Source organism: Carcharhinus amblyrhynchos, chromosome 14 (genome assembly GCF_965287045.1).
Source record: "Carcharhinus amblyrhynchos chromosome 14, sCarAmb.v2.hapA, whole genome shotgun sequence".
Taxonomy (NCBI): Eukaryota; Metazoa; Chordata; class Chondrichthyes; order Carcharhiniformes; family Carcharhinidae; genus Carcharhinus; species Carcharhinus amblyrhynchos.
The window spans coordinates 20235283-20705272 of NC_137337.1; the positions used below are offsets into that span (position 1 = coordinate 20235283).

Here is a 469990-nt window from a genome sequence, read left to right on the forward strand (position 1 = left end):
AAAATTGAAAGCAAAATTGGAAGTTAGATTTAGAGCATCCACAGCATTTTCAATATAAATACCACAAACTGTGAAAAAAGTAGACAGCAAAAAGTAGAAAAACTGAACAAATAATATTACAATTCATGTGCACAATAAAACCCATTCAAAGGGAATTGTAAAGAATAAACACTGTGGATTGGTGCAGAGCACTAATGAGGATTATGGTAAAGGCTTCTTGTGCCTCGCTTTGTGGATACAATTTGTATGTTGTTTATTCTGAGATTAATTGAGTGGTTCTGGAAACATTGTTTGGTACTGCATGTTTTCTTTTAACATGTAAGGCAAGTGAAATTGATATCATAAGTTGTTTACTGGAAATACATTTATCTGGAACGTCTGTTCTTCTGAGCCATTCAGCTCATTACCCTATAACAGTATTCACCACTGCTTTATTAGGATCACTTAAGTTGAGAAACATAGGATGAGAATATTCTAATTCACTCCCACAAAAAGCCTTTTCACAGGAATGCTATCAGGAAAGATTTTATTAAAGATACATTTGATGTTCAGCTTTCCATTTTGCAGTTAAAAGACTGCTTCAGCAAAATCTGTTGAAAAAATACAGCATCTGCAGGATATCAGCTCCTGCAATGGGTCCCATTCTCTGGAATGCTGAGCTTTTGTAGATTATTGCAAAACCAAGTGCAAAGGTCATGGAGGAAGTGATGTGATGACCATTAATGGAGTATAAAAAGTATGATCACTGTGGGGAAGTTAAGTACCAAATGGCTAATCACTTTACAACTGACCTTAGCAACTGTAAAGTGAATTTTCCCACAGCCGTCGCATTGCCATCTGTTGTTGCGATTTCTTGGAATAATTTCTGCAAAATGATCATTTTGTGTATTACTTTAATTCCTAGATCAGAGACATCAACTCTTTATGAATACACTTTTGAAATTTATTTTTTAAGTTTACAAATGTAATATAGAAATAAATATTTCAGATTTGGTCTATATTGTGGATTTGCTATTTACATGCTAATTCAAGTTTCACTGGTATGTCGTGAAAAAGTGTGTTTATCCAAAAAAGTTATAAAGTTATTTTAATTATAAATATAATAGCCAGTGGCCTAGTTATATTATGAAGTCAAGGATCCTATCCATATACTTTATAAGACTTTTCCTGCTACCTGTAAAGTTGAATATATAGTATAATTAAACTGGTAAAGAACTTTTAAAATTCGCAGAACATAATAGAGTACGTAGTAAGAATTTCAAGTAGTGCAAATTGTATACATGTGAATTTTTTCCCAGGACATAATGTTCCAAGTCTCCCTGCGATGTCAATGATCATCATTGAAGTATGGATCTTTACTATCATACCCAAGATAATGCTTGCAATCTCAACATGTCAAGGCCACATTGTGTGGAATAAATAATGTGTGATGCTCTAATATGCCATCAGGCTTGGAAATATCCCAAAACCACACATTTAAATCATATGAACAAGGGAACAATTTGGTTCCATGAATTTGAGAAAATTTGACTTTTTGGATTGCACAGGAATATCCATTTAGATGGTTTACTCATAGTCAGACATTTCTTAGGTACCAGCATAGTAAGTTGAAGTCAACTGTAAATTGTACACAAACAGCATTGAAGTAAGGTCCAGATAATTTTCCCTCTCGTATTGAGAAGTAAGTGCTGACCAGATTACTCAAAGAACTCTTCTGTTTGTCTTCAAATTGTGCAGTGGACTTCAGGTGGCACCAGGATTAAAACATCATTGCAAAGTGGGCACCCCAGTTATGACAGCATTTACTTACTAATGCATTGAAGCATTAGCCTAGACTATTAGACTGATCTGTTCAGCCTTTTATCAAAATAGTAGCCCAGTTTATTTTTTAAAGCCAAATATCGTATATGTGCACAGTTTGCATGCAGTTCTGGTCACCACACTACCAGAAGGATGTGAAAGCTTTAGAGAGAGTGCAAAGAAGGTTCACCAGGATATTGCCTGGTCTCAAGGGTGTTGGCTATGAGGAGAGGTTGAATAAACTAGGATTGTTTTCACTGGAAAGATGGAGGCTGAGGGGGGGACTTGATAGAGGTCTACAAAATTATGAGAGGCATAGAGAGGGTAGATAGTCAGAAGAGGCTTTTTCCATGGGTGGAAGTGTCAATTACGAAGGTGTACAGGTTGAAGGTGACGGGGGAAAGTAAAGGGAGATGTGCCGGGGAGCTTTTCATGCAGAGAGTGGGGGGTGCCTGGAAATTGCTTCTGGAGGAGGTGGTGAAAGCAGGAACATTAACAACATTGAAGAGGCATCTGGATTGGGTACATGAATAGGGAGGGATATGGACTGAGTAAGGGCAGAAGGTTTTTTTTTAGTTTAGTCAGGACATCATGATTGGCACAATCTTGGGGGGGGGGGTGGGGGGGGGCAAAGGGCCTGTTCTTGTACTGCACTTTTTTTGTATGTTTCAAAGAGATTTTTCTACCACTTTCAAATTCGAAGGGAGATCAGCAACTGGAGGAGCAAGTTACATTACACTGTAGCTTTTAAATGTTGTTTTTGAACTTTTCTGTTCCGCTGATTTTCACTGATGGTTTTTTTTTCTGATCTTTATTTAGCTATGATCTCCTTCTCATAGATCACAGCCCAAGCAAGTACGCTTTAAAGTTAATTGAAGGTGCACTTATTTCTAATGAAAATTATAAGCTGAGAAGCCCTAATGTCTGGGTTACCATGGAGATTCTCAATGTAAAGCAGTTTGGACAATGTGCCTCAGGATGGCCTGAGAAGGGAGGGGAGCGCAGATTCACCTGAATGAAGCCAAGGCAAATGAGTTAAATTTGGAACAGAATCAGCCCTTTGGCTAAGATCAAGCATCAGATCAAGCGTGAGATGGGGTGCAATGCCTTACCTTGTCAGCTTGGATCTTGTTTGTCTCTCTAATGGGGACCGTGAATTAGATTCAATTGGAATTTGAATTTGTTTTTTGGAGAAAGCAAGGAATGGATTCGGGTCAACCTAATCCACTCCGAACATTTGTAACTTTAGGGATGGAGTAAAAATGTTTTTAAAAATTTGAAGCAAATTCAATTCTCAGCCTTTTACTCAAATCCAGTGCGAGATCAGGTGCAATGCTATTCTTGTCAGTTTATATCTAGTACGTCCCTCTTGTGGGCCCATGAATTGGATTCACTTTGAATTTGAATTGGTTTTTGGAGCAAACAAGGAGATGGATTAAGGACTTGTCCTGTCTGCACTGGTTTTTTAAAAAGTTTATTTATTAGTGTCATTAACACTGCAATTAAGTTACTGAGAAAATCCCCTAGTCGCCACACTCTGGCTCCTGTTCGGGTACACTTGGAGAGAATTTAGCATGGCCAATGCACCTAGCCAGCACATCTTTTAGACTCTGGGAGCAAACCAGAGCACCTGAAGGAAACCTACACAAACACAGGGAGAACATGCAGACACTGCACAGACAGTGACCCAAGCTGGGAATGGAACCCAGATCCCTGTCCTTGTGAGGCAGCAGTGCTAACCATTGTGCTACCATGCTGCCCATAATTCTAAGAAAGAAATTTTGTTTTAGTTAGGAACAGGTTGTTTAGTCTAAGCTTCTTTTCCCTTGATTTTTGAAGATGACGTGGTGATAGAATTGAAGTGCTTCAGATGACTAAAGAATCTAACGCAGCAAATAAAGATAAACTATTTCCTCCAGGTAATGAGTTCAAAATAAGGACCTTGAAAATCAAAAGTAGGCAATTCAAAGGTGAACTAAGAAAATACATCTTTGTACATAGGGTAGTGGAAATCTCTGTCCCTTAAGGAGCCGTTGAGGCTAAATAAATTGAGAACCTTAAAACTGAACTTGATGAATGTTGTTCGACAAGGACATTGAGAGGATTACTAAAACAACGAGGCCAGTGGAGGGATCAGCTATGAGCTAACTGAATGGTGGATTAGGTTCGAAAGGCCGAATCTGTTCTATATCCCTAATTAGAACAGAGAGGCATCAACAAATGCTGTAATTCCCCGTCGCGGGGATTTTATTTGAGCAGTGGTACAAGCGACAGCAAATCTTAAAACAAAGGAAGATGCTTGGCTGCAGTTCAGAAGGCACATTCTGAGATAAAAAGCAATAGGGCACGGGCAGTGGGCAATATAATGTATATGCAATCTCTACAATGTGCAAAACATTCTATAAATAATAGCAGGATCCGAAACGCGTTCGTGCACTGATCACCGTTGTGTTTTGCAGCCTAAGCCTTTTTGCGACATTCTGGTAGATGATGGAGAATCCAGCCGGCTGGTCCTAGAAGGGTCACGGCGAAAACGGACAGACACACTACGGTCGCCTGTAAAACCGACACACAAACAGGAAATAAAAACAAAATCCACGCATTAAAAAAAAGACAAGTACAACATCTTGGCGTTTTGTAGACGGTGACATTGATGAAATGGGGAGGAAGAAATCCCTCTGACAAACACGAAAAGGATGCAACGAGTGCTCCAAAAGTTTTGACAACCAGTCCTTTCTAAAGTACAATGACATGTTTAAGACTTTTACCGATATGTACAAAGGTAGTTTAAAGTAAAAGCAAGCAGAAATCGCATTTGATAAAAGAGTGGGAGAGAGAAGCTAAAGTGCGAATGTCAGAGTCAATTGCTGTTGTAAAGGGAATGCAACGTGCAAAAAAAAAGTAATAATTAGAAATTTACCAGTTCTGTTGAGCTAAAGTTGCAAATTCTGGATAAAGTAAATAATAAATGCAAATGAAATGACTTTTTTCTCTCTGTGCGGTTTTTCTTTCCGATTTTCCCAGCAACTAGTGTGAAGGGTGTACGTGACAGGCATGATGATGCCTTGTGGAGGCTAACTTACCACGGGGCCAATCTTTTCCTTCGGCGGTTTGCCGTAGATGCTTGCCTTCTGCAAAAGGTGCTGCTGCCTCCCGGTCAACAGGAGGCTGCCTGAGACCCCGCGGAGAACGGCTGACATGGTGCTCCTTTCCCCGGCTTCTCTCCCTAATCTCCACTCGGTCCGGTTGAGACTTGGTCACCCCTTCCCTCTCCACAGCCCCACACACACAGCTCCCAGTTCTCACACTCGCTGCCAACTCCGGGACTGACTCCCAGGGGCTGTGTGTGTGTGTGTGTGTGTGTGATTTGCCGGTCAGAGCCAAGGGAGGCAGCAGAACATGTCCTCAGTAGTCCAGATGTTCAGACGTCTGTCCAGCTGCAAGACCATTCAATATGTAGCCGCTGCTTTAGAGAGGAAATTAGTCACATTCATTTCAGTGCAAGTACCATTAACATTGTGTATATTGTTCTTAAGATAAAAAAGCCTCCCAGTCACAGCCATCAGACCTCAAAGCCTCGTGAGTTTTTTTCGTCTTGTAAAAACCATGCCTGACGCTCTAACTTTACAGACCGACAGTTTTCAGATAGAACCGAAACTTCAGGTTGAATTCCAGGAATCTTCGCCCCTTTTTGTTTGATGTGGGGTCAGGTTTTGGCGACCTGCCTGTGCTGAACAGTTACAAATGTCGCTTTGGCACCAACGTCAGGGAGCTTGCAAAAGTCACAACAACACGACGAGTTAGCTCCCCGTAGGATTCCCGACTGCAATGGAAGCTGGATATGTGAGACCCCGGCGCGACCCACCACCCTGCTGCACCCATCCCTTTGCAAGAGGATACCCATCCCTTTGCAAAAGGATGCTTTATTCCCACAGGACAGGTGCTATGTGACTTTCTCTGGGTGCAGTAAAAAGTCTGACAACACCAGGTTTTAGTCCAACCGATTTATTTGATAATAGACTCACAAGCTTTCGGGGTTAGCCCCTTCGTCAGGTGAATGGAGAGTTCTGGCCTCAGACAGAGCATATAAAGCACAGACAGTTTAATCAGTAATCTCTAAACTGTCTGTGCTTTATATGCTCTGTCTGAGGCCAGAACTCTCCATTCACCTGACGAAGGGGCTAACCCCGAAAGCTTGTGACTCTATTATCAAATAAAGCGGTTGGACTAAAACCTGGTGTTGTCAGACTTTTTACTGTGTTTACGCCAGCCCAACACCAGCACATCCGCATCATGTCTCTGGGTGCCCAGGCAGTCTATTCACAGCTCGGATTTTGATTTGTCTCATGTACTGGTATACATTGAAAAGTATTGTTCCTTGCGCGCTATGCAGGCAAAGCATACCGTACATAGAGAAAGAAATGAGAGAGTGCAGAATGTAGCGTTACACTCGTCATAACTAAGATATTTGATTTGATTTGATTTATTATTGTCTCATGTATTAGTGTACACTGAAAAGTATTGTTTCTTGCTATACAGACAAAGCATACAGTCCATAAAGAAGGAAACGAGAGAGTGCAGAATGTAGTGTTACAGTCATAGCTAAGGTGTAGAGAAAGATCAACTTCATGCAAGATAGGTCGATTCAACAGTCTGATGGCAGCAGGGAAGAAGTTGTTCTTGAGTCGGTTGGTACCTGACCTCAGACTTATGTGTCTTTTTCCCAACGGAAGAAGGTGGAAGAGAGAATGTAGGGGATAGGTGCTGGCTGCTTTGCCAAGGCAGCAGGAAGTGTAGACAGAGTCAGTGGATGGGAGGCTAGTTTGCTTTACTTAATTGTACTTCACTGTATTAATTTTGCAATGATTTGCAGTATCAGGAGACTGAGCACACCTGCAGCCCCTGCTCCTTAAATGTTAAAAATGAGTCAGACAGACAGTGGAGTTGGGTGTATGTGATCTAGAGGGCTTCAAGTACTTTCACATCCCACTACGAATCTGGGCAGTCCTTGAGGATACACTTACTGCCTAGTATTTGCAGGTGTGTTCATTTTCCTTCCTCTATCTTAATTAGCCATGAGGTTATTAAATACAGTGATTAAAAACAACTTTTATTCAGCGCTAAGATGGTATCATCACGTGAGACACGCAGCACTGTAGCACAGTGGTTAACACTGCTGCCTCACAGTGCCAGGAAACCAGGTTTGGGTCACTGTCTGTGCAGAGTCTGTACGTTCTTTCCATGTCTGCATGGGTTTCTTCTGGGTGCTCTGGTTTCCTCCCACAGTCCAAAAGATGTGCTAGTTAGGTACATTGACCATGCCAAATTCTTCCTCAGTGTCCCTGAACAGGTGCTAGAGTGTGGCAACTAGGGAATTTTCACAGTAACTTCATTGCAGTGTTACTGTAAGCCTACTTATAACACTAATAAATAAACTTTATAAACTTTAAGCTTCAGGTGTTTGTCTGGATCTCTGTCCAAAGGTGTTTAAAGGTTGGAAATCTAGCACCCATGTGAGCATATCTGTTTTGTGCTGATTCTGAGGAAGGATGTATGTCTGTGGGATATCGCTCAACTTGGAACTGAGATAGATAGCTGTTAAGGATTATTCCTTGTCATGTTTAATTATTTCAATTGTTAAAAATTATGCTGTTTTTGTTATATTTTAATTATGTTCTTAAGCAAGGTTTGTTTTCATAGAAGTTTCCTAGTGGGTCAGTGGTGTCACACCTGGAATGAAACACCTTTTGCTCATTATAATATCAAAATCAAAAAAAGTTGGGGCCTATTCTAACTTCATAACATACCTTGGAGTTTCTGATCTCGTCCCTAATACTGGAGAAACAGCAGCTGTATTTCAAAACTGCCAATGAATTTAAAAAGGAATGTTGTACGAATGAAATGGTATTGACTGAAATGTGTACCAAAAGAGCTACCTGAATGAATTCATGGGTATCCAAAAAGTGTACCTGCTATGTACTTCCATTGATAACCTGAATGTATTTTTCTGTAATTAAAATCTTGCTGTAAAATCCCTAGGAAAGATTACACCTTGCTGAAAGATGTGTAACTGGATCTCTAATGCCACACCATGATCATAATTCCTGTTGAACAGCCTCACTATCCCAGCCCTCCCAAAACTAAATTTATACTTGTAAAATGCCAAAATTCTCCACTATATAAAAGTCTACATTTTTAAAAAAAGCATTTTTAAAAGCTTTTTTGTTTCTACCTTAATCTCATGCATGTGTCCCAATTGTTTATTCCAGTCTTTGTAAAATTGTATTGAAAAATAAAGGGCAAGCATTGCATTTTATTTTCTTGTGTTGCTGTCTTTTAGAATACTTTGATGTGATTTGTTGCTTACCCTACTTGATAGCATCATCGGTTGGGGTTTCCTGCCCTCAAATTGGGGCCAGAAAATCCAAAGGGTATCCCCAAACAGCTTTAATGCCATTAAGATTTCCCATCCTGATTGTTTCCCCTGCCACTACCCTCCCTCCGCACTCCCCCACCAATGACATAATGGGGCTTCCACCATGAAACATGTTGACCTGCAGTTGGGACTGGCAAAGTTGATTGTCAATGTGGCCACGCATCTTGTGGTCAAGGGGAACACCTGTTTCCATAAGGACGTAAGAAATAGGAACTGTAGTAGATCATACAGCCCCTGGAATCTCCTTGGTTATTCAATATTTTCATAGCTGATCGGTTGCCTCCACTTCATTGTGCTGTCCATTTCATATATCCTTTAATTTTCAGTGACCAGAAATCTGTCCATCTCAACCTTAAATATATTCAATGATGGAGCATCTGCAACCATCTAGGATAGAGAAGTACAAAGATTCACAATCTTTTGTGTAAGGAAATTTCTCCTCATTTCAGTCCTAAATGATTGACCCCTTATCCTAAGACTGTGGCCCAGTGTTCTAGATTCACAAGCCAGGGGAAACAACCTCTCAATATCTACGATGTCAAGCCTCGACTGCATACCTCTCTTTTCTGGTTAACTCTTTGGCCCACGTGTCATTCAAAAGCGTGTACGCATGCCTGGGAGTACTGGTGAATGCATCCATGTCCAGTGGGTAATGGAAGGACTGAAATGCCAACCTGGCCAATAACATCATAATTTGACAAGTTTTCTTTTCCACTTTTTATTCATCAAACTAAATGGGATCTTTCAGTTGTTGCACCTTTCCAAAGGACACATGTCTCTTTATCCAATTCTGACTGGCAACATATGCACCAATTCAAACAGGAATTACAGAAAGATACAACCCCGGAAGGAGGCATTTGTGCTAGAAGACTCACTTTCTAAGTGAGTGCACTAGCAGAAGGATGAATATTAATTCAAGGTTGATGTGAACGTTTACTCTATTCCAAATCAGTTACATAAATCTGAAATCCTGTTTGTGGGTGATGGAAAAGCTCGGGTGCCAGGTATCACAGCATACCTTAAACAACAGAAGAGTTAATTCTTTTCACATTAGCACTCTAGTCATTCTCATCGCTATGGCAACAGCAATAAAGCAGCAATTTGATTTATCAGTTGATCACAATGCTTGTGACCGATCAAATTTCTAATTAAAGCAACCTGCTTGAAACCATACTCTCAAAAAATTAATTAAGATCTTCTTGTGTCATCTGTTCTATGTCTTGTTCATTAAATGTTGCTGGGATTGGATGAGGGCAGATGTCCCATGATTTTTGTTTAAAATTAGAAAGCGTCAAGATCCCAAGGACAAAAAGTTACAAACATTGTTGAGGATAGAGGGGATTTGTTTTTCACCTGGCTAGCAATAATCTTGTTTTCAATACCTGTAATTACTGACCATATACAATGAGATAGCATTGTTCAATAGGTAGTAGCTTCACTTTCTTCAAGGGCAGGGTTAGGAAACACAGTGTTCGGTCATAGTAATCAAAGTCTTGCACCTTAACAAGGAACAAAATAGCTTTGTGACTCACCTGGTGAAGGAGCAGTGATCCAAAAGCTCATGATTCCAGATAAACCTGTTGGACTTTAACCTGGCATTGTGAGACTTCTTATTGTGCTCATCCCAGTCCAACGCCAGTATCTCCACCTCATGATCGTCATAAATAACTACACAAGTAGCAATTTTAAGCAGGTAGGTCAGAAGATTAAAACCTAATGGCACGTAAAACAAGAATTTTATGGATTTTGCTTGGCCTTTCCATAGCAGAAATAATGTTCAGGAAAGATGGTGATTTTGGGAACAAAATCATATCGGCTCAATCTTCACACATCTGGGAATGGCTTAAGCAGTTTTGAATGCTGCTTCAGCATTCCTGCAAAAGGCAATAACAAAATTAAATATTTTAATAAAGCAGAAACAGAAAATGCTGAAAATACTCAGTCTGGCGGCTTCTGTGGAGAAAGAAAAAGGGTTAATGTTTCAGGTCAATCAACAACTTTCATCAGAAATATCACTTTTCGCTTCCTGATCAGTTTGGTGTTGCCTGCATATCTTATGCAAGCCAAGTATAACTTTTATGTTCATGTGTTAATACAACTTTGATTTATTTGAACTGAGATTTATGGGATTCACTTCTTTGCAATAATCCCCAATTGTAAATTATACCTGCTCTAGAAACTTAAGCATATGGCAAGAAAGAAAAGTTTAAGTGGTGAATTCAAAAAGTTTATTATCCATTAAAAAGGTTACAAATCAGAAAGATTAAAAAAAAAGTATCAATTAGTAGTAATTAACAGTAAGATGGGGAGGCTTAGCTTTAACAAAGGAAATTTGGCATGCCTGCTACAATTCTTACCATGTTCTACAGATACACGATAGAAAGCATTCTTTTTTGTTGTATCACTGCTTGGTATGACTTCGGCTCTGTCCAAGACCGCAAAAAGCTACAAAGGGTCGTGAATGAAGCCCTGTCCATCATGCCAACCAGCCTTCCATCCATTGACATTATTTACACTTCCCACTGCCTCGGTAAAGCAGTCAACATATTCAAGACCTGACACATCCCAGACATACTCTCTTCCACCCTGTCCCATCAGGAAAAAGATACAAACGTCTGAGGTCACATACCAACCAGTTCAAAAACAGCTTCTTCCCTGCTTTCATCAGACTTTTGAATGAACCTACCTTGTATTAAGCTGATCTTTCTCTAAACTCCAGCAATGACTGTAACACTATATTCTGCACTTTCTCCTTTCATCCCTATCTACAGTATGCTTTGTCTGTATAGTGCACCAGAAACAATACTTTTCACTGTATAATACATGTGACAATAATAAATAAATCAATAAATCAAATAAATCAAATCAAACAATTGAACAAACTTCTAACCACCCGTCGCAGACCAGAATGTGAAGTGAAGGACCCAAAAACATGGATAACATGTAAAACAAACACCTCTCAATACCTCTCTCTACCTCAACCAAAATGGTTTTGCAAAACCCCATTTTTATACCTTGAAGATGCTGAAAGCCCACCTATTTGCTGGAAAATAGCTAATTGGGCAATAATGAAATAAGAGTTAGCCCGTTGGTTTTTACCTAATTACGGACCTTGTCTCAATTCTAAGACAATGTTTCCTCTCAAGCTATATCTCTTGTTTTAAGTTAGCCTGAATGTCAGCCTATAATTAATTAACAAAGCTGTCTGTCACTTTAAATTTGAGATGTTTTGAACAGGAGCCTATTGATCCCTTCTATCAAGGTTGACAAGTCATGCTATTTTACAACCAAGATAGAGTCCATATTCTCAACTTGCGCTCAGGACGCAGATCAGCTGCAAAATACTGCAAGCAGATGAGACAATGAAAGTATGCCATCTACATGCACACCAAAAACAGGAAACCTGAGAAACTCACCACCAGCAACAACCAAGCCTCCCCAATACTACAGTAGAAAACAGTACCACTGCAGGGAAGTCCATTGTCAACTTGTTGGATTCCACTCTTCAACCAGACAAAATCAAAGTTCTCAGCCGAGCGCTCAATTTCTGCCCCACCATCAAAATGGACCCCATCAGTCTTGCAGCAGATACAGAGGAATTCATCAGCCAAATGAGGCTGCTGGAGTTCTTCCACTAACCCCAAGATGCCAACAGCAAACACAATGAGACAGCCAATGAACCGGAACAGCCGACAGACAGATCCATGGTGCAGAAACCGAAGAGGAAAGAGTCAAGTTGGATCTCTCCAAAAGACTGGCCTCGATTCGACATGTATGCCCAAGCTGTCATGAGGTGTGTCAATGCCAGGTTCATCAGCTGCTCTAACAAGAAAGCCCCGAATGTCACCCAAGCACAACGCAATGCCATCCGCACTCTCAAGACCAACCATAACATTGTCATTGAACCAGCAGGCAAAAGAGGGGCCACTGTCATACAGAACAGAATGGATTACTGCAACAAAGTGTACTGACAACTGAACAACGAGGAAAACTACAGACAGTTACCCACAGATCTGACCAAAAAACACACCTGCCAACTCAACAGACTGATCAAGACCTTTGACCCGGACCTTTAGAGCATCCTCCGTGCTCTCGTCCCACAAACCACCTGCGTTGGAGATCGCTACTGCCTCCTGAAAATATACAAAGCCAACACACCCGGCCATCCCATTGCATCAGACAATGGGACCCTGTGTGAGAACTTCTCTGGCTATGTCGAGGAAACCCATTGTACAAAGAATCCCCAGCTTCTGTCATGACACTACAGACTTATTACAGAAACTCAGCACCCATGGAGCAATCAAACCAGGAACACTCCTCATCATAATGGACATCTAGGGTCTCTGTACAAGCATCTCCCATGATGACGGCATGCAACTGCCTTAGTACTCAACACCAACTGCCAATCTCCAGATGCAATTCTACAACTCATCCACTTCATCCTGGTCCAAAGTGTCTTCACCTTCAACAACCAGTTCTTCATCCAAACATGTGGAACAGCCATGGGGACCAAATTCACATCTCAATATGCCAATATCTTCATACACATGTTCAAACAAGACCTTTTCACTGCACAGGACCTTCAACGAACATTATACACTAGATACATCAATGACGTTTTCTCCTTTTGGACTCATGGAGAAAAATCACTGTAACAATTACATGATGACATCATCAAGTTCCATCCCACCATCAGACTCACTATGGACTACTCTCCAGAATCAGCTGCATTCTTGGACACGCGCATCTCCATCAAGGATGGTCACATCAGCACTTCACTGCTGAGCCGCAAGCCCATGGATAACCTCACGATGCTCCACTTCTCCACCTCATCCTAAACATGTTGAAGAAGCTATCCCCTACAGACAAGTCCTTTGTATACACAGGATCTGCTCAGATGAGGAGGAATGCAACAGACAGTTACAGACGCTGAAAGGTGCCCTTGTAAGAACAGGATATGACACTTGACTCATCGATTGACAGTTCCGACGTGCCACAGTGAAAAACCGCATCGACCTACTCAGAAGACAAACATGGGACACGGCCAACAGAGTACCCTTCTTTGTCCGGTACTTCCTCAAAGGGGAGAAACTACAACATCTTCTTTGAAGTCTTCAAGATGTCATTGATGAAGACGAACATTTTGTCAAGGCCATCCCCACACCTCCACTATTTGCCTTCAAACAACCACGCGATCTCAGACCATTGTATGCAGCAAATTATCCAGCCTTCTGGAGAACAGTGACCATGACACCACACAACCCTGCCACAGCAACCTCTGCAAGAAGTGCCAGATGATTGACACGGATGCCATCATCTCACATGAGAATACCATCCACCAAGTGCACAGTACATACCAACGTTGTCTATCTGATACGCTGCAGGAAAGGATGTCCCGAGACATGGTACATTGGCAAGATCATGCAGACGCTATGACAACGGATGAATGGACACTGCTTGACAATCACAAGGCAGGAGTGTTCCCTTCCTGTTGTGGAACACTTCAGCAGTCACGGGCATTCAGCCTCAATCTTCCGATAAATGTTCTCCAAGGCGGCCTTCAAGACACACAACAATGCGGAATTGCCAAGCAGAAACTGATCGCTAAGTTCTGCATACATGAGGACGGCCTCAACCAGGATCTTCGGTTCGTGTCACACTACCTGTGACCCCAACCATTTGAACTAGGCTTGCAAAATTTTACTAACTGTCCTGGCTTGAAACAATTCACACCTGTGCTTAACCCTCTCTCCACTCGCATTGTCTGTACCTGTAACGACTTGATTACCTGTTAAGACTCGCATTCCAACCATTATCTTGTAATTGAGTCTGTGTCTTTATATGCCCTGTATATGAACCCAATTCTCCACTCACATGATGAAGGAGCAGCGCTCCCAAAGATCGTGCTACCAAATAAACCTGTTGGACTTTAACCCGGTGTTGTGAGACTTCTTACTGTGTCCACCCCAGTCCAACGCTGGCATCTCCACATCATATTTTATTATTGTCATTGTGAGAAGGGCACATTTTATTATTCCCATGACATTTTAAGAATCTGTAATAATAATCCAGTGTTGATAATGTATTTATAATTATAAAAGGTATGTGTTCCAGATAACATTTCCAACTATTCTAACACATGAAGTACTTACTATTTAACTGTGTCACAATTAAGGCTGTCTACTTATCTAATCTGGCTGGTTTCTGAGAAGGCAGGTTTAGTTTTTACTAAAATGGCTTTGTCAATGTAGCACAAAATGCTTATTAACCTATTAATTCAAATGACAAAGTGACAGTCAGACTAAAATTATTGATTTTAAACCTACCCACATTGTGCACCCCTTGTATCTTACATAGCTTTCTGGAAAAGATATTGTTGGATTTAATTGGGTCAATCTGTCAAAACTTTGGTCCTAATTGCTGTTTTTAGTCCACCAGTGGAAAAACTTTGCAGTCGTTTTAACACTTGAGCCAGGAAATTGACTCAAGACTTTATGTCTGGATTTGAAGTTCCTGAATGCTAGCAAGCCAATGTTGAGGTTGCAGACAAGCAGAAAGCCATTGTGTAGTCTCTTAATTTGTAGTTGAATCACATGTAAAGAAGCTGGCGAGCTTAAGTTCAAGGGAGCTGCTCTCATAAGCAGAAAGTTGCCAGCATCTAAACAAGTTTTTAGATTTTACTATTGTATCACTTACTAAAGTCTCGGAAAATATGATCCTATTCAGTCAGCAAAATAATACTTTAATACAGTTTAAACAACAGGCTTTACCAAATATCAAACAAATAAAACAAAGTCACTCGACAGAGTTTGTACTCATTGCAGTGAAATTTGATCCAGGTACTTGAAGGCAAAGCTTTGTGCTAACCGAAATGCGTGGCTTAAATTGGAACAGTTAAACTGCTGGCAGCCATCATAGTTCGTGAATCATTTTTAACGAGCTGCAGAACTGAAAAGCCCCATTCATAAGCAGCACCACTGACCATGACAGTGAAGTAAGAAGTCTCACAACACCAGGTTGAAGTCCAACAGGTTTATTTGGTAGCACAAGCCACAAGCTTTTTAAGCACTGTCCCTTCATCAAGTGAGTGAGAGTTCTGTTCACTAACAGGGCATATATAAACACAAACTCAATTCACAAGATAATGGTTAGAATGTGACTCTTTACAGATACTCAATTCTGAAAGGTACAGACAATGTGAGTGAAGAGAGAGTTAAACACAGGTTCCTCCGGGTGCTCTGCTTTCCTCCCATAGTCCAAAGATGTGTGGGTTAGGTTGATTGGCCATGCTAAAAATTGCCCTTAGTGTCCTGGGATGCATAGGTTAGAGGGATTAGTAGGTAAATATGTAGGTATATGGGGTGTGGCCTGGGTGGAATTGTGGTCAGTGCAGACTCGATGGGCTGAATGGCCTGTTTCTGTACTGTGGGGTTTCTATGATTTCTATGTTTCTATGATTAAAGAGATGTGTATTGTCTCCAGCCAGGAAAGTTTGTGAGATTTCGCAAGCCCCAGGCAAGTCATGGGGGGTTACAGATAGTGTGACATGAATCCAAGATCTGGGCTGAGGCCATCCTCGTGTGTGCAGAACTTGGCTATCAGTTTCTGTTCAGCGATTCTGCATTGTCGTGTGTCATGAAGGCTGTCTTGGAGAACGCTTATCCAAAGATCAGAGGCTGAATGTCCGTGACTGCTGAAGTGTTCCCCAACAGGAAGAGAACACTCCTGCGTGGTGATTGTCGAGCGGTGTTCACTCATCAGTTGTCGTAGAGTCTGCATCATCTCCCCAATGTACAATGACAGTGAACACATCAATGGTAAAATTCACCGAAAGTGTCCTAATTTACTTGTGCCATGACTGATATTCTATACCTGAAAACTTTGGAGAGACGTTTTTAGTTAAATGTTTTTTAAACACCTTCAATGTTTAACCACATGACTGTTATCTTCAAATATAATAATTTGGTATTTAATAATGTCCGATCAAGTATGATGAAACAAAATGACTGTAAATTTCTTTTGGCTTATTTGGATATGATTGGTTGTAAACAAAGTATATGTTTATTAGATTTAGTTTAATACATTTCAGTATTTGTTTCTATTCTTGCAAAATTTTCATTTAAAATGCATTAATTGTTAATACTTAATCTTTTCACTGCTTGAAAGTTAAAGGAAGATAATCAAGAATAACTGGAGATAAACTGTGGTTCTTAAGTATTAAAAATAACCACAAACAAAACTTTATAGGACTGTACAAAACTTTTGACAGAACAAAGCATGTAAATCCTAAACATCCATGGAATTCCTACAGTGCAGAAGAAAGCCTTTTGGCCCACTGAGTCTGCAGCAACCACAATCCCAGCCAGGCCCTATCCCCATAACTCCACTTATTTACACTAGCTGGTCTCCTGACATTAAGGGGCAAATTAGTGTGGCCAATCAACCTAACCCACACATCTTCGAACTCCAAGGGGCAATTGAGCATAACCAATCAATCTTACCCGCACATTTTTGGAGTGTGGGAGGAAACCGGAGCACCCAGAGGAAACCCATGCAGACATGGGGAGAACATGCAAACTCTAAGCAGACAATCACCCGAGGCTGGAATTGAACCTAGAACCCTGGCACTGTGAGGCAGCAGTGGGAACCGCTGTGCCACTCCCGGGTTTATGGATTTAGGGGGTTGAGAACACCCCCGGCACCCCACATTGGAAAATGAATGGGAGGAAAAATTGGATATGTCCATTAAAAACTTGGTCTTAACTGCAGGGTTGTGCGTGGTGGGAGGGAAGTTATTAAGTACTACTTATCACGCAAGAAAAGTGATTGACAACAGTAATGGTTGCCATGAGAAAAATGTCCGCTGGCAAGACACAACTCATTTAACAAACTATTTATTGCTGGAATGGCTGAGGCTGCTGTTCTGCAGGGCGGGCAGAAGGCTGCTCATTGCAGTCAGTTTTAGGGCTGCATTAGCAAGAGAATCGACCAGGCTCTTCTGTTGTGATTGAACGCTCCCTGTTATAACATGATTCGGACAAACAGAATAAAGAAAACACCAGAGGGGAATGAATAAAGAATTGCTTTGCTACTACGTTGTTTCAGACCCAGAGTTTGTTTAACTGCTGAATGGGTGATGGTATCATCTGGGAAAGATTTAAGTTAACCAAACAGCGTGGAGGAGTTTATTAGTTTACATGGAGCACAACTCAGGAAAAGTCTATCTAAAGCATCAGTATTGCATCTGCAGGAGGAGGTCTATGAAGCTATGTTGGGGGAATTTTCTGGCTTTGTTATCATGGCAAGGTACACTAGAAAAGTGTGGCCAAAAGCCAGTTCTCAAAGGCTGCAATTTTCCTCCCCTAACTTTCATGGTGACTCGGTTGCCCAGTGCACCAAGTCAGGAACTGTGTTTGCATCTCATGAATACTCATTAAAAACCTATTTCATTATAATTATGCTCCCCTCTCCATATCAAGTGGGATATGCCAGTGGAAAAATAGACTGTTGGAGGAGGCGGGGATTGCGGGGAGGCTGTATTCAAGTTCCTGTAATCCCGAAGGCTGTGCTGCAGTGCAAGGGAGGAACTCGTTAGAATGCCTGGAATGAAGGCAAGCCAATGGTTTCACAATGGCTGCCTAGCTTGCTGAATCATGTCTCTGATCAATCCTTTTACAGACAGGAGTAGGAGTGCAGAATGAAGGCAGCAAGCAAGGCTGCCTTTTTCATGGCTGTCATGGAACTGAGGACAAGAAGGAGGGTCTGTCATTGTTAGGCAGGGCAAATGTAAGAGCCTCACCCTGGGGAACATGGGCTTAGGCATCCCTTGGACACCCAGAAGCTGAGGAGGAGAGACCAATTCCATAGAAGCCTTTGACCCAGCCCAAGGTACACTGAAGATGCCTCTCATACTTGCAGATGAGCAAGAGACAGTGCTGTAGACATCTTCACCTTTCAAGGGATGTGGTGGCTTACATTTGCCAAATTCTTTGATAGGACCTGACACCAGATGGCCTGGGCAATCCTACACTGACTGTGACTCCTGAAGTGATTACTACACTCAATATTTTTGTGAGTTGCTTTTTCCAGGACTCCACTGGAGACATCTGCAGATAACTACAATCCTTTGCTCTTAAATGCATTTGAGAAGTCACCGACTCCCTATTCAATACAGTACACAATTTAAGTCCCGATGTCCCTGAATTAAGCCAGCAAGAATGCTAGAGCAGTGGAATTTGCAACAATCTCCAGCTTCTCATAAGCGCAGGGTGCCATTGACTGCGCACTTCAGGCTTTCAGAGCTCCCTAGCAGCAGCCACTATAATCCATCAATAGAAAAGGCTTCCACTCTCTCAACATTCAGCTAATCTATGATCCACAAAGGCAGATTATGCAGGACTATGTGAGATATCCTGGGAGCCCACACAATTCTGACATCTTGAGTTACTCACAGGTGCCAAAGGTCCCTATAGGCCCTCAACGCATGCAGCGTTGGCTTGTCAGTGATAAAATCTTCCCCCCTAAATACAAAACTAATGTTGCACATTTGGTGGCCACAGAATTCTTCAGAGGAATATCCTGGAACTCCCTCCCTAGTAGCACTGTGGGACTACAGCAGTTCAAAGATGCAACTCACCACCACCTTCTCAAGAGTAACTAGGGACTGTTAGGAATTGGGAGAGATGTGAATGAGTCTTCTCCCTTTTCTCACCTTAGCTGATTACAAGAAGACATATTTTTAAAGAGGGAGTGTCTTAACCTCCTGAATCCAGTGACTTTAAACAACAGACATAAACTTAAGCTTCTTTGCAAGTTTACAATGAAAGAAAAGATAAACATTTATTTCCATGACACCAAAAGCATTCACTCCACAAACACACAGACACACAGAAACAAAGGTTTCTAGTGATGTAATATGCACTTGGATTACTGGGAGGGTAAAACAGAAACAGATCACTTTTTACAGTACTCACCTTCACTGCCTCAGATGGCTTTCTTTTTGAGGCAGAGTTCTTTTCTTTTGCTGGACAAGACCTTACTCTCTAGGGTGCTGGTCCCGATTTGTATTTCAAGGCTGCCCTTGTGGATTAATATGATATCAATTCACTTTCCAGCCAGTTTTAGTAATGTGATGATAGTATTGATGAATTTCATTGTTCAACAGTGGGATGAAGTCACGAAATTGACACACAATAGGGAAATGTTTGATACCCCATCAAAATCCCAGCTTTTATCATTCTCAGTGAAGGATATTATTTGAAATCCAATCTGCATGGGGTCGGCGGTTTAACGGCCATTGTCATTTTAAATTTCTTTTGCAGACATGATGAGGAGTGGTCAATTTTGCATTTTAAGTAACTTACCACAGATATATGGTCATGCTTATCTCTGTATGGAAGTGACAAGGGAAGTTACCTGACTTACTGGAGTGCAGTTTGTGAAGTTACAGTGTCATATTGCTTTTTAAAAGTAAAATATTCATCTCCCAGTCAGCTTTACGGACATATGACATGATTGGAAAAGTACACCCACAGTGTTGTTAGGAAGGGGGCTCCAGAATTTTGGCCCAGTGGATAGTGAAGGGTAATGATTAAGTTCCAAATCAGGACAGTGTGTGGATTGGAGGGGAACTTTGAGGTGGTGGTGTGACCATGTGTCTGTTGCTTTTGTCCCTCTCGGTGATAAAGGTTGTGATTTTAAAAGGTGTTGTCAAAGGAGGCTTGCTGAATTGCTGCAATGCATGTAGATTGTAGATTATAATGTTATAGTCCATATAATGTTGATTACATGGACTGCAGCCATGGTGTGTCAATGGTGGAGAGAGTGCATGTTTAAAGTGGTGAATGGGGCATTGATCAAGTGGGCTGCTTTGTCCTGGATGGTGTCATGCTTCATATGTGTTTTTGGCAATCAGAGAGTATTCCATCACTCTCCTGACATATATATTGCAGATGGTGGACAGGCATTAGGGAGTCATGAGGTGAGTTACTCACTGAAGAATGCCCAGCCTTGGACCTGCTCTTACAGCCACAGTATTATATGACTAGTTCATCCCTCAGGATTTGTTACTGGGGGACTCGGTGATGGTAATATCATTTAAAATCAAAGGGAGATGCCTAGATTTTCTCTTGTTGGAGATGGTCATTGCCTAACACTTGTGTGAACATAGAACATAGAACACTACAGCACAAACAGCCCTTCAGCCCACGAGTTGCGCTGATCACATCAACGCCTACCAATCTATAGACCTATCTATAACCCCCAATCCCATTAAATCCCATATACTCATCCAGAAGTCTTTTAAAAGACCCCAGCGAGTTCGCCTCCACCACCACTGACGGCAGCCGATTCCATTCACTCACCACCCTCTGAGTGAAAAACTTACCCCTAACATCACTTCTGAACCTCCCTCCCCGCACCTTAAATCTGTGTCCTCTCGTAGCGACCATTTCAACCCGGGGAAATAGCCTCTGAGAATCCACCCTATCTATTCCTCTCAACATTTTATAAACTTCTATCAGGTCGCCTCTCAACCTTCGTCTCTCCAGGGAAAAGAGTACAAGCTCCCTCAACCTAACTTCATAAGGCTTGCCTCCCAGTCCAGGCAACATCCTTGTAAATCTCCTCTGTACCCTTTCAATAGCTTCTACGTCCTTCCTATAGTGAGGCGACCAGAACTGCGCACAGTACTCCAAATGAGGCCTGACAAGGGTCTTATAAAGTTGCAGCATTACCTCCCGATTCCTAAACTCAATCCCTCGATTAATGAAGGCCAGTACACCATACGCCTTCTTGACCACATCCTCCACCTGCGAGGCCGATTTAAGAGTCCTGTGGACCCGGACCCCAAGATCCTTCTGCTCTTCAACACTACTAAGACTCCTGCCCTTGATAGTGTACTCGTTCATCCCATTGGTTCTGCCAAAATGGACGACTACACATTTATCCGCGTTGAAGTCCATCTGCCACTTCTCTGCCCAGTCCTGCATCCTATTTATGTCCTGCTGCAACTTTTGACATCCTTCCAGACCATCCACAACACCACCAACCTTCGTGTCATCAGCGAACTTACTTACCCATCCCTCCACTTCCTCATCTAGGTCATTTATGAAAATGACAAACAGCAAGGGTCCTAGAACAGATCCCTGGGGCACTCCACTGGTGACTGACCTCCATGCCGAAAAAGACCCATCCACAACCACTCTCTGCCTTCTGCAGGCAAGATGTGGGTATGCCGGCGTTGGACTGGCGTAAACACAGTAAAAAGTCTGACAACACCAGGTTTTAGTCCAACCGATTTATTTGATAATAGACTCACAAGCTTTCGGGGTTAGTCCCTTCGTCAGGTGAATGGAGAGTTCTGGCCTCAGACAGAGCATATAAAGCACAGACAGTTTAGAGATTACTGATTAGAATGCAAATCCTTACACCTAACCTGCTGTTCAAGACCTGAAGTGGCTGACAATGTGAGTGGAAGGAAGGTAGGTAGAAAAGCAAGTTGTGAGGAGGACACAAATAATTTGCAAAGGGATGCAGATAGGTTAAGTGAGTGGGCAACAATGTAGCAGATGGAGTACAACGTGGAAAACATAGGGCTGTCAACTTTGGTGGAAAGATTACAATGCTGCAGTGTATCTTGTGTCAACAGTGCGTTGTTAGTGGAGAGTGTAAATATTTAAGGTAATGAATGGAGTGCTCCTTAACTGTGGATGTACTTTTTCAATCATGCCATATGTCTGTAAAGCTTACTGGGAGATGAATATTTTACTTTTAAAAAGCAACATGGACACTGTACCTTCACAAACTGGACTCCAGAAAGTCGGGGTGACTTTTCTCTTTCGAGCGGAGGAGGATGAGAGGCGACTTAATAGAAGTTTATAAGATGATGAGGGGGATAGATAGAGTGGATGTAGAGAGACTATTTCCTCAGGTGGATGTAGCTGTTACTAGGGGCATAACTATAATGTTCATGGTAGGAGATATAGGAGGGCTGTCTGAGGTAGATTCTTTACTCAGAGAGTGGTTGAGGTGTGGAATGCACTGCCTGCTGTGATAGTGGAGTTGGACACGTTAGGAACTTTCAAGCAGTTATTGGATAGGCACATGGAACACGCCAGAATGATAGGGAGGGGGATAGCTTGATCTTGGGTTCGGACATAGCTCGGCACAGCATCAAGGGCTGAAGGGCCTGTACTGTACTGTACTGTTCTATGTTCTAAATACATGCAGTGTTTATTATTAAAGACCAAAAATTTCCCCAAATTCTAGCTGCAAACTTTATACAAATTTATCAATGCAACTGTGCTCTTGTGTTTCTCCTTAATAAAACCCCAAATGCCTCAAATGCCATTTTTTAAAAAACAGTATCTGCTTGCAACAAAATAATTATGTATTTGAACTCATAGCTATTTCTATTTGCAACTGTCAGCACTGTTCCTTAAATGTCCAATCCTTTTCATTGTTTTTCTCCCAAAAACTTTGTATCATGTCCCCTGTGGGAGATTTCATTGAGGAAATTCTGAAAACCTATTTACCTTATGGCTACTATATTTCCTTTATGTAACCAATCAATCACATCTTCAAGAGCTCTTAAGGCTGTGAACACAAGTTTTGTGTAAAAGATTGTTTCTCCACATGTATATTTGTTTTGCAATTGTTTTGCAGTTTAGTTCTTGGTTCTTTATTTTCCTCTGTTGTTAAATATAAATCATTCTTTAAACATAAATACTCAGGTATTTTTGACATGTTTACAAGGGCAAAACTCACAAACAACCCAGATCGCCATCACATTCTTTATTGTATACCACTCAGATTCAGGTTTCACACCTGGAAGAAATATACACTCTGCAATATTAAAAAAAAGTTTATCATTAAAATGCATTGTAAACTAATGTATAATTATGTGGGAGTGAGCGAAGGCTGTAAGCCTGAGTAATTATGTGGGAGTGAATTGAAGGTTATAAGCCAATCTTAAAGTTGGGATTAAAAAAAAACAGTGCACATGCAAATAAATAAAACCAGAAAATGTTGGAAATATACAACAGATCAGTTCTCACTGAAAAGAAGCATAAGAATATATTAACTTACAGAGGGAAAATCTTTTTTAACTGATTTGATTTGATTTATCATTTCCACATCTATTGGGATACAATGAAAAGTAATGTTCCTTGCACACTATACGGACAAAACATACCAATCATAGAGTACATAATGGAGAAGGAAAAGAGAGGGTGCAGAATATATTGTTGTAGTTACAGGTAGGGTGCAGGGAAAGATCAGCTTAATAACTGGAGATGCAGGCAGACTTTTTTTTGCTCTCTTTAAAATCAGGTAATGATCATGACCCACTCTTTCTATTTAACGTCATTGCAACTTGCTCAAAACTGTAATACAGTAAAGGGGATAAAGCTTTCATTCTCTCTTAGGTCTTAGGCTCTTAGCTCTGATGACTCAAAACATTGGCTCTGTTCTTTCTCCACAAATACTATTAGGCCTTCTGAGATTTTCCAGCTTTTTCTGTTTTTGTTTCATTCTGTCAGGGGTGGCACCATCTCCCCTTCTCCAAAGTGGCACCGACCTCTGTTACCTCTTTGGCTGCCCCACTCCCGTGCCCCCCAACCCCTGCTGCATCAGCATCTTTCTTTCTCTCCTCCCCAATGCACCTCCCATCCAAACTGCCCACCAATTGGACACCTGCTGCCTGCTGGATTAGCACAGCTGCCTCATAGTGCCAGGCACCTGGGTTTGACTGCCAGCTTGGGCCACTAGCTATGAGGAGTTTGCATGTTCTCTGCGTGGGTTTGCTCTGAGTGCTCTGGTTTTCTCCCACAGTCTGAAAGATGTGCTGGCTACGTGCATTGGCCATGCTAAATGTTCATAGAATACATAGGAAGAAGGAAGGGAAAGAGTGCAGAATATAGTGTTAGTTACAGCTAGGCTGTAGAGAAAGATCAGTTTAATAAGTGGAAATGCAGGCAGATCTTTATTTTGCTTTTTTTAAAACTCACAATTCAGGTAATGATCATGACCCACTCCTTCTATTGCAACCCACTCAAAACTTTATTATGTTAAAGGAGATAACAAAGTTTCATTCTCTTTATTGCTTAAGTTTATTTATTAGTCACAAGTAGGCTTACAGTAACACTGTAATGAAGTTACTGTGAAAGTCCCCTAGCTGCCACACTCTGGCACCTGTTCGGGTACACTGAGGGAGAATTTAGCATGGCCAATGCACCTAAACAAGTCTTTCAGACTTCTGGGAGGATACCAGAGCACCCAGAGGGGAAGGGAATGTGCAGACACCACACAGACAGTGACCCAGGTCCCTGGCGTTGTGAGGCAGCTGTTGTCACCGTGCTGCAAATAACTGGAGATGCAGGCAGACCTTTTTTTCATATTTTTTTAAAACTCAGAATTCAGGTAATGATCACGACCCACTCCTTCTATTGCAACCCACTCAAAACTTTCTTACAGTAAATGGGACAACAAAGGTTTCATTCTCTATAATCTGTGGGGGTTGCTTGACTCCATTCACTGTTGCAGTGCAGGTCATGATGTGGAGATGCTGATGTTGGACTGGGGTAAACACACCTGGTGTTGCGATACTTCTGGCAGTGCAGGTTGGCATTGTAGTTTCAGCCGGGTGCCGAGCGATGGCGGTGTCGCTGGCGGACAGGCCTAGGGGCGGAGAGGGAGAGAGAGAGAGAGACAAAGAGCGGGGGTTCAAGCAGCAACCGAGCTTTCGATTGGTTGAAGCAGCGTCCAACGGGTGTGCGGTTTGGATGGGAGGTGCGCCGGGGAGGAGAGAGTGAGAGATGCTGATGGGGTGGGGGCGGGGGGGCAGGGGAGTGGGGCGGCCAAAGAGGTAACTGAGGTCGGTGCCGCTTTGGAGAAGGGGAGGGGGTGCGGGCCCGGCTGAGGCGGACCAATCCCCACCCCCCCCTCCTCCTCGGAAAGAGTGAGTAACGGAGAGAGTGAGAGAGGCAGCTGGAAGAGGCTGCGGCTGAAGCCGACCCAAACTTGGCTGTGGCGACGACGGCCAGAAAGTTCAGGTAAAAGCAGCAAGCGGCGCCGGCTGGAGAGGGAGAGAGACAGGGCCCCGGGGGGCTTGGGGGGGTAGGGGGGGGGTGGAATGGACAGCTCCCATCACTGATTGTACTGTCTGTGCTGTCTGTCTATCTGTTGTTGTTGTTGTTGGGGCATGTTTCTCATTATTTGCAGACACACCCCAAATAATGTATGGCTGAGTGCTGGGGGGAGTGGAAACACTTATAAATTCTGTGAAACCTTCTCCTCCTCAATGCTTGGGGTAAGAGACATTTCATCACACACGTTCACTTTTCTTTTGAGGTTGAAAGGTAGGTGGGGGGGACAAAAAAAGACAATTTGAGACCAGAGTGGAATATGCAACTGGTCGCTGACTGTGTCTCTTTTTATCCTCCCCTGCCTCTTCTCCACACACACACGGCACATATATTTCACTGTTGCTGACAGGTTCTCTAGCATGTAGGCTGCAACAAGGGTGCAAACTGAGTCATTAGTCATTTTTTTTTCACTGGGTGAATTATGAAAACGTTCGGCGTTATTTTCTTCTGACATGCATTCTCTTATCCTCCCCTGATTTCTTCCTCCCGCTTCAAGTTCAAAGAGATGGTGTCCGTGTCCGTGTCCCTTTTGGGTACAGGACAGGTTTTTGATTTGATTTATTATTGTCACGTGGATTAGAATACGGGGAAAAGTATTGTTTCTTGAGTGCTGCACAGACAAATGTCTGTGGTGTAATCACTAAAAGATGCAGCAGATGAGATTTAGCAATTGATTGAGTAATGTGTTTTGGAATTAAGTAATTATGCTGCTATTCTAGTGGATTTTTGTTTCTTAGATACAAATACCATGAGTTTGTAAATGAATTTGTTCAAGTTTATATATGGCCTGGGGGTTCTGGAGCTTATTAATAGTGTTGTGCTTGTTGAACAGTCTTGCTTTATTATTCAATTATAAATATATCCAGTAATTTCAAAAGTGACCTTTCGATAGTTGGAATGTCTTATCGGGGCAGTGATGGTGCTTGCGTACAGTTTATCATTTGCTAAATGCTTACTTGCCTGCTTTCAATTTACACTAGATGCAGCTGTCTTATATGAAGGACCAGAGCAATGTCAAACTGTTAAAATAAATATATGAACTCATCTTAAATTGAACATTTTAGAGGTGCTGTATCCTGCATTGTTAAACCATTCAATTGGTTATTGTGTATTAGCCTAAGTAGTTGCTAAGCTATTTGCTTGCATGTAGCAGTCGAGTTATTTTCCTGTAATCATCTGCCAGTGTACTTTAAAGGAGAGGTGATGGCCTAGTGGTATTATCACAGACCATTAATCCAGAAACTCAGCTCATGTCCTGGGGACCTGGGTTTGAATCCCACCATGGTAGGTGATGGGATTTGAATTCAATAAAAAAAAAATTTGGAATTAAGAATCTACTGATGACAGTGAAACCATTTTGATTGTCAGAAAAACCTGTCTGGTTTTAGGGAAGGAAATCTGGCGTTCTTACTTGGTCTGGTTTATGTGTGACTCCAGAGCCACAGCAATGTGATTCACACTCAACTATCCTCTGAGGGTAATTAGGGATGGGCAATAAAAGCTGGCCTGCCAGCAATGCCCATTTCCCACAAATAAAAAACAATTTTCATCAAGGGATAGTGAACAGAAATGGAAGCTCCTGAGTAGCACTTGGACTAATTTAGAACTGATTTGGCTGAAATAATTTAGTACTTAACAGGGACCTTTTTGGCGTGTATGCTTCAATGCTGCATTATGCTGGTTAGGCCATGCAAAATGTTTGGGACATTTTAAAAATGTATATTAAATCTCCTCAAGTCGCATGCCGTTCTGTGTCATGAATGTGCACCGTCAACCATATCTCTGTCAGCTCTTGCCAATTTGCAAAAGCCTTAATCAGAGGTATGTGAGAATATTCTGAGATGACTCACCACCACCACCCCCTTTTTGCTTTTTGCTGACAGAGAAATGCATACATGATGGCGATTAGAAACTTGTGTGAGTAATTCTCAGGAGGCAGCAGTATGTGTATTTATGGATGTGTATATTTTTATATATGCGAGTGTATTACTTTCTGTTTACAAACTATCCTTTTGTCAACATTTGCAATTTTAAATTGCTTTGTCAATGTGTTTATTTTTGCCCTGGTTGTCAAAATGTAATTATGTACTCTGACCATTAGGTGGCTTTGCAACAGAGAAAGGGGCTATTTGGCCCATCATACCTGCATCTTGAATAGCAGGTTAACTGTAAACACTTGCATTCTAATCAGTATTCTGTAAACTGTGTGTGCCTTTTGTATGCTCTGTTTGAGACCAGAACTCTCCACTCACCTGACAAAGGGGCAAACCATGAAAGCTTGTGGGTTTATTATCAAATAAACTGGTTGGACTTTAACCTGGTGTTGTGAGACTTCTTACTGTGTTTACCCCAGTCCAACGCCGGCATCTCCACACCATCGTGCTTCTGCCAGCTCTCTGAAAGAAGTACCCAATTTGTCCAATTTCGCTGATCTTTTCCATAGTCCTGCAATTTGTTTTCCTTCAAGAACTTATCCAGCCCTTTTTGGAAAATTATTATTCAGTCTGTTCCCACCATCATTTCAGCCATTGCATTCCAGGTCATCAAAACTTGTTGCATAAACCAGTGCTCATCATCTCGCATCTTTTTAATCTGTATGGATACATTTTTTCCTTTTAAAATTGATCATCATGTGTGCTTTTAGTGTAAAGCTCAATTAAGTAAGTTACAGTTACGGCATTTTAATAGTTAAAAGCATGAAACCAAATGTCTGGAAAAATGTGCACCTGTCGTAACCTTGAATGTATGCTGTCAGAGCTGACAAAGGGTCATCTAGACTCAGCTCTATTCCCTCCTCACAGATGCTATCAGACCTGCTGAGATTTTCCAGCATTTTCTGTTTTTGTTTCAGATTCCAGCATCTGCAGTATTTTGCTTTTCTTAAACTGTTTGATTTATTTTAAGTGATAAATGGAAAAAGAGTCCAAATTCAGGGTATTCCAAATTTCCATACAATTTTTACTCATAAGAATTTGTGGTGCTTTCTTTTGAAATTAAATCTAATCGTGGTAAAGGTATGCCTGGTTGTTAGTCTTTTTTTCCATCTCTTAAATATGCTGGTGAGAATCAGATAGCAATTTTCTCATGAGGTGCAAATATCACTGAAAAGCAGTGTACTTCCTAATTTTCTTGTAATGCGAGAATGACTTGTTTAAATACATAGACCCTTCAGAATTTTTTGTGCGGCTGCTCTGTGCCCAAAGTAGGGACACAGCAATTTCTAGCAATGGAAGAGGTTGGGCATCAGTGTACAGTAGTTGTGGATGTTGCACGTTTGTGTGAGGGATGCCCATAAGCAGTGCTGGAAAAGCACTTGTCTGTTTTAGCTGGGAGTACTAACCTCTTTTTTTTTCAACTGCTGGATTTCCTGAGCATTTGTAATCTGGCCTGCAGCTGTTAAATCCAAATTTTAACTGCCCACCCCTCTGAGATTAGGTTAGTCATCAAACTCCAGAATTACCCTGGCTTAAATGGAAGGCATATTTACAACTGGTTATGGTTGGGTTTTCTGTTTTTTGAAATTTAACTCCCATCCCTTTCCTACCTGCCCTGTGGAATTAATAGTGCCCCCGTTTCTCTGCTCCATGTGTACCTTCCATACATTGAGTTTCCAGTTACACATAATGGAATCCTCTATTAGTTGTCACTCAATCATAATTTAATATGTCTGCAACAATGCCCTTTCTCCCAATGGGGGAGGAAATCCAATTATGGAATAGTATAACACAGAAGAATTATATTGGAGAGATTGTCTTTTATCTTCACTATTCCTTTTGTCTTTTGTTTGATTTACTGACTTTGTGTTGTAACAAATGTTCTTGCATTTTTGAGGTCTGATTTCCCTCCAAATTTTCTAAATTTTGTCATTGGATTAATAACCCTGAAGAAGGGATTTTAATTCAGCAGTTAGTGTTTTTAATGTTCCAATTCTCCTCAGTTCGTGAACAGAAAAACCTTGGTAGCTTGAATCTATCTTTACTAATGTTTTAAGCTTAAGATAGCATTTTAAAACTTCTCTATATATTCGAAAAGTATTCATCAAGTTTGATTTATGATGGCAAGAAATTAGAACTGTTTTTTCATTGTGATCACGTACCATTACATTTCCTGTTCAAGAGCACACACCCAAACTTTGTTTGTTTGATATATGCTGCACAACTATTGCCAGAACTTGGTTTCATTATTTTATTTCCCAATATGTGAATTTTGAGATTGAATCTTGCATTCAATAATAACATTACATCGTATTTCCACTTGTGCAAAATCCCAGCTGAGGGCATACTTTCATATTCACTATTTAGCAATTTATCTGAAACCATTATCATCAATTATCTTTTTAAAACTTTATTGTGGTTCAGTTGCAGTGTTTAAAGTATTCAGTATCATGAATTCTAAATAATGTAATGTGATAATGTGAAAGAATATGTGACAGTATTGTTTCCCTACTGTCTCTTTTGGACTTCTTATTGTTGTGGCCTTCCTTCATTGGAGCTCAATCCTATGCAGCACCATCATTAGATCTGTAAATTTTTTTAGCCTAAGTGATCTGATATTTCTTCAGGGGTGAGGAAAAATTTCCATCTGATCTTGTATCATAGTGATGCGTGAGTTTGAGAGAGAGTTTTTTTCATTATTCATTTGTGGAATCAGACATCACTGGCTAGACAAGCACTTATTGCCCATCCTTAATTGCCCTTGCAAAGGTGCCAGCGAGCACTTTCCTGAATCGCTGTGGTCCATGTGGTGCAAGTACACCCAGACTTCTGCAAAGAGATTTCCAGGATTTTCACCCAGAGACAGTGAAGGAACCGTGATTATAGCTCCGAGGCAGGATGACGTGTGACTTGGAAGGGAATTGCCAGATAGCGGTGTTCCCATGCATCTGCTGTCAGTGATAGAGCTCAGTGGATGTGTCGGAGGAAACTTGGTGAGGTGTTGCACTGTCTCTGGTAGGTGGTACACACTGCTGCTATTGTAATGGAGGGAGTGAATGTTGAAGTTGGTGGGTGGGGTGCCAGTCAAGTGGGCTGCTTTGTCCTGAATGGTATCAAGCTTCTTCATCCAAGAAAGTGAGAAGTATTCCATCGCACATTTTGCCATGTAGCTGGTGGATATTCTGTGGGGGTTCAGGACTTGAGTTACCCTCCACAGAATTCCTGGTGCCTCACTTACTCTTGTAGCCACAGCATCTATATTGCTGTTGCAGTTCAGTTTCTGGCCAATGGAAACCCCCCAGGACATTGATACTGGGAGATTCAGTGATGGCATTAAATGCCGTTGACTGTCAAGTGGAGATGGTTAGATTCTCTCATGTTAAATGATCATTGCTTGCCACTTGTTTGTGTGAATGTTATTGCCTTTAAAAGCCCAAGCCTAAATATTGTTCAGGTCCTGCTACATATGAACATAGACTGCTACAGTGTCTGAGGAGTTGCGAATGGTACTGAACACTGCATTCATCAGCAAACATTCCCATTTCTGACCCTTTGCTGGAGGGGTGAGCATTGATGAAGCAGCTGAAATTGGTTGGGTTTGGAACACTGCCCTGAGGAACTTCAGCAGTAATTCCCTAGGCTGAGATGATTGACCACCAACAACCACCGCTTTGTGCAAAGTATGGCTCCAACCAGCAAAAAGTTTTCTCCTCGATTCTCGTTGACCTTGGTTTTGCTAAGCACACTTGATGCCAAATTCAGTCAAATGCAGCCTTGAGGTCGAGGATCAGTCTTGTTGCAAGTGGACAGTTGAATGTAGCAAGAAAGTGCCACCTAAGGACATCTTTAGCCTGGAGCAAAAAACCTGACAGACAAGTTTGGGCATCTGGTGGTTGATTGCTGTACTGGCATGTGGTGGTTGATCACTTTACTGAATAAGAGAAGAAATGCTGCAACCTGGGAACCACCAGGACAGAAGAAGAGCTCAGCTCATCATTGAGGAAAGAAGAATCTGAGCTCTGAAGTTATCTGAATGAAACCTGGCAAGCTGTGTCACCAATGCGAGTAATATTTAGATCTCAGTGGTGAGTCTGAGTTGTCTCTACACTATGTTCTCAGAAATCGCAAGTAAGCAAGCTCTTCTAATTAGAGTTGTACTTAATTTAGGTATCTTTATTATGTCTACTTAAGCCAGTTGAGGAGGGTCTTGGTCAACGCTCTCATCTCACTACTTTTATCTATATTTGGACCAAGATTGTGATGCGGTCAGGAGCTGAATGGCACAAACAGAACCCAAATCGAGCATCCTGAGCAGGTTACTTTTGAGTTGGTGCCACTTGGTAGCACTGTTGCTGACACCTTCTAGTACTTAGCTGATGATCAAGAGTAGGTTGATGGGGCAGAAATTTTCTGGGGTGGATTTGTACTGCAGCAAGACCATACCAAGGCTTGGGCAAGCAATTGGCAAGTAACATCCATGCTGCAAGTGCCAGGCAATGACCATCTCCAATAAGAAGATCTAGCCATCGCCCTTGATATTCAATAGCATTACCACCACTGAAACCCTCGCTATCAACATCTTGAGGGGTACCATTGATTGGCACTCCTTCTCCAAGCATTCACTCCCTCCACCATTCTTGCATAGTACCAGCAGTGTGTACCGTCTACCAGATACACTGCAGGCTCTCATCAAGGCTCCTGAGAACCTCCCAAACCCATAACAACAACCACTAGCAGAACAAGGATAGCAGGCACATAGGAACACCACCTGGCCACTCCCCTCCAAGCCGCTCACCATCCTAACTTGGAAGTATATTCCTGTTTGTTCACTGTCACAATATCAAAATCCTTGAACTCCATCCCTAACAACACTGGATGTATCAAGCAGGCAGTTGATTGTTCACGATGAGCAATAAATGCAGGTCGGGCCAGTGAACATACACCCCTTGAATTTATGAAAGAAGCAAAGCAGCCAAATTGTTTCAAAGTTCACCTGAGAACACACCTTGGAGATATTTGAAGACAGGAAGTGTCACAACCTGCTGTGGCCCCTTTGCGTTTCAATTTCAATCATCAAAGTCATTTCAGAAAGCACAGATTTAGTGGGAGATTGGAAATTGCAAATCAGAGGTTGAATTAACTATAATCTGTTAAAATGTACTATCGTTATCTATATCCAATCTTTGTGTGTCCATGCGTACCTGCTAAAGACGAGAATGTGATATGTATTAATTCTGGCTAAGTGTGTGCAAATAACTTTCTTGACTTTGAAAAGCTTGCCACTGAATTCTCTGCCAAGTGTAAGAAAACTCACACCGTTTTCCATACAAAACATATAGATTACAAGCAGTAAGAGAGCTGTTCATGACCATAAGTATTACTTGTGTCAGACAAGTGTCGGCTACTCACCATCTCCAACAAGAGAGAATCTATTCATCTCTCCTTGATGTTCAGTAACATTTTTCATTGCAAACTCCCCCCTTATCAATGTCCAGGGTTGGGGGATCGTTGACCAGAAACTGAACTGATCATCAATTATAAATAAACGTGGCTGCAAAAGTGGATCTGAGACTGGGAATTCAGAGGTAAACAACTGTTTCCAAAAGCCTGTCCACTGTCTACAAGGCATAAGTCAGGAGTGTGATGGAATACTTCCTACTTCCGTGGATGAGTGCAGCTCCAACAACACACAAAGCTCAGCATCATCCAGGAAATATCTGTTTAATCAACATTCCATTCATCAACTTAAATTTTCACTCCCTTCACTACCAAAACACAGCGGCAGCAGTGTGTGCTAAATACAGGATGTACTGCAGCAACATGCCAAACTCCTTCAACAGCACCTTCCAAACCTCCTTTCTCTACTGACTGGGCTTTCAGCTTCCAAGTAATAAGCAACCTATCTATTTGATTTCTATCACAATATACAAACTTGCATTTATCTGTTTTGAACAGCATTTTTTACCAATTATTTGCCAAATCTGCAAAAGTATTTAATGTTGTCCTGTGGTATTCTGTGGTTCTCTTCAGTCTTGACTATTTACATCCACAGTTGCCCAGTCATAATGGAAAGCTCAGATCTCTTGTGGGTTTTCCAAGCCTGAACAGCTGCCTTGCTCACTGGTAATGATTGCATGTCTGAACTCGATGTGTACGAGATCTGAAAAGTGGGGCAGATGGGGGAGGGTAATGAGAAAATTACAAGAACAATGCTATTGTTTTAATCATCGTTTTTGCCTCGTCAGGCACTGTTTGAAGTGCATCAAAAGCCATGTACTGAAGATGTTGGAACAGACCATTTGATTTTGTTTGACTGTTTCCATGGCAGCATGTTTTAATAAGTATAGTGCCTGCTGTGCCTGATGGACCTGAAGAGAGAACATACAGCAGGGAGATATGACTTAACAGGTCTCTGCAATGGTTTCATACTAAACCTCATTCTTTGGCGCTACTAAATGGTGGTCAAAGGTGAGAGAAGAGAAAGGAAGGATGTTATCTTGGATTGAAGCATAAGCGATGTTGTTCAAAGAGAATGGGCGGGAGGAGAAGGACGCCAGCATTAATTTAAATCATGGAATACCTATTTTTATAGCATTAGGTTAGAATTTTTAAACATGATGGAAAAATGTCAGATTGCAAAACCAAAAAGTGCCTCAATTAAAGATTAGTGTAGACTTTTTCTGAACAAAGGCTATAACTAGCTGCTTCACCATTTCTGTGAATATCTAATTCATAATTTATATATTTAGAATATAGTTTGTTTTAGGAATTTAAGTCAACGGTAGAACATTGGGTTGAGAGGCTGCTTAAATAACCTTGGGGTTGATACAGTTCAAATTAAGTTTATTACAATTAAAAGGTTGGGACTATGGACTTTGGGTTAGAATGGTATAAGAGTCATTATACAGCAGGTGGAGAAACTTAAAAGATAGATTTATTTGTGTGCCTTTGAGTGAGACTGACATCTGCAAACTTTGCAGTAAGAGCCATCCAGAGGGATGTTTTGTTTTGGGAGTTAGAGCTAAATTAGTTTGGAAGCATTCATTAAACCCTGAAGGATTGTGAAATCTATTTCTTTGGATCAAAGGAGGAATTTTAAATGAGGAATACTTAATCTAAAGGTCTGTTTAAAGACATCTCAGAGAATGCTGCATTTGGAATGAGCATAGGGAGGTTTTAGAAGAAGAACAAAGAACAACCCAGCACGGGAAACAGGCCCTTCGGCCCAACGAGCCCGTGCCGCCGCATCACCCTACACCTATTTTACCCTGCATGTCTACGAATGGGACCCTACTCAGTCAGATTCAGGGAAGAAATAGTGTCAATTTGGTGGAAACCGATTAGCCTAAGAGCACATCTTTGGGGTGTGGGAGGAAACCGGAGCGCCCGGAGGAAACCCACGCAACCACAGGGAGAATGCGCAAACTCCCACAGACACAGGCCCAAATCCATGTATCTGCACAGCTAGCAGTGCTAGTCACTGAGCTGTTGTGGCGCCCGTCTATCGGTCCAGGATCAAGCACACACACCGACATGAAGTACTAGGCCACTCCTGGACGTCCAAGAGCAGCCCACGCGCGACCCGCCGTGTGCATGCCCCTCGCTTGACACGAGGTGGTTTTCTGGTTTCAACTTATCTCAGCGCTTGATAAAGAGAAAGATTTGGGAGTTTTAGTTACTGCTTGGATTTGTGCGTTGTGTAGCTTTGCAGGGAAGATATCCAAAGTAAATGACAATTAGGCCTCTGCTGTAAGCAGAGGGAAAACCTAACTTCATTCACCACATAGGATAGAGAAATCTTACCCCACACTCTGAGAGGAAAGAAGATGGAAGATTTTATTGCTTATAATTTGTGACAAATCTATAGTGGTCTTCAGAGTCTTGTGACAAAAGAAAAAAAAAGCAGATAAGCTTAGAAATATTGAAAAAAAATAACCAGAGCAAGGAGCTGAGGTGTCAAATGATGGAAAATGAAAATTTTGCCTCAGGCTTTCTTTTGTTTTTAAAAAATATTTGAATATTTGTTCCATCTTTTAATTTAAAGATTCCACTGAACTTCTGAATATTCTCCATGTCTTTTTATTTGCAAATTACTGTGAAGTGATGAAATAATTTATATTTTGTAATTATGTGTTGACATCGCACATGTTAGCAGACTCACCTCTGTATAAATCTTCTGGTGCCTTGGATAAAGGAAAAGAAAATCAACAAAATGTTCAGGCAATTGATTACAGAATTAACCAAATATAGTCCAGAGCCCCAGCAACTATTTACCTAACTAGTGCTGAAATCCAATCATTTGCAGGAATCATTCACACACATTTACAAGTAACAGTTTACAAGTAGGGTCAGGTTTTTCAGTGTGTTGATGTTGACCGTGGTATGTGTTAGGCAAGCGTATTTTAATTTAAAAGTTGTGCAGAAGTGTTTTGGTACTGTCCCATTACAGTAACCCAGAATTATAGCAATCCTCAAGTTTGTGTTGGGAAAGAATAAGTAGGATGACTCTCAGTTCATATTTATAGTTTATTTTTCTGATAATTCCTTGCATTGTCAAAATAACTGTCTATAGATCTAATCCTGTAAGTACAGCAAAGCTAAAATAGTTCTTCAGGTGATGGAGCAATTAAACCGTAACTTTTAAACTCATTAAAAGCAAATGATCCATGAAGCTGTGGCTTCTACCACATTTTATTGTGTGTGTGTGTGAATCTGACTCTGTGCATGTATGAAATAAAACTGGATTTCTCTCCAGCTGCCTCTTTCCTGCTACATTCTGCAGAATGTCTTCAATTCCCAGTGCAGTTAAATGGCTGACTATGTTCTCAGTCTTGAAGTAGATTAATTCTTTGGTGTTGAGAATTGTCAATATTGTTGTTATCCAACAGATTTGCCAGTGTGATCTCCAGATATATATTTCCCATAACTCCTGGAATGTTTAGAATCCACAATATCTTGTGACTCCAGTGATCATGCTTCAGCTTTCTCTCACAATGTGACATCTGAGACCTTCTTGTTAGCTTTGCAACAGTTGTATCTAATTCACTAATCATTCTGCAACTTTTTCCAATGAAAATGGGTTTTCAGTCAGAAAATATGTTTATAGTCTTGATGTTTTACCAAACTTTGAGTGTAGTGGCTCGGGTAGATTGTTATATTTAAATAATAAACGTTGTTTACTCATAATGGGGACAAAAGAAACGTGGAATAATTTATTCCTCATTAGGACCAAAATCTGTTTAGGATTGTGCAATTATGTCTCACTTTCAACTTGCCAGCTGTAGAAAGAGATGAATTTTGATTGTACTGGAGCTATTTTTTCTTCTGTACCCTTTTTTTTGTTTCTGTACCTGTTGCAAATTACTGGAAGTAACCATGATATTGAAGTTTTATAGTTTTGATAAGTTGTAAGCTGTTTTTAAATGGTAGGTTAGTGTAAATATTCTGAAACTGAACACGAAAGACTATTTTGTGTAGGCTTTTTTTATACATTCTGGAATGTTTGCAAAAAATGTTTGTAGTATGTTTGTAACATTCAAATATAAACGTCAGTGATTGAAGTCAGAAATGTTTTGAGAATTTACCAATTTAAAATTATGCAAAATGGAAATTTTGGAATGTGCCTGATTCTTTCACTGTTGGATCGCAAATTTCTCAAGATGCCAATGTTGGTGGCTAATACTGTTTCACTGGAGAAGAAATGTTTGACATTTTCATGGTTGCAGCATGGAATTTGGGGAGAGGTTCTTTCTGCATTATTTTTGCTTCTATTAAATGATTACTTCCTTAAGGGAATAAATTGATTTCTGTCTCTGCCCAGCTGAACTGGATATTATTGCTCTCTGTAAATTATTGTAAATAAAGATGAAAGGGTTTAAAGATATTCAGGTCTTCTCTTTAAAGTATGCATATGGGTATGTGGGCATCGCTGGCTATACCAGCATTTACTACCCATCTCTAGTTGCCCTTCAGAAGGTGGTAGAGTGCTACCTTGAACTGCTGGAGTCCCTAATCAAATCTCAAATTTTCTCATAAAACTGAAGTCCATGGGAATCGGGAGAGAAATGTGGGGGGATCTCTCCATGGTTGGAGCCATACTGAGCACAAAGCAAGATGGTTGTAGTTGTTGGAAGTTAATCATCTCAGTCCCATCACTGCTCCTCATGGAGTGTCCTCTGCTGTTTCATCAGTGAACTTGATGTTCATATTGTGCATGGTTTGTCACTCCTCAGATGCAGAAGCTGACCATTTCCATGTGTAACAGGACATGCACAACATTCGGGTTTGGGCTGATAAGTGGAAATTGTTTGCGCTATATAACTGCCAGTCAATGATCATCTCCAGCAAGACAGAACCTAACAAACCCTCTTGACATTCAATGACATTACCATCACAGAATCCTCCACTGTTGACATCCTGGAGGTTACCATTGACCAAAAACTGAACTGGATTAAACATATATATGGCTGCAAGAATAGGTCAGAGGATGGGAATCCTGCAGAGAGTAACTCCATTCTTGATTCCCCAAAGCCTGTCCACCCATCACAAGGCACAAGTCAGGAGTGTAATGGAATACTCCCCATTTGCCTGGAAGAGTGCAGCTCCAACAAAAAGCTTGACACTATCCAGGACAAAGCAGCCCATTTGATTGGCACCCCATCTACCACTTTGAATATTCACGCTCTTCACCATCAATGCATCGTGACAACAGTGTTTACCATCTACAAAATTCACTGCAGCAATTCACTAAGGCTGTTTTGACAGCGTCTTGCAAACCCACAACTTTTATCTCACAGAAGGACAAGGACAGCAGACGGATGGGGACACCACTGACAAGTACCCCTCCATAAGAACATAAGAAATAGGAATAATAATAAGAAGAAATAGAAATAGCTTGGAACTATGGCCGTTCCTTTGCTGTCAAAGTTCTTGAACTCCTTTCCTAACGTTGCTTTATATATATGTGTGTGTATATATACACCCTACTGCCCGCAGTGGTTCGAGGAAGCAGCTTGTCACACCTTCTTGAGACCAATTATGGATGTGCATTAAACATTTGTGTAGCCAGTGACACTCACATTTTAGAAGAGGTTTAATCTTCAGTAGTGGACATAATAAAAGGTTGGAAGGTGTGGATTCAAAGAATTGGTCAGAAATGACCTTATTAGTGCGATCATGGAAATAGAGATGTTGAAAAATGACAACATCTGTCAGTATCTTTGCAATGCACTGCCAACATTGTGCTGATTAGATTCTAGTCATTGGGGACCAGTTGGATAATTTGGATGGCTAGCATGTATATCAGAATGACACCAACAGTGTTGGGGTTCTATCCCTGCTCAGGCTGAAGTAGACTGAAGGACTGCCCCATCCCCTGCCATGTAGTAAAATCACAGCATAAGTGATGGTTTGGAAATTCTCAAATAATTAAGGATGCTACTTGGAGAAGAAGGAAACTAGCTCTCATTGCTACATCTATCTCTAAAATATTTCCTTTATATCAGATGTGACTTGAGTCTTCAAAAGGTTTTTCCTTTGCCTCCCAGTTGCCTTAATTTTGCTCAGGTTCATTGCTGTACTTAATAGTGTCATCTTGGTATTGAGGACATTTACACACTGAACTCAGCTATGGAATTCAGCCTGCATCTGGGCTGTTTTGAAATCTGAAACAGAATGGCACTGATGGAAGTCTGACTCGTTGTTAAACTATTCTGCCTAGCGCCTCCCACCTTTCAAAATAGGTACAGAAAAGAAACGTGTCTATGTGTGTGTATGTATCTGGTTCTGCGAAAATCTTTATGGTTTCTATTTTTTCTTGCCCTTACGTCTTCAGATCTGTTCTTCAAGAAGATCATGCAGCTTTTCAGGAAAGAATTTGTGTGTTTCTTGCATTGATCTATCCATTGTACAAGGCCAATCAAATAGTTTAATGTGCTGTTGCAGCATTTATACAATGCTTGTACTTGTAAAAGTAATATAGGACATCAGGCAGGTAAAATTTTGGATATTTTGTTACAAATTTTACTTAAAATTATAGCCATTCACTCTCCTAATCATTGTAGAGTTAGTTGAATTTCTTTGAAGCGGAATGCATCTTCTTTTAGGACTTGGAAGGCATGTTAATAAGTATGTGAAATGCATAGATTCTAACTGTGAGTTCTGAAAGACCCTGAAAGTGGTCTCCAAATCGTTGATCACAATTGACAGAGTTGATCCTGGAATCTAAGTTGATTGTCATTGGCTGCCGAACTGCTGCTGAAAATGTGAAGAACTCTGGCTTCTCGTGACAATGAGTGCATTAGCACATTGACTGACTGCTGAATCACAGGTGCCAAAACGGTGGACTAAGGTGGGTGAAGCTAAAATGATGAGCGGGGAGCTAGGGACTTGCCAAGATGGCAAAAGCCTACCACTTCCACCAGAAATGGGGAAGTGAATTTCTCTTTATAAAGCTCAAAGGCAGGACAGTTTGTCTCATTTGTCAAGAGTGTAGACTTCAGTATAAGAGAGAGTTTAGAATGGCATCACAAGAAAATTTTCCTTTTAAACAGCACAATTCAGACAAAGCTGGGGCATTAAAGAGAATGTTACAAACTCAACAGTCCCTCTTTCCAAAACCTATAGCTAAAGGCAAGGTTAGCAAAGAGGTGTCTTTTTGCATTAAACATCTGCTGGCAAAACATAAATGAAGAAGTTATCAAGAAGGCTATGATGGTTGCTGCCAACACCTGATTCAAGGACTTAAAGATTAAATCATGACAACCGTCAAGAGCATGCCACTTGGTGCTTTAACAATAACCAGAAGAGTGGAATTGTTGTCTGGAGATGTATTTCAACAATACGCCCCAAGACTTATCAGGCTGTGAACGTTTCTCTCTGCAGTTTGAGTCAGTAGACATATTGCCTAACTAATTGTCATGTGATTGAAAACAAAAATGCAACAACAGAGGAAGACTTCCTCATTTTTTGCCACTCGAGAAAGCAAGACGCTATAATATCTACAGTGAATTTAGAAGGTACAGTGCGTGACTGAGAAAACACATTTCAAGAAACTGGTTTCAACCACAACTGATGCTCCATCACTGCTGGGAGATTGGGGGAACGGCAAATTGTGCGGAGGGTGTGGAGAGTCTGCAGAAGGATCTAGATAGGCTGGGCGAATGGGCCAGGAAATGGCAAATGGAATTTAATGTTGGCAAGTGTGAGGTGGTCCACTTTGGTAGGAAGAATGGTAGGAAGGACTATTACTTACGTGGCCAAAAACTGCAGCAGGCGACGGTGCAGAGGGACCTCGGGGTCCTTGTGCATGAGTCGCAAAAACCCAGCTTGCAGGTGCAGCAGGTGGTCAGGAAGGCGAATGGGATGCTGGCCTTCATAGCGAGGGGGATTGAATATAAAAGTAGGGAGGTCTTGCTGCAGCTGTATAGGGCATTGGTGAGGCCGCAGCTGGAGTACTGTGTGCAGTTTTGGGCGCCGCACCTGCGCAAAGATATTTTGGCCTTGGAGGGCGTGCAGAGGAGGTTTACTAGGCTGATACCGGAGTTGAGGGGGTTGAGCTATGAGGAGAGGCTGAATAAACTGGGCTTGTACTCGTTAGAGTTTAGAAGAATGAGGGGAGATCTCATTGAGACATATAAGATGATGAATGGGATGGATAGGATAGAGGTGGAAAGACTCTTCCCGCTCAAAAAAGACAGTAGGACTAGGGGGCACAGCCTCAAGATAAAAGGGGGGCGGTTTAGAACGGAGTTGAGGAGGAACTTCTTCACTCAAAGGGTGGTGAATCTCTGGAATTCTCTGCCCGTTGAAGTGGTGGAGGCTGCCTCGCTAAATATTTTTAAGACGCGGGTTGATGGGTTTTTGATAGGAGAGGGGATTAAGGGTTATGGGGAGAGGGCGGGAAAGTGGAACTGAGCAGCGACAGATCAGCCATGATCTTATTGAATGGCGGGGCAGGCTCGAAGGACTGGATGGCCTACTCCTCCTATTTCTTATGTTCTTATGTGTCATTGCAGGCTTTGTTGCACTTTGCAGAAATAATCCTGAATTCCCCTCCTCTGTCAGTTACCACTGTTATCCACCAACAAGTGCTAGCGGGCAAGGTTATTCACTTTTCTCATGTAATGACAGCTGTTATCAAGATAGTCAACTCAATTTGTGTCTGAGTTCTGCAATGTTGCTTGTCCAAATTGTTACTTGGTGAGCGTGGTATCACCTATGTTGAGTCAATCTTGCATGCAGACGTGAGGGGAAGCCTAGGAAAAGTCCGCCAGAGATTTTAGACCTGCTCCCTGAAATTGTCACTTTTCTTGACAGCGAGCTGTCAGATAATGCGTAGTTGTTAGACTTGCTGTTTCTTAAGGACATAAGTGCAAAAGTTAATGAGCTGAACTGTGAATTGCAGGGGAGGTTCAGAGACTTGTCACACACTCAGTGTAAGGAATGTGTTCAAGCTGAAACTGGGCCTGAGGTCCTCCCAGTTAAAGAACAAAATTAATCTGGAGACAATCCAACAACAGGTTACACAGCAAGGGTTCCATCCAAACAAATTTGACCACCTGAATAATTAGGAAAAGGAATTTGAGAGATGGTTTCAGGAGTTAGACAAGATGGAACATTATTATGTTTGTCTCAAATCCTTTTAAGTGGGCATTGGAGAACTAACACCTAAGTTTCAGCAGGTATTTGAACAAAGCAGTGGACTTGACATGGAAATAATCACCATGTAAAGTGACAGCTGAAAGCTAGGTCAAAGGATAAAATCTCTTGGGGACTTGTAAACAGAGAAGCACCCTCTTACATTGAGTGCACTCAAGGTGAAGGCCTACTTTGGCTCCACGTAGCTTTGTGTGGTAGCTTTTTCCCAGATGAAAGTCAAGTCCCGATATTGTACGCATCTCAGATGTCACCTGATGGATTATGAAACAGGCCATCTCTAACTACGATACAGACTTCACAGCACTCAGAGTACAGTATAGGTGTCGTACTAAGAATTTTGGAGAGTTTTAGTAAAAGTCAAATTTTTAAGAGTAGCTGCATGGAGACCACTGCACTATGAAGCCTGCTGTCCTTTTGTGGATCTTCATGAGCCTCCACATATTTACCCATGCACTAAAATTTCCTCGCAGGAAAATAAGAATGGCCTGGATATTGTGATCAGCAGCAAATGGATAGCACTCACCATTGCCCACAAACATTTAGCAGGCTCTAAAGCATCTCTTTCCCAATTTTGATATGACTTTTTAAAACTGGTTCTATCTATCAGATACGCAGCCACCAGCGAAACGATCGAGCAACGTAATGGGGAACTGCATATGCTGGAAATGGGAAATTAAAACTGAAAATGCCAAAAATGCTCAGAACCAGATAGCGTCTGTGGAGAGACCAAACAGAATTAACGTTTCCAGTCAACGACTTTTCACTAGAAATGCTACATTTAGTATGGTGAACACAACAATACTATTATGTAGAAAATTCTATGGTTTTTACTCCATAATGGTGATATATTTCCAAGTCATGGTGTTGTGCGGGTCTGAGGTAAACTTGGAGGTAACTGTGTACCCATATGCCTTCAACCCTTCTTGATGGTAAAAGTCAGAGGTTTGAAGAAACCATGGCGAGTTGCTGCAGTGCATCTTATAGATGGTAATTTGAAGTTGAAAGCTGCTGACTTTTATTCCTTCCCCAAAAAATCTTGAGACTTAATTTTCTTAAAGATATTTGCAGTGTTCTGTTTTAAAAGCAAGTACAAGCTGTTGGCTAGACCATCCGTTAAATTATCTAAACTTAAAGGCATGCAGTTTATTGACTTGAATTATGAGCAGCTTCTGTTTTCCAGTGAATGATTGCAAGTGTTTTGGGATTTTTGCCTTTTTTTGAAAAGAAGGCTTGACAAACTATTGTATCAGATTTAGAAGATTCAAGAGTTTTTTTTCAAGATGGCGCTGGAGCGAGGTGACTTTTTGCAAGCTGTGCCCTTTTAATTCTATCCTTTACTCTCATTCTATGCTCCTAAAACTTCATTCTAACTCTTAAAATCTCTAACAATGCGGTCAGACTCTTGAATGGACCTACCTTGCATTAAGTTGATCTTTCTCTATCCCCTAGCTATGACTGTAACACTACGTTGTGCTTCCTGTCATTTCCTTCTGTATGAATGGTATGCTTTGTCTGTATAATGCACAAGAAATAATACTTTTCATTGTATACTAATACGTGACAATAAATCAAATCATGCTGTTGTTATGATGCATTGTCAGATCACTTGTTTGTAACATGCAGTCTAGAGCTTTGCTGACCATGGACTAACTATTGGCAAAATACTAAGATTGAAAACTAGGATTGCAAATAAAACAAAATTGACCTTTATTTTTGTACTTCTGTCATCAATGTAACGTTTGATTTTAAGCTTGCTGAACTTTTGAGTTGGCTGTTTGCCCTGAGATGATTTGAGGTCAATCCTTTAAACATTTTATTTCAATTGTTTTGAAACCATATAAGTTACTTGAAATAAAAAGGCATTGTTAGAAATATAAAAACCTGATCCTTCAACAGCATCAGTTAAAATTTGTATATCTGGAATAATTTGTCTGCTGGATCTGTGCAGTTGAGCATTTTTGCTTTGTGTTGCAAGTTTCCAGATCTTTTTTTTCCCTGATTATTTGTTAGCCTAGCTTTGGGTGTTTCCTAATCTGTCCATCGTGTTTGCCATAAAGTACCACTGATTTTGTTTTGGATTTTCCAGAAATGGCTGAACAAACTGCTGAAACAGATCTGCATCTGATAACGTGGACTCGCTTCTGGATTTTGTAGCTGATGAATTGGCAGCCAGAATGCTGCATTGTTTGACCTGAGGAAAATGGGTGTAAATGCATCTAACTACCCTCCGTCTTTCTCCCAGAGGATAGGAGGGAATTCACAGGCTCAACAAACGTTTATAGGTAAGTGGAGTTCTATTTATCCCAGGCAATGTTGTGTGAAACTATTGGATTTTAAGGTACAACTCTGGTAGTTACTTTGACGGTCTGGTTATATTATCCCATGGTGACTGTGAATTGAGTTTTTTTGTAATTTTATTTGTTCAAAGGATCTAAGTAATTCTGGCAAAAATGCATTTACGTCCTTGAATTGTGCTGTTCCTATCGAGATAGTATCCCTACAATGATGCATACAATAAGGATTCAATTCATTGCTGATAGAGATCAGGATGGTCTTTGGTTCCATTCCTGGGCTGCCCCAAATTGGGTAATTTTTTTTCACAATGCTAAATGTATCAGATTTTTGGGGAGGGATAGAACTTGTGACAACTTTTGAGGGATGTAACTTAGCGGCTGATCTTCCACGAAGGGCATCTGTGTGAACATTTTGAGAACAGAATTGGATTTGGGTGTAGTGTTTCACTGGTTTAAAAACGTACCAACCCACATTATCCATGTATGTGCCTCAAAAGTGGTGAGATAATTGAAAGTGATAGCCCCTGTTAAAATGCCCCACATAAGGATCTTCATGAATAGAAGGTGGATTAAACTGTGCACGCATGATGCTGATAATCACTTCAATTCACAGTAAAGTAGAATTGACGTGCATTTAACATAAAAATTATCCAGCAATTCTTGTATGCAATAGTTTTAGCAGATTACAAAGTAACATATTTGTTTTTAGTTAAAGGAACAGATGTTTGGCATATGGCACAGTATGAATTTTTGTTTTTATTGCACAGGGACATCCTCTTATTTACATCAAGGATATGGATGCGAATCAAAATTATATAGCCTTGAACATAGTCATGAGAAACCACAAGACAAGAAGAAAAAGAGTTCTGGTCTTGCAACTCTGAAAAAGAGATTTATAAAAAGACGTAAATCTAGTCGGTCTGCTGATCATGCCAAGCAGATGCGTGAGCTCCTTTCAGGATGGGACGTAAGGGATGTAAATGCATTAGTGGAAGAATACGAAGGCACTGCAGCTTTGAAGGAACTTTCGTTGCAGGGTAATTTGGCACGACCAGATGCACGGACCTTGCAGAGAGATTTAGCAGATCTTTATGAATACAAGTACTGCACTGATGTTGATTTAATATTCCAAGACACTTGCTTTCCTGTACATCGCGCCATTCTGGCAGCAAGATGTCCTTTTTTTAAGACTTTACTTTCATCTTCGCCTGAATATGGTGCTGAGATTATGATGGACATAAACACGGCTGGCATTGATTTGCCTATGTTTTCAGCATTACTACATTACCTGTATACAGGAGAGTTTGGGATAGAGGATTCCAGGTTCCAAAACGTCGACATCCTGGTACAGCTTACCGAAGAGTTTGGAACCCCAAATTCATTGGATGTTGATATGCGAGAACTTTTTGACAGTATGTGCTATTATGACGCTGTTCTGAGCTTTTCATCTGATTCTGAATTAGAGGAAGCATTTGGAGGAACTCAGAGTTGTTTAGATGAAGAACTGTGTGGACATAAGGCTGTCCTATCTGCACGGTCTCCATTTTTTAGAAACCTTCTCCAAAGACGAATAAGGACTGGTGAAGAAATTACAGATCGAACTCTGCAGACTCCAACTAGAATTGTACTAGATGAGTCCATCATTCCAAAGAAATATGCAAAAGTAATTTTACATTGTATGTATACAGATCTAGTGGATTTGTCTCTGGTACTACATTGCAACCCATCTGTAGGGAGCCTGAGTGAAGTCCAAGCGATGGTTGCAGGGAAAGGTAACATGTCAAGAGCTGAAGAAGCAATGGAACTTTATCACATAGCTCTCTTTCTGGAGTTCAACATGCTTGCTCAAGGTGGGTTTACAATCATTATATGCAGAAACATGTATATATTTTCACCAATATTGGTAAGCAGGTCTAATTGTAACTAACAAAGTAAATGGTGGTGAAATGTATTTACATTAAAAGCAGGTGTGTAGTTTTAGCATATTTAAGAACTTGTGAAATGCAAATGACAGAGCTTTAGAAGAGTTATTTTCTGTTGCATTTTTGATATTAGAACATCATGTCGAATCAAACACGTTGGATCAAAATATTGTTTTTATCTTCTCAAACTTGGATAGCAGTAATGAATACTTTAGCTGCGAGTATGCTGCATGTTAACTGAAAGATGAGTGAAAATGTAATGTGTAAAAACCTTAGTTGTAAGAGTATCAAGTTCACCAGTAATAAATAGCCGGGTATATTGAAAATTGCGTTCTTTAACTGTGTAGATTTGCTTGATATACTTTTCTGTTTCAAGCTACGGTATATAGTAACAGATGGCCTAATTGACAGGCTGAAGAAAGTGCTTTATTGAATCTATTTCTCACCCTCTCATCCCCATATCTCCAGTCTAGTGTAACTAAACTCCAAGAAACATCAGCTAGCACTTAATATAAAAAAGGATAGCAAGAGTTTTTATAAATATATAAAAAGGAAGAGGCTGGCTAGGGTGAACGTTGGTCCTTTAGAGGATGAGAAAGGGGAGCTAGTGGTAGGGGATGGGGATATGGCAAAGGTCTTGAATAACTTTTTTGTTTCTGTCTTCACGGAGGAGGACGTGAATAATTTGCCGGGTGTTAGCGATGGAAAGGTGGTAGGAATGGAGGGTCTTAATGACATTACTGTTACTAGAGAGGTGGTGCTCGACAAACTGGAGGGGCTGATTGTGGACAAGTCCCCAGGACCGGATGGAATGCATCCGAGGGTTCTGAAAGAAATGGCGGAGGTGATAGTGGATGCCTTGGTGGTTATTTTCCAGACGTCGCTGGATTCCGGGGAAGTGCCGGAAGATTGGAAAACGGCTAATGTTACGCCGTTGTTTAAGAAGGGTGCCAGGCAAAAGGCGGGGAATTATAGGCCGGTTAGTTTAACGTCTGTGGTAGGTAAAATGTTAGAATCCATCATTAAGCAGGAAATTGCGAGGCATCTTGAAGGGAATTGCTTGATAGGGCGGACGCAACACGGTTTCATTAAAGGGAAGTCGTGTCTGACAAATTTACTGGAGTTCTATGAGGATGTGTCTAGGGCAGTGGATAGAGGAGAGCCGGTGGATGTGGTCTTTCTGGATTTTCAGAAGGCGTTTGACAAGGTACCTCACAAGAGGTTATTGCAGAAGGTCAGGGGACATGGAGTTGGGGGTAGGGTGTTAGCGTGGATAGAGGATTGGTTGTCAAATAGGAGGCAGAGAGTGGGGGTCAATGGGTGCTATTCGGATTGGCGGATGGTGACTAGTGGGGTGCCCCAGGGGTCGGTGCTGGGGCCTCAGCTATTTACCATTTATATAGATGATCTGGAGGAGGGAACCGAGTGCAGGGTGTCGAAATTTGCTGATGACACCAAGATTGGGGGAACGGCAAATTGTGCGGAGGGTGTGGAGAGTCTGCAGAAGGATCTAGATAGGCTGGGCGAATGGGCCAGGAAATGGCAAATGGAATTTAATGTTGGCAAGTGTGAGGTGGTCCACTTTGGTAGGAAGAATGGTAGGAAGGACTATTACTTACGTGGCGAAAAACTGCAGCAGGCGACGGTGCAGAGGGACCTCGGGGTCCTTGTGCATGAATCGCAAAAACCCAGCTTGCAGGTGCAGCAGGTGGTCAGGAAGGCGAATGGGATGCTGGCCTTCATAGCGAGGGGGATTGAATATAAAAGTAGGGAGGTCTTGCTGCAGCTGTATAGGGCATTGGTGAGGCCGCAGCTGGAGTACTGTGTGCAGTTTTGGGCGCCGCACCTGCGCAAGGATATTTTGGCCCTGGAGGGAGTGCAGAGGAGGTTTACTAGGCTGATACCGGAGTTGAGGGGATTGAGCTATGAGGAGAGGTTGAATAAACTAGGCTTGTACTCGTTAGAGTTTAGAAGAATGAGGGGAGATCTCATTGAGACGTATAAGATGATGAATGGGATGGATAGGGTAGAGGTGGAGAGACTCTTCCCGCTCAAAAAAGACAGTAGGACTAGGGGGCACAGCCTCAAGATAAAGGGGAGGCGGTTTAGAACGGAGTTGAGGAGGAACTTCTTCACTCAAAGGGTGGTGAATCTCTGGAATTCTCTGCCCGTTGAAGTGGTGGAGGCTGCCTTGCTAAATATTTTTAAGAAGCGGGTTGATGGGTTCTTGATAAGAGAGGGGATTAAGGGTTATGGGGAGAGGGCGGGAAAGTGGAACTGAGCCACGACAGATCAGCCATGATCTTATTGAATGGCGGGGCAGGCTCGAAGGGCTAGATGGCCTACTCCTGCTCCTATTTCTTATGTTCTTATGTTCTTAAAAGATGGCATGAAATGTGGAAGATTTCCAAAATAGGCCAGCGATTTCCCAAAGTTCAGCTAGTGACCTTTTGAATAACTGCAGTGTTCTTTCTGATGATTTCTGATATTTTCGAATCACTTCTATATCTTGGAGCCAGCTCTTCTGTAGTGTAAGCTAACCTCTCTGGAACTCCAGGAGTGGAGGTTGGGCCAGGGAGAAGAGGAGCTTGCAGAAGCTTAGGAACAGAGATGTTTCTGAACCATCAGCTTCTTAGCTCCTGCTAGCTTAAGAAGCTAAATTCCCTGTTCCGATGCAGCATTTGCTTCTGTCACCCAACAATGGTGAAATGTCACTTACATTTACGGTAATTCAAATGGGTGCCATTGAAACTGAGGAAATGTTTATTGGCTAAATCTAGATCCTCCAGTTATAATCACTGCAGTCTCCCTGTCAGGAGGGGAAATGTTTGGGAGGTCAGTGAATTCCCAGCATCCTGACTTGGAAATATATTGCCTTGCTGCTGGGTCAAAATCCTGGAGCCCCCTGCCTAACAGCATTGAGTGTACCTATACCGTAAGGACTGCAACGATTCAGGAAGATAACTCAGCACCACCCACCTTGAAAGCAGTAGGGATGTGTGTTAAATGTTACCATTGAGGCCCAAGTCCCATGAACAATTTTAAGAAAAAGAGCAGAGAAGGGGATTGTAATGTGAGTTTGAGGCATCAAGTAGTTCAGAGACTATGAAAGAAAGTCTTGGGAAGAAACCGGGTTTAGTTGGCTAATTCTGTTGCATACTCTCATAAGTTGAGTCCTTTATCCGATTTACACTTTGGCTTGGTCTCCCCAATAATTTATTTTGGCCAAAGGACGGCTTTGGTATATGTACTGCACAGAACAAAATATTCAGTGTTTTATCTATATAAATGTGTAAACACAGTATGTTTTGACTTACTGAAATTTGAGAGCAGTTTTTAAAATTGCATTTTTGGATTTGGTATATTTGTTTCTGGGACAGGTAAGCCATTGAATCAAAAAAAATCTTCTTTTGAGAATTGCTTCAAAGAATTCTGACAACAGTCATAGTTGACAGGCCAAATGATCTGTTTCCATGTTGTAAACCTCTGTGACTGTCGATGCAAACAGTAAGCCTACGCATCACCTAGAATTTTATTAAAGCAGATTTGTGTTTCCTTGAACTATGAAAGTCAAATTAAGAAATCCAGACTGAGGTCATGTAGTGTTTCAATTGTTGCTTGGTCTAGGAATTTTGGAGATAGGAATCCGCTTGTCAGATTTAAGCTGGAGGTTAGAGGCCATGAGCACTTGGTGTGTTCTTTATCTGTATCAAAGTAGAAAGGTCTGGGAAAAGCCATATAACTTTGGATGGTGATCCTTCAATTTTAATATTTGCATTTCACCCTGAACAAGATGGGTAACTCTTCCAAGCCACTTTTCATTAGAGAATGCACTTTTGTTGCCAGTTGTTGTGTTCTCTCTTGTGCTGAAGAGCCTACTTGATGCAAATGTTATTTTGCCCATTAAAAGATTGTATGGGTAGCTGAAAAGTAAGATTTCAGATGTTTTCTCTAATTATGGAGTATTGAGGGTTAGTATCATTAAAAATACAGCTAAAAATTTACATTCTGATCTAGGATAGCAAACTGGATTTATGGAAAATCCTTTAAATTCAACTAATAATGGCTTTTCGAAAACCATTAAGTTTATTTGTTGGTGTCACAGGCTTATGTTAACACTGCAATGAAGTTACTGTGAAAAATTCCCTAGTCACCACACTCCAGTGCCTGTTCAGGTACACTGAGCTAACTAGCACATCTTTTGGACTTTGGGAGGAAACCGGAGCACCTGGAGTAAACCCAAGCAGACGTGGGGAGAATGTGCAGACTCCGCACGAACAATGACCCAAACCGGGAATAGAACTCAGGTCCTTGACACTGTGAGGCAGCAGTGCTAACCACCGTGCCATCATTGTTTGCAAAGTAGAAAACTATATGGTCTGCTGCATGTAGTTGCACTACTGTTAATTAAGTTTGGGAAATCACCATGAAGCAGTGATTTACTGGTTATTTAGATTGAGATGTGCCACTGTGCTACTGAAAAGCCTTATTGTACGCAGTCGTATTGATTGTCTCGTATCTTTGTTTAAGGAAACCTAAAGAATGAGAGAAGACCTAATACAGCCCAAGTGTCTCACTCACTACCATACTTGGATGGTTACAACCAATTCCAACTTACCCACTTGAGTATTTATTGCATTCTTGGAGTAAAAATAGCCAGTGAGATGAGACCATTATCGTTTTGCAGATGGGGCTTTTACACAGCCAAACCTTTGTATGTTCAGTCTGCCTTTTTATTGCAGTTACTCTAGGAATTATATATGCTATCTGGCTCTGAATTATCTTCATGTTCTTGCATTGCTTTGTTAAAGAATAAATCATTCTAATATCATAAGTTTTTTTGATAAGGAACTTTTTTAATTCAAACTTTTGGCTTTTTAAATGACTAGGCACAAAGTGACTGCATATGTTCTACGTAGATCAAATATTGAGTATGTCGACGTCCAGACTTTCACAGCTATTTGTGTACATATAAGTCTAAGACCTGTTCAAAAGAAGTATTGGCAGAGATAGTGACAAACACTGGATACATTGCTGCAATATTTGAAACGGAATCAAGTAGTTTGGCCAAGGGTCACACTTTTAGCACACATGAAACAAAAAAAAATTTGCAAGTAATAAAGTGTGTGCGCGTTGTCCCTGAATCTTGACTTGCATTGCTGCTGTATTTATCACATCCTCACTCTTGTTGGACTTCCTAAAGACTGTCCTGTGAAATGTGTGGTCTCTAACTTTGCTTTACGAATGCCTAATTGTAGTAGTAGGCCCTTTTTTTGGGCAACATCTTGGATTTCCTCTGTACTCACAACTGTTTTGACATCCTTCCTAAGCTAGAGAGAGCAGTCTACATGTGGCCTGAACAGTGATTGATGTTGGGTTACATTAACTATTCGGTTTTGTATTCTACTCCCTTTTTAATTGTAGGATTGCCTTTTCTTATTTAAACAGCTCAATTTGTTTGTTCCCGTTTTTCAATATTGTTATATTTGAACAATCATGTCTCTGCTTCTGTTTTTTAGAAGTTTTTCCTCTTGCCTCCCCCTCCCCCCAAACAAAATTTTCCATCTTATTTCTGTGCACTAAATTTATTGACCTTTTTGAAATTATTGATATGAATCTAATTTAAACAAAGAACACACATTTTAATAAAATGTGGTTGACTCTTAAATACCCTCTGAAATGCCTAGGCAAGGGCAATTAATAATGAACAATAAATGCTGGTCCAGCTAGTGACCCCTTAATCCCACCATGCATCTGAGTGTGAACTTGCTTGGGGCACTGTAGTTGCTGTAGTCACATAAAGTTAGTTGCAACTCCTCCTTCACCCTGCTTATTGCTAGCTGCTGCACCTCCCTCCCATGTAATCTATATTTCTTACATGTTCTTTTCTATATTGCTTTGTCAAACTGATCTTTGATCATCATATTTCGCTGCTCCATTTGTGTTTTGTCTTGATTTTCTTTTATATAGTGGTCACATCAGAAATATAACTGGGGTGCACCATTCCTTCATAAAATTGGTTTTCTGGTTGTTTCCTTGCTCTTTCACTGATTTGCCTTGTTTGTCATTTTATCCATCCTAGCGTTTGAAGTCTCAGTGCCCCATTTATTTTCTGTATATTTTCTATACTTGATCAGGTTTCAGTACGATATAGGAGGAGGGACAACCCTGCTATTTTGTAGTCTTATTTATTCTGATGGCTTAGTATTTATCCAGATGTTATACAGCTCCACTCCATTACCAATTTCAGTTAGCTATCCCTCACAAAATCACTTGTTGTAATATATATATTGGATACCGCACTGAGCTTATATATATTGATCACTGATCCTTGAAGAATTTTTAGAATGATTAAGCCTCAATTGGAGTATTGTGCTCAACTAAGAGAAGGCAGAAAATATAGACCAATATGGTGTTATGTGGAGAGATTGGAAACACTGGGGTTTTCAGAATAGGTTTAAAAGATGAATTGAAGGCTTTTGATAGAAGTAATAAAGAGAATCTGTTTCCAGCAGCAGAAGGATTGCTAACCAGCAGACAGATTTCACAGAATTGCCCAGGAATGAATGATTGAGGCCATTTGGCCTATCTTGTCTGCATGGAGAACTTGGAAAAATACCATTCCTTGGCCTTCTCCCCATAACCCTGCAGTTTCTTTCTTTTCAGATAATAGTCTAATTCCTTTTGAATGCTTTTAATTGACCCTACCTCCATCTTGCACTCAGGCAGTGCATTCCAAACCCCAATCACCTGCTACGTAAGAGTTCCTCCTGCTTTCACTTTTTTGCTCCTATTACAAATTACTTCAAATCAGTACCATCTCTTTCTCGATCCTTTCTATCTGTTCTTATCTAGACCTCTCACGATTTTTGAAAATGCCTGTCAAATCCCCTTTCAACCTTCTTTGCCCTTAGGAAAAGAGTCACAAATTCTCCAATCTGTTTAAGTTTGGCAGCAATACGAGGGATTTTCCTTATGCAATTGTTGTAATTTGAAAATGGTAGTTAAAGCCAATTCAATAATAACATTCAAAAGGGAAATGATAAATACTTGAAGGGGGAAAGAGTTCTAGAACCCAGGGGGGAGACCAAAGTAGACCTGTGTTTCCCTTCAAAATTTTGTTCATGGTAAGTGTTGTTCAGTGTGTGATACCTTTAAATGCTTTTGTGTGACCAAGCATTGCATATTTCACAAGGAACAAGGCCTGCATGGTACCTTCTAAGTAGTTCTGTAAGTGTGTTGCTTAGTAGTAGCGTTAGACTAGAACCAATTGGATAGCTCTTTCAATGATCCAGCACAAGCATGATGGGCTAAAATGTCTTCCTATGCTGTATCATTCTATTTTGCTAAAAGAATAAATTAACACCTTTTATACATTTCTTTGGGTAGCCACGCATTTATCAAAAGGATAGTATGCTCTATGCTGATTTGAAAATAATGTCTAATTGCATTTTCACAGGTTGCGAAGACATTGTGATGGAGAGCATCTCCCTGGACACGTTGATTTCCATTCTGAAATGGAGTTCACAGCCTTATGGTTCTAAATGGGTTTATCGACAGGCACTTAACTTCTTATGTGAGGAATTCACTTCTGTTATGATCTCAGATGTGTTCTTTGAACTCAGCAAGGACCACTTGCCTACTGTCCTCCAGTCAGACTATCTGCAGGTATTGAATTATGTTTATTTCATCTGACCTAGATTGAAAAAACCCAAATAGCAAGTGAATTTATAGTTGCACAAGGTAATATATGCAAGCTTACAGATTTCTTAGTGGAGTGGGTTCCAAGTGCATAAACTGCCCTGGTTTGACAATTACACGAGTTCAGAAATCACACTTTCAGGAAATGGGCCATTTGTTTAATTTGTGTAAAATGTGAAACTGAATTTAATTCATCAAAACTAATGTCCCTCAAATTATTGTTGTAAATAAACAACAATTCACCCAAATCAGCTTAAAAATCAGTTCAAATATTTTCAAGAATGTTTGTTTGATTTTGGTTTTTAGAATGTTTCATATACTCAACATAGCTGTAAGTGCATATAATGGAGAATACCTTCCCAATTCATTACAAAACTGGTAACTGCCTCACAGTTTAATTTTAATTGGGGTTGGTTTCCAACTGAAGAGAATACTGAGAGAGTGGCTTGAAATTCCATTTATTAATTGTTAGCTTCCTGTAAACACAAAAGAAGTATTGTTTATATAAGGCCTATCCCACAAGCATACACTGTGATTTCACACAGACTCTATTCAATTATTATAGGGCATCAGGATTATAGATGACTGAAGCCTTTGTCCTAACTGCACTGAACCAGTCGTAATGTAAATAGTGACATTCACTTTGCAGCAGAATTGCATAATGTTTCAAAATAAAACTTTATTTATGTACTGAAAATAATTTGGTGCTATTAGAGAAATAGATTTTTATATTTAATTACATAGGCACATACTTCAAATGCGATTCAGACGCAGCTATTGTAAATTTGAGAATCCTGGCTTGAGAAATGGCTAGTATTTTGTATTTAAAAGGCTTCAATTCACATTTGTGTCTCTACAGTGGCATGCAGATTCTTGCACAATGCAGGTTGTGATTATTTTAGTTGACAGAATTCATTTAAATTACAGAAAATACACGGAGGTTCCTCAAAGTGCAGAGGAGAAACTGCTTAGATGATAACATAGCACTACCAATAAAAGGATCAAATCTATAGGTTTGATATCCCCCATCCTTGATGGGTGACACTGTTGCAGAGTTGTAATTTAACTTATTCCTGACCTATTTTCCATTCCTCATTTTCTCCCTCCTTTACTTTATTAAAGAAAAATAAAGCTTCCATCGAGGGCAAGAGACACTTTTAGTTTCTGAATAGAAATGTTGGCGTTCAGTCAGAATCCAATTATGGAAATAGGTTTTGATAACAGACCATTCATTACATGAGTAACTGCACCGAATTGCTAATATCCTGATTACAGTGTGCAGTTTTATGACATCAAAGCAAAAATCCAGGATCTTTCATTTCTATCAGGGGCAGTTGGGAACAAAGGCCAAATGCCAATGTCAATTTTTCAACTTCTGCCTTTTCTGTTTGTGTGTACTTTTAAAAACAAAAGTAAATTCAAGAGTGTAAACAACCAGGCCTTTCATTCAAAATCTTGGTGCTCTGCTGTCCACTCAAGCACTGTCAATTTTCTCAATGAGCGACTTTAACTCCCTCAACCTCTACACCTGAGTAGCTCACATCCTAGATCATTTCAACTTCCATCTAAGTTCTTCACGTTCTTTCTCTTTGACTTAACTGTTTGCCTATCTTCCCTTTAATCTCTCATTCCCTACACATTCCCCAACCCATATATAGGGCTGTATCACCTCGTGTAGCCTTGCCATTCTCATCTTTCAATCACAGGGAAGGCCTTCTCTAATCCCTCCCTTCTTTTTGCTCTCCATTCTCAATTTACTTCCCCTCAGAACCCTATTTTCTTCTGTCTGTCCTTGGAAAAATAACTTGCAAGGGCAGGAGGGTCCCTTGCGGAGTCTGTCTTGGTTTCAGGGCTGTACTCTGGACAAACAGGAATGAGTGCATGACTAAATGCCAAGTGTTGTATAAAAGTAGTAATCTGTATGAAACAAGTATTAATGATTAAGACCAAAGAAAAATAACTTTATTAAAAGAAAGGATAACCAAAGGTTGTTCCAAATGGATCTGTTCATGAAGTGTTTCCCAAATTAATTTGTTCGAGGCACCTCCTAAAATACTCTGGGGACCTGGGTTTGAATCCCACCATTGCAAATGGTGGAATTTTAATTCAAGAAAAATCTGGAATTAAACATCTACTGACCATGAAACTATGGCTGATCAGCAGAAAAACCCATCTGGTTCACTAATGTCCTTCAGGGAAGGGAATCTGCCATCCTTACCTCATCTGGCCTACATGTAACTCCAGATCCACAACAGTTTAGCTGACTTTCAAATGCCCTACAAGAGCAACTAGGGATGGGCAATAAATGCTGACCAGCCAATAGTGCCCATGTCCCACGAATGGGAAAAAAAACAGAGGAATGTGGTTGACTCTTAAATGGACAATAGATGCTGGTCCATATCCTATGGACAAATAGAAAAAAAATACTCCTAGTTTTGCATGTCCTGCTGTCCAAGCCGTTGATGTCCCTCTTCCAATTTTCACCAAATCCCATTCAACCATCACCCCTGTACTCACTAACCTACGCTGGCTTCTGGTTAAGTAGCACCTTAATGTTGAATTACACGTTTTTGTTTTCAGATCCCACCATGACATTGCTATTATAATCTCCAAACCTATAACTCTGTGATATATCTGCACTCCTGCAATTCTGGCCTCTTGAACGCTCCCAATTTGAATTGCTCCACTATTGGTGGCTGTGCCTTCAGTTGTCTGGGAGCTAAAGTCAGCGATTTCTTGCCTACCTGCCTGCCTCTGTAAAACCTAAAGCCTTGACCGTATATCTGGTCATCAGCCCTATTTTATCCTTGTGATTCTGTGTCTCATGTTGTTTTATAATGCCTGCATGAAGTACCTTGGGATGTTTGATTATGTTATAGGTGTTATATAAACACAAGTTACTGCAGTTGAGGCATTACAGATTAGAGCTTTGCAAATTCCTTTTTGTGCTAAAAATGATTTTTAAATGTCTTTCTGCTAATTCACATATCCTGATAATATATATATGTATATGACAACTTTTTATAAAGACATTTCAAGCTTCAAATTAAACTTGCAGATTTGTTTAATGCCTTATTATAGGAGTGACACAAGCACATGCCAAATGTGCATTTTATTTAAGCAGTACAGGGTTAGAATGAACTGGCTCTGAATATCATTAATTAACCAGTTTCTCTCCTGATAATAGACTTTTTTTTAGAAATTAACAGTACATTTTTATTTAAGGCTAGTGAGCAAGATATCCTAAAATACATGAATAAGTGGGGAGAACACCAACTCATCAAACAGATGGCAGAAAGAGGTAAGAATGTGTTTATAAATGTTAAAACAGTTTCTTTATCTCTGGGTAACCAGTGCATGAGTTCAGACTTCCAGAAATCGTTGTGCAAAATGAAGTACTTAAAGATGAACATGAAGTTTTTTCATATAAACAACAAATCCACTCTGTCTCCTTATTTCAAAGCCTCTGTGCTTTTTCGAGATCGTGATTAACTGAAGCAGATTTTATTCCATGCCTAGTTTTTTTTTAATGCACTTGATTTGTACAAACCTAATCTACATTAAATTCAAATGTATTTATTTTTCTGTAGGATTTACTTTTGATCATTGTGATTATCATTTGTATTTCACTATAATTGAAACTGTACCACATGGAACCCATTAAGTGAATTTTGAGAAGTAACGTGGTTCAAAATGTAGTTTGAACGAATATAAATTCAATATATTTTTGGAAAAAGTAAATTGGATTTTGTTTTTAATACAAGAATGTCTGTATGTGCATTCTTTTGCATGTGTTACACAGGTCCAAAAATGTATAGGTTAGGTGGATTGGCCATGCTAAGTTGACCGTACTGTCAGAGGATTAGCAGGGTAAATGTGTAGGGTGAGATTCGGGTCAGTATAGACCCGATGGGCTGAATGGCAGCCGCCTTTACTGTAGGGACTCTGAACTTCTAAGCAACTAATTCAACTAATGTTGAATCACCATATTGTATGGTTATTCAGCTTTTGTTTTAACCAAACATACGCATCCTGTTACTATTTCCTGGGTAATTGAAAATACATGCGATCCCAAAGTACTGGGGATTTTTAGTTCTTTCAAAGCAATTGTATTAAGCAAATTCAAAGTAAATTATTAAGGTAGATGAGTCTCTTTGATTTGATTTAGTCCTCCTTGGATCAGTGTGATTTAATGTGCTTAGTTTCAAAGCAAAGGAACATGAGAAATAATGGAAGTCCATCAGCAAGCTGCATCATCTGATCCTGTTAATTTTTTGCTGTTTTTTATGGGTGGCATGGTAGCACAGTGGTTAGCACTACTGCTTCACAGCTCCAAGGATCTGGGTTCAATTTCTGGCTTGGGTCACTGTGTGGAGTTTGCATATTCTCCTCTGGGTGCTCCAGTTTCTCTCCCACAGTCCAAAGATATGCAGGTTAGGTTGATTTGCCATGCTAAAAATTGCCCCTTTGTGTCCCGAAATGCGTAGGTTAGAGGGATTAGTGGGTAACTGTGGGGATATGGGGGTAGGGCCTGGGTGGGATTGTAGTCAATGTAGACTTGATGGGCCAGATGGCCCCTCTCTGCAATATAGGGTTTCTATGACATTCTATAATCTTTCTTATATTCTTAAAATTTATGCATCTCCTGCCTCATCTGCAATGGATGAAGTTCCTTTTTGAATACTGCAATTGAGCTTTTTTTTTGCTGCACTAGTTTCTCATCTGTTTTACAAGCTGACTGTGAACATGCAGAGATGGTAGCCTTCAATTCAATTCTATGTGCAACCTGGTTCTCCTATCCTAACCTTGCACAAAATATCCCCTTCAAATTCACTGTAGATTCCCCTCACTTTAAAGCTTGGCTTATATTTATTCAATCTTCAGTTAACCTCCCTTCATATGGCACTCAAACTCTTGTAATTTAACCTGCAACTAATTTGGTTAAGCATTATGAATGAGTTGGCTAGTGGGTTTGTTGGCAATGCTCACAACAAATGCTATGCATTTTGAGTAAATGGTACTCAACGTGTCAAAACTAACAGTTTCCCCTTTTCGAATAGTGAACAAAGTTAAACTTGACCTCAGTGCAGAGGAGGTTTACTAGGCTGATACCGGAGTTGAGGGGATTGAGCTATGAGGAGAGGCTGAATAAACTGGGCTTGTACTCGTTAGAGTTTAGAAGAATGAGGGGAGATCTCATTGAGACGTATAAGATGATGAATGGGATGGATAGGATAGAGGTGGAGAGAGTCTTCCCGCTCAAAAAAGACAGTAGGACTAGGGGGCACAGCCTCAAGATAAAGGGGAGGCGGTTTAGAACGGAGTTGAGGAGGAACTTCTTCACTCAAAGGGTGGTGAATCTCTGGAATTCTCTGCCCGTTGAAGTGGTGGAGGCTGCCTCGCTAAATATTTTTAAGAAGCGGGTTGATGGGTTCTTGATAAGAGAGGGGATTAAGGGTTATGGGGAGAGGGCGGGAAAGTGGAACTGAGCCACGACAGATCAGCCATGATCTTATTGAATGGCGGGGCAGGCTCGAAGGGCTAGATGGCCTACTCCTGCTCCTATTTCTTATGTTCTCATTCAAAACTATGCCTGATTTTCTGGTGAGAAGTCCAGTTCTCGCATAAGCTTATGTTGGCTCCTGGTTTGATGACACTTTGATTTTAACATTTTCATTTTATGTTCAAGTCTCTCCATGACCTTGCACCTCACAATATGACCTCTTGCACATCCTTGGTTTTATTTGCTCTTCTTTTATCAGCCGTGTCTAGGCACCAAGGTCTGGAATTCCCTGCCTGAATGTCTCTGCACCTTTACCCATCTTTTTTCCTTCCTCCTCTTTCATTAAAACCTAACTTCTTGACCAAGCCTCTGGTCATAAACATGCATATGAATACATCAATCTGGAGAAAGAGTAGACCACTCAGCTCTCGAGCCTGCTCCACCATTCAGTAAGATTATGACTAATCTGATTGAAATCTGAACCCCACATTCCTGTCTAGGCCGATAACCTTGTTAATCAAGAATTTGTTTAGCTTTGGATTTAAAATATTCAAAGACTCTGCTTTCATTGCCTTTTGAGGAAGAAAGTTCCAAAAACTTTTCGCCCTCAGAGAAAAACTCTCATCTGTCTTAAATGAATAGCCCCTTATTTTTAAACAGTAACTTGTAGTTCTAGATTCTCCCACAAGAAGAAATATCCTCTACATGCACCTGTTAAGACGCCTCAGAATCTTAATCGAACGTAGAACATTACAGCGCAGTACAGGCCCTTCAGCCCTCAATGTTCTACTGACCAGTAGAACCAACCTAATGACCCTCTAACCTAAACTATTCCAATATTATCCATATGTTGATCCAATGACCATTTGAATCCCTTTAAAGTTGTTGAGTCCACTATTGCTGCAGGCAGGGCATTCCACACCCTTATTACCCTCTGAGTAAAGAACCTACCTCTGACATCTATATTTATCACCCCTCAATTTAAAGTTATGCCCCCTCATGTTAGCCATCACTATCCAAGGAAAAAGGCTCTCACTGTCTACCCTATCTAATCCTCTGACCATCTTGTATGCCTCAATTAAGTCACCTCTTAACTTTCTCTCTAACAAAAACAACCTCAAGTCCCTCAGCCTTTCCTCATAAGACCTTCCCACCATACCAGGCAACATCCTGGTAAATCTCCTCTGCACCCTCTCAATTGCTTCCATGTCTTTCCTATAAATGCAGCAACCAGAACTGTACGCAATACTCCAAGTGCGGCCACGCCAGAGTTTTGTACAGCTGCAACATGATCTCATGGCTCAAATGCAATCCCTCTACCAATAAAAGCTAACGCATCGTACGGCTTCTTTAACAACCCTATCAACCTGGGTGCCAACTTTCAGGGATCTATGCACATGAACACCTAGATCTCTCTGCTCCTCCACACTACCAAGAGTCTTTCTGTTAGCCCAATACTCTAATTCTGTTACTCCTTCCAAAGTGAATCACCTCGCACTTTTCTGCATTAAACTCCATTTGCCTCCTCTCAGCCCAGCTCTGCAGCTTATCTATGTCCCTCTGAAACTGCAGCATCCATCCACAACTCCTCCGATTTCTGTGTCATCCGCAAATTTACTAACACGTCCTTCTACACCCTCATCTAGGTCACTTATAAAAATGACAAACAGCAGTGGCCCCAAAACAGATCCCTGCGTACACCACTAGTAACTGAACTCCAGGTTGAACGTTTCCCATCAACTACCACCCTCTGTCTTTCAGCTAGCCAATTCTTGATCCAAACCACTAAATCACCCTCAATCCCATGCATCTGTATTTTCCGCAGTAGCTTACCGTGGGGAACCTTATCAAACACTTTACTGAAATCCATATACACCACATTAACTGATTTACCCTCATCCACCTCTTTGGTCACCTTCTCAAAGAAGTCTAAGGTTTGTGAGGCACGACCTACCCTTCACAAAACCGTGTTGACTATCCCTATTCAAATTATTTCTCTCTAGGTTATAAATCCTATCTCTTATAATCCTCTCCGAAACTTCGCCCACTGCAGAAGTAAGGCTCACCGGTCTATAATTTCCAGGATGGTCTCTACTCCGCTTCTTGAACAAGGGGACAACATTTGGTGTCCTCCAGTCCTCTGGTACTATACCTGTAGACAATGATGACATAAAGATTGAAGCCAAAGGCTCTGCAATCTCCTCCCTAGCCTCCCAGAGAACCCTAGGATAAATCCCATCCGGCCCAGGGGACTTATCTATTTTCACGCTTTTTAGAATTGCTAACAATTATGAACCTCAATCCTGTCTAGTCCAAAAGCCTGTATCTCAGTATTGTCCTCGACTACATTGACTTTTTCCTGTGTGAATACTGATGAAAAATATTCATTTAGTAACTCTCCTATCTTTTCAGACTCCACACACAACTTCCCACTACTGTCCTTGACTGGCCGAAATCTTGCCCTAATCATTCTTTTATTCCTGACATACCTAATAGAAAGCCTTGATCCTACCTGCCAAAGACTTCTCATGTCCTCTTCTGGTGGTTCTTACCTCTTTTTAGGCCCTTCCTGGCTAACTTGTAACTCTCCAGTGCCCTAACTGAGCCTTCATGTTTCATCTTTACATAAGTCTCCTTCTTCCTCTTCACAAGAGATTCAACTTCCTTAGTAAACCACGGTTCCCTCACTCAACCACTTCCTCCCTGCCTGACAGGTACATTTTGATCAAGGACACACAGTGGCTGCTCCTTGAACAAGCTCCATGTTTCAGTTGTGCCCATCCCCTGCAGTTTCCTTCTCCAACCTATGTATCCTAAATCTCGCCTAATCGCCTCATAATTTCCTTTCCCCCAGCTGTAACTTTTGTCCTTCGGTGTATATACCTATCCCTTTCCATCGCTAAGGTAAACGTAACAAAATTGTGGTCACTAACACCAAAATGCTCACCTACCTCCAAGTCTAACACCTGGTCCGGTTCATTACCCAGTACCAGATCCAATGTGGCCTCGCCTCTTGTTGGCCTATCTACATACTGTCAGGAAACCTTCCTGCACACATTGGGCAAAAACTGACCCCTCTAAAGTACTCGAACTATAGCTTTTCCAGTCAATATTTGTAAAGTTAATGGTTTTGATCAAGTTGCTTCTTACGCAGCTGGAGTACTGTGTGCAGTTTTGGGCACCGCACCTGTGCAAAGATATTTTGGCCTTGGAGGGAGTGCAGAGGAGGTTTACTAGGCTGATACCAGAGTTGAGGGGGTTGAGCTATGAGGAGAGGCTGAATAAACTGGGCTTGTACTCATTAGAGTTTAGAAGAATGAGGGGAGATCTCATTGAGACTTATAAGATGATGAATGGGATGGATAGGATAGAAGTGGAGAGACACTTCCCGCTCAAAAAAGACAGTAGGACTAGGGGGCACAGCCTCAAGATAAAAGGGGGGCGGTTTAGAACGGAGTTGAGGAGGAACTTCTTCACTCAAAGGGTGGTGAATCTCTGGAATTCTCTGCCCGTTGAAGTGGTGGAGGCTGCCTCGCTAAATATTTTTAAGACGCGGGTTGATGGGTTTTTGATAAGAGAGAGGATTAAGGGTTATGGGGAGAAAGCGGGAAAGTGGAACTGAGCAGCGACAGATCAGCCATGATCTTATTGAATGGCGGGGCAGGCTCGAAGGGCTAGATGGCCTACTCCTGCTCCTATTTCTTATGTTCTTATGTACTCTTCTGAACCCCAGTGGATACAAGCTTAACCTGTCCAACTTTTCCTCATTCCTGGTATTAGTTTAGTAACAGTTCTCTGAACTGCCTCTAATGTATTAAATAAGGAGACCAACGCAGTACACTATACTCCAGATGTGGTCTCACCAATGCATTGTACAACAGAAGCATAATCTTCCTACTTTTGTGATCAATTTCTAACACAATAAATGACAACATTTTATTAGCTTTTCTAATTACATGCATACTAGCCTTTTGTGGTTCATGCACTAGGATGCCCAGATTCCTCTGCAATCTCTCACCACTTTGATACTGTGAATTTTTATTCTTCCTTCCAAAGTGGAAATTTTTACATTTTACGACTTTATATTCAATTTGCCAAATCTTTGCCTACTCACTTAACCTACCTATTTTCTTTGTAGTTTTCTTGTATCCTCTTCACAACTTGGTTTCTTTGTCGTTAGCAAATTTAGCAGCCATACCTTTAGTCTCTTAATTCAAGTCATTTACACCTGTCCTAATACCTCACGTGGCTTAATGTTAAATATTAATTGATGCTCCTACGAGGTGCTGTGGAACATGTATGTAAGTTCAAGTTATTTATGTATTAGTTTTCTTTTGTCTTCAGATAGTCTTAATGCAAAATATTGCAATCTTTTCTATTAATGTTTTGTTTTTGCTTTAGAGCCAAACCTACTGAGTGGAACTGCGCACAGTGTAAACAAGCGAGGTGTAAAACGACGTGATCTTGACCCAGAGGAGCTAAAAGAGATCTTGTCCCCACTACTGCCTCTTATTCGCATAGATCATATTCTACCCCAAAACAGCGAGGTTCTTAATGATGCTGTAGGTTTTAGTGTTTTTCTTTTCATAAAGGAAAATGTACTGTCTGAAGTCAATGGATCTTAATTGTATAATTCATTTTTAAGATCCATGGTGTTATCAGATACTGATATCTTGTCAATGTCTCCAGCAGTGGTTCACGGGACTGGCTGCTGTACATAAACAAGAGGAGCTTGTGGCTATTGGTGGCACTCTGACTGTACTTCTGTTGCATGTTTCTCCCTGCCTTATTTATACTTTGATTTACAATACTGCCATCTGGCAGCATAAAACTAAGTTATGGCAGTTGGATTATAGATAGGGAATGAATCCAATTATTATAGAACATGCACCTTTCTGTTTTGAGCTGTTGTGCTAAGGCTATAATGACTTTTGATCTGGCTGGGAGGTAGGGAACTTCATCCGATTATTATTCTTGCATTACAAAATGCAAGTAGAACTATACTTGCTATTCTCCCAAGGGAGCACTGTAAATACAAGAGGATAGTATAATGCATCTTGTTTTGAAATCTGTTCCATTTGGTGAGGTTTACAAAGTAAAAACAGGAAGTGTAAATAAGTTGAAACCTTAATGCCATTCAATAATACCATTTTCATTCTTTAGATAAAGAGAGGACTGATTAGCACGCCACCATCAGATATGCTGCCAACAGCTGAAGGTGGAAAATCTCATGCTTGGATACGTCAGAAGAATGCTGGTATATATGTGAAGCCTCGTTTATTTGCACCATATGTGGAGGAGGCAAAGGTACACTTGTACAAAAGTAAATCGCAGTCCAAATCTGGAAGCATACATTGGTCAAATACAATGTACTTTGCAATTCAGTGTCTCCTGTATTAACTAATATCAGCCATAAGCTATATTATATTTCATTCTTTATAGTATTTGACTAGAGTACAATATTCTTCTGAGTAACCAAATGCAGTAGTCAATTTAGAATACACTCCACAAGAAGTGCTTTACCCTTGTTCAGACTTGACTTACTGATAACTTTCCAGTTCAAATTGGCCGAATGTAACATGCTTTGTCAATCCAATTAGAAGATGGCTTGTCAGTCAGTCCTACTGGGATCCTGCAGTGTGCAATAGACAGCTAATGCATTTAACTACCTGAGATTTGGCATTGGGACGTCTGTTGAGGGTAATAGAAAGAAATCCCTCCAGTTTGAGCATTAAGTAGAAACTATAGTAATATCTTAAATGACATACAAGTTTGAGGCTTGATTGTAAATTTTCAAACCAACTTGGGTTTTAATTTTGATGCATCAATTTTCATAATATATTTCTGATCTATAATATTGACCTTTTCATTTATCACACTCTTAAAATGGAAAGTCTGAATAAGTGACAGAAAAGGTGTGATTTCCATGTAGACGGAGTCTATATGGAAATCAAATAATGCATCATAAGTATTTAATAACCTTTTTCAGTTTGACACAAATGTCAATTAATACTTTGTTCTGTCTTCTCTATCATATTTGAACTCTTAAATTTCATCTTGTCTGTCAGTCTTTTTGTGTGTACTTTTAAGCAATTCAATTAGCTCCTATTGTCTGCAGGTTTTGCTTGCCACCATTCATTGCATTCAATTTAATATGGATAAGAAGCTGCAAACTGTGGGAGACAGTGGTGTCTTGATAATGTCACTGGACAAGTAATCCAGAGGGCCAGGCTAAAGCTCTGGGGAAATGGATTCAAATCCCACCATGACAGCTGGGGGAATTTAAATTTGCTTAATAAAATATGATCATAACGATATGGATATAAAGCTAGTCTCAGTAATGGATGGCGATTACAACTATTAACAGCTGTTGTAAAATCTCATCTGGTTCACTAATATCCTTTTAGAGAAGAAAATCTGCCACCCTTCCCTGGTCCAACCTACATGTGACTCCAGACTCTCAGACTCTTATTGCTGTTGAACTTGAGGACAGTTCAGGGACGGGTCTATCCCTGCCCACATCCCTTGCCTGTGATGCTCACATGCTGTGAAAGAATAAAGAAAAGTGCAGATTTTTCTCTTGATGCGGTGCTACAGTTTTATCTTGCAGTTGTCTATACTGCAAGATAAAACTGTAGCACCACATCAAGTGAAGAATCCGTGCAATACTTTATTCTTTCAAAGCATGTGGAGGATGTGGTCGAAGCAGATTCCATAACAACGTTCAAAAGGTATCTGGATAGATAAATGAATAAGCAGGGAATAGAGGGATAAGGACCATGTAGAGGCAAGAAAGTATTAGAGAGGCATCTGTCTCAGCACAGACTTGGTGTGCTGAAGGGCCTGCTCCTGTGCTGCACTTTTTTTTGTTCTTTTGATTCTTTAGTGGATGATTTTAATTTGCATTATCAAGATAATATTAATAAAACAGTTAACTAATGTGAAACGTAATTCTTCAGAAGTCTTTATTAAATATTCCAGCAGTGTGCAAGCATTCTTTTGGTTGTTTTGCATGTGCCTGGTAGCATGCGTTATAAAATGAACGTTCTGACAAGTAGAATTCACTTATTAATAGTAGCTTCTTGCGTTACCTACTCAATCTTGCTATTAGTTGAGTAATGCAATGGACTTTTCAAGTGGGGGAAAAAACCCTTTATTTTCAGAGTAATTTTAAGCCTTCAAGTAGGTGAGACCCACTGGAATTCGCTATCGCAGAAACCAGTAGAGATTGAACCATTGAATATATTCAGGGCTGAATGGGACAGAATTCTGATTGACGAGGGTGTTGCGGGAGGTGGGATGGTACACGGTGACAGCAGCCAGGAAGGTACAGTCAGATTAACCATGGTTTTATTAAATTGCAGTGCAGCTTTCATGGGCTGACTGGTCTACCCCTGCTTATATGGTCTAAATTGCTGTGACTTGGAATGGTAGCATGTAGATTTGTGTTGCTAATATTCCACATACAAGTTTGTTCTAACAATATGCAAAATATTTGTTAGGTTAAGAAATCTTAATAGTCAGCTATGTACTGTTGTACACTCTGGTACTATTGGTAGAAACTGCCTCTTCCCCTCAGATCAGAAGTGGTAGATGGCAGGAGCGGGCTTGGAATTATACAGGTATTCGAATATTGCTTATCTCTCAAGCAGTCTTTAATTGATGAGTTACTGAGAGTAATAATATTGCTGAAAAGTAGTGTCAACTTTAGACTCATCTGAGGATAAATAATGCCTTTTTAAAGTTTTGCTATGGTATTTGAATTGCTCATGTTTGTGTTAAATTGCCAGGCTGCAACCTATACTGGAAAGATTTCAAAACTAATTAACATTATGGTTTAACTATTATTCACCCTTTAATTTCACTTTTACATGTTCTGAAATGTAGTCATATTAAGTACACTTTTTATTTGTTAAATTGTTCTTGTGTGATAATTTACCTAAATTTTTGTTCTCAGACTGTTTTGGATGAGATGATGGTAGAACAGACTGATCTTGTGAGATTGCGCATGGTTCGCATGTCCAATGTACCAGACACACTGTACATGGTGAACAGCGCAGTACCACAGTGTTGTCATTTAATGAATCACCAACCAATAGGTACACCATCCAATCCTCCTTCAATCATTGCCAACGAAATACCTGGTGAGTGTCTGCTTGTTTTGTGATTTATTTGCAATTGTTTTGACTTTTTAACGACTACCAGAGCCGAAATTAGCTTTCCCTTCTCAGCTGCTGTTCGTACTCCATTGTGTGATTATGCAGCAGTTGAGAAATTCGTCGAATCCCTACAATGCACAAGGAGGCCATTTGGCCCATCAAATCTGTACCAACTCTCTGAAAGCGCAACCCACTCACGACCCCGCCCTATTCCCGCAACCCCACACATTTCCCATGGCTAATCCACCTAATCGACACATCTTTGAACACTAAGGGGCAATTGAGCATGATCAGTCCACCTAACCTGCACAGCTTTAGACTGTGGGTGGATCACCTGAAGGGAATTCACATAGAGTCAGCGATTCAATGCAAGGTGCAAACTCCACACATGACAGGCATCCAAGGTGGAATTTAACCTGGATGCCTGGCGCTATGAGGCAGCAGTACTAACCACTGTGCCACGTGCCGCCCCAAATCTGGAAACCTGAAAATCTGGAATGTTAACTAGTTGCTTTTGCAAATGAGATAATGATACCATTATCACTGTCTTGTAATTCCATACATAAGACGCATTTTCAGATATTTAGTATAACTGCAACATTTAAGAGTAAGATGCTTGTTTTGGTCCGTTGGATTTTCACTGTTGTGCTTGCTGTGTTTGTTTGGAGCCTGATGAATCAGGTCATTATTTATCCTTTGTGCAGACGATACAAGTTTATAAGTTTGTAGATTAACAGATGTGATTCAAGTAAGCTGACTTTTTTTCTCTTGGCTGTGGGTTTGTTTTTGCCTCTGTATAATAACAGGCACAAGTATCAACTCTGAATCACAGTGCTTCACAGGTGGTACGGTGGCACAGTGAATAGCACTGCCTCCTCACAGCTCCACGGTCCTTGGTCCTTGGTTTGATTCCTGGCTTGGATCACTCTGTGTGGGGTTTGCACATTCTCCCCATGTATGTGAGTTTCCTCCCACAGTCCAACAATATATGGATTAGGTTGATTAGCCATGCTAAATTGTCCCTTAGTGTCCCAGGATGCCTAGGTTAGAAGGATTAGCAAGGTAAATACGTGGGTTTTCGGGGATAGGTTCTGGGTGGCATTGCTGTCAGTGCAGACTCAACGCGCTGAATGACAACCTCCTGCACTGTAGGGATTCTATGCTTCACCCAAAGTCTGCTATCTTACAAGTGGAATTAAAGCAGTGGGAGTCAACCCTCAAAAGGAAGAAACTGATGCTAATGAACCACTGAAAATATTGATGGCGGATCTAAGTTTTTAACAGTTGCATAGATTCTCAATGCATCCTCTACAGAGCTTATGTGTGTGCATTGTGACCACGTGGGTGAGGCATATTGTTCTGATTAGAACCTGGAGGCAAAACAAATTTCTGCTTCTCCTGATTTCACCCCCCCATCCTTTAAAATGGTTACAATGCAGGAGCTCACGCAAAGTATTTATGAAATGAGTTTACTTTACAGTCCCTCCGTTGAATATGGTGAAAGATATGATCCGGCGTCTGCAGGAGCTTAGACACACTGATCAGGTCCAGCGTGCATATGCTTTGAACTGTGGAGAAGGAGCAACAGTAAGCTACGAAATTCAGATTCGGGTATTGAGGGAATTTAACTTGCCCGATGCTGCTGTTGAGCTACTTCAGGTATGTAAAATGTGACATACTACAAGATAGCATAGTTGGCTAATCTAAACTAAAACTGTTTAAATGTAGAATGTAATACTGTAAAATTGTGCAAGTAAGCTCTCAAAACTATTGAATAATATAGTTTAGAGTACTGGTTAAAGCAGTTTGCTGCAATATACCTAGTTAATCAAGATTTCCAAAGCTGCTGCTTAATTGTTTGTGCTGCAATTAACATGATTAACCTGCATATTAGAATTTTTTCTTCCTGTTAACATTCCACAGAGCACTAGTCCTTTTGTTAAAAAATAAGTTTGTATTTCTAAATGGACGTGTGTTCACAGCAGGGCAGGCTTGCTAATTAATTACTTTTGTTTTCCATAGAATCCTCATAAATTCTTTCCTCACGAACGATTTGGTGATGAGAGTCCAGTGCTGGCCATTCGACAGCATGGCCACTGCAGAATGAACAGTTCACCAGTTGGAGAGTATGGTGATATTGAGCCTTGCGCAGCGTTCCACTCGGCTTTACCACCACCCCCACCACCCTACCACCCTCCTCCGCTGGTTCATGAGAAGCACAAAGCAGACTGGAGGCAGCGGCTGCCTGGCCAGTTGTCATCCCGCTCCTTGTCATATCCTTGTAACCGTTCCTTGCTTTATCCTGCGCTGGCTTCCAGGCCTGTTTATCCACCTGGTGGTAAAGTAATGATGCCTCCTGATTGCACCAATTCTGCCGGATTGGTCCGGATTACATCAGAACTGGGGGTAAGTTTGACTTCCAAACATTAAATCAGTAACAGTTTTTTAAGAAAGCGTATGCCTTTCCTAAATGTTTTTTGGCTTCGGTTTCTTTTAGAACCGAAAAATTGAAAACCTGGTATATCTACAAGTGTTGCATGTTAATTGAGTTAATGACAAGCAATCAATGAGATCAAATAGCAAATGGTATTTTTATCAAGCTGGTGCTAAATAGGACTAGATTTTGGAACTTGAGGATTTCTAGCCAGGCAAAACTAAATGTATTAGCATGTTTTGTAGTTTACTGTTGTGCATTGCATAACAAGATTGCATTTCACAATGCTTCCTACCGAATGATTAATTTTTCATCTCAAATAAATTGTAAATTCATGACTGGTTTCTGAATGTCTTGGGTCCTAACATTTGAATGTTTCTTTATGGGAACATGCATTACTGTCTAGCGCCAGTTCTATTATTTACTGTAAACTCAGCAATACCACAAAACACACATTGTTCATCCTGTGTTCCCATGAAGTGAAGCTATCCACCAGGTACATTGTCCTGTTCCATCAACTTTTTAAAGGATATATCCTTTTCTTTTGTGCTCTTACACTGAGGGCAAACTAAATTTTCTGATGCCTTTTGAGAAAGTGCTTTGAGCATCAAGATACCTTGTGGGCAAGGTCTCTATGGAAAAAATCCCACCCTGCTGCAGAATTGGACATAATGGATCCCTTTCTAAAAACACAAAAAAATCCACTTGGGGTTTAAATCTGAATGGCTGCTCATTTTATGAGAACTGATTTTTCTCTTGGCTGAGGATATGTTACACCAGTCCCACCATAAATTTTGACTGCAAGAATAGGAAAGAAACCACGAATGTTGTCCACGAGGACTCAAGAAAAGAGCAAAGAAAATTACAGCACAGGAACAGGCCCTTCAGCCCTGCACCAACCATGCTGCCTGACTTAACTAAAACCCCCTAAAAGAATGAAAAAGAAAAGACTCCTTGCTTAGGATTAGCTAGTAATTTTTAGCTGTCCTTCACTTTTGTCTTTTTTTTCAACTGATAAAAGCTTAAATGCATGGCTTTTATTAATATTTCATATTTAATCTAATTTATGTAATGCACTCTGTCTGCAGGTGAATGTGACAAATTATGCTCAGCATGGTGGTCTGTAAAATGTAAGTTTGTTTGATGTATGCCGTTTTGTAAATGTCTTCTTTAAATTCTAGAATCCTGAAGGTACCTTAAATGAGCTAATGCCAGACATTGCAATGGGTGTGACATCCTTGAGTAACCTATCACTGAGGGATAGAAGATTCCCAGAACTGACTTTGAATGCTGATGTAAACCAAATGGTTTTAGATTCTGCATCATTTCCACGCCCTGCTCCGTACATACACAACAGACATATACACAGTGGAAGGAGGAAACCTGGTGAGCTGAAAGTGGAATCTCGGGAAGGCCACTTGGAGTACCCAGATCTATATGACTTTTCCAGTGCAACTTACCGATCATGCACTCCAGGAACCAGCAGGCGTACACTTGCTCCTTCACAGGGCACGTACTTAGGCCCAGATTTGTACAGTCACAGTAGGCCAGCAGCAGGCTTCAAGATGACCTCACTTTGCAGTGAAACTGCTAATAAAGCAGACGAGCCAAGGAGGGACTATTTACTGCCTCCTGAAGTTCACCAGCCAAGACCAAGTGATCCGCCATACTTTGATTTCTTGGAACAGCCTCCGCACAGGTTGGACTTGGCATTGCTACAGGAGTCTAGTGGAGGATCTTTGCACACTAGAAGTAGGGGTTTGATGGAGACAGATCTGACTTATGGCTTAACAGCCAGTCGAGCTATGGGTGTGCCCTGCAACTCTGAGAACCGTGAGACCAGCTGCAACAGAAGGCCATCTGATGGTGACATGCTAGAACCTGGGCTCAGTGCCCAACTGCACAGAAGCATTCCGAACAATCGGGAAGATACGTTAAGCCGAGAAAGGAGGTCACCAAGCAGACCTGATCTGCCATACAAAAAATCTGCCCTTTAGTGATGACAGTAATCAAGTCTACCTTTTCAGCAGATGACTCCATTATTAACTTTGCTTTCATAATGTTTTGTACATAACATTTCTACCTTAAACTGAACTGTTTTTAGATGGTTTTCTATGACTTTTGTGATATCTTGGGAGACCAGGTCTTGCACCAGTATTGCCATTCTTTCTAATGTTTAAACAGTCTGCTTAATCGAGTTTACCATTTTGGAAAAAAATGCTTAATCTGTTGCCTCCTTTTTGACAGGTTTGTTTAAAAAAAAATCTGTTTTTTGCGTATTGAATTAAGGCTGTATGATGTTTAATGGTGAGCTGTACATCTGAAAAATACTGATATGCATTGTATTTTCTCATTTTTGAGAAAGTTTATAAAGTTAATAGATTGGATGGTATTCTTTTTAAAGTATATTGTTGGCATTGGAATACATGTCCAAGCAAAGAGTGTCTGTATTCCTCTGGCCAACTGCCTGTATTGAGAGAGAGCACAGATCCTAGTCAATCTGAATCAGTAGTCTTAATCCTGGGACAATCAGATTGCTGTGACAATCGGTTTATAAGATTAATGTTTTAATATATGGTGAGAAGCTGAATCCCAAAGGCAGAAATACTAGCAACGCAGATGTGGTAGCTGGAGCTCTATCCAAAGCTACTGACATGTCTTTTGCTTGGTTATTAATCTGTGGTGGGATACACAAAACCCTTTTGGCCTTTTTCCTCCTCATTTGATTAGTTAGCTGCTTCTCCAATTTCTGGCTGGGTTGACAAATGTTGGTCTCTGAAATGGTGTACTCTTAATTATTGGAAACAATCAACCACATTTGATGGAAAAGCTAAAATGCGAGTCATATGGTTTGATTTTTAAATTCTTGAATTTCCCCTTGCTGCATCCAAGTAAACTTTGCATATTGCACATATTTAGCCTATTTGGCTCCCTTAACTGAGGGGCTTTCTTGTTACCCAGCATGTGACGAGCTTTGGTCTCAGTCTCTAGATGAGGCTAAGATCCAATGTTATTCTCAACTTTCACAGACTTGTATAATTAGTTTGAAGGGGATAATGCTGTAACCCTAGAGGTAGGGTAAAAGTATATAGAGGTTTCGGGTTGTAATTGTTGTAGCAAGTGTTCAGATTCATACAAAAACTTTAATTCTCTTGAGCTTGTTGCAGCTGATGAGAAGTATATTAGTTGTAATTTGATTGTGCTATCTTTTAAATTTTATTACTTCTGATCCATAGTACAAAACTGGAGTGACGGTTGTGCATAATGTTTTTTTTCCTCATGCCCTTCCTATTGTGTGCTTTTTGTTTGCATGAATGATCAAGATTAGAAGTATTTTAGGAAGAGACGGGAGAATGCAAAGCACCAGTGATGCAAAAACTGATTTGATCACTGCTACTATGCAATCTCATCATCTGTCTTTACAGTGGGACTGGAATCAAAATGATCTGGTAGTAGGTTTAAAAAATTTTAAGAGCTGGAATGTAATCATGAAGATTTCAAAGTTGCATCCAGAAACACATTCTCATGTGCTTGTCCCAGCTGATGAGCTAGTAAAGTGTACTTTAGCTGTGCCAGAACATTCATCTCTGAGTCAATAAGGTGTGGGTTCAATTTCCACTCGAGAGACTTGAGTGAGCATGAAAATCTAAGCTGACACTCCATTGCAGTACTGAAGAATCCTGGATGAGACATTAAACAGAAGTTGCCTTCATTTTCTCAGGTGGACATAAAAGATCCCAAGGCACTTCTTTGAATAACAGCAGGGCAGTTCACTCTGGTTTGCTGGCCAGAGGTCAAAATATTAAACACGCTCTCCCCACACCCACCTTCAGGGGCTAGTTTTTTATTTTAGGGAGCTACCTTTTGCTTTTCAGGGGCTCTTTTCCTTTCTCACTGACTCCTTTGTTTAGTGATGTATTCATACAACATTACCTTTTTGTATTTGTGTTAACGTACAGGGTCTTTGTACTCTCATGAGCAGAATTGGAAGAATTTGTCAATATTCTCAACAATCCACAACACAAAGAAAACATTGATCTTCTAGACATCACCATATTAAAACTGACACAAAACAAGCATAAGTTAGCAACCTTTTTTCAATTTAACTGACACATGCTTCCACCCACAATAAGCTATCACCCTAAACACTCCCTTCACTGACTGGTGAGGTTGCAGATTTTCATGGCCTTTTTTTAAACTGCATCTCTGATTTAAATCTAGCAATTGATCGAGCATCAGTTGCTGTTGCGGAAGAGTGTTACTGTTCAGTATTATTCCATTAACAGTATTCATTACAACAGCATCCACTACATTTTTTTCCCCTACAGTAGCTCCTGAACAGCTGCAGCCTTAAGCTTAGACACTCCACTTTCTTTTGTAGTCAGAGGTAATGAATTCCTTGACAGTTTTCCTGGCTCCAGTTTGTTCAGTGTTCTCTTTTATTGACAAGATTTAAAAGCTGTTCTCTTCACAGTCTCTCTTCTCCACCCCCTCCCCTGCCACTGCTATGATGTATTGAGGTCATTTGCCTTCCTCCTGCTTCTCTGGGTACAGGCTATTTCTCTCCCACGTTTGCTACTGACAACTAGCAGCAGCACAGGAGAGAAACAGCCTGTGCATGGAGGAAGTGCTTGTCCAATTCAGGGGTGACTTTTCTCGTTGATGGACCACCTCCCTCCATAAATGAATTTTTCAGGGCTTTTTGGGGGCTTCAGTGTGAATTTGCCTACAGTTGATGTATTTTGAGTCCTGATCCTGGCCAATATTGGCATCACTGAAAACAAATTAACCAGCCAATATTGCACTGTTGTCTGTGGAACCTTGCTGTTTGCAAATTGGCTGCTGCATTTGACATTACAACAGTACTTCAAAAATGCTTCATTAATTTTTGGGATGTCCTGAGTTCATGACAGAACGTAAGTTTTTTTTTTACCCATGGTGAATAGAAATGTATTCAGGGAAAGAAGATGTAATCTCATCTGCCTCAAATTACATCAGGAAGCTTGGTGTATTGTTTCCAGGTATACCTTAGTCTTACTGCAAATTCTATTGGGAGTTTTAAGCAAATGATTGAAAATCAGTCAGACTAAAAATATGTTAAGCAGAAGTTACACAAATTAAATGGTGCTTGTTTTCTGCAGGGTGCAGGTTTCTTTTCAAAATTTTAAATGTTTATGCCTGGAACCTGTGTGTTAACTGTCTCACCTTTTCAAATGAAATATAGGATAAGCAACCTTTGTGGTAACTGTCCTGGTATACAGCACAGCATTTCAAAGCTGCCTGACCTGCTGCTACTTTTATATTGTCCTGACTTGTAGTGTGTACTCCCCACACACCCCTACCCCAATTGCATGCTCTTTAATTGCAGTTATTTACCAATATAATTTTGGTTGAATGATAAAACTTAACTATTGGAATCTGTTTAAAGATGAGTTTTTGGTGTTTGGTAGCAAAAGATTTCTGAAACTTGCATTGTTGGTGTTAATCCTTTCATGATTTGTTTTGGATTCTTCTGATCTAGCCTGTTACTGGGATACAGTAAAGTGCCTTCCATACTAAAGGCTCAAGTATCAGTAATTTAGATCAAATGTCCTATGCAAGTGATTTCTACAAACTGCATAACCATCTTTGTAGATTCTACTATGCTTCAATGTACATAGTGTTTTTAAAGAGACTTATTTTTATTTTAGCATCTGAATGAGATTGTTATTGCTCAGTAAGATGCATCTCCCTATCAAATACCATGGCAGTTGTACAGAATCTCTGATCTATTTTTCTACTGTTTCTGGGGGAGGGGGGTGAAGCATGTAACAAATTCTACATTGCCATAAGTGGTGTTTGAAATAAATGGCCTATGGAATGTGTCTCATTTTTAAATTGTAAAATTTCCAATTTCCAGATTTTTGAAACCAAGGTACTGCAAAGTGTTATCTTTTAAATATCCTAGTCATGTGCAAAGCTGCCACCAGGAGTGCAAAATAAAATCAGTAAGCATCAAAATGAATCACATCTGACAAATCTCACAACCACTCAGATCCAATTGATGACTTGGAGGTCCTGGTTACTGTATCACTGACACATGCAAAATGTAAATAGATTGTACAACCATCACTTAACTTTCGATCCTATATTCCATGTTACAGATCAACCATCACAGCTTCCATAAATTTATCATAGGTGAGGTGGCTTTAAGCCACTAGCTCTCAGCCCTATTCCCTTTTTCATTTTTGGTGGGGTGAAGAGGAAACAGACCAGAGGATAGTGCATACTATCAGATGTTCACATGCTAATTTAAATTCACCAAACCCATCCACTCTATATTCCTCTAAGAAACTCTTCTGTCCACCCCTAAGAAAGAATGTAACCAAGTTTTTGGATACCCCAAACTTCTATTGACTCTTTTTGGTAGTGTTTTCTTATACCTTGAAGTTTAGACTCTCCTCTCCCTCCCCTGCTTTGGATGCTTTATAAATCTTATCAAGGGCCCTCTACATCAAGTCAGTCACTCAAACTCTATTAATGCAAGTAATTCAAATATTCCAATTACAGGTTTTCAAGTAATCACTCAGGTAGCAAAGTAACCAAAGTTTTATTTGCTGTTTCCTTCTTCCCCCAAGTAAACATTAGAAACAAAACAGCAAGACCTTCCAATCAACTTTTCAGATTCAAAAGTTGGAGAAGCTACATTAAAATGTTTAAACAGAATTTAGTGAAGCAAAGCCCTTGGACAATGCAAAAACCAATGCCATGTTTCTGTTATAACCTGTACAGGCTGTGGAAACAAAATACACTTAACTGAGAAAGCAATTTCAGCTTAAATACAAGATTGTTCAGGTCGGAACCAAAATCGGAAGATTCAGGGTTTCCACCTGACATCAATGCTGGGTTCAAAAGTATGCAGATAAGGCAGTTCTATAACTAGATGCTGATAAAGCACATGTAGAATGGAATACCAGCTTCTAGTTTATTTTAAAATGAAGCATTTTGTGTAGCAAGCAGTCCTGACATTAAAACTCAATGCAGCCCAAAAACAGAAGCAGCAGTTTTCTAACAGTGTCTGGTTCACAGTAAGCAAACTGGTTGCTAGATCTGCTTGTATTACTACCTTACCCAAAGGTAGGTGGGGGGAGAAAAGAGATCCTTACCTACCATTAATATGAATCTTCATTTACAATTTCTAAATGCACATTTAGTCTATCCCTCCTCTAGGTGGCTAAAGTTTTAAATAGGCAGTTGCAGGGAGGGGGCAAATTTTCTGCTGTTTGTACGTAGTTTGATATTCAATATCTGCCACACTGCAGCTGTCTAAGTGTACAGGAGTTAACAAGATATGTTATGCTTTGGGAGGGGTGGGTGGGAGTGCACAGCGATAGCCCAAGCAATGTGCCAGTCATGGTGACTGAAATAAAATTGTCTTAGTTGTCCAATGTTTATTATGGACAAGATTATTTTTAAAAGCAATTTAAAAATCATAATGTGCATCTAATACAAGCCACTCATTTCCATTATTTGACTCAATTCTGCATTTCTTTGGGTATTTTATCCTCACTATATAAAACATGTACCAGTATTTTAAACTAATGCTTCTGTGCATTAAACAATTTTCTCTACTGCTCTAGAAGTGAACTCTATGAAACAGGCAAAAAAATCCAGGGCCAACTAGTTAATTTTAGATTGCTATTATTGAGAACCCATTTCTTCTTTTCTGTAGATGTGAGCAATATTTTCTATTTAGGGCTGTAATCTGTACTTCATTCTGTGCCTTAACTACAAAAGTACTGCATTCCATCCACACGCCGCCGCTTCTTTGATTGAAGCTCTTCAAAAAAGCGCTGTATATCTTCGCTCGTAACCACCTGTTGGATATAAAAATAGCATTAATGACTTATTATGGGATGCAACTGTTTCTGAAACACAACCTTATTACAGCATTAAAATGTTTTCACTTCCACTACAGAGATGAAAACACACTTGTAACAAGCTCTGAATCCAGAAAGCTCATTCAGCTTTTACCTGTAGTGTAGGTATTGGTTTCTCTGTCATCACTCAGACTAATCCTGTTTAGATGCATTTCAAACAGCTCAGACTGCTTTTTCCCCTTCCTAACCCAAGACTATGGCAGCCAATTATATTTATAATCACTAAATGCAATGTTGGTTAGAATTAAAAAGGTGTCTCTTTGATATCCAGATTTTTGATCCTAAAGAGCAAAAAGCAAGTAGTCACCACCACCCCCCACCCCACCTTGGCTAGGTTCCAAAAGAAATGAGGCCTAAAGATGTACGGTGAAGACAAATTTGTTTAGCTCTGGGTCTATAGATGCAAATATAGATTTGTAGTGAGGACAGTGTAGCCCATTGTGCATACAAGATTACCTTCCTCTTCACTCGTATGCCGTTGCCTCTGCCCCACAAACAACGTTCATTATTGTTGGAAGACCAGTAATTATTCATTGCTATGAGTTTCTTGGCAACAGATTTGGTTAATTAGCACCAAAGTGATAGCAACAGATGCCAGAGTCCCTCAAAAAATGGAACATCTTCAACCCTAGTCAAAATGGAACTTGTTCGGCTAATTGGTAAGTCACATCTCCCACTGGAAATGAGAACCATTACATTCCTTATATTAAATGCTTCAATACTTCAGCAAAAATGCAACTTGAGTTTAGGCTGAGGGAAAACCTTTGAAGATCTATTGCATCATAATACTATTTCTAATTAAGAGCATCACCAACTATGTGTCTAAGGTGGCATGCATTCCTACCTCTGAAGTTAGAGCTTTCTAACTGCTATCCAAACTCAAGCAATCCCACATTGAATCCATTGGTATATCCCTATACAAAAGGATGGACTGATATATACTATTATCGTGACTGTACCAGGTTGATTTAGATACCAAACCACCAACATGGATACTACCAGAAGGAAGGCTACCTATAACAGATCACATTTAGCTTAGCTAAAATAATTAGGGTATTATATGGATATAGAAGAAACAAATATCTCTAACAGTCTATTCCATTTTTGGGCATAGTGAGAACATAAGAAATAGGAGCAGGAGTAGGCCAGCTAGCCCTTCAAGCCTGCCCCGCCATTCAGTAAGATCATGGCTGATCTGTCGTGGCTCAGTTCCACATTCCTGCCCTCTCCCCATAACCCTTAATCCCCTTGCTTATCAAAAACCCATCAACCCGCATCTTAAAAATATTTAGCGAGGCAGCCTCCACCACTTCAACGGGCAGAGAATTCCAGAGATTCACCACCCTTTGAGTGAAGAAGTTCCTCCTCAACTCTGTTCTAAACCACCCCCCCTTTATCTTGAGGCTGTGCCCCCTAGTCCTACTGTCCTTTCTGAGCAGGAAGAGTCTCTCCACCTCTATCCTATCCATCCCATTCATCATCATATATGTCTTAATGAGATCTCCCCTCATTCTTCTAAACTCTAACGAGTACAAGCCTAGTTTATTCAGCCTCTCCTCATAGCTCAACCCCGGTATCAGCCTAGTAAACCTCCTCTGCACTCCCTCCAAGGCCAAACTATCCTTGCGTAAGTGCAGCGATCAAAATGGCACACAGTACTCCAGCTGCGGCCTCACCAATGCCCTATACAGCCACAGCAAGACCTCCCTACTTTTATATTCAATCCCCCTCCCTATGAAGGCCAGCATCCCATTAGCCTTCCTGACCACCTGCTGCACCTGCAGGCTGGGTTTTTGCGACTCATGCACAAGGACCCCGAGGTCCCTCTGCACCGTCGCCTGCTGCAGTTTTTCGCCACGTAAGTAATAGTCCTTCCTACCAAAGTGGACCACCTCACACTTGCCAACATTAAATTCCATTTGCCAGTTCCTGGCCCATTCGCCCAACCTATCTAGATCCTTCTGCAGACTCTCCACCCCCTCCGCGCAATTTGCTGTTCCACCAATCTTGGTGTCATCAGCAAATTTCGACACCATACACTCGGTTCCCTCCTCCAGATCATCTATATAAATGGTAAATAGCTGAGGCCCCAGCACCGACCCCTGGGGCACTCCACTAGTCACCAACCGCCAATCCGAATAGCACCCATTAACCCCCACTCTGTCTCCTATTTGACAACCAATCCTCTGTCCACGCTAACACCCTACCCCCAACTCCATGCCCCCTTACCTTCTGCAATAACCTCGTGAGGTACCTTGTCAAACACCTTCTGAAAATCAAGACAGACCACATCCACCGGCTCCCCTCTATCCACTGCCCTAGACACATCCTCATAGAACTCCAATAAATTTGTCAGACACGACTTCCCCTTAACGAAACCGTGCTGCGTCTGCTCTATCAAGCAATTCCCCTCAAGATGCCTCGCTATTTCCTCCTTGATGACAGATTCTAACATTTTACCTACAACAGACGTTAAACTAACCGGCCTATAATTCCCTGCCTTTTGCCTGCCACCCTTCTTAAACAACAGCGTAACATTAGCTGTTTTCCAATCTTCCGGCACTTCCCCAGAATCCAGTGATGTTTGGAAAATAACCAAGGCATCCACTATCACCTCTGCCATTTCTTTCAGAACCCTTGGATGCATTCCATCCGGTCCTGGGGACTTGTCCACAATCAGTCCCTCCAGTCTGTTGAGCACCGGCTAACAGATTGTTTCTGTTGAAACATGCCACATAACATCTTGGTTAAAATCACTTGCCGGAGCTTATGGGGTACTAAGCCACTTTTTTACTTGCACTAAACAGAGCTGCATTTAGACCATAAGCACACAGAGGTGAATGAAGAATCAAGCTAAATGAAAGTTGTATTTACAGCAGGCTTTTTTGTGGACAAAATGGAATGAATAGTTGGCAGTGGTACAGTGGTTAGCACTGCTGCCTCAGCACCAGGCACCCGGATTTGATTCCTAGCTTCAGTCTTGTGGAATTTGCATATTTTCCCCACATCTGTGTGGGTTTCCCACCACAGTCTAAAGACACCTGGATTAGGTGGATTGGTCATGCTAAATGGCCCCTTAGCACCAGGGGGACTAGCTAGGGTAAATATTTGGGGAAAGTAGTGTGGGTGGGATTGTGGTCAGTGCAGACTCAATGGGCCGAATGACCTCCTCCTGCATTGTAAGATTCTATGCCAACAACTTGAATTTGTAGAGTGTGTCTAATTTAGGGGAACACTAAGACGAGGTAACAGTGGATGTCAGGGTAAAAGGTGAATTAACCAAATGTTTAATGAGGTGGAAGCATCTATGATAGCTGAAGTACAACTGCAAATGCTGGATGCAGAAGAAGCTAGAGCAAGAGGCTCAGTAGAGGAGTGATGCGACCATTACAGGATTTTAAATTTCTAGGTACAGGGCTGAAGGCTGAGCAGAATCTGGTAATAGGATGGGTTACAGATGAAGAGAAAAATGGCAGGGTATTTGGGGGGGGGGGGGGGGGGGAATGAATAGCCGAGTGCTCGAAGGTATGAATGGGGCTAATCGGTGGCAAATGGGCTAGGGTGGAGTAGAGGTGGTGATTGAGGAGGAAGCACGCAAGCAATCTCTCTGAACTTTGCACCTTCAACCTATTATTTTGGCCTTGGAAGCAAAAGCAAACAATCTACTTTAACCTCAGACAGTAGCCAGGGAGGAGGATGAAATCAGGGTACCGAGTTTGTGGCAGCAGCTGAACAGTGGGAAGACTAAAACCAATGTTTGACTAGAAGGAACTGCAGCTCATCCAAGACCAGATATAGATTAGCATTCTGACAAAGGCATTAGAGCAGAAAGATAAAGCTGAATGTCAGTGCAAATATGTCTATGGCTGCAGAAGATACCACAGTGAGTAGTGTATTAAGAAGAGATTCTTAAGCAAATCGATACAACAGAGCAAGGATGGTAAATCATTATTGGAGATACTTTAGATACAATTGAAACCACGCAAAGGGAAAGGAAAGATAGCAGGAGTTTGCCATGACCAAAGATGAAGGAGGAGCAAGCATCAGAGAATGCATCAGTGCAAAAAAACCTAAAGGTCTGACTTGGATCACTTCAGGTAGACAATGTTGGCCAAGTCACAAATGTATGTACCATGTACTTAGTGATGGTGCCACAGCAAAAAAACCACACTGACCTTTTCAGAAGACAAACAAGATATGGCAGACAGAACACCCTTCATCCAGTATTTCCCCAGAGCGGAGAAGCTACGACATCTTCTCCGAAGCCTTCAACATCGATGAAAACGAATGTCTTGCCAATGCCATCCCCACACCCTAACTTCTTGCCTTCAAACAATCGCACAACCTCAAACAGACCATCATCCGCAGCAAACTACCCAGCCTTCAGGAGAAGTGACCACAATGCCACACAACCCTGCCACAGCAACCTCTGCAAGATGTACCAGATCATTGACACAGATGCCATCATCTCACGCGAGAACACATCCACCAAGTACATGGTACATACTCTTGTGACTCAACCAACACTGTCTACCTAATATGCGGCAGGAAAGGATGTCTGGAGGCATGGTACATTGAGATGATGCAGATGCTATGACAACGAATGAATGAACATGCTCAACAATCACCAGGCAGGCATCTTTCCTTCCAGTCAGGGAACAGTTCAGCAGTCACGGGTAAGCGTTCTCCAAGGCAGCTTTCATGACATGACCATGCAGAATCACTGAGCAGAAACTGATAGCCAAGTTCCACACACGACAATGGCCTCAACTGGGATCTTGGGTTCACGTCACACTATCTGTAACCCCTATGACTTGCTTGGGGCTTGTGAAATCTCTCTAATTGTGCTGGTTGGAGACAATACACATCTTTCACCTGTGCTTAACCCTCTCTCTACTCACATTGTCTATATCTTTGAGACTTGTTTACCTGTAAAGACTTGCATTCCAACCATTATCTTAAGTTTGAATTTGTGTCTTTATATGCCCTTTTGTGAACACAGCTGTTCACTCACTTGAAACTCCAAAAGCTAGTGCTGCCAAAAAACCTGTTGGACTTCAACCTGGTGTTGAGACTTCTTACTTGGATCACTTCCACAGCCTTGCAGAGGAGGTGGACTTTATATTCTTTCTTCACACCTTAACTAATCTAGTCCTACCACTATCAGAAGGAAGGCTGGTTCCCAAAAGATACCAGTCTCTAAACGTACTCATTTACCCAAAACCTAGACTTAAAATCAGCTTGTGGGGGAGGGGAAGCACGTCATAGTTAATAGTACACACACTTCCCAGTGAGCCAATAGATTTATCGCCAAGAGCAGGAACCTGGGCTGTTTCACCCCTCCTCCTACAGCACTGAAGGTAGTGCCCTTTCTGCTATCCCAGTTAAAATCAATAAACTCAGCATACAGTATTGAATCCAGTCTATTTGGCTCAATTCCACACCAGAAGTTTCTTTAATCTAAACATTTAAATTCTATAGTTGTCAAACATGTTTCAGAGTATCAGACACTGACTCATCCTTACCTTTCCTTCATCTGCAAACCTCTTCAGATAATCCTTCAATTCAGTCTTTAAATCATTGTATTCTGGATGAGGGGGGGAAAAAAAAAACAAAGGCTCACTAAATGACCTCAGATCAAAATGAATGTTATGACTGCATTCTACCCAGTAATGGAAATAAAGTTTGCTGTAATCAAGTAACACTCAACATGCACTAGCTTTTTTTTAAAAAACTACAGAAAGCCAGGAAATAAAAGAAAATTACAGCACAGGAAAATGCCCTTTGGCCCTTCAAGCCTGCACTCACCATGCTGCCTAAATGAACTAAAACCCCCTACCCTTCTGGGGACCATATCCCTCCATTTCCATCCTATTCATGTATTTGTCAAAGTGCCCCTTAAACATCATTAGCATATTTTGTCTTTGAGGCTGGTTTTCACTTCCCAAAGAGGAAAAAAAACCATTGGAGGATTTGTTGCTCCTGGAGGTTTTAGTTTGGGCTTAATCCAACTTTTGTCCATTTAAAAGTACAGTACCTTGTTTTAATGAGCACAACAGAAATGTGCAGATATGTCTTACTAAGTCTGCCATGAGGGGGAAAGAGAGGAGCTTCAAGAAGTCCAGTGAAAGTGGAAATACGTTCATAAGATTGAAATTTCTCCCATTCCACCCACCAAGACATACATTTCTTAATTCTTATAATGCAAAACTACCTTATTCCCTCCATATTACAATCATTGGAGGTTCTGCACAATTCAGTACAGAAATTGAAATGGTGCTTGATCAGCAGCTTAAGAAAACTAACATTGCATGAAACCCATCTTGTGATCTTGCTTTAGAGGAGTTAACTGAACTCACAATTAGGTGGCCCAACATGTAGGGTTACAAATACATTCCATTAGAACTTAAAAGGATCAGTTTACCATAAATGAGTTCAACTTGCTGGATTCTATTCATGTTGCTCAGCGCAGTCATTAATGGGTCACATTTCTCTCTGTCAGTTTCTTCAACTGTTTTGCCTTTATTCTCATAGGCCAACACTGTGTCAAACTCATCCAACAGAAAGGAGATTTCTAGTTCTTTATACAGATTCTGAAAAGAAGAATCAATTCTTCCATGTGAAACACAGATTTGGTCATAAACGAGAGACTTCATAGTAACATGCTGTTTACAAAGAAAGATTTTGGTTAACAAAATTGAGGTTTTTTCCCCCCAATGCAACTGCAAAATAGAATGGCAGAAAGGGGAAGACAGAATTTCCTCAACTAAAACTCTGCTGTAAAATTGCACCTCACATAAATGTTCCACTGTAGTGACACACTGGTGTGGATTTTCAGTGCACACAAAGCTCTGGTCCTTGTCTCCCATTTAAAACAGCTACAGAATTTTCCTTTTTTAAAAAAAGGAGCAAATGTTTATTTTCACTCCTGTGTCAATGAAACAGAGGCGGTCACCTGTCTGTGCAGATAAGACAGTCGACCATGTTCCTTAGCAACTATCTCTTATCCGTACAAGCACTTGCAGCAGAACTAAAGAACAATACTGCAGTTATCTATGTACTTAGTAGAAATACAACATCAATACTGTCAGGAATCCAAACTAATTACTGCACTTTCAGAGAGAGGTATGCTGCCAAATTTTCTACCTTTGCACTAACATTCCTAGATACAGGATTTACATCTATGCAGTGGAACCTTTGACTAAACATCAATTGACACTAAAACAGAACATGGTTTGATCTTTCATTGCAGGAGTTCTCATTTTGCAGATGAATAAGCCATTACATTGCATTTGCACACTGGCTCCCTTCCCAACTCTGATGTGACTGGTGGACAAAGCCTAGTTGCTGAAATAAAAGACGGACACAACATGCTGGAACCATGGAAACAAAAAAAAACAAACTATTGGAAACAGTCAGATGGCATCAGTTCATTGACATTTCAGAATTGCAGTGAAGACCTGCACACGCTAAACAGTGATTAGCTGCTACTTCACTTACAGATGCAGATTGCCTGTTGTCTATCCCATCATTACTGGATTCAAATAAATTACAATAAAGAATATGCTGACTTCTTCCAAAAAAATTCAGCATTCTGTTTAACTTGTGACAAATTAAAACACACAAAGCATCCTTAAATCAGGCATCAAGAAAAATCCTGCAACAGAAATGACAAACATACCATGCAGGACTGGCAGGTACACAGCTTGTTGCGCCAGTTATGAGGCCAGTAGGTGGCACAGTCTTTCTGCAGTTCATCTCTCTTTTTCACCTGCTGCAGTTTGCAGCCAGTATTCTCTGTAACAGGATCATCTTTCACGCTGCAACTTGCTTCATCACCGTTGGCTGCCTGGGAATAGAAGATGGGACACTTTTGTTACAAATGCATAATTAAAAATACTTTTTGGGATTTAATTTTTGATTTGAGAGATATTATTCTGGCTCAAGAGACTTATTTTAAACATGGGATAGACGGAAAAAGTAGTTTCGGTCTGTATAGTTTTATCAGATAGATCTGAAGTTGTAGATCTAATGGGATATCCTATTGTGTTGCTGGATTGGATTATAATGGCACCTCAATATTCCCAAGGATATGGGCTGCCTGAAGGCATCTCAGGAGAGGGCTTGAAGTTAACTAAATGAGGTGTGTATGAGATGGGGTTAAATTATTAATGTAACTCCCCAGATTTAAAAAAAGTTTGAAGGCAAGTGATAAATGAAGCAGCTTTTAAAAAAGTATCCATATACTTTGCAGATCCATATACTTGTGGGCAGCACGGTAGCACAGCAGTTAGCACTGCTACTTCACAGCTCCAGGGTCCTGGGTTCGATTCCCAGCTTGGGTCACCGTCTGTGTGGAGCTTGCATGTTCTCCTCGTGCCTGCGTAGGTTTCCTCCGGGTACTCCAGTTTCTCCCACAGTCCAAAGATGTGCGGGTTCGGTTGATTGGCCACGCTAAGAAATTGCCCTTTAGTGTCCAGGGATGCATAGATTAGAGGGATTAGTGGGCATAATATGTAGGGATATGGGGGTAGGGTCTGGATGGGATTGTGTTTGGTGCAGACTCGATGGGCCGAAGGGCCTCTTTCTGCACTGTAGGGTTCTATGATCTATGATCAAAAAGGTGAGGCTTAAGGTTTGCAGCAATCATTTGCATTTGTCCAAAGACAGGCTATATGTGTTTCACTGCCATGCAGATGTGCCGAGAGGGGAAAGGTTCATCTTTAATATATCCTTGCAGTTTCACAGTCAATGAGACAGTGTGGCAGCAGCTGGAGAAGACAGAGTCTGTCAGGAGCTGTAGACAAGAGCAACAGAAACCAGGGGTCTCTGCGGGGATTGGGAAGGGTCCCATGTTCAAAACAAAGTCCAGATTTGTGAGAAATTAAAGTCTGCCAACTCTGCCTAGTGAAGCTAGTGGAAGAGATCAGAGAGAGAAAAAGTTTTGGAAGTAATTGCAGGTTGGGAATCAGAGCAAAGTCTTGGAAACTGTGACACACCATGGTAAATAATCCAGGAATAAATATGCAAATGAAATTGAAATTTATGCTTTCACTATCAGCCCACGCCTGATTATCCAGGTCTTGATGCTTATGGACAAATACTGCTTCGGTGCTTACAAGAGAGTGTTCAGTTAGTGTCAGTAAAAGTTTTTTCCTTTATAATGCAAAATCGTTTTCAATTAACAATGGGAATTCAGATTTATTTATAAAAATGTTTCAGTCTCTATACTGGGATCATAAGAACATTTTTAAAAAAAATCAAACATCTTAATAGAAAAGCACACTTAAAAAATATAGTAGCAAGTTGCCACTTTAAACTATACAGTCAATAATGGTTGTCAGAGTGAGTTAAGGCAGATTAGCTAAACTATGAAACCTAATCAACTTGGGACAAACCTTTGAAGTGTTGGGATAATCATTTGGACCAAAGACAAACCGTGTGCTCTCCATGTGACCCTTTAAAGATCACAGTTGCTGTGATTGAATCATACATTAATGAAAGTATTAATTAGTACAATCTATTAAAGGAAATTTGGATTTTAACTGGGGAAAAGAAGCAAGAAAGGGTTAGGGGGGGACTGATGCCTGAGTTTAGACAATTCAATCTAACAATAAGAACACAAGATCAACACTGGTGAAAGTGCACTGTATAAATGCACAAGCTGCCACTTTTGATGTAAAGCACAGTTTGCAATAGGATCATTTCACTCACTTTACATGCTTCAAAACATAAATGAAAGTGGCAGAAAGAGGTCTTCTTAGCTTCATGCCAAACCTGTGGCAATACTCAAAGAGTTTTTATTGGACCCGTTTGGGGGGGGGGGGGGGGGGGGGGCAGCGAGAGAGAGAGAGATCAAAAAAAATCATTGATCTGAAAAATACCACCTTCCCCGGGTCTGAGTGCATCAAGTCACTTTAGAGGCTACAGCACAAACAGGCCATTTAGCCAAACTGGGTAATGTCAGCATTTATGATCCAAGAGTCTGCTTCCAACCTCATTAACAAACCCTTTTGTTCCTTTCTCCCCAAGGTACTTATCTAGCTTCCTCTTAAATGCATCAACGCTATGCACCTTAATTACCTCTTGTAGTGAATTCCACATTCTTGCCACTCAGGATAAAAGATTCTCTGAATTCCCTATTGGATTTGTTAATGATTTAATGGTGCCTAGTTATTGAATTTTCTACAAGTGGAAACATTTCTATGTCTGTCACATCAAACCTCCCCATCATTATAAAAGATCTCCATTGCATCACCTCTTGTTATTTCTTTTCCAGGGAAAAGAAATGTCCAAGCCTGTCTAGTCTTCATGCATAGTTATACCCTCATGACTAATATCATCCTGGTTAATTGCTTCCCCTCCTACCCTGCTATGTACTGAAGTGCCTGCATATATCCTTTGTATAATATGGAGACCAGAACTATTCACTGTATTCAAAATATGGTCTAGGCAAGTTTAAAATGGCTTTGCTTTCCATTTCTATCCCGCTGAAAATAAACCCCGGAGCTTGGTTTCCTTTCGTAATGCAGCCTGGTTAACCAGTACCTCGTTATTTCTTAATAGCCCTCGAACTCTTTGCTCCTCTGGCATATTAAGGAAATTAGCCAAGCGGTATGTGGCCTCATTCTTCCAATCAAAATGCACCACGTCACATCTCAGCAACTGAGATAGATCTGCCAATTAAACAGCCATTCTGCAAATTTATCGATTTCTTGCAATCCCCCTCCCCCCACCCCTATAATCTTGCTTTATGTTCAATACATCCCTCATTTGATGCTGACTGCAAACTTAGAAACCGTACTTCTAGTGAAGGTGAGGTCACAAGGGATCAGAAGTGAGCTGGCAAGGTGGATACAGAACTGGCTCGATCCACATTTGTGGGAAGAAATAATTCCTGATTTCAATTCTAAATTACTTATGGATATGTCAGTTTATTCTGGACTCTCCTGCCAGAGGAAATAATTTGTACACCTGGCATATTTAATCATTTTATTGTTTTAGACACCTCAATTTAAGGGTGTTCAAATGGTCAGTGGATAGGCATATGGATAACACTGGAATAGTTTAGGTTAGAGGGTCATTAAATTGGTTCCACTGGTCAGTGCAACATCGAGGGCCAAAGGGCCTGTACTGCGCTGTAATGTTCTACGGAAGACAGAGGGTAGCAATGGAAGGGTGTGTTTCTGAATGGAGGGCTGTGACTAGTGGTGTTCCTTAGGGATCAGTACTGGGACCTTTGCTGTTTGTTTGGAGGAAAATGTAACAGGTTTGATTACTAAGTTTGCGGATGACAAAAATTGGTGGAATTGTGGGTAGCGATGAGGACTGTCAGAGGATACAGTAGGATATAGATCGGTTGGAGACTTAGGCAGAGAGATGGCAGATGGAGTTTAATCTGGAATAATATGAGGTAATGCATTTTAGAAGGTCTAATACAAATGGGAAATATAGAGTAAATGACAGAACCCTTAAGAGTATTGATAGTTAGAGGGATCTGGGTGTACAGGTACACTAGTCACAAAGTGGCAACATAGGTGGAGAAAGTAGTAAAGGTGGCATACAGCACACTTGCCTACATCGGCCAAAGTGGAGTTTAAAAATTGGCAAGTCATGTTGCAGCTTTTTAGAATCTTAGTTTGGCTGCACATGGAACAGTATTCAATTCTGGTCGCCACACTGCCAGAAGGATGTGGAGGCTTTGCAGAAGGTACAGAGAAGATTTAGCAGAATGTTGCTTGGTATGGAGGGCATTAGCTATGAGGAGAGGTTGGAGAAAATTGGTTTGTTCTCACTGGAACGATGGAGGTTGAGGGGGGGGCGACCTGACAGAAGTCTACAAGATTGAGAGGCATGGACAGAGTGGATAATCAGAAGCTTTTCCCAGGGTGGAAGAGTCAATTACCAGGGGCCATAGGTTTAAAGGAGATGTAGGAGTCAAGTTTTTTTTAAAAAAAAAATAGAGGATAATGGGTGCCTGGAACTCCCTGCCAGAGGTGGTGGTGGAAGCAGGTGCAATAGTGACACTTGAGTGTTGACAAATACATGAATAGGATGGGAATAGAGGGATATCGTCCCTGGGAGAGTAGGGGGTTTTAGCACGGACAGGCAGCATGGCTGGGGCAGGCTTGGAGGGCCATGCTGTAATTTTCTTTGTTCTAATCTGACTTAAAAATTGCCAACTTAAAATCAGAGAACCTTGTACAACAGCTTTGTCAGAGTAATTGTGGGGGGGCGGAAAAACAGAATGATAACCTCCAGGTTCACATGTGTTTATTAGGGAAAGTTGTTTCTCTTCACCTTATCAAAATTTCTCAACTTTGCAAATGGCTTTTACATCCCCTCTTAACTTGTTTTGTTCCAATTAAAGTTATTCTTAACTGTTCTTGTAACTAAAGCTGCTTACCTCTAGCTTATGGGAAATTAAAGTTACTGAAAATTACACAGTATCCTAACTGTGGCCTAACTAATCATGGAATCCCCACAGTGCAGAAGGAGATCATTCAGCCCATCAAGTCTGCGCTGACCACAATCCCACCTCGCCCCACATATTTATCCTGCCAGTCCTCCAACACTAAGGGACAACTTGCCATGGCCAATCTAAACCCATACATCTTTGCACTGTGGAAGGAAACTGGACTACCCGGAGGAAACGCTCTCAGACATGGGGAGAACGTGCAAACTCTACACAATGACCCAAGCCAGAAATTGAACCCGGGTCCCTGGCGCTTTGAGGCAAGAGTGCTAATGATTTGTGTAGGTACAAGGAAAAAAACCCACAGGAGATGGGACTGAGAGGATAGGTGAACCTGAAAGCTAGCACAATGGACTAAAATGGTCTCCTGTACTGTAAATCTCTGTGGTCACTGCCCAGTTAGGAATGAAGTGCTCAACTATGCCACTTAGTGGCTGATTTGATGGCAAACTACTACAAGAAAGCAAAGTATATGTGGTGAATTTGAAACAGTGCATTAAAAACTTCAATCTTCAACAAGAGCAACATGGAAAATCTAATCTGTTCACCCAAAGTAAATAGCTTAGGTGAAAAATCAATGTCACCTCAGGTTTCTCCTCCATCTTACAGCTTGGGGAGGGTTCATTGCGTTTGGCTGCAGTTTCGTCAGATTTAATTGCGCAAGCTGTTGTTTTCTGGTTATGAGAGTCTCCGTTTTCCTGTATCGTACACACGTCAACAATGCCATCCTCCACTTTACTCAGTAATCCACTGTTACCAACATCTGATGCTTTGGTCACTGTACAAAAAGAAACTTTAAATGACCAAAATGTACGATAGTGGTCCATTAGCGACATCCTTGACCAGTCACCTGCTGAGTAATTTTCTTCCACTTCAAGAGAGGAAAAAAAAAAGGGCAATCGATAACAAACAATATGCTTTACATTTAACTTCTCTTCACATCATCCCACATCCAAGCACACCCAGGGCGGCACAGTGGTTAGCACTGCTGACTCTCAGCACCAGGGACCCAGGTTTGATTCCTGGCTTGCGTCACCGTCTGTGCAGACTCTGCACGTTCTCCGTGTCTGAGTGAGTTTCCTCCCACAATCCGAAAGACGTGCTGGTTACGTGCATTGGCCATGCTATATTCTCCCTCAATGCACCCGAAGAGGCGCCGGATCGTGGTGACTCGGGGATTTTCACAGTAACTTTACTGCAGTGTTCAAGTAAACCTACTCGTGATACTAAACTTTAAATTCCCCTCCCCACAATTGCATCATCAGTTCACACAATTAGACAAATATGATGCAAGTCTTTAACAAATGCAAGGCACTAACACGGTAACCGTGTCTAGGAGGCAAACTTCACTGCCCAGCCACCAATAGTAACATCTGGGGTAGTTTTAATACAGGATTTAGCACTCAAAAAAAAACATTAATGGATTTTAAAAATTGAAATCAGTAAAACTAATCTTCTTAGAGGATAATCTCCAGCAGATTACACGCAATCTCAGTTTGCTTCTGGATCACCAAATCTAAAATAACATGCACTTGTATAGAACGATGATTGTTTCCTTTCTTTGCTCTTGTTAATATGTAGGGCACAAAATAAGGAAGCCTTTTCTTTTGGTTGATCCTGAAGGTACAAAACATTTTGTATTGCTAGAGGTTCGCAATCAAGTTTAAACAATGTCACTGGAATTCTACTGCCCCGCCCACTGTGGGAATTGGAGTGGGCAAGGGGGAAAATCCATTGACGTCAGGCAGGATTTTCCAGTCTCAGGTCGAGCGAAGGCATAAAATCCTGCGCTGAGTTTCAGTCTTGGCCAGTTAGAGGGTTCTCTACAAACACAGAAAAGGTCAGTTAAGGGCAGTGAGTCAGCTTGGCTGATGAGTAGGATTGGTTAGAGGCATTAGCTGGTCTTGCTACTTTCTCAAGGTCTCAAAGCTTGTGGGCACATCTTTTATAAAAGAAAAATTGAAACAAACAGTTGTTTCAGAGCTAGTAGCTTGCCTAGCTACATCACTTCATTAGGTAGCTCATTAGCCTCACCAAGGGCATCATGTACCAACAATCTCATCTTCCAAAGATTGGCTACTCGGTGAACAGAAACCATTGTAATGCTGTGAACATCACCTCTCCTCTTCCTCACCCTACAAAAGTAATGGTCAACAGCCTTTTAATGCCAGCACATCAAACTAAAAGGACACATCTGTTAAGCCCTGGAAACGAAAAAGGATCATCACGACTGGAGGTTAACTAGCAATGAAAGTTTGGCCATCATTTGATAATCTTAACTTCAGAAAGATCACAACATTACAAAATAAACCGTGTGCCTAAACTGGGAGTACCTGAATTACAAGAAGAACAGGTCAAAGACTTTGCATGTTCCTTACTCAGGAACACTATTTCTCACTCCACAGGTATTGCCAGACTTACTGAATATTTCCAGCTCTGTACCATTTATTCTTAGTGCCTGAATTATGCTGTATTTATTCATCAACATGCATTACCTCAAGATAAGCGTGAGCAAACCCAAAGAAAGAGACAAAGCAAAGGATTGCACCTCTACATTTGTTCATTTTAAAATCCAGATAACGTCAGCGCTGCTGTGCTGCCCTGACATTGTGGCTTGTAGTAGCTCAGCTTTAGTTTATTTATTACTTATTATTGTCACAATAGGCTGACATTAACACTGCAATGAGGTTACTGTGAAAATCCCCCTTAGTCACCACATCCCGATGGCTGTTTGGGTACACCGAGCCATTTAGCATAGCTGATGCACCTAACCAGCACGTTTTTTGGGACTGTGGGAGGAAACCAGAGCACCTGGAGGAAACCCACACGGACACGGGGAGAACATGCAGACCCGGGTCCTCGGTGCTGAGAGGCAGCAGTGCTAACCACTGCGTAGCAAGCAACATCTCGGCAGTGAAGGGGTTGACTGCTACTTAAAACCAACTGCCAATACAGTCATTTTACTGAACTTACCAGCTCTCAGATAAAACATAACCTCAGCTGCGACAGAAGAAAGATTCTTCCTACCTGCCATGTGTGTCGCGTAGACCCAAAGAAATGAACATCTCTTCATACAACTCCGACATACCATTTCCTGATATTCTTCATTATCTGGCAAAGTGGCACCAAGATGCTAGAAATTAAACAACGGTCACAAATTAACTGTCATTTAATAGTTTAAAAACAGTGGTCACGCCAGCAATGTTAAAGTTAATTTAGTTAGTGACAAATAGGCTTACATTAACACTGCAATGAAGTTACTGTGAAAATCCCCTAGTCACCACACTCTGGCGCCTGTTCAGGTACACTGAGGGAGAATTTAGCATGGGCAATGTACCCAACCAGCACGTCCTTCAGACTGTGGAAGCACCTGGAGTAAACCCACGCAGGCACAGCAGTGACCCATGCTGGGAATTGAACCCACGTCTTTGGTGCTGTGAAGCAGCAGTGCTAACCACTGTGCCGCCCATGAACTGTGCAATATTGCAAAGTCAAGTCCTCAATCAAAATAGTTTCACATGAATATTTTCTCAGATTACAGCTGAGGTAGACTTGGGGCTTGATTCCTCCAAAGTGAATGGAAGGCAATGACAAACCACCACAGACAAAAACAAACTGCAAAGGAAGCAGCTCAGGGTGTAGTGCCCACAGACAATCAACCAAGAACCTTGGCCTCAACAGACGTCAAAGCATGAAATCATTACCGGTATCCTAAAAATCAATTAAAATCGCTCAGTCTCAAGATTACAGATCCTAGTCCAAATGTCGGAAACCAGATCCAATAGTAAAAAGAGAGAGAACTCAATGTACTCCGTGTAGAGGAATATGGGCCAAACAGATGCAACTGGGATTATCATAGTAGCTTTGTTTAAAAAAAAGGGCGGCATGGACAAGTTGGGCAGAGGGGCCTGTTTCCATGCTGTAAATCTCTATGACCCTATGTACCCTGGAGCAAGGAACAATTTGCAGGGTGATGGGGAAAGAAAAGTTGCAGAAGCTTTTGCACACTAATTGGATAGCTTTTCAAATGCCTGCCACAGGAACAATGAGTCAAATAGCCTGCTGGGCTGAAAAATTCTATAGTGGGGTGATATGTTCCATAGGACGGACTCTTTTGTACGGTGGATTCCAAACATCCCTCCAATTAATATGTGAATGACAGTCAAGTAGCACACAGCGCACCAGGCAGACGACAACATTGACAAGTTGGAAAGAAAATGGGCGCTAGACTGTAACACTACATTTTGCACCTTCTCCCTTCCTTTGCTTTGAATAGTATGCTTTGTCTGTATAGCACGCAAGAAACAATACTTTTCACTGGATATTAATAGATGTGATGAATTAGCACCCCGGCACTCAGTTTAGCCCACTGGAAAGGGATGGGAAAAAGTCAGAGCACAGAATGTTCCTAGCGCGTGCAGTATTCAATCCCTAACTACTTGCTCCAAAGCTGCATGTGACTGTGGGAATTTGTAACACCCCTCAATAAAGTAGTTTAAAATTAAGAATTATCCAGGCTACAAAAAAAAATCTGGTCAATTTAACACTAATTATGCAGCACTTCAGGCTAAAGGATGAACTCCAAAAGATTATCCAGGTCACATATTTCCTGTGGGAGGGACAAGGGTTGGCCAGGGCCTGTTCCATCTTTCAATGGGGAATCATAGCTGATCTACAACCCAGTTCCACACATCTGCCTTTCCCTAAATTCCTCAACACATTTAATAAATATCCAAAATTAGCAATTAACCTAGCATCAAATTCCATCTGCAGGAGAGAATTCCAAACTTCCACCACCCTTTTTGTGTAGAAGTGTTCCATAATTTCACTCCTAAAGGATCTGCCTTCAATTTTTAAGACTACACCCACTCTCCCCATTTCAGCCCCCCAAGTCAATGACTCTCAGCAAGTGGGGCGGGGGGAGGTACACACCAATACCATTAGGTTCTATGAAACTCATCTGTTCTCCTTTAATTCACTGAAAGCTTTGATCAAACCACCCCTTAACATAACATAAGAACATAAGAAATAGGAGCAGGAGTAGGCCATCTAGCCCTTCGAGCCTGCCCCGCCATTCAATAAGATCATGGCTGATCTGTTGTGGCTCAGTTCCACTTTCCCGCCCTCTCCCCATAACCCTTAATCCCCTCTCTTATCAAAAACCCATCAACCCGCGTCTTAAAAATATTTAGCGAGGCAGCCTCCACCACTTCAACGGGCAGAGAATTCCAGAGATTCACCACCCTTTGAGTGAAGAAGTTCCTCCTCAACTCCGTTCTAAACCGCCTCCCCTTTATCTTGAGGCTGTGCCCCCTAGTCCTACTGTCTTTTTTGAGCGGGAAGAGTCTCTCCACCTCTATCCTATCCATCCCATTCATCATCTTATACGTCTCAATGAGATCTCCCCTCATTCTTCTAAACTCTAGCGAGTACAAGCCTAGTTTATTCAGCCTCTCCTCATAGCTCAACATTCTAGATTGTGTGTCATCTCTTCTCATTATTCATGTATTTGTAATCCAGGTATCATTCTAGGAAATCTATGCTGCACTCATTCCAAGGTCAATATATTCTGTTGCCAAACTCTGGCACCCAAAGATGTGGCCAGCATACGCAATGACCTATGCACTCCCGGGATATACTCTCTTCCACCTTCTTCCTTTCAAGAACAAGGTACAAAAATCTGAGGTCATGTATCAAACGACTCAAGAACAGTTTCTTCCCTGCTGCCATCAGACTTTTGAATGGATCTACATTATATTAAGTTGGTCTTTCGCAACTCCTTAGCTATGATTGTGACACTACATTCTGCACTCTCTCCCTTCTGTCTCTATAAATGGTATGCCTTGTTCGTGTAGCAGACAAGAAACAATACTTTCTTTTCACTGGGTACTAATACATGTGAGAATAAAGGCCTTGACAACAATCTCTTCATTGGAGTTAAGGTAATTTAATCCATCTGTATACATTGTTAAATTGAGTTTTCCCAAATTTCAGACTTCAAATCAAGAATAAATTTTCTACCCATTTTTTAATGCAGCATAAAGATAAGATTTCTAAACTGATATCCATTGCATACATTTACAGCCAACAACAATTATTGATCCAACTCCAACAGCTTGTTAATTAAGTGATTTTAAGTGGGCTTCTCAGAAGGTAATATTTTACAAGGTAGATTCTTACAAAACAAAGAGAAACACAGTTTGAACCCACTGATTTAATCAGTCCAATTAACTCAACCTACTTTAATGCAGTAAAGTCCAACAGAATTCTTCAGTTTTTACTCGATTTTTTGGTACCAGAGTATGACCTAATGTAGAACTCAGCACAAAAGCAAGTCTTTCAGCCCAACCGATCTGTACTGGTGTTTATGCTCCATGTGAACTCTCCCACCACCATTTCCATTCCCACCCCCTCTATCACTTAAAGGGTTATGCTATTAGGGTAGCATTAGTTATTTGTCCCTCATTCTATCATGGGATGTGGGCATCACTGGCAGGGCCAACACTGGTTGCCCAATCCCCAAATGTCCTTGAACGGAATGATTTGCGCAGCTAGTTCATAGAAACCCTACAGTGCTGAAGAGTCTGCACTGACTCTCGCCCTCTCCCTGTAGCCCTATCCAGCTCAACTGCACAGGTCTGTGGGGTGGGGTTGCTGTTTATTCCAATGCTCAATGTACATTTGAAACAGAATCATAGAATTAACAGCACAAACAGGCCCTTCGGCCCAAACTGGTTCATGCCAACCAAAAAGTCCATCTAAGCTAACCACATTTGCCTGCAGTTGGCCCATATCTAGCATCTAAGCCCAGAGGCGCACACCATGAAACAGAACCTGTTGCTTTATCGACTACATGATTCATACTACCATTGGCAATGACACGGTGGCTTCCTCTGCTGAATCTAATTCTATTAGCCCACTTGCAGAGTACCATTCTCGCTGAATTTGCTGGTCTCCTATCGGAATTGGTTTACCAACTTGTCTTGAATGACAGAGCAGATTCAAAGGGCTGAATGGCCTACTCTATTTTCTATGTTTGTGTTACAGAACCAATGCACATCATTACTTGATTATTTAGTCCTGGGTGAATTGCAGCTCTGGCAACTCGCTGCACCCAGCGAGAAGCACAAACCACCAAACTGCTGACAAAGGTGGATGATCCGGAGAATTGTGGCAGGACAGAGAAGTTAAGGATTCTCTTGGTGCCCAAGGGTGTAGAACAGGGAAACCCTGCAACTTATACTGAGGCACTTCTTTCACAGGTTTTTGGCAAGGTGTTGCGATTTACCACTGGCAGTGGATTGAGCTCATCGCTCTTTGGCTTTGCAACACCGCGTGGCGTACCTACACCCCAAACCAAATCACTATAGAGAGGTGTCAATCGTGCCTCACCTGGGTCACTGTCCACGTGGAGTTTGCACATTCTTCTCGTGTCTACGTGGGTTTCCTCCCACTGTCCAAAGCTGTGCAGGTTAGGTGCATTGGTCATGTTAAATTCTCCCTCCATGTACCTAAAAAAGCGCCAGAGCGTGGCAACTAGGGGATTTTCACACTAACTTCATTACAGTGTGAATGTAAGCCTACTTACGACACTAATAAATAAATTTTACTTCTACAGTGCAGGAGGTGGTTATTTGGCCCATCGAATCTGCACTGACCACAATCCCATCCAGGCCCTATCGCCATAACCCCATGCATTTACTCTAGCTAGTCTCCTGACACTAAGGGGCAATTTAGCATGGCCAATCCACCTAACCTGCACATTTATTGTATTCCTCCCTCAGCAGGCACGAACGATATCCATTCATTGACTTCTACCAAGGTATCATAGAATCCCTATGGTGCAGGAGACCATCTGGCCTGTTGAGTCTGCACTAACTCTCCAAAAGATCATCTTATTCTGGCCCACCCTCCCTTAGAATCATGGAATCCCTACAGGGCAGAAAGAGGCTATTTGGCCCATGAGCCTGCACCAACAACAATCCTACCCAAGCCTTAGCCCCATAACTTCATGTATTTACTCTACAAATCTCCCTGATGCTAAGAGGCAATTGAGTATGGCCAAATCAACCTAACCTGCACGTCTTTGGACTGTGGGAGGAAACCTGAGCACCTGGAGGAAACCAACACAGATACGGAGAGAATATGCAAACTTCACACAGACAGTAACCCATGGCCGAAATTGAACCCAGGTCCATGGCGCTGTGAGGCAGCAGTGCTAACCACTGTTCCACCTCCTATCCTCACACACGTTAACGTGACTAAACCATCTAACCTACACATCATTGGACACCAAGTGACAATTTACCAAACAGGGATAACCCGTCTCTTCCCTAATTTTACTATTGAGCCCCTAGTAACATCACTATAAATCTGTGGAGATATACATGTTGTTATACAGAGATATACAGAATATAGATAGGCTGGAAAATTGGGTGGAGAAATGACATATGGAATTTAATCTGGATAAATGCAAGGTGATGCATTTTGGTAGATCCAATTCAGGTAGGAGCTACAAAACTAATGACAAAACCATCAGGTGCATAGACACAGATCTGAGAGTACTGGTCCACAGATCCTTAAAAGCAGCACCAGTGGTGTAAAAGGTGGTGAAACAAGCATATGGCCTGCTTGCCTTCACTGACCAGGGCATCTAGTATAAAAGTTAGCAAATTATGTTACAGTTATATAAAACTAGTTAGGCCACATTTGGAATACTGTGTCCAATTCTGGTCACCACAATACCAGAAGGATGTGAAAGCTTTGGAGGGAGTACAGAAAAGGTTTACCAGGCTGTTGCCTGGTACAGAGGATAGTAGCTACGAGGAGAGATTGTGTAAACTGGGATTGTTCTCCTTGGAAAGTCGGAGGCTGAGGAGCGACCTGATAGAAGTTTATAAAATTATGAGGAGCATAGAATGGGTGAAAAATTGGAAGCCTTTTCCCAGAGTAGAAATGAGAAGGGGACACAAGTTTAACTTAAGGGGGAAAAGGTTCAGTGGATGTGTGCTGGGGAAAGATTTTTTAAAAAAAACCAGAGGGTGGTGGGTGCCTGAAATGCACCTCTGAGTGAGGTGGCTGAGGCAGCACAATGGCAACATTTAAGACTTACCTGGATAGGCAAATGAACAGGCAGTTGGTCTGGATAGGACAACATGATCGGCACAGGCTTGGTGAGCCAAAGGGCCTTTTCCTGTGCTGCTCTTTGTTCTACATGGTGGAGTTGAATAGAAACTCTCCATATATCCTGATGACCTGCTTATTTACTCCTCTGACCTGGCCTTATTCTCCCATACACTCGCCAGAATTCCAATGCCTGCCAGGGAACTGGAGTGGACAATGAAAATGTCCATTGACCTTGGGTGGGATTTTCCAGTCTTAGGTCGAACAAAGCTGCAAAATCCTGCCCATAGTTTCTACGCTTGAGCAATTTGTCATATTTCAGGTTTTAAAATTAATTTACAAAAAAGTGTGATTTTTTTTCTATTCCTTGCCAAAAGTAATCTCTTTATCCTTTCCTTTTCAAGGTCTCTGTAAACAGTTCTAAATATTTTAGCAATTTTAATTAATCGACCCCTTGGAAATTTCAAGCTCAACATTGACCCTTTGTTGGAACATATGAAGTAAGACTGAGCACATTGGTCTAATTTACCGCTCTCTTTAGTTGGTTGTATAATTTCTCTAAGTACTTATTTCAGTGCACTGCCCAAGCTTTTTTTTAAGGCAAGTGCATTAATCACTTTTATTTGGAATAAGAAAACACCCAGAAAGTTTTTCTACAAAGTCACCAGCATTTAGGTGGCTTACTGTTCACTGTCTGTCAAATTTTCAGTTTTATTAGCAGTCTACCAATATTGGATAATTCCTCTGGCTTCATTTAGATTTGGCTAGATTAGCATGGGTGCAATTCTCCTATCAATGCACCTCTCTGCTGCTCCATTCATTTCTCAATCAGTTACTTGTCTTCAAACTCCACTGTCGATTATTTCTACCTTTATTAGGAGATTCTGAACACAAGGTGTCAAAACTCTTGTTAACTTGTGTACTGATATTTTTTGCTTCTTTTCACTCTCTTGGGAATACGATCAGCCCGCACACATGTCCCTCACGACTTACAAATCAGAGATTTTGAGGGGGGAAAAAAAACCACTCCATTTCCGCTGGTGCCTGTTAAATCACGAATAGATCTTCTATTAGAACTAAATCCTTTTGTTAGGGAGTCCCAATTCCATATCAAGTTCTCCAAAGATGTGCAGGCTAGGTGGACTGGATATGCTAAATTGGCCCTTAGTGTCAGGGGGACTAGCTAGGATAAATGCAATGGGTTATGGGGCCTGGGTGGGATTGTGGTCAGTGCAGACTCAATGGGCTAAATGGCCTCCTCCTGCACTCTAGGGATTTTATGATATATATATTGTATCCACTTATCCAAATTAAAAATATCTTAAGATTTATCCACAATTTGATTCAACTGGTGACAAATGTGGTACTGCACATTCCCTCTAATTCACACGTACTGGTCAAGTCCTAAACTGGTTTTATTTCGGTCAATATTTGCTTCTTAACATCACTCTCTCACATTTTTAGTCATAACATTGAACCTGCACTGGAACCAAAAGGCATCTCAATGATTGAAGATACCCAACTGCTACCTCCCTGCTGCTGCTGCGTTGTTAGATTGCTTGGCAGATTCTTTGACAATCTGCAATTTCTATTGCAAGTAAGGGCTTGGCTGCTGAATCAGAAGGTTATGGGTGCAAAGTCCCATCCCAGTAGCTGCAAAACAAAATTCTGAGTTGCTGTTCCTGTGCAGAGTAAGAAGTCTCACAACACCAGGTTAAAATCCAACAGGTTTATTTGGTAGCAAAAGCCACTAGCTTTCGGAGCACTGATCTTTCGTCAGATGAGTGGGAGTTCTGTTCACAAATAGGGCATATAAAGACAAACTCAATTTACAAAACAATTGTTGGAATGCAAGTCTTTACAGGTAATCAAGTCTTAAAGGTATAGACAATGTGAGTGGAGACAGGGTTAAGCACAGGTTAAAAGAGATGTGTATTGTCTCCAGATAGACAGTTAGTGAGATTGCGCAAGCCCAGGCAAGTTGTGCGGATTACAGATAGTGTGACATGAACCCAAGATCCCAGTTGAGGCCGTCCTTATGTGTGTGGAACTTGATTATCAGTCTCTGCTCCGCGACTCTGCATTGTCGTGTCGTGAACTCCCACTTACCTGACGAACGAGCAGTGCTCTGAAAGCGAATGGCTTTTGCTACCAAATAAGCCTGTTGGACTTTAACCTGTGAGACTTCTTACTGTGTGTTTACCCTAGTCCAACACTGGCATCTCCACATCATTCCTGTACAATGCAGAGGAACAATTAAACTATTCCAGATGAATGAAAAGTATCCCAGAGCTTTATTCTGAACAAGGGCGGGGGATAATCCTCAGTGGCTGAGCTGTATTTATCCCTCAAATCAACATCATTAAAACAAAAGGGCACTTGGTCTCCATTATATTGCTGTATGTGGGAGCTCGTTATTTCTTTACAACACTGACAATACTCCAAGTATTTAATTGGCTGTAAATTGCAGATGCAAATGGAATACATTATAAACAGAGTGTAAAAGTTGGCAAGTACTACACGGCACAGGTTTAAGGTGCATGGGGAAAAGCTTCAGAGAGGCAATTTTTTTTTAAATATAGAGGGTGGCGAATGTCTGGAACGCACTGCCTGGGGAGGTGGTGGGAGCAGGTACTTAAGGGACATCTAGACAAATACACGAATAAAAGCAAATTAATCCGGATGCTGGAATCTGAAACCAAAAGACAAAACGCTGGAAAATCTCAGCAGGTCTGGCAGCATCTGTAAGGAGAGAAAAGAACTGATGTTTCAAGTCCAGCTACCCTTTGTCAAAGCTGAAAGGCACAGAAAGAGAGATATTTATTCTGCAGGGTGAGGGAATGAAAGATGAGTCATAGCCACAGAAACCAGGGGAAAAAGACTGCTCATAGCTGTCCACAGAGAGAATAAAGGGTGTGAATGGCCATCAGCAGAGAAGCTGAAATGAAGATGTTGGGGGAGGGAACGGAGCGGGAAGGAAAATGGATGGGACAGAGACAGATTTCAAAAAAGAGAAGCGAAGGGGGAGAAAAAGGGAAGGGAAGAGGGATAAGTAGAGGGAAAGAGGGGGGAGGGGAGAAAAATGAAGACAGGTGAAAAAGAAGTAAAAAGGTGGAGAACAGTAAAAGATTAAATAAAATGAAATGAAGAATTGAAGTGGGGTGGAGCAAATCAGCTGAAGTTGTTGAATTTAATGTTGGGACCGGAAGGCTATAAAGTGCCTATCCATAAGTTGCGATGCAGTTCCTCCAGTTTGCGTTGAGTGACTACATGAATAGGATGGGAATGGAAGGATACGGACTCCGTAAGTGCATACAGCTTTAGTTTAGGCAGGCATCATGATCAGTGTAGGCTTGGAGGGCTGAAGGGCCTGTTCCTGTGCTGTACTTGTTCCTTGTTCAGTGAAGACAGGAATTCTCAATAAATAGTGGGTGGGCATTTTACATTTAACTTGGAATTTAAAAAAAAGTAAAAGGAACTGCAAACTAGTGAACAGAATCTGATTGTCATTAATGATCACCTAAAGCAGGTGCCAATTACTGCAAGCAGGAAACTGCAACTTGTGTGCCTCTCTAACTGGGTGAATGCAGGTATATATGTATCTGCTGATGTAAAGAGTAAATCATAAACAGGATGTAAAAGATGGGCCAAACACAAAATGCTGGAGAAGCTCAGCAAATCTGACAGCATCTGTGAAAAAGATCAAAAGCAAACATACAAACCAAGAAGTAGGTGTAAATAATCCAGTCTGAACAGAACAGGTTGTATCTCTAGACTGCATAATGAGTTTGCGAACACTGGCCTGCAGCATATGGGGAGACAGTGATGTGGTGGTGTTGTCATTGCATTAGTAATCTAGAGGCCCAGGAGAATGCTCTGGGACACATGGGTTCAAATCCCACCATAGCAGTTAGTGGAATTAAATTCAATTAAAACAAAGTCTGCAATTAAAACATGGCCACCACTACTGAGTGTATGGAACAATCCTCATTTATAAACCTTAGGGAAGGAAATACACCGCCAGGTCTGGCCTACACATGACAGACTTTTAACTGCCTCCTGAAACGGCCTAGCAAACCATTCCGTTCAAGGGCAATTAAGGATGTGCAAAAATGCTAGCCTTGCCAATGACACCCAAAGGTTCACAGTCATTGAACTAGTGTGTTGAAACATGCTAAGCTATTAGAGTCGGGAGCAGTATCTGGCCAGTTTGCTACAGACGCTGATCAGGCCAACAGTTCCAGAGCAAGGAGAATCCGGTTGAAAGGGCAAACAAAGACTGCAGAAACGGATTCATCCAATAGGTACAATGTTCTTAGTAGCTGAGAGGGTGTGGGTAAAGACTATCAGAAGGACAGCCAGAACACAATCTACTGTAATTTGGCGTAAACAAACTGGAATTAATCTAATGGTGACCTGGTTCCAGACACCCACTATCCTCCGTGTGAAACAATTTAGCCAATAGGTCAGTCACAGCTATGACTACAATCTCACACCCTAAATAATTACTCAAATACCAAATGGGTTCAACACCAGATTAAATACAACATTTCCAGGAGTTTGGGTAACAAAAAAAAAATCACATCCATCCATTGCATACTTTAAACTAGATGGATTACTCTCCCCTCAAGCTCATAACAAAAACCGAACAGCAATACAGCAATCATTTTAAAAGTGATCTAAAATCATTCTTATTTTCCAACAACCAGGCAACAACAATGATTTTACTTTCTCCATGAAGAGCTGATGGAATATGGAGTAGTTGAGACAGGGACTGATAAATATTATCAGAATCCCCACAGTGCAGAACAGGTCATTCAGCCCATCAAGTCCACACCGATTTTTAAAGGGAAAAAGTGGATAAATAGTTGAGGCAGACAATATGTGTGTGTGTGTGTGTGTGTGTGTGTGTGTGTGTGTGTGTGTGTGTGTGTGTGTGTGTGTGAGAGAGAGAGATTGCTAACAGACTGATAAGCAATGAACTACATTCTATAACCTCATGATGAAAGCAAAATACTGTGGATACTGGAATATGAAACAAAAAACAGAAAATACTCAAAAATCTCAGCAGGTCTGACAGCATCTGTGAGGAGAAAATAGAGCCAATGTTTCGAATCTGGATGACCCTTCGTCAGAGTTGTGAACAAAGAGAATCAGCAGAGATTTATACTATTGGGATGGGGGGAGAGGGGGTTGTGGATTGGGACAAAGGGGATGTAAGTGAGGATAGAGAAGGCGCTAGAAGTGTCCGTTAAGTGATCAGAATGCAAGAATGGTAGCATCTGTACCTCTGTTCTGCCATTCACACATTCTGATCACTTAATGGACACTTTTAGCACCTTCTCAGCCTTCTGTATCCTCACTTACATCCCCTTTGTCCCATTCCACTTGCCCCCCCACTCCCTTCTTCCCCCACCCCAATAGTATAAATCTCTGCTGATTCTCTTTGCTCACAATTCTGACGAAGGCTCATCCAGACTCGAAACGTTAGCTCTATTCTCTCTGCACAAACGCTGTCACACCTGCTGAGGTTTTCCAACATTTTCTGTTTTCTACACCTTAAATGGTTCCAAAACAAAAGACCGTCAAACTTAAATAGAAACTATGTACGTGTGAACAGTTGTCTTACCCGTCCATGGAACCAGTCTTCACATACGACACATTGAATCATTTCATCAGGCGTCTGGAGAAATAAGGACACACAGGCTCAGTGAGGCAGTGGCCATGCCTTATAACTCAAATCTGCAGCACTTAAGAAGCTTCCAAATAGCTTACCTCATCCTCAGGATCTGGATAAGGCCTCTTGCAGACACAGTACAATCCAAAGAAATTGTCATTATATTTATTGCCCTCATTTGCTTTCTCCTTTTCCTGAAAAGCAACAAAGCCACAGGAAGTCATCAAAAAGCATTTTCCGATTATTAACTGCAAGCATCAAACTGCATCACTCCATTACAATTAAACCCCAAATTATTGATATACTGAACAACATTTGACAATGATCATCCTCGCTGTGATAATAAGAGACAAGACAGATGAGAGCATGAAATGAAGCAGAATTCTAAAGTAAAAGCTTCCAGAAAATGCAACTGAGAAAAAAAACAATAGAAAAATATTGATGAATCACCAATTCCTTCACCACAACAGCACATTGTAAATACAGTGTGTAACCTGGAATGTGTACAGGTCCAAAATGCAATGTTATCATTCTAGACAATGTTACTAAAGTACCACCGCCCCACCCCCCAAAACATGTCTTTACCCGGTTTCTCTCCTATCCTATCCTGGTTGTTCTCATTTCCCATTCTTTTCTCTCTCCATCTCTTGGGTTCCTTCTTTACCTTTGTCCTTATGACCCTCTCCCAGTCGCACACTGATCCAGAGTCTTTGTTTCCGAGACATGCCACTTTGTGCGAAGATAAATACTTTATTCATTCATGCGACATGAGTGTCAGTGGCTGGCTGGCATTTATTGCCCACACCTAGTTTGCTGTGGCTCTGGAGTCACGTGTAGGCCAGTCTAGGTAAGGACAGCAGATTTCCTTCCCTAAAGGACACCAGTGAACCAGATGGGTTTTTCCGACAATCAACAATGGTTTCATGGTCACAGTAGATTTTTAATGCCAGATTTTATTTCACTGAATTCAAATTCCGCCATCTGCCATGGCGGGATTCGAACCTGGGTCTCCAAAACATTAGCTGAGTTTCTGGATTAATAGTCTAGTGATAATTCCACTAGGCCATGTCCTTCCTTTTATTCTTGCTGTTGCACACAATAGTAGCAGTAGTGCTGCCGTTCATTTTGCCCTTGGACAAGATCATAGAGGAATTCTTTTCTCCTCCCTCCCCACCCAATCCCTTCATGAGCCAGGGATTTTCCCCATCTGGAATTTGCCTCCTTGGCTGTGAAGGAAAGAGCTGGACAAAAGTGTTGAGTCATTGTACTCCAGCTGTTAAAGATGCGAGGCAGGTTTGATATACCAGCTCGCCTTTCAGCCTGTTTGTTTCAGCTTAATACCAGAGGGTCATTTCAAGGCCAAGTTCATCGAGCAGGTACCTTCCCCAACCCTCACCCGCCGTACTGAATTATGGCAGCGCAATTTTGGATTTCTTAAAATTTATTCTACAAGCATTCTGATCAGAGGACTATATTACCATCATTGTTAATTAATTAAGACTAATTTACAAATGCACTCTGTCATAGAAAGCTGACAAGAGCGTCACTGGAATTTGGCCTCTTAACTAATGCTTGTTGAAAAAAGTTGTTCTCAATGATTGTTCCCGTTCTAAATTAATGACTCACTGTGTACAATTTTAATTTCTAACTTCCAGAATTAGAGCCCTTACAAAGGGTACAGAGACCAAAGGATGTTGGAGACAGAGTCCTCTTGCTGATGAGCTCAGTTACTAAAGGATGATTGTGATGCATTTTGAAACATGAACCCCATACAATAGAATAAGAAAACAAAATACTGAGAAAGAGGACATAAATTGGGTCTATGAATCATGCAATTTATGTCCAAAATCAAGGCTGAGAAGCGCAACATACATAGGGTGGATAGTCAAGAGGCTTTTTCCCAGGGTGGAAGTGTCAATTACAAGGAGGCACCGGTTCAGAGTGAGAGGGGAAGTTTAAGGGAGATGCATGGGGTACATTTTTCAGGCAGAGAGTGGTGGTGCCTGGAACGCGCTGCCCGAGGAAGTGGTGGAAGCAGGCACATTAGCAACATTTAAGAGGCATCTCGATGGGTACATGAATAGAGAAGGAATGGAGGGATACAGACCAAGTAAGGGCAGAAGGTTTTCTCTTTAGTTCAGTTGGGGCATGAGCAGCACAGGCTTGGAGAGCTGAACAGCCTGTTCCTGAGCTGTATTTTTCTTTATACATGCTTTAAAATGCTACAAGCACTCCTTAGCTCCTGCTGATAGGTTTTGCACAACAGTTCCTACACTACCATTAAGAAGCACATTGAAAATGATCGTGAATTAAAAGGTCTATTGGCCACAGCAACAGAAACTTACCGAGAAAAACTTGCACTGCAGATTGTTAAACTTGCTGTTCCCACAATCGCAACGGAAGTTTCTGGAACAATACAAATAGGCAGATATTACCAATTGAAATTACCCTCCAAAACAAGCTTTTACAATTTGACTACTGCTCTTAAAGTCAGCACTCATCATGTTCCTCTTTCAAAAAAGCTCAATATCATGCAGTAATTCAAATATTACTGAACTTCAACTAAAGTCCCACTGATTGAACTTACTGAATATTACAAATATCCATTGGACAGTAGGCAACAAAAAAAAACAGGATTCCTCTTAAGTATACATTTTCACAAAAGCATCTGCAATCTCAACTTTTAGTATTTTCTTTTTTTGGGTTTTTGTCACCCAAACCTTTTACATATTAGATTTCATCCTTCCAGAACACCATCTATTTAAAATCCCACATTTGCATCACACTGCGTTTCAGGGGCCACTTATAACGTTTAAAATTAATGTTCCCATTCATGTGCATATATTACACACAATTGTGTGGATCCACAGTCACGGGACCAACAGATCTTTATTTAAGCTCTGTCCAAAGATTTGATGCCAACACAAAGAATAGTCTTTCCCAACCTACAAGTGCCACAAAACAAAAAGCACAAATGGAACAACATTGGGCATGTTTGTGGGCAGATTAAAGGGCTTGGCAGCTGCACCTGGGCAGCAGTGGCAAGCACTGCTGTCTCACATGGAGGATAACACTGTGCCTTTCAGTATTCAATTCAAACAACTCATGGCCCTCGTGACACTTGCAGCTACAAGCTAGACGGATGCCAGGGACCCGGGTTCAATTCCTGGCTTGGGTCACTGTCTGTGTGGAGTTTGCACATTCTGCCTGTGTCTGCGTGGGTTTCCCCTGGGTTCTCCAGTTTCCATTCACAGTCCAAAGATGTGTGGGTTTGGTGGATTGACCATGCTTAATTGCTCCTTAGGGTCAGGCAGGCCAGCTAGGGTAAATGCATAGGGCCTGGGTGGGATTGTGATTGGTGTAGACTCGATGGACTGAATGGACTCTTTCGGTACTGTATGATTCTACGAATATCACAGTAAGAGGCCCAATATCCTGGCATCAATATCCTTGTTCAGCAGCTTCCGTGCAAAGAAACGCATTGTGCTACTTGTCACAACATTGAGGGCCATGCCTTGGTGCATTATCTATTGTCCTTGGTTTGCCTTCTGTCTAGTTCAGTGTCTTAGTTTGGAACATTATGGAGAATAACACTGTACCTTTTAGTATACAATTCGAACAGTTCGTGGCCCTCATGACACTTGTAGCTACAAGCTAGACAGATGCCAGCAGGCTGGCCTCCTTTCGGTGTACAGGTGTTACAAGCATACAATGCCTGTCTCTTTACATAGCCCTGTAAGGAAGACAGCGAAGTCAGAATGAAAGAGTTTACAAAGTGCAGCAGTGATAATCTTCCAACCATTAATGCAGCAATTTCTGGAGCAAATCCACAGGTTATTTGCAAAATTAAAAGTATTTTCAAGGAAGCTGAAATGCAAGAGTCAGTTAAGTGGGATTTCACTTGAAATTACAGCACCCATCAAGTCACCTCATGTGCAATTCAACATGCAGCTTTTGGGGTGGGGGTGGGACAGTTAGAATTTTGATTGCCTATTTTAGACAAGGAGCTTATGAATCAAACTGAACATAACCCAAGTAACAGATTTGGGAGCTGCCTGAACTGTAGAAAATAGATTGGGTTATCAAAATCCCTACAGCACAGGAGGCCATTCAGCTCATCAAGTCTGCACCAACCACAATCCCAACCAGGCCGTACTGCCGTAACCCTACATATTTACCCTGCTAATTCCCCTGACACTAAGAGGCAATTTAACATAGCCACTCCACCTAACCTGCACAACTTTGGAGTATGGGAAGAAACCCATGCAGACAGGAGAACGTGCAAATTCCACTCAGTGGTTGGAAGCTGGAATTCAGCACAGATCTCTGGCACTGTGAGGCAGCAGTGCTAACTATTGTGCCATTGTGCCACCCAGGATCCTTCAAGGGTTGCATTTTTCAAAACAGTCCTAAGCAAGAGACTCACAAAAATATTGACCCTGCTTACACACACCCGAGGACCAGATCCTACCTGGAGAGAACGTGCCAACTATCAAAAGGAAAGTAGTGGGGCAATACATAACTGCAAGTGGTTACTTCATTTCCTCCAACTGTAAAAACAAACATTTGTGGTAGGCAACAAAAATCTCTTGCTATAGGAGCACAGAGCAGGTACTGAGTACCTATCTCACATGAAGCAGGGTCCCTGCCATCCTCCACAAATCCCAGGCCCAAAGTGAGGGAATTCCTCTGCAACCATCCCAAAATCCTAGTGACCCACAGAGCTGGGGGATCCCCTCCAACGCCCTCCCCAAATCCCAGAGTGGGGGAATCCCCTCTACCTCCCTCCCCAAATCTTAGTGATCCAGAGGGGAAGAGATTCCCTCCATCAACCTCCCCACATCCCAGTGATCCATTGTGGGGGACTCTCCCCAAATCCCAGGGTGCTTCTCCCCCATCGGCCCCGCCCCCTGAACAATTCTCAACATTCTGAAATGTAACCACCCGCCTCCGCGCAGACCAATCACAGGGGGCCGGAATTTGTTACATGAAAAAGGCGCCAGGCGGAGGCGGCGGGACCCGGGAGGGCGGGGAGAGGTGTTATTGACATGAAACTAACACGGCCCAATCTGTGCTTTACAGCAGCTGCTTCCCTCCCTTCTCCCACTGGGATCAATCCTGAGCATCAACCAAGCCTCAGACACACAGCCATCTTCAAAGAAAAATAAACAACAATGTACTGGCTGGCATTTCCCACAGTCGGAAACTGATCAGTGGAATTAACTACCTCCTGTTTCGTTATATATAGGGGGAGAATTTCCATGGGGATTAAATGATTTCCACCCCCCCCCCTCCAAATATACACACACACACACATACATAAAATCAACAAACTTGGATTCTTTATTTTGTTTAGTAAATTCTGGCTTTTTTCCCCCCTGCTGGAAATCCTAATCTAGCCCCAGTTGATATGAGGTTTGGGAATGAATGCAATTCGCTCCCACCCCAGACCCAGACACACACACACACATAGAGAAGACAAAGGAGACATTCCCCACACTCACATCCGAATATGAACATCTATCCGAGTCGCTGCCACCTAGGACGGCGCAGGCTTCATTTTCCAACTCCTCATTCTCCTCCAAAACCTCGGCTAAAGACACGATGGGATCCTCCTCCAGCGACCGCTTGAGATTCCCCTCATTTGCCGCCATCTCCAAATGTACAAGGACTTCCGGGTTGGGGGCTATTTAAAGCTGCCTGCACCCCTCCCCTTGCCGCTTCCCTCTCTGTCTGTGTTAAAATAAATAAAGTGCGTGTTGCATATTTAGGGCTGTATTGGTTACAGCAAGCCACTGGCTTTATTTTATATTGTTACGTTAAGCTGTGTGTGTTGTTTTATTGTTGTTGAATTGAGACGTTGCTTTTGCGGGTGGAGAGATCACACACATGGCCGAGTCTGCCTGCGAGCTGTGCGGGGAGCTGGGCTACCGCAGCGGCGAGTGCCGGCGCTTCTCTGTCCGCTCTCCCCGCACCATCGCGGGCATCCTGAGCGGAGTCCGCCTCCTGCAGCAGCAGCTCCGCGACCCCTTCAATCAACTGGTTCTGCAGGAGAAAGGGCAGCAGCAGGAGGAGGAGGAAGAGGCCGGTGAGTCTTTCTTGTGGAGGATAATCAGTCACTGCCTTTTAACACGGATTGCTGTCAAAAAAGAAAGTGTTAGCTCCCACTGCTTCCCACCCTCTGTGAGGTTATAATATTCTACTCCTAGGAGTGTATGCTTCCGAACCCCCTTCCTCTCTCCTCTTTAAACCACCCCTTTCTTCCTCTCTCCCCCTTTAAACCTTCCCTTTCTCTCTCCCTTAAACTCCCCCTCCCCCGTGGGGGAAACAACCCTGCTAAAATTTGCAGGCCTTTTTCTGTTGGGTATTTTTGGGGGTTTTTTTTCCTGCATTGAGGGAGGGATTGATCCAGCCAGGGGACTGGGGCCAACACAACAAAAATATAAAATGCAGGAAAATCTCAGCAGGTCTGACAGCAACTGTGGAGACAGAACAGAGTCAGGGTGACCCTTCGTCAGAGATTTTTGTTTCGGATGCCAGCATCCGCAGTATTTTGCTTTTATTTTGGGGATTGAGGTATCTGAAATACATGTGGGTGCGACTTTGCACATGCCCTGCTTTCTCCCAGCCTGCAGTGTTTGGAACCAACGCTCCGTTCCCCTGTTTCCTGGCTACAAGTTGTTTTCTTGCTCCTTTTTGTTGAGTTGTTTTCAACCAATCCTCCCAGAAACCCATTGTGATTTGCTCACATCCTCTTCCCGCCATCAGTCCTGTATCCTCCCTCCACCTGCACCCATGCCTAACCAGGAAATAGCCCTACATCTGCTTGGGGGGGCGGGGGGGAGGGAGGTATTGCCATTAATAAAAGGATTGAGACCAGCAGGCGTCAGATGTAAAGTTAATTGACAGAATGAGGACAAGGTTTTTCACAAGGAAATGGTTAGGATCTGGAAAGCACTGTGTGAGAATGTGTGGTGGAGGCAGCTCTGATTGGGGTGTTTTAAGAGAATTGGATTATTAAGTGAGAAGGAAGAATGTGCAGGGTCAGGGGGATAAGGTGGAGAAGTGGCACTGGGTGAATTGTTTCTTCAGAGAGCCAGCACAGACTTGAAGGACGAATAGCCTCCTTCTGTGCTGTAACTATTCCATCAGTCTGTACAGCACCTTAGAATGCTCCACAGTGTTTCACTGCCAGTGCAGTACTGTCTGAAGCATAATGTAGGCAATGGGAGGTGGTGATGTCAAGGCAATGTCACTGGGCTAGTAATCCAGAGACTCAAGACAATGCCCATGGGAGGCCCCCTCCTCCTTCCCCACCACCACCGCCATCATCAATCATCTCCAAATCTCTGATTCCCGCAGGTGGCATAATAGTTAGCACTGCTCTCTCTCAGCACCAGGGACCTGGGTTCAATTCCTGGCTTGGGTCACTGTCTGTGTGGAGTTTGCACATTCTCCCCATGCCTGTGTGGGTTTCCTCCGGGTGCTCTGGTTTCTTCCCACAGTTCAAAGATGTGCAGGTTAGGTGCATTGGCCATGCTAAATTCTCCCTCAGTGTGTCCAAACAGGCATCACAGTGCGGTGACTAGGGGTCTTTCACAATAGCTTCTTTGAAGGGTGAATGTAAGCCTACTTATGACGCTAATAAATAAACTTTTAACTGTAGGAGGGATCCTTGCCCTCTACCTCCAGGGGATATCGATTGTCATAAAAACCCTCTGGTTAAAGCACTATTGTCCTTTAGGGAAATCTGTAATCCTTACCTCATGTGGCCTACATGTGACTCTAGATTTACAGCAATGCAGTTGACGCTTAACTGCCCTCTGAAATGGTTCAGCAAGTCACTCAGTTCATGGGAAATTGGAGATAGGCATCAGATGCTGGCCCCACAGGTGACACTGACAGTGCAGCAACCAATTTCTGTACAGCAAAGTAACTCAAATTGCGAATGAAATGGATGGCCAGATCATTCATTTTGGATGTTGGTTGGGTGATAAAAGTTAGCCAGGGCTTCAGGACAGCTCCCTGTCCTTTTTAACTGTTATCTTTTAGAGTGACCACAGTTTGATGTCTCATTCAAAGAACATGCAGCACTTTACAAGACATTGAAGTGTCAGCATTTAGTATGTTCTCAGATCTCTCGCATTGAGTTTTGACCCACAATCTTCTGACTCTGGGGAAAGTGTTGCCATTGAGCCAGGCAAACACCCTAGAGTACCTCTTCTGCCCCCCAAAATGCCCACTCCATCACTTCTTGGGCATCTCTCTCAAATTCAACCCCTTCTCCTGTCTTTCCTTTTATAACCCACCTCTCTTCAACCACATTTCTACCTAATAAAAGATCACAGCAATGTGTCTTCATCGTCTATCATAGATAGTGATCCAGAATCCAGATGGGTAAACCTAATGCCGTTTCTTGAAGGCTGTAGTTGCTGCCAAGGACGTACAAGGACACGTCTACTGTTTTATCCATTGCAAGGGATGGATTAGGCAGTGGCCAGAAGCAGAGATGTTTATCAAACATCATAAGTAAAGAAAGTCCCATCTTCTCCAGGGCAGAGGCAAAGAATGGAGGCAGTGGTGTGGTGGTATTGTCGCTGGATTAGTAATCCAGAGACCTAGGTTGATGCGCTGGGGTCCTGGGTTCAAATCCCACCATGGCAGATGGTGAAGTTTAAATTCAATAAAAGTCTGGAATTAAGAGTCTAGTCATGACCATGAAACCATCATTGATTATCACAAAAAGCCCATCTAGTTCACTAATTTCCTTTAGAGAAGGAAATCTGAAGTCCTTACCTGCTCTGGCCCACATGTGACTTCCAGATCCACAGCAATGTGGTTGACTCTCAAATACCCTCTGAAATACCCTCTCGGGGAATTATAGGCCTGTTAGTTTAACATCTGTTGTAGGTAAAATGTTAGAATCCGTCATCAAGGAGGAAATAGCGAGGCATCTTGAGGGGAACTGCTTGATAGAGCAGACGCAGCACGGTTTCCTTAAAGGGAAGTCGTGTCTGACAAATTTACTGGAGTTCTATGAGGATGTGTCTAGGGCGGTGGATAGAGGAGAGCCAGTGGATGTGGTCTTTCTGGATTTTCAGAAGGCGTTTGACAAGGTACCTCACAAGAGGTTATTGCAGAAGGTCAGGGGGCATGGAGTTGGGGGTAGGGTGTTAACGTGGATAGAGGACTGGTTGTCAAATAGGAGGCAGAGAGTGGGGGTCAATGGGTGCTATTCGGATTGGCGGATGGTGACTAGTGGAGTGCCCCAGGGGTCGGTGCTGGGGCCTCAGCTATTTACCATTTATATAGATGATCTGGAGGAGGGAACCGAGTGTAGGGTGTCGAAATTTGCTGATGACACCAAAATTGGTGGAAAGGCAAATTGTGCGGAGGGTGGGGAGAGTCTACAGAAGGATCTAGATAGGCTGGGCGAATGGGCCAGGAAATGGCAAATGGAATTTAATGTTGGCAAGTGTGAGGTGGTCCACTTTGGTAGGAATAATGGTAGGAAGGATTATTACTTACGTGGAGAAAAGCTGCAGCAGGCGACAGTGCAGAGGGACCTCGGGGTCCTTGTGCATGTCGCAAAAACCCAGCTTGCAGGTGGTCAGGAAGGCGAATGGGATGCTGGCCTTCATCGCGAGGGGGATTGAATATAAAAGTAGGGAGGTCTTGCTGTGGCTGTATAGGGCATTGGTGAGGCCGCAGCTGGAGTACCGTGTGCAGTTTTGGGCGCCGTACTTACGCAAGGATATTTTGGCCTTGGAGGGAGTGCAGAGGAGGTTTACTAGGCTGATACCGGAGTTGAGGGGCTTGAGCTATGAGGAGAGGCTGAATAGATTAGGCTTGTACTCGTTAGAGTTTAGAAGAATGAGGGGAGATCTCATTGAGACGTATAAGATGATGAATGGGATGGATAGGATGGAGGTGGAGAGACTCTTCCCGCTCAAAGGATAGTAGGACTAGGGGGCATAGCCTCAAGATAAAGGGGGGGGGGGGGGTGGTTTAGAACAGAGTTGAGGAGGAACTTCTTCACTCAAAGGGTGGTGAATCTCTGGAATTCTCTGCCCGTTGAAGTGGTGGAGGCTGCCTCGCTAAATATTTTTAAGACGCGGGTTGATGGGTTTTTGATGAGAGAGGGGATTAAGGGTTATGGGGAGAGAGCAGGAATGTGGAACTGAGCCATGACAGATCAGCCATGATCTTATTGAATGGCGGGGCAGGCTCGAAGGGCTAGTTGGCCTACTCCTGCTCCTATTTCTTATGTTCTTAAATGGAGGGCAGGTAGGGATGGGCAATAAATGCCCACATCCTGTGAGTTAATTTTAAAAAATGGATCTGGGGTTCGGGGTGGGGGGGGATGTCAGCTTTCCAAATTACCCAGTGATGGCTGCAATTCCAGATCACAACCCCACCCCCCCGCCCCCCCCAACGTACATTTGCAGTTCTGGGGCTTCTCCCAGTTGGATCTTATTGGGATCATGCAGCCATTCACCCAATTTGAGTCTGCCACCTGTTCTAACTCCGGAGCCTTAACCCAGGCCTGTCACTGGTAAGAAGCCCTGGAGCTGGAAACTTGGGACATGGAAGTTATAGTCTGGAATTGCGGCCAGATGAATCTGAAGCCTCCCCTCCCTTCCCATCCCAATCCCCAGAATCTGCAGGAAGGCTGTGACCAGACTGACCACCCATTGCAGGGCTCAGAAGCTGGGTGAGTGGCTCCAGGATCTGAATAAGATTCAACTGGCATTGTGTATACTGCAAATGACATCATTGCTTTTCTGCGCATGCTGCCTTGGTGTTGCTAGCCACCTTGCATTGGCAGGAGACTTCTTTTAAACCCTTCTCATGCCTTCAATAGGAATGAAGTGGATGGGGGGAGAGGAGAGATCAGGAACTGTCGGGAAAGGGAATGGACTGAAATATATGGTAAGGGAAGGAAGCAAAGTGTGGTGTAGCAATGAAGAAATGTGTTTTGTGATTACTGCCAATGGGCTAAACTATGGGGATGGCACAGTGGTTACAACTGCTGCCTCACAGTGCCAGGGACCTGGGTTCAATTCCTGGCTTGGGTTACTGTCAGTGCAGAGTCTGCACATTCTCCCTGTGTCTATGTGGTTTTCTCCCACAGTCCAAAAGACATGCTGGTTAGATGCATTAGCCATGCTAAATTTCTCTCTGTACCCGATCAGGTGCTGGGGTGTGACGACTAGGGGATTTCTCACGGTAACTTCTTTGTTAATGGAAGCCTACTTGTGAAGCTAATAAATAAACGTAAACTACATCAACAATGATGCAGATGTAATTGAAATGATGTGAATTAATGATTCTGGACCAAAGTAGGAATTTTGGAATTGGGATTCACATTTGCTGAATTGTTCGGGGCTGAGATTAGTGTCGTTGCTTGATGTGTTCGTAATAAAATGGGCTTGGTTCCTACTAACAACAGGCATTTTATTATTGAAAACATTCTCTTGGACATTTGACTTAACTATGTAGCCATACTTATTAGTTTATATTCTCATCAAAATGTTTACTCTGGGAGTGGGGGAAATCCAAAGATACACAGTGGCGAACATGAGTTGCTTTACTAACAAGGATTGGCAGATTTTCAATATTTGTAGTACATTTTAAACAAAAATATATTCTGGCTGTTGTGATGAATGCTGATAAACCCTTTTGAAGTTTTACTGATGTTGAATTTTCAATTAACCCTGTTAATGATTTAATAATCAGGAGGATTGTTTGGAAGCCAATCCTTCCTCTTCTTTATAAATATTCCTCAGTTAGCTGTTTTACAACTAAGGTTGGATTCCTACTTAATTATATTTTTAAGATTGATTTCGATAGAAGTTGTTTTTTTTAACCTCCTTTCTTTTTGAGGTGTTTTGAAGCCATCCTCCCAGAAATCTGTCAGTCGGGCTTTTCAAGTGTTCCAAGACAAACAAAACAAGCCTGGAGTGATTCCATTATGTACAGACAAACATACCAAGTAGGAGGAGGAGTAGCCCTTCAAGGCTGCTCTGTCATTTAATAAGATCATGGCAATCTGATTTAACCTTAACCTCACATTCTCACCCAACCCTGATAACCTGTCATCCTTTTGCTTATCAAGAATCTATCTCGCTCTCTCTTAGAACACCTGCTTCCAGTGAGGAAGAGAATTCCAAAAACTCACAAGTCAGAGAAGAAAACTTCTCCTTGTCTCTGTCTTAAATGAGTGATTTTCTTTTTAAACAGTGATCCCTGACCCTAGATTCTCCCATGAGAGGAAACATCTTTTCCATATCCATCCTGCCAAGATCCCTCAGGATCTATAATATTTGCTGCTCCCAACGTGGTTTAAAGTTTATTTATTACTGTCACAAGTAGGCTTGCATTAACGCTGCAATGAAGTTATTGTGAAAATCCCCGAGTCACCACACTCTGACGCCTTTTTGGGCACACTGAGGGCCAGTGTCCCGAACTAGCACATCCTTGGACTGTGAGGGGAAACCGGAGGAAACCCACGCAGACACACTCTCTAAATTGGAGAGACCAAACGCAGACTGGGTGACCGCTTTGCAGAATACATTTGGTCTGTTCGCAGACAGGACCCAGACCTTCCTGTCACTTGCCATTTCAACACACCAGCCTGCTCTTCTGTCCACATGAACATCCTTGGCCTGTTGCAATGTTCCGCTGAAGCCCAGTGCAAACTGGAGGAACAGCACCTCACCTGATTAGGCACTTTACTCCCTTTGGACTTAACATTGAGTTCAACAGCTTCAGAGCGTGAACTCTTTTCTCCACGTTCACCCCATTTCCATCCATTAATTAATTAAAAATTCTTCCATTGATTCATTTTTTTCATTCACCCCTTTTTCAAAAAAGTCACACTTTTCCATCTTTTCCCTTACCATTGTCTCGCCTCCCCAAACCCCACTGGGGCCATCTGTTACCTGTTTCAAGTTGTTCTTTGTTCACTGCTTACCTTTGTTCTGCTATTAACACACTCTGATCTCTTAACGTGCCCCTATCAATATCCTTCTTAGCCATGATCATTACCATTTACATTCCTTTTGTCCACGACATCTTTGTCAATTTCTCCCTTGCTTTCACCTCTTGCTGGCTCTCTATTCAGCCACCCACTGCCCTCCTCCACATCTCCCCCTGTGGCTGTAGTCTTCAGCTCTGACTTAGTCATCCAGACTCGATGTTGGCTCTGTTTTCTTTCCACGGATGCTGTTGAACCCGTTGAGATTTTCCAGCTTTTCTGTTTTTATTTCAGACTCCAGCACCTGTAATGTTTTGTTTTTCTCCCCCATTCTCCTCTTGTATCTTGGATCTTGTACGTTTCAATCAAATTGCCTTTTGCTCTTCTAAACTCCAACGCAGACAAGCCTAACCTGTCGAACCTTTCCTTATACAGCCTGACTATTAATTGGAAAACCGTGTAATTTCTGCTCGCTTTGTCTTATAATACATGTTTGATCTGCTGTCCTTCTAACAAGAACAAATGTTGATGTTGAATAATTATTGTTACTTGTAAGTTGTGTGTAGAAGAATTAAACATGTTTGTGGTGCTTGTAGCTACATTAATTGTGAAACATCACTTGTAACCTTTTTAAAGCCGCTTACAAGACATGCTTTGTATTTTATGGAGTGGTACATTTCACAAAATATTGCAGATATTTACACTTTATCATTTTAATTGTTAGCATGTAGTTTCCTTCCTTTTTTGCTCGTCATTAGTGAAAGTACTTGTTAAGTCCACACAGTCAGTCTCTCTGGAGAACACAGAATTCGGGACTGCGCTGTAGGCAATATTCTTTGAAGTACAAGTTGCCATTTGAGCATCATTTTAAAATCACTGATTAAGTTTACAAGTCACTGCCCATTGTATCAGAAGTGGCTGTTTTAGTTTGATCAGGCCCTGAGTGGTAGCGTAATTAATTTAATCTAAACTCCCAAGCTAGCACATTTTTAACAATGAGGTTGGAGAGTGAAGTGGCCTTTTGCCAGTACAATAAAACATTTAGGGCTGAAAATTTGAGTTATCTGATCAGCTAAAACCTCTTTGTGACCTTAGGGTACAGTTACCTTTTCCATCCTCAAAGGAAATCTTTTTTATATAACACACATTGAGCATTTTACCTTGTGAACTGTGAAATGGCTGTTTAAAATGTCAGTAACGTAAAAGGGGATGATCTTAAATGCTAGAAATCTAAAATAAAATAACAGAACATACTGAAAGTGTACAGCTGGCCAGTAAGGACTTGTCAAGATGCAGAATAAATTATTTTGATCCCGGTCTACTTTTTCCCCTTAATTGACCTGGGATTTTATAAATCTGGTTTGCTTTTCCCTGGAGAATATATAGTTTGGGATGGGAGAGGGTGTTAATGTTGTCATAAAGTAAAGTTTATTTATTAGTCACAAGTAAGACTTACATTAACACTGCAATGAAATTACTGTGAAAATCCCCTAGTCGCCACACTCCTGGCGCCTGTTTGGGTACGCAGAGAGAATTTAGCATGGCCAATGCACCTAACCAGCATGTCTTTCGGACTGGGAGAAAACCCATGCAGACACGGGGAGAATGTGCTTACTGCACACAGATGCTGACCCAAGCCAGGAATCGAACCCAGGTCCCTGGTGCTGTGAGGCAACAATGCTCGCAGTGCCCATTGCGATACCTACAACTGTGTGGAACTATCAATATGAAGCTGTATGCCTTTGTTTTTGTATGTTTTGAGCATGTAAGCGTTCACTAATGAAGAGCACTTCCAGCAAAATTGTGTCTTAAAATTTCAGGTGTATTTTGTATGCAAATGTTTCCCAGTCAGTTTGCACACACTCCCATATGAAATTATTCCTATGCTATTTTTGCAGACTGATCTTCATAGTAATTTTGAGCAATTAAAATGCAAGTTAACCCCCCCCCCCCCCAACAAACCTATAAATGGAGGGCTGAACTTTAAATTTGGGCTTGATCCCATTTTGTGCATTAATGCACAATTACTGGAAGCAGCAACTGAACAGATACGAACATGATTTTACGCTGAGGAAAATATACTGGTTGGTGTCTGTGACATGAACGCCATTGACAAAGAAGATGTGCTTAACGCCAAGTGGTCCATGTTGTTGTGGGGATCTTGCTTTTAACTGACAATGCACTTGGATAAAGCTCTTAACATTGAGCTCTATGTAAGGTGCTATTTACTGTATAATGATACAGTATTGGAATTAGGAGGAGAGAGTCAATGAAGTGAGATAGAGTCAATTCTCTTTAGTAGATTCAAAGATGACAATGGATCAACTTCATTTAAAAATAAGGTAGGACAGCTAAGGGACGTTGCAACATTTGAAGTATTCCAAAGCATTTACAGTGCAGAAACAGGTCTTCTGACGCAAACAGTGTCCCTGCCAGTGTTTATATTCCACACAATACACTTTCCAATCCATCACTGTATCAAGGGACAGAACATCCTGCCCTGCCTGTCTCAAAGGCACACTTTGTTCTATTGTCCCTCTCCTTGTCTCGATTATGAGGTGTGGGTAGTCAGGGTTAGGGAATCGCTTAGATTTACTAACTTGCTATGAGTGGTGGGTCACAGGATGGCAGTAGGAAAGCAGTACAAAATGGGAAATGGAGTTCCAGCTCCCGATGTCTGCTTTTCATAGAATCATAAATTCCTGTACTGCAGAAGGAGGCCGTTCAGCCCATTGAGTTGACACCAACCACAATCCCACCCAGACCCTATCCCCATAAACCTATGCATTTATCCCAGCTAGGTCACCCTGATACTAAGGAGCAATTCAGCATGACTAGTCCACTTAACCAGCACATCTTTTGAATTGTAGGAGAAACTGGAGGATATGGAGGAATCCCACATAGACATGGGGAGAACATGCAAAATCCACACAGTGACCCAAGTCAGGAATCGAACTCTGATCTCTGGCGCTATGAGACAGCAGTGCGATTCACTGTACCACCATGTATCCCTACTCCCCATAGCAATATCTCACGTCCTAATAGCTTGTTACTCTTATTGCCTCCCTAGTCCTTCCAATCCCTACATAGACCCCTACTTCTTCCTATGAGAAATTAGTTTAACTGAGACATGCACCAAAAAAAAGGATGTTTTTTGTGGAGAAGTGTCTGATTCCTTGTGAAGCTGGACCTGCCTGGGTCAATGTTCACCTTGACCAATTGCAGTAGAGTCCTGCTATGATTTTGGAAATTTACGTACAGGGTCTTCCTGGAAAAAAGGACTATGTTGATCCAAATGGATATCAACACTGTGATATATAATGAACTTCCGGCATATGGTCCCATGGCTACTGGTCACATGTGACTTGCTCATCCAGATGGTCATTGATGTGTGAATATGAGTACTTGCTGGCTAGTTTCTTTGGGAAGTTGGTGGGATGGGAGGTTGTGTTTGATCCTTTCCTCATCATACATCCATACTCTGCAAGGAGCCTGGATATCGAGGATCAAGAATACCCTCATTGTCTTTTTAAACTTCCTTAACCAAGAGTTATCCAATCATTACCCCAGCTCTCCACTCACCCAATGAAGGAGCAGTGCTCTGAAAGCCTGTGACACCAAATAAACCTGTTGGATTTTAACCCGGTGTTGTGAAACTTCAGACTTGGGGAAAGAAATGGCAATCTGAAACTCCACAAATGCACATATGGAGAATTAGTTTAATGCATGATATCTTGAGGGTTATTTGTCAATTTGATTTCAGCTTAGCCCAGACGTAAGATTAGAGTTGAGTGAAAGAATGGATTGGGTAGGTGTGGCTGCTTCTGCAAGACATGGTGATTTAGTTGTGTATTTAAGGCACTGTTGCAGCTTTCACTCCTTCTTCCCGGTACTGACCCACCAAATGTCTAGACTTCAATTTCTCAATTTGGGATTTTGTAAATTGTTAATCTACTACCATAACCACTAGACCACTGGACATGTGATTATTGATGGCAAATGCAGTTTATTGATTAAAAATAATGCTAGAAATACTAACCAGACCTGCTAGCAACACTGGAAAGAGACAAAAAAAATACTTCAGGTCAATGCTCAATGGCACAGTGGTTAGCACTGCTGCCTCACAACACCAGGGGAGCCGGGTTCAATTCCTGGCTTGGGTCACTGTCTGTATTGAATCTGCACATTCTCCCCATATCTGCATGGGTTTCCACCCGTTGCTCTGGTTTCCTCCCACATTCTGATAGACATGCTGATTAGGTGCATTGACCCCACAGACGCTGGAATGTGGCAACTAGGGGAATTTCACAGTAACTTCACTGCAGTGTTAATGTAAGTCTTTCTTGTGACTAATAAATAAACTTTATTTTTTACTTAGAACTGAGACAGAGATTATACTTTTTAAAAAAAACTATTTACAGCTCCTGGTCTTGACCCATCTTTTAATTCTTGACTCATTACTGCCCCCTTTTGGGTTTCAGTTCATTTACTTTTGTCACGTTCGCCCTCCTACCTCCCACCCTATCAGACCTTCTCTTTTTTATTGTTCTTTCCCCCTTTTCCTGGCCCTTCAAATTGTTTAAAAATCCTGTTATGTTACAAATGTTATTCGGTTCTGATTTTTTTTTAAGAAAGAAGTCTATGTTTAAAGTTTATTTAGAACAAAGAAAGTTACAGCACAGGAACAGGCCCTTCGGCCCACCAAGCCTGCACTGACCATTTTGCCTGACTTAACTGAAACCCCCTACGCTTCTGGGGAAAAGAACAAAGAAAATTGCAGCACAGGAACAGGCTCTTCAGCCATCAAAAGTAGGCTTACATTAACTCTACAATGAAGTTACTGTGAAAATCCCCGAGTTACCACACTCTGGTACCTGGTCAGGTACACTGAGGGAGAGTTTAGCATGGCCATTGCATCTAATTAGCATGTCTTTTGGACTGTGGGAGGTAACTGGAGCACGCAGAGGAAACTCACACAGACACGGGGAGAATGTGCAGATTCCACACAGACAGTCACCCAAGCAGGGAATCAACCCAGGTCCTTGGCGCTGAGGCAGCAATGCTACCCACTGTGCTGCCGGCCTGGGCCTTTAGCTTTGTTTCCTCTCTTAACTGACGCTGCCTGAAATCCTCAGTATTTCCAGCATCCAGAATAGTTTGATTCTGTTCTATGTTGGAGCCGGGATCCAGATCAACAGACATGGCATATATTAAATTTGCTACATTTTCCTTTTTAAATCTTTCAAACAGATGACGATGATGATGAAGAAGATGAAGATGAACAAGTTAATAGAGGAGATGGAGATGCCCCTCCAGCAAAAAGGACTAGGAATCAATGTTGACGGACTATCTGAAACAGTCTACCTGCTCCATTGTTTGAGGTGCTGCAAATGATGACTGACTTCATAAAAGACGCTCACCGGTTTAAGATTTTTTTTGGCATTTGAAAAGCTACTCAACTTTTTCTACAACCAAAGATTTTTTTAAAAGCATAAATGTTTTTAAAAACCTGGCATTTGTTTAATTCTTAGACTATAAAAAAATTAAGAAATTCCACAATTTTCTTTGTCTGAGAGAAAAGGAAGTGAAACAATTAAGATTAGCTCAGGAAATCACGCCCTCGGATGTTTGTCGGAATGACGGTGAATGACTTAAATGAGTGAGCATTTTGGGACTTTACAGCATTGATTAAGTCATGTGCTACCATTGGGAGATGTAACTAATAGGAGTAGGCCTTTGAGCCTGTTCTACCATTGATTATGTTCATGACTGATCATCCAACTCAGTAACCTGTTCCAACTTTCCCTCATGTCCCCTGATTCTTTAGCCACAAGAGCTATATCTAATGCCTTATTTAAAGCAAACAATGTTTTGGCCTCAATTGCTTTGTGTGGTAGAGAATTCCACAAGCTGCCAACTTGCTGGGTAAGAAGATTTCTCATCTGTCCTAAACAGTCTCCCCCAAATCCTTAAACTGTGACCCCAGGCTCTGGACTCCCCCACTATTGAGAACATCCTTCCTGCATCTACCTATTAGTTCTGTTAGAATTTTATAGGCTTCTGAGCCCCCCTCATTTTTTTTGACTCCAACGAATGTAATCCAATCTCTCCTCATACACAAGGGCTATCATCCCAGGAATCAATCTGAGCCTTTGCTGCACTTCTTCCATAGCAAGAACACCTTCTTTCAGATAAGGAGTCCAAAACGGCACACACTAATCCAGGTGTAGTCTCACCAAGGCTCTGTATCCCTGTTCCTATACTCAAATCCTCTCCACAAAAGCCAACATACCAATTGCCGCCTTTACTGCCTACTGCACCTGCATGCTTACTTTTCACGTTAATATTCTCTTGTATAAGGATTGCCAATAGTTTGGCTGTGGCATGAAGAAAAGGTAATGGGAATTAAGGTTAATTACTAACACTCGAGGCCATTACTTTTTGTCTCTCTTATTTTTGTGAAGCTGTCAACTTTAGCAGAGATCCAGATCTGAAAAAGTTCAGTAAATATATGAAGCAACACTAGCTAACCACACTATTGTTCACTATAGTTGATGCTCTGTTGCTAAATAATCACTTAGAATTATAGAATGGTTACAGGGTAGGAGACTATTCAACCTGTTGTCTGTGCTAGCTCTCTACAGGAACAACTTTTCTAGTTCCACTTGCCCATAGCCCTGTAAACTTCTTTTCCTCTTCAGATAACAATTCAATTCTCTTTTGGAGGTGTCAATTGGGTCTGCCTCCACCACACACCCTGGAAATGAATTCCCAATCTTAACCAGTCACTGCATTTAAAAAAAATTCTTACTATTGCTTCTTTTGCCAGTCATCTTAAGTTGGATCCTTCCACCAACAGAAACAGTTTCTCTCTGACAGGATCCTGTTATGTTTTGAATATCCTTTGACAATGACCTCAACTTTCCAACCTATTCACAAAACTGGGAGTTCCTCATTCCTGGAATAATTCTTGTGATTTTTCTTCTGCATCTTTCAATACCTTCAGTGTCATGCTGAAATTTCAACACCAACCTCCATTTGAGGTTAAATCAACATTTTATACAGATGTGTCTTTCCTTAGCAGGGGTCAGAAACCAAAGCTAATGAAATCGTACAATGGATTTCTGGACTGCATTGATATCAATCGAACAGGTGGCAGCAAGGATCTAGCTTGCCTGTTAGAATGGGCAGCATGGCAGCATAGTGGTTAGCACTGCTGCTTCACAGCTCCAGGGACTTAGGTTCATATTCCTGGCTTGGGTCACTGTCTGTGTGGAGTTTGCACGTTCTCTCGTGTCTGCATGGGTTTCCTCCCATAGATCAAAGATGTGCGGGTTAGGTTGATTGGCTATGCTAAAATTGCCCTTTAATGTCCTGAGATGCATAGGTTAGCGGGATTAGTTGGTAAAATATGTAGGGATATGGGGGTAGGGCCTGGGTGGGATTGTGGTTGGTGAAGACTCGTTGGGCCAAATGGTGATTTCTATGAATTGAAATGGGCTTGGAGTTTTATCAATTTCTGATTCAGCACTTATAAAATTAGCTTGAAGCATAACTGCACTTTTAAAATATGCAGTTTGTACAAACTCCACATTGAGAGAATAGTTTCTCTACCCACTTATTTCAGTAGGTAGCTGTGTATAATAGGTGCATGAATAGTGTTGGCTGTTTGAGTGGTTTTTTTAAGTCTATTTTGTAATATTAAGCAAGATAACAGCATCTAGGATCACTGATAATGACTTCAGGTTAGCTTTTCTTAAACTCATGTTAAAAATCACTTAAAACAATTCTATACTAAAACCAACATTTATTATATTTACGAAGCAAAACGACCCAATGGACAATCATTGAAATAATGGTTATAGAATATTTGTTTTTAATTGAAAATTGGCATATTTGTTTGACATTATCAGATCAAAAATAAATTTTTGCTGAGAAACACTTACATTAACTTAATTGTTTTTTAGGTGACCCAAGTATCAAATTACTGTACCAGAAACATTGTCAGATACTTCTACAAGTTACTATACCTTGTTCCACAGAAAAACAATTGAGGCAAAAGATTAAAAATTTAGCTTTTCAGCCATGAAGTCATTATCTCTTGGTGGTTTCTCTAAATTGTCACCTTGCCGTCCCTACCAACATTTTAACACCAGACTGGTGTACAGTACCACAATAATTTTGCATTTAAATATAAGTATGTTTTCACAATTGCCTGAATCTTCTCTGTTTCCAAGACACTGAGGCTAGCACAAGCGTGATTCCTTTCTCAACGCTGACAATGCAGTCACGTTGCTATATGATGGGATGTTGCTCTGGCTGACATGAGCAAATTCCTAATACGAATTGAATGTTTTGGTCCGAAGTACACCAGATGCTACCCAAAGGCAGGGAGTGGGTAATTTTTAAGAGTATACTCTTGGAGTTTACTGGAATAGTTAAGGGTTTGTTTCATTCAAGACATAGAATTCTGAACCTCATTTTCACTCTGTTGAAAACATTTCCTTAACATTAGCTTTCTCCTGCAGATCAAGCATTCGGAGATCAAGAATGTCCTGAGTTTTTAAATAGTCCCTTGTTACTTCCAGTGTTGCCTAGGGCCATAGATCCAAAACTGGTATCCTGACAAACTGCTAAATAAAAGATAGCATATTAAAAAGAATGGGTAGATTATCGATTTTGAAAGAAGTGTATTGGGTTAAACATGATTGAACTATTTCTTGGCTGCACAGCAGTTTCTGAAAAAAAGCATGTATACATGGATAAAAGCACACACAGGAATTAAATGCCTCAAAAACAAGCTAGTTTTGAGAACTTCCATCAAAATTGTTTACAAGCTGTATATACATGTAAGGGACATTGCTGGGAATTCATTTTAAGTACAGTGCTTGTTTATTCCGTGCACAGTTCTCCAAATAGCAGCACGGTGGGTGACCTAACTCCTCTACTGCGTTGTGTTTTAAATTGGTAGACTGTTGTTTCTACGCTGAGACTTGGATCAGGCAGTACCTGAGCAGGAAAACCATAACCTGCCTTCCTGATAATTCAGTGGTAAATATAACAGGAATTATCCAGTCATTTGAATGGCGTGGTGTGGTATAGAATGAAACTGATGCTTTAAAAAAGAGTGAAGTTACTATTGATTTGAGGAATGAATTGTATTTTCCTCAATCAAAACCATTTTCATAAAGACCTAAATAAGTACTGAGACACCAACCTCCCAAATTACACAAGTTTTACAATGGGGAAAATGTTGGCTGCGAAAGTTAGACCCCTTAAAACTTTGGCATTACACATGCACAGGCCATTTGACCTGGTAATGAATTTTCTTTTAAAAAGATGCCTAACTTGACCTGTCAGTGTTAAATCAGTCTTGTAATCTTACACAATGTCAAACTAGCACAGCAGTTTTCTTAAAAGAAGCCCTTAAAAGAGCCTGCCAGCTGCTTATGCCTCGTTCCATCAGAAAATAATGGTTTTTGATGCTATGGTCAAACTTCACCACATTCAGAAATCTCACCTCCAGACATCAGAACTTGACAAATCTCGCTTCTTTGGACTTGTGCTGAAGAGTTGTGTTTAACAGCAGACAGTAAAATAACTTTCCTGGTATCACTAAGGACTCAGCAGGTGCAGCAATTTAAAAGAATAGAATGCAGACGACAGTTTTAGAACCAGGATTAAATATTGAAAACGTTTAAGTAGAGCGATAGTCAACCATAAGATGTTTTCTGGTCAAACTACTTTAATGCAAAGTGGTTTTCATTTGATCCAGTTCCACTGTGTAGGAACATTAACGCACTCAATGTCCCAGCTTTAGAAACGAAATAGTTTCATTTGGGTATTGAAAATAGTAAACCTGTCGATGTAATGTGGAATTTTTAAACTGGTTTAAACCAACGAGTTCATACTCAGTGCAAGGCAATACTTTATTAGCAGACAGTTTTGAAACAATAGAAGCAGCAGCAAATCCAGCACCATTTTTCTTACAATTGTCTGTACAAAAGTTAAAAGGCATTCTGCATGACAGGCAGGGTTTCAAACACTCACAAAGATCTTGAATGCCTAGATGGCTTTAACATTTTTATTTAAAAAGAGAAACATTCACAGCTGTCTTATTGGCATTGTGTTACATTTATGGCAACAGCATTAAATTAATTTCACATGCAGCAAACAGCCACACATCAGTAAAAAGTCCCCTGCATAGTCTACTCTTCAGCCAAATGATTGTTCCAAATTCATACATCAGGCAAGAGGAGGAAGAGGTGTGAAGTGTCTCAACTCAGTCCAACTGCCCCTTATTCCTCTCGAATTCATTCCACGCAGTCAAGGTTAGCATCAGGGTTTCCAACTAAACGGTTACCAAAAATACTTGCATTTGCGCAGCACTTGATGACATTGCTACAGAAATATTTCAAGGTGCTCCAGGTATAATGAAGTACTTACGCATGACTGCAAACAAATCCCTATTTGGCCTCATTGTGCAACAACTATTTTCCCAAAAAATTCTCAACATCTCCATATTGAGGGCAAAGAGGAAACAGATGCAGCCTCCTTAAACTCGTGCTTGTCCCACCTTGGTTATTTAGCACTTCTCAAAAGTCAGTAAACACTCCTTTCATACTTTTATATACAATTAATTGCATGATGTTAAATTTGTGGCAGTTGTGTTTCCCCCTTCCGATTCCACTAACAAAGTTACTATCAGGAAGTGAAGTGAAAACTGCAAGGATTAAATTTATCCTAAAAGGAACTGATGTTTTCGGAACTGAATTAATAATCTGCAAATCAGGATCAATAATAAAATTACCTATTTTAAAACAAAGTCAGATCTCTCACTGTGACATGATCACTGAAGTTCCCTTCACTAAAAAAATAAAAACTATTTGTATTAGAATTCGTACAAAAGTGTTGAGTGCGCAGTGTCTTTCTGTAAGGTACATCTTTCACTGCCTTGTTGTTCTGCAGGTAATACTTTGGTTGGTTCACATGAAGAGCTTAATTTCCCTGTCACTGCTTTTGCAAAGGACTTGTAATTATCGTTTAAAATCCAAATATGTCCTTCGACAGATACTTTTGATCAGATTGTAATGCACGGTAAATGGCTATTCGCCATAGTACAGTTTAATGCATATTACAGTTTAATGCTCAATGTGAATGCTCAGCCGAGATAGGCGGTTTAAAATTTGTATCAAAAAAATGGTCTATACAGAACATGTACTGGCATTATAAAAATAATTGATCCTGAATCACTGAGTTATACTGCAGTATAGAACTATAAACGAGTCACACTGATACACTGATCAACCAAATAACACAGTCCTGTAGTCACCGGTACACTAGGTCAAGTATTGTGTTCATAACCTGGTGATTTCCAAAGCCTTAACGAGAAGATGCACGTACATCTGAACACAGATCACTACCTCTGTCCATTCATCCAAAATGCCTTTAGTTACAGTCGCTTAATAACTGGACAATACATGCATTCACAGCATCCTATCCTGCTTTGCTACACTATGGCAAGGAAATGGTTGTGAACACAGGTTACGGTTTACCTTTCTTTAAAAATAAATAGCCAGGAAATGATAGTAGTAGATGGTCAAACAATCTTTATTCACAAGGCCATTTTGAAAACACCATTTCCAAAAATGGTTACTGTGAATGTAATCTGCATCATTTGCTTGTACCGAAATCGACATGTTGCCAGAATTAGAAAACATTTACTGCACCTTATTTTCAATCAGAGATTAAAACTGAAGTGTGAAAAATAAAAATATAAGTTTAAGCATCTGGACGGATGAAGAATGAAACCCTTTCCCACTAAAGTGACCTAAAAGAGCTAGGAATTCCCATTGAAAAATAATGAAAATTCCTGAAAAGTTGTGTTTGGCGAGGGGTTAATGGAGTGGCTTAAGGTGAGTAATATTGAAACACCAACAGAATGCTAACAATGTCACCTTACACAATTGTCTGCAGGATCGTATGGTTCCAAAGAAAATTCTATTATTTAAGAAAAAACCCGTAATGAAATTTCAGATACAGCCAGACATTTCACTACAGATTACATCAAATTTAAGCACCCATGCTTCAAATGTGGATTCAGGGTTAATTTAATGTAACCCAACGTGACAGGTCCATTCATGTGTCAATTATTTTCAATCTGTTGATTTGATTGGAGGCTTTGACAAAAGCTTGGTGGCGATTGCAGACGACAGCCAGATAAATTGGGAAAATGCAGTAGCCAACGGTCTTGGGATTTGCTCTTGTACACGAGTATAAGAATAAGAAGATTTGCAGGTATGGAATCAGAAACAGAAGGCCCCAGAGCCAGAATGGGAGAGAAAACAAGCGTGCTGTTATTGTCTGTGTCCAAGAGGCTCCACTCCCCACGTCCTCCGAGTTCCGCTGAATATGCTCCAAAGCCAGTTGGTTGTAAGTTTCATTTATTTCAAACACATAATAAAAGGCTGCAGCACTTGCTAGCAGGTACAATCCTACACCAATCCAACCCATTCGCTGGCGAAAGTTCATCATTCTCCATAATCTTTTTCTGCAATAGAAAGAGGGGGAAAGATGGGTTAAACTAAATGAAAATCTCTTGCCCGTCTGGATTGTTAGCACATGATTTGCCCCATTGACCAGAAACTGCAAGCAAGTCTCCTTCTGAACAGCAAAAGCTGATGGAGGTTAAACCAAGAAGGAACTTGTAAATACACACAGCAACTGAAAGATGAAGCTGAGGTAATGTTTCAATTGTGAAAGGCCACCTATATTTCTCTTTCAGATCTTGATCATTACAGCCCCTGCTCTCTGATACTGATTTGGACTTTGAACTCTGTTCTACAACTGAAGGGGATGGCTGGGGGAGGGCACTCCATTAGCTAACATCCCCCCTTCCCCTGCCCCCCACCAAATCACTGGATTTCTCTCGTCCCTCATCCACAACCCCACCTTCTCATTTCTCTCCCTGCCTTCAAAAGACAAGCATGTTTGTCCTCAACTATCCCTTTCTTCTAGCTGCGCGGCATCCAGTCTTCGGCTGGCTTTTTACGTATTCAGAATTATTTCCATGAATGCAAGACTTCAGGACCCCAAATTCTTGTTTCCATGGTTCCCATTGTTATCCATTTGTACACTGATATGAGGCAAAAAGGAACAATATGCATATTTTGATTTGAAAAGATAAGCATGGTAATGAATTAGTCTATACTTACCTCAAGCATTGGTGTGGAATGTTTACGGGCTTTCTGTAAACAGGGCTAAAGAAACTGAACACATCATTTCAAGGATTTATTCAAAATCTGCTTTCTCCATATGGACCACAGTTGCTTCAAGCAGGTGCTGGTAGAGAATATTGCTATATATATATATATATATATATGAGGGTATATAGAGTGTTCTCTTTCTCACCTGAAAATGCTGGCTCTAAAGTGACGTATGATTCGATTCAAGTTGGTTACCCATCAGAACTTTTCCCAGTTCACCATTTTTCTCTCTTGACAACCCAAATAAGGCCCTTGTAAAATGCCTGATACATGTGACTGTAGTGCCTGCACTAAACATATCTGATATACACGATCTGTTGATGCCTTATCCAACTCCTGTGAACAATACATAGGTTTTTTTGTTGGACAACTTCTAATGATTATTCTTTCCGTCAGCTTGCAAAGCATTCGGAACCAATAAAAATACAGCTTAATATAAAAACTGCTACAAATTGGCCTAGAATGTTACTGAAGAACCTGTGTTAGCGTCAGCAAACCTCGTAACTGCTGGCAGGGTGAGTTAGCCTGGCAACAAATGGAGTACAGCTCATGTAGCTGTCCACAAAACTAGCAAATTTCTCACAATCTAAACATGCCATTTAAAATAGGAGACAAAAACAAGTCAGCAGTTGAATTATATATTGACAATCACAAAAACAGTGGGTTTCTCCTCCAGTGAGCTATTTGCAAATTAGCTTGTGCAAAAGAATTTGGTGACTACATAAGAAATAGGAGTTAGATTGAGTAGGCCATTTGCTCCACCAATCTATAAGATCATGACTGATCATCTGCCTCAACTCTCTATCTCCACATTCCTTAATTCATGTGACATCCAAAAATCTATTAAACTCAACCTCAAGAATATGCACAAGAAAGGAGCATCTGCAGTCCCCTGGCGTGGAGAATTTGGAAGATTTACCTTGTTAACTGCTCCTCGTTTCAGTCCTAAATAGTCAACCTCTTATTCTGAGACTGCAACCCCACATGCTAAATTTCTCATCCAGGAAAAAGAAATTTAGCGGGGCAGCTACTGAGAATATGTTTCAATTAGATCACATTTGTTCAACAGTACCTTCCAAATGCCCAAATTGTTATCACCTAGAAGGACAAGGGCATAAGATGCACAGGACACCACCTACAAGTTCCCCTCTAAACCACACACTTTCTGTCCTGGAACTATATTGCTGTTGCTTCAGTGACAGCATTGTGGGTGTACCAACAGCAATTCAAAAACGTGGCTCACCACCACTGTCAAAGTGCAATTCGGGATTGGCAACAAATGCTGGCCTGGCTAGTGATGCCTAAATCCTGTGAAAGAATAAAAAACATTATCCAAAACTTCAGGGGATACAGCAATGCAAGACCTGTGCACAAGGTCTCAAAGGAGAGAAACCTGCAGGAAAATTGGGAAACATTCAAGCAGGTTCAGTTCCAGGTATAATCAGACATTTCCTTTACCAATGGGTCCGTATGGAACTGGCAATGCAACAAATGACACTCCGATCTAGCGTCAGCTTAAAAAAAATTGGTCACTGATCTAAGTTAGTAGATAAGTTCCAGATCACAATTGCATTTCCTTTGTGAAAGGTCTTAGAACGCAAAGCCAATATCATTCTCAGGGGATAATGAAATCCAGTAATTACATTCATACTTAAATCTAAGCAATAGTTAATAAATAATGTACTTACAGAACACATCACATTTTAAACACAAAGTATGGATGTTTTACTGCAGTTGTACAGGGTATTAGTGAGATCACATCTGGAGTCCTGCATATAGTTCTGACCTCTTCAACAAAATGTATCTTTGGAGTTGAAGTAGTTCAGAAGGTTCACTCAACTCATTCCTCAAATGAACGTCTTATCTTATGAAGAAAGGTTGATACCAATTGAAGTTTGAAGTGATCTTATTGAAACATACAAGATCCTGAGGGAACTTGATAAAGTAGATACTGGGAGAATATTTCCACTTGTGGGAGAATCTAGACCTAGGAGAGACAATCTAATTATAAAGACTCCCTTTTAAGTCAGAGATGACCACCCAACGGACAACAGTCTCATCTGAAAGACAGCATCTTTGACGGTGCAGCACCCCCTCAGCGCTGCACTGCAGGGGGAGGGGGGAGTGTCAGCTCATCTTCCAGACTGAAGAGGGGAATTTGAACCCTGGAATCTGCCTTACTCTGAGGGCAGTTAGTATGTGAAATTCTCTTCCCCAGAAAGCTGTGGAGGTTGGTCATTGAATTTATTCATGGTTGAGTTAGGCAGATTATTGACAAACCAAAAAGTCAATGATCTTATTGAGATGGAGGAATAGGCCTGAAGGGCCTACTCCTGATCCCAAGTTCTTAGAAACATTGCAAACCGGTTCTCCTAGAATGAATACTATGTATCTACTGTTGTTACATGGATTAACATATAGAGTCACATGTTAGTCTTTGGTGGAAGTGGTTCAGAGATAGATGTTGATCATCCTGGTTAACCATCCTGCTCTTTTATTAGTGGCCCAAGATCTTTCATTCACATAGCAGATGAAGCATTAGAAGGGTGCACCCCTGACAAGGCACAGCTTTTCAATCCTGCACTGTGAACCAAGGTTATCTGCTCAAGATCATCTTGTTCACTGACAAAATAGTTATCATAGACAAGCCCTGATCAAATCCTACAAGAGACAGACCTGCATTTAAAGAACAGGTTTCATGACCTGAGATCATTCCAAACCATTTTACAGTTAAATGCATACTTTGCAAGTGGACTCATTGTTAAAATGCAGTGTAATGTACCAGGAAAGCTGCACGGAGTCCCCAGCACACACTAAGTTTATTTATTTGTGTCACAAGTGGGCTTACATTAACACTGCAATGAAGTTACTGGGAAAATCCCCCATTGGCCACACTTCGGCACCTGTTGGGGGACACCGAGGGAGAATTTAGCATGGCCAATAGATCTGACCAGCACACTTTCTGGAGTGTGGGAGGAAACCAGAGCACCCAGAGGAAACCCATACAGACACAAGGAGAATGTGCAAACTCCACACACATAAGAACATAAGAAATAGGAGGAGTAGGCCATAACATAAGAACATAAGAAACAGGAGCAGGAGTAGGCCATCTAGCCCTTCGAGCCTGCCCCGCCATTCAATAAGATCATGGCTGATCTGTCATGGCTCAGTTCCACATTCCCGCCCTCTCCCCATAACCTTTAATCCCCTTGCCTATCAAAAACCTATCAACCCGCGTCTTAAAAATATTTAGCGAGGCAGCCTCCACCACTTCAACGGGCAGAGAATTCCAGAGATTCACCACCCTTTGAGTGAAGAAGTTCCTCCTCAACTCCGTTCTAAACTGCCCCCCCTTTATCCTGAGGCTGTGCCCTCTAGTCCTACTGTCCTTTGAGCGGGAAGAGCCTCTCCATCTCTATCGTATCCATCCCATTCAACATTTTATACGTCTCAATGAGATCGCCCCTCATTCTTCTAAACTCTAACGAGTACAAGCCTAGTTTATTCAGCCTCTCTTCATAGTTCAACCCCTCAACTCCGGAATCAGCCTAGTAAACCTCCTCTGCACTCCCTCCAAGGCTAAAATATCCTTGCGTAAGTGCAGCGACCAAAACTGCACACAGTACTCCAGCTGCGGCCTCACCAGTGCCCTATACAGCTGTAGCAAGACCTCCCTACTTTTATATTCAATCCCCCTCGCTATGAAGACCAGCATCCAATTTGCCTTCCTGACCACCTGCTGCACCTGCAGGCTGGGTTTTTGCGACTCATGCACAAGGACCCCGAGGTCCCTCTGCACCGTCGCATGCTGTAGTTTTTCGCCACGTAAGTAATAGTCCTTCCTACCATTATTCCTACCAAAGTGGACAACCTCACATTTGCCAACATTAAATTCCATTTGCCAGTTCCTGGCCCATTCGCCCAGCATATCTAGATCCTTCTGCAGACTCTCCACACCCTCCACACAATTTGCCGTTCCACCAATCTTGGTGTCATCATCAAATTTTGACACCATACACTTGGTTCCCTCCTCCAGATCATCTATATAAATGATGAATAGCTGAGGCCCCAGCACCAACCCCTGGGGGACTCCACTAGTCACCAACCGCCAATCCGAATAGCACCCATTGACCCCCACTCTCTGCCTCCTATTTGACAGCCAATCCTCTATCCACGCTAACACCCTACCCCCAACTCCATGCCCCCTGACCTTCTGCAATAACCTCGTGAGGCACCTTGTCAAACGCCTTCTGAAAATCAAGAAAGACCACATCCACCTGCTCTCCTCTATCCACCGCCCTGGACACATCCTCATAGAACTCCAATAAATTCAACAGACACGACTTCCCCTTAACGAAACTGTGCTGCGTCTGCTCTACCAAACAATTCTCCTCAAGATGCCTCGCTATTTTCTCCTTGATCACGGATTCTAACATTTTTCCTACAACAGACGTTAAACTAACCGGCCTATAATTCCCCACCTTTTGCCTGCCACCCTTCTTAAACAACGGCGTAACATTAACCGTTTTCCAATCTTCCGGCACTTCCCCGGAATCCAGCGATGTTTGGAAAATAATCACCAAGGCATCCACTATCACCTCCGCCATTCCCTTTAGAACCCTTGGATGCATTCCATCCGGTCCTGGGGACTTGTCCACAATCAGCCCCTCCAGTCTGTCGAGCACCACCTCTCTAGTAACAATAATGTCATTCAGGTCCTCCACTCCTACCATCTTTCCCTCGCTAACACCTGGCAAATTATTCACGTCCTCCTCCGTGAAGACCAAAACAAAAAAGTTATTCAGGGCCTCAGCCATTTCCCCATCCCCTACCACTAAGTCCCCCCTCTCATCCTCCAAGGGTCCAACGTTCACCCTAGCTGGCCTCTTTCTTTTTATGTATTTATAAAAACTCTTGCTATCCTTTTTTATATTAAGCGCTAGCCCAGCTTCATAGTTTATCCTACCCTTCTTTATCAATTTCTTTGTCATTCTTTGTTGACATTTAAACCTCTCCCAATCCTCTTCTCGCCCACTACTCTTAGCTACTCTAAACGCATCCGCTTTTAATTTAACACTTTCCTTCACCTCCTTCGTTATCCATGTCTGATTACCTCTCCTCCTCCGATCCTTTTTAACCATCGGAATAAATTTCTGCTGAGCACCAAGAAAGATCTCCAACCATCTAGCCCTTCGAGCCTGCCCTGCCATTCAATAAGATCATGGCTGATCTGAAGTGGATCAGTTCCACTTTCCTGCTTTCTCCCCATAACCCTTAATTCCCTTGTCTATCAAAAACCTACCTACCCGTGACTTAAATATATTTAGCGAAGTAGCCTCCACCACTTCAACGGGCAGAGAATTCCAGAGATTCACCACCCTTCGAATGAAGAAGTTCCTCCTCAACTCCGATCTAAACTGCCCCCCACCCCCCCACTTATCTTGAGGCTGTGCCCTCTAGTCCTGTTGTCCTTTCTGAGCGGGAAGAATCTCTCTACCTCTACCCTATCCATCCCTTTCATTATCTTATACGTCTATAAGATCCGCCCTCATCCTTCTAAACTCCAACTAGTACAGACCCAGTCTATTTAGTCTCTCGTCATAGTCCAAACCCCTCATCTCCAGTATCAGCCTAGTGAACCTCCTCTGCAGTCCCTCCAAGGCCAAAATATCCTTGTGCAAGTGTGGCGACCAAAACTGCACACAGAACTCCAGCTGCGGCCTCACCAGTGCCCTGTACAGTTACAGCAAGACCTCCCTACTTTTATATTCTATCCCCCTCCCCCACACAGAGTGACCCAAGCCAGGAATCAAACCTAGATCCCCGGCGCCGTGGGGCAGCAGTGCTGACCACAATGTGATAGCGACCAAATAACGTGCTGACGAATAAATCTCGGTACTTTTTCCAAATTAGGATCTTTCCACACCGCCCGAGACACAACAGTTCAACGTCTCAACCAGAAGACGGCATCCCCGACGGTGCAGCACCCCCTCAGCGCTGCACTGGGGAGGGGAAGAGTGCCAGGCCGTCCTCCAGTCCCTGGAGGGGGGCGGGGGGGATCTGAATCCCGGAACCTGCCTCTGGCTGGGAGGTGAGGGCCCCTTTCGCGGGGCGGGGTAAAGCTCCCCAACCCTGGCAGCCCCTTTCCGGAGCCCGGCAGCCCCTTTCCCGAGGCGGGCTGTCCCGCAGACCGGCTCCCAAACTCACAACACTCACCAGGCGGGGAAAGGAAAGGCAAGTGGGTGTCCGGGGGGTGGAGAGGGCGAGGCCGGGAGCAGGGCCGGGCGGCGCTTCCCCCGCCGCTCTCGCTCTAATCCATCGCCTCTCCTCCCAGTGCTCGTGCTCCGCCCGGCTGACGAGTCACAGGAGCCCACTTCCGTATCCGCCGCAACTGCTTCCGGATCGTTGCTGGGGCGGGGCGATGAGAGCTAGGGAGAGACAAGAGGGAACACACCCTGCGCTCCGCCAATGTCTCGCACCTCTAGCGGTGGGAGGGCCTCACATGTTCTGTCACCTATCTGAACCGCCAATCTTTTTTGTTTAAAGTTTATTAGTCGCAAGTAGGCTTACATTAACACTGCAATGAAGTTACTGAGAAAACCCCGCTGAATGGTCTATCTTCTGATGTGGAGATGCCTGCATTGGACTGGGGTAGACACAGTAAGAAGTCTCACAACACCAGGTTAAAGTCCAACTGGTTTATTTGGCAGCAAAGTCACTAGCTTTCAGAACTAGCTGTTCCTTTGTCAAGTAAGTGGGAGTTTAGGACAGGACAACACAAAGTTGCTGAGCAGCGACTGATAGCCAAGTTCCACACGCATGAGGAAGGCCTCAACTGGGATCTTGGATTCATATCATACTATTTATAACCCCATGACTTGCCTGGACTTGCAAAATCTCACTAACTGGCCTGTCTGGAGACAATACACATCTCTTTGTTTAATACACATGCTTAATGCTATCTCCACTCACATTTGTCTGCACGTTTAAGACTTGAATAGCTGTAAAGACTCACATTCTAATCAGTATTCTGTAAACTGAGCGTGTGCCTTTATATGCCCTGTTTGTGATCAGAACTCCCCACTCACTTGATGAAGGGGCAGAGCTAGTAGTGTTTGCTACCAAATAAACCTGTTGGACTTTAACCTGGTGTTGTGAGACTTCTTACTGTGTTTACCCCAGTCCAACGCTGGCATCTCCACATCATGCCTATCTTCTGATGTCAGACTTAAGATTCTTGATCTCCATTTCTTAGCTTATTAACTTTTTTTAGAGAAATACTCTTGTTCTGCATTTCTTACCCTATTTACTTTTATTATCTTAGTTAACATAATTAACATAATTATCTTAGCATTTACATAAATATTCTTATTTTTCATTTCATGTTTCAGGTGAGATGTTAAACCAAGGCCCCATCTGCCTTTTCAGACGGAGGCAAAGATACCACAGTATGATTCTGAAAAGGAGCAGGAAGGTTATATCCTTGGTGGCTTTGCCTATTCCTCAGGCAAAGTCACAGAAGAAATGATCTGATTATTAACTTTCAGGGGATTTTCATAGTAACTTCACTGTGGCATTATTGTAAGCCTACTTGTGACTAATAAATAAACTTTAACTTTTAACTTTCACATTATCTTATTTATCACAGCAGGAAGGTCCCAGATTCCATCCCCAGTTTGCGCTGAGTTTTCTGATCTCAGGCAAGAAAGCAACAGGATTGCAGCGTCTTTGGGCTATGGAAGGATAAATCATCCAGAAATCCCACTCCTGATCATTGTTCAGTGACAGCTTCTGGTGGTGCATATGTATGAATATTGGGAGGGAGGCCTGTACGGTATGGGCTGTGAGACCACTTCTGATGAACTAAACGTTCACTGTCAGGGTTGTGTGCCAAGAATGTTATACTGGAGAGTGAAAGATCTAGGTGGGACAATAACTTAATTATCCTGTTTGGGGATACCTGGAACATCTGTCTTCGGAAAGGGAAATTGGTAAAAAAAAAAAATCTTAATTAGCTTTTTAACCACATGCTGAATATTGAAAGAATGTAATTGAATGGATCAATTTATTTTAATGCGAAGTTTTCAACCAGATTCCAAAATATTATGACTGAAAGTGATTTTTCAACTCAAATTTCTGTGAACTTTGATGCAAAGGATATCCTCACTGTCATCCAATAAGGGATTGACCATGTCTCCTTGCAGATTGGCACAGCATCACTTCTTTCCACTTGGTTGGCACACACCCGTTAATAGTCAATTGAAATGTATAAACAGTGGCTTAGCAGATAAATACAGAACATGGCATCAAAACCAGAGAGATGTGGTTATGATAAGAATGGGTTCTCACCTAAGGAAAAAAAATTGGTGTCAGTGCCTATGTGCCATTAAGAGAAATGAATCAATTATGCCAGTTGAGAAGTGTGTTGCATGTGGATGTTAGTTGAGAACACAGTTGGTTTTACTGCACTTTGTTCATCCATGTGAACAAATGTGACCCGCTGACACTTTGGATTCATACATAATGAATGGGTACTGGCTATGCTCCTGTCGCTACATGAAGTCACATTCCAGCAGCAACCAGTACTTTCAGCACAGGAGAAACAGTCTGTTGTGCCTTATCAGTATGAGGAACCTGAATTGAGTGATCTGAGCAAACATTGATAAAAACTCAGTCTGCTTTGGGCCTCCTGTCATTTTAATGTTACTCCGCCTGAGAACGAGTGGTGGATCACGCCCAAAATGGAATGCAATGTCTTTTCTTGTCAGCCTGGACTTGTTTATCTCTCTTGCGGGTACAATTGAGCATTGGTTTTGTAACTTTAAGAATGGAGTGATTTTTTTTTGAAAAGGTGCTTGGTGCCATTTCAGACTAATAATGACTTGCACAAATCAAAATCATGCTTCATGTTCCAAGGTGCTTTACAGGGTCTAGAATCAAAGAATCCCTACAATGCAGAAGAGGACATTTAGCCCATCAAGTCTGCACCAACCCTCCGAAAGAACACCCTACCTAATAACAATTGCTTGCCCAAACTCTGTATACCCACACATTGATAATGGCTATCCACTTAACCTGCACATCTTGGCCACTAAGGGGTCAATTTAACATGGCCAATCTCTAGAAACAGACTGTCTCCCGAGGCTGGAATCAAATCCAGATCCCTGGTGCTGTGAGGCAACAATATTAATCACTGTATCACCATGCCACACCAAGAGAGGTGGTTATAAATACCATGATTAACATAGGTTTTCAGGAGAATATTAAAGGTGAGGATGGAGCAAGAAGGAGAATAGTGCCGTGACTGCTGATTATGATACCTGCACTGAAAAAAAGTCAAAGCATTGAGGTGAAGATGGCTGCAGAAGAAAGATGAAGGGAGGCATTGGAAGGATTTGTAATCGTAGACCAACTAAATTCAACAGGCAATCACAGAACCCCAGGATAATGGAACATCACATTCGTAGTAATGAACTAGCTATGTTACTAGACAGGATTAACACCTGGAGAATGTGGATGCAAATCCCATTTTAGCAATTTAAGTATTTGAAATTGTTTTCTCAGATAAACAAAACTTTTAGATTGTCATTATAACCCCAGAGAAAAAAGCATGCTGTCCTTACCCAATCCGGCCTACAGGTGACTCTAGTCCCATTCTGATGTGGTTGACTCTTTAATTGTCTTATGAAATAACTCAGGCACACAGTTGTTTCTGCTTCGGGAAAACTAGGGATGGGGGTGGGGGGTGGGAGCAGAATGTCAGCCGCCGAGAGTTTTGAATAAATTGGGAGTTTGCTTGGAATGAAGCTAAGGGATTTGTCAAGAAATAATGTTGGAAAGTCGGGTCTAGGTGATGAATAGTCTCCCTATCATGGGGAATGGGGGGGAATGGGGGGGAAGGGGGATAGCGGCCGAGGGGGTGATTAAAAGGGGACAGAAAGTTGATGGTAACACCACGAACCAATCTTTCTGGCCAACCAAATAAAATTAACAAGGAGACAAATGAAAAGGGGCAGCTTCCAAAAGGAGGGGACTCGCCTGAAACAAAAGACTAAGTTAAAGAAAATTAAAACAAAATGTGATTGAAGGGGTCACGAATACACTCCAGTCCCTGAGTGCCCTTGGACACCGCACGCTTCCTCTCCAGGGACAGGTCACACCACTAACCAGGATCACTGGAGTAAAAGGAAACTCAACAAGATCAATAGCCAATAAGAAGGTTGAATTTGATAATTAACATGGAGAAGTGTTCAACTAATTTTTATTAAATGGAGATGCCACTCACATACGAAGCAATTCGAAGGCGTTTATTCAAAGATCACAGATGGGAGTTAGGGAATATCACCAAATTGTTTTACACTGGGAGCTAAAAAGTGAGCACTTCAGTTTTCTGGAAACATTTCTATGGGTGCCACAAAACTGCAATCACCAACATCACATCTTCCCAATAGCCCCGTCATTGCAAGCTTCTCACTCACCCAGTTAAGACGCAAACCCATTCATTTCCCGCAGAAGTTTAAAATAAAAAAAAGCTTCGTTGTGCATAACCGCCCAGAGAAAACTAAAACCAGCTGACCATTCAAGGAAACACAGTAAGAAGTCTCACAACACCAGGTTAGAGTTCAACAGGTTTATTTGGTAGCAAACACCACCAACTTTCGGAGTACTTGCTGCTCCTTGGTCACTCACCTGACGAAGGAGCAGAAAGCGCTCCAAAAGCTAGTGTCATTTGCTACCAAATAACCCGGTCGGACTTTAACCCAGTGTTGTAAGACTTCTTACTGTGTTCATCCCCAGTCCAATGCCGGCATCGCCACATCATTCGAGGAAAGGCAAGTAGAAGACACCCTTCCATTGTCTGGGGATAAACTGCAAATCATCAGCACTAGAAAATGATGACTGTAGCTTTAGGTGGGGTGTGGTTTGTTTGGCCATTGGACACCTATTATACAACACATTTTAAAGGCTAGTCTTTGTTGAAAATCTCCCCAGTTTTTCAATTGGAAATAAATAAAACTCAAACCGAGTGATCTTTGCTCGATTGCTTTTATAATAAGCAAGTCCACTCGAAGTCTCATTGTGGTTAAAGTGGTACTGGATCCCCCCTCTGGGTTCAACAGTGTCAAAGCACCAACCACACAGCGTTGCAATGCAGACTGAAATCTAACATAGAGCCCTGACATCCCCAAAACATCCATTTGTAAACGTCCAAGGATGAGTTCAGGATTTCAGTCTTCCTGGGAACTGTAGTTAGGGGAATCCTCATCCAACCAGAGAGAGACTTGCATTGTGATAGCGCCTATCTCGGCCACCGGACACTTGCGACTACCTATTCTGTTGGCCCTTGTGGTGTTGGGACATCTCCATTAGGCACATTCTCAATCTGAAGCTCTGATTGGACTGGCAACGTTAACTCTTCTCTCTTTCTCCACAGGTGCTGCCAGACCTGCTGAGAATTTGTTGCAGCATTTTCTGTTTTAATTTCAGATTTCCAGCAGCCCCTCCCCCCACCCCACCCATTTTACTTTTATTCCAAACATAGATGACCAATTGTGTGGAGTGGCGTGTATTTTTTTACAAATACGTTCAGCCATGACCATCCAGTGACAAGAAAGGCTCTTTAGAGAGAATGTGACTGGGTTGTTGAATGAGCACAAGAATCTTCAAAAGTAATTGGTTTGACTGCACTGCTAGACTTTATATTAATCCATAATCCGCAGGGAATATAAAACCAAAGGCATCATTGTTTGGTATGATTGCAGTGATGGGATGAATGTCCCAGAGCAGGGTGAATGTTCTTGCGCGCAAGTGATGATACCAAAATGATACATTTAACTTACACAGTATTAAGTATTGAGAGGTTGCATTGCTTGCATTCTAATTCCGCATTGAACTCCATTTATAATTTCACCACTCTATGTCACCCTGAAGTCCAGAACTATCCTCATCAGTACCTACTGCTTTGGCAAGTCTTATATGAACTGCATGTTCATAAAGCTGCTCCCTACATCTGTGTGTAGGCCTTTTATAAAACATTGAAAAGAATGATTAACTAAAACTGATGCTTGGAGAACACCATACAGATCAAGTCCTAGTCTGAAACACATCCATCCACCTGTCACTGAGCAAGTCAATTTTGCTTTGAAGTTTATTTATTAGTGTCACTGGTAGGCTTACATTAACACTGCAATTATGTTACTGTGAAAATCCGTAATCGCCACACTCTGGTGCCTGTTTGGGTACATCGAGGGAGAATTTAGCATGGCCAATGCACCTAACCAGCATGTCTTTCAGACTGTGGGAGTACACACAGTAAGAAGTCTGACAACACCAGGTTTAAGTCCAACTGATTTATTTGATGGTAAACTCACAAGCTTTCGGGGTTTGCCTGATGAAGGGACAAACCCCGAAAGCTTGCGAGTTTACCATCAAATAAATCAGTTGGACTTAAACCTGGTGTTGTCAGACTTCTTACTGTGTTTACCCCAGTCCAACGCTGGCATCTCCACACCATGACTGAGGGAGTACCCAGAGGAAGCCCACACAGAGAATGTGCACAGTCTACACAAACAGTGACACAAGCTGGGAATCCTTTGATCACAATCCTTCAATCCTGATTGGATATAGGAGTAGTGCCAAAGAACCAGATTGTGATTAGTACCACAACTCAAAAGAGAGAAACCAAAAAACAACAACTGGTCAGCCTGACATCAGTGATGGGAAGTTATTGGAAACTGTTAACGGGGACAATACAAACTTTTATTCAGAAAAGCACGGGTTAAGGCTAATCAACATTGATATATCTGACTAACTTGATTGAATGCTTTGCTGAGGTACCAGAGAAGTTTGATTAAGGTGGTGCAGAGTATGCTGTACATATATGGAGTTTCAGAAGAGATTTAACAAAGTATTACAAAGGAGCTTAATAAGAAGAAGGAAGTCCTTGAAATTAAGGGGAATGGGACAGTATGGATACAAAACAGTAGTACAGTGGGTAGCACAGCTGCCTCACAGTGCCAGGGATGTAGGGAGCAGCTTTACGAACATGCAGTTCATACAAGACTTTGCTACTTTCAGCAACCTCAGCTACATTCTATTGGAACCAGGATGCCTTACCAATTTTCACAAATGCTAATCTTTGCAGTATATTTTCTCTATCTATTATTATCTTGTCCACATGTTCCCTCTCCTCTTTTAGTGTAACCTTCACATTATCCACTTCCTTTGTGAAGATGCAAGTTATTGATTTAATACTGCAGCTACGTCCCCTATCTTTCCCTTTGAGTCTTTAATTGGCCTAACATTTTTCCTTGCTAAGTATTTACACTTTACAAATGTTTTAGAGTCCATTTTAATGATGCCTGCTAACCCTTTCTCTGAATTTCTCTTTAGCTCCTATGTCAATCTTTTAAATTTTCTCTTTTAATTTGCAGAATCCCGGAAAAGCAGCCAGCAGAATCAAGGATGCCATGCACCCCAGACATACTCTCTTCCACCTGCTTCTGTTGGGAAAAGATACAAAAGGCTGAGATCACTCACCAATCAACTCAAGAACAGCTTCTTCCCTGCTGCCACCAGACTTTTAGATGGACTTACCATATACTAAGTTGATCTTTCTCTCCACCCTAGCTAGGACTGTAACACTACATTCTGCACCCTCTATTTTCATTCTTCCCTATGTACTCTATGTCTGTATGCTTTGTCTGTATAGAAACAATATTTTTCAATATTGCCAATACATGTGATAAAAAATCAAATCAATCTTCCTGAATATTAATTAAATCTTGCTCCTGACATCTGTCATAAGCCCACCTTTTTCTGTTTCATTTTAATTTGTCGTTATTTGTCAGTCAGGATGCATTCACTTAGGATGTTTTCTTTGCCTTTTCTCTTGAAATAAACAAGCTTAGTTTGTATCTGAATTATCTCTTCCTAGAATTTCCCCCATTGCTCTGTTATTGATATATCCTGCAATCATCTTTTTCAATCTACCTGTGCTAGGTCTATTCTTAAACCACTGAAGTAATGACATGTGTATGAAATAGCTACACTTAGAGAAATGTGTTTCCTTTTTATTTGATTTGGTCTATAACACACAATTACATGTAATTTAGCATAATTTAACAGTCTGACTCAGAAAGACCATAAAGATAACTTATGCAGAACTGTAAAAGTGCAAATTCAGTTAATGTGATATTAGCTCAAGTTAAAGAAGTATGATAAATTGAGTGACTAGCTCTGGGTTGCAATTTCTATGATTCTGAAATAGTGTGTGTTTTTCTGTAATTGAAGCTAAAGTATATTACTGGAGCAGTATAGACCACATTTGCCTCTGCATTCAGATTATACCATAACCTGGGAATTTTCTGTGTTGACTTTGAATGCCAAAACTAGGACAATGACATTGATGTTCTTTGATGAGCGCAATAGGTCATGTAAATTAGGAGAGGATGCCTCTGTAATCTGACATATAATCCTCACTACATTATTCTTCCCCAGTACCAACCTTTTGAAATTATGCTTTTTTAAAATTCTTTTGTGGGCATCACTGGCTAGCCCAGCATTTATTGCCCATCCCTAATTGTCCTTGAGGATGTGGTGGTGAGCTGCCTCCTTGAACTGCTGCAGTCCATGTATTGTGGGTACATCCATAGTGCTGTTAGGAAGGGGGTTCTCAGACTTTGAACTAGTGACAGTGAAGGAATAGCAATATTTTTCCAAGTAAGAAGTCTCACAACACCAGGTTAGAGTCCAACCAGTTTATTTGATAGTAATCTCACAAGCTTTTGGAGACGGTGTTCCTTCATCAGGTGTGTGGAAGGTTCTGATCAGAGAAGGGCATATAAGATCACACTTTTTATATACCCTTCTCTGATCAGAACCTTCCACACACCTGACGAAGGAACACCGTTTCCGAAAGCTTGTGAGATTACTATCAAATAAACTGGCTGGACCCTAACCTGGTGTTGTGAGACTTCTTACTGTGTTTACCCCAGTCCAACACTGGCATCTCTACATCAATATTTTTCTAAGTCAGGATAGTGAGCGGTTTGGAGGGGAACTTCCAGGTGATGGTGTTCCCGTGTATCCGCTCCCCTTATCCTTCTAGATGGTAGTCGTCATGGGTTTGGAAGGTGCTGTCTAAGGACCTTGGTGAGATCCTGCAGTGCATCTTGTAGATGGCACACATTGCTGCCACTGTGTGGCAGTGGTGGAGGGAGTGAATGTTTATGGATCAAGTCAAATGGATTGCTTTGCCCTGGATGGTGTCAAGCGTCTTGAGTGTTCTGGAGCTGCACTCATTCAGGCAAGAAGAGTATTCCTTCACATTCCTGACTTGTCTCTTATAAATTGTGGAGAGGATTTTGGGGAGTCAGGAAGTGAGTTACTCACAGCAGCATTCCCAGCCTCTGACCTGCTCTTGTAGCCATAGTGTTTATTCAGATAGTCCAGTTAAGTTTCTGGTCAATGTTAGCCACCAGAATGTTGGTCATGGGGGACATAGCAATGGGAATGCCATTGAATGTCAAGGGGTGATGATTAGATTCTCTTTTTTTGGAGATGGTCCTTTCCTGGCACTTGTGTGGCACAAATATTAACTGAGTCCATTACAAAGATACTAAATGATGTGAAAATGCCAGAGTTGGACTATGGTGGGTACCTGTAATTATCCCTCTCTTCACTCGCATTGTTGGTACCTGTAGAGACTTGAATACTTGTAAAGAGTCACATTCCAATCATTATCTTACAGTCGAGTCTCTGTCTATATATACCATGTTTGTGAATCCAGCTGTCCACTCACCTGATGAAGGAGAAGCACTCCAAAAGCTTGTGATATCAAACAAATCTGTTGGACTGTAACCTGGTGTTGTGAGACTTCTTACTGTGTCAAAGATATTAAAGCATGCACTGGAGGTGTCCATCTCAGGAATGCAATTCATGTACTCATACGAGTGCCCTCAATTAATTATAATGTTAACGTTGGAGCAAAGTCCAATACAAGGTATGTGTTCCTGAGGTTGTTCAGAAATATAAAAAAGATGTAAGCAATTTCATAACAGGTAACAGTAGGAGGATTGTTTTAACCATATTAGGTATCAGGTGGTGAAGAAACACGGCATAATACTGCCCCCCCCAAGCACATGCCCTCGTTCCACCCTGCCATGCAAATCCCCAGCCCATGCTTGGGTCACTTTGAACCTCAACTTCCTTTTCACTTTCTTCAGCCTTCACACCACATTGCAGCTTATCCGAAAATCAACCATTATACCTATGGGAAGTGCCACCTCCCTCTCTGTGAAAACTCCACTGACCCTCTGCGCTCCAACAGCTTGACTTTCAAGATAAATTTTCATGTCTCAGGCTCCTCCACAATTCGTGAGGACCCGAGTCCCCGCATCCAGCCGGTAAGTTCATGCTTTGGGTGTAGTTCCTTGTCAAAACTGTCCTGCAAATGAAAGGTTTAGCTGGCTAATTCTCTCCATTAATGTCCTTCGACCTGCTTGGCATTTGCAGCATTTTGTTTTCATTTGATGTGACGACAATTGGAACACGTAACAAGAACATAAGAAATAGAAGGTGGAGTAGGCTACCTGCCCTTCAAGCCTGCCCTGCCATTCAATAAGAGGATGGCTGATCTATGCCAGCCTCAAGTCCTTTTCTGTGCCTTTCCCCAATCCTCGATCTATCAAATATTTATCCACCTCCACTTTGAAATACTTCGAATGAACTAGCCTCTTTGGGGTAGAGAATTTCAGAGATTCACCAACTCTGCAAGAAGAAATTTCTATGCACCTCAGTTTTAAATGACCGGTGCTTTGTCTTGTAGCTATGTCTATAAATATATCGCATGTGAGAGATGAGATGTGTTTGTTCCAATGTAACTTATAATTATTGAGTGCAATTACACCCACATGAATAAATATGACAAGGGATTTTTAAAAAAATTACCTCAAAAGAAATTCAATGGGTGAGATGTGATTTTGGACACCAAATAAGCTTAATATCATATATTAAGCTGATCCTTTTCTTCACCCTACTTGTAACTGCAACACTATTCTGCACCCCGTCCTTTTCCTTTTCCCCCATGTACTTTATGAACAGTATGTTTTGCCTACAAAGTGCACAAGAAACAATGCTTTACATTGTATCCCAGAATGTGACAATAATAAATCAAATTAAAGAAACGCATCTTTAAGAAAAAAACATGCTTGCTGGAATTTTACCACCTCGGTCATCAGAGGCTCGTAAGAACCCGCCTGAGGTCAACAGAGGATGCTGTTCTGTGAGCCTTGCTCACCCCAATTCTGGGGTGGGTGAGGTGGTAAAATTCCAGCTGCTATCTCTGGAGAGACATTCCAAACACGAATAGAGGTACAAACGACAAATGTTCACCAAATTCAGTGTCATAAGGTGATTGCGGGTTGATGGGTTTTTGATAAGAGAGGGGATTAAGGGTTATGGGGAGAGGGCGGGAAAGTGGAACTGAGCCACGACAGATCAGCCATGATCTTATTGAATGGCGGGGCAGGCTCGAAGGGCCAGATGGCCTACTCCTGCTCCTATTTCTTATGTTCTTATGTTCTTATTATTGTCCCACATATTTAGTATACAGTGAAAAGTATTATTTCTTGTGCACTTTACAGACAAAGCATACCGTATTTAGAAAAGGAAAGGAATATAACATTTCAGAAAGGAGATTACTTAATGCAAGGTTAATTCTTGTTTTCAAAAGAATACAATTGGGATCACATAAATGGGATGGGTACCAGTTGTAGTTGACATAGTGGTTAGCACTGCTGCCTCACAGTACCAGGGACACGGTTTTGATTCCCAGCTTGGGTCACTGTCTATGCAGAGTCTGCATGTTCTCCCTGTGTCTGCATGAGTTTCCTCAGGGTGTTCTGGTTTCCTCCCACAGTCTGAAAGAAGTGCTGGTTAGGCACATTAGCCATGCTTAAAAATTCTCCCTCAGTGTACCTGGGAGTGGGAGCATGGGGACTAGGGGATTTTGACAGTAAACCTCATTGCACTGTTAATGTAAGCCTCATTGTGACATTAGGAACAGCAGCACTCCTACTTCACCCCCCCAAACACCGCCCCCCCCCAAAAAAAATATTGATCAGGAATTCAGAATGCACAATCTAAAAGCAGGAGGATTTTAACTAATGAACAAGCCAGACTTGTTTGGGGGGGGGGACTGGGGGTAAAAGAAAGTGGTGTGTAAACTGCAGTCGGACGGATCAATGATGGGTTTGGGATGTTTTGTTCCCCCCCAGGGAAGGGCAGGATATCTTTAAGGATTGAGAGAGTGTGTATGTGTATATTGGGGGGTGGGGGGGGGGGAGAGGAATGACCATGTTGGGAAACGGCTCGGGAGCGTCCCCTGCCTTCACCGAGCCGCAGCCGCCGCTATTTATTTATAATGCGAAGCCGGGCTGTGTGCGATTTCAATGAGCTTTCTCTTTGAGAGGGGGAGGAGGAGGAGGAACCCGGGCTGGAGGCGGCCGCTGGCTGTAGCGCTCTGTCTGTCTGTGTATGTGGCCGGGCTGTGTTTGAGAGTAGCCCGAGGGGGAGGCTGGAGACTGAGTGTGGTGGAGGGAGGAGAGCCGGGGGACTCGCTACACTCAAGAGGAGGCGATTAACAGAGACAGCGGAGTCTGACCAAAAGCCCCGGGCGCGAATAAGCAGGGCAAGACAGAGAGAGAGGGATTTGTGATGAGCCGGGCACTCAGCATTGATCGAGGTCCTTTTACACTTTCTCCCTCCTTTTTAAAACCCCAAATCTCCCTTAATTGTTATTTATTTCCACATGACCATTGCAATTTCTTTTGGCATTTATCCCCTGTGCATAGAAATGTGAGCTGTGTTAGCCGGGGCTGTGTCTTTCCCTCTCTATATAAAAGGTTAACCATTGATTTGCAGGTTCGCCAACCTACGGCAGAGACACGGTGTAGGCTTCACTTCCGCACTTGTTCTGGTCTTCAAGATGCAGACTTGGCTGAAAGGCAAACGTGTCGGATACTGGCTGAGCGAGAAGAAGATCAAAAAGCTTAACTTCCAGGCCTTCGCAGACCTTTGCAGGTAAGGCTGAGGATCATCCCCCCCACCCCCATCTTTCATTTTTTTAAATATTTGTTTTAGGGTGGAAGGGGGGTGGATGAATGGGATTGTAGCTGGGCTGTAAGGGAGCAGGAAATAAAACGCTGATGTAAGGCAGCAGAAACTCATGTGCAAAGCCCGCTTCACCGGCTAGAGGAAGGGGGGAAGAGAGAGAGAGAGACAGACATGAGCATTGATCGGTGCTGCACAGTCACCATCACTTTGTTCAGTCCCTAATCTCCAGCAATTGGATAAAAGACCACAATCTTGGAAGATGAGATCTTTAGGTTTAAATTTTAAAAAAAATATTTCCAGCACCCCCCCTCCTCCTCCTGGTCTTTTTTTTGTTTTTGCAAAAGCGTTGCCAATGCACTATGGTGGAAAAGGGGAAACTTGCTTTCTGGTGAAAGTTTAAGAATGGAGAAAGTGGCTCTGGGTCTGTGACCGCACGAGGTTGTAGGGCTGGCTTCCAGGAGCAGTTTGCAGAGACGGCAGCCGAGGAGCCTCCTCTTTCTCAGTTCCTGCTGATAGGGAGCCTTGAAGATCTTGTTGACAAGACTAGGCACTTGGATCTCCACTGTGGCCCAAGCATTGAATTTTTTTTTGAATTTTGATCCTTTTTTTTGAGTAGGTCCTTGTCTTGCTGTGGATTTGGTTGAGGGGGTCAAACTGATCTCTGGAAATGGCCTCTTGTTTAACCTGCTAGGAGGGGGGTCAATTTGATAAGGTTATTACTCATCTGATTGTGGCCTTAAGCTTCTTTTGGTCTTTGGTTAAGATCAAGCCCAAGATGGGGTGCAATGCCTTATTTTGTCAGCTTGGATCTTGTTTATTTCTCTTCTGGGAACCATGAATTTTTTTTTGGAGCAAGCAGGGATTTGGGTTTGCCTGGTCCGTTCTGAACATTGGCTTTTGTAGCTTTAAAGATGGAATAAAAAATTAAAAAAAAACGCACTCTGCCTCCTGCCTCTTCCCCCACCTCCCACCTCCAGTTAACCATCAATCTGTCAAACACAGCCTTAGAATCATAGAATTCCTTGATTTGATGCAAGGACCTAGCTGCTATGCTCTGTGGAAGAGAATTCGAAAGGCTAAAGAAATTCCTCCTCATCCCATATGGGATGCCTTATTTTGAAACTGTGCCCCTCTAGTTCTAGATTCACTCGCAGGATGGAACATCTTCCCAGCATCTATCGTGCACGGTCGTACAGCACTGCTGTTTCACAGTGCCAGAGAACCAGGTTCACTTCTGGTCTTGGGTGACTGTGCAGAGTTTGCACATCTCCCTTGTGCCTGCGTGGGTTTTCTGTGGGCGCTCTGGTGTCCAAACAGGTGCATGTTAGATTGATTGGCCATGCTAAAGATCTGTAGGTTAGGGGCATTAGCAGGGTGAATATGTGGGGTTACGGAGATAGAGCCTGGATAAGATGCTGTGTCAGAGTCAGTGCGGACTTGCTGGGCCAATTGGTCTCCTCCCGCACTGTAGGGTTCCTATGATTCTATTAAGTCATCTTGTTTCAATTAGGCCACTTCTTATAAACACCAATGAGTATAAGCCCAACCTGCTCAACTTGTTCAACCTTGCTTGATAAGACAACCTTTTATCCCAGGAATTGGCCTCGTGAACCTCTCAACTGCTTCCAATGCAAGTATGTCCTTCCTTAAGTAAGGTGACCAAAACTATACACAGTACCCATAGGTGTGGTCTCACCAATGGCCTGTACAACTGTAACAAGATTTTCCTACTTTTATACTCCAATTAAGGACAACATTGCATTTGCCCACCTGATTACTCGTTGGACCTGCATGCTAACCTTTCGTGTTTTATATGCAAGGATACCCAGATCCTTCTGTAGTGCATCATTATGCAGTGTCTCTTAATTTATATATTATGTTGCTTTTCTACTCTTCCTGCCAAAATGGTCCCACATTATGCTAACTTACTTACCCTACATATATTCTTGTACAGATTCTTTGCGTCCTACTCACAGCTTGATTTCCTGCCTATCTTTGTGTTATCAGTAAATTTGGCTACAATGCATTCTGTCACTTCATCAAAGTCATCCAGGCTGAGTGTTAACAGGATCCACACCAATGTCTTAGAGTAAGCAATTATAATTTTATGGCAATCCGCTGGTTGTAGAATCATAGAATCCCAACAGTGCAGAAGGAGACCATTTGGCCCATCGAGTCTACACCGATCACAATCCCACCCAGGCCCTATCCCCACAACACCATTCATTTACACTAGCTAGCCCCCTGACACTAAGGGTCAATTTAGCATGACCAATCCACCTAACCCATGCACCTTTGGATTGTGGGAGGAAACTGGAGCACCCAGTGGAAACCCACACAGACATGGGGAGACCATGTAAACTCAACAGAATGACCCAAGTTGGGATTTGAACCTGGGACCCTAGCGCTGTGAGTCAGCAGTGCTAACCACTCTGTCACTGTGCTGCCTGGTTATAGCTTGCCCACCTGAAAATGACACATTTATCCTGACACATGTCTCTTGTTTGTTAGTCAATCTTCTATCCATGTTAATATATTGCCCCACATTATGAACTTTTATCCTATGCAGCAATCTTTTATTAGCACTTTATTGAATGCCTTTTGGAAATCCAAATATACTGGTTCTACTTTATCCATCCTACTCTAATAAATATGTCAAACACCATAAGAAAAAATGCTGGAAAATCTCAGCAGATCTGACAGCATCTGTATGGAGAGAAAAGAGCTGATGTTTCTAGTCGGGATGACCCTTTGTCAAAGCGTCCAGCATCCGCAGTAATTTGCTTTTATTTATGTCAAACACCATTTCCCTTTCACAAAGCCCCTGATTGTATTACGATTTTGTAAATATCCTGTTAGACTAACTGACCTTTTCGTTTCCTGCTTTCTGTCTCCCTCCAATTTCCTGGGATCTTTCCAAATCTAGGGCATTTTGGGAGTGAATGCATTATCTTTGCAGCCACTTACTTTAAGATGTTATCATGAAGGCCATCAAGACTAAGGGACTTATCCGTTTTCCTAGTACTTTTTATCCAGTGATGGTGATTGTTCAAGTTCCTGTCTGTTTTTTTGATTCTTGCTTTCCTGCTGTTCTTCGGATGTTTTCTGCATCTTCCACTGGCATACAAAATACTTGTTGAAAGCCTCTGCCATTTCCTTGTTTCTGTCACCCTCTAGGGGACCAAAACTTACTTTAGCTACTCCCTTCCTTTTTATATACTTGCAGAAGCTTTAACTTACTGTCCGATTTTACATTTCTTGCTAGCTTTCTTTCATACTGCAATCTCTCAAAGGGCCAGACGGCCTAGTTCTGCTCCTATATCTTATGGTCTCTCCATTTTTATTATTCTTTAGTCATCCTTTGGACATAGATGACATAGTGGCATAATCGTTAGCCTCACAGCGCCAGGGACCTGGGTTCAATTCCCGGTTTGAGTCATTGTCTGTGTGGAGTCTGCCCATTCTCACAGTATTTTCACAGTAACTTCATTGCAGTGTTAATGTAAGCCTCCTTATGGCACTAATAAATAAACTTTAAAACATTAGTTATGCAACTGACCAGTACACTGGTTCCAGCATGGTTCAGGTATAGACTGTCGCGTCGGTTTAGTTCCCTCTTTTCCCAGTACTGATACCAGTGCCCATGAATTGAAACCTCTTTGTCTGCCACCAATCTTTGGGTGATGCATCTAGCTGTCTAATCTCATTTGCTCGTGGCTCGGGTAGTCATCCAGAAATTAACTTTTTATTGTTCTACTTTTTAACTTGGTACTCAATTGCTTGTACTCCCTCAACAGAACCTCTTTCTTAGTCCCACATGTGTTGGAGTCCCATTGTCCTAGATATGTAGAGTCTCATTGTCAAGATTGGATTTAAAGCTGGGAAACAGAGTGGGTCAACACCCAAGCTCTGGGGTTGCAGATCTTTAGTATACTGTACAGTCTGATGATGGGTTGCCTTATCCAAGTGTGTATCCTTAAAGCTTTATTGCAGTTTATTTATTAATATCACAAGTAGGCTTGCGTTAACACTGCAATGAAGTTACTATGAAAATCCCCTAATTGCTACGTTCCGGGGCCTGTTTGGCTACATTGAGGGAGAATTTAGCATGGCCAGTGCACCTAACCAGCATATCTTTCGGGCTCTGGGAGGAAACCAGAGCACCTGGAGCAAACACACATGCAGACTCTGAACAGACAATAACCCAAGCCGGGAATCGAACTTGGGTCCCTGGAGCTGTGAGGCAGCGATGCTGAGTATTGTTTCACTAAATACTGGAGCTGCATGCTTTGTGTAAGAATCCATAAAATGGGAAATAACTTGAACTTCAGCAGTATTGCTCAAATTTACCCAAAGCTACTGTCAATCTGGGTCCAATCAGCCAACAGTACCTTTAATGTAGCGGTAAAGTGTCTCAAGGTCTTTTCTCTGGAGCATTTAAGGATACATAAAATGTTCTAAACTTTGCAGTTCGTTTTATTGAACGCTTTAGAGTTAGGGTGTCAAGTCACTTGTTTTTAAATTGAATATTGGAACGTGTGTCTGCTGTTTTATTTGCCTCCAGCAAAATGCATGATGGGGCAATCGTTACACCTGAAGCCCTAATGTAGTTTTTATTACGTTTTCTTTTGAAGACTGTACTTAGTCTTTCAATATCTGGTACCGATTAACTGAATAGCAACTGTTGACATTTTTGAGAATGGCGGTGGGGAAAAGGGCGAGAATGAAATAGCTTCAGTTCCCGGGCCTGCACAGTAGTTAGCACTGCTCCCTCACAGCGCCAGGGACCCGGGTTCAATTCTAGCCTTGGGTCATTGTCTGCGTGTGGAGTTTGAACTTTCATCTCATGTCTGGGTTTCCTCCAGGCGTTCCAGTTTCTTCCTACAGTCCAAAGAGGTGCAGGTTAGGTTAATCAGCCATGTTAAATTGTCCCTTGTTGTTGGAGGGATTAGCAGGGTAAATACATGGGATTATAGGGCCTGGGTGGGATTGTTGTCTGTGCAGGCTCGATGGGCCCAGTGGACTCTGTCTGCTCTAGAGGGATTCTATGAACATTATCTGCCATTGAGGTATCCTGATACAGGGGAACACAATTATGACAGATTTCTTCATTCAACCCAGAACCGAGTTTAAGTGCCTGTGCTTTTGCTATGATGAATGCTGTTGTATTTAAAGGATATTGTCAATGACAAATCAGCCTGCTATAGCCTCAACTCGAGCAGAATGCAAAAGACGGACCAACGTCCTTATGATGATAGAGGGCAAACTGATACGTTTTGACGTTCCGAGCAGGAGCTCACCAGGTACTGAGAAATCGTTCAGCAGGGGGCCCTTTAACCTCAAAAAAAGATGAGATGAATGCATATTCATGACAGCTGTTAACGCTGCCAGGGATTTGCAATGGGCAGCCAGCAATCTGTGGGAGCGCAGGTTTGCTACAGAGCCATTAAATGAGCAAAGCTGAATTTATTTTTGAGGTGCATTTCTTTTGATTTGAAAAACTATGGATCAGACAAAGCTGTCTCTCTGCTGTTACCATTTTCTTTGAGTTGGTGGGAAGTAACACATGTGCTGAATATTAAAATTAGTGTGCACCCGATCGGAATACAATCTGATTCAAAATTATGTTGGGAAAGGAACTAAGTTTTTCTGAATGTGGTTGGGGTGATCACAGAATCCCGACAGTGCAGAAGGAGCCCATTTGACCCATTGAGTCTGCACCAACTGCAATCATGTCCAGGCCCCATTCCTGTAACCACACACATTTACCCTGCTAATCCCCCTGACACTAATGTTAATTTAGCCTGGTCAATCCAACTAACCCGCACACCTTTGGACTGTGAGAGGAAACGGAGCACCCGAAGGAAACCCACGCAGACACGGGGAGAACGTGTGCAAACTCCACACAGACAGTTATCTGAGGCTGGAATTGAACCCGGGTCCCTGGTGTTGTGAGGCAGCAGTGCTAACCACTGTACCGCCCCTGATGGGAACAGGGAAGCAACTCTGGTTGGAGGGGTTAACAAAGGTATATAATTTAAAGGTGATTTTGACATTGACTTTTGGTCTGACAATGCCACAATTTTAAAATTCTTATCCTTGATTCCAAATTCCTCCATGACTTGCCCTGCACCCAATCTATGCAAATATTTTATGGCTTAAAATCTTCCAAGGTCTTTACATTCCTCTAATTCTAGTCACTTGTGCATCCCTGATTTTCATTTTTAACCTTTGGTGGTTGTGATTTCAACTGAATTGTGGAATTCTGTTCCTAAGCCTCCTCACCTCTTCCTCTTTTAAGATGTTCCCTCTTTAAGCAAGACTTTTAGCTACTTGCCCTTCATGTGACTTGGTGTCAGATGACATACAAACATGTGAATTAGGAACAGGAGTAGGCCACTCAGCCCCTCGAGCCTGCTCTTCCCTTCAAGAAGATGATGGCTGATCTGACTAACCTCAACTTCACATTCGGCCTACCCTCAGCAACCTTTCACCTCCATTGTTAGTCGAGAATCCATCTAGTTCTGCCTATAAAATATTTAAAGACTCTCCTCCTCAAAAGGCAGAGGAAACAGAGTTCCAAAGGCCCTCAACTCTGAGAGAAAAAAAATTCTCCTCGTCTCTTTCTGAAACGAGCGACCCCTTATTTTTAAACCCTGACACCACCCCCCCCCAGTTCTAGATTCTCCCACAACAGGAAACTTCCTGTCCACAACCACCCTATCAAGACCCCTCAGAATCTTGTATATTTCAATCAAGTCACCTCTTACTCTTTTAAACCCCATTAAATATCAGCCTAGCCTCACAGCTAGACAACCTTCCCATTCATGCTACTGGTCTATAAACCTTTGCTAAATAGTTTCTAGCACATTTACATCTCACCTTAAATAAGAAGACCAGTACTGTACACGTGACTCCAGATGTTGTCTCACTGGTGCCTGCACACCAGTGTACGTTGTGTACTCCATAACCTCTCTCTCTTTGTGTACAAATCACCTCAGAATAAATTATAATGTTCTGCTTGCTTTCTAATTGTTTGCTGCACCTGCACACTAGCCCTTAGTGATTTCAAGCATTTGGTTAGCCAGATCCCTCTGAATCTGAATTCTGCAAACTCTCATCATTTAGACAATGGCTGGGATTCTCCAGCTGTTCATGCCAGCAGGATTCTCCAGTCCCGTCAGTAGTGCACTCCCACCCTCAGGTTTCATGGTGACCTGGGGTGATGTCAGTAGGAATTCTCATTGACAGCAGTGGGATTAGGGAATCCCACTACCAGCGAACACTATGCCGCCTTCCATCGCTGGGAAACATGTGGCTGGGAGGCCAGAGAATCTTGTCCAATGTGTTGGTTTTTATTCTTCCTGCCAATAGGGACAGTTTCACATTTGCCCACATTATACTCCATTTACCTGATCTTTGCCCACTCACCTAACCTACCTGTGTCCCTGAGTAGCCTTTTTATGTCCTCTTCATAGCTTGCTTTCCTGCATATCTTTGTGCCATCAACAAATTTAGCAACCATACCTTTGGTCCCTTCATCAAAGACTGTTGTATCTTATAATGTTTCTGTGAAACTCTTTGGAGGTTTTTATTCATTATTAATGTTTATTATCTTATGAATTGGTGAAGAAGTATTTTCCACCCTACCGCTGGCTGTGTGGGTTGTTTTAACCATGTTTGAATCAGGCAGCTAACATAACCCAAGAATGGTTATGGTATATTGTAATTAATTTATTTATGGTAACTCATTTTGTCCTGAGATTAATGGGATCCTTCTCTGCACTTGGAACTGCCCTTTGCTGCCAATATCTTTTGGATGAGATTTAGCATATATGGACTAACAGGATATCTGCAGTCCAGAAGGAGGCCATTCAGCCTATTGAACCTGCACTGACAACAATCTCACCCAGGCCCTATTCCCGTAACCCCACATATTTAACCCTGCTAATCCCCTGTCACTAGGATCCTTGCAGTCCAGAAAAAGGCCATTTGCCCCATCAAACCCACATTGACAATCTCACCCAGGCCCTATTCCTGTAATCCCTTCCTATTTAACCCTGCTAATCCTCCTGACATCAAGAGGCAATTTAGCATGGCTAATGCACATAACTTGCACATGTTTGGAGTGCGGGAGGAAGCCTACTCAGACATGGGGAAAACATGTAAACTCGACACAAATAGTCATCCAAGGTCGGAATTGAACCTGGATCTATGAGGCAGCAGTGCTAACTTCTGTGCCACTGTGTCAATTGTACCTGGACAAGTTCAGTTTGCTCAGAATAACAAAACTGTGGAATACAAATCCAGTTGTTTAGCAAACAATGGTACAGCAGCTCTCCCTGAACATGAAGGTTTTGGTGTCTGTGTAACATTTACTGTTTGAAATCTGTACAATAATGTTACACTGTTACAAATGCCAACATTAAAAGCATTTAAATGGTCATTGGATAAACATATGGATGATATTGGAATAGTGTAGGTTGGATGGGTGTTAGATTGGTTTCGTAGGTTGGTGCAACATCGAGGGCCGAAGGGACTGTACTGCGCTATTATGTTCTAGTATTCAGAATGTTCTCAAAGTGACTTGTTGCGACATAAAGTAGTTATCTTGCAAGTAGATCTATACATCAATTGCCACTGCACCATCTAATGTTAGAAATGCAGTGTTGGATTTATTTATACATGTTGCATATGAACTTTTTAATGGCTTTCAGACGGACCTAATAGTTTGGAAGTAACTAGTTTGCGTGCACATTTTAACATCATTTGGTGTGCTTTTGTTGGAACTTTTGAGAGTGTGGCTATGTAGAGTACACTGCGAATTACAGTGAAAGCGTGGGTGCTCAACGTATTTGGAAGTGACACAAATTGACATACAATAGGTTATAATTAGAGGTTGTTCATGGGGGAACAAATTGGTACTTGCTGCATTTTATTGCGTGAGTGTTTTAAGGTTTGTAAAAGTCCTGAGAGCAGCTGATGAGTTGCCACTAGATGCTCAACATATAAGGTACAGAATGTTGTGTTTAGAACTGTTTTGTAACTCAAACAAATTTGCTTCCCTATTGTCTCAAGACCTGCTAATTTCTGCTGGGTTACAATATCATTGTACGTGAATGGGAAGAGGTGTGAGTCTAAACAGTGAGCATCAGCAGAATCTTAAACCAATTCCATTTCTTTACAGCAAGGGGCACCACTAGATAGTAATCATGAATGGGAATGCTCTTATTGTTTTTTATTTGTCTCCCCCTCCTTGTTCTGGAAGAGTGCTGGAGGACTGAAATATTCCCGTTGTCGTTTCCCAGTTAACAGCAGTTTACACATCTTAGGTCAGGCATTTATTCTGCCATCTTGGTCCATATGGCACATTGCCACATCAGGCATTGCAAAAATCATCGGAGGGTGGAAGGGAAAACTCATTCTCCATTAATCTCCTGTGGCACTGCATTCCTTTGCGCTTGCCACCCACATAACAGTTTAGCCTCCAGGAGACCAGTCACACGTTTTACAATTCTACTAGAGTGATGAAATCTTATTCCATTCATTTCAGATGGCAAGTTGTCTCACATCCTTTTAAAAAGTACCCAGATGTGCCACTTGGCACATCTTAACATTCAAGGCTAAGGGCCAAGTGCTGAAAATGGGATTAGGTAGGATTAAGTGTCATGGGACCTTGTACGTGCACACAAACAGGCAAACAATGCCTCGGTTTAACTCTATCACATTACCTACCTTATGTGTCCTAGAACTGCAACTTCTAAACTTGGGACTCAGAGAGAGAAGTACTCCAGGTGAAATACGCTAATGCTTGGAAAGAGTAAACCTGGATTAGATGTAGAAACACTTCTTATTCTTTTGCTTGGGAGCCAACTCACCAACACCTTGTCAGTATTGCCCACATACTAAACACAAAGACATTTGCTGTTTAAAGGGGCTTTTGACTGTTCTCACCCATGTAACAGCCCACATACTTTGAAGGGGAAAATGTAATGTTTTATATTGGGGATGATGGTCCCTTTTAAAAATCAAATCTCTGGAAGATTTCTTGTAAAAACAACTTGCTTCTAGGAACTGATCATGTTACCAAACTGCCTGGGAGATAAACAATTGATTTAAAAGGTGAACAGGAAGTTAATTTTGGAGTGATTTAGACTCCTGGATGTGTTTCTGTTTTCAACAAGCTAGTTCAGGGAATATCTATTTCAAGTTGAATTCAGTTGAAATTTATTTTGTGTTGCTGGCTAAAAGGGTTTAAAACCTTGATAACCAAAGGACTGTATTAACAGTAAGTTAGACTTTGAGGATAGCCGAACTGAGAAGAGAGCGAGAGAGTATTCCGAGGTGCAAGACGCCGGAGTTAAAGAGCATGGAACGAGGAACGTTCTGATCCGAGGTGACATCACGTAAAATACTAGTGATGCCTGTCTTGAACTAGGAGTTTACAACCTTGCGGTGGTTGGAGGAGATTTTAAGGGAAAACCTTTTTAGTAGTAAGTGGATGGCTCAGGATAGCTCAACCCTTGTATAAATCTTTGAATGTTTGGAACAGGAAGTGGTTCATCTTCCAATTTCTGATAAATACCTGAATTGAGTTTTTGGGGGTTTAAGTCAAATGGCTGTAGAAAAAAATTTGAGTTAGATTCAGTTTAAGAGTATAGATGATTGCATTCATTACACTTCTAATCTTGCTAATGTAACATACTAAAGTTTATTTATTAGTCATGAATAGGCTTACATTCACAGCAACTTTATTGCAGTGTTAAAATCCCCTAGTTGCCACACTCCCGCACCTGTTCGCATATACTGAGGGAGAATTTAGCATGGCCAATGCACTTAACTAGCACATGTCGGACCGTGGGTGGAAACCGGAACATCCAGAGGAAACCCGCACAGAGAACATGCAGACTCTTCCCAACTTGGTTCACTGTCTGTGCATCGAACCCAGGTTCCTGGTGCAGTGAGGCAGTGATGCCGTATAGTTAAGGCAGATTGTAGCTACTAGTGTTCACGTTCTTTTGATTTTCGTGTGATGAAATTATTTTGTTTTAAACAGTGAATCTTACGGCTTCATTCCTTGAGTAAATTTGCTAATGTAAAAGTCCAATTTTCTCGGATTAACTTATTGGTTAAAAAGGGATTGGACTTTTACACAAGTAACAGTTTCAAGTGGTTGAAATCCATTCTGAACCATCGTGTTGCTCTGGCAGAGTTGCCAAGTTGGTGACTGTTCCTGCCAACCCTACCCCAAGAGGAGCCACAATGTGTTTTTTTTTATGCCTGTTGACATGTGGTCACAAGGAGGTAAAAGGCACCTTCTGTGGTGTGCTATTCATCAGCGAATAGGTTTGCACCAAGGTGAGGTTGACTTCAGTGGTGGTCAATAAAAGAATCTTGGATTTTTTTTTGGCTAAAGGTTGTGGGTGAGAGGTTGGAGGGCGACAAATATGAGATTTTTTTTATTAGTGTCGCAAGAAGGCCTACATTAATGCTGCAATGAAGATACTGTGAAAATCCCCTTGATCAATTGTTGCTTGAGTATATTTAAAAAAATAACAAAATCATTACTGCTTTGTAGTGGAGATCATAACACTCAGCTAATCAATAAGATGGTTAAGATCAGATCTCACTTGTTCCTAATGGATCTTTTACATTAACAGTGGGACGTGGAAACAAGGAATGACCTAGCAAATTGTGTTCTTCTTCCTCAGAATATGTTGGGCGGGATTCTGAAGTTCAGCTTTGCCCTTGTGTTGGTCTGCTTCCATCATGACGTTTGGTTGAGCCGTAATGTAAACATGTTGGTCCACAGAAGTGGGTTGGCATGTTTAAGAGACCATTGAAAGGAGTTGTTCCGACCACAGAAGCCTGAGAAAATGTTTGTTTTGATACCAGATTTATGGCTGTCATTCTGTTATTTTAAGTGCTAGTGTGCATCAGTAGCTCAGTGTTGGCATGGGGGTAGAATTGCTGAGATCAAAGGGTGAAACGAGCAAACTTTCTGAAAGATATCATCAAATTTAGCTGGTGATGAATACTCGGTTTACTAGGTTTTGCTTAATTTTTCTACATAAAAGGGTTTTCTGACAGATTCAATTATAGAACTCTACTATTTGATTCCAGGAATTTTGACGTTGAGAGAAATCCTCTGAATTTTTTCACCGTTCCTGTCCAAGACACCAGCCATCACATCCTTGCACTCAGAACTCCCCCTCAGTGACCATTTCCTTTTCTTTGTGGTTGTACAGTTGTAACCTGTTTCATACTTCCCGGTGTTCCAGAAGTGCAAAACTCTCTGCCCCAAACAGGAATTCCTTCTCCCTCTAACCCCATGTTTTCCTTTGGTGATGTGCACGCACCTAGTGGTGCACCAAGGCAGACTTTCATCTGTTTCCACAGCTAGTCATTTCTAGACCAGGTTGTTAGTATGTCACCAGGGGCTCATAGCTTGAGGTGGACCACTCCACATCAAGTGTGGCTGATCAGCCATCTCTCCTGCTTTTACCGCTAGCCATTTGGTGTTGTTTGGAAGGATTTGCTGGTTGACACTCAATTTTTTTTTTGGCCGTGTTATGAATGCATCTTCCTTGGCCATCAGGACCTGGAGTGGGACTCAAACCCGGAGCTTCCCCCGCAGCTATAAAGGGGGAAGTTCCAGGATTTTGACCCAAGCTTGGCAGCCACATCATGGTATTGTCAACATGGCTGACACGATGTTCACGAACCAGTTTATCCTTCACTGGCATTCAGCAAATCAAATCGCCTAATTTAAATTTATTCAGGGTGTGTGTAGAAATATTCCAGAGTTACATTTCCCAGTTTAGGTTGGCATGTAACCATGAATATTTCTAGTTTACTTTTTGTGTAATTCAAGTAGGCCCAGGGGCATGGTTAAAGAGGAATGCCTCTGGTTTTATGCCAGTAAAACGCAGTTCTAATAGATTTTCATTTAACGTTTATTTTGAACTTGAATAATCGCTTCTCTTGAGTTGCATATACTTTTGCTGGCCAGGAAGGCAGCTAACTTAACTTTAGAGTTCTGCTAATGTTGATCTTGATCTAAGTTATTTGCTGGCCTGTTTCACTGATCTGACTTTTAGCTTTTAAAAAGCATTTGGATAGTTACATGGGTAAGATGCGTATAGAAGGATATGGGCCGAATGCGGGCAATTGGGAATAGTTTAGAGGTTTCAAAAAGAAGGGCAGCGTGGACAAGTTGGGCCACAGGGCCTGTAACCCTAAGGCTGTAAACCTCTATGCTTCTGCCCTGTACCTGCTAAGAAACTGTGGCTAAGACTTGTAGGGAAGATGAATTGAAACCCTTTTCCCTCCTTGAAGAGTTCAAACAGTTAAGGTGACAGGTTGTGGGGGCTGGGGTTGTATTCCTTTGGAGTGTAGAAGATTAAGGGGGTCATCTAATTAGGGTATTTAAGTTGATTAATGGATTTTGTAGGGTTGGTAGAAATGATTTCTTCCATTGCAAAGGACAGAACTTCCGTTGCAAGGGATGGCACGGTAGCACAGTGGTTAGCACTGCTGCTTCACAACTCCAGGGTTCTGGGTTCGATTCCCGGCTTGGGTCACTGTCTGTGTGGAGTTTGCATGTTCTCCTCGTGTCTGCATGGGTTTCCTCCGGGTACTCCGGTTTCCTCCCACAGTCCAAAGATGCGTGGATTAGGTTGGTTGGCCATGCTAAGAAATTGCCCCTTAGTGTCCAGAGATGTGTAGGTTTGAGGGATTAGTGGGTATAACATGTAGGGATGTGGGGGTAGGGCCTGGGTGGGATTGTGTTCGGTGCAGACTCGATGGGCCGAAGGGCCTCTTTCTGCACTGTCGGGTTCTATGATAGAACTAGGAGGCCTAATGTTAAAATTTGAGCTAGGCTGGTGGGTGATGATTTCCAGTGGGGTTAGTGGCAATCTGAAACGTGCCAAAACTATGGAGACCATGTCAATTCTAAAAAACTTCAGACCTCCGCTGCACAGATTTTTTTTGGTAAGGGTAATTAGGAAAATGGAAGTGAATAAAAGTGAATAACTGTGGATGCTTGAATCTGAAACGAAGAAACAGGAAAATGCTGGAAAATCTCAGCAGGTCTGACAGCATCTGTGGAGAGAGAGCAGAGCTAAATAGGCCCTTCATCAGAGCTAAAGGGAACAGGAAATAAGATGAGATTTATAATGTTGGGTTGGCACGGGGGTGTGGAGCAGTGGGGGTTTGATTGAGGGCCAGCAATAGGTGGAGCTCAATAAAACAAGACAAAGAACAGTACAGCACAGGAACAAGCCCTTCAACACACCAAGTCTGTGCCGGTCATGTTGTCCTGTCTACACTAACCACCTGTGTCTGTCTATACCGCCTGCTTGAGACTGACAAGATGTTGTGGACGAAGAGACAAAGGGAATTGAAACAGTGGTGAGCTTGCCCAGATGAGTTTTTATGATAATTGACAATGGTTTCCTGGTCAGCATTACTGGGACTAGCTTTTCAATTGAATTTGAATCCCACCAGTTTTTGTGGTGGGATTTGAACTTTAACCCCAGAATGGCCTTTGGATTGCTAGACCAGTGACACTGCCAATACACACCACAATTTCCCCACTGACCCCCGTACGTGGGAACCTTGGCTGAGATCACGGTCAGGTTTATTGCAATGCTTCCTCTTGTTAAATACTAACTCTGATTTAGTCTGGGCTCCCACTTGACTTGAAGCAAAGTTGATTTATTGGGTCATGCACTAAAGAAAGTTCTGTAGCTTGGGAACCGTAACCTCACAAGAACCAATGCTCTTTGCAGGGTGGAAGAAGAAAAACCTAAACTTTATTTTTTTTTTAACAATTAGGGCATTAAGGATAGGCTGCAGAGTGGCCAGTTAGCAGCCATCCTTGGCCAAATGACAGTGAAGGATGGAGAGCTACTTGATTTTGCTAATTTATTTTTTGATGTATTTGTTTTAAAAGTTTTGATAAATTTGAGACTTTGCGTTTGCTGGGATACCTCTTCTGGGTGGATGCACGTCGCTTGTTCAGCTTTGTAACTGATGAGTTGTTCCACAAAAATAGGAAATGCTGGAAAATCTCAGCAGGTCTGATAGCATCTGTGGAGAGATGCTGTGGCAAAGCATCGTGCAGACTCAAAGTACTGGCTCTATTCTCTCTCCACAAATGCTGTCAGGCCTGCTGAGATTTTCCAGCATTTTCTGTTCAAATGCCAGCAATATTTAGCCTTTATCTTAAAGGTTTTGTGCAAATTCTGCCACTGCAGATGTTGCTAGATTAAATTTTACCAGATATCACTCGCAATGTAAGACCTGTATATCTTCTTCAACTCCAGTGTTCTCAGAGTACACAACTGAGGAAGTATCCGTTTCCTTTTCCCCTGAAGGTACAGGTCAGGTGCATCCAAAGGTAGTTACCTAAGTCTGTTACTTTGCTTCAACTGTGAGCCATGATATGGAGACCCGACAGCAGAAAGTTTGACCATCTGGTTGGATTGACATCACAGAATCATAGAAACCCTACAGTGCAGAAGGAGGCCATTTGGCCCATTGAGTTTTCACCAACAACAATCCCACACATTTACCCCACTAATCCCTCTAACCTATATATCCTGGGACGCTAAGGGGCAATTTGTTATGGCCAATCAGCCTAACCTGCACATCTTTGGACTGTGAGAAGAAACTGGAGCACCTAGAGGAAACCTACACAGGCACTGGGAGAATGTGCAAACTCCACACAGACAGTGACCTAAGCCAGGAATCAAACTCTGGAGTTGTGAGGCAGCAGTGCTAATCACCGTGCCACCCCTTTAGCTCAGTGTATACTGGAGATAGTATCTGGGACCTTGTGTCTTGCCACATTATCAATTTGAGCTGTATGCTTATCTGAGTGAACGTGATGAAGATTCTGATTACAACTTCACCTTTGCCAATTTATTTGGGTTGTGTAGAGTTTTGTTTCGCTGTTCACCGTATACAAGTGGCAATGATCTGGAGAAGTAACGGACCTGTCAAACCACTTTTGTCAGAGGAACTGCTTGTGTTGCAGCGTAGGGATAGTTGGAGTAATTTGTGCCGGAAGGGGTGTTTAGTGTTTTGAAATATTAAAGGACCTGAAAAGTATTTCTTGAAGCATGAACTTTACATCATTTTATCAATCGCTCTCTGGTGCGGGTGCGATGGGCCAAATGGCCTCCGTTGGCGCCGTATCAGTTTTGTGATTCATTTCGCATGAAACATCAGTGCTCTGCCTCCTAGGAAATCTCATAATTTGACGGCAAAATTTTCTTGCTGTCGAACACATAGTTTAGGAACTGCAAAACGCTTTATTGGAACTTGAGAATGCTGGACGGAAAAAGGCCATCTGTTTAATCAAATCTGCCCCCCAAAGTGCGATGCCTGAGTCACTAAGGTTATAGCCTCTGCCACCATTACAACTACAATTTGTTTCAACAAAGATTTACAGGGATCACTTGTTTGCCATAACTCCCCATTTGAAGATCACACCAGGTTTTACAGACATAATCATATGGCAAGGCGGAGCCCTTTAAACAGTGAACTGAGAGAGTTTATTAACTATTAAAAAGGTAACAAGTCAGAAAGATAAAAATCAAAGTGTCAATTAACAGTCAGAGATGAAAGCGTAAGTTTAATAATTGAACAGAGTTCTGTTCAGTCAGGCCAGGGTGTGAAGTGAAGGCTCCGAAAACATAGATAACCTGTTACAACGGGTTATAGGTGGCACAGTGGTTAGCACTGCTGCCTCACAGCTCCAGGAACCCAGGTTTGATTCCCGACTTGGGTCACTGTCTTTGCGGAGTCTGCACGTTCTCCCTGTGTCTGCATGGGTTTCCTCCAGGTGTTCAGGTTTCCTCCCACAGTCTGAAAGATGTGCTGGTTAGGTGCATCGGCCATGCTAAATTCTCCCTTAGTGTACGCGAACAGACACCGGAATGTGGTGACTAGGGGATTTTCTTAGTAACTACATTGCAGTATTAATGTAAGTGTACTTGTGACTAATAAAGAAACTTTAAACACCTCTCTCAATATGGCTTCGCAAAACCTTTTTTTAAATACTTTAAAAGGTGTTGAAAGTCCACCTCAGTCAGTTGTTAGAAAATAGCCAATTGGTCTCTAATTTGTCAATAAGGTAATAATAAGAGTTAGCCCATTGGTGTTTAGCTAATTATTTAGCTTTAAGATAATGGTTTCTCTTGAGCAATAACCAAAAACCCCCATCCTTGTCCATGGTGGGATTCTCCGATGTCACCTAAAGCGAATAGCGTTTTGGTTAGAAGGCCAAATTCTCCTCACTTGCAGCAGTGTGGGCACAGACAAGTTTGGAGAATCCCCATTCAATATCTTGAGTGTAGACTTGAGAAATAGGTTAACCAATAATTGGTTAACATGACTGTCTGCCATTTGTATTAAGACGTTTTGAGCCTTGACTTTTAGCCAAGCTTGAACAAGTTCATGGCTTCCTCTTCTTGTCACGTCTCGGAAGGGAGAATCTTACAATTCTCGTGGCATTTTAAGAATCTGTATGAATAATCAAGTGTTAATTATATAATTAGTTTATAATTATAAAAGTTACAAACTCTTTATGTTACAGATTACACTACCACACCAGCCTTACTAACACATCTATTAATGAATCACATTCTTTGTCTCACAGTCTATTTTAACTAATCTGGCTGGTTTGCGATAGTGTAGTTTTCGTTGTTTTTTAAATGGCTTTCGTCAACATTAAAGTGCTAAACAGTATTAATACAAACTACAGAATGATAGTCACACCAGAACTATTAGTGTTGAAATTACCAACACCACCAGTAGCCAGATAATCTAGGAGGAGGCAGGTTTTTTAAAAAAATTTCTTTCTCTGCAGCCTCTTTCAGTCCTACAACCCTGTGCATTCCTAAAGCAGCTGTGGCCTCTAGCGCAGCTTGGATTTCCTTTGCCTTGCCATTAGCGGCCAAGCCTTTGACCATCTGGGCTGATTCTCTCTTTGCCTCTTAAGGTGCTCCTTAAAACCAACCTCTTTAATCAAACCTTTGCTCGCCTATCTTTAACACCTTATGTTTAGGTGTCAGATTTTGTGTAGAAGCTTAATTGAAGTGTCACAGGATGTAAGTGCTATATCAGTGCAAAATGTTGATGAATTTAGTTAGGTCACCACTGGGTACCAGGACGTGGTAGCTCTGAACCTACTTGGTTTCCTTACTTGAGCAGGATAGAAAGGGCAGATATAGTAACCTGTAATAACACTTTTGAACATCTCCTTCTAACTAGGCTACACCAGTCTTGGCTGCAAGTTATCTGTTTACGTGGAAGCAGATAAGATAGTGACTTTTAAGGGGCGTCTGGACAAACACATGAATAGGATGGGAATAGAGTGATCTGTTCCTGGAAAGGTAGGGGGTTTTAGTTCAGTCAGGCAGCATGGTCGGTGCAGGCTTGGAGGGCTAAAGGGCCTGTTCCTGTGCTGTAATTTTCTGCGTTCTTTGTACTTGGCTGGGGCCTGAGGGGTAAAGTTTGTGTGGAATAGGGAATAATTATTCGGAACACTGTTGTAACATCTAGGAGATGTGGAGAATTGTTCCAATAGATTTTGTTTTATTCGGTAGTGTCACAAGTAGGCATACATTAACACGGCAATGAAGTTACTGTGAAGGTCCCTTAGTTGCTACACTCCAGCGCCTGTTTAGGTACAGTGAGGGAGAATTTAGCGTGGCCAGTGCCCCTAACCAACACATCTTTTGGATTGTGGGAGGAAACAGGAGCACCTGGAGGAAACCCATGTAGACATGCGGAGAACGTGCAGACTCCACAAAGACAGTGACCCAAGCTGAGAATTGAACCCAGGTCCCTGGTGCTGTGAGGCAGCTGTGCTAACCACTGTGCTGCCTTGACTGATGCCAGTATCCCTAGCGAGAGGGACATGAGAGAGTCATGGCATCTTGACACCCAATTTGATGACCGCTGGATTTTGCACTCTCTCTATCACTTGTTAGAACTGGGTTTTCTTTTGTGTGTGGCTGACGTGTTTGATTTTGCACTGATAACCATTCTTTAAAAAAAATGTCATAATTGAAAATCTAGGATCACTCCTTTTGAAATTCTGAGAATCCACAGATTGTACACAATGAAGGGTGTGGAGAAGCTCTTTAGTATTGAATTAATTGTTACTGTGATGACTGTGCACGGATGTCATAATCAGCAGTTACTATGTCAAATGCCTGTAAAAGAATTTAAAACAATAGAATTGCTCCCCTCTCCCTCTTTTTTTGGCCTCCGCACCTGCAAATAATAGATGCCCAAGGATATTTTGGAAGTTAGGAATGAGAAAGTGAAACATTTTCACGAAGTATTTTTAAAGCAAAAAAAATCGAATTATCACCAAATGAAACAGGAAACATGTCATATAGGAACAGGAATACATACCTGCCTGAGGCACAGTGGTTAGCGCTGCTGCCAGCATGTTAGTCAAGTGAATTTTTACAAAGGTGATTGACTTCCTTGTATTGCCATTTTGCATGTCGTATGAATCCAATTTTAGTCTGATTTTGGAGTATGGTGGCACGGTGGTTAGCACTGCTGCTTCACAGTGCTAGAGACCCAGGTTTGATTCCTGGCTTGGGTCACCATCTTTGCAGAGTCTGCACGTTCTCCCCATGTCTTCATTGGGTTTCCTCCAGATGCTCCGGTTCGCTCCCACTTTCTGAAAGATATGCTGGTTAGGTACGTTGGCCCCACTAAGTTCTCCCTCAGTGTGTCCGAACAGGTGGTGACTAGGGGATTTTCGCAGTAACTTCATTGTGGTGTTAATGTAAGCCTACTTGTGACACTAATAAACTTTTAAAAAGTTTTTAAAAACTTTGTCCAATTACCTTTTAATACCTTTAGATTTGTTAAATGAAACATTCTTGGTTTTAAAATTAATAATTAATCTATTGCCATTTATGGAAGAGAGCTCCAGAATATCTACAAGTCTTTGTATGTATGAAGAAATGTTTCCTAATTTCAGTCTTGAAAAGCCTGGCTCTAATTTTTAGATCTTTCTTCTTAGTCCGAGACTCATCATCTTGTGAAAGTTGTTTTTCTGCTTCTATTTAACAAACTTGGTTCCCTTAATACTTTGAAAACTTTAATCAACTCATCCTTTTTAATCTTTAGAATTCCAGAGATTATAACCCTTGTTGATGTAATCTCTCTTCGTAGCTTCATTTTGGAGTCCAGATATCGTTCTAGTAAAAGCAAATTACTGCGGATGCTGGAATCTGAAACCAAAAGAGAAAATGCTGGAAAATCTCAGCAGGTCTGGCAGCATCTGTAAAGAGAGAAAAGAGCTGTCGTTTTATAAAGCTTTGACAAAGGGTCAGCTGGACTTGAAACGTCAGCTGTTTTCTCTCCTTACAGGTGCTGCCAAACTTGCTGAGATTTTCCAGCATTTTCTCTATCGTTCTGGTAAACCTTGACTGCGCTCTCTCCCCAACAACAATATATCTTTGTTAAAGTGGGCTCCTGAACTGCTCTCAGTAGTCCATGTGGTCTAACCCTAATCCCTTGTATAGCTGGAAGCACGATGCCTATTTTCTTGTATTTCTAACCTTTTTACATTAGACTTTTTGATTATTTTCTGTACCCATTCATTTTGATGACCTGTGCACTTGGACCTCCCACCCCAAATCTCTTTGGATTTTTTTTTGACCTTTACACTAGTATGATCGACGCTTTGTATTTCTCAAGTGAGAAGGAATTGACGAATGTGGCAAGAAGGCAGTTTGGTGCCATTAATCGATGGAGGAAAATACATAGGCTAGTTGGGCCTAAAGACCTCTTTTGTCCTGTTCCGAAATATTAATCTTGCATCCGTTTTAGAAAATAGTGACCTATGATGGGATCCAGTTCGACGGGTGCCAGTAGTCCTCTGAGACTCCAGTTCTGTTACCGGACAATACGTGTTGTTGAACTATTTAAGCCGAAGATGGCTGGTATAGCATAGTTAGAATCACTAGAGTGCAGGAGGAGGCTAGTCGGCCCACTGAGTCTGCCGTAACTCTCTGACAGAATGTCTTATCCAAGCTCACCACCTGCCTATCCCTGTAACCCCACACGTTTACCATGGCTAATCCATCTAACCTACAGATCTTGGGCCACTAAGGGGCAATTTAGCATGGCCAATCCACCTAACCTGCACATGTTAGGTGGGAGGAAACGGGACCACCTGAAGGAAACCCACGCAGACACGGGGAGAAAGTGAACCCAAGGCCAGAATTGAACCGGGCCTCTGGCACTGCGAGGCAGCAATGCTACCCACTGTGCTGCCTGTCTGCCTTCTCATACAAAGTTGTCACATGTTTGCAAAGACACATGTGGTTTAGATTTCCCCCTCAAAAAAAATCCACAGTCATTTCACTCTGACTAAAAAAGAACTTACTAGCTGTTGACTAGTGACAAAAGTCTGGTTGTATTATAATGTGGATGACTTGATGCTTTATCATTGGGTAAAAGCAATAAACATTTTTCTTTTTCAAGCTTTGGGTATAGAGCTGTGGCTGGGACAGAATGGGAGCAGATCTTTCTTTGCCTGATTTGGCCACTGGGTCATATAAGGAAAAGCTGTACGCTGCTTAGGATTGTTACTACATTTGGTATTGAACTGCACAAAACAAACTGGGTTTAAGTCATAGGGCAAATACGTGGTGTGACCATGGCTAAGAAGAATGGCTCAATGTTAGTAACATACCATCTCAATTAATATTGAACAGTAGGCAGTTACATTTCCAAAATACTGGAACCAATTGGAATAATAATTTTGTATCTATTTACAGTAGTTATTTCCCAGAAAGGGGGAAAAAAAAGTTTGCACTAGTATTCTTATTTCTCAGTTTTACTGTTTTTTTTTTCCTTTCTGGGTTGTGTCCTCCCTGGCTGTTTTTGCTGTACTTGGGAATCACTGGTTGAGGTTATTCTAAACTGTGGGTCGCCACTTCCCAGTGGGATTGCAAATTGAGATTGCGGGGTCTTGGACTCCATGACCGTAGTGGTCTGAACGCCAACCACTGCACAATCTCTTTAAATCCTTGTGTATTTTTAATGGTGAGCGTGGTCTAATGGGCAGGTCTTTGAGGCCTTGTTGCTACTGCAAAAAACACCTGTGAAGTATGCTTTGTGTTTTATTTAAAAAAAAGCTTTGTAGTTTAAATACTTCCCACTCTACTCAACCAACCCCTTGCTTAACAACTCTTTAAGTTGGAGTCGCATGAGGAAAAGCTTTTGGAAACACTGCCCATGACCTTACAGAATTGTCAGCAGGAAAATGCTGATGTGATTTATTATTGTTACGTGTATTGGTATACAGTGAAAGGTATTGTTTCTTCTGCGCTATGTAGACAAAACATACTGTTCGTAGAATACATAGTGGAGATGGAAGCGAGTGCAGAATACAGTGTTACTGTCATAGCTAGGGTGTAGAGAAAGATCAACTTAATTGGTCGTCCATTCAAAAGTCTGATGGTAGCAGGGAAGAAGCTGTTCTTGTGTCCTCCAGACTTTTGTATCTTTATCCCAGTGTAAGAAGGTGGAAGAGAGTACGACCAGGGTGCGTGAGGTTCCTGATTATGCTGGCTGCTTTTCCAAGGCAGCAGGAAGTGTGGACAGAGTCAGTGGATGGGAGGCTGGTTTGTATGATGGACTGAGCCACGTTCACCACCCTTTGTAGCTTCTTAAGGCCTTGGTTAGAGCAGAAGCCGTACCAAGCTGTGATACATCCAAAAAAAGGTGAATTTCACCCTTTCGTAGTTGGTTGTAGGTCACAAAGATTTGGGAGTTGAACCAAAATTGCAAATCTTACAACATTGCTAACGTTGGCAGTCACAGGTTTCAAAAGGTATAATTCTGATGTATCGTTCACACTTCGAAATAGCCAAGACATCTTTACGAACACTCTGCTCTTGGATTCACGACCATTGACCGTGCTTCCATTTCCCAGCCATGTTAGTGAGCATGAGATGTCCAGTGTTTTATGCGTTTATGCGTTTTATGCATTTATTCATTCTAATAACACCTGAAATAGGCTGAGCTTTGACAGCTTTTTCAAAATAAAACCCATGTGAGTCTCTTGAGATTCTAGCTGTCTGGTTAGTGTTATAGACTTTAAGAAAATTTACTCTGCTTTTGCTGGAATATGGAAACCTTTGACCCACAAGTTTTGTGGGTCAATATTTGTTTATGCAGCTTGCTGCTTAGAAGTTGCTTATTTCTGTAATATTGTGTGCTTTTCTCTAATTATCTTTTTTTTTTCTCTCCCCAGGAAAAGAGGCATAGATGTCGTACAGGTGAGTTATATTATCTTCTTTCTAGGTGCTGATACTTGTATGACTTGTTGATTTGTGCTCGGAACAAAATAGTGAATTTGTTTTATGATCAAGGGATGCATCAAGGGCAAAGGATGTATAAACTTTGTGCTGTGACCTTCTCCATATTCTGTTTCATGAAAGGCAATTGTGGATCACTTCTTAAACATTGTGGGGGGAGGGGGTGCAGACAAAGGTCAGGTTAAAGTTGCTGTGATTAAACGTGTCAAGAATATTGGGCTTCTTTAACTGCTGAACAGTTGACTTCTTGTGTACTAGCTTGGGGGAAAAAATAAGATGCGACAGAGGAACAAATATGTCCCAAGTCAAATAATCCCCTTTTCTTTTGTCACCCAGAAACAACATAAATGCTGCTAGATTAACAATGACTTCACTCTCTATTTTAAGAGACGGTGTTAATAGTAACTGAAGGGGTTGTGGAATGGTAACTTCCATCATTTTTATGTGAAGCAAGTGTTCTCTGTGGAGGGAGAATTCTTATTTTTCATACTTTCGTTGGCAGGATCATTTATTTTGTGCTTGTCACTGTTTATATAAATAGTAGAAAATGCCAATAAATCTTTCCAGTTGAGGCTTGGCTGAAAGAGTTGAAGTGGAAACATTTCATTGTGGTTATGTCCTTTCCATTTTAAAATGTTAAATTGCTTTCACCAATTCAGCATAAAGAGGTATTCAGTATGACACCAATATCATTGCTAGTTGCAATCCCTCATGCCTCGGCTACATTAGTCATTACGCTTCAAGAACACTCAGTTGGTTGAAGAATGCTTTGGGATGTCCTGATATTGTGAAGGGTGCTATGTACGTGCATGCCTACTGTTGCGGAGATTTCATCGGTGTGTCAGCATTTGCTGCTGCAAATTTTGACTCCAAAAGTGGCTGGGTTTGGGTTGGGCAGGGTGTAAAAATGTTTAAGATTGCCCAACCTGTCTTAATCACAGAGCCACAGAATCATTACAGCACAGGAGGCCATTCAGCCCATTGTATCTAAACTAGCCCCATAGCCTTGCAGATTTTATTTTCAAATGATTATCTAATTCCTTCCTTGAATGGACCTCCCTCCATTTTTATTTGATTCATTATTGTCACATGTATTAGTATATAGTGAAAAGTATTGTTTCTTGCGTGCTATATAGGCAAAGCATACCGTACATAGAGAAGGAAAGGAGAGAGTGCAGAATGTAGTGTTACAGTTGTAGCTCTGATGTAGAGAAAGGTCAAATTAGTGCAAGGTAGGTCCATTCAAAAATCTGTTGGCTGCAGGGAAGAAGCTGTTCTTGAGTCAGCTGGTATGTGACCTCAGGCTTTTGTATCTCTCTCCACCTCACTCTCAGACAGTGTATTCCAGACCATAACCACTCATTGCATGAAAAAAAGGTTTTCCTTTTATTGCTTTTGCTTCCTCAGCCAATTGCCATGTCAGTGCCCACCCGCTTTCTGTCCCGAATGAGAATAGTTTCTCCCTCTACCCTGTTCAGAGCCTTTGTGATTTTAAATGCCTCTATTAAATCTCCTGTCCTCTCTTCCTCCTTCTTCTTCTCTAAAGAAGAGAGTCCCAGCTTCTCCAGTCCCGCTTCATAAAATCCTCATCCGTTTTTGTAAACTTCTTCAGCACTTTCTCCAATGCTTTAACATCCTTCTGAAAATGTTGTGCCCAGAACAGTGCACAGTGCTCCAGCTGAGGCATAACAAGACCACTTCTGGTTTTAAAGGAAAACAGGCACCCAATCTCTCTTCAGATATTTCAATGAGGCTGCATTCTTCCAGTTTCCGTGTCTTTCCAGCACTGCTTGTGGGCAAGAAGGAGCAAGGGTGCTTTTTCTCCAGCTGACCGACCTACCTGTAAAGAACTTCTTAATTTGCTATCCCAGCCACAATCACAGTGTTCCCCCTTCCTGCTACAGATGTGATTTTCCTCTGACCTGTATTAAATTTGATACTCGTGTGTTGGGGAAAGAAAGAGTCTGAAGTCAGCCTGCACTTTAAGCCAGGTTTCTATCCAAGCCTACAGAGTAAAGACATGAACTCTTCCAGTTGCCCCAGCACTCAGTTTGCAGGTGGGCAGCATGGTGGCACAGTGGTTAGCATTGCTGCCTCACAGCATCAGGGGCCCAGGTTCAAACCCAGCCTTGGGACATTGTGTGGAGTTTGCACGTTCTCCCTGTATCTGTGTGTGGGTTTCCTCCCAGGTGCTCTGGTTTCCACCCACAGTCCAAAACTGTGCGGGTTAGGTGGATTGACCATGCTAAATTGCTCGATAGCATCAGGTGGACTAGCAGGGTAAATACTTGGGGCCAAGGGGATAGGCCTGGGTGGGATTGTGATTGGTGCAGACTTGATGGTCCAATTGGCCTCCTCCTGCACTGTGGGGATTCTGTGATGATGATGATGATGCCTAGTTGGGTGGGAGGGTCAACTGTGATGAGGATGCAGAGATCCTTCAGCATGATCTGGACTGGTTGGGTGAGTGGGCAAATTGGTGGCAGATGTAGCAAAAACTAGAAGCAGATTACTACCTGAATGGCTGTAAATTGGGGGAGGAACGTGTACAGCAGGACCTGGGTGTCCTTGTGCACCATGTGCTGAAGGTAAGCATGCAGGTGAAAGTTGAAAGTAAAAGTTTGTTGATTAGTCACAGGTAGGCTCATTTTAACATTGCAGTGAAGTTACTGTGAAAATCCTCTAGGCGCAGCAGGTGATAAAGAAGCAAATGATATGTTGGCCTTCATCGCAAGACGTTTTGAGTACAGGAACAAGGATGTGTTGTTGCAATAATACAGGGCCTTGTTGAGGCCACACCAAGAACATTGTGTGCAGTTTTTGTCTCCTTTTCATTTGAGGAAGGATGTCCTCGCTCTCCAGGGAGTGCAGTGAAGGTTTACCAGACTGATTCCGGGGGATGGCGGGACTGATCTATGAGGAGAGATCGACTAGGTTAGATTGTTTGTTTTTGCTGGAGTTCAGACGAATGAGTCGGGAATCTGAGACTTATAAAATACTAACAGGATTAGACAAGGTAGATGCAAGAAGGATATTCCCGATGGCTGGGGAGTCCAGAACCAGGGGTTACAGTCTGAGGATTCAGGGTAGACTATTTGGGACGGAGATATGGAGACATTTCTACACCCAAAGAGTGGTGAGCCTATGGAATTCATTAACACAGGAAGTAGTTGATGCCAAAATCTTGAATGTATTCAAGACACAGCTGGACATAGCACTTGGAGTGAATGGGATCAAAGGTATGAGGAGAAAGCCGGATTAGACTGTTGAGTTGGACAATCAGCCATGATCGTAATGAAAGGCGGAGCAGGCTCAAAGGGCTGAATGGCCGCCTCCTGTTCCTATTTTCTTTGCTTCTATGTAAACACCTTATTTATACTCTGAAACCCTAATACTGGCCTCAATTGGGCACGGCTGCTCTTGATTATCAACCTTAAGTGTGTATGTACTCCTGGCATTGATTCTCCTCTGCCAGGTTGTTAATGATGAGGCAGGTTGACTCTACCCCAGCCTGGGAGATCAATGAGGTTTAACTGAGATGTCGCTTGTTGCGATTTTTTTTTTTCAAACCTATCTGGGCCTTTTGGCTAAGATCAAATCCAAGCTGACATGCTGAGCATTGGCACCCCACCTCGGATCTTTTTTGCCCCTCTTGTGGGAACCATGAATTGGAATTTTGGGTTAGGATTTGAATAAAAATGTGAAAGGGAAAACAATCTGGCCTTCCAGACCTCGTCCCTCCTGGCCCACCATTCCTCTTCCCCGCTCTGCAGCTGCCACCTGGTGACAAAGGCCATCCAGTCTCTCAGTCTGGAGACAAGAGTATGTTAATCTGGTCCTAGTGTTGAATTTGGCACCCCGCCCTTGGAGTTAGTCCTTTAAGCTACTGCTGCTAATGGAAGTTATTCCAGCCATGGCTATGTGATGGTGGGAGCTTCCATGAGACCAGGTATTTCCACCTGCAGTAGGCAATGGTTAGCACTTTTCCATTAAGACTTCAGGAGAGGCAGTGGATAGAGGGACAGGGACAAGGAGAGGGCAGAGCGGCAGTTGAGGGGGGAAAAGGGTGAGATGGTTCAAGGCGGATTGAGTTTTCTGGTATTGTGTTGGTTTTTGCTAGTTTTCTGTTTGCAATGTACACATCATAATGTCCTTTTATAATCGGTCAAATACAAGATTTAGAGAATTTACGGAGGAAACAATTTTCTTCTTCTGTTCTTACAGCCTGGCCTACCACTTTTGTCTTCAGGAATGTGGTACTTCCACTTTGAATTGATTCCTAAAACAGGGCATCCTTTGCATCTCGCTGATTCACTGGGATTTGATTTCTCCTCTTGTGTTTCTATGGTTCCGACTAAAATGCCATTAAACTGGGGAGTTTGAGACAAGCGGTCAGCTGAGGCTTGGCTCTTTTTACAGGCTGATATGAAAGGAAAAAGAGTGGATTGTTGCTGCTGCTGCTGCATTATTGTCTAAAATGCCCCCGACGCGTTTCAAATGTGTTGAATTACTTTGAAGTAGAGTAGCTGATATTTGGCGGAGACATAGAGGTCGATGCAAGACCTAGCAAGCAGCAGTGAGATGAGTAACCAGTTCCTGTGTTTATTATTGTTGGTGGTGTTAGTGAGGGAAGAATCTTGGACATAAAATTCAAGAGCCTCCCTTTTCAATAGGCCCATGGCGATATATATCAACCTGCTTGAACAGGCAGCCGTGGCCTTGACTTTATTAACTCATTCAAAGGATCAACGTTTGAGTTGCTGATTCACAAAGGAGTGACTTGACCTTTTTCCGTGACAGAAAGCAAGCCTCCAGCAGATATTGCTCTTTTTCTCTTCCCCGTTGTCTCCATGACCAAGGGAATTCCTACCTTCTAACCTTTTTAAGATAACACATCAAAGCTTTGTTACATCCACGTACTGCTGGGCAGACCAGTATTTCGAGATGGACACAAGTTGGTAACTTGCCAATATTGTGCTTTCAAATGTAATGAAAATCGAGATCTGCATTTATCAGAGAATCATGGAATGCCGTTGTGCCTGTGTCAGTATGAAGCTGTCCCATTAATCACACCACCCCACTCCTTCCTCATAGTGCCTGACACGGTGGTAAGATGTCCCAAAGAACTTTACAGCCAATTAAATACTTTCTAAAGATCTATTCAATACTATCATGTAGGAAGCTCAGCAGCCAGTTTGCACAAAGCAAGCTCCCACGCATAGCAGTGTAGTAAGTATATTAGATCTGATCACTGCAAGATCAGTAATGGTCCGATACTGGCGATAATTTTTCCTTCAGAATAATGCCATGGAATTGGTCTCAGTTTAATGTATTTTAGTTGAAAGGTCTGGTTGGGCCCCACACTCCCTTGCCCCCTGTGCTGTAAGGATTCTTTATGATCAAGTCCTGGAGACTTGGACCCACAAGCTTCTGCCTCTCGGATGAGTCCTGCCCAGCTGGTGACACAGATGTTTTATTGATACTAGTTGGCAGATTTTGTTTTTCTGCCGCTGTCTTGCGTTTGCGCACCAGGACTGGCATATTAATAGGAGACTTGTTCCTAACTCATCTCGAGGGAGAGGTTCCCCACTCTCTAGTCTGGTGGGCAATGGAGCAGGGGTTGACCAAAAAATAAATGAAAGTAAAATGGCAATGTGTGTGTTTGAAATGCATTGTGAAGCTTAAAGGCTTTAATCCTGTTCTCCTTCGACTCTGTGGCTAAATTCTTACTGAGATCCTGTACGTGGGCAGCATTGTTAATGCAGTCATTGAGGTTTCAGATTTGTTGAGTACATTGGCGACCTGGTTCTGCTCATTCAGCTTATCACATTGCTGCGTTATCCGCACATTGCTACATTTTTAAAGGGTACAATGGTGTAGGCACAGGTTAATGTTTACACCACAACAGCAGGTTTATCAACCTACTACTTAGTCACAGAGACAACTTTCTTTGTTTCATGGTCTCAGTCATTTGCAGTTAGTGACACAGTTGCCAGAGTCACCTGCGTTACAATTTAACCTGTTTTGTAGTTTATTGCCAAGATGCTGTGCAATATGTCCCAGACCTGGAGAATGTGCTAGCCGATGAACTAATCTTTCCAATCAATAATTCCAGGGCTATTCCATGGATGTGCTGAGTGCACTGAGGAACCAGAAGGGAAACTGCCCCAAGGGGAACCAACCCTAGTGCAGTTTGTAAGTGTTGAAATGGCCATTTTTGGGGAACGTCATGTTCTACCAGGCACAAGCTACAAAGCATGCTTTTCCAGTCCATGGAGTATTTCATGTAATGTACTTGTGAGACCAGCGTTCAATAATGGCATTCCACACTGTGTTACCTTTTGAAAGACTCTGGCAGGAGCAGCTCTGTCTTTTCAGTTCACATTTCCATGTTTTCTACAGCGCTTGCTGTGTCTCTCTCTCCCTCTCTCTCGCGCTCTCTCTCTCTCTCGCGCTCTCTCTCTCGCGCTCTCTCTCTCTCTCTCTCTCATTCTCCATACTCAGCTACAGTCATCTGCTTTCATGTTACTGCCTTCACCACTTGCCTTCTGGGATTTCAAGAGACTTTATTTACCAGCCAAACTCCCGATCTCCTCTCCGATGGAAATCGCTGACTCGGGCGGGATTTTGCGGCCTCGCTCAGGCAAGATCGTAAAATCCTGCCTGAGGCCAACGGAGATTTTGGTTCCGGGAAAGGTTCTGGTAGGATTTTGGCCAGTTTTCCCTATTCTATTATACTGTTTTGTCCTGTATCATACCCTCCCCTCACCCCCATTGTTTGTTTGTTTGTTTGTTTGTTTGTTGCATCTTGTTGAACAACATGGACTATCATAAACCCCTACGCTGCAGAAGGAGGTCATTCAGTCCAACGGGTCTCCACCGGCAACAGTCCCCACCCATAACCTATCCCTAACCCCATGTATTTACCCTGCTCTGACATTATGGGTCAATTTAGCATGGCCAATCGACCTAACCCGCGTATCTCTGAAGTGTAGGAGGAAATTGGAGCATCCGGAGGAAACTCATGCAAGAGAACATGCAAACTCCACACCAGACAGTCACCCAAGGCCAGAATTGAACCCAGTTCCCTGGCACTGAGTGTGGCTGTGTTAGCCATTGTGCCACTGTGCTGCCCAAATAGCAAAGATAAGAGTGTTCAAGAACCCGAATGAGTATTTCATATGATCGGTTTTGATGAAGATGTAGGAGCAGAATTAGGCCATTTGGCCCATCTGATGAAGGGAAGGGAGGAGGCTCACATGAAGCCTATGCACTGAGACAGGTCAGTTAGCCTGTTCTTTGCATTCAAAATTCCACATATTGAGAAACTTGCTCAACTTTCAGCGCTGCCAAAGGGTTCCCGCCCTTGTAGTTTCTGCTCTTCACACGCACTTCCACCATTTTCCTTTTTTGTATTTGTTTCTAAACCTAGATTTCTTTTCCCAGCCCAAGTTCCAAAACTTGGGAAAGATGCACTGGCAGAATATACCCTTTGGGAACAGCTCACGGCAAACTTTTTGAGAGTTGTCCAACAATGTTTGGAGATGGATATGGTCTTTGGAACCTTTCCAAGCTGCTGATTCTGTGTTTATATTGGTTTAGGCTAGAGCCTGCAGGTAAATGTTTGCTCCAGAATTTATCGCTGTAAAGATGCTAACAATAACCAGCTCAGGATTGTCAATCGCAGCCCAGAACCTGCTTGACAGATTGTATTAGAATAAGAAAACAAAAGGTCAGTTTAATATTTTTAAGCCCTTGAGGTCTTCCACAGAGTAAAATTGTTGAGTTGATGCTAGTCTTTACTCTGTACTGTCAACACATTGCTCTCTGTGTATTCCATTAAAATCTTCTGTGGTTCATTTGGCGTCGAGAATGGGTGTTAAAAGACTGGGGCAGCTGGAGAAGATCTTTATTTTATAACCGTGTTTTAAAACGGAGCAAAAACAGAAAAATGCTGGAAGATCTCAGCTGGCCTGACAGCACCTGTGCGGGAGAATAGAGCCAATGATTTGAGTCTAGATGACCCTTTATCAGAGCAGCTCTGAAGTGTCATCTAGATGTGAAACTGCTCTATTCTCTCTCAGTAAGAAGTCTGACAACACCAGGTTTAAGTCCAACCGATTTATTTGATAGTAAACTCACAAGCTTTCGAGGTTCCCCTCTTTACCTGACGAAGGGGCAAACCCCGAAAGCTTGTGAGTTTACTATCAAATAAATTGGTTGGACTTAAACCTGGTGTTATCAGACTTCTTACTGTGTCTACCCCAGTCCAACGCCAGCATCTCCACATTATGACTACTGTTCTCTCTCCACAGATGCTGTCAGACCAGCTGAGATTTTCCAGCATCTTTCTGTTTTTGTTTCCGATTCCAGCATCCGCAGTATTTTGCTTTTATTTTAAAATGGAGCCTTTAGGAATTTAAAAAAAAACTTAAATGGATGAATCAAATGTTTTGCAACTTCCTTGCCTCTCTCTTTCTACTTTTTGCCTGCACTAAGATCATGGGAATTATGTGGACTGTTATCCCCAGGGATCTTGTTCAACCCTAACTCCTCATTGGCAGTCCAAGGTAGACCAGGCATAGGAGGCTACCAAGGGCTCATCTGGGTCACCCGCTAAATGGAAGTTGAATCCCATTCTGCATTCCAGCTCTGCATTCCAGACACATTGGCTAGAATTCTCCAAATGTCGTCTGCCCACTGTTGCCAGTAAGAACAGAATTTGGTGCTCAGCCAAAACTCCATTCACCGCAGCGTCACCAGAAAAAACCTAGCCATAGGCGAAGTCAGAGAATTTTAACCATTATTCCTTGCTGACCAACTATTTTATTGGTAGCACAGTGGTTAGCACTGCTGCCTTGTAACATCAGGGACCCAGATTTGATTCCCAGAGTCTGTATGTTCTCCCCATGTCTGTGTGGGCTTCCTCTGGGTGCTCTGGTTTCCTCCCACAGTCTAAAGATGTATGGGTTAGGTGGATTGACCATGCTAAATTGCCTCTTGGTGTCAGGGAGACTAGCTAGGGTAAATGCATGGGGTTATGGGGACAGGGCCTGGGTGGGATTGTGGTCGGTGCAGACTTGATGGACCAAATGGCTGCCTTTTGCACTGTAGGATTCTATGAACCCCTTTGATTTAGATCAACTGGGCCAGAATTACCCTGGAAAGCCTCTCCCATGGAAACCTCACTCGTGTCTCATTTAAGACCTGGTCAAGTTACGTTGTCAAGGGAGTGCAGTCTTTTATTTCCTTTAATCACACGGACGATACAAAATCTCCGTTCAGCCCTCTGATGGCATGCAGGAATTTATTTGTGCATCTGTTGTATTTCTCACAAAGGTAAAAAAAAAGCTCTAAAAGGAGATGCAAATTCCAATCCAGCCTATCACACTTTCCCACCTGCAAACTTAAGGGTTTGGGCTTGTTTGGGTGTGAATGCTGCAGTTGAATAAAATGTTTCCAACTCTGCCCAATTTCCACCCCAGCAGAGTTGTCACTGAGCCATGGGATGTTTTGTCTGTTACGGGGCACTGCATAAATGGACATAGGCTAGTATACTTGAATGTGCCTGCTCACGAAAACGAGCGAGGCCAGCAGACAAGATTCAACAGTTATCGTGCATAACACATCCATTTTCAAAGAGGTCATTGTTAAAGAAAAGAACTTTATTGCATCACAAACATCCAAAAGCTTGATATAACAATGAATTAAAATGGCCAGCTATTTCATTGGTAAAAGAATATAATGTTTTAAAAAAAAGTCTTGCACAACTTACAGGAACTTTTTATTTGTTAATTTCTTTGATTGTCAATGTCTGCCAACTCAGTATAGCGTATCTATTAATTGATAGAGATCAGTATGAAATTACATTCTGTGATCATGAAATGCCTTCACTAGCTCATCTGCTTTTATTCACTTGTCCTTGTTTTTTCTGGTTTCCATGCTCGTATACATTCTGTATCTCCCCTCTTTCCATCTCATTCTGCCTCTCTTTCTCTTTCTCTTTCTCTCTCTCTCTCTCTCTCTCTCTCTCTCTTCCCCCTCTCTCTTTTTCCTCTCTCGCTTTTTATCTTTTCTCTCTCTCATGCTGTCTGTCTTTTTTTCTTTTTTCTCTTTTTCTCTCTCAAAAAACTTACTAGTGGCATGACTAGGAGAACTGAAGAGTTTGAGTCCAGATGTTAAGTTTCTCTGTCCACAGATGAAGCCAAACCAGCTGTGTATTTCCAATGCTACTTTTTACTTTTTTTAACTTTGGATTTCCAGCATCTTCAGTACTTTGCTTTTATTTAGCGTCAGCCTCCAGGCTTATTAACCACTTTGGCTGGTGCCGTTGTCCGTCAGGCTCCATGGGTAAGCAAATTTGGCCGCGTCTGCTAATGTCCATGGGGGAAAGAAGATGGATGCCTGGCACAAAGGAAGCCCTTGACTTTCTGTTAACAGACGCAGCAGAAGAGCTGTCTTCAGCCAGAGCATTTAAAATGCCAAAGTGCCTTGAGCTAGAGTGAATATGATAAATAATTAACATGTTAATAGTTGAAGTTTTAATTTGAGGCCTTCCACTAGCGTGATGTCATTGGCTACCGGAATAATACTGAGTGGGTTTGACTTGAGTGAGAGACTGCTTCAATTGTGTACGATGACTCTGCATCCAGACACACGCCCACACATACAAAATGAGGGTTCGGCAGCACTGGCTAATTTTGTAACCTTTTACATATTGTACAAACCATGATTCATGGAATGTTGTTCAACACAGTTGGAGAGACATCATCATCGAATTCTAGTTAGCCATGGATGTCTGAATTTCACTTACTCCTCGAGGGTTTCCAAGTCTAAGGGTCTTTTGTCCTGCTTGTGCATTTATTTATTTAACATATCGCATTAATTAATCCTAGCTGGAAATTTCAAAGCTTAGTGTTACTCTGGGAGCAAGCTGACGGGGATGTGGTGTGGGAGGAGTCAGTGGGGCTAAAGGGATCAAGGGAAGTGGGGGGGGGGGGGGACTGGGATTTGAATTTGAATTTGATGATCATAATGATTGGCGGAGCAAGTTCATCATGCTGAATGGCCTCTTCTTGCTTCTAGTTAGAGGTTTACAGCATGGAAACGGGGCCTTCAGCCCAACTTGTCCATTCTGCCCTGTGCTGTACAATTCCAAAATTCTAAAGTCACTTAGTTTTGAGGCTTAAAAACCCTCCAGATATCTGCAGCTTTCCCTCCTAATTACTTCTCTGGAAGTAATCAGTCCCCGTGCAATTTGAAGGTATTTGGCATGCTTGATTTAATTGGTCAGAACGTTGAATACAGGAGTCTTGTTGAAGTTGTACAAGATATTGGTAAGGCTACACTTGGAATACTGTGTAATTTCTGGTCACCCTATACCAGAAAGAGTGCAGAAAAGATTTACTAGGATGCTCCTGGGACTTGATGGTTTGAGTTGTAAGGAGAGGCTGGACAGACTAGCACTTTTTTCCTTGGAGCATAGGAGGCTTGGGGGTGATCTTACAGCAATCTATAAAATAATGAGGGACGTAGATAAGCTAGATAGTCAACATCTTTTCCCAAAGGTAGGGGAATCTAAAATTAGAGGGCATAGGTTTAAGGAAAGAGATACACAAGACTCCAGAAGGGCAGTTGTTTCACAGAAGGTGTTGAGTGTCAGGAACGAGCTTCCAGAAGTAATGGTAGAGGGGGTATAATTTTGTCTTTTAAAAAGCATTTAGACAGTTACATGGATAAGATGGGTATAGAGGGATATGGGCCAAATACAGGCAATTGGGCCTAGCTTAGTGGCTTAAAAGAAAAAGGACAGTGTGGACGAGTTGGGCCAAAGGGCCTGTTTCCATGCTGTAAATCTTTGACTCTAATGTTTTTGGTGTTGAACTTGGAACAGAGATTTTGATTATATTTCAGTTGGAGATTTAACATTTTAAGCATGACTTCCTCTGCTGTAGTTATAATGTATAAATATTCTCTTTGTTGACAGCTACAATTTAATGATCATGAATTTATGAATTTAAGAAGGAGTCTTCTTAAACCCCCGAGGTCAAAGACAGATACGCCTCTCTTTTTCTATTGCTCAGTGCTTTTACATTTTGTCAATATTCATTGCTGTACCCACTGGTATATTTTGTCTAACTAGTGTATTTTGTAGATTCAAGTCTCTCTCTCTCTCTCTCTCTCTCTCCTAATTTAGTGTCATTTGCACATTTTGTAGCCTGACAAGTGATTCTGGCAAACAATAGTCTTTCTGCCAAGTGCATTTTCTCATCTCACTATATTAAAAACACTCCATCTTATGGCAGCCATAATCAATGTTTGCAATGGGAATTCCAAGGTTGGCTAGGATTAGGGGAGGTTGGCATTTTGTTTCCTTTTCTTTCTTCACAGTGTTGAGTCTTAGAATTTTACTTGGGTGGTATAGTGGTACAGTGGTTAGCGCTGCTGCTTCACATATCCCTGACTTGGGTTGCTTTCTGTATGGAGTTTGCACATTCTCTCTGTGTCTGTATAAGTTTACTCCAGGTGCTCCAATTTTCTCCCACAATCCAAGGATGTGCGGGTTAGGTGGATTGGCCATGCTAAATTGCCCCTTAGTGTCCAAGATGTGACGTTTAGGGGGATTAGTGGGCTACGTATGTGGGGTTATGGGAATAGGGACTGGGTGGGACTGCTGGGTCGGAGAGTTGGTGCAGGCTTGATAAGCCACATGTCATATCCTGCGCTGTAAGGATTCTATGATATGATTCCACAGGTCTCCTTTATACTATCGTACCCAAGGGGCTGAACTTGCCATGTGTTCCAACCATTTTAACTGCTGATGGACTGTTCTACAAGGGTGTTCTAATCAAATATATTCATCTCCAGAAGCATTGCTGGATACTACACCCTCAATCATCACCCTATCCACTCCATCCCATGCACCTGTCTACATCAGCGGGGATGAAGTAGAAATGGTCGAGAGTTTTAAGGTTGTAGGTGTCCAGATCACCACCAACCTGTCCTGATGTGGAGATGCCGGCGTTGGACAGGGGTAAACGCAGCAAGAAGTCTCTCAACACTATCAAACCCACTATCAAATAAGTCACCTCGCTTTCTCACTACAATTGCTATAAAAAGAAATAGGAGCTCTGAAGAGCTACAGGAAACAGCGATATTGTACGGAAATAAAAGTTTATCTTTCTAACCTGTATAACAAAGCAGAACGAGCCACTTCCAAAGGAACAATTTATTTATATAATCTTGAGAAATGCTGCGCAAATGCAAACATGTTCTGTGAATGTTATCTTAGGGTTTACTGTCAAATAAACCTGTTGGACTTTAACCTGGTGTTGTGAGACTTCCTGCTGGTCCCTCCATGCCAATGCTACATACAGTTAAGAAAGCCTACCAATGCCTCTACTTTCTCAGAAGGCTGAGGAAATTGGACACGACTGCTATGACTCTCTCAACCTTTACAGATGCACCATTGAAAACACCCTTTCTGCTTGTATCACGGCTTGGTATGGATCCTTCTCTGTCCAAAACTGCAAAATACTGTAAAGGGTCATGAATGAAGCCCATCAAGCAAGCAAGCCTCACATCCAATGACACTGTCTACACTTCCCACTGCCTCAGAAAAGCAGCCAGCATAATCATGGACCCCAGACATGCTTTCTTCCATTGGAAAAAGGATACAAAAGTCTGAGACCATGTATCAACTGACTCAAGGACTGCTGCCATCAGACTTTGAATGGACCTACCTCGTATTAAGTTGATCTTTCTCTACAACCTAGCTATGACTATAACACTATATTCTGCACTCTCTCCTTTCCTTCTCTGTATATGGTATACTTGGTCTAGTGCACAAGGAACAATAATTTTCACTGTGTACTAATATATGTGACAATAAAGCAAATCCACTCCTCCCACACCAAGAACTGTTAACCCAAGATCAGTTAGTCTAATTGTGACAAAGTGGGTTAATTAAGTGTCATAAATTAAATGCATGTTGGTATAGTAGATGCCTTTTGTATCGCTTAAGTCGCAAACCATCAAAAAGAAACCCAATTCCTGTCTTCATGGCTCAACTCAACTTAGTCTTCAGTCACCATCATCTAGAGCCTCATTTGGATATGGTATGAACATGTTCTTGCAAGATGATAAATTCCTTGTTTTAATTCCTCTTCTGTGGGAGTAGGGCCTGGGTGGGATTGTTGTTGGTGCAGGCTCAATGGGCTAAATGGCCTCCTGCACTGTAGGGATTCTCTGATCTGCATCTCATCTGCTAGCCTAAATATCCAGCCCTTACAACACTGCGTGCAATGACTGTAGTGTGTGCTACCCACAAAACGTACTGCAATGACCTATCAACGCTTCTTTTGACAATATCTCCTAATGCCCCGACTTGCACTACCTTGAAAGACATGGGCAACAGATGCATGTGATCCAAGTTCTTCTCCAACGGAGCGCCCTGACTTGAAAAGATATTTCTGACCCTTCATGGGTCACTGGGATAAACACCTGGAACTTCCTACCTAACAGCATTGCAGAAGTATCTTGACCACAAGAACTGCAGCGGTTTAAGGAGAAGACTTTGCATTGTCTTCCTGAGGGCAATGAGAAATGGGCAACAAATGCTGACCTTGCCAGTGACTAATGTGTTTCAAGATTGATTAGTCTTTTAAAAAGTTGCATTGGTAAGTTGTAAGAACCAATTTCACTATTCTGGCCATTCTGCAGTTTCAGTATCCCATATTTGATAATTGATGAGCTCTTCCTGTTTGGCTTCTTCATTTAATTATTTTCCTGCCTTGATAAAGCATCAAGACAGTTTGTGCCTCCACTGCTTAATTCTGTTATCTCTCTCAGATAACATTCACAGGACATGTTTGCGCTGCATTTCTCAAGATTACATAAATAAATTGTTCTTTTGGAAGTGGCTCGTTCTGCTTTGTTATACAGGTTAGAAAGATAAACTATTATTTCCATACAACATCTCTGTTTCCTGTAGCTCTTCAGAGCTCCTTTTTATAGCAATTGTAGTGAGAAAGCGAGGTGACTTATTTCAGTCAAATTCTGGTATCATTTTAATGACGTGTTCCTAAGCTTTGTGTGGTTTCCCAGCCATTGTCTCAACATTCAGTGTTCTGCAGCAAAGCATTCTGTTGTTATGATGATCACATTTCCCTTTGCAAGACAGTTGCTTTTACACTTTGTTTCTTAAAGCCATGTTCGTCACCAGAAGTTTTCCAGAATCAATGGTTCCTGGATCCCTTTGGTGGAATTCTCCAGTGTTCGACTACTGCTAGTGAGAACGGAGAATTTGGCGCTCAGCCAAACCTTCATTCACAGCAGCAAGACCGGAGAATCCTAGCCACAGGTGAGGTCGGAGCATATTGGCACTGGTGCATAACACCTCTGCATAAAGTAGTTCAAACTCTGTCACCTTACTTAACATGTTAAGTTCGAAGGCAAACCACATCCTCTTGTACAAGATGCAAAGTTGAGAACACAGAATTATGCTTCTACATATTGATAGAACAATCTTATTTAATTGGGTCCGTTGGTGATGAGGTGTGCCTTTTTATCTAGGAGGAGGCAGTGGCGTAGTGGTATTGTTCCTGGACTGGTTATCCAGAGACCCAAAGTAATACTCTGTTCGAATCCCACTACAGCAGGAAAAACAAAAGCTGGAATTAAAAGTTTAATGATAATGGTCATAAAAATCCCATCTGGTTCACAAATGTCCTGTAGGGAGGGAAGTCTGCTGGTCTGGTGATGTAATGGGTACTGTATTGTCTTTATGTTACGAGATCTGGATTATGTGGTCACATCTCTTCTTTTTAATCGAGTGTTTTTTTTTTACATTGACATCAGTTAAAATAACCATGAAACTGTCAGATTTCCATTTGAAAACTTTGGTATGGCCAAAATATGTCTCCAGTCCCACACGGACGGGGTTTTGACACACAAACTCCTTTCTGAAATGGCCTAGCAAGTCAGTCACTTGTGTTAAGATTTTGAGCAACTTGGTGAATTCCACCATCTCCCTCTTTTTTTTTTTTGCTGATCACTGGGTTAAAATCCTGGATCTCGCTCGCCACCAAACCACATTGTGGAGGTACCTTCACAACGTGCGCTGCATCCGTTCCAGAAGCATGTTCACTAACAACCACTTTGAGGAAAACCCAGGATGGACAATAAGTGTGGCTCTTGCTGGTGGTGCCCATAAATCAAGAGTTTAATGAAAGAAAATGCGTGTGTTTTAAATAATGACAACTATTAACATAATGCTTAATCACTTAAACATTTTTTTTAAAAAGTAAATCCTAAAGCAACTCAGTAAAAGCAGAAATGACTCTTATTGACTTCTTTTTTTAAAAAAAAAAGTTGCATTCTTTGAAACCTTGAAGAGAATTCCTGGCAACGCCCTTTGTCAGATCAGTCATGATCTCATTGAATGGTGGAACAGACTTGATGGGCCGAATGCCCTCCTGCTCCTATGTCTTGTGGTCTTTGGCAGACAAGTTTTTTTTTACCAAGTCTAATTATGCACATGACACTGTTGTAGCCTGCTCCATTCATTGCACTGTATACAGGCATTCTTACACTATACACATGTTCTTCATCTAACTCTGACTGCACATGTGGCGTGTAGCAGTAAAGTATAAATTTTGTGGTTTAAAACTAATTAGGGCTGTATTATGTTACTTGAAGCTGAAGAATGAGTTCACTTTTGCACAATAGGTCACTTCTGCTTCTAACTAAGTCAAGTAGTTTACCTTTTTTGATTTGCCTCTTCTGTTATATTACACCTCTTTGGACTTTATGTGGCTTGCCCCTCCTATAGTTGATCCCCAAAAGGGGCCCTCCAATTGGCCTCAATTATCTGGATCAAGGATGGCAGAAATCAGCCAGTGTTCCTGTTTCTGATTGCTCTTCTGAAACTGGAAGTGTGCGTGGACATCAGCTGAGGACAGATACTTGAGCCTGGCTCTGTTTCTCCCCATGGCAGGGCTAACCTCCTGAAACTCGGATGGTGTATGGTGGGATAAGTCTGAGAAACAAGAGGGTACCTTGTACAACGTAGCGGTGTCTAGGCAAGGAGCTGGGGTTTTGGGGGTGGGGGGGGTGGAATTATTGAACAGTCGGAGAAAGAAAAAAGACTCGCTTTTACGTGCGAAGGTTTGCCCAGGTTGAGACTTGAAAAAGAGACCTCATTTAGAGGGGTTGACAGTGAGGATGTAGATTGAAACTCTTGCGTGCAAAGAAGTTGAATAATTTTGCATACTGAGCAATATAACTTGTGTAGCGAGTGGGCGATTAGTTTCTTTATTTTGTGCCCACGGCTGCCATTGACTGAAACCATTATGACACTTCTAATCCGTCTAAGGCTGTAATTTTATGCTTAGTTCATGTGGAAAGGGTGTAGAACTGTTTTTTTTGTCATTGTGGTTTTTTGGTCTTGTTTACTTTTAATGCATGTATTTTCTTCTGGTGTGCAGATGGCCCTGTCCTGCTTTCCTACTGCTGGTGAAAGGTCATCGACCTGAAGTATTAACTCATAGAATCATAGAAACCCTACAGTACAGAAAGAAGCCATTCGGCCCATCGAGTCTGCACCGACCATAATCCCAGGAATCAATCGCATGTACTGCCCCCATATCCCTACATATTTTACCCATTAACCCCTCTAACCTATGCATCTCAGGACACTAAGGGCAATCTTCAGCATGACCAATCAACCTAACCCGCACATCTTTGGACTGTGGGAGGAAACCGGAGCACCCGGAGGAAACCCATGCAGACACGAGGAGAATGTGCAAACTCCACACTCTTTTTTTCCTCTCTGTGGATGCTGCTTGAGCTGCTGAGTGTTTCCAGCATTTTCTCTTAATTCCAGATTTCCACAATGCAGTAATTTGTTTTTGCTATGCTACCCACAGTAAAGGTGATCAAATCTTGTTGTTAACTGTGGCTCAGTTGGTAGCATTCCCGTCCTGAGTGACAAAGTTCTGGGTCCAATTCCACTCCAGGACTCGAAGCACAGAAATCAAGGCTGACATGTCAATGCAGTACTGAAGAAGTGCAACACTGTCAGAGGTGCTGTGGTTCAAATCAGATGTTAAATCGAGGCCATTGTCAGCTCCCTCGGGTAGATGTATTTTGAAGAAGAATGGGAGTGATCCCAACTCAAACTGGAGGAACAGCACCTCATTTTCCCTTTAGGCACTTTACAGCCTTCTGGACTTAACATCGAATTCGACAACTTCAGAGTGTGAACTCTCCCCACTACCCTATTTCCATTTATTTCATTTCATTTCCTTCCCCATTTTATCGCTCTCGTTCTTTCCATCCCTTCTTCAGGCCAACTGCCATGTTCCTTGGGCAGTCCTTTACCAAGCTGTACCTTTGTTTTGCCATTCTTGCATTGTGATTGCTTAATGGTCACTGTTTTTCAAAATCCTCTCGGCCTTCTACGTGCTCATTTGCAATCCCTTTGTCCCATTCCACCATCCCTCCCTACCATCATGGTGTATATAAATCCCTGCTGACTCTCTTTCCTCTCAGCTCTGACACAGGGTCATTTAGACTTGAAATGTTGGCTCGACTCTCTCCTGTTAGACCTGCGGAGATTCTCTAACATTTCTGTTTTCGTTTCGGATCCCAGCATCCGCGATAGTGTGTGTGCGCGCGTGTGATTGATTCCTGGTGTTCTGACCAATATCTATTCCCCAATCTTTGTCACCAAAAAAACAGTTTATCTGGTTATGATCACGTTGCTGTCAGTGGGGGTTTGCTGTGTTCAAATTGTTCGCTGTGTTCCCTACTTTACAACAGGGAGTACACTTCAAAAGTATTTCATCATTGGCCATAATGCCATATATCAGTCGACGGTGAAAAGTGCAAAATAAATGCCTTTATTTCCCATGCTCTAGCTACTGCTGAATGCAATTTTTAGTGCTTTTTCTTTAGCCTATTTATATATATCTTGTCTCTGGAAGGTGCTGATGCATACTAGAGTATAGTCCATCTGATGATAGCTGGCACCCAATCATTTTCTTTGTAATTCTGCCTCGATGCTGAGTGTCACTGAGCTACGTGATTGAACAGGCCGTCATAGTTGACCCTCATCGCGTCCCTTTCCTGATGTACATGTGTCCACTTTCCATTTGCAACGTGGATGCCACAAAGCAATCCAGAATTTATCTTGAATCATAGAATCCCTACACTGTAGGAGGAGGCCATTTAGAACATAGAACATAGAGCCCTAAAGTGCAGAAACAGGCCCTTCGGCCCATTGAGTCTGCACCGACCACTATCCCACCCAGGCTCTACCCCCCCATATCCCTACACGTTTTATCCACTAATCCCTCTAATCTACACATCCCAGGACACTAAGGGGCAATTTTAGCATGGCCAATCAACCTAACCTGTACATCTTTGGACTGTGGGAGGAAACTGGAGTACCTGGAGGAAGCCCATGCAGACACGAGGAGAATGTGCAAACTCCACACAGACAGTGACCCGAGCCAGGAATCGACCCCAGGTCCCTGAAGCTGTGAAGCAGCAATGCTAACCACTGTGCTACCATGCATCTGCACCAACAACAATCCCACCCAGGCCCTATCCTGCTAATCTCCCTGACACTAAGAGGCAATTTAGCATGGCCAATGCACCTAACCCGCATATCTTTGGACTGTGGGAGGAAATCGGAGCACTCGGAGGAAACCCATGCAGTCATGGGGAGGACGTGCAAACTCCACACAGATGGGAATCGAACCCAGGTCCCTGGAGCTGTGAGGTAGTGGCGCTAACCACTGTGCCACTCAATACTGGCTTCTTTTTTTAGTAAGACTTTGTTGTCAGGTTGATGCTGGCGCTTGTTTAAAGTTTGTGCATTAGTGTCATGAGTAGGCTTACATCAGTTACTGTGAAAATCCCCTAACCGCCACACTCTGGCCCCTTTTTGGGTACACTGAAAAACCAGCATGTTTTTTGGACTGTGGAAGGAAACCCACACACTCAAGGGGAGAATATGCAAACTCCACACAGACAGTGACCCAAGCCAGGAATCGAACCTGGGTCCCTGGCTCTTTGGGGCAGCAGTGCTAACCACTGTGCCACCGTACTGCCTGCTTTATAAATCAGAATTGAATTTATAGACTTTGGGTGGAATTTTCTCACTTTGTGACTGTGTGTCTGCTCAGTGGGAAAAGCACGGCGTCGCCTTCTGGCATCACTGCTGGCTTTTCTCAGCATTTTTTTTGACATGGAGGTCATCGTCCTTCCTTGTGGCTCATTCCTTGGGACAACATTTTTAAAGGGTGCTTCAATCTAGAAATTCCTTTTTTAAAGAAAGGAACATCCACCCTGTACATCCGGCAGTAAGAACACTTCAGTTGCAAACAATAAAGGAACTAACTTCACAAAGTAAACATTTAATTTAGAAACTTCATGACACCCGCCACTTGGGCCGCACTCTGGACCACAATCCCCATCTGCTTTCTATCTATACCAGGTCAGGTGACCACTACATCATTTTGCCATTGGTTTACATTGTCTTCTGGGTCAGCTGACCCTCACAGCATGTTACCATTGGTTACATTATAACCGATTTCCAATGTAATCATTGGTTACATTATAACAAACCCTATCACAGATGGAGGACACTCCCTCACCTCCAACCTCTCTGTCAGAAGCCTCCCCCACCCCATCAGCAGTGCCCATGGCACTGCCCACTGACAGGGGGCACTGCCCGGGCATAACCCCCTCTGTGGCTGTTCTTATCAGTGCGCCCACGGCAGGTTCTGTTTGCCAGGTCCCCATTTGTCAAGACCTGCGGTAAACCATTACACCAGTGGGAGGAACCCCCCCCCCTGTTGTTGGTGGATGGTCCGAGGGGGAGGTTGCTCGGTGTATGCTAATGGGGTTCTCATGGCAGGCATACCATAATGTCAATGGCACGGGGTGGGGACAACCTTAACAGGAAATCCCATCAGCCTGGAAGCCAGTTTGAGACTCCCGCTGGATTCTCTGCCCTTCTTGGCCTTCCCGCCCACTGAAAGCGGGGGTGAAAATTCTCTCCTTTGACTATACTCAAAGATTCCTTGGTTAAATGAACCATGTATGGTAACGGTGTCATGCATGATTTAGCATCAGAGTTTGAAAAGTGAGCTGCAACTAATTGCAGCTGCACTAATATGGAACTTAGAAGTGGCAACTGTAATAGCATGGAATTTAATATTTGAAGACTGAACTCAGCATCTCACGCCCTGTTTTCAGCATCTCCTTTCAATAAACTAAGTGATGACTGTATAAGCTAAGACTCAGCTGGTAGAGCACTTGGCTCTGAGTCATAAGGTTATGAAGTTCCACTCCAGAGACTTGAGCCCATTATTGAGGCTGACACATCAATGCATGACGACATAGTGGCACAGTGGTTAGCACTGCTGCCTCACAGCGCCAGGGACCCAGGTTCAATTCCTGACTCAGGTGACTGTCTGTGCGCATTCTCCCCGTGTTTGCGTGGGTTTCCTCCGGTTTCCTCCCACACTCCAAAGATGTGCAGGTTGGGTGGATTGGCCATGCTAAATTGCCCCATGGTGTCAGGGGGACTTGCTAGGGTAAATGCATGAGGTTATGGGGATAAGGCCTGGGTGGGATTGTGGTCGGTGCAGACTCGATGGGCTGAATGATCTCCATCTGTCCTGTAGATTCTGTGACACCGAGGGAGGGCGACACTATTGGAGTCGCCATCTTTTAGTTGACTTCTTAAACTGCAAGCATCCCACGACAAAAAATGAACAGTGGAGTACACCTAATGTCCTTGCCAATGCTTAATTCCTTAACCAACATCATTTAAAAACCTGATGATCTGTTCATTCCTTTCTGAGGTATCTCGCTGTGCACAAATTGGTGGCCAGCTTCCCGGCATTGCAACAGTAACTGCATGTTGTGTATGATTGGCTATAGGGTGTCTTGTGAGATCCTGTGGTTGTGAAAGATGCTGTATAATCTCACGCTTGCTTTTTTTACTGGCGATATAATGCTGAGCTGCTGATGTGAGGAGTGCAGATTTCTTGTAATAATAGCCATGATTTAGAGATGCTGGTGTTGTATAGGGGTGGACAGGATGAAAGGTCACACAACACCAGGTTATAGTCCCAAGAGGTTAATTTGCAATCACAAGCTTTTGGGGTGCTGCTCCTTCGTCAAGTGAAGTCTACCTGATGAAGGAGCAGTGCTGCGAAGGCTTGTGATTTCGAATAAACCTGTTGGACTATAACCTGGTGTCGTGTGACCTCTCGTCTTATTTGATTTATTGTTGTCACTTTTATATTAGAATACAGTGGAAAGTATTGTTTCTTGCGCGCTAGACAGACAAAACATACCGTTCATAGAGAAGGAAATGAGAGAGCGCAGAATGCAGTGTTACAGTCATAGCTAGGGTGTAGAGGAAGATCAACTTACTGCAAGGTAGGTCCATTCAAAAGTCTGATGGCAGCAGGGAAGAAGCTGTTCCTGAGTCACTTGGTACGTGATCTCAGATTTCTGCACCTTTGCCATATGGAAGAAGGTGGAAGAGAGAATGTCCGGGGTGCGTGGGGTCTTTAATTATAATAATAGAGTAGAGATAATTGGGGCGGGGGGGGCAGCGTGGAATTATAACTCTCCCCTACCCCAGTGAGTGGGTTTGGATCACATGGGGAAGTTCAAAATGCAAAAGGTTTCAATTCTGACACCACCCGTTGCAACTGCACCAATTTCCAGTTTTAACCAATCCCTCCCCTAGAGGTGGATCCCATATTTAAATGCCGCTGTGAGTCTTTGATTTCTTTTAATCTTAGCTTGAATGCCAGGCACCTGGGCCTCGCTTGGAGGGAAGAATAGAAAGCACACAGGAGATAAGTTGTTACGTATGTTGGGTCATGGCCCTTTAAGGGAGTGGGTTGGGTGACCTGGGTGTGGGGTGATCTGCCCAGGTACCATCCTGAGAGGGCAATTGTCATTTGGAGTGTGGAGCGAGTAAGACTGCAATAAATACCAGTGTTTCCTGATGCCTGTCTGTGGAGTGAGTTCTCAGTGGATACTCCTCAGTAGTAAAGAATTTATCACACATGATTTTACCAAATAAAATTAATGTTTTAAAGTTTATTTATTACTGTCACAAGTAGCTTACATTAACACTGTGGTGAAGTAAGTGAAAATCCCCTAGTCGCCACACTCTGGCACCTGTTTCGGGTACACTGAGGGAAAATTTAGCATGGCCAATGCACCTAACTAGCATGTCTCTCAGACTGTGGGAGGAAACCGGAGCACCCTGAGGAAACACACGCAGACAAGGGAGAACATGCAGACTCCGCACAGAAATTGAACCTGGGTCACCACACACACACACACACACACACACACACACACACACACACACACACACACACACACACACACACACACACACACACACACACCAGCCAAGAGTCCCTGGCGCTGTGAGGGCCCCCCAAACCACTGCCGTTAACACATTTTATTCTCCTCTACTGTTAACTAAAACCTTTTGTGGTAAAACTGGAAAAAGTCAGAGATGTGGTGTCATTGACCTGTTCACTCTGTTTCTCTCTTCAGATGCTGCCCGGACCTGCTGAGTATTTGCAGCATGTTTTGCTTTTACTTCTGATTTCTAGCACGCGTGGTGTTGCTTTTGGGTTACTCAGCTCTCTCTCTCCTTCTCTTTGTCACACCCGCAACCAACTTTCCTGCTGGTGTTATATCGAAATTGGGGATTAAATAGCTTACAGTGCCTGACAATCGGAGGTGCATTTGGACCAGGGCTGTACCTTGAGACAGCAGTTGTAGCTTTGCTTTACTTACACCAAGCATTGCAACAGTAAATAAAATGCAGCCTGATTTGAATGTCTGGGTGCAAGCTGATAATGGCAAGTGTAGTGGAATTCCCTGGAAGGCCATGTCTTGCTTCACTTCAGGATTTTTTGACATTCAATTTGACACTTGCCATGTACAAAAACAGAGCCTACTCCTGTTCAATCTGTGCAAGTCCACCATCAGAAACAGTAGACTTCTGCAACCTTCTGCCTAAGTCTAATGTTTATTTATTAATGTCACAAATAGGCTTACATTAATACTGCAATGAAGTTACTGTGAAAATCCCCTAGTCGCCACACGCTGGCGTCTGTTCAGGCACACAGGAAGAATTTTTAGCATGGCCAATCCACCCTAACCAGCATGTCTTCTGGACTGTGGGAGGAAAACAGAACACCCGAAGGAAACCCACGCAGACACAGAGAATGTGCAGACTCCGCACAGACAGTGACCCAAGCTGGGAATTGAACACAAGACCCTGGTGCTGTGAGGCAGCAGTGCTAACCACTGTGCCACAGTGCCACCCCAGCTGTCCCCAGTTCCTGCCTTTCCCAAAATTGGACTGATAGCAACTGCTTTGAACTGATGGTATCACACTAACTGTGAGCATCTTGTCAACTAAAAAATATCTTATTCTGCTCCTGAAATAGGCCCTTGTGGTTTATCTTGGTTGATTTTACCCTGTTTGGGCAAAAGTCATGGATTGTTTTTTCCGTGTGGTAGATAAAGTAGTTAAATGCCTAGCTGCCAGCCAGAATAGTTTTCAGCCCCATTAATTTTGATTATCCTGAATTGTTTCAAGATGCAACCTTTTTTATTGTTCCAGCATTGCCCCACCCTTGTGCACACCCACTCTCTCCACAGACTGACTTGTTTCTTTTCCAACCTGTAACATTTTTTTGCTTCATAGCTTTGATATCCAAATGTGAAACAGCTGAGATCACAAGTGCCACCGAAAAGTGCCGTACTCTATAAGTCTGGGTTACGTTTTCCTTTTTCCACTAACATCTGCACAGTAATAGATTGTATAACTGATTTCCCCGCCTTAGTTGTTTCTTTTTGCATTCCCATTGGTCAAATGCTTGAGACAAGATGTGAATTAGATCTCTTTTTTGCTTCTTTTGAAAGAAAGCAACTTAATGAAAAGATGCATACAATTTTCACTGTATTTTCCCAACTGTACTCCGTCCCTTCTCTGGGGATGGTGACTAACACTGAGCATTATTGAGCTCCTTGGCACCTTGCCCAAGTGTCCATGGATAGTGAGTGCCGACAAGCTATTTGATTGAATGGGGGTATTTCCACTGGCCTGGGTCCTTTCCACACGAACGTTTTCCAGATGGCACTAATTTCACCCTTTCCGGCCCCAAACTTTTGGAACACTGGGTGAATCGTGGTGATGCTGTAATCTGGCCATGAATGTAGCCCAATCCATCATGCAAACCAGCCTCCCATCCATTGGCTCTGTCTACATTTCCTGCTGCCTCAGAAAAGCAGCCAGCATAATCAAGGACCCCATGCGTCCCGGACACACACACTTCCACCTCCTTCGGTCAGGAAAAAGATACAAAAGTCTGTGGTCATGTACCGGCTGACTCAAGAACAACAGCTTCTTCCCTGCTGCCATCAGACTTTTGAATAGACCCACCTTATATTAAGTTGATCTTTCTCTACACCCTGGTTATAATTGTAACGCGACATTCTGCACTCTTTCCTTTCCTTCTCTCTGAACGGCATGCTTTGTCTCTAAAGTGTGCAAGGAACAATACTTTTCACTGTATGCCAATATGTGTGGTGATAAATCAAATCAATCACATTTGATTTGCCACAAACGAGAGTTTGACAGAACATCAATATGTGACCAAATTTCTGGTGAAGTTATATGTTGCATTGCCTCTAGGAGGAAGCTAATCTTTGGAGAATTGTTTTCTGATGTGGTTTGAATCCTCTTGAGTGAATTACAGCTACGGAATACATTCTTAGCCAGTCATTACTCAACCTACTTGTCACTGTCCGTTAACCAGAATAAACTGTGCATTCCATTCTTTTTCACAATGTGGTCCAGGATAGCATTTTGTTTAAAAATATAAAACACAACTATTTAAAGAGCACTTAATGAGGACACATAGAATTTTCTATCATTTTCACTCATCTCTTTATCCTTTTAGAACATGATTGATTCTTTTGCAAATATAAATTATATCGCTCATTGCACTTCCCATTGCACGTCCTCATTGCCACTTCCTATCTAATATTAATTGTGTGTGTGTGTGAAAATGTAGCACTCTTGAGTTTACATCTAATTTTAGTTTGCTCTTCAATGACCTATGGGCAGTGGTGGGAAGCTGTTATGTGTCATGGAGGTATACTGTGCCGGTCAAAGACAAACCACCTAACTATTCTGAGCCCATTTCCCTGTACTTGGCCTTGTATACCTTGACATTGCAAGTGCACATCTAAATACTACTTAAATGCTATGCGAGTCTCTGTAATTCGTATGTAATCTTCGACAGTAAATGTTGGTAGGGAATCTGGCTGCCGCATCCAACACCCACACTCGCCCAGCATCCACAGGCAGACTTCCAATGGGCAACACACAGCATTAATCTTACTTCTCCCAAGTCAGAGTGACCAGGCCAATTGTGGCACCAACAACGCTCCAATCTGATATCAGCTAACTCAACCCAGCACAAGAACCTTTCTATTCTGAATGGTTCCAGTATACTACTTTAGTAAGCAGTAGATCCATAGTGGAGATGGTGGGATGGGGAGGGGGGGCTTGGTTCAATTGTTTCCATCTGCATTGGTTACTCAGTCCTATCACATTGCTCCCATAATATACATGGGACCATATCTGTCTCGGCCTCTGCTCATCTGGTGCTGAAATCCTCATCCAGGTTCTTGTTACCTCCTAGACTTGACGATTCCAATGCTCCTGGCAACCTCCCATCTTCCACCCTCCATCAAGTTGAAGCTCCTTCTAGTTCAATCATTGTCCTTCTCCATGACTGATCTTGCTTCCTGATCCACCAACAGCAAGATTACCTGCTCAAACTCAATTAATATTACGGTGACGTAGGATTCCAATCAGAAGACGAGAAACAGCTTCATCCCATCATACTGCAACTAATTTGATTCTTGCGAATGTGCAATATTTTCATTTTGGGGATAATTGGTAACTATTATATTGTTTGCAGGGGTTAAACGTGTCTTTTTAAATTTCTTCAGAGCCTGGCCATTTTCTATCTCCCTAACATTGTAAAGACCAACATCCCTCCAGGATCTCTGCGTTCTTCCAATTCCATTCGTTTGTGCATCCTCTACTTTCAATTGTTCTCATAATTGTGGCTTTGCATTCAGTTGGCAAGTTCCTCAACTCAGGAGTTCTTCCCTCTGAACTCTTTCTGACCCTCCACCTATTCCCTCTTGCTTTTGGCAGCAGTTCTTGAAAATCTGCCTCTTTGAGCTTTGTCATTTGGCCTACTCTCACCTTTAATGTGGCTCACTCAACAAATTAGATAATGCTTCTGTCAAACCCATTGCCTTGGGATGGTTTATGTTATATTATTCATAAAGAATTGGGAACTGATTGTGGTGCAAATGAATATCCAGGTTGCCGCATTTGCTGTCGTACTGCAGTCACGTACAGAGCAATAATCCACCAGACACACACAACTGAAAAAAAATTACACTACATCCAGCATTTTGAATCAAAAAATGTGAATATTTTGAATTCTAGGAACTTGAAGACAAAACTGTTTGCTAAAGGCATTATGCAAATATAAGTTCTGTTAAGGGTTCATTGATTTGAATTATTTGTCTTTTGGCTAGGATCAAGTGTCAGATCAAACCCCAGATATGGCAGTGACTTATCTTGTCTGCTGGAACTTTTTCTCTCTCCTTTGTAGGGTCTTTGAGTTGGATTGAATTGGATTTTGAATTTGGTGTTTGGAGCAAACAAGGAACGGATTTGGGTTTGCCCGATCCACTCTGAGCATTGGCTTTGTAACTTCAAGAATGGAGTAAAAAGTATTTGTAAAAAGTAAGCTTTGAGAGTGACCCGAGTGGGTCATTCTTCTGTTGGAAGAAGTGACCTGAACTATTGGAAGTTGAGTGTTAGCATGTTTGTTGCAATTAACTCTCTATTTGGAAGCCAAAAATTGCTATGATGAATTTGACAGTGGGTGGGACAGTGCTGTATTATGCCTTCCAGAGAAAAGCAAATCCAAAACTGCACCAGGCCAGGCTGTTCTGGATTTAATTGTCCCTATTCAACTTTTCTTTTGTAACTTTGCCGTGTTTGTTCACCACAGAGATTCATGGGTAGAATGGTTGTTCTGGCTTGACCTTTTGTCACCCTGCCCCCTCTTGTGTTCTTGAGTTACATTTCTTCATCTATCCAAACAGAGCGGAAAGTTTTGAAACTCAACACCCTGTCTTCTGTCCCTCCCTTGGTGTTGCTATTGTACTGCAGATGAATGCATTAAGGTTGTCCTGTACATGCAGCTCCATGGCATTGGTTTGGCCGCAGTTAAGAGGGCAGTCTGTGTTAATTGCTCCCTTTCTAAGTAGAAATCTTGCTATCCCTTGCTTGAAGCAACCTTTCCTTCGTTGTAAAATAGAGGATTCTTCTAATGCCTGTATTTTCTGAAGCTGCGTGTATTGTTTACAACTTAATGTATAATTAAAATACAATACACGACCAGGCATAAACTAGTATTCAAGACAATACCAGCTTCCAGGAATAGAAACAGAAAATACTCGAAATACTCAGCCGGTCAGACAGTAACTAAAGCAAGAAACAGAGTTAACTTTTGGGGTTGGTGAGACCTTTTATACCAATGGGAAAATATTAGGAAATATCAGAGGGTGGTGGGTGTTGGAATTGGCTGCCGGCAGTGGTGGTGGAAGCGGATTTGATAGGGCCTTTTAAAAGACTTTTGGATAAGTACACGGGACGTAGTAAGATAGAGGGCTATAGGTAAGCCTAGTAGATAGGGATATGCTCGGCACAACTTGTGGGCCGAAGGGCCTGTTTGTACTGTAGTTTTTCTATGTTCTATGTAATTGTGAGTCAGAGGAAAGGTACAAAGATGGATCAAAAGGGAAAGCCTCTGATAGGGTGAAGCTTAAATGTTTAACTCTTTTAAAAGTTTATTTATTATAAATCGGCTTACATTCACACTGCAATGAAGTCATTGTGAAAATCCCCTAGTTGCCACACTCCGGCACCTGTTCAGGTACACCGAGGGAGAATACAGCATGACTAATGCACCCAACCAGCATGTCTTTCAGACTGTGGGATGAAACCAGTGGAAATCCACACAGACACGGGGAGAACGTGCAGACTCCACACAGACAGTGATCCAAACTGGGAATCGAACCCAGATCCCTGGTGCTGTGAGGCAGCAGTGCTAACCACTGTGTCGCTATGCCATCTGTGGAGGGTAGGCGGTGATAGAATTATAAAAAAGAAATACCGCAACCAGTAATGAAAGATGGGTCCACAGGAAGGATAACTTGGTGCAGCATAACAGTAGAGGAGTGGTTTTGAAATGATTTTGTCCACAGACCACTTTGGGTGAGACAAAAGACCCCAAACACCATCGGCTGGACCTTTCCGAGATGCTTTCACTTGTTACTGCAAGAAACCTCATCAAAATTAATGGAAAGATTGGCTTTTGATAGGACGCCAATAATGTGATATCTTGTTCCAGCTTTTTGAGAGCTTTGGTCCCCTGTTAGGCTCCACACTCAGCCCTTTGCTGAAAATCCAGTCTCTCAGTTCTGTGTTGTTAGAGTGTTTCAGAGCTGCCTCAGCAAGTCCGGGATACTCCGGACTGTACCCGGAGACAAAAGTCCACACTTTGAGAACAGCTGTATTAGCGGGAAGCATGGAAAACTCTGGCAAAGAGGAGAAGGTTCGTGTGGCCTGGGGATGTGGCAGAAGAACGGCAGGGTGCGGACTATCGAGCTTGTGTTAACTTTCATTGGAACAAAGTAGGCGACCTGAGGGCAGTGAGATCGAGAGTGTGAGAAGGAGAATTAAAATAACAAGTGACCAGAAGCCGGGGTCACCCTTCAAAATCGAACGAAAGTTACTCAGCAAAGCAATCACCCAATCTGGGTTTTATCTCCAGTGTCGAAAGGGTGCAAGCACTGAACACAGTATCATTCTTGCTGCTTAGAACTGTTACAGAAATTTTGACTTGATTTATTATGGTGATCAGTCAAGTTCAAGCTGGTAACCAGTTGTAGCTGGCAGCCTGGAGTCTGGTTTGATAATCTCCGTTTTAAGATACTGGGCAGGAATTTCTTGCTGTTTCCACCGACGGCTTGCTGATATAACGCGCCTGCCACCGGTTCTCTGGCAGCAGTGGGAACAGAGGGTACCGCTGCCTCCGCCACCACAGCACACACCGCGGGGGAGGGGATGGAAAATCCCGTCCACCGCCTTTCTCTGGCCTTACCTTGAAGTAATGCCAGTGGATCTAAAGATGGGTTGTGCAACCTGTCTTTATCATGCAACCACAAACTGTGTGCATAAATAGTCAAATGGCATCTATTGCTGAATTCCCATTAAACAACCCAGTTGTGTGTCATTCAGAAAACTGCCATTTAAAACAAACAGCTATTAAAGTGAAGATGGAGCACAGTTTCATTTCCTGGCATAGATTCTGTTCTGAATTCCTTCTACATACATGATTAGACAGTGTGTTCACTGGAGCGCTTTTCTGCTTTCACTTGTTTTCTTCTCTAAATCCCCCACCCTGCCACACCCTTCCATTTTCAATCATCTTTTGATTCCTCCCCGCATAGTTTTTCTGATTGTATCACAGCTTGGTGTGGCTCCTACTCTGACCAAGATCACAAGAAACTGCAAAGGGTCGTGAACGAAACCCAGTCCATCACGCGAACCAGCCTCCCATCCATTGACTCTGTCCACCCTTCCCACTGCCTCGGAAAAGCATCCAGTATAATCAAGGACCCCATGCATCCCGGACGTTCTCTCTTCCGCCGCCTTCTGTCGGGAAACAGATGCAAAACTCTGAGGTCACGTACCAACAGACTCAAAAACAGCTTCTTCCCTGCTGCTATCAGACTCTTTGGACCTACCTTGCACTGAGTTGATCTTTCTCTACACCCTAGCTGTGACTGTAGCACTACATTCTGCACCTTCTTATTTCCTTCTCTGAATAGTTTGTCTGTATAGCGTGAAAGAAACAATCTTTTCACTACACAGTAATATATGTGACAATAAATCAACTCAAAACCTTGACCAAGATCTTGAGATATATTGTGCAGAGTGGTGAGGGAAACACTCCAATGTTTTTGGGAAGAGGCAGCAAGTTCTTGCCCTCAATACCTAACCGTGAGTTGCTGTCTAGATCATTAACAAAGAGCTTCCACCTTTCTTGACCTTGCGATATGCCAAAGGCCTTTACTTACGCTATAAAAAGTACTCCACTGACTGTAGCATTGTGACGCAGGAACCTATCACTTCACTCGGGTGAAAACGGGTTTGTGGTGTAGTGGGTAAGGCGCTGGCAGAGGCTGGGCCCTAACAGAAAATAAAGATTTACAAAATAATTTCTGCCACGTGGCTGGCTGAACTTGTGGAAGACCAAAGGAAAGAAAAATGTTTGTGTTCTATATTCTAAAGCACTGGTTATGAAAGTATCGGGGAGCTTTTTTCAAAAAGAACAAAAGGATCCTTTTGTTTCTTTTGAAGCACCAGAAGACACATGGATCAGGAAGGTGTGTGTGGCGCAGTCTTGGAATTTGTTGTAGGATTTATATAAGCTTAGGTAAAGGTAGCAGCAAACTTGGCTGCGAGGCTTCTGACTGTTCAATGACGACAGCCTGCTTTCAGTGAGATGATGCACGTTGGCATCCGCTGTCCATGGTAAGACGTGAAAGATTTGGGGATTGGATTTTAAGTCAATGTTAATTTATTAGTCACAAGTAAGGCTTACGTTGACACCGCAATGAAGTTACTGTGAAATTCCCCTTGTTGTCACACTTTGGCGACTGTTTGGGTCAATGCATCTAACCAGCACGTCTTTCAGAATGGGAGGAAACCGGAGCACCCGGAGGAAACCCACGCAGACACTGGGAGAATGTACAAACTCCACACAGACAGTGACCCAAGCTGGGAATCGAACTGGGTCCCTGGCGCTGTGAGGCAGCAGTGCTAACCACCGTGCTGCCCACAGTTCCCAATGTGAGAGTGACTTGCAGGTGTTTAGTTTTGCTCCATAAACCTTTAGGGGATGCAGCTTCTCGCCGGCCAGTAACCTGAGCAAGCTACCACAAGATTCTTGGAGATGTTGTGGTGAATTAGAGACAAGATTGTGAGAGCGTTTTTGAAAAATTCTAAAACGCCCCGCAAAAGAAAACACCTGCCAGGGGTGGACTATCAAAGCTTCCAGCTGGTACATTGACTCGTACCAACGTATGGGTAAAATATGTAGGGATATGGGGGTAGGGCTTGCGTGGGATTGTGGTCAGTGCAGACTCGATGGGCCGAATGGCCTTTTTCTGTGTTGTAGCGTTTCTATATCTATGACTCCTATCAGGCAAGGTTTAGATCGGAGACAATTCAGACCGTCATTTAAGGTTTATAGGATGAAAATTTAGACACTTGTTTTTCACATTTTGACTTCTGTCAGAGTTTTCCCTCTTTTTAAATATGTGGTGTCCTTTTCCAATTACAAAAAATGACCGAGCAGATTGTGATTGCTCCCCACAAGACCTACAATTATAGTGACTGTGTGTAATTATGGTGACCACATACTGAATTAACTGCATGCACTGGTAAGCTGTATCATAGGGGTGGGCAAGGCAGTGCATGATGCAGTGCATTTTTTAATATAATCATGTCCCCACCCTCCACCTTCCCCCACCTCCCCAAACACCCATTTCATTAACCACAACTTATCTAGTGCTGCGTTAACAAATAGGCAAGGCCCTGATGGAATTAAAAACTGCATTTGGCTGTATTTTTTAAAATAGAAAATCACCACCGTAAGGAGTTTAAATGCGGAGTTGCATTGACAAAGTGCCCCTCTAAATAAATTACTGTTGCAGTACGGAAACTTGTCACGTAAGCAAACTCGGCAATCATTTTATACACGCGCTACGTCGCACCGACAGCTATGAGATGAATGACCAGTTTTTAGTGGCAATGTTCACGGGAGAATTATAGACTAACTGCTTATTCAGATGGCACCTCTTTAGTACAATAAAACATCCAAAGGTCCTTGACACAGGTATTCTAAAACAGAGCATGACACAAAATCCATTAGAGATATTTAGGGCAGGCAAACAAAAGCTGAGTTGGAGAGGTGGTTTTTAAGGAGTCTTCAAGGTGGAGATCTTCAAGGTGGAGAGGTTTGTGGAGAGAATTCCTGAATTTGGGACACAGGCAGCTGAAGGTACAGTAGCTCGTGATGGTGTGATTAAAATCAGGGATTCCAGCTGAAGAGACTGGAATTAGAGGAGTGACGATTTTTCAAAGGGTTGTGCAGACAGACTGAGACTTTGATTTAATGTCTCATAACCTACACCATAATAATGTTACAATCCCTTCAGTGCTGCACCTTCAATCATCAATTCAAAATCTTGGCCGTAAAGTTTATTCATTAGTGTTGCGAGTAGGTTTACATTAACACTGCAATGAAGTTACTGTGACTGGTTGGCCTAGATAGGACAGCGTGATCGGTGCAGGCTGGGAGAGCTGAAGGGCCTGTTCCTGTTCTGTACTGTTCTTCGAAAATCCCCTAGTTGCCACACTCTGGTACCTGTTTGGGTACACTAAGAGAGAATTTAGCGTGGCCAATGCACCTAACCAGCATGTCTCTCGGACTGTAGGGGGAAACCGGAGCACCCGGAGGAAACCCACATAGACACGGAAAGAATGTACAAGCTCTGCACTGAGTTGATCCAAACTGGGAATTAAGCCCAGATCCCTTGCACTGTGAGGCAACAGTGCTAACCACTGTGCCACCCATGAATGGCTCAGAATGCTAGCATGATGGCACAGGTTGTCCAAATTTCACTGTGTATTTGCTTTGAATGACGGTGAGATCCTCTCACCTGCAACGTACAGTTCTGCGTATTAGAAGATGAGAAACATCAAGGATGGGAAAAACATATGTAGTCCATTGAAGCTCAATCAAATCAGGATGTTCTGTTTGCTGTCTTGTTGCCAGGAACCCAGGGCATTTTAATTCACTTTTGAAACACTCGAAGAAAAATGATAGATCTGTTTGGAATATGAACAAAAAGTTACTTAAACTACAAAGGAATGTGCACTCTTACCCATGTAACTAAAAGCTTGTTTGGCTATGTTACATTGACATATTGGAACCAAGCACAATAATGCATAATGGCATCTAGCTGAAGGCTTTTGATTTCTGTGGAATGCTTCCTTTTAGAGATGCTATGGGTGGGGGGGGGGATTTAATTTTGCTTCTTTACAGCGAAGGTTCACATCTTGCAATCTGGTTGAGTTGTAACGCTGAAGTTACGGGCACAGTTTACAACTCACTCTCCTAATGATGTTTGGTCCTTCCAAAGCACCACCATTGCACCAGTTTGGTAGCCTTTCAAGAAACGGCCATCGTGTTGACAGAATTATAGTGTCATTTTGAATGTCTCTGGCTTGCGTTTAGCCCCACAGCGGAGGTGAAAGGGTCATGTTCTGACTTGCTGAGCCAAACAATATCCCTGAAAAATTCAAGCCCGAGCTATAAATCCTGTGAAGAATGTAAACCTGAATTCTCTTCGAAAGATTCCGATGCCAAGTTTGAGAACCGTGCCCTTTCTGAGCTTCATAATTTACAGCATCGTCTCAGCTAGTTTGGCGTAGCCACAGGGAGGTGGTGGGGGGGGGGGGGGGGGGGTGTAGAAAAAAACTAAATGGCGCAATTTTATAAAGTGATTGGGATCTGTGATTTTAGTTTTTCCTTTAAGCTTTCCACATTTTTTTTTAGAATTCACATGTCCTCCAGCAGTGCTTTTTTGTTTTGCTTTGATCTTTAATGGGGACGTGGGAAATGGTGGAAGGTGGATGTTGAAGGTGGGCAGTTGCTAGGTTTTTGAAGCCAGCACTTATTGAATATATTCTTGATCCACATCTTTCTCTCCAACATCAGTCGGAGCTTTCCATCTTTGGTCCCTTATCATTTTTGTCTGGATGACTCTAAATTATCAATAACTTCCTGTTCACATGGACTCCAGTTTCTTCATGCCCAATGAAACACAGTGTGGCGCAATCCAAATGTATTTTAAATAAATGTCCCCACCTTGACTACACTTCAGAAGTACCTTTGGAAGAGGAAGTTCATTCGTGGGATGTGGTCATTGCTGGCAAGGCTTGCATTTATTGTGGTAATTGTAAACTGTCACCTTCTGTGAATAGCTTGATACTTAAGATAGTTAACCCCACATTGCTGTGGGTTTGAAGTCACACATAGGGTGGGATCTCCCTGGAGTTTCCCATTGACAGGATTTTCTGTTGCTGTGGCGTTTCCCCAGTAGCAGGACGGCTGAACCACACAAAACATTGTAGATATCCAGGACTGAAAGACCCCATTGGTGGCCAATGGCAAGCTACCTCTGTTGTTGACAAACACACAGGGGGTTGGGGGAGAGGGTCTGAAAATCCCACCCATACGCCAGACAACATAGCGATTCCCTTCTCTGAAGGGCATTGGTTAACCAGGGGGAGGTGATGGCTTAGTGGTATTATTGCTAGATTATTAATCCAGAAACTCAGCTGATGTTCTGTTTTACCTCTAAGCTTTCCACATGCTCTGTTCACAGCAGATGGTGGAATTTGAATTCAATAAAAAAATTCTGAAATTATGAATTTACCAATGGCCGTGAAACCATTGTCAGAAAAACCCATCTGGTTTGTTAATGTCCTTTTAGGGAAGGAAATCTGCCATCCTTACTTGGTCTGGCCTACATGTGACTCCAGAACCACAGCAGTATGGTTGACTCTCAACTGCCCTCCAAGGGCAACTGGGGATGGGCAATAAATGCTGGTCCGCCAGCAATGCCCATGTCCCACATATCAATTAAAAAAGGATGGATAGTTTCCTGCTCACCATTACTGATGCCAGTTTTTTGTTTTACATTCCAGATTTATTCAAAATAATTGAATTAAAATTCCTGAGCTCCTGAGAGCTAAGAATGCTAGCAATGGAGCCATGGTGACACAACTTGTCCAAATTGACCTCCTGTTTCCAGAAAATTAGTCCAGGCCTCTGCATAGATCTACAATCCACTAAGATACTGAATCAGCCCAAAATTGCAGAAAACTATGTAGAAATGCAAGACTTTCTAACTTTGAAATAAATGGGTTTAAAATGCTAATTTGGCAAACATTTTTGCAAGAAAGAAAATTTGATCTAGTTTTGTTAAGTGAATAGTACTGCTGAAGGGACTTGATTTATTATTGTTACATATATTGGTATACAGTGAAAAACATTGTTTCTTGCGCGCTAAACAGACAAGCGTACCATTCGTACAGTATATAGGGGAGAAGAAGGAAGGGAGAGTGTGCAGAATATGCTCTAACAGTCATAGCTAGGGTGTAGAGAAAGTTCACCTTAATACAAGATAAACTCTGCAGGGAAGAAGCTGTTCTTGAGTTGGTTGTATGTGATTTCAGACTTTCGTATCTTTTTTCTGCCAGAGGAAAGTGGAAGAGAATATTGCCAATTGGGGCAATTCTGTCAATACTAGCAGAGATTGTATGGGGTTCTTGAATTTGCTGGCTGCTTTTCCAAGGCAGTGGGAAGTGTAGACTGAGTCAATGTATGAGTAGTGACTTTTTAAAAAAAATCTTGCATGGTTCTGGAAAATATGTGTTTCGACTTTTGTGATGTTATCAGCAATGCGAGAGCATCAGACCCATTTAAAATCCTCATCTTGCCTTACTGCCCCGACAGTGTCTAAATTTATCTCTTCTCAGTATTGCCAAGTTCACTGGCTCGTAAATCAGGAAACAGACTTTTTGAAGTTCAAAGGAATTTGTCTAAAAGTTACAAATTGCAGTTTTCTTTTGCAGAAATCAATTATAGAGACGTATAAGATAATGAAAGGGATGGATAGGGTAGAGGTAGAGAGATTCTTCCCGCTTAGAAAGGACAGCAGGACTAGAGGGCACAGCCTCAAGATAAGTGGGGGGGGTTGCAGTTTAGAACGGATTTGAGGAGGAACTTCTTCACTCGAAGGATGTTGAATCTCTGGAATTCTCTGCCCGTTGAAGTGGTGGAGGCTGCCTCGCTAAATATATTTAAGTCACGGGTAGATAGGTTTTTGGTAGGCAAGGGAATTAAGGGTTATGGGGAGAAAGCGGGAAAGTGGAACTGATCCACTTCAGATCAGCCATGATCTTGAATGGCGGGGCAGGCTCGAAGGGCTAGGTGGCCTACTCCTGCTCCTACTTCTTATGTTCTTATGTTAATATAACTTCGGTTAATTTTGGAGGGGAAAAGAATTGCAATTAATTTTAATACCAAATCTCTTGAATCAGTTTTAATCGGCTAAATGAATGTGTCTGCAGTTTACCTGTGGTTGTAATAGCAAATCCAGAATGTAGTTCTGCAGGAAACTTGATCTCTACACATCCTTTTCCTCATTTTAGTTTTCATCACGCTTCCATTCCATCTCAAGGCTGATTAACCTTCTTTCACATGGACAGGAATCGAGCTACGGAGTTTGCTTAAGTCATGAAGGAATGAGTTCTGTGCATTGTTTTCCTAGACGACCAGTCTCCCTTATTCTGTCAGCTGACATATGTATGGGTGTATGTTTCTATTACGGGGATACAGTAGTAGGTTTTGCAATGTAAACATGGAAAGACAAGGTATGGATGTCACACTCCTATTGCCAGAACAGCAAAAAGCACCAAAAATATACATTGGCACAATGGTTAGCACTGCTGCCTCTCACCGGCAGCAATCTGGGTTTGATTCCTGGATGGGTCACTGTCTATGTGGAGTCTGCACGTTCTCCCTGTGTCTGTGTGGGTTTCTCCCACGGTCCGAAAGATGTGCAGGTTAGGTGCATTGGCCATGCTAAATTCTCCCTCAGTGTACCCAAACAGGTAGGGGATTTTCATAGTAACTTTATTGTAACATTAATGTAAGCCTTCTTGTGATACTAATTAAATAAACTTTAAACTTTATGTAATTATTAGTTGTAAATGGGAGATCCGATGATAGTAACAAAACTCAGCACTGCAAATCTTCTTTGCCCTATCAATGGAGTTCCGTCCTCATCGAAATACAACGATCCTAGTAACATTTAAGCAGATGGAAATAATATTAGAATCATAGGTCCTGGTACTGAGGCAGCAGTGTTAACTACTGCTGCCCCTATTCTAAGTTTGATTCCTGGCTTGGGCCACTGCCTGTGCAGAGTTTGCACATTCTCCCCATGTCTACGTGGGTTTCCTCCGGGTGCTCCAGTTTCCTCCCACTGTCTGAAAGGCGTGCTGATTAGGTGAACTGGCCAAGCTAAATTCTCCCTCAGTGTACCCGAACAGGCGCCAGAGTGTGATAGCTAGGAATTTTCTCAGCAACTTCATTGCAGTGTTAATGTAAGCCTACTTGTGACACTAATAAATAAGCTTTAAGATTCCCTTCAGTGCATCCCTTGGTCCATCGAGTCTGCGCCAATCGCAATCCCACCTAGGCCTTAACCCTATGTATTTACCCTGCTAATCCCCCTGACACTGAGGCAATTTACCATGGCCAATCAAACTAATCCACACATCATAAATGCTTCAGCACTTAATCATCTTGACACTTAAATAATTTTCCTGGTGTTTGGATGAATATTTTGGGAGAGCACAAGAAATAGGAGGCTATTCGGCCCCTCAAACTTACCCCACCATTCATTCAATAAGGTCACAGCTGATGGTCTGTCCATTTTTCCCATAACCCTTGACCCCCTTTTGATCAAAAGAAATCTGTATTCCACATTTTACTATTTTAAATGGAATCAAAATGAATTTAGTCATAAAAATTGATAAATTGATCCGCACTATAAAATCTTCAATTATACTTGCTTTTACTTGAAGTGAATGTAACGTGCTGTCATGTTTATAATTTATGCAAAAGCTAAGTGTAGGAAAACATATAAACTATCTAATAATTGCAGTTGTTTAAAAGATTGAGCGTGTGCTTATGCCACTGGCAATTGCAGCATGCTTGCCTCTTTACAAGTGATGAGTGCTGAGGGAGGGGAGGCAGTGGCAGAGTGGTGTTGTCACTGGGCTAGTAATCCAGAGACCTGTGGTACTGCTCTGAGAACCTGGGGTCTAATCCTGCCACAGCTGATGGTGAATGTGTTATTGAATTCAGTAATAAAAAAATCTGGAATTATAAGTCTAATGATCATGAAACTTTTGCTGATTGTTGTAACATCCAATCTAGTTTGCTCCTGACCTTTTGGGAAGGAAATCTGCTGCCTTCACCTGTTCTGACCTACGTGTGATTTCAGGCCCACAGCAATGTAGTTGACCCTTAAATACTCTCTGGAATGGCCACTCAGTTTAAGGGCAGTTAAGGAAGGGCAATAAATGCTGACCCAGCCAGTGTCTCCCCCTAAATAAATTTTTAAAAAGTCAGGAGCTGAATGCATTTGAAGAAAAAAGCCAAGCTGAGGAATTGTTCCCAGTAATCCCACTTCCAGTCAGCTGGCCAAGACCCTCGAGTGCCATAGGATTCATTGTGGATGGGACAGAAATTTGATGGACTATTTTAAAAGTCCTTTGACCTTGGGCGGGAATTTCTGATCTTGGGGTGGGCACAACCGGAAAGTCCCATGACCTATTCAGGACTAACTCCCTGACCAACCAGCAAATGGAAAACGGTGAAAAAATTCTTCTGGATGTTGAGCAGTAGTTGCAGAAATGAAATAGTTTTCTGAGGAGTTCCTTGCCAGAAAGCAATCGTTCATATCTGTGCAAGGAGAAAACGTCTTCCTCAAGGATGTAGCAGGCTGCGGAAAAATCCGGAGAATTCGGAACCCTCTTGTGAGATGGGCTGAGGAATGATGGTGAGAGTTGGCATGTCTGTATTACTGGAGAGCAGCTTTACTGTTGTTGGATTCGAGGCGGGGGGTGTCATTCAGACTGAAGGTTATTCCAGTTAATGTGACTGAAACTTTCTCCTTTTCAAGCTATACGATGTGTAACGGTTTACAGGGTGCGTGGACATTGATATCTGGGGCAACACCTATGGGTCGTACATCCTGATCACACACAAACCTTTCTCTTCTAAACTCTGGGCCAAATACAGCCTGCATCAATTGAATCTGCTCCGTCACATCAAATTGGAATGCTGGTTGTGGCTTATTTAGTAGCATCGCTGAGTCAGAAGGTTGTGGGTTAAATGCCATTCCAGAGATTTGAGCAGCTAATCCAGGGCAGTGATAGGCAACGTAGGTTCGTGCGTGGGCTGCATGAGTGGCCTGCTTCACGGTTGAAATTGTGCAAGTTCACTAACCATCACCCCTTGAATAAGATTGAATCCGTTAAATACACGCCAAGTATTTTAGAATGAGCTGTAGAAAATGCTTAGTCATTCATATATTAATAGAACTATCAACCACAACTGGTATATGCTTTGGATGCCAAGGGAGTGCATGGCTTGCAGTCAATGCCGTGTGCAATCAGCACACCCTTCGCCTCTCATTCTCTTTCTTTGTGTGCATATCACTTTGGTCGTACGATAGGAAAAAATCGATGCAGGTGGAAACCAGCAGAATCTGGCAATCCTGCGCTTGGGCAACAGTCAAAAAAAAAAAGTGTGTCAATGAATGCTCACAACTTAACAGCACCATCAAAGAGATAGCAACTTCCTTGGACGGCACCCCTAGCATTGGACTCTTTAGCTGTTCCTGCCACTGCTGTAATGCATACTATTTACAGAATACTGCATTTAAAAAATCTACAGCCTAAGCTATTTACTAGATATCCTGTAAAGTGCATGCTAAGAGGTTTCAAAGTAACCTCTATTGCTTAGAAAGACGAGCAGGAATAAATTGGGAACAATATCCATGCCAAGTCCTCTCTCTACCTTAACTCAGATGTTTTCTCATATTTCCTTCTATTGTTGAGTCAGAATCCTGAAATTTCCTTCTTGGCATCATCCGTGTTACGGGAGTGCAATGGATTAAGAAAACCAAGCACTTCCTCTGGACAGCTGATGGGCTGTGAACTTGGCCTTGCCAGATTCACCTGAGCCCAGGGATACTTTTGTTTGAAATGTTTTGATGTGTGTATGTGTTTATTATATGTATATACAATAGAGGCTTTTGTTATCAGGACGTGTGGGAACTGGAAGAACAGCCATATGAACGTGTCAGTACATACAAAGTGTAAAAATGGACTATCTCTGTAAAACATCCTTTTGCGTAGCCACGTTGCCCCAACATTGAAGTGAGCTGCATAGGGCTTGTCCACAAAGAGCATCAAAATAAAGTACTGTAATAATCTTTCTTTCTTTCTTTTAAAAAAAAGTGATGCAAAATGCTGGCCTAAGTGTCTAATCTGAGGACCATAATTCTGAGATAAAATTGTAATATATTTTCTAATTCTGAAGCTGGGCAGCACAATGATAGAGCTATTTGGAGAGTAACATCTTATTTTGCAGTGTATTCTATCAATAGCTTAGACATTACACTTCTAATTGCAATCTGTGCTTCAAGCCCTTCCACAGAAACACTTATTAGCAGCGGCCTAGTATGGCCATGGTGTTTGTCTACGGTGACTGACTGCATTATAGTAGTCAATGTGCAGTTGTCTGACTGGACAGTTGAGACCTCAGTGGCCTAGCAAATAGGAATTAAAGTTAATCTGATTGCCTGACTAAATTCCTGCAACTTCATAAGTGAGTTGCAGGGTATGGATTTTGTCGGTGAAACTTGCTGACAACTTGGTATAAAATTATCTTGTTTCATTTCGATTGGGAAAAGATCATTAAAGGAGGAATTACCTAACTGTTGTTTGGACCATTGTTGAAAACCAGTTATGGTTATTTCCTTCTATGCACTGGCAAAAGAACCCCTCCCGTTTAATCTAATATATTTGACATATTAATAGAAAGCTTGTCATAGTTCCCTTCTACCTTACTACAAGTGGGCACAGTAAGAAGTCTCATTACACCAGGTTAAAGTCCAATAGGCTTGGAATTACGAGTTTCCTCCTCAGGTGGACCACTTGACTGATGAAGGAGCAGCACTCCAAAAGCTCGTGATTCCAAACAAACCTGTTGGACTTTAAGCTGGTGTTGTAAGACTTCTTGCTGTGCCCGTCCCAGTCCAACCCTGGCATCCCCACATCATAACTACAAATGAAAAGCAGGAGTTGACACTTGTGCATGGACAGATTTTCTAAATCAATCTACGAAAGAGTTCCCCTGTACAGAAGTTAACTTTGTTCCTTTTTTTGTCTTTTTGAAACTTTTCCCCCCCCTTGCCTGTTTTGCTTCTGCCCCTCACCTCTCCGCATCCTGAAACTGCCTTATTTTGAACTTGAAAATAAGATTCTTAAACATTTTATAGCTTTCTTTGTGGGGGCACAGTGATTGGCACTGCTGCTTCACAGTGCCAGGGACCAGGGTTCGATCCCCACCTTGGGTCACTGTCTGTGCCGAGTCTGCATGTTCTTCCTGTGGCTGTGCAGGTTTTCTCCAGGTGCCCTGGTTTCCTCCCACAGTCCAAAGATCTGCGCGTTAGGTTGTTTGGCCGTGCTAAATTGACCTTAGTATCAGGAGGGCTTTGCAGGGTAAATATGGGAGTATGGCCTGGGTGGGATTATGGTCAGTGCAGACTCGATGGGCCAAATGGCCACCTCCTGCACTGTAGGGATTCTGTTCTATGATTGTCTGCGTCTTTATGAAAGGCCTATTTTTCCTCTATGTCTTGGGGAAATACTGACAGTGACCGTGAGCGAGCGCACACGAGGTTATCTACATACTGAACTCTAATGAAGAGGGTTGGAGTGAAAGATGACAAGGCCTCCCCGAAGTAGGCCAAAGAAGAATGTCCAAAATTCACTTGTGCAAGAAATCCCAGACTTGTGCTTTCCTTCAAACTTATGAAAGTGAGGAAAGATTGTCTAATGGGTCCACAACTGCTTCGAGCATCTGATTGTACAAGATAGTGAGGGCAACTTTTCGATCGTAAAATCTCCCCTGTGAGTGATTGTCAAACAGGTGCCGTGCCACAATAGGAGATTAAAGACCAGTGACCAAAAGCTTGATCAAAGAGGAAGGTTTTCAGGAGCATCTTAAGAGTTGCACGAGGTAGAGAGCTGATGGACTTTGGGTCTATGCAGCAGACAGTATCACTGCTAATGATGGAGCAAAGATAATCAGCATTGCCTGGGAAGTGAGAATTGGAGGAGCATGGATATCATGGAAGGCTGTAGAACTGGGGGAGGTTACAGTGATGGGACCTGTCAAGGCACTGGAGAGGCTTGGAAACGTATCCAAGGGCTTTTGAGGTGTGTTTTGTTTCCCTTTGAACAACATTTAGTTATTGACCAAGATTTAGTCCTTTTTCAGTTTAAAGTTTATTTATTAGTGTCACAAGTAAGGCTTGCATTAACACCGCAATGAAGTTACTGTGAAATTTTCCCTAGTCGCTGCATTCCGGTGCCTGTTTGGGTCAATGCACCTAACCGGCACGTTATTCAAACTGTGGGAGGAAACTAGAGCACCTGGAGAAAACCCACGCAGACACGGGGAGAACATGCAGACTCCACACAGACAGTGACCCAAGCCGGGAATCGAACCTGGGTCCCTGGTGCTGAGAGGCAGCAGTGCTAACCACTGTGCCACCGTGCCTTTTAACTGAAAGCTTCTCGGTAGCCTAAATATTGTTTGAGAGTTGTGATATGAAGTTTTTTTTTCCTTTCTGAATAGAATCTTCTGTCACCTTGATGCTAATTGAGTCTGAGTTGGCAATCTGAGCGATGCTGAACCTGAGTCTGAGCCAGTGTCACAGCATGCCATATATTAAATACAAGGATGAAAAATTCCATTGTTCTCCATCTCAAATCTGCTCTCTCTCCATCCAGATCTGTGGAAAACTGCTTCCAGTGTGTATGGGAAGGAATGCCTACCCTCCCAAGAAAATTGCAGAGTGAATCACGATGTCTTGATCAGTTTGTACTGTAATGTCTTTGTACAATCCAAAGTTCGGAATACTGGTAACTTAGAAGTCAGGGATTCAAAAATTATCTTGCTTAAAAAGAAGGCAGGGGGTGGGGTGGAAATACTAACTTGGTGCTAGTAATTGATTTTTCAAATGGGCTGAATGAAAGGAGAATTGTAAACCTGACAGAGTTATTGATTAGCATAGCTCAATAAAATGAAATTTCTGGAGCTAATGTAGGGCTCCCCTCGATGCATTGAAATTGGAATGGTGCTAAGATACAAGCCATTATTGGCATTCTAGCACTAGACATTTGATGTGATCAATGATTGTTAGCTCAGAATAGGTCACCCTGCCCCAGTCGGACTGGATCACGTTAAGCAAGATAGTTTTTGAATCCCTGACTTTTAAGTTACTAGCATTCCGAACTTTGGGTTGTACAAAGACATTTTTTTTCATGTGGATTAACTTGCCAAAAGCGGTCATTTTAACTCCAACCCTCGCGCATTGTTCCTCTGAGCTGGTGGGGTTAAAATCGGGGCTAACCCAACATCCTGGGGAAGTGATGGCCTCGTGGTATTATCACTAGACTATTAATCCAGAAACTCAGTTAATGTTCTGGGGACCCGGATTACAATCCTGACACAGCAGATGGTGGAATTTGAATTCAACATATATAAAAAAAATCTGGCATTAAGAATCTACTGATGACCAGAATACCAATGTTGATTGTTGGAAAAAACCTATCTGGTTCACTCATGTCCTTTACGGAAGGAAATCTGCCATCCTTACCTGGTCTGGCCCTCATGTGACTCCAGAGCCACAGCAATGTGATTGACACAACTGCTGTCTGAAATGGCCCGGCAATCCACTCAGTTCAAGGGCAATAAATGCTGGCCAGCCAGCAACGCCCATGTCCCACGGATGAATGAAAAAAAGTCTGACTGACTGGATTCCATTCCCCATTTAAACCAGAATAGCATTTGATGAGTTGTCTATGCTGATAGTGACCTGTTGATACATGTTTGTGGGGATGGGTTGATTCTTGCTCAATACACCTTGGGGATCTTACTGAATTTTTCTGCAGTATTTAAAGTTGATTTATTAGTGTCACAAGTAGGCTTACCTTAACACTGCAATGAAGTTCCTGTGAAAATTCCCGAGTCACCACACTTCGGAGCCTGTTTGGGTACACTGAGGGAGAATTTAGCATGGCCAATGCACCTAACCAGCGTGTCTTTTGGACTGTGGGAGGAAACCGGTGCACCCGGAGGAAACCCACGCAGAAACGGGGAGAATGTGCAGACTTCACACACACACACACACACACACACACATACACACACACACAGTGATCCAAGCTGGAAATCGAACCTGGGTTCCTGGCACTGTGAGGCAGCAGTGCTGACTACTGTGCCGTCCATTGTGGCCTGTCATGCAAAAAAGCAGTGTTGTCGTCATTAGCTTAAAGACTGAAAGATTGACAACCTCAGTCTGTCACACTGTAGCACTTGTGGACTGTGAGGAAACTGTGGAAGTCTGCGAGACTAACTTTGTTGAGCACGTAGCAATGTGTGAAGCGTATCTGAGCGCTAACCACAATGTACAGGTTACAGTTCAGCAATACCTGAAGAGAAAGATCAGCCCTCTCTTCCTCCATCTCTAAATTGCGTGACCCGAATCGCGCCAGTATAGTCCAGAAATGGCGAAACATGCTCTTCCTTGCTCCTTATTCCATTCCGCGATTGATAGCATTTTTATTAAATAAAACAGATGAGCGACGGGGAAACTATTTTTCTCCTTTAGAAAATATTGGCTTTCCCAAGAGAATCCCACAAACTATTTTGGCCACGTCTCTTTGAACTGGTATTTTCTCAACGCTATCCGACCCCTCTATTTGTGGTAACGCTTGGTTTTTGTGGCGTGTTTTGATAGGGTTATGTTGCGGTTAGTATTTCTATAACATTGAGGTTGATGAACATTTTGGACTTAGTATTGGCCTTGGGCCTGTCTTCACATTCTCAAAGCAAAGCTGGCACAGTACCTTATTTCACAGGCCATTTTTATGTGGCAGAGGGATAAGGAGGGAGTGAATGATGGTGCACAGTATTGGGGGGATGATGGCGGGGGGGAAAGAGAGAGAGAGAGAGTGAGGTTTCATCTGCGAATGTCTTCCAATTTGCTATTCAACCAGGGAGGCAACTGACGCATTACTCAAGACTTGATGTAGGGTGCCTTTTTAAATTTTTTACTGCGGAACCAGATAACATCGTTGTGGTGAGGACATTATGAACAGTATTCGGATTCACGTCAGTGCAGGCGTTACAAGCAGCACAAAAGTTAAATTTGTATCTGATCTGAGTGTCTGGTATCTGCAAGACAGCTGGTTTAGATGTAAAAGGTTTGAATTGGTTTGTTTGTCGATTCAAATGTGTTCTTTTTTCGCTACTGATTATCAAATGAATCAAACCGTTTCCAATTCTTTTCAGGCTTTACAATATGGTGATCCCGCACTCGTGAATCAAAATGAATTAAAACCCTGATGTTGACTTTCTTGTGGCATTGTTCGCCAACTTTTCCAATTCGTTAATTTATCTGTTTCTGTGTGAATGAGTACACATTGGATGTTTTGTGTTCATCTTTGTCCAGCTGAGTAAGCAAGTGCTGTTTATGCTTAAGATAGCAAGTGACACAACGGGCACACACCGCTCCTGGCCAGAGTGAAAGGTTGGAAGAAATGCGTTGTATGGTGTTGGTTAGTGCTGCTGTCTCTCAGCGCCAGGGAACCCAGTCTGTAGATGCAGCAGGTGATCAGGAAGGCGAATGGAATGTTGGCCTTTATAGCGAGGGGGATAGAATATAAAAGTAGGGAAGTCTTGCTGCAACTGTACAGGGTACTGGTGAGGCCGCAGCTGGAGTACTGTGTGCCGTTTTAGTCGCCGCACTTGCGCAAGGATATATTGGCCTTGGAGGGAGTGCACAGGCAGTTCACTAGGCTGATACCTGAGATGAGGCGGTTGGACTAGGTCTGTACTCATTGGAGTTTAGGAGGATGAGGGGGGATCTTATAGAGACGTATAAGATAATGAGGGGGTTGGATAGGGTAGAGGTAGAGAGATTCTTCCTGCTTAGAAAGGATAGCAGGACTCGAGGGCACAGCCTCAAGATAAGGGGGGGGGGGGCGGTGCAGTTTAGATTGGAGTTGAGGAGGAACTTCTTCACTCAAAGGGTGGTGAATCTCTGGAATTCTCTGCCCGTTGAAGTGGTGGAGGCTACCTTGCTAAATATATTTAAGTCACGGGTAGATAGGTTTTTTTTGACAGACAAGGGAATTAAGGGTTATAGGGAGCAAGCGGGAAAGTGGAACTGATCCACTTCAGATCAGCCATGATCTTATTGAATGGCGGGGCAGGCTCGAAGGGCTAGATGGCCTACTCCTGCTCCTATTTCTTATGTTCTAACCTGGGTTCAATTCCGGCCTTGGGTGACTGTCCGTGTGGAGTGTGCATCTTCTCTCTGTGTCTGTGTGGGTTTCCTCCGGGTGTTCTGGTTCCCTCCCACACTCTAAAGATTTGCAGGTTAGGTAGATTGGCCTTGCTAAATTGCCCCTTAGTGTCCCAGGAGTAGCCACGATAAATGTGTGGGGTTATGGGGTAGGGGAGTGGGCCTCGGTAGGGTACTCTTTTGGAGAGTTGATGCAGATTTGATGGGCTGATTAACCTCCTTCTGCACCATAGAGATTCTGTAGTTTGACATTAGAAGGGAGACCTTTTTAAACTAATTTCACAACACAATTAAAATGAACAGTGCACTTAATTCACCTCCAGTGAGCATTTTGCCTGTTGTGTGAGATCAGTGGGCATCAGAATGAGCAGCTTTGAAGAGTCCATCAGTGAAATGAGATGCTTCTCATCATTGCGCGTTAGACCAAGGCTGAATCCAGATTGCAAAGGCCAGCACAAAGCAAAAGCCACGCAACGTTGATGGAAAACATTTGCAGTTTCTTTTGGGGAGACATTAAGATTGTGGGTATGGAAGAGCATATGATTTGTTGTGGAGGTCACTGCTCTGAGTTAAGACACAATGAGACAGAGTAAAGGGACATTGTTCACAGTATTTTTACCCTATTTTCTCTCATGTGCAAGTCTTTCTGCTAAATTCTATTGCTTGTTCCTCACTGATATTGCTGCCTTTAATGAGCGTAATGCTTGCCTGCATACAGAGAATGATATAGGACGTTACTTTGGCCATTCTTATAGTAGGGTAATGTTATGTAGAAAGTTTCTACTTTTAAACCAGGGTTGCATTATTTGCAGCAAGCTTGAATACCTTTCCTCTCTGTTTTGCCAGTTCTTGCTGGCTGCTTGTGCTATACGTCACTGCCTAAGAATGCTGTGTGATCCAGAGGCAGTCAGGCTTGCAGGATCTGTTCCATTGTACAGAAGTAAAATACTGAGATCTGAAATAAAAACAGAACATGCTGGAACTCGCAGTTAAAACACACAGTGCAGGATCCCAGGACCAGGGGCCGTGGTCTAAGGATAAGGGGGTGAACCTTTTTAGGGTACTGAGGTGAGAAGGCATCTCTTCACCCAGGGATTGTGAAACCTGTGGAATTCACTACCAGGGAAAGCAGTTGAGGCCAAAACACGTGTGTGTGTGTGTGTGTGTGTGTGTGTGTGTGTGTGTGTGTGTGTGTGTGTGTGTGTGTGGTGGGGGTGTTGGGTGGATGTTGATGATCTTAACAACCTGGTCTGCCAGTTGATTGGCATAAAATTGGGATTGCACCCGGTTTTTCATCCCTTGGCCCTGTTTTGCTGACAAGATCAGTGCAAAGCTGATTTAAGTATTTATGACCATTATCGTGTCATTAGTGAGTCCCGGATGCTAATGTCCAAGCTCACTTGAGCTTGCTCCCTTGCCGATCGAGGTCCTTACTGGTGAAGATCATGTACGGTCTCCACCAGGCACTGTTGGGAACAGAAGCCATTGAAGTCCCAGAGTGGTCAGGGGCAGGTCGGGCAGTGCCTGCCTGGCATCCTGGTGGCAACCAGCGGAGGTGGGGGGCAAGCAGTGTCTAGGTGGGGGAACCCAGCAGAGGGATCGATTAGCAGTAGATCCTGATGTCCATGGAAGGGAGTTGACAGGAGATCTCCCAGTATTCTGTATGTACACGGTACACTGGGAGATCAGGGTGCCTGCACAATGGTGACCCTGGAGCCAAGCAGCTGGCCTCACTGGTGAGATTAGGCTCTGTCCTGCCCCCTATTGGCGAGGATTGCATTCTGCCACCTTTTCTGACTAAATGCCATAAGAGTGCTGTTTTTTATACTCGCTCAAAAGCGAGTCTGAAACTCTCTTGTTTTCGCACTCATTCAGCACTGAGGCCACGATCTTACTCTTTCGGCCTGTTGGCTGATGGGTGGAGTGAGCCAGTGGGATTGTGAGAGAGCCTGAGAAATCATGTTCGTGTTTGACTTCTCACCTCTCGTGATCTTACCAGCATCGGATATCTGGCAAGATCAGCCGCACATCCGAAAAAGGCACAAGACTGTTGTAATATTTAAAAACTCCAGAAGTGAGACTTCTAGTAAGGAAGCTAAGCTGACATTGCTTAATTATAATATTGATACTTGTCTTTCATGTTGAAGTTGTCAAGCATTTTGCAGAATGGACTAATTTTTGCCAATGCGGGGGACTGCAAACCTAGCTGTTTATAGTTTAAAATCCACTTGTGTCAGAGATAATTGAGTTACTGAGCAGAGGAAATGCCTGCATTAATTGTAGGTGACTAAATTATTTTTGGTTCCCCAATTCCGAGTTCCAATGTCTCCAGAAGTTGGTGATTGCTTTGCGCCCCCTGTTAGCAGGCACTTCTCCCTCTGTGATCCTACTCAATGCACAGGCAGTTTGGTACAGGTGGTGGTGGGAGAACATTGGCATGTGTTTTCTGGTAGTGTCAAGCTTGTCGCTGCCTCCCCGAACACCAGGAACAAAATCTAAAGGGCTCATATTTCACGCCAACGAAATCAATCTGTATTTCAGAAGGAAAGTCTGCCTCTGCTTTATTGTTGGTTTGCCAGTCTGACTGCTTCCTTGTGCTACTCAGGCATGTATTACATTTTCTACTTTTTAAAGGCCCTTTGGCACTGAATTATTGATACACAATATCTGCTCTTCCATCTAACTTGTGTGGGTGTGACAGTTAGATCCGAATCATTTCACATGATGCTTTCAGTGCTGTGTCTTTGCTCAGTTCAGCTTCCCCAAGTGTATGAAAGCGTCAGGCCTGAGGGAGAGGGATGCAAAATGATTGCACTTGTCGGTATGAAGATGGGTTATTATTGGCTGTTACGCAAATATACAGGAACGAGATGCTTCCATTTTTGTTTGGGTTTGGTTACACATTGACAGTACGAGCACTATCACATTCTAGCACATTTCTTTTATCTTGATTGACTGGTTGGCGAGTGATTATAGTAAATATGAACTTTGGACCCGTGCTAATTTGAATACACTGCATTGAGGTCAATGCAGGATATCAACTTCCTGGGTGAACTTAGCTTGTTTTATAACACAGCTCAGGATGGGTGTTGGAATCTTCAGTCAATAAGCAATAAAACCATATCAGTGCATAAGGTGAACAAGCTGTTTTTATGATAGTGGATATTAGATTTCAGATGAGTCAGTTGGACTAGTTTATTTCGGTGTTTATTGCAGAACGAGGTGGGTGGGATTGTGGTTAGTGCAGATTTGATGGGTCAAATGGCCTCCTTCTGCATTGTAGAATTCTATGACTCTCTAATATAGATCAGTGTACTTTGAAAAGCTTCACCAACTGATTTGTACATGTGGAGGCAATACTTCAAGCCTTACTTGCTGTTAATTGTATATCAACGAAGAGTATAGAAAACACTTAACTGAAACTATGGTGTGATTGAGTTAGGAGGTGTACGCTTGTAATACTTCATTCTGCAAACAAATGTTAGATTATCTCCTGCACTATCCTTTACCAACTGGCTGTCTGACTATAACGTTTGCACTTTCCATACATTCCTTATGATTTTCTACAGTCCAAAAAATCATCTGTGTTCATGCAGTCTCCTCTCTCTCTCTCTCTCTTCTTCTTCTCTACCCAACTGCTCCACCCCGCCACCCCCCCTCCTCCCCGCATCTTGTGTTTACAGTGAAATCCATCTTATTGTGAAATCACTTCCAGGCTTGATTTCTTCCTAGAGCATTGTGTCGATATTCAAGATTCGATTGACCTCTTTCAGTGTAGGATGACAGGCTGAGGGGTCTGGCAACAGGCAGGGCAATTGCGATCAGGATTACTTGCTCAGGTTAAAAGCTGGCACGGACTGGATGGAAAGACTCGCTTCCACATTAGAACTTTGTGTTTCTTGTTTCATGTGTGATATCAGAAGTGGCCTGTCTGTGGAGAATGACCCCTTCCACCACCTGTGCCCAGGCCTGGTGCCAGTAGTGTATACCATCTATAAGATGCACTGCAGCAACTCAACAAGGCTCCTCCAACAGCACCTTCCAAACCCACAACCTCCACCACCTAGAAGGATGAGGACAGCAAACGTGTAGGAAGGCTGCAAGTTCCCCTCCAAGTCACACACCGCCCTCTGTTGGAACTATACCACTGCTCTTTTGCGGTTGATGAGTTAAAATCCTGGAACTCTCTATCTAACAGCATTGTGAGCACATGTTGGGTCCGTTCATTCCTTTGAACACAAGGACACTGATACAGGGTTTTAAAATAAATTTCTTTTACAGAACAGAACTTAAGAAAATTAACATGGCAAAAGCGAAAAAAAAGTAAATTTGGAGACTGCCTGTTATTCCAGTCTGTGAACTGAGTTTGAACAGGATCTTGAAACTGAACTGAACACGCACATTAATGTATCTTAATCCTTATCTCGTTGTTGTAAGTATCCTTCACATGCTGTCTCCATTTAGATAAAACAACTCTTGCAGCTGCTGTTATGAAAAACTTGTTTTGCCTGCTTTGTGTACCCTTCAGGAATGCAGTTGATTTCTAGCTAACCTAGCATGCCTTCTGAGTTTTAAAATGTAGTCATTTAGCAGTGTGTGTTAACCCCTACAGTCTAGCATTTAAATGTAATTACATTGGTAGAAATATTTTAAAATGAAGTCTTTGCATTGACTGAAGCAAACAGGACTAAGCATGCACAGGATCTCTCAGTGTACCTACATCACATGGATTACATTGCTTTAAAAAGGGGTCCCATCACCACCTTCTCAAGGACAAATAGGACAAGGACAATAAATGCCGGTCATGGTCACTGATGCACCCCCTTTATGAATAAACAAAGTCTAAGAAATAGAGGTGAGGGTGGAATTAGAATCTATAACGATATGCAGTGTGAAGTATAAATTGCTCAGCCATCCTCTTTCTCATCACTGACCACATCACATTACAGTAGTGACTGCATTTCAAAAGTACTTTGCTGTTAAATGCTGAAGGATACCCTGAGGTTGTGAAAAGAGCTAATACAAGTTCTTTCTTTGCTGCAAACATATGGATCAAAAGAAACAAAGTGCCATTTTTATAGACACAAACAGCTCCAGTGATCTAAAGCATAGATATTGTTGATGTGGAGTTTTAAAATTCTTCTATTTTGGAACTACAAAACTACTTGGTAATAATAGTTACATAACTGCTGTCCTATCCACAAGTGGGAAATACCAGCGCCAGACTTCAAGTTAAAACTGGCAATCAGATTTATTTGCAGCTGGAGTATTGTGCAATGGGACTGCTAAACCCACACCACAAAAACTGCACCCCACAGGCATTTTGACACTTTAGATCGAAGCAATCATCTCTAACAAGGCGCGTTTTGTTCTCAACTTCGGCTTTCAGGTAGGAAACAACAATGACTAACCGGCTTACAATACTTGATGAGTTATAACTGTTGTTGATGACTTATCTGTCATCATGTGCCCTCACATAGGTACCCTGATGCTGACATTGGACCAGCAAGCTTGCATGTACTAACAGTTGGAAAAACATGGAGTTACAAGGAAACCAACAACAATATGGGAAGCCAGGAGATACCACTATGCCAAAGCCCCACAGAAATAAACTGACTTTAGATAGATTTGCTTATTGCTTCACATTTCCCACACAAAAGCAGAAGTAGTATTTTTAGAAGCTATGACTTGAGGGTAAAGTGCCGGCAATCTGGTGTTGCAAAACCTTGAGGTTAAGAACCTTGGGGAGGGATGGGAGTGGTGCAAGATAAATATAAACAAATTTTAAAAAGAAGCGAGTTAACAAAGTGAGCCTTGGTCCTCTAGAAAGTGAGCTTGGAGAATTGGTAAAGGAAAATAAAAAGATGAATTGAACATGCATTTTGCATCAGTCTTCACTATAAAGAATACAAATAACATTCCGGAAGCAACTACAGACCAGGGAGTGGGAGAGAAGGAGGAACTTAGGAATGCTACAATCACCAGACAAGTGATACTGAGTAAATTGTTGGAGCTGAGGCCAACAAGCCCAGATCCTGATGGACTTCATCCTGGGTTCTTGAAAGAAATGTCGAGCGAGATTGTTGATGCATTGGTTTTAATTTTCCAAAACTCCCTAAAAAGTTTAATTAGAATGGAAGATAGCAAATGTACTTCAATGTTTCGCAAAGAAAGAGAGATAGAAAGTGGGAAATTACAGACAAGATGGCTTAACATCTATCATGGGGAAAATGTTAGAAGCTATGATTAAAGAAACTGTAGCAGGACGCCTGAAAATAATCAAGGCAATCGGGCAGAGTCAACATTGTTTTGTGAAAGGGCAATTGCGTTAATTTATTGGAGTTCTTTTGAGGAAGTAACATGTGCTGTGGACAAAAAGGGAACCAGTGAATGCTGGTGACTGGTGATTTAGTGGTGTATCTCGGGGATCAGTGTGACCGCAATTTTATACGATTTGCATAGATGATTTGGAGTTGGAGAGCAAGTGTAGTGTGTCAAAATTCGCAGATGACACTAAGATGGGTGGAAGAGCAAAGTGTGCAGAGGACGCTGAAAGTCTGCAAAGGGTATAGATGGTCTAAGTGAATGGGCAAGGGGCTGGCAGATGGAGTACAGTGTTGTAAAGGTGAGATCATCCGTTTTGGTAGGAGTAACAGGAAAATGGACTATTATTTAAATGGTAAAAAATTGCAGCATGCTGCTGTGCAGAGGGAACTGGGTGTCCTTGTGCAGGAATCTCAAGGAGTTGGTTTGCAGGTGCAGCAGGTAATTAAGAAGGCAAATGGAATTTTGTTCTTCATTGCTAGAGGGATGGAGTTTAAAAACAGCGAAGTTATGTTGCAGCTGTATAAGGTGCTGGTGAGGCCACACCTGGAGTACTGTGTACAGTTTTGGTCTCCTTGCTTGAGAAAGGATATACTGGCACTGGAGGGGGTACAGAGGAGATTCACTAGGTTAATTCCAGAGTTGAGAGGGTTGGCTTATGAGGAGAGACTGAGTAGACTGGGGCTACAGTCATTGGAATTCAGAAGAATGAGGGGAGATTTTATAGAAACAAAGAAGACAATGAAGGGAATAGATAAGATATAAGCAGGAAAGTTGTTTCCACTGGTGGGTGAAACTAGAACTAGGGGCCACAGCCTCAAAATAAGGGGAAGCAGATTTAGGACCTAGTTCAGAAGGAACTTCTTCACACAAAGGGTTATGAATCTGTGGAATTCCCTGCTCAGTGAAGCAGTTGAGGCTACCTCACTGAATGTTTTTAAGGCAAGGATAGATAAATTTTTGAACCGTAAAGGAATTAAGGGTGAGCGGGTGGGTAAGTGGAGCTGAGTCACAAAAAAGTCAGCTATGATCTTATTGAAAGTTGAGAGGCTAGGTGGCCTACTCCTGCTCCTAGTTCTCGTGTTCTTAATGTATTATCCTTAGATTCCCAGAAGGCATTTGACAAAGTGCTCCATCAAAGGTTATTGAGAATAATCAAAGTTCATGTCATAGGGGGTGACATATTGGCATGGATGGAAGATTGGGTGGTTAACAGGAAGCAGGGATTAGATTATAAATGGGCAACTGTAAAAGTGGTGTGCCACAGGGATCAGTGCTGGGACCTGAACTCTCTACAATTTCTATAAATGACTTGGATGAAGGGATGAATAAGATGGTTGCCAAATTTGCTGATTACACACAAATAGGTAGGAAAGTAAGTTGTGAGGAGGACATGAGGCTGCAAAAAGGCATTGATAGGTTAGGTGAGTGGGCAAAAAATAGCAAATGGAGTATCATATGGGAAAAGGAAAAATTGTCTTCTGGCAGGAAGAATAAAAAAGCATGTTATCTAAACGGTGCGAGATTGCAGAGCTCTGTGATGTGGAATTTTCTGGGTGTCTTTGTGTGTGAATTGCAAGGAGTTAGAGTGCAGATATAGCAAGTAATTGAGAAAGCTAATAGAATGCTATTGAGGGGGAGATTATGTTTTGGTTATACAGAGCACGAGACCACATTTGGAATACTGTGTACAGTATTGCTTACTTTATTTAAGGAAGAATGTAAATACTTAGGAAGAAGGTTTACTAGACTCGGACCTAAAATGAGTGGGCTATCTATTTGATTTGATTTATTATTGTCACATGTATTAGTATAGAGTGAAAAGTATGGTTTCTTGCGTGCTGTACAGACAAAGCATATCGTTCATACAGAAGGAAATGAGAGAGTGCAGAATGTAGTGTTACAGTCATAGCTAGGGTATAGAGAAAGATCAACTTAAGGTGAAGTAAGTCCATTCAGAAGTTTGATGGCAGCAGGGAAGAAGCTGTTCTTGAGTCAGTTGGTACGTCACCTCAGACTTCTGTATCTTTCTCCCGAAGGAAGAAGGTGGAAGAGAGAACGTGTGGGGTCCTTAATTATGCTGGCTACTTTGCTGAGGCAGTGGGAAATGTAGACAGAGCCAATGGATCTATCTTATGAGGAAAGGTTGGGCAGGCTTGGCTTGTATCCGCTGGCGTTTAGTAAAGAGGTAACTTTGATTGAAATGCGTAAGAAGCTTAAGGGTCTCTAACAGGGTGGATGTGGAGAGAATCTAGAACTTGGGGGGAAGTCACTGTTTAAAAATTGGTTCTCGCCTATTTAAAATGGGGATGAGGCAACCTTTTTTCTGAGGGTCATGAATCGTTGGAACTCTGTTCCTGAAGAGGCAGTTGAAGCAGAATCTTTTTAAGGCCAAGGTGGATAGATTCTTGATGGGTTATCTGGGGGTAAGCGGGATGTGGCTTTGAGGTTGTGATCAGTTCAGCCATGATATTAAATGGTGGAGAATGTTTGAGGGACTGAATGGCCTACTCTTGCTCCTTGTTCGTATGTAAGATCTCTGTAGAAGCGATATGTCCATAACACTCTGGGAAATGAAGGTTTGATGCTCGGTACTGGGTCAGGGCTCAGTGGGGAGGGATATGAGTTATCAGTGCTCAGCCTTGGCATTGTGAAACTTCAAATTGACGCCACTGTACAGGATTGACTTGTATCCTAATAGTATCTACCCTGGTGTTTGTAACACGCTTCCCAGACAGGGCTCAGGTTTGGAAGAACAGTCTAAATTTGTGCTGCTTAGTGATCTCTGTGTTTTATCAGTTCCAGGATTTCGTTTTGTTTTCGCTTCTCTTTCTATGAATCATTCCTGAAGCAAGAAATACAGTTCCAAGCAGGCATGCGAGAAGGCTCTTTTTATAACTCGCCCCCACTTCCTGCCTCCTTGCTTGAGATTTAAGACGCTTCCCTGACAGCGCGACCAAGATTGGGAATTGTGACTTTTTCTTTATTCTCTCATGGGACGCGGGCATCGCTGGCTGGGCCGGCATTTGTTGTGCATCCCTAATTGTCCATTTGAAAGGGCAGTTAAGAGTCAACCACATTAAGAGCAAACCGCAATTCGACTAAACAGCGAAACGCTTTCACCCCGATCGTCCTTTTGAGATTTAAGGGGGCACAAAGAGTTAGGCCTTGGGTTGCTGCCTTTTCGGCCTGATCAAAGTGCAGCTTTAACTTAAAGGAATGGGCCTTACACTTTTTTCATTTTATCCTTTTGTAGGATTTGGGTGTCGCTACCAAAACCAGCATTTGTTGCCCATTCCTAATTACCTTTGAACGGAGTGGCTCACTAGGCCATTTCCGAGGGCAGTTAAGTATCAAGCACATTGCTGTGGGTCTGGAGTCACATGTAGGGCAGACCAAGATGGCGGATCCCTTTCCTGAAAGGCCATTAGTGAACCCGATGGGTTTTAATCACAATCAATGATGGTTTTGTGGTCACTAGCTCTATGTTTCAGATTTTTACATTAATTGAGTTTCAGTATGAGCTACCATGGTGGGATTTGGAAGTGTATCCCCCCTCCAGAACATTAGCCTGGACTTTTGGAGTGCTACTCCAATGACATTACCACCAGGCCTCAGGCTCCCTGTGAAATAAAGCCAGAATGTGCTGGAGAAACTCAGCAGGCCTGGCAGCATCTATGGAGAGAAACAACATTTTGAGTTTAGTTCTTCAGAGTCCGGGGATTTTGTCCCATTACGGTTGGGTGTGCCTACTATATGGTTATTTCATTTCTGCGAGCTTAACCACAGGAACCAGCATGCAAGGTTGCTGTGTGTTATCAGAGTTGTATCCCCCTCCTGTGACACTCTGAAATGTGGCAAACTGCCAAAGCTTAGTTCTGTAAGAGATCAGAGTGCAGAATGGTAAAAGCATGTGATCTGGGCACGATTTAAAATCCCATTAGTGGTGATCAGTGGCCTGAACTCATTTGGTCCAAGATTTGGCGTGGAGAAACCAGCTCTTGTTGATTGTAGTGACCTGATGCATGGGATTTTGGGACTCCTCAATGTTTTTTTTTGTGTAAGTTTAAAGACATGGAGTACCATTTGTGATCTCACTACTCTTGTCCTCTCACGTTCTCTGCCTCACTCATTCACACAGTTTGCAGTGTCGATGGTAGTTCTGATGTGGAGATGCCAGCATTGGTCTGGGGTAAACACAGTAAGAAGTCTGACTTTTTAACCTGGCGTTGAACCGCGGGTGGATTATTCCCAAACAAATGGCAAAATGTCATGTTCTAAATGAAAACTCCCCCCCCCCCCCCCCCCCCCCCCCGATACAGGCATCCTTCAGTCTTTCCACTCCTTCCAATGAGGCAGCCCCCTTCCCTTAGAATGGAGGAGCACACAGCCCCCAATCCCCCCTCCACCCCGTAACCAGCACAACGCAGACACAACACCCCCCCCCCCCCCCCCCACCCCGAACCATGCATGATGTGACATTCTCCAGAGGCCCTGGCACAAACCTGTGGAAAACTTGAAAGATATGGCATTATGCCATCTCCCATGCGTCCTTGATTTAAGGTAAAATGGAGGTGGCCATGTTTTGAAGTCTACTTGACAGCAGGCTGGTGGCGGTTTAAAAACCACAGTGAAGCTCAGCTTGTTTAACTGGGCTGATGGTGCAAGATATTCACAGTTGGAAACGTTTGAATGCACAATAGATAGATTCTGAGCATCATGTTCTTGGCAGTGGAGGCAGCTTGCCATTAGCCGGCCTGCCGATTTCTACAGTGTTTTGCGTGACTTGCCCATCCCACCACCGGGGGAGCCTGCTGTGGCATGTCACCCTCAGAAGATCCCACGCTAAGTCACCCAAAGTCTCAGAAAGGAGTTGGAAGCAATGGGTTGTAAATTGTTGTGGGGCATCACCTTGGGGACCAGAAGATTAGAAATGATGTGAGAAACTCTGACGCACTCTTCCAATAAAAGGCTGTGAATGGGACAGTATCAGACCATTGCGTCAGGTTAAAAAAGCCAATAGATTTGCTTTCAAATGAAATAGATATACTAAGAAAACAGTGAAGATAAAATCAGTTCACAGGCAATTGATGTTCGCATTAACAAATGTATTTTTAAACCATTTGTTCCACTGTTTGGCTTTTGGTTCTAACCGTCTAGACCTTTCGCAATATGATGACTGTATGTGGGTGATGCAAAATTCCTGACCTTTACTGAAAAGTCAGTTTATCTATTGCAGTGGAGAGAAGCTGAAGACGTAAACATTTATCCCAGTTCAATGGCTTGTGATTGATCAACTTGAAAGAAACAGATGAGTGGAATATGTGAGGAGCAGATGTTCGGAACTTGCCCAGACCGCATACATTTCTTAATGCTTTGACTAAATGAATTGATTAGCCTCCAGAACAAAGCTTCAGTGCCTTGGTTTATTTACAGATCCAATGGTTTTGGATTGAGCCCAAAGCCACTTTCTTCATGGTTTCCGTTTTCGAGTTGAGGCCAGAGAAATGAGCTTCCACTTCAGTCGTTCTAAATGACGGACAAAGCCTCTCTGCTCTGTGCCAAGGTCATCTGCCCACCAGTGGATCCTCCTGCGCCAATCTAGGGATGGGTTGCTGGTTTGCCTTCTCCTCCTGGGACGCGGATTTGATGGGAGGGAAAGCTTGTGCCAAGCCTGGTCCCACCAGGATGAGTGGGTGGGCTGCTTGTTATTTTCTTCAGTTCCAGACAAAGCCATGTTGCACTCGTTCAGCTTGGGACACGCACCCCGGAATAACTTTTCCGCAGTATCTCTTGTTGGTAGGTTGCCAATCTGTCACAGGAAGGAGTGGGGAAGGATGGGGAGGGGGATGGAGAGAGTGCTGGTAGTGGAATTAATTTAAAATAAGTAGACAGAGCCATTGCGGTGGAGGAGGTGGCCTGCCATTGGCTGGCTGTAGGATTTTCTGGGGAAGACCAAAGTGGGGGTACTCCAACAGTGGGAGATCCTGCTGATGTCAAGGGCCAGGAAATTGCAGCCATTCTCTCCATATCTGCTCTTTCATAACCTCTTTCACACCATAGTCATTTCTTCTCCAGAGATAAATCTCCCCCAAACTGTTCAATTTTTCCAGATCCTCGTGTGCTCCAGTATCATTCCAGTAAATTGGTTTTTTTTTGGCCTTCTCTAGTGTCTCAATTTCCTTTTGTGTTATATAAAGTCCAAGTATCCCCGCCCTGGCGATGATCCATCTGCTGATCCTGATTTGGATTCACAAGTGGCTGTGAGAACTCCTCACTTATTGTGCCAAATTGGGGAGAAGCCAGAGGGATCCTCAACGAAGCACAAGGCCTGTCTTCCTGCTGGAAGGATTAGTGGGTCCAGAAGGTTTGCAATGTCTTGCCCCTTCCTGTAGGGTCTGGGAAGCGGGGCGGGGGAGTGCTTGGGAAAGCCCAGTTCTCAACATTGCAACTCTATTTACAGTCTGCTTTTTTAGCGACGGTTTGCAGAGTTTTGCTTGCTCAGAAGACTCCAATTAGTTCAACAATAGAAAGCAAAAGCTCCATTGAGTATAAAAAATGGATTTGTGACACTGAACGCTGATGTGGGAATTGATTTTAATAATGGCTATGCGCACTTCTGAGAGACAATTGTGTAGTTACTCATGATTACACCTCTGCTTCATCCTGAAGTAAGAGGTCTCACAACACCAGGTGAAAGTCCAACAGGTTTATTTGGAATCACGAGCTTTGGGAGCGCTGCTCCTTCATCAGGTGGAAACCCATCATTTTGAAAACGAGCAGTGGTTTGGAGAGTTGAACTGGTTTTCTGTTTGCTTCCGCACTACTCTTTTCACTGATGTGCGATGTAATATTTTAGTATCTACGTGTTCAGCAGCTGTCCGCATGAGGTCTCGGTTGTAAACGACAAGTAAATGGAGCAGGAAGTTCAAGCAACAGAAACAAGGGGATGGATCTCTCTCCGTTTTCTCTCTCTCTCTCTCTCTCTCTTCCCCCTCCCCCCTTCCCCCTCTTCTGTTTGAATGTAGCCATAGTAACCACCACCACCACCCATGGGCCTGTACCAAGAAGGCAAAAATTCTTGTATCCTCTCCACGAGACGTCAAATGTGAACGCGTAGGAGGCGTGTTCTACCCAAAGCAACAGACTCTCAAAGCCTGACATTTGACCATTACTCAAAATGACCATTGATTCAAAATAAGTTTAATACTAGTACTAAAGTGGCCTCAATTAACACAAGTGTCACTGGGTGTTGTGAGAAACCTGATTTCTGGTTTAGAAGGTCAGAGGAAAGGAACACTAAACAATAAATGAATGTTTTCCATTCCCGAGATGTGGGGCTCAAAATGGAATGTAAAATCGTAGAATTCCTATGGAGCAGAAGGAGGCCATTCAGTCCATCAAGCCTGCATCGACAGCAATCCCAGCCAGGCCCTATTCCTGTAAATCCCACATAGTCACCCTACTAATCCTCTCTGACACCTAAGAGGCAATTTAGCATGGCCCATCCACCTGATGCACACATTTTTGGACTCTGGGAGGAGTCCCTGGTGTTATGAGGCAGTAGTGTTAACCACTCTGCTGCCCAATGATGCACCTGTATAGAATAGTGCAGAAGGAGGCCATTGAGTCTGCACTGACCACAATCCCACCCTGTCCCTATCCTCAATAGCCCACATATTTACCCTGCTAACCCCCCTGACACTGGGCTCAATTTAGCATGGCCAATCAACCTAACCTGCACATCTTTGGAGTGGGGGAGGAAACCGGAACACCTGGAGGAAATCCATGCAGGCACGGGGAGAATGTGCAAACTCCACACAGTGAGTGACCCAGGCTGGAATTGGAGTTTAACGCAGACAAGTGTGAGGTATTGCACTTTGGAAGGACAAAACAGGGTAGAACACACAAGGTAAGTGGTAGGACACTGAAGAGTGTCGTAGAACAGAGGGATCTAGGAATACAGATACATAATTCCCTAAAAGTGGCGTCACAGGTAGATAAGATTGTAAAGAGTGCTTTTGGTACATTGGCCTTTATAAATCAAAGTATTGAGTACAAGAGTTGGAATGTTAAGGTGAGGTTGTATAAGACATTGGTGAGGCTGAATTTAGAGTATTCTGTGCAGTTTTGGTCACCTAATTACAGGAAGGATATTAATAAGGTTGAAAGAGTGCAGAGAAGGTTTACAAGGATGTTGCCGGAACTTGAGAAACTGAGTTACAGAGAAAAGTTGAATAGGTTAGGACTTTATTCCCTGGAGTGTGGAAGAATGAGGGGAGATTTGATAGAAGTGTATAAAATTATGATGGGTATAGATAGAGTGAATGCAAGTAAGCTTTTTCCACTGAGGCTAAGGGAGAAAAAAAACTAGAGGACACGGGTTAAGGGGGAAAAGTTTAAAGGGAATATTATTGGGGGGCTTCTTTACACAGAGAGTGGTGGAAGTGTGGAATGAGCTGCCAGGTGAAGTGGTAAATGCAGGTTCACTTTTAAGAAAAACTTGGACAGGTACATGGATGAGAGGGGTGTAGAGGGATATGGTCCAGGTGCAGGTCAGTGGGAGATAAATGGTCCGGCACAGCCAAGAAGGGCCAAAAGGCCTGCTTCTGTGCTGTAATGTTCTCTGAACCTGGGCCCCTGGCTCTGTGAGGCAGCAATGTTAACCACTGCGCCGCTGCACCTCCCAGATGATTAGCTGACCAAGCCTGTGAACAAGTACGCTTTTGCTTCCATGTTTTATGTTCCACTTCCCCTCAAAATAATGGAAAATGTTCCGCTCGTGTCTCTGATTATTGTTGTGGCTTTTGCGCCAACTTTTTAATGATTTGTGCCCATGGGCGCCCAAATCCCACACCGTCAACTGGGCTATCCCTTCAGAAAATACTCTGCTTTACCTCTCCTGTATCCTCAAACCTCTCCACCCTGAATGGTCCCGAGGCGAAAGGCAGAAATATACATCAAGGAAACCGGAGAAAAATGACAGCACTTTGCTGATCAGGGATTTAAAAATTAAACTCTTTAATGAGCTGTTGGAAATCATCACACACCAGGGGGATCAGTGTGAGACGAGGAAAATCTATGGGATAAGCATGTTCCCACAGAGAGAGAAGTCAGAACTTGTGTTCTGGATTTGTGCAGTGAATATCATGAGCTAAGATCCACGTAAAGAGAAATTGCAGCTAGGAAATCAACCATGATTGCGTTCATTGGCGGAGATGGCTTGAAGGGCCATTTGGCCTCCTTCACCTCCTATGTCCGTGTACTCTTCTAATGCACACCAAGACTGCTAAAGGAAAGGGAAAAGTGCAGAGCTCACAAGATCTCTGCCCAGAGGAGCATTTTGGATTATTTATTTTCCATTCCTTCACGTATTCCCCATTGGTAGCACAGTGGATTAGCACTGCTGCCTCACAGCGCCAGGGACCCTGGTTGGATTCCCGGCTTGGGTCACTGTGTGGAGTCTGCGCGTTCTCCCTGTGTCTGTGTGGGTTTCCTCCCATAGTCCGAAAGACACGCTGGTTAAGTGCATTGGCCGTGCTAAATTCTCCCTCTGTGTGCCCGAACAGGGGCCGGAGTGTGGCAACTAGAGGATTTTCGCAGTAATTTCATTGCATTGTTAATGTAAGCCTACTTGTGACATTAATAAGTAAACTTTAAATTTCAAGCCATCTCTGCCAATCAATGCAATCATGGCTGATTTCCTCCCTCCAATTTGCCTGCACTCGCTCCACTTTCTCTGCACTATCTTTATGTGAATTTGCACAAAGGTTGCATCAAGTCATAATAAGACCCCCCTGGTATTTGTTTCAAATCCCAATCCTGAGAGAGTTGCATTTCCTTCATCCTTCCTGTGGGAGAGGATGGTAGCTCAGGGGTTTGGGGCGGTCGAGTACTCTCCTGCCTTGAAGACAAGCCACTTGTTGCTTCTTCGTTTGTGTAGACCAGCGATCAGTCATTCAGTTTTCTTTCCTGATGGTCTAGCCTTCCTAGGTCTGTTATAGTGAGACAGAATTGGCAGCGCACACAGTGCAAAAACCACTTCCTAAAAAGGAGAGCTTTACAGCTGTGTTGTAATTAAGAGGTTGGTTCAGGATCAACAAAGATGTGGTCTTTGTGGGCTTGGATGTGTAATGTTTATGTCAGAAGACGTGCAAAGTATTTGCGCTCCTCAGAGGGGGAGAAATCTGGGCTGCCCTTCTCCTGCTAACTCGTAAAGCTTAACAATTTTAGGGAAAAAAAAGGACTGATGCAAAACAGTGTGTTTTTTTTTACCCTTCCTGTTATTGAAATGTACTGTGTTGATTCTCACACCCTGATTTATTAGAGTCATTGAGTTTAGATAAGCTTGGATTGATCCGCTTTGCTTAAAGTGGGAGCTGAGTCAGGTGGAGGGACGAAGGAAAGCCTTTTTTTCTATTGCCGTGATGGATGTACCTCCCCTAGGCGTTCTGCTTGGCTATATGTGAATCCGGTGTATTTTCAAATACCTGGTATCTATCTCAGAACTTTTGTAGTTCAGTTAGATTTTGAAGTTTAAACCCCCACCAAATTGGGACTTTTCCAATTTTAGTGAGCCTCTGTCAAACACTTCCTTCCCTCCACACTGCCATTCTTTCTATCTCAAACAATTGCCCCAATTCTGCATTGAAAATTGTGCCCCTGAAGCACGTTGTCACGACCACCAGATGTACCAATGTGCTGTAGACGCAATGAAATGCTTTGTGAATTGCGGTGACTATTGTAGCATGAGACACATAGTAGCCAATTGGACATAGCAAGCTCCCACGAGGTCAGGACGATAATAGTTATTTGTGGCGATGCTAATTGAGGTCAACGTTGGCTAGGACACAGTTACTTATTGGCAATGGTGCCATCGTATCTTTCACATCCACCTGAGTGAGCGGATGGGACTGTGATGGGCAGTGTAGGCTAGTGAGTGGGATGCCGGACTGAAATCGGGCACAGAAACATACAATGCTGGAAAATCTCAGCATGTCCGACAGCATCTGTGAAGAGAGAGAATAGACCGAACATTTCAAGTCTGAATGATCCTTCACCAGAAATTGGGGATTTTCACAGTAACTTCATTGCAGTGTTAATGTAAGCCTACTTGTGACACCAATAAACAAACTTTAAACACCTTTGCTAACTGATCCAATGAATAAGATTGAATACATTAAATACATGCTGAATATTTTGTAATTGAGTTAACGAAAATGCTTAATCATTCCCCATTAATAAAATATTTACAGTTTAATTGGATGCAGAATCTCACAGTCAGTGTTGCATGTAACCAGCATGTGCCTCACTGCACAAAGCCTTGCTTTACATGTGTATCACTTGTCATACCAGTAGTGTTAAAGCCTAGGCCAGAAACTTCAAGGTATTTTGTGAAGTTAGCTTGGTTACCCTAATTTTTAAATTTTGATTTTGGCATTAGGGTGAGCATAAGGTGTTTCATTCCCGGTATGATTCAAGTGACCCACCAGGGAGCTTTTATCAAACAAAGTTTATTTAAGAACATAGTTTGAATATAATAAAAATAATCAGCATAACTTTTACCAATGACAAGATTCAAATATGACATAGTATAATTCTTAACTGCTAGCTATTTCTGTTGTTCCAATTTAAAGCAACCCCATAAACATGTACCTTTTTTCAGAATTAGTTAGCACTAAAAGCAAGTGTGCTTGTGTGTTGCTAGATTTCCAAGTTTTTCACACCTGTGGACAAAACTCCAGAGAGTAGTTTTAGAGAAGGATATGTCCTCAAGGCAGCAAAACCGAGAATAAACCTAGTCTTTAGCAGCTTAACTTCAGAGATAGAAATGGATACCTTGCTCTCTGCAGCTTCTAAAACAGCAACTCTCAATCACCAGAATCTCTAACTCTTGAGAGGGGAAGAAAGAAGCATTGCTCTCTCTCTCTCTCTCTCTCCGTTCCAACCAGCATCTGAAGAACTAAGCTAGAATTCTCTTTGAAAACATAGCTGCCCCCAGTTGTGTGACCCGACCTGTCAATCATCACAATCTAGCTCTATTCTGCCATCCCAAGGGACCACTAAAACAACAGAACACTGCAACAGAACACTCTATTTAAAGTAAGCATTGTATACAATTATACTGCTTCAGTAATAATAAAGGACACCAGTTACAGGTAACATAGTTCCAACAAATTGCCAGGGCTTGCAGAAACTTCCTGCAGAGAAACATGATTAATATACGTTCCATAACATCACAGTATTGGAAATCAGTGAAATATGGCAATCCTAAGCATCGACAAAATGCCTCGTGGGCCGCATGCTCAGAACCCTGATAGGCCACAGGTTGCCCACCACTGAGATGGGGTCGAGGTTTAATGTTTGCTCTGGGGGGTGGCTCCTCTAACAGAATAACACTCAGTCAGTGATGCACTGGCGTGTAGGTGTAGATTCTGTTTTTGTCCAAGACTCTGAGGTGAAATTACTGCCCACTGAGCCACAGACAGCACCATTTGACTGACTTTCTTACTGAGTGGTGAGAAGATTGTATCCATGTCGCTAACATGAGGCTAAGTTCCAATTATGTTAATCTCAACTGAGAGTAAAGGATAGAATGGAGAAAGGGAACTAGTTTATCTTGGGCAATTTGTAATCTTTATTGTCCTGTTTCTCACCTCTTTGGGTTGGATTTCTGGGCAGGAGCTGGCAAAAAATGTTTAAAATTAACTTTTGGGTGGCAGAAGAAATGTTTTGAGCTGCTGATTGGCCAGGGAGGTAAAAGAGGGGTAATATTTAATGGAATCCAAGAGCAAGTTGGATACAAAACTGGCTCAGCGGCAGGAAGCTAAGGGTAATAGTGGTCAACTGGGTTTTTTGGTGATAGGAAGGCTGTCTCCAATGGTGCTCTGCAAGGCTCAGTCTGAGGTCCCTTGCACTCCTGTGGTATTTATCGATGATTTAGACATGTTGGGACTGTGATTAAGATGTTTGCAGATAGCACAAAACTTGACCTTGTAGTTGATGGGTAGGAAGAAATCTGTAGCCTGGGGAAAGATTTTGATGGATGGATCAGGCAGAGAGGTGGACAATTGGAATTCAGTCCCAAAAAATGAGAGTTAATGCATTGATGGAGGACTAACAAGGCAAGGGAAGATGCAATGGATGGCATGTTACTGAACGGTGCAGTGAAACAGGGGGATCTTGGAGTACATGTCCATAGATACTTTAAGGTAACAAGACACCTTAAGATGGTGGAGTATATGGGATACTTCCTTCATGTGATGAGACAAAGCATATGAGAGCAAAAAGGTTATGCTAGGACTGTATAAAACGCAGGATAGGTCAGATATAGAGTACTGCATACAGCCCCAGTGCCCACGTGACAGGATGTCCAGGAAGGTTGTGGAAAGAGTACTGTGGAGACTTAAAAGGCTGTAGTCAAAATTGGAGAAATTTAGCCTTGAGGAAAGACAGGCTTGGATGTTTTACTTTCAAATGAAAGAAGCTTGAGGGAAGATTTCATTTGAGGTATATAAAAATGTAAGCAGCTTAAATAGAGTGGATGGAATGCAGTAGCAGATGGGTTCATAACCTTAGGGCATAGATTTAAAGAAATTGGTGGGAGGATTGAGGGGAACAAAGGAAAACATTTTTCATCTAGAGAGTGGTGGGGATAGAGACAGCACTCATTATGATATTAAGTTGATCTTTCTCCACAGTCTAGCTATGACTGTAGGACTACTCTCTGCACCCTCTCCTTTTCTTCTGTGTACATTATGCTTTATCTGTATAGCATGCAAGGAACAATACTTTTCACTGTATCCCAATACATTTGACAATAAACCAAATCAAATCCTCTATGCTTTTGAAAACAAGCTAGACATGCACTTAAATGCTGCAATCTACAGGGCTACAGACTGAGAGCTGGGAAATTAGATTAGTCCGGATCATTTTAGTTTCATCCAGCATGGACACAATGGGCTCTCTCTATGAAGTAAATTTTCGTGATTCTTTCTACACTTCATATTGAAAACACGAGAAACCTGATTGCAAGCTTGTGATGTGAACTTGTGACTGCTGCCCTTGGACACTAGGAGATCGGGATGGGTGAGCAAGTAGGGAGTAGATAAACCAGGACCTTTCTGAATCTGGTATGAAGAGTTGGGAGAAGCAAGTGGGTAACAAGAGTGTGACCTCGTTCAATGATTTGGAGAAATAGGCACAGAGTACTGATGGAAATGAAGAGTGCGAGAACGCAAAGAACAAAGGGAGAGAATGAACAACAAGAGTGAAACAACAAGAAAGCCAGCAAATAAAAAGCACCTCTTAGGTTTTCAGTTCCCTGTGGATTTAGTTATATTGCAGCCTGAGTTCGGTGTTCTTAATTCCCCTACAGTCTGACCATTGTGGTCACTAGAAATTTGTTTGTGCATTGTGATATCAAAATAGTTTTACTGTGCAACTGCAGGGGGTATGGCCATTCCAGAATGTACAAATTCTTGCTGTTGTAATGAGCTTTCCATTCTCACTAACAGAATCTCATCAACAGAATTATTCTATTAAACCCAGTCCAGTCCTTGAATGAAAATATTTCTCACACTGCACCACCTTCATAGTTTGGAAGAATATTAGCAGCATCGAAACTGCCTACAGATTGCATGCAATATCGACATCAGATTTTCTTTTTGTTTGTTGATGAGATGTGAGCACCACTGGCAAGATTTGTATTTTGTGCCCATCCCTAATTGCCCTCGAGTAGATGGTGAGTGAGCTTCCTTCTTGAACATTTGATAAGGTACACCCCTAATTCTGTGGGGGCCTGGAATGCACTGCCAAGTGAGGCGGTTGATGCAGATACATTAGCGACGTTTAAGACTTATCTGGATAGGCATATGAGCAAGCAGGATACAGGGGAATACAGACAGCTGGTCCAGGTAGGACAATATGATTGGCGCAGGCTTGGTAGGAAGAAGGGCCTGTTCCTGTGCTGTACTCTTCTTTGTTAACAAGGGAGCTTCAGGGTGTTGACCTAGCGGTGATGTAGTTCCGAGTCAGCCACCATCCTGACTTATTTATTTATTAGTGTCACGAGTAGGCTTGCATTAACACTGCAATGAAGTTACTGTGATGGTCCCCTGGTGGCCACACTCTGGCGCCTGTTTGGGTACACTGATGCACCTAACCGGCACGTCTTTCGGACTGTGGGAGGAAACTGGGGCACCCAGAGGAAACCCACGCTGACACAGGGAGAACATGCAGATTCCACACAGACTGTAATCCAAGCAGGAATTGAACCCTGGTCCCTGGTGCTGTGAGGCAGTAGTGCTAACTATTGTGCCATTGTGCCACCCTTGGCTTGGAGGGGAACTTACAGTTGATGTTCCCACTCATCTGTTGCCCTTGTCCTTTTGAGGTAGCAGAGGTCAGGGGATTGAAAGGTGCTCTAGAAGGAATTGCTGCCTTTGTGTGCCAAAGGTAGAGAGAATGAATTTTTAAGCTATTGAATGGGATGCTGATCAGTCAGGCTCCTTTGTCTTGGGCTGCTTAGAGCGAGGTACTGATAATGTCAAAATTGTTGGTTCGATCCCTGTATTGGTCAAATACAATTGCCTATTCCTGTGCAGTCCTAGTTGATAAATTTAATGAAGATCCCTTTGTTGGCACAGAGTAGACTCTTCAGTAAGGCACACTGTAGGGCAATAGTCTACATTGAGTAGATGCTGGTGTTTGTACTGGAACAGCCTGACTAAAGGTGTGGCTACTGCTGGGAGTAAGTCTTCAGTTTTATACCTTGCTTATGTGTATACGCGCACGCACGAACACCATACCTACAGCATCCAATGGTCACTATTGAGCTCCAACTGGGATGTTCCAAAATGCAGCAAATTTCAATAACATTTTCTAAGCAGCTGAAGAAATGATTAAAATGCCTTGAGAACGAGATCTGCCAAAGGACAATTTTTACCAGCGTTCTAGAGAAATACTCCTCAAGGTAATGCACTTCTTGGCAGATGAATTGTGGGTAGAGTCTGGATGAACTGGTTTTAAATTGCAAGGACTGCTTCGCTCCTTCGTTTAAAAAAATTATTTCAACTTGAGATCATTTCTATTGTTGATGTTTCTTTCTCAACTTGAAACAGAGATTTCAGATTGGTGCTTCAGATTGCTTGCAGCTTTTAAAGAAAAGAGGTTCATTTATTTCAGGCAGTTTAAAAGATAATAAATCTGGACTTGGCACTGCAAGTGAGGGTCTGTGCACTCGAGGAGATTTGTGTGTTGAGGGTTGTGGTGCTGGACTCGCAAAACGTTATGCAAGTACCAATAAGTAAGATATAGCACAGACCACGTCAGTTCTGGAATAGTTCAAATTGAGGGTCAGATTGCCCACACCAAATGCTCCCATAATTACTCTTTTTTTTTTAAACGTTTATTTACTAGTGTCACAAGTTGGCTTACATTAACACTGCAGTGACGTTACTGTGAAAAATCCCCTAGTCACCACTCTCTGGCACCCGTTTGGGTTCAGTGAGGGAGGATTTAGCATGGCCAACGCATCTAACCAACACATAGAGTCATAGAACACTAAAATGCAGAAGGAGGCCATTCGACCCATCGCATCTGGACCAACCACAGCCTCACCCAGGTCCTATCCACATAACCTCATGCATTTATCCTAGTCAGTCCCCTGACACTAAGGGACAACTAAGTACAGCCAACCCATCTAACCCACGCATCTTTGAACTGTGGGAGGAAACCAGAGCACCCGGAGGAAACCCACGCAGACACGGGGAGAATGTGCCGACTCCGCACAGACAGTCACCCAAGCTGGGAATCAAACCCAGGTCCCTGGCATTGTGAGGCAGCAGTTGTGCCACCGTGCAGAATTCAAGATCTCTGCCTTTCAGTTGAACTCGAAATATAGTGGGAACGATTGTACCTGCCATTCACCCCACCTGAAGTCGGAATATTTGGTGGCCAGCCAAATCCCCGTTTGTTGTGGCAGGATGAGAAAATCTCACTGGCGTGAACGGTGGTAAGATTCCAGCCATTGGGCTTTGCTTTGTGGGAGGGAGTAATCTTTTGGCTGTATTTCAGTCTGCCACCCAGCTAGGGGGAGCACTTCCTGCACATGTGGAGATCCCACATGACTGAAAGCAGAACCCCATGCCAGCAACAACCTGCATTAAAATGGCAGGGAGGTAAACTACACTGCTTCTGCTTCCCCACTCCCTGCAACAACTCCCAAGCCCCATCACCACCAAACAACTACAACGCAGTCACTTTCCACTTGCTACCAGTGACCCCTCATCTCCCTTTGCAGCTTCTCCTTCCTCCTGGGCAGCACACCAGTGGTTAGCACTGCTGCCTCCCAGTGCCAGGAACCCATACTCCCCACGTCTGCGTGTGTTTCCTTTGGGTGCTCCTGTTTCCTCCCACAAAGATGTGTAGGTTAAGTTGATTGGCCGTGCTGAATGGCCCTAGTGTCAAGGGATTAGCAGGGTAAATATGTGGGGTTGCGGGAATAGGGCTTGGATGGGATTGCGGTCGGTGCAGATTCGATGGGCCAAATGGCCTCCTCCTCCTGTGGAGGGATTCTATTTATCCCTGCTGCTTTCCTCCCCACTTGTTCAGCCCCCACCCCTGTTTCTTCCTTCCCTCTCGCGCTTGTCGCTGCCTTTTGCTACTCCCTCCACACTTCCTGCCTGCCAGCCCCTGCTCCCCCCCCACAACTTCCCTTTGCTCTCTCCCGTGTCACCTTGCTGTGTCCTTTCCCAGTAGGGGTGGGGGGGATGGATGATGCAGGAGGAGCAGCAGAACGGATGGTGAAGAGTGAAAATGAGGACTGGAAGGGAGTGGCAAGGGTCTGCAGGAGGGAGAATTAAGGGAGATAGTGAAGCGAGCAGGGGGTTGACGAGGGTTCGCAGGGAGAGGGCAGCCAGGAGTTGGGTTTTCGTGGTGTACAATGGTGACAGTAGGCAGTTGGAGAAATGAGTGGCTGGAATGGCAGCAGGAGTTACAGCGTATCTCCCATCTTCCCCAGCCTCATTTACGTCAATTTATTTTTTGGCCTGGTGTTTTCCGCGAAGCCTATCTGAATATAGGATGCTCGCAGGCATGGATATTTGCCGTGATTACACTAACTTCTTCAACAAGGTGCGTTGTAAATGATGCCCTGCAGGGAAGTAATTGGATTAAAAAGCACTTCCCCTTTGAACTTTGAAAAGACATATTTTGAATGTTCTGCCAGGGATTATTTTTGGATTTCCTGCTATTTACACTGGCTAAAAGATTTGGAATAACTTGTTCTCCCTGAACTCTGTGGGTGAATATACCATCCACAAAGCAGTGGGGGGAGGGCATTGTTCCCATTAGATATAACCTCAGCTGTTTTAAAAGGAGATTCCCTTTTGTGTGTTGCTTTCTCCTCAAGCGAAGACACTTTGGACCTGGGAGGGCAATGGCCAAGTTGTAGACTATTAATCCAGAAACTCAGCTAATGTCCTGCGGACCCAGGTTCGAATCCCATCTAGAATTTGAATTCAACAAAACAAAAATTAAGAATCTGCTGATGACTGTGGAACCATTGCCAATTGTTGGTAAAAGCCATCTGGTTCACCAATGTCTTTTTAGGGAAAAAAATCTGCTGTCCTTTGCTGGTCTGGCTGACATATGGCTCCAGAGGCACAGCAATGTAGTTGACTCTCAGCTGCTCTCAGGCAACTACAGATGGGCAATGAATCTTGGCCAGCCAGCGACGCCCGTGTCCCACAAATGAACAGGGCCTGCAATCTGACCGCAGTGCTTCCAGGTTCTCCAGCTTCATTCCTGTAGCCTCCTGTTTGATGAGCTGCACTTTCCTTATTCACTTTGGATTTTAAGCGTGGTAATTATATCAAGATGTGCCCTTGCAATGTATCTGGCTCCTGCCAGGACAGTAGCTCCAAGTTAAACAATTCTGGGAACGTAGCTTCATTCCTGCACTTTGGGTTCGGCCCACAGGCCTGATTGAAATGCATTGTGACAAGCCCTGCATAATTCAGGCATTTAACATGACTGCCCCGATTGCTCTTTGAACCATTGTAATGCAGAATGACATCAATTCCCAATGGTTAACTGTGAGCATGAATTTGAGCCATTTGCCTTTAATCCCAGGCTTATGCACTTCATCAAAATGGCTATTTTGGTTTGCCCATCCCATTTGTTTACTGCTTGAGCAGCTGAATTGATTTGTGATTTGTTGCCTGAAGAGGGGATGTGCCGGCAAGCAAAATATCTGCTATTCAGTGCTGTCATATGTTGAATGAAGCAAAGTGACACTCATCGTGCAAAATTAAACCATTTTGCTGCCTTTTCTTCCTCCGCAAAGGAGACACGCATGTTTTTCAAAGTGCTTTTCTCTTTTGTTGTGCTGAAGCAAAGATAGTTCTCACCACCAAAGTGTTTAAAGTTTATTATTGTCACAAGTCAATTTACATTAACGCTGCAAAGAAGTTACTCTGAAAATCCCCTAGTCTCCTCTACTTGTTCGGGTCAATGCACCTAACCAGCACATCTTTCAGACTGTGGGAGGAAACCGGAGCACCCGGAGGAAACCCACGTAGACACGGAGAGAATGTACAAGCTCCACACAGATGGTGATCCAAGCAGGGAATCGAACCTGGGCCCTGGCGCTGTGAGGCAGCGGTGCTAACCACTGTGCCACATGCAGCTCCTAGCGTTGACCTAGTGTTTCTGCCCAAGTGTTGACCTTAATTCAGTGACAGTGTGTGCTCCTCAGTCCGAAGGTCATAGGTTCCAAGCACAAACATGCAACCTGGGCTGGCACAACTGGCAAGTATGGAGGGGTTGCTGCTTTTAATGAGACATTAAATTGAGATTCCATCTGCCCTATTTGAAGACGGGCAGGGGAGTTTCCCTGGTAACGTAGCCAACATGTATCCAACACCTAAAACAGATGATCTGGCCATTTATTTCTTTACTGTTTGTGAGAACTTTCTGCGTGTAAATTAGTTACTGGGTTTACAACAGTTACTACACTCAAATAGTGTTTGGCGGGCAGTGGAAGAGGCGATGTAAGTGCAAGAACCACCACACCACCCCACCCACCTCCTGCCACCCAACTGCTAGACCACTGCTCAAATTCTTTCCCGTATTTTAAGCATGTCTGATGTTGTCAGTTGAGGAACCAAATCAAGCAGGGATTAAAATGCGTTGGAACAGTTTCACATTGTCAAGCTGCAGCCCCCCCCCATCCTGGTCACACCAGTTACCATGTTGCAGTCTCAGAATCCCAATCCTGGTGGCGGCATGGTGGCACAGTGGTTAGCACTGCTGCCTCTCAGCGCCAGGGACCTGGGTTTCGTTTCCAGCCTGGGTCACTATCTGTGCAGATTCTGCACATTCTCCCCGTCTCTCTCTGCCTATGTTTCTTCTGGTTGCTCTGGTTTCCTCCAGCAGTCCAAAAAATGTGCCGGTTAGGTGCACCGGCCGTGCTAAATTCTCCCTCAGTGTACCCCAACAGGTGTCGGAGTGTGGCGACCAGGGGATTTTCACAGTAACTTCACTGCAGTGTTAATGTAAGCCTACTTGTGACACAGATAAATAAATTTTAAAACAGTCTTTCCAGGGGATTGCTTTTTGCTTCCCCTCCCAACGCTTTTAAAATAATTGTGTTCCTGTTGTACATTACTGACCATTCAGGGTGATCATTGGGGAATCCGTTCTTGTTCTCCAGTGGTGCAGTTACGAGAAGCCAGTCATCAAACACAAATGACCTCTCTCCAGACACTCCTGACAAATTAAACCTGCCTTTCTTGTCTCTTGTGCTGACATCTTGAGGATGGAGGGTGTTGTCCTGTCTCCCAGCCCTGAAATCTGCTAATAAAAACGCTACCTTCATTTCGGCCTTTTAATCCTGTGATTCCCCAGTATGAGACTTTCATCAGTTCTCAGGCCAATTCATTGAAGCATATGCCAGTGTTGTGACTGTCCTACCAAGGGCACTGTAATAATCTCAGCTAATGTTACGACTGGGCAAGACCAATCCCAGGATGGAATCCAGTTTGAAAGATTTTGTGTTTAGATATGTGGATGAACAGAGTCACAGGACTGTTGACGAACTTGTAACAAAAGAATAAAGCATTCGTTAAACAAGAAAAAGGTAACTGTAAGGCACTATTCCTTCACCCCAGCAAAACTTTACAAGCATATACAGATTTGTAAAGCTAACACAAGTTATAAAATGTATCTCCTATTCTAATGTTCACAATAAGTATGCAGTCCATGTAAAACAATAGGTGAAATGTGCTCAGCCACCCCACACTTTGAAACCAAGTGACAGACGCCACCCATACAACATCTGTGGATTCCTCATCAGTTGCCCCCAGACACTTGTCACACTGGGAGCCAGCTGGTCTCATTGCAACTCTGTTTTCCACACAAGGGTTTGAAATCTCTGCTGTTGAAGAACACGCTTGGAATCATCTCCCAAACAATGCATTCTCTCAGATGCCATCACCAAGGATCCACCTCCAGGATTTCGACCTCTCTTTTCGGTATTCCCCTGCCCTGGAACACCATGTGCATTCAAGCTTCCACACAACCTCTCGGGTGCCCATCCTTGCTGAAGGAACACAACTGCTTCACAGGCTGTATTAAAATATCTTTTGATCTATCAGATACCTGGCCTCTGGCAAGCCGATGTCCTGCACCATGCATTCTTGTCTTTAACTGGGATCCTTTCTCTTCAGTCAACGAGACCTTGTTTAGATTCTTGTTCTTTGCTCCTTTGACTTCACAGGCTGGGATTTTCTGCTGCCGTTTGCATTGGGTAGGTTTGATGATGGGAGTGGAAAATATCACAGGAAGGCCAAATTCACATTCATGGTGATGTCAAACCAAGAAGGGATTGTCTCCTTCCCCTATCAGTGATGGGCCAACCATCAGGAACTTCAATGTAATAAATCATCATATAATTTATCTGGCATTGGAATCAATCCTCCTGCTGACCCCCCCCTCCCTCCCCCACCCCCACAGCAAAGAAAATCCAGTCTTGGTGGCGTGCTGTCAGAACGGCACGAGGTGCAACTGCTCTCTGAAGGAATGCACCTGCATACAGTGCTCCCAGAGGAGATCGGAGGCAAGTGTGGCGTAAGGGGGAAAATGTTATGATGGGCAGTACCAGCTTAATGCCAGGTACTGTCAGGATGATACCAGCTTTATTGCCAGGGAGTTGGTAAAGATTATTTCCTGGTTTTCTGGCTGTACACTGGGGCAGCCGCTATAAGCGGCACCCTGATCTTTAGAGAGTCTGAGTTGCTGGCAGGGCGGGTGAGTCAGAGCCCACTCTGCCAGCAATAGGCAGTGGTACCCGTGACCTCAAATGAACAGAGTGGATAGTCAGAAGCTTTTTCCCAGGGTGGAAGAGTCATTTACTAGGGGGCACAGGTCGAAGGTGCGAGGGGCAAGGTTTAAAGGAGACGTACGAAGCAGATTTTTTACAGAGTAGTGTTGGCTGAGAGCGTTGTTACGACATGGAGCATTTTGAAGGAGGCTGTTTGGGAATACTTATCCCTTAAGGTGAGTGAGGTTTTGATTTGATTTGATTTATTATTGTCACATATATTAACTTACAGTGAAAAGTATTGTTTCTTGCACACTATACATTCAAAACATACCGTTCATAGAGAAGGAAATGAGAGAGAATGTAGTGTTACAGTCATAGCTAGAGTGTGGAGAAAGATCAAAATTAATGCAAGGTAAGTCCATTCAAAAGTCTGACAGTAGCAGGGAAGAAGCTGTTCTTCAGTCAGTTGGTACGTGATCTCAGACTTTTGTACCTTTTTCCCAATGGAAGAAGGTGAAAGAGAGAATGTCCAGGGTACGTGGGGTCCTTTAATTATGCTGGCTGTTTTGCCGAGGCAGCAGGAAGCGTAGACAGAGTCAATGAATGGGAGGCTGGTTTGCCTGATGGATTGGGCTACATTCATGACCTTTTGTCTTGGGCAGAGCAGGAGCCATACCAAGCTGTGATACAACCAGAAAGAATGCTTTCTATGGTGCATCTGTAAAAATTGGTGAGAGTTGTAGCTGACATGCCAAATCTCCTTAGTTTTCTGAGAAAGTAGAGGCATTGGTGAGCTTTCTTAACCATGGTGTCACCATCGGGGGACCAGGACAGGTTGTTGGTGATCTGGGCACTTAAAAACTTGAAGCTCTCGACCCTTTCTACTTAGTCCCCGTTGATGTAGACAGGGGCATGTTCTCCTTTAAGCTACCTGAAGTCGATGACAGTTTCCTTTGTTGCTTAGTGTGTGCCAGACTGTAGTCTCATTGCACTGCTGGTCATTGGTCTCATGTATTACTGTCATATATATACTATCCAAATCGAGGCAATTGGAGGAAGATGGTGACAGCTCCTGCTAAAGTTAGAAATGTCACCACAAAAGTTTTTTATTTAATCGTGGCAATTTTACAGCACAGGCTGTTGCAGCCACTCGTTATAATGCTGAACTTCCCGAAATAGAGGGACAGCTCAATATGTATTCAGCTTTTGGAATAAAATCTATACAAATGGACAGCAAAAGGTCACCTCCTTACTCAAACCCGTCAGTTAGAGACACGGTATGGGCTGAATAAACCATTAACTTATCCTCCCCAGCCACACAGTTTCACGGGAGAGATGGAGAAATACAATTATTTTTCTTTTCCCCTCTATCTCCTGATTCTCTCTCTCTCTCTCTCTCTCTCTTCCTCCCAAAGTCTCCTCCCCACAGTGTTGTTTCCTGGAGGTTTCTAGCCCCTGAATGGCCTTCCTTCAAATGGGAGTCGAGGCACTGATTCACAAACAGGGCTGTCGCTGTTCCTCTAATGTGCACCTTTCTGCCGAACTCAGTGTGACAGAGAGCGAGGGCAGAATTTTCACTCGCGCTATAAAAATAAAATTCTCACAACCAGCTGGAGTGCCAGTTTGCCAGCACTGTCCTGGGCCATTTTCCCAGGGGTGGGGTTTTATGCCCATTAACAATAGCTGAAAGCTGATTTTAGAATTTTCCTGGGCACCTCCAGACATCAGGAAACAGGCTAACTGCCTGGAGGCACACTGCTGGCAGCAGACCAGTGGGTGAGTACTCTGGGCAGGCTTTGAGGCCTTCCCTGCCTGTCTGGCCACACCTGTAGCCACAGGCTGCCTTTGGGAAGGTCTTCCCCTCCACAGTGGTGGTCTGGCTGATGAACGCATTTTTAAATTTAAAAGGTTTAAAGAATCATAGAATTTCGACTGTGCAGAAAAAGGTCATTCCCAGTCAGGCCCTATCCTCGTAACACATTTACCCTGCTAGTCTTCCCTGCGTTAAGGGACAATTTAACGTGGCCAATCAACCTAACCTACTTTTAGATTGTCGGAGGAAACTGGAGCACCAAGAGGAAACTCACGCAGACACGGCAGGAATGTGCAGATTCCGCAGTCAACCATAGTCGGAATTGAACCCAGGTCCCTGGGACTGTGAGGCAGCAGTGCTAACCACTTTGCCACTGTGCCATCCATGTGTGCTACTGTGCCACTGCAAGAATGCCTTAAAATGAAGGTGCTCTCCTCGCTCAGTCCCTTACCTAATCTGGGGCAGCTTCCTTCTGACTGCGAACTGATTACTTTGTGGAACTCTCTACTGGGTGATTGGCTTCAACAGAGTTTGGGGGACCTGACCCCAGTTAACTCTGTCGTCCATCCTTACCCAAAGGACAAAATCCCATTCCTTGGGTTGTTCCCCTTTCCTCTAATTCTGGACGCTTCTGAGAAATTGTTGATGTTTGGAATGTGCTGAAAAATCCATTTTTTTTTTATCAGGAGCCATGCACCCAACCAGAAGAGAGTTCCATTACTTTTCAAAGCGATATTGGATGTATCTTGTCGGTATTAGAATGAGTTAGTGCTTTGTGGAACAAATAGGATTATAAATTCATACAACACTGAAGCTTGTGCAAGTTCTGTGATGGTTTGTTCCCAATCCCCTGTCTTCCGCCCACCGGCACCGCACCCCCCCCCCCCCCCCAACCTCTACAGACCTGCATTTGGTATGTCTGCTATGACTCTCACCAATTTTTACAAATGCACCATAGAAAACATCTTTTCCAGATGTATCAAAGCTTGATATGGCTCCTGCTCCACCCAAGACTGCAAGAAAGGTTGTGAACGTAGCCCAATCTATCACGCAAACCAGCCTCCCATCCATTGACTGTATACTTCCCACTGTCTTGGAAAAGCAACCAGCATAATTAAGGACCCCACGCACCCAGATATACTCTCTTCCACCTTCTTCTGTTGGGAAAAAAATACAAAAGTCTGACATCATGTACCAACCAGCTCCAGAACAGTTTCTTCCCTGCTACCATCAGATGTTTGAATGGACTTACCACATACTAAGTTGATTTTTCTCTATGCTCTAGCTATGACTGTAACACTACATTCTGCACTCTCTCCTTTCCTTCTCCGCTATTTACTCCATGAATGGTATGTTTTTACCTATAGCGTGCAAGAAACAATACTTTTCACTGTGTCCCAATACATGTGACAATAAGAAATCAAAATCATTATCAATTCTTTTTCCTCCAAGAATTTCTCCAGCTTGTTTTTGAACCTGCTTCCACCAATCTTCAGATGATGCATAATAACTCGCTCTGTAAAAAAAAACCCTCCTCATTGCACCACTGATTCTTTTGCCAGATTGATTAGTCAGATAAGGTGAATAGTTGGAAGCTTTTTCACAAGGGGGCACAAGTTCAAGACAAGGGGGGAAAGTAGAGATGTGCGGGGAAAGTTTTTTTTTTACATAGTGGATGGTAGGGGCCTGGAATGCTCTGCCAAGTGAGGCGGTTGAGGCAGACACATTAGCGACATTTTAATAGTGACTTAATAGGCACATGAACAGGCGGAATATAGGGGGTTGTTCTAGGTAGGATAGCAGGCTTGGTGGGCTGAAGGGTCACCTGTGCTGTACTGTCCTTTGTTCTCTAGTAGCTGTGACCCACTCGCCCCAACAGCTCCTGGGAAAATTCCTCAGGAATATAATCAGGAATGGGTGGGATTGTGGTCAGTGCAGACTCGACGGACCAAATGGTCTGTACTGTAGGGATGCTTTCAACTTTTTCTATTCTTGTTTTTGGCACGGCAGTGATTTGAACCTTGTGCGAAGATGGGATCATGGAAGCTTGTGTTATGCCATTTTTAAGCTGCTTCTATGGACTCTTGTGTAAAATTATTGTCATTCTATTCAATTACTTATGTCCAGGTTGGTACCAAAACTCTGGTAATTTGATATAATAGAACTTCTAGAAATGTAGAGTGGCTCTGTGAGCATTTGTACAGAGAAAAGACAGGTTTGGTTTGTTCTAGGCTGAGTTTCTTTTCCATAGGATGGTCTAAATTGGAGGGCTGGCATGGGGCTAAAATGGGCGAAGGTCGCGGGTCAAATAAATGCTGGTCGAAGAAGCAACTGTGTTTTACATGTCGTGAATTGAGTCCTTTTCGAATCTGGAATGAGGTAAAATGCATTGAACAATGCCGAAAGTCAAGGCTTTAGAAAGGCAAAAAACAAGTTGCGTAGCTCGAAGACATTAAGGAGCAGTGCTTAGAGGGGAAACTCTCATGAAAAGGGGGGAGGTGCTTGAGGTCTGAAATCATTGTTTAGACTAGAAAGCTGTGGAGTGACCTGGAAATGATACTGTTCCTGGCGTCTGCCTTGAGCTTAGTTAGAATGGTGTAGGAGGCTAAAAGCTGTGGAGGTTGGAATGTGTGGGAGAGTTCACGGGTGCGTCACAGGGAAGCCACGGTCATGTTTGTGAACACAGCAGTGATGCCCATCAGGGCGATTTGCTCTGTAGCCAATCCAGAAATGAGAGCTGGGCCTTGTGTGACAGGCTTCTCGCAGTTCCTCCGGCAGTCTTTTTCAAAACGTGCAACTGTCTCAGACTTTTCTTTTGTTCCACTGACTCGTACACAAGGTGTCACAGATGCTGCTGTGTAGCACTGGCCCAGTCAGGTTTGCTTTTGGTAAATAGCGTATTCTTCTTCTTGCTAATTTTCTGTTTGAGATGTGCACATAAATGCACTCGCCGTGCCTGCATTACGTTGTGAGTTATGTTTTGGATTTCAAAGCTGCGGTGACTTCAGTAAATTTTTTGGGGGGAATAAAAAGAGGGAACAAAAATGTCACAGGTTCCACACTTGGCTTTGACTTCAGCCAGAGCGTTGGTAGGGGTGGCACAATGGCCTTGGTGTTCTTGAGATCTTTCTGACCCCCTTTATTTATCAGTTCTGTGCGTGCCCACGAGTGTGCATGCGTGCCCGCGTTGAAGCATTCACATGAATAGTAGGCACTTGGGTGAAGTACTGATGAACGAGCTGAACTATATTACAATGAAGACTCTGTGTTTGGAAAGGAAGGATCTTGGTCACATAATTACTGAGAAGAAAAATCAAATCTACATGCTGGAGCTGTGAGTGAATTTGCAGGAAATCTGCATCTTATTGCCGCAGGTTTTGTGACTGGTTAGGCAGCAGAGTGCTGGAACCACAGGGAAACTGTGCAGAAATATTTCTGCATTCCCCTTCCTTCAGGTTGTACACAACAATTTGCTTTAAACTGCATTAATGGGTGGGACTTCCTTCCTGGGCTCTAAGCAGCTGTGTGTTTGAAGGGACAGGAAGTTGTCTTTCAGGATGACACTTCAGATGGGACCTGTGTTCTGGGAGATGAGTGTGTGATCAGTGGTTAATAAAAATCAATGGCTCTACTGCGCTATCTCTTTGAGGAGAGCAGCTTTTATCTGGTTGGCCTGAGGTGAATTAAATCCTGGAGCAATCTGTGTTCCTTGGCCCCCATCTTGTTACACTGTGGAGGGCTGTGAAGCCTTTTATAGTGGAATAGTAAAATGGTGCCACAATTGTCTCTGTCAAACACTCTGAAACTTACTTTTGTCTAAGATTTTGATCATTGGTCCCAATATCTTGCTCTGTAACTGGGTGTCAAATCTTGTCTGACACTCCTATGGAAGATTGTGGGATGTTGCACTGTTTAAGGTGCTATATAAATGCAAGTTGTTGTTAACATGTACTATTATCTGCTGACTGTAGTGTTACAGTCATAGCTAGGGTGTAGAGAAAGATCAACTTAGTGCGAAGTGGGCCCATTCAAAAGTCCGATGGCAGCAGGGAAGAAGCTGTTCTTGAGTTGGTTGGTATGTGACCTTTTGTGTTCTTTTCCTGATAGGGAAGAAGGTGGAAAGTGAATGTCCGGGATACGTGGGATCCTTAATTATGCTGGCTGCTTTGCCGAAGCAGAGGGAATGTGTAGATGGAGTCAATGGATGGGAGAATGGATTACCAGAAAAACAGAAAGGTTGATAAGAAGGAAAAAATTAGTTTGAAAAACGGGTGGCCAGAAAAACAAAAAAGTTTTGATAAATATTTAGAAGAGGAAAGAGTTAACATAGTGACCATTTGTACTAAAGAGTGTGCACCTGGCAACTTGATAATGGAAAGCAAGGAGATGGTATCAGCTCTCATTATAAAGGATGTGTGTAATATCCCAAAAGCAGCAATGTACCACGCAATGGAAGGGAGGGAGGAACGCCAGAAAAATTACAGTTACAAGTGGTACTAAGTAAATTATTGGAGCTTTTGGCTGATAAGAGCTTGGGTCCTGTTGGACTTCACCCTGGAGTCATATTGGCATGGATGGAAGATTGACCAGCTAATGAGAAGCAGAAAGTAGGCACGGATGGGCCTTTTTCAGGTTGACAAGATGTAGCAAGTGGTATGCCAAAAGGATCAGTGTATAGAAATGACTTGATTGAAGGGGCAGTTGCCAGATTTGCAGATGGCACATTGATAGAAAGGTAAGTTGTGAGGAGGACATGAAGCCACCAAAAGACATTGAGAAGTTAAATGATTGGCCAAAGATCTGGCAAATGAAGTATAATGTGGGAAAAGGTGAAATTGCCCATTTTGGCAAGAAGAATAAAAAGTAAGCATATTATCTATATAGCAAGAGATTGTAGAGCTCTGAGCTGCAGAGGGATCTGGGTGTCCTGGTGCATAAATCACAAAAAGGCTACATGCAGGTGCAGCAAAGCTAATAGAATGTTATCATTGATTGTGAGCAGAGTTGAATACAAAAGTAGGCTTCAGTAGTACAAGGCACTGGTGAGACCACATCTGGACTACTGTGCACAGTATGGGTCTCCTTATTGTAGGAGGGATGCAGATGTGTAGGAAGCAGGTCAGCAAAGGTTTGCTAAACTAATTTCTGGAATGGTTGGGTCACCTTATGAGGAAAGGTTGGACAGTCTTAGATCTGTATGTGCTGGAGTTTAGAAGAATAAGAGATAACTTGATTGAAACATATAAGATCCTGAGGGAGATTGACAGGGTGGGTGTTTAAAAATAGAGTCACTCATTTATAATGAGGACGAGGTGAATTCTTTCCTTGCTGAGTCTTTGCAGCTTTCTTCCTGGAAAAAAAAAGTCCAAAGATGTACCGGTTAGGCTGATTGATCATGATAAATTAGGAGGGTAAATGTATGGGGTTACGGGGATGGGATCTGGGTGGGATTGTTGTTGGTGTAGACTCGATGGGCTGAATGGTCTCCTCCTGTGCTGTAGACTCTATAAAAGGCAAGGGAAGCAGAGTCTGAACATTTTCAAGGTAGAGATGGATAGCTTCTTGGTATGCAAGGGGATGATAGGTGATTGGGAGCAGGCAGGAAGCAGATTTGAGCTTACTGCCAAATCAGGCATGATTGCTTTAAATGGTGGAGCAAGCTCAGGGGCTGATTGGCTATCTCCTATTCGTATATTTGTGTAAAAACCCTCTACCCCTGGTATGGTCACAGAAATGTAAGTCTTCTGCTTGTTTTGTTTTTGGAATTATTCCTGATCATGATGACAGTGATAGCTTAGACGCTTGCTCTGTGAATCTGGTGTTGGGAACATGGTTTCCTCACTTGGCTGAACATTGTTCATTATTAACAGTTGAAATCTACGTGTAGTAGCTTAATTGTGCCATAGGTGTGTACGCGCAGGCAATGAAGCTTCGCCAGCCTGTTCAGGCAGGTTGAATGAAGACGTTTCTGGTACTGCATGTTCAGTTTTTGAAGCGTGCTGTACCTCCAGCTAAACAGCTGAGCAAATCGTTCTCGACTCCCACTCCCAGCCCGAGTGTGTGATTTATTTGTGGCCCTCGATAACTTCCTTCTCTGCCACTTTCTCCACTTTTTAATGCAGATTTGCGCCAGGGTGATCCTGTTGCTCGTGTCAAAGTGAATGATTTAAGAGACCAGATCTCACTAAACGTAGGCAGACATCAGTTCTCCACACTTTCATCCTCCTTATCCTGAAGACTTACTGCAATGTAAACTTAAGCCATGAATTGAAGGAGAGAAGTTACAGTTGAGTCTCATTCCAGAGGAGCTGTGTTTATTTTGAAGTGTTAAATGTCATGGCATTTTGAACACTAAAGTGCGCCTCACCCCATTGAATGGAGATGTGACATTTATGATCCACCAGAGGCAGTTTCATTAGAAGTGGCGTTTATCAAAATGGTTTATAAAATGTAAAGTTGTTTGCTGAGTAGCACTCTCTATGCTGACACAGAGTTCCATCGTTAGGCTTGTTCCAACACGAGCCTCGCGGCAAATGGATTTGTCAACAGTGGAGCAAGAGATTGCAGCTAGACTGAGCATAGACATGTTCAGCATCAAAGGGGGATACACAGCCCATCATGCCTTTGCTAGATGAATAAAGCCATCCAGCCTAAACCCACTTGCAACACTTTCAGTCTGTAGCCTTGAAGATTATGGGACTTTAGGTTCATATCCACATGATACTTATCTGTGCTTTCCACTTTGCACATCCATGTATAACGTGACACTATCTGCTCTGAAATTTCACACAATGAAATGCAATGCCAGGGACCTAGGTTCGATTCCAGCCTTGGGTGACTTTCCATGCAGTTTGCATATTCTTCCTGTGTCTGCATGGGTTCCCTCCCACTCTCCAAAGATATGCATGTTAAGTTGACTGGCCTTACTAAATTGAACCTGGTGGGACTTAAACCTGATGTTAAGACTTCTTACTGTGTTTACCCCAGTCCAACACCGGCATCTCTACGTCTTGCTGAATGGCCTGCTATCAGCAGCAGGCTGCCAATTGCTCTTCTGTAAGTTGTAGTGAGGTTTTGGTTGCCTTCCCTCACTGTAGGAACGCGATGTGCTTCATTGATAGCTCAGCTTGAACTGACTGCTTGACTTGCCAACCTGTCATGGTCAGAGATCCCTGTATTACCATTGCATAGTGTGTTCAATACACCATCGAGTTAGTATGGATTTTGACACTGGCATTCAGCTGTTGGGGGGCGGGGTGGGGAGCATGATGGCACAGTGGTTAGTACTGCTGCCTCAGCTCCAGGGACCCGGGTTCGATCCCTGGCTTGGGTCACTGTCTGTGTGGAATCTGCACATTCTCCCTGAGTCTGCATGGGTTTCCACCGGGTGCTCCGGTTTCCTCCAACAGTCTAAAGATGTGCTGGTTAGATGCATTGGCCATGCTAAGTTGCCCCTTTGTGTCCTGGGATGCGCTAGAGGGATTAGCGGGGTAAATATGTGGAGTTACGGGGATAAGGCCTAGGTGGAATTGTTGTTGGTGCCGACTCGATGGATCGAATGGCCTCCTTCTGCATTGTAGGGTTTCTATGGAATGGAAACTCAGTATCAATCTAAATTGGAAGGTAACTTCTGTCAGCTATGTGTCACATTGGTAAAATAATAGAAGAGACATCAAACAACAGCTGGTTTTTACCAGAACCACTTGGTTCCAGGCCTGGACATACCCTGGCTTAGACATGGATGCCCCAAGGGAAATGAAACCTCACTAACACCAAAGCAACACTTGGCGTAGAATGGTTTGGAAGAGCCCTAGTGAGTGAGGGGTTAAACCTGACAGAAAGAAAGGCGGCCGATGATCAAAGCCCTCAAACATGACCGAAGGAGTTCCATTGTGCCTTGTTCTTGACCTAACTACTATTTCTTCTTCCCCTTCATCAGTGATCTTTTTATGGTGATGAGCAGTTTGCTGATGATTCCAAAGTGTTTTGTAACTAAGTGATGAAGCAACACACGCCGACAGCTGCAGATACTATCCAGGCTTGGGCTGAGAAATAACAAGTAACATTTACCCAGCACGAGGTAATGACTGTCCTCACCGAGAGGAACTAGCAAAGGTCTGGCTGACTCCCAGTAACCTTTAATGGTGCCACTGTTGCCAAGTACCTCATAATCAACGTCTGGAGTGGAGGGGCGGGGGGGGCAGTAACGTGTTACCAATTCAGGGGAAGGCCTTGGGTCCTCATTTTGGTGCAGCTAGACGTGGGCAATAAAATGTGGCCTTGCAGTTATTTTCCACGTCCCAAGGACAAATAATTTGGGGAAGAAAACTCTTGTGCTGCATCTAATTTTGAGCTGTGGATTAGAATTGTGTGCCTTTTGAGTGGTTTGATGGGGGAGTGGGGGGCGTACCATTCTGATTACTGGCTGCTGGATGAACCACCTAACCAGCACCTCATTCAGACTGTGGGAGGAAACCGGAGCACCCGGAGGAAACCCACACAGCCGCGGGGAGAACATGCAGCCTCCACACAGACAGCGACCCATGCTGGGAATGGAACCTGGGTCCCTGGTGTTGTGAGGCTGCAGTGCTAACCACTGTGCCGCCAGTCCTCTTTATTCTGGGGCTGAGACTAACGAACGCTGTGGGCACATCTTGAGTCTACACTGCTCTTCCCACGGGGCAGGAGGTTAAAGTGGTGTTTTGTTAGGATGGCAGCACATAAGTTTTGGTTTGTCTGTGCTTGCGTGACGATTTTGAAAGCGAATGTGGTTGTTTCGCAGCTGGAGTACTGTGTGCAGTTTTGGTTGCCGCACCTGCGCAAGGATATTTTGGCCTTGGAGGGAGTGCAGAGGAGGTTTACTAGGCTGATACCGGAGTTGAGGGGATTGAGCTATGAGGAGAGGCTGAATAAACTAGGCTTGTACTCGTTAGAGTTTAGAAGAATGAGGGGAGATCTCATTGAGACATATAAGATGATGAATGGGATGGATAGGATAGAGGTGGAGAGACTCTTCCCGCTCAGAAAAGACAGTAGGACTAGGGGGCACAGCCTCAAGATAAAGGGGGGGCGGTTTAGAACGGAGTTCTTCACTCAAAGGGTGGTGAATCTCTGGAATTCTCTGCCCGTTGAGGTGGTGGAGGCTGCCTCGCTAAATATTTTTAAGATGCGGGTTGATGGGTTTTTGATAAGAGAGGGGATTAAGGGTTATGGGGAGAGGGCGGGAATGTGGAACTGAGCCACGACAGATCAGCCATGATCTTATTGAATGGCGGGGCAGGCTCGAAGGGCTAGATGGCCTACTCCTGCTCCTATTTCTTATGTTCTTATGTTTTGGAGCTGAATTGCATCGCTCAGTTTGGTGTTTAGTCAGGTCTGTTAGGAATGCCCCGGATTTGAATGCGTAGTCTGTGCTTGGTTTGCTGCTGCTGCTCCCTGCCAGGTTGGCTGTAGGAGTGCTGCAATTGGCTTGACTGTCCCTGGGTTCATGGGAGGACAGGGGAGAGAAACTGGATGGCAACTGGCATCTGGAATCGTGCCCAGTGTTCCCTCGCTGGACAGCACCATATGTCAAAAATCAGGTAGGTCCTATCTTAGCAGCAGTGTTATTGCAAAACAGCCTATGTGGAGCTCACGTCGATTTAGAGACTTATAAAATTCTAATGGCACTAGACAGGAAGGTTACCAATGGTAGGGGTATCCAGAACTACGGGTAACAGTCTGAGGATTCGGGGTAGACCACTTAGGACAGAGGTGAGGAGACATTTCTCCACCTAAAGAGTGGTGAGCCTGTGGAATTCATTACCACAGGAAGTTGTTGATGCCAAAACATTGAATGGACTCGAGAGGCGGCTGGATATAGCACTTGGGGCCACTGGGATCAAAGATTATGAGGAGAAAGCAGAATTAGGCTACTGAGTTTGATGAGCAGCCATGTTTGCGATGAATGGCAGAGCAGGCTCGAAGGGCCAAATGGCCTCCTCCTGCTCCTATCTTTTATGTTTCAATGATTCATACATGCAGATTGGGCCGGTAGAGATGCATGGCTTACAATCCCTGAAGGCATGCATCAACACCTTTAGAAAGTGGTGTAAGCAGAGTAGGAGAGAAATCTAACACTTGGCTCCACTATAATGAAAGGCAGGATCTGATGTGGCACTGAAGGATATTGGGCTGTGTTTGGGAGGGGTGTGAGGGTGTCACAGGTTCAGTTGCCTCCACAAAAGAAAGAGGCGGGGGGGTGGGGGGAGGGTGGGAGGGTGGAAAAGTATTTTGGTTGGGAACTGTCTCTTTAAATCTGAGTCTAAGCCTGCCACATCGTTTTCTGTGATTTTTTTTCAACAAAGCAGCCCTCGGGAGATTAAGAAGCAATTGACGACTCATTGTACCCTCTGAGAATGAAGAAATACTAATCCCTTCCAAAAGAATTTGTCGGCAGAAGGCATTTGCTCATTCAAGGCCTCTGTCACGCTGCCACGATAGTTGAGGGCATTTTAGCAAAGTGGCAGATATCCAAAGTATACTGGACCTGGGCACTTAGCGTAACCATAGCAACAGATTCCACCCCCTCTCCCCCAATCAGATCTAATGTTCAGTGGTGTATTGCACTCAGTGGAAAAACTGATCGCCAACATTCCAACTTTAAGATTTTTTTAACATTTAAAAAAAATCAGAAAATAAATAAGCAGAAACTGTGCCAAAGCCATTGGTTCTTAGCAAATTGATCTTAACCCTGTGAATGCTGGAAATAGTTTGCAGCAGGAAGTCCTTATCTTTTGTTTGGTGCAGTGGGTGGAACCACTGGTTGTGGTGTGTAAGGTGTCACTGGCAAAGGGGGTCTGCATTGTGTCCTTTAAGTGAGGCTCATTATCTGACTGGTTTGGGGGGGGGCTCAGTGGCAAGGCCAGTGGGAGGAGAGGGGGCCTTACCCTGTAATCAAGGCCCTGGGGACAGAGGTCTCGCCCAGCAAGTGCCCCTGTGCTCAGCAATGCCAGGAAGGAGGCTCTGGCTACTGCTAGAAGGTGCTGGAATCGACCATCCAGGCCCCAGACTCTCTCTCAACCCCTCTATCTCTCCACCTCTCTCCTCCTAAGGCACACCTTAAAACCACATTCAGTCCTAATATCTCTTTAGATCATGGTGTCAAATTAAATAGAATAGTGCTCCTTTCGGACATTTCCAGATGTTTTATTTTCTTAAAGGTCCGATAAAATTCATAGAATTATGGAATTCCTACAGTGCAGAAGGATGCCATTCAGCCCATCAAGCCTGCATTGACCATGATCCCACACAGGCTCTATCCATGTAACCCCAGGTTTTTACCCTGCTAGTCCCCTGACATCAAGGGGCAATTTAGCATACCCAATCAACCTGACCTGCACATCTTTGGACTGTCGGAGAAAACCGGAGCACCCGGAGGAAACCCAAATGCGGGGAGAATGCAAAGTTCACATGTTGCTGTCTCAGAGTCAGTGACCTGAGGCCAGAATTGAACCCGGGTCCCTGGAGCTATGAGGCAGCAGCGCAAACCACTGTGCTGAAAATTGAAAATAGTTGTTTGTTCATTCTGCCTCTCTCTTACGTGTGTACACACACACACACACACATGCATGCAGTTACACACAGACACGCACGCAGATACACACAGATACGCACACAGCATTGAATTGATCTCAAGCAGTTTGCGGGATTAGGGGCGGGTATAGAATCTGATAACTCCCCTGCAAAACTGAGTGGTAAGTAAGCAGTTAAACGGCAGGAAAGGAAGCTCTTTTCAGGAGACCCTGCACTGGCCAGGAAGATTCTTTTGTGGTTTCAGCAGATGCATTCAGTTCCCCCCGACCCCCAAGTAACCCTTCCTAAACAGCTAAATAAATAAATGCTAGCTAGCTGGCTGCTTTTGAGTGGCCTGCAACAACCGCCTGTTCAGAACCACTGGTACTGGTAGCTGGAACATTCTTGCCACCCATTGGCATTTCAGCTGGCAGATGGCATTGAACCCTGCTGTGATTATTGACACAAGACTCTTGACCTGTTTTTATTTCGAAACCCACTCAAAAGCTGCATCAGGCGGGAGATTTAGAAAGTCAACATTTGTTTGTGAGCTCCCCTTGTTTTGAGCTTGTTTGTTCTATGTTGCTGCATGTGTAATAAAAAGAAACTTAATGGTGTTGTAGTCAATTGCCTTGATGCACAGTAAGCACTATGTGTAACACACACACACACACACACACACACACACACACACACACACACACACACACACACACACACCCCGTTTGCCCTAAAGATCTTCCTTTAATGGAGAGATTGTAAAATCTCATTGCACTCCTGTGACCGATTAATATTGGCATTAAAGATTCCTCATTGAGATTGGAGGGACAGGGGGCAGCGTGGGGTGACACAGTGGTTAGCGCTGCTGCCTCGTAGCATCAGGGCCCCGGGATCGATCCTTGGGTTGGGTCACTGACTGTGTGAAGTCTGCATGTTCTCAGCGCGTCCGCATGGATTTCCTCCGGGAGCTCCTGTTTGCTCCCACAGTCCAGCGACGTGCAGGTCACGTGGATTGGCCATGCTAAATTGCCCCTTAGTGTCAGGGAGACTAGTTAGTGGAAATGCAGGGTGTTACAGGGATAGGGTCTGGGTGGGATTATGGTCAGTGCAGACTTGATGGGCCGAATGGCCTCCTTTTCTACTGTAGGGATTCTGTGAACAAGCTTAGCGTCACTGAGAATTCACTGCCACCGAATATAGTTGAGGCCAAGTTGGGTCGATGCAGCAACATCAGTGTTGCTGCGCAGATAGCCCCAGCTACTCAGAATTGAACTCTGCTGTCACGGAGAGGGGAGATGATGGTTGAATATATTATCGCTGGACTATTAATCCAGAAACACAGCTAGTGTTCTGGGGACCTGGGTTCGAATCCTGCCAAGCAGATGGTGGAATTTGAGTTTAATTTTTTTTTAAAAATCTGGAATTAAGAATCTACTGATGACTGTGAAACCATTGTTGATTGCGAACCCATCTGGTTCACTAATGTCCTTTAGCAAAGGAAATCTCCCATCCTTAACCGGTCTGGCCTACATATGAGTACAGAACCACAGCAATGTGGTTGACTCTCAACTGCCCTCCCAAGGGAACTAGGGATGGGCAATAAATGTTGGCCAGCCAGCGACACCCATATCCCACAAATGAATAATTTAAAAAAAAAAGGAACAGCATTGCACGTATAGATTTTTATATCTCCACAATGGATATGTGGGATAATGGATGCATTTTATATCCAGTAAAACAGCTCGTCAGGTCTTGTGTTGATTGTCGATGTGAGCCGTGGTTGGGAGAAGCTCATAAAAAGGCCGGCAGTAAACACTCTTCATTACTCTGCAAACTGAGCACTCCCTACAGCGAGGCCTTTCAGGCTGGGTCGGGGTCTTGCTGGTCGGAGGAAGCCAATCCTCAGCTGGGCATTCCGGAAGCTGGACTCTGTTCTTTAACGTTTGGGTTCTTTTTCGTCGGAAAGGTGGGATTTTGAATTAAATGTTTTCACTTCAGAAAATCCCACTGTGCGCTGAGCAGCTGTGGCTGAGTTGTGTCAGCTGATCTTTAAGTCCTGGGCTATCTTGTCACGCAAGCCTACCAGCCTTGCTTCCTGTCAGCTGAGTTACAGGACAGGGTGTCGTGGCTGTATGAGCTGACTTATGTGTGTGTGTGTGTGTGTGAGGGAAAAAGGCTTAATTTAACTTTGAGCCAATTTTTGATAATGTTGCTGTGCGGTATGTTTTATGCAAAGTTTGTAATAACTCTCTTGCCCAGCTCCCCTGTGCTCTCTAATCTATTAATGATTCCTCGTTGAGATTGGAGGGAGGGGGGTCAGCATGGTGGCATGGAGTGGCACAGTGGTTAGCGCTGCTGCCCAGCAGCACCAGGGCCCTGGGATCGATTCCTGGGTTGGGTCACTGTCTGCATGGAGCCTGCACGTTCTCCATCTGTCCACATGGATTTCCCCTGGGAATTCCAGTTTCTTCCCACAGTCCAACGATGTGCAGGTGAATTGGCCATGCTAAATTGCCCCTCAGTGTCAGGGGGACTAGTTAGTGGAAGCGCAGGGAGGTATGGGGATAGGGTCTGGGTGGGATTATGGTCGGTGCAGACTTGATGGGCTGAATGGTCTCCTTCTGCAGTGTAGGGATTCTGTGACCAAACACTGTAGGTGCTTAGTGTCAGCGACAGTTCACTACCACAGAATGTAGTTGAGGCCAAAACGTTGGAGAATGCCTCAGATTTAAAATTCTCACCCTTGTTTTCAAACCAAATCTTGCGTGCGTACGCACACACACACACACACACACACACACACACACACACACACACACACACACACACACCCTGAAAGGAGCATTATTGTGTAAAATCTAAAGGGGTGTTAGGAAAGAACGGGGGTCTTAAGGTGAGGGGTTGAGGGATAGAGTTCAAAAATCTAGGGTGGAGATAGTTTGAATCCAGTGCCTTTCAGCAGTAGCCACTGCTTCCTCATTGGCGTTGCTGAGCAAGGCTTCTCGCTAGACGAGACCACCATCCCCAGGGCCTTGATTCCAGGGGAAGGCTGCCCCCCCCACCCCTCCCCTCCAACCTCCCTCCTTCAACCCTTCCGAGACACCAGTGTTCCACCAATTCTGACATCCAGTGCCTCCTCAGATTTTAATCAGCGCACATCGAGCGGGAGCTTTCGTCCCTTAGCGACGCCAAGGCCAAGGCTGTGGTTGTTGGTGGAAGGCAGAGGGAACGACCATCTTGACTCCATACTCTTGAATGTTGCTCCCTCAACCCCTCTGTCTCTCCGCCTCTCTCCTTTCCACAACTACCCTGTCGAAACCCTTCAGAAGCATCTTAAATGAGCAGCAAATGGAGGTTTGGAGGTTGAAGGGTGGGGATTGTCTAGCCAACAGTGAGGTGATTTTAAAATTGGGATGCATTGGATGTCAGATTTGGAGTAACGCAGGTGGTTGAGAGAGAATCTAGAGCAAGGGGACCGCTGTTTAAAAATAACGGGTTACCCAATTAAGACAGAGGTGACTTGAGGTTAAAATTTAGATCAGGTGTGATCTTATTAAATGGAGGAGCAGGTTTGAGAGGCTGAGTGGCCTGCACCCGCTCCTAGGGTGGCATGGTAGCACAGTGGTTAGCACTGCTGCCTCACAGCGCCAGAGTCCTGGGTTCAGTTCCCAGCTTCAGTCACTATCTGTGTGGAGTTTGCACATTCTCCCCGTGTCTGCGTGGGTTTCCTCCGGGTGCTCCGGTTTCCTCCCATGGTCCAAAGATGTGCGGGTTAGGTGGATTGGGCATACTTAAATGATTTTAGTGTCAGGGGGATTAGAAGGGTAAATATACGTGGGGTTGTAGGGATGGGGCTTGTGAGGGATTGTTATTGGTGCAGTCTCGATGGGCCAAATAGCCTTGCTCTGCACTATAGGGATCCTATGATTCTACGAATTCATATATTTGTAAAGCTCATCTGTTGTGAAACATAGTGCAGTGATTTGGTATCAGAATTATTTATTGACCATGCCATTGTCAAGTCCCTTTCTATTATTGGAGTAAAGGCACAGTTTAATCCCAGGTTGGTGTTGAGATACGTCAGATAGTCACTACTCTTGATTTTGACTCTGCCACAAAATCATGAGGTGCAATTTGAAAGTGGCCTTCTTGGGGATGGGGGGGGGTTTCTTAGCTAAAGGGGGTGAATAACAATGGCGGGTTATTCCAATCATAGAATTTAAAATGCAGAATGAGACCATTTGGCCCATTGAGCCTGCACCGACGACAATCCTACCCAGGTCCTGTCCTATCCCCGTAACCCCACATATTTACCCTCCTAATCCCCCTGACATGAAGGGGCAATTTATCACGGCCAGTCAACCTAGCCCGCACGCACAACCTCCACACGATGATAATTCGTAGCTGGTGTTCATTCCTCTCCATCTGTTATGAAGGTGGGAGTATTGCCTTTCTGCTCTGCTGTAGCAAGTTGGGATATTTGGAAAGGAAACGGTGCATGGCAGTTAGCTGGCCTCATTTGAGTTTATTAGTCCTTGCCTGTGGATTTGTATTCTTTTGCTCACTGATGCGGATATATCCCATTTCTGTTCGGTCTGTGTGTTGGAACTCCCTTGACGTCACTGCAGGAACTGGTGATTCAGAAAAATGAGAGGTTTTCCGAGGCTGAGTGTTTACTGTGGACTTTTCAATGGCTTTTGGCCAACTGCAGCCTTGTTTTAATTCCTGCTGAGCAGCTAATCTAAACCAATGCCATGTTTCTTGTTTTGTTTGTGCGTGCCCAGTGAATTGTGCCCCTGAAGGCAGAATCTGACTCATCCAGACAGAGGCTCCACGTTTGTTCTGGTTTACCTCGTTTCTCCAAGCTTCATAAAACCACAAGAAATAGTAACAGGAGTAGGCCATTTGGCCCCTTGAACCTGCTCTGCCTTTCTATAGGATCATCCAACCTTCCTCCATGTCCACATTCGTGCTGTTTTTCCATACACCTTGATTCCCATAGAATCCCTACAGTGTAGATGGAGGCCATTTGGCCCATCAAGCCTGTGTTGACAACAATCCCACCCAGGCCACATGTCCTCAACCTCTCATGTCCACCCCGCCAGTGCCCTTAAGGGGCAATTTAGCACGGCCAATCCACCCAACCTGCACAGCTTTGGATTGCGGGAGGAAACTGGAGCATCCGGAGGAAATCCATGCAGACACGGGGAGGAAAATGCAGACCCTTACTGATCAAAATGTTTCCCACCCTTTAAATATACGCAAGGACTCTGGTCCTCCAGCTCTTTGTGCTAAGGAGTTCCAAAGACTCTTAAACCTCTCAGAGAAGACATTTCTCCTCACCTCAGATTTAAATTAGTGCCCCTGATGCAATACCCGCTGGTCGTAAACTCTCCCATGAGGGGAAACAGTGTCTCAGCATTTACCTTGTCAAGCCCCTTAAGAACCCTACAGGTTTCAGTGAGATCGTCTCTGTTTCCCAAATTCCAAAGTGTAGAGTCCTGACCTGTTAAATCTTTCCTCATGAGAGAATGCTTTTATACCGGGGATCATCCTAGTGACCCTTCCCTGAACTGCCTCCAACAAAATAATTTCTTTCCTTAAATAAGGGGACTAAAAGTGCTCACAGTGCCTGGATCATAGAATCCCCGTGGTGCAGTAGGAGGCCATCTGGTCCATCAAGCCTGTACCCACAACAATCCTACTCAGGCTCTATCCCCATAACCCCACATATTGACCCTGCTAGTCCGCCTGATAATAAAGGGCAATTTAGTGCTCCAGATGTGATTTCATCAGTGCCATGTACAGACCTCTTGACTCTTAAACTCCAACCACTTTGAGAAGAGGGCTGATTATCTGTGCATCGGAGCGTTAGCTTCCAAAGAACAATACAGCACAGGAAACAGGCCCTTCGGCCCTCCAAGCCTGCGCCGCTCATTGGTCCAACTGGACCATTCTTTTGTATCCCTCTATTCCCAGTCTGCTCACGTGACTATCCAGATAAGTCTTAAACGATCCCAGCATGTCCGCCTCCACCACCCCGCTTGGCAGTGCATTCCAGGCCCCCACCACCCCCTGTGTAAAATATCTCTGATATCTGTGTTAAACCTTGTCCCCCTCACCTTTTGAACCTGTGACCCCTCGTGTTTGTCACCTCCGACCTGGGAAAAAGCATCCCACTGTTCAGTAAGAGATCCAGTCCTTTATGGCTGGGCCTTAAGCTGTAAGAACCCATGGAACCAGTGGAATATGTGGTAGTAGCAGTCCACAGCCTGAGCACCTGTAACTGATGATGGAGAAGAACCTTACTGGGAACTATCACTGATTTAAGCTTGTTGGCAGCGATACAATTTAACTACCACCCCTCCTCCCATTTCTGTAAGGGTAGGTTCGTGAAAATGAACCCAGGTGCATTTATTCAAAGCTGAAAACCCTGTACAGCAGTAAGTATGAATGAGAAAACCAGTCTGAAGACTGCATATTTAAGCATCCAGTAACAGTCTCCCTGTCATTTGTCATTGTAAAAATGTTCACTGTCTTTCCATGTTTAGACTTTTTGTTTAAAATAGATTATCCCTTCTGGTTCACTTTAAACTGTTTGTCTCTCTGGCAGTTTCAATCCGTTTACAATGCCGCGTGTGATTCAAAAAAAGATATGGGAAAATGAGCTGCTTTTTTGTTTAAAGAAACAAACTGTTACCCTGCCCATAAAAGGTAAAAGTGTTGAATAGAAGAATTTGATATATATTCATTATTCAGTGAATTCTCACTGCCATGATGGCCCAAGTGGCAACACACTCAGTGTTATTTGTTACTGACTGGACCACATTCTCGTTCAGTTTTGAGTATTTTCTAATTGCAAATGGGCAAACACTGAGACAGTTATTGTATTTTGGCCCTGGTGTGTGGGCATTGGGGGTGCAACAGAGCCTTCCGTGATCTCAGGACATCCCAAACTGTTTAACAGCCAATGGAGCACTTTTTTGTTTGGGATAGCTACTGAAAGGGGCAGCACAATGGTTACCACTGCTACCTCACAGCATCAGGGACCCGGGTTCGATTCCCAGTGTGGGACATTGTCTGTGTGTAGTCTGCACGTTCTCCTTCTTTCTGTGTGGGATTCCTCATGGTGCTCCGTTTCCTCCCACTGTTCAAAAGATATGCAGGGGGTTAGGTGGCAATACTAAATTCTCCTTAGTATCAGGGGGACTAGCTGGGGTAAATGTGTGGGGTTGTGGGGATGGGGCCTGGATAGGATTGTGGTCAGTGCGGACTCGATGGGCCGAATGGCTTCATTCTACACTATAAGAATTCTATGATCTATGAAAGAAGATCTTGCTTCATCAACACAAATGGACCAAGCAGTGATAAACTTCCAAATACTTTGCTCCAAAGCTGTTTTGCTCCAAATGTTCTCGTGGGCCTGATTTTGGAATGAACTGTACTTATTCTGAAAAGTGTATTTCATAGTGGAATAGGTTTCTTAAAAAAAAGTATGCAATTTGCAACATTCTCTCCATGTCTGTGTGGGGAAAGCATTATTAAATAATATGTGACATCAAAACAAACACAACAGTATAGGTGACTGCGTGTTTGGTCATTTTTCTTCCTGCCTTACTGCTTTACCGAAATCATTAGAAGTGGAGCACCCTACACTTCACATCCTCTAAATGTTCCTGTACCTGTCCCTGTGACAGCACACTTGGGAAGGGAGATACAGAAAGAAGAAATAAATTATTCACTTTAATCCCCTCCCTTCCTCCTCTTCTGTTCTTGTTCTTTCTCTACACCCTAGCTATGACTGTGCCACTGCATTCTGCACCCTCTCCTTTCATTCTCTGTGAATGGTATGCTTTGTATAGCACCGGAAATAATACTTTTCACTTCATGCTAACACGTGACAATAATAAATCAAATCAAGGCTGGAATTTTACCAGCACGCTTGCCCGAGGCTCGTAAGATCACATCCGAAGCCAACAGAGAATGCTGTTCTGCGAGCCTCACCCGTTTCGATTTTGGGGCGGACGTGTTGGTAAAATCAGGGCCCAAATCTCTCATTCTGTCCCTCTTTTATTTGCCTTTTATCTCTTCCCCACCCTTTTCTCTACTGCCTCTTTTTCTTTTTAATTCTGCTTTCTTTTGTGTTCTCTTTTTCCCCCTCTTATACGTTCTTACTTTCTGCACTTTTGTCCATTGTCTTTCTGTCCTGTCTTTCACTTGTTCTCCCCTTTGATGTCACGTCATTGCTTTATGTATGTCACCTTAGTTGGGTTCCAGCTCCGGCAAACTGGCCAGAGAAGGTGTGTGTGTCCCTGGGAACTGGTGTTAATGCAAAGTGACCCGCTTGGAGAGACTCAACTTTGGTAGATGCAAATAAGTCTGGAATATAAACTGCCTTTGAATTTGGAACTAATTGGCCTTCAAACAAAAATGTAAAAACCTATGATTATAGAGTCCCGATAATTGAATTACTGCAATTGAGTTTCTTTTTCAGCTACTTGTTTGCAAATGACTCATTGCCATAAATGGGTACCTACTACTTAACTAAATTCTTGTGGGAACGTTGTTATGCTAGCTAACCCTTTCCAAATACGTTGCTAGCAAACGTGCCACTTTGCATATGGGCCCTTTATCTTATAAAACTCAGTCGTAAAGGCCATGCCAGCTTTAAACTGGATGTGGGGAATATGAATAGTTTGTTAAATTACCCAAGCCGGGCTGAATGATGTCTGAGATTTGTACTGTGGTCTTGTACGGATTTGGTAGTGATCCTATATTCAGCGTTTGGAATGACAAATCCAATGTTGACAGCATCCCATAATACGGTGTAAAACGCTGGGTCTTTGTGAATGTCAGAACAGTTGATGGTATTCATACTTACAGTAGTGTACTTGTTTCTCTTTAATAAGCACTGAACAACATAGAGGACCTGCCATAAGCTGTTCACAGTAAGATGATTGTTAATACGTTTAACCCTTTAGTTGTCAGTGATCGCTAATAATTAAGTACGTTATTAGATATGTGTAATGTATATAGAAGCTTACAGCTCAGGTGGTAGTTATGTAGCCTAGAGATGGAGAGGAACATTATTCTTTGCCGTATAATTATGACTCAGCCTTGGTTGAGTGGCATCCCATTCTGCTCCTGAGCCAGCTGGTTCTGAGTTCAGGCCTCCCCAAAGCAACATAAGTATGTAATCGAGGCTGTCACTTTGGTGTGATACTGAGGGGGTGCAGCATTTTCCCCTTGACAGGGTGAATGCCGAGAGGATGCTCTCCTTGATTAGAGAGACTGGAACCAGGGGACGCAGTTTAAAAGTACGGAGCCTTCCATTTAAAGCAGGGGACATAAAGAATTTTTTTATTGCTTGGAATTCTCTTTCCTCAGAGAGCTGGGTGTTTTGAATATTTTTAAGTCTGAGTTAGACAGATTCTTGATTGACAAGGGTGTCAAAGGATATTAGAGATAGCCAGGAAAGTAGATATGAGGCGTCCTACAAATGAGACAAAACCAAAGGCCTCGTGTAGACATTGTGGGCTTAAAGATTCTGTCGAGCTGTTTGGAAAATGGCAGGATTCCGATATCCTGGCTGGTATTCATTCCTCAACCGGCATCAAAACTGGCTATTTGGTCATTTATTTTGATTGCAGCTTATGAAACCTTGTGCAGAATGTGGTTCTTGTACTACTTGCTTTACAACAGTTAATTGCACCTCAACAGTACTTTATTGACCGTGTAGCACTTTGGTGTGTCATGAGGATACATGTCAATGCAAATTATTTTTTCACTTTCCCGTCAGTATCACAAAAATAAAGGTGGTTGTTAATGCTGCCAGGCTAGAGCTGTTCTTGTTACATGCTTTAAGTTATCAGCATCAATTATCCCATCTAACATTGGGTCTACATGCACACCCACTTCTGCTGTCAAAGGAATATATAGCCCACCCACTTAACAAGTCAATCTCCCGTGACAATGCACGTGGGAAGTCGAGACCAAACAAGTACGGTAGTCTTCTGGTGAAGTGGGATTAAAGGGAAGGGAACAGGATCAAGACAGCCAGACATTATTCTCAATTTTAATGTTGTATGTTTTTCCCTGCTTTAGTACAATATTTCTGTTTCAATTTCAAAACTGAAAACACAATTTGGAGAGGAGAAATGCAGAATTAGTTGGACTTTAGGAATTTCTATGCAACACGGGCAGGAGAATCTTGGTGATGAGGGAATGAGGAACAACAGCACCATAGCTGGTGGGAGGGTGTAATTGCAATGTGACATGTTTACATAGGCAGTTTCAATCATGAGGAACAAGGGCATTTGTAATGGAAGAAGTTGATGCAAAAGGTGTAACAAAAGTGTGATAGTAAGAAGGAAGGATTGTTAGCCAAGAAGCTTGTTGGGTCCATTCATTTGTTTGAATAGATGATTGTGACAGCACTGATACAATTTTTGAAATGGTTTTCTTTTATTGAACAGAATTTAAAAATTTAACATGACAGAAGTAAAAAGAAAAAGGAAAGTGAGCTTGGAAATTGGCTTTTACTGTCAGCCCCTGTACTGAGCTTGGATGTATTGCAACCCATCTCGAAAACAAGTACTTAAAAAAACACTGAAATTCAAACTATATTTCACCTGTTACCTCATTGTTGGAAATGTTTTTTGTAGCCTGTCTCCAACTTAGAAAAACAATGCTTGGAGCTGCTGTTATGAAAATGTTGTTTGCCTGCTGTTGTTCACCCTTCAGGAATGCAGTCAACTTTAAGCCAACCTTTAGCTTTCTGATTTAAAGTTTAAAGTTTATTAATTTGTCACATTAATGAAGTCACTGGGAAAATCCCCTAGTCGCCACACCCTGGTACCTGTTTGGGTACACTGAGGGAGAATTTAGCATGGCCAACGCACCTAACCATTCGGACTGTGGGAGGAAACCGGAGCACCCAGAAGAAACCCACACAGACACGGGGAGAACATGCAAACTCTACACAGACAGTGACCTAAGCCAGGAATAGAACCTGGTTCCCTGGCGTGTGAGGCAGCAGTGCTAACCACTGTGCCACCGTGCCGCCCCATGTACATGTCGTCAAGTTAGCAGCCAGTTTTCAAGCTTAGCAGAGTTAGTTGCATTGGCAGAAGTATCTTAAAATGAAGTATTTGCATAGAGTGAAGCAAACAGGGCTAAAGCATACACAGGATCTCTCAAGTTATAAATTAATCTGATTTGGTGCAGAAAAATTGGATTGCACTCTGTGCAGATTGAGCTGCACGAACATTTGGTGCTGCTTCTGTACACTTGAGGCGTATCTTAGCAAAGGTAAGGATCTGGGGCCAAGGGAGACCTCCGATTGCATTGACTGCCTACAATGGTGAGCAGTTCTTCAAAGCATGTGTCCAGTGCAGGATTCTAGCACCACCAGCACATACCTGCAAGCTTGCATGGTGCTGGAGTCATCTTACTTTGTCATCAGTGCAATGGGATTGCAGAGGGATGCAGAGAGGAAGCTGTTTACCTGCTATTAGCTCACCTTTTTTTTTGCAGGTTAGCTCTTTGGTTTTCCAGATGATTAGTGCTCTGCAATGAGGTTTTTCTTCAAGTTATCAGAAAACAATAGAGACGAACAAACTAACTGAGGTTTCCGCTGCTGCTGCTGTGTGCTTTCGCTTAGGAAACCTGCGGAAAATTGAATAGCTTCAGGGGAAGGTTTTGATAGTGTATTAGTCACGTGACATTTGCACAAAGGTGATTGATTTCCTTGTACTGGCATTTTGCATGTCATACGTATCCAATTTTAGTCTGATTTTTGGAGTACGGTGACACAGTGGTTAGCACTGCTGCCTCGCAGCCCCAGGGACCCAGGATTGATTCCTGGCTTGGGTCACTGTCTGCATGGAATTTGCACGTTCTCCCTGTGTTTGCGTGCGCTTCCTCCAAGTGTTTGGTTTCCTTCCCCAGTCTGTAAGATGTGCTGGTCAGCTGCATTTGTTTGAGCCTCTCAGTTGCAGTCCAGTAAAAGAAACAAGTCCTGCTTCTTCATAAACATGCTATTTATTTTCTGATTCAATTCCACATCTCCAGCCAGTGCCATCTGTAACCTCTTTAGTCATTTAATAGAAGCACTGGGATATATAATGTCCAATTTAAGACTTGAGCAGAAAATAACTGTTAATCCATTCCTACCCGCATTGGCCATGCTAAATTCTTCCTCCATGTACCCAAACAGGTGCTGGAGTGTGGCGACCAGGGGGTTTTCACAGTAACTTCATTGCATTGTTAATGTGAGCCTACTTGTGACACGAATAAATAAACTTTAAAAACTATGTGGTCAGTTTATTGAAGGAGACTCTCTTCCGACTCATCCTGCGTTTGCTGCACCCGGCTGACAAATAATTAAAATCCCAAATTCCATAATACAGCTCCATTTGCACAGTACAGCTTCCCATTTTGGGATGCAGAAGTTGGGAGTTGTATCCTGCCCAGTGGCCCCTGACCGGAGCAATGTAGCTCATGTAGCTGAAGTCTGACAACTGTTAGGTACTTGATGTTGGGGTTCAGGTAGGTTTTACTATCGAGCCGATACAGGAGCCTTCTATGGAGGCTGTGGGGCACAGTGAGTAACAATCCTGCCTCGGAGCGATCAAACAGGTTGAGTGTCAACCTGAAAATCCTTCCAAACACACCAATGGCGGGCAGTAAGAGTGGGAGAGACTCCTGATCAGCCATGCTTGATGTGGAGTGGCGTCCTTCAAGCTATAAGGCCCCAGCGACAGACTAGTGACCTGTTCTGGGAATAACCAGCTATGGAAACAGACCATAAATTGCCTTAGTGCCTTTGGAAAGAGAATTGGAATTGTAACCTTCTGGGTTTTACGTTCAAATAGTATTTGTGTTGCTCATGATGATTGGCACCGTGGTTAGCACTGCTGTCTCTCAGCTCCAGGAACCTGACTTCAATTCCGGCCTTAGGTATCTGTCTGTGTGGAGTTTGCACGTTCTCCCTGTGTCTGCGTGGGTTTCCTCCTGGTGCTCCAGTTTTCTCCCACACTCCAAAGATGTGCAGGTTGGGTGGATTGGCCATGCTAAATTGCCCCTTAGTGTCCCAAAATGTGCAGGTTAGATGGATTAGCCGTGGGAAATGTATGGAATTGCGGACATAGGGTGGGAGGGAAGAATTGGGGAAGATACTCTGTCAGGTGAGTCAGTGCAAACTCGATGGGCTGAATGGTCTCTTCTGCAGTGCAGGGATTGTATGCGTACTTTGGGAGACAGCCTTCGGTTCTGTGTCTTAATCTGGTAATATTTGTAATTCTGAACCTGGAGTATGTGAGCTTCAGGTTCCCCTGCAGGACGTTAGCACCTAATGCCCAGAATAAGGGTAGTGGCAAATGAACACTGCTCACTGTTGATTTACACCTCCAGCTCGACTTCTGTATGCCCCCCTGTGGTAAAGAGGGAGCCCTCTACACAAAATCTGGATATTGTGTGAACAGGGCATGTAACAGCATCTCTCCTCAAGCAATCAAAGTCCTCACTTGAGCCATGCAGAGACTCAGTCAGGAAATATCATTTAGAATATTTAGTTCTGTGAAAGTTATGTACCAAAAGTGAAATAGAGAGGAAAGAAAGATGGAATTAAGGAGATAGAGTAGACAAAGTAAAATTAAAAATAAACTTGAAATCTCAGCAATGATCCAAATATGACGGAATGAGACTCCACACTTGTACAGAGCCAGAGACATTATTTGTCAGCAATGATCACGTTTTAAAAAATCACCTCACAGTTGAGTGTATAAGCCTGACCTTTTTTAAAGAGTGTGTTGTGGGTATCTAATGGAAAGGTACCCCAACTTCTGAGCCTCCAGGTGTTTGAATGTGAAATCTCTGAGTTACTGCTGAAGTGAAGCCTGTAATGGAGCAAGTTAAATTGGACATCACCTTCAAAATTTCTGCACATAGCTCTGGGGGTTATTTTCCAAAATTCCTCGGACTCTGGATTGGTTCCTACAGATTGGAGGGTAGCTAATGTAAGCCTGCTAATCGAAAAATGAGGTAGAGAGAAAATAGGGAACTACAGATCAGTGAGTCTAACATCAGTACTAGGGAAGTCACTCGAGTCCATTATTAAGGATATTATAGCGCAACTTTTGGAAGGCAGTGGTAAGATCAGACAAATCTGGCATGGATTTACAAAGGGAAATCATGTTTGACGAATCTACTGGAATTCTTTAAGGACGCAGCAAGTAAAGTTGACCAGGGAGAACCAGTGGATGTGATGTATTTAGACTTTCAGAAGGCTTTCAACAAGGTCCGTAGCAGATTACAATGTGAAGTTGAAGTGCATGGGGTTGTGGGGTAGTGTCATGAGATGGATAGAAAGCTGGTTAACAGACAGGAAGCAAAGAGTTGGAATAAATGGGTATTCTTCGAATTGGCAGACAGTGACTAGCAGGGTACTGCAGGGATCTGTGATAGGACCCCAACTGTTCACATTCATTTAGTTCCCTAGGTCAAATCATGAATATATTATCTCCATATTTGCAGATGATACAAATTTTGGTGGGAGGGTGAGCAGTGAGGAGAATGCAGAGATGCTTTAGCGTGATTTGAACAGGCTGAGTGAGTGGGCATATGAATGGCCAATGCACTATAATGTGGATAAATGGGAGATTGTCCTCAGTCCTAAAAAGGACTGAGAAGAAGTTTCTTCACCCAGGGAGCGGTGAGTGTGTGGAATTACTCCCAGAAAAAGTAGTTGAGGCCAAAACATTGTGTGATTGTAAGATGGAATTAGATATAGCTCTTGGGGCTAAAGGGATGTGGGGGAGAAGGCAAGATCAGGATATTGAATTTGATGATCAACCATGATCCTAATGAATGACAGAACAGGCCCAAAGGACTGAATGGCCTACTCCTGCTTCTAGTCTCTGTGTATGTCACGGCAAGTTGCTGTCCAATTTACTCCATAATAATGGCGAGAGAGAGCCTTCACTGTTAAGTATACTGCATAATCTAGGCAGTTGCAGGCTGATTTCTTACTGTGGTTCTAAAAGGTTATTGCATTGTTTCAGCTGTACTTCTTTGGCCATAGCTGTCAAACTAAGACCTAATTTCTCTGTTCAGATGGTCGTAAAAATGTCCTATGTAATATTTAAAGAAGATTAGGGAATTCTCCAGAGATTGGGTCAACATATCATCTGCCAGAAAACGGATTAACTGATCGTTTATCTGACTGGAACATCCTGCTTGCAAATGGGTAGTTGCATTTGTCTACACTCTTGCATCACTTATAAGATGTTTTGGAGAGATTTGCTGAGGTGCTGTTTGAAAGCAGATGTGTTTTTAAGTTGTGTTCTTGTGAAACATCAGTGAGCTCAAATTTGACATGGAACTGGAGTTACACACTTTGTTTGGAATATATGTCTCCAAACACTTTGGAGTTTAGAGACAGAAGGAAGACCTTGGTAGCGAAAAGATGCAAATCTACATTACACGGTTTAAGAAGCTTGATTACTTGATGCCTTTTACTGAGGTGTTTTGGGATTGTTCTTGGAACAGAAGCTTTGCAACTGCTTTTGGAATGTTCTGAACTGAAGCTCTGTCAGATTAAGCCGTGCACTCTCTTTAATATCTTAAGGTCCCCCCTCTCCCACCACTACCACCACCTCCCAAGCAAGTTCCATAATAAATGGGTGCCACACTTGTACTGCGGTCAATAGATTAATATCTGTTTGGATAGAAAGACTCACTAGGAGACTGTGTCATGGTTTTAATCCTTCTGCTTTGTTTACGGTAATCCATTTTTATTCTTTTTTTTTCTTTTTTGTATCGGACGCAAATGTCTCAATTTTTTTCCCTCAGCCAAAAATAGCTGCAATCACTTTAAATCCTGCCAAGTCCTCTGTTCGGCTAACTTTAACAGAGCATCCGAAGGGTTTTGGCTGCTAATGGGACGAGTTATTTATGTTAACACGACAGATTTATTTTTTGTTGACTTTGAGGGCATTGAGGGATGTAGAAAGATGGGTAAATGGAGTTGAGATCACAATGAATGGTGGCACAAGCTTGGGGAGCCGAATGACTTATGGCTGTGTATCTAACGCTGTTTCCTCCTCGATTCATGCAAACAATTGTTCAGTGGCACCCTTTCACTGCTGCCACATAATTGCCAGCCTGGTAGAGCGCTCTACAGCCCCATACTGAAAAGCACAGTTATGACATCCAGTGGTAGAAATTTGGCGCAGCAACTTTTGTCACTGCTAGTTGAGCAGGTAATTTTTTTCCCCCCCACTGGACTTGGACAGGAAGCTCAACAAGACCGTTGTACAGACCTGAAATACATTACTGACCTTTTGCCTGAAGCACAAACAGAACTTTAAAAATGCCAGGATGAGCGATATCTAACCTTCAGGCTTGAAGTGTTGAACTTCTCAAAAATACATTTGGGCACCAGTTGGAATGTCTGGGGGCGAAATCCAGCACTTCAAACAGGCGAGCGTGACACCATTTAGCATGACTGCTTGACCAAGAGCTGCACAAAAATAATGCCGTCCGTAGTGGCTGGAAATATTGAGCAGACTTGACTACTGATGTAACGTTTCAGGTCAGTGACCTTTTATTCAGCCTGAAATGTTCACGTCCTGCTCCTTCCTCCATAGATATTGCCTGGCAGTTGAGGTGTCTCCCTGCACACACCCTCCACCCCACCCCCCCAGTCCCAGTCCCAGTCCGAATCCTAATCCTGCGGTTCTGTAGCTGGAAGTGGGTACTGAGTTCGACTAGCTTGGTTTGATACCTCCCAGTAGCTACTGATACTTTGCTGTCAAAACTTGCAAGCAAATGGAGATTCTCCCACAGAGCTGTATTCCAGTGGGATTTGGTGCCTTCAAGAAAGCTGGCGTGAAGGGGAATAACAATCTGGAAAAACATCATTCAGATGTTGAAAATAAACACACGCCCCTGAAGCAGTTTTGTCCCTTTGGTGAATCCAATATCTGTGTAGCATAGTAACTGCCCATTGCACAGACAGCTCAATGGAAGCAATGTTAATACCATGATCTTTCGATATCTACTTTTCCTTCATTATTGATATCTGTTACGAACTTGGCCAGACAATTCTGTTTTAAAATGTCCCCTCTAATTTAAGGTGAAACAAAAGTTAGGGAGGCGGTGGTCATACTCAACCTTCATCCAGAGACAGGCTCATGTAATCTGGTTGTCATGGAGAAAGTAACCCATTAGTTGAATATTTCAAAGTGAGTGTAGTTTTTATTTGCTAGACAACCTTTCTCTGCAGCTCCCAAATAAAGCACGTGTGTATTGCAATAAGGATATGTGGTTTTTGCTTTCTTCACTCCAGTTAACAATGCTGCCGCGTGCAAGGTGACTCATTAAATCAAACAGCCTCTTAGTAGTTATTACCAATATTTAGAACATTACTGGACTAGGGAGACTAAGCCTGTGTCTGAAAGACTGACACTCCTCTTGCCTGGAAAGCTCGCAGAAAAGAGTTGGTGCAGTGTGTGTATGAATGTTCAATAAATTCCTGCATATAAATCCCAGGCATCCACCCAATTTGCTCTACTTACTACACAAGTATACTAAACTGCCATTAGCCCGCTATTTTTCAATTCTGTATCTCATGCTGCCACGTTTATTTCTGAGAGTCTTTTTGTTTAAGTTTCTGAGCAAAGCATACAAGAGTAAAATGGAATCCTGTAATACAGACCACTAGATTAACTTCTAACAATCAAAACCTGCTTCTCCAAACCACGACCGATTGTTCATAATGTTTGTTGCAGATTAGTTTTGGTGACCTTATTTGTTCAAGAGTACAGCTCCCATTATTAAAAGGCAGTTGGTTCACTTGTGACATCACTAGTTTATGAAGTTGAGCATAAAGTATTAGCAGCTGCCCCGGTGGTTTTTGACAAAAACAAGGTATGATTTCATTTAATGTCAGGATATGACAATGGAGAAGTAGGCGGCATGGTGGCACAGTGGTTAGCACTGCTGCCTCACAGCGGCAGGGACCCAGGTTCGATTCCCAGCTTGGGTCGCTGTCCGTGCGGAGTCTGCACGTTCTCCCCGTGTCTGCGTGGGTTTCTTGCTGGGCGTTCCACTTTCCTCTCTCAGTCCGAAAGACATGCTGGTTAGCTGCATTGACCGTGCTAAATTCTCCCCCAGTGCACCCGAAGAGGCACCGGACTGTGGCGACTCAGGGATTTTCATAGTAACTTCATTGCAGTGTTAATGTAAGCCTACTTGTGACACTGATAAATAAGCTTTAAGCTTAAAAGCCTTTTAAACTGTAAACTTCTTGTGTTTTTCTTCATGTATACTACCTTATCTGGTTCCGTTCTCTGCCTTGTTCCCCATAATTTCATTTTCAGTGACTATCTGGTCACATCTTAAAATAATTCATGGTTTTTGCAGTAATTTATGGCAGAGAATACTGCTTTCTAATCGCCACCTCTGAAGCAGCCTGAATTTAGACATGAAATGGGTGAATACCAAGATATAACGCCAAGAGCAAATTGGGAGCAAGAACAAACTGCCAGGAGAAAAACATCCTCAGGGTTGGGAATTATTGGAAGTTGAATTTTAGTACAGAGGAAAAATTATTTAATGGAATTTTGGGCAAAGAATCAGAAAAATTCTAAAGCAGTAAATTGCTCCAGTGGGGGAGCAAAAGACCTGCAAATACATGAATCCATTGGTGTGGCTGTGTACCTGTACCTTGTTTCTGAGCACTTAATTTCAAAAATTTATTAGTGTCACAAGTAGGCTTACATTAACACTGCAATGAAGTCACTGTGCAAATCTCCTAGTTGCCGCACTCCAACATCTGTTCAGGTACGCTGAGGGAGAATTGAGCATGACCAATGTGTATAAGCTGGGAATCGAACCCGGGTCCCTGGCGATGTGAAGCAGCAGTGCTACTCACTGTGCTGCCAGGTTTGGTCTGATGTAAGTCTTCAGTTATTCCCCAACTGAATCATTTCACAGTACTCCGCTTTATCGTAGAAGTCCTACTGGACAGAAGGAGGCCATTTGGCCCATTGAGTCTGTACCGACCACACCTCACCCAGGCCCGATTCCCATAACCCCACGCCATTTTACCCTGCTAATCCCCCTGACACTAGGGTCAACTTAACACAGCCAATCCACCTCACCAGCTCATCTTTCGGAGTGTGGGAGGAAACCGGAGCACCCGGAGGAAACCCACAAAAACACGAGGAGAACTGCAGACTAAACATAGACTTTGACCCAAACCGGGAATCGAACCCGGGTCCCTGGCTCTGTGAAGCAGCAGTGCTAACCGATGTGTCAGTAGCAAGTCGTGATTTCTTCAGCTACTCTGAAACTGCTGTGTTTGAACTATCATTGGATTTGTTCTCATTCGCTAAACCTATATATATCTTTCGCAGGCTCCTTGTGACAACTTACTCTCTCCTAACTACCTCAATGTCATCAGCAAATTCCATGAGCTTTCACTTGATCCCATCATCCAAATCATTAGGGGGAAAGCCAAGTCTTAAAAACAAAAAGAAAACCCTTTCATTCTGTCCTTTTTCTATTTTTGCAGCTGGATCTGGAGAAGCCCATCGAGGAGCAGGGACCACTTGATGTTATTATCCACAAACTGACGGATGTAATTCTGGAGGCGGACCAAAATGACGCACAGTCTCAGGAACTGGTTCAGAGGTTTCAGGTGAGGACGCCATGCCCAATCCATGAGATGCCAACACAGCTTGTAAAAGGAAGTGTGTGAAGGGAGGGTGGGGAGATCACTTCGACCCTATTTAGGGCTACCAAATCTCCAGGATTGGCCTGGGAGTTTCCAGGAAATGAAGACAAATTTCTTGGATACCCTGCAGACATCATTTGAAGTAATGAAGAAAATGTGTTACTCTCATAGAATTGAAGAATCATAGAATCCCAACAGTGCAGAAGGAGGCGCCCATCATGCCTGCACCAACAGCAATCCCATCCAGGCCCTATCCCTGTAATCCCACATATTTACCCTGCCAATCCCCCTGACTAAGGGGTAATGTAGCATGGCCAATTCGCCTAACCTGCACATCTTTGGACTGTGGGAGGAAATCGGAGCACCTGGAGGAAACCCACGTAGACACAGGGAGAATGTGCAGACTCCACACGGAGGAGTGTCACCCAAGCCCTGAATCGAACCCGGGTCCCTGGCATTGTGAAGCAGCAGTGCTAACCCACTGTGCTACGGTGCCACCCCTTTGAAATCTTTGAAGAGTTCTGTTCATCAGAAATACTAGTGAAGAGAGGAAGAGCTGTTTGACAGACTATCAGAAATCATCCGTTCAGAAAATGAAATGTCTTTTTGCCTTCTCAGTTGGTGTGGGAAGGTGGGGGGGGGGGGGGGGGGGGGGTGGTGGCAATGGAGGGTGTTGGGGAGTCATGAGGGAGTCGGGGTGGGGATGGAGCGGGGAGGTGCGATGCATGGGAATGTGGTGATTGGATCCTGAAAATCATACAATAAAACGTTCAGGAATACATTCAATGAGAATTTGACAACCGTAGTTCCAATCCAAAATGGAAGCAACTGCATGTCTTCGCTTGGCCCTTGTGTTTAATAACATGTACATCGAGGAACATTACACTTCAATGGAAAGACCAATAGAGGCACTTTAATATTCTCACAAGGGTTTGCAGGGAAGGTGCCACAATGGGAGCCACTGTTTCCTGTTAGTTGTTGTTGCCAGCCTATGTTAAAGCTTACAATTCTCACAGCCTCTCTCTACACTGAGTGACTCTACCCCATACAGTTTGGCCGTCTTAAAGAAATTTAAAGGGGCCATGCAGTTAAAGAAATAGCCCTCACTCACAAAGAAAGGGAATGCTGATCATCACTGAACAGGAGGAAATCTGGATTTGCTGGGAATAGGTTTAAAATGAGAACTCACAGCTGGTGACATCCATGGAAATGTTTCTTTGGAGGTTAGGTCCTTTACATCAGAGTAGCATGGCCTGTGGGAGTACAGACCATTTGCCATTGAATAGACTCCTTAATGTTAAAAAAAAAGCTGCATTTGAGCAGAAAGCATTTGAAAGAGGCCAAGGTCAAAGCGAAGTTATAGTCTTTATTAAAGCAAAGCACAGCTGGATTCATTGGCACAATGCAGTGTGTTCAACTGCCTCCCACATTCCCCTGTCTCCAAAAGAGTTGGATATGACTCACTGAATGTCAATCCTCCTCCATTGCTTGTCCAACTTGCCGTTATTCACGTGGTTAGCCATGAGAAATGTCACTGGCCCCCTTGATGTTCAGGTCAGCAGTTCCAGAGCGCAGACAGCAATTGTAGCCGCAGTGCCCCCACCAGCTGAGAGCAGCTGGAATTTATTGCCCATCCCTTATTGCTGTTGAAGTGAGTGGCTTCCTTGGCCATTTCAGAGGGCTGTTGAGAGTCACCCACCTTGCTGTGGGTGTGGAGTCACATGTGGGTCAGACCAGGTAAGGACAGCAGATTTCCTTCACTAAAAGACGTTGGTGAACCAGATGCGTTTTTACAACAGTTGAATATTGTTTTTGTGGTCATCATTAGATTAATTCATGATTTTTATTTTGATGTTTTGAGTTCAAATTTCACCATCTGCCATGGAAGGTTGGAATCTGGCTCCCTGGATTACTAGCCCAGTAACAATACCACACTGCCATTACATTGAAATGTCACTGTTTAACTTAAACATGGTATCATTTTCAAACTAACCATTCACAAGGAACACCCCACTCAATATTTCTTTTCCTGGCTATCCCCAGGGAATTAAGGTTTTGTTTAAATTTGTTTATTAGTGTCACAAGTAGGCTTATATTAACACTGCAATGAAGTTACGGTGAAAATCCCCTAGTTGCCGCACTCCGGTGCTTGTTCGGGTACACCGAGGGAGAATTTAGCATGGCCAATGCACCTAAGCAGCACATCTTTCAGGCTGTGGGAGAAAACCGGACCACCCGGAGGAAACCCACGCAGACACGAGGAGAACATGCGGACTCTGCTCAGATGATGACCCAACCCAGGAATTGAACCTGGGTCCCCTGGTGCCAGGAGATAGGAGTGCTAACCTGATCACATCCCTCAATAAGAAGTCCAACTGTTAGACTTTAACCTGGTGTTGTGAGACTTCTTACGGTGCTTACCCCAGTCCAATGCCGGCATCTCCACATCATCTCCCTCAAGCCATTCAGCCTTTGCAACTTGCCCATTTCCCATTGATCTCCAAACCTCCTTTTCCCTTGCCTCTTTGCAGTCTGACAACCACTCTGCCAACAACACCGCCCCCCCCCCGCCCCCCATGCATTTCTCTCCTAACACATTCTGTCTGTCTCAGAAAACAGTGTGTTTCTGTGCTCTTCCCCTTCCCTCAAGCTTGAAAACTTGAATTTTGGGAGCACTACCTTGAGCCTCAGGGACCTGAAGTGCTTGATATATTATCTAGTCTCACTGAACCATCGAACTTTGCACCAATTCAGGGTGAGTTAGCTAATCTGAGTGGGGAAATAGGAGAGCTGCCGCAAATGGCCTTGGTTACTCTGAGGGCGAGGAGAGGAATCTTCCCTTTTTCTGCTGCTATAGATCAGGCCAGGAGGGTGTGATCATCGCAGTGGTCCACGAGCGCCCGCTTGCCAGGCTAACAATAATGAAGCTGTGCTGTGCTGTGACTGGACCACGCTCCTTGAGACATTCTGCAGAGGAAAATCAGCAGCAAAGAAATGGGAGGTTGAATAATGTGAAAGCAGGAAAATACCCTGAGTGAAAGTGCTGACGCATTGCCTGTCTTTTCAGGATTATATTGACGCACACCCAGAGACCATCATTCTGGACCCACTGCCTGCAATCAGGACCCTCTTAGATAGATGCAGGTCATATGAGCTGATTCGTAGACTGGAAGGTTACATGCAAGGTATGTAAAGTTATATTGCTGAAATTCAAAACCTCTACTGATTATTTGCTTTTATACATGGCACTTGTTAAACCTGAATTATAAGAGTGATTTGGCCAACCTGCCAACCCCCTGCTGCTTATGACATTGTTATAAGCTTGGCCCTCCGAATACAATTGTCCCAGCATTATTTATTGTGGATACTGGACGGTGAGTTATATTCTGCGGCAGGGCTTTGCATGTTAGCAGCTACCTCATGAGAATGGCCAAAGCACATGGGGTGTGAAGAGTGAATGCTAACAAGCATCAGCTCTCCTGCATTTGAAGGGGAATCTTTTGAAACATATGAAGGGAGTAGATAAGATAGAAGCAGGGAGGTTGTTTCCACTGGCGGGTAAAACTGGAACTAGGGGGCATGGCCTCAAAATAAAGGGGAAAAGATTTAGGCCTGAGTTGAGGAGGAACTTCTTCACCCAAAGGCTTGTGAATCTCTGGAATTCCCTATCCAGTGAAGCAGTTGAGGCTACCTCATTGAAAGTTTTTAAGGCAAAGATAGACAGATTTTTGATCAGTAAAGGAATTAAGGGTTATGGGGAGTGGGTGGATAAGTGGAGCTTGAGTCCACAAAAAGATCAGCCATGATCTTATTGAATGGCGGAGCAGGCTCGAGGGGCCAGATGGCCTACTCCTGCTCCTAGTTCTTATGTTCTTATCCATTTCATTCCCTGCAAATGCTGTGACCTCAGGTGCCAGGTCCTGCTCAATCCAGAAGTTCTGAACTTTGAAATACTGTTTTAATCCAGTGCTCATTCCTATCCTATCACCTCAGAAATATTGCCCATCTAGATACCTCTGCCCCCATGTTTCTGAAACCTTGATTTATGTTTTTCTGTTCTCTCCACCTCTGCTACTTGTTCCAAACTGCAATTTACCCCCAAACACTCCAGCTAACGCACGGTGTCCTGGACTTGGATTGTCCCTGCCCCTGTCAAATCCCACTGGCTCTCTGTGAATTAACATTGAGCTTGTTGTCTTTTGAATCCTTCCAGAAGTTCCCCCCCCATCCTACCTCACTGCATCCACCACCTGCTCTTCTGGATGCTGGAGTCAGTTTAAACTGCTAAAGCACTCAGCTGGGAAGAAAATCTCCTCTGGGAGACGAGTAACAAAGCTTTCCTGAGTATCCTGACCAGTATTACTCCCTCAGCCAGCCCCGCTAAAGACACATCATCTGATGCAAAATTCCTTTTTTTCTGTTCCATTGTTATGCTTTGCCTGTTTCTCCATCATATCCAGGGGTCATTTGATTCCATATTCCCAAGTCGTTGCCCTGTAATTTAATTGGAAGTAGAATTTCAGATGTATCTTTTACACTCCCTTAATTATCCTCTACGCCTTTAAAATCACCTCTTTGTTGCCTGGTTACCAGGTAAACTCAAGACATTTCTCAGGAGATTATTATCATAGACTCCACTGTGCGGAAGGAGGCCATTTGGCCCATTGAGCCCACACCAACAACAATCCCACCCAGGCCCAATCCCTGTAACCCCACATATATTTACCTCCTAATCCCCCTGAGACCAAGGAGCAATTTGGCCAGTCGACCTAACCCGCAGATCTTTGGACTATGGGAGAAAACCAGAGCACCTGGAGGAAACCTGTGCAGACACAGGGAGAATGTGCAAACTATACACAGATAGTGACCCGAGGCTGGAATCGAAGCCGGGTCCATGGCACTGTGAGGCAGCAGTGCTAACCACTGTGCTACCCCTTAGAAGGAGGCCATTTGGCTCATCGAATCTGTACTGACCACAATCTCATTCAGGTCCTATCCCCATAACGCCATGCATTTACCGTAGCTAGTCCCCCCTGATGTTAAGGGGCAGTTTAGCATGGCCAATTCACCTAATGTGAATTAGCTTCATGGCTTTTCTATGCCTTGTCTCCCAAGTTTCTCACAAAATCCAATACGGTGCTTGAGATGCAGCCTGACCAGAGAACACTGTACAGTGTGAATTAACATTGAGATTGTTGTCATTAGTTTTCAAATCCTTCCCGAACCTACCTCACAGTGTCCAGTCCTACCTCACTATGTCCATCTCCTGCTCCTTTGGATGCTGTGGAGGAAGGAGCAGCACTCCAAAAGCTCATGATTCCCAGTAAACCTGTTGGACTTTAACCTGTGTTGTGAGACTTCTTACAGTGTGATTGGGGCTTTGACGTTTTAACACTGTATAGCTCGTCACTCCATTGACAGTGAATTGTTGCTCTGCTCTATTTCACTATGTTTAGTGTCACGTCTATTAAGATGGCAAGATCTTGTTCAACTTCATTCTGAAATTATTCCAACACCATTCATGGTGTACACGTGCTGTCCATTCCTCCCGATGTTGAGTATTGTGTGCATTGAATTTCATCTGGCATTGTTCTACCGCGTACCTTTTGAATTCCATCCACTTATATGACAGCTGGCATTTTTGTAATTTGACCTGAATATTAAAATGATCTTTTATTTCAGAGTGGCTTTGTGTACAAGTGCAGGATGTAACATCCACCAGAATGTCTACTTCATATCCCCCTATTTCTGGCCTCTTTTGCCTTCTGACTTCCTTTTGTTCCACTGCCGGTAGTCATGCCTTTAGCTGTCAGAGGCCTACGGTCTTCTCAAGATGTCTCTCCCCCTGCCCCTGCTTTGAGCAGTTTTTTTGTTCACCTCCCCCAATGTCTGTTCCTTTGGCTCGGATTCTTTTCATTTGATCTAATCGTGCTGCTATGAAGCATCCTGGGATGCTGAATCTTGAACTCTCCATCCCAACAGTAACCTTTTTTAGTTAGGCTTTCAACGTTGTAGCTCTGGAGAATGGTTCCATTCATCGAAGAATTTGGCTGTAACTTGGGGCTTTTGTGAAACATTGGCATTACACCAGAGCTGGTTAGAATATTATTGATTAGTGTTACGCCAAAGAATTTAAGTTTTTAAGCTTATTTATTAGTGTCACAAGTAGGCTTGCATTAACACTGCAATGAAGTTAAGGTGAAAATTCCCTAGTCGCCACACTCCGGCGCCTGTTCGGGTACATTGAAGGAGAATTTAGCATGGCCAATGCGTCTAACTAGCACGTCTTTCGGAGCACACGGAGGAAGCCCAGACAGACATGGGGAGAAAGTGCAGACACCGCACAGATAGTGACCCAAGCCGGAAATCGAACCTAGGTCTCTGGTGCTGTGAGGCAGCAGTGCTAATCACCATGCCACAAAAGACAGCTATACTCCAGAGGTAGGAGAAGGAAACAAGGTTTTTCTGTTAAGAGTTTTCAGCTTTAAAAGTATTTTACTTTCACGTTCCCAAGCAACAGCAGTGACTTTTGACTGATTTGTCATTAAATGCATTTCAGAATTGGCCTAGCCCTGTCCTCTGAAGGGAAAGCATCTCTTTAGGTCTGCAGCCTTGACGAGAATAATTGGCTGACGTTCTGTCCTTGGAACCAGGATGATTTGAGGGTGAAGTGAATGTTATTTTAGAAGAAGAGAATAGTGTTTAAGCAAGCCAAAAAATGAATTGTATAATCAGCTATAATGTCATAGACTAAATACAGTTCATGTAATCTTGCAGAATGTTAAACAAGATATTGTTCCTGCAGTTCCTTGTGGGTATATTGTACTGAAGAAGCCATAACACATCTCATCACAACCCAGAGGCCTGTCTGAAATCAATCTAGTGTGCTAACACATTTGTTTGATTGAAATATCTGCAGTTCATCAGGGTTTATGAAATGTGCAGCGCATGGTTTGTTTAACTTGGCTGGGAGCAGTGGAATACTGTTGAGAGCTTCCAATGGTTCTGGGGCCCTGGGTAAGATATTCTCATCAACTGAGACAATACAAATTTTATTGTGCTGATTGAAGCCTCAGCAGGAACGTTCCCCTCGCACTAAAGTGGGCAATAAAGTTTGGTGCACATCGAAAGGAGAGAAGCAGCTTTCTTTCTCAGTTGACCTTCTGGTTTTCATTTGCAGCTGAGGAAAAACGGCTCCGTTCGTGCGTAGGATATAGAAATAAATTGCCAAGTATCAGTAGAGACCACAGAAACATTACAGTGCAGGAGGAGGTGATTCGGGCCATTGAATCTGCACTGACCCTCCGAAAAAGCCCTCTACCCTGACCGACCTCCCCATCATATCCCCACTTATCACAGTCAGTTCATCTAACCAGCACATCTTTGGACTGTGGGAGGAAACCTACGCAGACACTGGAAGAATGTACAAACTCCACACAGTCTCCCAAAGCCGGAATTGAACTTGGGTCCCTGGTGCTTTGTGGCAACCACTGTGCCACTGCTCAAAGTCAGATCTTAGATTCTTTGTTTCTCTTCACCCGAAGCATTTTGCTGATCAAGCTAACTAAGCTGTAATGAACTATTCGGTCTGCATTTCTTGTGATACAGTAAGAAGTCTCACAACACCAGGTTAAAGTCCAACCAGTTTATTTGTGGAAGGTTCCACACACCTGACGAAGGAACACAGTTTCCGAAAGCTTGTGGGTTTACTATCAAATAAACTGGTTGGACTTAAACCTGGTGTTGTGAGACTTCCTACAGTGTTTACCCCAGTCCAGCGCCGGCATCTCCACATCATGACATTCTTGTGATACGCAGCAACTCAAGTTTGACATCTGATATAATTTTTCTTTTTTCTTTTGTGAGATGTGGGCGTCACTGACAGGGTCTGCATTTGTTGCCCCTTGAATGGAGTTGTTTGCTAGGCCATTTCAAAGGGGAGGGTAAGTGTCAACCGCATTGCTGTGGGTCTGGAGTCACGTGTGTGCTGTGGGTCTGGAGTCACGTGTGTGCTGTGGGTCTGGAGTCACGTGTGTGCTGTGGGTCTGGAGTCACGTGTGTGCTGTGGGTCTGGAGTCACGTGTGTGCTGTGGGTCTGGAGTCACGTGTGTGCTGTGGGTCTGGAGTCACGTGTGTGCTGTGGGTCTGGAGTCACGTGTGTGCTGTGGGTCTGGAGTCACGTGTGTGCTGTGGGTCTGGAGTCACGTGTGCGCTAGACAAAGTAAGGACAGCAGATTTCCTGCCCTAAAGAACATCGGTAAACCAGATGGGTTTTTACAACAATTTGACAATGGCTTCATGCTCATCAGTAGGTTGTTAATCCCAGATTTTTTTATTATTGAATTCAAATTCCAAGATGGGATTCGAACTCGGGTCCCCAGAAATTATCCTGGACCTCTGGATTACAAGTCCAGTGGCAATATCACTATGCCACTGCCTCCCCTGTTGAAATCCTAGAGCAGGTACTCAATAGATAAATATCTTTTTTGAATTGATTATTGCCCACTAGATTATTGTAATATTTGTGAGAATTTTTTTGAAGCACGAGAACGAATCAATCGTTTAAAAATAGAATCTCATATCACACCTCTGGCTTTTCTTGAGTAAAATCGTTACCAAGAGTTGGTGTACGCTGTTTGAACTAAAGCATTCCATTTCTGAAATACTTCAAGTGGCTGTGTTTAGCTGACTTAAAACTTGCTCACAATCCGGCCTCTCAAATGTGATTGCTATCTATGGATCGGTACATTAGCATTACAGTCCCCTCAAGAAAGGACAAAAATAAGGAAAGGAATGAACTGTAGAGAATTCCCTTGTGAATAGTTTGTGATGCGAGAGATGCCAATCTTCAGAAAGATCTTCAGTAATGAGCATTAGGATGGAAGTGGGATCAGTTCAATTGACTTCCTGAGCACTGTCTGAATACCAAAAGATTGCTTCTTGCAGCCTGCATTTCTCTCTCTGGGATGTTTATTTTTAATTGCTGAGAGGAATTTGCTGTTCTGATTCTAACCTGGTTTCTTTCCCTCATTAACTGTGGAGATAAGGTGGCCCTCCTACCCATATGTAGGTAGGCCTGTTGACCACGTAACAAGGATTCGCAGTCATGCGAATAAAGATCTGGGATTTTTTTTGTAAGATTTTTGATTTAACAGGTGAAGAAAAGCTGATGTCTTTTTACTTTGCAACAACATGTATTGTGTGATTCTGGTTATACGTTTTCCCCATGTGTGGCGTCTAGACAGCCATCTGCTGTGTTAGGTTTAGCACATTTCCTGGACTGTGTTAACTAATCCATTAGAAAGTACATGACTGGAAAATAATGTGTTAACTCGAGGCATTTGTGTGTTAGCTTAATTAGCAGCAGATGTAGGAAGTTCATCCACTTAGATCCATAGAATGATACTGAGGAGGAGGTGGCCATTTTGTCCATCATGTCTGTGCTGGCCCTTTCAAAGAAACATAGAAACTAGAAGCAGGAGTAGGCCATTCGGCCCTTTGAGCTTGCTCTGTCATCCATTATGATCATTGAATTCTATATCCTGATCCCACCTTCTCCCCTATATCCCTTGATCCCTTTAGCCCCAAGAGCTGTACCTCATTTCTTGAAATCAGCCAATATTTTGGCCTCATATACTTTCTGTGGTAGTTAATTCCACACATTTGTCACCTTCTGAGTGAAGAAACTTCTTCTCCCCTCAGTTCCCAAAGGTCTCCTTATTCCCCTAACTTTGTTTCATAGTCTGGCAGATTCTCCCCTTTCAGGAGCTATCCAGTTCCTTTTTTGAGTTGACATTGAATCTGCTTCTACCAGCCTTTTAGGCAGTGCCTCCCAAAGCAACTTGCTGCATAAAAATAAATACTCCTCACTATTGAATATGAAGATGTCTTGTGACAACTGTGTGGATTAACCTTAATTCTTCAACCAGTGTCTGAATGCCCTTACTTGGCACATGTTAGCTATTTGATTTGATTTGATTTATTATTGTCACGTGTATTGGCATGCAGTGAAAAGTATTGCTTCTTTCACACCATTCATAGAGTACATAGGGGAGAAGGAAAGGAGAGGTTGCAGAGCGTAGTGTTACAGTCATCACTAGGGTGTAGAGAAAGATCAACTTAATGTGAGATATGTCCATTCAAAAGTCTGCTGGCAGCAGGGAAGAAGCTGTTTGTGAGTCGGTTTGTATATAATCTCAGACTTTTGTATCTTTTTCCTGACAAAAGAAGGTGGAAGAGAGGTGCACGGGGTCCTTTATTATGCTGGCTGTTTTTGTGAGGCAGTGGGAATCAATGTCTGGGAGACTACCTTGCATGAAGGATTGGGCTATGTTCACAACCCTTTGTAGTTTCTTGTGGTCTTGGGCAGAGCAGGAGCCACACCAAGCTGTGATACAACCAGAAAGGCTGTTTTATATCTCTAAACCTTTTGCAGTATGTGACTAAGGAACATTTATGTCAGTTGCATTGACCCTTGTACCACCATATCTAGTGTATTGTGTGTTTTGTTTTGATCCCCATAAAAACCAATAATGTGAAAGAATTAAACTTCCTAAATGATGTCAATGGAAATTTTAGTTGATTTGGTTTATTATGGTGGCATGTATTAGTACACAGTTGGAAGTATTGTTTCCTGTGCGCTATACAGACAAAGCATGTTGTACATTATTTCTATGATAGTGGATATTTCATGAGACTGGTGTCAGTGGATGGTTCAGTATGGTGTTAATTCAGTCGCGGGATAGTCTCCAACATTGTACTTCCCGTTCACGCCTACCTCATGGGAAATTTCAAACTTAGGCACCAATTCAATGTTATTCAGCTTATGATCAAAATTTGACTGATATCCAGGGATGGCTTAAATTTGTTGAACTTTGTTTGCAAGTTTGCCTTAGTGCACCAAGCCACAGAATTCAGTTAAAAATAGATTGTCCACATGCATTTGAAGAATCCACTCATTCAGATGAGCTTGTGTGACTGTGCTCTACCATAAAGAATCTGTAGAACCACCCTGAATATAATAGAAACCATAGAATGGCTACAGTGCAGAAGGGGGCCATTCAGCCCTTCGACTCTGCACTGACTCTCCAAAACAGCATCTTATCCAGGCCCAATCCCCTGCCCTATCCTCATAATCCCATGCATTTATCATGGCTAATCCACCTGACAATAAGGGACAATTCAGCCTGGCCAATCAATCTAATCATCACATCTTTGGAATGTGGAAGGAAGCTGGAGCACCCGAGGAAATCCACACAGACATGGGGAGAATGTGCAAACTCCACACAGACAGTTATTCGAGGCTGGAATTGAACCTGGGTCCCTGGCGCTGTAAGGTAGCAGAGCTATCCACTGTGCCACCATGCCTCTCATTTTGAATGTCAGATTTTGGGCCTAACGGTGACTGCCCAATAATGATCATCAGATATATTCATTGTCACTTGAACGAGTTACTGGAGGTTATTTGTGAAGAACCTGTGCCTCAACAAAAAAATACTGATGTCGTTAGAAATGGGGAGAGGAGAATTGCCAAAAAAAATTCATCACTGACCTTGCCTGATTTTAGAAGTGAAAGACAGAAGATTGTTTCGCAAATAGCAAGTACTCGCATGAAGCAGTGCCCGGAGTGCTTGTCAATGGGGTTCTGTAGCAATCTCGGCAACAGATTTGAACACGTTCTTCTGGAATCCAGATTCATTTATCTTGAGGGAACTGGATGTCAGGTTGAATTAGAACATTGTCCTTTACCCCCCTGTAAACCTGGAATACATCCCAGATTATTGGGATGAATGTTTGAAAGATTTAGAAATTACTATTGTGCTGTTTAAACTAATTCCACTTGGATTCAAATGCATAGCATAACACCGGCCACAAGTTAACTGCATAGAGAGGACACAACAAAGGATAGATGCTGTACAAAATCTGGGAATGACTGAAGGTTTTTTTTTAGTTTATTCATTGTCACAAGTAGGCTTACATTAACACTGCAGTGAAGTTACTGTGAAAATCCCCTAGTCGCTGTACTCCGGGTACACTGAGGGAGAATTTAGCATGGCCAGTGCTCCTAACCAGCATGGCTGTCAGGCTGTGGGGGAAAACCGGAGCACCCGGAGGTAACCCTCACGGACAATGGGGAGAACGTTCCAACTCCACACAGACAGTGACCCAAGGCCGGATTGAACCTGGGTCCCTGGAGCTCTGAGGCAGTGTTGACCTCTAGGAAAAGGTCCTGTGAATTTCTACCCAAAGTAATGGAAGTGGGTCATGGAATGGCAAACCCTGTTGACAGCAGAGGGGTCAGAAGACACATCACGGGGGTGGGGGGGGGGGGGGGGGGGAGCATGGAAAATTCCACCCATTGTGTATAAGCATTGAAATCTCCCTCATTTATTATGCCTGCCTCCCTTTAGCTAGTCCGGTTGGCATTCTTTATGAGTGCCACTGTTTTATTGGCACTGCCTGGTGTTCAGGGAACCATGATTCATGTAAATATTTCCCCTTGAGTCTCATGCATGGTTTTTGGCCTGATGAACATCATTGCAACCTAGCTCTCTATCCTCTCCACATTGTTATCTACAAGTTATCTAATATGAGCTTTTTAACAGAAAATAAATCAAAAAATAACATTGCATTCAAAATTGTGTCTGTGGAAGGGATAAAGGGGTCAACACGTTTTTATGATTGGGAGGCTGTTTCCAATGGAGTTCCTTTTTGGTTATATGTTGTCTTAAATTTAGGGTATACAATTATGATGTTTGTAAATTGTACAAAAATTTAGTTGCATGGCTGATGGTGAGAAAGAAAACTGTTGACTGCAGGAAGATATCAATGGATCAGTGAGCAAAAAATGACCATTGAAATTCACAGAATAGAATAGAATCAAAGAATCCCTATAGTGCAGGAAGAGGCCATTCTGCCCATCGAGTCTGCACTGACAATAACCCCACCCAACCCATAACCCCACATATTTACCCTGCTAATCTCTCTAACCAAGCATCCCGAGACCCCTAAAGGAAAATTTAGCGTGGCCAATGCACCTAACCCGCACATCTTTGCACATCTTTCAATCTGGAAAAACATGAGTTACTGGGTTTAAGGGGTCCATCAAAGCAACAGAATAAACAATGAATTGTAGGATACTGTGAGAAGCAAAGAACGGCAGAGGGACCTTGAAGTGCATATCCACAAATATATCTGAAGACAGCAGGACAGGTAGATAAGATGGCTAAGAAAGCATACAGGATATTTTCCTTTGTTAGCTGAGTTGGTCGGACAGGTTGAGAGCATGGTTAGCAAAGCATCCAGGTTTTATTAATGGGGAAAACAGAGTAAAGCAAGGAAGTTATGTTAAATTTGTAGAAGACACTAGTTAGGCCTCAACTGGAGTATTGTGTCTACTTCTGGACGTCACACTTGAGGATGGATGTGAAGGCATTGGAGAGGGTGCAGAAGAATGATTCCAGGAATGAGAAACTTAAGTTACGTAAATAGATTGGAGAAATCGGGAGCTGTTTTCCTTGGAGAAGGTTGAGAGGAGATCATGAGTGATCTGAACAGAGCAGATAGGGAAAAACTGTTCCTATAGGTGGAAGCTGGAAGCATCGAGAGCCATTGGCACAGATTTAAAATACTTGGCAAAAGATGCAATGGTGACATTTGGGAAAACACAGTGAGTGGTTAGAATACAGAATGCACTGCCAGGATGTGTGGTGGCAGCAGGTTTAATTGAGCAATCTAAGGAGGAATTGGATTACTGTTGAAAAGGAAGAATGTCATAGAACCCCTACAATGCAGAAGGAGGCCATTTGGCCCATCGAGTCCGCACCGACCACAATCCCACCCAGGCCCTATTCCCATAACCCACACACTCACCTTGCCAATCCTCCTGATATTAAGGGGCAATTTAGCATGGCCAATCAATCCAACCTGCACATCTTTGGAGTATGGGAGGAGCACCCAGAGGAAACCCACGCAGACATGGGGAGAATGTGCAAACTCCACATAGACAGTGACCCCAGGCCAAAATTTAATGCGGGTCCCTGGCGCTGGACACGGCAGTGCTAACCACTGTGCCTGTACAGGGCTGTAGAGGAATGGCATGAAGTAAATTGTTGCTTTTGAGAGCCAACACAGCCATTGGGCTGAATGATTTTGTTTCATTGGGTGAGGAAATGGCTTCCCCCTCTAATCATTTGATTAGGATGGGTGGGGGAGGGTGCAGTGGAGTGCCAAATTAATGGGTGTGAATTAATGGGGTTTCTATCTTTGGGGGGCTGTCCTTTTCTGATCGGGGGTTTGCCCCATAAGATTGGATTCCACTGCCTCCCCCTTCTCCCTCCCATCTTAAACCCACCACCACTCTAAGCTTCCCAAACCCTTCTGGACTCACCAGACTCCAGGATTGATGGCATCCTCCCTCTTGCAGTCTGGGCACTGCCCCCTAAGGCACTCTTGGCACTGCCAGGACTAACAGAGCCACTGACTAATCTGATAGAAGGTTCCTAATCCCTTTGTTTCTGTGGTTTATAACCAGTGGTCAGAGATGTAGAGTAAGAGGTGGGAGCTGTTGATGGTGTTGGAGAGGAAACCTTTGCTTCCAGAGGAGAAGGAAGTCTGGAATTCCTCATCTTAGAGGATTATAGAGGTAGAAACCCTTGGTGTTATTCACTTGCACGTGCATCTGACCTACAAAGCTGCGGCCAAGGCTGGAAAGTGGGAATAGACTACTAGCCGGCCAGCATAGTCCTGAGCGGCACAGTTGTTAGCACTGCTGCCTCACAGCGCCAGGGACCTGGGTTCAATTCCCGGCTTGGGTCACTGTTTAGGAATGGAACAGTTTCAGAGCCTATCCAGGGACATACTTTGGAAAGGCGCTGTGCCATGTGGAGTTTGTATGTTCTCCCTGAGTCTGCGTGGGTTTCCTCCGGGTGCTCCAGTTTTCTCTCTCAGTCCAAAGATGTGTGGGTTAAGTTGATTGGCCGTGCTAAATTGCCCCTTAGTGTCCCGGGATGCATAGGTTAGAGGGATTAGTGGGGTAAGTATGTGGGGTTACGGGAATAGGTTCTGGGTGGGATTGTTGTCAGTGCAGACTCGATGGGCTGAAGGCTTCCTTCTGCACTGTAGGGGTTCTATGATTCGAGTACTGAATGTGCTGCGCACTTTGATGGAAAGGGGTGGGAGGACTCTCTTTTGGAGCATCAACAGTGTTGAGTTGAATGCTGCAGATTTGACGTAAGCTGAGGCCATATTTACAAAGAGAAAATATCACCTTGAAGAGAATTTTCATTTGTTTTCCTCAGAACGGGCCTGCCAGATCCAAAATGAGCCCACATCACCGGTCAAATCAAATAACAAGCCTGTTGGATTGGCACAACATCTCCCCTCATGGGGAGTCCACCTGCCATGTTGCTAACTGACAGGAGTATTGCAAGAGAGCTGTTCCTCGCAGCATTCCCAACTGCGCACCAGTACAGAGTATAACGTGAAGACTGGATTGGCATCTTCACTGCTTGAGCAAGATGGCGGCGGCATGGTGGTTAGCACTGCTGCCTCACTGCTCCAGGGACTGGGGTCCAATTCCCGGCTTGGACCAGTGTGTGGAGTTTGCATGTTCTCCCCGTGTCTGCGTTGGTTTCCTCCGGATGCTCCAGTTTCCTTCCACAGTCCAAAGATGTGCGGGTTAGATGCATTGACCATGCCAAATTGCCCCTTGGCGTCCTGGGATGCATAGGTTAGAGGGATTAGCAGGTAAATACGGGGATAGGACCTGGGTGGGATTGTTGTCGGTGTAGACTCGATGAGCTGAAACTGACATTATTTAACAAGCTCATGCAGTTGTTTGAAACCCCACTCCAGCATTGTGCTTCTGTGTGTGTCGGCTTGTGTTAGCAATGCTAACCAATGCATTGTCTTGATCCACATCCATTCTCACACCCGTGAAGGTATCTCAGAATTGATTGTGAGATCTCCGACCCTACAACCCATCATGACATGCAATAACTAATATGTAACCATGGGAAGGACCAGCTGAGGAAACCTCAAACCTTTAGGCCTGCTCACTCTCTTTAACATCTGACATCTTAAATGAACACAAGTTTTAAGCTCTTTTTTTCCACTGTTACATGGCAGAAGCAGGTTATTCAGCCCAACTAATCTGTGTTCTCCCTTTTTTAATCTTTATAGTTAAAGAGAACATCAGCTCTGATGAACAGTGTTTGCATTGCCACCCCGTCACGTTATTTTAGATGTGATAAAGTGCATTATAAATTATCCCTACATCCTTCTAAATACCAGAACCTGACTTATGAAACTAGTACCATTTTATTGCTGGTTTACTGTTGTGAACTTGGGACGTGAATCAATTTTTACAGCACGTCCCTTTGTAAACTGCCGTTCCGTTGCAGTTCTCTGGTTTAGGAATGGAACAGTTTCAGAGCATATCCAGGGACGTGCTTTGGAGAAGAGCTCTGCCTCTTAATCATGATGCGTTCATTGAAGGCTACAGCACATCATTAGCCTAACAAATCTGGAATGTGGTCTTATTGTTCGCACTCGCTGTCAGCAGAAGAGAAGCCTACATGTAATGATCTCAGCTTTCTCGCCACAATCAGATAACAAGGCTGTTGTTCTAGAGGCCAGTGGAAAAGATTGCATCTTGACACTCGAGGAAACTCTGTGTTCAGCCTGAGCAGATAAGCTGCTACTGAGATAAATCGCTGAATCTACCCAACATCATGTAGCAAGGAGCTGATATTAACTATTGTCTGTGTAATGGAGACATGGGGCCCAATCCTCCAAAAGAAATGACTAAGTGGCATGATTCCCGTTAGGTATGTGGGCACAATCCTGATCGCAATTTCTTTGGGGGTTGGGGGTATGAGTTGCATCATGAATATGAGAGTTGGGACCTAAAGACACCAGCAAGATCTCTTCCTCAGAGATAGGGCTGCCCTTTATAAAGATTAACCTAAAGGACCCCACCACTAACATTGACATTATAGCCCCTCCCCGCCCTGCGTTGAACTGCCAGTATCATTGGGACCCCTCTCACTGCCAGCATCAAAGGTTCTCACAGCTCCCCCAACCATGTGTGTGTGAACCCCTGCCCTGTGTTCATCTGTAGACCTTTTGGGGCATGTTCCTTTCAGAAAATGGGTCAGTTAACCTGGGTCTCGAGCTGAAGCTTGCCTAGCCAATCTCATGCTGATTGTGTTAGGATAAAGACGTGCTAATAAACTCTTCCGGTCAGTTTACTCTCACTTACCTTGGCCTTATTATTAATTTACAAGTAGGAGGGTGACAATGGTGTTTTTTAATGGGGACGGGAGGAGCAATGCTTAATAACCAGGAACCATCTCCTTGCAATAAAACCCCCAACCTCGACTCCTTCTTTGTCCTCTGCAAACACTATCCCATATCTAAACATTTCTTGCTCCTCCAAGGTTACCGAATGTTTTTTTTTCCTCATAAATCTGTGCCCAATCTCCTGCTCTTGTTTCCTGTTAATGCTCCCGTATAAATGCATTTATCTTGGGAAGCAACGGTCGCCCTTGAACTTGTCCTGATGGATTCATTTGTCTTTCATATGAACCAAGGCCCAACCAGGTCACGAGCGTGCAATAAAATAATTTATGCTCACAGTCTTTGCTCACCTGCTGGCTCCTGAAGGCCGCTGAACAGTATTTCATCTGTTCGTGTTATTTACATTCTTTTATGAACAGTGCACTGTGGAGCTGAGTGATAGCCAGGGCTATTAAGTAGAATACCACAGTAAATAAAGTAAGCAAGCAGTATCATGGGGAGTTCACACAGGTTGCCAGTTTGAAATGGCTGTACTGCCATATTGTCACAGCTGACTCTGCCAGGGTAACAGTGAGCCTATTGTTTGTGTGCAATATTAAGCTAGCAGAAAGTTCATGAGCCGCTACTGCTGCTCAAAGGGTGCTTTAATTTCACCTCATTGTTCGCTGGCGTGAACTCAATTAAATGCTTTAAAAAGTTAGTTTATTTATTAGTCACAAGTAAGGCTTATATTACACTGCAGTGAAGTTACTGTGAAATTCCCTCCGTTTTTTGGATAGCAAGAAGTCTCACAGCACCAGGTTAAAGTCCAACAGGTTTGTTTGGTAGCAAAAGCCGCTAGCTTTTGGAGCGCTGCTCCTTCGTCAGGTGAGTGGGGAGTTCTGATCACAAACAGGGCATAGAAAGGCACACACTCGGTTTACAGAATACTGATTAGAATGTGAGACTTTACAGCTAATCAAGCCTTAAAAGTGCAGACAATGTGAGTGGAGATAGCGTTAAGCATAGGTTAAAGAGATGCGAATTGTCTCCACACAGGACAGTAAGTGAGATGTTATAAGCCTAGGCAAGCCACGGAGGTTACGACTAGTGTGACATGAACCCAAGATCCTGGTTGAGGCCGTCCTCATGTGTGCGGAGCTTGGCTATCAGTCTCTGCTTAGCCATTCTGCAGTGTCATGTGTCATGAAGGCCGCCTTGGAGAACGTTTACCCGATGATCAGAGGCCGAATGCCGGTGACTGCTGAAGGGTTTGCCAACAGGAAGAGAACACTCTTGCCTGGTGATTGTCGAGCGATGTTCATTCATCCGTTGTCGTAGCGTCTGCATGGCCTCCCCAATGTGCCATGCCTCGGGGCATCCTTTCCTGGCTAGGCCAGAATGCATGTTTCAGCTGTGCTCCTGGCTTGAGAGGAGCAAGGAGGAGGATTTGGGCCTGTTCATCTTGGGAATGTCGGGTCAACCAGGAAGTGGGGGTGAGGGTGAACACACGGGGTGCTGCTGTTAAGCTCTGACAGGGATAGGGGAGGAGGGACTGCTCGTAACATGGTCTGTGGCTGTCGTTTGCTTTTGTCGTGATACCGAGCTGCACTGCCAGTGCAGGAAAGGTGACTCATTAGAATCATAGAATCCCTGCAGTACAGAAGGAGGCCATTTGGCCCATCAAGCCTGCACCAACAGCAATCCCACACACGCCCATCATTTTTCTTTTTTCCAATGGCAGTTTAACTGTAATCAGTTTTTAAGGAATCCACATTGTTCCTGAACGCTCTCTATTTCTTAATATAAATGCTTAATTTGATATTTCTTCACATGCTTGCATTTTGTAGTTATTATTTTTGCTGTTCTTTGTACTTTTCCAATTTGCCATGATCTGTGCTATGTTTTTTGTTTTAATCTGTTCTTTCGTTCTGAGTTTTTAGGTGTTTCTTACCTCTTTCGTTGTTTATTGCTATCTTTCTAGAAGGTGCAGTTTTTGCCCTTTAGGGTGTGTAGAGTTTGCATGTTCTTCCTGTGTCTGCGTGGGTTTCCTCCCACAGTCCAGCGGGTTAGATTGATTGGCCATGCTTAATTGCCCCTTAGTGTCAGGGGATTAGCAGGGTAAATATGAGGGGTTATGGGAATAGGTGGGGTTGTGGTCGGTGCAGGTTCGAAGGGCCAAATGGCCTCCTTCTGCACTAACAGGATTCTGTGATCACATTGTTTTTTTGAACACCTTTTACTTACTTTCTGTTATTGTTGCCAGTTAACAAATGTGTCCGGTTTACTATGGAGAGCCTGTGTCTGATGCCATTGAAGTCAGTCTGACCTAAATCTGGAGTTTTAGGAGCTGTTCCACATTTTTTCCTTTTAAGCACTGCATCGAACTGATCAAGTTATGATTGCTATATTAGACAAATGTTTATGCACTGTTCGGCTGTTAATTAAATCTGATTCCTAACTCATAGCCAGACCTATTGGCTTTAGTCAAATACAATCTGAAGTACAGATTGCTTTTAATGTGATTTTTTTTTTAATGTTAATGTCATGCTCAGTCTGTTGTGCCAAATTTGTGACATTGATAATTGGAAGTTGTGTGGACAGATTGGAAAAGTTACAGATGGTTTTCATTGTGAGAAAGTCCATAGATGCGCAGGTTGGGTGGATTGGTCATGCTACATTGCCCCTTAGTGTCAGGGGAACCAGCTAAGGTAAATGCATGGGGTTATGGGGTATTGGGCCTGGGTGGGATTGTGGTCGGTGCAGACACAATGGGCCGAATGGCCTCCTCTGCACTGTATGATTCTATGCAGTGCCCTGTCTGTGGGCAGCACTCATTTAACGGGACATCATTGCATCTCTAAAAGTTACTCAGAAAGGCTCCATAATAATGGAAGGCAGGGTGCTCTGTTCGTGAGCATGTCATTGTTTTGCTAAGATAGTGTTGCATATTTTTACAGTGTAGAAGGAAGGCCATTTGGCCCATCCTGTCTGCACTGGCACTCTAAATGCGCACCATGGTTTAATGCCATTCCCCAATTTTCTCATACTCCATATTGGCAAATATGGTGCATTCTGACAGAAAAGACCACCTTAACTGGCATATCCAACTGATGTCCCTCCCTTGCATCGCATGCAGAGTTGGGGTGTTCCATTGCCAAACTCCAAAAAAACAATGGTTTGTATGTAAAATCATGACCTTTTGCTTGTTATTGGATAACTTGTGTTGTGTCTTAGGCTTGGAGATAACAGCAGAACTGTAAACAAGTTCACTATCTATGGTCTCTCGCCCTGAGTGTGTTGTAATCAAACAGTTTTAATTTTGTTTCTGTCTTTTAGGCTGAATTTTGACTGCAGCTAGTGGTCTCAGATTGATAAAGGTTCTTCTGGTATCAGCTGGGCAGATACCAGGCTCCTGTCTGGCTGGATCTCTATCCTACCCCACAGGAGAGCTTGGCCTATGCCTGGATGCATGCACAGAAGTGTCCACAAACAGTTGTAAATCTTAATGTGCTTAAAAAAATCAGAGGAGAGTGCTCCCTCCCACCACCGTCACCCCACCACCACAACCCTGATGATACTTAAATCCATGGACGTTCAAAAAGAAGCTTTTGAACACTCTGTCAACCAACTTGGAAGGTACATTGAATGTACCTAATGGGTCACAATGGTTAGCACTGCTGCCTCTCAGCGCCAGGGACCCGAGTTCCATTCCGGCCTTGGGTGATTGTGTGGAGTTTGCACATTCTCCCCATCTCTGTGTGGGTTTCCTCAGGGTGCTCTGGTTTCGTCCCACGCCCAAAGATGTGTGGGTTGATGGATTGGCCATGCTAAATTGCCCTTTAGTATCAGGGGGATTAGCAGGATAAATGTGTGGGGTTACAGGAATAGGGTCTGGGTGGCAGTAATGTCGTTGCAGGCTTGATGGGCCAAATGGCCTCCTTCTGCACTGTAGGGATTCTATGATTCTACTCTCCATGTGTCATCAGTTGATGTCTGCATCCTGCTCTGATACCATCCCCCGGCCCCCTTTTCATCTTTATACCTGTAAATAAACTCCTCATTAGCTCTGCTTTCAACTTCATTGCCAGCTTATTATTATTATATCTGACAGCTCAGGAGTACATACCCCATCGATCAACCTCAGTCACCTAGAATCAAATAAAATAAAATAAAATAAAAATTTAATTTGTCGGACAGCAGCAAGACATTCCCCGTCGATGAGGGAAACACGAATGTTGCCAACTATTCCCCACCTCCTTGAGTGATCGTGGAAATGATTGTAAAGTCTTGGCAGCAAGGAAATGCAGGGAGACTGGAAATGTTATGTTCCCCTCTCCACTGCAGCTCCTTAGCACTGACTAGCTTCTGGTACTTAGCCCAAAATAGTTGAGAGCCCAGATTTGGGAGTACCAGCAGTTTATCTGTCCGTGAGGGGCATTGTATCCAAGCCTAATCCTTTCCCCGGCAGGTGTCTAAATAAATCCTTCTCAAGGCAGTACTCAGGGAATCCTATTTTTGCTTGCTGTCGTAAATCTATCTTCTTCCTCTGTCCCATTCCCATGCCCCACCTTCTGTGGGCAGTGTGCCAATGTAGTATCTATTAATCAGCTGGCATGCCACATATCAAAAACCATTCTAAGTGCCAAACGAGCATGAAAACGGGAGAGAATCATGTCCTTTTTTTTGGCAAGTTCTTTGATGTGATCTTGTAGTATGTAGTGTAAAAATAGAGGCAAAGTGTGATTCACGCCAGTAGAGGGAGTAGACAGAATCTACTCTTGCTGGAAAGCGGCTGCTGAGGACGCTAGTGTGCAAGCACCAATCTCTGTGTTCTGTGTACATGCCGGGAAGATCACCCGCCCCTCTTTTGGTCCCTTAGGGAGGGCTGAAAACGAGCAGAGTTTGAGCTTCCTGACACCCCATCCCACCTCCACCCCCTTCCCTAATTACAATAATTTCTAGTGACAGGAGCAGAATTTCCTACCACTTTGCCATCGCGCTTGCCAACAGGAAGTTTTTGGGAGAAGGAATTTCAAAGTGGGCTGGAATTCATAGTGAATCGTGTTGGCTTTCGTCAGTAGATTGCTGGCAGTATTTAAGGCTTTCTTGGACAGTCATGTGAGCGACTCCGTCTGTCAAACACGGGGAATTTGTGGACAAGGACCTGTCTTTGCCTGCAGTTGGAGTAATGTTTGCCAGGGATTTAAATGGCAGCAGGATGTATTTGCATTCTGTATCACAAACTGGGATATTACATAGGGTCTAATCTGGCTTTCAAACACATAACTAATCAGCACCAACTCTGATTCTTTAACACTTTAAAACAGAGGGGTAGATGGTTTGTAATTCGGCTATTTAATTGCTGAATTGTGAGTATCATCAAGTGTGATGGTTGTCCATTTAAGATAATTGTCTGCAGAGTGAGGGTCACATGACTCGGAACCAATCGGGGAGCAGAGTGGAGGATCATCCTGGTAAGCATGGGCTTCTGTACTTGGTCATCACGGAGCTGAATGCAGCCTCGAGGCAGGGTGAACGCATGGGCTGAAGGAGATAGGGCATGTGTGGAATTGTTGTCAGTGCAAACTTGATGGGCTGAATGGCCTCCTTGTGTACTGTAGGGGTTCTATGACTCCACAGCTATGTATACTGTGTAAACTAGGTTTGATTATTGAAGAACCAGAATCAATAAAGGATTTAATTTAACCAGACTCGAAACATTGGCTCTGTTCTCTGTCCGCTGATGCTGTCAGACCTGCAGAGATTTTCCAGCAACATCGTAGTGGGTCAGATCTCGAACAATGATGAGACAGAGTACAGAAATGAGATTGAGAATCTGGTGCGGCAACAATAATCTCTCCCACAATGTTAACAAAATAAAGGAGATTGTCATTGACTTCAGGAAGCGTAAAGAAGAACATGCCCCTGTCTACATCAATGGGGATGAAGCAGAAATGGTTGAGAGCTTCAGATTTTTTGGTGTCCAGATCACCAACTATCAGTTCTGGTCCCCCCACCATGCTGACACTATATTAAGAAAGCCCACCAATGCCTCTACTTTTCAGAATATACTCTCTTGCACCTTCTTTCACCAGGAAGAAGTTACAAAAATCTGAGGTCACGTGCCAACCGACTGAAGAACAGCTTCTTCCCTGCTGCCATCAGGCTTTTGAATAGATCGACCTTGCATTGAATTGATCTTTCTCTACACCCTAGTTATGACTGTAACATTCTGCACTCTCTCCTTCTCTCTGAACTGTACGCTTTGTCTGAATAGTGCGCAAGAAACAATACTTTTCATTGCATACCAATACATGCGACAATAATAAATCAAATCAGAGTTTTTGTTTTAACCGAATAAGTTCCTTGAGGGGAAAGTGAAGGTGTTAGGGCTGGATTCTCTGACCTCGCCCGTAGCTGGGATTCTCCAGTCCCTCTGTAGTGAATGGAGATTTGGCTAAGTGCCAAATTTTCTGTCCTCGCTGGCAGTGGATCAGAGAATTCTGGCCCTAGTCTATTAATGAACCGGTTTTGCTCAAATGGGCAAATGGTACACCATGCGATGCCCAGAGATTTGCTGCAATCCTATTTTTATAAAAGTGACGGGGCACCATTGAAGCAGAGTTGTTGGCGGAAAGGGCGAGGGGGGTACAGAGAAAGGGAATTGCAAGGCCGTTCAATTTGTAACTGGATCGATCTGACTCTGAACGGGACAGCTAATGATGATAAACACTCTGGGAGGGATTTCCAGCTCGAGTTCGCCCCAAAACCGGAAAATCCCAACCAGGGTGTTTATGGTCATTAGCCATCTTGTTCAGAGTCAGGAAAATCCTGCTCAAGATCAACGAACCCTTGCGTAATCCGTGTCTTGCCCACTACCATTCCTGTGGCGGGGGGGATGGAAAAATTCCGGTGTCTGAGATAAATTAGGCTTTGTGGAATGGGATGAGTCTGTTGCAGTTCTAGCTTTGGTGGAAAATTAAGCTGGGGTCCAGGCTTATTGACACTCATGCAAAATTTATGGGCGGCACGGTAGCACAGTGGTTAGCACTGCTGCTTCACAGCTCCAGGGACCCTGGTTCGATTCCCGGCTCGGGTCACTGTCTGTGTGGAGTTTGCACATTCTCCCCATGCCTGCCTGGGTTTCCTCGGGGTGCTCCAGTTTCCTCCCACAGTCCAAAGATGTGCGAGTTAGGTTGAGTGGCCATGTTAAAAATTGCCCTTAGTGTTGTGAGATGCATAGTTTAGAGGGATTAGTGGGTAAATATGTAGGGATATCGGGGTAGGGCCTGGGTGGGATTGTGGTCGGTGCAGACTCGATGGGCCGACTGGCCTCCTTCTGTGCTGTAGGGATTCTATGAAAATTGGATGCATTGCGTCAAATAAACCATTGTGTTTTTTTTTCAAGCATAGAAAGCTCCAGAAAATCCCGACACTTCTGCTCCCTTTGCCAGGACCATTTAATGCATTGGCGTTTATTCAACACTTTCTTTATGTGCATTTAATCTCTATCACAATGGTTGCAGTCACACCAAATAAATAGAATTCTATTGTTCTAAAAGGCACTCTCCATTTTAACCAAAAGAATGTGTATACAAGTCGTGTATGCTGCCTGCAGATTTCACATTATTCTGATTTATTTTGACACTGTTTGACACAGCGTTGCACTTGAGGATCAGTATTTCACTGAGTGAGGAATTTGCAATTTGACCAATGGAATAGGTCAGGGCAGTGATGTGAAATATGGGTTATGTTTTCATGCAGGTCCCTCCTTTCCACTTGAATTCTTGACATCAGTAAATGAGTTCTTCTGAACACTTTGTAGCCTTGAGAACGCGGCTACTTTTATGTTGCAGGAAACAAATGAATTGATGTAACATTGAATGAAAGGTGAATCATCCTGCCCCTCCGTGAGATCCCAGTGCTATTTATGGTTAGCTGTGTACCTGCAACCATGAGGTATGGTTGGCACTGCTGTCTCACTGCGCCAGGGATCTGGCTTCGACTCCACCCTTGGATTACCGTCAGTGTGGAGTCTGCACATGCCTGCAAGAGTTTGCTCTGGGTGCTCCAGTTCCGTCCCACAGCTGTACAGGTTAGGTGAATTGGCCATGCAAAATTGCCCCTTAGTATCCAAAGATGTGTAATCTTGGGAGATTAACCATGGTAAATGCATGTGGTTATGGGATAGGATGGGGGAGAATGTAAAGAGCAGAAGGGAGGCCATTTGTCCCATCGACTTTTTGCTGGAGCAATAAGAAACTAATCCCACTTGCTCGCTGTTTTCTCTTGGATTCAAACTTAACTGGGTGTGAGAGTGAATCATTCAGTGAACGATCCCTCCAAAGCCAAGGCAGGAAAGACTGGCTGGTTTATCGAGTCTGTCCCTCGCATAGTGATTTGCCATAGCTACCAATCTTCAGTCTGTGGGCATGAGTTCATTACTTTGACTCCTGACCCATGCTGTTACCCATCAGAGTACCGCCACACTTGTTGAAGCAACTGTAAAAATATCTGAACTGTTGTAAAATTATAACTAACTATCCTTCTGCATAATGCAAAAGTGATAGTACTGATGGCACTGTGAAGATTTTTTGATTTGATTTATTATTGTCACATGTATTAGTATGCAGTGATAAGTGTTGTTTCTTGCGCGCTATACAGACAAAGCATACCATTCATAAAGAAGGAAAGGAGAGAGTACAGAATGTAGTGTTACAGTCATGGCTAGGGTGTGGAGAAAGATCAACTTAATGCGAGGTAGGTTCATTCAAAAGTCTGACAGCAGGTGGGAAGAAGCTGTTCTTGAGTCGATTGGTACGTGACCTCAGACTTTTGTATCATTTTCGTTAAGAAAGAAGGTGGAGGAGAGAATGCGTGGGGTCCTTAATTATGCTGGCTGCTTTCACATGGCAGCAGGACATGTAGGCAGAGTCAGTGGATAGGAGGCTGGTTTGCGTGACGGATTGGGCTACATTCACGACCTTTTGGTGTTGATTGTGTGGAAGGCAGTGTTTTTGGCACCAAGGAGGAACCTCTCAATACTGCGGATGCTGGAATCTGAAACAAAAACAGAGAATGCTGGAAAATCTCAGCAGGTTTGACAGCAGTTGTGGAAAATCAGCTTCGTCAGCTCTAACGAAGCATCATCCACACTCAAAATGTTGGCTCTGTTCTCTCTTTCCAGATGCTCAGACCAGCTGAGATTTTTGCAGCATTTTCTTGTTTTTGACTCTCTCTAACATCCTTTGCCACACTGTGCAGCAATGACGCACCTTACTGTTATGTCTTCTCCCCAGTACGCTCACTTGCCTCTCAAGATGTGGCTGAAATATTTTGTCAAAAGGTTTCAGTGTCCTGCCGTCTGCAGCTGAATGCACCTGATCACATTCGTGTTGAAATTAATGAATTCTCCTTCTCTTGCAGATGAACGCGTTTGTTCCCCTCCCTTTATGGAGCTCAGCAGTCAGTGTGGGGAGGACACGATGGCAGAGATTGAGAAGCACAAACTGACATTCCCCTTCAGTAAGTGTTTTGAAGCTAAGAGAATGTGCAAGCAACAGCCACAGACTTGCTGCGCTTCCCGCGTTGCTATTAAATTTAGGCCATTTTGTCATAAATCAGTCCCAATATTTTGCAGTAACAATTTTGAAGTGGACTTTGATTGATTGGAATAAACTCCTTGAGGCAGCATCTATATATGGAGAGCATGAATTGCGATTGTGTTTTGGAATCAGTACAAGTGGTCTTGCCAAAGAGGCCTGTAAATAAATATAGCTGTCTGCCTTCTGGTAAGCTGGGGGGAGCTGCCCCTGCCTGGTCCTGTCCCACCATCAGAAATAGTTCCTTCCAGCATTTAAAAACGTTGCTTTGGAATGATTGCTGTATATTATTTCTGGCTTACCTCCTGACACCCCCTCCTCATATCCAGCTGGTTATGCAAATTATCTCCTGTCAATCTACAGCCATTTTGTCAGAGAAGTACCCCAGAATAGTCTGGGAGCACTTGATTCCCTCCTATTTTGTTATTTCATTTCCTCCCTCCCTTCTAGCCTTAGCTTGACCCTGTTCTGGCTGGGTTATGGTCTAATATTAAATCTGTGGGATCAAGGACACAAATGACCTCACATTCCCATGCCAATGACTGCTGGCCAGCCCTGCCAATATCAACAGCTTTTTCTGTGGCTCGTTGATGGACTTAGTAAAGCAAAGATGGGTGAAGGCATAAATACTATCATAGGCTGGTTAGGCTGAATGGCCACTAACTCTACGCGATTGGATGTTCAGGTTGGTTGATCTGTCTTGACATTGACCAGGTCAGTTGGCCCAAAGTTTAATGAGTGGAACTTCTGTTTTATTATTCATTCATGGGACATGGGCATCGCTGGCTGGCCAGCACTTATTGCCCAGCCCTAGTTGCCCTTAGCTTGGCCATTTTGGAGGGCAGTTGAGAGCCAACCACATTGCTGTGGCTCTGGAGTCACATGTAGGCCAGATTGGTAAAAACGGCAGATTTCTTTCCCTAGAGGATATTTGAGAACCAGATCAGTATTTCTGACAATAGTCTCGTGGTCATCAGTAAATTCTTAATACCAGATATTTTTTTGTTGAATTCAAATTCCACCATATGCCGTGGTGGGATTCGAACCTGGGTCAATGTTGTTGCTTCTGTGGTCAAACCCAGCCTTGATAAATGAGCTTGGTGAAGGAGTGTGGTGGGAGGGGTTAGCAGGCTATTGCCTCTGTCACTCCGAGGCTGTTAATTATCTTTTGTTTCTTTTTATAGTTTGCAAAACCAGAGTGGCACATGGCACCAACTCTCATGAGGTGAGTAACAACCAAAGACAAGAGTGGATTTGCTCAAATAATTTTGGTGCACTGAGATCCAGTTTACCTGAAGACTCTGCCCAATCCTTGATGTTTCTGTGAACGGTTTAAGAATTGAAAGATTCTGGTTAGATATTTCTGAGAAGAATCCATATTTTGATCAATCTGATACTTTTTTTTATATAATCCTGACATGGTTATTCCCATAGCACAGGGATGAATGATAGGCAGTTCCAGTCAGACCCATTTTGTCTGAGAGAATTTTCACTGAGGATTATTTTTATACCGATGGGCTTTGAGATATTTATTAAAAATATCTTTGACTCATTTTTCTCATGAACCTCCTGTTAACATGCATGTGCTGCAATACTGCCAGAACTTCTAGACATTAAAGTACTAGGTATCACTAGGCTGATACCGGAGATGAGGGGGTTGGACTATGAAGAGAGACTAAATAGTCTGTACTCGTTGGAGTTTAGAAGGATGAGGGGGGATCTTGTAGAGACATATAAGATAATGAAGGGGATGGATAGGGTAGAGGTAGAGAGATTCTTCCCACTTAGAAAGGACAACAGGACTAGAGGGTACAGCCTTAAGATAAGGGGGGGTGGGGGGCAGTTTAGAACGGAGTCGAGGAGGAACTTTTTCACTCAAAGGGTGGTGAATCTCTGGAATTCTCTGCCCGTTGAAGTGGTGGAGGCTACCTCGCTAAATATATTTAAGTCACGGGTAGATAGGTTTTTGACAGACAAGGGAATTAAGGGTTATGGGGGGACAGCAGGAAAGTGGAACTGATCCACTTCAGATCAGCCATGATCTTATTGAATGGCAGGGCAGGCTCGAGGAGCTAGATGGCCTACTCCTGCTCCTATTTCTTATGTTACTGAATGCATGTTCCCTGTTACAATCGCACGTCTTATTCTAGCTAGTTAACAGTTGGCCTTTGTTTCCTGTACAATTGTGCAAGTGAATACTGATGGGTTCTTGTATGAGAATTAGAGCATGTTAACTCCTGCTGAGATTTGTCTCAGAGGTTCCAAATATTCATCTTTAGTGTGGAAAGCATTTGACACTAAGCTGTTCCTACAGGGGCTGGGGTGCACAGGTTGGGGTTGAGGAAGTAGCAACTTTGAGCGATAATGTAAGATGAGTGTTATTGGATCAGACATTATGATGTGTCTCTTAATTGGAATTGGAAGGATCACAGAATACTATAGTGCAGAAGTGGCCCTTCAGCCCATCGGTCTGCACCAATGCGTGAAAGGCCCTGACCGAATCCCACTTGCCAGCACTTGGCCCATAGCCTTGAATATTATGATGTGCCAAGTGTTCATCCAGGTACTTTTTAAAGGATGTGAGGCAATCCCACCTCCACCACCACCCTCCCAGTTAGCGCATTCCAGACCGTCCCCACCTTCTGGGTAAAAAAAAGCTTTTCCTCAAATCCCACCCCTCCCAAAACCTCCCACCCCTCACTTTTAACTTGTGTCTGCTTGTAAGTGACCCTTCAACTAAGGGCAAAAGCTGCTACCTATACACCCAGTCCGTGCCCCTCATAATCTTGAACACCTCAATTGGGTCACCCCTCAGTGTCCTCTGCTCCAGAGGAAAACAGATTAAAAAGAGGGAGAGAGCGATTTGAGCAACGCATGGGGTGGCACAGTGGTTAGCACTGCTGCCTCACAGCGCCAGGGACCTGGGTTCAGTTCCAGCCTTGGGTCATCGTGTGGAGTTTTTGATTCTTCAAAAAATCCATCCTTGATTAATTTTATTTGTAACTTCGGATTGCCCCTCACCCAATGATGAGTGACACTGAGGCTGAGAATCTGAACAAACTCATTAACGCCCTGACAAAATCTTCGCTGGTGGTGAGCTGCTTTGTGGACTTTGAGATACTTACTTATTTAAACGAACTCTGATACAAGTGGCTCTTTCTCGACACTAAATCACTTTCCCTAATCATTTTCTATTCCTGTGCGTCTTGCTGAACTCCCGCCTTTCTCCCATGGAATGCTGGGGGTTGCTATGGAGCAGCTTGTGGCCTCATGTTTTCATTGGCTTGTCTCTTGGGACACATGGGATTCTTTAACTGGAGGTATTAAAATAACGCTAATTCCAGTTGTTATGACAGTGAGGTCTGGGAGACCGTGGGTAATATCTGGCCAATGAGCTCACCAATTCTCTAGCCACAGTTAGTTGGATGAGGTCCAACTGAGATCTGTAAATAGTCCCTGCGATAGCCTTCCAGCCGCGCGTTAAGTACCAGGGGATTCGTCAAGCAGTTTCACTCGCTAGCAGTGACAAGCAAGGCATGTTGTTTGGGTGTGCTCGGCACTCCGAAATCTTCTGGAAACCTTTAAATCTTCCGAAAAGTTTGCCACAATGCACTGATACAGACTTGCAGGAGCCAGTGTTATGGATGAGGGTTAGTTTAATTCCCGCACGGATGTTTGATTTGGCTACAGACAATCCAAACATGGGCTCGTGAGTAAGATTATCAGGAGAATGTACAAATATGTACCGCCTGAAGGCTGAAAACCCCGTAACACACACACGCCGTGCTTAGACAACACTCAGCTTCAACCTAAATAATCTGAAGGGATGTAGAATGTGCTCTGCCAATGTCACCGGTAATCTGATGCGAACCACCCACCTTGAACGAACGGAACACAGGCTCCCACCAGTGGCACAGCTTCATTCACTTATCTACTGTTGTCTTTGACAATAAAGACAGACGTGTGTTTATAACAACACCAGGTTATATTTATACTGTGCCTTTAACAAAAGGAAATGGGAGTATTCCAAGACTAAAGAGGCACCAAGTCACATATTTAAATATTATTAAATGCTTAGTCCAACAGGGAGATTTTGAGGAATGCAAGGTGGAGTAGGGCAGATATGTAGGGAGAGCAATCCAGAGCTGACTGCCTCGGCAACGAAACATACAACCACCCAATGGAGGAGCCACAAAACTCGGGGCTGCCCAAGAGGACAGACTAAACTGCCCAATCTTAAGCTGTTGCCAGAGAGAGGGATGAAGCCGGTAGCTAGGGGAATGGAGTTTGGGGTAGCAATCAAAAACAATGGCCTCAAACTTCCCAAGATTGAATTGGAGAATATTTTTACCTCATCCAGTGTTCGACATCTGATAAACAGCCTACAATTAATCCAGGAATCAGCTGTAAAGGAACTGTGCTTTATTGCACAAAGTAAAGTGAAGCAGAAACCATAAGCCAGTGGTGAACACAACAGGTCCCGACTGGGACTTTGGAATATTGAACCCACTCAGGGGCCTGCTTTATACACAACTCGGTATACTGGTGAGTTAATTACCAATTCCCAAGGAGCTCATATTCAACAGGTCCAACTGGGAGGTCAATTAGTGATTCTCCCATGCAGGTTGTGGGGGTTTCACATGACCTGGTAAGTCAGCGACGATAGGGAGTTGAGAGGTGGTGATGAGGTGGAATTGGATGTCGTCAACGTGCAGGTGAATAGTTAACGCTGTGCATCGCAGGTGGATGGGGTATAGGGAGGGTTCAGGGAATGTTCCTTACGGGACACCACAGGTAACAAGCGGGGGCAGGAATGGGAGCCATTGTAAGTGATTTTCTGGCTTTGATTAGATGGATAAACAGGGGAGTTGCAAAAAAGATAAGCATGGATTTGGGAGGCGGCAGCACAAAGACCCGCAAAGAATTTATATAGCGCCATTCACAATCTCAGGCCATCCGAAGAGCCAATGATGAACTGTTTTCAAAATGTAGCCAGTGTTGTAATGTTAGGAATTTGAACAAGAAGGCATTGCAGTGGCCTACTTTGTCTTTTAATTTAATTGGCCAGCTTGAATCTGGTGCTGGGACTTGGGCTGAGCTTCCCTCACTTGGCTCACATTGCCCAGCTTTTGTAGAACAAAGAACAATACAACACAGGAACAGACCCTTCAGCCCTGTACCAACACGCAATGCCTTCCTAAACTAAAGACCTTTCGCCTCTATGCAGTCTGTATCCCTCTATCCCCTGACTGTTCATGTATCTGTCGAGATGTTGTTTAGACGTTGCTATTGTATCTGCTTCTACCACCTCCTCTGGCAGCGTATTCCGGGCACTTACCACCCTCTGTGTTTTTAAAAAAAAAACTTGCCCTTCACATCTCCTTTAAATGTTCCCCTTTTCACATTAAACCTGTGTCCCCAAGGAATTGATATTTTTTCCCAGGGCAAAGAGACTATCCATTCTATCCGTGCCTCTCATAATTTTGTAAACTTCTACCAGGTTGCCTCTGACATTCAAGTAGAAACAAACCAAGTTCATCCACTCTCCAGTTTTCTGGGAGATGTTGTAAAACCTGTGGCAACGATCTAGAGGAACAAGATTTATCGATTGTACAGAAAAAGGATGAAAAGGGGCATTGTGTTAAGGCAGGGTAGAAACAGAGAAGGAGTACTTCAATACGTTGAGGCTCTGTATGTTATTGTATTCAGAGGTTTCCTAACTCCTCTGTGCATATCCCATAAAATTCTGAAAGATAATGTTACTACTGATAATGCTGCCACTTGATTCGAGTTTATTCATAATATTTCTGAGACTTCAACTCCAGTTTCAATGTAGTTTCATCCTTGAACTGCAAATTCCATCTCATCCCCTCCAGGGAAATTCGCTCACCCCCGGACATGGTTATCCTTGGACAGAATTATTGCTGTCTCCCAGCTTCCCTCGTCCAGCACAAGCTGTGAGGGAGGTATTGTTGCTGTTGTGTTTCCGGGAGTCCTGTTGAATAGTCCCATTCATGCTTTCTGCGTTCTAAAAAGCAGGGGAAGCTGCACGCTGCTAGAAAAAGCGCACAGTAAGAATGAACGATGCACTGTCAGGGGCATTGTGGTGGAAAATGCATGGGCCCAGCACTCGGGAGTCGAACCTGTTCGGCCAGAACCGGTGCAAGAGTATTTGGAACATCTTTAGCCTTGCGCGCACCCTCCACAATTATTACAGCAGGGTGGTGCTAACATTGGTTCCCTGACGGTCCCACACTTGCTAAAAATGGTCAAACTCATGGGTAGTTGGGACAGCACGGTGGCACAGTGATTGGCACTGCTGCCTCACAGCGCCAGGGACCTGGGTTTGATTCCCGGCTTGGGTGGCTGTACGGAGTTTGCATGTTCTCCCCGAGTCTGTGTGGGTTTACTCCGGGTGCGCTGGTTTCCTCCCACAGTCTGAAAGACGTGCTAGTTAGATGCATCGGCCATGCTAAATTCTCCCACGGTGTACCCGAACAGGCGCCAGAGTTTGACGACTAGCAGAGTTTTACAGGAACTACATTGCGGTGTTAATGTAAGCCTACTTGTGACACTAATAAATAAACTTAAACTTTACTTTAGTTGTTACCTGGGCCTCCCCTCATTTCAGACTCTTGGCCTCCCTTGTTCCCTTGGCACTGCTCACCAAATTGGCACGCTGCGCTCCCATACCCAGCATGAGACTTCAGCAACTGCATCACCGTGAGATGATTCGGGAACTTCCTCATTGGCTAAAAACGTGGCATTCTTGGTAATTGGTATTACCCATTCTCCATGCCCGCTGAAGCCTGCTTGTTTACTCATGGAGTTTCATCAATCACCAACTTCTAATCAACAAAAAAACTTTTACGTTAACTTTGTTTTAGCTTTTATCCAACTTATGAGGAAGTTTCATTTGCACGGTGAACTCCAAAGCATCGTGCTTGTTTGAAGTTCATTTTGGAATGCCGTTATTTAAATTTATGAATGAAGTGTTAATTTTAGCTGTGTGAGTGGTTGGATGGGTCTCTGCCTCTCGGGTGAGGGATTACAGGAAGATGCAAATCCAGGCAGAGCTCCCCCCCCACCCCCCCCTCCTGCCACTCTTTCTGTGCTCTGGAATTGAGTTTAAATGATAGCTTCCATTCACTAAGAACCTGTTAATGAAAGGGATCAACTGTCTATACGGAATCCTTAATTTTACATGTACATTTCTTATCCTGCTCCTGTGGAGTTTTCCTCTCTCCCTTTATCACTGTCTCCCTCCCTCTCTGGGTCTGCTCTCTCTCTCTCTCTCTCTCTCTCCCTCTCTCTCGGTCGCACACATACTTCCCCTCTCAGTTTCTCTTTCTCTCACAGACACTTTCTCCCATACTTGCTATCTGTCTCACTTCCTCTCACACACGCTTTTGCTCACTCTCACACCTGCTTTTGCTCCCTCTCACACACGCTTTTGCTCACTCTCACACCTGCTTTTGCTCACTCTCTCTCTCACTTTCTCACATGTGCTCTCTGTCTCCCTTGTGTGTGTCTATCTCTCTCTCACTTTCTCACATGTGCTCTCTCAGTCTCTCTTGTGTGTGTCTATCTCTCTCTCATGTTTCCTCTTTACTCCTATGTGTTGTTATGTAGTATGCATAGTCTCTCCCTCTATTTATTTGGTCTGTGTTTCTGTGTCTCTGTCTCAGTGTGTCTCACTCTCGCCTGAGGTCCTTCTTTGTTTAAGGTTTTGTCACACTCCAATTCAACCTCTCCCATCTTTCCTTACTGCTCCGGTACCCTGTGCTAATTGCTGCCGATCTATTGATTATTGATTTGGCCTTTTCCCTTGGAAAGCACTTTCTTCTGCCCCTGAGTTCCAGCCTCCTCAAAGCTGCCAGTGTATCGTTGCAAATCTGCTGCCTTGCTGCATTTTTCCAGCATGTTCGGGTGCTGTGTATAAATGAGAATCTGTGGCAGGGCAGAAAGCATCTGTGGAGAGAGAATAGAGCCAACATTTCGAGTCTGGATGACCCTTCGTCAGAGCTTATAAACGGTGGAACTTGGCCGAATAGTAGTCCCGACCATGACCCCTGAATTTGTTTTAGTGTGATAGTGTCATCACTGTGCACGCATCAGAAACCACGTTGTAACTGCATGCGTGGTCAGTTTTTCTCTTGAACGCTGTTCTAGCTTCCCACTCGCCACCCCTCTCCCAGGCCCTTGCTGCGGGGTGAGTACGAGGCAGCAAGTGGGAAGTGGCGAAGGGCCAGGAAATGGGCATCAGGTGGGAGGAAGCCAGCGGTGGCGAAGTAGGTAGCGGACTTTTGGGCCTGTAGGTGCAAAGCAGGTTTCCGAAGGAGAATTTCCCCTCTTGCTTTCTTACGGGAAAGTGATTTTGCTGAGCCCGTTTTTGTTTAGCGTGCAGTCTTTACAGAAAGTGTTGGGTAAACAAGAGGCAGATACACAAGATTTGGGACTGGAGGAGAGACAAAGTCATTTTCTCAGAAAGGCAACACTGTGCTTATAATTTTCTGTGTCTGTGTTTATACTGAGGTCCGAGCCTGTCGTGTTTACTTATTATCATGGTAAAGTAGGCCTCTGCCACCAGGGCCTTGCCTGTGCTGGCTTCTAGCTGTGACGTTGCCTCGGGCAGTTTGGAAAGCCCCTGGGCAGGGCCTTCTCAAAGTGCCATTCAACGAATCACTTTTTCAGTTTAAATGCAACGTAAAGCGGAGTGCCTCAGGCTGTGTGCGATGCCTGCAAGCAAGAAAAGGCCTCTAAGAAAGGGCCACAGAAATACTTCCACCGGTAAGTCAAACCCTGGTTTATTGTTGTCACATGTATTGGGATACAGTGAAAATTATTGTTTCTTATGCTGTACAGGCAAAATATATTGTTCATAGAGTACATAGGGGAGAATATACTCTTACAAACATAACTAGGGTGTAGAGAAAGATCAGCTTTATTGTAAGGTAGGTCCATTCACAAGTCTGATGGCGACAGGGCAGAAGCTGTTCTTGAGTCGGCTGGTATGTGATCTCAGACTTTCGTATCTTTTTCCCAACGGGAGAAAGTGGAAGAGAGATTGCGTGGGGTCCTTGATTATGCTGGCTGCTTTTCCAAGGCAGCAGAAAGTGTAGACGGAGTCAGTGGATGGGAGGCTGGTTTGCGTGGGTTACTTTCACAAATCTTTATAGTTTCCTGCTGTCTTTTTTTTAAATTTTATTCCAATTCAACCCAATCAAGTCCAAATCAGAGTTTCAGCAAGTTGGGACATTCCCGATCCAAGCTGACAAGACAGAGCTCTCACCTCCTGTCTTGGGCTTGATCTACATGATCCAAGCTGATTGGAGCAGGCATAGCTCCTCCTCCAAGGCTTGATCTCATCTGCATCTTAGCCAAAAGGCCACGATGCCACTTTTAAAAAATTACTTCAAATGAAGCTAAAATGTAACCTAATGACTTCAACCAAGTGCAGCATGTTGATACTACACCTGACCTTAGCCAATTCCCCCATGGCCTTTTGGCTAAGATCATGTATAGTTTTTGGTCCTGCACTTGATAGAAGTCAATGAGGTTACTCCAAGGCTTCAACTGAAGCAATTTTTTAAAATGTCATCTGGGCCCTTTGGCTAAGATGCAAATGAGATCAAGCACTGGAGGGGGTGTAATGCCTGCTCGTATCAATCAACTTAGATCATGTAGATCAAGCCCAAGACAGGAAGAGGGCAGCCTGCCTTGTCAGTTTGGATCTGTAGTGTGTCGCTGGTTGAGATTTTGATTGAACATGACCAAAAAAAATCTTCACCCTTTCCCATTTAGTAGTTGGGTGCAAGGATAACTTTGAATAAAAGCCTGCCTACTTGTTTTAATAAGTGCCTCAGATTCTCAATGCCAGTAAAGTTTGATGTATGTTAGGTGTCAGCAATTTGAAATCTAGATTTTACTGGTACTTTAAAATTTGAACTGATCTTTAAATAATGGTTTATGTTTATTTATTAGTGTCACAAGTTGGGTTACATTGACACTGCAATGAAGTTATTGTGAAAATCCCCTAATCGCTACACTCCCATTCGGGTACACTGAGGGAGAATTTAGCAGGGCCAGTTCATCTACGTCTTTCAGACTATGGGAGGAGATCAGGGTGTCTAGAGGAAACCCGTACAGACACAGGGAGCATGTGCAGACTCCACACAGACTGTGACCCAAGCCAGGAATCGAACCTAGGTCCCTGTCGCTGTGAGGCAGCAGTGCTAACATCTGACAAAGGGCCGTCCAGATTTGAAATGTTAAGTCTATTCTCTCTCCACACATGCTATCAGACCTGAGATTTTTCACCATTTTAAAAGAATCCCATAGTGTAGAAGGAGACTATTCAGCCCATCGAGTCTGTACCGACCACAATCCCACCCAGGCCCTATCCCCTTTTACCCTAGCTAGTCCCCCTGACACTAAGGGACAGTTTAGCATGGCTAATCCACCTAACCTGCATATCTTTGGACTGTGGGAGGAAACCGGAGCACCTGGAGATAACCCGCGCAACCTCCACACAGACAGTGACCAGACACTGGAATTGAACCCAGGTCCCTGGCGCTGTGAGGCAGCAGTGCTAACCACTGTGCCACCGTGCCACCCTTAGGCATTGTCTTCAAACCAGAAACACCCTAGTGCGTCATTACTGTGGGATTCTGTGAATGGAATAGAGCCCTGTTGTGCTTTACACAGAAATGATTGTTTTCTCTCTTTTTATGATGCAATAACCTCAGCTAAATTCTCCAGATTTGTCTAACCTACTGAACCGTCACATGTTTGAGATAGGATTGTTCTCCCTTTTCTGTCTCCATCTGAGATCCTGGTGTTGCACCACACCCAACTTGGAGCATTTGTGTGAGTGCGAAATACAGCAGATGCTGAAAACCTGAGATAAAAACAAAGTGCTGGATAGACTGAGCAGGGCTGGCAGCTTCTGTGGAGAGAGAAAGATTTGGTGGGGGCGGGGTGGGGATTTTCTGACCTCTTTTCTTGCAGGGGGGGGGAGGCACACCAGTGGCCGGCGGCAGAATCTTTTGGTCCTGTTGCTGCCAAACAGATTTCCCATTGACTGTGCCCGTGCTGCCGGGGAATCGGTGGCCAGGGTGCACTGTGGGCGGGTCTAGAAGCTCCCGGAAAGTTCCGGCTGGAGTTAAACTTTCGAGTCCAACATGTCTCTCCTTCTGAGCAGACTGTTTGGGACGTTTGACAGTGAGGAGGGAGGCGGTAAAAAGGCAGGCGTTGCATCGCCTATGATCGGATGGGAAGGTGGCGTGGGAAGTGATTGGGGTGGGGGGGGGGGGTGACGGAGGAGTGGACCAGGATGTCGTAAAGGGAGTGGTACCTTCGCAATGCTAATGGGGAGGGGAAACAGAGATATGTTCAGTGGTAACATCATGGCAGGAATGACGGAGGATGATTCTTTGAGTATGGAATTCCAACGAAAAGTCATATTGGACTCGAAGCATTAACTATATTTTTCTCCAAGGAAGCTGCCAGATTTACAGGGTTTACCCATCACTTTCTGCTTTTATTGGAGAAGGTGAGATAACATCTACCTGCAGAAAGATATTGCAGGGACAAATGCCTTTGTAGAAATACGAGCTTCGCTCTTGTGAATGAATCAGTCAGGGGCCTGGTTATGCCTTTAGCTGAGCAATTAATGTAGCTTAAATCCACAGCGTAAATTCCCAGCTGCGAGATTGGTGAGTGTAGGAGAGGCAGGCGTTAAGAATGTGGTTCGACTTGCAACTCTCAGACATGCCTCCGGGTGGCACTAGATTCCCAACCAACAATGTACCGAATGTCAACAAAAACACAAAATGCTGACTGGGTAAACAAGGAAGGGTTCCTTGAATACAATCTGATATCTAAAACTAATTAACTGCAATGGCCAGTTTTTTGTGCGCGTGAAGGGAGGAATTTGTTCTGATAGGAACATACGACTTGGCTTCAGAACTAGGCCAACTAGGCTGGCCATTAGGCCCCTCGAGCCTGCTCTGCCATTCAATAAGAACTTAGCAAAGCTGGTTGTTGTCTCAGTGCCACTTGCCCTGTTTGGCCCTGATGACCTTTTGACCCCCCCCCGGCCAAAAGACGGATTGTGGGACTGTGTCTTAGTATGTTGGCAACTGTTTTCCAATCTGACTGCGTCTGAATGTTTACCCGCTGGCAGATGACAGGAGTGTTGGAGGTGGGATGAGTTGGGCATTTCTGGCCTGGCCTCAGGAAATGGTACGTTGACCTGTTGTCCTGATGGTCAAAGGATGGAAGCTATTTCTCGGCCATGTTGAGAAAATGTTGGCCATCAGCAAATGTGTGTGGGATTTTGTTTCCTAAATGTGTTTGTTTTGAATTTGAGTAATAATGGCATTGTACAGACTGTAATGGTAGGTAATTGGACAATCCATCAGCATTAATTCTCACAGCTAACTAGAAGGAATTCTAAGAATTCAGTTACGTGGAATCCAGAAGAACAACTCAGCCAGCTGGAGAGGTTACCAAAACAGTAAAAAGTCTGACAACACCAGGTTTAAGTCCAACCAACTTATTTGATAGTAAACTATCAGTTTAGAAAACTATTTTCGCAGTAACTTCATTGCAGTGTTAATGTAAGCCTACTTGTGACACTAGCAAATCATAGAATCAGTGTGCACAGGCCAATCGGTCCATCAAGTCTGCAGCAACTCTCTGATAGAGTATTTTACCCAGGTCCCCTCCCCCTCCCTAAGCCCGTAACCCCACATATTTACCATGGCTAACTTCATCTAACCCACACGTTTTGGAACACTAAGGGGCAATTTAGCACAGACAGCTCACACATCTTGGGACTGTAGGAGGAAAACAGAGCACTAAATTGTTTCGAAAAACAGTTTAGAGAACCATTTGATAGTAATCTGAGTTTACGGTCAAATAAATCGGTTGTACTTAAACCTGGTGTTGTCAGACTTTTTACTGTGTTTACCCCAGTCCAACGCCGGCATATCCACATCAAGGTTACCAAAAGTCAGGTGATGTGATGATCTTTCGTCAGGAAATCTGAGGGAAGAGAGATACTCAGGACCACGTGTCAAAGTGCGCCCCAGCCAAGGACATAGTTGTGAAGGGTAGTCACTGTTGTAACGTTGGGAAACATCACAAGGTGAACACCCAATGAACAGCAAACAGTTAGATAAAGCAGATTGTTCTTGCGACACTGGTTGAAGCTGAGTATTGGCCTCGGCACCCAGGATAAATGTCCTGTTCCTCTTCAAATAATTCCACTGGCTTCTTCCACCTCCAACCAAGGGGCAGTTCCATATCTCTTGTAGCAGCCGACACTTTCCTCAGCACAGTGAACTGTCAGTCTAGATTACATGCTGAAGTGTCTCGTATTGAATCCATCTCCTGACTCGGAGTGGTGTGACCAACCTCTACTGATACAAAAGTACATGTTTAAGGATTAATATTTTACATCTTTCTAAAGCGTATTCAGAAAGGCTACTTTCTTATCTATACAAGATTTTAGTGTACGTCTTGCTCACTCACTTAACTGCTCTCCCAATGCTGAGTGGGAAATTGGATCAAGCCTTCAAGAAGCACAGGTTATAGATGGCCTGTGGCACGCGATCGAAGCAGATCACCTCTACAACTGAAACCCCAATTGTGTCTTTATCCATATCTGCTCGGTCACGCACTCGCTGATGGGTTAATTTCCTTCACGTTAAAAAAAAAATACATTTTAGAGAAAGGAATTGCACTACGGTGCAGCACAGTGGTTAACGCTGCTGCCTCACAGCGCCAGGAACCCAGGTTTAATTTTGGCCTCAGGTCACAGTCTCTGTGGATTCTGCACCTTCTCCCCGTGTCTGCATGGGTTTCCTCTGGGTGCTCCAGTTTTCTCCCACACTTTCTCCCAAAGGTGAGCAGATTAGGTTGGATTGGCAATGCTAAATTGCCTCCGATGGGCTGAAAGGCTGCCGCCTTTTGTATTGCAGGGATTTTATGAACTTTGTGCAAGTACGACTTTTCTCCAAATGCAGGCCAAATATCAAGCAGTCTGAAGCCGGAAAGTCAACGGTCGCCTTCCAGTGGATCCTCGTTTCCACCTCACCCCCACCAAGGTCTCAAAGGTCACCATGTCTCAAACCCTGAATTGAAACAGAACACAATAAAGATGAATGTGGGATTCATTGTGGAATGTTCCAGCAAACAAGCCATCACCAACCCCATAAACAAGAAAACCTCATTGGAGGTCAGTGGACTTCTGCATGGTCCACTGCCAATCCCCCCCAACCCTAGCCCACTATGATCCCCGTGGTGGGCAGGATGGGAAAATTGACGCATGCTAACTGCCAAGTTCGTTCTTTCCTGATTATGGGCCGTGATCTTTACTAGTGAGAAATTCGGGCAACGGGGCTAAAACTCAAAGGTTGACTGAAGATGCCAGAATCTGAAACCGCGAACAGAGGATGCTGAGAAAACTCAGCAGGTCGGGCCACCACTTTTAAAGCTTATCTAACATAAAGGAGATGACACGATGACACAGTCGTCAGCACTGCAGCCTCACAGCGCCAAGGAGCTGGGTTCGATTCCGGCCATGGGTGACTGTGCGGAGTCTGCATGTTCTCCCCATGTCTGCGTAGGGTTCCTCTGGGCGCTCTGTACTCCTCCCACAGTCCCAAGGTGTGCGAGCTGTCCGTGCTAAGTTGCCCCTTAGTGTTCCAAAATGTGTGGGTTAGCTGAAGTTAGCCATGGTAAATATGTGGGGTTACGGGGATGGGGTGGGGGAGAGGATCTGGGTAAAATACTCTATCAGAGAGTTGGTGCAGACTTGATGGAACGATTGGCCTGCCCGCACTGATTCTATGATTTGCTAGTGTCACAAGTAGGCTTACATTAACCCTGCAATGAAGTTACTGTGAAAATCCCGTAGTCACCACATTCCGGCGCCTGTTTGGGTACACTGAGGGAGAATTTAGCATGGCCAATACACCTAACCAGCACGTCTTTCAGACCAGAGCACCCAGAGGAAACTGGGAGAATGTGTAAGCTCCACATAAACAATGATCCAAGCTGGGAATCGAACCCAGGTCCTTGGCGCTGAGAGGCAGCAGTGCTAACCGCTATGCCACCGTGCTGCAAGAAAATTGACTTAAAGTCTTGAGTCCTTCTGACTCTTCAGAACTGAAGGAAGGTTCCCTTTATTTGTTCTGAAGAGCAGTCAAATAGATTCGAAAACATTAACTTTGGCAGATGAAATGCATCCAGAAATTAGGTGATGGTAATTATTCAAACACCTGAAGACTGGAAGAAGTAGAAAAGACCGAGAAAAGCACAGATGTCTATAGGTTTGAGATGTGGGGGTGGGATGGGTTAACTGGTCCAAGTACTGTGTATGACGCAGACTGTTTGTTTCCACAGATGGCAATTATTTTCAGCGAAGATGGTTTGAAAGACATAAAGCCCCAGTGTGTCATCCAGAGCTTTATAAACCACAATGCAGTTCTGTACAAAGTGTTTGTGGTTGGAGAGACATACAGCGTGGTTGAACGGCCGTCACTGAAGAATTTCTCTCGGGGCTTTTCAGGTTAGTTGTGGGAGAGAGCTGGTGAGAAATATTTAAATCCTGGCTCCTAACTCCGCACCTCTCCCTGTAATTATGCTGAACTCATCCGTCCCTGACGTCTCCAGCCCACTTGCCCACGGCCTTGTTTTTACAATGAACGTTCTTTCCTTAACTGGGCCTGATTTCAAGTGTGGGAATATTTCGTGTCACCCAAGGGACAGGCCCAAACCCTCCCTAAATTAGAAAATGTCCTGGGGATGTCACGTTCCTATCCTATCCGTTTTGCAGGATCGGTGAGGAATAATTTGCCCTGACTCCGCGTACTGACTCTCGCTGAGAGGTGCTTTAGATACCGAGCGTTCTCAGCTGCGTTCGGGCTTCAATAGATTCGGGTGGCACAGGGGTTAGTACTGCTGCGTCACAGCGCCAGGACCCGGGTTCAATTCTGGCCTTTGGTGACTGAGTGGAGTCTCCCCTTGTTTGAGTGTGTTTCCTCTGGGTGCTCCGGTTTCCTCCCACACTCCAAAGATGTGCGGGTTAGGATGATTGACCATGCCCCTCAGTGTCAGGGGGATTAATGGAGTAAATATGTGGGATTATGGGGAATGGGCCTGGATGGGATTGTTGTCGGTGCTGTCTCGCCTCCTTCTGCACTGTAGGGATTCTATGAATAGCTAGCAATTTTTTAAAATAATATTTTGTTGTCTTTTATGTAAAACAAAATCTATGATGTACTGTCTGATTTTGATTCAGTGTTTTGTTTTGTCAAATTTCTGTTTCTTGCAGACAGAAAAACAATATTCTTCAACAGTCACAATGTCTCCAAACCAGAATCTTCATCTGATTTAACAGCAGTAAGTAATAACCTTTGACCTCTTGTACTTTCTTTCGAAGTGAGGCAATTTCTTCTGTTTCTTCTCCCCCATCCCTCTCAGCACCCTGTACTACTATTTTGGGAAGCTATGCTGTTGAAAGATCAAGTGTTATTTTCTGGCTTATCTTTTCCATAGCTCTCCTGGGGAATGGGTACGATTGTATTTTGGAAGGAGGGAAGAGGGGAGGGCAAGTTAGGGAGGAAATAAGACTTTGTTTTCTTGCCATAGCTTCCTTCCTACCTGGTGATGGAAAGGTTAACAGAACCTTGTGATGCATGCGGTTCCCTGTCCATATGTAATGAAAGCACAGCTTTATATCATAGCCAGGACCTCCCCCTGTCAACGTGTGGATGCAAAGAAAATGACGATTTGATTTGATTTATTATTGTCACATGTATTAACATCCAGTGAAAAGTATTGTTTCCTGCACACTCTTCATACCATTCATAGGGAAGGAGATGAGAGCGTGCAGAATGTAGTGTTACAGTCATAGCTAGGGTATAGAGAAAGATCAACTTAATGTGAGGTAAATCCATTCAAAAGTCTGATGGCAGCAGGGAAGAAGCTGTTCTTGAGTTGATTTGTTACGTGACCTCAGTCTTATGTATCTTTTCCCCGACGGAAGAAGGTTGAAGAGAAAATGTCCGGGGTTCTTAATTATGCTGGCAGCTTTGCCGAGGCGGTGGGAAGTGTAGATAATGTCAATGGATGGAAGACTGGTTTGGTTTTTGGCACTGCAACTATCAAAGAACTTTACAATGGAGCTGAAGGTACAAGTACGTTCCTGCTTCACCAGGGCCCTGAGGAATGTTGGTTTGACCTGTGAATTGTAAGCCAGGCAGTAACGGTGAGGGTCTGCAGGGATCAGGCTTATACTTTTCAGATGGCTTGGCCAAACTACTGGTTAAGCAACTGAGCGAGTGTACGTGCTGGGTCAGGCTGACATTCCGCATAACAGTGCCTTTCCCATGACTATAGGATCAGTTAAGGATTTGGCTGGAAATTGTTCTAGTGTGGAATGGAAACCATTTCTCCATTTCTGACACTCCAGCCCCGTACGTTAATTTGTTGTTCTGACCTTGGCTGCCTGCAGACTTGAGCTGGTTTGAGAAGCCAAAAGATGACTGTTTTCCACCATTGCTAAGAAAAGGTTGTTTAAAACTGACGGATAATCAGAGATGGGCTTTACTGCACCTGGTTTGCGTCAGAAACAAAACATAGTGGGATTTAAAACTATTGTGATATTTACTTCCAAAATCTGCTGTTGGTTGCTCAGGACTTGTCAGTAAATTCTGTATCCAAAGATGTGGCAGACTTCTGTTGGCAGAAAGGCAAAAGGACCAGATAATGATGAGCTTAACTGCTGAACAGGGATGGTGTAATTCTAGTTCAATGTAGATTGTGTTGCTGTGTTTAAATTAACTGGTTCTAGAATCATAGAATCCTACAGTGCAGAAGGAGGCTTTTCAGCTCATCAAGCTGCACTGACAACAATCCCTATCCCCGTAACCCCACAAATTCACCCTGCTAATCCCCCCTGAAACTAAAGAGCCAATTTAGTATGCCCAATCAACCTAACCTGTACATCTTTGGAGTGTGGGAGGAAACCCACGCAGACATGGGAAGAATGTGCAAACTCCACACAGATGCGTTCACCCAAGGCCAGAATTGAACCTGGATCCCTGGCGCTGTGAGGCAGCAGTGCTAACAACTGTGCCACCTTTGGGTGGCACTGGAACTGAATCACCAACCTGCTGCTTTTGGATTGTTGAACACTTGACTGTGCAAATGTTACCTAATGGGATGAGGCCCAGGGCACTCTGAACAATGAACTGTTTAATGGTTCTGATGTATGGTCCAGCTGTCGGCCCCACTCTCCCCAATGGGGCGCGCAAAAAGCAAATTTGGGATATTTAAATAAACGTACAAAGAAGCCAAAGCTGAGCAAAAAATTAAAATGATCGTAAGTTTCAATGCAAACAACACAAGCAGTCGATGCTGTCAATTTTTCAGACTTGTTTCTGATCTCTCACAACTCTGCTCATTAAAAGCTTCTAACTTCTTATTAATTCACGGAATGTGGGTGCCATCACCACAGTTAGCACTTATTGCCCATCCTTAATTACCCTTGAGAAGGTACCCTTGAGGGCGGCACGATGACACAGTGGTTAGCAGTGCTACCTCACAGCACCAGGGACCTGGGTTCAATTCCAGCCTCGGGTCACTGTCTGTGGAGTTTGCACATTCTCCCCGTGCCTGCATGGGTTTCCTCAGTGTGTTCCAGTTTCCTCCCACTGTCCAAAAATGCATGGGTTAGGTTGACTGGCCATGTTAAATTGACCCTAGTATCATGGGGGTTAGCAGGGGACATGAGGATAGGGCCTGGGTGGGATTGTGATCAATGCAGACTTGATGGACTGAATGGCCTCCTTCTGTATTGCAGGGATTCTATGATTCTGTGAAGGTGATGGTGAGCTGCTGCCTTGAGCTATTACACAGTCTGGTGAAGGCAATCCCGCAGTGCTGTTAGGAAGGAAGTTTCAGGATTTTGACATAGCAACAATGAAGGAATCTCTTCACTCGAATAATTGGCAAAATACTTCACCCAGAAGTGTCCTTTGTCCCTGGGATTTTCCAAATTCATGATTCTGCCTAATTTCCTACACCTTCTTTGCATATTTTGAGATGCCTTGAGCTTTGCTTACTCAGCTGCTTGCTGTCTCACGAGTATGTAACGGATTGAAGTTACATGTAGCTTTTACTCTGTCCACGATCAGTATTTTTTATGCGTATTTGCCATTTTATCTTCAAAGTGATGGTCCCAACTAAATCATTTCAGCAGCAAGGTTTGGGTGAATTTTAAAAACAAAGGTTATTTACAATCACACGTTTACCAAGATGTTTAAAAGATGGCATTTTCACTAACCCACTGCCACTATCTCCCGCACCCACAAATTCAATGAAGGTAGCATAGGATTATAGAATTGGTACGTCACAGAGGGAGGCAGTCTGGCCTATCCTGCCTGCACTGGCCCTGCAAACGAGCATCATGGCCTAGTTCCACTCCCCTGCCCTTTTTCCCACTACCCCTGCACATTATTTCTGTTTAAGTAAGTAATCCAATGCCCTCTTGAATGCCTCAATTGAACCCGTCTCCACCACATTCCCAGGCAGTGAATTCCGGACCCGAACCACTCATTGTGTGAAAAGGTTTTTTTCTTGCATCAAACAATATGGTTGCAACTTAGAATCAGCTCAGTCTCCTTTGTGGCAGGCCTGAAGTTTCTTAGATGAATTGATTCTTTGGTCAATGTGAGGGCCTTGTAAAGCAGCAGATTCTTAGTGGCACAGTTTCTTGCAGTTGAATTTCCAGGAGGTTAGTTCTCAGGCAACCTTGATGTTGGATTAGCTTAGGGGGAAGGGAAATTCTTTCTCTAGCATTCAAGGTGTTGGTTATGGTTGGCTGCTTGGATCACATGCAGCTGATTCGATGCTTTTCAGTCAAAATCTGTATAACAGCTTCTAATGTTTTTAAAAGCAAACAAAGTATGGCTCTCACTGTGTAACTTGTACAATTTGAGAATCCTTTTCCAAAATGGGTGGGCAGTTAGGTTGATTACACATTCTGAATTGTGGTGCTTGAGAGACTGGAACGGCCAATGTCTTGTATTTGAACGACCCGTTCAACTGGTAACACCCTTTTTGAGTTGGATACAGAAAAGACAATGGACGGGATTTGACGGCCTCACTCGCCCCGAAACCGTAAAATCCCACCCGAGGTCAATGGACCTTCCCATGGTGCGCCCCTTGCCCGCTCCGATTCCCGTGGCATGCTGGGTAGTAAAATTCTGGCCATTGATACAGCAGCACTGAGACCGGGGACTGGTTTCAATCTGCAAGAGGAGTCGGGTGATCCTAGGGCGGCCATCTTCTTGTAGTCTTTGTGGTCAGTTCTTTAAATATAGCAATTGGTCTAAAGTTCCGAATATACTGGGACATGACGAGTCACATAATAAAAATCGTTGCTTGTTCAAGTTATTGTAAAAGTGTGACGTGTGTTTAGTTTATAACTGTTATCAGGAAAATCTGAGATTTTGTCTTCCATTGTCTAACACACAAGCCTTGGTATCTGTGCTTTTTCCAGCTCGATGTAGTGGAAGGTGTCTTTAGACCCCCAAGCGATGAAGTCATCAGAAAAATATCCAGGACACTTCGTGAAGCACTTGGCATATCCCTCTTTGGCATTGATGTAATCATCAATAATCAGACTGGCCAACATGCTGTCATCGATATTAATGCATTCCCAGGTAAACAACTTGTTATACGTCTTTATAAGAACAATACCACTGGATGCTTTTAAAACCAAACTCCAAGTCAGCAGTATTTCTAGCATATTTGAGAGCCCACTGGTTCGACAAGGTTTTTTTTTTGCAGAAATTTCCTGTCTGTATATATTTCTTGTATAAAGTGCAAATCCTGTGACTTAAGGTAAATGCATTGAAGGATAAGTTGGATAACGTGAGAGAGCTAAGGAAAGAGGACTCTTATAATAGCACCCTCCTATGTATGTATATAAAACAAAACTGGAGTAAACTAGTTTAAGTGATACTTGAATTACAAAGATATCTCTAACAATGCTTGTAATTTTGCCTCAACAACTTCAGATTCATGAAACATCTTTTTAGAAGTACTGTATTATGCCATCTTACTGCCGGGGCAATTTTGGATTTCTCTCCACAAACCTCAATGTCCAATGTCACTGGCTGTACGCCAAACAACGTAATCCTTCTAGCATGATGAGGCAGCTCCCAAAATCTATCAACTGCTCTTTGTATGCTTTCACCAGAATGCTCATTATGTAGCTAGCTAGGAAATGCTGTGCAAGATGGCTATTTCCATTCAATACAGGAGATTCCAGTATTGTCCTGCACCAGCATCATAGTTCATGGTGGAAAACAGCACCAATCTGCCCTTGTTCTAGAACAGGAAGTTTAATTTCTTCCAAACTTCTGCCTTCAATTATCATAAGTGGTTGAATTGACTACCAGAAAGAGTCATGGAAATATATGGTCCTCACACATGCTTGGTCAAGGCATTCGGGGGTGGAAAGGCTAGGTTTGTATGTGTAAATTGTACATTACCTTCATGGGTTCATGAAGAAGAAGGAAGCTGGGAAGAATCAAGTGAGTCTGATAAACATATATATGGAATAAACATTGTGTATCTTTTGCGTTGAGATGTGTAATAGCAACCTCTTGTGGCCATTTGTGCATGTATGGACATAAAACCGGATTAGACTAGTTCATTTGGGTATTTGAACTCCATGTGTAAGCAACAGTGTTTTTGACCTGCAAAGATATCATCGATGCTGTGATAGGGTTAGGTGAAGTAAGGTGGGAGGGAAGGTTGTGTTGAGCATATACAGTACCATGGATCTAAGGTGTTGACTGGCCTGTTTCGGTGTAGTAAATACAACACCGTGTTTCAAGTTTGTTGGTAAAATAATCCTTTTTTATTAAAGTAGACAGGGAGAGTTCTAATCTCCCAGTAAAGAAAAAGATGAATACCGATTAAAAAAGGGCGACCTGTCTAATTCAGTCTGTATTCTACTTCTGAGGATTTAATGTGGACCTATGCTTGTGAGGGAAAAAAAGCTACTTGTATGCACATTGTACATTACAAAGCTTGAGTGTTTGGCATATATATATATGTAGTTTTTTTTTAAAGAGACCATCTTTTCATCCATACAAAGGGACAGAAGTCATTAGCAATAGGGACAGAAGTCATTAGCAATGGGAATAAAAGCCTAGAGTTGTAGTTATGACCAAGGGAGGTGATGGACAATATGTTTTACCATTTCAAATTCACTTTCAATTCTTGGCATAGTTTACAGCCATGCTGTTTACTATTGGATTTAGAGTATATAGCAAGCACAAAGAAGGACTCAATGCCCACTTTCTCCCCCTAGTTGTAGGATTTTACACTGGTGCCGCAGAGCACAAGGGACTCAGATTCAATTCCTGCATCAGGCGACTGTGTGGAATCTGCACATTCTCCCCGTGTCTGTGTGGGTTTCCTCTGAGTACTCAGGTTTCCTCCTGCAGTCCAAAGATGTGTGGGTTAGATGGATTGGCCATGCTAAATTGACCCTTAGTGTCCCAAGATGTGTAGGTTAGAGGGATTACTGGTATAAATGAGGTGGGGTTACAGGGGTAGGGCAGGGTGTGGGCCTGGGTAAGATACTTTGCCGGAGAGTTGATGCAGACTTGATGGGCATGGTAAAGAATCTATGATTTTGTAATAATTCAACTGAATACAATTGACGGGTGGCACAGTGGTTAGCATTGCTGCCTCACTGCTTCAGGGAACTGGGTTCGATTCCCGGCTTGGGATCAATGTCTGTGTGGAATTTGTACATTCTCCCCGTGTCTGCATGCGTCTCCTCTGGGTGCTCTGGTTTCCTCTCTCAGTCCAAAGATGTGCGGGTTAGGTGCTTTGGCCATGCTAAATTTTCCCTTAATGTCTCAGGATACATAGGTTAGAGGTGTAAATATGTGGGGTTACGGGGATGAGGCCTAGTTGAGATTGTTGTCGGCGTCGGCTTGATGGACCAAATGGCCTCCTTTTGCACTGTAGGGTTTCTATGATTCTATGAATTTATCCTTTAAGTCTACTTCCCATCCGACTATAGGAACATTTTAGGATCTACTCTGAATTATTTAGTTCGATTTAGAATTCTGTAACTAAAATGTGGCTGATAATCAGTTTAAAATCCTCATTCTTGCCTTTTTAAATTCACACCAGGTTTTGCCCACTCTGTCTCTTCCAGCCCTGAGTTGCTCTGACTCCATCCTCTTCCACATTCTTCCCCTGCCTCCCCAACATTGTCAGTCACGCCTTCAGCTGACTGGGAAGTCTTTCTGTCCCCTTCACCATCGCCTCGCCACCTCATTCTCCATCTTTGAAATCCCTCGTCGACCAACCTTTTTGTCACTTCTAAATTTCCCGTCTCTTGTTTAACGTCGGTTTTCTATCAGCCTATCTGTAAAACACTTTGGGACAATTGTACACAGAAGGTGCTGCATTAATGAAAGCTGCCCTTGTCTTTGTTAATCTAGTCAATTTTGTATTCAGTTGGATTTTATATGAGACTTCAAAGCCCTAGCTGAGCAGAACATTTCAGTGAATTAATTCTAATGAATGCACTTGGTGTTTGATAATCCATTATTGATAAAAAGAGATAAAGTGGCAAGAATACAAAATTTCCTTTTATAAGACAATTAAAATTGCGAGGTTAAATACAATGCCCATGTAAATTTGGGTGCAGGGAAGCACAGTTCTATAATCCATCGGGCATGATGTGCACAGTGGTTATTTTCTCAGTGCCAGGGACCCAAGTTTGATTCCCGGCTTGGCTTACTGTCTGTGCGGAGTCTGCATGTTCTCCCCGTGTCTGCGTGGGTTTCCCCCAGGTGCTCCAGTTTCATAGAAACACAGAAGATGGCTTTTGGGGGCCATTTGGCCCTTTGAACCTGCTCCGTCATTCATTACGATCATGGCTGATCATCCAACTTGATAGCCTAATCCTGCTTTCTCCCCATAACCTTTGATCCCATTCATCCCAATTGCTGTATCCAGCCACCTATTGAATACATTCAATGTTTTATCAACTGCTCATGAATTCCACAGGCTCACCATTCTTTGGGTGAAGAAATGTCTCCTCACCTCTGTCCTAAATGGTCTACTCTGAATCCTCAGAGTGTGACCTCTGGTTCTGGATTCCCCCACCATCGGGAACATCCTCCCTGCATCTGTCCTGTCTAGTCCTGTTAGAATTTTATAAGTCTCTACGAGAATCCTCCTCATTTGTTGAAAATAATCCTGACTAGTCAATGTCTCCTCATACACCAGTCCCACCATCCCCAGAATCAGCCTGGTAAACCTTCACTGCACTCCCTCAAGAGCAAGAACGTTCTTCCTCAGAAAAGGAGACCAAAACTGCACACAGTATTCTAGGCGTGGCCTCACCAAGGCCCTGTATAATTGCAACAACACATCCCTGCTCCTGTACTCAAAATCTCTCGCAATGAAGGCCAACATGACATTTGCCTTCTTTACCACCTGCTGCATCTGCATGCTTACCTTCAGTGACTGGTGCACAAGGACACCCAGGTCCCGCTGCACACTCCCCTCGCCCAATATACAGCCATTCAGGTAGTAATCTGCCGCCTTGTTTTTTGCTTCCAAAGTGAATAAGCACACATTTATTCAAATTATGCTGCATCTACCATTGATTTGCCACTCACCCAACCTGTCCAGATTATTCTGAAGGATCTCTGCATCACAGTTCACCCTCCCACCCAACTTGGTATCATCTGCAAACTTTGAGATGTTATGTTTTGTTTCCTCATCCAAATCACTATATAAATATTATGAATAGCTGGGGTCTCAGCACCGATCTCTGTGGCACCCCACTAGTTACTGCCTGCCAATTTGAAAAGCACCCATTAATTCCTACTCTGTTTTCTTTCTGTAAACCAGTTTTCTATCCATCTCCATACACTTCCCCCAATCCCATGCACTTTAATCTTGCACAATAATTTTTTATGTGAGACTTTGTCAAATACTTTCTGAAAGTAACTTCCTCCCACAGTCCAAAAGACGTGTTGGTTAGGGGCATTGACCATGCTAAATTACCCCTCAGTGTACCCGAACAGGCGCCGTAGTGTGGCGACTAGGGGATTTTCACAGTAACTTCGTTGCAATGTTAATGTAAGCCCGCTTGTTACTCATAAATAAATTTTGAAACAAAAACCTCGACAATCAGCACACATCCACAGTGGAAGGGAAGCTAATGTGATGTCTGTAGCTTTAACTACAGAAACATTATCTAAAGCCTGGGAAACTGAGGAACTAAAGACTCTGGGGCAGTGCAGTGATTCCTGTTGTGAATGAGTTGTAGTTGTGTACCAGCTGGAGTAATACTCTGGAGTGTGCTTTGGCTTTTGCATGATGCATTTGAAAACTGAGAGTTTGTTCTCGGATTGCTGTACGGCTCCTGTCAGAGTGACAGCCTCCTGTTTCTGAAGATGTGCGGTTGCAGGCAGCGAGAGCTGGAAGGCTGTGAGTCCTGTTTAATGAGCTTTGCTGCCCGTTAGGGAGAGACATTTGCCTTCAGGCAACCCTGACTTCTTGTGACCGTTCTGTTCCAGTGGGAGTTCTGAATTCCAGGCCTCGACTGGAGTAGTTCCGTTCCCATCACCTTTCAGAGCCAGATTTTACTGAGCATAATCTATTTAATTTCCCTCCATAATCGTACAACTCACTCCTAGCCTTTTCTGCAAACGTTGTCTGTAACTGCAGTAGCTGTTACTGCCTCTCAATAGAAGATGTTCTCTTATGGCAATATCTTTGATCTGTTGCTTAGCTCCCAAATTTTTCCATTGAAATGACAAACGTTCACTCCTCAGCTGTGCATCAGAGACTTTGATGTTCAACACAGCAGTGGCCTTATTACAGTGGATCACGGGCGACACGGTGGTACAGTGGTTAGCATTGTTGCCTCACAGTGCCAGGGACCCAGGTTCGATTCCCAGCTTGGGTCACTGTCTGTGTGAAGTCTGCACGTTCTCTTCATGTCTGTATGGGTTTTTCTCTGTGTGCTCTGGTTTCCTCCCACAGTCCAAAGATATGCGGGTTTGGTTGATTGGCCATGCTAAATTGCTCCGTATTGTCAGGGGGATAAGCTAGGGTAAATATATGGGGCTCTGGGGATAGGGCCTGGGTGGGATAGTGGTCAGTGCAAACTCGATGGGCCGAATAACCTCCTTCTGCAATGTAGAGTTCTACGATTCTATAATTCTTGCTGTTAAAGATTCTTCATTTCCAGTTAGTTCCAGGGAAAACAAAATCTTATTGTCAGAATTAGCTAGGACGGTTTGAGGGCTTGCGTTGGAATTCCCTGGTCCCTCACGCCCTGCAACCGCTGTCGGTGAGAACGAAGAATTTGGCGCCCAGCCAAATTTTCATTCATTGCAGCGGGACTGGAGAATCCCAAGGTGAGATTGGAGAATTCCTATCTTTGACCTTCAGAGGACGATGTTATTTTGCATCCTGAAAATGTTTGGATATCACAGAAATCCATCGGAAATGTGACATTAGTACAGGGTATGAGTCTATTTATGGGCTTCTTCTATGATTATCACCTCCTGTTCTTTTATATCTGTGTATTTTATATCCACCCTTTTGAAGACCAACTTGACCTGTCCTCCCAGGGACAGGACCTTCATCCAAGCTTTTCACCTGTGGGGACGTTCTAAATTTTTTCTCATTCAAGGGACCAATGAGCAAATTTTTAATGCAGCGAAACGGGAGACTCTAGCGGAGGCTGTTCCATGGGCTCTATACAGGGTGTCACGGCCTCCGCGTGTCTCCCAGCACCAGATTTCCGGGACCATCAGCTCCAAGCCAGAATTCGACGCGGAGCTGCCTAATATATTCACAATGTAATTTCAATCTAATTTGAATAGCATTAGCGGGCCAGGGACTGAATTATCCAGGCCTCCTCATTTCCTCTTCTCACCTCCCATGTGGCGAACCACTGTGCACACGCTGATCTGTCAGTGGTGAGATCGGTGCATGCGCAGTAGCCCCACACTGCGCGCCTCCCAATCACTGGCCAACTCGACTGCTGGCCAACACTGCAACCCACCATCACTGCCCCTCCGACCCGCCCCATTACTCAATCGCTGGCTCTGCGAACCTGTACAGGCCAATCTCGAACCCTGCCGCTGGTCTGCCTCCATCTCCCAATTTTTTTTCCCACCCACCCCCATCCCAATTCCTGGCCTCCCCCCTCCTGGCAGAGTGGCAGCGGGACCCCCCACCCCACCAATTGCGCCCTCTTTAGGTCCCAATGATTGGTGGGCAGTGCAAAGGTGTCTCATGGGCATTGCCACTTTGCCCCTTGGACAGAGCCAGGGGGCCAGGCTGGCACAGTCAAGGTGGCAATGCCCAGTGGGCACCCCTTTACCCCCGACTCTCTCTGGGGAGCATCGATTGCCTCCCCTTCACTACAGTGGGGTTGGGCCACCCGCTCCTTGCAAGTGGGGACCCATTGTAAACTCCGTTGGAGTGAAACCCTCCTGGTGGGGGGATGCATTTAAATAAATTATGCAGTTCCACGCCAATTTCTGGCATGGAGCTGATGGCGCCACTAAACGATCTCCGCTCGGGTTTTCTGGCCCACCGCGGGATGGGAGAATCCCCCCCCCCCTTTTGGCACAGCAATAAACATCAATCAAGTATGAAAAGAAGCAAGTAGCTGAGCAAAATACCTCAATGAGTAATAAATAAAGATGAGCATTGTGGTGTAAAAGGGAGAGTTGGTGTTTCTGACTCGTTCCAGGCTCTGTCCTCACCAGTCATCCTCGCCCTCTTGGAGATGCATGATAGTATGTGAGGATCAGTGAGAATCCTGATAGTGAGAGTTTGTGTCCATAAACCTGGCTATCTACCCACTCTCTACTCCAGGAGCCAGTGACTTCCTAATTGGAGGGGTGTGAATGGAACGTTGGGGGGGGGGGTACGAGGGGGGGCATTGAGAAATGTGAGGGGGGCATTGGAGATGTGGGAGGGTTAGGAGGTATGAGGGGGGCTTGGGGAATGTGAGGGGGGTGTGAGGGGGAGGTTGGGGGCTGATTCTCTGGCCCCTCTGCTGCCCCAGGGCGCCCCCCTTGGCACGGGCCCCCCTTTCTCCCTGAGCCCCAAACTGCTCCTCCAATCACAGATTTTTTTCTCTCTCTCATTTATTGCTGATAGGTTCGCTATCTGCAGCTAACATGGCAAAGAAACAGCCTGTGATTGGAGGAGGAGCTCCACGCAGGTTCTTCCATTCAAACGTACCTGTTTGGCTGGCGGTTTGTAAACTGGCTCCAAGGGGCTGCAAAGAGGGTTTTTGAGAGTCGCATTCAGCTATCTGGCTGCACGCTGGGCGAGACTGCCTTAGGGAGTATTATACAACCCTGTGTCAAGTACTCCCTCTGTTATTTTTTCATTTGCTCCCTATAACGCCCATCGCAGGTGGCACTTCACCCAGCAGCAAAACAAACGCGATTGTCAAAACAACCAGAGGCAACATATATAGATGATCCGGAGGAGGGAACCGAGTGCAGGGTGTCGAAATTTGCGGATGACACCAAGATTGGGGGAACGGCGAATTGTGCGGAGGGTGTGGAGAGTCTGCAGAAGGATCTAGATAGGCTGGGCGAATGGGCCAGGAAATGGCAAATGGAATTTAATGTTGGCAAGTGTGAGGTGGTCCACTTTGGTAGGAAGAATGGTAGGAAGGACTATTACTTACGGGGCGAAAAACTGCAGCAGGCGACGGTGCAGAGGGACCTCGGGGTCCTTGTGCATGAGTCGCAAAAACCCAGCTTGCAGGTGCAGCAGGTGGTCAGGAAGGCGAATGGGATGCTGGCCTTCATAGCGAGGGGGATTGAATATAAAAGTAGGGAGGTCTTGCTGCAGCTGTATACGGCATTGGTGAGGCCGCAGCTGGAGTACTGTGTGCAGTTTTGGGCGCCGCACCTGCGCAAAGATATTTTGGCCTTGGAGGGCATGCAGAGGAGGTTTACTAGGCTGATACCGGAGTTGAGGGGGTTGAACTATGAGGAGAGGCTGAATAAACTAGGCTTGTACTCGTTGGAGTTTAGAAGAATGAGGGGAGATCTCATTGAGACGTATAAGATGATGAATGGGATGGATAGGATAGAGGTGGAGAGACTCTTCCCACTGAAAAAAGACAGTAGGACTAGGGGGCACAGCCTCAAGATAAGGGGGGGGCGTTTTAGAACGGAGTTGAGGAGGAACTTCTTCACTCAAAGGGTGGTGAATCTCTGGAATTCTCTACCCGTTGAAGTGGTGGAGGCTGCCTCGCTAAATATTTTCAAGAAGCGGGTTGATGGGTTTTTGATAAGAGAGGGGATTAAGGGTTATGGGGAGAGGGCCGGAAAGTGGAACTGAGCCACGACAGATCAGCCATGATCTTATTGAATGGCGGGGCAGGCTCGAAGGGCCAGATGGCCTACTCCTGCTCCTATTTCCTATTTCTTATGTTAACATGAGGAAATACTTCTTTCTGCAATGAGTGGTTAGGATTTGGGATATCCTGCCTGATGGGATGCTGGAAAGAGTTCCATCAAGCATAAAAGGCAGTTTGTCAAAGGCAACGGTATAAATCTGGCCCCATGCTTACAAATCCTGGTGAAGACTAACAGCTGGCATGGTGAATGCAATAAGCAGTGATTCTAAGGGCTGGTGTTTCATTCCCTGGGCCAAGAGCCCAGAGTCGGGACAATTCCCGGCTTCGCAAACCTAACCTGGGCTGAAGTGTTTTTGATAGGAGAGGGGATTAAGGGTTATGGGGAGAGGGCGGGAAAGTGGAACTGAGCAGCGACAGATCAGCCATGATCTTATTGAATGGCGGGGCAGGCTCGAAGGGCTGGATGGCCTACTCCTGCTCCTATTTCTTATGTTCTTATGTTAAAAGGTACAGGTGTAAGTTTTAAAACGTATTCATTGGTGTCACAGGTAGGCGTACATTAACACTGCAGTGAAGTTGCTGTGAAAATCCCCAAGCCACCCCACTCTGGCGCCTGTTTGGGTACACTGAGGGAGAATTTAGCATGGCCAATACACCTAACCAGCACATCTTTCGGACTGTGGGAGGAAACCGGAGCACCCGGAGGAAACCCATGCAGACACTGGGAGAATGTGCAGACTCCACACAGACAGTGATCCAAGCCAGGAATTAATCCCAGGTCCCTGGCGCTATGAAGCAGCAGTGCCACTATGTCACATGCCATGCTGAGACCAGATGTAATGGAAGTTGTGATGACCCCAGAATGAGTGCAGAGGCAGGCTGGGTGGAAAGCCTGTCTCAGTGCAGTGGCACTACAGATTTTTTTTAAGAAATAGAGCATGAAACAGACTGTAAGCCATCACACCCTGACTCCCCCCCCCCCCCCCCCCCCCATTCACACCCCCAACCCTCCACACACTCCCCATGCGCTATCTATGCCAACCTATCCCACCTTCCATCTCCCCCATTCCCCCATGGCCTCTCATACCCCCCATACTAACCTAAACCCCTCTATCCACCACCTTTTGCCCATACATCTACAATACCAATTCACCAGGATCCACTGTAGGACCCATGCTGAGTGCAGTAATTAAATGTCTATTGAATAATTCATTATTTAAGAGGAATAATGTCATTGTTTAAAAACACATTCAATACATTTAACTCCCTAAAATCCCTTATAAAGAATGCATTGGAATTCATAGTCCCACTTTGTGTAACTATTTGGAGCTGTTAAGCAAATTGTGAAATGTGACGCACCCCTCTGTGATAATGGAACATAATGTTGCAAATCCAGTAATCCCTCAGGTTTTTTTAAACATAGAGTGAAAAAGCAAGCGCTGATTTTTCTTAAAGAACTACAGAAATAGTTTTTTTTCCCAAATATTTAAAGGGCAGATGTTTTAAGTTGCTTGCCACTTTCTTTAGACAATTCCAATGAGCTTATGCACCTCACCGCACAAACATATCTACCTTTCAACAATCCCAACGGGCACCTTACCTCTGCCAAAGATGTCCCGGGACTGTATCCAAAAGTCTACCTTGTCTTTGCAAAAGGGTCCTCCGTCTATCCAACCAAATCTGCAAAGTTTACACCTGCTCATCTGCATTAATTTGCAGGTGTTGAGGTTTACACTGTTATCGAAAGGCTAACAGGACTGGAGGCCTTTGCGGTTTTATATGCGTATCTGCCTTGTGAATCACCAATGCGAAATCAGAGACAGTCATCCATTGACTATGGTGCAGTCTACTTCTCCCATTATTTTTCCCAGTAAAATTAAAAGGGTTAAAGGAGCATGACTGAGCGTGGGACCCTTGTTTTTTTTAAAGTGCGGCAGTGGGGAGCCGGCACGTGCATTACAGCAAGTGTAAGTAACAGTGGGTAACTGATGGGAAGCCAGGCAGCGATTCCTTGAAGTTGAATGTCATTAAAATTACATTCAATGTGAGTGATACCAAGCCCCACAGCAAGGAGAAATCATCAGTATGTTCTCTCAGTTCAATAGTATTGCATCACTGCAGGTATTGAGCTGATAACATGTAAACTTTAATCTTTCGTGCTTACGTATGGCTTGCTAAAGCTTGCAAATTGAAAAGGCTAACGTGGGTAGAATTAGGGGCAAGTGCCCCAGAGGCAGTGTGATTCTAATTTGTCTACTTACAAAATCTAATTTAAGCAAGAGCTTGAAATCTGTATTTAATGTGATTAAAGCCTGGATTCAGCTGGAAATACTCTGAGCACAAAAAGAGTATTTTTGGTAGGTTGAAATCAAAGGCACACTGGCAGTGGACCAGAGTGTTTTGCATTTGTCAGGTGCCAATTTCCAGTTTGCTGCCATTTGTGTTAAGAGGGCAGACTTTCTTAATAATGGCATTTTATTCTCCCCCCTGCCCAACACCACCCCCACAACCCCGAGAGGAACAGGCTAGGAGATTCAATTCCCCTACAGAGCATTCCATCATTTCTAAAAGTTCTGATGGTGGTTCAATTTATCAATCTCTCCACAACACAAGAATGATGGGATGGAGCTTTGTGTATCATAGCATCCCTACAGTACAGAAAGAGGCCTTTCGGCTCATCGAGTCTGCACCAACAACAATCCCACCCAGACCTTAAACCTGTAACCCTACATATTTACCCCAGCTACCCCTCCTGACATTAAGGGTCAATTGAGCATGGCCACTCAACCTAAGCCACACATCTTTGGACTGTGGGAGGAAACTGGAGCACTTGGAGGAAACCCTGGCAGACATGGGGAGAACATGCCAACAGCTACTCACCCAAGATGGGAATTGAAGCCAGATCCCTGGCACTGTGAGGTAGCAGTGCTAATCACTGTGCCACCATGCTGTCCCATCGAAATACCTTGACCTTCCAATTTCATCTGTGAAAAATACCTTTGTGGCTAACTTCAGGATGGGCTGACTGAAACTAGGAATTCGTCATGTGGAAATCAGTGGGGAAAACTCTCTGTGTCGTAGCTGGAGCACCTACCATGAATGGTGTTTTCCAGTGATAATTGTGGGAAGAATCCTGCAGGATAATTCCTGTGTTCAACTCCAAAAGTAGCAATGACAAAGTTGGAAAGCAACAATGCCTGAGGCTTAATTGCTGAGTTCTCACCTTCAAATCCAGAGGGTTAGAAATTTGTCTCGAATGATGGTGTAAAATGAGAACTTCTGATCAGCGACCCATACCCCACAGTGCCTGATATTTTGTTTAATTGCTGCTTATAGAATTAAATAGCAGATGCTGCGTAGAATGGGCAGCTAATCCCGCACTGCCCATTTTGCGCTACTGTCTGAGACTTGGTACCGATTTTAAAATAGCGAAGTATCCCTAGACCAACAACAGCTCAGAACAAGAAGAGGCCCAAGCCATTCCTCAGCTCCTGAGTTAAGTCAGCAGGAAGATTCCCAGAAAGAGGTGGACTTGAATTCTCTGGCCATTCATGTCCCGTCACTGCTGCCAGTGAGAATGGAGTGTTTGGCGCTCAGTCAAATCTCTGTCCGTTGCAGCGAAACTGCAGAATTCCAGCTGCGGGCGAGTTCAGAGAGTCCGGTCCGTTGTTTAGTGTTTGCCCTGGACAATCCAGAGATGTGCAGGTTAGGTTGATTGTTCATGTTAAATTGCTCCTGAGTGTCAGGGAGCATTAGGAGGGTAGATGAGGGTTACGGGGATGGGACCTGGGTGGGATTGTTGTTGGTGCAGACTCAGGCCAAATGGTCTCCTTCTGGATTCTGTGGAAGATATGAGGTGTGGGTATACCCTCTTAAGAGATAACAATTTCTCACCTTGATGTAAAGAATATGCGTTTATAGCTAAACCAATAACTGGTTTGTATTTGTTGCAGGATACGAAGGTGTTCCAGAGTTCTTCACTGAGCTAATAAACCACATTCAGGTTGTTCTACAAGATCAAAATCCGGAAGCGGCTCAGTTCAACCGGAACGGTAAGGCAGCGGAGCAGGCCACCAACATCTGCGGAGAGCGTGCCTGTTCCGCTGCCTCCGGCTTTGTGACCATGGCAGCGAAAGATCCGTGGCTCGTAGAAGACGACCCAAGCAATAGCAAGCGGCTGCAGCACCAGCGACTAAGTTGCAATGCTGCTTTGCCACCCAACTTTCAGAACTGTGTTGCTCCCATGGCAACGAAGGCGTCTTCACAATAACCACTGAGAACACTGGACCAAAAACCCAAGGCTTGGTCTCTGTTGGGGATCAGCCTGAACCACTTTCATAAATCAACGGAATAATTTTATGTCTTGTCTGAATGATTTCACAGACTGGCACACAGACTGGAGCGCAGAATCGAAGGGATATTGAGGAGCAGGTTGCAGATCCTCTGATAAGCTCAATCCAATTCTTGTAAAACATTAACATAGCAAAAGTTGCTTTTGGTGAGCTCTCACCGTACAGGAGCTATTACTAATGCTCTCAACAGGAATCAATGACAAGAGGCTAATTCATTTAATCAGGAATCCTTCCTTTTCATCTGGGGTATTTGGGCATTCCATCTTTCTTCCCTCTTGACACTTCACTTTAATCAGCATTCAGGCCCCAAATGGTTTGATCTCTATTCAAAACTCTGGCTTCCTTTTTAGAAACTGTAAGACACTCAAGTTAGGCTCCAGTAAGATATGTTTTGCATGTCTGAATAAGGTGATTGATGCTTAGAACAGGGCACGTTGTAGGCTTTGCCTGGCAAGAGTTGTTCTCGGAGAATAGAAGTTCTGTATTTCAAATAAAAATCTAATGGTAAGATTGAGGGGATATTGATGTATGGTAAAGTAGTATTGAGTCCAGATAAAGGCATATGAATTAGGGCAGTTAAAAAAAAAATGCACAAGGCAGACTCTGGCATGATGGTGCATTATCCTTCAGTCATCTTATTTTGTTCAGTTTAATCATTGCTAATGGTGCACTCCCACACATGATTGTCTCTTCATTTGGAAACCAACTGAGTGAATGAAATTGTGCAAATAGCTATAACACATCATCCATATACTGCGATGCTTACAGCTTAGTGTTGCAGAGAGTGATTACTTATCCTTTATTTCCCTTAGAAAAGCAGCATTGAGGAACTTGTGACATATATTTGCTCATTTTTCTAAGCTCACGCTTGACAAAGCACTGAGGTGGATAGCGTCTATAGTCAGCACAGTGTTCTTTCCCCATGCAGACAATGCTTCAGTATTTAAACAGAGACTTCCAGTTTCAGTACCGTTCACCCATAATTTTGAGTTTAAATGATTGCAAAATGAGATGGGAAAGGGATAAGGTATTTGTGTGCTTGGTGTGTTATAGCAGGAAAGCTTGGGGGAAGTTACCCTTTAGAAGCCAAAGGTAAAATGTCTATTTCATTTTATTAATTTCATAATTTCATGCAATCATTGCTCCTTAAATGATCTTTTTCTGCACAAAACAAAACTCCATATTTTTCTGACTCCCATCCAAAATGATTAGGGATGATTAATAATGGAGCCCACTGGGTGAGCAATTTTCATGCATCACAATGTAATTAAGATTGAAGTCAAACTTTAAGTTGGTGTGCCTGTTGGAAAATGTTGCAGCGTTATTAGGCTCAGCTATTGCTGTAATAGACACTCCAGTTCATGTGATCTAGCTTAGGAGAGCTTTGTTGAGTTTATCATAACAATTTACACCTCTATCACTCTAACCTTCTTGCAATCCTTCAAGGTAATGTTATGCCTGGAGCCATTTGGGTGGTTGTAAATGTGACTTGTTCCTCTTGGCTACCGTTTGCTATGGAAACCAGCCCTAAATATGTTTACAGCAAATTAAGTTTAGTGCACTAGCTCTTAGATGGCCATCTTAATAACATCGATGTTTCCTCTCTTGTCTCGTTGCATGAGAAGTAATGTGAGATTAATGAGCAATTTTCTTATTGCCTTAATATATTGGTTCAGCTTTATTGCACTGCTTCATTCTTCAATATAAACTACTGAAAGGTAATTGGGCATTTAGCCATTTTTGTTTAAATGAGAGTTTTTTTTTTAGTTAATCATCTAAGTTGCGATTCACAACTTTCACCCGCATGAGCAATATTGCCAAAGGGCGCAAAAAATTATTTTGCTTCAGTAGCCCATTGGTGCAAGTGTTGCCATGGTACCTGCAGTCTTAAAGCTTTGCTGCTCATTACATAGACCTTGTTCTAAAGAAGGAAATTCAGAAATAAAGCAGCATCCTTCAGTGATGTTGTGAGAGGAGCTCTTGGGATCCACTTCACAAGAATTGTTTCTCTTCCTTCATTCCCTCCTTGGTGCAAATTTCTTTGGTTCCACACACGGAGGCATCAGTCATCAGCTTTCCGAGCCAATTCTGCTATTTGGCCTATCCCGATGAGTGCACTTTGTTTTGGCGGGGCGGTGGATGCCTGGCAACAGCTGGTGGGAATGGCGCATGTGTCAGAAATGGAGTTTCTGACCCTCTGTTTTGAATGGCCAGTACTGGTTAATAAAACTCCTTCCTCAACTGTCCTCTTCTGTAAAATACCAGACAATCCACAGTATTGTCAGGTAACTGTTCAGATTAATGTCAGAATAGTGGCTTGACTCAAATTAACTGCTGAAATATGAATTAGTGCTATTTCAGTGAATTGTTTAAGTTGTGAAGAAATGCTTGCAATGGGGAAACTGGGATCTTGCAAGACTCCCTGTTTATTTTGTGTCCAATAGACTTAATTGTTTTAGGTTCGGTCCCAAGTCCAGCGGTCTTTGTGGGGTAGGTTGCACCTTTCCGTGTGTTAACTTGGCATCTTTAGTGTTCCGCATCAAGCGAGGGATGCTTTTGTTTTAGTTCAGCAAATTCCTGCGTTCAGCTGAACCTCAGCAATTCTTAGATTGGACCAAATATTATTATACAGTGCGTCCACGCAGTGTCACAACAGCGTAACACAATGCTTTCTGGTAATGTTGTAAATGAGAACATACTTGATCACGTTGTGCACTCTTGGTGACCAGTGGAGTGTGTAGTCTTTAATATGTATTTTATGAAATATATATTTTGTGGCACTAGTTATCAGTCTACACAGTTTCACCAAAATATTTTGTATATTAGTTTATCCATTCTTTTTTTTTAACAATTGCTGCTTATGTAAAACCAAAAATATTTGAGGTTTACTTTGCTAATCTTTTGCATGAAGAGCAACATAGCTGTCTCAACGTAAGTGGATGATAGCTCTGATTTCACCTGCTAGTTACTCCATTCAGCACCATTTGAAGAACCTGGTCCTGGGTGTTGACAAGCCATTCAGAATGGTTTAGTGACCAACAGAAGACCAATTTAAAGTATTGCAACCATTTTGCATTGCAAACCAATCATTTAATTATCTTATTTCTTAAACATGCTTCAAGGGACCAGACCTTTGTGTACCATCCAGCCCTGACTTGCGTTCTTTTAGTGTGATGATTGTGTTGTACACCTTCACCTGAATAAGTTTTTTTCAGTTCAGCGCCGTTGACAAAAAGAGGAAATGTGTTTATAATGTGAATCCTGAGATCAGTTTTAGTGTGTTTCATTTTGTAAATGATGCATTGTTTGGATGTATACATGTACATTTTTTCTGAGGTTATGAACATGTTGAGAAGATTGGTAGCTAGTGCACTGAAGCAGCCTGCAGAGCAGAGGACGGTAAATTAGACAGAGTGGGGAAGAGACGGGCCCAAGAGTCTTGTGTGTGTAAGTATGTAAATGACACCAGTGTGGAAGTACATTGCGCAGAACAAGGAAACGTGCATTGCATGGAGACAAGTGAACAAGGCAAAATCAGATGTGTAAAGCCAGTACTGAAGTGCTTTTATGTAAACCGTATGTTTTGCTTTCTATATAAAGTGCTTCCAGTATAATCATTAACCGTGACATGATATTGAGAGCATTTAAGTTGAGGGGGGAGGGCAGGGGAAATTGCCCCGTCAACATGGTTGTTCTTTCAGTTTGACTAGAGCCCTTGTTTGTGACCTTACCCAGTTACACAGTAGTGAAGAGAATGAAAAACTGAACCCCTCTTTTGCCTTATTGGTGAAGGTTTTCTCTTGTATTCTTGTATATTTGGTAATTTAAATAATGACGGTGAACAAACTGTTCTTTGTTGTTTAAAGAAAAAAATCCAAATTGGATTCTTGGCCTTTTTAAAAGAATACTATAGAATAACTCCACAAAATGTAGGTAGCCATCTGTTTCCTTAAGAGTTAGGCATTGAAATACGATCGACCCTACCCTTATTCTTTTGAGCTTCAGTAGAGAACGGGGGATTGTCTGCCTTCCCTGTAGTGGGATTGCACCCCACGCCATTAGAAAACCCATAGGACCAGAAGATCCTGCCAGTGGCAATAGCCAGAGTATTCCAGCCTACATCTCTGCTTCCCAATGTTAATGATGCTGAATTTTGATGTTTGAATAAACCCCATTTTGAAGCTTCAAATGTGACCTGGGTTCTCTATGTCAATTTACAATATTCTATTTCATGAAAGTTGGAGAAGAAGCAAGGACGGTCAGATTGAATTGAAGTTGATTTGAGTGTGGCCAGTCGCAGTATTGCGGTAAATGGAGATTTTTATTATATCCATCGAAAGCAGTAACCTTGTTCAAATGGTTGAGAAAAAGAGGAGGAGGATGTCCCTTGCTTTCTTTTAAATATTTTCATTGTGGTGCTGATTGTTTTTAGTATGTGGGCCATTCGACCACGGGAATCCTAGCTGCTTTTCCCTCGTTTCTTTCTGGAAAGCTCTACAGCCAGCTGTACTCGCCTACCCCCATCTTACATACAAACCCCCTCCATCAGCATACGGCAAGGATTTAACCTGAACCCCTCCTGGTCTGTATAACTCAAAATGCCTTCACGCTCACAACCATTGAGTAGGTAGAATGAATGTGAGTAGGGTCTTTAACCATGCACCCTTATAAATACTCTTCTGCCTTGAATTGGCTGAAGATCCCTGTCATACATGCTTACTGAACCACTGAAGTACACATATAATCGCTAGAGTCACTCGAAATGAGCCTTTCCGTGACTGCAAATCTTGGAAGTTCATGTGGATCTGCACACTTTTAATAGAAAAATAGGATTTATTTGTGAGTTTGCTCCTGTAGTCCCAATAAAAGTGACCGGAAGCCACGTCATTGTGGAAGTGCCAATAGGGCAAGGTAATAATTGCCCACAGTTTGAAACTCCATTAGCTTGCGGTAACCATCTTGCTCTCTATTTGTGGATTGAATCTCTATAACTGCTTTCAGCTAACAGCTGAGAGGTGATATGTATTTGGGGATGGGGAAATTCACGTTTCAGGTAAAGCGCTTTCAAATTTTACCTTGGCTGATGTATAACTTAGAAAATCTAATCGTCCAGCGCAGAACCAAGTGGCAGGCGTTGCCCATGTTCGCGAACAGGACATTTTTGATCAACTGATGCAAGTGTTCAGCGTTCATTAAGTCCTCATCAAACAATGTGTTGGCACGTTAGGATGTGATGACAGGTCGGGGCAAAGGGCTAAATGAATGTTGCAAGTTCATGCCTTTCTTGCTTGAGGGTTTTTATTTCAGACTGTTGCAGTAGTAGTTGAAGCTGTTTAGAATTAAATCATTTTTGATGTGGCCAACAGTTGGATGCCCTGTCACTCGGTGTGTCCTTTGCTGAGCTGTGTCACACTTGCTGCACGTTAAGGGACAGGAAGAGCCTTCCGCAGTGTGATAGCATCAGTTGATTACACAAGGTGAATTGGATTATTCATGGTGAGCCCTTAAGACCATTGGTGTATTGTTTTAAGGGAACTATGGGGAACATGTTCATATCTTTCTTTCATAAACTGCAGCTCTTCAAACCCTTGCTCCATTTGCAATTTCTTTTCGATTTTGACGTTTGAGAAGAAGCAAGGATTGCCGAATTAAATTTAGTCTGCCTGTAAGAAAATCAATGACTTGGTGGGCCAGCTAATGGGAATTCCTGGACTAGCTAATGGCAATGGCAAGTTGTGTTACTGAGTGATTGGCTACATCTCCTCTCAAATTCCCTGCTTGACATTTCCAGCACCCACCTCACCCTCAGCTATAAAGGACCACGTCCACAAACACCATCTAATTCGCTCTCGGTATAGCATGTCAGGAATGACACATCTCCCTCGGTAAGAGCTGCAGAATGAACGTTGGTTGAGACTGTCAGTTGCAGTTCAGCCTCCCCATCGGAGGGACTGAACAAGTTACGGTTCTCCTTCCAACAACCTTCTGGATTTATTTAAATCGACAACATACATGTGATAAGCTCAAGTACAATATGACCTCTTTTGTTCCAGTATTTTTGTCTTACAAGTTACTTCGAGAATTAAGTGTTCCATAACACCATTAAAGGTTACAAACCGTACATTTCAATGCCTTCCATTTTTACCCCAAATTTATAGCAAAAATGAAACATGTATTATACAGAATTTTCACTGAACAGTAACGTCATGCCTAAGTGTCTTAAAATGTTCAAAATTGTTCCGTACAATATTTTGGGGTGGTGATGAATCATTTGCAGTTTAAAAAGTTTGCAGTTCTGCTGTTGTAGGAGGTTGGACAGGAAAATGGGTCGAAACTGTGTCCTTCCAATTTAGATCTGGGTTCAGATCTAACAGCAGAGCTGTGAAATTTTCTAAGGGTCCAATGGGAAATGCGTGGGGCAGTCTAACACAGTCGACATGCGACGTCAAGCTACCAAAACTCTACTGGTACATCTTTGAGAAAGAAAGTATGGAAAATGGAAATGTCACGATCTGGATCGAGGTTCAGAGATGTCAGTTTAAGATAGTAGAGAATCTGTGCTCTGTATGTCATTAGGCGTAGAGTAGATGCAATATTCAGCTGTTACCACTCACCACAGCCATCTTTCATGCTGAAAAATTGTCTCCATTGAAAGTGTAACCTGTACATCTAATGAGCTGTGGCCCACAAAAGGAAGGTTGAATGCAATGTCCAGAAACTATTGTCTATTGATTTATTAATAGTTGCCTGTACATTACACCTGTAAAATTTTTTTTGTCATTGTGAATGCTTTTCGGTTTCATGTATAATCAACACTTTAAAAAAAACCTAATGTTTTATTCAGCTTGTGTATTTGGTTTCTTGCTGCTGAACAGTGTTTGGTGTAAACCGTAGAACTGTATATGTAATTGAAATTGATGCATGTCGACAAGATCCACTACCTCTTTTTTGCTTCAACAAATGGATAGCAGGTTCTTGGTTACTCACCGTGTTCCCGAATAGTGGCTTTTGTTTTAAAAAATGGCTCGTTACGATGTGATTGAAAAGCTTGAGAAAAACTGACCGAAGGAAATCATTGTCGCGTTATCTGTATTAACGGAAGATCTGCCTCACTTTGCAGTGCAATCAGTTGGGTTTCACCAATTTCCTCACTTGTGCCTTGAACCTAACCGTGCTCCTTTCCTCACTGTGTGCATGATCATACATTCACCGAAATAGTAAAAAAAATATGAATTGCAACATCTCCAGTGGTCTTTCTGTTTTTGCTTTTGGGGCGTGACCTCCTGTCTTGTCCTGTCTCGTCAGCTTGCTCTGCTCTTTATCCCAAAACCTCTTTGCTTAATGATTCAAAGTATCCCGCCCTCACCTCCCCTCTCTATACCCCTTTTCATTTCATGGTAAGCTCATGCCCAGAATTGAAATTTGTTCAGTCTTCTTGTCCAAAGGAACCGGTCTGTATCTGTGTTTTGAAACCCATCACTATTAAATGCCGAAGAATTGCCACTCTAAATACTTTAATTATTTTTGCTTGTAATCACCTTGTGTAAAGTGCAGGCTTTAGTTTCTCTTGTAGATGAAGTTACATTGTGGTTCCAATTCAATTTTGTTGATGATGCTGAAGGTAAAATGAGACCAGTTTATTAGCTCAGGGATGCTGTGCAGAGGCGCACGCTGAGCTGGATTTGGACTGAGGAAGCGGGACCAGTGGCAAGCGGGCTGGAAAGTTGCCAGCGGAGAACAACATGCTAGCTTACTGGCATCTTCCTGCCTCTGGACCGTTGTACAAGAGGTTGATTTGAAGGGGCGTGTGTGGGTTGGAATCATCGAATCTCTACAGCAGGAGGCCATTTGGTCCATCGTGTCTGTACTGTCCACAAATCCACCCCAGACCCTATTCCCATAATCCCACATATTTACCCTGCTAATCTCCCTTGCACTAGGGTCAATTTAGCCAGGCAATTGACTTAACCCATACACCTTTGGACTGTGGGAGGAAAATGGAGCACCCGGAGGAAACCCACGCAGACACTGGGAGAAATTGCAAACTCCACACAGACTGACCCGAGGCTGGAATTGAACCCAGGTTTCTGGCGCTGTGAGGTAGCAGTGCTAACCACTGTGCCAAAGTGGTTCCCAAGTGAGGGCTCCTCATCTGTAAGCGGTCGTTGTCCATTTAAATCAATTAAAGGGCACACAGAAGATGTCAAGTTTTCCAATAGCCATGCGGTTTCCTACTGAGACCAAATCCTGGCCAATGAATGGCCACCAGTTGCAAACTGGGGGAGGGGATACTGTTCCTTAGACTGTTCATCCAGATCCCTTTTAGAAGCCTACACTCCTTGAAATGTCTGATTATTACAAGTTCCAGTAGGGAAAAAAGCCCATTGATGATCTGGGAGTATATATCAGTGTAATAAATAAATAAATTAGTTCATCACAGATTGTGAATCTCAGGCTATTAAGCAAAAAGATGGTTAAGGTTTAGGGGAGAGAGGAAAAAAGGTCAATGAAGAGATGACTGAAAAGAATATTTCAGGAGGCTAGGAAGAAGCAAAGAAAGAATGCCCAACAGCAAGGCAAGATTAACTTGGGATGAAATTCTAAAGAACAAATAGCACCCAAGATATAAATGTCCATTGTGAAGTAATGTAAGAGGGTGTGAGTTAGTAATAAGACCTTATATCCAGCATTGTCTAGCATTTTCCTATTCGTGTCCATTTCCAAATTAAATAGTTTATTAACTCAGTCTGCAATTTGTGGAGCTGGTCAAAAATATATGGCCTGTCTTGTTCTATAAAAAGTGCTAGAATCTGCTATTCACTCCTAGTGTTTAGAATATATATTTTCATCTGTGGGACATAGGCATCGCTAGCTGGCTAGCATTTATTGCTGTGGATCTGGAGTCACATGTAGGCCAGACCAGGTAAGGACAGCAGATTTCCTTCCCTAAAGGATATTAGTGAACCAGATGGGTTTTTCCATCAATCAAAAAATGGTTTCATGGTCATCAGTAAATTTGTTAGTTCCAGATGTTTTTTCATTGAATTCAAATTCCACCATCTGCCTTGGCAGGATTTGAACCCAGGTTTCCAGAACATTCGTCGAGTTTCTGGATTAATAGTCTAGCAATAATACCACGAGGCTAACACCTTCCCTTAATTACAGCACTTGTGGTAACACTTAACTGGTTTTCCTCACTCCATCGTGAGTGCCAGGAATCCATTTAGTAAAATGGGTAATAAATTAGAAATGTATCAAGTTGTTCTTGAAATTCAGATTTTAATCCAAGATTAAAGGGTTTCACTGAATGTAAGCGTAGAATCTTGAATTAACTTTTAATACAATTATTTAAGTTGTATTCATTTTCACGTTTTAAGATTTTTGGCAGTTTTTACTACTTAAGCAGAGCCATGAATTCATGTTACTGGATTACAGTTCAGGATATTGGTGAGACTGCATGCACTGTGGATAGTTCTGGTCCCCTTTTTTAAGGAGGAGTATAGTTGTACTGGAAGCAGTTCAGTGATCCTTCACAAGGCTGATTCCTGGGGTGAGGTGTTTGTCTTATGAGGAAAGGTGGAGCAGATTGGGCCTATACTCTTATGGTGTTCCAAAGAGGGGAAGCTGATCACACTGAAACACATGAGATTCTGAGGGGGTGGGGGTTGACAGGGTAGTTGCTGTGAGTGTGTTTCCTCTTGGAGGGGAATGTAGAATGCAGTTTCAAAATGCAGGGTTTCCTGTTTAAGACGAAGATGAGGAGGGATTTCTTATCGAAGAGTCATTAATCTTTGGAATTCTCTTCCACAGCGAGCAATGGAATGGAAGGGGAAATGGGTGGAAGTGTGCTACCATGTCTTGCTGCCTTTCTCTTGCAGCAGTATCTGCTCCACCTGGTCTCGCATCTTCTACCCATTCTTTGTGAAGACTATAGAATCCCCACAATATAGAAAGAGGTCATTCAGTCCATCCAGTCTGCACTGACTTTCCAAAACAGCATCTCACTCATGCCCTCCCCTCTGCCCTATAAGCCTGTGTATTTACGGTGGCTAATCCACCTATCCTACACATCTTTGGGGTGTGAGTGGAAGCTGGAGCACCTAGAGGGAACCCACACAGGCACGGGGAGAAAGTGCAAACTCCACTCAGGCAGTCACCTAAGGCCTGAATTGAACGCAGATCCCTGGCAGTGTGAGGCAGCGGTGTTACTGTGTCTTCCAAGGGGGCTCCCTGCTAGGTGTTCAGGTCCATATCTCCTGACAAGTTCTCCAAGGCATCTGATCAGGCAAATATACACCGCACTTACTCCTTTTAGGCCAAAACTTATGAGAATTTCTGCAATAAATCTTCATAGAATACTGACGAAGTCCTGACAAACAATCCTAGAAAATCTTCCTTTTCAAATCTCTAGCAGCAAGTTGAACAGCTGAAGGTGAGTATGTCTTTAGTAGAACTCAAAATCCTCAACAAGGATTTGTTTATTGTCAGTTGGTTGTTCGCTGTTAGGAGAGGGCATTTCCTCAAGTGTTATCCATCAAAATGCCAAATAATATCATTAATGAACACTCCTTGGTAATTTATGTGGAAATCAATTCCTTGATCATCCTCCAGGTGGCTGTCCCGAGCAGACTTTACCAAGATGGCGTTATGCAGTAAATGCAAACCAAACTGGTGTCTCAGCTCAAAGACCCCCAGCTTGGCCACCTCAGACACTCTTTAGCACCCAAGTGAGCAGTCAAAAATGACCCCTCAATCTTTAACAATGACAAAAGGTCAATAATTTGAAATGTTAACTTTGTTTTCTGTCTGCAAGATGCTGCCTGACCTCCTGAGTGTCTTCTCGTGTTTATAACTTTTATGTCAGATTTCCAGCATCTGCACTGTTTTGCTTTTATGACATGTTAGTAAGTGATTTATTATAACAAAGGTGCTGGCACTTTCACAGCCTCTGCAGCACTTAATACAAACCCGTAGCACTCAGCATTAAATTCTGCTGTGTATGGATGTTTGTGGCATTTGTTACAGGATCTTATGCAACACCACATTACCTGCCTGATTTATAACTCCTTGAGACAAAGGCCAAAACATCATTAGAATCCTACAGTGCGGAAGGACAGTCGGACCATCAAGTCTGCTCTGACCATAGTCCAACCCAGGCCCTATCCCCATAATCCCATGCATTTACCTGAGCTAGTGTCCCCCTGACACTGAGGGGCAATTTAGCATGGCCAATCCACCTAACCCACACATCTTTGGACTATGGGAGGAAACTGGAGCATCTGGTGGAAACCCATGCAGACATGGGGAGAATGTGCAAACTCCACACAAACAGTGACCCAAGCTGGGAATCGAACCCAGATTCCTGGGGCTGTGAGGCAGCCACTGTACCATAATGCTGCCTGTGGTTTACAATGGCTATCTGCGGCTGGTATATTGGGAGGACTGCTGTTTTTTGGAGGGCAATTGGCCAGGATTGAATAACAGTGATTTTTTTTGTTTACTTTTGAGGATCAGGGAATATTTATGTGGAAACGCCACTTCAAGTCTCCGGGGTAGGTTATATGTATTTGGCCTGGTCTTTGGAAGATTGCTCATCCCATACGTTGCGTGTTCTTAAAAATATCTTTAAATACTAAAGGCAGAATTCATGAGTGGACCACATCCAATAGCAGGGGCAAAATTCAATTTATCCACCTGCTTTCTTACTCTCCAATATTGACCTTCTGTTTGGATCCAGTTATTCAATAGGATTTTCCTTCCTCTGCACAGTGTAAGCCATTGTATAGGGATTGAACAATCAGTGTCTATGTGATAAACATATTTGAAACATTATTTGCAGGCAGTTGCTCCTCTTGAGCTGCTCTTGGTCGAATGGTATTCTATGTGTGTGGCTATACGAGTGCTACAACTATGAATAACCACTATAATGGGGAGAATTTGCCCAACTACTTGGAAGCAGGTGAATGCGGGGGAGTTAAATCTCCAAACGTCGATGTTGCATCAGGACTCCAACATTTTCCCACCCTCTTCCAGTTGCAGAGAGCTGTGATTGAAGGTGGGTGGGGGAACCCTCTTGGATTTGTTAAGTAGTTAATGTTTTAACCCTCAATCTGGATTTCCAGATCAGCGACTCACCAGAGTCATGGGGGCCAGTACATAGTGGGAAGAATTTCATTGGTAAAACTGACAGGCTGGGAAGGCGTTGATCATTTGAGCTCCGGACTTGGCCAAGTGAGAGGCAGCTATTCAAAGAAGCTGTCCTCTAAGGGAATAGTTCTCACTGCTTGACAAGCAATTGTTGACTGCTTGGAATGTATTTCATGTATCCAGCATTTCACTCGCCCTCAGTTACCTATCCCTGCTGCCAGCCTTCACCTCTGCAGCATGCCAAGAGCAGAGGCCACATCGCTACTTCCAACTGCAGAACCAGCTACCTTATCCTCACCCACACACACACCTCGATGGGGCAGAGGGCATAGACACTGAGATCCAGCTGGAAGGAGGCTAGAATCTTTAACACAGTGTTTACAAAATCAGCACTCTCAGGGTGGCACAGTGGCTAGCACTTCTGTCTCTCAGTGCCAGGGACCTGGGTTTGATTCCTGGCTTGGGTCACTGTCTTGTGCGCAGTCTGCACATTCTCCCCGGTGTCTGCATGGGTTTGCTCCGGGTAGTCTGGTTTCCTCCCACAGTCTGAAAGACGTGCTGGTTAGGTGCATTGGCCATGCAAAGTTCTCCCACAACGTATGCGTTGCTGCCTCACAATGCCAAGGACCAGGTTTGATTCGCAGCTTGAGTCACTGTCCATGTAGAATTTATACATTCTCTCCATGTCTGAGTGGGTTTCGTCCGGTGCTCTGGTTTCCTCCCACTGTCCAAAGATGTGTGGTTAGGTTGATCAGCTATGCTAAATTGTCCCTTACTGTTAGGTGGACTAGTACGTTAAAAATGAGCAGTTATGGGGAAAGGACCTGGGTGGGATTGTGGTTGGTGCAGACTTGATGGGCTGAAAGGCCTTATTCTGCCCTGTAGGGATTCTATGACATGTCGGAGATGCCTCAGGTGTCATGGCTGGCCGCTGCTGACATCTGCAGCTGTCTGGAACAAGGCCACCTTTCCAATGAAGCAGCTGGAAATGCGTGGCCGGGTACCCATTAGAGTCTTATCTTGTCCAGCCTCGCTTCATATCTAAATTCTTTATTAGTAACGTCTGAGAAAACAACCACCTGCATTCCTTTCAGGCTCTGTCTGAAAATTGGTCTGTTTCTCTCTACAGAATCAGGTCAATTTTTCTCTCTAGATTTTGTGACACTTTGTCAACAAAAGCAGGGGTGTGTGTTTCGCGCTGTCATTCTGAAGGGTGGGGCCTAAACACAAGGTAAAGTTGTATTAAGGCGCTATGATAGGTGTGAACCAATTTACTGCACCAGTGAGACGTGGCGACGATCGAAAATTGCGAATTTGCCGTCGAAGTTTGCGATTTCTGGGTTTTGCCAAATCTTGACCCTCTGAACCATAGAACCCTACAGTACAGAACGAGGTCCTTTGGCCCATCGGGTCTGCACCAAACACAATCCCACCCAGGCCCTATCCCTACATATTATACCACTAATCCCTCTAACCTACACATCCCTGGACACTAAAGGGGCAATTTCTTAGCATAGCCAATCAACCTAACCCGCACATCTTTGGACCATGGGAGGAAACCGGAGTGCCCAGAGGAAACCCACCCAGACACGGGGAGAATGTGCAAACTCCACACAGACAGTGACCCCAGCTTCTCATCAAACCCAGGACCCTGGAGCTGTGAAGCAGCAGTGCTAACCACTGTGCTACCGTGCCACCCTGCCAGCCAATCTTATGCGAGAGTGTGGGCTCAAGATCATGGCCCCCACCTCTAATTATAAACCTAATTACTTTTTAAGCCACCATATCAATTCGCCCTGCCACTTTTCAAGATTTTTGTAGATGGAGACTAAGATGGGTGGCACAGTGGTTAGCACTGCTGCCTCATAGCACCGGGGACCCAGGTCCAGTTCCAGCCTCGGGTCACTATCTGTGTGGGTTTCCTCTGAGTGCTCCGGTTTCCTCCCACAGTCCAAAGATGTGCAGGTTAGGTTGACTGGCCATGCTAAATTGCCCCTTATGTCAGGGAGATTAGCAAAGTAAATAGGTGGGGTTACAGGGATAGAGTCTGGATGGGATTCTGGTTGGTGCAGACTCGATGGACCAAATGGTTTCCTTCTGCACTGTAGGGATTCTATTGTATTCTAAAGATCTCCCGACTCATGTATATGTTTCAAACTCTCTAACTTATTTTCAAACAAGTATAGGAAGAATAAAGTAAAGACTACGGGGTAAAAGTTGTTTTATTTTAATTACATAAATTGTATATAGAATGTACAATACAATTAGTCTGACTTGGTACAAACTTCCACCAAGTACAATACTATTTTAACTTGAGTTTCATCTCCTCTATCAGGTATTCTAAAAAGCCATAGAATTTTAAACCATAACATTAAGTATCGCAAACGGATTCAGCTAATGTAGGAAACAAGGTATGTCATGGGAGAACTAACAGATGTAAAATGATTAAATAAGCAAGCATTTAGCAGCACCTTGGAAAGAAAAACAGATGCAGAATGTAGATTCCTCAAAAGCATTGATGATTTTGGTGCAGTAGCTAAAATATTACTAATCAAACAAAGGTGCTGATAGTTGCTTCATTATTACTCAGCTTTGTGGCACAGGATTTAACTTCTGCGCATCTGATGTAACCTCCTTGCCATGGCTTCCAGTTCGCTTTCAATTGCTTCAAGATTCTCCATTTCTTGTTCCTGGGAAAATATTAGACAAGATTATTATTTCTGAGAGGAAGGTAAGTTTATTTATTAGTCACAAGTAATTCACACTACAATGAAATTACTGTGAAAATCCCCCAGTCGCCACACTCCGATGCCTGTTCAGGTACACTGAACATGGCCAATTCATCTAACCTGCACATCTTTGGACTGTAGGAGGAACCCAGAGCACCCGGGGGAAACCCACACAGACACGGGAAGAACATGCAAACTCCACACAGACAGTGACCCAAGCCAGGAATCGAACCCAGGTCCTGGGTGCTGTGTGGCATTAGTGCTAACCACTATGCCATCGTGCTGCCCCAGAAGTTCCTGGAAGAGTGCTCAACAATCTTTTCGTGGAGGAAAAAGGTTATGACTTATATTTATAAAGCTTCTTTCATGATCTCCTTCCCTCAGGCCCAGACAGGCCTCTGCTGGACACCTATCCATCACTAAGCTCCCACTGTTTGAGTGGGCAGTGTCCACTTAAAGGCCCCAATTGGTGCCAGGGTAGGCCTTGCCTGCTGTCTGTTAAATTGCGGCCAGGTTGGGGCCGGTGGGGGGGGGTGGTGTCAGATAGGTGGCAGAAAGGGCATCCCCGAAATTTGGTTGGCCCCTCCACCTGCTAATCCACTCATAAGGGGCCCTAAAATTATGACCATTGTGACAGGAATGGAAGATTTGTGAAGTTGGCTCCACAAAGCCAAATTAGCATTAGAGCGATGCTGAAAATATTTCCATCAGCACAAAGCCTGCAGTGTTAATTGAACCGCATCCTTAATCACACATTTAAAATCAGCTTCTGCATGCATGCATTCTTCCCTCTCTGAAATCACCCTGCAGCGATGTATTGATGTGGCAAAATTGAATGGAAAACTCTGACAGAGCAATTTACAATTAAAACTGATGATGGAAATGGGTGGCACAGTGGTTAGCACTGCTGCCTCACAGTCCGGGGACCGAGGTTCGATTCCTGACTTGGGTCACTGTCTGTATGGAAATTGTACAATCTCCCCGTCTTTGCTTGGGTTTCCTCTGGGTGTTCCGGTTTCCTCCCACAGTCCGAAAGATGTGTGGGTTAGGTGGATTGGCCGTGCTAAATTAACCCTTGGTGTCCTGGGATGTTCTAGGTTAGAGGGATTAGCAGGGTAAGTAAGCGGGGATAGGGATTGAGTGGGATTGTTGCCTGTGCAGACTCAATGGGTCAAATGGCCTCCTTCTGCACAGTAGGGAGTCTATGATTTCTAAAAAATACAATCAGAAATTGAGACTGGAAAATCACTTTTATGGACAAGAAGTGCATACTTCTTAAATCATAAATAAACTTCAATAAATCTTTTTCTTAGTGCAGTATTATTTACTTGATGAAGATTGAAAGATCATTTGTTCTGATAAAACATTTATACATTCTGATCAAATTCGATGCCATAAGATTTTCAGGTAGTCTTTGAAGCAAAATATCTACTTTCCATTATTGTATAAAATCCTGAATTTAGCTGCAGTTTGCAGTTAATACACCGAACGGACTCGGAGCGTGCTTGGAAGACTTGACCAGTCAAACATGCATAAAAATAGCAAAATTGGAGTTGATCTGTATAAGAAGAGAATGATTTGTAGTCTTAGTATCAAATTTATGCCAATTTACTCCCAAAGTGTACTGCTATTTTATTTACTTCAATTAAGCTTTGGGTAAGCAATTGTACTTCTACTGGATTGAGGAGCAGTAAAAAGTCTCACAACACCATGTTAAAGTCCAACAAGTTTATTTGGAATCATGAGCTTCCAGAGCTCCTTCATCAGGTGAGTCAGTCACACTGCTGGGGGGGAGTAGAGGCTACTGAGGACCCTGCAAAAGGCTGGGGGCAAGGGGGTGCCACCTGGGTAGTGCCAGCCTGGAACCCTGACACTGCCTATGGGACATACTGGCACTCCTCACTATGCATGTTGGCACTGTCCACTGAGCAGTGCCACAAGGGGATGAGGCCTGTTGGGGGTAATTGTGAGGCGACGTTCGCTGCCACCCACTCTGCAAGTGGGATCGCTGGGAGGAGGCGATCAGGGCTGGTCATCGGAGTTGTGGGGGGGGGGGGGAAGGTGGGTATAATGGGGCACATGTGCTAATCTTTTCACTGATAAATTGGTGCATGTGCTGTGGCCTGCTCAGCACTTTGCTGCTGGCCTCTCAGGTGGGAATAGGCCCAGCCCACCACCTTTCAGAGTGAATCATGCAGAGGCACTCTGCATTGCTTCAAGTGAGGGAGATTCGTTCAATTAAGTACACCCAAAAATCAGGTGGGAAATATTCCCATTTTGTTTTGGGAGAATTCCGGTCTTTGTCCTACGTTTGCTCAGTACATCAAATTGCATTCGCCATTATTGAAGCTCTCAGTGACACTGCATTGTTGTGCAAACTACGCCATCTTGGACATATTATCCACAAGCAATAGAATGAAATAAAGTGGAGGTACAGCAATTGGAAATGTCTCATTATTGACTGGATGTATGTAATCACAAATTTTCAAAAATTTTAAAATTAATTGTTAGGAGATATAATCCATAAAAGACATTAGATAATTGCCACATCAAACTTTACTGTGGAAAATAAAAGCTCATGATGTCGGGGGTAACATATTGGCATGGGTTGAAGTTTGACTAGCTAACAGGAAATAGATAATTGGCATAAATGGGTCATTTCCTGGTTGTCAAGGTGTGACGAGCACTGTGCCATAGGGATCAGTGCTAGGGCCTCAACCTTTTCTGATAGCCTTGCGCTACTCAGGGATATGTTCGCCTACGTGCAGAACAGCCAGGTGGATATCTGCCTCATCAGCCTAGACCAGGAGAAGGCGTTTAACAGATTATCGCACATCTGGGGCAGTTTAGAACGGAGTTGAGGAGGAACTTCTTCACTCAAAGGGTGGTGAATCTCTGGAATTCTCTGCCCGTTGAAGTGGTGGAGGCTACCTCGCTAAATATTTTTAAGACGCAGGTTGATGGGTTTTTGATAAGAGAGGGGATTAAGGGTTATGGGGAGAGGGCGGGAATGTGGAACTGAGCCACGACAGATCAGCCATGGTCTTATTGAATGGCGGGGCAGGCTCGAAGGGCTAGATGGCCTACTCCTGCTCCTATTTCTTATGTTCTTATGACTTGGATGAAGTGATTGAAGGTGTGGTCACTAAATTTGCTGATGACATGAAGGTAGGTAGGATAGTGAATTATGAAGAGGGCGTGAAGAGGTCTGCTCCTGATCACTCTCCACTCTCCATGTTGCATATGCCTATTTGTGAACATCAACTGAAGAGAATATCAGCCTGGTCGCATTGCTTTCATGGACAAAAGACCCAGTGCAATGTAACCTTCCTCCAGGGGGACTTAAACTTGATGAGAGGGGACAACTTGAATAAGCTACAGAGGCATGTAAATAATATTTCTTGGCAAAGGTGATGCCAAGCATCCCCCATGCTCCAGCAGTGGCAGCCATGATCTCAGCTGCTTAGGCACTAAGCTCTGGGATTCCCTCCTTAAATCCACCTCCCTTTCCGACTATAAGACATTCTTTCAAACCTATCTCTTTAACCATGCTCCCAAGGCTAATATTTCCTTATGTGGCTGTACGTCACAATTTGTTTGATAAGGTTCTTGCAAAGTATTTTTGGGCTGTTTTATGACACCAACAGTTCAGGTTGAATCCCCCATACCGGGTGCACTACTGCATGGTGGATTGCCCCATTGCCTTACCCTACATTTGCAGAGTGGTGCCTCTGAAATGGAGAGAGGTGGCTTTGGTCCTTTGTGGACTTTTGCTAATGACCTTATCTTACAATTCTGAAGGTGCTATATCAATGCAAACTGTTATTGTTTAAAGTTTTAGAAGTTTGTTTATTAGTGTCACAAGTAGGCTTACATTAACACTGCAATGAAGTTACTGTGCAAATCTCCTAGTTGCCATATTCCGGGTACACTGAAGGCAAATTTAGCATGGCCAATGCATCTAACTAGCATGTCTTTCGGACTGTTTGAGGAAACCCATGAGAGAATGTGCAGACTCCACACAGATAGTGACCCAAGCTGGGAATTGAACCCAGGTTCCTGGTGCTGTGAGGCAACAGTGCTAACCACTGGGCCACTGTGCTGCCCTATTGATAAACATGACCGCATGGGAGACTATCAACAACTGACCCCTGTTTTTGTCATTATCCGTTTCATTTGTGCAGGTAATTTTCAAATTACACAGCTGACCTGGATATATATATAGCTGCTATGTTCTAAAATTTAAAGAAAAACAGCATCAATATTTTGCCAACTTGTAAAGTCCAGCTCATGATTTCGTACACATAAATCAGTATTCGACAACTCCTGCCCATTACCAGTTCTCCTGAACTAAATCTACTGCTATTATTATAAACTTCTCTTCTAGTCCACTATATTTTTGTATGGTTCTGTGGGTTAGCCAACACCATTGTCATATCCAACATGGAGTGACCAGCTATCGCATTAAGGGTACGTGGCAATAAGATGAAAACTTCAGTAAAGCTCCACAGGTAAACAAAACCGAACTAACGTCCTTGACAGCACCGAGTATTCACGCTTTTCTCTCACTATGGATATAGTTTAAACCCCCTTACTGTTTGATGGTAATGGCTACTATTTTTAGAAATGGCTTAACTCACTTAATGAATTGGTTATTATTTTTAGAATAATATACAGAGGGTAAAGTGACCTACTTTAGCTAGTCAAACCATGTGTTTTTTTAAAAAATAATTGCTAGCTTCAATTGCAAATGAATGCATGATAAATTGTAATCGAATATTTCTACTTTTGTGTGTGGGGAAAAGTGTTTATAATCTAAATAAAATTGCAATATTAATCCTTTAGATTAAAATATTTATTTACCCTGGCTACTTAACTTTTATCATTTTTGTTCAGTGTTTTGTACATGATTATACCTGAGTCAATGATATTGGATTTCTTACTCTTACTCAGTCTTTTCACTATACTTCTATTCTAATTATTTTCCCAAACCTAATGGTACACTGAGTCAGATTTTTCATCTGTTTCCATAGCTAGTATTTCCTGGAACAGGTCACTGGGCTGTCATCAGAGGCTTATAGCTTGAGGAGCACCACTCCATATCAAGCATGGCTGACCAGGAGTCTCTCTCATTCTTACTGCCAGCTATTGGTGCATTTGGAAGGATTTGCAGGTTGAACGCAACCTGTTTGTATTATGAATGCACCTTCTTTGGCCATCAAGTCCTGGGGTAGGATTCTAACCCAGAGCTTCTGCCTCAGGGGCAGAGGCCCTACTGATTGCACTACCACCCCTCCTACCTCTTTATGCATTATTGCTTATAAGTACGCCCAGTCACTTATTATAGTATTTATGGAATTCACAATGTTAATTCTTGCCACACCACATTATGTTTGTAATGATCTAAGATGCCTGCACGTGGCATCTTAATAGGATTTTGCATTTATTGTACTTGAACCCTGCTCACACTAGTAGTCGTAAAAACACATGATTCTGCAAACCCTATTGAAATGCTTGGGTTGACTCTACTTGCTAAGTGTTCAGTCCATTGGTTGCCACATGGAAGCCTCCTACTCTCAAGTCCAATTGGTGTCCATGTTGCTAGCTTGTGCAATTAAGTCATTGCCTGTATTTAGAATTGACAATTATCTGCTGGTGGTTTTATGCTCTATCTCCTCCCCAACCTGTAACCCTATTTTACCTTCCCCATTGCTTGTAACTTCATCCTCTGGCCTTCAATGCTTTAATATTTCCTTGTCCTTCTTACACTTGTCACTGACCATCTAATCCTACTTTTCCTAAAGGATGAATTTAATCTTGACCTGTGCCACCTCAAGGCCATTCAATACCATGGAATGTTTGCTGGTAAAAGCAAATTACTTAGGATACTCATTTCCTAATAGATTAAACCCTCCCCAATGGCACAAGCAAACTTGGCATGGGTATGGAAACCTTGAGATAATACCAGAGAGGAATAACAAGGCACACAGACTAATTGAAAAGATAGATAGTATCAAAATGTAACACATTCTGCACTCTCTCCTTTCCTTCTTGCCTATGTACTCTATGTACAGTATGCTTTCACTGTATACTAATACCTGTCACAATACTGAATCAAATCAAAATAAAGAACAAGTTAATATAACATAGAACATTACAGCGCAGTACAGGCCCTTCGGCCCTCGATGTTGCGCCAACCAGTGGAACCAATCTAATGACCCTCTAACCTAAACTATTCCAATATTATCCATATGTCTATCCACTGACCATTTGAATGCCCTTAAAGTTGACGAGTCCACAACTGCATCAGGCAGGGCATTCCGTACCCTTACTACCCTCTGAGTAAAGAACCTACCTCTGACATCCGTCCTATAATTATCACCCCTCAATTTAAAGCTATGTCCCCTCGTGTTAGCCATCACCATCCAGGGAAATAGGTGGGATCAGAGTAAGGGAGAAAAATAATAAAGTCTAAATCAGGGCTATGATGCATGTACGCCAAATGCACAGAGGGTGGTAAATTGGATTGGTGAGCTACAAGGACAGATAGCCATTTGTGACTATAACAAGGGCCTGGCTCAAAGGGCAGGCATTAAATTCCCTGGATACAAAGTGTTCAGAAAAAATAGGCAAAAAAGTTGGCGGAATGGTGGTATTGATTAGGAAGAACATTTCAGTGCTGAGTAAGAGAATGTTTGGAAGGGTGAAAGGTCTGAATTAATTTGACTGCAGCTAAGGAACACAAAAGGTGCAATAACATTACCTGGTGTAACCCACAGGCCACTTATATAATTTGGAAGCACGCAGAAGAACACATTTACAAGGAAATTACGGGGAGGTGCAACATTTTTACAGTATCTATAATTGGGCACATAAGTTATTTGGATATAGACTGGGATAGTAGAAGTGTAAAGGACAGGAAGAGGCAAGAGTTCCCATAATGTATTCAGGAAAATTTTCGACGGCAGAATTTTTCCAGTCCAATCAGAAAGGAAGCACTGCCAGACCTGGTTCTTAGGAATGAGGTGAATCAAGCATCAATGGGGGAACATTTAGGAGACAGTGATCATTAGGTTTAGGATCACTCTGGAAAAAGGCAAAGAACAATCAAGAGAGAATGCTATTAACTGGGGAAAGTTAACCTCAAAGAGGTAAGCATAGATTTGGGCTGAATAAACTGGAGTCAAAGTGAACAGGAAACACAAGAGCCGAACAATGGGCTAACTTCATAAAACAGATGGTTCAGGCACAATCAATGTATATTCCCTCAAAAGGGAGAGATAAGACAAACAAAACTAGAGTTCCCTGGATGACAAGAATAAAAAAAAGGGTAGGAATTAAGATAATGAAAAGGTGCAGTTATGACAGGTGTCAAGTGGCAAATATAATCGAAAATCAAGATGAATATAGAAGATTCAAAGGGGAAGTGAAAAAGCAAATAAGCAAAACAAAGAGGGAGATTGGATAGAGACAGACAGCAAACATAACGGTATATAAATAGTAAAAACAGTAATATAAGCAGTGGGGCCAATTAGGGATCAAAAAGATATTTGTGCATGGAGGTTCAGGACATAAGCTGAGTATTAAATGAATATTCACTTATTTATGTCATAAGTAGGCTTACATTAACACTGCAATGAAGCAACTGTGAAAATCCTCTAGTTGCCACACACCGGTTCGGATACACTTAGTGTGAATTTAGCATGGCCAGTGCACCTAACCAGCATGTCTTTTGGACTGTGGGAGAAAACTGGAGCACCCGGAGGAAACACATGCCGACACGAAGAGAACATGCAGACTCTGCACAGACAGTGATCCAAGCCAGGAATTGAACCCAGGTCCCTGGTGCTATGAGTCAGCAGTGCTAACCACTGTGCTACGTAACTACCTTTACCAAGGAAGAAGATGCTCCCCTAGTCGTGATGAAAGAAGGGATAATTCAGATGTGAGAAGGGTTTAAAATTAATAAGTAGGAGGTATTGGATGGGCTGTCCATACTTCAAGTTGATAAAGCACCAGCTTTGGATGAGATGTATTTGAGGATATGGAGGGAAATGAACACGGAAATTGCAGATGCACTGACTGTAATTTTTCAGTCTTCCGCAGACTCAGGAGTGATGCCAGAGGACTGAAGAATTACAAACATTAGACAATTATTCAGAAACATGGTGTAATGATAAGCCTAGCAGCCACAGACTAGTTAGTTTAACTTCAGTGGTGGGGAAACTTCTAGACAAAATAATCTGGGGCAAAGTTAATAGCCACATGGACAAATGCAGGTTAATTAAGGAAATCCAATATGGACTCCTTAAGGATAAATCATGTTTAAATAACTTGCTGGAAATTTTGGAAGAGGAGTGTCAATAAGGATAACGCGGTTGATGTGGTTACATGAACTTCCAAAAGGCATTTGATACAGTGCCACATAACAGACTTGCGAGAAAAAAATTTAACTGGTGGAATAGGGACAGTAGTAATTTGGACATGGAATTGGCTGAATGGCAGGAAATGGATGAATGGTTAGTGGATGTTTTTCAAGCTGGATGAAGGTTTGTTGTGGACCAAGGATCAGTGTTGGGATCCTTGCTTTTCCCATTGTATATTAATGACCTAGATCTTGGTATACAGGACACCATTTCAAAGTTTGTGGATAATATGAAACTTGGAAGCATTGTGAACTGTGAGAAGGATAGTGTAGAGCTTCAAAAGGACGTAGACAAGTTGGTGGAATGTGCAGACAAATGGCAATCACTGGCAGCGAATATAAAAGGGGAATCCCATGTGGTAAGAGGAGGAGTAAGGCTGACAAGGGTCCAAAAAGAGGATTTATACATGGAGGCAGTGACTATAACTGAGGTATTAAATTAACACTTTGCATTGTCATTACCAAGGGAAAAGATGGAATAAGTGGAAGTTCAATGTGGAAAAACATAAATAATTCCATTTTGGAAGGAAAAATAGAGACAAGTAAAGGGTACAATTTTAAAGGGTGTAAGAGCAGAGGAACATCCATGGTGTGTCATTGAAGGCAGGACAAGTTGAGAAAATAGTTAAAGCATACAGTATCCAAAGCTTTATTAATAATGTTATCGAGAATAAGACCAAGGAGGTCATGTTGAACTTGTATAAGATTGTACTTTGGCCTCAGTTTGAGTATTGCATCCAGCTCTGGGTGCCATACTTTAGAAAGGATGTGAAGGTATTGGAGAGAGTGCAGAAAATGTTCAAGAGAATGGTTCTAGGAATGAGAAACTTCAGTTATGAAAATAGATTGGAGTAGTTAGGGCTATTTTCCTTGGAGAGGAGAAGCCTGAGAAAGATTTGATGTATTCAAAATCATGAGGTGTCTGGGCAGATAGGGAGAAATTGTTCTCACTTTGAAAGGATCAAGAATGAAAGGGCAGAGATTTAAACGTATTTGGCAAAAGAAGCAAAAAGCGACATGAGTTTTCACCCTGCATGTGGTTAAGGGTTAGAGTGCACTGCCTGAGAGTGGAAGCAGGTTCAATTGAAACATTCAAAAGGGAATTAGAATATTATCTGAAAAGGAAGAATGTGCATTGCTGCAGTAAGAAGTTGGGAGAATGATACTAAGCAAATGGTTCATTTGGAGAGCTGGTGTAGACATGATGGGCTAAATGGCCTCTTCCTGCACTGTGACAATTCTACAACACTACTCTCATAATAAAATACCATTCAGCATCTAGGGGATACAATGGAAGAGCAGACTGATCACCCATCAGAAACCCACATGATTTCCATTTCCATTGATATCTAAAATACACATCCCATATCTGCTGGCTGGGCAATGCCACATGAACCCTGCTAATAATGACCTAGCTTGATAAACGTGTTTTGCTTTTGTTCTGAGTCTGTCATACTCCAAAGCATCATAATGAAAGACAGCCATTGCCTTGATGAACTGGTTTCTCCCCATGGGCAGAAATTCAGGACTTACAATAGTTGTGAGTCTACAGAAGGGCCCCTCACCACCCCAACCCCAAAGGGAAGCAATGGCTTATAGAAACTAAGAGATAACACGTCCTTAGCAACTCGTAGCTATGATTCAGATCACCACCTTTGGACTTTATGTATCCTGTATGTGGAATGGAGTCATAGAGGTTTACTGCATGGAAACAGGCTCTTTGACCCAACGTGTCCATGCTGCCCTTTTTTTTTAAACCACTAAGCACATCCCAATTGCCCACCTTTTGTCCATATCCTTCGATGCCATCTTCCCATGTAACTGTCTAAATGCTTTTTGAATGACAAAATTGTACCTGCCTCTACTACTATCTCTGGCAGCTTGTTCCAGACAGTCCAAAGTAAATCAAGTTAAAATAAATTTAAAATGACACAAACCTCATTTTTCCTGTTGGCACTTCCCTCCTCTTCTTTCTCTTTTTTATCTTCAATTTCGAGCCTTTTCCGCACCGGATATGACAGAATGGGTTTCTTCTTCCTAATATCTTCCTCAGAGTGAGATCTTCTGTTCTCCTGTGAGTATTGGAAATGACTCAATTTGTTGTGTGGTTTGGGGTTTCCAGGTGTGCTCTCTAGCACACCTCTGTCTTCATCACTCATTTCTCCACGTTTTTTTGAGTTCCGCTCTGGGGCCTCACTCACCTTCTTCCATTTTCTTCTCTCTTCTTCAGATAACCCATCCTTTTCAGCACTGATATTTGAGTATTCATCCTCTTCCAAATCTTCGTCCTCTGAATTCTGGTGGCTCATGTTGTTTTCACTGGCCCTGATTTCTTCATCTGAGACCATCCCTTCCCGTTCCAGCTCTAAAAGCTCCTTGTCCTCACTTTGGTTTCTGTCCACTTCTCTGGTCTCTCCAACTTCTTCTGAACGTTCGTCATCATTTGCTAGCTCTTCATTCTTATTGTCATTGTAATCGCTGCGGTCTTCTTCATCATTGTCTTCCTCACTCTCTTTGCTTTGACCTTCATCCACGTCCTCTTCCTGAGTGTATTCGCCTTCACTTTGCTCACTTTCTTCTGGACTTCGCTCCTCGTTTTGACTCTGATCCTGGGACTGCTCCACAACAGACTCCTCTTCAGAGGAACCATTTGTCATCGACTCATCTCTTACTGCATCTTCCTTTTCCACTGCCACATCTCCACTGTCAGTTGCATCACTGTTTGAATCAGTAGTTTTATCCTTCATGGTTAGGAAGCTGTATCCGCTTACATTTGGCTGTGTCCCCTCTACGCTGTCCTGCTGCTCTTTATCCTTTATTTCCAATATCTCAGCAGATGATCCTTGCTGTTCCTCTGCATGGACCTCGTGTGATTTATCTGCAGAGCAATCAATACAGCGAGTGAACTTTGAAGAATTAATTTTGATTAACTGCTGTCATAATAACACTCAGGTACAAACATTTTTTGTTCAAACACTGATTTCTAAAGAGAACAAAGACAGCTGCATGATCACTTAATGAGTATCATTATGTTAAATTAATACTACTTCCATTTTTTTGAACGATGGCACAGAGAACAATCTATACATAGCAACTGTACAAATTGGAAAATTGCTGATACCATCTTTATGCAATGTAATCTATTTTAATCAGTTTCTGCTGTCGTCAGTGTCCTGATAGCTGTAAACTAAAATTGCTGTAACGTGCAACTAGATTCTGGCAACACGCCACAAATTTTAACAGCCAATGTTACATTATTTCCAAACAGCTAAATGGTCTGCTTTTGGATTACATCAGATCTCTACATCGAGGATTAGATGGGTTACCTCTACACTAACCTGCTGATGTTTTCTTTTTGTCATTGTGACTCCTGAGAGCAACAGCTAAATTGTCTTTGAAATCAATACTCTGCTTTTCCTGTAGCTTTTTCTCATTGGCCCCTGCACCAAAATTGTAAAGAAAATGCATTATTGGAACAAAGTAATGAACCTTAAGATCTTATCCTGATCTTTGGATTATTTTGGAGAGGGGGGGGAGCGGGTGTGCTTGAGTGTATCAGTATTATGTCCGATATTAAGTGCACACACTCCTTAGCCCAAAGGCAAAAAGCTTAAAGACATCCTCTTTGACACGACCTCATTTACTGTGCCCTTGATTTTATCAGATAGTTTGTGTTCACCTTGCAGATGGCATTACTCGTACCTTATTATGTCTTCAGTTAATTTAGGGTATCACAGTAACTGAAGAAGGTCCTGAAGAACTATCAGGTTTCAATAATGTTAATGGAGATGTCTTCATTAGGTACAATCTTTCTTATTATTAGATTGACATCTGTGTGGTTAATTGTACTTACGGTGCTGGGAAATATGAATGACTGAATTGATATGGCAAAAAGTGGCTCAGCGTCTCAAACATTGCTGACTGTTTTGAAATATTGATCTACGTTGTTGAAATTAATCTTCTGAGCCTGCACCTCGATGGTTAGAATGGGCCTGGTTGGAGTTTCAGCTGTGATAGCTGTGCAACTATGGGATGGTACGGTGACACAGGGACCCAAGTTTAATTCCAACTTTGGGTGGCTGTCTGTGTGGAATTTGCATGTTCTCCCTGTGTCTGTGTGGGTTTCCTCTGGATGCCCAGGGTTCCTCCCACACTCCAATGATGTGCAGGTTAGTCGGACTGGCAAGACTAAATTGTCCCTTCATGTACAAAAATGTCTAAGTTAGATGGATTAGTCACAGTGAATGTGCAAGATTATGGGAATAGGGTGGGGGGGGTGGTGGGGGGGGGGGGGCGGGGGGGGCATTGTGTGTGGTTGTGGGGGGGGGGTGTTGTTGAGGGGGGTTATGGGGGGGATGTGGCGGGGTTGGTGGCAGGGGGTTGTTGGGGAGGGGGTGTTGTTGGGGCGGGGGGAGGGCCTAGATAAGACACTCTGTCCGAGAGTCAGTGTAGACTTGATGGGCCGAATGCTTTCCTTCTGCACTGTATGGATTCTATGATTCACTATTTTAGCTGCTATGACCCCAGTAACTCTGCCAAAATGCATCTCAGCTTTTTGCCTTTGGGCTAAGGAGAACGTGTGCACTTAATATTGGGCAGACAGATTTTCAGATTCCTCAGTGGCTTGATGGGGGATTTCTAACTATACTGATGAGTTCTCCCCAAAACAAACTTCTTCAACATTAGTCTCTAACCCAGTATGGCAGTTTCTCCAGAGCTTTAGTGAAACCTGATTTCATTGGGGTCCAATACACATCTAGGTCAAGTTTGATTGAAACCGAGTAATTTTTCCACAATACATAAAATCCCTACCATACAGAAGGAGGCCATTTGGCCCATTGAGTTTGTACCAACCACATTCCCACTCAGGCCCTATTTCCGTCTCCCTCATTTACTCTGCTAGTCCCCCTGACAGTAGAATCAATTTAGCATGGCCAATCCACCTAACCCACACATCTTTGGATTGTGAGAGGAAACTGGAGTGCCCAGAAGAAACCCAGGCAGACACAGGGTGAATGTGCAAACCCCTGCACAGACAGTGACCTGAGGCCAGAATTGAACCCGGGTCCCTGGCGCTGTAAGGCAGAAGTGCTAACCACTGTGCTAGCGTGCCACTCTGTGTGCAGAAAGAGATGATAGCAGTCACTTCAACTTGTAATAAGAGGTTTTAACTATATGAAGGTAACATTCTTTACAGGGATCTGACTGTTGCAAAACTTGTTTTTTTTCCAATTAGCGTGGGGGCAGAAAATATGCAGAGTTTATGGAGAAAGTGGGTCCTGTACTTCCTGTATACAAGCAGCAAGTATGACATTATCTCAGACCCTCACTTAAGCACTACAAGTCTCCAGCCTTACAGTTACACAAACTGGGACAATACCTTCAGCGGCAATCTCTTGCAATTCTCGTAGAAGATTCTGATGTCGAAGGATAGAGATGATTCTCTCATCTGCACAGAATAGGAAAGCTAATCAGTATTAAAATCCAGGACTGTGACCGCTTGTTTGCGGGTTCATGGCACAATGGCCTATAGATTTCAATCAGTTAAACTGTAGTTATATATATGTATATATATTTTAAAAATCTTACACGAAGATTAAACATGTTCTAACCTCATAATGATTAATTAATTCACACAGTGGGGATACAACAGTTTGCTTCTTTCCCCAAAAGGAAAACATTTTGGAAAGTGATATTCACGCTGGAAATAAAGTGGATTTCGCAATTAACTAAAGGAGGAGAGAGAATGAAATCAGCCTACCTCCCCTGAGGACATCGAAGCATTGCTGGCTGATTGGTAAAGGGCTGGGTTTGGACAGGCTGTCGGAGATGACCTCCACCACACATTTCATCACCTGAAAGAGCAGGGGTATCCATTAGGGTGTTGTTTTGGGGATAAGTTCCCACCCCTTAAACACCCCCAAGGGGAAAGGTGTCTGAGATCAGGAAGAGGTTGAACAACAACCGGCGCGGAGGACTATCTATCTCTCTCTTACCTTGGCGTCGTCTTGCGATTGCTCCTTGGGCACAGGAGAGAAGGAAGCTGGAACAGACAGAGAGAGAGGTAAAACACACACACACACAAAACGGGAATTGGCCATGTGAGAGGGGAATTTCTGCATGGGGGAGAGCCGAGGGTCAAGAATTGGAGTTTAGAAAGAGCGAGATAAAGTAATTTCTTATTTGCACTGTATTATTTACAAGAATTAACTATCTGGAAATGATTCGCGACAAACTGGGTAGGTGGTGGTGGCTCAGGACTGCACTTGGAGCGAGGAGAGATGGCCAGCTCCCCTTGTCTCTCTCTGTCTCTATTCTCCTCTGTCCTTGGTACTGAAAGGGTCATTTCCCTCTCTACACAACTCCTGATATCTAATCACTTACTCGCTCTCATACACATAAAACATCAAATCACAGTATACCTAAGAGACCAAAGCGATATCCAGAAAGAGGGAATATTTAAGCGTTCTTACCTTGCATCGCAAGTAACAGAAAAGTGAAAAATCTCAATGCTATCATCTTTTTCCCCCTCCCTTGCAGGATGTGAGTAATCTTAACAGGTAAAGCGAAAACAAAACAAACCCAGACCGTGCTTTCTGTTAAAGCAAGCCCCCAAACCCCTTCCCCCTTCAAGAATTAAAAAAGAGGAGAATCTCCGCTGTCTTGTTGGGGCTGGAGGTTGCAGAGCTGGTTACACTGGAGTGGAGCTGGGCTGTCTGACTGCTGCAAGATTCCTGCTGACAGCGTGAACTGCAGCAGTAGCAACCCCAGCTTTAAACCCCCAGCGAGCCGGATGTGACATCGAGAGGAATCAAGTCAAATCCCAGCACCGTTCCCCCATCAGAGCCAATCTAGGTGAGCAAAAAAAAACCCAACCTACCTGGCATTCAACACGGGTCCTGTTCTGACCCTGGCACGCAAAAGGCTCCCAGCATAATCAATAATTGCTCAGTTCCAACACTGTGCAAGTGATGGCTTGTTTACTCAGAAGGGAATTGTAAAAAAAAGTCTACAGTTTCCTGAAGGATTCACTGCAAGTGAACGCAGTGCCAGCTCTGATGAAGTGTTATCCAAACTCGAATCTTTGTCTCTATTTTCTCTCCACAGATGCTGTCAGATCTGCTGAGATTTTCCAGCGTTTTCTATTTTCTTTTTGTGCCAACTGCATCAAAACCTAAGATCAAAACCTGTAAGCGTTATCAAGTTATCAACGCCTGAAAGTTTAGCTCTGTCCCTGCACCAGAATTAAAATAGAATAATTTATTTACAAAATATGGTTAAATGTTTTTCCAATGATCTTTGACGTTCCAAACGTCTCCCCACAACCAAATTCATGACTACAAAATACACCATCCAAAATGTTTGTTATTAAAAAATAGATATTTGCATTTATATAGTGCCTTGCCCAACCACCAGACATCTCAATCTCAATGTGTTTTGCAGCCACGAGAGTAGAATCCTACAGTGCAGAAGGAGGGCATTCGGCCCATCAAGTCTGCATTGAACCACAATCCCACCCAGGCTCTATCCCCATAACCCCCATCTAATCCCCCTGACACTACGGGGCAATTTAGCATGGCCAATCTACCTAACCCGCACATCTTTGGAAACCAGAGCACTTGGAGGAAACCCATGCAGACACAGGGAGTATGTGCAAACTCCACACAGACAGTGACCCAAGCTGGGAATCAAACCCGGGACCCTGGCACTGTGAGGCAGCAGCGCCGACCACTGTGCTGTCCTTTTGAAGTGCAGTCCCTTTGGAAAACAGCTATGGCAAGCCCCCATAAACAGCAATGTGATAATAATCAGATCATTTATTTTTTGTGCTGTTGATTGCCTCTGCACTTCTTTGAAATACACCCACCAGAGAAGGCAATCAGAGCCTCGGTCAGTTCAACATCTCACCTGTAAGGCAGCACCTCTGGCGGTGCAGCACCGAATCCACAGTGCAACTGAGTGTCAGCCTCGATTTTGGTACTCAAGTCTTGACTGCAACTTGAACCCACAAACACTAAACAAAATCCCCTTGCATAGCACACTTACGTGGAGAAAAACTGCAGCAGGCGATGGTGCAGAGGGCCCTCGGGGTCCTTGTGCATGAGTCGCAAAAACTCAGCTTGCAGGTGCAGCTGGTGGTCAGGAAGGCGAATGGGATGCTGGCCTTCATCGCGAGGGGGATTGAATATAAAAGTAGGGAGGTCTTGCTGTGGCTGTATAGGGCATTGGTGAGGCCGCAGCTGGAGTACTGTGTGCAGTTTTGGGCGCCGTACTTACGCAAGGATATTTTGGCCTTGGAGGGAGTGCAGAGGAGGTTTACTAGGCTGATGCCGGAGTTGAGGGGGTTGAGCTATGAGGAGAGGCTGACTAAATTAGGCTTGTACTCGTTAGAGTTTAGAAGAATGAGGGGAGATCTCATTGAGACGTATAAGATGATGAATGGGATGGATAGGATAGAGGTGGTGAGACTCTTCCCGCTCAGAAAGGATAGCAGGACTAGGGGGCACAGCCTCAAGATAAAGGGGGGGCGGTTTAGAACAGAGCTGAGGAGGAACTTCTTCACTCAAAGGGTGGTGAATCTCTGGAATTCTCTGCCCGTTGAAGTGGTGGAGGCTGCCTCGCTAAATATTTTTAAGACGCGGGTTGATGAGTTTTTGATAAGAGAGGGGATTAAGGGTTATGGGGAGAGGGCGGGAATGTGGAACTGAGCCGCGACAGATCAGCCATGATCTTATTGAATGGCGGGGCAGGCTCGAAGGGCTAGTTGGCCTACTCCTGCTCCTATTTCTTATGTTCTTATGTTCACATTAGCAACACTGGAAATGGGCAAAATTATCATTTTCATAGTAGCTGTTTAATTTTGTAATACTAGAGACTGAATAGACTGAGACTATACTCATTGGAATTCAGAAAAAAATGAGGGAAGATCTTATAGAATCATGTAAGATTACAAAGGGAATAGGTAAGTTAGAAGCAAGGAGGTTGTTTCCACTGGCAGATGAAACCAAAACTAAAGGCATAGCCTCAAAATAAGGAGGAGCAGATTTAGATCTGAGTTGAGGAGGAACTTCTTCACCCAAAGGGTTGTGAATCTGTGGAATTCCCTGCCCAGTGAAGCAGTTGAGGCAACCTCATTGAATGTTTTTAAAACAATGACAGTTAGATTTTTGAACAGTAAAGGAATTAAGGGTTATGGTGAGCCAGTGGGTAGGTGGAGCTGAGTCCACAAAAAGATCAGCCATGATCTTATTGAATGGCGGAGCAGGCTCAAGGAGCCCAATGGCCTACTCCTGCTCCTAATTCTTATGCCCTTATGTAATTCTGAGTACAAATAATAAAGAAAGTTACCAATTAGCTCAAGCCCCTCATGTGGGCTATTTGGAAGAGTTACCATGGATACCGTCAACAATGGAACCTTGGCCAGGACAGGGGGAGGGGAAGGGAAGGGAGAAAATTGGAGAGAAAAATATAAAAATGGTTCCTGAATAAAACGTTGATTTTATTTTTAAGCGATCACGTATTCGATCTGATAATTGTACTATTTTTGTAACTGCCAATTAAACAGCAGAACGGGCAAAAAATCAGCAGTGACAGAACTGTGCTCTGGTAGAAACTGGTTTCAAAGGGCATTTTTATTCATTCAGAAGGTTGAATATTATTCATAGTACTGCAGCTGCTGGCAATCTGAAACCAGAAACTTAAACCGCTAGAAATATTTAAGAGGTCAAACACTGTTCACAGGCAAGCCAATAAATGTCCTTTATTCACACTGATCTGATAACTCAATAATACTATTTAGCTATGATTAGCTCTACCCCATCTCGATCCCTTTGTTTTCATGTTATTTAATTTTTTTACTGTTTTCAACCTTTCATTTCTTTATTGTCTTTCTTCATTTTTCTTTCCCCCCACTTTATCCCCCTTTTCCTTATCTTTTTTCTCCCTTTGCTTCCCCTCTCCCACTTTTTCTGAATTTGACCTCTTTCCCATCCATTAACCCCCGCACCCTCCCACATCTTCATCTGTCACAGCTTACCCTCTGATTTCAGCTTCTCTGCCGTTTGGCCATTCACACTCTTTATGTTCTTATGGACTGCCATTAGCAGCCTTTTCACTTGTTTTTTGTGGCTATGATTCCTCTTTCATTCCCTCATTCTGTAGTATGAATATCTCCCACTTCCCATGCCTTTTAGCTTTGACAAAGTGTCATCTGGACTTGAAACGTCAGCTCTTTCCTCTCCTTACAGATGCTGCCAGACCTGCTGGGATTTTCCAGCATTTTCTCTCTTGAATTCAATAATATTGTTTGACCCGGGAAAGGGGCAAAATGGCTGAACTTTGGTGCGGTTATCAGAGCGTCAATTGTGAGCGTGCAAAAGCCATTCAGGAGAGATGTTAGAAAGCTCTTCTACATGCAAAGCTTGGTGGAGGTTTGGAATTCTCTTCCTCAAACAGCAGTGGATGCTGGTCCAATTGTTAGGTTTAAGTCTGAGATAGACAGTTTGCTTTATTGAGCAGGTGCATCAAGGGCTATGACCCTAGGGCAGGTACATGGAGTTAGGCCACAGATTAGCCATGATTTTATTGAATGTTGGAGCAGGCTTAAGGGGCTGAATGGCTTCTCCTGTTCCCATGTTAAGAATTAGGTCTATGGGCAAATACATTTCAGCCGATGAGGATAACAGTGTTGTATTCACTTCACATCTCTTCAGCGTAACTGGAACTCAGTCGGTAGGATGTCAGGAATGTGAGTTGAGTCTCACTGCTATACCATCACCATGCTTTTCCTGTTGAGACCAGATCTGTGCCTTTTAGATGGAGTACACTTTGTATGCAACCTGACAGTTCAAAACTATCAACATCAGAAGAGGCCAACACTTCCTTTTGAACATTAATTACACTGACTGACAAGGAGGCACACTAATAATTCGTGAACATGCTGACAACATCTTGGAGTCCTGACATCCGGCTGCAATTGTATTAAAAACAAGAGATACAGATGCAAAATAATTAAAACAAGAAAAGATCATTCTCTTAACTATTGGCAAAATTGACATCCATTGAAGTGAACTGGAATCTTCTATGTGCATTAGGAATGAGGGAACAATTTGACAATAATAACTAACCCTTTTTCATTCATGTGTGTGACATGGGCATCACTGGCTAGCCAGCATTTATTGCCCATCCCTAGTTGCCCTTGACTAAGCCATTTCAGAGGGCAGTTGAGAGTCAACCACATTGCTGTGTCTCTGGACTCACGTGTAGGCCATGTAAGGACAGCAGATTTCCTTTCTTAAAGGGCATAACTGAACCAGGTGGGTTTTTTCCAACAATTAGCAATGGTCATCATTAGACTTTTAATTCCAGATATTTTAATTGAATTCAAATTCCACCATCTGCCATGTGGGATTTGAACCTGAGTCCCCAGAACTTTAGCTGAGTTTCTGGATTAATAGTCTCGCAATAAGATGCCATTGCCTCCCCGCTAAACTAAAAATGCAAACAATTGAAAATCCATTAATGTGCAGTACAATATATTGCAGAATTGTCCCCATAATCAAAAGCATCACTGATTACTTTTAGGGCAAATGTTTTGTTTCTTTGCACCTCCTTTGACAAACCTCAGAAATATCTACACTTCTGTCGTGTTGCCTGAATACAGCAATCTTTCATATAAAAAGAAGACAGGGGAAGTTAAGACACCAGTTTCTTTGGAGAGCTAAACAAATATCACTTGTCCCAGTGAGGGTTTATGAGATTTTTAACATTTCTAACATGACTCTATATTCCACAAGTCTCCCACAATATGTTAAATAACTTTCACAAGACACCTACATTGGGTTAAGATCTTCTCTGTAGGGAAGGAACTCAAGAACTTGCTCTTGGTAAGAGATTTTCATCAGGAGTGCTTTGGGAAAAATATAAATAAATATGAAAAGAAAATAACCAATCATTAATCCAACCAGTTCAGAGAAATTTGCTATACTTTCTCCATGAGATGAAATGCAGTTCTATAGTGAGGATGCTGCACCCAACCAATCTGGCCTCAATGTGTCCCTCAATGGATCTGCTGAACAAGAAGGGCAAAAGCTGGTTCTGTCTGGATTTCTCCATGGAGTGCAATAGCTGGAAAATTCCAATAGGGATCAGAGGGCAAATATGCTACATCAAGTAATTAGTAAAACAAGCTGGATAATGTGGGTAATTTTAAAAAAGATCAAAAACAGAGGTTAATTGTGTGTTGTACGAAAAAGACATGCCTGTGAAAGTCTGGTTTTGCATGTAAATTTGAACCTACATATTGACTGCCACAATTTGAACTTGTGTGGAGACACAGATACCCAAATGTTAATTAGAAGCCATTTTTCTGGAGCAGTATTTGTAAACATCAAACATTCATTTCCACTGAAGTTATGGAATACACTGGCTAATATACGGAAGCATATTTCAGGATGGCTAAAGGACAGAGGAAGGAGGAAATCAAATTCTTACAAGTGGCACTGGATGTTCTGATGGGGATGTCCAGAGGAAAAGAGCTGGCCTGTACCGCAGATGTTTGTGGGGGACAGAGTCCACCTTGCCCTCCCATCCCTCTTTCCTGCATCATGTCTGCCTGGCCTCATGTCTTCCTCCTATTCCATGTCTAGAGAAAGAGAAACCCTTTGCAAGGCCCCCATGCTCCAAACGCTTCCTTTCTCCTGGTGACCCCGGTCCAATGTCTAATACAGAAGAATAGCAGAGAACTTGCCCTACTTTTTGGTGAAATCCTGAGAGAAATTTTGAAATAAATCTTCTTAAAATGTCAGTGAAGCCTTGGCCACTTATTTCCGGTTTCTCCATGTATTCCAAAAGGCCCCTTCAAATCTCCAGTAAGTGAAAAGTAAAATGCCGCGATACATTAAATAACACTCAAAATCCTTAATAACGACTTGTTTGCTGTCAGTCAGCCGGGTGCTGTTAGGAGAGGGCATTAGATCAAGAAATAGCCATCAACATATCATGCAGCCTCATTAATGAGCACCACCATCCTAATGTATACTTTAAATCCTGGTGTCTTGCACTAAACATAGGCTAAAGATTCCAACATAACCATCTTGGAGGCTTGTTAGCACTCTAAATTATCTGAGCAAATCTCCTCCAGTGACTGTAAAATTAGAAATCATGGAATCCCTACAGTGCAGAAGGAGGCCATTTGGCCCATCAAGCCTGTCCCGATCACAATTTCACCCAGGCCCAAAGCCCATCACCCATGTATTTACTCTGCTAATCCCCCTGACTCTAATGGCCAATTACTATGGCCAATCCACCTAACCCACACATCTTTGGAGTGTGGGAGGAAACCGGAGCAGCCGGAGGAAACCCATGCAGACACAGGGAGAACATACAAACTCCACACTGTCAGCTAAGGCCAGAATTGAACCCAGGTCCCTGGCACTGTGATGCAGTAGTGCTGACCACTGTGCCACCCCAAATTAGATGTGTTCATTAGCATATTAATTCTCTTGGAATCCCATCACTTTCCAAAAATATGAGTGTAGAGTTTTTGATGACATGGTTATGAGGTACATGGGAATTCCTCACATGATGTTGTTCTGTGTAAGGAAAATTAGAAATGTTAAATATTTATTCTTTCCTCGAATGTGGGCATTGCTGGCCAGACCAGCTTTGGTGGCCCTCCCCAGCTTGGGAAGGTCATCTTTTTGTCATCTTTTTGAGCTGCTGTAGTCCATGTGTGTAGGTACATCCACAATGCTCTTTGGAAGAGAGTTCCTTGCTTTTGACCCAGTGATATATTTCCATGTGATTTGGAGGTGGCTGTGCTCCCTTGACCTTCTCTAGAGATTGTGTGTTTGGAACCATGTAATGCACACATAAATAGATGTGCTAACATACAGACATGCACACAGACCTGTGTGCACACATTCGTACATACACAGATACATATGTAGAGGTGAATTAACTAACGCACTTGGGTAAATCTATATGTAGATGTAAAAGCATGCACCACCCAAGATGTAGATGTGTGAACACACATAGCTTTACTCATGCACACATACGAAACTAATTTGAATGCAATAGCTTGTTAAAACATACAATATGTGTAAACTCATCCATCTTCATATTTGTATTCATCCAGGTACGTGCTTGTGAAAAGCTTTTTTTAATGAACAATAATCCAAGCAGGTTACTGGTCATAAGCCTGAAACATTATTACTGTTCTTCACAGATGCTGCAAATTCTCCTGAGTAATTCCAGCAATTTCTGTTTTCACTTCAGCATCTGCAATGTTATGCTTTTGTCTAGTTTTTGACATTGCTTTACACAAAGAAATACCAACAGGGGAATATTCCCTCCATCCATCAGACTAGAAAATCCGTGTGAATATTCCACAACATGGTCTTCCAAGCTGTGAAGAAGCACAGATCCACTTTGCATACAAATCTGAGTGCCAATGAACAGTGATGTTGTTAGTTAATTAGGTTCTCTAGTAAACATGGATTGCATTAATATTGCCTGTGATATAATGTGATAATTGCCAGGAAGTATCATGCAATAATTATTTCAGGAAATAAGTGAAAGTTGTTGATTGGCATAACTTTGACTTTGTGTGACTGGCTAAAATGGGTGTAAACAAATTGCCCATATCGTGAGAAATATAAAACAGACTGCTGAGCGGTTAGTTCCTGTTTTACAGGGTGGCACAGTGTTAGCACTGTTATTTCAGGGACCCAGGTTCGATTCCTGGCTTGGGTCACAGTCTGTGCGGAGTCTGCATGCTCTCCCCATGTCTGCTTGGGTTTCCTCCAGGTGCTCCATTTTTCTCCCACAGTCCAAAAGATATGCTGGTTGGGTGCATTGGCCGTGCTAAAATTCTCCCTCAGTGTACCCGAACAGGTGCCAGAATGTGGCGGCTAAGGACTTTTCACAGTAACTTCATTGCAGTGTTAATATAAGACTACTTGTGACATTAATAAATAATAATAAAATTAAGCCCCTCCCCCCACCAACTACACAGTGAAACTCAATCACATGTTTTCTAGGTACCTTTGCCACTTCCAATTAGTTTGTGAATTAGATAGTGACAGTATAGACATCCCAGTAATAGGAAGATTTATCTGTCTTCAGCTTTATCAATAGGTTTAGCAGTAATCATAGAAACCCTACAGTGCAGAAAGAAGCCATTTGGCCCATCGAGACTGCACCGACAACAATCCCACCCAGGCCCTATCCCCGTATTTACCCGCTAATCCCTCTAACCTACGCATCCCAGGACACTCTAACTTGGCCAATCCACCTAACCTGCACATCTTTGGACTGTGGGAGGAAACCAGAGCACCTGGAGGAAACCCACGCAGACACAGGGAGAATGTGCAAACTCCTCACAGACAGTGACCTGAGCCAGGACTTGAACCCAGGTCGCTGGGGCTGTGCAGCAACTGTGCTGACCACTGTGCTACCATGCCGCACCATATTGCCTGTGATATAATGTGGGAATCGAGTTGTTGAAATGGCCGGGTGGGTATTGAGCCCAAGATTGGTTAGAACTGCCTTTATGTTACTTATGCTACTTATGTTAATTGCTTTGCAATGATGTTAAAGTTGTGGTGTAAATTGAGATTTGACCTGAGTGAAGAAATTTGTTTTATGTTATTATTACTAATTACATGTCTCATAATGTTTAAAGTTTATTTATTTATTAGTGCCACAAGTAGGCTTATATTAACACTGCAATAAACTTACTGTGAAAATCCCCTAGTTGCCACAATCCAGTGACTGATCAGGTACACTGAGGGAGAATTTAGCATGGCCAATGCACCTGACCAGCATGTCTTTCAGACTGTGGGAGGAAAAAGGAGCACCTGAGGAAACCCACACAGATACAGGAAGGACTTGCAGACTCCACACAGACAGTGACCCAAACCGGGAATCGAACCCAGGTCCCTGGCACTGTGAGGCAGCAGTGCTAACACACTCTGTTGCCCATATGTACATTATTAATAATATTCTGTTTAAGCACCACTCTCTATTACACTTAGGATTATCACCAGTAGTTGGATATGTTCCTGGAGATTTCACCACATTCTTGCTCCAACAGCCTATGACCATCAAAAGACTCTTTTCCCTTCCGCCACCTCCAATAATATAAATGAACTAATAAATGAAAGTGTTCGTAAAATATGAAGAGATTTTTAATGCCTGTATGATTTTTCTCCCAAAGGTCTTGCAGCTGTATCCTGAAATTCAGAGTCATATGTTACACGCACAGTACTTCAGAGTACAGAGTACTTCAAACTGGGTCTAAACTGTGCCCAGGGACATCCTGACCCCTGGATACTTTTTCCACCTAGCTGCATTGGGGTTTAAATGCCTAGATTCCAATGCTGCTGACTACACTGAGACAGGGCCGTATTTGTACTGGTAAACACACAAGCCCTAATCTCCCCGCTGGGTAACAGAATTGAGCTTTTCAGATAGTGTAAATGTAGTGATTTAAAAACAACAACGAAACTGTTCAAAATAAACTGATGAAAGGGGCAGACTCGTATTCACTATTGTGCATTTCCAGAAAGTTCTGCTTTTATTTCAGATTTTTAGCAACTGTAGATTTTTACTTCCTGTTCTTGTACCGTAATGATGTGGGTATGCCGGCGTTGGACTGGCGTAAACAGTAAAAAGTCTGACAATCTCTAAACTGTCTGTGCTTTATATGCTCTGTCTGAGGCCAGAACTCTCCATTCATCTGACGAAGGGGCTAACCCCAAAAGCTTGTGAGTCTATTATCAAATAAATAGGTTGGACTAAAACCTGGTGTTGTCAGACTTTTTACTGCTTGTACCGTAAGCCGGTTGCTACCAAACTGAAAGCTTGAACTGCAGTTACCAGTCTCAGATCTACTGAATATCTACTGATGAATAAGTCATTATAAATACTTCAAAGTCAACCATGTCCAAGTATCAGTAATGTAGAATTTTAATTTATTGGTTTGTGGAGGGGGGCTGGGGGGAGGACATTACTGTCTACATTTCCCGTTTTAAACCTGTTTCTAGTCTGTTTGGTCTCTGCAATGCTGCTTGGACCCAGTAGATGGCGTGCTCCAGGACTTCCAGCCTATAGTGTTCTTGCCTGAGTCACCTGGAAGGTCACAGGTAAGAAGTAACTTCCTACTTCATGAGTTTACCTTCTCACCTGGCGGGAGAAGTACCTGGCTTCACTCAGAACCTTTGTCTTTTGTTGTCTTTTTAAAAGACACTTAGTCTTTTAAAAAGCATTTGGACAGTTACATGGGTAAAGTGGGTATAGAAGGATATAGGCCAAACACAGGCAATTGGAATTAGCATAGTGCTTTAAAAAAGAGGGCAGCATGGACAAATTGGCCTAAAGGGCCTATTTCCATGCTGTAAACCTCTGTGATTCTATGACCTAGTAAGACTGAAATAGGGAACTTGGCAGAATGTCAAGAATTCATTGTCCCACGTGCACCTGTGAAATAGTTGTTCTAAATTGAATAGGAAATTATGAGCGAATGCTAAAGGGTTAGAAGGACCCCCCTTCCCCCCCAGCCCTGTCCCCTAGTCCCCCATCCCACCCCAGGAGGTTGGTAGTGGGAAGACAGTCAATTGACCCTTAGTTATTTATTTAATATATACAATTGTGCAGGTGGATGGGTTGTTGATTTTGGCATCCTTTCTCCTCTCTGTATCACAAGGGTGAGATCAGGGTGGGCAAGAAATTGGTGGTCCGGGCACTCACCCTATTTCATGTGCCAATCTCTGCCACAAACATGCCCAGAGGGCACACATAAAATGCAGCCCTCTGACATTATTTTGCTACGGTGCACTTGACAATAAACAAAGCCAGGTATTGCAGTTTAAAAAGTACCACAGCCTAGATAGAAAATGTTAGACGACACTCAGGGCATTAGCAGAGATCACGGGTGAAAGTGAATAGTTTTGCTCGTGAAAGAGAAAATATTAAAGGAACAATTAAAACAGCACCTGAGATAACATGAAAAGAGCAGAACCACCCAGGGTTCATTTGAAAATGGGGCAGTGCGGTGGCACAGTGGTTAGCACTGCTGTCTCACAGTGCCAGGGACCCGGGTTTGATTTTGGGCTTAGGTCACTATCTATGTGGGGTTTGCACATCTCCCTGTGTCTTTGGGGTTTCCTCCGGATGCTCAGGTTTCCTCGTAGAGTCCAAAGATGTGCAGGTTGGGTGGATTTACCATGCTAGTGTCAGGGGAATTAACTAGGGTAAGTGCATGGGGTTATGGGAATAGGGCCTGGGTGTAGATTCAATGGGCTGAATGGCCTCCTTCTGCACCCTATGATTCTAAGTTTAGAATTGACTGAACTCCCAGTTACTCCCTTCTCCTAACACATGGCTTTTTAAAAAAAATTAATTTACAGGTTGTGTCCAATACTGGCTGGCCCAGTGTTTATTCCTCATCCCTAACTGCCCTCCATTTCAGAGGGCAATTGAGAGTCAACCACAATGCTATGGATCTGGAGTCACATGTCGGCCAGTCCAAGTGAGGATGGTAGACATCAATGAACCAGATGGGTTTTTGCAACAATGGTTTCATGGTCACCCAGATTTTTATTGAATTCAAATTTCACCAGTTGCTGTGATTGGATTTGAACCCTGGTCCCCAGATTTTGCCCTGGATCTCTAGTGAGGTGACAATGCCACAACACCACAGTCTGCCTGCTCCCAGACATACAATAGCTTTCAGGTTAATGGATCCCTTTATCACACACAAAAAAACAAACTGTTTCTATCCAAATGTTCTATTTTTAGAAGATCTTGTTTGTATTTTTTTTAAAAATGAATCGGGAAGGAATCCCCAATGTGTTGAATCAACACTATGCAATGTATATATACAGATGCTTCAGAATCCTGTGGTAAACATCTTGGCAATATAACACACAATCTTAATTTCATAGAACAGATTGGCTCAAGAAAAATCATCTAGTGTTGCCCCCTCTGTGACTTCTGAGGTAACATTGGTGTTTTCAACCTATGACTCATCAGCTAAAGCATTTTTTCTCCCATCATCGCACTGCACTCCCTAAAAAGCATTTCTTCTGGACAGCACAAGGACTTCATTTTTCTCGGTTGGGCAGGCAGCTAGATTTCTGCTGTTATGGATTAGTTCTTGAAGATGTCTGATAAACAAATATGATTCATTTCACATGGCACAAAGCCTAGAATGCAATGGATCATTGAAATAATTAACTGTCCGTTTATAAAGATTGCCCTTAGTCTCAGAACAATGCCAGTGCATAACTAACCAAATGTACTCTGTGGTTTTATTCCACCAGAAAAAGACATCAAACACACCTTCAGCACAGCCTGCCTTCCCAATACCTTTATTCACAATCAGACTCTAAAAAGTAATCTAATTCAGCTTCTGAATTAATGCAAACAAAATAATAGATTTTAAGCATGCAAAAAACAGTCATATTGTCAGCAAATGGATGAATTTCAATGAGATATGATACAGACTGTCTTCTTTTAAAGACATGATTACATTATTAAAGGGCAAAAGAATAAACCACTGCGCAATTCAAAGCCTATTCTGAAAGACTTTGATGCAAAGATAACGTGTGAGATTTTATGTGCTATTTTTGAATAGAGGTTACTTCAATGGGACTGTGCTTATGCATTCATGATGGGTGAAAAGCAGCCACTGGTGCAATGGAAATATCTTCTCTATGGAAACCTTTCATTGTTACCACCTAAACATCTGATCCTTTTGTGAGCATAATGGCTTTTAAAGCATTCAGCCAAACCAGCGGCACCACTTACTTGTCATTCTTTGGCCAATGGAATCAAATTTTCTTTTGAAATGGGGCAAGCTGAACTTTATCTCTCCTTATAGACCTCTTGTTTCTGAACCTTAAGAGAAATGGATACAAAGCTCCAATCCATTACTTAAACACATAAACTAAGTTCATCCTCCAGCTAGAAAATGACGTATCTTTTCCTGTTCCTGCACTGTTACCCCTGGTGTCCCCAAGGCTGTTACCCCTGGTGTCCCCAAGGCTGTTACCCCTGGTGTCCCCAAGGCTGTTACCCTGGTGTCCCCAGCATTGTTACCCCTTGTGTCTGCAAGGCTGTTACTCCTGGTGTACCCAAGGTTGATACCCCTGGTGTCCCCATGATTGTTACCCCTTGTGTCTGCAAGGCTGTTACCCCTGGTGTCCCCAGAGCTGTTACCCCTGGTGTCCTCAAGGCTGTTATCCCTTGTGTCCCCAACGCTGTTATCCCTGATGTCTCCAAGGCTGTTACCCTTGGTGTCTCCAAGGATCTATCCTTGGCGCCCTCTCATTTCCCATCTACATGTTGTCCCTCGGTAACAGCATTTGAAAGCACAGTGTTAGTTTTCACATGTATGCTGATGACCTCCAGCTCTACCTCAACATTACCCATTGACTCCTCCACTGTTGCTAAATTAAGAGACTACTTATCTGATATCCACTTCTGGATAAGCAAAACTTTCTTCCAAATAAACACTGGGAAAACTGAAGCCATTGTTTTTGGAACCTGCTCCAAGCTCAGTTCCCTAACAATCGACTCCAGCTCTTTCCCTTGCAACAGTCTGAGATTAAGCTAATCTGTTTGTACACTTGTTGTCACACTTGATCCCATGATGAGTTTCTATCCTCGTTTTAATGCCATCACTGAGACCGTCAATTTCTATCTCCATAACATCACCTGCTTTTGCCCCTGTCTCAGCCTATGTTTTGCTGAAGCCCTCATTCATGTCTTTGTTATTTCTCAACTCAACTATTCATTGTGTTAGGACTGTGGTGGGTCTCGGGGAAGCCACTGTGTGTGTGTGCATGTGTGTGCATGTGTGTGCATGTGTGTGCATGTGCGTGTGTGCGTAAAGATCAGTTTAATACATGGTAGGTCCATTCAAAAGTCTGATGGCAGCGGGGAAGAAGTTGTTCTTGAGTCAGTTTATATGTGTTCTCAGTCTTTTGTATCTTTTTCCCGATGGAAGAAGATATAAGATAAAATGACGACACTCCTGAGTTCTGATTCCTGGCTCTTAGACCATCTTCTGAGAGATAATCTTGACACAATAAAGTGAATTCCAGAACAAAGGACGGCCATACAGAAAGGATGACATTAACTTAAACTGAAGTGGTCATTGCAGAGGACATTGTTTGTTGGAACGTAGACATCGCTGGCAAAGCTCCTATTCATTGTCCATTCCTGGTTACCCTTGAGAAGGGGGTGCTGGTGAACCCTATCAGTGAACTGTTGTAGCACATGTGGTGAACGTACTGTTACAATTTCCTACATTTGACTTCAAAAGTGCCTCATTGGGTGCCTCATACTTTAAGGCATACTGAGATTGTGCAAGGCGCTATATGAATATAATTTTTTTTATGCTGTTAGGCAACAAGTTCTAGGCTTTGAAAATGGCAACAATAAAGAGATGGCAACATATGTCCAAGTTCTGATGGCTGAATTAACAGTGAGAGCAACCTAAGCTAATGTGTGGTGGTGGGGGGGCAGGGGGGGAGGGGGGGCACAAAACTTCTGTTTGAGATGAAAGAGGGAGAATAGGATTGGTAAAGAATATTGAGAATAAGGAGAGAAAACATTACCAGGAGATTGATGGAAGGGAAGATATGAGATAGTGAGAGATAAAAATAAAGGGGTAAAGGATATCAAAGAATTAAATCAGAAAAACAGAAAAGAAGGCTAATGGTCCATGTTCCAAAAATTGGAGTAGGGATTAGATGGTATATTTGTGAATGCACAAAGAATTCAAACTAAAATTGGAGAGTTAGAAGCATTAATGTCCCTGCGGGTACTGTCATTAGCAATTATATTTGGACAGGTTTCCTTTCCTCAGGCTCTGACTCCAATAGCGATTAGTATCCCACTGGCCAAATTAATGCCAATTATCACGGCAGAAAGGATTGATACATTTTTGGCGTTCGGTTCAGAGAATCACTGGCTGTGGAGTGGCGGTTTCTCAATATGAAAACTGCTTTGGTGAGAGTTTTGGACCCCATATCTAAGGAAGAATGTGTTGACCTTGGGAAAGGGTCCAGTGGAGGTTCACAAGAATGATCCCTGGAATGAAGAGCTTGTCGTATGAAGAGTGGTTGAGGACTCTGGGTCTGAACTCGTTGGAGTTTAGAAGGACGAGGAGGCATCTTATTAAAACCTACAGGATACTGCGAGGCCTGGATAGAGTGGACGTGGAGAGGACATTTCCATTAGTAGGAAAAACTAGAACCAGAGGGCACAACCTCAGGCTAAAGGGATGATCCTTTAAAACAGAGATGGGGAGGAATTTCTTCAGCCAGAGATTGGTGAATCTGTAGGACTCTTTGCTGCAGAAGGATGTGGAGGCCAGGTCATTGAGTGTCTTTAAGGCAGAGATAGATAGGTTTTGATTAATAAAGGGATCGGGGTTATGGGGAAAAGGCGGGGGAATGGGGATGAGAAAAATATTGAATGGCAGAGCAGACTCAATGGGCCAAGTGGCCTAATTCTGCTCCTATGTCTTTTGATCTTATGGTCTTTTATGAACATTTCAGACTTCCAACTTAACATATTTTATTTATGTCCCAATTTTTTTGCTGTGTGACATTTGGCCTCTTTGGAATTGTGCCGATAATGTATTGCAGAAACCAGCAAGTATCAACAGTATTCACAAATTCATGGCACAAATATCAATGACATCTAACCAAACAGTATTTTAATTCAACACAAACTGGGCATGCAGTTTTATTGAATCTCAGTGTCTCAATGAGATTAAAATATTGTCTTACTGTGCAGCGTTCATAGCTTGCGATGGAAAGATATAGAATGTATTAAAATGTTAAGAAAGGTTTTCTCCCAGCGGAATTGACAATAAATTATCCTCTTCAACATCTTGCACAGAGAACAGCGCATCTACCACTCACTCTGCTCGTACAGCAGAAGGCGCAGAAATACAATACTGTGCAAGACTGTTAGTGTCTGCAGGAAATTAATCATTCTGTGTTCAGTCTATCTACTCAGTGATGGGAGTAATAAAAAGGGAACATGAAACACTGGGCCCCATGATTAACTGTAGGTTGACATGGGGTGGGGGAGGGTGATTTTAACTGCATGCTTTTGAAATATCAGCTATTTAGCCCAGTGCATAAGTGGCTAGGCTTACCCAGTGAGAATTGGTACCAGGATTGGTGCCAGAAGGTGCATTTACACAAGATCCCTTGCGAGCTGAGCAGGATCAAGTGTTCCTCCAGGTCCTACCAAGCAGCTTTATCCTATCCCAGCCGAAATCCAGTAAATTAGATGCTTCTTATGTTGTCTTTCTCCCGGGTCTCACCCCTGTCCAGATGTCACATCCTGCTTATCCCCTTGGTGCAGCTATGAGGGAGTCCAGACGAAGGGTCATCCAGACTCGAAACACTGGCTCTCTTCTCTCTTCACAGATGCTGTCAGACCCACTGAGATTTTCCAGCATTTTCTGTTTTTGTTTCAGATTCCAGCATCCGCAGCCTTTTGCTTTTATTTTATGAGGAAGTCCTCCCTCTCATCTATCATTTTCTCTTAAGCAGTGTAAGTAAGTCTGGGTGCCAGCATTTAGTGTAACCCAACCATTTCTCAGTCAACGTAAGCTGTGTCCATTGTAATGAAAGGTCAAAATTATGTTACTTGTGTATATGGGCTGGATTTTATGTGTCCCACCAGGGGTATTTTCGACAGAGGTGAGTGGGGGCACATAAAATAGGGTGGTTACCTTGCCACCCGTAAGTTCACCTCTATAATAGGGTAGGTGGACAGATATGTGCCTGCTGTAATTAAATAAACAATCATTAATTGATCGAGCTTGGTAATGAGCTAATTGACTCTAATTGACTCTACCCACACAATAAGACAGTTGGTGTGGACAGTCAGGCGACAGTAAGCAGGCCATTTTTGTTTTGAAAGGGCAGGAAGGAAGTGGGGATACAATCTTCAAAGGGTGCCCTTTGTGCATTGGGGGCATCCCCGTCTAAGACAGTACTTCCCCCCTTTCTTCCTACCAGCCTACCCTCCTAAACCTACCACCCAACCCCAACCCCCCTTCTGCTAGGCAGCGCATGAATGTATTTGATTGAATAATATTATAGCAGGGCGGCAGGTGGCACAGTGGTTAGCATTGCTGCCTCACAGCTCCAGGGATCCTGGTACCATTCCCGGTTTGTGTCACTGTCTGCGTGGAGTTTGCATGTTCTTCCCGTGTCTGCGTGTGTTTCCTCCGGGTACTCCGGTTTCTTCTCACACTCCAAGGATGTGCAGGTTAGGTGGACTGGCTGTGTTAAATTGCCTCTTGGTGTCCCAAGATGTGTAGTTTAGAGGAGTTAGCTGGTTAAATATATGGGGTTACAGGGATAGGGCCTGGGTAAGATACAACGGTGGGTCGGTGCACATTCGATGGGCCAAATTCCTTTTGTATTGTGGGATCCTTTGATTCCAAAATGTGTTATCAATAGTGTATCCACAAGACAGTGCAGAGAAACAAGTTTTTCATCAAATAATATAGCACAAGTGGAGGCCATTTGGTCCATTAAGTCTATGTTGGCTCTATCAAAGAGCAATCTAGTTAGTCCCACTCTTTGATTCTTTCCCTTTATCCCCGCAATTATTTTCTCCTTCACGTATTTGTCCAATTCTCTTGAGCAGGCAATCACTGAATCTGTTTCCACCACCCTCGCATATAGTGATTTCCAAATCCCAGCCACTTGTTAAAAGTGATCGAGTTATAATGCAGCTATCTGCTTGTCATAGAGTTATAGAAGTTTATATCATTGAAACAGGCCCTTTGGCCCAGTTTGTCCATGCTGCCTTTTTTTTAACCACTAAGCTGGTCCCAGTTGCCCACATTTGGCCCATACCCCTCTATACCCATCTTACCCATGTAACTGTCTAAATGTTTTTTAAAAGACAAATTTGTACCCGCCTCTACTACTACCTCTGGCAGCTTGTTCCAGACACTCACCACCCTCTGTGTGAACAAATTGTCCCTCTGGATCCTTTAGTATCTCTCACCTCTCACTTTAAACCTATGCCCTCTAGTTTTAGACTCCCCTACTTTGGGGTAAAGATGTTGACTATCTAGCTGACCTATGCCCCTCATTATTTTATAGACCTCTGTAAGATCACCCCTAAGCCTCCTACACTCCAGGGGAAAAAAATCCCTGTCTATCCAGCCTCTCCTTATAACTCAAACCATCAAGTCCCAGTAGCATCCTAGTAAATCTTTTCTGCACTCTTTCTAGTTTAATAATATCCTTTGTATAATAGGGTGACCAGAATTCCAAGTGTGGCCTTACTGGTGACTTGTACAACTTCAACAAGACATTAGTTATTCCCCTTCTATAGGAATAGCAATCAAAGCAAACAATTCACTCAGAGATATGCTTGATTGGGAAATGCACTGGGGTTTTGAATGGGCCATTGTCCCATCTTCAGACAAGCAGCCAATACTTCTAACCTTGCCCTCTCTTCCAGGGAACACCTGCATGCTAAAAATAATTGAGCAGTGGATTTGGGAACGGGTCTCCCAGTCAGGAAAACTAATGAGCCACACAAAGCTCTTTTAATGTACCAGCCTGTCAGCCCACGCAAAGTAAATTTGCTTTAACGACCTGTGTAAATACAGGAGCCACCTTTCAGTTTCAAACTGAAATGTGCACGTCACGGATTCACAGGGCATCGCTCAAGAGCAGCTGAAAGAAAAATCTGTCCTTACTGCGTAGCAATCAACAGGGGAGTGATCATTTCCAAAGAATTAACAATCAGGGACTTTATCAGTTTGTGTAAGGTGCTCTGCAAGGCACAGCTGGTGGGGCCAGGGTGATGGGAAATGAAGCGGGATCACAACTGTGTCTCTGAGTGGAGCAGATCTTTTTTATTGGAAGTACAGCAGAGGGTTGTAATTTGATGTGGAAAGTGGGCACATATTTTATCCTCTATTGAGCGAAAAATTTAGAACAGTAAATGGAGCCTAGTTAATGAAGATGCAATGCACAACTACTGCACAGCAGCCGTGAGTTCACTTCAGGAGTAAATTTGGTTTGTTATGTTTTTTTAAAAATAATTTACAGGATGTGGGCGTCACTGAATGGCCAGCATTTATTGTCCACTCCTAGTTGTTTTGAGATGGCGGTAGTGAGCTGCCAACTTCCAGATGCACCATAGGAAGCATTCTTTTCGGTTGTATCACAGCCTGGTATAGCTCCTGCTCTGACCGCAATAAAATACAGAAGATCATGAACGAAGTCCAGTCTATCACTCAAACCAGCCTCTCATCCATTGACATTGTCTATACTTCCCACTGCCTTGGAAAAGCAGCCAGCATAATCAAGGATTCCACGCACCCCGGACATTCTTTCTTCTACCTTCTTCTATCGGGAAAAACGTACAACAGTCTGAGGTCACATACCAACTGACTCAAATACAGCTTCCTCTTTGCTGCCGTCAGACTTTTGAACAGACACCTCGCATTAAGTTGATCTTTCTCTACACCTACCTATGACTGTTTTGTCTGTGTAGCACAAGAAACAATACTTTTCACTGTCTAGTAACACGTGTGACAATAATCAATCAAATCAAATGTTGAATTACTGCTGTCCCTGAGGCGTAGGTACATCCACAGTGCTGTTAGGGAGGGAGTTCCAGGAATTGGCCTAACATAAGTGCGCTAACTGTTACATATTTCACAGGAAAATCATTCCATTTAATCACACCCCTTTGTGCATTGGCAATGTCTATAACATTTCATTCTGCCCTCACTGAGAAACCTGGGATTTGTCTTTAAGAGTTTTCCAGAGCTAACTTTCTGTAAGCTAAATACAAGGGCTCAAATCTCCAGCCAACTACAACTTCAGAATGGATGGCACAGGGGCAGAGAAGTTAGCACTGCTGCCTTACGGATCCAGGGATCCGGGAACTGGTTAACTGTCTGTGTGGAGTTTGCACGTTCTCCTTGTGTCTGCATGAGTTTCCCCTGGGTGCTCTAGTTTCTTCCCACTGTCCAAACATGTGCATGTTAGGTGGATTGCCCATAGTAAATGTGCAGGGTTACAGAGATAGAGCGGGGTGGGGGCATGGGTAAAATGCTCTTCCAGAGAGTTGGTGCAGACTCGATGGTCTCCTTCTGCATTAGTAGGGATTCTATGGAATGAATAGTGTCCTTTCACAAGGGATCTGCGTGAAATTCCCCAGTCTAATCTCAAAGCATTTCAAAGTCAGACAGAAGTGCCTTTGTAGATTGGAGCCTTAGACAGCTGCATAAAGCACTTGGGGTGAATGGGATTAAAGGTTATGGGGAGAAAGCTGGATTAGGCCATTGAGTTGGACAATCAGCCATGATCGTGATGAATAGCGGAGCAGGCTCGAAGCACCAAATGGCCTCCTCCTGCTCCTATCTTCTATATTTCTATGTTTCTAAGACCTTTACAGCAGTACTTTGATTGTCCACAAGAGGCACTCCAGCTGAAACATAGAAGCGTACAAACTAGAAGCAGGAATAGGCCATTTGGCCCTTCGAGCCTGCCCCGCCATTCATTTTGGTCATGGCTGATCATCGAATTCAATATCCTGATTCCCCCCTATTCCCCCACATATCCCTTAATCCCAAGAGCTGTGGCTAATTTCTCCTTGAAATCAGACAATGTTTTGGCCTCAGTTACGTTGTGTAAAATCCACACGTTCTTTCTGAGGTCATCAATTTGAAGAGTTTTCCCCTCTCATTTCCAGTTCCAGGTGTTAGGGGTTTTACCGAGTCGGGGGACAAACAGAAAACAGATTGAAAGGTGATGGTTGACTGGCTGAGGACTGAGCACCAGGATCTGACAGAAACACACCAGAGGGACTTGTCATATATTTAGCCCAGTTGGCTGCTCCTTTTTAGCATGCGGAGATGTACAAGCTGCTGGCTATTCTTCTGTTTAAAAAAAAAACATCCTGAAAGCAGTCAAACAAACAGCAATGAATTGTTTCTATTGCCTTACAGCACAGAATAAGGCAAACAACATGTACAAATATCATAAACTGTCTTCACACGACGAATAACTAATATATTCACCATGCAAAACCGACCGCATTTCTCCTTGAAAATCCTCTTCCTGTGAATCAAACCAAAAATATGAACGAGCTTAATTCCAGTCGCTTCCTTGCAGGAATAGCAACTGTTCGACAATAGTTAGGCATGAGTCCTGAATCAGTGAGATTGCTGCTGGGTGGGTAATGTGGTTAGAGTACATTCAGCAGCATGAGTGGCTGTCGGTGCAGGAAGGGAAAAACATATTATTTGTTAGTCGCAAGTAAGGCTTACATTAACACTACAATTTAAGTTACTGTGAAATTCCCCGAGTCGCCACACTCCAGTGCTTGTTTGGGTACACTGAGGGAAAATTTAGCACGGCCACTGCATCTAACCAGCACATCTTTCAGATTGTGGGAGGAAACCAGGGCACCCGGAGGAAATCCACAGAGAGGTTCCACGCTGATAGTGACCCAAGCGGGAATTGAACCCGGGTCCCTGGCCCTGTGAGGCAGCAGTGCTAACCGCTGCTGCCCAAGATTGCTGATCATTCATTGGAATTGTTTGGTTATACCCTAACACTTACATGGCATGAATTTTACCTGCTGCATGCCAGCCATGCTGTGGGGAACAGATGGAGGGACATTACGGGACAGGATGTTCTGGTCATTCACGCCGGCGGGATTCTCTGGGCCCGCTGCGGTCAGCGGAGATTTGGCTGAGCACCAAATTCTCCATCCTCGCTTGCAGCGACAGCAGAGCACAAACTGCTGGAAAATTTCTGGTCGTGGGGCATACCCGGACAGAAGATCCCACGTGAGATTCACAATGAATGACTAAGATATTTTGACGCAATCGCTTCAGGCTTAGAATCATAGAATCCTGCGGGGCAGAAGGAGGCCATTCAGCCCATCAGATTTGCAGCGCCAACAATCCCACCCAGGCCCTATCCCCGTAACCCCGCATAATTACCCTGCTAATCCCCCTTACACTAAAGGTCAATTTAGCATGGTCAATCCACCTAACCTGCACATCTTTGGAATGGGGGAGGGAACTGGAGCACCTGGAGGAAACCCACGCAGACACGGGGAGAACATGCAAACTCCACACAGACAGTGACCTGAGGCTGGAATGGAACACGGGTCCCTGATGCTGCGTGGCAGCAATGCTAACCACTGTGCCACCATGACTTACGGGAAGCAAATTTAATGATAGTTGCTGGAAAATCCAAATGTTGGTGTTTGTGAAACAGGGGAACTCAAAAAGAATAGAGGGGAACAGAGGGGACATTATAAGCAGAATTATTTTGGTACCCAGCAGGGATGTGGAGGCAGAGTTGGAAGTGGATAGTGAAGGCTCTCCTATTCTGACCTCTGTTCACAATGTGGTTTTTTAAGACTGTGCAATTGGTAAGCCGTTGGTTAACCACTCAGGTTGTAGAGAAGAGTCTTGAGTCAATGGCCACACTCTCACCACACTTGGAGGGATATGCTGGCAACTTGTCCAAAGGGACAATAGCAACTGAGATTTACTCCCAGCAATAGCCTGCAGGAAGCCTGCGACCAGATTAAGCTGTGACCACCCCCATCAGCCTGTGACCAGAGACCACCCCCATCAGTCTGTGACCGGAGACCACCCCCATCAGCCTGTGACCAGAGACCACCCCCATCAGCCTGTAACTAGAGACCACCCCCATCAGCCTGTAACCGGAGACCACCCCCATCAGCCTGTGACCAGAGACCACCCCCATCAGCCTGTGATCAGAGACCACCCCCATCAGCCTGTAACCGGAGACCACCCCCATCAGCCTGTGATCAGAGACCACCCCCATCAGCCTGTGACCAGAGACCACCCCCATCAGCCTGTAACCGGAGACCACCCCCATCAGCCTGTGACCGGAGACCACCCCCATCAGCCTGTAACCGGAGACCACCCCCATCAGCCTGTGACCAGAGACCACCCCCATCAACCTGTGACCAGAGACCACCCCCATCAGCCTGTAACCGGAGACCACCCCCATCAACCTGTGACCAGAGACCACCTCCATCAGCCTGTGACCAGAGACCACCCCCATCAGCCTGTGACCAGAGACCACCCCCATCAGCCTGTGACCAGAGACCACCCCCATCAACCTGTGACCAGAGACCACCCCCATCAGCCTGTGACCAGAGACCACCCCCATCAGCCTGTGACCGGAGACCACCCCCATCAGCCTGTGACCGGAGACCACCCCCATCAACCTGTGACCAGAGACCGCCCCCATCAGCCTGTGACCAGAGACCACCCCCATCAGCCTGTGACCAGAGACCACCCCCATCAGCCTGTGACCAGAGACCACCCCCATCAGCCTGTGACCAGAGACCACCCCCATCAGCCTGTGACCAGAGACCACCCCCATCAGCCTGTGACCAGAGACCACCCCCATCAACCTGTGACCAGAGACCACCCCCATCAGCCTGTGACCAGAGACCACCCCCATCAGCCTGTAACTAGAGACCACCCCCATCAACCTGTTACCAGAGACCACCCCCATCAGCCTGTGACCAGAGACCACCCCCATCAACCTGTGACCAGAGACCACCCCCATCAGCCTGTGACCAGAGACCACCCCCATCAGCCTGTAACTAGAGACCACCCCCATCAGCCTGTGACCAGAGACCACCCCCATCAACCTGTGACCAGAGACCACCCCCATCAGCCTGTGACCAGAGACCACCCCCATCAGCCTGTGACCAGAGACCACCCCCATCAGCCTGTGACCAGAGACCACCCCCATCAGCCTGTGACCAGAGACCACCCCCATCAACCTGTGACCAGAGACCACCCCCATCAGCCTGTGACCAGAGACCACCCCCATCAACCTGTGACCAGAGACCACCCCCATCAACCTGTGACCAGAGACCACCCCCATCAACCTGTGACCAGAGACCACCCCCATCAGCCTGTGACCAGAGACCACCTCCCTCAGCCTGTGATCGGTGACCACCCCCATCAGCCTGTGACCAGAGACCACCCCCATCAGCCTATGACCAGAGACCACCCCCATCAGCCTGTGACCAGGGACCACCCCCATCAACCTGTGACCAGAGACCACCCCCATCAACCTGTGACCGGAGACCACCCCCATCAGCCTGTGACCAGAGACCACCCCCATCAGCCTGTGACCAGAGACCACCCCCATCAGCCTGTGACCAGAGACCACCCCCATCAACCTGTGATCAGAGACTACCCCCATCAGCCTGTGACCGGAGACCACCCCCATCAGCCTGTGACCAGAGACCACCCCCATCAGCCTGTGACCAGAGACCACCCCCATCAGCCTGTGACCAGAGACCACCCCCATCAACCTGTGATCAGAGACCACCCCCATCAGCCTGTGACCAGAGACCACCCCCATCAACCTGTGATCAGAGACCACCCCCATCAGCCTGTGACCAGAGACCACCCCCATCAGCCTGTGACCAGGGACCACCCCCATCAACCTGTGACCAGCAACAACACATGATCCACATAACAAAGCCACAGCAGAAACTTGTGAAGATAGATAGAGAAAGAATCTTGGTGGCTCCATAGTTCAGTGATGAGCCCTGCACGTTCTCCTCCAGGCTACTTGGGCAAAGCAGGAGCTCCTCTCCCCCAGGGACAGACTGCCCTCTGCCTAAATAAGTTATCCTGGATCGCAGTCACAAGAGGAGGTCAGCTGGTTAGGTCACTGGGGGAATCTGGCTGCAGTGTCACAAGTGAGTCGATGATTTTCTATAGTCTGCGAGGGTGAGTAACAAAGCTCAGTGTCCATTGGCAGGGGAGCAGCTAATGGATAAGAGTGATGTTGTTGCAGATACTGGAGGGGAAGAGGCTGACATGTCAATCCTATGGGTGGACATCTCTCTGGAAACGAGTGGTTGCAGCTTTGTCAGGGGACATAGATCTGCAACTGTTAACTTGCACAAGGTCACTCCAGAGTGGCTCAGTACAATGTGTATGCCATTGGCCATAGATGATGAAGCGACTATTCAAGGTGATTAGGCTTTGGGTTTGCTCCATTGAAGTCTAACATTTCCCTGATTCCTGCAGGGAGAAAGTGCCTGGGCGAGGGTCTGGACCAGTGGCCGTGCCCCGATTCTGACCACTCAGCCTCCTATGGAGGAGAAGATGTTGGAGCTGGCTGAGTATCAGACAGCTGCTCCCTCGCAGACGGTAAGGCTGGTGGGTGAGTTACTTCATCAACAAGCACAAGGTGAGCATGAGGGACAATTCCTCACCTGTTGAGGCATCAATGTGAGAAGCAGCTGATCCCTTTGTGTGAACTCCCACTTGGTGGCATGAGAAACCCTGATCATTCAGTTCCCGGGAACTCAAAGCTCCCAGCTCCATGGACACCCATTCACCTCTGAGAAGGAGGACGAGATTTTTTCATAAATTCATTTTTGTTAAGGAGGGAATTCCAGGATTTTGACCCAGTAACAGTGAAGGAATGGCAACATATTTCCAAATCAGGATGGTGAGTGACTGGAGGGGAACTGCCAGGCGCTGGTATTCCCAGGTATCTGTTGCATCTTGATGTTCTAGATGGTAGTGATTGTGGGTTTGGAAAATGCTGCCTTCGGAACCTTGGTGAATTCCTGCAGTGCATCTTGTAGATGGTACACTCTGCTGCCACTGTTCGTTAGTGATGGAGGGACTGTATGTTTGTGAAAGGGGTCCCAATCAAGTGGGCTGCTTTGTCCTGGATGGTGTGAATCTTCTTTTGTGTTGTTGGAGATACATTCATCCAGGCAAGTGGAGAATATTCCATCACACTTCAGATTTGTACCTAGTATATCGAGGACAGACTTTGGGGGGGTGGGAGGGGAGTGGTGGTAGTCAGGAGGTGAGTTATTTGCCACAGGATTCCTAGCTTTTGACCTGCTCTGGTAGCCACAGTATTTATATGGCTAGTCAGTTTCTGGTCAATACTAATCCCTAGTCCCTAGTATGCTGATGGCATTGAATGTCACGGGGTGATGGTTAGATCCTCTCTTGTTGGAGATAGTCATTGCCTGACATCAGTCTGGTACAAAAGTTACTTGCCTCTTATCAGCCCAAGCCTAGATACTGTCCAGGTCTTGCTGCATTTGGACATCACCTGATTCAGTATCTGAGGAGTCACAAATGCTGCTGAACATTTTGCAGTCATCAGAGAACATCTTCATTTCTGATCTTCTGATAGAAGAAAGGTCATCGATGAAGTAACTAAAGATGTCTGGGCCTTGGACACTATCCTGAGGAACTCCTGCAGTGATGTCCTGGGACTGAGATGATTGACCCCCAACCACAGACCCTACACACAAACTGCTCACTACTCACACACACACACACACACACACACACACTACTCACGCTACACACACACACACACACTACTCACGCTACACACACACACACACACACACACTACTCACGCTACACACACACACACACACACACACAAACACACTACTCACGCTACACACACACACACACATACACACACACATACACACACACATACACACACACATAGACACATACACACACACACACACTACTCACGCTACACACACACCACTCAAATGGACACACACAAACTACATGCTATTCACACACACCTTACACTCACAACACACACTGTGCACACATTACGCATTCGCACACACAAGACACACACAAATACACAACACACATGTACATACTACTCACACATGTACTGCACATGCACACACACACACAACACACTCCAGCAGAGAGCACGTGATAACTCTCCACCTTAGCTTATCAGCTTACTGAGTGTGGAGTGGGAATTAAATGAAATCTTTCTACTCTGTATGGTTCAGTAATGTATCGCACAGTGGATTTAAATACTGAGGCATAAGTGGAAGATTTGAGCTCTAAAATTCTGCCATGCTGCTGCTTCTTGTGCAGTGTAATGTGGGAGAGACTGATGAAAACTTCAGAGAAATTACATCAATGCTCAGATACTGAGATTGAAAGCTCGCGTCTCACTGAAGTTACACTGATAATCTTCTGATGTGATGGTTTGTACTGCTGTCTAAATCTGGCAAAGTCCACAGGGAATGATAGGTGTTGAAGGCTTTGATCCTGACTTCAAGGATTCTGCTCAGACCATTTGCTGCCAGATATATCTACAGCAGTTTTTAACCCCTTAGACTGGCAGTGTAACAGGGAGTGGCAACACAGAGGGGGACAAGCTGCTCATGATGTCTTCACTCTGTGCCAGTCCTCTGTACATTGGAGCCACCATGACAGACCACAGGGTGGCTACTGAGTGACATGGGCTATCCACCAACTACCTGGCTTATTACTCTGTGTGCATCCCACTTCACATGGACAACATACGTGATAGAGAAGCCATGCTGTGTATCAGAATGTCATTGTGGGGCATAAACAATAGTTCCAATGGTACTAAGGAAATTTGGCTTGTCGGCTATGACTGTCACCAAATTCTACAGTTGCACCATAGAAAGCATTCTTCTTGGTTGTATCACAGCTTGGTATGGCTCCTGCTCTGTCCAAGACCACAAGAAACTACAAAGGGATGTGAACGAAACCCAGTCGAGCACTCAAACCAGCCTTCCATCCATTGACTCTGTCTGCACTTCCTGCTGCCTTGGAAAAGCAACCAGTTTAATCAAGGACCCCACACACCCCTGACATTCTCTCTTCCACTTTCTTCCATCAGGAAAAGGATTCAAAAGTCTGAGGACACGTACCAACTGACTCATGAACAGCTTCTTCCCTATTGCTGTCAGACTTTTGAATGGACCTACCTTGCATTATTGATCTTTCTCTACACCCTAACTATGACTGTAACACTACATTCTGCATCCTCTCCTTTCCTTCTCTATGTACGCTGTGCTTTGTCTCTATACCGTGCACAAAACAATACTTTTCATGGTAAACTAATACATGTGACAATAATAAATCAAATCAAATTGACAGCATGTCTATCATAAGGTGTTGCGCTTTGCTACATCCTACACAACCTCTCCATCTTGCAGGGGAACTGCCTTTGCCACAGTGGAGCAGGAGGAAGAGAGGAGACAGACAGCCATGTCCCCCTTCCTGGCCAAGTTGTCTTTGACAGCCTCACCTGGCCATGAACACAATCCTGAATCTCCATTTATCACTAATCCCTTTTCCTTTCTCTCTGGTACTGCCTGTCACAGCATGTCCTTGGTCACATTACTGAAATAACAACTATAAAAAGGAATATTCCAAAATCAACTTTATAAATCAGAGCTTGCGATATTCCATGAACTAATCACCTTTGTGCATTTCCTTTATACCTGTTCTGTGGGTGTCCTTTCTTGCCCCTGGGCTGTGACACACTGCCATCCCACTGGCTGCAGTATGGCTGCTGGAAGGCTCCTTTCAGTGGGTGAGATTACAGATGTTCTGGAGCCATGGCAGCCTTACTGGGAGACGTGGATACGGCTGAGACTGGGTGTAAGGTGTCCACACAAGACATCCCAACATGGAGGCCCCCTCACCAGCCAACACAGAAGGGCTGCACTAAGGATCCCTGAAGCTGATAATAACATCAGGTTTGAGGGGAAACCCAGCCTATAGCAAGATGGGACTTTGAACTTTCATTCCTGTGACTTGGTCATTGGTCAGGGAACCTTTGGCTCCAATGCCCCCCTGTTCTGCACCTTGATTGAATGGGTGCCCTCAGGACTACGTGGAGGGACCATTCTGCTGCAGGTAAAACAGCACCACTAGCTCAAAGTTCCTTCTAATTGTGGACCGAATTGGACTAATTGACTGCTTGCCCCCATGGAACAGACAGTGCACCAGGTTCCCAGCGGAATATGACCTGGAGGTGGAATACATTGGGAAACAATCTGGATGCAGCTCCATGCTATTTTGCCTGCCATTCCACCTTGGATGGCACAGTGATTAGCACTGCTACCTCACAGCGCCAGGGATCTGGGTTCGATTCCCACCTAGGGTCAGTGTCTGTGTTGAGTTTACACATTCTCCCTGTGTCTGCACGGGTTTCCTCTGGGTGCTCCGGTTTCCTCCCACAGTCCCCAAAACGTGCAGGTTAGTTGGGTTGACCATGCTAAATTGCCCCTGAATGACAGAGCATCTAGGAGGGTAAATACTTGGGGTATGGGTATAGGGCCTGGGTGGGAGTGTGGTCTGTGCAGACTCGATGGGGCGAATGGCCTCCTTCTGTTGGGATTCTATGTTTCCACAAGGCCAGGAAAATCCAGCCCACTATAATTTGCGCCTTCCTCAGGCTGCGTGTACAAGCTGGAGTAAACAGCTGGCCACATTGCTGCCTGGGGCTGCCTGTCTGTCTTCCAGGCTTCACTATAAAGGTTGAAGCAGGACAGCAGAGAAACAGCCATTGTCAATTTGATTTGGATACATGGTAATCAAATAAGGAAGAATTCAAAAGTTTCTTTTATTGCAATCAGCTCATTAGTGAGAGCAATATTTCTAAATAAACACAGATATTGTCTAGTGAATTTAGATTGTGTGGAATTGCCAAATAATGAGTGGATATTGCACCCTTAATCTGCTTAAAAGCAAGCACACATACACAGTAACTATTTCCATCCCAGCAGCCGACAAATAACACTCTATTTTGTAATCTGAAGATAATTGAAGTATTATTGGTATATTTTTTGATGTAATTACTGAATTACTCATTATTAAAGCACTAAAAGAATGAAATTTACCCTAACATAATAGTTAAAAATTACATTTCGCATTCAAAGCAACATCTGCTAGACCGGCACAATCCAAAATGATTAAGGGTCCTGGTTTCGGAGGGTCACACTAGCAAGAGTGGTGATAACAAACCCAGAGCAGCTGACAACAAAATTAGTTTTGGGCAGATGGATGGACTAACTAGTGGCTGTAGGGCTCACATTATCAAACAGATATCACCATTGCCTTCCCTCGCAGAAAAATATTTTGTGTTTGTCAAGAATTCTTTAAGCAATAGAGTAAGACAGAGAATTGGATTGACAAGTCAGAGTGGATGGACTTCAAAAACTACAGTCATTAGAACTATAGAAATGCACTGTTGAAAAGGGTAGAGAATCCTGTGGCGCAATGGGTAATATCCGTACCCCTGAGCTAGAAGCTCCGGATTCGAGTCCCACCACAGAACTTGATGGCCAGTTTGAAGTTTATTTATTAGTGTCACAAGTAGGCTTACATTAACACTGCAATGAAGTTACTGTGACAATCCCGTGTGTTCCTAACACGGCCAAAAAGGTTGAGTGTCAACTTGCAAATCCTTCCAAACACACCAATGGCTGGCAGTAAGTGTGCAAGACACTCCTGGTCAGCCATGATTCGCTGATCCAAGTTTTAAAGTTTATCTATTAGTCACAAGTAGGCTTACATTAACACTGCAATGAAGTTACTATGAAAATCCCCTCGTTGCCACACTCCAGCGCCTACTTGGGTACACTGAGGGAGAATTTAGCATGGCCAATGTACCTAACCAGCACGTCTTTCGGACTGTGGGAGGAAACTGGAGCACCCGGAGGAAACCCACGCAGAAACGAGGAGAACATGCAGACTCCGCACAGTCAATGACCCAAGCCAGGAATTGAACCCGGATCCCTGGCACTGTGAAGCAGCAGTGCTAACCACTGTGCCACCTGTAGCTAGCGAAACAGACAAATCTCTGCCACTAAGTGTGGCAACAGAATTGGAATAGTCTATAAAGAAGTCATTTGGCTTAATTACGTGCCCTATTCTTTCCCCAAAGCCCTGCAAAGTTTTCCTTTAACAATGTATATCCAATTCTGTTTTGAAAATTAATTATTCAATCTGTTTCCAGCACCTTTTCAGACAACGTCTTCCAAATCACAACAGTATTCATGTAAAAGTACCTACCCTCACTATTCCTCTGATTCGATTGGCAATTACCTAAACCTTCCCGATCTTCCTGCCTGTGAAAGTAGATTCCACTCATTTACTCCATCACAATTACTCTTGCTTGTGAACAAATTCATTGGGTAGAATTTAATGCTCCCCGGGAGTGGATTCAGCATGATCGAGGCTACATGAGAGGGTGGATATCCTGCTTCCTTTCCGATTAAATGTGGATGGGATGGCTCAAGGATATCTTCCCATCCAGAGTCCAATTCTAACTGTTAAATTGCAGATTATCCCACTTTGATATCTCATTTAATGCTCATTGTTAGATCATCTGAATGGCATTTTACATCTCGATGGAGATGGCATGAAGGATCTAAAATCATTAAATCCCTACAGTGCAGAAGGAGGTCATTTGGCCCATTGAGCCTGCCCTGAACAAGTATCTCATCCAGGCTCAATCCCTGTAACCCCATGTATTTACCTGCTAGTCACCCTGACATTAAGGGGTAATATAGCATGGCCAATCCACCTAACCCCCACATCTTTGAACTGCGGGAGGAAACGGGAGCACCCAGAGGAAACCCACGCAGACACAGGGAGAATGTGCAGACTCCACACTGATGGTGACCCAAGCTGGGAATTGAATCCAGGTCCCTGGCGCTCGGGGGGGGGGGGGGGGGGGGGGGGGGGGGGGGGGGGGGGGGGGGCGGCAGCAGTGCTAACCACTGTGCCACCATGCCATCCCCTGAATCTGTTCAGTTAATCTCACCAATGTTGCTCTCCATCTTCCAAATGTTAAAGCTGGAACAGTTGGTTCAAAGAGCAAAGTTTTGTTTCGCATCAGCAATAATGAAGTGACAGCCTTGGAACAAAGGAAGCTCAAAGCCCACTCATCCTTTAATTTTCTCTAACAAATTCAGTTGTATTTTGGTTCAATGGATCAGCTTTCAGGGCCTTCTCTTTGATAACACTGCATTCTTAATTAGTGGCATTGTATCGCTAATAGAGCTGGAATGAACCTCAATTATATATGAAAGCTCAGCTCCGTTAGAAATGGTTTGCCACTTGAAAAACAGTTTATTTGTGATGTTTTTTGTAGGTTATTTTCTGTATTGCCGTGAATAGTTTTTTTAGTTTTAATTCTGCACCCACTTTCAACATCAAACAGCTCTGTGCTAAAAAAGGCAGTCCTTGTCAGACTTATGACACTATCAGTTCCGGAAAACCATATTGTAGGTTAAAATGTCATAAGATGGAGCCAATTTTCCCACAGGAACAATGACATAAATGGGGGATTGGTTCCTGAGCCAAAGCCAGAAATCACTCATGGGGCGCCTGGCAGTGTAAAGTGCTCTGCTCTCTTACCCTAGAATCATAGAATCCCTACAGTGCACAAGGAGGCCATTCAGCCCATCAAGTGTGCACCGACCACAATCCCACCCAGGCCCTATTCCTGTAACTGCATATATTTACCCTGCTAATCCCCCCGACACTAGGGGCAATTTATCATGGCCAATCCATCTAACCCATACATCTTTGGAGTGTGGGAGGAAACCCACGCAGATACGAGGGGAACGTGCAAACTCCACACAGACAACGACCTGAGACTAGAATTGAACCTGTGTTCCTGGCGCTGTGAGGCAGCAGTACTAATCACTGGGACTCTGTGCCACCCACAAAGTACATCAGTGAACCAGGTGGGTTTTTAATGACAATGGTTTCATGGTCATCATCAGAATTTTATTGAATTCAATTATCAACATCTGTTGCAGTGGGAATTGAACTTTGATCCCCAGAAAATTATCCTGAGTTTCTGTGTTAGTAGGATGGTGACAATACCACTACTCCACCACCTCCTCTCAAGTTGCTGAGGCAACTGTGCATGTTTGCACGCCTCAGCACAAATTCCTTGGTAAGTGTGGGAGCTGGGTAGCATGGTGGCATAATAGTTAGCATTGCTGCCTCACAGCACCAAGGATCTCGGTTCGTTTCCAGCTTGGGTCACTGTCTGTGTGGAGTCTGCACATTCTCCTCGTGTCTGCGTGTGTTTCCTCCAGATGCTCCGATTTCCTCCCACAGTCTGAAAGATGCGCTGGTTAGGTGGATTGACCACGCTAAATTCTCCCTCAGTGTATCCGAATAGGTGCCGGAGTGTGGCAACTAGGGGATTTTCACTGTAACTTCATTGCAGTGTTAATGTAGGCCTACTTGTGACACTAATAAATAAATTATAAACTTTAATATAATGAGGCCATTGATCACTGTCAGTTGGCTGTTTAATCTTGAATTTCTGTGAGTCGGAGTGCATATTAAATACAACGTAAGCATGTAAATGCATTAAAATTGTGATGATTGTGCCAAAAGTAATTTACCAGAACTAAACATTAGTTTCCAACAGAATAAAGGGAGGTCGACCTGTCCAGTTATATGGATGTGTGGCACAGGATATCAGTGCGTACATATGAATGTGCTGGTGTGGTGTCATTAAATAGAAACTGGTGTAAAGTCAAAATGGGGTGTCCATTTATAAACATTGTAAGTGCCTTTCGTCGTAACTCAAATGTCTACATTTCTTGCTGCCATGGAAAAGCAGCCAGCATAATCAAGGACCCCACACACCCTGGACAGTCTCTCTTCCACCATCTTCTGTCGGGAAAAGGATATAAAAATCTGAGGTCACGCACCAACTGACTCAGGAACAGCTTCTTCCCTGCAGACTTTTGAATGGACTTACCTTGCATTACGTTGGTCTTTCTCTGCACCCTAGCTATGACTGTAACATGACATTCTGCACTCCCTTGTTTGCTTCTCTATGAACAGTATGCTCTGCCTGTAATGTGTGCAAGAAATGATACTTTTCATTGTATGCTAATACATGTGACAATAATAAATCAAATCAAACCGAATCAAAAATTCGGGTGCTGCCTGTATAGTGTTACAGTGTAAACTGCTGCATAATCTTATGCTCTATGACAGGAAAAGGTGGATTTACAAGATTATGACCCCAGACCAGGATTATAATCTCTTCAAGAAAATATATTGCTTTAACAAGGTAAGGGCTGGGAACTGTCTTGACTTCAAGTCTCCCCAGTTAAGGCCTCAAGATACCAGTTGAGATAAGTGATTGATCTCAGAGGGGATCAATTGCTTTTACTACTGATATAATCCATGCATGGAAATAAAATCCTTCAAGGGTCTCCTGCTACTTTCCTAGGAGTGGCAGCTTAATCTTCAGGACTGTCTTTGGAACTGGAGCCACTGATGTGCCTGTACACAATAACTCCCTCTTCTGTGATTGGAGTCTATTGTTTTTCACACATCCCCTTTTCCTCAGATCTCAGCTCACTGAGATGTTATGCTTATTGTACAGCTTTGTATACTTATTGTACAGCTCAGAGGAACCTTTGTAATGTTAACTTGCCTTTTCCCCTTACAGATGATTCAATTTGCCAATACTTTCTGTTTTTACTTAAGCCATTAATGGCAGATTTGGTGACGTTAAACCCGACCTTGCTTTCTTCAGTCAAAGTTTCAAACACCTCGGGGATTGTGCTCAAAGACAAGGACATTCTAGGTCTCAGTTTCTCTTTGGGCAAATTGACTCTGTAATCTTCTTTTCCCTATCCATTATCCAAGTGTGAAGAGCTGCTGTAAGTTTTCATCGTTAAAATGGAATCTCTCATGGAAATGTCTCTTTTCTTCCTCTGTCCACCCTTCCCAAATCTCTGTTTAAATTGTTTTACCCCAGTCTCTAACTCACTGTACTAGTGACTCAGTGTCACTCCACACTTTCTTTCCCATGGAACACTCTTCAAGTTCACCTAATCCCTGAAGTCCATCCCTTGTTCAATCATCTTCATAGAATGGAATCATAGAATCCTCACAATACAGAAAACAGCCATTTGGTCCATCAAATCCGTACTGAGCACAATCCCACCCAGGCACTATTCCTGTAATCCCACACATTTACCCTGCTAATCCCCTGACACTAGGGTCAATTTAGCATGGCCAATCAATCTAACCTGCATATCTTTGGACATTTCTTACAATGCAACTCCTGATGACTCAGTTACCCTCCCCCCCCATCCTATTGATGTCCAACTATTGTTGAATGTTTCATTTGCTCAAACTCTGACCTTTCCAAATTGCTGCAATGGCTCCTTTCTCAAAACTCACTCTAAACAGATGTAAAAACATATGCAACATTTGTTCAAATGTACTTCTGGTGGGTGAAGCTCTCTGCTGGGTACTCTAAATTGGAGTATTATTTTTCCAGTGGTTCACAGGGGAGTCAATACAACTTGTGTTATCTTGTAAGATATTTTATTAATGACCTTGAAAGAAGTAGGACATGTTAATGTTGTAATATTAGTAATATAAATTGGTACTTTGTATGTCTTATTTACCAGCAAAATAATTACAAAGAACCGTTATTTTCATAATGGGCCTGTCTTCCTTAGAACTTCTGTCTTGTCCCCTCTCAAATTGTGTCAGGATTTTGCCCCTCCACTTTCTTATTAGAGATTTCCGAGTTAGTAAGGCTTGAGGGAAGGTTTAAATTGAGCGTCATGGTGGCACAGTGGTTAGCACTGCTGCCTCACAGCGCCTGGGACCCGGGTTCAATTCCAGCCTCAGGCGACTTCTGTGCGGAGTCTGAATGTTCTCCCTGTGTCAGTGTGGGTTTCCTTCGGGTGCTCCAGTTTTCTCCTACACTCCAGAGATGTGCAGGTTAGGTGGACTGGCCATTGCTAAATTGACATCTTAGTGTAAGGGGGATTAGCACGGTAAATATGTGGGGTTATGGAGAGAGCGTCTGGGTGGGATTGTTGTCAGTGCAGGCTCGATGGCCAAATGTCCTCCTTCTGTCGGGTTTCTTTGGGTGGGATTTTATGGCTCGAGTGAGACCAGAAATTCCCACCCAAAGTCAACGGAGATTTCTGTTGTTGGACCCTCGCCCGCTCTGATTCTGTGGCGGGTGAGGTGATAGAGTTCCGGTGTACGATTCTATGATTCTTCTGCTATGAGTAAGCTCAATAGTGTGCCGTTATTGTGGAAAAATTGAATCTCAAACGAGGCTGGTCAACAAGAATGATTGTAAATCACCTTTTAGTTCATTTATGAGAGAGCGCTGACCAGCTCAATTAGTTTTGTAATAATAAATCAGAGATATCATACCTACTCCTACTTAATAAATCATTCAATGGCACATTCATTCAAACATCCCACAAAGAACTTCAAATATTAGTTGTTTTACAACAAACCCTCAGGAAATGGAACTCATAAATCTTTTTGAATTGCAATATCTCCAGCATATTGCTGCAGTTAAAGGATCTGCTGTTGCCCACACCTGGCTACATTTTGGAGGATATATCATTTGATAGTCAAATACTCCCTTTGTGGGTTGAACACCTTTTGTCCAGGTGGCCAAGTGTCAAATCTCTACCCCACCTCAACCCCTTTGTTTTCATTTCATTTTATTTAATTTTTAATGCTCCCTACCTTTTATTTCTTTATTGTTCTTTATTTTTCTTCCCCCCTACTCTTTCCCTCTGTTTTATCGCTCCTTTTCTTACCTTTCATTCCCTTTTCTTACCTTTTCCCCTTTTTTCTCAATTTTACCTCTCTCCCGCCCATCTTCCTCCTCCCCCCCACATCTTCGTCAGTCAAAGTTTACCCTCTGATTTCAGCTTCTCTGCCATTTGGCCATTCTCTCTATTCTCTCTATGGGCTGCCATTAGCCATAATGTTGAGATGCCGGCGTTGGACTGGGGTAAACACAGTAAGAAGTCTCACAACACCAGGTTAAAGTCCAACCAATTTATTTGATAGTAATCCTACAAGCTTTCAGAAACGGTGTTCCTTCGTCAGGTGTGTGGAAGTACCATGGGAAGCTCCCCATTAGCACCATAGAGAGCACTATAGAGTTTTTATGGCTATGACTCACTCACCCTTAATTTCCTCACCCTACAGTATAACTATCTTACAACATCCTACAATATAAATACAGTATGAATATCTCCCACTTCTCTTGCCTTTTAGCTTTGACAAAGGGTCATCTGGACTCGAAACGTCAGCTCTTTTCTCTCCTTACAGATGCTGCCAGACCTGCTGAGATTTTCCAGCATTTTCTCTTTTGGTTTCATGAAAGTGTCAGCATGGTTCAATTGGCAATCCTGAGGATACGGTGAAGGTAGTTGGTTAATCTGAGGGTCTGTCAGCACTTTTAGCTGGTTAGTAAAGATGCCAAGGTGCTATTCAAGAATGAGAGTTGCCAGCCTCCCTCCAGTGAGTTAAGCAAGCAAACAAAATGGATCAACTTGTTGCTTGTCTCATTGTTGTGTGTGGGATCTTTCTTTGTCAACAACTCACTCCATTTCAAACGTTATGTAATGCACTTCATTAGTCTCTGAGAGATAGGACGGCAAATCTTTCTTTCTAAGTTTAAGACCTTTGCAAATCCAAAGGCAAGGAAGGTGGCAGAATAAGTTGTCTGTTTGCTTAACAACACAATCCTGAAGGAATTGCGCTGCTTGGAACACAGCCATGGTGGGAGGCCAGAAGGATTGTGGGAGTGCTTTACCAATGTTCTCAAGACGTCAAATGTCTCCACTGACTCATGAGAGTCCCAAGCCTGGGATCGACCAAAATGGAGAAGGTTCAATTGGAAGACTGAAAGGCTTCATCAGGAACATGCAGATGTGAAGTCGGGATGCCAGAGAGAGCAGACAAACCTCCAAACACCTCATCTACCCAAACCTTCAAGCACCATCTGTCTCACCAGTGGCAGAGTCTCTAGATCGCAGAAACTATCAAACCCAATTAGCGCAGCACAGTGGCACTGCTGCCTCACAGCACCAAAACCTGGGTTCAAATCCAGCCTCAGGTTTCTGTGCAGAGTCTGCATGTTCTCCCCATGTCTACATGGGTTTCCTCCGGGTGCTTCAGTTTCCTCCCACAGTCTGAAAGGTGTGCTAGTTAGATGCATTGGCCGTGCTAAATTCTTCCTCAGTGTACCAGAACAGGCGCTGGAGTGTGACAACCAAGGGATTTTCACAGTAACATCATTGCAGTGTCAATGTAAGCCTACCTATGACACTAATAAATAAGCTTTAAACTTGAAGCAAGTCATCCTCGACTGTGCCACTGAAGGTTTGATGACCTTACCAGAAGTGACAGAATAAGACTTCTTGTCACACATCACTCTGAATACAAGCCTGCAAAAGCAGTTCTTCCAGCACTATTAATCCTTCTCTTCCCTATTGTACAAGAATTTCTTCCAACCACAGTAGGCCAACTCTGCCACATTCGCAATATTCAACAGTTAGCACTGATGTCCAGACTGTCATAGACAATGTTCTGCTTTCGTTTGGTTTGGTCTTGGGTTAATTCTCACAATCTGTTAAACTCTTTGATCCTTCTCACTGGAATCACCTTCCTTCACTCAGTGACTACCCAATCCCCTTTTGCAGACACTTACTGCTTCTTCCTCTCAGCCTCCTACATGCTTGATAGTCCTCCTTATATGGAGGTTCCTTGTGCTAAGCCATCTAATAGAGCAACGTTCGACAGCAAACCAGGCAGCCGATGGCCTGGGTTTGTATTTTGCAGTCGGGACTTTGACCTTGGGAGAATTTCTGGGTCCTGACCCCGTGTTGCATCAGATGCCCAATACGTTCTTTGTGGGGATGGCCGTAGGCAACATGTTTGCCATCCAATTGAAGATGGCAGGCAAGACGCCCAATAAGACCCCCTCCAGCAATGATACATCAGCAGCCCCATCGTCCGATAGAACCAAACTCAGAGGATAAACTAAAACATTCAATTGAAAAAAGGCCATAGCTTCCAGACCCTCATTGTGCTTGGGTAACCCCCTACCACCTCTCTCAATTGGCATCTGCAGTGTTGGCATGCAAGCCCCACACCCATTCCAACAGTGGGAGGTTGCCTCCTTCCCCTGGTCTTGTTTTGGGCTTATCAGATGATATTACAAGCTGGAAAGTTACGTTTGGCCTCTGTGAGTAGGCTGTTTAATAGGCTAACAGTCCCATAAGCAGTGGGCAGTTGTCACTCCACACCTGTATGGACAAAAGTGGCTTGGAGGTTGGAACATGCCAGCAACCCTGGATGCCGATTTCCACCTCCAGTACTACGCCTTCTGTCTGAGCTGTACTGGAGGAAGAAGTCACTCACCTGATGAAGGAGCAGTGCTCCGAAAGCTAGTGGCATTTGCTACCAAATAAACCTGTCGGACTTTAAACTGGTGTGGTGAGACTTCTTACTGGAGGAAGCTACCAGGCCTTTCCAAACAGCGAGTCAATCCATTGCTTATTACTCCAATGGCCTGTTTAATGAGCTCCCTAAATAATTCACAGAACAAGTTGTGGCAGCACTTAGATACCAAGCATGGATTTCAGGGTGAAAACCCTGAACCAAGCACACAGCAATAGCTCTTATCAAACAAGCAGCCGGCCACTCGCTCGCTGCACAGGATTGGCACAAGATGAAAGCATCATGACAGCTGCCAGGAAGGTGTCGAGCTACATGGTGCCCAGCTGGGTCAACACGCACCAGTTGTACATTTATTACCTTGGAAGCCCTCGTGAGGGCAGCTGGCTCATTAGCAGGAGCCTGCACGTCAATGTGTCTGCTCTCAGTGATACCGTGGACTAAGGGGATGCTTACAAGCTGCTCGTACGCCAGAGATCTGTACCTGCTGTTTCCAACAGTCCGTGAGGAATGTGATGAAATCATTTGTGGCATTTAGTCACCAGCTTAATGCAGACATAAACTGAATGCTGAGCGCTGGTATCTTTTGCTGCAGCTTAGAAGGAACTGGGGGCAAAGTAGTTGAGGGTCTTGGCAGCAGGCAGTGAAGTTCACGCTGTGGGAGTTGGCTGCAGGTAATTTGGAAGGTGAGCATACGGGGCATTGATAGAGGAGTACAGACTCCATATACACTGCTCATCCGAACGGTGCAGCATTATAACTGTGGACCTCCATTGCCCTTTCCTTGAGGGTAAGAATGTTCCCTGTCTCTGTAGCACCATGTGTCCCACCTATTGTCATTCCTCCTCCTTCCCTAATTCATATAGAATGGTGAAAAGGATTCTCATTTTCAGAAAAACACAGATCCACAGAAAATCAGGACAGGAGGAGGCCATTCAGCCCTTCGAGCCTGCTCCACCATTCATTAAGATCATGGCTGATCATCCAATTCAAGAGCCTGATCCTGCATTCCCACCATATCCTTTGATCCCCTTTGCCTCAAGTGCTATATCTAACTACCTCTTGGAAACTTCCAATGTTTTTGTCTCAACTACTTTCTATGGTAGTGAATTCCACACTCTGACCACTCTCAGGGTGAAGAAATTTTCCTCTCTCTGTCCTATCCTGTATCCTTAGATCGTGACCCCTGGTTCTGGCTACCCCACCATCAGGAACATCTCTCCCGCATCTATTCTGTCTAGTCCTGTTAGAATTTTATGACTGCTATGAGATCTCCCCTCATTCTTCTGAACTCCAGTGAATATAATCCTAACTGACTTAATCTCTCATATATAATCCTAGGAATCAGTCTGGTAAACCTCTATGCTCCCTCTAGAGTAAGAACATCCTTTCTCAGATAAGGAGACCAAAACTGCACATAATATTCCATGTGTGGCCTGACCAAGGTCCTGTATAATTGCAGCAAGACATCTCTTCTCCTGTACTCGATTCCTCTTGCCAACATACCATTTGATATATTTACTGCCTGCTACACCTGCATGTCTTTGAGGGATCCACTTGATCCTAGCTGCCAATGCATGTCATATGCCTCCTTCTTCTTCTTGACCAGGGTCTCAATATCCTGAGTAATCCAGGGTTCCCTACTTCTACCAGCCTTGCCCTTCACTCTAAAAGGAATGTGCTTATCCCAAACCCTGGTAACACACTTTTGAAAGCCTCCCACTCACCAGATGTCCCTTTGCCTGCCAACACACTCTCTTCCAATCAACTTTTGAAAATTCCTGCCTGATAATATCAAAATTGTCCAATTTAGAATGTTAACTTTTCAGCCAGATCTATCATTCTCTATATCTAGCTTCAAACTAATGGAATTATGGTCACTGATCCCAAAGTGATTCCTCACTAACACTTCTGTCATCTGCCCTTCCTTATTTCCCAAGAGGCGGGTCAGGTTTTGCCCCCTCTCTAATCAGGCCATCCGCATACTGAATGAGAAATTCCTTCTGAATACACTTAACAAATTTCTCTCCATCCAAGCCCCTAAAGCTATGGCTATCCCAGTCAATGTTGGGAAAGTTAAAGCCCCCTACTATTACCACTCTATTTTTCTTGCAGCCATCTGTAATCTCCTTACTTATTTGCTCCTCAATTTCCTGCTCACTATTTGGGGGCCTGTACTACAATCCTATCAAAGTGATCTCTCTCTTCTTATTTCTCAGTTTTACCCACATAGATTCACTGGGTGAACCCTTGGATGTATCCCACTCATACTGCCTCACGTTCTCCCTAATCAAAAACACAACTCCCACTCCTCTCTTATCTCCTGTTATATCTCTCCAAAGCATCTATATTTTGGAATATTGAGCTATCAGTGCTGCCCCTCTCTCAACCATGTTTCATAATAGCCAAAATATCCCAGTCCAATGTATCCATTCATTCCCTGAGTTCATCTGCCTTGCCCATCAGGCCTCTTGCATTGAAATAAATATAATTTAACCTAGACTTCCCTTGCTCTCTGTCCTGCTTTCTCAGACAATCTGTCTGGTCATGTTTTGTACATCCTCCCTATTTATCTTAGCCTTACCGGACTCATTCATTGAGTGCTCCACAGTCTCTGTACTCTATACTGTGACCCTTTCTGATTTTTGACTTTGGTTTATCTGCCTTTCTCTTTTCCCCTTACTGCCTTTTGTTTCTGTCCCCACTTTACTTCCCTCTGACTTCCTGCCCCCCTGCTACATCGGTTTAAACCCTCTCCAACAGCACGAGCAAACACTCCCCCAGGACACTGATTCCAGTTCTGCGCAGATGCAGACTGTCTGATTTGTACTGGTCTCACCTCCCTCCAAACCAGCTCTAGGAATTTGAATCTCTCCCTCTTGCACCATCTCTCAAACCAACTCAGTTATCCTGACATTTCTACTCTGACTTGCATGTGGCACTGGTAGCAATCCTGAGATTACTACATTTGAGGTCCTACTTTTTACTGTACCTAAGTCCCTAAGTTCAGCTTGTAGGACCTCATCCCATTTTGTACCTATGTCGTTGGTGCCTATATGCACCATGATAGCTGGCTGTTCACCCTCCACCCCCCCACCACTCTGAGACATCCCTTGCACCAACGAGGCAACATACCACGCTGGAGTCTGATTTGTGTTCACTGAAACGCTTGTCTATTACCCTTACAATTAAGTCCTCTATCACTATAGCTCTGCCACTCTTTTTCCTGCTCCGCGGTGTAGCAGAGACAGCCATGGCACCATGAAGCTGGCCGCCTTCCCCCTGGTGAGCCATCTCCCCCCAAACAGTATCCAAAGCAGCATATCTGTTTTGGAGGGAGATGACCGCAGGGCACCCCTGCACTACCCTCCTACCCTTCCTCTGTCAAGTGGACTCCCATTCCCTTTCTCCCTCAGTTAATTTTATCTGCGGTGCGACCAACTCACTGAACGTGCTATTCTTGACTACCTCAGCAACACGGATGCTCCAAGGTGAATCCATTCGCAGCTCTAGAGCCGTCAAGCGGTTTAACAGGAGCTGCAGTTGGACACAATTCTTGGACGTGAAGGAGCCAGAGGCATCAGGAGGCTACCTGAATTCCCACATCGCGCAAGAGGAGCATGATGCGGGTCTGGCATCTCCTGCATGTTGCTGGCCAATGCTCTTGAGATTAAGGATGCGGTTGAGGTAATCCCTTGTGAGTGCCCATGTTAATTGGCTACAGCTGTTCCCTAGCGAAACAAACTGGTCAGGTGATCCACACATAAAAAAACGGATCAGAGAACAAACATATGAAATGCATCACGCACAAAGCAAGAGGCAACGATTGATGTCAACATCCTGCAGGAAATTGCAAAGCTTTTCTTTGCTGCTGTCCTTGTAAATATTTTCTCCTTATTCTTGACTGTCGTTGTTCAAATAAAACATGCACGTCATTTTGGTGATGCCGTAGATGCAAAAGAGCACTATTTGCACGGAAGTGTTGTTTATAGAATAGAATAACCACAGTGCAGAAGGAGACCATTCAGCCCATTGAGTCTGCACCAGCAACAATCCCACCCAGGCCCTATCCCCATAACCTCAGGTATTTACCCTGCTAATCTCCCTGACACTAAGGGGCAATTTAGCATGGCCAATTCACCTAACCTTCATGGTGGCACAGTGGTTAGCGCTGCTGCCTCACCGCGCCAGGGACCCAGGTTTGATTCCCAGCCCTGGGTCACTGTCTGTGCGGAGTCTGCACATTCTCCCCATGTTGCCCTGGTTTCCTCTGGGTACGCAGGTTTCCTCCCACAGACCTAAAGACGTGCTGGTTGGGTGCATTAGCCATGCTAAATCCTCCCTCACTGTACCAAAGTGTGGCGCCTAGGGGATTTTCACAGTAATTTCATCGCAGTGTTAATGTAAACCTGCTTGTGACACTAATAAATGAACTTTAATCTTTGGAGTGTGGGAGGAAACCAGAGCTCCCAAAGGAACCCCACACGGACACGGGGAGAATGTGCAAACTCCACACAGTCACCTGAGGCTGGATTTGAACCCGGGTCCCTGTAGCTGTGAGGCAGCAGTGCTAACAACTGCACCACCATGACAAGTTTCACATCAACATAAACACCAGCAACAAGCAATTACGGCAATGTGCAGTTTCATTTTCCACACGTTGAATGAAAAGCATTTGTCATTATTCGAGATAATTCTCCTAAAAGAGCCATATTTTGTTACCAAACCTTCTCAGATTTTCAGGCATCCTCCAGAAACCCTGGGGGAAAGTACTTGAGATTAAATTTGAATGTTTTTTTATCCATGATTTGTATTTCTCAGGAGAATTAGGTCCCATTGCCACACTCATACTTCACACTGAATGAGAAAGATGACTGCCGACATTCAATCCAGATGTGTGGAGAAAATGTGTTACATGAAGCTTTACACCCACTGGTGCTAAGGAATTGTAAGTGTTCTGTGGAGACACAGCAAAGAAGAGAAATAGAGATAACTTTGAATGGTTATGACAAACATAAATCCTCCTCAAATTCATGTACGCATGAATTAAGATATCAGCTCACTGTTGGATAATCCGTAGTGTGAAACCAGTTTCTTTATTGCCAATAAAGTTCAGTTTAAAGAAAGATTCCATTCACAGCCTATTTGCATTGAATAATATTGGTGGTGTTATATTAAATGTACAGCTCAGAATCTGACCCAAGCCAATATTTATGCTCTGTACAAATCTTCTTCCATCCGTCTTAGTTTAACCCCATCAATGTAAAGGAATTTCATTCCTTTTTAATCAGCTGTGTTTATCTAACTTCCTCTAACTGCCTTTATGTCAGTTGCCTCAACTATTTCTTGTAGTAGCGAGTTCCACATTCTAACCATCCTCTGAGTAAGGAATTCTCTGTTGAATTTAATAGTGACTATTTATGTTTATGGCGTCAGGTCTTGTTTTCTTCTGCAGGTGGAAATAGTTCCTGGTTAGGGGTAATGGCCGTGCTAAATTCTCCCTCAGTGTACCCTAACAGGCACAGGAGTGTGGCAACTAGGGAATTTTCACAGTAACTTCATTGCAGTGTTAATGTAAACTTACTTGTGACTAATGAACAGACTTATTCGCTTTATGTATGCTATATAATACTCTTTCAGAGTCTTTAAGTCCTCTATCACTCATGCCTCAGTCTTCTACTTTAAAGAGAAAAGATGATCAAGTTGACAATCTTTCCTGATAGATATTCCAATTCTCTCTTTCCTGATAGATATTCCAATTCTCTCTTTCCTGATAGATATTCCAATTCTCTCTTTCCTGATAGATATTCCAATTCTCTCTTTCCTGATAAATATTCCAATTCTCTCTTTCCTGGTAGATATTCCAATTCTCTTCCTGGTAGTAGTGCACTAAGGCAGGTTTTTGTTTGTTTCCATAGCTAGTAACTCCTGGAACAGGTCACTAGCCAGTGCTAATGCTTTTTTTATTCATTGGTAGGGCATGGGTGTCGCTGGCTGGCCAGCATTTATTGTCCATCCCTAATTGCCCTTGAGAAGGTGGTGGTGAGCTGCTGCCTTCAATCACTGCAGTACACGTGCTGTGAGTTGACTCACAACTCCGTTAGGGAGGGAATTCCAGGATTTTGACTCAGCGACTGTGTAGGAACAGTAATATATTCCCAAGTCAGGATGGAGAGAGGCTTGGAGGGGAACTTGCAGGTGGCAGTGTTCCCATGTATCTGCTGCTCTTGTCCTTCTAGATGGAAGTGGTCGTGGATTTGGAAGGTGCTGTCTAAGGATCTTGGGTGAACTTTGACTGGGATTCAGACCCACAAGTTTAATGCAATGAAGTAGAAGTCCACCTCCTTTATTACTTTGGCAAAGGGTCATCTGGACTCGAAATGTCAGCTCTTTTCTCTCCTTACAGACCTGCTGAGATTTTCCAGCATTTTCTCTTTTGACTCCTTTATTACTACACAGTTTAAAAAATTCATTTTGTCTCACCTTCAATAACAATTAGGTCGTTAATACTGGGTGCCAGTTGCCAATCATGTGAATAGCCCTTGATATACTTGCTTTGTTTGGTTATCAAACCTTATTCTGCAAATTGCTTGGCTTATTTTAAATGCTAGATAAGCCACCTTTTGTATCCATCTGACGTTTAGTCAGCTATTCAGTGGCTGTGCATGTGTGACTCTAATCAGTGTCCTATTTCCATGTTAATAAGTATGAAAAACACAAGTGAAATGGAAAAAAAACATATGGCTCAAAATCATGTTTTTTTCCCCCTGCGTCAACCCCTGCAAGTCAAACATTAGACCTTTATTAACAGGATGCACACCTGGGAAACAGTTTATTAAACCCGATTTACTATTTACCTTATTAACTTACATTTAATGAATTTGTTGAGTATTGCAAAACCTGACATTTGATATGAAATACTGTTTGAAACAGCTTGCTATTACATGAACAGAGGCATCAATTATCCATGTCCTTTACCTTCTGATTAGAATGCATGAATGGTAAATGTTGCAACAGATGATTCATTTGCATGCTAACCAGAAACAGGCATTGGGTCAACAATTAGTGTGGCATATTAAGTGAAGAAATAGGAACATAGGATTAAAGGAGGAAGCCATTTGGTCCCTAGAGTCAGCTTCACCATTTAACTAAGAATCTGTTTTGGTGCCTCCACGCTGATGCCATAGTTAAGAAAGCCTACCAATGCCTCTACTTTCTCAGGCGGCTAAGGAATTTTAGCATGTCCACTATGACTCTCATCAATCTTTACAGATGCGCCGCAGAAGTATCTTTTCTGGAAGTATCACAGCTTGCTATGGCCCCTACTCTGACCAAGACCACAAGAAACTACAAAATGTTGTGAACGTGGCCCAATCCATCATGCAAACCAACCTCCCATCCATTAACTCTGTCTACACTTCCCTCTGCCTAGGAAAAGCAGCCAGCAAAATCAAGGACCTCATGCACCCGGACATACTTTTTCTCACTTTCTTCCATCAGGAAAAAGATATAAAAGTCTGAGGTTGTGTGCCAACTGACTCTAGAACAGCTTCTTCCCTGCTGCCATCAAACTTTTGAATAGACCTACCTCACATGAAGTTGATCTTTCTCTACACCCTAGCTATGACTGTAACACTACATTCTGCACTCTCTCATTTCCTTCTCCATTTGCACCCAATGAATGTAAAGCACACAAAAAACAATACTTTTCACTGTATAGCAATACATGTGAAATTAATAAGTCAAATCAAAGAACATGGCTTCAATTTCAATGCCATCTTTCCTCATACCCCTTGATGCCATTGGTATCTTGAAATCTATCAAGCTCCGCTTTGAACATGTTCAGTGATTGAAGCTCTGGGGTAGGGAATTCCAAAGATTCACCACCACTCTGAAAGAAGAAGTTCCTCCTCTTCCTGGCACTCCCTCTTATTCTGAGACGGTGCCCCCTGGTTCCAGAGCCCCCCAAAATAGGGCAACATCCTTCCCACATCCATTTCGCACACTTCAGTGAGAACACAACTTGGAATGAATTTGGTGTCTTTAAAGTCAGAAAACATCCCCATGGCATTTCATAGAAAAAAGTATTGACACCGGATTTTGGTTCATAGAATCTCTACAGTGCAGAAGGAGGCCATTCGGCCAATTGTGCTGACAATAATCCCACCCAGGCTCTATCTCCGTAAACCCACATATCTACCCCACTAATCCCTCTAACCTGTGCATCCCCTGACACTAAGGGGAAATTTAGCAAGGCCAATCAACATATCCCACACATCTTTGGAGGAATCCAGACCACTCGGAGGAAACCCACGTAGACACAGGGAGAATGTGCAAACTCTGCACAGATAGTGACCCAAGCCAGGAAACTATGTTCATTGCAGGAGTTATCTCCACTGATCTGCCTGGATCAACCCCTACCTCTTCACATCTGGGGAATTAAACACACTTTCTCCCTGTCTTCTTTTGCTTCTTTTGTTGTTCCACAAAACTTACCAGAGGAAAAAAAATGTCCAAGGTAGAATTTGATCAGGATTTTTCAAAAAACAAGTGGTGTGTACAGATTTTTGCCCGGAAGATATGTTTTGTGATTTTACCTGGATTATGATATATTTTAAACACATTTTTAGAAATTATTTGTTACCATTTTGTAAACTAGTACCTCATGGACAATGGTGTCAAAGATTTAACATGAACCTAAGGGATACGTACTAATTGAATGTACTCCTCCAAATAGTCATCATAGGAACAATGGGCTGAATTGGGGAGGTGATGGCCTAGTGATAGTATTGCTAGATGACTAATCCAGAAACACAGCTAATGTCAAGGACCTGGGTTTGAATCCCACCATGATAGATGGTGAAATTTGAATTCAATAAAATAAATCTGGAATTAAGAATCTACTGATGACCATGAAACCATTGTCGATTGTCGTAAAAACCACCTGGCTCACTAATGCCTTTTAAGGAAGGAAATCTGTTGTCCTTATCTGGTCTGGCCTACATGTGAATCCAGAGCCACAGCAATGTGGTTGATTCTCAATTGCCCTCCAAAGGGAATTAGGGATGGGTAATAAATGCTGGCTAACCATGACCCTTGAGTGAATAAAAAAAACCTGTCTCTAATCTTATCATTCTGTGATTATTTGGAATAGAACAGGACACTAATATTCAAAACTTTGAATTCTTCTTCTAGTTTAATTGTTTACTTGATCCTGAGTACAAAATGCGATTTGTCACACATGGATCTCCTGTGGTGGTCAGTTTGGGAGGTCTGACACAGTGGGAGGCATTATCCACCTGTCACCCATTCTGTGTTTAGTGTGGGATCTTCCTGCCCTGCCGCTGCCAATGGAAACCGGAGTGCCGAGAGGGAACCCACAGAGACATGGGGGAACGTGCAAGCTCCGCACCCAAGCCTGGAAATGAGCATGGGTACCTGCGCTGTGAGGGAGCAATGTTCACCACCGTGCCACCGTGCCACTGTGTTGATGTAAATTTGTTGTATTGGGATCGGTACTCTTTAATGCATCCGTCGCATTTTTCATTCTGATGAAGTTCGTGAAGATGAGGCGCCACATCATGAAGTCAATGTTGTTATACACTTCACAATAACTCATGCGATAAATCTGGCTGCGCTGAAGAGAAAATCAATTTCCTCCTTGGCTTCAACAAAGTAATAAATCTGGTGCTAGATGCCTCACGATTACAAAGTATCTTGGAAGATCTGGCTTTTCACTTGGATTATAACTGTTTATAGTAAATCTGACAGTAAATCTTTCTCTTAATTATTTTGATTTATACGTCAAGCTAATATTACACCAAGAAAAATAGGAATTGAGATAGCTGCAACCTCATGGTGCACTTTGGGTTCCAGCACCAGGATAAATGATTCTTTCGCATTGATTTGCATGTAAATGTTTAAATGTAAAATTAACTACTGCTTATTGATCACACGGGATGGCACAATGGTTAGCACTGCTGCCTCACAGCTCAGGGACCTGGGTTCGATTCCTGGTTTGGGTCACTATCTGTGTGGAATTTGCACATTCTCCTCGTGTCTGCATGGGTTTCCTCCCACAGTCCAAAGCTGTGCGGGTTAGGTGCATTGGCCATGCTAAATGGCCCCTTAGTGTCCCAGGGTGTGTAGATTAAAGGGATTAGCAGGGTAAATGTGTGGAGTTACGGGGATAGGGCCTGGGTGGGATTGTTGTTGGTGCAGGCCGAATGACCTCCTTCCGCACTGTATGGTTTTTATGTTTATTATTATTATTATTTATCAGTCTATGCTGGTTGTTGCCGGCTGTGATAAGCTGTGGAAAGTCCACGACATCCCCATTCGAGCCCCAGTATCAAACATACCTCTTCCTGCAGCAACGGCCCAGAACATGCTTTAAGTGACTCCTCTCTGTGTCTCCAATCGCCCTTTGTCCAGAATACATCACACTGAAACAGGAATAGGCACAAGTGAACAGGGGTGGGTAGCAAGAGGGGGCTTAACCAGAGGTGTCTGGCTGAGTGCCTGCAGAGGTAAACAGACATGGAGGGTGGCTGGTGAATCACTTGTGAGCAAATTTGTTTGACTACCTGGTTGTGAACATTATTTGGCACATGACCTCGAATTAGGACTGGCTGAGAACCTGACCCTGGCAGCACCTTAATTTCCCAAATACTGATTAAGAGATTCTCTTTCTATTTTCATTTGGCTGCACCAGTAAATAGCTTTGATATCAGATTAAACATGTCGGGAAGATAATCAACACAAAGACAGAACCCACTGAAAAGCTAGCTTTTGTTTTTTTTTATTTTGAAGTACCTCACATATTTGAAACAGATGTTGTGACAATAGATATGCCGTCATCGTGCTGTTTACCTGAATCTCCATGTTGGAGTATGCTAAAATACCCTGCCTACCTGGGTGGCACAGTGGTTAGCACTACTGCTTCACAGTGCCAGGGACCACAGTTCAATTTCGGGTCACTCTCTGTCTGGAGTTTGCACGTTCTCCCTGTGTCTGCTTGGGTTTCCTCCGAGTGCTCCGGTTTCCTCCCCCAGTCCAAAGATATCAAGTTAGGCCTCTTTTAGGGCAAACCAAATAAACCAACTCAAATTAACTCAGGGATAAAGTAAAAGGGACAGCTCCCCAAAGGGAGGGGGAACAGCCTGAACAGAACAGAATTACAAAGGAAACTTAAAACATCAAATTATAACGTGATTATTGGGGTCTATAATGCAGCTCAGCCCCTGCGGTGTCCAACGGGCGTGGAAGGCATCAACTGCACCCTTGGACATCGCATGCTCCCTCTTCAGGGACACCTGGTTGCAAACGTAGCCGCGGTAGAGGGACAGACAGTCAGGACGGACGATACCATCGACCACCCACTGCCTGGATCTGTTATGGTGAGTTTTGCCAGGCCCAGGAGCAGGTTCACGAGGAGGCTATCATCCTGACCCTCCCCTCTCCTCACCTGGTGTCTGTAGATCAGGAGTGTGGGACTGAACTGCAAACAAAACATCAATAAAATCTTCTTCAGGAAAACAAAAAGAGAGTGCAACCTAAAACACAAAACGTAGAGATGTGCGGGTTAGGTTGGTTGGCCATGCTCAATTGCCCCTGAGTGTCTGGAGGATTAGCAGATGTCATGGTTTCAATCAGGCCATTGAAGTTGGCCTATTGGAACATGAACTCCGTGATTAAGGAGTCAATTGATGGGCCAATCAGGGATTTGTATTTAACCAGGAGTGTCAGCTCCCCTGGCACTCCTGAAGGTAGACTGCTGACTGATAGCACTCTGTGTACTGCTGTTGGAATTGGAAATGAAGGGATTTTGGTAAAGGGCCTTTGCAGACTTATTACACCAGGATAAATACATGGGGTTATGGGATCAGAGCCTGGGTGCAATTGTGGTGCAGGCTCAATGGGCTGAATGGCCTCTTTTTGCACTGTAGTGATTCTATGAAACTGTAGTCATTGCCGTGATGTAAGGAAACAAGGCTGTCAATCTGCTTGGATGGTAACAGGAGGGCAATAAAGTGAAGCACAGTCTACTCTCAGGGCCTGTGCAGCTTTGGGCATCTATTTTAGATAGAATCATAGAACCCTACAGTGCAGAAAGAGGCCCTTCGGCCCATCGAGTCTGCACCGAACACAATCCCACCCAGGCCCTACCCCCATATCCCTACATATTATACCCACTAATCCCTCTAACTACGCATCCCTGGATACTAAGGGGCAATTTCTTAGCATGGCCAATCAACCTAACCTAAGATAGGACAAGAACGTCCAACAATGATTAGAACTTAATCATTCAGTTCATTTCTTAGCTTTTATTCTTTCAATAGAAGTACCTTTAAGGCAAAGAAATTCATGATTTAATTAAACTCTATCTTTTTCATCTAAGGTATAAAATCTTCCTTTTAAGTAATAAATAACACACATTGAAGAAAGTAGAAAGACCTGCTCCATTAGGAAGGATCAATAAAACTCCAATCCTTCTAATGGAAGTAGGTTGTAATGGGAAGAATTCTAAATGAATTGCTTATTTCCATAAGTGGAATTAGCCATCATACTACAGTGTCGAATCGTAATGCATTAAATAATGAATTGCTTTAAACGTCTCTCTTGAGAACACAGTTTTTTTACCATCTACAATTCAGAAGGATGGTTACATTTGAATGTGGCTATATTTTTGTATTGGCTTGTTTATTGGCCTGTCAATTCTATACAGTTAGCATTCCTCACAGAATGTGTTCCTGCATAGTGGGCGATTTTGATGGTTTACCAATATCCCAGAGTAACTATAATGTATGCAAATGAACTAAGTCGCCATCAATCAGTGTTGATTGAACTAAAAGGGAAGGGTTTTTCCTGGCAGTACAGCCTCTCAGCCAGGTTGTGGAAAAAAAAACACCACAGTGGGAATTTTAACCCCAAAAAACATAGAAACTTAGAAAATAGGAGCAGGAATAGGCCATTTGGCCCTCCAAGCCTACTCCACCATTCATTATGATCACGACTGATCATAAATTTGAAGTTTATTTATTAGTATCACAAGTAGGCTTATATTAACACTGCCACCATGTTACTGTGAAAATCCCCTAGTTGCCACACTCTGGTGTCCGTTCGGGTACACTGAGGGAGAATTTAGCACGGCCAATGCACCTTTCAGACTGCGGGAGGAAACTGGAGTACACAGAGGAAACTGGAGAATGTACAGACTCCATACAGACAGTGACCCAAACTGGGAATCGAACCAAACTTCCTGGTATTGTACGGTGGTTGGGTTTGGGTCTTTTTTTTATATTCACTCATGGGACATAGGTGTCACTGGCTAGCCAGCATTTAATGCCCATCCCTAGTTGCCGAGGGCAGTTGAAAGTCAACCATATTGCTGTGGGTCTGGAGTCATATGTAGGCCAGACCAGGTGAGGATGGCAGATTTCCTTCCCTGAAGGGCATTAATGAACCAGATGGGTTTTCCCGACAATCGTCATCAGTAGATTCTTAATTCCAGATTTTATTTTTGATAGAATTCAAATTCTACCATCAGCCTTGTCGGGATTCGAACCCTGGGTCCCCAGAATATTAGCTGAGTTTCTGGATCAATAGTCTAGTGATAATATCACTAGGCCATCACCTCCCCTCCCCTTTCTTAAGTGGGAGAATGTGAATTTTGTCCTTCAAACTGCCCTCATCTGGTATTAACAGAGATGGGTTAGTATTTTAATAATGTAATGACAGTGCCTGCCTCTGTTTTCATTTTATTCTTTCACAAGATGTGAGCATCCCTGGCTAGGCCAGCATTTATTGCCTATCCCTAATTATCCTTGAGAAGATGGCAACGTGCCACCTTAATTCGCCATATTTCTGGATGCTTGAGTTTTCCAAGCCTTGGGAAGCCCAGCCACTAAACCCAGCTGCAGACTTGCCGAATCCAAAAGTTAAATGATTTTCTCCCAAGTCCCAGAGCATGAGCCATAACAGAAAATGTTGGAAAATCTCAGCAGAGAGTCATACAGTACAGAAAAGGCCCTTCAGCCCATTGAGTCTGCACCGCCAGTAGCCACCACTCGTGACGAAGAGTCATTCAAACTCAAAACTTTAGCTGTATTCTCTCCCCAGAGATGTTGTCTGACTTGCTGAGATTTTCCAGCATTTTCTGTTTTTGTTTCAGACCCCAGCATCTGCAGTAATTTGACTTTGTCCCAGAACTTGACACGCTCTCACAAGACGCACAATCCCCACAACTTTCACCGTGAGGTCTCTGACCTCCCCACTGTCAAAGCCACCAGTATTCTGCAACATCCCATCCAGCCCACCAACTTCCTCCTGCTTGCCAGGTCTCTGTTCTATCATCCCCAGGCCTTTGACCTCAACCTGAGGCCTCTGCTTACCCTCCCAGGCCTCTGCAAATCCTCCCTCCCCCATCAGTTGTCTGACCTCTCCCTACGACCTCTGACCTCTACATGCCCCCCAACCCCTCCAGATCTCCAAAACCTCTGCCTTTCCCTTCAGATGGCGGTGACGTCATGCTGTTGTTATGCCCAGAACAGGCATGTGGATAATATAAATTTTTTAAAGTTAATTTTAAAAGCCACATTTTTAAAGACTGCAAAAAATGGTGCCTGGAGATCAGTGGACTTCTCTTGTGGACTGGAACTACCCTGTCTCTAGAGAGAGAAGGAAAGAGTACGTTATTGGCTGATGCCATTTCTACGTTTCTAAAGATTATGGGGAGAAAGCGGGATTAGACTATTGAGTTGGACGATCAGCCATGATTGTGATGAATGGTGGAGCAGGATCAAAGGGCTGAATGGCCTCCTTCTGCTAATATCTACTATGTCATTTGTTGTGGGTGAAAACAAAAGGCCAATGAAACCCATCAGTACCTCATGGTGTTTATGGTCTCCAGTCCTTTAAACACAAGGGGCAGAATTCTCCATCTTTTTGAAGTGAGGTGTTGAGCTGTTCTGGCAGCGCTGTTCCTGCTCTCTGGAATGGTGTGAAGTCAAGCCTGGAGCCTCATTAATTAGGCATGAGTGAATATTTCTCCAAATCACATGGCGAGTTGGGAGCTAACTCGTTCTCCCGCTGTTAGCTGGTTTGATGGCCTTGCCACCATATTGAAACGTCAGTACAATGCACTCATATCAGTCTTTCCAGCCCATCTCTGTCATCACAAAATCATACAGGATGTCAGCAACCCAGGATAGCAGCCTCAAGAAGAGGTCTGTATCCTGATTCAGCCACCATGCTCTTGATTTGAGGAGTGTGGGTATAGAGGCACGTCCGCTACCCTAGGGAATGGCTCCAAGAAGTACACCAACTCTCTGGCCTGGGAGGCCCTTGCCCAGGAGGTCAGCTTGGCTGGCAATCCCACCTGAAGCTTCACACAGACCAGGAAGCGAATGAATGAACTCACTTGGGTAGGTCCTCTCTCAGCTCCCTCCACTGGCAAACTCTCAGCATAGTATCAGGTGCTCAAACACTAACTCTCTTCACAGATCTCACACATCCATTAGTGGGGAGGCGATGGCCTTGTGGTATTATCGCTAGACTATTAATCCAGAATCTCAGCTATGTCCTGGGGACCCACGTTCGAATCTTACCACGGTAGATGCTGGAATTTGAATCCGATTTAAAAAAAAATCTGGAATTAAGAATCTAATGCTGACCATGAAACCATTGTTGGGAAAAACCCATCCGGTTCACGAGTGTCCTTTAGGGAAGGAAATCTGCTGTCCTGACCTGGTCTGGTCTACATGTGAATCCAGAGCCACAGCAATGTGGTTGACTCTCAGCTGTCCTCAGGCAACTAGGGATGGGTAATAACTGCTGGCTAGCCAGCAATGCCTGTGTCCCATGAATGAATAATAAAAGACATATCAACAGTTACTCTGTCACGGGTATTCTCGGCCCTGTTTCGTCCAGGGCAAGATGATCTGAAGACGCCATTCCTGCCTCGAGGCCAATTGAGATGTTTGGGTGCCCCTATTTGCCTGTGTTGATATCCAACAAGCAACGGGCAGGGGCCATGCCCTGAGGACCTCCCACCATGTAAACTTGATAAAAAATGCCAGTGGCCTGGCAGCAGGGTACCTCCTACTTGCACACCCTGTGCCCAAAGGAGAGGGCCACACATGCGGGAAGTACCCCATCTTCATACTGTCTTCATACTAGCCCTCCTCCTCACACACCTTCCTGTCTGGTCTCAGTGACCGTGCCTCACCTAGCCTTCCTCCAAGACTCCAGAGAAAGTCCTTCTCCCAGGCCCCACTGCAGCATCTGGAGTTGCCACTATGCCCTGCCGGTGCCGGTGATGTGACCTCTGATTGGCAGGCAACCATCAGAGCTATCTCTCCTGGAGCTGCTGGGACTCCTGTCCTCAATTATAACATCATAGAATCCTCACAGTGCAAAAGGAAGCTATTTGGCTCATGGAGTCTGCACCAATTCTCCGAAAGAGCATCTTACCCAGGTCCTCATAACCCTGTGCATTTACCAGGGTTAATCCCACTAACCTAAACCTCTATGGACACTAAAGCTCAATCTAACATGGCCAATCCACCCAATCTGTAACAAAACAGAAAATGCTGGAAACTCTCAGCAGGTCTGACAGCATCTTGGAGAGAGAATAGAGCATTTTGAGGGCAGCACGGGTGGTTAGCACTGCTGCCTCACAGCGCCAGGGACCCGGGTTTGATTACCAGCTCAGGTCACTGTCTGTGTGGAGTTTGCATATTCTCCATGTGTCTGCATGGATTTCCTCCGGGTGCTCCAGTTTCCTCCCACACTCCACTGATGTGTGGGTTAGGTTGATCGATCATGATAAATTGCCCCTTGGTGTCAGGGGGACTAGGAGGGTAAAATATGTGGGGTTACGGGGATAGGACCTGGATGGGATTGTTATTGATGCAGACTCGATGGGGAAAATAGCCTCCTTCTGCACTGTAGATTCTATGATTCTATGAGTCTGGATGAACCTTTGTTAGATTCCAGCATCTGCAGTATTTTACTTTCATGTAACCAGCACCTCTTTCGGATGGTGGGAGAAAACCGGAGGACCCGGAGGAAACCCACGCAGACACGGGGAGAATGTGCGAATTCCAGATAGGTGCCTGACTGGCATTCATTTGTATCGGGGCGAGGTAACAGGACAAATAACTCAATCAATTCAATTTTTATAATCCATCAGAAATTTACAGTAGGCTTGGTTGAATGCTCATTCATTAAAAATCACACACAATGAGTAATGAATAATGGAAAGGAAAAACTAATCGCAAACAGTGAACAACGTAAAATCCCTATGTTGCTATGGCACAGCACCATCTTATCACAGACAATGCACACAGCAATCCTTCATGGCGAGAGGACTGGTGGGAGATGGGGGTGGGTGAAGCGTAGGATGGGAAGATGAAAGCTTTCCAGGGAAACTGTCCCAGAGACAAAAGATGTGCTTAAAGGACATGTAAATGGCAGAACGATGAAAGCAAATGCAAGTGAGAATGAGACTAAATGAGACATTGAAATTGTGCTGGGGCACAGTTGCTGATGTTTTTCCATCAGTCACAAGCACACATGCAGGTTGAGTGTTAATGCATTGCAAATAGGCGCAATTACACTTATTGCCAATCCTTTTTTGCAGTTCCAACTGTCGGGAGCAGTATAAGGAAGAAGGGGGCTTCCTCCTGAATTTCTGAGTTAAGGAAATATCTCAAAACGCAACAATAGACTTTATACAGTGTGATTGGCTTTCTTGCACCCACCGGAAGACTTCTGCCCTCTTGCGTTGGAAGTACCTTCCCAGTGAGGTTTTTGTTTGATATATAGAATGGATTTTTATTGCTTGACGTTCTTCACTACAGCACGCTTAAAGGATCGGAAACATTTGAATGTTGAGGAAGAGGGAGAGCGGGAGCAAACATAAAGTCCAAGCTGGCAAAAGCGAGAACAGAACGGCTGCTGCCAAATGATTTCACTTTCTGAAACCCCTCTTGGCAGAATCAGGAGGTCCTGGCTGTTTGGCAGGAAGAACCAAAAGAGGTCACTGTTGTGTATTTGGCTACTAGTGATCCATCCCAAGAACTGACTCCACAGACAGATGTCGGGAGATGCTGGTATTGATTTACAGGGCTCACTCGCTCCTCTCTGCAATTCCTACTGCCCTCCCAGGGAGGCCCCTGGCAGATCTTCAGTCACTCTGGGTTATATGACTTGATCCCTTAAAGGGACAACTACATTGACATAATCAATCTGTCTGAGGGACAATGGTCCCATGGAGCTTGCCTCCTTGGAGCTGGAACTGGCCTATGGTTCATTTCTGACAATCATGGTCTCGGTGAAACCTCCATCTGTGAACCCTCTTCCCGCACACTGTTGGCCGCCAGTGTTGGCCCCCAGTTTCATCACTAGAAAGAGTGGTGATTGGAGTTCCATGCTTTCCTTTCCTGTTTTGCCTACTGGTGCCATCTGGAATGCTCTGAAGTTGTTGATGAGGCTCGCACCCACGGTGTGGGGCTGTCAGCAGTTGGTCTGCATGCCGTCACCAAACCAACTCATCCTGAGTTTCCATCGTATAGGACAACAGCCCTGTCTTAGTCACAAACGTGTTACATTTCTCCTAAAGAGTAGTTCCTGGCAAGTATCAGCTTACAGGGGTGGCATGGTGGCACAGTGGTTAGCATTGCTGCCTTACAGTGCCAGGGAGCCAGGTTCAATTCCCAGCTTGGATCACTGCCTGCACGTTCTCCCCGTGTCTGTGTGGGTTACTTCTGGGTGCTCTGGTTTCCTTCCACAGTCCGAAAGATGTGCTGCTGAGGTGCATTGGCCATGCTAAATTCTCCTTCAGTGTACCTGAGCAGGTGCCGAAATGTGACGACTAGGGGATTTTCACAGTAACTTCATTATAGTGTTAATGTAAGCCTACTTGTGTCACTAATCAATAAACTTAAACTTAACTCACCCTCATCTTGGCATGTTTGGCTTGATGGGCCATTTGTGCCTCCTGGTTCTTGTCTCATCTGAACAAGCATACATAGACAACAAGTGCCAACTTTGCCAGCAATGCTCATATCCCCAGTGTTACTTTTTAAGAGTCGCCTGTTATTGGTGCAGTTTTTCAGGAGAATGCCACATTCCTCCACTTACTGCCAGGAGACTGTCCCATAAGGGAAATAGAGGAGGCAGTGGCGTAATGGTATTGTTGCTAGTCTAGTAATCCAGAGACCCAGGGTAATATTCTGGGCGCTCCAAGTTCAAATCCCACCAGAGCAGGTGGTGAAATTTGAATTCAATAAAATTGAAATTAGAGGTCTAATGAAGTTCACAAAAACCACAATCAGTAAGGATGGCTACAGCATCTCCTCCATAACACCGATGCCCCACAAAACTGTGTTCTCAGCCCTTTACTATATCCCTTATACACCTATGACTAGGTGGCCAAATTCCCCTCCAATTAGATTTTGAAGTTGCTGATGACACCACTGTAGTGGGTCCGATCTCAAACAATGATGAGATGGAGTACAGGAACCTCTTTTGACACTAACCAAATAAACAAACTCAAATTAACCTATGGACAAACTAAAAAGGGCAGCTCCCCAAAAGGAAGGGGGGACAGCCTGAACAAAAAACGAAGTCAAAAGGAAACTTAAAACATCAAATTAAAACATGATTGCAGGGGTGTATAGTACACCCCAGCCCCTCCGGGGCCCAGCGGGCACAGAAGGCATCAGCTGTGCCCGTGGACACCTCATGCTCCCTCTCCAGGGACATCTGGCCACGAATGTAGCTGCAGCGGAGGGGCAGACAGTCGGGATGGACAACCCCGTCGATTGCCCGCTGCCTGGACCTATTGATGGCACATCACCCTAGGCCCAGGAGCAGGTTCATGAGGAGGTTGCCATCCCCACCCGCCCCTCTCCGCACCAGGTGAGAGTCGGAGTACAGGAAAGAGATAGAGAATCTGGTGAACTGGTGCGGTGACAATAATCTCTCCCTCAATATCATGCAAAATGAAAGAAATTGTCATCAACTTCAGGAAGTGTAGTGGGGGACCTGCTGCTGTCTGCATCAATGGGGATGATGTGAAAATGGTCACGAGCTTCAAATTTCAAGGTTTCCAGATCACCAACAACCTGTGCTGGTCCCTCCAGTCTGCACTATAGTTAAGAAAGCCCACGAATGCCTCTACTTTCTCAGGGGGCTAAGGAAATTTGGCATGTCTGCTCTCACCAACTTTTATGGATGCACCATAGAAAGCATTCTTTCTGGTTGTATCACAGCTTGGTATGGCTCCTGCTCTGTATAAGACTGCATGAAACTACACAGGGTTGTGAACGTAACCCAGTCCATCATGCAAACCAACCTCCCATCCATTGACTCTGCCTACACTTCCCACTGTCTCAGAAAAGCACCCAGCATAATTAAGAACCCTACACTCTAGACATACTGTCTTCCATCTTCTTCCGTTGGGAAAAAAATACAAAAGTCTGAGGACACGCACAAACCAATTCAAGAACAGCTTCTTCCTGTTGCCATCGGAGCTTTGAATGGACCTACCTCATATGAAGTTGATCTTTCTCAACACACTAGTTATGACTGTAACTCTACATTCTCCACCCTCTCCTTTCCTTCTCTATGCGTGGTATGCTTTGTCTGTATAACGCGCAAGGAACAATATTTTTCACTGTTTTCTAATACATGTGACAATAATAAATCGTAAATAATAAATTGTCGATTGTTGCAAAAACCCATCTAGTTCACTAATGTTCAATAATGTCCTTTAGGGAAGGAAATCTGCCGTCCTTACCTTGTCTGGCCTACATGTGACTCCAGATCTGCAGCAATGTGGTTGATTCTTAACTACCCTCAGGGATGGACAATAAATGCTAGCCCAGCCTGACAAGCTCATATCCTGTCAATGAATAAAAGAAAATCCAGGCCTGCATTGCTTGATTTATTCCCCCGATGTGGACAGGAACCTTCTTATCATTCCTTCCTCTTAACTCTCCCTTGATTATTTTTAATTCAGCTCATCTCAGTACAATTATCCCCTGAAGTGTTTTGCACCAATTAATAACTGTGAAATGTGGCGAGAATTTCTCCAGATGAATTAGCATGTTATGCCAGTGTCTGAATATAGTACACTCTACTCACCCTGTTTACATTCTGCTAGAAAATCAGTGAATATATAGCAACAAATTCTGATAGTTCTCAAGCTGCATGAACATTTGTTCCTGAGGGGAGTGGGTTTTTGCATCCATTCAGCTGGAAGATGTTTGAGAATAGCTTATTTTTCATCTTTATTCAAATAGTAGTTAGCACATTCCTTTCTTGAGTTCATATCAAGCACTTTAGGTTATAAGCAGAATAAAGCGCTATTTGCCGTATTAACAAAGGAGTGGATTTCCTCTGTTTACCATTTCCAGTGACTTTCTCGAATTAATTTGCGGATTGTGAGGATTGCTGGCAATGCCAACATTTATTGACCATCACTAATTGTCTTTAACAGCGGGTGACACAGTGGCACAGTAGTTAGCATTGCTACCTCTCAGTACCAGGGATCCGGGTGTAATTCCAGCACTGGGTTGCAGAGTCTTGCAGAATCTGAACATTCTCCCCATGCCTGTGTGGGTTTTCTCTGGGTGCACCGATTTCCTCCCGCAGTCCAAAGATGTGCGGGTTAGGTAGATTGGCCGTGCCAAATTGACCTTTCAGTTTCAGGGAGATTAGCAGGATAAACACTTGGGGTTATGGGGATAGGGTGGGATTGTTGCCAGTGCAGGCTTGATGGGCCAAATGGCCTCCTTCTGTACTGTAGGGATTCTATGTGCACAAATTCCATTTTATTATCAGCTGTGGCTTATATTATTGCCCATGAACGAATTTTATAAGGTGAAGGAGTTTAGTCAATTCTTGACTGTAGAGTTCTTTGTGCTTGAAGCTATTGTTATAGCGTTTCATTCTGTAGCCTAAATGCTTTTCATGCAAATATATCCATGCATTTCATTTTGAAAGGATTATTAGTATTGCCAGGTGTCCTAAGAAAAGTTATATTCTACAATCTAAAAATTATTGGTGGTGTTACTTTTGAATAACTTCATCCTGTCAATTCACATTTTAATTTGTATGGGGTATAGTTTGATGTTTTTCCAGCTAGAAAAATGAACTTTCTTATATAGAATGATATAGGAAAAGTGGAACAGGAACAGACCATATGTCCCAACAGGTCCATTGAGACATTTACACTCTAATTGAGCCTCCTCCCAGCCTTCTTCATCTATGAGCACAATATGCTCTATTCCCCTCTCCCTCATATATTTATCTAGTCTTCCCTAAAATCTATCTATACTATTCACCTCAACTATTCTCTGTGTTAGTGAGTTCCACATTACTGTCATTTATGGCACAGAAAGAGGCCATTCGGCCCATCAAGCCTAAGTTGGCCTTTGGCAGAACAATCCACTTAACTCCCTCACCTTATCCCTATAACCCTGCAAATTCACTTCTTTCAAGCATCATCCAATTTCCTTTTGAAGTCATTGATTGCTTCTGCTTCCATCACCTTTGTGGGAAGTGCATTCCAGGTCATTGCTACTTGCAGAGTTCTTCTCTTTATTTCTCCTGCATGTCTTGCCCAAGACCTTTAAATCTGTGTTTCCTAGCCCTTGTGCCATCAGATAGTGGAAGCAGTTTTTTCTCATCTACCTTAACCAAGATAGTGATTATCTTGTACACCACCATCAGATCTCCTTTCCCTGAGGAGAACAATCCCAGCTTTTCCAACCTAAGTTTGTAACTCCATCTCTGAAGTTATGAGAGCAAATCTCTTTTTGTATCTTCTAAATGTCCCTCACATCCTTCCTAAAGTGTGGTGATCAGAACTGGACGCAATAGGTCAGGGCCAAACTAGAACTCTACAAAGATTTAGCATTATTTCCCTGCTATTGTACTCAACGCTTCTATATATGAAACCCAAGATCCCATATACTTTGCTATCTCCTGCCACCTTCAAAATTATTTATTCTACATTAAATAATTTTCTTCTGAATTAGAGTTCTTGGTGACCGACTTCTATTTAAACCTCTAGTTTTACTCTTACCCATGTGGAAAAACTCTGTGCCTACTTTATCAAAACATTTTGCAATCTTAAAGATCTCCATTAGGGTTATTTTATTCATTTTGCAGAACATGGGAATTGTTGGCTAGGCCAGCACATTGCCTTTCCCTTCAGAAGGTGGTGGTGAGCTGTCTTCTCAAACCGCTGCAGTCCCGGAGGTGTAGGTACACCCAAAATGCTGTTTGGCAAGGAATTCCAGGATTTTGACTCAGTGACAGTGAAGGAACGGTGATGTATTTCCAAATTGGGATGGTGAGTAGGGAACCTCCAGGTGGTGGTGTTCCCAGGTAGCTGCTGCTCTTGTCCTTCTGCTTGGTAGCGGTTGCGCATTTGGAAGGTGCTGCCTAAGGAACGTTAATGAGTTCCTGCAGTGCATCTTGTAAATGGTACACACTGCTGCAAGTGTTTGTATGTGTTGGGAGGGGCAGCAATCAAGCGGTCTGCTTTGTCCTGGATGGTGTTGAGCTTCTTGCTGCAGGATTCCTAGCCTTTGACCTGCTCTGGTGGTCACAATATTTATATAGCTAATCCAGTTCAGTTTCTGGTTAATGATAACCCTCTGGATGTTGCTGTTGGGGGATTCAGCAATAGTAATGCCACTGAATGACAAGGGGTGATGGTTAGATCCTCTCTTGTTAGAGATCCCCCCAATAGTTTGGTAAATTGCCAAGTTAAAGAGAAATGACAAGTATCCACATATTCATTGAGTTCCCATGGCTTTCTTCACCAGCGAATTTTCCTCAGTGTGTGCCCATGGTGATGTGTGTCTAATGATAGGAAGCTGCTTCTAATGTTGGATGTGGACAACTGCAGGCACTGTTGCAGGTCATTAAATAGAGATGCAAATAAGAGTATGTAACAGGGCATGAAGAATTTAACATTGGCATGTCCAGAACAATGTGATACCCTTTGTTATAGAACACAGTGGCACAGTGGGTTAGCACTGCTGCTTCACAGCGCCGGGGATCCGAGTTCAATTTACTCAGGTTACTGTCTGAGTGGAGTTTGCTCATTCCCCCTGCGACTGCGCACATTTCTTCTGGGTGCTCCGGTTTCCTCCCACAATCCAAAGATGTGAGGGTTAGATAGATTGGCCATGTTAAATTGCCCCTTAGTGTCAGGGAGATTAACAGAGTATATATGAGGGGTTACGGGAATAGACCCTGGGTGGGATTGTGGTTGGTGCAGAGTCGATGGACTGAATGGCCTCCTTTTGCACTGTAGGGATTCTATGATTCTGCACTTACTTTAAAAAGGAAATGATAGAACCTTACAGCGCAAAAAGAGGTCCTTTGGCCCATTGTGTCTGTGCTGGCCATCAAACACCTATCTAATGCCATTTTCCTCTTTCAGAGTTAGAAAATGCAACCACATTGTAATTAACTTTTCTGGGTCAGCACTTAGCTGTAAGTGCTAGTAGCAGTGAATGGTCTGTGTGTTTCGGACATACTGAAATTCCAACTTAAAAATTGTGTGTGAATTTCAAAGCCACAGCATGGAGATATATCCTTTGTAACCAACATGAAATTGGAATCTACCTTTCCTTGTTTGGATTTGTTTTGAGCTTCAGTTCTTTCCCCCCAGTTCCATCCTTTCCTCTTAACCCAAATGAGGCATCCTCAGCTGCATCAGGCACTTGTACAAGTCTTTCAAACTAGATACCGAATACAAATGCAAACAAAAAGAAGAGAAAAAGAAGTGTCAAGGGAGGTATTGTCAGCAGTGATAACAGAAACCCAGAATAAAATTAATCTGTTGTTATTATCAATGAACTTCTTGCTATAAAACAGACAAATAATCAAACTAACTAGGTTGCAATGTGTTTGCCATGGGAGCGACTAGCAGTTGCAATTAAATGTTATCACTTTATGTAGCTGTAAACATGATAAGGATGATTAAATCTGCAGTAAAAATTAACATTATAGGCAATGTGGCTGCTGCATCACTTACATCGGTCTTTAGTATTTAGTCAGGTGGAAGTCTATTGATTGATATATTTACATCCAGAATTATTGTGACCTATTTCTCATATGCCAATGGCAAAATACAATAATGTTTCCATTTCTCTTCGTGGATCATCTTTGCTTTTACATTCTCCTCTCCCGGAGAACTGTGCTTTTCAGATAATCGCATTAGTGAAAGAGAAATGGTGTGGGCCTACGGCAGTCACAGCAGTCAACAGGCTGGAGTCCATGTCAATCCTTTCACACACAGCAGCAGCAGCATTGATGGACTGGTCAGAGCAGATGCTGCTGGAACATATGTTGCATAAGAAGCAGCAATATGCCAGAGATAAGATGGCCATGAAATTTAAACAGATGTTGGGTGTGACATTTTGTTACACGTTGTGGGTACATTTTGCTCTGTAGGTAACTGAGTCAAAAATCAGATTTGGTGAGACAGTGCAGACATGATTCATACAGTCAAACCAAATACCAACATGTCTGATAGTGTTTAGCACTGCTGCCTCACAGTGCCAGGAACCCGGATTCGATTCCTGGCTTGGGTAACTGTCTGTGTGGAACCTGCACGTTCTCCCTGTGTCTGTGTGGGTTTCCTCTGAGTGCTCCGATTTCACCCCACAGTCTGAAAGACATGCTGCTTAGGTGTATCGACCATGCTAAATTCTCCCTCAGTGTACCCGAACAGGCGCCAAAGTATGGTGACTAGGGGGATTCTCACAGTAATTTCATTCCAGTGTTAATGTAAACCTACTTGTGATACTAATGAATAAACTTTAAAAATTTAACTTTAAGATTGTTCTAATACATTATCTACACAACATTACACAGACGTGAACCCTCTCCCTACTTGCAGCTGAAGTTTTGATCTGCCAATATTGCAGCAGGCATCTCTGGAACTAATCGATAAATCACAATGAAAGTGCAGTGCATCTGAGACCATCAATTGATTGATCGTAAATTATAAAGTTCATTATGTTCCCAGTCATCTGGTCAATGTTACTGTTCCTCAGAGCTTTGGCTTTGTCACGTAACGAATTACTGGTGAAGTTGAGGGAGGAACTGGATATGGCACTTTTCATTGAGAAAATTGTTGTACAAAATCACCAAATAAAGGTTAAAGTTTATTTATTAGAGTCACAAGTAGACTTACATTAACATTGCGATGAAGTTACTTCATCAGGAAAATCCCCTAGTTACCACACACTGGTGCCTGTTCAGGTACACTGAGGGAGAATTTCCAATGGCCAATGCATTTCTTTCGGACTGTGGGAGGAAACCGGAGCACCTGGAAGAAACCCACACAGATTCGTGGAGAATGTGCAAACTCTGCACAGACAGTGACAATTGCTGGTTTGTTGAATACAGGCCGGACAGATTCACTCACAATACTCTGTCCATTCAATTTTTCCAACTCTGAATAGCATCTTCTCCCAACTCCTTCATAAAACCAGTATCCATTACTTAACTTGGGACAAGAAGGCTCCACTATTATCATACCCATGCATTTTGTACAGCTCTGAAATGGATCCTTTGGTAATTTCTTTCCCTATAAAGTCAGTTGGACAGTGTACAGCAAGGGTTACAATTCAGGGTTCACTTGAGTTACGAAGGGCTGGAATTTACCCGCTTTCTGGAGATGGGCTAGACACCAGGAAGGCTGGGACGATGGCTTGGGAACATAACAGGTAGCACCTATCTTCTTGCAACCATGACATCTTTCCAGTGCTGGGAAAGGTGGCTGGAAAGTTTCAGCAGGTCTAGCAGCATCTGTGGAGAGAGAAACCAAATTAATGTTTTATTAATCTTCTTCGGAGCTGAAGACTGGCAGGAAGGGGACGGGTTTTGGAAAAGTGGGTGGGCAGGTAAAGCAAAAGAGAAAGTCAGGGATAGGTTAGAGGGCAGAGGAGATTAAGTGAGAAATATGTCATGGAACACAGGGCAAAGGGAATGGTCATGATAGTATTAAACATTGGTGTTAATAGCAGGATAAAGACGGCCACTGTCTAAAAATAAAGTAACAGAATGTGTTAATGGCAGAATAAAGGTCAGCGTTGTCTGAAAGCAAGAACACAGAACAAGTAATTCACCAAAGGTTCTTAGACAATACTTTCCAAACCCACGAGCATTTCCATCTAGCAGGACAAAGGCAATAGATACATGGGAACACCACCATCTGCAAATTCCTCTCCAGGCCATTCACCATCCTGTCAGGTTTGCTTGTGTTGCTGGGTCAAAATCCTGGAATTTCCTCTCTAACAGCACTGTGGGTCAACCCAGAGCACATTCAAGAAGGCAGCTCACCACCAATTTCTCAAGGGCAACTAGGGATGGACAATAAATGCTGGCCAGCCAGCAACACCCACATTCCACAAATGAATACAAAAAAAGTACAGCACTCGGGGGTGGAAAAATTTCAAAATGGAGGACAGAATTTATGGTGTGAAATTGTTGATCACAATTTTTGAATTCAGAAGGCTGTAAAGTGCCTAATCGGAAGATGAGGTGCTATTCCTCCAGATTGCATTGGGTTTCACTAGAATGTTGTAGCAGGCCAAGGACATCAATGTGAACGAGAGCAAGATGGTCATGCTTGCGAATGGAGCAAGGGTGTTCTGCAAAGCAGTCACCCAGTTTACATTTAATCTCCCCTGTGTGGAGGAGATTGCGTTGTGAGCAGCAAATACAGTAGGATAATTGAAAGAGATGGAGCTAGTTTACAGTAATTTACAGATAGTTTATTTCTAAATTCCACACTACTCTTCTAAGTTGTTCTTTCTGGCCAAATCCCCTGACTCTCTGTACCCCAGCAAGTTAACTGTGAGATCATTAGCAGCATGTGAAAATGCCTCCCAATGCCTCACACCATACTTTTCAGTGCAAATATCTTCAGCCTTTCATACCTTGCCCTTACTCGTAATTCCTTTTTGCTACTTGCCCTGTTCTCTATACTCCACTCTTCAGTAACTATGCCCTTCGCAATTTATTTTGCTTGCTTCATAGATTCATAGAATCATAGAATCCCTACAGTGCAGAAGGAGGCCATTTGGCCATCGAGTCTGCACGGACCACAATCCACCCAGGCCCTATCCCCATAACCCCATGGGTATACCCTGGTAGTCGCCCTGACACTATGGGGCAATTAAGCATGGCAATCAACCTTACCCACACCTCTTTGGACTGTGGGAGGAAACCTACACAGATGTAGGGGAAATGTGCAAACTCCACACAGATAGTCACCGAGGCCACAATTGAACCCCGGTCACCCTGGTGCCCTGAGGCAGCAGTGCTAGCCACTGTGCCACCCAATAATTCTTCCTCTCTTGCACTCAACAGCCTAAAAGCAGCTCAGCCTTGGTGTTGGTCACCCACTAATGAGAAGAGTATGAGAAATTTGCTAAAGATGGTGAGTCAATTTACTGGGGTAGGTTTATGGATCTTTCTTTGCTATTATTTCCATATGTTCAAGTGTTCTATTTTCTGCTCAGTATCTATCTCGCTACCTTATGTTATTATGATAAAATATCATTCCATATGGAGTGTTACATAAATGTAGATTATTTTTGTCAACAGATTTTTTTCAATAAAATCTTCCTCAAACCCCACTAGGCTCAAATCATGTTCTTGCCCAACTGGTAAGCCCTAGTTAAGTGCATGCTGATCTCTGGATCTATTAGGCATGCACACTTAGGACAGGCAGTTCACTGTATGATGCTGTTATCAAGAGACCCATCAATACAAGAAGAGTCTTAAGCTAGAAGACAGTTGCATACAATCTACTCCTAAACCACATGAATGGACAATGACCACTGACCCTTGACTCTGGACTAACCTGACTATAATCAACTGTTTATGCCTGGTGTTTGGTGACCATAGCGCCACATGCTGAGAAAACCTGCCTTTCTGCTGTGTTCATTGCAATGATTTTAATTTATTTATTTACTATTTATTAGTCACAAGTAAACCTAGTATTAACACTGCAATGAAGTTATTGTGAAGTTCATAAGCCAGGAATCGAACCCGGGTCCCTGGGATGGTGAGGCAGCAGTGCTAACTATTGTGCCGCCATGCCGTCCTCCACTGTGCCACATTAGGTGGGCCTGTTAGAATATGAACTCCCTGATTAAGGGCCAAATTGATGGGCCTCTTGCTTTGTATTTAATCAGGAGTGTCAGTTCCTCTGGGACTCCTAGTGTAGACCGCGAACTGAAAGCACTCTGTATGCTGTTGTCAGACTTGTAAATAAAGGGATTTTGGTGAAGGGACTTCTGCCTCACTACATTCATAGTGCACAAAAAAATCAAGAACAGTTATTGAATTAAAGGCAAAATACTGCAGATGCTGGAATCTAAAACAAAAGCAGAAAATGCTGGAAAATCTCAGCAGGTCTGACAGCATATGTGGAGAGAAAATAGAGCCAACATTTCAAGTCTGGATGACCCTGTGTCAGAACAGTATTTTCCATCTATCAGACACTTGGATTGTGTCGTGTGGACTATACCAGACAATCCCAATGATGGTTCGCAGGCTGCTAATTCATCACAGATCTCAGATTGGGGTTGCACTTTGCCTTCAGAATTCCGTTACCACAATGGAAAAAAATAAATGTGAACATTACAAAAAAATACTTTCTCTGGGTGATTTATGTGTTTCACGCTACAAATATTCCGTTAGGAGTCAGTTACGAGGGGACAGAAGTGAAAAGTGAGGGGTGGGAAGTTTACGGGGGATTTGAGGAAAAGCTTTTTTGCCCAGAAGGTGGTGACAGTCTGGAATGCGCTGCCTGGGAGGGTGGTGGAGGCAGGATGCCTCACGTCCTTTAAAAATCCCTGGATGAGTACTTGGCATGCCATAACATTCAAAGCTATGGGCCCAGTGCTGACAAATGGGATTAGGTGGGCAGGTCAGGGCCTTTTGTGCGTCAGTGCAGACTCAATGGGCCGAATGGCCTCTTCTGCACAGTAGTATTCTGTGATTCTGTAATTCTATGAAGTCTTGAATATTATCAAATGTATGACTTCTCTCCGCCTCTTTAAAAATAAAATCATTTTAATTTCCAACTCAGCGAACTTATTTTCTTTTTGTAGCAGATTTTTGATAAGTCATTTTACGATACAAATGAATGTTGACTATGACTGAATAAAATTGACAACAAAATCAATAACTTTGAAAGTTTTTGTACTCACAGTGATTGTATTCTGGTCCAAATAATACTGCATGTATTATCTTCTATACGGGATATGAAATGTATGTGAATTTTAACGTAAAGATGATGATTAAACGTTTCTCCACAATGGTTAATATTATTATATTAACTTGTTCCTTTACTCTTTTCCCAAATGCAAGCTCAATTTTCTTTTACATCTCTGAGAATCACATGGTAATATTATTTTGCCATTGTCTTTTATCATAAGTTTTTTTTGATATTGTGAATTAGTGTGACCCTCAACTTAATGGATATTAATGCTGGAGAAAATAAATCATTCTGAATGGGTTGAACCCATTGGTAGAATTCATTAACCTGAGGTCAGTTTTTACATAGGCTGAACATGGAGTTAAATTTTTAACACTCTACTGCAACATTATAACTTCACTCAGTATCAGAAACATACATGACCTGGGACTTGGGTTAGATTCCTGGCTTAGGTGACTGTGTGGAGTTTGCACATTCTCCCCATGTCTGCGTGGGTTTCCTCCGGGTGCTTCAGTTTCCTCCGAAGGATGTGCTAGTTAGGTGCATTGGCCATGCTAAATTTTTCTTCAGTGCATCCGAACAGGCACTGTAGTGTGGCAACTAGAGGATTTTTACAGTGGCTTCACTGCAGTGTTAATGTAAGCCTACTTGCAACCCTAATAAATAAACTTAAAACTTAAATATGCTTTTAGGAGGTACAATGCTTATATGTTTTGCAAGGTAGTGCGTCTAATACGTGAAACTTTAATTTTGTACCAGTTATTGTTGGACTATGGTTAGCTTAGTGCTATGCTCTGTCGCCTACTCCAACTGGATGAACTGAACCCACTTCACATTGACCAACAAAGATTTACATCTTCTTAGCCCAGGCTGAGTTTGAAGAGACACCCAGAGGCCAGAATGCACATTGCAAGAGAGATAGATTTGAAATGAGACATATAAATGCAGACACCTCATTTAATCAAGCCCAAGACAGGTGAGAGCCCTGTCTTGTCGGCTTGGATTGGGAATGTCCCAACTTGTTGGGACTCTGAATTGGCTTTAATTTGACTTGATTGGATTGGAATAAAGTAAATTAAAAAAAATTATACACCTCTCTCAATTTTAGTTTCCTTTGGCTTCAAACCTGGCTGTTAGTCCAAAAATCTCCTTCTCCAGCCTCGCAGGATCGACAATGGTTTGCTTCCACTCCGGTTCAGTAAGTTCTGAGACAGCTGCTAAATCCAATGCATGACCTGCAGATTCTGCCACATGTGGGCCATATGCTGCTTGAAGTGTTGGGTAGATAATGTGCTTGGAGGTTTGTGCACTCCCTCTGACGTCTAAACTTCTCTTTGTGTTAATGATGAAGACCCTCGATGCGCTCAGTGCCTTCCCGAATAAACCTGTTCCATTTTGTTTGGTCACAAGCCTAGTCCAAAATTAACCCATGGTCCGAATTTTATGCTTTCTAGGCCGCACTTACCTCCTTTGAGAAGTCATGTCCGTCGCTCGTGCCCTTGTTCTGCAGATGCAGTTCTATCAATGGCCACCAGTCCTGATGATGTTGTCAAAAACCTGGGAGTGGGCCACCATCTTTAATAGGATGGCAGTGTTGGCAGCAGCTACTTAATTAGCTGCTTCCTGTAAGAAGCGACTTCAGGCCCTGCCATTGCTGAGTAGAATCACTTCAAGCAGCAATGGAAACTTTGCATCCACTGCAGTATCCTAGCCACCATGACTTGTCTGTACTCACCTACTTTATGTCTTTCTCACTTTTTGAGGTGCTACACAGGCACTGAATCCAAATCTAATGATAGATTGGCTGTCTCTCCTTGGACGCTATTGACTTCAATTTGCAGCCAGTGAATCGGATAGATTAGATTTTCCCTGTTAATAGCTGAATTAAATCTCACGTTGCCAATTTTCTTCTTGTGTCCGTCTAAGAATAACAACTGAATTCAAATAGTTTGTGTACCATCTATAAGACGCGCTGGGGCAACTTGCCAAGCATCCTTCGACAGCACCTTCCAAACCCACGACCCCTACCACCTGGAAGGACCAGGGCAGCAGACCCAAGGGAACCACCACTTCTAAGTTCCCCCTCAAGCCACATCACCGTTCGTTCACTGCCGTTGGGTGGAATTCCTGGGACCCCCTTCCTAATAGCACTGTAGTTCCTGGAACTTAGTGATTTAAGAAGGTGGCTTGCCACCATCACCTTCTTGAGGGAATATGGGCCTGGCCAACACTACTTTTGCCCCATGAATGAAAAGAAACAATAGATACATTGGCTTGCTTTAATGGGACCATTGCCATCTGAGAAAACCAGCCTCCCATCTATTTACTCTGTCTGTACTTCCCGCTGTCTCAAAAAAGCAGCCAGCATAATCAAGGACCCCATGCACCCCGGTGATTCTCTCTTCCACCTTTTTCCATTGGGAAAAAGAAACAAAAGTCTGAGGTCACATCCCAATTGACTCAAGAAAAGCTTCATCCCTGCTACCATCAGACTTTTGAGCAGACGTACCTCATATAAAATTGATCTTTCTCTACACCCTAACTATGACTGTATCACTACATTCTGCACCCTCTCCTTTCCTTCTCTATGAACGATATGCAAGAAACAATACTTTTCACTGTGTACCAATACATGTGGCAATAATAAATCAAATCAAATCAAACGTTGTTAGACATCTTTCCAAGAAGAAAGGTGCTCCCATTTCCTCCCACAGTCCAAAGATGCGCAGGTTAGGTGGATTGGCTATGCTAAATTGCCCCTTAGTGTGAGGGGGATTAGTAGGGTAAATACATGGGGTTACGGGGATAGGATCTGGGCTGATTGCTGTTGGTGCAGACTTGCTGGGCCAAATAGCCTCCTTCTGCACTGTAGGGATTCTATGATTCCTCTAGGTAAGATGATAATATTATAGCACCAATTATATTTGCTGTCTCGGGCTTGTAAACTTTAATTAAAAATCAAAAAAAAACGCAGAAAGTTTGTTTTGTCACAGGTATTAGAACTAAATGTCCACCTCCAGCCAATACAACTATCGTTTGAACTGGGTGATGCATGTTTGTTCCAGGAACTGGGATTCACCAAAATCCCCAGAGTGGAATGATTTACATTTAAATGCGGAACAGATGCAACAATGTAAATATGAATCTTCTGATTACTTTCTGTGATGTTGGATAACTGCAGAAATAAAGATTAACAATAATGATTGTGAGAAACCTCTTGTAATATAGCTGATGAACCAGACTTTTGATTTGATTTGATTTATTATCGTCACATATATTGGGATACAGTGAAAAGTATTGCTTCTTGCACGCCAAACAGACAAAGTATACCCATTCATAGAGAAGGAAAGGAGAGAGTGCAGAATGTAGTGTCACATTCATAGCTAGGGTGTAGAGAAAGATCAAATTCATAGAATGAGAGTAAAAGATAGAATTTAGAGGATATGCTGGGCACAGCTCACAAGAAATCACCACACTCCGATGCCATCTTGAATCCATGTGAAGACAATTCCCTCATTCCCTCCTTTAACTCGTACCAAAGAACCCCTCAGTCTACAATGGGGAGTGAGTGACTCCCTGACTGAGTTTCCCAAAGGGTGGAATTTTCCTTTCCCGCCCACCACAGGGATTGTAGCAGGTGGGACACGGACCATGCAAAGGTCCATTGACCTTGGGGCAAGCGCCGGTGGAAAATCCCACCCGAAGCATCTTACATTAGCAAGTTCAAATCAGAATTATTTTAATTTATCAATTCTCACCCTCAGACTGGAAGACGCCAGAACACACATCATTATCAATTGATTACAAAGCACACCTTCAGTTAATGTTGTGTAGACGACACTTAATAGGCATGCATCAATATATCCAGATATAGCAAGCAACTGAGTAGCAAATAAATATTGGACTTACTTAACCAATGAGTAGCAAAGGTTGCACAGGCAATTTAGTGCATCACTGTAAATCAACACTAATGGATGCCAAGTATTTATTTATAGTGGTAACTAGAGTCTGTGGTTATAAATTACCTACATTTCTTAGCTAGCTGATAAGTTTGAATAGCCAATCCATTAAGTGCCTCAAGTCTCTATGTGTGATTATGTTCTGATAGATGGGCTGAATGGCCTCCTTCTGTACTTTATGATTCCATGGAAGTTCAGAACTTAGATAGCCTCATCCTCACATGTGGTGTGGTTGAATCAATCCCTTTCCTTCCTTGAGATTTTGGAGAGTTGAGTCAATTTTGCCAGTGCCAGTTTCACCCAGGCCTTTGGTTCCAACTGAACCCACCTTAAATGTAATCAAAAGTATCTGAATTGGCTCCCCTTTTATCTTTCCTGAGCTCAGGTTACTCACAATTAAGCGACACTTTTAACTCTGTAACAGGTTGAAGCGCATAGGCGGCTGATGAGTAGCGTAAGGTGAGTTGCCAACTAGGCTTATTCAGAGCTGGTGAAGCACCTTCATGTTGATGCACCCTCTCAGTTATTTACCTATACTGCAGCCTGCCATTCCTCTCAAGTTCAAGGCTTTGGGAACTTGCCCATCTAGAAAGGGAGCCATGCCATGAAAATCCCAAAGGGTCATGATCCTTCCATCCTGAGGAAGATTCAGGGCCCAGAAAGAGTCCCGATGCCTGTTTCCCACCTCATAGGGAAAATCCAATGCCCTGTTTTCTTATTAAAGCCAAGCTCAACATTAAATATGCCATTGAGTTGTAATTAGGCTCATTTGGGAACTAGCCCCAGAATACAAAAAGAACGTGTTTTCCAATCAGCAGCCCCTATTTTCCTTCTGGAAAATTTTTACTTTTACCTAGAAACTGTTGGAGGAATCTGTATTAGTACAAAAATCTTTTTAACAGCAGAGATTCAAAATTACATGATATTGACACCAGCCTGTTACAATAGAGGTAAAAGTGTCACTTAATTTGAGTAATCCCAGGTCAGGAAAGATATATTTAATTGTTCCCTTTTGAACATCTTTTCAAAACATGATTCTCAATGTATCTTCCTTCAGCTTTAACAGTGAACAGTTGGGATTTATTGTGTTATTATCACCTCTAAAGCCATCTACCTCCATAAGAATCCACAACAGATGTCTCTTTTCCAGGCCGACAGAATAAATTTCATCACTCTTTCCTCATAAATTATATATTTTACACTTGGTCCTCAATGATACATACTCAGTAGTATTCAGTACAACTTATTCCCACAAAACTTATTTCCAATCTCTGTGGCCTGGGCCTCAGAACCTCCCTCTGCAACTGGATCCTGAACTTGCTAACTCACAGATCACAATCAGCAAGGATAGGAAACAACATCTCCTCCACGATCATCCAGTGCCCCACAAGGCTGCGTTCTCAGCCCCCTACTATACACATATGACTGTGCAGCCAAATTCCCCTCCAACTCAATTTTCAAGTTTGCTGACGACACCACTGTAGTGTGTCGGATCTCAAATAATGATGAGACAAAGTATAGGAATGGGATACAGAATCTGGTGAACTGGTGCAACAACAATAATCACTCCCTCAGTATCAACAAAACAAAGGAAATTGTCATCAACTTCAGAAAGCGTAAAGGAGAACATGCCCCTGTCTACATCAATGGAAACAAAGTAGAAAGGGTCGAGAGCTTCAAGCTTTTAGGTGCCCAGATCGCCAACAACCTGTCCTGGTCTCCCCATGGCGACACTATAGTTAAGAAAGCCCACCAATACCTCTGCTTCCTCAGAAGATTAAGGAAATTTGGCATGTCAGCTACGCCTTTCACCAACATTTACAGACGCACGATAGAAAGCATTCTTTCTGGGTGTATCACAGCTTGGTATGGCTCCTGCTCTGCCCAAGACCACAAGGAACCACAAAAGGTCGTAAAAATAGCCCAATCCATCTCGCAAACCAGCCTCCCATCCATTGACCTGTCTACATTTCCCACTGCCCCAGCAAAGTAGCCAGCATAATTAAGGACCACATGCATCCTGGACATTCTGTCTTCCACCTTCTTCCTTTGGAAAAAGATACAAAAGTCTGAGGTCACGTACCAACCGACTCAAGAACAACTTCTTCCCTGCTGCTGTCAGACTTTTGAATGGACCTATCTCGCATTAAGTTGATCTTTCTCTACACCCTAGCTATGACTGTAACATTACATTCTGCACTGTCTTGTTTCCTTCCCTAGGAACGGTATGTTTTGTTTGTACAGCCAGCAAGAAACAATACTTTTCACTGTATGTTAATACATGTGACAATAAAAATCAAATCAAATCAAACCAAACTGAATCAAATCAATGTCTGATCTGATTATAGGACTGGATAGTTCAATCCTTGGAGTTATATTTGACTATTTAGGCTGTGCCTATCATCAGCTTAGATGATAGCCATTATCTACTGATTGGATACAATGGCTGGAATTTTGCCATCTTGTCCGTTCTGGAATCGGGGCAGGCGACGCTCGTAGAATGGAATTCTCCATTGGCCTCGGACGGGATTTTACAAACCTCTTCCGAGCCAGGTCGTAAAATACTGGCCAATGCATGTGGGCCTACTATGGCAACTAGTTACTTCCTATTGTTATTAACCATTTCAATCCAATTTGTGAACTCTGGAGGGTGGGATTTTCCTAACACCCATCTTTTCCCTCAGCATCTTTTCCAGCAGTAGAGGTGACTCACCATTGTCTACTGGCAGGATCTTCCAGTCCCAAAGATGTCTACTGTGTTTTGTGTGGCTCGCCTGTCCTGTCACCAGGGAAACCACTGTACGGTGGGTGGGGGAGCTCTGGAAAATCCTGCTCGCAGTGGGTTTACCATTCTTCATTCCAATGCTAGTGGAGAAACTCATGTGGAAAGACACGGGGCTCCGACTGATCCATGTCCTAAAGGGGATTCATGTTGAATGTCTGGGTCTTACCGCCATGATGATGGGAGGGGTGGGGTGGGGAAGGTGCTAGTTGGTGATGGAAGTGCCATGATCACAGAGAGAGGATCATGGGGAGTGATGGATAAGATCCTTTTTGTGGAGACAGAAACATTCCCGCATCTCCTAGTTCCACACAACCTAAAAATTCATCATTGAATCTACTTTCATGGGCCCCTTTTCTTCTATCGTTTCTGGGAATAATCAGAGCATACATGGCACACTTTTTCTTTCATTATTTAGTCACCGAATGTGGGCATCACTGGCAAGGTGTGCATTTTGTTGCCTGTCCCTCATTGCCCTGGAGCTTAGAGACAAGGTGGCACAGTGGCACGGTTGTCAGTGCTGCCACCTCATAGCGCCAGGGACCCAAGTTTAATTCCAGCCTCGGATCACTGTCTGTGTGGAGTTTGCACATTCTCCCCGTGTCTGCATGGGTTTCCTCTGAGCGCTCTGGTTTCCTCCCATAGTCCAAATATATGTGGGTTAGGTGGATTGGCCATGCTAAATTGTCCCTTAGTGTCAGGGGTATTAGCAGGGTAAATGTGTGGGGTTATAGGGATAGAATGAGATTGCTGTTGGTGCAGGCTCGATGGGCTGAATGGCCTCTCTGCACTGTAAGGATTTTATGATTCTAAGGCCATTTCAAAGGGTAGAAAAGAGTAAATCACATATGATGTGGATCTGGAGTCACTTGAATGCCAGACTAGGTAAGGATGACAGATTCCCTTCCCTAAAGGACACGAGTGAACCAGATGGATTTTATTTACAGCAATTACAGATAGTTGCCATGGCCACCATTACTGGGACAAAATTTACACTCCAGATGTATTATATTGAATTTAAATTCCACCAGCTGCCCTGGTGGGATTGGAGTCCATGACCCCAGAGCATTAGCCTAGGTCACTGGATTACTAACTCAGTGACATTACCACTCCACCAACATCTCCCCCAATATGTCGCTGACCATATTCAATCTGAAATAGCAATCGGGATCCTAGAAACCTGACTGTGATATAGAAATTGACTTATTATCTGAAACAGGCAGGTGCTTTGGCCGCCTATCAATAAGGCCCTTTCACAATAGTACCCACAGTGTCATTAAAGTTAACAGCTGCATTAAGACTACCAGCCCCATCTTGGGCCTTCCTAATACAGGTGAGACAAGTTAAAATTGATCCCTATGACCGCAGCATCAAGAGGAGAGATACAGTATAAGCAGAGAATGTTTGGTAAGTCATTGTCTGTCAGTCACTTTTAATGACATTGTCCCAGTGAGTATTTACACCTCGGCTGGCATTAGAAGTATTTTAATGGTAGCACCATAATGTAGAAGCATGCATCTCTTGTTATTCATGTGATACAAGCTGGAGGGAAACCAGAGTCTAAATTTCATCTGTCTCTGAGTTAATGACACATCATTTTCACACAATTCCTTCTGTAATAATGATTGAAAGTACAGAGGTCTCTACTCTAAAACTCCTTTGGATTAGCACTACTGCAGGAAAGAAATGAGATACTGACAGTTCATCATTTGCTTTTTAAGCAATACCAGCTTGCAGTGTCAGCTATTTATAGACAAATGTTTAATGGCTTGTCACTATTTGGGATCAAATTAACTGAGTTATGTAATGTGTACAATTAGGCTTGTGCTGTTAGTAGGTAATTCATACATAGAATTCCTATAGTGCAGAAGGAGGCCATTCAGTTCATCAAGTCTGCACTGACTCTCTGACAGAGCACCTTACCTAAGCCCTTTCCCCCGCCCTATCCCCTGTGTATTTACCAGGGCTTATCAAGGTTTGATTCCTGGCTTGGGTGACACACTGTGCAGAGTTTGCATGGGTTTCTTCTGGGTTCTCCAATTTCCTCCCACAGTCCAAAGATGTGCAGGTTCGGTGGATTGGCCATGCTAAATTGACCCTTAGTGTTCCAAGATGTGTAGGCTGGGGGATTAGAAGGGTAAATACATTGGTTTATGGGGATAGAGCCTGGCTAATATGCTCTGTCAGAGAGTCAGTGCAGACTGGATGGGCTGAAATACATTGTAAGGATTCTATGAAATATTAAGAAATTCCTGAGATTCTTGCATTTGGACATTGGAGGTAAATGTGAAGGGGGTAGAATCAATTAACGACCAGGCAGTAGTGAGCTAAATCCATTTGCATTTGTGCCCCTAAGGTTTGAGGGAGATGATGCACGCTACACCAGGGAGAATGGTAGGAATGAGATTTAAAGCTTGAACAGCTGTATGGGAAACAGAGGAAGTCTGCTTTTATGAAAATCAGGTGAAGGCAGAACTGTCACTATCTGTGACATTCTCCATTGCGAAACAGCCCGCAAAATGTTCTCGGAGGTTATCCGCGTCAGATACGTGGGGAAAGGTAAAACACTTTCTTCAGGAGAGGGGGTAAACATGGAAGTGAAGAAAGAGACAGATGGAGTTTCTCTAATCTGTTTTAGTCAGCAGTGCCAATCATTCTAAGGCTAATGATTTAAAAACTGAGGCTTTGCAAATGTTTTTGTAAACATTTTCATATTTATAAGAATCTAAACATTGTACTCAGAGCAGATGTTCATATAAGTGGGCTTAACTCGGATGACATAATTACATCTGAATTAAAATGAAGGCGTTTGTTCTTTAGTTCTAGATCTTGTTTTTCTGAAGGTTTTTTTTGGTATGTTGTTCATGGACTTGAAATGAAAAACAAAATGTTTTCAGTAGAAATCACTCATCACTATATGGCATGCTGTTACCACGGGCAGACTATTGTGTCTGCAAAGTTCCAGACTTTTGTAAATTTTCTCTTTAATAAGAATTATAGAACAAGTTTTAAAGAATTAACAAAACATCCCAGATGATGTGAATTCCAAAAGCTGCGATTAAAAGTGTATCCTTCCAGGTTTTGTAGCAAGTATTGACTCAAAAGGGAAAGACATCTTACAATTAATTGTTGACATCTATTTCGCAAAACTCAAATCCAGGGTGGAAATAAGAAGTTATTTTGCAGACCTGTACGGCTGATGCCAGAAATGCATTGCATGAATTTGGGCACACTGTGAGTGGTTTTTATGACCATCCAGATGCATGTTTGGAAAATGTGACATGTCATGTGCTCAAATTGCTGCTCTGTATTTAAAGTAAAAATTTATTTATTAGTCACAAGTAGGCTTTCATTCACACTGCAATGAAGTTACTGTGAAAATCCCCTACTCTGGTACCTCTTCAGGTACACTAAGGGGCAATTTAGCATGGCCGATCCACCTAATGTGCACATCTTTGGACTGTGAGAGGAAACCGGAGCAACCGGGAGAAACCCACGCAGATATGGGGAGAAAGTACAAACTCCACACAGACAGTGACCTGAGCTGGGAATTGAACCCGGGTCCCTGGCATTGTGAGACAGCAGTGCTAACCACTGTGGCACCATGCTGTCCAGTTTTGAACAGTCCAGTCTTCACGTTATCTTCACGTATCTTCACATTGGGCGGCACAACGGCACAGTGGTTAGCACTGCTGCCTCACAGTGCCAGGGACCCAGGTTAGATCCCAGCCTTGGGTGACTGTGTGGAGTTTGCATTCTCTTCCTGTGGATTTCCTCCAGGTGCTCCAGTTTTCTCTTACACTCCAAAGATGTGCGGGTTAGGTGGGTTGGCTTTAGTGCTGGAGGGATTAGCAGGGTAAACACATGGAGCTATGGGGATAGGGTCTGTGTGGGATTGCTGTCAATGCAAATTCGATGGGCTGAATGGCCTTCTTCTGCACTGTAAGGATTCTACGATTCTATGGTTTATGCCTGAGCAGTTAACAGAGAGCTGTGCATAATTCACTACAATTATAACCAGAGCATAATGCTCTGTACTGGTTATTCATGATAATTATGTTTGGTTAAAGTTCAAACCCATTTAACTACAACATGTTTAATTTAATGATGCTGAGGGAACATAATGGTGATTCATCATACTTAACTTTTTATCAGAAATCCTCCACCTGTGCCACCCACAATAATGCATGTCAAAGAGCAACCATTAGTTTGCCCTCTTAATAGCACCATCACAAAGCAGATATACAACAGTAAAGAGCTACAAATCTATTAATAAAGCAAACGCACCTCACATTTGGTCTAGCGTGAAGATAGGTGCAGATAGCCGTGAATTTTCCTGGCAGAGCTGTAGCATTAGCTACGTGACGAATTTCATCTATTAACTGCAGCCCACGTCTCTTCAACATTACTGCTTGAAGTGAGATAACAGTTATTCCCTTTAAGTGTGAAAATGAATCCGATGGGACTGCAGTGTTAGTCCATTAGATAAACAGTCTATGCAGCCTTTGGTTGGCAGCAACATGGCCTGTTATGTGGTGCACCTTGTCACCAAGTAACTAGCTTGAGTAATTTTTCAGCTAGCTTTCAAATCACTACACCTCTTAAGAAAACTGCAAGGAGACATGATTTAAGGTGCTGAGGAGTGTGAGTGATATAAATGCTTCCATATCAGTTTGGAATATGAATGTATATCCGCATAAGGCATGAACATCAAACTAGCAAGACATGACTTGAGAAGGACAATTTCTATCACAGCACAGAGTGTGAAGTTAATTCAATATTAAAATGAGCTGATAATTATTGAAGGCTTGTATGTAGTGATATTGTTGCTGGACTCATCATCCAGAGACCCAGGGTAATGCTCAGGTTCCCAGATTCGAATCCCACCATGGCAGATGGTGAAGTTTGAACTCAATAAAAATCTGGAATTAAAAGTCTAATGATGACCATGAAACCATTATCGATTGCTATAAAAACCCGTCTGGTTCACTAATGTTCTTTAGGGAAGGAAATCTGCTGTACTTACCTGATTCTGACCTACATGTGACTCCAGACCCGCAACAATGTGGTTGACCCTTAAATGCTCTCAGGGACAGACAATAAAGGTTAGCCCAGCCTGTGATGATCACATCACATGAATGAATTAAAAAAAAAGGGTTATTTTAGCAGATTGGGACAAAGCTATTCCTGGCCCTTGAACATCCTTAGCTCTATTGTCTGAACTCGCACTGAGTAATGCGGGTCTTTTGACATACTCGGTAAATCTTTGTAGGCATGTTCTAAAATCAAACCCATTCCACTCGACTGGTCGAACAAAGGTGTTGAGAATCTCCTGGATGCAGAGGATCAAAGCTATAAAGCTTTGACAAAGGACCATTTGGACTCAAAACGTCAGCCCTTTTCTCTCCTTACAGATGCTGCCAGACCTGCTGAGATTTTCCAGCTTTTTCTCTTTTGGTTAAAAGATGATCTTATGCTTATGACAAAAGCAAATTACTGTTGGTGCTGGAATCTGGAGCAAAAACAGAAAATACTGGAAACTCTCAGCAGGTCTGGCAGCATCATGTGGGCGGAGATCAGAGCTAACTGTTTCAAGTCTGGAAGACCCTTGAAAGGGTCACCTAGACTTGAAACATTGGCTCTATTCTCTCCCCACAGATGCTGTCAGACCTGCTAAGATTTTCCAGCATTTTCTGTTACTGTTAATGCTTATGACACCTTAATTCATGTAACTAACCCCTCCACCTCATTTTCCAATTTCCTCTGCAAATATTGATGAGTTTGGCTGACAAGGGTTGATGCTTAATTATTAATAAACTAAGTTGTTCACCCAGGACCCTCCTCAATGAACCTCTGTAAGCACAACTCCTTTATGTGTGTACAATCTGGTCTTGAATACCTAGGCATAACAGTGAGCAAGTACTATAAGAGATATGCCTCCACTGGCTGTTTCAGTTGCTACTATGGTCGCAGCTTTGAAATTTAGATCCTGTTGATAGCATCTGCATGTCATTGTGGGCAGACAAGTAGCAGCTAATATTTTTCAAGAATGTTACCTGAAATGATAAAAGGAGCAGATTCTTTATGAAATTGAACTAAATGCACAACCTCGGGCATGGAGATCAGTTTCTACCTCCTATCACTTACCCCTCCCACTACCCCATCCTCCCTATTCACACACAAATGCTAACCTAGCCAGCATTTATTGCCCACCCTTAATTGCCCTTGAGCGGGTGGTGGTGAGCTGCCTTCATCAACCACCGCAGTCCATGTGGTGTTAGAGAGGGCATTAGTAGGATTTTGACCCATTGACGCGAAGGAATGGCAATATATTTCCAAATCAGGATGGTGAGTGATTTGGGGGAAATTTCCAGGTCGCAATGTTCCCTTATCGTAGAATCATAGAATCCCTACAGTGCAGAGTCTACACTGACCACAATCCCACCCAGGCCCTATTCCCATAACCCCACATATTTACTCTGCTAATCCCCCTGACACTAGGGTCAATTTAGCATGGCCAATCTGCACATCTTTGGACTGTGGGAGGAAACCGGAGCACCCGGAGGAAACCCACACAGACACGGGGAGAATGTGCAAATGCCACACAGACAGTGACCCAAGACCGGAATTGAACCCAGGATCCTGGCACTGAGAGGTAGCAGTGCTAAATGCTATGGCACAATCTGCTGCTCTAGCCTTCTACATGGTCATAGTTGGGGGTTTGGAAGATGCTGCCTGAGAAATGTTGGTTCCTGCAGTGAATCTTGTAGCTGCTACTGTTTGTTGGTGGTGGAAGCTGTAAATGGTTGTGGAAGGGGTGCCGCTCAAAGCGGGCTGCTTTGACCTGGATTGTGTCAAGCTTCCTGGGTGTTGTTGGAGTTGCACTTATCCAGGCAAGTGGAGAGTATTCCAACACAGTCCTATCTGTGCCTTGTGGGCAGGCTTTGGGGAGTCAGAAGGTGAGTTACTTGTCACAAAGTTGAATGCAAAGTTTAGACTTTGAAATTTTAATTTTTCCGCAGAAATTTCTTCCACAATGGTGGAACTTACTGCTAAATGGAATGGTTGAGGCAAATAGCATAAGCACCTTTAAGGGGAAACTATCTAAGTACATGAGGAAGATAGGGAGTGAGGTTATTTGTAAAGTTGGAAGGGGCTCATGTGGAGCTTAAACCCTGGCAGCAACCTGTTGGGCCTTGTGTTCAATCTATGCTATAAATTGTATGCACAGGATGTATTCAAGTAGAAAGTTTTTGGGGAAGCAGTATACTTAACTGAAATCTTTCACAAAAAGTAATGGGCGTGGTCCTCACAACACCAGAGGCCTGGGTTAAATTGTAGCCCCGGGTGATTGACTGTGTGGAGTTTGCACATTCTCCCTGTGTCTGCATGGGTTTCCTCCGGGTGCTCCGGTTTCTTCCCACAGTCCAAACACATCCAGGTTAGGCGGGTTGGCCATGTTAACTTGCCCCGTAGTGTCCAAATATATCGGTTAGTGGGGTAAATAGGTGGGATTACAGGAAAAGGGCCTGGGTGAGATGCTTTGTCGCAGAGTTGGTTGGTGCAGACTTGATGGGCTGAATGGCCTCCTTCTGCACCGAAAAGATTCCGTGATTCTATATATTTATGGGTCCATACATACAAAATGACACTAAGGCGCAGTAAGCATTGTATTAAAGCTCTTCCACAAGTGTGATTTAATATTTAATTTTGGTCTAATTTTTAATCTAGAAACCTAGTCAGAAACATGAATGATGTGCTTCAGAACTTTTAAGTAAATTTAAAATATCGTCACCTATATATTACTTTTTAATCAGGGATATTTTCACCACGTATCTTATTGAATATGAGGACAATAGGCTTTGAAATTGTTCTTTTATTACAGTTATCAGAAATTAAATTGAATGCTCATTAACTCCAAACAGTTAGCACATGACACTGGCAACAATTTCATATGTGGTGACTTTATTCCTGTTCAGTCAACATGGCTTCATTGAGAGTGAGTCAATTCAGATTTCATAATGAGCTGAAATGAGTACGATCAACTGGAGGTAATTGAATGTTCTGCAGATTATTGTTCAAATGACAGCTGGTCATAAGGCTGAAAGTCATTTAATTATTAAAGGACGGCAGCAGTGTTTGTGGACTTTAACATGCTCCATGCAAGTGATCACGTAGCAACCATTTAGAAATCATTTCCATCCTGGTCTTTTGAAAGGGGAGTCAGATGCTCTTGCGAAATAAAAAGCAACAACACAACAAACAAAACCATAGAGATGAATGTAGATTTGCGCTGGAATTCTACTGTGCTACCCGCCACAGGAATCGGAGCAGGCGAGGGCCGGACAATGGGAAGGTCCGTTGACCTCGGGCAGGATTTTCCAGTCTGAGCAAGGCAGTAGAATCTTACCCATAGTTCTCTTTTTGCAGGCATTTTGCAATTGTTGATGTAATATGGAGAATATTTTCTCTAAATCTTTGGGAGCACAAACCTCCAATTTGACCAGTTTGAACCACAGAATCCCTACAGTGCAGAAGGAGGCCATTTGGCCCATCAAGCCTGCAATGATAACAATCCCACCCAGGCCCTATGCCCATGTATTTTACTCAACCAGAAGAATTCAAAGCTCTTCTAATGTTTGATTAACTGTAATACAGACACTGATCAGCCCACCCACAGGATATCCTCCACAGTGGAGTCCCCTAACTGGTGACTACTCTGTACTATTGCTGCGGGGAGTAATCTGCCCACTCCTGGCTATTCCCCATAGTATTCTCTAACCCCTTCCTCACCCCCCCCTCCCAATGGCCTAGTGGTACTGTCAAAAACTCAGATAATGCTCTGGGGACCCGGGTTCGAATCCCACCATGGCAGATGGTAGAATTCGAATCCAGTAAAAATATCTGGAATTAAGAATTTACTGATGACCATGAAACCATTGTTGATTGTTGAAAAAACCCATTGGGTTCACTAATGTCATTTAGGGAAGGAAATCTGCCGTCCTTACCTGGTCTGGCCTACATGTGACTTCAGAGCCACAGCAATGTGATTGACTCACAACTGTCCCCCGGAATAGTCTAGCAAGCCATTCAGTTCAAGGGCAACTAGGGAGGGGCAATAAATGCTGGCCAGCCAATGACGCCCATCTCCCATGAATGAATAGGTACATTATCAAATGTAATTTGACGCAGAACACGTCTTATTAGATCACATGAATCAAAACTTTGATCAAAGAGGCAGAGAAAAAGATTGAGAGACAATGTAGGGAGGGGATTACAGAGCTTCGGAGCAGCAAACTCGGAGGCCATGTGTGCTGACCGCAAAACAAAGAAAAACCTCAGAGGGGATCTTACCAGTTCATCCTACTGGTCGATTGGTGTTCCAAGCCAGTGAGATCGGGCAAGAATCAAAAATCAGGACTGCACTCAGTCTCTTGCTTCTCACAATGTTACTGGCACTAACGTGCTAGTGAAATCAGCTCAGCGCTCATGTCTGGAGGGATGGTGGGAGGTTGATGGGGGGAATGACATCTCTCAGTATACTTTGTACATGTACACAGAGCACTTGGAGATTGGCGTGCCTTTGCTGTAGTACCCTAGAGCTCAGCAGCCAGCTTCCCATGAGAATAGGCTCCACCCACTCCCCCTGCTGGCGAGAATCACATCTGGGCTCTTTTTTTCTCTAAGTGCGATAAAGTAGCATTGCATCTGGGAGCTTGCCCACAGAATCGGTGTAATTCTTTCCTAATTTTCACGCTTGTTTGGCACTTGGAATTTTTTTGGGAAGATCACACCCCCATCCCCATCTCAGCTCCTATAGAAATTGCTGGACAGCAGAATGTCACAGTCAGTTGCACATTGGCAAAGAATGCTCTGTAATCTTTTATCCTTAGAGTTTTCAAGCTGAAAGCGTCTGACTGCCAAGACCTGTCAGTTTCTGTTAGCAACACTCTTCCATCTTCAAGTGAGTGTTGGTTGAGCGAGCAGCAGATTCATTTGTCATGTCAAAGTAAACAGGTGTTTGGCACCGGGGTATAAAGCTGGGATCAAGAAGTTAACCAACAGAAGCATGGCTTGCTGTCTTGCATATAACATGCTCCATTATCATTACTACTATTGATTCATATAATGATTTACAATGCAATATCACGCTGTTTACGATCCATGCACTGTCGCGCTACCAGTGGCATTTTAGTAGTGGACTGAGGAGGGGGAGCAATAGATTTCACTGTCTGCTCGGAATGCAGTGAAGTTGGTGAAGGAAAAACTCCTCAGTTTGAAGTACTGCTTTCCAGCCCCTAACCCGGGACAGGTTTTGCTGATTGCTTCTTTCAGCCATTTTTTTCCCCAAATTTTTTAGAAGTCTGGTTTCTAAAAAAAACAAAGCTTTTTTCTAAATGAAAGCCAATTTAAAAATTACAGGCTGAACAAAACGATTGCGAGGCAGCTAGCTCCATGAGGCTGATTTAGGTTGTGGTAAACTCAAGCTGACTGGATGACATGGTGGTTAGTGCCACTATCTCACAGCACCAGGGACCTGGGTTCGATTCCTGGCTTGGATCACTGTTTGTGTGGCATTTGCACATTCTCCTTGTGTTTGTGTGAGTATCCTCTGGGTGCTCCAGTTTCCTCAGTTCAAAAAATGTGCTGGTTAGGCCTTGCTAAATTCTCCCTCAATGTACCTGAATAGGTGCCGGAGTCTGGCGACTAGGGGATTTTCACAGTAACTTCATTGTAGTGTTAATGTAAGCCTACTTGTGACCCTAATAAATAAACTTTTTAAAAAGTGTACCTCTTGTTGGCGTGCTGATGGTGCGGTGGGAAATTAGCATAAAAGTATCGCAGGTTTAGGCGGAATAGTTATTATTAATCCTCAAATAGATCTCCTCTCTTTCTTCTAAATTCTTCTAGCAAGTATAGGCCTAAACTGCTCAATCTCTCTTCATGGGATAAGTCCTTTATCCCTGGAATTGATCTAATGAACCATCTCTGAAACAGCTCTAATGCACTTGTGGCAAGTGTGGCGACCAAAACTGTGCACAGTACTCCCAGACGTGGCCTCACGAATGCTCTATACAGTTGCAACAACACTTCCATACTTTATTACTTTATACCAATAGCAATGAATGCCAAAATTGCACTTGTCTTCCTTGTTACCTGCTGCACCTGCATACTAATCTTCTGTGATTCATGCAGGGGGACACCCAGATTGCTTTGCATTGAAGCATTTTGAAGTTTGTCTCCATTTAGATAATATGTTGTCTTTTTATTCCTCCAACTAAACTAAGTAACCTTGCACTTTTCCATGTTAAATTCCCATCTGCCAGATTTTGGCCCACTTACCTATCCATATCCATTTTTAACTTTCTTACTTCCTCACTCACACTGAAAGATTTTGCTGTTCACTTTTCCATTTTCTGCATTCAAATATCAAAGTTCTTTTAAAGTTGGATTCTCTTTTTTCTTGGGCCTGAGGGATAATTGGATGGCATGGTGGCACAGTGGTTAGCACTGCTGCCTCACAGCACCAAGGATCTGGGTTCAATTCCTGGCTTGGGTCACTGCCTGTACAGGGTCTGCGTGTTCTCCCACTGCCTCTGTGCGTTTCCTCCGGGTGCTCTGGTTTCCTCCCACAGTCCAAAAGACATGCTAGTTAGGTGCGTTAGTCAGGCTGAGTTCTCCCTCAGTGTACCCGAACAGGCGCCGGAGTGTGGCGACTAGTGGATTTTCACAGTAACTTTGTTGCAGTGTCAATGTAAATCTACTTGTGTCACTAATAAATAAACTAAAACTGTATTGCGCTGAGAGAGAATTAAGATTGGATTGTTAATGCCATATGCTTATGAAGTAGATAATATTGATATATTAGAGTTTCAGTTGGTTAGCAACTCAAAATCCTTTTTCTTCTTCATTTTATGATTTTATTATTGACGGCAGATGTTAAAAATGAGGTAAGTGAACTCCAGAGAGATCAATATCTCAGAACTGACCTGCTAGCTGAATTCTCAACCGAATAGCTTTTTAATTATTGCAGGAAACCAAATTTGTAACAGTGACAGGCACTTAAATTGACCTATGTATTTCTGTTTGTTACTACTCTTTGTTACTCTCAAATTTATCATAGTGAGGGAAGCTGCAAACAAGTATGATTTCCCTCAGAACAAATAACCTATAGCTGACGTTGAGTTTAAAGCAGTAATTCAATCCTGAGTTTCTGCCGTCTGATCGTGAACAATGAGCTTTGCAACTTAAATATTTCACTGCCTAGTCGCTCACTGTCAGTCATAATATATGGATCAAAGCTGATCTCAGCCAAGTCTCTGCAATTGACAAATGCCAGGGGTATACAATTCTTGCAGACAACAGCCGATGTTTTTAAACAGAATAGCTATTTAATTCCCAGTAATGTAAATATCTACTGAGCAGCTGACTAGACTGAGTTCCGTTGAAGGCAAGTCTCTTGGTCAGGGATTACTCAAAGTTAAAGTTAATTTATTAGTCACAGTAAGGCTTATATTAACGCTGCAATGAATTTACAGTGAAGTTCCCCTAGTCACCGTAGTCCAGCACCTGTTCAGGTCAATGCACCTAATCAGCACTCCTTTCAGAATGTGAATCATAGAATCACTGAACCCTACAGTGCAGGAAGAGGCCCTTCGGCCCATCGAGTCCGTACTGAACACAATCCCACCCAGGCTCTACCCCCATATCCCTACATATTATACCCACTAATCCCTCTAACCTACGCGTCCCTGAACACTAAGGGACAATTTCTTAGCATGGCCAATCAACCTAACCCGCACATCTTTGGACTGTGGGAGGAAACCAGGGCACCTGGAGGAAACCCACACAGGCACCGAGTATGTGCAAACTCCACACAGACAGTGACCCAAGCATCGGACCCGGGTTCCTGGCACTGTGAGGCAACAGTGCCACCATGCCATATGCGTAGGCAGTGAATTAACTTTAACCTGTGGACTCCCAATTGAAAGCCTACCGCTATAACAAATGAACCCTGAATCATAGCCTCCCGACAGTGCAGAAGAGGCCATTCAGCCCATCGAGCTGACACCGACAACAATCCCACCCAGCCCTATCCCTGTAACCTGTGTGTATTTACCCAGCTAATCCCCCCAACACCAAGGGTCAATTTAGCATGGCCAATCCACCTAACCTGCACAGTTTTGGAATTATTAAAATGTATACACAATTTTTTTAATTAGCTACTTTAGAGCTCAGAGCACTAATAACCGAGAGGAATAACATGAAGGAATGAAACTGGTTGGATTGTCCAGTTTTGAGCTAGGCACCAAAAACGACAACAGAAAACCCAGCCCTGTCGGCCATGCAAAGTCCTCCTTGCTAGCATCTAGGGACTTGTGCCAAAATTGGGAGATGTGTCTCACAGGTTCAGTAATAGCCTGAAGTAGTCACTATCATGCAATCATACTTAACAAATACAATCCCAGACATCACCATTCCTGGCTATGTCCTGTCCAGAGGTGGTGATGATACAATGATGTACAGTCAAGAGCAAGTTGCCCTGGGAGTCCGCAACATCGACTCTGGACCCCATGAAGTCTCATGGCACCAGGTCAAACATGGATAAGGAAACCTCCTGCTGATTACCATGTACCATCCCCCTTCAGCTGAACACCATTTGGATGAAGCACTGAGGGTGCAGTCTGGTTGGGGGACTTCAATGTCCACCACCAAGAGTGGCTCAGTAATACCACCTCAGACAGAGCTGGTGGAAGTCTAAAGGATATAACTGCTAGACTGGGGCTGTGGCAGGTGGTGAGGGAACCAACAGGATGGAAAACATACTTGACCTCATCCTCATCAACCTGTCTGCCACAGATGCATTTATCCATGACTGCATAGGTAGGAGTGACCACTGCACAGTCCTTAGACTCATTGAATCCCCGTAGTGCAGAAAGAGACCGTCTGCACTGATATTCCAAAACAGCATCCCACCCAAGCCCTCCCCTCCTTCCTATTTCCATAATTCTGCATATTTACCATGGCTAATCCACCCAATGTACACATCTTTGACACTAAGGAGTAATTTAGCATGGCCAGTCAATCCAACTTGTACATTTTTGGACTTTGGGAGGAAACTGGAGCACCCTGAGTAAACCATAGCCATAATAACCAAGATCTGCTGGTGTGGATGCTTGGATGTAGCTGTGTTTCATTCATAATTGAATAGTAAGCAGTCTCACAACACCAGGTTAAAGTCCAACAGATTTATTTGGTATCATGAGCTTTTGGAGCACTGCTCCTTCATCAGGTGATGGACCTTAACCTGATGTTGTGAGACTTCTTACTGTGCCCACCCCAATCCAACTCCAGCATCTCCACTTCATAATTGAATAGTATAATTGGACAAGCATTCAGAGGCTGTAACTGTTAACTATATTCACCTGACATAAGTGAAGTAGAACTACTAGCTGTAATTGGGTATGAATGACTTCAGAACAAACATATACTTGTGATTGTTACATGCAAATTACCTGTAAATTAACCAAAGGTATAATTGCCCTGGCCATATATCACTCAAGAAGTATGCATGCATCCCCATGGCAACAGATTTCTCTGCTATAACTTGAATAAAGGCCAGATTTAAAACTCTGAAAATCTTCATCTGGTCTTGCAAGGGAAGAAAAGTACAAATAGCTGGATAGATGAGCTGAAATATATTTTTGAGACTTCTGGATATGTCTCTGCCTCTCTGGCACCCTTATATGGCTTACTCAAGTATTCTTTATTCCCCTTTTGGCACTTCACTGGGGGTTTTCTGTGCCTCTTGTTAAGCTCTGTGTTGTCAACAACTTGAAATTCAAAATATGTGTCAAAGGCTTTTAATACCTCATCAAAACTGGTTGAGGATTCATCACTGCACTGCAATAGTATTGATCATCAACAAGTTCACCAATCTGTATAAAAAGGTATTAATCTGGACCTTTTCTGTCTTCCCACTTTGAAACAAAGGGTGGCTACCTCTGATTGACCCAGGGCTTTTGCAAAGGAGGATCTCCCACCTTGCCCAACACCAGGTAATGCAACTAAAACTGCTGGATTTCCCTCATGACATGGGCCTCCCAAGTACCAACAGTGGCAGGAAGAGAACCTTGAGTGATCATTAATTGACCACTTAGAATATAGAGCATGGACACTAGGAGCAGGAGTAGGCCACTCAGCCCTTCGAGCCTGTTCTGCCATTCAACGTGATCATCTCAACATCACAGTCCAGTGCTCTCCTCATACCTTTTGGCACATTCAGAGCCTAGAAATCCATCTACTCCCTTCTTGAATATATCCAGTGATTTGGTCTCTTGTGGAAGAGAATTTCACAGATTCACCACTCCCTGAGTGAAGACATTTCTCCTCATCTCAGTCCTAAAGGCCTTAATAGGCTGAAGGATGGGCAGGCTGCCAATGCCCAATAAAATTTCAGATGGGTCGGGGCAGATGGGTAAATGGCACCTTAATACCCAATGACAGGGAAGTAAAATACCTAGTCCATTAAATATCAATAGAAACACAGAATGGTTAATTATTTGTGAAATATGAATCTGCAATGATTTTAACCATTGGATTTTCAGAGAATGCCATAGAATAATTTAGGATCCCTACAGGGCAGAAAGAGGCCATCTGGCCCATCAAGTTAACATCAACTTTCCAAAATAGCATCCCTCCAAGTCCCTCCTCTCCGCCCCATCCCGTAACCCTGCACATTTACCATGACTAATCCCCCCTAACCTAATGTTAAACTAACCTAATTAAACTGGCCACTTCAGCTTCTTTTTAATCAGGAAAGATGGACACATTTTTTTAACTGTTCAATTTCCCATTTGCGCATTCTAGTGGGTTTTGCTCAACCAATCAAGAACTAATTTTGCTTCCTTTAAACCATGTGGCTTGTAAGGAACTTCTATCCTATTGCTTAGGCTAAGAAAAAAACCATTACAAAGGAAAAGAGGCTTACACCCTCCTTTTGTCACTTCACAATGCAGGGAAATTAAATATTGATTCATTCATCCCAGAGTTCAACCCTTGTGCTGCATTGCAATAAATCAAAATGGGACATTTTCCATAAAGGTAATTTTGAAGTGGAGAGAGGAAACCAAGTAAGGACTATTCACTTCAATAATTAAATCTTGGACAAACACATCCAGATAAGCAAGTTTAATGAGACCTAAATAAACATTCTAGGCCTTTGTGAGTGTTTTGGTACACATGGGAAACATGTTGTGTTGGGTACATATCCACTTAATATACAATATAACTGTAGGTTTATAAAGCCTTTTCTTGCTGACATTTATGAGTCACCATGTGTAATGACATTGTAAATACAATTAAAAAGAACAAGTCTATCATAGAGAATCATAGAATCCAACAGAGCAGAAGGAGGCCATTCAGCCCATCGGGTCTGCACTGACCACAGGCCCTCTTTCCATAACCCCATGCATTTACCCGAACTAGTTCCCCCTGACATGAAGAGGTAATTTAGCATGGCCAATCCACCTGAGCCTGGAGTATGGAGTATCCACCTGGAGTATGGGAGGAAACTGGAGCACCCGGAGGAAACCCACCGGGAGAATGTGCAAATTTCACATAGATAGTGACCTGAGCCGGGAATCGAACCCAGGTCCTTGGCGCTGTGAGGCAACCACTGTGCCACTGTACTGTCCAACCTATAGATTGGCTGACATCTTAGTTGCAAGTTTAGCTACAAATGTTTCATTTGTAATTGACTGAAATTGAAAACTTGTTAGAGCCAATGGGACAATTCTTTAATATTGTGGCAAACTGTACTCAGATCAATGGGGTAACATGGGCCTTTGGTTCTTCCTGTCTTAAGCGTAAAATACAGTGACTATAAATCATAGAAGCCTTACAGTGCAGAAGGAGGACATTCAGCCCATCAAGTCTGCACCAACCACAATCCCACCCAGGTCCTATTCCTGTAACCCCCATATATTTAGTCTGCTAATCCCCTGACACTAGGGTCAATTTAGCATGGTAATTCAACCTAACTCACACATCTTTGGACTGTGGGAGGAAACTGGAGCATCCTGAGGAAATCCACACTGATACGGGAGAATGTGCAAACTCCACACAGACACTGACCCAAGGCCGGAATTGAAATCGGGTCCCTGGCGCTGTGAGGCAGCAGGGCCAACAACTGTGCCACCCCAAATGTGCCTGTTCATCAAATGCAGCCTTTACAACTTACTGAACAAAAATTGACTGCAGTCTTCATGGTATTAGGAAAACTAGTAACATTACACACTGTGAGGGGGGTGGATTCCATCCTACGTCAAACCCTAAGATTTTTCCATATTTTATCAGGTTCCTTGGGAATTAAAGCTGGGCCATTATCCTGGGAGAAAAACACAGAGCTCCTTCCATCACTAAGGAAGGAATTTTATTCATATTGGCCTTGGGGCCTATGTTTTAAGCAGCATACAGTGTTATCTCAGAATAGCTATTATTTGAGGGGAGCAGATTTGTGTAGGTCTATGGCATCAATTTTACCTCCTGGTGGATTTCCAAGGTAAGTCATGGGACACATGAATCTTCAATGATTTTAACCATTGGACCTTCGTAGAATATCATAGAATCCCTACAATGCAGTAAAAGGCCATCCAGCCCATCGAGTCTATACCAATTCTCTGAAAGAGCATCCCATCCAGGCTCTCCCCTCAGCCCTATCCCCATAACCCTGCACAGCTCTCACAGCTAATCTACCTAACCTACACATCTTTGGAAACTCAGGGGCAATTTGTTATGGCCAATCCATCTAACCTGTACATTTTTGGATTGTGGGAGGAAACCAGAGCACCCGGAGGAAACCCACAATGTGTAAACTCCACATCGACAGTCACCCAATGCCGGAATTGAATCTGGGTCCCTGATGCTGTATGACAGCAGTGCTAACCACTGAACCACCTTGCCCTGCCCCTTATTAACACATTGCAGGTATCTGGTAAATTGACCACAAATGGCCTCACGCTGCTATTCAATTAGATGCGAGAAAGGTGGGTATCTGTGGCAGAGGAAACACTTTTGCTCTTTCTAGCTTGACAAATGGCAGTTCATATATAAAAAAACATACTTCATGTCCTTGTCCTCTTTGCTGACCTGTTGCAACTTGGCGTGAAAATAACAGCACTTTTCATCCTCAAATCTCTCCAGACAAAATCAGATTGGCTTGCATTTTGCATTGATGATAAGAGTGAGGTAAGTCAGTCAGCCACATTGTCCACATGAGTTGTTAAATGCAGAAGTCTAGATGTTGCCAAAACTCTTCTACACGTTGCACTTTAAGGGTTCTCATTGATTTGACTCAGCACTCAAATCAGCGTGATGACATGAACTTAGGTGCAGACATATTTGTCAGAGTTTTACCATCTGGAATTGGAGCAAGTGAGGCTCACAGAACAGAATTCTCCGTTGGTCTCAGATGGGGTTTTATGAGCCTCACCTGTTTGGGATCATAAAATCTTGGCCATTAGATTCCCATCAATGATGCAGGAATGCCTGAGCTAGTACATGCAGGAGTAAATGAATTTTCAATGCCACGTTAGATGTTAATTACTAACAAAGTCTCTGGCCCTGAAATTTTAATTTTACAAGCCTGGTGCTTCATTCCCTCAGAAGCAATTAATGTTGAAAATTTAAAATAAACATTTTCTTTGCATTTCTATCTATCTCTTCTGCCTCCCATCCCTAATCCCATCTGTCTTTCCCAATCTTTATTTTGTTCTCTCTTCATGATTTAAACCTAATTTATATCTCTGGCTTTATGATTCCTGGTTAACACTCTGCGTGGCTCACTGAGGCTTCTTGAACTGGATTGGTAGAAGAGTCTCACTGTCTCTTGCCTTGCTCAGCGACATCTCAGGTATCCTAAGGTTCTGCAACGGTTGTATTTTAGCAGGTCTCAGCTCAAAAGTCAAAGAGAAAAGTTAGCATTGCTGCTTCGTAGCGCCAGGGACCCAGCTTCAATTCTGACCTTGGGTGACAGTCCATACGGAGTTTGCACATTCTCCCTGAGTCTGGGTGGGTGTCCTCCATTTTTTTCCCACAGTGAAAAGATGTGTGGATTAGGTGGATTGGCCATGCTAAATTGCCCCTTAGGATTAGGGGGACTAGCAGGGTAAATATGTGGGGTTATGGGGATAGTGCAAGGGTAAGATTGTTGATGGTGCAGGTTTGATGGGCCGAATGGCCCCCTTCTGCACTGTGGGGGGGGTTCTATGAAAATGCTGCAGGCAGCTATTACCACAGTGAACACAAATGTAGGCTGGAATTCTCCGACTGTTGGTGTTGGCAGGATTTTTCCAGTCCTGCCGGCAGTGCACCCCCACCCATAGGTTTCCTGCCAGCATGAGATCATGTTGATGGGAATTCCCCTTTGACAGCAGTGGGACCGGGGAATCCCACTGTTAGCAAACAATGTGACACCTCTCGCCAGCGGGAAACACGCGGCTGAGAGGGCGGAGAATCTCATCCATTGTTTTATTGCTGGCTGAAACATAAAGCCATTATATCTGGGTGTAAAAACA

General features: G+C 43.3%; 6 protein-coding genes across 7 annotated transcripts; 3 read left to right on the forward strand and 3 right to left on the reverse strand.

Moving 5' to 3' along the window:
- The first annotated feature begins 25099 nt into the window (after positions 1-25099).
- btbd7 (BTB (POZ) domain containing 7) lies at positions 25100-75862 on the forward strand. Its single transcript, XM_080202368.1, has 11 exons — positions 25100-25287; positions 44059-44254; positions 45034-46116; positions 53648-53856; positions 57115-57190; positions 63794-63954; positions 64556-64699; positions 67350-67536; positions 69032-69210; positions 69574-69957; positions 71167-75862. The coding sequence occupies exons 2-11, from the start codon at positions 44173-44175 to the stop codon at positions 71980-71982; spliced, it is 3321 nt and encodes a 1106-aa protein (XP_080058494.1). The 5' UTR covers positions 25100-25287; positions 44059-44172; the 3' UTR covers positions 71983-75862.
- Positions 75863-76558: 696 nt separating this feature from the next.
- LOC145352467 (putative E3 ubiquitin-protein ligase UBR7) lies at positions 76559-110859 on the reverse strand. The gene is made up of 11 exons (XM_080202369.1): positions 110684-110859; positions 108779-108912; positions 107525-107585; positions 105278-105373; positions 105132-105185; positions 93407-93512; positions 90964-91157; positions 85586-85753; positions 84329-84497; positions 83430-83491; positions 76559-77841 (listed from the first exon to the last, which is right to left on the reverse strand). Exons 1-11 carry the CDS (start codon positions 110831-110833, stop codon positions 77749-77751), a joined length of 1287 nt encoding a protein of 428 aa, XP_080058495.1. The 5' UTR covers positions 110834-110859; the 3' UTR covers positions 76559-77748.
- Positions 110860-110879: 20 nt separating this feature from the next.
- Positions 110880-127218, forward strand: LOC145352468 (uncharacterized). Its single transcript, XM_080202370.1, has 2 exons — positions 110880-111267; positions 123409-127218. Exons 1-2 carry the CDS (start codon positions 111069-111071, stop codon positions 123498-123500), a joined length of 291 nt encoding a protein of 96 aa, XP_080058496.1. The 5' UTR covers positions 110880-111068; the 3' UTR covers positions 123501-127218.
- An 850-nt stretch (positions 127219-128068) lies between these two features.
- On the reverse strand, positions 128069-137775 carry tmem251 (transmembrane protein 251). The gene is made up of 2 exons (XM_080202371.1): positions 137640-137775; positions 128069-130708 (listed from the first exon to the last, which is right to left on the reverse strand). The coding sequence occupies exon 2, from the start codon at positions 130690-130692 to the stop codon at positions 130297-130299; it is 396 nt and encodes a 131-aa protein (XP_080058497.1). The 5' UTR covers positions 130693-130708; positions 137640-137775; the 3' UTR covers positions 128069-130296.
- A 12145-nt stretch (positions 137776-149920) lies between these two features.
- Positions 149921-351428, forward strand: itpk1a (inositol-tetrakisphosphate 1-kinase a). The gene is made up of 11 exons (XM_080202372.1): positions 149921-150168; positions 150348-150506; positions 173848-173872; positions 283058-283183; positions 286287-286404; positions 309929-310027; positions 311289-311329; positions 325519-325684; positions 326450-326517; positions 330683-330845; positions 343534-351428. Exons 2-11 carry the CDS (start codon positions 150412-150414, stop codon positions 343848-343850), a joined length of 1218 nt encoding a protein of 405 aa, XP_080058498.1. The 5' UTR covers positions 149921-150168; positions 150348-150411; the 3' UTR covers positions 343851-351428.
- Positions 351429-358290: 6862 nt separating this feature from the next.
- Positions 358291-373988, reverse strand: chga (chromogranin A). Of its 2 annotated transcripts, XM_080201958.1 has the most exons (7): positions 373707-373988; positions 373230-373276; positions 372995-373088; positions 372614-372682; positions 370572-370673; positions 369171-370111; positions 358291-358769 (listed from the first exon to the last, which is right to left on the reverse strand). In XM_080201958.1, the coding sequence occupies exons 1-7, from the start codon at positions 373750-373752 to the stop codon at positions 358686-358688; spliced, it is 1383 nt and encodes a 460-aa protein (XP_080058084.1). In that variant the 5' UTR covers positions 373753-373988; the 3' UTR covers positions 358291-358685. The 2 variants fall into 2 exon arrangements, with proteins under 2 accessions (XP_080058084.1, XP_080058085.1); XM_080201959.1 differs by lacking the exon at positions 370572-370673.
- Positions 373989-469990: the final 96002 nt, after the last annotated feature.

What these genes read in the sequence shown, in the direction of transcription:
- btbd7 (XM_080202368.1), top strand. Translation starts at nt 44,173, where the DNA reads ATGGGTGTAAATGCATCTAACTACCCTCCGTCTTTCTCCCAGAGGATA. An exon ending in CAAACAGATGGCAGAAAGAG is followed by an intron (nt 57,191 to 63,793) that starts GTAAGAATGTGT and finishes TTTTTGCTTTAG; the next exon opens with AGCCAAACCTACTGAGTGGA. An exon ending in CATATGTGGAGGAGGCAAAG is followed by an intron (nt 64,700 to 67,349) that starts GTACACTTGTAC and finishes TTTTGTTCTCAG; the next exon opens with ACTGTTTTGGATGAGATGAT.
- LOC145352467 (XM_080202369.1), bottom strand. Translation starts at nt 110,833, where the DNA reads ATGGCGGCAAATGAGGGGAATCTCAAGCGGTCGCTGGAGGAGGATCCC. An exon ending in ATAGATGTTCATATTCGGAT is followed by an intron (nt 108,913 to 110,683) that starts GTGAGTGTGGGG and finishes TCTTCCTTACAG; the next exon opens with GGCTATGTAAAGAGACAGGC. An exon ending in ATCCAGATCCTGAGGATGAG is followed by an intron (nt 105,186 to 105,277) that starts GTAAGCTATTTG and finishes TTATTTCTCCAG; the next exon opens with ACGCCTGATGAAATGATTCA.
- LOC145352468 (XM_080202370.1), top strand. Translation starts at nt 111,069, where the DNA reads ATGGCCGAGTCTGCCTGCGAGCTGTGCGGGGAGCTGGGCTACCGCAGC. An exon ending in GGAGGAGGAGGAAGAGGCCG is followed by an intron (nt 111,268 to 123,408) that starts GTGAGTCTTTCT and finishes TCTTTCAAACAG; the next exon opens with ATGACGATGATGATGAAGAA.
- tmem251 (XM_080202371.1), bottom strand. Translation starts at nt 130,692, where the DNA reads ATGATGAACTTTCGCCAGCGAATGGGTTGGATTGGTGTAGGATTGTAC.
- itpk1a (XM_080202372.1), top strand. Translation starts at nt 150,412, where the DNA reads ATGCAGACTTGGCTGAAAGGCAAACGTGTCGGATACTGGCTGAGCGAG. An exon ending in AACTGGTTCAGAGGTTTCAG is followed by an intron (nt 283,184 to 286,286) that starts GTGAGGACGCCA and finishes CTGTCTTTTCAG; the next exon opens with GATTATATTGACGCACACCC. An exon ending in ATGGCACCAACTCTCATGAG is followed by an intron (nt 311,330 to 325,518) that starts GTGAGTAACAAC and finishes TTGTTTCCACAG; the next exon opens with ATGGCAATTATTTTCAGCGA.
- chga (XM_080201958.1), bottom strand. Translation starts at nt 373,752, where the DNA reads ATGATAGCATTGAGATTTTTCACTTTTCTGTTACTTGCGATGCAAG. An exon ending in TCTGTTACTTGCGATGCAAG is followed by an intron (nt 373,277 to 373,706) that starts GTAAGAACGCTT and finishes TGTCTGTTCCAG; the next exon opens with CTTCCTTCTCTCCTGTGCCC. An exon ending in GCAAGAGATTGCCGCTGAAG is followed by an intron (nt 370,674 to 372,613) that starts GTATTGTCCCAG and finishes ATTTTGGTGCAG; the next exon opens with GGGCCAATGAGAAAAAGCTA.